Genomic DNA, 576716 nt, shown 5'->3' on the forward strand with positions numbered 1-576716 from the left:
ATCTGTCCTTTATATTGTGGTTGTGGCCCATAAATCTTGATCCATTTTTCTGGCAACGGGGCTGAATGTGCTCTGACCCCTCACAGTCTTGCCTGGACCACCTTGTGATGAGGGTTGGGAATTCATGGACAATGGGTGGAGTTTGAATGAAATCCAGAACATGAATCAGGGGCACAACTTGCTGGTTCAAATCATGTCCTAGCCATGGTGCCATGAGTCTCTAACAAAATGAGTTACTGCAGGAAACTGACAGCTCCCATGCAACTTTATTTCCAGAGTTTCAAAGGATATTTCATTTACCTTTATTGAACTTATTCTTCTAAAACGATTGCTCCTGTTAGGGCCGACATTCAACAAATATGTGCTGAGACACCAGTGTTTCTTCTGAATATGGGGTCTGTGCATTACAGGCCAGTAAATACTTTCAATCCCACCCATAGTGATTGCATAGTGCAGAGTAACCCAATAGCTCACTATGTCTATCAAAAGCCTGAAAGTATATTACATTTTGGAAAGGTCTATGCATAATCAGATATTCAGAATTTAATGTCAAAAACTGGTTTTGCTGTGTCCACTTAGAGATGAGATTTTTAATTTTTTGCTTTACAGACAAATCTCCAGAATTTCAAGTTGAGTATTGGTAAATGATTCTTACATGAAGGCACAGGCTTCCATTGTCAAAGAAATGGTTTAAATCTTCTATGACTATAGGATCTACCTGCCTAAGCCAATCCCTGTGTTTTGGGAGAATCTAGGCTTCCTAAAAGTTTTCAAGCATACATTTAGACATCATAGTTTTGAAAAGCTTCCAATACATTTGCCAAGTGCCCCCCTCAATATTTGAATACATTTAAGGGAAATCTAATCCATATGTTTCTGACTCATTTACATTTGAATCATAAGTATATTATTTTCTAAGGGTCATTTAATGTCCAACAGCTTTTGTGACATGCGTTATATATATATATATATATTTATTTAGATCTTTCCTCAAATATACAAAATAGGTACAATTCTAGTTCAGTTTTTCTGTTTTTTAGTTCATCCTAAATTTGGCCAAGAGTGTTCCCTACATATTCCCTATTTGTTATGTTAACTTCAGAAGCATGCCAACTTTTCATTCTTTTACTATATAATTATTAACTTTAGTGCCATTGTGGTTCCTCTTAATTCATTCCACACGTTGCGTATCCTCTGGAGACCTTTATTTTTCAAGTATCTTTAAGCTTAGGTCATTTGGGGCTTAAGGAGTAAAAGAAATGGGGTGGGGGCAATTCTGCTTTTTTTGGAATGTGAATAACTTTTCAGCAAATAATTTTTTAAAAGGCATATGTACTGTGTGATCCATATCCAGCTCTGAATTCTTTTATCTTCATTTTGAAAACAAATAAATAAAATTCCAGACAGCACAATCATTCTAGGAAAATTCTTCAAGGAGGCCAACCGACATTAATGCAGTCCTTGAATTTAAGGTGATTTGAATAGGAATCCGCCGTTTCCAAGGTGCTCATGTATAAAGACGATTGAAAGACTGGAAACTCGGAAACACTAGTATTACACATTGCTGTACACCTGCCAAAAGCTTGTATTTTTTTAGCAAATATTATTTTTTCACTTTCTCCAAAAAGTTCATCTTGTTTAATGCATTTCAGCAATGACCATAGATATGCTTTTATTTCTCTCTGAAAATATTTCTATTAATTGCTTCCACGTGTTGGCATTCACACTGATGTAAAGTTGTCTTTGCTATGATGCACTCAGTTGTTTACATTGACATGAAATTTTAAATACCCTATTTTTTCCTTACATTTATTTAAGAGCTTCATACAGTTGATATAGTAAAATTGCCATCAGATTTATAGATCTATCTTGAGAGATAAAATGGAGCCCAAGAACCTTCAGAAAAATAATTATTGTTGGCCCCATGAGATATTTCATGCATCTGTATATTACCTGGCAAACACTCTTTCAATGCATATTTAGCATGGGGTATAATTAACATGTGGGAAGAATACCTAGGCTCCATTAAACTATTTAACTCAATATTTTAAAAATAATTTTCCTATTCCTAAAGCATCTATAATTATTCAAATATATCCATGAGGGTTTATTTTGGTTAAGAGGCATTCAAAGTTTATTACAGGATAAAATAACTGAGACTATGTCTACATAATAGACTCATTGTAGTTTTATGTGTGAGTTTGCAGTAACTTGTGGTAGACAAAATGAATGGCATGATCAAAGAAATGGTTGGTGTATGTGGCCTTGTCTTTGCAACTAAATGGTTTGTTTGTCCCACCCCAGGAGCCATTTCATCAGCCCATGCAGTTGACTGATGGCATCTCGGGACTTTCCTTCCTAGTCTTCTCATGCTGGATTCTGTTCCACTCACTTTCTTACCACTCGTTCCAGTGTTATCTCTCACCCTCTCTGTTGCATTAAGACAACCAACTCCCTTTCATAGTTCCCACCAACATATACAAGGACATTGGCTTGTGTATATCTTTGTACTCATAAAGAAATGTGGGCCAATATTTGAAAGAAATCATAGCAATTGAGAAGAAATTTGCTTTATTTTCCATAAATGATCCCATTTGGAGAACATAGGAAACATTCAGCAATCAATAAAATCCTATGATTATAATGTTTTGAATACCTAAGTATGCTTTGGAGAATAAACTTCTCAGCTCGAATCTGCACTGTGTAATTCACTTCTATGGGTTGAGTGCTTCAAGGAGACACACACAAAAGGTTTGTCTACCTTTAATAGCTGTAGTGCTTAAATGTGAATGACACATCAAAGAAACAAACACTAAAATGAGCAGTGCTGGTAATTGCTAATTCTATATTTAAATCCATGTTTTAAAATCCTGCTCTTGTCTTAGAGATGAAAATTGCTGCTTTGATTCCTACTTCAAGTCAGGGAAATAAAATGAACATTTTGGTAGCATTGGATAGTGCAGAGAAAATCTCCAAGCAGAAGCCAACTAACTCCCATGGAGTTAACACTCCAAATAGCTGTTTCTTAAGGGCCATGGTTAAATGTTCAGTGTTTATGTCCTGGAATCCTGACTCTGCCATTGCCTGGTACACAGTCTTGAGGATGTCACTTGGATACCAAAGAACCATGAAAAAGTAATATGTTGATCTGCAAAGTGTAAATAAATAAGAAAACGTGATTGAAATTTTCTTTAACATATCTGAAGAAAAATAAAAGCAAAGGGAATATTGAAATGAAATGAATGTGTTTATAGAAAGAAGTATTTATGGTATCAGATAATATTGTTTAAAAGTAGGAAAAGTCTTAGAAATGACACCCAATCCCCCCCAAAGTCAGATAAACTAATTTATTTTTTGCTAATGTGAAAGTGCCTACTGATGTACACCTCTCCCACATAAAGTAAATTTTTGATGAGCAATTGCTAGATATTGACCAAGAGTCAAATCTTATGAAATAGGAAGTTCAGGGACCATAGCCTTGTCCTCAGGGATGTGAGTGCTCCAGGATAACAGGCATCAGCCCACATCAGAGACCACCTCATGAACACCTGCCCCAGGACATGTGATTACATGATTTGTCTAATACACCTCCCTAAAGTTTCTGATGTTGACACTAGTGGACTTAACAAACATTCCTTCTAGCATTGTTTCAATATAGCAACAAATAGAGTTAGAGTACCTGGAACATAATGAATCCAAGAATGGGGGAGCAATTCAAGGTCATGGGAAAAAATAGATTTAGAGGCAAAAGGCTCCAGGTTGCTCCTTACTGCATAACCTTGGATTAGTTATTGTAATTCACTGGGCTTTGAATTCCTTAGTTTTAAAATGGGAATGATATTATTCCCCATGGGAGGATTAAAGTTCTCTGTGTACTAATAAAGCATCATACAGTTGTCAAGCACTGATATTTATTTGCTTAACATTTTTTGTGAGATCTGTTATAAACCAAGCAAAGCATTATTGAGATGCTGTCTCAGCAATGAATAAAATCTGTAGTTCCCAAAACTCAAAGAACTTAAAGGCAGTATAGTGAAGATTATAAGCGAGCAAATAGGCAATTTCAATAGAATAGGCTATGAAAGATACACAAAGTTATTAGCTAATACACTTAGGGCTGGAACTGCCTTTATTTAGAAAAAACACCTTAAGGATGAGGAGAGAAAAAAGTAATGAGCTAGCAGGAGCCTATTCCTTGAACACGTATTTAAATGAGAGCCTACTATATTCTAGACCCTCCTAACCCTTGGGACCTATCAGTAAACAAATCCCAACATCTTGTTGCCATGGAGCTTACAATCTAGTGAAGGGAGACAGATGACCATAGACAATAATTTAGAGGGCGAAAATCCTGGAAGTGTACATATGTGTGTGTGTTCATTAAGGATGGTTAGTGTAGGACTCACTGAAAAGGATACATTTGAGGAAAGCCATGCAGGATGTGAGGAAATTAGTTATACAGCAATTTTACAAATAGTGTTTCAGGAAGAGGCACCAACCAGCCCAAACATCTAAAGTGGATGCAAGCCTTCACCTCTTAGAATAGCAGGGAGACAAGTATCTGGAGTAGAGGGAGTAATGTAGGGAGGTGTGGAAGGTGAGGCCTGAGAGGTGATAACTCCCTGTGCTCAGAACTCACCAGCCTGTAAGGATTTGACTTCTATGCTGAGTGAGACACAGAGTTTTGAGTAGATGGAATCACGACTGTGTTTGAAAAGGATCACTCTGACTAACAAGACATCCTTTTAAAATAAAAGGAAAAAAGAAACTGGGATTTCAACGGGGAAAGGAAGACAATGAGGAAGAGGCAATGAGAGAAAGCAGTCCGACTCCATGAAAGGAGACTGGAGCCTTCCCAGAGAAAAGTGAGACATTTCCTGCAAGGGTTGGAGGCCAAAGGACTTTTAGTCCGGGGATGTTTAATCATTGGATTTACAAATTGCTTCTGTTACTATGAGATAACCCTCTAACACCTCTGTAAATTCTTCATAAATTCAAATACTCTCATGTACCCTTCTATGTGGGGAATAAAGAATTATGCCACATCCCATGGTTTCCCACTCCCCTAGTGCCCATGCAAGTGAGAGGCATCTGCCATAGGAAAGAGTGGTCCAGGGTTGCAGGAAATAGTGACCAGAAGTGGAGCTAAAAGTGAAGCAGAGAAGTCGCTGTAGAGAGAGGTGGCCAGAGAATGAGGGGAGGTGGCCCTCTGACAGGTATTACAGTAACTACAACTGATGGAGCCTCAAGGTGCCAAGGGAGTGCCATATAGGAGAACCTACTGTGGTCAGGAAAGGCATGTGTTAGGAAGTGACTTCTCAGTGAATACTTAAGAATAGGTAGGCTAGGGGGTGGAGTGAGAGACTGCAGGTTGCAGCCGGGAGGGCCAGCCTGTGCTTGAGCCCAGGCATGGTTGCCAACCCCATGGTCAGAAGATCCATGATAGTTTATGGTCTGGCTGGAGAGCAGAGAGTGAGGGGAAGTAGCAGGAGAGATAAACTGGGGCCAGATAGAGATGAATGCTTTAAGCCAAGCATGGTTTTGAATGTGGCCATGACTTTTTTTTAGCTCATCAGCTATCGTTAGTGTTAGTGTATTTTATGCGTGGCCCAAGGCAATTATTCTTCTCCCAATGTGGCCCAGGGAAGCCAAAAGATTGAGCATCCCTGCTTTAAGCCATGCTCTGTTTGTACTTTATCCTCATGGCCAAACTGAGACATTGACATGTTTAAGCAGGGGGTTGACAATCCTTTAGAAAGCTCACTTGGGCTAAAAACAGTTTGTTATTGAAGTTTGAGGTCAATAGAAGCTCTATGGACCTTAGGAGGCAGCTCAGCATTATTCCACTAGACTCATGGGGGAGGCCACCACTGAACAAACGCCTACATTTTTAAGGTACTTCTGATTCTTATAACCGTTAAATAAAATAGAACACGAAAAATGGCATTGCATGAGTTATTTTAATTGCAAAATGATTTGGGAAACTAATGAGTCCTTCCTCAATGCAGAGTCTTCTATGGTTAAAGAATTTTTTTTTTAACCACTTGATTAATCGTTAATACTACTATTTATATCTACTCAATTTCAAGAACAATGTATGCTAAGTGATAATAAATATAAATGATTCCATATTCTTCCAGGTCATCTTTAGGGGTGAGCCAAATTAATCAAATTCTCATTATGCTTTTCAGACATCTTAATAACATAGTGACTCTGAATAAATAACTTGTCATTAACTGACACATTTCTTCCTACTTCAAACAAAATATTGTATTGAGTGGCCATCCTTTAAAATCAATTCAAAACCCACTCCTGGACCACTCAGCATCCTTAGAACCTATCTGGCCTTCTGATGCTTCTTTAGCTGTGGCATCTGGCGGGGCTGTTGGAGAGCCATGTTGTGGCGGCCAGAAGGGGAAGGGACAGAAGAGAGAAACAACTTGAGGTATGGACTGAGAAAAGAAAGATCGAATGACAAAGGAAATATGTTAACCTGCAAAGGGGATTTTGCTCAGGGTAGAGATAATTAAATTTGGCCCCAGCTGGGAAGAAGAGTTGTTCTGTGATTGTTATTCCATCAGATTGTGAAGTTACTCTTCTCTGGAGGTACATTTATGTTCCATTGGAAAAAATATATATTTATTCCACTAACCATTCCACAGGACATGACTAATAAATAATAAATGGAAACAATAACTCCATTTGGTGCAATTTATTTCAGTGGGTCAAAGCACAGTTTTATTGCCTGCTGTTGAGAACACTGTGTTTGGAGTGTGTTCCTGTGCCTATTCATCAGGAGACAGGTACTGATATTGGCGGAAGAAGGGGACCAACAGGAACTAATCAATTCCACCCGCCGCGGTTTCTCCTGAGCTCTGTGGCTGCCAACGCACAGGCCGTGCTCAACATTCTGAAAGCCGAGGAAACCACAAGCCAACAAAGCCTCCTTTGCTCTTGCAGTTACACATCCTATAGGAGGACGGATTTCCTGGGGTTGGGGCACACCGCGACATTTACTGGTGAGAAGGAGCCGGGGGTGGCGCGGGCCTTGGTGAAGGCCTGGCATTGCTGATGGCTGAGCTAACTCCCTGGCGTCGCATTACTTGGAAAACAACCCTTCATTTTTCACTCCCCTGAAAATCGAGGGTGGTAATTCTTGGGCTCATTACCCTTGTGTGTAAAATATAGGAATGTGAGAATGTGCTGGAATAGGTTTCAAAGCCGTCGGACTTTCTGGTCTTGGTATCTGCTTGGGTGCCTGGCTGTGCCCTTAGAAAACCATTGCCTCATGTGCTCTGTGGGCATTGCGCTGGATAAGCACTGTGCTGCCTAGACTTGGGCAGACTTGGAGTGGCCAGATTGTAATACCGTCTGTCATCAAAACTGCTTACATAGAAGTATTTCTAGGCTAATTTTTGTTCAATTAAAAAGATTACAAAAGATATGTACATATAAATATATATCTGTACATATAATAATAAATTTTTTCTATAATGTTCATAGAGGAAACTGGAAATCTACATAGCAGCAAGGTTAGAAATAGTGACTTCTGAGTAGTGGGATTTGGGTTAGCTGTACTTTCTACTGTTGTAAGAATATGGACTCTGGGTTTGAGTTCAACCTCCATCACTTACTAAATAGCTGGCTGATTTTCGCTGTTGTTGAATTTCTCTAAATTTCAGCTTCTCCCTTTGTACAAATGAATAAATAAAAAGTATCCACTATTAAATGATGCTAGATGAGGTTAGATGTATTAAAAGCTTAGTTCAGAGCAAGCACCCAATAAATGTTAGCTGTTGCTTATATTGTGCTATTATATTGATGCTGTTGTTGTTATCGATGCAATACATTTAGTGGATGAAATGAATAGAGTCATTTCCTTGGACCTGTGATTACCTGCTTACATGTGTCCTTCTTACACCCTGTGAGCCAGAGTTATCCCAGTAGCATTTCCCAATAAGGGTGGGATGAATTTGTTCCAACCCCACCAACATCATTCACCAAACAGGCTGGGTCCATACTTTAAGACAATCATATCTTCTTGTTTTTGCTTTAAGTAAAAAGAAAATAATCTTGAGATCCTGGTGACTGGGCTGCTCACCAGGATCCTTTGAGTTCTCTTAAATTAGTAGGATTGTATTGAATGCCATAGGCAACTTAATAGGGAGTCTCAGCAGAGAATTCCAGAGTGAACGTTTCACTCTTATAATCAAGTCCTACATCTTTGTGAAACAGGAAGAAATAATCTCTAGCGCAAGAGTCTTGTAGTCTGAAAAACTCTGAAAAAAAAAAAAAAAAACAGGTGAGAATTGCACACTTGGAAAAGATGTTTAGTTAGAATACTGGAAATCCCCATACTTTCACATGCATCAAAGCTGAGGCATTTAGGAAACGTTGTTAAAGATTTGGATTGGTCTCTAGGTATTTTGAGTTTCTTCACAAGGTTCAAGGTATTTTACTTGAATCTCTTCTCTATAAAACCTTGTGTGGAAACATCTACCAATTGATAAGATTTCAGAAACCTCAAAAAGTCACGTCTTCGAAAAAATGGTTACCCCACTCATCTGCCAAGATGTTGCCCTCCCCAACTCCAGCTGGTCTTAGATTCCCCAAGAGGAATCATTTTCCTGGACTAGCCACTGTCTCTAGAAAACTGACATTTCTTCTGGAGAGAGTTAGGGTTCTAGCTTGAGGGCACTCTCACCTGGCTCTCTTTCCACTGGAATTCTGAAGTGGATAAATTCTGAAGTGAAGCTATCCTATCTCCATAACCCTTTGCAGTTTCCAAAACAATTCTAGTGATTTGACCTCTGCACATGTTGGAAGATGCAGAGAGTGAGGATATCATTGAAGCCAAAGCTGGTTAGACTTAGTGAGGGCAAGAAAAGAGAGTAAGCTCCAAGAGACTGGGCTTTAGACACTGGGAATATACAGGATGAGGGAAATGATAGTGAGGTAGAGGATAAAGCATGCCAAATATCACTGTGGGGTGATCTCCCCAAGGGAGTGGGGAGAACCAAAGCCTGTCCAAGATTACTTTTGTATTTTTGTCTCAAGTCAAATCTGCCTTATTAATAGGTTAGTTCAGGGAACCTCAGAGACCAGCCTGTCCAAGGTTCTCCGTGGGTTGTGTGTATCACAAAAGGCCTCACATGTTTCCCAGCATATTTCTAGGTATGCTGACGAGCTATCAGAGTGGGGCCCAGAAGTCTACCTTGTAAACAACATTGTAAACTTCTGATGCAGGTTGTCTGTGAAAAGCACTTTGAAAAATTCATCTATTCTAACCATCTCGTTATGAATGAAGAGACAGAAGCCCACAGAGATCACATGGCTTACTCTGGACAACATTGATAATCTGGTAGCAGAATGATCTGGAACCTAGGTATTTCTTACTGAAAATAGAGATCATTGCTGGAACTAGGTATTGCCTGCTGTGTACCATAGACTTTTCTAATTTCATGCCTCTATAAAAGTAATGGTGTCCATCATTAGAATGTGTGGTCTCTGTCTGCCACTGTGAGAGTAACGGGAATCCCTTGTATGTTTAATGACAAGCCAGAGATCTATGTCCAACAAAATATGGCAGAAATGAGATTCATGGACAAAGATTGGAACTGTGGCTATAGACTGTATTTGGAGATTCCTTCAGCTTTAACCCTGCAAACTCAATGCTACATAAACAGAAGGCCCAGCTCCAGAATGGTCCGGATCTTAATCTCATTCCTGAACAAGGTAAGAGAGGAGAAATAACAGCCCATTTGCACAACTGAAAGAGCAAGGGTCCATAGAGGCCTCTTGTCCCATGTCCTCTTCTCCTGGGATAAGCATCTCTACCCTGGAGGTGGCCAGAGAATCCTGTTCCAGTGGAACCTGCTGTGACAGGATCACTCCCCACGGCCGCCATCTGGTGCAGCAGCCTCACCGTCAGCTTCTCTCTAGGATGGACGTTTAGGTGAGATGACCCTGCAGGTCTTCCATTTAAAAACAAATTATGGTGTAAAACACTGTAGTCTTCAAACAAGACCATCAGGACATGACTTGAATCCTCCCAAATATTTCACCACTACTGGAAGCTTCACAGCCAGGAGTGGCTTCCCCTCAGGCTGTCAGTGCCTTGACTGGGCTCCGCCAATGCCATCACATCACAGCCTGAGTGATTCTGAGGGAAATGACCTTGAAGTCCATGGTGCTGCTCAAAGACCCATGGTGGCGGGGTCAGGCTTGCTCTTTGAAAGGTCTTCTGAAGGTACAGTGGGCAACTCATGGAGTCCTGAGATCCTGAGTTCCCAAATGAGAACATCATAGTCCGTGTCTGTGGACACATTTGACTCAATCCTCAAGGCCTTCAGTTTGCACAGACTAGGTGAATTTTGTGAATTTGTTGTGTGTGGTAAGAATCTTCGTTCTTGACCTCTAGGGCTTTCTTGAGGGAAAACCTACATTGATGAATGTAAAAATTCAAGAGTGCTATAATAAAACAAATGTGATTTTAAAAATACTTTATGGGGAGAAATACTCTAATTACAAATCAAATGGCTAAATAAAGTAGTCCAACACGAAGCATTTCTGTCTCTTTTGCCCTCTCTCACACACATACATACACACAGTTTTAGCACAGCATCAGAAGTAAAACATAACTTAGCATCTCTTTGCCGTACAGGTCTATAGACTTAACTCCTAGGCCACAGTCTTGTTTTCTTCCTTTCTTTGCTCCTCATTATAAAAATGTTTTAGAATATTCAGAGACTGATTTGCTCAGTTAGAGAGATTTCATCACAAAGGAAGAATATTTGGGTACCCAAAATCAGGGAGGGCGGCAAAGTTCCCATTCCTCTGTTCTTTCATTCACGTGTTCGTGTGTTCTTTGATTCTTCCACATGTGTTCATTCACCTACTATCTGAGGTTTAAATGCCGAATTCCATTCTACAATTATCTCATCTTTCACCCTTAAATTGTCCTCTTTTCTGACATTGGCATTCTCTATTAACGGCATTAGTGTCTTTCACTTTTCCTGTTTCCTCATTAGCCACACCTTCCCACCACGACTGTATCCTTGCAAATCTAAGTAGTGATTAAATTATACACCCAACCACCCCTAAGCAGGGATCTTGGACTTCCCTTCGAATTCTCCATATAAGGCTGGCACCTGGTCAGAGCAGGTGTTTCATAAAGGTGGAATGAATGAATGATTCATTATCTAACTTCTCTCACATCTTTACCCTCTTTCTACCACCAGTGTCTTCATTCATGTCTGTCACACCTTCATATAGACCACTGAGGTTACCCACTGACACAGTCCCCCATCCCTACTTTCTTTCCACCGCCAGTTCATTCCATACACTGCCCTTTAAAGCATTGGTCTCATCTTGTCTTGTCCCATTGTTCTCGTTACTCCTCATAAAGCCCAAAGTCCTAAACTTGGTATTCAAAACCCTTCACAATTTAGCCCTTCATCTCTTCAGTCCTTTCTCCTGCCACATCGCATCCTAAAACTGTTCTATCCAGTCCAGATGACAAACATGACCTTGCCAGTGTTTGAACCCTTCTCTCTGTCTAGAATGTTTCTCCTCAAACCCTCATTCCCACCCCATCTCATCCTATCCAAATTCCACACGCCTTTGAAGGCTAGTTTGTACAGACTCTTAATTAGTATTTTTCTCTGTCCTCTCAGAGTTAATTTTACTTACAGCACTCATCACCACATGCTTTCTTACATTCTGATTATTTGTTATCATATCATATTCTTCTCTACCAGGTGATAATCTCATTATGGGGAAAATTTGTTTCTCATTCGTCTTTCTCCTCCAATGGTTAACAAATGCCTTATACATTTTAGGCACCCAATAAATGATTCTGATGGAATTTAATTGTACAGAGAAATATAGCCCTTACTCATAAAAGAACTGGGGGGGGAATACATGGAAGAACATGATATAGTTAAAGCCGTCAGCTTTTGGCCATAGAGATATTTTACTACCAACCAGAAAAGGAAGGCAGGTTTATACCATCTGCCATCAATGTCTGTTTCAGTGACATTGAAGTATAGGATTGTATATAGATGAAGTATACTGACATCTAAAGTATAGGATTCTCTGATTCAATATCTCTAGATCAATATGGGTATTAACAATAAAATTTAGCATTTTAATTGACAGTGAACTTAGAGATTTCCTCTGCTTCCCTCATTTCAACCACGAAGAAGCTGAAGGAAGCCAAGGCATTCCTATTACCCCGGTACATTCATAAGATGCCAGATACTGTGATCAATGCTTTATAGTGATTCACCTGGAATCCTTATCACCCTAGGAAGTGGGCAAGGTTGTTAATCCACATTCCATATGTGGGAAATCTGAGAGCTGCAGAGGTTTAGCAACTTCTCCAAGGTACATAAAGCAAGGAGCAGACAGAATCGAGGTTAAAAATGTATCTTGTCTGATTCAACAATGTTCTTTGTTATGCAGTTAAAGCAATGTTTTCAAGACCTTTCAACGAGTTAGCAGCAAAAGATGACAGCCGCAAACTTTTGATATCTAGTTTGTGCCTCTTTCATTTACCACTTTCAATCAGATTTTGCTAGTAAATAAGGCAAGTTTTCCAGTGCTTAGAAAATGCAAATTAAAATCTAATACAATTTGCTTTCATATCTGCAAGTGATAGGTACTCTTCTTTATCTGTTTTAATTTCTTTTGTGTTTTTTACATGTTTGATGTTTTTTATAATTTAAAAAAGTCTATGGCAAAAAATAAAATAAGTAGAATTTATTATTTTTGATAGAATCATTCTCCAGGGGAATGACCATGTCAAAAGTTCCATAGCAGGCTTTATTTTATCAAAGATAATCTTTTTCAAGATTATTTTCTACCAAGACTTATCTAACAACACGATTTTAAATTTAGATGAGTTTTCAGAAAAATGTAACAAAAAGAAGGGGGTGGAAATTCACGTATTTTCTGGATCGGTGGGGTTGCCAGGGGGGTGGGGCGGGGGAGTAGTTTTATTGCTTTCACAGGCATAGGCTGCCCTCTGCTGTCAGAAATAAGCTCTTACAACTCTTTGTCGGTTTCAAAAACACAACTCTTGTATCAGATGTGCCCCCAAAAAACAAGATTGTGAGGATTTAAGTACAGCATTTACTCATTACGTGCTAAGGTTATTGCCTTAGATCTGAAAGGCAGAATCTGGAGATTCATATTGGTGGGTTAAGGTAATAAGATGACTTTCATGTGTCTTAAAAACAACCCTTTTAAATAGTGACTCCTTGACAGCCCAAATCTCATTTAATGAGAGGTCAGAGCCACCAGCCAGAGCGTTTCTTGTACTCTCCTCTCAGAAGAAAGCGCCAAAATATGACCCAAGTTCCCATGGCAGGACTGTTGTCTGGCTTAAATGACATACATGTAAAGAACCCAAGCACAAGACCAGGCACGTGGTCGTTGCTCAGCAAATAGAAGTTATCATCTTAATCTTCATCATAATTGCATCAAAAGGAAAGTAATAAGAACATCTTCTGGGAGTGTCTTGGAAAGCACAGGCAGGCTGATTGCCACCCTACCACCATTTAGGCCTGCGGTTGGGTAGAATGAGTATTTCATCATTTGAGTCTGATAAAATGACCCTAAAGTACCATACAATTCACTTGTGCTCCTTGCATGGAATTCACAAGGCTAGCCTTCCACTTTTCAGAAAGTTTTCATAAGGGCTAAACAACATATACTTAATGTAAAAAAAATGTTGGATATATCCTAATTTAAGTTGAAAATTCAACAAGAAAAACCCCATTTTCATTTATTCACTCTTTTATATTTTTCAGTGATTTCCTCTTACATCTTCCAGCCAAAATGGATTCTAGTACTGATAAACAACAGTAGCCAACAGCCTGCCCCTTTTTTCATGCCAACACTGCAAGAACATCAAAGAGATTCATATTCCTTATGGGAGGTCACTTTGTACTAGGAATAAATATTATATTGCACTCACAGGATTATTTTTTGGCCTCCCAAATTGGTATTTCATTTACAAGTCATTTAAAATCCAAAGCTATTGGCATGAGGGAGTGACAACAGTAGAAACACTGCAAGTGTTAAGATCTTTGTGGATTTCATTAAAAAAAAAAAATCTGAGTGGTTCAGCCAGAACAACTTTCACTGGGCTCACTGCCACATCCTTTTCCAAAGGCAACTCAGGAAAGTGGCACAGTGCATCAAATGTCATTCTTGTTTTGCTTGCTGAGGTTTAAATTTTTCTTGTGTTTTGGGTGTAAGAAATCAACTGGAGAAAGATCATACAATTAATACAGGAAAGAATACAATGAATTGATATATTTAGCAGAATGATCATTTAGCCTTCAGCCTTCTCCTTTCTCTCACCATGGAAAATATTTTATCCTTTGGCAAACAGTCAAAGCGTGTTGCCATAGGGTGCTTTCCTTTTGGAAAATAACAATCTTTGTGGTTTTATAAATCTTCTTTGTTAACCTAAAATTATTTCCATCAATTTTTTTGAAGTGTAGCAGATACTATTGCAACTTTATCCATTCCATGACCTCCAGGGACTTGCTAGGAAAGAGACTTCTCAGCGAGGACCACAGGACTCACGAGGTCCTGCTGCAGGCTCCCTCTCCATTTTTTCCACACTCTTCCCCCAAACTGCCAACCCCTGAGCACAACACAATCATCCACTTCAATCCTTCTGCCTTTGCAGAAGCTATTGCTTTTGTCTAGAATGCCTCTCACTTCCCATTTTGTTTGCCTGTCAAACGTATAATTATTTACATCTTGTATCAAATCTTTTGATGCTTTGGGACATCTTCCTTATCATCGCAGAATTTGTTTTCCATGATAAAATGTACCTCCATTATAGGACTTATAATAAAAGGCAACTATTTCTTGACATAATGACCATAACAGCTAACGTTGTTGACTTTGGATACCATGATAGGAACTCTGTGATATATCTCATAAGCATTATTTCCAATCCCCCCATTCATAAGTGTGAAATTGTATAGATGTGGAAACTGAGGGTTAGAGGAGTTACATGGTTTGCCTGTGATTACGCAGCTTGTGTGTTTGGGTTGCAGATGTCAACCCATTTCCTTTCCTTCTCTAAGCCATGCTGTTTGTTATCACTTTACATTGCCCTTCCGTTCACCATCCTCACTGGGTGACAGCTCCTTTATGTCGGGCACACGTTCTATTCCTTTTGATATTTCTCATGTTAAGCATAGTACCTTATATCTAATTGCTGGGTCAAGATGCATGCTGAATGAATAAATAAAATGAGTGGCTCATTGCAAAACCTTTTTGAAGTGCAGATTGAATTTGGTTGATTTTTGCTTTAAAGGGTTGAGAAACACAGTCCACAGGAGGAGTCAACACGAATGACTCTAGGTCCAACCCCATAGCCTCGCCTCCCCTTTCCTTTCCTGCATTCACCTCGTCCCTGAACTTGGGATCACAGAGCTGATGAAAGTTCACGTCCTTAGAACTACCAAAGTAGCTGCCCTGATTGCATGGAATGTTCTCACACTTCTCTCACTTTACTCACGAAGCCCTTTTTCTTTCATGCCGGGTGTGAAATCCATACTCCCCAACAATGCTTCCCAGGACTAATGAGACAAGGGGTAAAGGAGAAATGCTAAAAGCTATAAAGTTCCAGCCTTTGAGGGGGAGCAGCAGCATGAGTGACTGGGAGTGCAGGCTCTGGAGTGAAACACTGAGCTCAGGCAAAGGTGCTGCCACTGACTTGCTGCTGTGTCATTTGGGGCAAGTGACTGAAGGTCTCTAAGCAGCAATCTTTTCAAGTGTACCCATCCCATAGGGTTGTTCTGAGAGCTCATGCCTCTAGGCTTAGGGTCTGGTACAATATAACACTCAAGGAATATTAGCTAGTACTATTAATAAGACAGAAAATAGGAAGACAAGTAGTCAAACAGAAAGGGAGGAGAAGAGTGACTTTTAAAATCTGTCTCAGGTTTCAAGCCCCCAACTTACAGTGATCTTATGAAGAAACATACCTTCGGAGTTTTGTGCATGGATACAGCCATGTCTATGAGCCTTTCTTTGAAAACTCATTGAAATTTGGGATCAGGAAGCAAAAACTATAGTCCTTCATCTATTAAACCAGGTAAAAACATACACCCTGTGATTTTTAAGGGATTTAAGGGCAACTATTCAGGTAAAACCAGCCATTTCTTGTTTTATGGAAATGGCTCATAAACACTTGGGCCATAGTCTTTGAACTGAAGCATGTCAGATATCCAGTGATTAATGTTCATAGAAATTATTAATTGCAAGACAGAGGCACTTAACAAATATTGAGTCTGAAGAATATTACTGATGATTTCTTCAGCGGTGCAAAGAGTGAGTGGGACGAGGAGAGGGCACAGCAAGCCACGGACCCATGAAGAGATAAGTGTGAAGATAAGATTGGCCAGTTTCCTTCATTGCCAATTCTTCTTTTCCTCATGACTGATATACTTCTTTACCCATTTGGCTAGATTTCCCAATAACTTCTTTGATAAGCAAATATGACATTTTCTCTTCCTTAGTGCCCCTCTGAACTAAGAGCTATGCACAAAAGCAAGGTTCTTTGGGGAGAAATCCTCTGGAGAAGGCAGTGAAGTGAAGTAGTCAAAGCATGAACATGAAGTAAGGTAGCCTGGGTTTAAATCTCAACTCTAGCACTCAGCAGTTCCAGGCTCTTGGGCCTTTTTTTTTTTTTTTCTTTTTTTTTGACAGAGTCTCGTTCTGTCACCCAGGCTGGATTGCAGTGGCGCAATCTCAGCTCACTGCAACCTCTGCCTCTCGGGTTCAAGCAATCCTCCTGCCTCAGACTTCTAAGTAAGTAACTGAGATTACAGGCGTGCCACCAGGACTGGCTAATTTTTTTGTTTGTTTGTTTGTTTTTGAGACGGAGTCTCGCTCTGTCACCCAGGCTCAAGTGCAGTGGCGCGATCTCGGCTCACTGCAAGCTCCGCCTCCCGGGTTCGCGCCATTCTCCTGTCTCAGCCTCACGAGGACCTGGGACTACAGGCGCCTGCCACCATGCCTGGCTAATTTTTTATATTTTTAGTAGAGACGGGGTTTCACCATGTTGGGCAGGTTTGTCTTGAACTTCTGACCTCAAGTGATCCACCCGCCTCGGCCTCCCAAAGTGCTGGGATTACAGACGTGAGCCACCACGCCCAGCCCTTGGCATTTAATTTAACTTCCCAGAATCTTGTTTTATTTCATTGTGAAATGTGGATAAATATTTTTCACCCCAGAAAGTTATTGTAAGAATTCAATGAAAATAACCTATGAAACAACTTCAGCATGGTTCTAGCATTCAGTAATTACTATTCTTAATTGTTATTTACCTGCTTGTATATATATTAAAACCAAGTACTTGATTCTAATTATTATTTTCATTATTTTAACTATTATGATTTTCATAATTATATATGTATGTATATTTTTAACAAAAGATTTTTAATTAACCAAAGTTACACTTGTGGATGATTCTCAATGCTCCATGATAATACACTTATTTTTAAATTTATTCTTTTCTTCTTCAGAAAGAATCAGGTAGGAGCAAACAGAATGTTGCAAATCCTGATTATGCAGAGAATTAATCACATATCATGTAAACTCTAGTCATCGTGAACTCTGCCCTCCAAAAGAAGGAACAGGTAAGGATGATCTCACCTGTGGATAATGCATCTCTTTTAAATGCTCAACAGAATGAGCAAGTCCTTCCACAGTCCATCTTTTCCTAAAACAATTTAGCCACTCTAGGGATCATTAAAGCCGCACCAACATCCTTCCAATTTGGCAATAACCAATGGGAAAATCCACCTAGTTATTCTCAGGGAGCAAACCAGTTGACCAAGTTAGAGCTGGGTCTGACTTGTCCAATGAGCAATTCACTCTTCAGCAATTCCTTTTGAAGAGAGAAAGTTATTGTGTGGAATTGCTAGAGTTGTTGTGATACACTGTGTCTCTGCCCTTTTGAAAGTAGAAGCACTGCAGGTCACTCACAAGCCACTGGGCAAATACCCAATGGCCCTTGAGAGTTATTCAGTGCCCTTGACTAGAAGAGTTGGCATTGGCTTCTGGGTATTAATCTTAGGTAAGGAGGAAAGGTATTGAGAAAATGAGAATAAAATGAAGGAAGCTTGAATTTAGCATATCTGCCTTTATAAGAATTGCTGTACATGTTTGTCTTAGCTCAGGTTGTTATAACGAAATACCACAGATTGGGTGTCTAAAACAACAGACATCTGGAGACTTGACAGTCTGAGATCAAGCATGGTCAGGTTCTAGTAAGGGCTCTCTTTCTAGTTTTCTCACACGACAGAGAGAGAGAAGGGCATAGAAGAGAAGACAGAGAGAGAGAGAGCTGTCATGTTCCTCCTTCTAAGAGCATTAAGTTCATAATGATGGCTCCACCCTCATGACCTAATCACCTCCCAAAGGCCTTAGCTCAAAATACCATCACATTGGGGATTAGGGCTTCAATATACAAATTTTGGGTGGGTAAAAGCATTTAGTCTATAGTAATATTACCCTTCCTTCCTCACTCTTCCCTAACCAGAGTGAACACTCCTGAGGACAGAGAGCATATCTGGTGCTAAGCACCTCAGAAGCAGGTGCTCAATACGTGTTCATTTAATTGTTGACTTGATTTACTACGGCACCAAAATACAACTTTTAGAGAGGACACAGGCACCTGTTTCTGCTCAGCCTTCAGAGGGGATTTTCTTTGTGAAAGTCTGCTTCTCCCAACTGAAGTCAGGAAAAAGGCATGTGAGCATTTTGTGAGATAAGAATCCATCCCAAGGAGAATGTCTCAACTGCACATAGAGTGTTTACTGGGGATAAATGAAACAAGAAAAAGAAAAGACAAATTAATGATATCTGTCTACAAAATTCACTACCAAATGATCACTTTCAACTTTTGTTCTAGAAGCACAGTATATAATATTTATGAATGGAAAATCTTTATGAAATATACGTCAATAAAGGAAAGCTTTCTTTCCCTTTTCCATATACCCCACAATTTTCCCCAATAACACAGAAGAAGTAAGCAGTGATTAAGTTGGTGCAGTTCTCATGCCCCATCAGAATTCACAGATAGAGAGCGTTGTTGCATGTTCAGTGCCAAAACTGATGTTAAGCTTGAAAGTGACATTAATGATTCTATAAGTTAACACATTCCCCCCAAGTAGAAAAAGCCAGCAGGAGAAGAGGTAGTGAATTCCAAACTTCTTTAATTTTAAATTTGCCATTCAGCTTAAAAACCAAAAATATTAATAGTAACTTTAGTGTTCTTTGTGTTTCTGTCCTGAATTGCACCCATTTCTTGCCACCAACCTGAATTTGGTGCTCTATTCCTATGCACTTTTTTTCCACTTTTGCTACATATGAGTGTATCTCCAAGCAACATATGGCATTTCTTTGCCTGTGTTTAAATTCTCTATACATAGCATTATTATGTTGTATGTTTCTGAAACTTATTCCTTGCTGCATAACAATAAAAATATATTTGCTTACAGTAAAATTACAAATTTCTGTTCCTCAAAGAATACCATTCAAAAAGGTGATGAATTGATAGAAGGGGAAAGAACAGGCATCAGAAGAGGGGAAGATATTTGTAAAACTCATACCTAATAAACGTTCCCCATCCAGAAACCAAACTCACAATTTACATCAGGTGAAAACTTGACTCTGTGGTATTCACTTCTCAGGCCTCTGTACATATGCAGCCTAGGATGTTCCTAGTGATAATGTCATTCATGCTAGACCCACAAAACTTTTACTGTCACAATACAACTGCTCAGTAACAAGGACAGATCAGAAATTGAAATTGAGTTCCGATAGCTTGTTTGGAGACCACACAGAAAATTTATTTTCTGTGTCAAAAAATCCAACTTCACCAACCCTAGGGAGATTCAACAAGCTAGATGCAACAGAAGAAAAGAAAAAGAAACTGTGAGGTGGGGTGAGTAACTGGTGGTGACTGATGGGCTTTAAAACTAAGACTACATAGCCAAGCCCCAGAATCCTTGGTAACCATGTAACTCGAGGCAATAGGATGGCCTATTGTGGTAGGTGGAATGGGGGCCCCCAAGAAATGTTACATCCTACTCCCTGGACCTTGTACATGTGAACTTGTTTGGTAAAAAAAGTCTTCTTTGCTGATATAATTAAATTATGGATATCAAGATGAGATCATCCTAGATTATCCAGGTGGGCCTTAAATCTGATGACAAGTGTCTTACAAAAGACAGCAGCCACGTGGAGATGGAGGCAGAGAGTGGAATTGTGCAGCCAGAAGCCAGGGAATGCTTGGGGCCACCAAAAGCTGAAAGAAACAGAAGGCCCCTCCTCAAGAGCTGTCAGGAGAAGCTCGGCCCTGCTGACATTTGATTTCAGATTCTAGCCTCTAGGACTATGAGAGAGAAATAAATTTCTGTTATTTTAAGCCACCGAGTTTATAATAATTTGTAACAGTCCTAGGAAACAAATACACCTTTATTCCATCAGAGAGGCAAAGTATTTTTGTTGTCTAGGATTTCTTTTGATGAGGCAATTTCCAGTGTTTAAAATAAGCCGAGCTCCTCTGTTCTCTGTCAAATACCCAAACTGCTGCTGAACTATGGAAATCTTCTTCAAGGCACATTTTCCTTCAGCCTCCCAAACAGGGAAGCAAATTTGAGAAATTAATAGAACTTCACACCCAGTGGGTAGATATCCCAAAGTTAATTTAATTGGGGCCCACGACGAAAGAAATTTAAAGGCCATTTTAATTTTGCTAGTTTAACATGAACATATGTGCAAAGCTACAAAATTGAGATAAGATGCAACAACGGTACGAGGAGAGATTAAAGAGATTGACAGTGAAATGTGTGAAGAACAATTAAATTAAGTCAATAAAAATGGAAAATAATGTGCTTGTCAACCCAAAAATCCTGGGCTGCATTAGTAAGAATGTAATAAACAGAGCAAAGGAGGCAGTAGGCAGGGTCTGTTGTACCTGATGCTGTTGCTCCTTGAGAATGGCATCTGCAAATTTGAGCACATCCAAGGGAGGGCAACTAGGACTCTAGAGAGTGAGTGTAATGATGAATAAAGATCAGATGAAAGACTTGATGGTTCTCAGCTTGGAAAATATCCGTAGGATGAATGTGATGGTGTCTTCATGCCTTCAAATGATCATCATAGGGATTACATTGGGCTCTGGCAAGGAATGCTGAGCCTGCAAAAGGGACTAACTAGAAGTGGCCAGGGCAGGAGGAAGAAATCAAGAAGGTGCCATCAGGCAAGCCAAGGGACAGTTCCAAGCCTGGGCCTGGCAGTGTGAGTGGAGAAAACACCCATAGCAACCTGTGAACTGGCAGTCCCCACAGCAGTACAAACTGAGATGCAAGGAGGGAGAAACAGGGTTTTTGTAGAAAGGGAGAAATCCTTGAAGACCCACATTTACACTCTGTGCTTTGTCTCATATCAATACAGTCTTAATTTTAGCTAATGACCAGTCAACTGGAAAATAACCCAATGCACCTGGCTTGTGCCATCACTCAGTGGTTTCTAAATGTTCACCTCCTGCCGCCCACCTGTGATGGCCATTAGGGAGAAAAACTGAAGCCACAATAGTCATCACATCGCCCCTACATTTTTTCCTGAATGTTAGAATGCACTTTATTTTTTGAAATTATGATGATAGTAGTTTGAAACTAATTATTTTAAATGTCTAATTTGGCAAAACAAAAATAATTGAAATCACCAATATCATTTGTAATATTTTTGGAATTTTCTTCTGGGAAATCAAAAAGTCTGGAAACCATGGCTCCAGATTACACCAAAAGGAAACATAAGATTAAAACTGTATTCAAAAACAAAAACCTCAAAATTCTTGTCAAAGAGCCCTTTTCCTAAGAAATAAGCAAGGAAGAAAACATGGGGTCTGGGCTGTTTAGATGTTACTTATAGTTTGAAAACTTCCAAAAATTCATGTGCACATTTTTGTTAATATAGGATTCAGAGTTGTGTGTCTGTGTACCTATGTATGTATGTATATAGCTGATGGTGGGACAATGAAGCAATTAAAATCTGTACATCGTAATAACAACCATAGTATTATACAAACAGTTTCCCCAAATTACTACAGTTCTTTCTCATGGACACACCTACATTCCTGTGATAACACTATGGCCACAAGAGGGCAATATACATTCAGGTTACTAATGCCTGTCAAGAGTTTTGCCTCAAATCAGATTAAGTCAACTAGTCTTTGCTGTTCTTTGCTCCAAGGGCAAGAAAACATGTTAAAAATATTGTCTTTGTGAGGGGTGGAGCCAAGATGGCCGAATAGGAACAGCTCCAGTCTACAGCTCCCAGCATGAGAGACACAGAAGACGGGTGATTTCTGCATTTCCAACTGAGGTACTGGGTTCATCTCACTGGGGAGTGTTGGAGAGTGGGTGCAGGACAGTGGGTGCAGTGCACCGAGCATGAGCCAAAGCAGAGAGAAGCATCACCTCACCCGGGAAGCACAATGGGTTAAGGAATTCCCTTTCCTACTCAAAGAAAGGGGTGACAGAGGGCACCTGGAAAATTGGGTCACTCCCACCCTAATACTGCGCTTTTCCAATGGTCTTAGCAAACGGCACACCAGGAGATTATATCCTGCACCTGGCTCAGAGGGTCCTACACCCACAGAGCCTCTCTGATTGCTGGCACAGCAGTCTGAGATCAAACTACAAGGCGTCAGCGAGGCTGGAGGAGGGGCGCCCACCATTGCCGAGGCTTGAGTAGGTAAACAAAGCGGCTGGGAAGCTCGAACTGGGTGGAGCCCACCGCAGCTCAAGGAGGCCTGCTTGCCTCTCTAGACTCCACCTTTGGGGGCAGGGCATAACCATACAAAAGGCAGCAGAATCCTCTGCAGACTTAAATGTCCCTGTCTGACAGCTTTGAAGAGAGTAGTGGTTATCCCAGCACACAGCTGGAGATCTGAGAGTGGACAGACTGCCTCCTCAAGTGGGTCCCTGACCCCCGAGTAGCCTAACTGGGAGGCACCCCCCAGTAGGGGCTGACTGACACCTCACATGGCCAGGTACTCCTCTGAGACAAAACTTCCAGAGGAAAGATTAGGCAGCAACATTTGCTGTTCACCAATATCCCCTGTTCTGCAGCCTCTGCTGCTGATACCCAGGCAAACAGGGTCTGGAGTGGACCTCCAGCAAATACCAACAGACCTGCAGCTGAGGGTCCTGACTGTTAGAAGGAAAACTAGCAAGCAGAAAGGACATCCACACCAAAACCCCATCTGTACATCACCATCATCAAAGACCAAAGGTAGATAAAAACCACAAAGATGGGGAAAAAACAGAGCAGAAAAACTGGAAACTCTAAAATTCAGAGCACCTCCTCTCCTCCAAAGGAACACAGCTCCTCACCAGCAACAGAACAAAGCTGGATGGAGAATGACTTTAATGAGTTGAGAGAAGAAGGCTTCAGACGATCAAACTACTCCAAGCTAAAGGAGGATGTTCGAACCCATGGCAAAGAAGTTAAAAACCTTGAAAAAAATTAGACGAATGGCTAACTAGAATAACCAATGCAGAGAATTCCTTAAAGGACCTGATGGAGCTGAAAACCAAGGCACGAGAACTACGTGACGAATGCACAAGCCTCAGTAGCCAATTCGATCAACTCGAAGAAAGGGTATCAGTGATGGAAGATCAAATGAATGACATGAAACGAGAAGAGAACTTTAGAGAAAAAAGAATAAAAAGAAACGAAAAAAGCCTCCAAGAAATATGGGACTATGTGAAAAGACCAAATCTACGTCTGATTGGTGTACCTGAAAGTGATGAGGAGAATGGAACCAAGTTGGAAAACACTCTGCAGGATATTACCCAGGAGAACTTCCCCAATCTAGCAAGGCAGGCCAACATTCAAATTCAGGAAATACAGAGAACGCCACAAAGATACTCCTTGAGAAGAGCAACTCCAAGACACATAATTGTCAAATTCACCAAAGTTGAAATGAAGAAAAAATTATTAAGGGCAGCCAGAGAGAAAGGTTGGGTTACCCACAAAGGGAAGCCCATCAGACTAACAGCGGATCTCTCGGCAGAAACTCTACAAGCCAGAAGAGAGTAGGGGCCAATATTCAACATTCTTAAAGAAAAGAATTTTCAACCCAGAATTTCATAACCAGCCAAACTAAGCTTCATAAGTGAAGGAGAAATAAAATCCTTTACAGACAAGCAAATGCTGAGAGATTTTGTCACCACCAGGCCTGCCCTACAAGAGCTCCTGAAGGAAGCACTAAACATGGAAAGGAACAACCGGTACCAGCCGCTGCAAAAACATGCCAAATTGTAAAGGCCATTGAGGCTAGGAAGAAACTGCATCAACTAACGAACAAACTAACCAGCTAACATCATAATGACAGGATCAAATTCACACATAACAACATTAACCTTGAATGTAAATGGGCTAAATGCTCCAATTAAAAGACACAGACTGGCAAATTGGGTAAAGAGTCAAGACCCATCAGTGGGCTGTATTCAGGAAACCCATGCCATGTGCAGAGACACAAATAGGCTCAAAATAAAGGGATGGAGGAAGATCTACCAAGAAATGGAAAACAAAAAAAGGCAGGGGTTGCAATCCTAGTCTGTGATAAAACAGACTTTAAACCAACAAAGATCAAAAGAGACAAAGAAGGCCATTACATAATGGTAAAGGGATCAATTCAACAAGAAGAGCTAACTATCCTAAATACATATGCGCCCAATACAGGAGCACCCAGATTCATAAAGCAAGTCCTTATAGAACTACAAAGAGACTTAGACTCCCACACAATAATAATGGGAGACTTTAACACCCCACTGTCAACATTAGACAGATCAACGACACAGAAAGTTAACAAGGATATCCAGGAATTGAACTCAGCTGCACCAAGTGGACCTAATAGACATCTACAGAACTCTCCACCCCAAATCAACAGAATATACATTCTTCTCAAAACCACACCACACCTATTCCAAAATTGTCCACAGAGTTGGAAGTAAAGCACTCCTCAGCAAATGTAAAAGAACAGAAATTATAACAAACTGTTTCACAGACCGCAGTGCAGTCAAACTAGAACTCAGTATTCAGAAACTCACTCAAAACCGCTCAACTACATGAAACTGAACAACCTGCTCCTGAATGACTACTGGGTACATAACAAAATGAAGGCAGAAATAAAGATGTTCTTTGAAATCAACGAGAACAAAGACACAACATACCAGAGTCTTTGGGACACATTTAAAGCAGTGTGTAGAGGGAAATTTATAGCTCTAAATGCCCACAAGAGAAAGCAGGAAAGATCTAAAATTGACACCCTAACATCACAATTAAAAGAACTAGAGAAGCAAGAGCAAACACATTCAAAAGCTAGCAGAAGGCAAGAAATAACTAAGATCAGAGCAGAACTGAAGGAAATAGACACACAAAAAACCCTTCAAAAAATCAGTGAACCCTGGAGCTGGTTTTTTGAAAAGATCAACAAAATTGATAGACCGCTAGCAAGGCTAATAAAGAAGAAAAGAGAGAAGAATCAAATAGATGCAATAAAAAATGATAAAGGGGATATGACCACCGATCCCACAGAAATACAAACTACCATCAGAGAATACTATAAACACCTCTATGCAAATAAACTAGAAAATCTAGAAGAAATGGATAAATTCCTCGACACATACACCCTCCCAAGACTAAACCAGGAAGAAGTTGAATCTCTGAATAGACCAATAACAGACTCTGAAAATGAGGCAATCATTAATAGCTTACCAACCAAAAAAAGTCCAGGACCAGATGGATTCACAGCCGAATTCTACCAGAGGTACAAGGAGGAGCTGGTACCATTTCTTCTGAAACTATTCCAATCAATAGAAAAAGAGGGAATCCTCCCTAACTCATTTTATGAGGCCAGCATGATCCTGATACCAAAGCCTGGCAGAGACACAACCAAAAAAGAGAATTTTAGACCAATATCCCTGATGAGCATCGATGCAAAAATCCTCAATAAAATACTGGCAAACCAAATCCAGCGGCACATCAAAAAGCTTATCCACCATGATCAAGTGGGCTTCATCCCTGGGATGCAAGGCTGGTTCAACCTACGCAAATCAGTAAATGTAATCCAGCCTATAAACAGAACCAACGTCAAAAACCACATGATTATCTCAATAGATGCAGAAAAGGCCTTTGACAAAATTCAACAACACTTCATGGTACAAACTCTCAATAAATTAGGTATTGATAGGATGTATCTCAAAATAATAAGAGCTATCTATGACAAACCCACAGCCAATATCATACTGAATGGGCAAAAACTGGAAGCATTCCCTTTGAAAACTGGCACAAGAAAGGGATGCCCTCTCTCACCACTCCTATTCAACATAGTGTTGGAAGTTCTGGCCAGGGCAATCAGGCAGAAGAAGGAAATAAAGGGTATTCAATTAGGAAAAGTGGAAGTCAAATTGTCCCTATTTGCAGATGACATGATTGTATATCTAGAAAACCCTATCGTCTCAGCCCAAAATCTCCTTAAGCTGATAGGCAACTTCAGCAAAGTCTCAGGATACAAAATCAATGTGCAAAAATCACAAGCATTCTTATACACCAATAACAGACAAACAGAGAGCCAAATCATGAGTGAACTCCCATTCACAATTGCTTCAAAGAGAATAAAATACCTAGGAATCCAACTTACAAGGGATGTGAAGGACCTCTTCAAGGAGAACTACAAATAACTGCTCAATGAAATAAAAGAGGATACAAACAAATGGAATAACGTTCCATGCTCATGGGTAGGAAGAATCAATATCGTGAAAATGGCCATACTGCCCAAGGTAATTTATAGATTCAATGCCATCCCCATCAAGCTACCAATGACTTTCTTCACAGAAATGGAAAAAACTACCTTAAAGTTCATATGGAACCAAAAAAGAGCCCGCATTGCCAAGTCAATCCTAAGCCAAAAGAACAAAGCTGGAGGCATCATGCTACCTGACTTCAAACTATATTACAAGGCTACAGTAACCAAAACAGCATGGTACTGGTACCAAAACAGAGATATAGACCAATGGAACAGAACAGAGCCCTCAGAAATAATGCCGCATATCTACAACCATCTGATCTTTGACAACCCTGACAAAAACAAGCAATGGGGAAAGGATTCCCTATTTAATAAATGGTGCTGGGAAAACTGGCTAGCCATATGTAGAAAGCTGAAACTGGATCCCTTCCTTACACCTTATACAAAAATTAATTCAAGATGGATTAAAGACTTAAATGTTAGACCTAAAACCATAAAAACCCTAGAAACAAACCTAGGCAATACCATTCAGGACATAGGCATGGGCGAGGACTTCATGACTAAAATGCCAAAAGCAATGGCAACAAAAGCCAAAATTCACAAATGGGATCTAATTAAACTAAAGAGCTTCTGCACAGCAAAAGAAACTACCATCAGAGTGAACAGGCAACCTACAGAACGGGAGAAAATTTTTGCAATCTACTCATCTGACAAAGGTCTATTATCCAGAATCCACAATGAACTCAAACACATTTACAAGAAAAAAACAAACAACCCCATCAAAAAGTGGGTGAAGGATATGAACAGACACTTCTCAAAAGAAGACATTTATGCAGCCAAAAGACACATGAAAAAATGCTCATCATCACTGGCCATCAGAGAAATGCACATCAAAACCACAATGAGATACCATCTCACACCAGTTAGAATGGCGATCATTAAAAAGTCAGGAAACAACAGGTGCTGGAGAGGATGTGGAGAAATAGGAACACTTTTACACTGTTGGTGAGACTGTAAACTAGTTCAACCATTGTGGAAATCAGTGTGGCGATTCCTCAGGGATCTAGAAGTAGAAATACCATTTGACCCAGCCATCCATTATTGGGCGTATACCCAAAGGATTATAAATCATGCTGCTATAAAGACACATGCACACGTATGTTTATTGTGGCACTATTCACAATAGCAAAGACTTGGAACCAACCCAATGTCCAACAATGTTATACTGGATTAAGAAAATGTGGCACATATACACCATGGAATACTATGCAGCCATAAAAAAGGATGAGTTCATGTCCTTTGTAGGGACATGGATGAAGCTGCAAACCATCATTCTCAGCAAACTGTCTCAAGGAGAAAAAACCAAACACCACATGTTCTCACTCATAGATGGGAACTGAACAATGAGAACACATGGACACAGGTAGGGGAGCGTCACACACTGAGGCCTGTTGTGGGGTGGGAGGAGGGGGGAGGGATAGCATTAGGAGATATACCTAATGTTAAATGACGAGTTAATGGGTGCAGCACACCAACATGGCACATGTATACATATGTAACAAACCTGCACGTTGTGCACATGTACCCTAAAACTTAAAGTATAATTTAAAAAATATATTGTCTTTGTTTGTGTTTCCATCAATAATAGCATAATTTGGCTTGAGTGAAGAGTGAAGGTGGAGAAGGTGAGCAGAGCACGATACTGTTTTGCCTATTCTCATCTTAAAACACAGATTTGAATCATTACACGTGTGAAATGCAGGCTTTCCATGGGAAGAAGTAGAATGGTTCTTGTATTTCTGGAAAGACACAGCAAGTGAATCTGCTACTTTATAGCTTTTTTTTTTTTTTTTTTTTTTGAGACCGAGTCTCACCCTATCGTCCAGGCTGGAGAACAATGGGGCGATCTTGGCTCACTGCAAGCCCCTCCACCCAGGTTCAAACGATTCTCCTGCCTCAGCCTCTCGAGTGGCTGGGATTCAGGCACCCACCACCAGGCTCCACTCATTTTTGTATTTTTAGTAGAAATGTGGTTTCACCATATTGGCCAGGCTGGCCTCGAACTCCTGACCTCGTGATCCACCTGCCTCGGCCTCCCAAAGTGCTGGGATTACAAGCGTGAGCCACTGTGCCTGGCCTATATCTATCCTTAAACAAAGACAAGGCCTGGGTTTAACACTTGCATGAAATGGAGAGAATTATAATAATCTTCCTTATTTATCTCGCAGAGGACTTGTGAAGCTCAGATGAGATGCTCATCTCAAGCTCTTCGTTGAAGTAACCACCACTTCCAAAATCCCCTCAGAACTATAACACTGCCTGCAAATATAACGGATCCACAAGGCAACAGAGAGCTACACCTTTGGATCTCACAAATACAGTAGTGGGGAACCACCCAGAGCTGTCTTCTGGAAGAGCTGTGATGACAGTAGCGCTGTTGCAGTTACTACAAGGGACCTGAGAAGCCACAGATGGCCCACAGGCAGAAGTGGTGGCCGTGCAGGGGATGCCCCTGACACAGTGACACATGTGCAGAAATCCAGCTTATCGGCCCTCTTGGATTCCCTCTTGCACAGTATTTGCTCTAGAAAGACTCCTGCCACCAGCTGCTTTCTTGAAGGTTGTAGGGGAAAAGGTTCCCTGGACCCCCCCTACACACCATCACCATTGGTACAGGGGGATTGCTGACACCTCCCCAAGGATGTCCTGAAGCTGTGACCAGGTTCCATAGGGAGTCTGCACTCATGGCTTTCCTTCAGGCTGTTTCCTAAGGAATCTGGAATAAGTCAGAGCATTTTGATGTTAAGGAACATGAGGTCTTTGAGAAGGCGTACAACCCCGATCCTTGTATTCATGACCAGTGACCTAAACCACTCTGGCTTGAGGAAAGGACAGAAAGTAACCTCAGGGTTCATCTCTGCTCCCTAGTCGGGTGCCGTGCCTCACGCCTGCAATCCCAGCACTTTGGGAGGCCGAGGAAGGCAAATCACTTGAGTCCAGGAGTTTGAGACCAGCCTGAGCAATATAGTGAGAAGCTTGTCTCTACAAAAAATAAAAATAAACAACTAGCGTGGTGGCTCATGCCTGTTGTCCCAGCTACTCAGGAGGCTGAGGTGGGAGGATCGCTGGAGCCCAGGAAGTCAAGGATGCAGTGAGCCATAATAGTGCCACTGTACTCCAGCCTGGGCAACATAGGCTTAACCCTGTCTTAACAAAAAAAAAAAAAAAAAAAAAAAAAAAAAAAAAAAAAAAATCTGCAGCCTGAGGGTTTGCTGCAACTTATATATTTACCACGAGATGGCGCGCTAATGACGTCTTTTTATTACTGGGACCGGCTGCGTGGCGCTCAATTATTTTTCCTATTGAATCCTGTGGAAAGTGCTGGAGCTGCAGAGAGGTCCCCAAACAGCAGAAACAATGAGCGTGTAAGTACTTAATATAGTGGGGAAATACCCATTGACATATATTTACCGCCCTTGAATTTGGGTTTCAAAGGACTCATTTTTTTGAACTTGGTTACATCATGAAATTCACCTAACATAAAAATTAGCTCTTAAACACAGCTGATGTCAATGGGTAACTTTTCCCGGGGAAGCAGATGCTGCCCGGGTTGTGTGCAGAGCGCCATCCTGGAGGAGCCGGGCTGCAGGGAGCTCCTTGAGGAGCCACATCCAGACCTCTAGCACTGAGTTATCTTTGCCTCCGCTTACCTTCTTGTATCTGCAACAAACCTTTTTAACGTATTCACTCTTGCTTTTCTCAGTTTTTGATAATCAGCCACCTTGCTGTAGTAAAGGATCACACTGTGGAATGCTAAAAAAAAATTGCCATTTTAAAGTAGACAATTTACTGGCATTTAGCATATTCCCAATGTCACGAAATCACCATTTCTATAAGTTTCAAAATATTGTCACCATTCCAAACTAAAACCCCTTAGCTATTAAACAGTTTCTATGTTCCCTCCTTGAACTGGCAACAACTAATCTGTTTTTGTCCCAAAGGATTGATCTATTCTGAATATTTTATATAAATGGAATCATACAATGTGTGACCTTGTGTGTCTACCTGCTTTCACTTAGCATAATATTTTCAAGGTTCATCCATGTTGTAGCACGTGTCAGTGTTTCCTTCCTTTTTATGGTGAGAACTTCCAGTGCAGTGTTGAATAGTCATGGTGAAAACAGGCATCCTTGTCTTGTTCCTGACCTTATGGGGGAAAGCTTTCAGTCTTTCATATTGGGTTTGATGTTAGCATAAAGGCGTCTTATGGTGCTGGGGAAGTTGCCTTCTCCTGGTTTTCTGTTTTGTTTTGTTTTGTTTTTTATCGTGAAAGAGTGTGGGATTTTGTTAAATGCTTTTCTATGTCGATGAAGATGATTGTGTGAGTTTTCCCCTTCATTCTATAATGTGTATTACATTGACTGATTTTCTTATGCCACACCATTCTTGCATTTTGGGGCATATAGTACTTTTAATAACTTTTCTTTAAAAATGAAGATGTGTGTAAAGTATTGCACAAATATAGATGAGGTAGAATTAATTCTGCAGGTTAAGGCAGAGGGAGTGGGAAGGGTTTAGGGGAGGAAGACAAAGAGAAGTCAGCCAGTAAAAGACAGACCAGAAATGACCTTAAATGACAAGGGGATTTTTTTTTAAAAAGCCAAACTTTCAAGCAGCATCTTTCTCTAATCCAAGACAGATGAGAAGCCAGTTTCCAAAAATCCAGTTTCATTTTCCTTATCTTTAAAATGATTAGATTATTTTGATTTTTATTGTCATTGCTATAATTATAGTTTCTTATCCTGTTTATTTCATAAAATTTTCCTAGGTATTGCATAATTTGGGGCCATAATTTTACATTGTTGCACAACAGTCCCGGTTAGGTAATTACAGTAACCATATAGTCTTTGTTTTTTATTATCTTTAGAATGCCATGATAAACCAAAGTAGATTACTTATGAGATACCTTCTAGCTCTAAAGTTTTGTGGCTTTATGATTCTACGAAATCTGTACCACAGATTCTTCCCTAACTGCGCAAATTCTACATCACAAATCCTAGACGGTTAGAAAACCTCTCTCTGGCAATTTCATTAAATCTACTGTACTTCTTATATGTTTCAATTCACACATGTTTTCTCTTTTTCTGTCTTTGGTGAAGATGGAAAAAAGTGGATCACTTGTTGTTGGTGGGAAATTGTTTGTTCCTATAACTCACTTAAGCAAGTATCTATTAAGGTCAAACAAAAATGATCAGCTCTTCTAGGCAGACTGGGGCTTCTCCTCGGTCATGGCATTTCTTGGCTCCCCTACCTCAGTTTCTCCCAGGAGCAGTTCTTTGTTCATCTTCAGATTGGCCACTCCCTGCCTCCACTGCTGGGCTCTCCAGGAGTATGTAATTTTGTGAGCTAAAAATCCTAAGTGAGAATAGATCTATTTTCTTTTTAGTTCAGCACATATAAATTGGGTGTTTTTCAAATCATCTTCATTATAAAATAAAGAGGAAAGCAAACCCAAAAAGAAACAAATATGTTTATAGACAAGTGCCACTCCCTGGGTTGCATTGGTGGGCACCGCCAAGGAAGCAGACAGCCTTGACTCCTTTCTGCGCTTTCGTCCCGTGTCAAGCCCTCGGAAGGAGGTATAGCTCTATGGCTCATCCGTTGTTCCGAGTTAACTCCTAAAGTTCAGTTAGTCTCATCGGTGGGCACCATCTTCCCACCAGCTTCCTTTCACCCCAGCAGACAACTTTTGGGGAGGCTCAGGGAATGGTTTTGGGTTCAGATTCTTAGCTAGAGAGAAATAGATTTAAACTCTGATTCCACCAGTTATTCCCTGTGTGGCCCTTGGAAGGTTATTGAAGCTTTGAGAGCCTGTTTTCCCACCCATAAATCAAGACTATCACAGGCCTATTCATGGGCCTGATCAGAGGCATTAAAGGGCTGATATCTGTAAAGCGTATAGCATGGTGCTTAGCGTGTTTACAGTATGAATTTGCCTCTTCCAATTTTAAAGCTTTACATTTTAAAGTACTTTACTGAACTCAGTCAATACTCTTCTTTTTCTGTCTGAGGGCTCCCTAGCACCATCAGATTATGTACAGCAGAAATAGTAGTGTCAAATGGTAGTGACTAATTAGACATACTTTCTTAGTTGTCTGTGATGACTACATATCTCGGGTGGTTCCAGGGTATGGACTTTCCCAAATCAAATCACCCTCGTTTTACAAGTGAGAAGGAATTTAAACTAAAGAGTAGCAATAACTATTTTCTATCAAGAGAAATTTATTAAATATTTATTGATCATCTGCTTTGTACCAGACAGATGGAGGTTGTAATTTCATAAGACACAAAATGAAAAATGATGATTCCTGCTCTGAAGATATTTAGAATCCAATGAAAGAAAAAAGGCATGCTCACATGCGATCAAGGCAAGGGCCCTGTTTCCAAGCTTTGTGTCTCTGAGCTGCACAAACCCCTTCTCTCTTTAAGCTTTCAGTTATGATTTTACCCCCTCTGAAAGAATCTAAGTCCCCAGAGTAAGACCAAATTTGATAAGAATCTGTATGGGCCAATGGATGGTAGAGTTCCCAAATGAATGGCAAAGTTTCTCAATTCTGTACTGTTTCAAACTTGCCCTTTTAAATTTTAGTGATAAATCATGACTCATGATGACTTTGCTATTCACTGTCTGGCCCGAATTAGAAACCTTGTAGTCATTGTGGCTTTTACCCTGGCTTTCATCACACACATCCAGTCTATAACCCAGTTAATTTGATTCTAGCAGTCAAAAGTCTCTTGGCTCTATCCCTGGTATTCCCACCACCATCGTCTCAGCCTAGGCCTCAGTTTCTTTTGCCTGGACTGTCCAACTTGTGCTCTGTTCAATCTATTCTGCACATTGCCAGACAAAGTAGCTTTCTATGAGTCTGTGCTCAGGTGAATCACATATCGGGATATGGGACAGGTTTAAAGGTCCGAGTATAGAAACAACAACAGTATATTTTGAGAAGTCTTGGAGAAAGGTGAAAATTGTCACAGGGAGATGTCCTAACCTAAAAAGGGAAAACTCACTAGATTCTTGAAACGATAGGTCAAATTTCAGCATCTCCTAGGTTGTCAGGAGTTTGAAGAAAACCAGTAGTTGTTTATATATTATACTTTTTCCTGAAGATTCTTTTATTTGGATCTGATGTTTTTCCACTATAATTTTTACTCTGGAGCAAACCAAACTCAATCATAGAATCTTTTTAAAAGGTCTGAACAGATCTTGTGTTTGGGTTTTTTTTTCAGACAGTCTCTTTCTGTCGCCCAGGCTGGAGTGCAGTGGCACGATCTCGTCTCACTGCAAGCTCCGCCTCCTGGGTTCACGCCGTTCTCCTGCCTCAGTCTCCCGAGTAGCTGGGACTACAGGTGCCCGCCACCATGCCTGGCTAATTTTTGTGTATTTTTAGTAGAGACGGAGTTTCACCGTGTTAGCCAGGATGGTTTCGATCTCCTGACCTCATGATCCACCCACCTCGGCCTCCCAAAGTGCTGGGATTACAGGCTTGAGCCACCGTGCCTGGCCAGGTTTTTAAACACTAATGAAAGTTTGTTTTGAGACTAGAACAGTTTTAAGTACCATCATTTCTGTGCTTATTTGGTTTCCATATAATGTGGAGAAGTTGTTTTCTACCTTTGTAAGATTAAATACTTATCACAGAAATGAAGAGTCTGTGGCAAAGTTTATCATCAACAGTGAAATCACGTAGAGATATTACAGATCTTCTGCAGAACAAGTCAAAAGACACCTGAATGGCTTGAGTTTCATCTGTTAGGTTGGTGCAAAAGTAATTGAGGTTTTTGCCATTGAAAGTAATGGCAAAAACCTCAGTAACTTTTGCACCAAACTCATAAAACATTTAAGTGTAGGTTGACTTTGTTCATTTTCTCAAGCTTTCAGCCTCCCCGTATTGTGATGTACTAGCAATAAAGGGAGACATAATCAGTGCTATTCTGAAGACCCACAGTAAGCAGGGCATTCATTTAAAACTATGGTGCAGTTAAGGCCCCATCCAGCCCAGACCCCTCATTTTAGGTGAGAAATCATAGTTGGAAGAGGGAGAGACTGCCCAAGGCCACCCAACAAGTCAGGCTCTGAGAACGCCCCACTTGCAACCCCACGCGGGCTCCGGGGCACTTGGCCAGTGTGCATGGAAAACAGCTGCAGAGAAATAGCTGTCATGGTGCCAAATTCTTATCTGCTGGTGTCCTTCAGATTGGGTGGGCTGGATGCCAAGGGGAAACTCAGAGTCTGTGAATTCTAATCCTGGACCTGCTAGTAAACAGTTCTGGTCATAGGGTCTTAAATTTCCCTCCCTTTGTCACAGGCTGTTGTTAGTCTAGCAACCAGGGGATAATTCCCTGAAGTGACTGAGCAGAGCTTCTGGGATCCACCCCAGGAGACCTGAAAAGCAGAGGAGCATCCTGAGAGTCCATCTGAGTCAGTGCCTATTGTTGGTGTTGCTTTAACCCTGATATGTTATAGTGGCCATACCATCAATCTACACACTTTTCTATCCAGCTCTCCTGACCATGCAAATGTACTTTACTCTCTATTCCCTCACCCCCAGCATGAGCCAGAAGTGTTGCTTCTCATGCAAATCAATACCTTGAGATTTTCAAAATTCTGAAGAGGCCAACCTTTTCAGAGGAGAACTGAAACAGAATCAGTTAAAGGCTCATATCTTTCAGCTTTAAGGGAAAATGAGTGACTCTGAATGGTCAGGGATAGGCCCCTCAGCACCTGCTTAAAGTTTGTCAAGAGAACATGGAGATCATCTCAGTGCGATGATAATGGTGACAACAATACTAATAGACTAGCATTTGCTAAGCACTTACTATGTGCCAGGCACTGTGCTAAGTATTTCACTTCCAATATTGCATTTAATCTTCCCAACAAAGCCATCAGGTAGCTTCTATTATATCATCATTCTACAAATGAGAACACTGAGGCTCAGGGATTTGAAGTCCCTTGTAAGAGTCCATGTTCTTAACCACCATCCTAGATGATAATCCCCATCACTGGTTAGTGATGGCAGCCTGCTGTCATTTATATTCTTCTGGTATGCCCTCCTGCTGCCTTGCCTAGCCTCCTCCAATAGTCACCTCCCTTGTCGGCTCTCTGGGAAGACCCCCATGACAGCCTGGGGCTGGGGTTTGTGCCTTTCCTCTCACAGCGCCACCTTCTGTCATAGCCCTTGGCACACTGCACTTCAATTGTTGGGCCATTTGTCCTTTTCCTCCTTTAGAGCTCTTTGAGAAGAGGCAACTCTCTGATTCATTCTGGTCTATCCAGCACTGTCCTGGGTAATAGCAGATGATCAAAAAATGTTTCTTGAATAAATGGCTGATGTGAAAAATTTACTTGACAGTATGTTTTGGTTATCTATTGCTGAGTATCAAAGAACTCCAAATTTAGTTGCTTAAAATAACAACTATATTTTCATTTTTCATGACTCTGTAGGTCAGGAATTAGGACAGGACCTAGCGGGAATGGTGCACCTCTGCTATCTGTCCTGTAAGGCTTCTTCTCATTCCACTAGGATGATTTCACAGCTGGCTGGAATGGCACCCCTGGGGTCCTGGGGTCCTAAGATTGCATGTCTGGGGTCTGAGTCTGCACTGTCAGCTGGGCTCCTTGGTTCTCTCAGTGTGGTCTTAGGGCATCTCTCTCTCAGGTGGTTTCGCCATTTGGTGCCCTCAGGGACTTGGTTGGACTTCTCACATGGACGCATAAGGATCCCAATAAGTAAATGAGGAAGCTGCTAGCCCTTACTGCTTAGGCCAGAACTGGCAGAGTCACTTCTGCCTCCTTTCTATTGGTTAAAGCAAGTAACTGGGCCACCCCTACACAGGGCCTGGAGACTAGGGGGTCTGGTTCACTGGGGACCATTCTTGTGACTAGGCACCCCATAGTTTAATAGAGCCATCTTTGTCCCTCTCCAAGTCTCCAAAGAAATGTTAGTCAAAGGAAGACTGATCCCGAGAAGGTGGATAGCTTAGCCTATTTCATCACCACAACTTGAGGGAAAACCTATAATGAAAATAAATAAATGTTAGAGATACCCAGAGAGTCTGTGCATGTAAACAGCTGGTAATACAGTGCCTTGTCAGAAACATCTACGATGCTTGACTCAAGAGCATAGCATTTAGCCTGTGCCAGCAGCGCACCTCTGGCAATGCAAAGATTTGAACTGTGTTATAACTCTGGTCTTTCCCATCACTCACAGACCCGTCCTCTTTTTATATTTTGTTTACCCACCTTTTCCTCTCAGGCTCCTAAGGCCTTTGTTTCCACATTTTAGAGCATTGCCATTTATGGTATAGGTGCTCCTTAGCTGGATTTTGTATGAGGAGTCTGTGTTAGTTTGTTTGCATCGCTATAAAGAAATACCCAAGACTGGGTAACTTTTAAAGAAAAGAGGTTTATTTTGGCTCACAGTTCCGCAAGCTTTGCAGGAAGAGTGGTGCCGGCATCTGCTTCTGATGAGGGCCTTAGGAAGCCTACAATCGTGGTAAAAGGCAAAGGGGGAGCAGGCGTATCACATGGCTAGAGAGGGAGCAAGAGAGAGGAGGTGCTAGGCTCCTTTAAACAGCCAGCTCCTGTGTGTACTAAGTGAGGACTCACTCGTTACCAAGGAGATGGTGCTAAGCCCCTTGTGAGGGATATGCCCCCATGATCCAATATCTCCTGCCAGGCCCTACCTCCAACATTGGGGATCACATTTCAATGTGAGATTTGGAGGGGACAAAGATCCAAACCATATCAGAGTCCTTGTCACTTTTGCACAAGGGACCCTCCTTTCCCCCTCCCTAGCTCTTGGAACAGTTTCTTTAAAGATTGTTCAAATCCCTTGGCCTTCATGTCCTGGACTTTTTAAATTTTATGGTATCCTTTCTTTACATTGGAAGAAGTTTGCTTCAAAAATATTTGATGATTCCCTCGTTTTTTTTTTATTGTTGTTTGTTTTTGTTTCTTTTGTACTTAAATTGCATGCCAAGGCATTTAGTTGTTTTAGTGGCTTACCTTAGAGAAATTAATCTATATTATCATGAGCAAATATATTTGTCGGCCATTTGGCAGACCTATAGATAAAATCGTCTTTATTGAGAATCAATGAAAATGATTCCCAAGTTTCTTGAAATAAATTTCTTTATTAGGATTATATAATGTTATGATTCTAACATAATTCTCAGAGAATAATAATATATGTGCAAAAGAAATGGGATTTTAGAGACCTGGGTTTTGGGCATCACTTTTCCTTTCATCTGAATTCCAGGTCCAGCCCTGAGGTTACAAAGACTCAAAATTCAAGGGCCTAAATAGGAGACAGGAGAGATGGGTACTAGGAAGAAAGAGTAGGAGGTGGTAAAGAAAGCCTTCTGAGTGCAGACTACAGGAGACCAGCTCAGGCATTTGGCCCTACTGATTTGCCTGGCTGGACTACAGAGGTGTTCATGAAGAAAGCCTAGCCCAGTTAAGTCATTATCCTAACCTCTCTAGTCAGTCTTTCTGATGAAATATTTACTCCCATATCCAACCTATACATGATCCACAGGCTTCTGTCCTACTGAGACTGCTGCAAAATCAAGAAAACACTACTAACTCTTATCAATGAAAAGAGCCTTAAGAATTATCTAGGCCAGTGGTTCTCAAACTTTTTGATCTCTGGTCTCTTCATACTTTCATTAAAAAGTTATTAAAAGTTATTAAAAACTCTTAAAAGCTTTTGCTTATGTAGCTGGCTTGTATCTGTTGACATTCACTGGAGCAGAAATCAAAACCAGTGAGACCCAGTCTCTTAAATAAACTAATTAATTAAAATAAAAAGAAATCAAAACCAAACAAAAATATTTATTTATTAATAAATTTTAAAATAATAAGCTAATTACATGTGAATGTAAATAACATTTTTAATAAAAAATAACTATGTTTCTAAAACATTTTGATGGGAAGGGTGGCATAATTTGATATTTTTGCAAATAAATCTCTTTAACGTCTCACTTTATAGAAGACAGCTGCATTCTCATATTGGCTTTCTGCTTCAATCTGTTGTGATATGTTATTTTGGTTGAAAGTCCAGCCTCACAAACACATGTAATTATAAGGAGAAAGAAGTAAGGCATGTAATTGTAGTTTAAATATGTATGTAAAATATTGTATGTATGTAAATGTGTATGTAAAAATATTTTAATGGATATTGCAAGTAATTGTGAACATTCTTTGATATGACACCAAAACTCCACAAGTGTAGTTCCTGAAATGTTGGTTGTAACATTTCATGAAATCCAAAATTAGCTAAACAAACTTGTGGTACTCTGTAACATCAAAATTCATCAGTGTGGCTTGTTTCACTTAACATAATTTCCTTCATTTCTATCCATGTTGTTGCAAATGACAGAATTTCACTCTTTTTTATGGCTGAATAATATTCCATTGTGTATATGTACCACTTTTTTGAATCCATTATTCTCACCAATATGTAGGAATTAAAAAATGTGAGCTCACAGATATAGAGAGTAGAATATCAGTTACCAGAGGCTGGGAAAGGTAGTGAGGAGGGAGGATAAAGAGGGCATGGTTAATGCAAATAACAATACAGTTAGATAAGGAGTAAGATCTAGTGTTCAGTTGCACAATAGGGTGACTATAGTTAAAAATAATCTTTTGTATATTTCAAAATAACTAAAATGATGGAATTGGAATGTTCCTAACACAAAGAAACAATAAATGTTTGAGGTGATGAATACCCCAATCACCCTGATTTGATCATTACACATTGTATGCTTGTATAAAAATATCACATGTACCCCATAAGTCATACAGCTATTATGTATCCATAATAATTGAAGATAAAAAATTAAAACAAATTCATTGTTTTATCTTGTACCCTGAAATGAGTTTAAAATCTCATGCATAATTTTTGATGCTGAGTGTTATGGGAAGAAGCTTAATGAAAATTTCTCCTTAGTAACAAGAAAGAGGTCAATATACAAAAGTAGCATAAAAGAGCAAGGTGATAAAATGGCAAAAGGGACTGATGAGATAAATTTTCAGAGGATCAAGGACATAAACTATTATAAGCAAAAGAGAAAGAAAATCAAGCCTTTTTTTTTTTAAATTCTCATCTATGGAGCATTTCCCAAGTGCTTAATGAGACGATTTCATGTAATCCACTCTTAAAGTGTTGTGTGAGGTTGAATGAATGATTCCTGACTTACAGAAGAGGTAAGGTACATTATGCAGCGCCAGGAAATGTGGGACTGGAACCCACTACATCTGACCCAGCCATCTGTGAATTTTTTTTTAAATGAGTTTTTACAAATTCCAAACGTAATATGCAAATTTTTTCAACAAACAAAAGTAAAAGATAAAAGCTTCTTGTTCTTCCTCCCCTCCCGTTCCACTGCTAAAAGTTAGTAATAGTCCATACAGACAGCATATTTTCACCAAATGAAAGCCCCAGCTTTTATTTGCTCCACGATCCTCCTTACCATAAGCCATAAAGAATCTCAAGGCTGATCCAGAACTATCTTGGTGATAGCAGAACCAACAAGAGAGAAGGCTGCTAAATGCTACACGAGTTTACATGATTACATGTGGATTTCTGACTGTGGCTACTTTCTGGACCTTTTTAGAGCCCTGGGTTTGAAGGATTTCTCTGGATCAACTTTCACTGTTGTGGGAGAAAGACGAAAAATAACACAAAACGTGAACACAACAGTGAAAGGGATGAATGGAGAGTGGTGAGTGCACTGATGCAAACACCCTGGGTGCCCACAAATGAGTATGCAGAGTTCACACTGAAAGGAGATATGGCCACGTGATCAGTTACGAAGGGAGCCAATCTGGTGGACTTTCCCACAAGTTGGAAGCTTGGTAGTGAGAAGTGAATTATCAATTTACCTTGTTTCTCCTTTCCAAATGTGACTCTGAGTTACTGTTTTAATTTTTAATATTTTTTCAGAAGTATCAACCAAATTATCTACCAAATATCTATTAAAATAGAATGTGTTCATTTAGTTGTTTGTTTGTGTGTGTGTGTTTTACAGACAAGAGATGTTTCTTTATTTTTTTAACTTCTAGGCATTTATTATCAGGGAAAAATCTGTGACTGTGAAAGTCTTTTGTGAATTTTAAGGGTCATTGTTGCTATCTGTTGAAGGAGCTGCCAAACTAAAGTGAAATTATAAGTTGAAGCCCAGTGCAAAAGAATACGCACAACATAAATTCAACTCCACAACCAAGAGAAACGCCTGAATGTTTCAAAATTACAGTGCTGAAAGCGTTTCTTTTCAGATATTCATCTTAGGAAGAGTCTGTGGAAGGGGATTTTTGTTCTCTTTGGTTGAGTCAGCATCACTAATAATAATGCTTTGGTCCCTCAAAAAGCCCCCTGAAGAGTATTATTCAATTTACTCATTTTGTTTGTTATTTAGCACATTGTACATTGTATTTCTTAGACTTCTTTCTCTCATCTTTTCTCTCATAGCAGTACAATCAAATCGAAGTAATCCTAAGCACATACTTCATTTTTTTCTCTTAAGCCCCGCTCCCCACCCCACTTCCTGCCCACTTCTCCAACCCCAACTCCCATTTCTCAAACTCAAATCACTAAAGGAAAATGATGAGAGAGAGAGAGAGATTTGGTGATGCCTGTCTACCACTTAGAACACACTCTAGTAATGGTAGATAAAGAAAAGGCTGGTTTAAGATGTTTAAGGCCTGTCCCAACAGCAACACATGCACAGAAGCTTGCATAATTTACATGGACTCATTGGGGCTTACTAGAAAGTGGCCTCTTTCTTTTTCTTCTTCTTTTCTTAAATAACGTAATGCCTGGCATTGGATTTTTTACAGAAACTGTGGAGCAGAGCATTCTTGAGAAAGTTTTTTTTTCTTCATAAACTATAGGACTATAAAGTGGTCATTAAAATGAATTTCCAGGGTGCAGTGCAACACTCCCTGTACATGTGAGTCAGTGACAAGCATCACCTTAATTGGGGGTTAGAGACAGAAAATCTGTGAGTTTACTCCTGAGTTGGCCAGAAGGAATATAATTATAGAAACACATATTTTAAATATTATTCTTTCACTTGTGGAAATTTGCCCAAATATTTCCTTGTTTATTCAAATGCTTGTTCTTATTTGTATTCACTACAAATATAGCTATTCTTTCTGTTTTTCTGTATTTCTGTTTGTCCACTCTTGTGGGACATTTCTCTTTCACGGTTGTAATCCAGGCATCTCAAAACAAGATCCAACCTTAAAGACTGGACTCTGCGAATGTCACACCTGTTTAAAGTATCCCCCTTTGCGGAAGTGGTTCCCTCTGCCTCTGGATTTCCTTTAGTGACCAGCATTTAGTGCACTGCTCATTGCATATTAAATGATTTGTTTAAATACATTATCATATTTATTCCTAAGGCAATATTCCAGGTAGGCACTGTGATGACCCCCATTCTACGGAAGAGGAAACTGAGGCTCAGAGGTGTTCATAATGTAACTTGCACATGCTCACTAATCCTGTGGCAAAGCTTGAATTTCAAGCTGGGTTCTTTAGACACTCAGGTTCCCTTTAACCTACTTACACTGAGCTGCCTCCTTTCCTTGAAAAGAGCCTAATTTGCTGGACTTTTTGGAAGTCACCTTGACTAAGATCTGGCCTTCAGCAGACACTCTTCCTCAAGAAGCTTTCTACCCAGGACTCACCGCTGAAGTGCTTGGTAGGGTTTCCTGCCACAGGTTACTTCAGGTTCCCTCTTGTCAGAAAGCCCCTAATGCCACAGACACCACTGATGTTAGACTGGATCCCCAGGGCGGGTTCCGTCCCAGGTTATGAATAAAAGCCCAAGACAATCTTGTCAGAAAGCAGTTCTTTAGCATTTTGGTTGGTTTAACTCAAAACAGGAAGTCACTCTCCCCACCCCAACCCCCCTTACCTCCTAACTAAAATCCAGCTGTATTTTTCTCTCAGGGTCAGGAAAACTGCCTTTCAATTGCACAAAATGGACAGAACCCCAAGTTGGGCAGTTGTTTGTGTAGTTTTATCCTTTACACTTTTCTAAATGTTCTACAAAGAGAACGTTGCTTTTAAAAGAACCAGCCGTTTTAAAAATTGTATTATAGGGTTTCCAAGTTGTTACCTTCTACAAAAATTGCAGTACAAGTGGAAGAAAATAACACGGAAAATGAGTGTACGTTTAAAAAGATATATAAACATTTGATAAAAGAAAAGCACCGTTGAAATACAAATTGGCTTCTTATATTAGGGTTTTATTCTGCCAGTTACACTGGAGACTTGTGGGTGGGCCTTAGGGTTTTTTTTTGAACTACTTGCAATGGTAAGGATTGGAGTGTGCTTTTAGCTGGAGTAGCTGCTGTGTGTGTTGTGTGTGTGTGTGTGTGTGTGTATGAGAGACGTGCACCTATGTTAGCCTGAGGAGTGTATGTCTGTCAGGACAGCAGGGGCCTCAAGACTCAGGACTTTTATTAGGCCTCCAGTTATGGCCTTCCAGGAAGCCCGGCGCGGAGAAGCAGCAGAATCATAGAGATTAATAAAGAATGACGTTTGGAAATGGAGTGATCCAAAAGTGATCGCCACCATTCCTCCCGCAATGACCCACCGCCCTGACCAGAGGAGATCAGCCCTTAAAAGTTAACTTCTACAGCCAAACCCTCTTAGTAAAGGGCAACAAAGACCACATCCTGACACCTCCAAGGGGCACACGGTTTTTACAGCGCGTTTTATTATTCATAAAAAAATAAATTTATTTACATATGTTATTTCCTGTGGTAGTGCAGCCTCGGGGCAAGGGCGCGTTCCCTATCGCAGGATCACTTGCTATGGTAAGCCGCCCACCCTGCGCGCTCCTCCGCGCGGGGAAGAACCTGCGCGGCAGGACGTGGTGTTGGAGTTGGGGCGCCCGGAGCGTGGAGTGGGGAGACCTGATGCAGAGAGTCTGGAGTCGGAGCTGGGGGTGCTGCAGGTAGGAGCAGGAGCGGGGCGGAGAGGGAGGCCCGAAGAAGACCCCACACAGGTTGGCGCAGCGGGGCTTGGGGAGGCTTCAGCCCAGAAGTGGAGAGGGTTGACAGACGCCTGCCTGATTAGAAAAAGCCGGGAGCTTGGGAAGGAGACGGGATTGAAGAAGCCACCCGGCAGGGAGGCCGAACGGCCCAGAGCTCTCCGGGTAAAACCCGCCTGCGGTGATCTGGGAAGTGTGTCTCCACCTAGCCCTGCGAGCAGCGGCCTTCCTCCCGCCCGTTAGAAGGGCGCTGTGCTGGAGTACGAACCCGGCCCAGAGAAGCCACTCGCCCTTCTTTGTCACTTAAAACCCTGTCCCGACGCGGATCTCACGTCTAGACCTCTGTCTTTAAAGCGGATGTAGAGCGCGTTCTAACCGTTCCCTAACCATTGTGTCACCGCGAAAGGCCGGGGCTGTGTGGAACCGTCCCGCACGTGTGCGATGAATCTGGCTCCGCTGAGAACGGATCCGTGGGCTGTCTGGCGCGGGCTGGGGCAGCAGCCGAGAGTTAGTCTACAGAGCTAGGGCCCGAGGGTGGACCTGCGTCCGCGTCTCGTCACGAAAGGAAGCTCTTTTTGGAGAGGCAAAACGTGGTCGCCCAGATCCGGCGCAGCTGTAGCCGTGGGCGCTGTGCAGTGACAGCCACACCCGCCACCTGTCACGATCACAGTTCCAGGGAAAGGGGAAGGGTCAAGGAGAATCCAGCGGAAACTTCTTCCCATCTCACGAGCTCTCCCTTCTCTCCGTGGCCCCCAAACACTCGCATTTAACGAATAATCCCATCAAGTGAGTTCCAGTCCGATTTAAGCGGTGGTTCCACATAGTCTGTTGGCTGCGGAAACTTCTTTGGTGTCAGAGTCCGGTCTTCCCGAGACCACGAATGGCCATGTCTGTAAATCAAAAAGAACGTGAGATATTAGAGAGAAACGATTGTCTCAAACCGAAACAGCTCTCCTACGCGAACCCCAGATATTCCTGACTTGGAGTAGCTAAGATTTTATCAGCATTCTGGGAATTTGCATGTCCTCTCTCTGAACTAAGATTTTCATTTTACTGGAGGTTGATAATCCGAGACTTGCCATATCCGTTCACGCTTCTTCCTGGACTTTGCCCGCAGGATAATTTGGTGAAACTCATCTGACTTTGAGGTTCTGTCGTTTAGTTCCCTTCCCCAACACACACACACACACACGCACACACACACACACACACACACACACACACAGTCATCCACTCCAAGCTCCAAGTAGGAACTGGGCTTGGACAGGATTTTTCCCAAGCCGGGAGAGCTGGCAGATCAGAGAGGGACTTTCCAGATAAATCCCATCTGGGGAAACGTTACTATCTTCCACAAGCAATTTTTCTAAAAATGCAAATGCTCTTTTATAGAGCTCGGCCTTCCCTCCTTTAAGAAAGGGCTTGCCGATTCAAACCTGCCCGACTCAGCTGGATTAAGTTGGGCAAGGGAGATTTGCCGTCAGTCTGCAACCTGGTGGCAGATGGAGATGGAACCAAGATTTACCCTGGAAGTAGGATATTAGTCAATGGCTGTCACTGGGGTACAATGTTCAGAACGATGCAAACAGACACGGAGGGTTGATTCTTCTTCAGGGAAATGGCTGGCCACTCCCTTGATTTGGGAGAAACTAAACTGGCCTTCTCGTTCCCAGTCCCAGAACCTCCACCCCTTTCGAATTCTTCCCAACGGGCTGACCCTGCCCGGCGCCCAGGAGCGCCCTGGGTATCTCCTGGCTGCTCTCCCGAATCCTTGCGCGCCGCGCCCCTACCAGGTTCACTGGGTGCACGTAGCCGTTCTCATAGCGGTCCTCCTGCAACAGCTGCCGCAGGTGAGCGATGTAACTGGAAGCCAGCCGGAGCGTGTCCAGCTTGGAGAGCTTAGTGTCGGGGGGCACCCAGGGCAGGCTGGTCTTGAGCCTGGAGAAGGCTTTGCTCAGCACGCGCATCCGGGCACGCTCACGGGCGTTGGCCGCGTTCCGCTGCGACTGCTTGCACTCTGCGGCTGAGCCCTTGGCCGGGAGGGGCTTCTTGCCACCACCGCCCGCGCTACCACCTGCGCCGCCGCCCCCAGCCACACGGGGCCGCTTCCTCTTGCAGCCTTCCGCGCTGCCGGCTGTGCCCAGAGCGCAGCGCTCCTCCTCGCCGTCGGGGTCCTCCTCCTCTGCCGACGAGTTGTCACTGGGCGAGGCGTAGCTGCGCTCTACGCCGCGGAGGGGCGGCCTCTTGGAGGCGGGGACCGGGTACTCCCGCTGCAGCCCCCGAAGCTCCATCTCCTCCGGATCACTCACCGAGCCCGTGGACATCCCGTTGTCCCCCTTGCCCACACGCGTCCTCTTTCCTCCCCCCTGGCCAGTCTCGCTGTCTCCGCCTTCCGCTCCCTGGCGGAGGCGGAGGCCAGAGAGCGCTCCAAGGAAGACTAAAAACCCAGGCCGGGAAGCGCGGGGTGAGAAAGCGAGGTGGGTGGCGAGAGCGTGAGCGCCCCTCTGCTGACCCCGGGGAGCGTGGACTACGAGTTGGCGCCCAAGTCCAGAATCCGCGCGCACCGCGGTAAGCTGCGCCTTTTGAAAAGGCTATCTGTACTCCTTGGAACAAACCACCCCGGGCAAAGAAGAGGGGGTTGTAAAGGGGGCCAAGAGGTGGGGCAGGGGCGTGGAAGGGGTGGGGACCGCTTTTCTGCATGCCGAAGAGCGGTTGGTGGAGGCGGGGGAAGGGGACGTCTCTGCAGAGCCGAGATTTGGGCTCTGAAGCCCGACGGCCCTTCAACATGTCTGCGCAGGATAAGTGAGCTTTCGGGGAGTGAAGGGGCACATCTTGTTCCTACCGACGGTGCTTCTACCCCCAGGTAATCTTAGCAGTGGCAAAGATTACCAGACACTTAGAAACGACGGGATTCCGACCTCTGCTTGCCTGCCAGTCTTTCCAGTAGAACTCAGTTTTCAAGTTAACCATTCATGATGTATGATTGTCTACCCAAGCCTTGCTGGACAAGAGAAAAAGCAGAACAGGCAAACAACATCCAACAATGCACAAGTTACCTCTCATTTTCCTCCTCCTTTTCTTATAATATACCTTCATGGTTTACAAAAATGGTTACAATGGTTCGTTGCCTTTTCAAATAACATCTGTAACTTAATGATATTATCTCCAATTTGCAGAACTTGAAGCTGAGCCGCCTAGATAGACGTTAAGTAAAAGACCCAAACTTATTAGGCTAAGTAGAAAAAAAGATTCAAAATCCGCGTTTTGAAATTCTGGCCCGTCGGTATTCTAGTCAGCTCCGTGCCTCCGGGTCACACATCACTGGATGTTGTAGCTGGTATTTTCCACTATCTTGAGAGTTCCATGCGTGATGTGATTTTGTTTTAATACCACAATGCGTGTGTTGGAGGATCCGGCCCTAAAGCTTTGCATTATAATGTAGGGAATCCTTGCTATTGTATTTAATAGATTGTGTATTGAAGAGCGAGCTCCTGGAAGCAGAATGCTAAGTTAGCACAATCGTCCATTCAAAGTAAAAACGACAAAGGAGCACCCTGAATGATCATGTTCCATTCCAAACAAGACTAAAACATCCTGCTCTTCCACACAAGAAAACACAACAATTTTGCAGTCTCATTATTTCCTAACTCGAAGGTCATCGCAGTTCCTGGTCAGGGGATAAGTACGTCTGTGGATACGGGCCCCAGTGGTCAGAGACTGAGTGCCCGCTGTGTGCCCGTCACTGTACTCGCGGCTTGTGAGCAGCTCACTGAGTAATAAAACCCGTATGAGTTTGGCATATGGTTACCCCATTTTACAATGATGAAACTGAGTCGTCACACAGGCTTAGGTGTTCACTTGTTCTTTTCCTGAAAGTCCACAGGCTCCCAAGCTGAGCAAGGTGCAAGGGGACCTATGTGGAGTCAGTCCAGGACAGAGCTGGCAGAGATAGCTGGGCCAGCCTGGCTCCCGCCAGTTCGTACAGCAGAACAAATGCGTCCAGCTCGATGGCTGAAGTGCTGCAACAGGTGGCTGGCAGAGGCTGACTTCATCACTCAGGCATCATTCCACCTTAGTCTCCCAGGCCACGCTACCCTTAGCAGGGGCGTTTTGGGGCCGGGGGAATGTTTCACATAACCCCTCCGGCTCACCCACATTTGCAAAGGTTTTCTCCCTGTACAAGTTGTCTTTTGGTTGGGGGCAGGGGGTGGGCTGGTTCTGGGACAATGTGAATAAAAAGATCATTTGCCCTCAGCTCTCTCTAGGGTAGGGAAATGCAGGGAATATTTGACAGAGTGTAGAAATCTTTCCTGGAGCGTTTGAACTTGAACTTGACTCTAGGATCGCCTTGCCAGGTGAAGGAGAGGAGAGCGACAAAGAGGGGCAAAGAGATGGACCGAGGAGAGCCAGGCTAGCTCTCTGCAACGACTATTGATGACTTGAAGCTATCAGTATAAATATATAGTCTCACACATTAGGGGCAGGCGAATAGGTTTTTAAAATCTGAATTGTTTATACAGGTGCAGAACAAAGTCTTTCTTTAGAAAAGATTAATGGTGAGGAGAGCGCTAGATTTCTCTAAACAGTCACAAAAACTATACCCAGCCTCAACGCTGAGGAGGTCATGGCCAGTTTCTTTATTTCTTGAAGAAATGGTCTGACCCCACCAGTTCGGGCTTATTTTTCACAGCACTCGCCTTTCCCTCCCTGTCTTCTTTCTCTGTCTTCCCCTCCCTCCCTACTTCCCTCCCTTTCTCTTCTACTCCATCTCCTCACCCTCCCTCTGTTCGCTTTCAAGAAAGTCAGCTATTTTATTTTGTTTGTTTCATCATCTTTCATTTAACCTCCATTTCTTTCATTTTTGTGAAATTAAGTTATATTTTCACTTGTAACTCTGTTTTCAAGTTGCAGACTGGTAATGAAGGTTAGGAAATGTACCTTATATGCATTTTTTATAAGCATATAACTGCAGTTTGCTTTAACATGTTTGTAATATCTGGCATTTGGTCACCTCCTTCCACTTTCAAAGTGCTATTACTTTTTCTTCTCCTTGGATGATTACAACAGCTTCTCGAGCTGAACAGTGTAAGTATAACTCTCTCTTTTGAAAGCCCAGTGTTTTTCATGGTTTTGACAAGTGACATACTGAAATGAATAATACAGCCTTTATTTTTATCTTATAAACACACTGAAATCAATTCCTATTTGCTTATGCTTTACAAACTCTTAGATGTGAAACAGGTATAGACTGTTTGTGTGTACATCAATGGTCTTGAAATTCTTTAGTGACATTTAAAAAATATTCAATGGGGTGAGTAGGGCTTAAGTTGCATTATAAAACAAAATATTTAATAATTCTTTTAATATTACCTTTAATATTTCTTCATCCTGGCTTCCGTGCTTGCTGGATATATGACTTCTGGAATTTGCATTTTTTGAGCCCTAGTTTTCTAATCTATAAAATGGATTATCTCTCTGAGCGGAAGAGAAAGTATATGAGCAGTTGGCTAGGTCAGAGCCTGGTACATGGGAGAAGATCAGTAAATGCTAGTTAGTATTATGAATTGCCTTGCCCAATATCACACAGCTAGTAAAAGTTAGGGCAATGACCTGACCCAAGTTTTGTACTCCAGGGCCTATTCTGGGTTTCAGATAGTACCAGGGTCTTTCATTTGCTTTGACTACAGGCTGCTAGGGTCTGAAGTACATGGTCTCATCACATGACATTTTTCACAGGTCCCATGAGGGACTTCACTGAGGGAAAAATGGATGGGACGTCGTTAGAAATTTTCTTTTCGTCCCCCAAATTCTCTCACCCTAAAATTGCAGTGCTTTTCCAAGCCTTACTTTCCCTACTGGCATAAAGGATTAAGCCAGAAATCCTGCTGGTGGTGTGGTGTAGGTCAAAGGAGCATGCCCAGGTGGAACACAGATCAGTGCCTAACAGATTGAAACATTTAACAATGCAGGCTTGGTTTGTTTTTTAAAAAGGGAGCCATGAGATGGGATGATAATTACACATCATAGAAAAAAGGCCATTTGTTGCCACTTCCTTCCTCCAACAGCATATTAAGTAATGGGTGAGAAACTCTAGAACTGGGTAGGTCATGTGGACTTAGGACTCAGGAAGAGCAAAGGCTTCCTCTGTCCTCTGTGAAGGCCATGCCAAAACTATGTAGTGAGTAGGTACTTAAGAAACAGCAGTGGGACCAACCCACAGCCTCCTGTTGCCTGGAGGAATTGCCATACCTTCGGCCAATTGCCTATACTTTTGATCTAGGAAAATGAATAATCTAGATCAGCACTGGCCAATATGGAAGCCATTAGCCACATTAGGCTATTGAGCACTTGAAATGTGGCTATTCAGGTACTATAGTGTAAAATGCATAACCAGTATTGAAAACTTACTATGAATAAAAGAATATAAAAGCTCTCATTAATATTTTAAAATATAAATTTATGTCAATCTGTGAGGACATTTTGGATCTATTAGGTTAAATGAAATATATTACAAAAATTAATTTCACCATTTAAAATTATTATCATATGGTTACTAAAAATGTAGAATTAAATATACCGGTCCCATTATATTTCTATTGGACAACTCAGGGATTAATCTCATGGATTAACTATACCCCTATGGACTGAGTATCTACTGTTGGTTGTGGCAAGGTGTTGGTGAGACCCACTCTCACCCACTGGGAGGGCACATTCTTGTGGAAATAAGCTTCTCTGTATTATCCAGACTGCGTCTTACCACGTGTATTCAACCTCCTGTCTATAACACACCCCACCAGACACACACACGTGCTGGGAAAATGAACGCTCCTCCTCAGTGGTGTGTTAGTCACATGGAATGCTAGTCCCAGTGTGTGTTGGCCACGTGGCATGCTAGTCACATGGGGAGCCAGTCAGGTGGGGACAGGTCACGTGTAAGACCCAGGGTTAGGTCTGGATAACCCAAGGCCTGTCCCTTGTCTGCACAAAGCCTTGGGCTCTGCTCCAGGCTCAGGGCAGCCTCTGTCCTGGTGTTGTGCAGGATGCCACCACTCTTCAGACCAGGAAAGGAAGAAAACTCCCTTCACCCGGGCTCTACCAGCCATCAGGTTGGGCATCCATGGAAATAGTCAAAGCCTACATGTGGAGTCCTTTGTCATCCACAACACAAACAGGCCTCTGCTGCTGGTTTATTTATCTAAGGATTGCAGCAAGATTTTTTACCCTTCCCTCCGAAAGTCATGAGGCCTTAGCATGGAGAAGCCAGTGCCTGGATGGTTTGTGGAGGTTGAAGGTGGAAAAGCCAGGCTTAACAAATAAACAATGAAAAATGGGGCTGGGGGTAGGCTGGGGAGAGGGAAAGCGATAAGACTCAGCCTTTCAGGAGAAAAGAAAAACGCCCTCATTGATTGTCTTGACAACAAAAACTGTAGGCAGCTTCTGCAGGAAATTTTTTTTAAACAATATCTCTAGATTTTAGGGAGCAGGTGCTGAGGCTTAACTGTCCTGGGAACCCCAAGTTCCAACTGGAATGCTGTGTGTTTCCTGTAAATGACTTTGATTACTCAATTGGCCTAGTATAGAAGCCCAGCTTTCAGAAAGTGAAGGTGCTGTAGTGAAGTCTTCTGTAGGAGGCCTGTTTACATAATCCGTGGCCCTCCATGATGTTGGAGAATCCTGAAGGATGTTGGAGAATACTAACCCAGTCCTAGTCTGGGTTAGGAGTGTGGCTTGTAGGTCTGAAAATAATCTTATTTTGTAAACCCCTGGAACAGCCTTTCACTCTTATGCAGAAGCTAAGAAAGTTCTGTCTCAGGGGATTTTCTCCTTTTAAGTACTTGTGGTTTTATTGGCAATACCTGGAAATGTGAAAATACTCTGGTACCAAAACAGCCCTTGAAATTGTAGCACACAGCTCTGGTCTCCAGTGTGTGGTCCCAAGCCTACCTTGGTTTAATTGTGGAGTTAACCCGGGAGAGAAATATCATCCTGCCATGTGGCATGTACTGAAAAGAGCCCCTTTTGCTGTGGACATGAGGAGATCTCTGCATTTATCAGCTGAGAGGCCTCAGGCCACATACTTATACTCTTGTAGCTTGTTTCTCTGTGTATAACCCATGAAAGTTGCCAGAGTTAAATGAGATTGCCAGCATGCAGGCTCCTGTGGAAACTGTGGAGCATTGTAGAAGGTCAGTTATTACATTATTATGCCCATTCTCTCTCCTGTAGGAGCTCATGTTTTCCCTGTTCCCTCTCCCAGTAGCGGGCCTTGCTCAAAGTGCAACCCCCAGCCATGGCTCATCCCCTATAGAACACCAGCTAAATGCCTCCTGGTGCCAGAAGGAAGTTCTCATGTAATAGATACTTCCTGGTGTCACAGAACAAGGATTCTGTCCTCTTTGTCAACCAGTCCCTTAACCGACTCATCTATAAAAGAAGGGCCTAACTTATTTACGTATGACCTTTGTTTCCCTAGTCCCAAGCCCCTCTGACCTCCAATTCTAAAGTGAGCTCTAACAGATGATCAAAACAGGGAGGTATTTTAGGAAATATGCCCACTTCTCATAGTACTTTTTCCCCCTTTGGCTCATTTGTGCTACTCTGTCCAGTTAGCAGAAACAAACAAATAAACAAAAATAACCCAACTACATTCCTCTTCAGGTTTCAGTTTTAAAGGAGGAACCCTTGAGGATATTGGAAACAGAACTACTTAAGGTATTCTCATGCTTTGTTTCATCACTCCGTTCCTATTTCTTCTTACATTGCCACCTTTAAGCAACTTCCTCTAGGAAAGGGACCAACAAAATTAAAATAAGTAAGAGGAAAACAAAAAGATTAAATGGTAAACTTAATGAAGGCGGAGGCTGTGTCTTGTTCATAGGGATATCCCTAGTGTCTAGCAACTCATGAAAGGTACTACCTAAATATTTGATGGGCCAGGCCCAGTAGCTCATGCCTGTAATCCCAGCACTCTGGGATGACAAAGCAGGAGAATTGCTTAAGCCCAGGAGTTCAAGACCAGAGTGGGATATATAGTGAGGCCCCATTGCTACAAAAAATTTTTTAAACGTAGCCAGGCATGGGAGCACCACACGTAGCCCGAGCTACTCGGGAGACTGAGGTGTGAGTATTGCTTGAGTCTGGGAGGTCGAGACTGCAGTGAGCCATGATTGTAACACTGTACTACGTGCTGGTGACAGGGCGAGATACTCTCTCAAATTATTTTTTTTCCATTTAACAAAAATAAATATTTGATGATTGAAAACTCTCACCAACACATGAACACAAGCCCATCTGCACTCATAATTAACAGGAGACAGGTACTCAACCCATCATTTGTCCTTTATTTAACCAACTCAGTGTATTACTATGTGTTCTACCCACTGATAGCAGTTATAAGGACTCTTTTACATTTCTTATTAACTGAATGGACTTCTAAGGAATATTTCCTCTTATCAAATGGAGTATATATCTTTCTATTTATTATACACTGTGCTTGCCACAACGCCCAGAGGAAGTCTAAATAACTCAACAATTATATTTATTATAAACATCCCAGTAACATTCTTTTCTCTATATGAAAATGAAATAGTGCTTTTAGTACCATTTGCTACCATTTTTTTTCCTGATTGAAAAAATTCAGAATCTTCATAAAATTTCAGGGGATCACACACTTACAAAGCTTAGATTAAGGAGAGCAAAGGGCCAAGTTGTGGAGCCCTTAAAAGTGGTTAATGGTTTTAATAATTTAATGGTTAAGCAGAGAAGGGGAATTCAGAGAAAAAAGGCAGTAATCAGAGAGGCAAGAGGAAAACCAAGAGAGTAGTGTTACTGAAAGCAAGGGAGTCATTTCAGAAAGTCATGGGTGGGGACTTTCAGTTGAGATGGTCTGGTAAGACCACATTTTGAAGCGTCGCCTGTGCTCCAAACACATAGCAGTGAGAGCTAAAATGTGAAAAGAGAAAAACTAAAAATATTCAGCCATGTCCAAAAGCAAGGAAAATATCTCTTTAGACGAGGAGTGGACCAGAAAATGAATGTTAAGTAGGGATGAAACTCCTGCCAGGTCCAGGAGTTGAGTTTCTTTGCAGATGGGGAACAAAGTGGTCTCATAAATGGAGGGAGGCTGACTTGGATAACTGCTGAAATTAGGATGTGGGAGAGGGTAAGGAAGCAAAGGGAGTAAACCCAGCCTGGCCAGGATATTGGCTCCATGACTGGGTCAGTTCTGATTCATTTTTTATCTTCATGATATGTCACATATTCCTGCCTGTTTGCATGCCTGGTAACTTTTGGCTGGATGCCAGACACCATGAATTTTGCCCTTTGGGTACTGGGAATTTTTTGTATTCCACCAAATATTATTGATCTTTGTTCTCAGATGCAGTTGAGTTACTTGGAAATAATGATTTCTTTGGGTCTTTAAGATGTGTAGAAGGAACCAGAGCAGTGTTCCTTCTAGAGCTAATTGTCCCCCATTGCTGAGGCAAGACTCTTATAAGCACTCAACCTAATGCACTGGGAACATGAAATTTTCCAGTCTGGCTAGAACAGATATTATTCCTGGCTCTGTGTGAGTAGCTGGCTGTGTTCCCTTTCATCCTTTTTGGTGGTTCTTCCTTCAGCCTCTGGTAGTTTCCTCACATGCTCGTGATGATTGGCTGAATACTCCAAGGGCACCCTCTGCAGATCCCCAGGTTCTTTCTCTGTGCACCTCTCTTCCCTCTGCTACCCTGCCGGGTGAATTCTAGCTACTTTGGTCTGCCCAGCCTCTCAGGTCTGTCTTCTCAACTCAGGGAGTGTGTTTGGCTCTCCTGGGTCCCCTTGTCCTGCTCCACAGCGTGGAAACTCTGTCACGGCACCGGCTGGGACAGTTGTAGGGCTTCCTTTGTTTGTTTCCCATCTCTCAGGGTTCATTGTCCTTCATTACCTCCTGTAGAATGTTTTAAGAACCATGGTTTGATACATTTTGTCTGTTTTAGGGAAGTTTCAGGTAGAAAGTTAAGTCTTATCCCTGTTACGCAATCTTAGCCCCAGGTGGAAGCCTTTGGAATGGCACCTTTATAGGAAACGTATTTTATTTTATTTTTGTTTTGTTTTTAAGAGTGATACCTGCTTGAGCATGCTTGTATTTTGAGAGGAAGATACTGGAGAAAAGAAAGAGATTAAAGATATTAAAAATATGGGGAGGGGATTAAAGATATTAACATATGGGAAAAATATATTAAAAATATGGAAATAGTGATGGAGCAAATCCCACAGGAAATGGAGGCTGATGAGTTAGCCTTGAAGAAGAGGATGTACATATCTTTTTGCCTGAAATACTGTAGGATGTCTCTGTAGATCAGTAGAGATTTGTAATGGGAAGTTAAAGAAGTTAGTCCCTGATGGTCTCTGTTTTCTCAGTGGAATATGAATTAAAGTTGTCTACATAGAATAGGTGGGTAGACATGAGTTACTAGAATCAACAGAAATGGGAAATGTGGGGAATAACCATTCTGGAGAATATAAAAAGAGTCTAAGTAGGGGTAAGGAAATGTATTTCAAAACAGTGTTAAGGGCTTTGATGACATTGACTGATGAGCACTTATACCCATTAACAAATGTGAAGTTATCTAGCACAGTGATTCACATGGAGTGGTTTTCAGCTAGAAATAGCTGAATCTTAACAAATTAACCTGTTTATATTTTCAATAGCAAGAACTTGCAAGAATGAACTATTTATGGGACCATTAAGTTTTGATGAGGTAGAGATGCAATTTAGGAACTTGGAGTTCAGGGGAAATACTCTTGGAGATTTAGATGAAGATTCTACAGTTGGGGACCCATGGTATGCAGGAGGGAGGCAAAATGAAGCCATACTTTTAACTCTTTGGGGTAGGTGGAGAGGGAAGGATTTGCAAAGTTGCAGTATCACTATATTGCAGAAATGTTGGGGGTGCCACTGACAGAATATAATATGGAGTGATCTATATATTTCTCAGATCTTTCAGTTGTGCGTTATCTATGTAAAATGGACTTAACGACAAAATACATGAATGCATGCATACACACAGACATACATGCAAACTATTTTTCAAAACTTAGGCTCTCTGGAGATATTAGCAGATTTCTTTCAACATATTCCATAGGCATTTGGAACACAGCAAATTTAGGGTATTTTAAATCAATAATAAACTTATGATTTCTTCATTTTTGCTATAGGGAACTCATTAACATGTAGTTTAACAGGGAGAAAAAGCAGAGTATGTCAGATTGCACCCCCATACCCTTATATTCTCATTTTAAACATTAATATCCCCCATATTTTACAGATAAAGATATTGGAGTTAAGAGAGATGAAGTTCCTTGCTGAAGAATACAAAGATAATTGAAGAGGAACTCAGATGTCTAGAATGAGAGTCTAGTGCTCTTGTTGCTATATCATGTCCATTATGGTTAATTTTATGTCTCACCTTGGCTAGGCCATTGTACCCAGATAGTTGCACAAACAGTATTCTAGATTTTTCTGTGGAGTTTTTTTTTTTTTTTGTATGAGATATAAATTTAAATCACTAGACTTGGAGTAAAGAAGATTGCCTGCCGTAATATGAGTGGGTCTCATCCAATCAGATGAAGGCCGTAATAGAAAATGACTCACCTTCTAGGAAGAAGAGGGCATTTTGCCAGCAGACTGCTTTCAGACTAGAACGCAGCTCTTCTCTGGTCTCCATCCTGCCAGGCTACCCTCCAGAGTTTAGACTTGCCATCTTCCACAATCGTGTGAGCCAATTCCTTAAAATAAGTCTCTCTCTGTCCTCTCCTCTCTGACACACACACACACACACACACACCCCTTATTCATTGTGTTTCTCTAGAGTATCCTTACTAATACAATGTTCTTGGACAATGCATGTGAAATACTAGAGAATTTAATAAGCAGGCTAAGCTACAATGCCAGGCACTCTGTGCTTAACTCCAGAGTATTTAAAGTGATAGTAAATCTTCTAGTTCTTGATATTTAGCATTCGTTTTAGAAGTCATAGAAAAATAAGCTTGACCAGGGAGGAAAATGTTACAAGTAACTTTTATACTTACTTGTGACACAAAACACATTAACTTTTTATATTTAATTCTAATGTTTATACTACTTGGTTGAAAAATACTAATTTTAATTATAGTATTTTTGCTTTGATAATCATTGAACCTTTCTTTTAATTGAAATATAATTCTCATACCACAAAGTTCATACTTTAAAGATGTGCAGTTAAGTGATTTCTAAGTATATTCAAAAAGGTTGTGCAACCATCACCACTCTGTAATTCCTAAACATTTGTATCATCCCCAAACAAAACCCCATAACCATTAGCAGTCATTTCCCGTTTCTCCCTCTTCCAGATCCCCTGGCAACCACTAGTTTATCTGTCTTTGTAGATTCATCTGTTCTGGACATACTACATATATAATAATATTCCATTGAAAAACTTTCTATATAATAAGCCACAGACTTTTAATGCCTTGTTTCTTTTACTAAGCATAATGTTTTTTAAGGTTCATTCATATTTTAGCTTGCTTTTGTATTTCAATTTTATGTGACTGAATTAATATTTCATTATATATAATTATATATAACATACATATAATGATATATATATATACACACACCAAATTGTAATTATTTATTTATCAATTTATGGGCACCTGGGATATGTCCAATCTTTGGCTATTATGAATAATGCTGCTATGAATATTCATGTACAAGTTTATTGTGAACATATGTTTTCAACTGTCTTGGGTATATACCTAATAGTGGAAATGCTGGGTCGTATAGTAACTCTATGGTTAACTATTTGATAATCTATCAGACTATTTTCCAAAGTGGCTATACCATTTTACATTCTCAGCAGCAATGTAGTCTCTCCACATCCTTACCAATACTTGTTATTGTTCTTTGTTTTGATTATAATCATCGTACTGGGTGTGAAAGTTATATCTTATAGTGGTTTTGATTTGCATTTCCCTAACAGCTAATGAAGTTCAGCATCTTTCAATGTACTTGTTGTATATTTATCTATCTTCTTTGCAGAAAAGTCTATTTAGATATTTTTCATTTTTAAATTAAATTTTTTGTCCTGTTGTTGTTGAGTTATAAATGTCATTTATTATTTGTTGAATGTTTCCTCCAAATTGTATATGTCACAAACTTAATCCACAATGTGGCAGTATTGAAAGGGCCTTTAAGAGGTAATTGGATCTTGAAAGCACAGCTTTCATGAATGGATTAATCTATTCATGGATTAATAGATGAATGGGATAATGGGTTAATGGGCATGGAACTGGTGGCTTTGTAAGAAGAGGAAGAGAGACCTGAGCAAGGTTCAGCCCCATCACTATGTGATTCCAGGCCTCAAGATTCTTCAGAGTTCCCATTAGCAAGAAGGCTCTCACCAGATGTGGCCCCTTGACTCTGGACATCTCAGCCTTCATAACTATAAGAAATAAATTCCTTTTCTTCACAAATTACCCAGTTTCAGGTATTCTGTAATGAGCAGCAGAAAATGCACTAAAATACTCCCTCAGTTTTTGTTAATATAAGGATGTCTTAATTTCTTACTTAATTTTGAAGGATAGTGTGCTGAAATAGGATTATTGGTTGAAAATTTTTTTCTCTCAGCACTTTGAATATATTGCCCCACTGCCTTCTGGCCTTTAAAGTTTCTGATGGGAAATATGCAGGTGGTTTTATTGAGGATCCTTTGTAAATGATGAGATCCTTCTGTCTTGCTGCTTTCAGGATTCTCTCGTCTTTCTCTCAAAAGTTGTATTATTATGTGTCTTGGTGTGGATCTCTTTTAGTTCATCTTACTTGGAGTTTGTTGAGTTTTTTAGATGTTTGTATTCATTTATTTCATCCCATATGGGAACTTTTCAGCCATTATTTCTATAAATATTCTCTCTTTCCCATTCTCCATTCTCCTTATAGAAATCCCAGAATACATGTATTCTGTTTGATGTTGTCCCCCAGATCCCTTAGGCTCTGCTCACTTTTCTTTAAGCATTCTTTTTTCTTTTTCTTTTTAAGAGACAGTTTCACTCCGCCTCCTAGGCTGGAGTGCTGTGGCATGATTATACCTTACAACAGCCTCAAACTCCTGGGATCAAGCAGTTCTCCCACTTCAGCCTCCCTAGTAGCTAGGACTACAGGCATGTGCCACCATGTTCAGCTAATTTTTAAAATTATCTATAGAGGTAGGGTCTCACTAAGCTGCTCAGGCTGATCTCAAACTCCTGATCTCAAGGGCTCTTCCTGTTTTGAAGTGCTGGGATTACAGACATGAGCCACTGTGCCCTGTTTAAACTTTTTTTCTTTTGTTCCTCAGATGAAGTTGATTTCCATTGTCCTATCTTCACTGATTTTTTTTTCTGCCTGCTCAAATCTGCCTTTGAATCCCTCTAGTGAATTTTTTTTTTTTACTTTAGTTATTATACCTTTTAGCTCCAGAATTTCTCTTTGTTTTCTTTTTAGGTTTTCTATCTCATTGTTGGTATTGCGATTTCCCCATAAGAAATGTATTACTTGTATTACTTAGGTTTTTTGTTTGCCATGTTTTCATTTTCTTCCATAAAGGTATTTTCTAATTTTCTTTGTGATTTCTTTACTGACCCATGGGTTTTTAAATGATTGTGTTGTTTAATTTCCATAAATTTGTGAATTCCCCAAATGTATTTCTCTTACTGGATAAGTATTTTGTATTATTTCAGTCCTTTTAAATTTACTGAGATTTGTTTTATGGCCTAGAATAGGGCCTATCCTAGGGAATGTTCTGTGTATACTTGAGAAAAATGTATATCCTACTGCTGTGGGGTAGAGTGTTCCTCCAATGCCTGAAAGGTCTGCTTAATTTATGGCTTCCACTGTGATTGTAAGCTGTCAGTTTTCAAGGCTACTATGGAGCTGGAAGAGAAGAAGGGAATGGGAGTAGGACAAGTTAAAACACAGCAAAGCTTACTGTTCTTACTGATATTCAGCTGTTTTTCTTCAAAAAAAAAATACCCAGATTGCTGCAGAACTTTGGCTAATTTCTAGCATTCTGAAAATGTTGATTCTGATAATTTTGTGAGTTTTCTCATTGCTTTCATGGGGAAGATTATTTTCGCAAGTCTGTCATTTTTGCGGACATCACCTTGTCTTCCACTGAATCTTGATGTATATTTTATATATCATGAGGTCCAATTAAAAGAGCAGTAAATTAAGTACCAGTTCTCTACGTGTAGGAAGGAGAATGTTAAGAAGTTTCACATATGTTAAGAAGCTCCATATTTAGTCTTTTCTGAAGTTTCCAATTTTCACTGGCACAAGAATGAGGCAGAGCAGAGGAACCACTGGGATTCAGCAAGATTAGCTTCACATTGCTTGTCTACCACATTCTCCTATGTAAACCACACTCCTGTGCATTTATATTCTTGTCTCTCCATCTTCCTCAATAGCTTGTTTCTGACTAGTCTTTCCATGACAGAGGCTGAGTCATTCCCTTGAGAGAATCTGGCCTAAGAACAGCTGTGTCTGAAAGGCTTTCCTTCTGTATGCAAAAGGAAAAGCTAATTAGAGGGAGGGGTGGGTTTAACTGTTTGTATCTAGGATGATGACAGGTTGATATCTTCTAATCCTTTTGTAAAACAGTTTTTAGATCAATAAAAATAAATAGAATGTATTTAGTTTCTTTATTCTTATCCTTTTAGTACTTTCACATAAAAAACACAAGCCTCCCACTACGACCAAGTAGAAGTAGTCAATTAGCATATATTCTGTCAATGAATTCTGTGATGAACCCAGTTAATTTAACTCTTTAAGCAAGGACATAGTGAGTACCTAGTATGGACTAGGCATATGATTAAATTTCTGCTGCCATTCTCCCAGAATTTCAGAACTCTCCCATTCCTCCTATATCCTGCTTGTGAACCGACTATAGAATTAGCTTTATTTTTACTGTCCCTTACTTCATTCATAAACACAGGACAAAGTGATCCAGATGTCATACAAAAATCAATATTGTTTCTCTCTCCCCTTCTTTCAAACTCTCACTCTCTTTTTCTCTCTTTCACACACAGTGAAATGAAAAAACTACCTAAAAATAAGAAATGTTAGGTGAAGATAGTTTTTTTTTAGCTCACACCACTTCCTAGTCTTAGATAGGGCAACTAGAGAATGGCCATCTGTTATTTCTTTCTCTTCTTCATTGGCCTTGCTCACCATACAGAGACATGTTCCAACACTACTTTGAGATATTAAGATTGTGGGGAAATTTTCCTTTTGAAAGAGTTTACCTCTATATCAAATATGTGCAAGATATAATTTTCAAAATTATTTTATCAATTTACTTTGTAGAGTTCAGAATATCCTGGTTTAGTATTGGATTGCCAAGATTGATATCCAAGGTTTGCCTATTTACTTATTTCATCTTTGTATATAAGCCAAAATATTCTATATGCAGCTTGATACTCCCAGTTATGTGGGGGAGGGTGGGAACACTGACAGCTGCCCAGAACTGCTGCAGGGGTGGACGACTGGATGCAGGTGCACAGACTATCTCAATTTGACAGGCTTTAAGGCTTACATTATCTCTAGTGATATCCAATATCCTGTACAATGAGGTCCATAAAAACAACAGAAGCAACACAGTTATACATATTCACCAGAGCATATACCACCACAATATTTACTCAGAGCTACACAAAGATAATGTGTAATTTTTGTGATCATTAAGTTTACAGTGTCACAGCAGGTTAGAAATTAAATCATGCATCTGACATTACGATACTTTGTTAACTGCGGTTTTCTTTTTTGTCTATACTCTGTATACTACATAAAGATTAGAAGTCTTAAGTTTTCACAACAATTTCTTGCCAGAGGAGTGCAAATAAGTGCTGGAGGAATTATTTCTCTGGTTATATTTTGAAGCTGTAGAATGTTAGTGTGTCTCTCATTTTGAGATTCTATTCTCAGTGTATGCTGATCTAGTCCTGTTCTGCAACTAACTAGATCATGGACAAGTCTCTTGACCTCTGTATCTCTATTTCCTTGAATTTAATTGAATTAGTATTTCCTGCCCTGGAAGTTATCACAAGGTGGTTTTGAGAATGAAGTGATAAGAATGCATGTGAAAGTAATTTGGAAATGACTATTAGAGGTAGATAAGAGTGAAAACTTACCTCTCCTCCTTGCTAGGTTCTAACCTACAGAGAGAAGTACTAGTCAAATGGGGGCTCAAATTATCATCTTTTTAGGCAAAGAAGTAGTCAATAGAATTCAGGGATCCGAGAAAAGTAGATTAGAGAATGTGACTTAGATCTAAGTCCAAAAGTAGGTCCCCTTCCCCCTAGTCCAGAGAAAAACCTCTGTATTTTCAAAGTAAGTCAAGGGTTCTGTGCAGCCTTCCAGTCCACCTATGGCAAGTTCAAGGACTGCTTCTGAAAGGCAGGAGGAACTGGAATGCAGAGAGAACAGCATACCTCCCCACTGAGCTGAGCAAGCCCTCCCAAGGTGGGTTAGTACTCAGAGACATGAAATGCAAAGGTGTGCACCAGGGAAGGAGAGGGATCTTACTGCATGAGCACAAGACCATCAAAAAGAATTATATTTTGTGCTACCAGTGAGCAGTACCCTGTAATCCCATCAAGTAGGGAAATAGGCTCTAGTGGAAGTGAAGCTCTTACCAAACAGATTAGCACCTCCCTTTCTTGTGAGGAGGAACAAGCAGAAGAAAGAGACTGGAGTGATGACTTCATTGCTTTCTGGAAGAGATTGGGAGCTTCCCCCTCTATGTATGAATGTGTGAAGAAGAGCAAGAGTCCTCCTCCCACACAACCATTGGAATGAGGTATGCAAATAAGTATGCAAATAGGGTTTGCTTTATAGGGTTTGTCTCAGTGAAAAGTCCAAAGAAATTGGTTATAGAAGGTGCCTTAAAGGTCACTTAAATATTCCCCTCATTTTATAGTAAGAAGGGGCCAAGGGCAGGTTGGTCACTAGCTCAGAAATTGACTAATTCTCAGAAAGAGGAATTGGTTCAGAAAATAGAACCCACACCAGGTGGGTAGGACTTTGGTGGGGGCCCTGGGCTGCCAGAAAGCAGCATAAGAACACTGGGTCCTCTGGGGACCCAAGGGAGTTTGCTCTTAAACAGGGGAGGGGAGAGCAGAATGGATGTAGAGGAGAGGAAGATTATAAATTTGTTTAATGTAATTTCCTATAAATATTAAATTACACCACTGATTTAGATAATCAAGATAATATCAGGTCATAAGCATGGTTTATGTTGTATAAATAAGGAATATGTATTTCTTTCTTCCTCCCCTTTGAAGGCTTGTTTTCTTCTTTGTAGCATTTACCCTCCACTTATTACGATGGGAACAGTACTAGGCTTCCATCTGGGAGCAGCCACTCTCATTCCACGTGGCAAAAGTGGGGCTGGCCCTCTCCCAAGGCTGTTGGGAAGTCTGCTGACTAAGACCTGGCCATTCAGAACACTTCATTTCTCTGACCACAGGAACTGGTTTAGGGAAGGTCATGTGATCCAACCCAAGAAAAGGACACCCTTTTACTGGTCCTCTTGGAAATGAAAATTCCTTTTGCTGAAGAGTTTATAGCTGAGATGCTGTGATATAAACTTAGAGCTGAAGTTGGCCATCTTGCCACAGTGAGGAGGGAGTTGAGTTGAGAATAAGGCTGGCCCAGAGTAAAGCAAAGCTGAACGATGGAAAGAACGTTATTTCTTGTGATGTTTTTGAGCATCTTAATCAGGCTTGTGCAAAGTCAGCATCCCACTACAATTTTCAGTTACATCAGCCTTACAATTCTATACTCTCCTCTGATTTTGTTTACAGCTGTTTAAATAATATTTCCGTAAGTCAAATTCAAAATAACCTTGACTCTTTCTCTTTAGAAACTCTCAAACATGTTACCTGTGAGTAACATTTCCCTTTTCTCCTCTATTTCTGCTTTTTATTCACCTAAATATATTCTAACCTGAATAATAAAGCAGAAATTTATATCCATTTATCAAAGATTAGGAGGAACAAGTAAAAGAAGAGAAACTAGAGTGATGACTTCACTACTTTCCAGAGCAAGGAAGACATTGAAAGCTTCTCCAAGTAGGCTGTTCTATTTTTCACCATTTTTTTTTTTTTTTTGCCCAAGACCCTTTTTAAGCTCATAGTGTAGAAATATCGCAGTAGGAAGATATTTTGCAGTTATTTATTGCTGTGTTACTACTCTGTAACTTCGTGGCTTACAGCAGCAATCATTCTGTCATATATAATCATGTTGTCTGTCATGACTTTGACCAGGAACCAGCTGGATAGCTTTTCTTTTCCACATGGCCCCAACTGGGGTCACCTGGAGACATTCACCTGATTACTGGCCTTGTCTGGACAGTCTAAAATGGCTTATGCATGGCCTCTTGGAGGGGATGGCTGGAAGGCTGGGTTGCACCGGGGCCACTTCCCATTTAGTCTCAGAGCTTCTTCACATGTTCTTTCTTGGTGGATCAGGGCTTCATGAGTGAGTATTGCACGACGTCTTAAATGTAAGCTGTAAGACTTCTTGTTATCTAGACTCAGAAGTCCCAGGATGTCATATATACCTCATACTATCAGTCAAGCAAGTTACTAATGCCAATCCAGAGTCAAAGGGTAAAAGAATTAGACAGTTCAACTCCATCTTTCAATGAGAGGAGCAGCAAGCAAGATTTGCAGCCATCTTTAATCTACCCCTAGGTGATATAGTACAGTTGAAAGAGGCTGAACTCTGGGGTTAGACAAACCTGTCTAAGAAGGGCTTCATTACTCCTCGCTGTGATTTCTTAGCCTCAATTTGTAAAATAGGGGGCAATAAAACCTCTCTCATAAAGTTTTGAGAATCAAGTGAAATAATTTGTGTTAAGTGCCCTAGGATAGTGCCTGGCACATAGCAGTCACTCAGTAAATTATAGTTTGATCTCTTTAGAGAGATTCACCTTTTGAATACAGCATATAAGTTCCCTTTCTATCAAGAGTAGAGTCCCTCTCAATTGTAATATGTTATTAAATGTGCTGAGATTTTGTATCCATCTGTTAATTCTCACTGTGTGGAGGCATTTTGGGTGGTCAAAAGCTATTAATGAATTCTAGCTGCCTTTTCTTGGTTCCAGAGATAACATTATTGCTGTTAATAATTTTCAGACTGTTGCAGATAGTATGAATCTGTCTGGGGATGGAGTCATTTGTTTTGTAAAGAAATAGTTTCATCAAAAGTTAATAAATTCAGCATCTTTCTGCAAGACTGCTGTTTTCTTTCAGCATGGGGATTTTGCAGTTCACTATTGCTTTTGCCACAGACTAGGCACATCAGAGCTGGGTACATTTCAACCATGGGCTCTCACTGAAGAGTGAGAAGATCCAGTTGAGTGCTCAACAATGCATCTGTGTTGAAATCTCATCAATTACATCTGGAATCCTTAGTCAGCCTCAGAATTTTCTTGGTATTGACATCTGTTCAAAGAGGTTGTTCTATATTTGTAAAGTCCCTTCCTCTTGAGCCACAACCCACCCCCTCCCTTTATGTCATTCTAATAATAATAAATTGGCAGTACATGCTGGCTATTTGGGATGGAAATAAATTTTATGTTTCTAGCATAATGGGAAAAAAGAAGAGACATACATAATACTCATACTTGGAATTACTAGGCTCTGGAAACCATTATTGCTATATCCACAGCCAAGTCTGTGGGTTTACACTTGGCATATGAATTCCTAAGTGTTACTGCTGAAAGTTATGTTCAGGGGGTGTTAATAAATTATGAGTTTTCTGTAGTGTAAGGCTTAATGTTTTGTTCAGTGTTTTGCATAAAATTGCTGAAAAGTATCATGATTAGTATATGGGTCTTGTCATCATTTTTCAGTTGTTTGAAAAACTTAGTGCCTTTTAAATGTTCCCACTTAAAGTTTTGTAAAATAGTCATCCTTTTATTCTCTTTGCTTGTTCCTTAAGATATTTGTGTTTCTACTTCTTTAAGTCATCTCATGTTGCAATATTGAGGCAATCTGGAATGTGGGTTTCCAAACTGTGCCTTGAGCAGCCAGCCAGCTGGGAGCCCTGCACAGATATCATGCTTCACTGCTGTGGGAAAACTGAAACCCTTCTCAACACTAATGACCTCTATGGTTCATAAATTCAAAGAAAAGAGATAGAAATTCTAATTGTAGCTATTGAAATCTCACTTTCTATTCTTTTAAAGATGTTTCAACTCAAGTGTTTAGATGAAACAAGAGAAAGGATGATAAATTATTATTTTAAAAATTGATGGTAGCACCAGTTAGATCCATAACAGATTAAACAAGGTATTACATATATCATCTATCTTACTTCAAAATTTAATCTTAATTTAGGTAAGAATATAGCTTTAAGAAGGCATATTTTGGATGGGAAATAACATTCATTTGCCTACTGATATGTCCACATAATATTTCTGATAATGCATGTATCAGACTAAATTTCTAGGAAGGAAAAAAAACAGATTGAATTTTACCTCATGAAATGCCTCACAGTACCTGTCAAGCCATCTGAACTGTGTTTACTCCATTGATTTATAGATATAGTAAGACCTCTTCTCTTACATGGAAATGTTCATGAAATAATAATTGTACAGTGCTTTAAATCGCTTCAAAATATACACATTGCTCCCCAAATTCAAATATATGTACTAATTAAGTCTCATATAATACATACGATAATTTCCCTTCATAATTACTTCAAAGCAACACAATTTTTGAATATATATGAGTCCTATTAACTGAAATATTTCCCTCACTTCCACTTTATCAACTTTCTAACTTTCCATTTATTTTCTCTGTTTGGATACATTTCATCACACAGACATAATAAGTAGTTACACACTAATGGAAAAACAGTCACATTGAACCAAATAAAGCAAGTGAAGGAAAGAATTAGCTAAGAAAATTTGTGGTGTTTTATGGGTGAGATGGCGTATACAATATCTAACATCGTGCCTCACATTATCATAACTCACAGCCTTCTTGCTTTCTTAATGAGTGACAATAGCAAATCTGGAAAACATCTGCCTTGAAAAAGAACACTAAGTGCTCTCAACTTAAAAAAAAATGTTTTTCGGCTATTACTCTATATAAGCCATGCGTATCATATTGTGGTATGAGATGTCTTAGTTGCAAGAAATCAATATTCTCATGTTTGATTTCAAATTGTATAGAACAGGATCCCAGCATAATTCAAGTCATTGTGAAGCCACAGTTGGAAAAAAAGAACATGATTTACTATTAGCAAATCTTCAACAGTGCTGCCCAATTTCCCACAATGATTATGATTTGGTGAAGGAAGTTTAGCAAGCTATTGCATTTTTTTGTGCAATCTAAAAAGAAAATATGCAACATAAAAAGAAAAACTGCATGAATTGCATGAACAAAATATGCACTCATGGGCATAGCTGACCTTTTCAATTGGCAGACATGTTTTGGCTACACAATTCAATATATATTCCTTAAATCTCATTACCACTGCAATGGCAGCTGTAGTTACAATAAGTTTATCAACATTCCTGCCTGTGTTTCTATCATGAACAAGTATAGTCTCCTTTTTCCCTCACTATCAATAGATAAGTGTTTGTAAGATGAAAGCATGACACTTCTAGAAGAAGGAAGAAGAACAAATTCCAGTATCAACTTATGCATTGCATTGATCTACCGAATTTTTCCAAGTGGGTCTGAAAGTTAAAAATAGCTGTTCATTTTTATTTCTCCTTAAAGTGGGAGGTGAGATCACAGTAGAGAAACTGCTTTTCACTTCAAATACATGCTGTCATTGTATTAGTACTATTTTTAATTTCTAAACTGTTACAAAAACATGGGGTTTGGCAAACTGTTAATAATTTATTTCCTGGATTGTAAGATGAATTTGATCATGGAAAAGAATTTGTTTCTGGTCTATCTCAGATATTTGTCATCATCTTTTTGTTTTTTATTTTCTCATTGCAGTCGTGATGCATTATTATAACAAAGTGTGAAAATTTTCATTCAAGAGTGACTTTATCCAAGACATTATCTCATAGAACAGCTGGTATCCTTGTTTGGATTGACCCTGAACCATAGAAAAGTTCGCCTTTGTTATAATGAGAGCAGCATCTGAATTATTTATTTTAGCCATTTAGTTCTTCATCTATTGTTATGTTTGATAAAATAATTCACATAAGCTGACGATAGAGTTTTTCCATATACCGGGTATTAAATTACACATTCAGTTTAACCTCAAATGCTCTTTAACTATCCAAAATGCTTTGAAATCATGCTGGTCATAATTTTATTTACATATCTTTTTTTAGATAATTCTGTTTAGCTCAAAGCATAAATAGATTTAAAATTTTAATCTTATTAGTTCCAGAAGATAATCCTAGGGGTGTATAAAGAAGACTGAGCCAAGTTTAATGGTAGCTTTTGAATATTTTAGACTGAACAGAATCATATACTGTTTACAGTTGCAGTTTGCATGCAGGTGCATTGTGGGAAAGTAACCCATCAGTGAAAGTCACACGTGTTCTTTGGTTCAAGTTTTTTAGTCACATAGTAAGAAATTAACAATGCTGTATTTGTTTTCTTTTTAATATTTCTCATATTTCTTACTCTCATTCTGTAGGAATGCATTCTAATCCAAGGACACATTCTCATACATTCATTAATCCTTGTGCTCCAAAATGATTCACATGAAAACTCAAAATCAGATGGTTTCATGTGTTCCAACTTAGCTTTTGCTAAAACAGGCGTCATCCTTGGACTTGTCATCTGCTGAGGTATTGAATTCCCTATTTCACTCAATTACATGATCTTAAGAATGTGGCCATTTGCCATATCTGTCTCAACTTTGAACACATGTTTTTGCATCTAACTATTCAGCTTCAGGAATCCCTCAATAATAAATGACCTGCAGGAGGAAAGAGTAAATCATTTAAAGAGCTACCTAAATAATACATTAAAATATTGTTTATGTTTAACAATAAAGCATTATAATACAATCTTCCTGCTAAGAACAAGTTTTAACTCTCTAAAGCATGCTACTGCAGTATCTGAGTTACAAATTAATTGTTTAAATAGCAGATTTTTTTATAAGAAGAATTTTTATTTCTTTAAGTTTTAATCAGGGTGATATTTTTATAGAAAATAGTTGTCATATTCTAATTTAAAACAGGATCCTGATGTGGAATATTATAATTGCATAAAATTTATTGCCATGTGTATATATTGTATTACTTAGTTTTCTTCTTAAAATGAAGTATACAATATGTTTGTTTCAGATATTTATAATTAAATGATAAAATCAAATTAAACACATCCTTGTCTCCTCTGATAAACTTAAAAGTGACTGAGGGCACAGAATGTGTCCTATTCATTCCTCAGATGCAGAAATGACTAGGACAGGGTTTGGCATATAGTACATGCTCATTAAGTGTTACTGAATTGATTTGAATATTTTGTCAGATGTAAAATATCTATTTTATTTGTGATCATACAACTTTAGACTAAAGGATAAAATGTAAGACTTTAAGATTGTACCAGGTGTGTGCGGTGGCTCACGCCTGTAATCCCAGCACTTTGGGAGGTCAAGGTGGGTGGATCACCTGAGGTCTGAAGTTCGAGACCAGCCTGACCAATATGGTGAAACCCCTTTTTTACTAAAAATATGAAATTAGCTGGGTGTGGTGGCATGTGCCTGTGGTCCCAGCTACTTCGGAGGCTAAGGCAGGAGAGTCAATTGAACCCCAGAGGTGGAGGTTGCCATGAGCCGAGATCATGCCACTCCACTCCGGCCTGGGTGACAGAGTGAGACTCTCTCAAAATAAAAAAAAAAAAAAATTGTAGGCCCTTTAACCCCTTTACATTTATTCACTCCTTTATGAGAAATATTATGTAGGATGGGTCAAATTGCCTCTTTGTAGAAAAAGATTTCTGATTTCAGCTTGGAGATTAAGAGAGCTGGAACTACCATTCCTCCAACCTAAAAACAAGAAAAACAAAAGCTGTCAGGTTAGAAATTAATCAATTTTCTTGAACCCATGAGATAACTGAGCTTGCACGGTAAAACCTACCCTGAAATCTGGGAAGAGACAAGTGTCTGCCAATAAGTTGCCAATTCGAATAATCTAGTAAGAAGATCAGCTAGAAATATTTAATGAACTGCTAAAACCTGAGTATAATTGTGAAGTCTCTGGGGGCTGGGTGTGTGTGTGGGGGGTCACATCATCTTGCAGGATATTCCTGTACAACTCAATCAGGCATTCATGAGGAAGACTGGGAAGAAGCCTAAGAAAACTTGCCCTGTGACACTGGCTGGAGCAGGGGATCTAGAAGCCATAGCAGTAATACTGCCAGACTCATCTGTATCATCTCAAAGGAAAAAAAGCCTTACTGTGCAGGGAGAAGTGAACAAAACTGTAGACTGAGGACTCTGGGGAAAGGGGAGAAGACGTGCTTGTCCTAGTATTGCCTCTGGCGAAGGAGCAGGGATGTTTGTTAATGTCACAGCCCCAAGACTGAGGTTCTCAATGCCCATCTAAAGCTGAGGCCTAATAAGGATATCAGAGAATACCTCCTCCCCTTACCCCCCTGACCTCCATCATCCTACCAAGTGTCAGATAAAATTAAGAGTGGAATACGGCTGGGATAACTGCAAGAGACCAATTCTCTATTGCATAAAGGAAAAACTTAAGCCAAATGGGGAGACCCAAAACCAACAAGGAAGTGATCTTTAAACCCAGCCTTACTTCTGATTAGATTAACATGAACCCCTACACTACAGGCCTAACAGAAGGAAAAGTGTGCTCTTCTCTAAGAATAAACAAATTTTTGCCTTAGTCAGATCAGGCTGCTAAAACAAAATACCATAGACTGGATGGCTTAAATAACAGATATTGATTTCTCACAGTTCTGGAGGCTGGAAGTCTGGGATCAGGGTGCCAGCATAGTTGGATTCTCATTGAGGGTCTTTCCAGCTTGTGGATGGGTCTCTTCTTCCTGTATCCTCACATGGTGGGGCAGGGGGAGTGGAGAGGAGAGAGAGAGGGAGAGAGAGAGATATGGTATCTTCTAAGGGCACTAATCTCATCACGAGTACTCTACTCTCATGTCTTCCTTTAAACCTAATTACCTCCCAAAGTTCCACCTCCTAATACTATCACATTGTGGGTTAGAGTTTCAAAATATGAATTTTGGGGGAGTACATAGTACATAACAATATGTATATCAATATCTGTCACCTTGCATATGTCCAACCATCAACAAAAGCTTTATGAAGCATACAAAAAGGCAAAAAAGTAGTCTAACTTGATAAAGGAGTCAACAGAGCCAGACAAAGACATTACATAGATGTTCGAACAATCAGATGGGGAATTTAAAACAACTATAGTTACCATGTTAAAGTAATTTTTAAAAATTTACTTTTCTTTTAAAATATTTTATTAATTACATAACATAATAGGGGTAACATGAGTAAAAGCATAAACATACAAATTGCAAAGATATATTTTGGTGTCATAATTTTATATAATGCAATAAATAAGAATACTCTTTAATGTGGTACCTTGATTGATCATAAAGTTTTCCTGGCTCATTTTTCTGCAAAATCACATCCACAGTTCATTTTCTGCAAAAGTCAAAAAGGTCATCAAAATTTTTACCTTTAGGAACTTCATTTTCAATCAAGATACTTGAAGAGACATCAGACTTTTTTTCTAATTGCGAATCCTGCTGTACCTTAAAGAAACTTGATATATAATATTTGTACATATTTATGGGGTACATGTGATGCTTTGTTACATGCGTAGAATGTTTCATGGTCAAGTCAGGGTATTTTGGATATCCATCACTTTGAGCATGTATTATTTGTTGGGAACACTTTAAGTCCTCTCTTTTAGTGATTTTGAAATATGCAATACATCGTTGTTAACTGTAGTCACTATACTCTGCTATCAAACATTAGAACTTGTTCCTTCCAACTGTATGTTTGTACCCATTAACCAACCTTTCTTCATGCCCTTCCCCAAACCCCATCTGCACATTTCCCAGCCTCTGGTGCTATCATTCTACTCTCTGCCTTTATGAGATGATATTCATCTTTCTGTGCCTCACTTATTTCACAATGACCTCTAGCTCTATCCATATTTTTGCAAATGACAGTATTTCATTATGTTTCATTATGTTTTATGGCTCAGTAATAGTTGTGTATATATACCACATTTTCTTTATCCTTTTACCTGTTGATGGACACTTAGGTTGATTCCATATCTTTGCTATTGTGCATAGTGCTGCAGTAAATGGGGGTACAGGTATTCCTTTAATATACTGATTTTTTTTTTTTTTTTTGAGACGGAGTCTCACTCTGTTGCCCAGGCTGGAGTGCAGTGGCGCGATCTCGGCTCACTGCAACCTCCACCTCCCGGGGTCACGCCATTCTCCTCCCTCAGCCTCCGGAGTAGCTGGGGACTACAGGCGCCCGCCACCATGCCTGGCTAATTTTTTGCATTTTTTTTTTTTAGTAGAGATGGGGTTTCACCGTGTTAGCCAGGATGGTCTCAATCTCCTGACCTTGTGATCCGCCTGCCTCGGCCTCCAAAAGTGCTGGGATTACAGGCATGAGCCACCTTGCCTGGTCCACTGATTTTCTTTTCTTTGGATAAATATGAAAGAAAAGGATATTAGTGTGGATTGCTGGATCGTATGATAGTTCTGTTTTTAATTTTTTGAGAAATCTCCATACTGTTTTCCATACTGGCTATACTAATTTACATTCCTACCAACAGCGTATAAGAATTCCCCTTTCTCCACCTCCCTGTCCACATCTGTTATTTTTTGTCTTTTTGGTAATAGCCATTCTAACTGGGGAGAGATAATATCTTACTGTGGTTTTGATCTGCATTTCCCTGATGATTAGTGATGTGGAGCATTTTTTTATATGCCTGTTGGCCAGTTAGTTGTATGTCTTCGTTTGAGAAATGTCTAATAAGATCCTTTGCCCAGTTATTAAGGGATTTTTTTTTTTTTCAGCTGAGTTGTTTAAGTTCCTTGTATATTCTGTATATTAGTCCTTTATTGGTTGAATAGTTTAAAAATATTTTCTCCCACTCTACAAGTTGTCTTTTCATTCTGTTGATTTTTATTTATTTATTTATTTTTTGCTGTGCAAAAGCTTTTTAGTTCAATTTGTCTGTTTGTCTATTTTTTGTTTTGTTGCCTGTGCTCATAGCAAAAACTTTGAACCATAAAGTCTTTGCCTAGATCAAGGTCTTGGCAAGTGTTTTTCCTATGTTTTCTTCTAGTAGTTTTATAATTTTGGGTATTATGTTTAAGCCTTTAGTCCATCTTGAGTTGATGTTTTTATATGATGAGAGATAGGAATCCAGTTTTATTCTTATGCATTTGGATAAGAACAATTTATTGAAGTTTATGTTCTTTTCCCAATGTATGTTCTTGGTGGCTTTGTCAAAAATTGGTTGGCTATAAATATGTGGATTAATTTCTAGATTCTTTATTCTTTTCCATTAGAATGTGTCTGATTCTATACTAATGTTATGCTGTTTTGATTACTATAACCTTGTAATATAATTTGAAGGCAGGTAATGTGATGCCCCCAGCTTTATTCTTTTTGTTTTACGTTGCTTTGGCTATTGAGGCTCTTTTTTTTGATTCTATGCAAATTCGAGGATTGTTTTTTCCTATTTCTGTGAAAAATGTCATTGATATTTTGATAGGGATTGAATTGAATCTGTAGATTGCTTTGTGTAGTATGATCATTTTAACAGTATTAATTCTTCCAATCCATGCGTATGGGATGTCTGTCAATCTTTCTGTGTAATCTTCAATTTTTTCCATCAATGCTTTATAGTTTTCCTTATAGAAGTCTTTCACCTACTCGATTAACTTTATTCCTAAGTATTTTTTGTTGTTGTTCTTATTGTAAATGGGATTACCTTCTTGATTTCTTTTTCATTGTTGTATGGAAATACTACCGATTTTTGTACTCTTCAACTTCACTGAATTTGTTTATCAGATCTAAGCATTTTTTTGGTGGAGTCTTTAGGTTTTGTAAATATAAGATCACATTATCTGCATACAAGGCTAACTTCATTTCATCTTTTCTAATTCGGATGCCTTTAATTCTTTCTTTGGCCTGGCTCCTCTGGGTAGGACTTAACAGTATTATGTTGAATAGGAGTGATGAAATTGGGCTTCCTTGTCTCATTGCAGTTCATAGAGGAAAGGCTTTCTGCTTTTCCTCACTTAGTATGATATTTGCTGTGGGTTTTGTCATATATGGCCTTTGTTATGTTGAGGTATGTTCCTTCTATGCCTCATTTGTTGGATTTTTATTACGAAGGTTGAATTTCATCAAATGCTTTTTCTGATCTGTTGAGATGTGATATACTTTTTGTCCTTCATTTAGTTGATGTGATGTATCATGTTTATTGATTTGCATATATTAAACTATCCTTGTATTCCTGGAATAAAACCCACTTGATTATGGTGTATCAACTTTTTGATGTGCTCTCAGTTATGGTTTGCTAGTATTTTGTCAAGGATTTTTATGTCCATGTTCAGCAGGGATATTAACCTGTAGTTTTCTTTTTTCCTTGTGTCCTTGTCTGGTTCTGGTATTAGAGTAATACTGGCCTTATAGAATGAGCTAGAGAGAATTCCCTCCTCTTCAATTTTTTAGAATAATTTGAGGAGAATTGGTGTTAGTTTTTTATAAGTTTTGTAGAATTCAACAGTGAAACCAAGTAGTCCTCTGGGATGTACTTTTTCTTAGAAATTTTTATAATTGATTCAATTTTGCTATTCATTATTGACTTGTTTGGGTTTTCTATTTCTTCCTGATTCAGCATTGGTACATTGCATGTGTCTAGGAATTTATCCACTTCCTCCAGGTTTTCTAGTTTTTATAGCATATAGTTGTTTATAATAGTTTCTGATGATCTTTTCTATTTATGTGATATCAGTTGTAATGTCTCTCATTTCTGATTTCATTTGGTTTTCTCCCTTTTTTTCTTGATTAGTCTAGCTGGTGATTTATTGAATTTGTCTATCTTTTCAAAAAACAACTTTTCGTTTTATAGATTCTTTGCAATTTTTGGAAATATATTTCTTTAGCTCTCCAATGATCTTTTTTATTTCTTTCCTTCTAATTTTGGGTTTGGTTTGTTTTGGATTTTTTCCAGCTTTTTGAGACACATTGTTAGGTTGTTTATTGGAAATATTTTTAGTTTTCAATGTAGACGTTTATTGCTATAAACTTTTCTGTTAGCACTGCTTTTGCTAATTGCATAGGTTTGTGTTTGTTGTGTTAACAATTTTAATTTGTTTCAAGTTTTTCTATTTCTTCTTAATTTCTTCATTGACCCAGTGACTGTTGTTTAATTTCTCGGTATTCGTACAGGTTCCAAAGTTTCTCTTGTATTGATTTCTAGTTTTATTCCATTGTGATCTAAAAGCATTTTATTCCATTGTGATCTAAAAACATTGTCGAGACTGGTTTTGTGTTTAAACATATGCTCTATCTTGGAGAATATTCTATTTGCTGATGAGAAGAATGTGTATTTTGCTGTTGGATAAAATGTTTTGTAAATTTCTGTTAGGTTTGTTTGGGGGTGTAAAGTGCAGTTTAAATCTAATGTTTCTGCATTGATTTTCTGTGTAGATGGTCTATCTAATGCTGAAGTGGGGTGTTAAAGTGCCCAACTATTTTGTTGGAGTCTATCTCTCCTTTTAGGTCTAATAATATTTAGATATTTAAGTGCTTCAGTGTTGAGTACATATATATTTAGAATTGTTATATCTTCCTGCTAAACTGAAGCCTTAATCCTTATATAGTGCCCTTCTTTGTCTCATTTAACTGTTTTTGACTTAAATTCTGTTTTATGTGATGTAAGTAGAGCTACTCCTACTCACTTTTTGTTTCCATTTGTATGGAATATCTTGTCTCATTCCTTTCCTTTTGGTCTGTGTATGTATTTACAGGTGAGGTGAGTTTGTTGTAAGCAGCAAATAGTTGGGTCATTTTAAAAAATCCATTCAGATAGTCTGTATCTTTTTTAATGGTCAGTACAGATGTAATTTTTATTTTTTTCAAATATTTTTGATTCATAGTTGGTAGAATCCACAGATATGGAACCTACAGATAGGAGGACAGACTGTAGATAATATAAACTTTAGTATCCAAACCAGACAAGAAACAGTGTAGAAAATATGGAGCTACCTCATTTATGCATATAGATGTTAGAATCCCATCATTAGTACATATCTGAATGTATGAATTTCATAAGCATAAGTGAAAAGCTAACTCAGAAATTTTATACAACATGATATAATTTTTGAAGGCTTAAAACACAAAAGTAAACATTTTGCTTGGAAATGCATGCATTCATTCATGAAAACATTTAGAATTATGGACACCTCTCAGGAAGGGAGGGAAATGCAATATTTGAGGACACATGGCAGAGATTCTTTTCTTATACCATTCTCTGTCTTTAGCCGGATAGTGACTGTTTGAAATTATTTTTTTGTAGCTTCAAATACTTTTAGAGTTAGAAAGAACCTTTGAAATAAGCCTGTTTTCTAAATTTCACTCATGAATAAACCAGGCTCAGAATTTCTAAATTCATTACATATGGTTGTACAAAATTATCCAAGCTTCTTGCTATTTTTTTAAAATTTTATTTTAATTTCAGGGGTATATGTACAAGTTTGTTATTTTGGTAATATGATTTGGCTCTTAGTCTCCACCCAGATCTCACATCGAATTGTAATCTCCATGTATTGAAGGAAGGTTCTGGTGGGAGGTGATTAAATTATGGGAGCAGACTTCCCCCTTGCTGTTCTTGTGATGGAGTTCTCATGAGATCTAGTTGTTTGAAAGTGTGTAGCACTTCCCCCCTTCTCTCTTTCTTCCTTCTGCTTCCACCATGCAAGTTGTGTGGGCTTTTACTTCCTCTTCTGTCATAATTGTAAGTTTCCTGAGACCTCCCCAGCCATGCCTCACGTACAGCCCTCAAAACTGTCAATTAAACTTCTTTTATTTATAATTTACCCAGTCTCAGGTAGTTCTTTATAGTAGTGTGAGAATGGCCTAATACAATTGGTAAACTCATGTATGGGGCTTTGTTTTTACAGAATATTTTGTCACCCAACTATTAAGCCTAGTATCCATTACTTATTTTTTCTGATCCTCTCCCTTCTTCCACCCTCCATCCTCCAGCACCCATATCTGTTGTTCAACTGTACATGTCCATGTGTTCTCATTATTTAGTTCCCACATATAAGTGAGAATATGCAGTATCTGGTTTTCTATTCCTGCATTAGTTTGCTAAGAATAATGGCCTACTGCTCCATCCATGTTCCTGTAAAGGATACAATCTCATTCTTGTGTATGGCTGTGTAGTATTCCATGGTGTATATGTACCACATTTTCTTTATCTGGTCTATTGTTGATGGATATTTAAGTTGACTCCATGTCTTTGCTATTGTGAATAATGCTGCAATAAGCACACATACATGAATTTTTATGATAGAATAATTTATATTCCTTTGGGTATGTAACCAGTAACAAGACTGCTGGCTTAAATAGTAGTTTGGTTTTTAGGTCTTTGAGAAATCACCACACTGTTTTCCACAACAGTTGAACTAATTTACACTTACACCAACAACGTATAAGTGTTCCTTTTTTTCTGCAACCTCACCAGCACCTGTTAGTTTTTTACTTTTTCACAGTAGCCATTCTGACTGGTGTGAGATGTTATCTTATTGTGGTTTTGATTTGCATTTCTCTAATGATCAGTGATGTTGAACTTTATTTTCATAAGCTTGTTGGCTGCATGTCTGTCTTCTTTTGAAAAGTGTCACTTCTTGAAGAGGTCCTTCACATCCCTTGTAAATTGTATTTCTAGGTATCTTATTCTCTTTGTAGCAATTGTGAATGGGAGTTCACTCATGATTTGGCTCTCTGTCTATTATTGGTGTATAGGAATGCTGGTGATTTTTGCACACTGATTTTGTATCCTGAGACTTTGCTGAAGTTGCTTATCAGCTTAAGGAGATTTTGGGCTGAGACGATGGGGTTTTCTAAGTATACAATCACGCCACCTGCAAACAGAGACAATTTGGCTTCCTCTCTTCCTATTTGAATACGCTTTATTTCTTTCTCTTGCCTGGTTGCCCTGGCCAGAACTTCCAATACTATGCTGAATAGGAGTGGTGAGAGAAGGCATACTTGTCTTGTGCCTGTTTTCAAAGGGAATACTTCCAGCTTTTGCCCATTCAGTATGATATTGGCTGTGGGTTTGTCATAAATAGCTCTTATTATTTTGAGATATGTTCCATTAATACTTAGTTTATTGAGAGATTTAGCATGAAGGGATGTGGAATTTTATTGAAGGCCTTTTCTGCATCTATTGAGATAATCATGTGGTTTTTGTCATTGCTTCTGTTTATGTGATGGATTATGTTTATTGATTTGCGTATGTTGAACCAGTCTTGCATCCCAGGGGTGAAGCCGACTTGATCGTAGTGGATAAGCTTTTGAGGTGCTGCTGGATTCAGTTTGCCAGTATTTTATTGAGGAGTTTCACATCAATGTTCATCAGGGATATTGGCCTGAAATTTTCTTTTTTTGTTGTGTCTCTGCCAGGTTTTGGTATCAGGATGATGCTGGCCTTATAAAATGAGTTAGGGAGGAGTCCCTCTTTTTCTACTGTTTGGAATAGTTTCAGAAGGAATGGTAGCAGCTCCTCTTTGTACCTCTGGTAGAATTCAGCTGTGAATCTGTCTGGTCCTGGGCTTTTTTTGGTTGGTAGGCTACTAATTACTGCCTCAATTTTAGAACTTTTTATTGGTCTATTCAGGGATTCTACTTCTTCCTGGTTTAGCCTTAGGAGGGTGTATGTGTCCAGGAATTCATCCATTTCTTCTAGATTTTCTAGTTTATTTGCATAGAGGTGTTTATAGTATCCTCTGATGGTAGTTTGTATTTCTGTGGGATCAGTAGTGATATCCCCTTTATCATTTTTTATTGTGTCTATTTGATTCTTCTCTCTTTTCTTCCTCATTTGTCTGGCTAGTGGTCTATGTATTTTGTTAATCTTTTCAAAAAACCAGCTCCTGTCTTCATTGATTTTTTGAAGGTTTTTTCTTGTCTCTATCTCCTTCAGTTCTTCTCTGATCTTAGTTATTTCTTGTCTTTGGCTAGCTTATGAATTTGTTTGCTCTTGCTTCTCTAGTTCTTCTAATTGTGATGTTAGGGTGTCAATTTTAGATCTTTCTCACTTTCTCCTGTGGGCATTTAGTGCTATAAATTTCCCTCTACACACTGCTTTATCTGTGTCCCAGAGGTGCTGGCACATTATGTCTTTGTTCTCATTGGTTTCAAAGAACTTATTTATTTCTGCCTTAATTTTGTTATTTACTCATTAGCTATTCAGCGGCAGGTTGTTCGTTTCCATGTAGTTTTGCAGTTTTGAGTGAGTTTCTTAATCCTGAGTTCTAATTTGATTGCACTGTGGTCTGAGAGACTGATTTTTATGATTTCTGTTCTTTTGCATTTTCTGAGGAGTGTTTTACTTCCAATCATTTGGGCAATTTTAGAATAAGTGTGATGTGGTGCTGAGAAGAATGTATATTCTGTTAATTTGGGGTGGAGAGTTCTGTAGATGTCTATTAGGTCCGCTTGGTCCAGAGCTGAATTCAAGTCCTGAATATCCTCGTTAATTTTCTGTCTTGTTGATCTAATATTGACATTGGGGTGTTAAAGTCTCCATCTATTATTGCATGGGAGTCTAAATCTCTTTGTAGGTCTCTAAGAACTTGCTTTATGAATGTGGGTGCTCCTGTATTGGGTGCATATATATTTAGGAGAGTTGGCTCTTCATGTTGCATTGATCCCTTTACCATTATGTAATGCCATTCTTTGTCTTTTTTGAACTTTGTTGGTTTAAAGTCTGTTTTATCAGAGACTAGGATTGCAACCCATCCTTTTTTTTCCCTTTTCATTTGCTTGGTAAATATTCCTCCATCCCTTTATTTTGAGCCTATGTGTGTCTTTGCACTCATGAGATTGGTCTCCTGAATACAGCACAACAATGGGTCTTGACTCTTTATCCAATTTGCCAGTCTGTGTCATTTAATTGGGGCATTTAGCCCCTGTATATTTAAGGTTAATATTGTAATGTGTGAATTTGATCCTGTTACTATGATGCTAGCTGGTTATTTTGCCTGTTAGTTGATGCAGTTTCTTCATAGTGTCAATGGTCTTTACAATTTGGTATGTTTTTGCAGTGGCTAGCACTGGTTTTTCCTTTCCATATTTAGTGCTTCCTTCAGGAGCTCTTGTAAGGCAGGCCTGGTGGTGACAAAATCTCTCAGCATTTGCTTATCTTTAAAAAATTTTATTTATCCTTCACTTATGAAGCTTAGTTTGGCTGGATATGAAATTTTGGGTTGAACATTTTTTTCTTTAAGAATGTTGAATATTGACCCCCCACTCTCTTCTGGCTTGTAGGGTTTCTGCCAAGAGATCCACTGTTAGTCAGATGGGCTTCCCTTTGTGGGTAACCTGACCTTTCTCTCTGGCTGCCCTTAACATTTTTTCCTTCATTTCAACCTTGATGAATCTGATGACTATGTGTCTTGGGGTTGCTCTTCTCAAGGAGTGTCTGTGTGGTGTTCTCTGTGTTTCCTGAATTTGAATGTTGGCCTGTCTTGCTAGACCACTGCTCAAGGAAATAAGAAAGACACAAACAAATGGAAAAACAGTCCATTCTCAGAGATAGGAAGAATTAATATCGTGAAAATGGCCATACTGACCAAAGGAATTTACAGATTCAATGCTATCCCTGTCAAGCTATCATTGACTCCCTTCACAGAATTAGAACAAAACTCCTTTAAGTCTCACATGGAACCAAAAAAGAGCCCATATAGTCAAAACAAACCTAACCAAAAAGAACAAAGCTGGAGGCATCTGGATACCTGACTTCAAACCGTATTACAAGGCTACAGTAACCAAAACAGCATGGTACTAGTACCAAAACAGATATATAGACCAATGGAACAGAATAGAGGCCTCAGAAATAATGTCACACATCTACAACCATCTGCTTTTTGACAAACCTGACAAAAACAAGCAATGGGGAAAGGATTCCCTATTTAATAACTGGTGTTGGGAAAACTGGCTAGCCATATGTAGAAAGCTGAAACTGGATCCCTTCCTTACACCTTACACAAAAATTAATTCAAGATGGAGAAAAGACTTAAATGTAAGACCTAAGACCATAAAAACCCTAGAAGAAAACTTAGGCAATACTATGCAGGCCATAGGCATGGGCAAATACTTTATGATGAAAACACCAAAAGCAATGGCAACATAAGCCAAAGTTGGTAAATGGGATCTAATTAAACTAAAGAGCTTCTGTTCAGCAAAAGAAACTGTCATCAGAGTGAACATGCAACCTACAGAATGGGAGAAAATTTTTGCAATCTATGCATCTGACAAAGGGCTAATATCCAGAATTTACAAGGAAATTAAACAAATTTACAAGAAAAAACAAACAACCCCAACAAAAAATGGGTGATGGATAAGAACAGACACTTCTCAAAAGAAGACATTTATGCAGCCAACAAACATGAAAAAAAGCTCATCATCACTGGTCATTAGAGAAATGCAAATAAAAACCACAACGCAATACCATCTCATGCCATTTAGAATGGCAATCATTAAAAAGTCAGGAAACAACAGATGCTGGAGAGGATGTGGAGAAGTAGGGACATTTTTACAATGTTGATGGGACTGTAAATTAGTTCAACCATTGTGGAAGACAGTGTGGCGATTCCTCAAGGATCTAGAATGAGAAATACCATTTGACCTAGCAATCCCATTACTGGGTATATACCCAGAGGATTATAAATCATTCTACTATAAAGACACATGCACATGTATGTTTATTGCAGCACTGTTCACAATAACAAAGACTTGGAACAGACCCAAATGCCCATCAATGATAAACTGGATAAAGAAAATGTGGCACATATACATCATGGAATACTATGCAGCCATAAAAAAGGATAAGTTCATGTCCTTTGCAGGGACATAGACGAAGTTGGAAACCATCATTCTCGGCAAACTAAAACAGGAACAGAAACCAAACACCACGTGTTCTCCCTCATATGTGGGAGTTGAACAATGAGAACACATGGAAACAGGGAGGGGAACATTACACACTGGGGCCTGTTAGGGGGTGGTGGCTAGGGGAGAGATAGCATTAGGAGAAATACCTAATGTAGATGACGGGTTGATGGGTGCAGCATGTGCACCATGGCACGTGTATACCTATGTAACAACCTCATTTTGTAGGTTGTCTGTTTATTGATTTTTTTTTTCTGTGCAGAAGCTCATTAACATAATTAGATCCTGTTTGTCAATTTTGGTTTTGTTGCAATTGCTTTTGGTGTTTTTGTCATGAAATCTTTGCATTTTCCTATGTCTTGAAAGGTATTATCCAGTTGTCTTCCAGTTTTTTTATAGTTTTGAGTTTTAAATTTAAGTCTTTGATTCTTCTTGAGTTGATTTTTTTGTATATGGTATAAGCAATGGGTCATTTCAATCTTCGATGTATGTCTAGCCAGTTATCCAAGCACCGTTTATTGAACAGGGATTCCTTTCCTTATTGCTTGTTTTTGTCATCTTTTTCAAAGATCAGATGGTTATAAGTATATGGCATTATTTCTGGGCTCTCTATTCTGTTCCTTTGGTCTATGTGTCTGTTTTTGTACCAGTACCATGCTGGCAGTAAAGATTGAAGTTGGTTAACATGATGCCTGTAGCTTTAATTTATTCATTTATTTTTCCCTTAGGATTGCCTTGGCTCTTTCTTGGTTCCATATGAATTTTAAAATAGTTCTTTTTTCTAGTTATGTGAAAAATGTCATTGGTAATTTGAAAGAAATAGCACTGAATCTATGCATTTTTTGGGCAGTATAGCCATTTTAGCGACATTTATTCTTCCTATCCATGAGCATGGAATATTCTTCCATTTGTGTGTGTCATCTCTGATTTCTTTGAGCAGCGTTTTGTAGTTCTCATAGTAGAGATTTTTCACCTCCCTGGTTAGCTTTATTTTTAGGTATCTTATTCTTTTTTTGTTTTTAATTTTGTGGGTACATAGTAGTTGTATAAATTTATGAAATACATGAAAGGTTTTGATACAGGCATGCAATGTGAGATAAGCACATCATGGAGAATGGGGTATCCATCTCCTCAAGGATTTATCTTTTGAGTTACAAACAATTCAATTACATTCTTTAAGTTTTTTAAAATATACGATTAAGTTATTATTGACTATAGTCACCCTATTGTCCTATCAATAATAGGCCTTATTCATACTTTCTATTTTGTTTGCACATATTAACCACCCCCATATCTCCCCCAGCTCCCCTTAATATAATTATCTCAAGTTCCTTCCATGTTGTTGCAAATGATTGGATCTCATTTTTTTATGGCTGAATATCTACCATATTTTCTTTATCCATTCATCTGTTGATAGACACTTAGGTTGCTTCCAAATCTTAGCTATTGTAAACAATGCTGCTACAAACATAGGAGTGCTGATATCTCTTTGATACACTAATTTTTTTTCTTCTGGTTATATACCCAGCAGTGGGATTGCAGGATCATGTGGTAGCTCAGTTTTTAGATTTCTGAGGAACCTACAAACTGTTTTCCATACGGGTTTTACTAATTTACATTCCCATCAAAAGTGTACAAAGGTTCCCTTTTCTCCACACCCTCACCAGTATTTGTATTGCCTGTCTTTTGAAGATAAGCCATTTTAACTGGGGTGAGATGATATCTCATTGTAGTTTTGATTTTCATTTCTCTGTTGATCAGTGATGTTGAGTACCTTTTCATATGCCTGTTTGCCATTAGTGTGCCTTCTTTTGAGAAATGTCTATTCAAACATTTTGCCCATTTTTGGATTGGATTATTAGATTTTGTCCTATAGAGTTGTATGAGCTCCTTATATACTGTGTTTATTCATCCCTTGTCAGAGGGGTAGTTTTCTCCCATTCTGTGGGTTGTCTCTTTGCTTCATTGATGTATCTTTTGCTGTGTGAAATTTTAACTTGATGTGACCCCATTTTTCCATTTTTGCTTTGGTTGCTTGTGCTTGTGGGGTATTGGTCAAGAAATATTTGCCTAGACCAATGTTCTAAAGATTTTCCCAAAGTTTTCTTGTAGTAGCTTCATTGGTTGAGGTCTTAAATTTAAATATTTAATCCATCATGATTTCTTTTTTTGAAAAAAATTATTTCAATAGTTTTTGAGGTACACGTGGTTTTTGATTACATGGATAAGTTCTTTAGTGGTGATGTCGGAGATTTTGGTTCACCTGTCGCCCAAGCAATGTACACTGAACCCAGTATGTTGTCTTTTATCCCTCATCCCTGCCATCCTTCCTCCCAAGGCCCCAAAGTCTATTATCTTATTCTTATGTCTTTGCATCCTCATAGCTTAGCTCCCACTTATAAATGAAAACGTACGATATTATAATATAATATAATATATTTATATGTTATATATAATATATTTATATATTATATATATTTATTATATATAAATATAATATATATATTATATATAAATATATATTATATTTATATATAATAAATATATATAATATATAAATATAATATATTTATATATTATATATATTTATTATATATAAATATATTATATATATTTATATATAATATATATCACCATATATGTATATGTATGTGTATGTGTATATATGTATATATATATGTGTGTCTGTGTGTCTGTGTGTGTGTGTGTGTGTGTGTGTGTGTGTATATATATATATATATATATATATATATATATAGTGAGAGATAGGGTTCCAGTTTCATTATTCTGCACATGAATGTCCAGTTTTTCCAGCACCATTTATTGAAGAGACTATCTTTTCCCCAGTGTATGTTCTTGGCACTTTCATTGAAAATGAGTTTCTTGTAGGTGTGTGTATTTGTTTCTGGGTTCTCTATTCTGTTCCATTGATTCCATCTGTCTGTTTTTATGCCAGTACCATGCTGTTTAGGTTACCATAGTTACTATAGTTCTGTAGTATAATTTGAAGTCAGGTAATGTGATTCCTCCAGTTTTGTTCCTTTTGCTGAGGATAGCTTTGGTTAGTATGAGTCTTTTGGGGTTCCATATAAATTTTAGTGTTTTGTTTTGTTTCTGTGAAAAATATCATTGATGTTTTGATAGAGATTACATAGAATCCCTATCAAATTGTTTTGGATTGCTTTGGGTAGTATGGATGTTTTAACAATATTGATTCTTCCAATCCATGAGAATGAAATATTTTTCCATTTTTGGGTGTCCTCTTCCATTTCTTTCATAAGTGTTTTATAGTTTTCATTATGGAGATCTTTCACTTCTTTGGTTAATTCCTAGGTATTTAATTTTATGTGTGTTATTCTAATGGGATTACTTTTTTGTTTCTTTCTCACATTGTTCATGGTTGTTTTATAGAAATGCTAATGATTTTTGTATGTTGATTTTGTATCTTGCAACTTTACTAAATTTGTTTATCAGTTCTAGCACTTTTCTTGTGGAGTGTTTAGGTTTTTCCAAATATAAGATCATATCATCTGCAAACAAGTATAATTTGACTTCTTCCTTTATAATTTGGATCCCCTTTATATCTTTCTCTTTTCTGATTGCTCTATCTAGGACTTCCAGTACTGTGCTGAATAACAGTGGTGATAGTGGGCATCCTATCCTTGTCATGTTCCAGATCTTAGAGGAAAGGCCTTCAATTTTCCCTCATTCAGTATGATACTAGCTGTGGTTCCGTTGTATATGGCTTTTATTATGTTGAGGTACATTCTTTCTATACCCCATTTTTTTATGATTTGTATCATGAAGGGATGTTGAATTTTTCAGCATCAATTGAAATGGTCACATGGTGTTTATCCTTCATTCTCTTGATACGATGTATCACGTTGGTTGATTTGCATATGTTGAATTATCCTTGCATCCCAGCAATAAATCCCACTTGGTCATGGTGAATGATCTTTCTAATGTATTGTTGAATTTGGTTTGCTAGTATTTGGTCGAGGATTTTTGCATCAATAGTCATCAGACATATTGGCCTGTAATTTTTTTTTTTTTGATGTGTCTTTGTCTGGGTTTGGTATCAGGGTAATACTCGCCTCATAGAAGAAGTTTGGAAGTATTTCCTTCTCCTCTATTTTTTTGAATAGTTTGAGCAGAATTGATACTAGTTCTTCTTTAAATGTTTCATAGAATTTGGCAGTGAAGCCATTAGGTTCCAGGTTTTTCTTTACTGGGAGACTTTTTATTATGGCTTCAATCTCATTACTTGGTATTGGTCTCTTCAGATTTTGGATTTCTCCTGGTTCTATCTTGGTAGGCTGTATGTACCTAGGAATTTGTTCATTTCTTCTAGATTTTCCAATTTATTGTATATAGTTACTCATAGTAGCCACTAATTATCCTTTGAATTTCTGAAGTATCAGTTGTAATGTCTCCTTTTTCATTTTTTATTTTGTTTATTTGGAGATTCTCTTTTTTTTCTTAGTCTGGCTAAAGGTTTGTCAATTTTGTTTAACTTTTCAAAAAGCCAACTTTTTGTTTCATTATCTTTTGAGTTGTTTTTTACATTCGATTTCATTTGTTTATGTTCTGATCTTTATTATTTATTTTCTTCTACTAGTTTTGTGTTTGATTTGCTTTTATTTTTCTAGTTCTTTAAGGAGCATTGTTGCATTTTTTATTTGAAGTTTTTTTTTCCTTTTTTTGATGTAGGCACCTATAGCTATAAATTTTCCTCTGAGTACTGCTTTTGCTGTATCCCATAGATTTTGGTATGTTGTATTTCCTTTATCATTTGTTTCAATAATTTTTTCCATTTCTTTTTAACTTTTTCATTGACCCACTGGTCATTCAGAAACATATTGTCTAATTTCCATTAAAGTTTGTATAGTTTCCAAAGTTCCTCTTGTTATTAATTTCTAGTTTATTCAGTTGTGGTCAGAAAAGATGCTTGATATTATTTCATTTTTTTGAAAGCTTTAAGACTTGTTTTGTCACCTAACATATGGTGTATTCTTAAGAATAATCCCTGTGCTGAGGAAGAGAAAGTGTATTCTGAGGCCCTTGGATGAAATGATCTGTAAATATTGATTAGATCCATTTGGTCTTTAGTGCAGATTAAGTCTGATGTTTATTTGTTGATTTTCTATCTGGAAGATCTTTCCAGTGATGAAAGTAGGGTGCTGAAATCTCAGCTATTATTGTAATGGGGCCTGTCTCTCTCTTTAGCTCTCATAATATTTCCTCTATTTATCTGGGTGCTCCATTGTTGGGTGCATATATATTTATAATTGTTATATCCTCTTGCTGAATTGATATCTTTGTCATTATATAGTGACTTTCTTTGTCTCTTCTTATAGTTTTTTTCTTGAAATTTATTTTGTCTGATACAAGTATAATGACTCCTTCTCTTTTTTGGTTTTCATTGTCATGGAATATCTTTTTCCATCCCTTTATTTTCAGTCTATGAGTGTTCTAATAGGTAAACTATGTTTCTTCTAGGCAACAGAAAAGCAGGTCAATAGGTGTTTTTTATCCATTCAGCCAGTCTATGTCTATTGATTACACAGTTTAGTCTATGTCAATGTTACATTTACAGTCAATGTTATTATTGATAAGTAAAGACTTACTGGTGACATTTTGTTATTTGTTTTCTGGTTGTATTGTGACCCTCTCTTCTGTGTGACTCTCTTTCCTATTTTCCTCTAGTAATGGTGACTTTCTCTAGTGACATGGTTTAGGTACTTTCTTTTTAATTTTTGTATATCCATTGTATGTTTTTGGTTTTAGGTTTCCATGAAACTTGCAAATACTATCTTATAACCCATTATTTAAATCTGATAACAACTTAACACAATTTGCTTAAACAAATAAGCAAAAAGAAAACTAATAAAAACTCTATGCCTTAACTTCATTCCTCCACTTTTTAACTTTTTTTGTTTCTATTTGTATCTTATTGTATTGAATATCATATTAGTCAGTTCTCATGCTGCTGATAAAGACATACCTGAGACTTGGTAATTTATAAAGAAAAAGAGGTTTAATGGATTCACAGTTCCATGTGGCTGGGGAGGCCTCACAATCATGGCAGAAGGTGAAAGGCACATCTTACGGCAGCAGACAAGAGAGGAAATGAGAGCCAAGCAAAAGGGGCTCCCCTCTTAGAAAATCATCAGACCTTACGAGACTTATTTACTACCACAAGAACATTATGGAGGAAACAGCCACCATGATTCAGTTATCTTTCACCAGGTCCCTCCTACAACATGTGGTGATTATGGGAGCTACAATTCAAGATGAGATTTAGGTGGGGACACAGCCAAATCATATCAAGTATGTCCTGAAAGGTGGTTGTCGTTATTATTTTTGATTGGTTCATTGTTTGGTCTTTCTACTTAGGATAGGAGTAGTTTACACACCATAGTTACAGTGTTAAAATATTGTGTTTTTCTGTGTACTTACTATTACCGGTGAGTTTTGTAGATTCACGTGATTAGTTATTGCTCATTAATATTCTTTTCTTTTTGATTGAAGTACTTCCTTTAGCATTTCTTGTAAGACAGGTGTGGTATTGATGAAATCCCTCAGCTTTTGTTTATCTTGGAAAGTCTGTATTTGTTTTTTATGTTTGAAGAATATTTTAACTAGATACACTGTTCTAGGGTAAAAGTAATTTTCCTTCAGCACTTTAAATATGTCATACCACTCTCTCCTGGCCTATAAGGTTGAAAAGTCTGCTGCCAGATGCATTGGAATTCCATTTTATGTTATTTGTTTCTTTTCTCTTATTGAGAAAAGGATCCTGTCTTTATCCTTAGCTGTTAGGAGTTTGATTATTAAATGTAGGAGGTAGTCTCCTTTCAGTTAAATCTGCTTGGTGTTCTATAACCTTCTTGTACTTGGATATTAATATTGTTTTGTAGTTTTGGTTTGCTCCCTGTTACTATCCCTTTGATTAAACTCTTTACCCCTATCTTTTTCTCTACCCTCTCTTTAAGGCCAATAACTCTTACATCTGCCCTTTTGAGGCTGTTTTCTAGATCCTGTAGACATCCCTCATTTTTTAAAAAAATTTTGTCTCCTCTGACTGTGTATTTTCAAATAACCTGTCTTCAAGCTCACTAATTCTTTCTTCTGCTTCATTAATTCTGCTATTAAAGGACTTTGAGGCATTCTTCAGTATGCCAGTTGCATTTTTAAGTTCCAGAATTTCTGCTCAATTCTTTTTAATTATTTCAATCTCTTTGAGAAATTTATCTGATAGAAGTCTCAATTCCTTCTCTGTGTTATCTTGAATTTATTTGTTTCCTCAATACGGCTATTCTGAATTCCCTCTCTGTAAGCTCACATGTCTCTTTTTCTCCTGGATTGGTCCCTGGTAGCTTATTTAGCTCATTTGTTGAGGTCATGTTTTCCTGGATGGTGTTGGTGCTGGTAGATGTTTTTCAGTGTCTGGCATTGAAGGGTTAGGTATTTATTGTAGTCTTTACTGTGTGGGCTTATTTGTAGCTGTCCCTCTTAGGAAGGCTTTCCAGGTATTTGAAAAGACTTGGGTTTTCTGATCTAAGCTGTTTCTGCTTTAGGGACACTAGAAGCCCAGTAATACTGGTTTTTGCAGACTCATAGAGGTACTACCTTGATGGTTTTGGACAAGATATGAGAGAATTCTCTGGATTACCAGATACAGACTCTTGTTCTCTTCCCTTACTTTCTCCAAAACATATAGAGTCTCTCTTTTCTAAGACACCTAAAGCTGGGGATGGTGTGACACAAGCACCCCTGTGGCCACCACAACTATGACTGTGCTGGGCCAAACCTGAAGGCAGCAGAGTGCTGGGTCTTACCCAAAGCATGCTGTAATCACTCCCTGGCTACTGCCTATGTTTGCTCAAAGCCTGGGGCTCTACAATCAACAGGTGGTAAAGCCATCCAGGCCTGTGTCCTTCCCTTCAGGGTGACAAGGTCCCCTAAACCCCAGTTGGGTCCAGAAGTGCCATCCAGGTGTCAGAGACTAGAATCAGAAACCTTAGAAGCCTACCTTGTGTTCTATTGGATTGTGGCTGAGCTGGCCCTCAAACCTTCCTCTTTCCAAAAGCAGAGGAGCCTCACCCCATAGCCATTGCTATACCAGGTCATGAGGAGTACTGCGAGGCTACCGACAATGTTCCCTCAAGTTCTCTTAAGTCATCTTGTGGTGGATACTGCTGGCCTGGGACTCACCCTTCAGAACAGTGGGCTCTCTTCTGGCTCAGGACAGGTTCAGAAATGCTATCCAAGAGTCAAGTCCTGGAATCGGGGACCCTAAGAACCCACTTGGTGCTCTACTCACTGTGGCCATACTGGTACCTAGGGTGCAAGACAAAGTCCTTTTTATTTTTCCTGCTGTTTTTCTCAAGCAGACGAATTTTTCTCCCATAGCCACCACCGCTGGTTATGTATTGAGTCTGTCCTGAAGCCAGCAAGTCTCAGAGGCTCAACCAAGGCCCTCAATGTATTACCTGGGTGTTGCTGCTGGTTATTCAGGGCCCAAAGGCTCTTTAGTTAGCAGGTGATGAATGCTGCCGAGACTGTGTTCTTTCCTTCAAAGAAGCAGCTTTCCTTCTGGCCCAGAGTATGTTTAGAAGTGTTGTCTGGAAGCTAGGACTTGTATGGAACAGTGGCATCACAACTCTGACTGGTGCCGTGTCCTGCTGTGACTGAGTTGGCACCTTAAATGTAAGACAAAGTCTGCCCCACTTTTTCATCCCCTTTCCTCAAGTGGAAAGAAGGGGTCTCTTTGGGAGCCACGAGCTGTGCAGCTTCGGGTTAAGGGAGGGGTGATGCTAGCACTCCCTTGGCTGCCCCAGCTGTTGTCTCAGTATGTCATGTGCCCCCACCATCACCCAGCCCACTGTCTCTGGGCCTTATTCAGCACTAGGACTCACCTATGAGTTGTGGTCCTTACCACCTAGACTGCCTTTCAAGTTTACTTGGATTAGCCCTCTGTGGTGAGGTTTGCAGACACTCAAGTTCCCACCTCTAGGATCAGGGACTCCCCTCTGGCTAGGGCTGGTTTAAATGCTGCCTCCATGGGCAGGCATCAGTTAAGTTTGGTCCAATTTTCCTTTATGCTGTAACAGGACAATACTGTGTCCAATACCTTAGAATTCCTGTGTTCTCCCTCCTTTAGTGCCCAGACATGCTGCACACCAGGCTACCACTGCTAGGGGTAGAAGAGGGATGGTGTCCATGATTCAGGACTGTTTATTATTATTATTATTTTTTAATCTCTTCCGTGCCTTTTTCAGAGATATGTAGTGAAAAACAGGTGCTATGAGTGTTTACCTGATCTTTGGTTCTTAAAAAGGTCTTTGTTTGTTTGTTTTTGTTTTTGTTTTTTTTCCTGTGTAGTTAGTTGTTAGCTCTGTGTCCTTATGCGGGTAGTAGTGGGGATCCTTAGTGGAACTTTCTATTCTGCCATCTTGTTTCATCCTTCCTCCCCTAGGTATTTTATTCTTTTTGCAGCAATCGTGCATGGGAATGTGTTCCTGATTTGGCTCTCAGCTTGATGGTCATTGGTGTATAGAAATGCTAGTGATTTTTGTATGTTGCTTTTGTATCCTGAGACTTTTGTGAAGTTGTTTATCAGCTTAACGAAGTTTTGGGCCTAGACTATGGGGTCTTCTAAATATAGCCCTGTTCTAATATAGATGCTCCTGCACCAAACCCTTTGGGTTCCACATCTTCTGTCATGCTACCTCTACCACTTCTGTAAGCATCTCTCCCTGACAACTCAAGTGTCCGTGGTGGCCAAGGGCCCTCCTGCCAGGATTCCATAGGAAGAGCAGGTTCCTTCTTGCCAATTTAACTCATCCATTTCCCCGGAATCAAGGGCCAGTCTCTGTGCATGGAAGTTCTGTGCAGGGTTCCCAGCTTCCTCCCCTTTCAGCCCAGCTTCTGTGGCTTCCCTCCATTTGTCAGAGGCATTTGAACCACAGTGACTCCATCTTGAATAAGGGTTGGGTAAAATAAGACTGTGCCCTACTGGGCTGTATTCCCATGAGGTTAGGCATTCTTTTTTTTTTTTTTTTTTTTTTTTTTTCCAGACAGAGTCTCGCTCTTGTCACCCAGGCTGGAGTGCATTTGCACAATCTCTGCTCACTGCAACCTCCACCTCCCGGGTTCAAGCAATTCTCCTGCCTCAGCCTCCTGAGTAGCTGGGATTACAGGCACCTGCCACCACACCTGGCTAATTTTTGTGCTTTTAGTAGAGACGGGGTTTCACTATGTTGGCTAGGCTGGTCTCGAACTCCTGACCTCAGGTGATCCAACTGCCTTGGCCTCCCAAAGTGCTGGGATTACAGCCATGAGCCACTGGGCCCCTCCTGAGGTCAGGCATTCTAAGTCTCAGGATGAGCTAGGAAGTTGACATAAGGTATAGGTCACAAAGACCTTGCTGATAAAAGGATGCAGTAAACAAGCTGGCTAAAACCCACCAAAACCAGGCTGGGCACGGTGGCTCACGCCTGTAATCCCAGGACTTTGGGAGGCTGAGGTGGGTGGATCACGAGGTCAGGAGATCGAGACCATCCTGGCTAACATGGTGAAACCCTGTCTCTACTAAAAATACAAAAAATTAGCCAGGTGCAGTGGCTGGCATCTGTAGTCCCAGCTACTCAGGAGGCTGAGCCATGAGAATGGTGTGAACCTGGTAGGCAGAGCTTGCAGTGAGCCGAGATCGTGCCACGGCACTCTAGCCTGGGCGACAGAGCAAAACTCTGTCTCAAAAAAAAAAAAAAAAAAACACCCACCAAAACCAAGATGTCTATGAAAGTGACCTCTGGTCATCTGCATTACTTATTATATGCTAATTATAATGCATTAGCATGCTAAAAGACATTCCCACTGGCACCATGACAGTTTACAAATGCCATGGCAATGTCAGGAAGTTATCCTACATGGTCTAAAAAGGGGAGGAGCTCTCAGTTCCTGGAATTGCCTACCTCTTGCCTGGAAAATTCATGAATTTTTCACCCCTTGTTTAGCATATAATTGAAAAATAATTTTAAGTAATCTTAGTTGAGCAGCCCACACTGTTGCTGTGCCTATGGAGTAGCCACTCTTTTATTCCTTGACTTTCTTAAAAACTCGCCTTCACTTTACTCTATGGATTCACCTCAAATTCTTTCCTGCCTGAGATCAAAGAACTCTCTTGGGGTCCACATTATGACCCTTTCTGGTCACGCCTCCATTCTCAGTTTCTTCCCTCTGAAGATCTCTTAGGAGTACACCAGTCATCCCAGTTCCTTGATGGCAGAAGTTCCACCTGGCTGCATCTAGTTGGCCATCTTCTACAGGTTTTAGGTGGAAAATTTAATCCATTTGTATTCAAGGTTATTATTGATAAGTGATGACTTCTGTCATTTCGTTTATGTTTTCTGGTTGTTTTGTTTATCCTTTGTTCTTTTCTTTCTGTTTATCATTGTGCTTTGGTGTTGTGTGTGTGTGTGTGTGTGTGTTTGTAGTGGTAACATTTGAGATCTTTCTCTTCCTCATTTTTGTGCAAAACACTACTGCACACACTCATTTTTGTGTTTGCTCTACCAGGGAGTTTTATACTTTCATGTATTTTCATAATGGTAGATATTATCCTTTTACTTCAAGGTTTAGGACTTCCCTAAGGATTTCTTGTATGGCTTGTTCAGTGGTGATGAATTCTTTGAATTTTTGCTCACCTGGAAAAGACTTTATTTCTCCTTCATCTATGGAGGTTGACTTTGCTGGGTATGATATTCTTGATTGACATTTTCTTTTTCTTTCAGCACTTTGAATATGTCATCCCATTCTCTCCTGGCCTGTAAAATTTCTGTTGAGAAATCTGCTATTATCTGACGGAGATTCCTTCTGTTACTCATTTTAGAATTATATCTTTGTATTTGACTTTTGACAATTTGACTCTAAGGTGCTTTGGAGAAGACCCTTTGGGATCTTGGAGCTTCTTCTATTTGGATAGGTAAACCTCTTGGTGTATTTGGGAAGTTTTCAGCTATTATTTCATTACATAGCTTTTTTATGCCTTTGGCCTTATCTCTATCTGAAATACCAAAAATTTGAATATTTGGTCTCCTTATGGTGTCCTTTATGTTACATAGACTTTGTTCATTTTTATTTATTTATTTTTGTCTAACTGCGTTATTTCAAAAGACCCATCTTTAAGTTTTGTAACTTGATCTAGTCTATTGTTAATCTAGTCTAATGTTAATTCTTTTGCTTGATCTAATCTAATTTTGAAACTCTCAATTATATTTTTATTTCATTAAAAAATTCTTTAGTTCTAGGATTTATGTTTGGTTATTTTTTATGATGTTTATCTCTGGTGAATTTTTCATTCATATCCTAAATTGTTTTTCTGATTTTGATATGGTTTGGCTGTGTCTCCACCCAAATCTCAACTTGAGTTTTATCTCCCAGGATTCCCATGTTTTGTTGGAGGGACCCAGTGGGAGGTAATGGAATCATGGGGGCTAGTCTTTCCTGTGTTATTTTTGTGATAGTGAATAAGTCTCATGAGATTTGATGGGTTTATCTGGGGTTTCCGCTTTCACTTCTTTCTCATTTTCTCTTGCTGCTGCCATGTATGAAGTGTCTTTCGCCTCCCACCATGATTCTGAGGCCACCCCAGCCAAATGGAACTGAAGTTCAATTAAAACACTTTTTCTTCTCAGTCTCAGGTATGTTTTTATCAGCAGTGTGAAGTGTGAATACAGACTAATACAGATTTCTTCATATTATTTTTCTGTGTCCTCTTATAGCTCACTGAGCTTCCTTAATATCATTATTTTGATTTCTTTTCCAAGATTTAAAAATTTCTATTTTTTATCAAATCTGTTGCTGGTGTTCCTTTGGAGGTGTCATATTTTTTTTCTTTTTCAGGTTTTTTTGTGTCCTTACATTGATATCTGCACATCTGGTGTATGTATTACTTCTTTCAATTACTTGTATTGGCTTTTGTAGGGGAAGACTTTTTTTCTAAAGATGTTTTCCATGGTACTGGTTGGGTAGAGCACTTTAGCTTTCATTCTGAGTGTGTACAGTAGTGTTGTCTCCATATAATTTTTTTTCTTGGCTATAAATAGCATCAGTGGTGTCAGCAATTTCCTCAGTGACTTAGCCTATAGTTGTTCATAGAGGCCATGGTCAGACTTTGCTGGGGTTGGAGACACCAGTTGGGCCAATTTTCAGGTCCTATGTGGGCTAGCATGCCTATCCTTGGGCCCCTGGATGGTGTATGTGGGTCTTGGTTTAGCATGTCTAGGCAGGTCCGTTCTTGGGCCTACAGGCAGCTTGGTCAGGTGCCAGTAGTGGCAGCACTGGGCTGGATGGGTAGACAGGTTGTATGGCTTAGGTGATGGCAGTAGTATAACCAGTCAACCCTCAGGCTCACAGGTGGCATGTGCTGGTGTTAGCAGTTGCTGCATTGGGCCGAGTGGGCCAGTCCCCAGGTGGCACATTTTGGAGGTGTCAGTGCTGATGGTGACAGGCATGGCTGGCTGTGGGAGGAGTGCACAGATGTCAGTGATGATGAATGGGTTAACATGATTCCCTGACTTGTGGAAAGCATGTTTGGGTGATAGCGGCAGGTTTTCTGGTCCTGTTGTTAGGACCCTTGGGGTGTGTACATGTGCCTGGGGTGACCAATGGGTGATCCCTTGGCCCCTGGTTGGTGTCCTTGGACAAGGGAATGGAAGGTGGCAGATGGGGTGGGCTGGTCTTCAAGCTCCCCTGATAAAACACACAGGTGCAAGCTATGATGCACAGGGCAGGGTTATCCCCAGGCTTCCAGCTGTTTGTGTTTGGGGGCCAGCAGCAGCTGACATTCTGAGCCTGTTGTGAGGCTCCTTTATGGTGTATATGTGCTCCCAGAGTGACTGATGGGAAAGGGCAATCCTCAGGCCCCCAGGTGACTTTCTTGGTGACTGAGCAAGGGTGGTGCAAGGCCGTGAGAGCTTGTCCTTTTGCCACCTGATGGCATATATAAGCATATACTGTGGTGGGCAGGGTGGGGCAACCCTCAGGCTCCAGGGTTATTGTATTTGGGTAGTAGTAGCAGCCTCATTGATGGTCAGGGGGAGCCTGTCCTCAGGGTGTATGCAAGTGCTTGTTGCCTGTGGTGCAGGGAAGGTGGGGCTGCTGTCAGTGGCAGTAGTCCCAGGCAGGTGGCTATCAGGCTTTGGGAGAACTTGCTTCAGCTCCCTTTGTTTTGGTGGCAGCCTTCTTGTGCTGTATACTTGTTCCCTAGGGTGTATAATAATATGTGCACTAGAGTGCTAGGTACCCTACCACATTGCTGGGACCTTGCCACACTGCTGCAGCCTTCCAGTAGGATATGGGGGAATGTCAGTGAGGCTCCAGGGATGTAGATATGTAGGGAATGTTGGACCCCAGGGCAACATGCAATCTGGTAGGAGTTGGGCTCTCAAAATGGTGCTGCTGTGTAACAGCTGCTTGGGTCTTGGGGTAGGGAGTGTAGGACCCAGCATGAGCTCCCTCTTTGGAGCAGTGCTGTCTGAGACTCCAGGCAGCTCCGTGTATTAGTCTCAGGACCTGCAAAGGCCTAGGGGCTCTTTTTGGGTAGGACTGCAGGAGTCTCCATGGTGGGAATGTGAACCACTGGAAATCTCTCATTTACCATTTCCCTGTACTGGAGATGCTTTCTGGGCTCCCAGATGATACTAGCTGGGCTGGTTGCCTCACTTCCTTCTCCCTCTGTGCATAAGGCATTTTCTGTCACTTCTCTGCTGAACTCTAGTGTTCTTTCTTAGAGGCTGTACTCAAAGTTTCATTATCCATTCAGTATTTTTATTCTTCTTTGTGGAGGTGGCAAGTGCTAGGTGCCTCTAGTCAATCATCTTGAAGCCCCCTGTTATGTTAAAGTCTTTAATGGAAAAAGAAGACAACATGCATGACCAGGCAGATACTTTGAGCAGAGTCATAGGAACTGCAAAAAAAAAAAAAAAAAAAATCATCGGAAAGAATAATTCGGTAACAGATGAAAAATACCTTCAATAGTTTCATCAGTAGATTTGAATTTGACATAGTTGAATAAAGAGGCTGTGAGATTGAAGACAGGGTTAAATCAATAGAAATTACCCAAAGCAAAACAAAGAAAAAATAAAGGGTGATAAAAAACAGATTAGAGTATCCAAGAGCTGTAAGAAAAAATCACATTATCTAACCTATGCAAAAATGGATTTTCTAAAGAACAAAGGGAGAAGAAGGTAGAAAAACCTTGAAGGCAGCCAGAAAAAAAAAAGACACATTACATAAATGTAAGAAGGATAAGAGTTGTAGTAGACTTCTCATGAGAAACCATTTAAACAAATGGACAATGGCAAGGTGCCTTTGTAGTGCTGAAAGGAAAAAAAACTAACTTACACCTGGGAAAAATATCCTTTAAAAGTTAAGCAGAAGTAAAGATCTTCTCAAACAAACAAAAATTGAGGTAACATTGCCACAGACCTACTCTACAAGAAATGCTAAAGAATGTCTTTAGGTAGCAGAAATAAGATGTAGTCAGAAACATGAATTTATACAAAGAATTAAGAACAAAAGTGAAATTGAATATTTTTTAATTGCTCTAAAAGTTAATGGACTATTTAAAACAAAAATTATAAAAATATGTTTATACCATTAATAGAAGTAAAATATATAAAACCATGGAATAACACACAGACTAGGAGGACTTGGGAATATGCTGTTACATTGCATATTAAGTGGTATTATATTATTTGAAGTTAGATTTATTAACAATTACAGAGCTAATTTTTTTTTTAAAAAAACAGGTATAAATCCTCTTTGAGGAAAACACTGTCACCACTGTGGTCTGCCTTTCCTGTTCCTGAGTCACCACTGCTCTCATGCTCAGGAAGGGAACAAGTAGGTCAAGAAGTTATGCTTAAAAGCCAGGGCTTTTAAGGATGCCAGAAAGATGTCAGTGGAATCCATAGTTGGTGTTTCACCAAATTAGAATCACCCTACCCAGCTGCAATGTAAAATCCCTGGAGAAGGTGTTTGCTGACTTGATCAGAGGCTCTAAAGACAAAAAATCTCAAGTTAAGCTTAATTAGTCTTTGAGACTCACTACAAGAAAAACTTTTAGTGATGAAGGTTCTGAGACTTGGGATTGTCTCTAGATGAGACTCTACCAGATTCATTGACTTGCACAGTTCTTCTGAGATTACTCTGATGTTTTCCATCAGTATTGAGCCAAGAGTAGAGGCTGTAGTCACCGTTGCAGATGCTTGAATGAATTATTTCAGTAAATTGATTATCAGTTGTTAAAATTAGAGATATAAATAATGAGTAATTAGGAGAGATTAATAGGGAATTATAACATGCTCAATTAAATTCAGAGAAGGCAGAGATGAGCAAAACAGCAAGCAAGGGCAAGTCGAACAAAGAGAAAACAACTACCAAGATGATAGATTTTAATGCAGTCATAACAATAATCACTTTAACTGTCCAAATTTATCAGTTAAAAGCCAAACATTATTAGCTTGGATATAGAAGTGTGACTTAGTTACATGTTGTCTACAAGAGAGCCAATTCAAATATAAAGACACAGGTTAAACGTAAAAGTGTGAATAAGGATATACCATGCAAACACACAAGAAAAGCTGCAGTAAGTACATTAAATTCAGTCAAAGTAGGCTCCAGAATAAGAAATATTATTAGAAATAAAGTGGGACATTACAGAATAATAAAGGGTTAACTTCTACAGGCATACATAACAGTTCTGAAGGTGTATGCACTTAATAGTAGAACTTCAATATACATGAAGCAAAACCCAACAAAGCCACAATTATCATTGGTGACTTCAACACCCCTTTGTAGTTATTGATGTAACAAATAGCCAAAACATCAATAAGGATATAAATGATTTAAACATTATAAAACAACTTAATTTAATCGACATTTATCACTCCACCAAAGACCTTTAGAATAAACATTCTTTTTAAGTGTACATAGACCATTCACAAACATAGACTGTACTCTGGGCTACAAAACAAAACAAACTGTAATGAATTTTGAAAAATGGACATCACAGCAAGTACGTTCTCAAATAATTACAGATTATACTACTAATTTTTTTAAAAGATATCTGGAAGATCCCCAATTATAGGAAGTTAAACAATACATTTCTTACTTCTTCTTTTTTTTTTTTTTTTTTTTTTTTTACCGCTTATTATGCTGCCTCGGTTGGTTTCAAACTCCTGACCTCAAATACTCCTTCTGCCCCACTCTTTCAAGTAGTTGGGATTACAGGCATATACCACCATGCCAAGTTAAATAATAGGTTGTGAAATAACCAATGAAAACAGGGCAAAAGGTCTTAACAGACACCTCATTAAAGAAAACATATAGATAAAAATAAGCTTATGCAAAGATGCTCAACCTTACTTGTCATTGGGAAATTTCAAATTAAACAATAATGTGATATCACTACACACCTATTAGAACAGCTATAACAAATAACTGATAATATAGGCATGGCAATAGGAACTATTTGCTATGATCAGTATGATTCAAAGAAGAAATCATACAAATTCCTCAAAATTTCTTCCAGAAAATAGAAGAGGAACTTTTTCTAATGTATTCTATAAGTCCAGCAATACTCTGTTACCAAAACTAGAGAAAGAAAATTAAATGGAAGATACAGAACAATACCTCATGAATATACACAGAAATTTCTCAGCAAAATATTATTAAGTTAAATTCAGCAATATATATAAAAAATACAATATCCTGACCAAGTAGGGTTCATCCCAGGAATGCAAAGCTCATTCAACATTTGATAACCAATTAATGTAATTTGATGTATTTACAAACTATACAAGAAACATCACATGATTGTTTCAACAGATGCAGTAAAAGCATTTAGTACATTTCTACGTTCTTTCATGATTTAAAAAAACTCAGAATAAAAAGAATAGAAAGGAATCTCTTTAACCTAATAAAGGGCAGGCACATGAAAAAACCCTGCTGCTAATATTATATTGAATATCAAGAGATTAAATTTTTTACCCCTAAGATCAAGAATAAGGCAAGATGTTTTGTCTTATCACTCTCATTCAACATTATATTGGAAGTCCTAACCAGTACAATAAGACAAGAAAAAAAAAGAGGATTCAGATAGGAAAATAAGAAATAAAACTGTCTCATTTTATAGACAACATGACTATATATGAAGAAAACCCTACAATCTACACAAAAGCTCCTGAAACTAATAACAGAATTCAGCAAGGTTGCAAGATGTAAAGTCAATATAAAAAATTCAATTGTATTTCTGTTTACTAGCAATTAGCTTTTGGGATATTGATTTTCAATAGCACCATCTCTCTTAGAAGGAGTATTTATGCATAAATCTAGCAAAAATATGGGCAGGACTTGTATGATGAAAAATCATAAAACAGAGATAAAAGGAATAACATGTCTAAACAAATGGAGGATATACCAGATTCATCCCGAATCTAAAAATTCAGCATAATCTCAGTAAAAATTCCAGCAAGTTTTTTCTATAAATATCAATAAACAGACTGTAAAATTTATATGGGAAGGATAAGGAACTAGAATAGCCAAAATAATTTTGAAAAAAAACAGAATTGGAACACATATGCAGCTGGATTTCAATAACTATTGTAAAAGCTACAGAATTATGATAATGTGGTATTGGTGTAAGCATAGACATACATCAGTGGGGGAAAATAGAAAACCCATAATTAGACCAACACAAATGTAGTCAACTTATTTTTTGAGAAAGATGCAAAGTCAATTCATTCTAGAAAGTACAATTTTTTCAACAAATGATGCTGAAACAACTGAACATTCGTATGCAAAAAATGAACTACACATACTCCTCACATTTTATACAAAAATAACTCAAAGTATATTATAGATGTAAATGTAAAATGTAGAAATATCAAAGTTCTAGAAGAAAGCAGTACAACTTCTGTGTAACCTTGGATTTGGTGATGAGTTGGTAGATACAATACCAAAACAATGAACCATTAAGAAACAAATTGATAATTTGTGCTTTATCAAAATTAAAACTTTTCGCTTAGACACTGGTATGAGAATTAAAAGACACCTCAGAAAGACTGGCAGAAAATATTTGCACATCACATATTTGGTAGAGTTGTTGTATCCAGAAATATGGTTTAAAACCCTTAAAACTCAACAGCAAGAAAACCAGCAACACAATTTTTAAAATCTGAGTAAATGTTCTCCAAAGATATATGCCTAGCAAAAATGCTTAATGTTAGGGAAATTCAAATTAAAACCACACTGAAATGCCACTGCCTACCTATCAGATTGGTTAAAATAACAGCAGCAAAACAAAAACCTGATAATAGCAAATGCTAGCAAGAAGCACCAACTCTCATTCATTGCAGGTGAAAAATGATACAAAATGTGAATAGTGCCGCAGTAAACATATGTGTGCATGTGTCTTTATAGTAGCATGATTTATAGTCCTCTGGGTATATACCCAGTAATGGGATGGCTGGGTCAAATGGTATGTCTAGTTCTAGATCCCTGAGGAATCGCCACACTGATTTCCACAATGGTTGAACTAGTTTACAGTCCCACCAACAGTGTAAAAGTGTTCCTATTTCTCCACATCCTCTCCAGCACCTGTTGTTTCCTGACTTTTTAATGATTGCCATTCTAACTGGTGTGAGATGGTATCTCACTGTGGTTTTGATGTGCATTTCTCTGATGGCCAGTGATGATGAGCATTTTTTCATGTGTCTTTTGGCTGCATAAATGTCTTCTTTTGAGAAGTGTCTGTTCATATCCTTTGCCCACTTTTTGATGGGGTTGTTTGTTTTCTTCTTGTAAATTTGTTTGAGTTCATTGTAGATTCTGGATATTAGCCCTTTGTCAGATGAGTAGGTTGTGAAAATTTTCCCATTTTTTAGGTTGCCTGTTCACTCTGATGGTAGTTTCTTTTGCTGTGCAGAAGCTCTTTAGTTGAATTAGATCCCATTTGTCAATTTTGGCTTTTCACAATAGCAAAGACTTGGAACCAACCCAAATGTCCAACAATCATAGACTGGTTTAAGAAAATGTGGCACATATACACCATGGAATACTATGCAGCCATAAAAAATGATGAGTTCATGTCCTTTGTAGGGACATGGATGAAATTGGAAATCATCATTCTCAGTAAACTATCACAAGGACAAAAAACCAAACACTGCATGTTCTCACTCATAGATGGGAATTGAACAATGAGAACCCATGGACACAGGAAGGGGAACATCACACTCTGGGGACTGTTGTGGGGTGGGGGGAGGGGGGAGGGATAGCATTAGGAGATATACCTAATGCTAAATGACGTGTTAATGGTTGCAGCACACCAGCATGGCACATGTATACATATGTAACTAACCTGCACATTTTGCACATGTACCCTAAAACTTAGAGTATAATAATAATAATAATAATAATAATAATAATAAAAAGAAAAATGATACAAAATGGTATAGCCAATTTGGAGAATAGTTTGGCAGTTTCTTAAAGTTAAACATACACTTTCTCTACTTCCTGGCAATCATGTAGGGCTGTGTCAGGAAAAGTGCACGAGAAATCAATAACATCTTGTAGTGCCACAGACTAAGGAAGTGCAAAAAAAAAAAAAAAAAAAAAAAAAATATATATATATATATGCAGGCATGTCAAAGAACACAAAAGCTAAACTCTAAGAGATCCCAATGGCCAAACTTGGAATTATTTGAGCAACAAAAGAAATGATAGCACTGGATTATGGCCTAAGAAATAAAGTAAATATCCATGAGTTCATACTGACATAATTAAATGATTAGATAAACAAATGGGACAGGGAAGAGACAAATCTTCCTTAGAGAATTCCGAATAGTAAATGCAGAAGGAATGAGAGAAATAGAAAATGACCATTACAGCACCTCAATAGTAATGGTTACAAGCATGACCCACAGATGAAGGCTAAACTTAGTATTTGAAACTGTACCGAGAAATAGGATATTTACATAGCCTCAATAAATGACAGCCCCAAGATATTTATTAATCACTGTTGTGGTTTTAACAGTTTCTACAAATTCCTGGATACTCATCTTTCCAGAATATGGAGCTTAATTCCTTTCTCTTTGAGTAAAAGATGGATTTAGTAGCTTGCTTCTAGGCAATAGATTATGGAAAGGGGGGGAAATGTTAATTTTACAGAGGAAAAACCTGGCAGACATCATCTAACTAAGTGATCTAACTAACTAGATAATAACTAGTTAACTGAAATAATCTAGTACTAAATCAGATTAATGATGTGATGTGTTGTGATGACAAGGGCAGTAGACTATAGTGAAATTGTTCCCCCAAATTTGTATCCCCTATCGAATCATGAGAAAATATCAGACAAACCCAAATTGAGGGTCAGCCTAGAAAAGTACCTCACCAGCTGTCTTCCAAAGTGTCAATGTTATGGAAAAAAAAAAAAAAGAAAAGATTGGGGACACTAGGGGCACATGATGAATAAATGCAATGTGGTATATTAGATTGGATCCTGGAAAGGACTTCAGTGAAAAAACTGATGAAACGTTTTGATACATGTACCATTGTTACATAAAATGGTAACCTTAGAAGAAGTTGAGTGAAGCATATAAATGAACTTTCTGTATTGTCTTTGTAACCCTTCGGTAAATCAAAAATTATTTCCAAATAAAAAGAAAGGCATGTCGTCCTGCACAGGGTGGAGTAGCATGGATGGAAGGGAAGCCTGGGGGTCTTTTATTGTGAGGTGGTGTATTGACCACTCCTCCTGCTATGGCTCCTCTTTTTGTAGCACCCATGGTTCTTTCCTGTCACAAGCTTTGTTTTCCAAACATCATTCTAGGAGACCTTCAATATGTTCTTCGTAAAATAACCTTGGCTTTGTTTAGCCAGATATCCGTTGCTTACAACATAGTATCCTGGGTGATATGGTTTGCTTTTTAAAATTTAAATGATTTAGTCACTAATTATATTTGTCCATTTTCACACTGCTGATAAAGACATAGCTGAGACTGGGAAGAAAAAAAGGTTTAATTGGACTTACTATTCCACGTGGCCGGGGAGCCATCGGAATCATGGCAGGAGGTGAAAAGCACTTCCTTACATGGTGGCTACAAGAGAATATGAGGAAGAAGCAAAAGTGGAAACCCCTGATAAACCCATGAGAACTCATGAGACTTACTATCATGAGAATAGCATGGGAAAGACTGGCCCCATGACTCAATTACCTCCCCCTGGGTCCCTTTCACAACACATGGGAATTCTGGGAGACACAACTCAAGTTGAGATTTGGGTGGGGACACAGTCAAACCATATCATTCCACCCTGGCTCCTCCAAATCTCATGTGCTCACATTTCAAAACCAATCATGCAATCCCAACAGTCCCCCAATGTCTTATTTCAGCGTTAATCCAAAAGTACACAGTCCAAAGTCTCATCTGAGACAAGGCAAGTTCCTTCTGCCTATGAGCCTGTAAAATCAAAAGCAAGCTAGTTACTTCCCAGATACAATGCAGGTACAGATATTGGTTAAATACAGCCATTCCAAATGGGAGAAATTGGACAAAACAAAGGGGTTACCGGTCCCATGCAAGTCTTAAATCCAGCAGGGCAGTCAAATTTTAAAGCTCCAAAATGATCTCCTTTGGCTCCAGGTCTCAATCCAACTCACACTGATGCAAGAGGTGGATTCCCATGGTCTTGGGCAGTTCTGCCCCTGTGGCTTTGCAGGGTACAGCCTCCCTCCTGGCTTCTTTCATAGGCTGGCATTGAGTGTCTGTGGCTTTTCCAGGTGCACAGTGCAAGCTGTCAGTGGATCTACTATTCTGAGTTTTGGAAGATGATGGCCCTCTTCTCACAGCTCCACTAGGCAGTGCCCCAACAGGGACTCTGTGTGGGGGTTCCAACCCCACATTTCCCTACTGCAATGCCCTAGCAGAGGTTCTCCATGAGGCCCCTGCCCCTGCAGCAAACTTTTGCCTATGCATCCAGGCATTGCCATACATCTGAAATCTAGGCCGAGGTTTCCAAACATCAGTTCTTGACTTCTGTGTATGCACAGGCTCAATGCTACATGGAAGCTGCCAAGGCTTGGGGCTTCCACCTTGTGAAGCCACAGCCTGAGCTGTATGTTGGCCCCTTTCGGCCATGGCTGGAGCAGCTGAGACACAGAGCACCAAGTCCCTAGGCTGCACACAGCACAGGAACCCTGGGCCCAGCCCACAAAACCATTTTTTTCTCCTTGGCCTCAGGGCCTGTGATGAGAGGGGCTGCCATGAAGGCTTCTGACATGGCCTGGAGACATTTTCCCTATGGTCTTGGGAATTAACATTAGGCTCCTTGCTACTTATGCAAATTTCTGCAGCCAGCTTGAATTTCTCCCCAGAAAATGAGTTTTTCTTTTCTATTGCATAGTCAAGCAGGAAATTTTCCAAACTTTTATGTTCTGCTTCCCTTATAAAACTGAATGCCTTTAACAGCACCCAAGTTACCCCTTGAATGTTTTGCTGCTTAGAAATTTCTTCCACCAGATACCCTAAATCATTTGTCTCAAGTTCAAAGTTCCACAAATCTCTAGAGCAGGGGAAAAATGTCACCAATCTCTTTGCTAATATGTAACAAGAGTCACCTTTACTGCAGTTCCCAACAAATTCCTCCTCTCCATCTGAGAGCACCTCAGCCTGGACCTTATTGTACCTATTCTATCAACATTTTGAGCAAAGCCATTCAACAAGTCTCCAGGAGGTTCCAAAATTTCCCACATTTTCTTGTCTTCTTCTGAGTCCTTCAAAATGTTCCAACCTCTGCCTGTTTCCCATTTGCAAAGTTGCTTCCATATTTTCAGGTATTTTTTCAGCAGTGTCCCACTCTGCTGGTACTAATTTACTGTATTAGTCCAGTCCATAGTCATGCTACTGATGAAGACATACCCAAGACTGGGGAGAAAAAGAGGTTTAGTTGGATTTACAGTTCCACATGGCTGGGAAGCCCTCAGAATCATGGTGGGAGGTTAAAGGCACTTCTTACATGGTGGCAGCAAGAGAAAATGAGGAAGAAGCAAAAGTGGAAACCCCTGATAAACCCATCAGATCTCGTGAGACTAATTCACTATCATGAGAATAGTACTGGAAAGACTGGCTCCCATGATTCAATTACCTCCCCCTGGGTCCCTCCCACAACACGTGGGAATTCTAGAAGATATAACTGAAGTTGAGATTTGAGCAGGAACACAGCCAAACCATATCTCTAATTATTCATATGACAATATTGAACATATATTTTAGTATCTATGTATAGTTTATGTAAACATATAGAGCTGTGAAATAATGTGGAATAGTGCTAAGCATAAAAGAAGAGTTAGGTAGTTTCAGTTGAAGAACAGTTATACTTACCTGGGTAGAGATGGGGAGAGGAAAACAGGAAAAGCTTTGTGGAGAATACTGAATTTGAATTAGGAGAGTATATAGCATTTAGACAAATTATAGTCCAAATTGAGCAACCAGTTGCTGAATTTTGGTTTTATGTTTATCCAAATAGGCCTTTGTTTCTGCACAATATTAATTGAATATTTTTTTCATCTTCACTACCTACATATTTACCCATTGTAAATAGGTACAAAATAGATTCCGTGCTCTCACACAATCTGATTACCCCCAATTGATGTGAGTGTATCCCTGCCTGCCCTGAAAGAGAGTTATGGCAATTGTGATAGAATTAAAATGGTCAGAACTGGGGCAAAGAACACAATCTGATGTATCAATACTTTGTTCTCTACAAGATGATGCTCATCATGGGCTTTTAAAAAAAGTTTTGTTGTTTTTGGCTTCTCCTAAAAACATATTGAGTTTTACCCAGTTGCAAAACAATACTGAAATATAAATGTTCAAATGTACTAGTTTGATTACATTAGGGGGAATTCATGACTTCTAGAGTACCTGCCCACTCTTGCTATGCCTGTGGGCGATAGGGATGCTATCAATGAAAGGAGCATAAATTAAACTTATTAAGAAGTTCTTCATGTGTTACAGACATAATTTAGCATGTTCATTATAATGGCTGAAGCCAAAGGATGGATTCTTACATGGAATGTTATGACCTCACTGAATATTGTATTTCACTTAGCTCTAGAAGCAGAGGAATCTGTATCAAGTCATAAATTATACAAGAAGTGTAAAAGTGACACCTGAAATATGGCTAATAGATCAAAGGGAATGGTATTTTAACTTCTATTAAGGAATTTATGTGTGACACTGTATGGATGAGCATTGTGAGTCAAAAAGATGATAAAATTTTAGAAACATATCACAACATAGATTTTTATAAAGGATGTATATGTACACTTTAGCGAACAGTAAAAAAGTAGCCATATTCCTGGCACCTGGTTTAAAAAATAGAATATTACCAATATCTTTATAGTCCCTGTTTTCCTTCTCGGTTCCCATCTTCTTCCTTTCTCCTAGAGATACTTGTGAGGTGAAATTTTGTGTTTATTATTCATCCAACTTTCATTATAATTTTATTAGAAATGTGTAGATTTATACACAACATATATGTTTAATTTTGTATGCACTAAAGCACATATAAATGGAATCTATTGTATGTGTTCCTCTGTGATTTGCTTTTTTTGTCAATGTTATGCTTAAGTTTTAATCATTTTGATGTCTAAACTATAGTTATTCATCTTTACTACTATATAGTGTTCATTTGTAATAATGCCCACAGATATTTTTATTTATTCTAATTATAATGAACATATTTCAGTGCCTACTTCTAGTAGATGCAAACACATAGAATGTAAAATAGTGCAGAAATACTAGTTTTCTATTTTAAATGTGAATGGACACATGAGAGTTTCTCTAGAATAGTATTTTTTAAGCTTTTCTGACCATTACCTTGATAAGCCACGAGTTGGCTTTGCAAAATTCTTACAAAACAATACTTTGATTGCAAGGGATTTCCTTTGACATTTTCTATCCCATTCCACTCCATTTCATTTTATTGAAAATATTCTGATTTTGTCCCCTGATATTCATTTATCGAGCCACTAATGGGTCATAATCAGCTACCACCCAGCAGTTTTTAAAACATTGCACTAGCATGAGGAATGAAATTGCTGGGCTGTAGAATAGGCAGGCTTTCAGTTTTGTTGGACAGTACCTTATTGATTTCCAATCATCTGTGAAGTTGCTCTCCCAGCAGCAGCACATGTGTTCGCTTTGCTCCACTACTTTGCTCACTTTTGTTATTGTCAGATATTTACATTTTCTGGTTTATTATATTTTATATTTTTAATAAAAGAAAATTGAACTGGAACTCAACTGTAAAACTCACCATAGATAATTCAGATTAGTGTAAATCTACTCAGTCTATTAATAAAAATGACACATTGATAGGAAACCAGAAGTTACCATTTTGGGGGACATTTTAGTAAATGAGTTTTTTAAGAAAAATATTGATTTATGCCAAAAGTATTCCTAAAAAGTAAAGCATAATCAGATCCCAAATCGACATTTTTGGGGGTCTCAAATTGTCTGGATCAAGAGTCAGCTATGAAAAGTATGAATCTATTGTTGTAAAAAATCTGCTTTGGGCTTAATCTGAATCAGCAGAAATTTTAGCAATACCATAAGCAAATAAAATGTGTTGTTTTGGGCTTTTACGCTCAAGTCTACAACATATTGAAGGAATTCCTAGTGTTGTTTTTCTGCTGTTTCTGTTTAAACTTCAGCAATATTTTAATTCCCCCGATTTTCCACTGTCTTCAATGAAGAATGATAGGAAGAGATCAGAATAATCTGCTTCTTTCATTCTTAATTCCAAATCCTTGAGATACATTTCTGGTGTACATGGCCCTCACTAGTGGTAAATTAGGGTCTTGGGAGGCAGAGGAACTTGTACTCTATGATTTGTGCCTCTAACTGGCATGTAGAAGGTTCAGGAGTGTAAGATTTCTAAATTTCCATGCAGGCAATCCTTTAGAGGTTTGCAACATCCCCAAGCCCTCAGCCATTCCAAAGTGCTGAGGCAAATTAAGAAGGCCAAGGAAGTCAGTTAAGTTATCTTCTTGTAGACAGACAGCAAATTTATTTATGGCAAATTCTCTGGCCACTTGCCAACATAGAACACTGTTCACACAAAACTGGTTGGGAAGGGGAGGCAGACAAAGGAAGCCTTCAAAGCTGAATCCTGGGCCATAGCATTACTGGGGCTTCCTAAAAGAACAGCCTCTATAGTTTTAGAAGAGTAATTTGGGTGAAGGTTTCCTGATAGGGCTTAAAAAGGGATGTATCCTACCATAAGATGAGTCTACTCTATGGAAAATGATATTTTATAGCATTTCAACGACAACATTTCATTTTGCAGAGCAGCACACATCATCCAGGGAGGAAAGGAGTAACACTGGTAGGAGTTAAGACAAGCAAGTTTTTGGTTCTGGTCTTGTTGTCAGGCAATTAAAATAACAAAAACCAAACAACAACTTCTATTTAGAACTGGTCAAGATGTTTTTAGAGTCATAAAATTCCATCTATTTTCATAAGTTAAATGTAACCTACAACATCATTTCCCATTTAACTCTCAGATTGTGTTCTCTATTTCAAAAATGAATAGAAAGACTCTCCACATGGAGTATTCTCTGTCAGTTTACTTTGAGTTCTGAAAACTTCTGGTTTTCACACAATTATTTTCATAGTCATAGTTATGTTATTTAAAGAAATAGTTTCATTTAAATGTGAGTCTAAAGGCTGAAGAAAAAACCTCCCAAACAACAAAATTTTAGTTTATGGTCTCTCTTAGGTCTAATACAGATAGTACTTGATATAATTTCAATTTTCTTTTTTTTTTTTTTTTTTTTTTTTTTGAGACGGAGTCTTGCTGTCGCCCAGCTGGAGTGCAGTGGCGCAACCTTGGCTCACTGCAGGCTCCGCCCCCTGGGGTTCATGCCATTCTCCTGCCTCAGCCTCCCGAGTAGCTGGGACTACAGGCGCCTGCCACCTCGCCCGGCTAATTTTTTGTATTTTTAGTAGAGACGGGGTTTCACCGTGTTAGCCAGGATGGTCTCGATCTCCTGACCTCGTGATCCGCCCGCCTCGGCCTCCCAAAGTGCTGGGATTACAGGCGTGAGCCACCGCGCCTGGCCAATTTCAATTTTCTTAACTTTGTTGAGATTTATTTTGTGACCTACCATATGGTCCATCTTGGAAAATGTTCCATGTGCTGATGAATAAAATGTATATTCTGCAGTTGTTGAGTAGAATGTTCTGTAAATATCTGTTAAGTACATTTGTTGTAGGGTATAAGTATATAGTTCATTGTTTCTTTGTTGACTTTCTTTCTTGATGACCTGTTTAGTGCTGTCAGTGCAGCATCAAAGTCCCCCACTATTATTGTGTTGTCATCCATCTCATTTCTTAGGTCCAGTAGTAATTGTTTTATAAATTTGGAATCTCCAGTGTTAGGTGCATATATATTTAGGATTGTGATAATTTCCTGTTGAACTACTCTTTTTATCATTATATAATGTCCCACTTTATCTTTTCTAACTGTGGTTAACCTACTTACTTTTGGTTTCCATTTGCATGGAATATCTATTTCCACCCATTTACCTTAAGTTTACGTGAATCCATATGTGTTTGGTGAGTCTCTTGAAGACAGAAGATTCTTGGTTGGTGAAATTTTATTCATTCTGCTACTCTGTATCTTTTGAATAAAGCATTACGTTAAACATTAGTATTGAAATGTGAGATACTATTCTATTCATCATGCTAGTTGTATTCTGAATACCATGATTTTATTTTTCATTGTATTATTGTTTTATAAATGCCCTGTGAGATTTATGCATTAAGGAGGTTCTATTTTGGTGTATTTTGAGGTTTTGTTTCTAGATTTAGAACTCCCTTTAGCATTTCTTGTAGTGCAGGTTTGGTAGTGGCAAATTCTCTCAACATTTGTCTGAAAAAGATTTTATCTCTCATCTATGAAACAGTTTCACTGGGTACAAAATTCTTGGTGGATAATTATTTTGTTTAAGGAGGCTAAAGATGGGACCCCAATCTCTTCTGGCTTGGAGGGTTTCTGCTGAGAAATCTATTAATCTGACAGGTTTTCCTTTATAGGTTACATGATGCTTTTGGCTCACTGCTCTTAAGATTTTTTTCTTTCATCTTGACTTTAGGTAACCTGATGACTATGTGGCTAGGTGATGATCTTTTTGTGATAAATTTCATAGGTGTTCTTTGAGCTTCTTGTATTTGGGTGTCTAAATCTCTAGTAAGACCAGGGAGGTTTTCTTCTATTATTTTCTCAAATAAGTTTTCCAGACTTTTAGATTTCTCTTATTCCTCAGGAACACCAATTATCCCTATGTTTGGTCATTTAAGATAATCCCAAATTTCTTGGAGGCTTTGTCCATTTTATTAAATTCTTTTTTCTTTGTCTTTGTCAGATTGGGTTAATTTGAAAATCTTGTCTTTGAGCTCTGAAGTTCTTTCTACCATTTGTTTGATTTTATTATTAAAACTTTCCAGTGCATTTTGCATTTCTCTGTGTCTCTCATTTCCAGAAGTAGTAATTTTCTTTTCTTTATGATAAGTATTTCTCTGGAGAATTTTTCATCTATATCTTGTATTTTTTTTTCTTCTCTTAAAGTTGTTTTTCAACTTCCTCTGGTGTCTCCTTAAGTAGCTTAGTAATTGGCATTCTGAATTCTTTATCCAGCAATTCAGAGATTTCAACTTGGTTTGGATCCATTGCTGGAGAGCTAGTGTGATTTTGGGGGGGTTGTTAGAGAACCTTCTTTTGTCATATTACCAGAATTTCTTTTCTGGTCTCTTCTTTTTTGGGTAGACTGCTTCAATGGAAACATCAGGGACTCAAAGGCTGCTGTTCAGATTATTTTGTCCCACGGGCTGATCCCTTGATGTGGTGCTCTCCCCATTCTCCGAGCGATGGGGCTTCCTGAGAGCCAGACTGCAGTGAGTGTTATTGCCCCTCTGGGTCTAGACACCAAGTGGAGATACGGGGCTCCAGACTGGTTCTGGGGAATGTCTGCCAAGAGTCCTGTGATGTGATCCGTCTTCACATCTTCCAGTTTTGGATACCAGCACCTGATCTGGTAAAGGTGGCAGGAGAGGGAAGTGGACTCTGTGGGAGTCCTTAGTTGTAGTTTTGTTTAGTGTTCTGGTTTTCTCACATGCTGGTTATGCTAGCAGTGAAGTTGTCACATGGATGGACTCAGGATCTCTGGTAAGCCAACGTGTTGCAGGTGGTGGAATTAGCTGTTGTTTTTCTCCTTCTTTGTTTTGAGTTGCTCTAATGGCTTGAGTTGGTTGGCCTCTAGCCAGGAGGTGGCACTTTCAAGAGAGCACCAGCTGTAGTAGTAAAAGGGGGATATAATGTTGTCCTATGTTGGCCAGGATGAATACTTATGTTTCTCAGGTGATGGGCAGGGCCATAGTGCTTCCAAGAGCTTATGTCTTTTGTCTTTGGAGTTTTTTGGCTGTGTCACAGCATTTGCAGTGGCAAGCCACGTCTTTCAAATGGTCTTTGAATTCTTTTGGTTTTCCTGGTGTGTTTCTGCAGTTGTTCCTGGAGCAAAAGTTCACAATGTGAGTCTCCAGATGCTGTTTCGTCCATCCAAGCATGAGCTGCACGTTAGTCCTGTTTCCTCTCCACCACTTGCCCTCCTCCCACTTTTGCCTCTAGTGTTCAGATGGTAGCCTCGAGAATCATGTTCCAGTTAGACTAAGCTTCTCCAACACGCAGCCCACAAGCCATATGCAGCCCAGGATGGCTTTGATTGTGGCCCAGCACAAATTCATAAACTTTCTTATAACGTTCTGAGATTTTTTTGTGACTTTTTTTAGCTCATCAGCTATGGCTAGTGTTAGTGTATTTTATGTGTGGCCCAAGACAATTCTTCTTCTTTCAGTGTGGCTCAAGACAATTCTTCTTCTTCCAGTGTGGCCCAGGAAAGCCAAATTGGACACCCCTGAGTTAGACTCTTCCATCATTCACTATACATCTGAAGAAATAAAAATGTCTTATCCACATCCTTGCTTTGACAAATAGCTCAGCAAATACACCATTAGTCCCAAGATAACACTCTAACTTAAATCACTTAGGGATTAACCTTATGTGTGAATCAGTGATACTCCCTATTTCCTAGTCGAGAAAAACCCAGGTGTTAATTTTTGTAATTGACCTAACTGCCTCATTAGTGTTATTTTCCCCCTTTGTAATGGCTGTGAGACTTGTGATATTTTTGTGGCTATTTTAGCTGCTATGTTATGTAAAAAATTTCCCAAATTGGTGATAACAAGTTGAAAACATTCCTAAACAATTGGAGAAAGTGGTTCTTAAGTCTACGCTGGAGGCATCCAGACAGCTGGAAGCTGTGCCTGAGTCCTGAAAAGCTGATAGAATACCTACAGGCAAACCAATCAGCTAGTGAGGTGCTCACAGCTAGTGAGAAACTCCAGTTAACAAACTCCACAGCCTATTGTGGAGACAAGCTAGCTTTCTGCCTCTTTGTTCCACATCTTTACATTGCATAATATTTTGCATTTATTAATATTAATAGACTACATAGAAATAGTTGCCAAGTCTTTCACCTCCTATGCCCTGGTGGTACTAATAGGCATGGAAACTCTGGCAAAATAAGGGAAAAGAAGGCGGGGAGGCAAGGAAAGTTGGCCAGGATTAAAACAAGTTATGGAATTTATGTCCTCTGGAGAAGCTTTAATGACACATGTGCCTCAGGTTAAGAAAAGAACAAATACATTTTAGCCGCTTAGGGAAGTGCATCTTGCTGGAAGATAGGAAGTGATCAAGCAAGGATGTGGAGTCAAATGCCGAGGATCAGAGAAATAAGAATTCCTGGTTGCCCTGAAGATTCAATGCATGGAGTGAGGTTCCCGAAATTGGGAAGCCACACACAGGACCTGGTATCTTCCAAGGTCTCACCTGCCCAGTAGGGAAAAGGAAGCACCAACTAGCAAAGTCAAGGTGAAAGGTAATGCTAATGATCAGGATCTCTGGTAAGCCAAGGTGTTGCAGGTGGTGGAATTAGCTGTTGTTTTTCTCCTTCTTTGTTCTGTTATGAGTTGCTCTAATGGCTTGAGTTGGTTGGCCTCTACCCTCTAGTGATCTTCTCACTTAAAGTTCATACACGGACAGACCATGAGTTGGTTAACCTGACATCCATTCCCAATTGCCTGCAGCTACTCTAGCAGCCAGGAGAGCGAAATGCTACCTTCATAATCTCCCAGGAGTGGCTATCTTATAAAGGAGTCACTATCCCTGACATTGCTGAGTTGCTAAATTAACATCAGCACCTGTGTGCCTTCAGAATTCTTGTTAAAAGAGACAAATGAACTTCATTTTGTTGAAGCCACAGTAAAATTTTTTTGATACTTGCTGTTGTCTCATTCCTTATTATATGACATGTATATTATGTAAGTTTTCTCTGATTAAAACTTTTCATATAACTTTTTAGTAAAGAGTGTTGCCCTTTGTTTCAGATATTTCGGGGTGGGCTGGGGAAAGCCATGGAGCCTGTACATGTTGATAATATCCCATGAAACTACTTGGAGGAATTAATGCGCTGTTGCTTGCATGGATGGATACAGATGTAATAAAGCACTATCCAAAAATGAGGCTACTGACTCACTGTCAAATTTTTTCTGAGTAATTTTTTAAATAATTTCTTATGATTCATGCATTTTAATGCCATGTCCATTCTGGGAGTTTGGGTGTAGTCTATGGTCCTGGTACTACTGAAGTTATCAGATTCTTTAAGGTTGGTGGAAGACATTTGATATACGGAACATAGAGACCAAAGTGTGTGTGTGTGTGTGTGTGTGTGTGTGTGTGTGTATCTTTAAGAGAGAGAGAGAGAGAGAGAGGAGTGTTTTATGGGAAGGCTGGAGCAGAGATTCCAAGAAAAACTATTTTATTTATTACTGTTTCCTCTCAGTTAACATTTCTGGAACATTTAAAATAAGATAATATTATCATTTTAAAAATACCAATTGCATCTCTGTTATTCTTGGTTTACTGTAGGGTCAAAGCCCCAAATTTAATTACCCCAGGGAAAGAATGCTGGTGAAATTTCTGTCCCCATCCTCCCATATCCAGAAAGGAGAAGAAACATGTTGAAATTTGTCTACTCCTATGAGCTTCAAAGTTCTCTTTTCAAGCAGAAGTGTTGGGGATAAAGTTGGATGATTTGAACCTCTAGGAAGGGATAGTATCCATTGAATTTTACATTTTGCTAAGTGTGATGAAAACAAAACAAAATAAAACAGGTGCTTTTCAAATGGAGGTCCTTAAAATCTGCAGAGATTTTTCCATTCAGCTTAATTGTAATATTTCTTTCTTGTGTCAAATTTGGCAAGGGTCTAGAAATTTATTTCTCTCTTATTTGGGGTATTGTGAAGGGAACTGATTCAAAGGCCAAATAAGAATTAAGGTTTGAAAGTTAAAATTTATTGGACATGTCTTCTAAAGCTATATTATTTCATGTCTTTTTCCCCATAAAGCCAAATAAATCTTTAGAACTCTTCACATTTCAAACACAATATTTTTCATATCCATGAAGTGATTTTCTGAAGCTCTTGAGTATCCTTGTCCAATGCATATGGCTTTTATGCCTGCACAGTACTTAGCAGGAATGTTATTAGTTATGCTTCCTGAGAATTCTGAGGGTGAACTCATATTGTTAACTGGTTTGATACTTAAGAAAACTGGCTAAGGCTTATCAGAGGCCACTTCTGTGAACTCTTGGAGTTGTAACATGTGCCAAACGGCTGAATCATTCTGTACTTTGATATATTTTTAAAGGTTCTTTAAACATACCCTAGAATGAAACAGCTACTTAGTTATATTGCATTTTCAAGATGTATCTTCTAATAATATCTCATAGATATCTTTTAGTTTAGCTACTTCCTATACATTCTAATTTAGTGTTGATATTGACTTTTTTTTTTTTTTTTTTTTTTGCATAGAGCTCAGATTGGGAAACATGCCTGGAAAAAAAATCTCTGATAAACTCACATACAATACCCTTGCCAGAAACAATGCTTCAGTTCCAACGAGGTCTAGAAGGGAAATGCTAACATTGGCTTCTTTATCTAGAAAACTGGAAAATATTATATTTAATATATTAAACATTATGTTAAATTAGGGATTTTGATATGTTGATGATACCTGTGTAAGAGACTCACTGAATACAACCAACTTAGTTCCCCAAAGTTGGACAGGAGCAAGGCAGAGCGGGGACTGATGTGTTCTGGAGACTAGGGTGATAGAACAATTTCACTAAAAGCCAGTGGCTCTCGCTTCTGTTACCCTGAATAAAGACTCTACTTTGTTTCAGGACTATTTGGCTCAGAGGGATGGTTTTAGAATCAGGGATGACCAGAAAGAAGGTAAAGAGCTGCATTCTTAGGTGCCCAGTTTAACTCTTTTTCAGGTTTCTGGACTTGTGTTTTCCAGGAGTGGTGACAATGTGGAAATTATTTGTGTTCCCTCTGATTGGGCTCAAAACTTTCCAGACAAAACATTGGTAGAAAATACCAGAACCATATTTTTGAGGGGAAGAAAGTTGGCAGCTAATTTTAAGCACCCTCCTTATACTGATCTTCTATTCTATGGATTTATAAACTAATACACAATTTCAAGATACATTTATTTCTATTTAATAGGTACCTAGCAGCTCATTAATGCTATATTTGTAAGGAAAATGACAAACATTTTTCTAATTATGTACTTAATTTACAAAATGCAGAGTAATGTAGCAATCAAGTTGTTGATGTTATTATGCAAGTATGAGATAGGGGATTTTTAAAATGATATCCGATATTATGTTACGTGGACATTTGTTAGGGGGATTTGGGGAGGAGGCAGTTTTGATAGAAAAAATGTGAGAGTACATAGCTTTCCATATCTGGATTTCTCTTCACACTAGGGGTGAATGGCTGATTTTGAGGAACTGGAATTTAGCTATCTATTTTTTGTTGTTGTTTGCTTTGTTTTGAAAGGCACTTATCCTTTATTTCTGAGCATAAGGATAGGCATTTACCTCAATACAGATTGTTTCTTAAATCTTAGTTAATGCAGGGCCTGATAGGAAAGGTATGTTTTTATTGTTAGGTGACTCAATAACTAGATTTTCCAGTGTTTCTTTTGAAGTTGAAGTATTTACTGGAACCCAGGGCAAAGTAGTACAGAGATGAAAGATAGCCAGTAAATGGTGAATTATTAAGGCTATGTGAATAAGCAGTCTTCCAATACGGATGACTGGAGCTTAATTTCATGGGGAAACTTTGAGAAATGGTAGATACTTCTCAGAATAATTCTTCTGAAGAGGCAAGGAAGCTTGCATATTTATACACCAGCTTCCATCATTATTGGTTAAAGGTTGCTCCCAGGGAGTGTTACTTCCCTGGCACTTGTACTTCAGTAGTTCTGGCAAGAGTCCTCCGGCACAGAGAGGCAGCCCCTGGCCATTCAAAGTCATCTGGAGAAAGCAGATAGTGGGATTCAAGGGATATAGGTGGGGCAGTGGCTGTATATGTTACATCGGCAGGTGCTGTAACTGATGCGGTCCAAGAATCCACACACAGAAGGCATCCTTATGCACGGAAAAGTTTGAGAACCATTAATATGGGCTATTGATCAATAAATCATAAATTGTCAGAGAATTGTTTAATGGAATTCTCATTTTGTAGGTAAGGAAATTAAAGTCCAGAGAATTTTAATGATTGGCTTGATGTCACAGAACCACTTTTAGCTCAATAGTCTCATGATTTAATGAATTATTGATGCCCAATTTCATTATTATTAATTTGAGGGCTAGATATTTCAAAAAAATCAATACAAAGGCACATGGCTCCAGTGCCCTTCCCCTTCCTTTTCAGCACCATTTCTATTGACCCCTTAAAGCTACTCACCCACCTGTGAGGCATTCCTTTATACGTGCCAATATGTGAAAATCGTTTTCTTTTAGAAACTTTCTCTGCTCCCTACCTTTCAAACCTTGCTTAGGAAAAGATCTTTGAAGTTTATTGATACTGAGGTATAAATGACTAAATTTGCTTTTTATTGAAGTGTTTTCTCAATAATAAAAAGTAAAATCTTAAGCTTCAATAATGAAGCTTTAACAGTTTCAGTTGAGAGGAAGTTAATTTAGGGTTGAAAGGGCCTGAGACTAATTTTAATTATTCATAAATATGGATTGTCACATCCTTTTGGAAAATACTGTTGATCTTGTAGCCATTAAAGTGCATTCTATAAGATGAAATTGATTTAGCATGGGGAACACTGGTGATCCTTAGAAGAGAAACTCAGTATTTAATAAATGTGAAAATAATGAGAAACTACAATATAGTAATTATTAGAGTTTTATAATTTAGAAATACATAAGTGTAGTTTTCATCATATTGGATCACATAAAAAGATCTTAACTTCCTGCAGAAAAAGTCTATTTTTTGTTACAAACTAGTATAAATAGCACAGTTCAAAGAGAATCAGAAAATACTATTCAAATAATTTTAAAACTTCAATATTTGACTTTTAACTACTGTAATGTTCCCCAAATCATGTTTTGTTTTTGACTATAATTAAATTGCATTTTGTTATATTCAGTATTGATAGCTGTCATTTTTTGAACCCCTACTGTGTGTCAGATAAAAATGTTAGGGGATTTACATACTATATTTCTTTAGCTTTGCAATAACTTCGCATGATGGATATTTTTATCCTTATTTTATGGAAATAAATGAATGTACATAATAAATTTTTATGACAAATTTGATGCCTAGCACTTCATAGACATTTAGAAACTATTTTTAAAATAAGCATGAGTGAATGAGGACTTGTTCCAAGCCACGAAGCTTTAGAGTGATAAATGGAGCCAGCCGGGTGCACTTTAGCCTTCAGAACTGTTCCAGCTGCCCATACACAGGGTTTGAGTGAATGGTTCTGACACCTACCGAACTGGCGTTAGCTTGGCCTGGAGGATGGTCAGCACAGTTGAAGCTGGGTGCACTGGGACCTGTTCACAGGTGATTGCTGATAAGAAAACTCTCTTATCCTTTAATCCTTGACCTCATAGAGCCCACCTGATGCCCTGGAGTAACTCCCTCCTGAGAAATGGGTTTGTTGTCTCAGGCCCACTCAGTTCAATTTATCAGTTTATAACTCTGTCAAGGATCTCTAGCTCTTTCTTATTGCCCAGGGTCACATATCATTCATTTGTTCACTCATCAAACATTTATTAAGAACTACTGTGTGCTGGAAGCTTGGCCGAATGCTAGGAATTCAAAAACAAACAATTGAGTGAGATGGATTCTGAGTTAGGGGAATCCACAAGTAACCCAATAGATGACCAGATGGACATCTTGAGTTCCTCCCAGGATTCTAAAAAGAAAAAATGCTTTTGCAAAGAATGTTTTTACGGACCAGAGAACTAATCTAAAACACCAATGATGATTAAATAGAACATTCTATTCAGACATTAGATTTTAAACTTTTATAAAATTTAATATAAAATGACTGTGGGGTAAATAAGCAGGGAGCAAGGCACTTCCTGGGAATCCCTAGGCCAGCCAAGTATTCCTGAGCTATCCTCATCACTAATCTAAGAAGGATCCTGGAGCAGGCATACCCTGATACCATCCCAGAACAAAGCCTGAAAGGCAGGCAGTTGGTTTGACAGCTTTAGAAGACACCATGTTCAGCTGCCATAGCTCTCAGAGTGTGAGTGTAAGTGTAGCATGGCTTTGTTATGCAGTCTTATGGTTAATAGTAGGTAGCCATTTTTTTTGAAAGGTCTGTGCATGCTCTCTGACATGGTCTCAAAGTAAAAACAATGCACAATGAAAACGAAGTTCTTCTGATCTGAATTCTGCCCTAAATCAAAGATTTCTTTTGTCACAAGAGATTCTATTTGGGATAAGCTAATGTAACTAGATTTGTTCATAGACTTTTGAGGAAGGCATTTGTGTGTGTGTGCGCTAAGTTTCAGTCATAAAAGTTAGTCATGGTGTCATGAAATAGTTGAACTGTCTTTTAGAATTTTTTTCAGGATTCCAGATAGAATGTTTTTGCAAAGAACATTTTTTCCCTTCAAGGCTCATGTTAAAATAAAGGTCAGGAAATTCAGTCAAGTAAACAAGTTAGCCACAACTTTCATCCAAAAGGACACGCATCACAGGTGTCGCTCAGTGCCACTGGAGTTGGTTTAAACACATTGGTTATGGTTATACATAGCACTTGAAGTTCAAACATTCACTCCAACTCCATCATCACTTACTTAGGTTGTCCCTGCAAATTCCTTTTGGACTCTTTCTTTGCCAAGTTCAAAAAGTAATGGGTTCTTAACTATAACAGAGAAAAATCAACTTCTCCATTTTAGAAAAAGGTAAAAAGTTTTCCCTTCCTTCCTTCCTTTTTTTACCCCAAAAAGAAGCTTCTAAAATGCAAATAAATTTGTAAATAAATACATTTCAGTTACTGTAACAATGAAAGCAATACACTAGTTTATCTAAGTGAAATTTTTATACATTTTGCTTTTACTAATAAGTTGTAGTATAAGAAAATAATGTCTTATTTTTATTTTATTTTATCATTTTTATAAATCCACAGAAAATAAAAAAGATAATTGGGAAATTAATATATCTATTATGATTTTTAAGTAAACCTTCCACTGAAATATGATATACCATGTTAAAAAAGCATGTTCCTTATAAGTGTACAGCTTGATGATTTTTTTCACAAACTGAATATACTTGTGTAATCAGCACTCAAATCAGGAACTAGATTATCACCAGAGCATTATCGCAGAAACCCATCTCTTTTTCTCTAATACTCAATGGCATTTTGTACCCCTAAGGGTAGCCACTATCCTAACTAATAACACCATTAAACTTTTGCCTGTTTGACTTTTGTACCTTATATAAATGGAGTTATGCATTATTTATTCTTTTGTGTCTGGATAATGAATTGTGCAGGTGGGAATATGGTTATGCGTGTCTTTTGGTGAACACATGCATGCATTTCTTTGAGGTATAAACTGAACAGAGGAACTGGTGGGTTATAAGGATGTGTGTGTTCAGTTATCATAGGTAATGTCAAATTGTTTACAAAGCGGCTCTACATGCTTTCTTTCTATGCTCACTTATACTAAACTATACTGCTTTTCTCAATCTCATTTGTCATTAGGGAGATTTCTTTAAACTGAAAAGGTTATCTGAAAAGCACTCTGTTGCATATATTTAAAGATCATTTTTGCTAATATGGTTATTTTCAGTGGAATGTTTTTGTGTCCTAAATCTTAACTTGTAAAAACCTATGCTCCTAATAGTACAAACAATTCCATCTAAAAGTCAGACCGTAAGTTCAGCAATAAAAGATGAATCACCATGAGACAAAGCTGTACACACTTGGAAACATAGTGTATATACTAATCTTTCATAACCAAACTATTCCTGTTACAAAATGATACTAGATTGCTTTCCAGGAAAGTCAAGTGAAAACATTACTAAGTCTTTTCTTCAAGATATATCAGAGTTTTTATTTGCAAGCAACTTGAAGGCAACTCTGGTTAATTTATCAGAAAAGAAATGTGATAAATAATTTTGGAAACCCACTGAATCTCTTGGGGGGCCAGAGAACCAGGCTTGGAGATATCTCAGTCTTGCAAGATGCCTTAAAATATGTTTTGAACTGGTCCTCTATAGACCAATTGCTACTTCCACGGGTTACAGATCCCATAGCCTGCCCTATTTGTCAGTCTCCAAGATGGCCCTAGTGAGTCTCAGATCCTGACATTTGTGATCTTGTGCCGTCTTCTGTCACACATAGTCAGGGCAGCTCTGTGTGACCAATACAGGTGGCAGCACGTGACTTAAAGGCTAGATTATAAAGGACATTGAAGCTTCCCCTTGGTCTCCCACACTCTGGGGGAAGCCAGCTGCTAGGCCCTGAGGTCATGCAAGGAGCCTCAAGGAGAGGAACTGCAGCCACCTGCTGACTGCCAGCACCAACTTTTCATGCTGGTGAGCCACCTTGGAAGCCAGCCCTCTGTCTTCACTCATAGCTTCAGATGATTGCAGCCCCAGCTGATGTCTTGACTGCAAGCTCTTGAGAGACTGAGCCACAGCTACTCAGCCATGTTGCTCTAAGTTCTTTTTTCTTTTGTGTGTTTTTTTTTTAAGAGACAGTGTCTTCAGCCATGTTGCTCTAAGGTATTTTTTTTTTTAAGAGAGACAGTGTCTTGCTCTGTTGCCCAGGCTAGTGTGCAGTGGTGTCATCATAGCTCACTGCAGCCTTGAACTCCCAGGCCCAAGCGATCCTCCTGCCTCAGCCTCCCAAGTAGCTGAGACTACAAGCACATGCCACCATGCCCGGCTAATTGTTTTATTTTTTGTAGAGATGGGGTCTTGTTTTGTTGCCAAGGCTGGTCTCAAAGTCCTAGGCTCAAGCAAGCCTCCTACCTTGGCCTCCCAAAGTGCTGGGATTACAGGTGTGAACTACTATGCTTAGCCAAGCTTCTTGACCCACAGAAACTGAGAGAGAAATAAATGTTTATTTTTGTTTTAAGTCATTAAACTTTGGGGTAATTTGTTTCACAGCAACAGATAGCTGATACAATCACCACCCAGACATGGGATACAGCTACTGGAACTGTTGGCACCACTGCCTTTGGGAACTGGATGTATCTGCAAGCAACATTACCCAAATGCATTCTGGATAATCCCCATTTCTTCGATTATACTTCTGATTCAAAGTCTGGGTCCTTTGCAATTGACTGACATTGCGTGGGTTCACATGCCAATATTTTAGGTAAAAGGAAGACTTGGAAATTCAAGTAGTTGATCTTTTCAGAAATGCAAGTAGCTGATCTTTTCAGCTTCTAGAGTATGAGATCAGCTCTATGCCTCATAAGGTTGGAAACTCCTCAAACTTAGAAAGAGAGGTTAGATACTAGGCAGTCCATTGTCCACCATACCAGGGCTTCTCATAGTGTGGGCCATCTGTGAGTGAGTGCTGTCTGTGAGATTTTGCTCTTGGTCCACAATGAGATAAACATAGAAAATGAGAATAGGCAGCCAGAAACTTTCATAGCAACTTGACATTGCCATGATATTTTTATTGTATTTGACAAAAATACTGATACACAACAAATTGGAAATTAAACCAGAAAATACCACAGATAGTTTGAGAAGCACTGATAGTTTTCTACCACAAATAGTTTGAGAAGCACTGCACTACATCCATATATAACAAAGGACTTATTTGAAAACACTATGCCTCTCAACTCTGCCTCCAGAGCCTCAGGACAAAGCTGGTTTCTCATGTGATTGATATCACAGAGCAGCGATTTTCTCTGCACTCCTTTAGTTACCCAAAGATGCTGACATGCTTTATATATAAACTCATTGCATTAAAAATCAAACTATTTTGGCCCATGGGCAAGACGCAAACAAGAATAATAATCTTGTAATTGTCACAACAAACCTATAATATGAGGTAAATATTGTGGTGTCCCTTTTACCAGCGAGATAGCTGAAGCACCAAGAAATTAAATGATATACTCAATCACATGGCTCCCAAGTGAAAGCACCAGGCTTTGAACCCAGACAGCTTGGCTCTTGCTAGCACTTGCACTTTTGGCCACTCTGCAGTACTGCCTCTCTAACATAACAAGAAAAAGACTGGCATATATCCAAGATATTATATCCAAGTATTGCCTAAATATGAACTTTATTTCCTCTTTGAATCATGGCCTTTGCAAAGACCTCTAAGAATATTTAGGCAAATTATATTCTTCTTAATAGTCAATGTACTATATATTTCAAAAGATCCGATGCCTGCTGTCTACAGCGTTATAATGCCCTGAGACATAATAAGTGATTGCTTTCCAGAATGAAGCTTTTAAGATAAATAACTTTGTGTTTTTAGGTCATTTAGGAATATTGCCCCTTTTTTAAAAAAATGGAGTATCTCAGCACTAACACACACACTTTTTAGAATTTTAATCTCTGAAATATTTTCCAGAGATTTCAGCATTACACAACAGTCTTATTAAAGGTGCATGTATGCATTTTTATTTAATCTGATCCCTCAACAAGCCTGGTCCATTTAGCAGACCAGAAAGCTAATCTCCAGAGGCCAAAGGACCAACTCCCAATCGTGAAGCAGCTGTTCATGACCTTAGAGGATGTCAGAGCAAGTCTGAACTCTTGGTTGGAGGTTTTTCCACACCCTGTATCAATTCACTTCCGCCACTAACTGACAGAGACCTAACTGAAGATTTCAAGACTGTAAATTCCCAGCACACTTCGAAGAAGCTGGGGATGGCTGAAAGTCATTTCACAGTAGGATTGATTTGCAGCCAGGATCAACCAGCCTTTGGCCTCATTTTTGTGTAGTTTGGACGATTCTATCATCAGATCTGCCTCTCGATATAAAATGTTTCCTGTTTGAGTTTCCTTTTTCAAATGAATGGATTTATTATCCTAGAGGAAGACTTCCTAGCTGTTCTGAGAAGGGCAGGATGAATGAAAGGTTATAGATCAAATGTGTTTATTTGTCCCTCATTAGCTGAGAATTGGTTTATGTGTATCATTTTATGGAAAGCCAAGGAATAATGACACACATATTGAATTTATTGAATCAAGTGTAACAGCACTGGGAAGGTCTAAGAAAACAGATATACACATATACAGAAAAAGAGAGCGTTTACATGGCCATTTCTCATCTCACTAGGGAAGTCAAGATGTGTGCACGAAAACTACCATGCCAGTAAGTGAACAGTGCCAGTAAGACAGAGAACAGTGTTAGATGAAGAAGACAGAAGCTTTCATAGACAAGGAAAAACTAGAATCTTAGGCAGGTTTTAGAGAACAACAACGTTGCTTAATACTTACTAAACATACACTTATTAAACATGACCTCATATAGCTTTACAATAGCTATTTAAATTAGGAACTACTGTACTTTATTTTCTGTTTCACAGTTCCAGAAAGTGGATTGCTTACATCAAATAGCTAGTAAAAGATAACTCGAATTCAAGCCAGACTCTAAAGGACATGCTCTTAACTGAGCACTTCTCTGTGCTGCCTTGGGCTGGGCATAGTAGAGACGTCCAATCTCCAGGGCAGGGATAGAATACGGAAAAATCTAAGCAAAGGTCTGGAGGTGAGAAGGGAAGCATGTTCTGGGGTCAGTGCAATCAGCCTGCCTAAAGTAGATGGTTTTGGGGAAAAGGTGGGGTTGATAAAATTGGAGAATCAATAAGGCTGAAAAATATTACAAGAATTAAAGATTCCTACATTAATGGATTCTGAGCAGGAAAATAATATTACGTAAAAACTGCTTTTGTAAGAAGGGTGAACTCAGCAGTCATGTGTAGAATGATAGAAGAGCAGAGGCCTGGAGGCTGGAAAATCATTGAGAAGATGTTGCAGAAGTCCAGGAACAGGCAGTGAAGGCCTGGACTAGTACACCAGTTCTCAAATTTTTGGTCATGGGTGTACTGATACTCTTAAAAATAATTGAGGAGTCCAGAAGTGTTTTGTTTGTTTGGTTTTTATCTGTCGATGTTTATGGTATTTGAAATTAAAACAGAATTATTTTAAGAAAATTATTAAATCATTTTAAAATAACAATAAACCCATTATACATTAACATAAAAGTAACTATGCTTTTTCATGAAAAATAACTATGCTTTTAAAAATATATAGTGAGAAAAATTATACTGTTTTATACTTTTGCAGATTTCTTTAATGTTTGGCTTACTGGAATCCAGGTGGATTGTCATACATCCAGTGGGCTGTGATGTTGCACAATGTGTGGACTAAAAAATTCCACTGCATGCTAATGAGAGAAACAGTGAACATGGCAAATCACACCTTAGTATTCCCATCATAGTAGTTTCGAACTCATGATACTCTGAAAGATTCTTGGGAGTTCCCATGTTTCCAGGCCACAACTTGAGAACCTCTTGGCTAGAGTGTAGCTGAGAAGACGCAGAAACACAGAGAAACAAAACAACAGCATCTGGAGACCGACTAGGCTTAGTGGGAGCTGCAAAGGAAATGATCTGATTCAGTATGATGCAATACATCAAACCTGGGTGACCTGGGAAATTTGCAATGCCTCTTGCAGAATGGGGAAACCCATGGGGGAAGGCAATCTGATGGGGAAGTTGGCAATTTCTGGTTTGGGTGATTTAAATGTGAAAGAACATAGATATCCAAGTAAATACAGAATTAGGTCACAGAAACTGAGAGACTCATTGTCAATAAAACTGAATGTTTTTAAGTTAATTTAAAAATGAAATAGACACATGTACTGTAATTTCTATCCAGTTCATCACAAAATTTTTATTCATTTTTGTTTCTTTTAATGAGTGGAACATTATAGGAGCTCAACTGTATTTGAAAAATTTACTTTTCTAAGATGAGGAGTGAATACATGGGCATTTTCCATGTTATTCTTTATTCATTCGATATGTCTGGGACAATTTATAATATATTAAAAATTTTAAGTTCACATCACATGCTAACCCACACATATTTCTCTCTCTCTCTCTCTCTCTCACACACACACACACACATACACACACAGACACACACTATATATATTTTCCTTAGATCAGATGCCATCTTATTTCCAGATGCTAGTGCTAGAGATTCCCATTTGGGAAAAAACAAAAGAAGAAAAATAAAGAAAGAAACCTAAACTAAACCACATATTTTAATCTTCTCTTTAGATATTGAAATGCAGACTATAGAGAAAGAACTTACTGCAGCATCAGCAAAATATAGGAAAAGTGTAAGTCAAACAGGAAGACATACCAATATTCACATGATACCAAAGAAGTGCATTTTATTACCTGTATTTACCAATGATTCAGTCAGACCGAAGCTCCCAGGAGAGTTTATAGCACTTAGTGGGAGAGACAAAAATGGAGAAACAAAGAATTATGAACAGTGTGATGTTTCCAGTAGAATCAGAGGCATAGGGAGAACAAAGTACTCAAAGGATACATCCTAGAGAAAGTGACTATGTGTCCCTGGGAGGTTGTCTAAGCAAGCTCGGCTCTGGAATTGGAGTAGATTGGATTGGAGTAGATTGGAGTGCTAGCACTGAGTTGGGCACTATTAGCTTTGAGACTTAGAGGAAATTATTAAATTGCATAAGCTTTAGTATGAAAATATTTTTATTGATAAAAACATGTTAATAGTAGCTGCTTCCCAGGATTGCAGTGAGGGTTAATGCAGAATAGGACCCAGTGAATGTCAGCTCCTCTTACTGTGTAGCGCTGACCAATAGACCCCCATCTGCCCTCCACACTCAGCACTACCCCCCACCACATCCACGTTTCTCTCTTGGATGACTTTCAAATACTGTTGCCATCTTAAGCTCTCCATACTCTAACTGCTTTGGTTATAATCTCAGCCACCAGACAAGTAGATGTCCTTCTTCTTAGGCCTTTGAAAGCCACAACCCTGGTCTCCACCAGCCTTCGCTCATACTAAAGCCTTTCTGGAGCATACTCCATGCTTCCTTTCTATTCATTTCAGAGGCCTTTAATTTTCTGATTCTTGTTTAGCTCTACAACTATTACATATCCACCATATTACCTATCTTTATTTACCATAGACGTCATTCCAAATTGTATCCTGTAGTCGTTTTAACCAAGTAAAAAATGAAGTTGGAAAGAGTATATATGTTCTTTTATTTTTTTTTACACAGGAAAATAAATATGATAATAAAACTTCTAAAATTCTTTTAAGAAGAATGTTTTGGATGTGTGTATGAGGGCAGGATGAAAGGGGATAATCATTAGATAACATAAGTCAAATTCACAGGTAGAAGGAGGCTGTCATTGACTTTCAGCATCTATTATTGTGGCTATTCAGTGAATACACTCCGACCTGGGGGCTCTGAACTAGAGGAAAGCCAGGTGCTCCTGAAGCCAGGTGCCTGCTTTGGATGAATGAATGGATAAATGAATGAGATAAGCACAAATCTACAGTACACCCAAAGATTACATAATCAAAAATAATGCCTGTACAAAGAATGGTGTAAATTGCACTATGAAGATAATTTAGGTAAAAACTTAGCTAAATTTTCTTAACAGGAATTCCATTTTTAGTGCTTTTTTTAAACTCAAGGATAGAATTCATATTAAATAGGAATAAAAGTTAATGCCAAGTATAACTTCTTTTTGCTAATAATTGTTTCGTAAATATATGTGTTCTGTAAACTAACATAACCCTCATTTTTTTTTGCAGTTGTTTCATGACCTTTGCAAACAAATGAAAGACTTACATTTGCTAAGTTCCCTTTAGTACTTAATTACTAGAAATTTAAGGACCTAACAGGGACTGCAGCTGTTCTGAGTTTCAATTATTTTTCTGCTTATCTTCCTGGCTAATAACTTGGAGCTCTGGGCTGAATGCATTCCATTTTTTGGTAATGGGAAACATCAAGACAAATCTTGTTTCCCACATAACTGAGTGGAACAAGGAGAATTGGGTCACCCAAGAGTTTCATCAGCACTCTTGGAAGAGCTCAAGAGATAAGCAGAAGCATTTACACTACTGGGAACAATTGGTTTTGTCAAGAGACTCAGCAATAAAAGCAGGAAACTAGGCTGGAACAGAAGGGGTGGTGGGAAAGACTATCTGAATGGTAAAGGGTTTCTGTGTAAAATAATGATGCCTTCTCTTTTAGGGGAAGCTGAGCATTTTTGTTTTGGCACCTAGATGTTGAATCATATGTCTCACATAGAATCATAGATTTTGCAGAGTTCGATTAGACATAAGGCATCACCTAGACTTCTTTAAAGCTGGGGACACCAGGGCCCAGAGAGGTTAAAGGACTTATCTGAAGGCACACAGCTAGTACGTGGCAGGCACAGCTAGTACGTGGCAGGGCTGGGAACAGAACCCATTTCCTATTCCCAGTCAGGGCACTTCCCTCTCCCCTACATCTGCTTCCTCTACTCCTTTAAGCATCTTGTCTCTTCAAGCCACAGCTCAAGTACTCTGGTGATATTCTCAGCACAATCTCCAGATTGCTATTCTTGAAACCTATTTCTTTGGCCTCCTTCTCTCCTAATTTTTTTTAAAAATCATGCTTTTGTAAAATTATTAAGTTTTCTGGTAAAGTCGAGCACTGATGGTTGAGAATTTATTGCATTTGGACAATTTCTAGATGGCAACTTATGTATAGTTGTACGTTACTGAATTAAGGTGTGTTTAGATAATAATGCAGCTGGAAGGAGCTATTTGGATCGAATGAGCCAAATCCCTGGTTTGCAGATTATGGAACAAAACCCTAGAAGACAAAGGGATCATCAGTTTAAAATACAAAACCCTAATGTCATAGAAAATTCTATCAAAGCAAAGTTTAAGTGTTTGAACATTGACTTCATCAAAGATTAAATAAAAATGGTCCTGAGTTGTTATTACTCTCTAAAAAAGTGTTGTTTATTAAAATGTTTGGCATATATTGTTGTTGTTCATTGTTTTACTCATTTGGAGAGGTTCTAATAAGAATAGCAGGAAACTAACTGAATTATTTAAAAGCTAGGCTCAATGTATTCAAGGAAACCAAAAGTTTAACGTACTTTGAGCAGCACTTGATGAAAATGATCATCAACATGATGAGTTGTATTTTAGGCATGCACAGTATTTGCTAAATGAATGAATAATAAATATAAAAAGTACTTGGCTGGAGACAAAGTATTGTACCTTAGAATACTGACATTGAACAACACAAATTTGGTAAATCCTTACTTTTTTTAAAATTATACTTTAAGTTCTGGGATACATGTGCAAAACGTGCAGGTTTGTTACATAGGTATACACGTGCCATGGTGGTTTGCTTCATCCAACAACCCGTCACCTACCTTAGGTATTTCTCCTAATGCTATCCATCCCCAACCTCCCCACCCCGCAACAGGCCCTGGTGTGTGACGTTCCCCTCCCTGTGTCCATGTGTTCTCATTGTTCAACTCCCACTTATGAGTGAGAACATGTGGTGTTTGGTTTTCTGTTCCTGTGTTAGTTTGCTGAGAATGATGGTTTCCAGCTTCATCCATGTCCCTGCAAAGGACATGAACTCATCCTTTTATATGGCTGCATAGTATTCCATGGTGTATATGTGCCACATTTTCTTTATCCAGTCTATCATTAATGGCATTTGGGTTGGTTCCAAGTCTTTGCCATTGTGAATAGTGCTGCAATAAACATACATGTGCATATGTCTTTACAGTAGAATGATTTTTAACCCTTTGGGTATATACCCAGTAATTGGATTGCTGGGTCAAATGATATTTCTAGTTCTAGATCCTTGAGGAATTGCCATACTGTCTTCTACAATGGTGGAACTAATTTACACTCCCACCAACAGTGTAAAAGCGTTCCTCTTTCTCCACATCCTCTCCAGCATCTGTTGTTTCCTGACTTTTTAATGATCACCATTCTAACTGGTGTGAGATGGTATCTCACTATGGTTTTCATTTGTATTTCTCTAATGACCAATGATGATGAGCTTTTTTCATATGTTTGTTGGCTGCATAAATGTTTTCTTTTGAGAAGTGTCTGTTCATATCCTTCCCCCACTTTTTGATGGGGTTGTTTTTTTCCTGTAAATTTAAGTTCCTTGCATATTCTGGATATTAGCCCTTGTCAGATGGATAGATTGCAAAAATTTTCTCCCATTTTGTAGGTTGCATATTCACTCTGATGATAGTTTCTTTTGCTGAGTAGAAGCTTGTTAGTTTAATTAGATCCCATTTGTCAATTTTGGCTTTTGTTGCCATTGCTTTTGGTGTTTTAGCCATGATGTCTTTGCCCATGTCTATGTCCTGAATGCTATTGCCTAGGTTTCATGGTAGCGTTTTTATGGTTTTAGGTCTTATGTTTACGTCTTTATTCCATCTTGAGTTAATTTTTGTATAAGGTGTTAAGGAAGGGGTCCATTTTCAGTTTTCTGCATATGGCTAGCCAGTTTTCCCAACACCATTTATTAAATAGGGAATCCTTTCCCCATTGCTTGTTTTTGTCAGGTTTGTCAAAGATCATATGGTTGTAGAAGTGTGGCATTATTTCTGAGGACTCTGTTCTGTTCCATTGCTCTATATATCTGTTTTGGTACCAGTACCATGCTGTTTTGGTTACTGTAGCCTTGTAGTGTAGTTTGAAGTCAGGTAGCGTGATGACTCTCTCAACTAAAGTTGAGAGTCAGTTGAAAACTCATGGAGAAACTGAGTGTCTAGAACAAATATCTTAAAGAACATTGTCATTACCTCTCTGGGACAACTTTATTCACAGAAGAATTTGAGAAATAATAGTTCATTACATACTAAGTGACATCACAAATGATAAAAATGGGGTGTTCATAGTATTTAGTTCCCTGCAATTTAAAACCCATATGTTGGCCTTTTAATAACTATTTTAGCCATATTAGGTGCATGGGTAGACTCCAGGAACCATCTGCTATGTGCCTGCCAATTAAGTTTGCTGCGTTCTCCTGAACAGAGTGACTCTTCCATTAAAACAAGTGGCTTTTCCAGGAAAAAAGATCTTGGGATTTTCTTTGGTTATTAGATAGCTCTACACCAGATAGGAACATAAAATTTCTTTGTGTGGGGAAAGAGGAGAGCTTTCCTGAAGTTTGACTCATATTACAAAAATGAGGGGGAAAGGGATTTAAGTGCTTATTTCAGTTCCTTTTCCAAACATGGAAAGTAAAATAGTAGTTCAGCCTCAATCCTTTCAGAGGAAGATCTCATTGCAAATGTAAACTTCACTACTCAACTCACAGTGTTTCATATATTGCAAATAACCTAGACTTCAAAATTCAAAATGCCACATGCAAATCCTAGTTTAAGTCTGGAAGTGTTTGTGAGATCAAAAGCAAAAAAATTTTCTCTGTGGTCTTAGATTCCCATTTAACCTTATTTCTTTTTAAATGTCTACATTAGGAAGTCCCATGTTTTATCCTTGTAATTCTAAAACAGATGAGTAAATGAGTATTGCATTATTATAGTTGGCCACAGAGCAAACTAGTGGCAGTAACGGAGCTTAATCGTGACCTTTAAATTTCAAACATGCTCAGATTCTTGAAGTCAGATGGCCTCATACTTTGCTTTGCTGCTGTGTGATGGAAAGGGATCAAGTATACTTGACTTTTGTAAGTGACTTTCTTTAAAGCTAAAAGTTGCATAGAACACATTTGTTGAAACAATTAGAAAACTTTATCTGTAATTCTCTTTGCAAATTACATGATTCTGCAAGCCTCATTGTTCCCAGTTTCTGAAATGGGAATAATCATTCATCCTGCATATCTCTTCTATTTATTATAAAAGTGAAGATAACTTAAAATATTATAAATTAATGTGTAAGTGTAAGAAAATATTAACTGTGGAGTGCTACACTTTCTGACCTTGTGAACGTTTGATTTTCTTTACCGGAAACACTGAAATATACTGAATATCAGGTACCTCTCCAGAGCATGCATGTGGTTCTACAGTTGCTTGCCTAAAAATGGTAAAGGTCAACTATCCAGAGGGGAGAAATGGAGAGGACAGAAATGCTGTTAATTAATTAGCATAGGAAACACATAGAGTCATAGAGTTTTCTGTCAGCTGAGGAAGTGCCTTCTCTCCTCTTTCTCACACATGCATATATGCTCACATATGCATCAATATAAATCCTTTGATTCTTTATTGTTGTTCAAACTAGTAAGAATCTATTACTTTCTTTTTGCATTTTGATGCTCCAGTTGTCGCAGATTTGGCCAGGAAGGAGCCCCTTCAAATTTTCCTCTTTGGTCTATTGACATGTCTCCATTGTTTTTTTTAAGTCCTTCTTAGTTTTTGCCCAAGATATGTTGGGCTCAACTGTACTTTCCTTTCCCAAGCCTTGGAATCAGCCATCTTTCTAAAGAGTCCTAGTTCCTTTTCATAGAGTAAGGAATATAGAAACCAAGATTTTCATGCTAGGTGTACTCATTGATACTGGAGTGTTGTTATTTTTAGGTTCTTTCAGAGAATAGGAGGAAATAAGAGAAAAGAGGTAGTTAGTAAAAAAAAAAAAAGAGTATATCTGTTTGTTGATAAGATAATGAATGATTCTTCCAAGCAGAAAGAACAAATGTGTAGATGGGGGGGTGGGCAGGGCTTGGCAAGAGAGAAGAAAAAGAAGGAAGAGGAAGAGAAGAGGAAGAGAAGAGGAAGAAGAGAGGGGAAGAGTGGTAGGGGAGGAGGAGGGAGAGGCAAGAAGAAGAAAGGGGCAGGGAGAGTGAGAAAGACTTTCTTAAAGTACTTCTGTGTTTGTGGAGCACAGGTTTAATCTTGTGGGAAGTATAATGCATTGACCTGGAGATGTAGAGAGGAACCACACCATGAAGGGCCCTATGTGCCATACTAAGATACAGATGCTCCTCTACTTATGAGGGTTACATTCCAATAAACCCATTATAAGTCTAAAATATTGAAAGTAAAAAATGTATTTATTGCCCCCATAAATCCATCGTAAAGTCAAAAAATGGTAAGTTGGTGATAGTCTGTATTTGATTTATTACAAAAGGTGAAGGCTTTTAACCAAATCACCTCATTGACGACTCTAATAATGGGAATTTCAAGCAAGAGGTTCAAGTACTAAGAGGGGCCATGGTGGTGAGGCAGGAGGACATACCATGGGGCAGATTAGTTCTTCTAGCTCTGCCTAAATCTCACTTCTGAGATGGTGAATTACTTGACATCCTGGACTTCACACCCTCCTTCCTTCCTTTTCTTTCAGTCATCCTGTTTTGGTTTTCTGCCATCTAATCTGAGGGAATTTAGAAATGAATCACTGATTCCTGCTTTCTAGTAGTGTTCACAGAATATATTTTAAAGATGGAAGCATGGAAAGATAAATAACAAAAGCACAAGGCCATGCTGTCTGTCATCCATCCTCTTTATTGGTGTGTAGGCACTGAGGACTTACTTGCTTAATGTAATTTATAATAAGTTTTTCATCAACTATGAAATTAGTCATAGTCATGGCTCTTATGTCCTAACTCATTGCAGGTATCAGATAATGGACTTAAAATATGTGTTGTCTCTTATGTCTCTGTATTCAATAGCAATTTATTTTTCTCTGGTTTTGCCTTTATGTTAGAATGTGTATAATAACAACATACCCTTTATTTGTTGTTCTCTTGTTTTGGTAGTGTCGAATTACTGGGTTGCAGAATATGCATATTTTCCACTTTACAAGATAATGCCAAATGTCTTCCAAAGTGACTACCAGTGGGCACTCCCATTAGCATGTATGCAATTCCCAACATTTGGTATTGTTAGACTTAATTTTTGTAAGTCTTTTTTTTTGTGTGTGTATATGTGTGTGTGTGCATCTTCATATTTTCTTATTTTTCATTCTCTGAGTATTAGTAATATTAAGCCCTTTTTCTATATATTTATTTGCCATTCAGTTTTTATTCTTCTGTGAAAAGAAATTTGTTTTTCCCCATGGTTCTCTATTTGTTTGCTTCTTTTCTTATGTATTTGGACAAGTTTTTAAAAACTTTAAAATTTAAAAAATATTTGTATATTTGAAAACAGGAGCTCAAACCAATACTTGTACAAAAATGTTCATTGCAGCATTATTTATAACAGCCAAAAAGTAAAAACGACCCAAGTGTTCATCAACAGAGGAATAAACAAAATATGGCATATGTGTACAATAGAATATCATTCATCAATAAAAAGAAAAGCATTCTGATACATGCCATGACATGAATGAACCTTGAAAAAATTCTTGTAAGTGCAATAAACCATAAGCAAAATGAGATATATTGTATAATTCTACATATATAAAGTATCTACAGTAGGCAAATTCATAGACAAAATGTAGATGAGAGATTATCAGGGGCTGAGAGGAGGAGAGAATAAGGAATTAACTGCTTAATGGTTACAGAGTTTCTCTTTGGAATAAATAAGTTTTGGAAATAGTGATGATGGTTGCACAACATTGTGAATGTAATTAATGCCACTGAATTGCACACCTCAAATGGTAAAAATAACAAGCTTTATGTTTTACATATATTTTACCACAATAAAAATAAATAGATAGGTAAGACATATTTGTGTGGGTCTACTTCTGAGCTCTCTATTCTGTTCCATTTATTTATGTGTCTATCCCTCCAACAGTACCGTGTTTCCATGATTTCTGTCACTATAAAATGTCTTCAATTTGTGTAGACTGAATTCTCCCACTTAGTTTTCTTTTTCAAAAGTATTTTAGCTATTCTAGTTCCTTTTCTGTATAAATTTTAGAATATCTTATCTATATCCACAATAAAAATACCTGGAATATTGATAGGAATTGGTTAAACCTGTATTATTATGTCTTCTTCGTGGGTTGACACCTGCATCTTTATGTTTCTGTATCCTTTTTAGGTTTTCTGTATTATAGTCTAATTTGTCTTATTTAAATAATACTGCCCTAGCTCTCTTATGTTTAGTTTTGGATGGCATATCATTTTTCTTTTTTTTTCACTTTTTAATACTTTTTATTTTAATGATATTCTATAAGCTTGATAATTAAATGAAATGAATCAGTATAACAAGGTTAAAAAATCCTCAGAGTAAATAAAAAACCAAGTTTAAAAAAGTCTTCCTAAGACATACATATCAATAGTAAGCACTATTCCAGTTTATAATATTATCTAGAGATTTTAATACACGGACTCAACTCTTTCTTATTGTAATTCAACTTGCCTCATCCCAAGTTACATTTTTTAGAAAAATCTTGATCCTCATCCCTTCCCCTTCTTCTTATACCATTTTGCTTCTGCCTTACATCCAACATTTGCCATGTTTTCTCTGGAACTCCTTGTCTAATATCAACCCAGCACATCATTGCCCTAAAATCTCCCCTAGATTTCTTTCTTACTTCAATAGGCTGGCTTAATGCAATCCTTCCCTTTGTCTTTTCTGTTTTTTTTAAAATTTTATTATTATTATACTTTAAGTTTTAGGGTACATTGCACAATGCACAGGTTAGTTACATATGTATACATGTGCCATGCTGGTGTGCTGAATCCATTAACTCGTCATTTAGCATTAGGTATATCTCCTAATGCTATCCCTCCCCCCTCCCCCCACCCCACAACAGTCCCCAGAGTGTGATATTCCCCTTCCCCTGTCCATGTGTTCTCATTGTTCAATTCCCACCTATGAATGAGAACATGCGGTGTTTGGTTTTTTGTCCTTGCGATAGTTTACTGAGAATGATGATTTCCAATTTCATCCATGTTTCTACAAAGGACATGAACTCATCATTTTTTATGGCTGCATAGTATTCCATGGCGTATATGTGCCACATTTTCTTAATCCAGTCTATCATTGTTGGACATTTGGGTTTGTTCCAAGTCTCTGCTATTGTGAATAGTGCCACAATAAACATACATGTGCATGTGTCTTTATAGCAGCACGATTTATAATCCTTTGGGTATATCTCCAGTAACGGGATGGCTGGGTCAAATGCTAGTTCTAGTTCTAGATCCTTGAGGAATCACCACACTGTTTTCCACAATGGTTGAACTAGTTTACAGTCCCACCAACGGTGTAAAAGTGTTCCTATTTCTCCACATCCTCTCCAACACCTGTTGTTTCCTGATTTCTTAATGATTGCCATTCTAACTGGTGTGAGATGGTATCTCATTGTGGTTTTGATGTGCATTTCTCTGATGGCCAGTGATGGTGAGCATTTTTTCATGTGTTTTTTGGCTGCATAAATGTCTTCTTTTGAGAAGTGTCTGTTCATGTCCTTCGCCCACTTTTTGATGGGGTTGTTTGTTTTTTTCTTGTAAATTTGTTTGAGTTCCTTGTAGATTCTGGATATTAGCCCTTTGTCAGATGAGTAGGTTGTGAAATTTTTCTCTCATTTTGTAGGTTGCCTGTTCACTCTGATGGTAGTTTTTTTTTGCTGTGCAGAAGCTCTTTAGTTTAATTAGATCCCATTTGTCCATTTTGAATTTTGTTGCCATTGCTTTTGGTGTTTTAGACATGAAGTCCTTGCCCATGCCTATGTCCTGAATGGTGCTGCCTAGGTTTTCTTCTAGGGTTTTTATGGTTTTAGGTCTAACATGTAAGTCTTTAATCCATCGTGAATTAATTTTTGTATAAGGTGTAAGGAAGGGATCTTTCCTTACACCTTTCAGCTTTCTACATGTGGCTAGCCAGTTTTCCCAGCACCATTTATTAAATAGGGAATCCTTTCCCCATTGCTTGTTTTTGTCAGGTTTGTCAAAGATCAGATAGTTGTAGATATGTGGCATTATTTCTGAGGGCTCTCTTCTGTTCCATTGATCTATATCTCTGTTTTGGTACAAGTACCATGCTGTTTTGGTTACTGTAGACTTGTATTATAGTTTGAAGTCAGGTAGTGTGATGCCTCCAGCTTTGTTCTTTTGGCTTAGGATTGACTTGGCAATGCGGGCTCTTTTTTGGTTCCATATGAACTTTAAAGTAGTTTTTTCCAGTTCTGTGAAGAAAGTCATTGGTAGCTTGATAGGGATGGCATTGAATCTATAAATTACCTTGGGCAGTATGGCCATTTTCACGATATTGATTCTTCCTATACATGAGCATGGAATGTTCTTCCATTTGTTTGTATCCTTTTTTATTTCATTGAGCAGTGGTTTGTAGTTCTCCTTGAAGAGGTCCTTGGGCAAAAACTGGTTCAACCTATGCAAATCAATAAACGTAATCCAGCATATAAACAGAACCAATGACAAAAACGACACGATTATCTCAATAGATACGGAAAGGCCTTTGACAAAATTCAACAACCCTTCATGCTACAAACTCTCAATAAATTAGGTATTGAAGGGACTTATCTCAAAATAATAAGAGCTATCTATGACAAACCCACAGCCAATATCATACTGAATGGGCAAAAACTGGAAGCATTCCCTTTGAAAACTGGCACAAGAAAGGGATGCCCTCTCTCACCACTCCTATTCAACATAGTGTTGGAAGTTCTGGCCAGGGCAATTAGGCAGGAGAAGGAAATAAAGGGTATTCAATTAGGAAAAGAGGAAGTCAAATTGTCCCTATTTGCAGATGACATGATTGTATATCTAGAAACCCCATCGTCTCAGCCCCAAATCTCCTTAAGCTGATAGGCAACTTCAGCAAAGTCTCAGGATACAAAATAAATATGCAAAAATCACAAGCATTCTTATACACCAATAACAGACAAACAGAGAGCTAAATCTTGAGTGAACTCCCATTCACGATTGCTTCAAAGAGAATAAAATACCTAGGAATCCAACTTACAAGGGACGTGAAGGACCTCTTCAAGGAGAACTACAAACCACTGCTCAATGAAATAAAAGAGGATACAAAGAAATGGAAGAACATTCCATGCTCATGGTTTAGTCTTGGGATGGTGTATGTGTCAAGGAATTTATCCATTTCTTCTAGATTTTCTAGTTTGTTTGCGTGGAAGTGTTTATAGTATTCTCTGATGGTAGTTTGTATTTCTGTGGGATTGGTGGTGATATCCCCTTTGTCATTTTTTATTGTGTCTATTTTATTCTTCTCTCTTTTCTTCTTTATTAGTCTTGCTAGCAATCTATCAATTTCGTTGATCTTTTCAAAAAACCAGCTCCTGGATTCATTGATTTTTTTGAAGGTGTCTTTGTGTCTCTATCTCCTTCAGTTCTGCTCTGATCTTAGTTATTTCTTGCCTTCTGCTAGCTTTTGAATTTGTTTGCTCTTGCTTCTCTAGTTCTTTTACTTGTGATGTTAGGGTGTCAATTTCAGATCTCTCCTGCTTTCTCTTGTGGGCATTTAGTGCTATAAATTTCCCTCTACACACTGTTTTAAATGTGTGCCAGAGATTCTGGTATGTTGTGTCTTTGTTCTTGTTGGTTTCAAAGAACATCTTTATTTCTGCCTTCATTTCGGTATGTACCCAGCAGTCATTCAGGAGCACGTTGTTCACTTTCCATGTAGTCGAGTGGTTCTGAGTGAGTTTCTTAATCCTGAGTTCTAGTTTGATTGCACTGTGGTCTGAGAGACAGTTTGTTAAAATCTCTGTTCTTTTACATTTGCTGAGGAGTGCTTTACTTCCAACTATGTGGTCAATTTTGGAATAAGTGCAATGTGGTGCTGAGAAGAATGTATATTCTGTTGATTTGCAGTGGAGAGTTCTGTAGATGTCTATTAGGTCCGCTTGGTGCAGAGCTGAGTTCAATTCCTGGATATCCTTGTTAACTTTCTGTCTCATTGATCTGTCTAATGTCGACAGTGGGGTGTTAACATCTCCCATTATTATTGTGTGGGAGTCTAAGTCTCTTTGTAGTTCTGTAAGGACTTGCTTTATGAATCTGGGTGCTCCTGTATTGGGTGCATATATATTTAGGATAGTGAGCTCTTCTTGTTGAATTGATCCCTTTACCATTATGTAGTGGCCTTCTTCATCTCTTTTGATCTTTGTTGGTTTAAAGTCTGTTTTATCAGAGACTAGGATTGCAGCCCCTGCCTTTTTTTGTTTTCCATTTGCTTGGTAGATCTTCCTCCATCCCTTTATTTTGAACCTATGTGTGTCTCTGCATGTGAGATGGGTCTCCTGAATACAGCACACTGATGGGTCTTGACACTTTATCCAATATGCCAGTCTGTGTCTTTTAGTTGGAGCATTTAGCCCATTTACATTTAAGGTCAATATTGTTATGTGTGAATTTGATCCTGTCATTATGATGTTAGCTGGTTATTTTGCGCATTAGTTGATGCAGTTTCTTCCTAGCATCGATGGTCTTTACATTTTGGTATGTTTTTGCAGTGGCTGGTACCAGTTGTTCCATTCCATGTTTAGTGCTTCTTTCAGGAGCTCTTGTAGGGCAGGCCTGGTGGTGACAAAATCTCTCAGCATTTGCTTTTCTGTAAAGGATTTTATTTCTTCCTCACTTATGAATCTTAGTTTGGCTGGATATGAAATTCTGGTTTGAAAATTCTTTTCTTTAAGTATGTTGAATATTGTCCCCTACTCCCTTCTGGCTTGTAGAGTTTCTGCCAAGAGATCCACAGTTAATCTGATGGGCTTCCCTTTGTGGGTAACCCGACCTTTCTCTCTGGCTGCCCTTAACATTTTTTCCTTCATTTCAACTTTGGTGAATCTGACAATTATGTGTCTTGGAGTTGCTCTTCTCGAGGAGTATTTTTGTGGTGTTCTCTGTATTTCCTGAATTTGAATGTTGGCCTGCCTTGCTAGATTGGGGAAGTTCTCCTGGATGATATCTGGCAGAGTGTTTTCCAACTTGGTTCCATTCTCCCCGTCACTTTCAGGTACACCAATCAGACTTAGATTTGGTCTTTTCACATACTCCCATATTTCTTGGAGGTTTTGTTCATTTCTTTTTATTCTTTTTCCTCTAAACTTCTCTTCTAGCTTTATTTCATTAATTTGATCTTCAATCACTGATAACCTTTCTTCCAGTTGATCGAATCAGTTACTGAAGCTTGTGCATTCATCACATAGTTCTCGTGCCATAGTTTTCAACTCCATCAGGTCATTTAAGGACTTCTCTTCACTGGTTATTCTAGTTAGCCATTTGCCTAATCTTTTTTCAAGGTTTTTAGCTTCTTTGCGATGGATTCAAACATCCTCCTTTAGCTTGGAGAAGTTTGATCTTCTGAAGCCTTCTCCTCTCAACTCGTCAAAGTCATTCTCCGTCCAGCTTTGTTCCATTGCTGGTGAGAGCTGCGTTCTTTTGGAGGGGGAGAGGTGCTCTGATTTTTAGAATTTTCAGCTTTTCTGCTCTGTTTATTCCCCATCTTTGTGGTTTTATCTACCTTTGGGCTTTGATGACGGTGACGTGCAGGTGGGGTTTTGGTGTGGATGTCCTTTCTGTTTGTTAGTTTTCCTTCTAACACTCAGGACCCTCAGCTACAGGTCTGTTGGAGTTTGCTGGAGGTCCGCTCCAGACCCTGTTTGCCTGGGTATCAGCAGCAGAGGCTGCAGAACAACGAATATTGCTGAACAGCAAATGTTGCTGCCTGATCGTTCCTCTGGAAGCTTCATCTCAGAGGGGTACCCAGTCGTGTGAGGTGTCAATCTGCCCCTACTGGGTGGTGCCTCCCAGTTAGGCTACTCGGGGGTCAGGGACCCACTTGAGGAGGCAGTCTGTCTGTTCTCAGATCTCAAACTCTGTGCTGGGAGAACCACTACTGCCTTCAAAGCTGTCAGACAGGGACATTTAAATCTGCAGAGGTTTCTGCTGCCTTTTGTTCGGCTATACCCTGCCCCGAGAGGTGGAGTCTACAGAGGCAGGCAGGCCTCCTTGAGCTGTGGTGGGCTCCACCCAGTTCGAGCTACCCAGCTGCTTTGTTTACCTACTGAAGCCTCAGCAATGGTGGGCACCCCTCCCACAGCCTCGCTGCTGCCTTGCAGTTCCATCTCAGACCGCTGTGCTAGCAATGAGCAAGGCTCTATGGGCATGGGACCCTCCAAGCCAGGCACAGTATATAATCTCCTCATGTGCCATTTGCTAAGACCCTTGGAAGAGCACAGTATTAGGGTGGGAGTGACCCGATTTTCCAGGTGCTGTCTGTTATGGCTTCCCTTGGCTATGAAAGGGAATTCCCTGACTGCTTGCACTTTCCAGGTGAGGTGTTGCCTCGCCCTGCTTTGGCTCTTGCTTGACAGGCCGCACCCACTGTCTTGCACCCACTGTCCGACATGCCCCAGTGAGATAAACCTGGTACCTTAGTTGGAAATGGAGAAATCACCCATCTTCTGCATCGCTCATGCTGGGAGCTGTAGATTGTAGCTGTTCCTATTCCCCAGCTGAAGAACTTTTAACATTTTTTCATAATAAATTCCTGCTGTTAACAAATTCTTTCAGCTTTTGTTTGTTTGAATTTTTTTACTTTCATTTTCAAGGACATTTTTGTGGATATAGAATGATATAGTTTCCTTTTCTTTTCTCCCTCCCCAGTACTTCAATATTTCTCTTGCTTGTTGTTGTCTTTTGTTCTTGGGGTCTGTGGTTTGATATCTTTCATTGTTTGAGAGAAATTATCAGCCATTTTACTTTAAAATGTTTTTCTGCTTTATCTCTCTCTTCTCCTTCTGGGATTCCAAGGATAGTATATAAGACCACTTGACTTTGTCCCAGAGTTCTTGAATGTTCTGTCCTCCTTTTTTTTTTTAACCATTTATTTTTATGTGTTAGCTCAGTTTGGGTAATTTCTATTGAGCTATCTTTAAAATCACTGATATTTTTCTTCAGTTGTCTGAAGTCTAGCAGTACATCCCTCAAAGGTGACCTTTTTACCTGGTATAATTTCTGTTTCTTTCTTTCTTTTATTTTTTATCTATCTGCTGAAATTCCACCATCTGTTTATGGATGCTGGCTATATTTTTTTGCTAGAAACTTTAATACATTAATAATTATTGTTATTTTAACTTTTTCTTTTGTAATGATTTTAGGCTTACAGAAGAATTGCAAAAATAGTACAAAGAGTTCCTATATGTACTTAACCCAGCTTCCCCTAATATTAATATCTAATGTAAGTATGGTACAATGATCAAAATAAAAAATTAAGATTGGCACAGTACTATTAACTAAACTACAGAATGTATTCAAATTTCACAATTTTTTTTTCTACTAAAGTCCTTATTTTGTTCCAGGATCCCAACAGGGTGCCACATTACATTTAGTTGTCATGTCTCTTTAGTCTCCTCCAACCTGTGTCAATTTCTCAGTCTTTCCTTTCCTTTAATGACCTTGATGCTTTTGGAAACTACTATTCAGATTTTTGTAGCATATCCTTCCATTTTTTGTTGGTGGTAGTTTTCTCCAGAGTTGATTGAGAATATTGATTTTGTGGAAGTACGCCACTGAGGTGATGGGCTTTTCTCAGTGCATTATATCAGGGAGTTCATAGTATCAATATAATTTATTAGTGATGTTGACTTTCATGACATAGTTTAGGTGGTATCTGCCAAGTTTCTCCACTGTAAATTAATATTTCCTTCTTTATAATTAATAAATATTTTGGGGGAGACATTTAGAGACTATAGAGATATCCCATTTCTCCTTAAACTTTTGTCCATGAATTTTAGCATTCATAGATAGACTTTATCTGCAGCAATTGTTACTGTAATGTTTTGATAGTCATTTTCTCTTTTTTTCATTTTGTCTACATTTGTTGACTGGAATTATTTTGTAAAGGTGACTTCTCCCTTCTTTGTTTGTTTGTTTACATAATATGGACCCCTGGTAGCACCAATCTGTTTTCCATCTTTATAATTTTCCCTTTTCCATAGTGTCATATAAATGGAATAATATAATATATAATATTTGGGGTTATTTCATTTAGAAAAATACATTTAAGTGTTGTCCATGTTGTTATTATTTTGATAAGTTACTCCTTTTTACTGTTGTATTATCCCACTGAAGGTATGTACCATTTTTTATCCACTTATCAGTTGAAGAATATCTAGGCTACCAGTTTTAGCACTATGAATATAGCTGCTGTAAACATTCATGTACAGACTTTTGTGTGAACACAAATTTTTAATACATTTGGATAATATGTAGGAGTAGGATTAGTGGGACACATGGTAAGTACATATTTAACTTTTTAAACTGTTTTTTGAAGTGGCTTTATCATTTTGCATACATTTTGAAAATTCCAGTTGTTACACATCTTTGGTATTATCAGTTTTTATTTTTTAATTTTAGCCATTTCACTAGGTGTATAATGGTATCTCATTGTGAATCATAGAAATTTTTTGTTTGATGTATTAAACACCTGTGTCATAACTGAATATTGTCCTGTTGATTGCTTTGTTTCTTGACAGTCAGTTTTTTCTTTTTCTTTCCCTTTGGAAAAATCTTATAATAATTGATTGAAATCAAGACATAATATGTAGGATAGTACAGACTGAGATTATTATTACTCGTGCCTGAAAATGGGCACAGCTTTTCTTCTCCTAGGTCTTTGATATGGGGTTTAAGTTTTTCTGGTTAGGAGCCAAGCTGGGTTTAGGTGGTGATGTTGCTACGATTACTCTTAATGCATCACTGTCTTCCAATGTTTCTAGCATTACTTTGTGATCAGGGTGAGGACTGGATTGCTGAGGGTTTTTCATAATGTTCATATTTCACTCCCAGTTTTAGACTTTCCTGTGCACTTCAGAGATGTCTCTCTATGCTCTTGTCTGTCCCAAAGTGGTAAACTGATGTTACATGTTGTTCAAGACTTGCTAGCTTGGTGGTGGAAGAATGGTAGACATTTTCTGTGATTCTGGTTCAGCCTCAGTCTTAGGCAAGCCATGTGCCCCTAGGTCTTAGTGTTTAGGGCTTTCTCAGTGATCGTGTCTCCCCAGTGTTAGAGGCTCTCTCTCTCTCTTTTTTTTTTTTTTTTTTTTGAGATGGAGTTTTGCTCCTGTTGCCCAGACCGGAGTGCAATGGTGCGATCTTGGCTCACCACAACCTCTGCCTCTCAGGTTCAAGTGATTCTCCTGCCTCAGCCTCCCAAGTAGCTGGGATTACAGGCATGCACCACCATGCCCGGCTAATTTTGTATTTTTAGTGGAGATGGGGTTTCTCCATGTTGGTCATGCTGGTCTCGAACTCCTGACCTCAGGTGATCCGCCCTCCTCGGCCTCCCAAAGTGCTGGGATTACAGGCATGAGCCACCATGCCCGGCCAAGGCTCTCTTATGTTCTATGTCCATGCTAGTTTCAACCTCTTACTCCAGGGTAGTAGTCAATTTTGTTCCGCTTCCTTCCCCTGGCCGCAATAAGTTTTCACTTGTGCCTTTGAATGCTGGGGCCTGGGTGAAGGAAGCAACGTACCTAGGGCACAATATTTCAGGAAATCCTCACTCTCAGATTTGTGCAAATGCAAAGCTGGCACTGCACAAACCAGGAAGTGAATGCCTTTTTCTATTTTGCCCCCTGGATGCTTTGCTTACCTCACCGGAGTCCTGGCTTTGGCCCTAGGGGTGACAGAGTTTTCTGCTCTTCCCCTACTGGCTTAAGGCTTTTTATTTAATAGGAAGAAGAATTTGGTTAGGACTTCATGCCTTTCCACACTGGCATCTGTTCTTTTCTCCAGACTTACACACAAGGGAGATGTTCCAGGTCTTCTTTCCTGCCCCAATACTGCTTATGAGCACCCAGTGAGATCTGTGGACAAGAAGAGCCTATGAGTGGATACAAACTCCTATTGTGTCTGTGATTCCAAGAAGATCTATACTTTCACTCTATTCTTCATCTTAACAGTATCTCAGATATTATAGCTGAAATTTTACCAACTCCTTTGCTAACGCTGTCTTTTTCCCATGCCCTTACCCAGGTAAGCCTGTCTGTGGAAGCACTTATCTTTGCTTAGATGTCAGGCTAGTAGGTAGCCCCAGGTTTTTAGTTCTAATGGCACAGGAAAAAATACGACTTGCAAAATTATCTACATTTTTCTTGTTTTCTTGTTGCTAGTATAGGAGGAATGCTCTTTCTAGCTTTCTATAGCTTACGTAGAATTTTTCAATACTTTAAATATGTCATTTTCTTGTCTTCTGGTTTGCCTGTATTTTTACATAAGGAGTCAGAACTCACTCTTACCTTTGTTCCTCTGTATGTGATTATTAAAAATATCTGCTTTTATAATTTTCTGTAATTTTTCTCATAACTTTAACATTAGTGTTCAGAAATTTGATTATGATCTTCCTTGGTACGGTTTTATTTGTATTTATTTTGCTTTGGACTCAGTGACTTTCTTAGATTTGTGGGTTTAGTTTATATTTTTCACCAAGTTTGGAATTTTTCAGTTATTATTTCTCTAAATTTTTTTTCTGTACCCTCTTCTTGCCTATTTCCTCTTGAACTCTGTAAATATGATAGACCTCTTGATGTTGTTCCATAATTCTGAAGTTTTGTTAAACTTTTTAGTCTTTTTAGTTTTTCTGTACTTATATTTGAAAAATTTCTGTTGCTTACCTTTTTCTTCTGTTTCTTGTCTGATGTTTTTCTTCTGTTGAGTCTAACAAGTTCTTCTACTTGTCCAATTATTTAGTTTTTTTATTTCATATGTATTACCCCAGACATTTCATTTGATTATTTTTATATCTTTAATCCTTATCATTATTATATACGTTTCTAAAAAATCCTTGTACATAATTGTAGTAGCCATTTTTACATCCTTACTGCAAAAAAATATTGTGTTTTTCATTCCTTTGTCTGTTTCTCCTGGACAGATTTTAAATTTGACTATGGGTCACATTTTTCCTGCTTCTTCACATGTCTAGTAGATATATATAATCTATATTTGCCGACCACAGCAGATTATAAGATAACAATTAACAATAAGAGCAATGTTAATAGCATAAACGCTATTAGAAATCAAAAGTGGTATTGACAACAAAAATAAATAAATACAGGAAAACCAGACACCTTAAATATAAGAACTTAAGAAGCACAATTATTTGGGAGCATTTATCTCAGGATCATCTTTATAACTCCAAATGATACCCTTTCTTAGCACAGCATAATTATTGATGATTAAAATGATGACTTGAAAAGTCAGAAAAAATGTGTTACATGTTCAGCACTCTCATTTAAAAAGGCAGCGAAATGTGAACCATTACAGAGATTCCTGCCTTTTCTCTCTTCTAGGTGTTTGATTCCAAGTTTCTTCTTGCCTCAAGGGCCTTGATAAGGCCTTGTCTGCTATGTGGAAGGCTCTTTTTTTCCTTTCTCTTTACCTGGCTAATTTCTGTTTATCTTTCTAGTTTTAACCTACCATTACTTCCTCAAAGAAGTCCTCCCTGATTTTTCAGTCAATATTAAGTTTCTCTGTTATACACACTCTCATTGTACCCTAGACATTTCATCTATGGAGCTTAGTCATAATTATAGCAATTTCCACATTCATTTGTTTGGTGTTTATCAACACCACTATACTATGAACTCCATGAATGCATTGACCGTATCTGTTTTAGCTATTGCTAAAACATTGCCCAGTGAATGATAGATTTCAAAAAATAACTTTTCGAATAAATAATGTTCAACCAAAAACAGAAACAAATGTCAACATGTTGCAATACATCTATGAGACTTCGGTTTTAGTAAAAGCATGCAGTACGACTAAATTCCTTATATATGCGTTTATTTCTTCTTAATACCTGGTAACAGTGTATGTGCTAAATATATGTTGAAGAAATAATGCTAAACGACAATGAATCACATTGGGGTTATTTTTCCTTATAGCCAGTGCTTTTCAGCACCTGAGAGTTGACAGTAACTGGATATTTTCACATTTTAATTACAAATTTAAATAGGCATCTATTTTCTTTTAAAATAGAGAAAGATACTTTAAAATTGTATTTGTTGTCAGATGCAACAACGTTGCAAATATAGAAAAATGCAACAGTATGTGTTTAATTAGCCACTTCAAACCCCACAGTTATTCCCATTTTACTTTTTTGGATCATAAACACTCTGTAGAGTCAAACTACCACAAGTAAGTACATTTGTCTCACCAAGTATTCCCCACATGGAAGCTGATATATTCTATAACTAATGATACCCATTTGGTAGCTAGAGACAAAAATGTGTTTCCTGGGAGAAAAAAAAAAACAACAAAGGTTATGTTTTAATGTAATGGAAGATTAGAAATCCTAAGCAATTTGCTTATCAATCAAAACATTGGAAATTTTGAAAAAAGGAGCTGTCTAGTTAACAGAGTTTTCACCTGGGGCTCATTAGTGGTTCTAAAAGTGGGTCTTTCTCTAGTTTCTAACTAATGTGCTGCTGGGAGTTAGGCCAGGTGTTCCTTACACTGATTTCCACTCAAAGCAACTTTATCTGAAAGCCCATCACCTTCACACCACACAAGTGCAACTCTGTTCACTGGTTTCAGTAAATTAGCTCAGTCTCTACTACTGTGCAAAGACCAAGATGAGTGGCTGGTTTCAAATAATAAGCACTGAGGACCCTAAATTATTTTGCCAGTTTGTCTTTTGTTAATGGGAATTCAAGCTGTTCAAATTCAGTTGTTGTTTTCTTTTTTCCTTTTTAAAAACTTGTCTTGCCATATTGAAGGAATTAAGTAAGAGTCCTCTTAGTCACTTTAACGAATTTGTTGAGCAGTTAAAGCAGCAGGATAATATTTTTAAATGAAAAAATTTAAGTTTACAACCATTTAGAGTTTACAAACAATACCTATTTGTCTTCTACCATGTCTCAATGAGAGTAACTGTCACTCAGCATGGCAGAGGAACTTGCCCCAATTCAGTCTGGTTTCTCCTTTCAAACTTCCCCACAGTTTTCCATAGCTAGAGCAGACTTCCATTCCTCTTGTACTATGCCTTGCTGAGACATCCCTTGACACATTCTTTCCTTTAATTTAATGTAAGACCTGGCCTTAAAATCTTTCTGTGTTATAGACTTCCTTTTGAAATCTTGGGCAGCTCTGAAAACAGAAAACATAAAACTGCACCAGACTGTACCAAAACCTGTCCTGAGGGCGATTCAGCAGGTTTGATTATATGCCAAGTACCTGTGAATACCCCAGGCTGAAGAGCTTTCATAAGCCATTATGAAAATAATGTAATTTTAGTGATTTAGGGAAATGGGAAACAAGGAATAAAGGATCATAAGGGGGAGACAACCTACAACTCCAGGGTAAACAGGGAGTCAGAGAAAGGTAGAAAGAAAGAAGCTTAAGACAGGTAATGGCAGAATGAATATATTATAATTCTGAAAGCGAATTTCAGTATAATGAGTGACAGTATATTTCAGCTGTGTCTTCTAGATTAGATCAGGAGAATTTAATTCATATGGCAGAGAAGAGAATTGTGTCCTGTGTACTTAGAAGAGGACATGGGTTTCTATCTTCTTTGAGAAAGCAGAAAGACCATTTTCACGATCACTGATTATATAAAGACCTGTATTAGACTGACCACATCCTGATGCACGTGGGGAGGAAATGCACTTGGCATGTGGAATAATCTGGGACCATAAGTATCCTCTTGCTAGAGAGGATTTGTATGTTTTCCTGAGTCTCTTTTAAAGGGCAATAAAATTTTTTTCACTTGGAAGTTGCATGTAATACATTCTGGGAATAGTGCCTTGTCGTTAAATATTGAGTAATTTATGGTATCAAGAAGAACCAACTCCTAAATTTGTTCATTTTACTTCCACTATAGTGTCCAGAGAGGATGGTGGATAGTGTTTTCACCAGATGAGGCCTTTTTTTGGGGTACTGATTTATATGACTGCCCTGATGGGTGAGAAAGAACTTAGCAAGACTCTCCCTAGCTGTGTGATGCTCCCTGTTTACCATCAGAACAAGGAATGACTCCACATCCCATCCCATTTCTCCCATGATCAGGGCATCTGTGTTCTAGAGAGACCCATGGGCTTCCTCTTCCATAAAGTAGCTGCGGGCATACCTCTTACCTTGCCTTAGGCTTCTAAAATACTAAATGCACATACTGAATCTACTTGCTCCTGTTACTCTTAGAGAAATGAGACAGTGGGTAAAAATCCACCTCCTTGCTTCCAAAGAGAGAGTGGTTGTTTGTGTTTGGAATATTAGGTCAATCTAGGAGCAACACTGAAATCCATTCGCCTGCTTGACCAATTAGGATAGCATAGGATGTGGTCTATACAGTCAGTCACAAAGAACCATCATCAACAGATGATCTTGTTTAATTGTAAAGGACTTTTCTCTCACGTACTTTTAAAGTATTTAAATAACCCTCTAAGAGTGGATAACTATCACCCAGGTGGTTTTTCTGGATGAGTTGGATGAAGGTGGTAGAAATCATTTATATAAATGTATTTGAAAAACCATGAAATCACTTTTCCCCCATAGGCCTGTGCTGAAACCACTTTCTGGTTGTTAAGCCTTAACAAACAAACAGAAACCCTTTCAAGCCACTGAGAAGGTGTTATAGTTATGGTATGGCACCTGTAGTTAAAGATATAGGGGCTATACAATTTGGAACTAGAAATTAATTCAATAAATCTCATAAATTTTGCTGATGTTTGGGTCCAATATACAGTCCATGATACATTAAGGAGGTAAACACTGGATTTAATTGTTCACTTCAGAAACTAGTTGAGCTGTTTCTGCTGCTCCTATCAGCCTTTGGTAAAAACACACATACTCGATCAATCTAAAATATGGGTGATTTATGATCCTCAGCAGGTATTTATTTGAGAAGGAAATCACAGCAGGTCCTGGTTCATACTCGTATATGGCCCTCACAAAACTCAGCCTACTGACTACCTTTCAAAAAATTATACATGTGTAACTCCAGTCCTTGTTTTGCTTTTAATGATACCAATGTAACTGAGACCTTCCATTTACCTGGTTTGGTAACCTGTAAGTGGGACCATAGGTTCTGGTTCAGGAAGTCAAAATCTCAAATAAAAACTAGGTATATAATGAACTCCCTATTTTTGGATTTGCGGCAGACAGAGGCAAGCGCATAGTTTTGGACTATATCTTGAAGCTAAATCTCCTCCTTAGAGAGGTAATATGAGTGTAGGAAAAGTGAACTTTGCTCTGTGAGAGGCTGTGAATGTCCCTAATAAACTTGTGTCCAAAACAAAAGAGAAAAAGAGAGAAAGAATGAAAAGAAGGAAGGGGGAGGGAAGGAAGGAGGAAGGAAGGAAGGAAGGAAGGAAGGAAGGAAGGAAGGAAGGAAGGAAGGAAGGAAGGAGTGAACACAGGTCTTATCAGGGTCTTATGCTATTTAGTGTTCCTTTTTAGTATTTCTTTTGAACAACAACACTCAGGAATTAAATAATATTCTCTGTCCAGCATGTTTAATGTGCTTTCATTCCTGTCCTATGGCTTTCTCCATCTCCAAGTTATGAATTATTTCTGCAGCCCACTCACTTTCCACCCTAACTTTCTTACTTCTGTTATTCTGCTCTTACAGCTTTCTGTCTAAATATTTTTTTCTTTCTTCATTCTCTATACAAAGAGTAAAATTGTCCTCATGAGTTTCACATGTGACTAAATTTTTAACTACTATATGAATTTTTGTTGTTGACTTTTATAAAACTAGTTTTTACTTGCTATTAATTTAATATGAAAGCTATAGACTATAGCTTATTTGGAATATTATTTGGAATATTATATTATATTACAAGAACTAGGAATTTCTATGAAAAACCCCAAAGAAAAAAAGAGATCCTGAAAGGTCAAATAGGTAACTAGATTACAATGAATATATTAACAAGAGTGGTCTAATATTTTTCAAAGTAGATTAGGAAGAGGATGCAACCTTCAGGAATCATCCCCGCTAAGAAGAGACTGTCATAGCCTTTGCCATTTTCAACCAGTTCCTTACAATATCTGGGGTCTGATAATTTCAAGAAAATGGGAATCTGTTTGGGGTTAGCTTTGGGATTTGTGGCACATTTTTGTAAGTCTTAGATCATGTAAAAAGCTTATCAATAGTAATGAAGATCTCTGTAATGAGATTTCTTAATTTCCTATGTGATTTCCTTCTGGTTGCGAGGATTGTTTAGAAATACATGACTTGGCTTCTATTTTTTATTTTAAAAACTATCATTTTATTACTAACTCATAGTTTTATTTTATCATAAGAGGGAAACTAAATTCTGTATGTTATCTATCATTTAAGATTTATTTAGTCCTAAGTTTTGAGTTCCTTATGTGGCTAATGTGTGGTTTGCTCTTGTAAATATTCCTTGACTATTTTCTGTTTGATATAGAGTATTATACATGTCTAAAAGCTTGAGCCTATTAAGTATATTGGCATTTCCTTGATATCTCTACTTAGTTTATGTCTACTTGATTGAATTAGTTTATGAGACGAATGTGCTAAAATCTTTAGCTATAATAATTGATTTTTCCATCTGAAATTCTATCAGATTTTCTTTTTGCTATTTTGAGGCTGTCCATGTAGGTTTATAATATCTTCTTTTTTTCTTTGTTCCTTTAGCCATTATTTAACATTTCCCTTTATGTCATTATATTGTGTTGTGTAGTACAATTGCTACCTTAGGAATCTTTTGATATACATTTTTCTGGTCTATCTTTTTTCTTTTATTTTCAACCTCTCTGTGTCTTCTGTTTTAAGTGTGTCCCTTCTGGACAATATATTAATTGGTTTGATTTTTTGTATCCAATATGAGAACTTCTGTCTCTTAATTAGTAAATTTGACTCATATACGTTTATTGAAATTACTTCATGTTAGAATTTATTTCTTAAATTTCATTTTATATCTTTCCTTTCCTTTTTTCATTTTGAGGTGGCTTTCCATTGGATAGTTCAAGTTCTCGTCTATAATTCTAAAAGTTAAACCTTATAATTTTGTCTCTACTGTGGTTACTTGCCTCAAACTCATATTCAGTTTTATTCACTTTTCTTGAATTCTTAAACATATTAAATTTTAAAAAATAAGAACCTGGAACATTGTCTCCTTCAGCACCACATTATATTGATACTGTAAAAGTTTATTTACAGGTTGTTGATAGATATACTTCCTTTTGTTACTTTGAGCCTTACTCGTCTCATTGTTTTGCTTTATCACTTCAAGGAATGATAAACTTCAAAGTCATTGATTTCTTTTACAATTAATAACTTATGAACTAGCTCCTAAATTTTTCTCTTCACATTATTTGAATACTTTCTCTAAGAGTGTTTTCAAGGTAGATCTTTGCGTAGAAAATCTGAGGCCTGATGTGTCACTGAGTATTTGTATTACACATTCATATTTTAATAACATTTTAGCTTGTTATCAAATTCTGGAATAAAGTTATTTTTCTTTAATACGTACAAATATTAGTGTATTGTGTATCTAGCATTGCTGTTGGTAAGTCTGATCGCAACTTTATTTTTATTCTTTTGTAGATGATCTGTTATTTCCTTCTGCATGCTTTTAGAATCTCTCTTGGTATTTGATATTCTTAAGCCTCACTTCGTTTGATATTTTTAAGTCTCTATTGTTAAATCCCCCCACTTCTTATCTGTACTGTTTAACACATTCAAATAGAAGTCTTTATCTTTTATTAATTTTAAAAAAATTATGTTTTTTCAAAGATTTTTTCTTCTCTTCATATGCTTTCTTTCTGGTACTCTTATCACGCATATGTTGGCACTTCTACATCTGTCCTTTATATCTATTACTTCTCTTTGTCTATATTTTCTCTTTTTACATATTTAAAATTTTCTTCTTGGAGAATTACTGAATCAGGCTTTCTATCTCTTTAAAATTCTTCAACTGCACCCAACCTATTGTTCGTCCCATCTACCATGCTCTTTATGTCAGTGTTTGTATTTTATTTATCTAATATTTCCACTTTTTGATTATTTCTGGTTCTTGATTTATGTTACAAATATTCCCTATGATCTCTCCTTTAAATATTCTTATCAGGATATTGGAAATTCTTGATTTTCACAACTCTGCTTCAGTGGCATATGTTTAGCTTTTTGTCTTCTGAATTAATTGGGCTTCTGATGGTCCCTAGAGGTATCAGCTACTCAGTCAGAAAACATACATGGGGAAGAAACTGAAGTTCATGCCACAAACTGTAGCAGCTTTGGAACAGAAGGGACCAGACAACCTCAAGGAGAATGGGCCCAAATACCAAAAATTTACTCTTGGTGACCCTTGTTGCTTCTACTGTACCAGGCAACTCTCTTGGGCAGGATTTTACTTTTGCACACTTAGAAAGATCCTGCACCAGGGAAAATCGGTCTCCTGGGGAGGTATTCCAGCAACCATGCAAGTCTGGAGGCGAAGGGGTTGGAGAACCAAATGCCCAAGGGCAGCTACTTAGCCAGCACCCACTACCTGCCTTCATTAATTGTTCTCACGGGCAGGCCTTTTGAACCACCCTGGTACAGAACACCAACCCTGGTGCTTTAGGCTGTCTGTGCCATTTCTAGGCAATGAACGAGTAGTTACTGTACCAACTCAAAAAAAAAAAAAAAAACGGGATGAAGGACAGAGAATTAAACAATTCCATCCAGCTTATCCTTTCACTGCCACTTGGGTAACACACAGCCCCCAGCTGCAGTTGCTCAGCTCCTAGGCACATCAGCTCAATGTGGTCTGTAGTGTCAGCAGGGGAAGTTGTTTCTATTGTTTCCTGCAATCCAGGCTTCTCTTTGGCTGCTATGGTTTCTCCAGGTTTATTTTTAGGGAGGAAGCTAGCAGTGTATGTACCATCTTGACAGTAACCAGAAGCCATGAAAGGAGTTCTAACTTGTGCCTCTGAGGAAAGTCTCTTTTTATATGCTGCTCAATGTCATTTACTCATCGAAAAGGTATTTATACAGTAAATTGCTAGGGGAAAATGCCTCAACTTTCTTACTGAACTTTCAGAATTCAGTGGTCAGATAATAATTGTTGATTTCCTAACCTTTAAAAATGTTAGAAAAACTTTTCATGTGATGTAATGTGACATTTGGTTATGTTACAAATGGCATGTGGTTAAAACTGCTGAACATTATTATAATTTTATTAGTTTCCTATGTTGAATTGTTATCACATATTTTGTCCTACCCAATTATCCAAATCCTTAGTGACTATTAATTACTGAAGAAAAGCAAGCATGGCCAAGTCAATGATATATGCAGGCACTCCTTGCTCTAGACAGGATCATAAAAATGACTGTATGAGCTGAAACCATACATAGTAGTAGTCTTAATAATCAATGGGGAAAAATTATGATTGTTCTGTGACCTTTAAAATTTCCTGTCAAAACACTGAAATCTCTTTTACTGTTGTTTATAAATGTATAAGGAAATTAAAAAACATGGTAAAAGTTTTTTTTAGTATGCTGTAATTTAAAGCATTAGAAATGGGACTTAAAGTGTTTAATACTTTTGTAAAAGAACTTATGAAGAATAGTTTGAGCAATGTTTGTCTTCTCATGTATAACTTATAGTACTAAGTGAGCATTTTTTTCTAGGCTTTGGTGAATCTTGACAGCCCATTCTAAGTTTGGATCAGCTTCCAACATTTTATCCTTTGCACTTTCAACCTTGTGAAGTATCTCTGAGTATCCATTTAGGGTAAAGATTTTTAATGGCATCAGTTTCTCTGGGAGATCTTCATCCTTTTCATCACTACAAGTTTTTGCATTTCTGTTGGTAACTTCACCTTCACCATGTTCTTCTGGCTGCAAATCTAGAGTCTCTCCATCAGTGGCAGTGTCAACATTCCATAATCAGCTATTTCTTCTAGAACTCTATTTACATTCAATACAAATTTCACTTCTAGCATCATCACTTTTTCTATTTGTGTGTGTGTGTGGTGTTTCACTTTCATATTTGTTGGCCAGTTTCCTTTACTGATTATCCATTTGTGTAAATATCACATGGGTTTACCTCTGGGAGACATGGTCCTGATACCAACACACACTTTGCTGTCTATGCATGAACTGAATAACTGAGACGCAGTGACCCATCACCAACAGACTGGAAGAAGTAGCATTAGTGGTCCATTGATTATGATAAGCATCTGCTATTAATGTAATGATCTGTGGGAAAAGAGCTGGCAGCAAAGTCTGTATTTTATGCAATTACTCCCACTTAATATACCGTGAAATTTGTTGGAGGATTGTTGTTATTTAAATCATTGTAACTGAAATTCATACATATAGAAAGTATGCACAGTTAAACTACCCATCTATATTTTATAACAAGGCCAGTCATTTACCAACTGGGTGACTGTGGTGGCTATAAAAGTATGCCCTCACATGTCTGCTAGAGGAGGTGTTTGATGGATGGCTTCAGGTGCTGAGATTTGAGCCTACCACTGTGTTCCTGCCAGGCCCACATTTCCCATAGGCTGCTCCTGGCTAATGCCTAATTTTTGCAATGTCTGACTTGGGCAACTTTTGCTCAAGGATTCCCCACTAGCTGAGCTAAAACTTTTAGAAATGCATTCCAGTCTGTGGCTCTTCCTATGTAACCCTCCTTCCTTCCCTCTCTCCTTTACAGGGGTTACACCTGAATCCCGGTCCGAAGGCTGTCCCACCTCCTCTAACTCTTTCCCTTCTGGATATTTCCTTCAATAAATCTGTTGCACATCTAACCTCATTTTGGCATCTGCTTCTCAAAGGTTTTTTAATACAAATAATTCTGAGAGTGGGCCAAGAAAACAGGAGTAACATGAAGTTTGGAACTGGATCTGTCGCCACCTGGCAGGTGAAGAGAATACCATCATGAGTGCCATGGAAGATACAGGTAGTCCCTGGAGTTTAATTTCTCAGGTGGTGAACTGGAGAAATGTCCAGATGAAGTAGAATGATTACAGATGTGATGATTTGAGCATTTGGAAGAACACATACAAAGTCTGCAGAGCTGGCTAGTTATTGCTAAGTTGTATAAGTGCCCCTCAGAAGGATAACTAGAAAGAGGGTCATTAACAAGCAGTTACAGGGTGACAAAGAGGTCCTTCTCTCTTGTGCTGAAAGAGTAGAGGTAGTTAGGCAGTAGACTGACGATCCAATAGAGTCATGGATGCCAGAGACGTTTGAATGCTCGGTCAAGGCACGTCTGCCAGGTTAAGGTCAGAGCACTGGTTAAGAAAACCTGAGATCCTGAAGTTCAGGTTGGGGACAAGACATCAGTTAATTTATTTTATTTGTTTGTTTATTTATTTAGAGATGGGGTCTTGCTATGTTGCCCAGGCTGAATTTGAACTCCTGGGTTCAAGCAGCCCTCCTGCTTTAGCTTCCTCAGTAGCTAGAACTGTAGGTGCTTGCCATTGTGCCAGGCCCAGGGACAGGAAATCTAAATGGTTGACTCTGAGTATGTTGACTCTGCGCAACCTCCGGAGCCACAGAGCTTATGATGGGGGGGACCACCCTCTTCTAGTACAAGCTAGCACTCCTGGTTCTGGAAGCCACTGCACAAGCTGCTCGGCAGAGGCAACAGGTGCCCCTCAGGGGCTGCCCCACCCACTCTTCTGGCTGCCAGTTGGTAACCAGCCAGTTGTTAATCTCATGGTATTGTCCCTCCAGTAGGAATGATGGAAAATAATGATAACACAAGAAGTTGTGGGAAGACAAAGGAGGATAACTTAATTCAGTCTTGATCAAAGGAGGGATAGAGAGAATAGACTACTCAGCAAAAGTCAGGCATGAATTGGGGGTGTAAACCCTGGTGGAAGAGGAATATTCACATGGAAGAGAAGAGGAGAGGGAGGGGAATTCTACATAAAAGGCATGGCATGTGCAGGGGCAGAGAGGTTTTAGAAAATACAACATTTTCAGAAGCTGAAAACAGTTCAGTATATCAGAAGCACAGGCAATATCAAGGAATACTGAGAGATGAGATACAGGTTGTGCAAGTGTCTTGCATGTTATCATATTTAGCTTTTGTGAAGAACAGTATGAGTAAGCCCAGGATGAATTTAGCTGTAGAGGGAGGGTGAATTACGTGATTACACTCATGTTTATCAACAATTACTTAGTGTCATAAAATTATGTATGCATATATGCACTAATGTAGTTATCCTTCTTTTAATTCAGTTGGTAGCGGAAATGAAGTTGTTAGTTTTCAATAAAAATGTTACAGGAAAGAGGTCCCGATCCAGACCCCCAGGGAGGGTTCTTGGATCTCCTGCAAGAAAGAATTCATGGCAAATCTGTAGAGTAAAGTGAAAGCCACTTTATTAATAAAGTAGAGAAATAAAAGAGTGGCTACTCCATAGACAGAGCAGCACTGAGGGCTGCTGGTTGCCCATTTTTATGATTATTTCTTGATGATATGCTAAACAAGGAGTGGATTATTTATGCCTCCTCTTTCTAGACCATATAGGGTAACTTCCTGTCATTGCCCTGGCATTTGTAAGCTGTTGTGGTGCTGGTGGGAGTGTAGCAGTGAGGATGACCAGAGGTCACCCTTGTGGCCATCTTGGTTTTGGTGGGTTTTAGCTGGCTTCTTTACTGCAACCTGTTTTATCAGCAAGATCTTTATGGCCTGTATCTTGTGCCAACCTCGTCTCTCATCCTGTGACTTAGAATGCCTTAACTGTCTGGGAATGCAGCCCATTTCATCTCAGCCTTATTTTACCCAGCTCCTATTCAAGATGGAGCTCCTCTGTTTCAAATGCTTCTGACAAAAACATTCACGATATAAACTTTATTTTTAAGATTAGATGGAATTAGAGCTATAAATTGACGTGGAACTCGCCCCCTTAAAATGTCTGTGGAGATTGTATAGGTGGTTTAGAAAATCCAGTCAAGTTGAATTCACTAGATTTTCATCTGAATCCTGTTCCTCAGGAGGCCTTTTTTTTTTCAGTAGGAAGACCAATTTTTAGTGTCTGTTTTTCACAGAACTCTTCCAGTCAGTATTTGTTCTAATAGTTGAAAGAGAATGACTTTAGAAAGTTATTTGTGGAGGCTCAGAAGCCACAGGGAAATAAAAAGATTTGAAAATTGTTATAAAAATTAAAGGTTATGGAGGAAGGACAGCTCTGTAATACAGAGCCTTGGATACATACACTTCTTCCTGGAATCTTGACTTCATGAGAACCTGGGCTGACAGAAAATAATGCCTTGGACCTCACCTCTGTGTGATTTCTTTTTTCTACAAATTGGAACCAATATATTTTAGAATACTTGTTTTGTATTTATTTTCTTTCTTTCTTTCTTTCTTTTTTTAAGACAGAGTCTTGTGCTGTTGCCCAGGCTGGAGTGCAGTGGCGTGATCTCGGCTCACTGCAAGCTCCGCCTCCTGGGTTCATGCCATTCTTCTGCCTCAGCCTCCCAAGTAGCTGGGACTACAGGTGCCCGCCGCCACGCCTGGCTAATTTTTTTGTATTTTTAGTAGAGATGGGGTTTCACCATGTTAGCCAGGATGGTCTCGATCTCCTGACCTTGTGATTCGCCTGCCTTGGCCTCCCAAAGTGCTGAGATTACAGGCATGAGCCTGTTTTGTATTTCTTAGTGAGATAGCAAATCGTTGGAAAGTTGGTTCCATTAAGGAGCTGTATAAAAGATTAGGATTTATTTTAAATGTTGTTACAAGGGTTATTTGATGTTTCAGACCTGAAGATCCAAAGCAACACAATAAGAGAAAAATATTTTGTCTGACCAACTTGGATTTTGTTTTGTGTGGGATAGAAGGAGATGCATCAAATTCTTTCCTGGAATTTTCCCTAGGACTCTCTAAGTGTGGGGTTAACTATTATTTTTATATCTATATTTTTGTTTGTTAATGGGATATTAAAAATGGACTTGATGAGAACTGAAAATGTCATTTCCTGATTGGGCAGGATTTGACTGATCAATGGAAAACAGTTTTGTCATGGCTTCAAATGGATTCCCTGTGAATCCTTCCAGTACTTCCAATTCCAGATGCTTCATAAAAGCCATCAGTATAATGAATTAGACAGAAATATGAATCCCTCATATGGTATTTTGACCCCAGCTGGTAATATGACTGTGATCCGAGGCAAGAATTTCCAGAAGTACTAAATGCAATTGGAATAGCAGCAATAGATATTAGTTTCAGCTATCATGGTATCAGATTTTCATTCTCCTCCAGCCTGGTGCTACATGAAGAATACAAGCAGTCCTGTGAGATACTTCCCGAGTCTGAAGCTTTTATGTCCGGATCCCCAGAATCTAAATCCCTACTTGCACAACAAAAAGAGAACCTGGAAAATATGTTGGGAAATGAGAGTGGGGATAACAAACCTAACATTCGTTAGGAATCTGTCCAACATGGCTCACAATGTGGTGCACTGACAGTAAAGTGGCCCAGCCCCCTGGGCCCCAGAGGAAGAGTTAAAAGACACCCAGCAGCTGTTCCCTTTTCTCCGGAGGCCAGAAGAGGAAATGGGTTTATGCTGGAGCAGGAGGGATTTAGCCTGGTATATGAAAGGATTTCTGCCTCAAGGTAATGCTTTCTCACGAACAGCACAATCACATCACCTGCTTCTGTTATTTAAAAACACAGAATCTAGTGTCTTCTGATGGCAGGTTAGAGACCACTGATCCCTGGAGTTCCAGAGGCCCACTGGATGGCTCTTTTTAATATTCCGGAAAGCCTAATCATAGAGATTAAACATTTAAACACTATTATTCTGCTCCTCGAATAGACTACTAAGAATATCTTTCTGAAAACCTTTTAATGGAATGATATTGGCTCAGTATTATCTCATGTTGGTCATATGCTCTTATTTTAATAAATGTTTTCTGTGAATACAAATAGAGAATTCATTGTGACTTAATTTTAATCATTTGTTTGCTGGTCAAAATTCTACAAAAACTCGGGCCCAATGAAAAAGAAATAAAAAATTAAAAAGAAGCTCTTGGTGTTAAAAGGCAGGAATCTGCTTTTCTATCTACTTTTTAAAGAAGGGGACAGCAGAATGTATTACACTAGACTTGGGGTTCAGATACATCTGGGTTAGACGTCTAACACTTTATATACTGTCTACAAGCACTTTTTCTAGCCTCAAAAACCCTTTACTTTGCTCATTTTAAAATAACGATAATACTCAACTTGCAGATAAATTGTGACTATCATATGAGAAAATATCACATGTGATATGTGCACACACAAGACTAGCCTTGAAGGCCTCTTGTTCTGAGGAATATGGGAACACAGAAATAAATTTTCCAGAAAAGAAATCAACAAATACTTGAAGTCATGCAATTACAAAAGGAGAAATGTCAAATGATCTTCAAAATGACGAAGTCATACGACCATTGCCTCAAACCCACATGCTTGTCTGTTAGTTTGTCTTCACTATATAAATGGAAGGGACTGTTGCAAAAACATAAGCAATAAGAATGAAGAGCTTTCATTAGTGACAGCGATTTTATTTATTTATCTTTTTGCTGTCTCTGCCTTCTTGGTTATTGGTCTTTTTACTAACAGAGCTTTAACACAGTTGGTTATGTATTCAGCTCATATATTATTTATAGGTTCTATGTGTTGTGATTTATTCATTGACTTCTCAAGGCTTAACCATTCTTTAATCCATTGAAAAATAAATGTGATGTACTTCTTCGGAGCTGCTGTCCATATTTTTTTTATTTCTTTCGGCATTTTACCAACAGCTCACTCTTACAAAAGAGATAACAGGGAACCTAAGTTCCTGCATTAGACCATATCTTTCTTTGGATTACACCAAATCTTTTTATTGCCTTCGAGTTGGATGGGCTGTCCTGCTTCTCTTATTCATGTGTAGGTGATATTTTGCTTTGTCCATTCTGCAGGTTATCCAGGTGTTTTACAGACAAGGCTGAATGGGAGAAGACGCCCCACCTCCTACAGGAAAGGGCTAATGGCAGCTGCCTGGATATGGCAGCAATTTTGGAGGTGGACAACAATTCAGTGTAGACACGTTTGTGGCTCTTCTATGGAAAATGCCAGCCTGCTTTCCCAGGAGTATCTCACTTGGAGCTTCTCTTTCTGCTTTACTTGTAGCAATTTATTACCGAAGCCATCAGCTGTATATTTAATCTTGTTTTGAGGTTTCCAAATAGGAATAATTCAAAAGTAGACCTGGATGGTTTAGGTTAGACAGACACATGGCTATGATGAATATCAGTCCTTGGCAAGGTTGATTTATGTACTCTTTTCAAGTAATAAGGAAACATCTCTAACTATTTTATGTTACAAGAAAGAAATTTATAATATGAAAGGCTGAATGTTTCTATTTTTTAAAGCAAATCAGAAAATAATTGTGTGGCTGCATATGGTGAAGAGGTAAAATTTGGATAGGATAATCTTTTCAGGCAAAATTATTTCAAAGTTTGAAAGGATTCTTTTAAAAGAAAGAGTGTGTAGAAATATATAAAATACATCATGTTCCTGTATTAGACAAGAATTCCAGAGAGGCTGGAAGTTTCATCCTCAGAAGTTTATACTTAAAAGATAAACTCGAGCTGTGTGTTTCCCCTAGGGGCTGGCTCAGCCATTAGAAGACCAACCATGTCCACAAAGGCCAACACTGTCAGCCTGTCCAAAGTTCATCTTCCTAGTGGAACTTGCCTCAAAATGCAATTAGTAGGACATTTGTAGAAATCTTTTCAGTGTATGGTTACAGAGAGTGTCAGGTTGACTCTGCTTGGAAGAAGAAGGCAAGACCTTCTGCTATTCATCTCTGAAAAGTGCAAAGATCATTCGTTTGGATCGCAATGTATTCAACATTTAAATGCACTTACTCATACAGTCCTAACTGCCCTTCCCATGGCCATTCATGGAGATGCTTCCCAAGATGTTACACAGCCAGTGGCATAAACTCCATCCTGTGTTCCTCACTCATGATTTGGAGAGCCTCTGTCATAGCTTTTTACTTTCTCTTTTTTCTCACTTCAGATGTGGATTAAAGTCTGCACTCACAGCTTTCTCCGATAGTTTAAGGATATTTGATCCTTCAGTATTTATCCATTATTGGCTCTGTTTACCCAAGGGAAAATTAAGTGCAGGGCCTTAGAACAGTAAGCGCTTTAATACGCGGATGCATATGCTGATCTCTGACAGATGTTGGTCTTTGGGAACAACAGAAAGGGGAGGTACGTCATTCACTTGGGAAGCTGCTTGTGCAAATTGACTGATCCTGCAGGTGCCCGGGCAGCGTGGCCATGAGCCACGAGCAATGGTGAGAAAAATGTCTGGTGCAGGGGCAACTACTGAAATATTACGATCTTTCACACACATACCCAGCCAGCTGGCAGGGGATTCCGAGCAGTGCCTCCTAGGAAAAACAGTGGTTCTAAAAGGTTTTCATTTTAATTATATTACTGGGCTTTAAGGTTTAATTTTGTGTTTTCTATGAAAAGAGAAGTTTTATTTGTAGTTGTTACTAGGCAATCTTATTTCTAAGTCTACTGAGTTATGATCATTTTCTCAGGTTAAAATGCATATTAGGCAAGGTGGCTTTTGTGCTTGTCAAGTGTGTCTGTGTGTGTGTGTGTGTGTGTGTGTGTGTGTGTGGTCTCCTATATATTTGAGGTAGAAGAAAGCCCTTCAGGTAGATTTTGGTAAAGATTTTTTGGTTGTTTTTGAGACAGGGTTCTGCTCTGTTGCCCAGGCTGGAGTGCAGTGATGCAATAACAGCTCAGTGCAGCCTCGACCTCCCGGGCTCAAGCAATCCTCCCACCTCAGCCTCCAAAGTAGCTGAGACTACAGGTATGCACCACCATGCAAGACTAATTTTTAATTTTTTTGTAGAGTCAAAGTCTCACTCTGTTGCCCAGGCTGGTCTCAAACTCCTGGGCTTAAGCGATCTTCCCATGCTGGACTCCCAAAGTGTTGGGATTACAGGCATCAGCCACCCCAGCAAAGACTCTTTTGTTTCTGGTTTAACATTTAAAACTAGAAAATTTTGCTCTTTAAGGAGCCCCATAGCAATAAGGTGACATCTTTGTGCAACTGCATATTTTCCATTGCCCTGGTCATTTGTATGAGGGGGGGCAAATGCAGGGCTGCCCCAAGAGTGCCTTGAGGGCAGGGCTGTGTCTTAGTCACCTGGGCATTCCCTGTGCCTCCTGTGGTGCCTGTCACATGATGGGTGGGTGCTTATGTGCTCAGTGAAGTCAAGCTCCTGACAGAGACAGGTGTCCCAAGCTCCCTACGCAATTGCCATTGTGCATGATATTCCTAAAAGGGAAGAAACCCTGCAAGAGCAGTCATGACTCTGAGACTTTCAGAACTTTAGGAAAACTTTATTTTCATTGTGTGTATAAAACTCTTGTTTTTTCAACCACCAGCTGATATTGTGACATCACTGGTCTAAATTACCAACAACATTTTGTCTGATGTAGGTACTCTCTAGTAGGACTCTGGATAGATGCCATTACCCTGAGACCTCAACATTTATGAAGAGTTGCAGACCTGGAAGCCAGTCTGCTGGGGTTCAAATCCAGACTCTGTGGCTTCCTGGGTAATTTTGATGGCTCAGCCTCTGGCTAGATCAGTTGGTGTGAGGATTAAATGAACCAATCCATGTAAGTGCTCAGATCGGAGCTGTGCACACACTACATACCCAATACGCATTACCGTATTTGATTACTGATTTCTCTGATAACCTCTTTTCCAGGGAATGAGGTGAAATCTAGAGGGAATTCTTGAATTTTTCCTTCCCTGCAGTGACTCAGAATGTGGTACTATCGGGGCTTTCTGAGACCTCAGTTCGGCTCCTCCCCTCGCCCTGCAGGCTGGTTCTGACTCTCCACACCAGCTCTGCTCCATGCTGTGGCTGCCTCGCCCCTGTCCCTTGTCTTGGTTCTAGGTCTGGATGGTCCCGGACTCTAACCCACATTCAGCTCAGACTCACCCTGGTGCCAATCGCCCACACTATCCTGTGTGTTGTCACTTTAAGTGACTGAAGGTCTCTTTCTAACATTTTAACTCAAGGGATTTGAATCAAGTTTCCTGTTTCTTAGGGAAGACAGGGATTCACTTTTCAAGAACATGGATCAAGTAGCCACTCAGTGGAAAGCACTGCTCTCAGTGCCTGGGACACAGCGGTGAACAAAACAAAATCTCTGTGTTCATGGAGATCACATGCTAGTGAGGGAGTCAGATAGGAAGCAAATGGATATTTGATTGAATGCCAAGTTTCTGGTGCAGTCAAATTTTCTCAAGGGTTGCAAAGTAGTCATCGCAATTTCCACCTAGGGAATATTTACCCCTATGGGGCAAATCTGTCCATTTCTGCCCATCTGAGCAAGTAAAACACAGGACTGCCACAGTTATTGCGGAGCTCCATGAAGCAAGCAAGAGTCATCACATTGATTTATTCTCTTCCTTCCAGGAAAATATTTGCAATACCTGCCACGTCCAAGGTTCAGCTGAGGCCAATGTAAAGCCAGTATTATAGGACACTTCTCAGACTGAGAGCCCAATGTCGTTGGAAACCACTGGGCCACAGGAAAGGCAGGTAAGAATCATGGTTATAGATTCAGGTTTGGTGTCAGACAACTGCTTTAACTTAGGTTCACCATCACTTGCCAGTAGAATAACCATGAGCAAATTACTTAGCCTCTCTGTCTTAGTCTTCTAGGGTTGCTGTAACAGAATACCACAGACCGGGTGGCTTCAACAACATACATTTATTTCTTTGAAGCCTGGGAAGTCTGAGATCAGGGTGCCGGTATGGCCTGGTTTTGGTGAGGACTATCTTGCTGCTTTGAAGATGGCAGTCTTATGTCCTCACATGGGACAGAAAGTGAGCTCTAGTCTTTCTCTTCTTGTAAGAACACTAATCTCATTATGGTGACTCCACCCCTATGATATCATCTAAGCCTGATTACCTTCCAAAGGCCCCCACCTTCAAATACCATCACATTGGGGTTTAAGGCTTCTACAGATGAATTTGAGGGTGGGCGACACAAAAATACAGCCCATAACACTCTCTAAATCTCAATTTTCTCATCTTTATAATGGGGATATGTAAGTATTTAGGTCATAGAGTTTCATGAAGTTTAAATGAGCTTATGCACCCAAGATTTGACACAGTACAAAATAAACTGTACCTGATGTTTAAAGTCAAGCTCTTTTGGCCCCAGAAAGTCAATAAACCCATTTAGAGCATTCAAGAAGGCAGAGCTACTGTTTATCTTATCTGGGCTGCCACAGGTGTGGTGGGGGTTTCCCAGGAGGCAGCAATATTTTGTTAAATAGAGTAGCCTCTTGGATACCTGGTGAAACCAAATCTCTTAGACATCATCTGTGAACATGATGAGCAAAGCCAGTCCTTAGGGAGATGGCACCCTTAGGAAGCAGGCAGGGGGTTAAGTCGGGCAGTTCAGGGCAAGTCTTCAGTGATGGGGAGGAGCAAGTGTGGAAGGGAAATCAGATTACACAGAAGCTGGGAGACAGGAAAAATGATACTGTAGTTCGTTTTTCTGAACTGGCTGAGCAGACAGATACCTCATAATTCATGGGGGCCCAGGCCTGTGTTAGCAGATGAATCCCGATGCTGAGTGCCTGGCTTGGAATCATTGGCAAGAGGTAGGGGTTTAGGGGAGGTGATTTATTATTTTATTTTTATTTTTATTACTTTTTGAGACAAGATCTTGCTTTGTCACCTGTGCTACAGTGCTGTGGTGCAATTACAACTCATTGCAGCCTCTACCTCCCCAGCTCAAGGGCCCTCACACCTCAGCCCCCAAGTAGCTGGGACTAGAGTTGTGCACCACCACATTTGGCTAATTTCTTTTTTTTTTCTTTTTTTTTTTTTTTTTTGGTAGAGACAGGGTCTTCTTGTATTGCCCAGGCTGGGGAGGGGGCTTAATACAGGTATAACAGGATCATAAATTTATTCACATAATTCAGCTGTGCAATGAAATTCTACATATTTATTTTTTTACATATTTATTTTTCTATAAATTCTACAAATTCTATCTATTTATTTTTCTCAGCTGATCTAATCTTCATGGGCCCCACCTGCTGGATCGTGGGGTGATCAAGGACTTCCAATTAAATTCCAAGCTCACTCTCTTCCACTGTGATAATTTCTTTTGAACTATTCTTTCAAACTCTCAGTTTCTGTCAGATAAATATTTAGCTAAGGGAGCTGTGTTAGTTTGTCTTCTAAATGTGAGAGAGGGCCTGGGTAAAAAAAAAAACTTATATTTCTTCTCACAGACAATACTGAAGGAAAGATTTAATTAGGGTGTCTCTACAAATGCAGATTTTTCATGATTTCCTTGCAAGCTTCCCTTCTGCCTCGCTTTTTCCTCCTCTGGAGCTCACATCCTCCTCCCTTAGCCCAAGGGAATCCAGTGCTTGCACTCTTTGTAAAGGAGCATGGTCTGGTGCCAGAATCCTCTGTACCTAGCAGATACTCCTCCAGGGAAGATGTGCAAAGAGGGCAGCTTAGGCAGGTGCAAATTTTAGGGTAAAACTTTAGACCCCAACGCTCAAAAATGAGGAAGACTTTTTCCCTGCGTACTTCAAGTGTCACTACTGGCTAGTCTCATAGACATAAAATAAGCTTTGGTTATTAAACATGCTTTTTGAAATATATAAATAGACGACACTGTATGTCCTAAAAACTGTTATCCTAGTTGCTTAAAATGCATATTTATATACAGTGATATGGTTTGGATCTGTGTCCGCACCTCAATCTCATGGTCAATTGTAATCCCCAATTGTTGGAGGTAGGGCCTGGTGGGAGGTGATTCGATCATGGGGGGTGTTTCTCGTGGTTTAACACCATCCCCCTTGGTGCTGTCCTCTCGATGGTGAGTTCTCGTGAGATCTGGTTGTTGAAAAGTGTGTGGCACCTCCCCCCAGGCTCTCTCAGTCCTGCTCCTGCCATGGAAGAAGCCTGCTCCCACCATGCCTTCTGCCACGAGTAAAAGTTCCCTGAGGCCTCCCCAGAAGCAGATGCTGTCGTGCTTCCTGTATAGCTGCAGAACTGTGAGCGAACTAAGCCTCTTTTCTTTATAAATTACCCAATCTCAAGTATTTATTTATAGCAATGTGGGAATGAATGAATACATACAGTGACCAAGTTCTGCCTTCCTATATTAAGTTTATTATAGCTGCCCAGTAGCTACATATACTAAGCTAAATGCGGCTTCAAATACTGAGTCCTTCTTAATTTTTAGGTGTAAATAATTTGGCTTCTGTGAAAGTTTTAAAATGCATATATAACAAATATTTCATACCTAACTATGAAGACAATAAAAATATCACCCATTATACAGGGTAAATAGACTGAGATACACAGGTTAAATAGCCTAAGATGTTACATTGTCCAAGTCAAAATTAAACTACTACTTAATTTTTTAAAAAGGACTATTATCCTGAGATAGTTAAACACGGAAGGAAGCTCGCTTATTTAAGCAATATTACCCAAGATTAGTGGCAGAGCACATAGAAAAAGAAGAGATAGGGCCCAGGTTTGAGAAAATTAAGGAAAACTGACGGATTACTTAGCTGAATAGTTTTAAGAAGTGTTTTTAGTTCAGCAGAAGTGGTCTGACCTCAGCGCACTTAGGGCATTGTTTACACGCTTCAGAGGGCTAAGGAGGAGATTTAATCCCGAACGTATTCCGCTGGAGAAACCAGATAAGTCTACCTGAGCCCCAGCAGGGTATATATACTCCGCTACCATCAAGCCTCCACCTGAAAATGTCTCCATTTAACATGGCAGTGCTGTCAATTAAGAGCCAATTTGACTTAACAAATTCAAAGAACCTACTAGTAAGTTTATACTCACAAGTTCCAATGTACTATTTGTAACTCCTCCCTGGTCTGTTCCATGCAAGAAAGCCTCTCAAAGTCCTTCACTTTTCATTCTACTGCTTTGCTTCTACTACTAATACATACAAAGGCCAAAGAAGCTGCCTCTCTAGAATTCCTCTTCCATTATAGAATCTTAGAAGTTGTGACTGTCCATTTGTGCCAGGGATCTATCTGTATCTGTGGCTAATCCAAAAACCTCAGTCCTATACTTTAATACAACATTAGAGCTGAACAATAAGGATGTCAAGTATTATAATCTAATTTCAGAACTATGATGCTACAGAAATAGTTAATTATAGAAATACTTAGAACATACTAGAAATAAATAGGACATTCTTGAAATACACATCAAAAGTCATATTACTCTTTCTTTTAGACTTATAGATGGGGTCACACACCATTCTACAAAGAGGGGAGTCTCTCCGTGAAATGACTTGAACTTATAAAGCGCATTCTGCTATGTGGTTGCCTCACCAACTCCCTTCCTGCCTGGACTATTACAGTAACCTGTGGATTGGTCTCCTTGCCTTGAGACGATGACATTTCTGGCACCTAAACCCATCAGCATCAAGTTGTTCTTTTGAAAACATAAATATGACCATGTTACATGTTTTTAAACCTTTCAATGGAATACTTTCACCTACAGGATAATGTTTAGATTTTTTAACATGGCATGCATGACGCTTCACTCTCTGGCTTCCACACATTCTCCAGAATTACTTCCTGTCACTCTCCTATGTCTATTCTTGTCTCCAACAATTCCCAACCTCTTGTGCTGTGGTCCATGGCTCTCCATGCCTCATGCCTGTGCTGTCCTGGAGCACTTCCTTCAACTGATACACAAAAAAAGTCTTGCTTATTCTTCCCTGATCTACCTGGGTTTCACCTTCACCTGTATGCAGAGTTAATGCCTTCCCGCTGTCTGTTCCCATATCAGGCTGTGTACTATTGAAATATTCATCACTCCCTTCAGGCTGTGGCTTAATGTGCCCATCTCCTTATCAGCCTTGGCAATTTAAGGACAGAGGTTTTGTTTTGTTTTTTGTTTTTTAATCTCTCTCATTTTTGTGTGTTCTCAGGAGCAGGAGAGAAGGGATGTTAATATGTTGAATTAATGTTAATCATTAAAACCATCACAACCCCAAATTTCTTTAATCCCTACTTAATCCAAATTGATTGAATTTGTACAATTTTCATGAATGTTGAATAATCTTGAGGTGAAATAATCTTATTTCACAAAATAAAAATTTGTTGAAATATCATTCAACAAAGATATTATTCTAAATATTCAAAACCGAAAGAAAGCATAGGTCATAGAGCTATTTGGTGGTCAGTTCAGAGGAAACTTTGACAGGATGATGCCAACAATGGGAAAAAAAAAGCCCCAATAACCATCCTGTCTTATAACCTACAAATAATGTTACATACAATTTTAAATTCAAATATATTTGTTAGCATGTTTGAAATCTATTTTTGTTTGTTTGTTTTCCTGGGCTCCTCAGATAGTGAATTGGACTTAGGAACAGATTTTGAAGAATAAACTAGAATCAGTCAAGTGGATGGAGGGTAAATGTCCTCTAGGGGGATAACTCACCAGAAAAAGAGGCTGAAGAGTAGGCAGCAAGGGAAGAGCTGGTGGCTCCTCATCTGTAGCACAGGGTGTTGTGAAAGTAGGAGAGAGAAGGCTGGCACGGGGTGGGGGCGGGTGCAGAGCAGGTCATGTAGGGTCATACAAACCTCACTAAATTCCAAAGACCACAGGAAGTCTCAGAAGCATTTTTCCAGGGGAGGGATGCTATCAGATTTGCAAAAAAGTAGACTTGAAAATCATTCTCAAGGTAGCACAGGTGCTGGAAGAATAATGAAAATTACTGACCTTCAAAAAGTCCTTATTCTGTGCCTGGTATTATTCCGGGCATATTACATATGTTACTGCTTTTCATTTTCACAGCAAACTAAGAGGTGAATACTAGCATGTCTTCTTTTACTAAGCTACATGCACACTAAGTAGCAACACTGAGATCCAAATCAAGGTAATCAGGCAGGAGAGTCCGTGCAATTACCCTTGCTATAGTGCCTCCCCAAAGGCAGGAGGAATTGGAGTCCGGAGGTGGATAGCTTAGTTAAAAAACAAAAGCAACAGTAGAAGGAAGAAATAATAACCTAGGGTAGTGATGAAGCAAAAAGAGAGATACAAATGTAAGAGATATTTAGAAAGTAAAATTAATTAGGTTTGATAACCCCTTAAAAATCAGGTAGAGGGTGATGTTCAATGTCTGCCTCAGACAGGTGGAGGTGCTATTTGCAAGAATAAAGAACAGAAGCAGCATCAGGTGGAGAGGGAGCTTTTGGCAATGTTTGGGATTCAATATGTGAAGCTAGTATTATAAAACAGTGTAGCAAAGTGATATATTAGGAGTTATAAATGCACAGAGGAGGAAGTGACTCATTCTGATTAAAGAAGACTCAGATAAGTTATCTGAACTTTGAAAGATGTGTAGATTTTCCCCAGTTGCAAAATGAAAGAAAGGGTATTACAGGCATATGGAATAAAATGTGCAAGTTAAGGCATCGTAGGAAAGCAGGGTAAATCCCAAGGTACCGTGAGAATCCGGGCCGGCTGCAGAGTGCATGGCAGAGAATGGGAGCTGATGCTGAAGGAAAGCAGGAGTGAAACTGGGGAAAGTTTCCACATGCTTAGGAGCTGTTCCTCTCTGCCCAGGAGCAAAATATACTCTCACAAGTCCCAGGGTCGGTCAGTGCTTGTGTGTAGTTGTACCTTTGGAAGGTTATGCCCAAGGTGACATGTGAAAGCTGCTGGCCAGGTTTAGGGAATCACAAAGAAATTGAAGGCTGAAGTTCACAGGCTGGCCAGCCCCAGAGGAAATTCTATTTTCACATGAGGATTCTGCTTTGCTCTCTAGCCTCAGAATGTGGCATGGTGGCAGCTGTCATAGTATAGCATCTTGCATAGTGTTGTGCTCCTTGACTAGGAAGATATACCCCTTGAGAGACTGGTGGACAGTGGTGGGCATTATTTCCAATCCCCTCTCCAGGTCCCTATGTCTCTCATATAGAAGTCTGCTACTGATGACAAATCTGGTTTATTGAGCAACTTATTATGCCTTACAAGCCACCTTGTATATTAAGTGCCCTGCTTTCCTCCCTTTCCTGGCTTGTTCTCCAGTCACTCAAGTCTCAGGAATGTTTTCTTTTCATTTCTTTTATTTTTTAACTTCATCTCAATTTTGGGTTTTTTTTCAACTTTTATTATAGCTTCAGGGGGTACATGTGCATGTTTAAAGGAATATTGTGTGATGCTGAGGTTTGGAGTACAAATGAATCCATCTCCCAGGTAGTGAGCATAGTACCCAGTAGGTAGTTTTTCAGCCCTTGCCCACTTCTTCCCTCCCTACTCTTGTATTCCCCAGCATCTATTCTCATCCTTATGTCCACGTGTACTTTATGCTTAGTTCCTAATCATAACTGAGGACACGTGGTATTTGGTTTTCTATTCTTGTATCGGTTCACTTAGGATCATGGCCTCTATCTGGAACCATTTTGCTACAAAGGATATGATTTTGTTGTTTTTCGTGGCTGCAGAGTATTCCATGCTGGATACGTATCACATCTTTATCCAATCCAGAGTTGATGGGCTCCTGCATTGATTCCTTGCCTTTGCTAATGTGAATGCTGCTGCAATGAACATAGGGGCGCATGTGCGTTTTTGGTAGGACAACTTATTTTCCTTTGCATTTATGTCCAGTAATGGAAACTTTTCTTTATGCTTTCAAATTTTATGCCCTGCCATCATTCCAGCATCTATCACACTTGGTTTAATTATTTGTTTAAGTCTATGTATCCTCCCCCGGACTGTGATTTTCTTGCCTCCACCCCACCCTCACTCCCTTATTTCTGTAATAGTTGTGCCTAGAACAGTGCCAGGCACATAGTCACTCATTACAGTTTCTTGTTGAAAGTAATTGAATAGTATGGAAGAAAAAGGGAAGCTTTTTACTTATTTACCATGGAAACTGCTCTCAATGTGATTAGTAAGCAAACTTTTCTTCTTCCTTCGTTTTCCCCCATAGTCAGAAACTCTCACTGCAGGCTTCGGAAATGCAATCCTTATGGAGCTTGATGCTTGGCTATCCTCACAGTAGATCAAGACTGCACTCCTATTCCCATATTTCAAGAGATAATTTTTCTTGATTATGCATGAAATGCACTTATCTGTGGAGGAATCGATCAGTTCTGACTATTTACACAGTTCACATCTGCAGGAGGAAACTCTTTCATAAATAAGATGCAGCGAAGTCCAGAATCTGTGAAATCATTTTGGCCCAAATGAGTCTTTTGTGTCCTTTGTTCATGGAGATTGGGTGAAGCAAGGTGCACCTGTTTCAATAGTAAAGCAGCCCCACTGAGGAAAGGACTTTTTGAGTTGTGTCATTAGAAGTCATCATTGCATATGTGAGAGAAGAGAGGAAGGAAAGGGCAGGATGCAGTCACATAACAGGTAAGAAGGTAAAACAATGTTCTCTTAAAATAGTGGAGTGCATCTATCCCACTTTAATTTGGCCTCAAATAGCAGTTGTATGCATTTTGCTTCTAATTCCAGTGTTCTCAGTGAAAAAAAGGAAACTGACCATGGATTTATTCCAGGGCATTTATGCCTGACCTGCTACCTGTTATGGACAGAACATCTTGTAGGTTCTTTATCCTCCTGTATGGACATAGGGGAAGACAATATTGACTAGTTAATCTTGGCAGGTAATTATTAGAAGATGCCTGTTTTGTTTGTTTTGAATATCTAAATTATCCTAGAAGGAGAAAAAGTAGGATCCCCAAAGGGGTTGGCATCTGAGTTGAATTTTGAAGCATGAGAAGAAGCTAGCAGGCAAAGATTGTGGGGGATGAGTATTCAAAACCTAGGGCACCCACGTGCACACGCAGGGAAAAAGAAACCAAGGTGTTGTACTCAGAAAATGCAGAAATACTGAGAGTAGCTCAATCAGACTAGAGTGTAGGTTAAGGGAGTGAGAAAGTAACCTAGGCAGGTATGCAGAAGCCCGATGAAAAAAAGACCTTATAAAACACCCCAAGGACTGTGCCAATTATTTAGAAGTGAATGAGGAGTCAGTTGAAGATTTTAAGAAGGAAAGTCACATGGTTAGGGTTTTATGATAGAAACACAACTTTGGCAATGGAACCCAAAACACCTAATTGAGGCAAATCTGTAGGTGGGGGAGAAGGCCAGCAATGTCAGGCCCAGTCCAGTATGTACACCTGAGAAAAACTTCCACATGTGCATGTAAGACACAAAGATTTGTTTCAGCCTTTTTTGCTATAGAAGTACTAGAAACAGTCTAAACAGTCACTATTAAAGGATTGCATATATAAAATGCAGCAGTGCCACAGAATGAATGTATTACCACAATTAAATGGCATGAATTTGATCTTTATATATATCAATGTAGATTGACTTAAAATAAAAATGTTAAATGAAAAAAGCAAGAAACGTGAAGTTTCAATTATGGAATTATTTAAATTATCTAAATTTATATAGATTTAGAAAATGCACACAGACCTAAATAACGTGTGACTACCTGTGTGTGTAAGTAAAAATTTAAAGTGAAGTGGAAGGTTATGCACCAGTCTCACATAATGTTTGTGTGAGGAGAGGGGGCAGAGAGGGAAATAGAACTGAATAAAGTGGTGAATAAAAGTGGCTTCAGCTTTTTCTGAAATGTAATATTTTTGTAGGTCTTTAAGGGAAATATAGGATTATATTGCTTATGTAATTTTTCTAAATATATACTTAGGGCAAAGAGATTAATAGCAAATATGATACAATAGTAACAGCTATTCTGAGTTTTGCGTGTGTTTGTTCGATTATACTTTGTATTATTTTATACTCGAAAAATAATTTATCTTCTTATAAGTAAAATTGTGTGTATGTGTGGTGTGCATGCATGTGTGTACAGTGGCCAGATTCATGTATTAGCTGAGACTGCTAACTGTGAAACCAGGCGATAAGAGAGTTTCGGATGCATTGTCAACCAGGTTAAGATAAGAACAAAAAAGAGTTGAATCAGTTCGTGACTTAGCAGGTCACCACTGACCTTGACGGGGATGATTTCAGGAGAGTAGTATAGGTGGACATCAGGTTGCAGTGGATTCAGAGAATGAATGAAATATGAAGAAGAGGTGACAAGTGTCATCTATGTCCAGAAGATTGGCTGTAAAGTGGAAGAAATAGATGGACTAGTACGTAGAGGAGGATATAGGTTTAACGAAGGTGATTGTTATTTTTAAGAGTAGGGAAACCTGATATTGCTTATCTGAAACAGGAAAAATAAAGAGGAGAGGTCAAAGATACAGCTGAGAGAGGGAATAACTGATAAGGTTAGGGCAGAAGAAAACAGGAAGGAAGAGAGTCTACTATGGGAAGGTGGAGCCTCTCTGAGCAGTGAAAGTCAAGAGAGGCAAGGAGAAACTCAGAAGTGCAGAAAGGAAGGCATGATATGAGTTTGAGGAATTTCAAATGAACAGCTTCAATTTTTTAAAAATGCAAATTGTATAATTCTGCCTTGACTGAATATTCTTACTTACATGGAAGAAATATAAGAATGTGTACTTTCTTGTACATAAATAACTACAGCTATTTAACTTCTTGTTATTATATGAAATTATCAAAAGCAGTAGTAATATTATTCTTCTTGCAATTATGGCAATTTTGGTTTTGGCAAGTATAATGAATATCAGAAAGAAAAGCAAATTACCAAGTAATGTAGACAGGGATATGCTTTTAAATAATAGAATCTGCGCTTAGACCATGAAAGTTGTTAGGTCTATACTACACCAATATATCATGTTGGAAATTAAACATATTATATTCTACCATGTGCTAATTACATTAAATACTCCATAGAACTACACTGATGTAAAATTCTTAACTGATTTCTCTTTCCTCCTTTTCCATTTGTATCCTACTGAATTTATTCTTTATTTGACCTAATTGATTGGATTAACGGATATTTTTGGCACTGTTCAGTGACACCTTCATATATAATGCAAAATACTTGGAAATACTATCAATTGACTTCATTCATTCAAGAATACCAATGGAGCTCCCAACATCATAATTTCTTAAAACTTGATTTTCATAGGATCATGGAATTCTAAAATTGGAAGAAATATGTTTCTAGTCATCTAGTATAGCTTCCAATCCATAGGATGAATCCTCATGGCTAATGAAAGCCTGGAAGAACATTAGAACCACCATGAGGAGGTAAGGAATGAGCAACATTTTCTTCTTTTTCTGGGTGAGGCAATTATATATGACATACTGTCTATTGATGAATATGCTAAGAGCAGCAGTAAGCATTTATTTCTATTCATTTGGCCAATAGTGGCCAGGCATATATTTATTGAATCAACATATAGTTACATAGGAAATGACACACTCTGCCAACTAGGAGTTTCCAGTCACATACAGGAGACAAGACATCAGATAGCTAATAAGACACACAAATCCTCAGTACTCAAAGGATAGCACAACTTGCTTTGTAGTCATACAGAAACAATTATTTGTTTGTGGACATACAGCATCCTTGGAAAGCTATTAGCTTCCATGTGAGGAAAGCTACATGAATGCTGATTACAACATGTTACAGTTGAATATCAGCACTGCAAAGAAATGACTGTGCTTTCATTGTTGGACTGCCTAACAGTTTCAAAGAGTTCCCAATCAAAACTTTGTCTGTTGGTATTCTTGAAAAGGGGGAGAGTCAGTCGTGAAGCATTCCATATTAAAAAAAAAAAAAAAGTAAAGAAAAGGGGGAGGGTGGGTAGAACTTATGAGAGGAGCAAAATGCTCAGTTAGAGATGTTGGCTGGGCATGGTGGCTCACTCCTATAATCGCAGCACTTTGGAAGGCCGAGGTGGCTGGATCACTTGAGGTCGGGAGTTCGAGACCAGCCTGGCCAATATGGTGAAACCCCGTCTCTACTAAAAATAGAAAAATTAGCCAGCATGGTGGTGCAAGCCTGTAATCCCAGCTACTCAGGAGGCTGAGAAGGGAGAATGGGTTGAATCCAGGAGGCAAAGGTTGCAGTGAGTCAAGATCACACCACTGCACTCCAGCCTGGGTGACAGAGCAAGATTCCATCTCAAAAAAAAAAAAAAAAAAAAATGTTTACCATGAGCCCAACATTTTTTAAAATAATTGTACCCCAAAACTGGGATGCAAAAAGGAAGAATAAATTAGTCATATCTTCAGTAAAGAAATTGCATTGTGAGGCCGGGTGCAGTGGCTCACGCCTGTAATCCCAGCACTTTAGGAGGCCGAGGCAGGCGGATCACCAGAGGTCGGGAGTTCGAGAACAGCCTGACCCACATGGAGAAACCCTTTCTCTACTAAAAATGCAAAATTAGCCGGCGTGGTGGTGCATGCCTGTAATCCCAGTTACTCTGGAGCCTGAGGCAGGAGAATCACTTGAACCTGGGAGGCGGAGGTTGCGGTGAGCCAAGATCGCGCCATTGCACTCCAGCCTGGGCAACAAAAGTAAGACTCCATTTCAAAAAAAAAAAAAAAGAAGTTTCACTGTGACATTGGAACCCACGAGTCTTTCTTATAAAGAACTAAAGAACTAAATTTTTAATACAGTATTTAATTGCAGCCAAGACCCTTACTAAGCTGTGCTTTCATACATGTTACACTGTTTTAAGCAGATGATCTGTTGATTCAGAAGAGTGAGAGTTGAAGTCAAATGACTCCTTTTTTTCTGAAAGCGTTTTCATACTATATTATAGAGAAGGCTGAGGCAAATTTCATGGTTAGATTCATATTTGAAATTTTTTTCGATTGCTTCGACATATTTTATACAAAGTATTTTATATTCCATAACTAAAGTTATAATTTTTGTAAACAACAACAAAAAAGGTAATTAGTTAAGAAGGTGGGGGTACGTCTTACATTTCCAATAAATCAAGGAGCAAAGTTTGCAAAGCCGAGCTATTATGCACAAAAGCACCATCTAGTGACGAGAATGAGTAACTGCATGCACACAAGCCATAACAATATAAAAGCAAGGACCCATGAAGCGGCAGGTATAGGAACTCGCTCCCATGTTCTCACTCATTATCCAATATGAATGAAAACTAATTTGTCAGTAATTAGTTTCAAGCCCTACTCTCTACACTTAGTGAGCCCTTTGGGCTTTATGATTTTATGCAGTTTCCCCCTTTTCAGTATTGGCTGTATTTTGAAATGACCTAATAATCATAGTAAGTTGTAAATGACTGATAATTGACTTAACACATTCTCCTCCCAGGACATATTTCAATTTTGAAAGACATGACTCAACTAATCAGTAGAGGGAGGGATTTTGTGTTAGTAGGGCCATAGCTATTTTTTTAATTAAAAAAAGAAGTCTCTCAACTTCTAAATAATTGACCAACTATTCATTGCATTTCCCCTGATTAACTGGCACGGTCATTAGAAAACCTTTGAAACATCACTGAGACATTAAAATTCTGACTATTAGTGCTTTTCTATTGCTTAGGAAGACAATACATACAAAGCAAAGCACTATAAAGTTAGATTAACATATTTTGGCATTGTGTGTTATTATATGTTATCTTGTATGCAATATCACAATTTTTGTTGTTTCCCTGTGTCAAAAATATAGCTTCCTGGCTAGGCTCAGTGGCTCATGCCTGTAATCCCAGCACTTTGGGTGGCCAGGCAGGAGAATCGCTTGAGCCCAGGAATTTGAGACCTGCCTGGGCAACATAATGAGACCCCATCGCTATGAAAGAAATTAAAAAGCTTATGAAAAATCTAAGAGATGGCTGATATGCCTTTTAGGAAGAAGAAACAGATTCCTGAGAGTTCATTACAACAAGTGTATTACAATTTTTTTTTCGGGCTTGGATTTTGAACCTACTGCACAATCTGTCCTCTCAGCACACTCCTAAATGCTCCATGGCTCAGAAAAATGTCTTCTAATTATCAGAGGGTATCCCCACTACTTGTTCAGAAAATAGTGTCCACAAACTAAATGTCCAACAATAGCAGAATATTTAAATAAAATATCTTCATGCTGGACTAACTAACTTATAGACAACAGAAGCCAATTGTCTACATATTCAAGGACAGAAAAAGTCTTTGAATATAATTTGATGAGTTTTTAAAAACCCCATAATTGTATTTTTAGTATGATTTCAAGTTTGAAAAAAATAATTTTTATATCCCTAGGAAAAACTACTGGAATAATACACTTGAAATATTAAGAGTGGTCATCTATGGATGGTAGGATTAGGGGATACATTTTAATTTCCTATTTAACCTCACCTACCATGTCAGCTACCATGTTTTCCAGATTGCGTTAACACCCCCAGTTCTTCACTCATGTTTGCATTCATGCACTTCCCCTCTAATTTTGTAGTTCTTCCAATAAAAAGGTAGAGTATTTCGCCCACACCTTACAGTTGGGTTCATCCCTGTGGGTGGCTTTGGTTATTGGAAAGTTAGCGGGAATTTCATGAGCCAAGGCCTGGAAAGTGCTTTTATTGGTCTTGCCCTCTTGCACCTCTGCCATCTGCATGAGAAGACTGGCCTGAACTGGAGGATGATCTCCAGTGGAGGATGATATTCACAAGGAGCAGAGCCAAGTCCCAAGCTGAGCCCAGCCAATCCCCATCTACCTGCACATCTTTGCTGCTGGGATTGTTGAAGCTGATTGCTATGCAGCATTATTGTGGCAATAGCTATCTAATTTACTGTTATTACAAAGAAGTGATATACATGATTCAAAGTAGCATACAGTGTAATTGTGGAGTAGGAGGTCAGACCCAAGGATGGAACAGTTGTCTCCTCGCTGCAAAACAAGTGCAATGCTTTCCATTCCCTGGGCTTCCCGCAAATTCTCTTTTATAGATATATTCTTAGATATTGAGTTCAAACACACATTGAAATCTGTCGTATGGATGGGCAGAGATTGCTGGAACCACAGGCCAACTCAACTCATATATGTGCTTTTCCCGTAATTTTTCCTCACTTTTCCTGGTATTAGTTGTAAAAGAGGAAATGTATCAATAATACATTTACATTCCCTGTCAAAATCACTGTATTATTTTTCAATTTTTCATGCTCCAATTGCTATCTTCACCCTCTTTCTCTCCTTGTCTCTCCTTCCTTCCTGACTCTATGGTTTCCTGTATTACAATAGGGAAACAACACAAAGGGGCAGCAATGACAGAGGGTTCTTCTTAAGAACCCCTCCTTGAAACAATTCAGTTTAGTACAGCAGTATTTCACTCCCTGAAATATTTTTCCCTGAGTAGGTGAATCTTATGTGCCATCCTCTGGTTTATGGACACTCCAGTGCATTTACAGAAGATACTTGACTACGTTGATCACCCATGCTGAATGCAACAAATTCACTCACCATTCCATTTGCCTCAAGCCAACGTTAGTGGAGTTTTAGTGAAGGCTGAGGACTCAGAACCAAGTCAGTCTATCCAGAGTGGGTTTGAGGGACTACTAACACAATGGTTCTAAGACCTTGGGTATTAGAACTAGTCTTGGATCATCAGTGATGCTGGAGAACCAACATTGTACCCACCCCACCCCTTGGCTCTGGGCTAGCTGACATTTGGACACTTGACAGAGAGAGGGTACTGTAAGCCACTCATGGCTGCATGGGGAAGCTGTGAAAAAGGACAGAAAACCAGGACAACTTTGTCACAGTCTCCAAGGAGGCTGACATTATCTGGTCTCCTCTTTCCTCCTCCTGCCCAACCTCAAAGGAGTAGGCACAAGGAAGAAGGCATCCCATCTTGCCTCCACCCTAGGCCCCTCTGGCCTGTGCTGATTTGTGAATTAAGAAAGCCTAAAATGAATACGAGATTCAAGTTTAGAAACAAAACAGCACTAAAGTATACTTTAAGAGCTAATACAAAATAGTTTTGATAAATTGAAGTGACTTAAAGAGATGGACTCAGACACATATTATTAAGGAAAACTGAAAGCCAGCTAGAGAGGAGCATTTGACAGAAGCGGTGAGAGTACGTATTGGAAAACTAAAAGTGTTTCATGTTCAGACTCCCAGCCAGTTGAGACTGCTTGCTGAACCACCTTGCTCAACTGACTCAGCTATGGATTTGTGTTGGGGAAAAAGAGGAAGAAGGAAACAGATCATGAATGTTTCTTTTTCTTGGCCTGCTCCTGGCAAGATGTTTGTCCCCTGCACTTCCCTACTATCTCTTTCTGACCCCTTTCTGCATGCCCCAGTGGGGACTCTGCTGGTTTTGTGACCCAGTTTCTTTCATACAAGAGACAATTTCCGGACAGGCATGCTTCAGTCTTGTAGGGTGAGGGATCGGCTGGCCACATCGATTTGAGAAAACATAGTTGATGCTCCACACACTCTGTGTTCCTTATAAGACCCCCTTCTTTATCATCCTTCCTCCTCTTGTACTGATGTGTGTGGGGAGAGAGGAGGCTGGTGAAGGGGTAGTGCTTGTCCCAATTATCCTGAAATGGTGCTTTGGAAATCTTTAAACCTAGAATGGAGGTGCCACTCTCCTTTTGTCCTCATCAGCGGGCTGTAGGAGTTAATTCCAGGAAAACAAGAAGCACTTCCTCAGCCCCTCACACTGGCTTGTTAGAAATGTGTACGGAGGCCACCCAGGCAGGGGCATTGCATTCCAGGGCTCATCCCCACTGCCTCTCATTTGCCCAATCAGCCACTTGGCTTGGCCCAGCAGCTTGGATTTGCTTTTGTTCCCACTGCCACAGCCACTAATGGTACCGGAGTGGTTCCTCTGTGCAAGGGGCCTTCACAGCCACACCCTGCCGAGGAATGCGAGGCCACCCTTGACTTACCTGTCAGAAAAGGATCAGACAGGAAGAGATTTTCCAGACCCTACACCGGGTTCCAAGGCTTTACAACAATAATATCCAGATGTTCTCTTGAGAATAACATGGCAAACTATTTCTTCCACATTAAGATAAGATTGATTCCCTAGTGTGTGGGCAAAAGGTCTCCCACTCTGGCGGCTTTTTGATCCCTGACTCTACTAACTTAGGCCTCCCTTTGTGGGGTCCATCTTTGCAGCTTTCTCTATGCCCTGCCCCGCTTTACTCCAGTGACTTCCTTTCCTGCTTGGTTCCCACTTCACGTATCACTCAGAGAGCCCTTGGAACTGCTAGATTGAGCCATATGAGAGAGCCATGTTTGTAGGTCAAAAAGCCAAATATTGGGACATTTGTATGCTTTAACTTAAAAAAACAACAAAGAAACAAACAAAAAAACACTGTATGCACCTACCAAGCCCAAGGAGAGTGCAATGAGGGATTTATGTTGTGTGAAGTCAACCACTATACATTTTATTAGAACTGTGTCAGAAGATCCAATATTTTAATAAGCCTAATGGAAATCTTTTTTATTCCTTAAACTTTCCTTTTTTAATATGAATAAGTATCTGATGGATCATCTTTATTTGGCACACTGGGTCATTTTCTTGCTAAAGTCAAGCTCAGTAATATCTGCTTAACGGAATTAAGTATGATTAATTCTGTCAAATATCACATTAGATCTCACTGCATGTCAAGTTGAAGCATCAATAAAAATATATTAATATGCTTTCTTAAATAAAGGCTAAACCCAAGGAAACCAAGCCAGGAAGCATTCATGGACTTGTCCATTTCAGAAAACTTACAACTATTATTCAAGAAAGCAACTTTCATTTACTTCAGGTATTCTCAATCCTAAGAAGTTCACGTTCTAACTGAGAAAGAATAGAGTTTCGTGCTTCAGGGAGAAAAAGGTTATTTGGAGTAGGGTGGTTTTCTTTAAATATTACCTAACCTCAGATTCCAAGTGAGCTCCTAAGCTGCTTGCTTCTCTCCAATTCTAACTTGAAGCATTTAGAAAGGCCCTTTCCTTTTAGTTAAAGTCACACATCCTAAAATCCTGCAGCTGTTCACCTAAGATTGCCAGCGAGATAACAGCTATAAAACTCAAACCATAAGATGCAAATTTTTGCACATTTTCTCAGTTCCAGCCTCTCCAAAATGTTCTGCATCCTTCCCTGCTTTGCAGGATTTTATGGGAAAAGGAGCAAATTTGCAAACCAGCTGAGCTCACCATGTGTCTCGGCTTCTTCAGAGCCTATGATTTGCCCAGGAGTGACTTAGTTGATAAATGCTGTGTTTGTTTCAAAGGATGGTAGACACACTAAGGACCATCTTTGAAGTGAGTGGATATAGACCACCCTTTTGCTTTTTCCAGTGAACAAAAGCACTGCCTTTCTATTTCTAACAGTTTGCACTAATACAGTGTGAAAAACTAAATATAGAATACTTTTGTTAAAATCAGATTAGACTAATTCTATATGAAGTGCTTTAATGAAAAATGTTTAATGGTTGAAATACTATAACTCTGGAGTTAAAGTGCAGGTGCAAGAATGATATTCTACACTCCCTAGAGAGCAAACTAGTACATACTGTGAAATATCAATTAAAGTTTATAGTTGCCTGGGTTAGCTAAATGTCTTTTTCATGGGAAATTTCCATTCTTATGAAATAATCATTTGGGGTTAAAATATGTGCTGAATTATGTGGGCATTCTGAGTTATTAAGAAATGGATTTATTTTTACAAGCAAGCTGTAAGCATTCTTTGCTGTTTTTATGAGGTCATCGACATGACTTTTAAGTGGGGCTCCAGGCCAACTCTGATTCTCACATCAGTTCATTAATTCACACAGCTGTCTCTAAAAACTACAAGAATAATATATACTGCAGACAGAGGGCCAGCAAGGGGGTGGGTGAGATTTAAGGCTGTATTTCAATCGAGAGATCCTGCTGACATCATAAACTATGAGAAGACAGCTTAAGCTGTTTGGGGAGCAGCAGCAGCCCCCCTGATGGAAATATGGCTAGTTTAATTGATTCTTTTCAGTTTCAGAATATACAGAGTGGGGACACCCAGTCGTTTTTATTCCGAACACAGTCAGAACATTAAAGGCAGGCACTGCAGGAATGCATTAGCAGGGAAACCCAAGCAGCGACTTAAGGTGTGGGGATGGATTTGATTGTGTTAATGATATATGGGCAGCCGCACTGACATATGAAGGGCATGGCAGAGTTTATCGCACAGGGATTTTGTTTTATAGGCAATTGTGAACTCACTGCCTCTATGAAGAGTTTTACCAAATGAGTTGTGACAAGGATGATATGATTGTAGCATGAGTGAGGGGTTGAGAGAACCAAGTCCTCTCTCTACTTCCTGATTTGTAGCAAACATTGAATGTGGGGGACTGAGTATACCCTGTGATGGGACTTCTGACAGCTTTTCCCTTTTGATCAGAAAGGGGAATTGCTAATATTAGCACTAAAATCTCATTCTAACACGAGCCCACATTCTAGAGAATGTGATACCAAACTGAATTTGGAGACAACTTATATACAACTTATGAGAATGTCCTGATTTCTGATAATTCATTCAGCATTAATATGATATTTTTAAAAAGGATGTCTGCAGTTTCATATCCTTTAAATTCCAAATTTGTTTCGGTTGACATTAGAAGGTGAACTAAATCTCTCTGAGAGTAATTTCAGTTTTACAAATAAATGCAGCCAAGTTTTTATGTCTTTGGAGGGGGGAAACTTTTATAAAATGTGACGTTTTAAGTGTGCTCTTCAGTAACTCTCCATTAAAACACTGACACCTGTGTGCATGTGGATACTGGAGATTTGGTTGCCCTTATCTCATTTGTGTACACAAAAGTCTCTTTGTACATGTGAATTGAAGCTTTGCATGAAAAACAGATGTGTCCTCAAAGAGTCTAAGACTGCTAATGTATAAGAAAGACTGACAAAGCATGCAAATTAATGAAAAGATTGGGGTTGAGTCTCCTCTGGGCAACCCCTACATATACGTTTCTTTAGTCCTTCTATAAATATTATCTTGTGGCCAGGTGCTGTGGGCTTTTCTCTTGGAATTTTGAAAATATGTAAAAGCTAGTGACACCCAGGCTGCAATTGCCAAGTATTCCCTGAGAGGCTTTAGAACTGGCAGAGCTGGCTCTGCACCCACCACTCCAGGGCCCTGTCACACTCTCTGCAGCCTCTTCTACCACTTGGTGGATGATGGTGAGACTGGGCCAGTCAGGAGCACTTCCTCGTCAAGACAAGGTTGAGAACTCTTCATGGATGCATTTGAAACCTTATTAAGAAACAGGTCCACCTTGATAGTAATGTTTTGATAAATCCAAGTTTAGTTAAATAGACTGTAATTTGTTTTAAAAGATGTTTTGTGTTACATTTGTTTAGATAAAGGAAATGGGAGGACCAGGTATGGTGGCTGATGCCTGTAATCCCAGCTTTGGGAGGCTGAGGCAGGAAGATCACTTGAGGCACACAGTTCAAGACCAGGCTGGGCAACATAGCAAGACCCAGTCTCTACTATATATATGTGTGCGTCTGTGTGTGTGTGTATAAATTCACATATAGTATGTACATATATATATAGTATATGTGTGTGTATATAGTATGTGTGTATATATAGTGTGTATATATATACATAGTGTGTATATATACATATATAGTATGTATATGTATATATAATGTGTTTATATATAGTGTGAGTGTATATATGTGTATGTGTGTGTATATATATATAGTGTGTGTGTGTATATATATGTGTGTGTGTATATATATATATAGCTAGGCATGGTGGCAGGAGTCTGTAGTTCTAGATACTTGGGAGGCTGAAGTGGGAGGATCACTTGAGCCCAGAAGTTTGAAGTTACCATGAGTTATGATTGTGCAACTGCACTGCAGCCTGGGCAATTGAGTGAGACCCTGTCCATCTTAAAAAAAAAAAAAGAAAGAAAAAGAAATGTGAGTATGTGAGTATAGCTTATTAAGGGGTGTTCATTTGTCAAAGGAGAATGCTTCTCAATTTTCTTGCTAGAGGAAGCAGTTGGATGGGATAAATGACAGCTCTGGAGGAAGAAGTGATCATCATTAGGCAAAATTGGACAGTTTTAATTAAGTAGGAGTAAATATAAATTTGGCCAGGGAGCAGGAACTAAAGAAAATCTAGCACTAGTAAGAACTGTAAATGTTTGTTCAGCAACCAATATTCAGAGCTGGTTGAAATCAGAAGCTGATCAGGTTAGTTTTTTGAGGGATAAAACTTCTTTAGTTAATAGTTGTTTGGTGTTATGGGACTAAACATTTGTGTCCCGCCCTCCCCCCACCCCCAATTCATATGTTGGAGCTCTAACCCTCAGTGTGATAATATTTGAAAGTGGGATCTTTGGGAGGAAATTAGGGTTAGATGATGTCATGAGGTGGAGCTAGTATCCTCATAAGAAAAGGAAGAGACACCAGGGCACTCACACTCTCTCTCTGCCATGTGAGAACACTGTAAGAAGGTGGCTGTCTGCAAGCCAGAAAGGGGCTGTCACCAGGAACTGAATCAACTGGCATCTTGATCTTGGACTTCACATCCTTCAGAACTGTGAGAAATCAATGTTGTTAAGCAACCTAATCTGCAGTATTTTGTTACAGCAGCTTGAACTAAGACAGCAGGTTTACTACAGATTTTATGAATTTGTTTTGTTGGAGGAGTCTTTTTTTATAGCTATTAAACTTTCTTTTTGTCAAAAGATTTATTTCTTTTATTTATGGATTATAGGTACCCACACTTTGGAATTGTGTAATTGTAGCCAAATCATCTAAGGTAAAGATTTCCAAATTGCTATTCAGGTCATTGATCATGCTGTATCATTCGCACCTTACCAGCAACTGGTAACAGCAAAACTGGTGCACCAAGGTGACGATGAAGGCATCAAAAGCATTCCAATAAAATCCGCATATTTTAGGACTTGTAGATCTTTTATATGCTTTTCCAATGAACGAATCTAGCATTTTTCTTGATGTATGAAAGGTGAGGGCATTAGAAATGGCTCCTTTTTTGTGGGAATGTGTGATATTGGTTCAATAATGATTGAAGCCCTATTTTTGCCCCTCATTCTCAAATAAAAAACTACTCTGGGCATGATACCCCAAACATTGCATGAATTCATTTTGGGTATATTTATTATTTTATCTATTTCAAGTATAGAAAATCATTGCAAGTCTGATTTCAGGTACTTTTCTTGTAAACAATGTCTAAAGCTCTTGGGAGACTAATAGTATTCCCTAATGGCTGCCCATTCCCTCTGATATTAGATTGCATTTTTTGACTGACATCCCTCTGATTTGTTCTTAGAAAGATAGCAGACTACTTAAGATAATCCCATTATATTTTTGGAAGGATTTTTCAATACCAATTTTCTTTATCCTCAGCAGCACCTGAAAATTATTTCTCAGCTGTTGACCATGGGCTCTGCCGATCTGGTGTCTGGGTTTGTGGTCCTGTGATGAACCAGATGGTTGGACCAATATCCAGATATCAAGACCAAGTGGCCTTCAGCCTTTTCTCCCCTGGCCAGGCCTCCTGATTCCCTTAGTTATCCAATGTTTTCATGTGGGCCCCTCGTGGCTTCCCTTCACTGTGTCTGAGGCCCTGAGGAGTGGTGTTAATAGTGGCTGAAAGCATTGACTCTGGTTTCAGACAGATCTTGGTTCTACTTCTGAAATATTGTATGATATTGGGAATGACTGTTTCTTCATCTATAAAATGGGCATATGACTTCATGAAATAGTTGTGAGGGACACAGTGAGACCACATATATTTAGTACCCAAGAGCACCTACACATAGTAGGGGCTCAGGAAATGTCAGTTCCCTTCTGATCTCCACACCTGGATCCATTTATTTTGTTTCTTTCTCAGTTTCAACCCAAAGCTGACCTCTTGTGGCTATCCCATTGTACCAATACAACAAGGTTTTATGCATACATAGCTGATAACTGATAAAAGATAACTGATAAAAGAGAGTTTCCGGGAAGCTATGTAACTTTCCCAAGATGATAGAGTAAATGGCAAATCAAACTCACAGTGGTCTGATAGCAAAGTCCATATCCTTAACCAGTATACCTTAAAGCCTCCCAGGAGCTGCTGCTCTACCCACAGATAATGGGGAACATTCCCCAAAGGCATTTGGACATATAGATGGTAAAAAGAGCAGGGTGGACACTGCTTGGCCAAAAATAAGCACATGATCTTTATCAAAAGTTTTACAGTACCACCTCTCACCAACAGTGGGGAAGTATATCCATTTATCCACACACTGGCCAACACTTGATATCACTGACCTTTTTTAGTTTTGACTTTCTGATGGTTGAAATAAATATCACTTTATTGGCCATTTGTACTGATTTTTCAGTAATAGGTTAGATTTGACTTTGACTGATTTCTAATGTCCATCCATTCAAAGACATTTTCCAAAGGAAGGGCCTATTTTCTAAAGGAAATAAGAAAACAGCTTTCTGATAAAGTGATATTTACATGGCTTAAAAATGGAATTTAATATGCCATTATTATTCAGAAGATAGCAGCACTTTTTTGACTCATGAAGTTAAAATGACAGAAAGTATATTTAATATGCTTATGGTATGGTTTTCTGAATAAGAAAAAAATAGAGATATTAAAAATCCCTAGCGCTGACAGTGGATTCCAGCAGACCCACACCAAATCTTAGAACTCTGTGAGTGCTTGGCACAGTACTTATGACAGCCATTTATCTCTCCTAGGAAATTGTGCTTTCTTTAAGCTGTACCATTTTCTTAATACCTTACACTCTTGGCATCAGGAACTGAGCATCTAGAAAAAAGCACTATATGTTTGGAATTTGTTTTTCAACAATTTGTATTTACAGAGCTTTGGGATAACAAGTGACGCACACTGGTTTGACATCTCGTGAAAACACGTGTATACGTTTTTATACACTGCGTAAATAGGCATATGTCCACACTGATTTCTATTAGTAAAATGTCATGTTGGGACCAATGTAACATTTATAGAAACACTTCACACCCTAAAGCACAAAGTAAGTAACAAATGTCAAATAATTTTTGTACACGGAGACAGGCTATATTCTCTTGGTAGCGTGCAATTACATTAGTGATGATTAACCAAAGATAACCTCCAAATGCTTTTGGACCATTAAAAATCATTCCTACATAATTCATCAATGAAAAAAAATAATGAAAATCTTACTTTTGAGTATAGAAGAAATTTCAGACAAAATATTTGCATGTTGAATAAACCTGAATAAACCAGTGTACTAGAAAAATATATCAGGACCAATTGTTGTTTATCATAGGAATGCAAGGATGAGTTAACATTACAAAGTCTATTCAAGTAAATTTATGCACTAACAATTTGTTGGAATATTGCATTACAAGTTAAGAGAAAAAGTTGTGGACACTTAAGTTAAAACTTTTGGGGAAATTGGCTAAAACCTGGGAAAAATAAAATTAAGTCACAAATTCACATCATACACAAAAACAAACTCCAAATAGCATAAAGGACTTAACTGGAAAAGTAAACTTTAAAATTTCTAAAAATATACATAATTAAATCTTTTTATAATATCAGGATAATGAATGATTTCTTGAGCACAACATAAAATGAACAAAACATAAAAGAATAGATTAATAAAATTTACATCATAATTTTTAAAACTTTGATGAAAAAAATCCCACCATAAACAAACAAGCATAAGTCATAGACTGAAAGAGGTTATAGAATATAATAGGCAAGAAATAATTCATATAAGGAATGTATTTTAGAAGTCTTACATCTCGATCAGAAAAAAAGAAAGGATCTGAATTCAATGACCAATAAACATATTAAAATATGTTCCCTTTTATTAGTAACAAGGAACAGCAAGTTAAAATAACAATGTGATACAATTTCACAATCACAAGTTTAGCAGATGTTCTGATAACACTAGATGTTGATGAGGGGTTGGGAAATGGAAACTCATATACTGTTACAGTGGGAATATAAATTGCTACAGCTACTTCAGAGGGTAATTTAGGAAAATCCACTGAAATTGAAAAAGTACATAGCTGGGAGGCCTAGACAGTACTATTATTTTTGTAACCAACCTTTTCGGACTATTTGATTCTCAAAACATATATGCAACTTAAAGAAAATGAAAAAATTTAAATGAAATATACAACTTAAATAAAAATTTAAATATTAATTACAAATAAACAGAATAACAAGGAACTATGCCTGGAAGTGTAGGCTAAAGCCAAACTTTCAAAGCCTCTGAATATCAAACTAAACTCTAGTTGTAATTGATGCGTGTGGTAATGGTTAGCTGCTGAATGGTATTGGGCAATGAAGTTACAAAGCAAAGCTATTCCTTGGAACTGTCTTGCCAAAATGTGGAGGGGGCAATGACCAGCAACAAAACACTGCCTTAGTAAGTGAATAGACTATTAAGAAGTTGAACTCAGGCATAGTGCTAGGAATTGAGAAGAGAAGACAGATTGGAGAAACAGCCCATCTGCTGAGTCATTCTCTCTGCCTGCTGCCCTGTGCTACCATTCAGCTCTTACCAGTCCAAACTTCTGCCCCACTAAGGACTGTCTGGCTCTCACTTGTCCCTACTGGCCCCTCGCTCCCAGAGGCTCCAGGCCATTTTGGACAAAGTTAGCCCTTAAGACCATTGCCTGACTCACAACCTCATCCTCCTGGCCTTTCCGAGGTTTGCCTCTATGCCCAGTAAGTGTCTTCTCACTCTTTTGGAAGATAACTTTGCTGAAACTTCTCCCATGCACACCAAAGAGGCAAAGAAGTTGGCCCCTCTGTTTTCTTTTTATCTTTGGTAGTATGAGCATTCTGTGTGATCTACCTTCAGGATTCCAGTGCTTCTACATGTTAAAGCATATTCTCAATGACTAAAGCTACCACTTTTGCAAGAAAGAGTTAATGTCCTGTGAACTAACAAAAAAACTTCTAGATATACAGATGCTCCTTGACTTACAAAGGAGTTATGTCCTGATAAACCCATGATAACTTGAAAATATCATAAACTGAAAATACCCTTAATACACCTATCTACAGTACACCATAGCCTAACCTAGCCTTCATAAACGTGCTCAGAACACTTACATTAGCTTACAGTTGGGCAAACTCATGGGGCAACACAGTGCACTGTACAGTATCAGCTATTGACCCTCATGATAGTGGGGCTTACTGGGAGCTGCAGCTGTGGCTGTCCAGCATTGAGAGAGTATGATACCACATATCGCTAGCTCAGGAAAATATCAAAATTTAAAATTCAAAGTATGGTCTCTACTGATGGTGCTTTCATACCACCATAAAGTAAAAAAAAAAAATCCAAAGTCAAGCCATTGTAAATCAGGGACCATCTGTTTGTCCTAGAGAAATTTTTACACATATGGACACAGACATGTGTGAGAATGTTCAATACAATATTTTTATTTAGCAAAATACTAAGAGCAACTTTAATGTCAATCAAAATAGGACATATTCATAAAAGGGGATACATAGCAGCTAAATGGATTAGTAAGACACTACATTTATAGTGACTAATCTCTAAACAATAAAAGCTGAGGGGAAAAAGTTACAATTGTGGTAAGAGTTTTGGAAGGATATGTAATAAATATATAAGTAGTATCTCTGGGAACTGAGAGAAGAGAGTAGTGTATTTGATTTCTCAAAGAAGCCTTAGTATTTGATTTCTCAAAGAAGCATAGAAAATGACTATTAAAAGATGAAGCCTGTGTCATAGGCTGGGACATAGTGGCTACTAATGTATTCCATTCTCCCTATTAAAATGCCATTTTGAGGCCAGGCATAGTGGTTCACGCCTGTAATCCCAGCACTTTGGGAGGCTGAGGTGGGAGGATCACTTGAGCCCAGGAGTTCAAGACCAGCTTGGGCAACATGGCAAGACCCTGTGTCTATTTAAAATAAATTTAAAATGCCATTTTGAGATACAGCTGTGCACCACCATTTTCCACAACAAAAGTGTGGGCTGGAGACCCAAGCCACAATCCAAAAAAATCACTGTGATTGTACCCATAGCTAGTCTCAGGCAATCTGGAGAAAATTGCATCCTGTCTTGGGACCAAAGAATTGGGAAAAGAAAATAATTGCCATTGCTTTCTTGCCAATCACTTTTCCCTAAAATGAAATAAACATTTTTGGTCTTGAAAAAAAAAAAGAACATGAAGCCAATAATGTAAAATGCTAATATTTGCTAATGAGAGGTGGTAGCAAAACAGAGTCCATTATATTATTTTCTATACTTTTCTGTATGATTGAAACAATTTTAATTAAGAAAATAAGCAAAAGCATATGCTTCAAGGTCCAGCAGACGTTAGTTTTAAAGACATCTCCACTTAAGAGCTACCTATTGAGAGTAATAGCAGCTCCCTCCTAGGTTTAGGGTTAAGTGAGAAAATAGGTGTAAAGTTCTAGCACAGGGTCTGGCATATTAGGCTCAATTAATGCTAGTTTTTCTTTCCTTCTACCTCACTAAGCATGTAAGAAAAGCTCTATAAATATTCGAAGAATTTAAAAGCTTATCTATACACACACAAACACACATAAATTATTATTTATTATTGTAACAACAAAACTTTATCTTCCATTGATATCTGACAGCAAATAGCACCTGATGTGAGTTCCCAATTGTTAATAAAATAAACTAGATAATTAGTTTTTATAATATAAAAAGTGAGTCTTCAAAATACTTGATTATTTTTTATGTCACTCACAACACTGAGTTAAGATAATGAATGTTTTCTTTATTAGTACATTAATGTATCTTCAAGGTTAACCTTAAAATCTTAAAAAGAACATATTTTATGTGAAAGCATATTATCAGAAATTGTTCCATAAATCTAGTAAACACCATTAGAGACTAAAAACTGATACCAAAATACAACAGAAGCTCTTTTTTCTAGAAGACTTCAAATTAAAATTATTCAAATTCTTTCCAAATCAATTCTTCTGGAATTACTTATTATGTCAACTTTTATGTATTTAAACCTAAATTCTGTGGGTAAAATTCCAACACTTCTGATGGGTCTATGAAAAGTTTCCATTTTATTTGCAATCGACACTGGACATTCAATCCTTCTTCCTTTTTAATGACAAGTAAGTAAAGCCTAAAGCAGTGAAATGTAACTTTTATTTAATCATATTGACTTTCTAAAAATCAAAGCTGAGTTTTCAAACTTCCTTATTGTGTTAGGTTGGGATTTTGCTAGTGTTATATTTTCTCTTTTAAAAGTATTTATGCATGGGAAAAAACAATACATAACTGGAAATTGGGCACAATTTCAAATCCATTTCCAAATATCCAAATGTTCTGATTTTAACTTAGCAGGTTATAATCAAATATTGATCCTATCATTGATAATAAAGAACCGCCTTAACAACAATAGTTTTATTAATGAATACACAAAATACAATATGAGGAAGTGGTTTAAGTACTATAATTTCTTTTACAAAATAGATTTCTTTATCTAATTTTAATTAAAAATGACTAACTTTTATAACAGTTAAGTTGATTTTTAAATGGTGATATATGTAAATATTTTTGTTTGCTTATTTTTACAACTGGAAATTCTTTTCTAAATTGCATATGGTTCTTAAATAGGGTTGTTTGTAGCACAGCTTGCATAAATAAATACAGTTAAATTAGTTCACTGAGGTCAGTTTTGGTTCATTTATGGTTCCGTGTAATCCTGTTACTTTTCTTCCCACTTTTAAATGAGATGCTTACAACAAAAATGTTGTTAAGATATAACAAGAAGAGAAAAGCCAAATGAAAGTCAGTTTATATGAAATTTGCCTCTTGCCTGGTACCATTTGTGACCATGAGGCCGATGATGCTGACCACAGGCTGTGGAAAGGGCTTTGTTTTCACAGGTAACCAAATGCAAACAAAAGAATTGAGTGTATGTAACTTGCCCTAGATGGAAATGGAATTTCACATTGAAAGAAGTAATTTATTGCATGTTTGACCCATTAGATCTTATAAAGAAAAAGTATTCCAGAAAAAAATGTAGTACCTCCTACAATGAACTTTTTAGATGGATATTACGTGCTATTTATATTTTGAACAAATTGTTGTTTTCCTCAGGTCCTTGTCAGATAAAAAAAAAGTCCTCTATCAAACTAAAAATGAAATTACATATTTTAAAGTTTAATTGAAGATGAACTTTCTCTGGGTCAAAGATTGAAACTTATTTATGTAAATGCAAATTATATAACTGACTATAGAAAATTGTGTGTAACTATTATCAAAATTTTCTTCCAAATTAACTCAGCCTGTGGAGTTTGACTTGAATTCTTCTTTTCCATAATGTTGGTGTGGCTTCCTGAGTAGACACAGTTGTCGTTTATTTGAAAGGAGGCTTTCAATAATGTCAGGAGAGACTTTCCTGCTTCCAGTCTCTTTCCCATTCAATTGCCACAGCATCTGGTATTTGCCATTCTAGATCTTTCTATTACTTTAAACAATTACTTAGTCCAACAGGGACATCACCTACCTAGCTGCTCTAGCCAGAAATGTGTGTATCCTCTGTCCCACTCTCTCACTTACCAGCCCCCACATCCAACTGGTCACAAATTCCTTCCAAATTCTTTCCTCCTTCTGCACCCCTCCAGCTATTTCCTGGTGCCTCTCAGGATCACACTTCAGCTCCTGCAAGGCTGCTCTTACACACTGTGCTGTCTCCCTCATCCCTGCAACCACTGCTATTACATCTCTTTAGCTTCAGCTGCACTAAGTTTTCATCTTTCCCAGAACATTTCTGGCCCTTTCACAACTTTATGACCTTCTCTTCCTGGATATAATTTTCTTCTGTTTAGGCTAGAAAAAGTCTTCTTACCAACGAATATTCATCTCAAATGCTACCACGTCTCTGAGGCCTTCCCTGATTGTCTCTTCTGTGCTCTGACTGCACATCTCTTACAGCAGGACCATATTTTGGTAGAATTGTTTTTTAACCAACACCAAGACCACTATACCAAGCTGCTGGTGAGCAGGGGTGGCCTCTTACTCATCTGGGTCACTGTCAGGACGGCATCATGCATCACTGTGCCTGGCATACCATAGGTGCACAATACATGCTTGGTGAATAAATGGCTGAACCAAACTCCAACATTCGGTAGTAAAACATGAACCCTCCACCTCCAAATATGTTTACTAGGTGCGGTTCTCTGGGACTGGAGGTACCAACTAGCAAGGTAACACTGGGGGTGTTTGGGAACCTGATGGAGCACAAGAGAGGACAGATGGGACCAAAGAGGCCATCAGACATGCTTCACCTACCTCACAGCAGGGCCAAGGCAAACCTGGCCAATATGATCAATACCTGGATGCTTAAAATAGTAACCAAAAAAAAAAAAAAAAAAAGAAGAAAGAAGGGAGAGAGGAGCTGTTTCTAGACATTTGGATCACTTAAATAACTACTCTGTGGGGCTGGGCGCGGTGGCTCATGCCTGTAATCCCAGTACTTTGGGAGGCCGAGACAGGTGGGTGGATCACAAGGTCAGGAGATCGAGACCATCCTGGCTAACACGGTGAAACCCCATCTCCACTAAAAATACAAAAAAAAAATTAGCCAGGCGTGGTGGTGGGCGCCTGTAGTCCCAGCTACTTGGGAGGCTGAGGCAGGAGAATGGCATGAACCCAGGAGGCGGAGCTTGCAGTGAGCTGAGATCGTGCCACTGCACTCTGGCCTAGGCGACTGAGCGAGACTCTGTCTCAAAAAAAATAAATAAATAAATAAATAAATAAATAAAAATAACTACTCTGTGGATAAATACATTTAAAAAAATTGTGAAATTTGCGTAGCCTAAAAGTAACTGTTTTAAAGAGAAAAATGCAGTGGCATTTAGTGCATTCACAATCTTGTGCAAGCAGGATTGATGGTACTATTTTGGAGCTAGATAAATACATATTTTTAATTCTTCCCTCCTACTCCTAATTCACAGTATCTCTTCAGTAGTTGAATACACTCCATAGCCACTCTCACTTTTAATCGTGAAGCAAATGTAAAGCCTGGGTGTAAGAAGTTTGTTCAAATGCCCAAGAGGTCTAAATTCTACCTAACTGTGATATAATTGCATGAGGCTGAGACAGGGGTTGGAAATGCCTGTTGGATGAATGACACTAGAGCCAGACTGAAAGACTGAACCTCACATTTCTGCTTTGAAGTTTGGGACAACAATAAATGCATTTATTGTGGGCCTTCTATGTTTGATTTCAGATGACAGATGACACACAAGGATAATTCCTTTATTTCAGGGAGAAGCAAGGGGCACAAACCACATGAGTAGTGTAGATTTGGAACAGATTAACCTCTACCTGGCCTTCTAGGGAAATGTAGGGGGGTGGGAGTGGAATGTGAGTATAAATCAGCAATTAGCTATACATCAAGGTATTCTCTTTATAATGGTGTATATGTTGGTAGATTTGAAATTTGTAAATGCGTAGCTATGATTCTACCTCTCTGTACTTTCTAATTGGTAAAACACCCAAAATAGCAGAATGTAGAGACCAATATTAACTAGGGCAAATATAAGCATACAATATTACAGCCCAGCCATCTGTCTAAATATCTGAAATATGATAAGTGCAAAGAGCATCTTTGTCACAGGATATTGAGATCACGTGGCTATAGATCAGTATTAGTTGATGAATTAGATGTAATGAATGCAAAATACTAAGAGGATGTATATCAAATCTGAAAATCACAACTGACAACCTGTGCTAATATATTTATTATTTTGACATTTAATTTTATTTTTGATTACATTTCTTCCCCTCAAAAATTTATTTTTTTAGAATTAATTGCATATATTCATTCTGAGACATGGAAATCCTATCACTAAGGTAACATTGTCCACAAATGCTTGGTCTGGAATAATATTAAATGACAAGAGAGAATAGGATTCCACCACCCCATAGACAACACTCCATTGCAATGGAACTAATAGGCTGTGAGGAGATTTATCCTGATGGTCTGTGGTTTCCTTCCAATAACATTGTTGCTTGCTCATTTTAAGACATGCCTTAATAGATGCTATGAAACCGCATCACATTTTCTAGCTCCTGTAAAAATTCAGTGCTTCTGAGTATTAACTTTGTTTTCTTAGTGACATCAGTTTGTTTTAACATTTCTATCAGGAATTCTATTGTGAGAGGAGACATAAATTAGGCTTTACTTAGTTTATTCTGAGTTTCTCTTGGGCAGAGTTTTGGTGAAATAATCTTTGAAAATTTAAAAAACCCTTCACACGATGGTAGCATAATCAAGTTTCTCCTTCACTACCTCATTTGACACCCTTCTGGGGAAAAAGAAATTGCTATTTTAGGCAGGAAACAAACACAAGGGAAAGAAGGGATGTTTTGGGTGACATTGGGGACAGATAAGAACTCCATGTGCTTTGGTGAAATGTAGCTGCTGGGTGCACCAATTCTCAACCTTCCAGCTTCCTCTACTTTTCCACCCTTTTTGACTCTCCCACCTGCAAGGTCAGCTGCTCTAAGGAGCAATTTATAAAGTTGCAGCTCATATTGTGCTTGCAGTTCCAGAACTGACATGAAATTAAATCAGTCTTGAGTGCTGCAGGATACAAAAGCTACCTTCCTAGTTTACTGAGCCCTTCAAGACTCCTAATAAATCTTGGAAAGGTAGCATTCCACCAGTGACTGCCCAGTTTCTCCCCTCACAAAAAGACCTTGAAATGGAAACAACGAAATTTTCTTCGAAGCCATATTTCATGCCATGGAGAGAAAGACATACGTGGAAGCCACATTCTTAAGCTCCCTTTTCCAACTCTGGGGCAGGCACTTCATGAGACAGTGTTAAATGAGCTCTTACCTTACTCCTCCATGTTCCAAAATTGCTAGGGCCACACAGTGTGAAAACATCCATGAAATGCTTACTGTACTCACAAAGATTTTTAATTTTTTCTCAAGAGCAGAAGGTAAGCCTTTAAAAATTCTCTAAGTCTACAAATACACCCCTGCTACAAATATGTAGCCCCTCAATTTTCAGGGACACATGAAGCTTATTGGTGGAGGTTCAACACAATATGTCTGCGAAAGAATCTGAAGCAGATGCTGTCAAATAGTAACACTCAATTATACCCAATAGTGACTCGTATTTTCCAATATTTTAGAATGTAATCTTAAATCATTAGTCAAATCCACCTAAAATCTCACAGTACAGGGGAAGTTACTGAGTCTTTATTTGGTGCCATGTGCCATGCAAAATGTTTTATAGACATTAGTGCTTAATTTTCCCCAAACTTCTCGAGTGAAGTATTATTATAACCCCTGTAATGGTTAGGGTATCATATCCATGGTACCCAGTTTTGGTCAAACACCAATCTGGACATTGTTATGAAGGTATGTTTTAGATATGATTAACATTTAAATTAATAGACTTTGAGTAAAGCATGTTACCCTCCATAATGTGGGTAAGCCTCATCCAATAAATTGAAGGCCTTAAGAGAAAAAGACTGAGGTCCCCTCCTGAGGAAGAAGGAATTCTTTCTCCAGCATGTGTTTGCAACATCAGCTCTTCCCTGAGTCTCCAGGCTGCAGGCCCGCCTTGCAGATTTCAGACTTGCTACACCTCAAAATTGCATGTTCCAATTTTTCTTAAAATAAAGCTTTCTCTTTCCCTCCTCTATATGTATGTGTGTGTGTGTGTACGCGTATACATATATACATATATCCTCTTGGTTCTGTTTCTCTGAAGAACCCTGACTAACACACCGCTATTTTAAAAGTGATGAAACAGAGGCTCTGAGAGATACATGTTTGCCAAAGGCCAACAGCTGGTGAGCGATTGGGCAGAGCATAGGCTGCCCTTTCTTTCTGGGCCATCTTCCTTCTAGTCAAGCTGGAGTCCGTGTTTCTCCCAGCCTGTGGCCAACAGCCACGTGAAAGGCATGTGAAGAGTTGGTTGTGTTTAATCCTGTCATCGGTTTTATTGGAAAGCTTTTCACGCAGCCCACGTGAGGGAAAACGATTTGCTCAGGATGAATGTGGCCACCAATGTGTTATTTCCCTTAATCTAAACAGAGCCTCAGGCACACTTCATTGATCATGCCTCCAGGCTGAAAGGCCCCCTTAATGCTGGCCAGCAAATATTATGTTTCTGAGGCAGCCCTGTGCTGTCAACCACATTTCCTGATCTACTCTGATTAGATATATAAACAGCTTCAGTAAAACAGAGCCTGAGCTTTGCTGTTAAAAATATAAGATAAGGCTTCCATAAAGATTCATCAACAGCAGAGGTGCTGTCTAAGTTAGGGCTGAGCCCTCTGAGCTGAATTTCTTTTTTTCTTTTTCTTTTTTTCTTTTCTTTTTTTTTTTTTCGGTGTTGTAAGAGGGTCAGTGAGCAAACAACCACGATTTATAATCATGTTTGAATAGTGGCTGGTGCACTCACTGACTAAGGGAGACCTTGGGGAAAAGAAAGAGTTAAAAGAATTGAGCAGTTCATGAAGTGGTTTGCATTAATGGCCCAGCACAGGACTGACATTACTCAAGGTTACATAGTCATTTTATATCTGCTAAGAAGTGTCACACTGTCCCAGCTAAGAGCAAGGAAGAGATGTGCTGACACCTGCAAGGTGCAAATGCTTATGAAGAAAGGCCAAGAACTCCCTGAAAAGCAAATTAAATGGTCAGTTAGGGAAAGGAAGTAATTAGAACCAAATGTTCTACATCTTTAAACCATGCATGTTTCAGATACATTGTGTACCATAAACATGTGCCAGCCAGGACAAGTTAAGATTTTATTATAGATATATGTGTTTAATTAGAATATGTTTCAAAATCCTCTTCTAACATTTGTCCCGAAGATGAAGTCTATTATCTAAAGGGTTTTTCCAGCTCAAGTGTCTTTGAATGAGAATACATGCCTTTTCTAGATAATTTTTGACATTTGTTCTGAAAAGAAAAAATTCAGTGAGAGTAAGAAGAGGATTATCCAATATCGCTTGGTGGGAAAATATAAGAAGTTAACATACTGAAGTTTCATTATTAATATACATCAATATTTTAATGTGTTTTAATACTTACATGTAATATCTAAAGGGATTTTGCTCACTTAAAGAGCTGCTTACTCCCCACTTTAAAGATCATTTACAATTGTCCTAAATTAATCAATACTATTTTTATTCAATAATAAAAATAATTGCTAATATTTATCAAGTATTTACTTAATTGACTTAATACTAGGTACCAAATACTGCTTTAACCCTTTTACAAAAATTGGCTGAGAAAATTCCTTCAGCAGCCAAGGAGCTTGCTGCTTTTTCTCCCCTCTTCATTTCAGTCTATAAAATTATACTCAGTAATTTAAACCTTTATTGAATTAAAATAGTATTCTCCCGGGTCCATGCCTGGTTTGGGTTAACTAACGTCAAATACAAATATGCCTTTTATTTCCCATTTATAATAGTTTTTGTTTCTTGGAGTTATTGTAATCAGTGGTTCTTATGTCTGTCTGTGCATTTAAATCATGTGAGAAGTCTTCCAAAAATACAAGTTCCTGGCCACACGTGTGACTCTTGATTTTCTAAGGATGGAATGCAGGGTTCTACATGCCCAACAAGGAATGAATCTGATTTTCTTGTCATAGAAGAGGTGACTGCATTGTCTTAGTTCATTTGTGCTGCTATAGCAAACCACCTGAAACTGAGTAATTTAGAAAAGAGAAATTTATTTTTTACAGTTCTGGAGGGTGGAAAGTCCAAGATCTCTGTGCTAGCATTGGTGTCTGGTGAGGGCTGTTCTCTGCTTCCAAGATGGTGCCTGTTTCTGTGTTCTCACATGGTGGAAGGCAGAAAAGCAAGAACGTGCTCCCTTCAACCTTTTATAAGGGTGCTAATCCCATTCATAAGCCTGGAGTCCTCATGACTTTACTACCTCCCATAGGCCACAACTTTTAACACTGTTGCATTGGTCATTAAGTTTCAACATGAATTTTGGAGAGGACATTATCATTTAAACCATAGTACGGTGTCATGAAGGTTAAGTAGCCTAAAGTTATACTGATAGTAAGCAGACATGCTAAATGCAATTATAGGAGGAGCTGCAGGGGTTTTAAAAGTTATGCTTTAGTTAATCTTATTTTGTTTGTGCTTCAATGACAAGCAACATATTTTCTTTGTGCGAGCACTCAAATACTAAGAACTAAATTTATATTAGGCTACATTGAAATAATGCATTTGGAGAACTTGGGCCACCTCACTGAGGCTTCCAGAAAAATGCATACGTGTGAATGGTCTTTCATTTTTTCCTTTACATTAAATATCTGTAGGCTTGGTTTACACATGCAAATGGTTTCAGTTATTAGATGTATAGGAGAGAATATCTGAGATTGATGTGGGTCTATGAGTAGGTCTGTACAGAAGTCAGGGACCGTCAATGTTTTACGTGGCTGGACTAGACATAACGCTGAGTCTAGGTTCAGAAGCCCAGGGTGCCAGTGCTGTCCTGGTCACTTCCTATTTGCTCATCCCTGAGCAAATCCCAGGACCTCTTTGGGATCGCTTCTATCTTTTGCCTCCCAAAGGATTCTCTAACAAGGAGGTTGACGGCTTCCCCCAAGGAAGACTCAGAGCACAGGTTCAGGGCAAGTGTTTGATGATCACATTTCTGAATAAAGACAAATTCTTCATTTTGGACAAACAAAAATGAATCTCTGAAAAAACACATGCATGGGAAACCTTAGGGAAGATTCTTACTTTCAATTCAGTTATTGACCCACTTGACACATAATTGCACCCAGTGATACATGGTGGAAAGGAAAGAGTGCACTTAGCTTTTCCTCACAGAACAAACATTTTCTGTTATTTTATAAGCTCCCACAACATAGTTTCCCACATTTTCTAAGGAAAGGAATGTTACATGATAAACATTATACTCAGAGCCTTTACTGTAACAGTAAATTATTTCCTTCATTTTGTCTTAATTTCCAAGTACACCATGTTGAGATCAACAGATCTAGCTATTTACTGTTTAAAGCTCTGAAGTATTAATCCGTAAATTCAGGAAGCATTGCCATCTATAGTGTGCAGTTTGATGTACAGCAGATTGCTGGGTCTTAACAGTGCCTGCCTTGGCTGCAATTTCCCATTTGCTCAACATAAAGGAGAGGCTTGCTACCACAGACTGGAATCAGACATAAGCCATCTGCTCCCACGAGAGCCAAAGTTATAAGAACCATCTCTGTTTGTGGAACAAGTTGTGTTTACCCCAGCTTCTATGGAGTTTAGCTCTGCCCAACTCCTTCATCATGTTTATGTTTCATTGCTCCATTACATATTTCTCCCCAAATCCATCAGGCTGGGCATGATGGTGCATACCTGTAACCCCAGCACTTTGGTAGTCTGAGGTGGGAGGATGGCTTGAGCCCAGGAGTTCGAGACCAGCCTGAGCAACAGAGTGAGACCCCATTTCTACAAATAATAAAAAAGTTAGCTGGGCATGGTGGTGCACACCTGTGGTCCCCGCTGTTTGTGAGGCTGAGGCAGGAGGATAACTTGATCCCAGGAGGTCAAGGCTGCAGTGAGCCCTGATTGTACCATTGCACTCCAGCCTGTGTGACAGAGCAACACCCTGTCTCAAAAAAAAAAGGCCCCAAAATCAATCCTATGATTTCAGCAGCATTCATTGTGATTTCTTTCCACTATAATGTAATACCTTTCCTTATATATCACATTGTGCAACTACTACTATATGACATTGCCAGATCCATTTTCTTCTACCATTCACTGTCTATTGATTACCCAGTGACATCTGAACTAAGTGTGAAGTTCATAATGAATAGATTTTTAAAATAAAGAATGAGGACAATTCTCTGAGCCCCCCAAAGTTTATGAAATACAATTTATTTCACTGAACCTCTTAAGTTTAGTTAAATTGAAAGAAATGTCACCTCCCCAGCTGAAGTGTGAGCAACTTGACTAATGAGGCTGAGCCTTGCAGCTCCTTTGTAACCTCACCATAATTAGCACGCTTAGGGGCCCCCGCATTGCTGACTGGCTAGCTAGAAGTGACTTTGCGCCCTACTTTTTACTACAATGTCTTTCAGAATGCAACTGTGATTGGTGGTTAGACCCTTTGCTTTCGAAACAAGTGCCCAAGAAATGCTTTTTTTTTTTTTTTTTTTGCTTCTGACTAATCTTCTGGGTTCATACATGATGCTGACTAATCTTGCTACTTTCAGATGTGATGCTGAGTGGTCTTCCGGAAATGCCAAGTAAGGAGGTACTTTAAGAATTAGCAAAGGTCCCTTAGTGAGAATTGACCTGGCATGAAGGGACATCACACATTGTGAGAGTATCTTATAATCTTGTAACTACTTCTATGAATAAGTGCATGCACAGTGACAAGCAATAAATAGGCCAGTTCTTCTGAAAATTCTAGAGAACAGTTAAGTGATGACCCTTCACAGTTTCTGTTTCTCTTCTGGTTCAGTTTTAACTCTTGTACAGTGTACAGGCTTTGATTGAGTACCGCCACTTTAAATTATACTTCTGAAGTTATGGAGGGCAGATTAGGAAGCAAGCGGCCTCTCCCCCAGTGATGGGCAAGGGTATACACTTCTATAGGCCACGTTTAGACCATACAGGAGGGAAGCAGCCAGTCCCTATCTTGTAAAGAGCCCTCCCAAAGGACTTTCAGCTAGGGATGAAGCAGCCTAAGCTCCTAAAGCCTAGATATACAATATTGGATATAAAAGGTAAGCGTGGGGAGTTGCAAGGGACCAGCAGAGGAGACATAGCCCATACCAGGGGACTGTAATCTCCAAATGCCTTCACAAAACTGTCTCCCAAGAGAGCCAGCTTTAAATATCTCTCATACCCAAGCGGTATCCATGTTAGATTAGAGCTGTCCTGCTCAAGTAAGACTTCTCCTTTCCCCTCCTGGAGGAGCCAGGGGCAGCACACTGAGTGTGGAAGGAGGGATTGGTGGGGAAAGAGAAAAGGGGCAAATTATAACTTATCCCCTCTATACTGCAGGCTTCTAAGCTGGAGGCAAACCAGGCTAGGAAAGGGGAAACTTCAAAGTTGGTGAGAATCTTTAGTTCTCATACTGAACTTTTTATTCTCTAAAAAAGGCTAGAATAGAAAAAGTCCACAGAGTGGTTTTCAGGGTTAGAATTAAGAAAAAATAAAATTGCTTTTAGTTTATCATTTGCCACGTAATCAAATACTATAATAGGCATATTATCAAATTTGACATCTCCTAACTAAATGAAAATGACAATACACTCCATATTAAAATTGCCGTTATGAAATAGAACAGAGGTTCAACAGAAAAATAAAATGCCCTAAAGAAGAAAAATGTTGGCTTCTGTCCAGAGATGGCACAAAGATTTTCCCAGCTCCATCCTACCTTGAGTTCCTCTCCAATAAATTGTTGGTTTTCCTGGATATTATATTCTCACTTATATTTATTTGAATGTCTTTATTCTGACACTCACAATAATGAGGCACATTACTGCCCACTCTCCTCTCTAGGTATATTTAGAGAATAGACATAAAGCTACTGCATCGCTGCATCTGAGCCTTTTAAAGGACACACTAATAGGTGGGATTGTAACTATAAGAAGGCAATAAAGGTGTGGAGAGGTCTAGATAGAATATTTCATTAAATAATATTTGGGGAAATTAGCATGTATATAGAGAAGAGAGAAAGAATAAAATAATAGGAAACACTAATACAATTTTAATTTCTAAAGCTAAAGAAAAATTTTCACTAACCTATGAGGCCAGCTAGAGCAGGATTTATAGGAAGCAGGTGTAAGGTTAAAATTTGGAGCATCTTTCTTTCTTTTTTTTTTTTTTTTAAGACAGAATCTCACTCTGTCGCCCAGGCTGCTGGGATGCAATGGTGTGGCGTGATCTCGGCTCACTGCAACTAATTTGGAGCATCTTTCTAAGACTTTGCATGTAAATGTGACTGGATGGCCATCTGTCAGGAAAAGACTAGAAGAATTGAATTGGAAAAGCGAAAAAAATAAAAGTGGATGAAGACGTCGTTATTTTAGTCAATTCATTTACTGATAGCACTTGTGGTCCCAAATGGGCCCTGGGTCTGGTCTGGGGCAGCCTTGGGGTCATTGTTTATTATGATCCTCACTACCAGTTCTTCCTTTCTGCCACTGAGAGAGGCTAGGCCTGCCATGTCCTCAGACCAGCTCCTACCTGTAACCGCCTCGGTCTGCACAAGAAGGCAGAGCAAGGCCACTGCATACAGATTTTGAATACATTCTGTCTGTCCAATAAGCCACTCAAAGATTTTTGCCTTTCTCTGGGCTATCAGATACTGAACAAGAAGAAAATGGACTTGTTTTTATTTATCTTCTCCTTTTGGAAGTCTAGTCTCTCAATCATGAACTTCAGCACCTTGTGCTCCTTCTGCTCTTATGCAAACTCTCTTTCAGATAACTAATGATATCAATAGGATAATTTACTGTGGCCATGCACTCATGAGACGAGGACTTCAAGGCCTCTGCCTGGGCCATTAATCAGGGAAGTTCATCCTCTATGCCCATGTCCTTCTCCTGATAATAGACACTCAGTAAATATTTGTTGAATGAATAAACCAGTCAGCCAAGAAAGCTAATTTTTTTTAATTTTTATTTCTGGCAAAATACAATTTTTTGTTGCACTTATAATAGTAATAGGATGAAGATGTGTTTTAAAATAATGTCTATTAGTTAATTAGGAGGATTAATCCTATGCTCACTGGAAGATAACTATCACAGTGATGAATTGTGTTTGCCCTCAAGTTCTGTAGAAATAAAATCAGTTGAAGCATCACGTGTAGAAAAGGTGAAAGCAGAATTGCAACAGAACTGGCAGAGTCCGAACAAAGGAGAGCTCCAATAATATCCAGTTACTACAGAAAACACAGTGCCTGGCACATGAATACTAAGTGTTCGGTAAGTGTCAGGATGATGATGATGCTGATTGTTATTATCATTCCCATTATAACAAGGTAATTTAAGTGGTATTCAGATAAGATATTAAATGTCAAATCACACATTGATGAATTTGCTTCCTTTTAATTTTTTTTTTTTTTTTTTTTGAGACAGAGTCTAGCTCTGTCACCCAGGCTGGAGTGCAGTGGCACAATCTCAGGTCACTGCAACCTACGCCTCCCAGGTTCAAGCGATTCTCCTGCCTCAGCCTCAAGAGTAGCTGGAATTACAAGTACCCGCTACCACGCCCGGCTAATTTTTGCATTTTTAGTAGAGATGGGGTTTGGCCATGTTGGTCAGGCTGGTCTTGAACTCCTGACCTCAGATGATCTGCCCACCTTGGCCTCCCAAAGTGCTGGGGTTACAGGTGTGAGCCACCGAGCCTAGCCGTGTTTCCTTTCAAATTTGATTTTAATTATTCTGATGACCTCAAGAGCAATGTTGCCAGGTGGCGACAGTATATTTATACACCTATTAATGTTGAATCTTTGAGCAGACCTGGAGCTCAGAGCTGGAAATTAATAGCATTGTTTTGTTTTCACTGTATTTATTTTTAGAATCACTTTACATTTATTACAAACAACATTGATCTTTATCAGTGTTAGGGTTTTAAGTATTCTTTAAAATAACATTTGTGTGGATAAAGCAAGTCAATTTAAAGAAAATGTGAAGTTAGTGATAGGGTAGGAAGTATACAGATCAGGCAGAATCCTGACGGAGAAGGGTTATGTCAAGAGTTTGGGAAAGTGCATTGGGGAGTTTGCTTGAACGATCAGATCACTGCAGTCTAAATGTTTCTGCTCGAGAGAGACACTGTGCCACATGTGGGCGCCCACCACCACTACCTGGTCACCTGATTGGCATAGGTAGCCTAGGAAGTAATCTCTCCAGCATCGGATAACCAGTGGTGAGGAGGAAGCAGCTCCAGTCTAGGTGGCTGTACTACACTAGTGCCAAACGTCGTTGCTCCCTTCCCTTCCCCTCCAACCCAGCTGGTAGTTGGGTATACTCACTGCATCCAGTTTGGCAGCAACGTGCCACGGGTTACAGACCCTTATCTCCAATGGTAGTCTGTAAAGGGTTAACAACAGGGGCTCTGGGGGAAGACCAGGTTTGTGACATTTGCTGATTTCAGTGATCTAAGTATAATCACCTTACCTGATTTTAAGTACGGTTGTTTGTTTGCAACAACCGGCTGGCAAAATTCCTGAAAATTTCACAGTTGCCTCTGGGGAGCCTGTGCCAGTGGGCTCCAGTACACTACCCCATTTTCACTCTAAGTACGGTATTTGATTGTGAAACCATCCCGACATCCCCCCCCGCACCTCTCCCCACCGACTCCCCAAGTCTATCTTTTCTTCTAAACTTTAAGCTCCATAAGGGAAGAAACCATGCTGCCTTATTCGCCATGGTAATTCCAGTGCCTTCCTGACACCCAGCATATACCCCATAAATACTGATTGGCTATTACGCGCATAACGTGAGATCAAAAGGAGTTCCTACAAAGACCCTTAAATCCTCCAGACTTCTTAAGCTTAGGAAAGATTTTTGCTTGGTTTTCGGTTTTCTTTTTCTTATTTTGAGCAGCAGACCAGCGTGACTCCACAGTTTCAAAGAGCAAGCGTCTATATTTGTGTGACCCGGGGCCGAGCTGGGGAAGGGGAAGCAGAGCAGCGCTGACGCAGTCAGGTCCCTGGTGCAGGTGCCAGCTCCCCACAGCGCGCCGAACTCCCCAGTATGAGCGAACCTCAAGTCACTGCCCTCGCGCTTGTCGAGCGAACTCTCAAGGCTTGCAGGTCGTCTCCAGGAGTCAGAGAGGTCCGGACTCCGGGGATTCCTGCTCCGCGGAGAACTGGGGAGCCCCCGTTCCTGTGCCACTCTCAGGTGGGGTGACTTTGGGCTCTGGGAAGGAGAGCTGTGTCCGTGTCACGAGGGGGCCCCGGCAGGTGGCGAGCAGCACCGAAGCGCGGGCCAGGACGCTCGTTTCTCGGCGCCCTCTCCTGGGTCAGTGGCGCATCCACCTCCCCAGCCACCAGTGACCAGCGGGGGCGTGCGCAGCTTCAGAGGTGCAGTTTGGAACTGCCCTCCCCCTTTCAGTGTAGGACTGGCGACACTCCTTTCTTCCTGCAGGTAGCAATCTCCAGGGACCTCCCTCAACCCTGTGGAGGGCAGTTTTTTCAGTGGCTCAAAGAAAACACGTCTTTCGTGTCCCTGGTCAGACTGCTCTGCCTGTAACTGCGGTGTGCAGAGAGCCTGCGCGAGACCGTTGTCCTATCTCACTGGGCTTCAAAGCTACCGAAAGCAGTCATGAGAGAGGAAATGACCCGAGGCAGGATGGTCCCCCAGCTCCATATCCCAGCCTGGAGAGACCTATTTCTTCCATTCTGCACCTTGGGCCTGGCAGCTTAAGAAATAATGACACATGGCCTGCAGGCCAAAATACCTTGGTTCTATTCCCAACCCTGTCACTTACGGGCTGTGTGACCTCAGGCAAGTTGCTAAATCTCTCTGAACCTCAGTTACTTCATCTGGAAAGGAATGGAGTTGGACCTCGTGATTAATAAAGTTCCTTTTCAGCTCTGATCTCCCAGGATTCTAAATCTCTGCTACCTGAAGATATAAAAACATACCACATTCTTTTCCCCTAGCAATACAGTTTTAGTGGATAAGGCTAACTATACAGTTAATGAGACTTAATATACAGTTTTAGTGAATAAGACATACATGTAGAAAGCAAATGCAACATGCTTGTTTCATTTATGGCAAACAACTAATAAAATATATATTTGAAAGTTTCAACAAAGGACTCATATCCAGATTCTACAAAGAACTCAAACAAATTGGCAATAATAATAATAATCCCATCGAAAAGTGGACAAATGACATAAATAGACATTTCTCAACAGAAGATATATAAATTGCCAGCAAACATATGAAAAAATGCTGAACATCACTCATCGCCAGGGAAATGCAAGTTAAAACCACAGTGAGATACCACCTTACTCTCTCAAGGATAATCATTATTAAAAAGTCAAAAAACAGTAAGTGTTGGCATGGATGTTGTGAAAGGAGAATGCTTTTACACTGCTGTTGGGAATGTAGATTAGTACAACCTTTATGGAAAACAGTATGGAGATTCCTTAAAGAACTAAGAGTAGAACTGCCCATTCAATCCAACAATCCCACTACTGGGTATCTACCCAAAGGAAAATAAATCATTATATGGTAAAGACACATGCACCCGTATGCTTATTGCAGCCCAATTCACAATTGCAAAGATATGAAACTAAACTAAGTGCCCATCGACCAATGAGTGGATAAAGAAAATGTGGTATATATACACCACGGAATACTACTCAGCCATAAAAAAAACGGAATAATGTCTTCTGCAGCAACTTGAGTGGAGCTGGAGGCCATTGTTCTAAGTGAAGTAACTCAGGAATGAAAAACCAAATATTGTGTGTTCTCACTTATAAGTGGAAGTTAAGCTATGAGTATGCAAAGACGTGCAGAGTGGTATAATGAACTTTAGAGACTCGGAAGGGGGAGGATAAGAAGGGGTAGTGGAATAAAATCTACATATTGGGTACAATGTACACTAGTCGGGTGAAGCGTGTGCTAAAATCTCAGAATTCACTACTATAATTATTCATGGAACCAAAAACCACTTGTACCTCAAAAGCTATTAAAATTTAAAAAAAGTTTTTTAAAGAAAAAATGTTTCAGTATTAAGAGCCCTTCATGTGACTAGGAATTGAGGATACCAACAACAAAATAAGTAGATAAAATAACAAATAAAAGGATTAACTGCTGTCTCTGTGTTCAAAGAGCCTACAAATAGATATACAGACACATGAAAGATCACAACACAAAGAAGTAACAGCATGAAAACTAGGTAAATTGAGTATAATAACTTTTGTATTTTGTTTGGATTATAGCTAAAACAGTGAAAAGAGGCAAGGGTAGACTTGGTGATATTTTTTATCTATCAAGACTCAGGGCAGCCCAAGTACATCCATAATGCCATTATTAATGACACTGAAGGCCTATTTCCAAATTATTATCATTCAGTGCCATCTAGTGTTAAACTGATGGATGGATTTTTTCATATTATTTTGTTTTTGTAAATTCCTTGTCCAGCTCTATGTAGTCAGATTAAAGTCAGGCAAACAAACTCTGCCTCTTACACATCTAGTCTTATGATGTGATGTCTGTATTCTGAAAACTCATGTGTTTCCTGCCCAGCCAGGCACAACCTGTGGTTCAGGCTCTCAACTCATACTTTGCTCATCTTTCCTGGACTGCCATCACTGGTGCCAGCACTCTGTCCATGGTCTTTTCCTTCAGACAGCAGAATTTCATAGGACTAGATGCATCAGTTTCTGAGCAGAAAGTTCCACTTCAGACTGGATTTTGATGCAACTCCTAGAATCTGGAGTAAATCTTTTTGTAATGTTATCTATTAGTTCAGCTATCATTGGCATGCTGGCCCTTTCTATACCAGCGCAAGGGCTGATTGTTACATTTTTGGAAATTGTGCAAGTTTCCATGTATCTTTCTTTCTTTTTCTTTTAAGAGTTAATTCTGAGGTTATCAGGGCAGGGAGAAAGCTACTAACTAGCCCCTTTTGATTAAATGTGGTGGTAGCCATGGACCAGCAGCTACTGAATTGAGCAGAGGGTCAGAGGTGAAATGGAGAGAGAGCTCTGGGAATGAATGTGTGTGCAGTAGACTTTGGAAGCCATTAGCTCACAGTCAGGTAAAGTGGCCCTCTTTAATAAAACACCCACACACACTTCAAACTTCCAAAGTTCACTCTACAGGAGGTTCTACTAGGAGGAAAGAAGGGGGTAATGGACCATGCAGTATCAAATCTGCAATTAGAGTATAATAATTACCACTATCCCTATGATGCTGGCCTTGATGGGCTCTGTTTCATCATTTAAATATTTTTAACTAAGCATGAGCAAAATCCCTTGACTCGATAACTATCACACAGCTGAAAAGGAATAACAGATTCAAAAAGAAGCTATAGGAAATTAGTGAGGAAAGAGAGAAATAAACATACAGAGTGCCATAAAACCGAATATTTGGCTTATTTTAAAAACGTGCTTGCTCTCTATGAAGTTTCAAATGTGATCCCATTCCCCATGGATTTCCAGAAAGAAAAATAAGACCTTACCTAAAATATGTCATTAACTAGTTTCTACTCTACTTCTTTAAGACTGCTCTTTCTATTTAACAGTTCACTTCTTGCAAGCCATTGTGGACAGTTGTGCCTTTCAGAGACCAGATTGGGCCAAGTCCTCTCTGTCTTTTAGCTAAAGCCCACTCTCCCAGGAAATGCTTCTGCTCTAAGACTCAAACATTCCCTGTTAGGTGAGGTCACTGACATCAGAAATGGCCTCCCCCTTTAGAGCTGGCCCTCTATACACAGGTAGTGTAATTTTGTATTTTTTCTTATTCTCTGTGGTAGAGATTGTTGGTTGACTGCCAACATCTATTGGCCCATTTCTCTAAATAACAGAATGTTTATCTGGGCACACACCTGCATGGAATTAGAATGATATTTCCCAGTGTCTCTTAAAGAAAAATGTGGCCACTTTATTAAATTCAGGTAATGGCATATAAGTAAATGATGATGTGTAGATTGCAGGAGCCTTCTTTAAGAGACAGCTGGTGTACCTCTTTTTCCTGTCCCTTCCTTTAATCCACAGCCTGGAACATGGATGCTTGCATTTTGAATCCTGAGGACAAGGACTACTTGCCTGGATAGTAGGGTGATAGGATTATGTGGAACAGAGTTGCCGTATTAGCCTATTAGTCTAGTAGGACTCACTTTTAGACTTTGTTTATAGAGATAAATAAACTTTTTGTTTGTATTATTTTTTAAAGCATAGTTATTTTGAGTTTTGCTTTTGGAGACAGATCTTTTATTGCATTCCCCTCCTTCCCCCAAAATTCTTAGGTTGAAGCATTAACCCAAGGTACTTCAGAATGTGACTTTACTTGGAAATAGGGTCATTGCAGATGTAATTATTAACAGTTAAGATGAGGTCATTAAAGTGGTCTCTAATCCAATATGACTGCTCTTCTTATAAAAAGGGGAAATTGGGGTACAAAGGCAGACACACGCACAGGGACACACACACACACACACAAACACACACACACAGAATGCTGTGTAGATGAAGGCATGGATCCAGGTGATTCCTCTATAAACAAAGAAACGGCAAAGATCGCCAGCAAATCACAAGAAGCTAGGAACGAGGTTTGGAGCAGATTCTCTCTCACAGCTCTGAGAAGGAATCAAGCCTGCTGACATCTTGGCAAGCCTCTAGAACTCTGAGACAATAAATGTCTGTTATTTATTTTCTAGCCTTAGCAAACCAATATACAATCTTAGCCAATTAAAGGCTGACTAGAATAACCTTAGCTTAATCTAGGGCAATTTTCACACCATTCAGACAGCAGAAACTACATACACATATCCATGTACCCATCTGAACTTCTGTCATAATTTCTCAGTCTATCAATTTTAGCAGTGTGGCCAAATGTCAGTTTCTCTGGAATGCCAAAATAAGGGAATTTTGTTGTGGCTGTCCTATGAAAATGAAGCTCTGTCACAGAGAAGTGTGTGAGCCAAATCCAAATACTGAGTTTATTTTACTGTCCAAATAGAATATTTTCACCCCAGTGAAGCAATTGTAAGCATCTCATCCAAAGCATATTCACTATCCTTGAGTATTCTTGGTTGCTTATTGAATGAATAAGTGAATGAGGTGGATTTGGCTGACACTAACCTTTGGGATTACCTCACAGCTTGCCAGTGGCAAGCTTAGTAAGTACTGGGCCATAGTGTTTGAGGATAGGTCTCTAGAGTCATATGTCTCTAAGTTCAAATGCTAGCCTCCTGTATTAGTCTGTTTTCATGCTGTTGATGAAGCCATACCCAAGACTGGGTAATTTACAAAATAAAGGGTTTTAATTGGACTTACAGTTCCACTTCACTGGGGAAGCCTCACAATCATGGTGGAAGGCAAGAAGGAGCAAGTCACATCTTACGTGGATGGCAGCAGACAGAAAGTATGAGAGCCAAGCAAAATGGATTTCCCCTTATGAAACCATCAGATCTTGTGAGACTTATTCACTACCATGAGAACAGTATGTGGAAAACTGCCCCCATGATTCAACTATCTCCCACTGGGTCCCTTCCACCCACAACATGTGGGGATTCAAGATGAGATGTGGGTGGGGACACAGCCAAACCATATCACCTCCTTTCCTAGTTGCTTGGTTTGGAAGAGTTATGTAATCTTTTTGAGCTTCAATTTCCTCATCTATAAAATAGGGAAGATGCTAGTTACTCTCTTATAGGGTAGTTATGATTTATTTTATGTGAAATGTTTAGAATGGTCCATGCCATGATGTACTGCAGTTGGTTTGTACTGGCTCACAATGACCAATAGTACACCTTTTTTCTGATTCTGCCAATCTTCCCATCCTCACATCCAGTGACATCATATTGGTAGTTTGAAATTAATTGGCCATGGTGAGAATATTTACACTACAGATATTTGCAAATACTATACAACAGGGGCTAGCTTGCCAGCACACCGTTGGTTAGATGACATCCGTAAGTTCTGTATAAATCTTAACATTATTATTACTCAGTAGGTACTCCTGCTCCCTTATGGTTTTGAGAAGGCCTTCTTCTAGTTAAATAAATCATTTTGAATTAAAATAACACTGATGGGACTCTTAGCAATGTTTTACCTCTTGGGAATCACTGCCTACATTTGTGGTCTATAAATCTGAATCCTTAATTCACTCGGATTGATTTTTGGCTCCGTGAAAGCAGGAGCTTTTCTCACTGCTGTAGCCCCCACACATGGCACAGGCCTGGGACAGAGTAAGCACTCATAAGTATTTGTTAAGTGAAAAAATAAATGAATGAAAGTATCCCAAACACTTGCATTTTCAAAAGGTTTTGACATCCACTTCCTTTTCTTCTCAAAGCTACGCTTTGAGATGGATAGGTCCTATTTTACCTCTATTGCATCGATGAAGAAACTGCAATGCAAAGAAGTGTCTAATTAGTCATTTGCTTCCTTTCATCAAATATGTCCATTACACCAGTGTTTCTCAAAATGTGTTCCATAGATCATAAATCCTGAAGGATGTTAATAGTTATTATGTGCCAGGGGACCCGTGGATATATAAGTTTGGAAAATAGTGAAGTAAAAAAAAAAAAAATTGGTTTACTTACTACAAGTTTTCTCAGAGCCTTATTAAGCCAATGTGCATTGTGAACACAGGAGGTAGTGGAGATAGTTAAAGTATGCAGCATTTTCTATTTTTGACTATAGTTTGCTTGATTGATTTTTTTTTTTTTTTTTTAGACAGAATCTTGCTCTGTTGCCCAGGCTGGAGTGCAGTGGTCTGATCTCAGCTCACTGCAAGCTCCGCCTCCCGGGTTGACGCCATTCTCCTGCCTCGGCCTCCTGAGTAGCTGGGACTACAGTTGCCTGCTACCACGCCCGGCTAATTTTTTGTATTTTTAGTAGAGATGAGGTTTCACCGTGTTAGCCAGGATGGTCTCGATCTCCTGATCTTGTGATCCGCCCGCCTCAGCCTCCCAAAGTGCTGGGATTACAGGCGTGAGCCACTGCGCCGGCCACTTGATTGATTTTAAATGAAGCATCCAGCAGTGTTAGTGTGAAACTTCATTAGGTAGTACTTTTCAGACCTTAACTTGCATATGAATTGCCAAGGGAACTTACTAAAATGCAAATTCTGATTTAGGAGGGAAGAGTGCCTAGGGCAGGGACCTGAGATCCTACATTTCATCTTCTTTTTTCTTCTTTTATTTGAAACAAGGTCTCACTCTGTCATCCAGGCTGAGGTTCAGTGGCATGATCACAGCTCACTGGATCCTCAAACTCCGTGGATCAGATGATCATCCCACCTCAACCTCCCAGGTAGCTGGGACTACAGGTGCATGCCACCACACCTAGCTAATTTTTTAATTTTTTTGTGGAGACGGGGTCTTGCTTTGTTGCCCAGTCTGATCTTGAACTCCTCAACTCAAGGCAATCCACCTGCTTCGGCCTCCCAAAGCTCTGGGATTACAGGCGTGAACCACCATGACTGGCCAGAGATCTTGTATGTCTAACAGGCTCTCAGAGGGTGCCCATGCTGCTGGCCCACAGGCCACACCTTGAATAGCAAGGCACTAGAACATACAAGAGTCAAGAAGAAATGGCATCTTATTGAAAGACCAAATGAGAACACTAAAACACCCTATTGACCCTCAGGACCAGCTGTTAAAGAAGCATGTTGTTCAGAGGGGTGAGGAAATAAGGGACAAACCCCCATATGATGAGCAAGTAATGAAGGAACATAGAGCTAAACTAAATAGCTGGAGTAGGGCAGGTCTTTTCAGCTGAAGTCTAGGTGGTGAATTAATTAGTGAAGGGACACAGAGATGGCTAAAGGGACCCTTGATTGCTTTGTGGACCAAAATAGCTTCATTTTTGTCATTAAAACCTAGGTTCAAGGAGAAGAGGGCAAGGCCCACTATTGGTTCAGACTTAGTTATTGTTTTCCTTCTCTATCCACAAACTCAAGTTCCATGAGTTACTAATTTTTTAAAAAACTTTTTAATTATTCAAAATGGAATATGAATGTTAGAAATTGGAAGGGAAAAATGGGGACTGACATAAAAAGAGGTTAACCTGGGTCAGGTGAGGAAGTAACGCTATACAATGTATTCAGCTATTTAAAGGCTTCAGAAATGCTCGTATCTTTTACAGACTGATCTTCCTGACTTCATCTGGTCCCTGCTTTGACCTGGAAACTTAGCTTGGGTACCTGTGTTTCTCCAGCAGTGGCTGTTCTCTGCTGGTGCCTTGTCCTAGCAGACTCTTCTCTCCTAGTTCCTTGGCAACAGTGTTCTAATAACCTTTGCGGGTCACACAGTTCCTAAGTGTGGAGCTGGGATTAGGCTAATGGAGGTGTTATAAGACTCTCCAACAATATATTCATCAATGATTCACTTCTACTAATTATAACTCGACATATTTTGGTAACTTATTGAAAGCAAAAAGGTTAATAACTCATGACTTCCTTGTAGGTCAAATCTTTGTCCGTGTAAAGCAATAATTTTGCCTAATTTTATATTTTTTCCCTTGCATTCTTTGGGTTAAGTTCATTTTGTCACTCCTGCTCTTTATATTTGTATATTTATTTGTTCATCTTTCTATAATACTAGTTTAGATTATTCTCTAGCGATTACATTTTTTTAACCCAGAAAGGAAGTATTGTGTTTTTTACTGAAGTTTAGATTGGTTGTCAGAACTCATAGATTTTATTTTACTTGTGTAGTCTTGTTCATGTTTTTGCATTTTTGTAGGTCTTGATGTTTTCTTTTACTTAATTTTTTAAGCTTTTCTTATATTGCCTGTTTTGTTTCTTTTTATCTTTTTTCCCATGTACTAATACATACTTATTTTGTTTAAATTATATTCTTGATTTCTGAACAATTAAAAAAAGAAATTATCCACCCTATATTTTTTAGTTACAAGTATGTTATGAAGCAGTATCTTTAATTTGAATAGAATTGAGTCCTTGCTAAGAAAAATGAATGAGATAAGGTATTTCATCTTCTGTTCACCACTCGTACCTGTGAAAGCCAAACAGCCTGACTTTTTATAGCTGTCAGTGATCAATACTGAAGATATAATCTGTCATTACAAAGCAGCTGGCTTGGGCTTTGAAATGTAAACAGTGATAATTTATGAACGGGTTAGTCATTTTCCCATAAACATCTGCCCATGTACCCTGTGTTGTAATACATTCATGCTATTGCGTTCCTTGTCTGTTGTAACATTCGTTGATTAGTAAATATTTATAGATGTCTCTTGTAACAAAGTTTGGCTTTGGGCATGATCAGTTAAAAATAAATTTTAAAATATCATAAAACAACTATGTAGTGCCCAAGAAGACCTTAGAAAATATTCTTTTCTTCATGTTTCTGCCCTGTGTTGTATTGGTCTTGTCTTATCTGGTAGAATTGTCATACATGTCAAATGGGGAGCCTCATTATGATGAAAAATGAAACAAAGGGTGCTTTTTTTCCATTACCCTATACCCTGAAATAGCCAAAATATACACATATGGCACCAGAAGAACAGGGAGTTTGCCTTTTTCTAGCTTGTTTTAAAAGTGCAGTGCAGACAAGCTAAATCCAGCTGGGAATTCTGTGGGTCACACGCATTAGGCGGTGCAGAATTGAAACCTCTGTCTAGAGCAGACTCTCAGAAGATTTACATGCAAGGTTAAGCTAGCATATTTTTGTTTGTGTTGCCTTAAATCTTCTCCTTTGAAGGTTATGATAGCTGCTCAGTGACTAAGTGGTTATTTTTTTAAATCAGTGATACATTCGTTGTTTAGAAGGTATCTAATACTTCTTGTCTTAATAAAAATGTTAATAACAGATGAAACTCTGTATATTAGCATATCTCAAGTGTATAATCCTAGTTTGCTATTTACCCATCTGATTTGTGTAACATTATACTGTCATTTAAAATATACTTTTAAAGCCAGATTTTACATTTCAAGTTATCTTTAGTAATAACTCTCAGTACACTCACTTGTAAATAGTTGCTATAAACTATTCACTTGTAAATAGTTGCTTTTCAGACTGTAAAAATATATTTACTCATCCCTGTAAGCTTAAATTTTGCAGCTAATTACTATTTTCTGATACTTTATGTATATATACATATATTTTTTCTTGAAAATTATTTCCAAAAATAATTATTTAAATGCAAATCATAACAATAAATGAAAACATTTAAAACACGTACTTATTTTTGTAATTGCCATTCTAAATAATTTAATCAAAATACCCCCATTCTGATTTCTTTCCCATTCATCTTTTCCAAGAAGTTAAGAACCTGAATTTTAAAAAACACTGTACCCAAGCAGCAAAACTGTGCCAAACTTGAAAGGCCGACCCCACCTTTTGGCTCTATTGACCCTAATACTTTTCCAATTAAAGAAAAACTTAACAAAAAATAGAATGCAATGACTACTTTAAGCCACTTGGCACTTTGGGGCTTTATTCTGTTTTCAAACTGGCATATGATAATTGAATTTTCTTGGGGAAAACTCAAAGCAGCAATCCAGCTTTTTCGAGATACTCCACTTGATGAATCTCCACTCCCAAAGAACATCAGTGAAGCCCTCGTGGTATTATCTTTGTTAACAAAGAGTCACCACATTTTGATGATTCTCATTCTAAGTGCTAAGACTTAAAATGGCAATATAAAACATAGCTCAAAATGTTTTAGTAGAACTTAGCTTTATCTCTTGTTGACTTTTCTTTACAGTTAAAAAATATAGAAACCACTTTAAAAGCATGCAAAAAAAAGCATGTCCCATAAGCAATTTACTTCATATTGTGAAATTAACATGTTCCATATTTCAAAGGTTTGACAAAGCTCTGTGCGTTGTCATTGACTAATTGATGGAAACTTTCAAAATCTCTGATCCTCTGGCTGGTTATTTACTGACAGTGTCCTTTATGGGCTTGTGTCTTCTGCATTTCAAGGACTCATGTGGCAGCATAGAAACAAAGGATGTTAAAAGGTACAGTCAGATCCTGCACACTGGGTGTTAAGTTTACAGTAATTTGGATGAGTGAAGGGCCATTTCATTATCTTATCAACTGAGAAGGAATGGCAGAGCTGACCACTAGACTGGGATGCTATAGAGGTTTTAGGGGCACAACTTGGTTTTATACTTGGGAATGAGACAGGAGTTCAGCAGGACTTGTTTCACAAGATACGAATCACAAAGACCTTGCTGGTAAAACAGGATGCAATAAAGAAGCCAGCCAAAATCTGCCAAAACCAAGATGGCAACAAAAGTGACTTCTGGTCATCCTCACTGCTCATTATATGCTAATTATAATACATTAGCATACTAAAGGAAGAGCCCACTGGTGTCACAACAGTTTACAAATGCCATGGTAACATCTGGAAGTTAACCTATATGGTCTTTCAGTGGGAGGAGCCCTCAGTTCTGGGAATCCCCTGCTCCTTTCTCAGGAAACTCATGAATAATCCACCCCTTATTTATCATATGATCAAGAAATAACCATAAAAATAGCCAATCAGCAGCCCTTAGGGCTGCACTGCCTATAGAGTAACCACTCTTTTATTCCTTTACTTTTTAATAAACTTGCTTTCACTTTACTCTATTGGCTTGCTCTTGAATTTTTTCCTGCAGAAAGCCAAAAACCCACGTGGCCTCCTGGGGTGAGTCCCACTTTCAGCATTTGCCCTGCGACAAGTAAAAAGACTATTTGATTTAATAAATCCTCCATCTTATTTAAATTTGGGTGATTTTAGCATATTTATAATTGGGAAAGTTTTCAAAGTGATACAGGATGGTGATAAATGCACACATGTTTACAATTCAGTATTACAGCTCTCCAAGAGTTTTCTGGTTTCTTTTACCACACTCAGAATTTGAAAGGCAACCATCTGGGTCATGAAGATGCTTGCTGATCAACTGCTGGGGTAGAAGAGACTGCTGCAGTAGAAGAGACTTTAAGTCCCTTGCTGAAGACTGCAGTCTGGCTTACTGGTTTTAGTTATTTGCACTACCTAACCTGTATCTCAAGGACTGTGGACACCATACAACATCACAGAAAACTTGATGCTTGGAGGTTTATCGGATTATGAAAGATGTTGTGTCTGCCTGTGGTATCCTGAAAGTACAGATACCTGCAGTCTTGAACCTCAACTTCTGGATTATTTCGATTATGAATTCTTTAGACAGTTTTTTTTCTTTTTCTTTTTTATTTTTGAGACAGGGACTTGCTCTGTTGTCCAGGCTGGAGTGCAGTGGTGCAATAACGGCTCACTGAAGCCTTGACCCCGCTGAGTTCAAGTGATCCTCCTATTTCAGCCTGTTGAGTAGCTGGGACTACAGGTGCCTGCCACCATGACAGGCTATTTTTAAAATTTTTGTAGATATGGGGTCTCACTGTATTGCCCAGACTGGTCTCGAACCCCAGGACTCAAGCAATCCTCCCACCGTGGTCTCCCAAAGTGTTGGGATCATAGACATGAGCCACTTCCCCTGGCCTTAGACAGTTTTGGTTCCTTCAGAATTAATGATCTGCATCTGCAAGGCATATGGATCTCCACTGATTTACAGGGGGTTTGCCATTACTGAGTTGACTTGTAGACAGAAAAACAAACTGCCTTTGTTGAGCCATTTGACTTTTCCTCATATTTTTCCCTTTTGTGAAAGACCTTAACTGAGGATCCCTGCTTTGCCTCTGGAATATGCCTGCAGTAATGTTTGTTGAGAAATCTGAGTTTGGGAGTAACTGTTCCTGTGGGGCTGTAGAAGCTGGTTGTCATTCTAATAGATTCCTGAGCCTTGATATTGCTTCAAATTAGATTGTTGCAAGTTTAGAAGGTGCAGGTGAAGTTTTCCTTTCAGGTTTTGCTGGTACTGACACAAGCACAGACATGCTGCCCATGAGTGATAATCTCCGTCTTCTTCATCCTCTTCTCCATGAATTTTTAAAACAACCTAAATTACCACTGATAACTGTCTCTTCTGAGAGTTTTCTCCCTCAATACTTATTTTTTTCAGACTTGGTTCTGGAGAGCGGATTATGTCTTATTTAAGCTATTAAGTATTTCTGATTCACATAAAAGTATAGTGTTCCTCCCTTTTCTGTGGGGGGATACGTTCCAAGACCCCTAGTGGATGCCTGAAAGCATGAATAGCACCGAACCCTATATATGTATGTGTGTGTGTGTGTGTGTATATATATATACTATGTTTTCTCACATACATACATACATACATACATACTTATAATAAAGTTTAGTTTACAAATCCGGCACAAAAAGAAATAATAATAACAACTAATAATAAAATAGGGCAATTATATAACAATATACTAAATTTATGTGACTGTAGTCCCTTACTGTCAAAATATCTTATTGTACTGTACTCACCTATTTTCTGATCGTGGTAGACCGCTGATAACTGAAACTTTAGAAAGAGAAACTAGGGATAACGGAGGACTACCATACCACTTCATACACCTGTTTTGTGCATCTATTTATTGGCAGCCTGTATTATCTGAAGCGATTGAAATGGAAACTTTTTAAATAAGTGCCACCATCTGCCTTTGGACTTGCGATATTAAATCTCAATAGAAAGAGGAGCAGAAGCATAGGTTAATGTCGCTGTAGGTTTTCCTGAGATGAGAGATCCTCCTGCACACAAGGGAGGTCTCAATGAGGTCTTCTGGTTCCAGCTCAATATCAATTACACCCCTAGAGGGCGCTGTTTCCCTCAGCGGTTTCCTTGATGTTTGCAGCTCAGGATCGTGCCTCCTTTTGCCTCCTAGCTGGACACCTTTCGTAGGGTGTCTGGAGCTGGAAATGGCAAGGGGTAGCCCACATCTTCCTGTCTTCTGTCGTCTCCTATCACTTCACTAAAACTAACAAGCAAAATCAGAGCCAAATGACAAGACGACTTGCTTCAGATTCTAGGAATCAGCCCAGTTCAGTTCACTCTGTGGCTTCATGATGGGTTAAATTTCATGATGGGTTAAACAACTTCACTCATCTATACCTTCAACAATTGTGCCATAAGTCTGAAGTCTATGACTCAGGCTTCCTGACTTCAGTGTCTGATCACTTGTTTTTATTATGTTTGTGGTGTCCCATGTCCCTTAACCTTAAAATGCACTTACCTATGAATGTTACATTGCAGGTATCCACTCAGTAACCTCTGAAGTATAAAGTCAATGAAGAAAGGGTGCTCTTTTGTCCGATTCTTATTTAAGAGATAGTATAGCTTTGTATTAAGAACACAAAATCTAGAAGCAGACTGCCTGAGTTTACATCTCAGCAATGTGACCTCGAACAAGCTACTCAGCCTAGAAGTGTCATGATTTGTTTTACAAAACAAGGATGATAATTATCATAGCGCCTACCACATAGGTTTTGAGAATCAAGTGAGTTAGTACATAGTGCTTGGAACAGTGCCTGATACACAGTAAACTTCATAAGCCTTTTCTTTTTGTTATTATTTAATGTGCTCACATCAAAATGTCCAAAATGGTTAAAAAATATTCATTGATGATGATTTACTCTGACTAGCAAGGAGTTGGTGCTCCATCAATGTTTAATGAATTGAGTCTAAAGCAAAAATAAAGATGACAAAAGTGCTGAAACATTTTAATCAAAATTTTCTCTAAATGTAAGGTTTTTATTTTACTACACACATTCCAGGATTTGTTTGGCTAAGGGGATTCAGAAGTACCTGGGAGCTTCAATTTATATCAAGCTGCTAATTAATTAACTTCCAAAGAAATTCCATGGGTAATTGGTATGATATGAAAATCCTAGTGTGCTTTGTAACCCCCTTTATCTCAGGTAAATCAGTTTCCTTGAACACATTGCAATAGCGTTTACTGAGTTAGGTACTCTGTATGCGTGTGGTTGTCCAATTCTACCAACACCATAAAGAATATATTCTATCATCATCATTTTAGAGAGGAGGACATATGCCCAGAGTCACTCAACCAACAGGAATTAGAGTCAGTACGAAGGCACAAGTTGTCTTCCTGCAAAACACAAACCTTTCAATTGTCCATGCTAATCATAGTTAACGATCATTAAAACAACAGCCCAGATTGAACTGGTGGGAATAAAAAGGCAGGAAAGTGGTGTTTAATGCTTCTTCCACCACTTAGAGGCAAGTCATTTAACTTCTCTAGGACACAGTATCAACAGAAAAAGGACACTAAACCACTTTTCTGAGGCAAACTGAGCCAGTTTTCTTGCAGTCTCTTTCAGGTCCATGGTATTTATTATTTTCACTGATTTCTCTTATTTGTGTATTTGTATTTGTTGAGCATCTGTTATGTGCAAGGCACAGTGCTGGAAGCTCCACAAAATGAAAAAAAAATGAAATAGGATGTAATTCTTTGCCTCCTTTGAGACTACTGGTGATAATGACCCATAAAGCTCGGGGAGTCTACCCTTTAGTTAGGGGAGGACACGTGGCAAGTCATAGTCACCATAATAGGCTGCAGTAGCAGAGGAGAAGTGCAGTCTGTGCCAGTTCCGAGGAGGCAGGAAGCATAATGAGTGGGGACCATTAGGAAAATACTTCAAGGTGGAGATGCCATTTAAACTGAGCTTTAAGAGTTAGAGAGGGGACATTCTGGCTGGAAGAGAATAGAGTTGGCTGTAGGGAGATGGGAAAACATAGTGTCTTCATGAAACAATGGTCTTCCAATTTGGATGAAATGAAGAATGCTGGAAGATAAAGCTAATTTAGATTGAGAAGGCAGGTTAAGAGGATTAGTTTGCTTATGAAGAAAGAGAAAATCTTTAAGCTTTTTAGATGGGTGTGAAGGCTTAGAGCTCCACTTTAGGAAGATTAACTCAACTTAGTATGTTGAGTCCTTTCGAGTCTAGGAGCTTGAGAGAATCCTGGTACCACTGATGGGAAATAGGAAGTCCAGAGGAGTTGGTTTGTTTCTCTTACCACCAAATTCAGGTTTCTATGTATTTAATTTGAAGAACTGTAGAAATGTTGGACTGGACTTTAGGAGAAGGAGCAGAAGTGAGGAAAGAGAGGAAACAGAGCCAGGTACAGACCTCAGGGATGTACACATGGAGTTAGTTGGCAGGAAAGAGAAGCCAGTCGAGAAAGAGAGAAGCAGCAATCAGTGGAAACAGTGGAAAAGCAGTTCTGTGTTTGGGGGTAAAGGAGAAAGAACTGCAGAAATAAATGAACACCACTAAATTGTAAGCTTCTTGAGAGTACAGGTTGGTGACATTGTTGTAAGACAATCTGTTTATTTAAATATTTCGCATGACAGGCATGGTACAGTGTTTCTCACATTCTTGGCACTCAGTGAATGTTGACTGAGATCTATATTGTGCAATGCTACACAAGGTTTGAGGAGAGGGAAGACTGAAAAGACCCCTTGTCTTTATGATCAGGAGATCTTTGGATATTGCTTCTGTATAGTGATTTTCCACCCTTTCTGTTTTAAGAAATATAAAGAACAAAGATATTATTCATATCAAAGATTAAGGTATATGCAACATTGCCTCTAGGCCATGTGATCTGTTGGACCATGAATGTAAAAGTGTCTGGTTTTGTAATAGTACATATCGTCCCTCAGCACTCTGCTGGTTTGTATGAACATCAGTATGTTTGAGAATGAGTGCAGGAAGGTGGAGGTAACCAAGCTGTCCATCTCTAGAAAAGTCCAGTGTGGTGGGTGGGTGGGTGCACACAATGAAATAGTAAGCCACACCAAAGGCCCCGTACTAGATGGAATACAGTAACACAGTTGTATCTTGTAAACATCATGTCCAGTAAAAAGGAGTAACAAATAGAAATGAGTAGAAAAAATAGGAAATAAGTGAGAATTATAAGAGAAATAAGAAGCAAAAACAGAAATAGAAGCTATAGCATAATAACATCTGTGTAAATAATAACAGACTCAAAACAACACTGTACAACATAACACAAGGACACATACATAGCCAAAGACATATTCATTACAGTGAATATCTCCTGGGGGTAGTGAGGGAATAAACATGCTAATCAGGATGATGGAGAAAATCAGACAAAACAATAGAAGGACCTTGAAAAGATTAATGATGAGGTATGTGATTAATTCATGATTTGAGTAGACATCAAAAGAAAAAAGGGAATATGTGATGGAGCCATGTTGTTTTCAAATCTCAAACAAAGGCTCATACAATAATCACAGGGATACTATATAGGTTTTACATTTATTATGCTCATTGGCAAACAAAACCAGAAACAACATATATTATCTATAGTAAAATTCGTGCATATCATAAGGCCTATTAATTTGTACTTCAACTATATGGCTCAAAGTGACATCAGGTGTGTTGGGGACAGCAAGAAGGGTGGGGCTATTCATCACAGTAGGGACAGAAAAGTCCACATGGTGCCACCCATAGGTTCTTTCAACATGAAGCTTTCCAGGAAGCAGCTTAGGTTAGGTAGACCTCAACCTAATATTTAAGACTATCATCTAAGGCATTATTAATACTTGTGACTATTTTCTAGAGCATCACATATTATGTAATTAACAAGCAGGAATTCAGTACTGACATTTGCATTTTAGCTTAATAGTTACATTTATTACTTCTTTTCATTAAAAATGTGTGTTCTAGCAAATTCATTTTCTACCCATTCAAATAATGAGATTATATCTCATCAAAGTCCAGTCCAATTTGAACATATCTGCAAAGATATCCCCAATACATAGTGATTGGTAGAAAATATGAATAGAGGATAAAAGATGGTTTACTTTTATACAGCATGCAGGAACCATGATTTCACACGCAGCAAAATGAATCATTCTGCTTCTTCCTCACTCTTTTTAAATTGAAAGTTAGAACCAGCAAGTCATGCACCCCCCATTAGAAGCCTCACTGAAGGTCTGAGGAGCTAAGGCTCAAGATGGTGTGTTTTTGCCTTGACTGCTCTCAACACAGTATTCCATCTGCTATTCCTTTGTTCCATCTGCTCTTTCTTAAACCTGTCTTGAAAAGAACAATGGCTATCATCATCCTCTGTCTCAGAGATGATCTCCATCTTCTGAATGATCAGTTTAATGAGCTCATGCTGTTTTTCCAGGAGAAAAGTAAGATCCTTCAGCCTAAAAGGACATACACATTTCATGAATTTATTTTCAGTTCTTCTTTTAGCCCTTCTGAATGTAGGAAGGCATAGGTTTTAACCTCGGTCCCTTCTGAATGTAGGAACGCATAGGTTTTAACCTCGGTAGTCACAATCCTTCCAGGAAACATGTATTTTTGAAGTTTAAATGATTTTTCCCAAAGTTACACTGTTAGTTCATGGCTAGTTTATTTTTGTTCCCAGTTTATAGGTAAGAAACTATTATAGAGAAAGGTTAAGCAGATTGCCCAGGGTCACAGTTATTACGTACCTAGTTGAATAGGGGTTTGAACTCAGGTACTAACTAACTGTAAAACCCTCATGCTTAATGACTGCCCACCACATAGTTACTCCAGGGATCTTCAGAAGCTTTCAGAGCTTTGCTTTATGAATTCAGATGAAGAATACAGTTTATGATACTACCTCCAAGAGAAAGGAAATCAGCATTTTAATTTTTATTCACTTATGATTGGAAGGCAAACTGATTGGTGAATAGTGGCAAATATGTTGTTGGTTCTAAAAAATGTCTCATGACTCTCAATACACTAGCTACAGCTATCAATAAAGCAAGATAATATATAAAACAAAAACATCAATATAAAATATAATCTTACATTGTGCATTATTATTTATGAGTTTTAAATTTCTCAAGTACAGATAGAAGGAAAAATACATACCGGTATTTCTGCTTTAATATTTCCATTTCTAAAGATTTATCAGCATTTGGTATTTCTTGTCTTATTTCCCCAGTGCAAAATAAAAAACAGAATATATGCTGTCGGATAAAAAATAGTAGTTACTCAAATTGAATTCAATTCAGGAACTTTTTCTTAAGCATGTGCCAAAATTCAACCACCACTGGTACCAATATGCATAAGGCATAGCTATGCCCTCAAGGAACCCACAATCTGCTAGGAGAAAGAGACATGTGAAGAAAGAGCTGTGAAAGGAAGTCATACATATAATCAGAGAGAAATAAAACATGTACAGATAAAACAGAAGAGGAGTAAATTAGGACAGAAATTGTTTAGAATGAGGCTTAGCTGAATTGTTCTATATATTTTCATGAGAAATGCCCATCACGGAAGGTGGTATTCTATACGAGATTCATTGTTAATTATCTAAAACTGTACTGCACATTATCCAATACAACTCAACCAATCAACAAAGTTTCACCTGGAGAAATTTCAGAAATGTTATTTTAACACATTTCATTTTAATTTAGTATCTTTTAAACCATAGGTTGACTGGAGAGGGTCAAGGGCAGGTGTGAAATGATCAAGAATGAGGTAATTCTAGGAGTTCAGGCAAGAGAAAATGGTGACTTGCACAGGCCATCCAGGAAGTCAAATGGACCAGACTGAGGGGAGAATGAAAGGGAGGGGACAGATCAAGGATGACTCCTGGGTGGCTGGATTGCACAGGCTAATGAATTGTGCTGACATTGTTGCAAGGAGGAACCAGGACTTTTTCATTTTTTCCTGTAGGGGATATGTCAGGAGAGGGTGAAACGTGAAAGCATTGAAGTTTGGTTTTGAACCTGCTGAATGTGAGGCACCTTTAAAACATGCAAGTGGAGATGTCAAGTAGGCAGCTGGATACAGGGTCCGGGAACTGAAGAGTGAGCTCTAGGATTGAGAAATCAGTTGCTGAGCATTCTGTTTCGGTAGTAATTTTAACCATGGACATGTGTGAAATCAGTTGGAGAGATACTGTGGCGTTAGAATAAAGCCTAGACTGATACTCAGGGTGACTTTATTATTTTATGACTACACAGGGGAAATTAACCTGAAAAGAACTCAGGAAGAACAGTCGTAGAGATGAAGGGAGCCCAGGCATACTAAGGATTAGCAACCTGTTATTCTGGCTCTTCATATGGCCCTTCTTCCATTATAATGCAATTGTCTTGCTTAGTCTTTGATCACTTAATTACCTCATTTTCTATAGTGGATGCTGTGTGTGTGTGTTCGTGTGTGTGTGTGTGTGTGTGTGTGTGTGTGCGTGCTATGTTTAGGCTTTGTGTCCCCACCCAAATCTCATCTTGCATTATAATCCCCATAATCCCCACGTGTCAAGGGAAAGACTGGGTGGAGGTAATTGTATCATAGGGGCGGTTTCCCCCATGCTGTTCTTGTGATAGTAAGTGAGTTCTCATGAGATCCGGTGGTTTTATAATTGTTTGGTTGTTCCTCATGCGTTCGTTCTCCTTCCTGCTGCCTGTGAAGAAGGTGCCTTGCTTCCCCTTCACCTTCCACCATGATTGCAAGTTTCCTGAGGCCTCCTCAGCCATGCAGAACTGTGAGTCAATTAAACCTCTTTCCTTTATAAGCTACCCAGTCTCGGGCAGTTCTTTATAGCAGTGTGAAAATGGATTAATACATTGTATGTATAGTGTGTGTATGTGTAAATGTGTGTTCTTTATTGTGTATTCTAAACCCTTGGCTGTATATACTCACATATATATCTACACATAAATGTAAGTGACATGTGACTAGGAAAAGCAAATAAAGTATACCTGTACTGTAAAAAAGACACTAAAAGGGTGTGGCTGGTCCCCTGCCCATCTGCTCTCACAGGGACAGCACGCATTTAACACAGATGCTATGGATGAACCACCTGAAAGGGGAGAGCAAACGTCACCCTCCTCTCACCCAGCTCTTTCATGTCTTGGTTTAATCATATCCTTTTTTTAAAAGCACAACTCCTCTGCCCACAGGCAGAGAAGACTCAAAGTCTATAAAAGGGCCCCCTTAGGGTTAACACAATGAATGAATGTCAAACAGTGTCATGTTACTGATGTTGTTATTTGTTATGTGTACTTACGAATAACATCCCACCAGATCTGGGTTTGTTGGGATACACGATGGTGGATTTCTGATCCACTTTGCGTAGAAACCAAAGTGGCAGCTTCTTCTCTAAGCTGGTATGAAGTTCCACCTAAAGTGCATTTTGGATTTATTGATAGAATCATTAGTTAGTATATGGAATTTTTATATGGCACAGAGGCAATCATTAATACAGCAAAATGAAAACTGATTTCTATGTCCTGACTTCTGTGCCACAGCTGGGCTGGCCAGGCTTTCTTATCCCCTAGCTCACAGTCACCTGCCCCTTCCTCTCACCTCACCCACTGACAGGGCAGCAATCTGCCTTGGAGTGGGAGAAGAAGGAGAGGGGGAAGTTGCTTAAAAAAGGAATTCAATTTTAGTCACTTGCTGTTTATTGTTCAGGGATAGTCACCCGATGTTTTATTGTTCAATGCTGGAGATTTAAAGAAGAAAAGGGTAGTTCATACTCTTGCGGTGTTGCAATACTACAAAATGTGCACAACTGGACAGTGTGAATGCGTGTGTGCACGTGCACACATGTATACACATCTAGGGCAGGAGAGAAGAAGGAGTGCTTAACTGGAGGAAGACAAAGGTAAGCAGTAAAAGAATTAGAACTCTCATGCTTAAGAGTATGTCATGCATTTCTCATGTCTGTGCTATCAGGTGCAAAATGGTTTCTCTATGATGAATTTTAAGTATAATTACTATTTTCAGGGATAGCAAATGAGATATTTCCTCACATTTAATTTTTTTCATTTATTTTTGCCAAATTTATCTCTGCTTTTTTACACCCCTTTGTATCTGATGTATAGGTATGTTTACTGTAACTACTTGTAACTACTAGTGAGATTTGCTTTCTAAGAACAAATACTTTCCAATATTAGTGATTTATAGCCATAAATAGTGAAATGGTAAGAACTTTCCTGACACCACTGCTTAAAATTGTGGCCCCCTCACTGTCCCCCAAATGACTTTCCCCCATGTGGCTTCCTTGCTATTTTTATAGCACTTATCACCATTTAACATACTGTGCATTAGTTCCAGCTTCAAGAAAAGCTATGTTTTCTTGTATTTTATTAATAATACCAGTTAAATATTTTCACTGATTTTCTATAATAATTTCTAGGGTTCCTTTTTTCCCCTTTGCTCTTTAGGGTGATATCACTTTCCTCTTCCCATACATATAGTTTTAGAGGTCACATACTATTTCCTCACACTTGATTGAAAAAGATTTACTCAAGCTCAATGTTTGCCAACAGATAAAATACATAGTGTGTCTTACACTGTTCATTATCTACATAGGTCCCTCAAAGATGGTCCTGGGGGAGGTTGGCAAGCAAAGCCCCAAGTCCAGTGTGGGTCAGGTGGGACCCACTGAGCCTGGCACCACTGGGCTCAGGGAGCATCTTTACCTCCTCTAACTGGTGGGGTTTCCATGTTGAAGGGTAAGATGCACGCTGCGGATTTCCCTTTCTAATTTGCAGTGGAGATATAAATGTTTATGGACTGTCTGCAGCTGCCAAAACTGTGGTGGAAAGTGGAGATACCAACATTTAAAAATACCCAAACAGCTTCAAGCCCCTCAAAATACTCATAACACCTGCCCCTGAAGAACTGACAGTCCCCATAAAGAACCCATCTCCCAGCATGCATTGTCCCAAGGCCTGTCTCCACTTCCCTTCGAGATGATTCTATGAGAGAACTAAATGGCCCTGTCAGAAATGTGTGCTACTTGTCCAGTTCTGCTCACAGTTCTGCCATGGGCTCAGACATAGGTTTCAGAATGGATGCAGAGAGTTGCTTAAGAAACAACTCAGGAGAAGTAGGAGAATGGCTTCCCGGTTTTCCAGGCGATGCTGTTTTTGATCCAAAACAAGGCATAGAAAATATGGGGGGTACTAGGATTTGTGCCATTGACTGTCAGGGAGCATAGTAAACAATATAGGTTTGTGCTTTTCAGCTCAACCCCACTGACACTTTAGTTCAGTAAGCTTCCCCAATTTTGCTTGTATTATTGTTTTTATCTATTCCCCAGGGTATTTTAAAGAGCTGTTAGGGCAGTTATGAGGTATTGCTGACATACCTGCCAAGAGGTTTATACATCTCCTCTCCATATCCATACACCTGGAGTCCTAAACACCATCTTTGTGACAGTAATAACCTGCCATTAGCTTTTCCTGCCTTCAATCTTTCCTCACTAAACCAAGATAATAACAGATCACTATAAACACCATTTTCATTGCAGAAGGGCTGATAATAACTCTCCACTAACTTACAAAATAACTTGAAGCACTTCATCATTTAGTGCCCTTTGCTAAGGTTTTTCTTTGCTGGTTTTGAATAAACCCCCCTATCATCTGCAGCAATCTAATCACCCACTAACATGAATGATCCTTCCAGGCAAAGGGGCCTTGGGCCAGTGCCTTGGCCATTTTCCCTGGTTCTGATGTGGCCCTTTGCTCTTGCTGGCCCCTCCTTTCACGACGGTATCGATGTCCTGTTAAATCCCAACCATCTTTCAACACTGACTCATCTCACCCCCTCCATGTTGCATTCTCTTAATTATTTTTGCATTTTTTCCTGTACCTGATCCTGTGTTTGTTCTCTAAGTGTTCCAATCGCTCTGTGTCTCTGTATAATATACAGCCATGTCATAGAACATAGAATTTATGAATGGTTCTCAGTTGATTTTTGATATTTAATTCTATGAATACCTAGCTGGTGTGCTAAGTAGGCATAGTTGACTTAATAGTCAGGGATCACATCCCTCTGTTTCCTCTGGGCTCTCATGATAAGTTGTACTGGACTTTGTACATACTATGTATTGAAACATTGTTTTCAATAAATAAATGTTAGTGTGTGGCTGAATGAATAACAGAGAAGAAAGAATTTGGACAAATAAAAGTGAAGAGGAGACAAGAGTGAATAGAAAGTTATATCATAACATGATTTTTCTCTCTCTCAAACTGGCCAAAGTTTCTGAATGCGTATAGTCAACTGGTCACCAAATATCCTCGAAGCATCAAAAGTGCCCATGTGAATTTGAAATTTAAAGACAATCCAGTGAAGAGCATAAAAATAACTTTGTGTTGTATGACAGGAAGGCACCTCACAAGATTCAATAGCCAAATACCTAGCCAGGAAACTTTGACACCAAATTTTACATCAAATTGTCTATAAAAATGAGAGAGATGTCACAAGAGAACAAAACCTCATGGATGCAGTTAAAACTTCAACATAAATCATGCTGTGGGGACCCTGTGATTCCCTGCACAAAATATAAGGAGCTCCTTTGAACAGCGGGGCTAGGATGCCAGTGATGCTCTTGATCAAGCAGCTAGCTACCTGGGTGGCCACATTTTAACATAACAAAAGATGCTCAGGCAATTTCTCAATTTCTCTAAGATTGTTCTCGGACATTTTTTTGTATCAACTTTGATTAGAGCAGGTATACCAGGTAACATGCAAACAGACACAGGATGTGACTCCTCAGGATTAAGAAGGTATCCATGCTAAGTAACTGTGCTCTTAAAAAAGGAAGTAACGATAATGGTGTTAATTCCAGTAAGTTTAAATAAACGTGATGCAGACAATACCTAACTTAGGTTGGTTTGACTCATGATTTTTGACTTTATGATGTGTGAAAGTGATGCATATTCAGTAGAATCTGTACTTCAAATTTTAAACTTTGATCTGTTCTGGGCTAGCAGTATGTGGTATTCTCCTGGGATGCCGGGCAGTGGCAGCGAGGAACAGAACCCAGTCAGCCACATGATCAGGAGGGTAAATGGCACATACTTTACAGTGTAAGTAGTATAAATTTATAACTGGCATATTCCTACAAAATGCCCATTTTTGACTTGTAATATTTTTAACTTATTGTGGGTTTACCAGAAGATAACACTGTAATAAGTGGGGAGGCACTGCACTTACCTGCATAGCTATCCTCTTCAATGATGCATGTTTCTGGACCTCAGCAATGTCGCCAACTGCCAAACCAATCTGAAGTATGACACAAAATTAAATCACTACAGTTGAATGGTCCACCTAAAAATGCATGTAAGGTCTGTCTTAGTCCATTCAGACTGCTGTGACAAAATATTTTAGTCTGGGTAGTGTATAAATAGCATAAGTTAATTGCTTATGGTTCTGCAGGCTGGGAAGTCCAAAATAAAGACTCGGGCAGAACTGGTTTCTGGTAAGAACCCATTCCTCATAGGTGGCACCTTCTATGTGTTCCCATATGGCAGAAAGGCAAAGGAGCTAATAAGCTCCCTCATAGCTCTTTTATAAGGGAACTAATTCCATTCATGAGGGCTCTCCCCTCATGGCCTAATCACCTCCCAAAGGCCCCACCTTCTAATGCCATCTTCTTGGTGATTAGGTTTCTATACATACATTTTGGATGGGACATAAAAATTGAAATCATAGCAAGGCCTCTGTGGCTAAAGTGGGAGACTGGGCATATAATCTACTAGTAGTAGCTGCAGAATACTTTGGTAATACACCTTACAGAAAACTACAAGGCCTATATACCTCTGCAACGATGATGGCCACATTCAGAGGTTCAGTACTCTTAAGTGTTATGAAAACTTAAGACATACAAATTAATCCAAAATTCATTTCATTTAAGATAAAAATCTGTTTTTTTTAAATGAGAGGGATGATGTGATATCACATGCAATTGGGTGTGGCCACACAACATGGTGGGAAACTCCAGGAGTTTAGTAACTAAGGTAGACAAGAGTGATTTAACAACATGGAAACAAATACTAAACTGAGAGAATGATACATTTTATATCTTACATATGTTCAGAAGGAAAACATATACTATAGGGGCAGGAGAGGCTCTGGTGAGAAACCAGAAATTTATGGCTAGATAGAATTAGCTGGGGGGAAGCTGTTAGCTCAGTTCTACTCAGTCTGATGAAATTAGCTCATTTCACTCATCCATTTATTTTCTGGTACTTAGTTCCTGCCTTTGCTGAGCCAGCATCTTGCATGCTGCACCAGAAAGAAAAGTCAGTGACTGCTCTTGGGGAGCTCAAAGTCCAGTAAGCTCTATGAGACAAGGGATCTGTCAAGGTCTCCACTGTATGCCCAGTGCTTAGTATAGAGCAGGGTACATAATAGGTAAACAAAACAGTCACAGAATGAATGAAGACAGGGAGAATATATTCTAGGGCTTGAAAACTAGCACTGAGAACTGGATATAGTCAGGAAATAGGTTTCACTGGACAGGATAATATTGTTTTGGTTTTTAATTTGCAAGTGTTCAGATGGGTGTTCTCTCCAATTTACATTGACCCCCATCAAAACCAACCATCTCTGCCAGGCGCAGCATTTTACATCTGTAATCCCAGAAATTGGGGAGGCTGAGGTGGGAGGATCACTTGAGCCTAGGAGTTCCAGACCAGCCTGGGCAAAATGGCAAAACCCCATCTCTACAGAAATACAAAAATTAGCTGGGTGTGGTGGTGAGCACCTGTAGTTACAGCTTCTGGGTAGGCTGAGGTGGGAGGATCAGCTGAGACTGGGAAGTGGAGGCTGCAGTGAGCCATGATCACTCCACTGCACTCTAGCCTGGGTCACAGAATGAGATCCTATCTCAAAAAAAACAAAAAAACAAAAAAAAAACAAAAAAACAAAAAACAAACAAACAACAAAAACTAACCCCAAAACTAACCATTTCATACCTGCTGCTTCACATATTTTAGATACATTTTTGGGCTCTGAAGACATTTGAGCTTATAAGCCATAGAAGAGATGAATTATTAACTTTTGATGGTCACTAACATTTATCAAATGCTTATCATGTGCCAAGTACTATTTTAAGTCCCTTGTATTAGCTCATTTAATCTATACAATAATCTAGGAAGTAGGTTTTATTATTATTAAATGTTTGTATCCTCAAAACTATGGTAACACAAGGAAAGAACATCCAATAGAGTTAGTTAATTGGAGAGGGGTGGTGGTTAAGGAAGTCTGACCTGAAGAAATGATACTTCAGCTGAGTTTTGAAATCTTAGAGCTAACCCATGGTGGGACGTTTTTCAGGCAAAAGGAAGAGCCTGTACAGAGTCTAGGCAGCATGAAGGAAAGTGTGGCACAATCATGGAGTGTGCATTTCTGGGTAAATCCTGGGAACAGTGAGGCGTTGGGAAAGATCTTGGTAAGATCCAGCTCACAGGGACCTTTGCTTGCTATGCTGATGGGTTTGGACTGAATTAAAGCTTTTGAAGAGGCATGGAAAATATTTTTAAAAGCCACTGATGTGTTCAGTTTTTCATTAGCAGAGCATCACTATGGTGGCCATTTGTAGGAAAAATTAGACAAAGCAGTGTGATACGATAGAGATGCTCTTGAGGCTGCTGCAGCAATTTGGATGAGGAACTATGGCAGTCCAAGCCAACCGGAAGCAGATGTGACAGCCAAAGAATTATTGAAAGAACTGAGGAAAAACGTGGGAGAGTGAAATAGAGACTATCTGCCAATGATCTTAGTAGGATGACTAGGAGATTCTACTGAGAGGCAGTGGAGATTCTGAAGGAAAGATAACATTAGTCTTGGCTCTGTTGGTTTTGATTTTCCTCCAGGATATCCAGGTAGAGATGCACAGCGGGCGCTGGATGTTTGGATCTTCAGAATGGGGCCAACCTGTACTACTGCTAAGCCCAATTCTCTTCTGGATAATTATCTTCCAAAGCATAAACAATTATTGGAGAACAATGTGGGCTTTATGTCATTCTCCGTTATTCCTATTGCCATCCTTTCTTTTTCTAGGTCACCAAAATAAAACTCTGGAGATGTATCAAATAATTGAATCAAAATACTCACACATCTGCATAATTTTTTTTCCTTTCCAAAAGCACTGCCTAGTACAGTCTCTGGTACATAGTCAGACTCAGAGAAATTGTGTGGAATATGTGCATGCGTGCATAAATGGATAAAGGAAAAACAGGCACAACGATGCCAATAAGGGCTCCCCATGGACCTGGAATGGGATGCACCTTTGCCTGCATCAGCCAACGTGCTCATGCCTTGAGCAGATTCTGTAGAGAATTCCATGTGGAAGGGCACTCTAATGTCTGCTGATAGTGTCTAGGCTTTGACTGGGTTCAAGGCGGCATCTGAACGTCGCAGATGCCCTCTGCATGAGAGACTTCCCCACTTGAATCTCTGGTCAATGGTAAGTTCGAGCATAGAGATATGTTCCATAAAGGTCTCTGCCTAAACTCTGACCCCCTCTCCAACTCCAAAACATCACACACCTTCATCTTTATTGCCTTTCCCTGCTTCTTATTTCTTCATAGCATTTATCAACCCCATGACATTATGCTACACAGTTATTTATTACCTAAATTCCTGACTGTTTGTAATCACACTGAGACTGAATATTGGTCTGCTTTCTTCATCACTGGTTCCTAGAACTTGTAACAGTTGCTGGCATTTGGTAGATCCTTGGTATTTGCCAAGTGCATGCATCTTTGCACGCCCTGAGCCTCTTGATGTGCCTGGTGCTCCCCAGGCACCAAGTGAGTGTTGAACGAATAGATTTTGTAGTAGATCCTTCCTGATCTCCCCAGTGGAGGAAGATTAAAGAAGTTAAAAATGATTATCATTATAAAATGTTTCAAATGATCAACAAACAGAAAATATAAGAAAAAACTACTTACAAGTAAATTCATGAGGACAATTGGGACAAATATTGTGAAGGAAACAAGTTGTGCAAAGGACAGAACTGGATGTGCCAATTCATTTCTCAGATATGGTTCTAGGAAGGACTCTCGATAATTGATATCTCCTAGCATCATGCTGAAGGTCTGGATTATAGAAAGCAATGGAGAGCTGAAGGGATCCTGAAAGCAGACGGTGAGGTACAAATGAAATGCAAAGTTTCTACAATGAAAAAGTGTTTCCTGGAGGTAGAATGATAAAAACTATATTCAGAATACTTTTTTAAAGTCATAGGCATATAGCTGTTGAAATGCAGTGATAAAATATAGTAAACATGGTAAAGTCATCAAAAATATGTTATCTGCATAAATAATAAATCATCTGTGTTGTACATAAACTTTTTGACAATGGACAAAGTTGCTTAACACGACTATACTTTTTTCTGCAATAAACGTCATTTGAAAGATATAGGAGATAAAAACTAAAGTATTTGAATACTGTTGTTATGTAATTATGCATTTTCTAGACTATTTAGATTTAAATATAAATATATATTTCCATAATTCACAGCGACAAAATCAACTACTGATGTAACTGTCTTACCTGTAAATTCAGGAGGATGTAAAAGCTGAGTCCAAAAGCCAGAAGAAGGAAGATAAATACAACTGTAGACCTCAACAAAGTTTTCAAAATTACCTCCAACATAACAATAAAAATTCCACAATTTTCAAATCTAGAAAAGTAAAAAAAAAAAAATTTACTCACTTTTATAGTCAAAGTGTATTCATTCAGTGACAATATTTATCATGTATTAAACCAGGTATTAGATTTCACAGATGAGATCACTGAGGCCAGTTATTTTGAAAAAGAAAACATAAGAATTAATTGAATAATCATGTCTTAATTTTCAAGCTGTTAGTCAAATTACTTTTGCTTTTATTCTCATTATTAATGTTATCTATTTTTTGGATACAGGGTCTTGCTTTGTCACCCAAGCTGGAGTGCAGTGGGGCAATCATTGCTCACTGCAGCCTTGACGTCCCAGGCTCAGGTGATCCTTCTGCCTCAGCTTCCCGAGTAGCCGGGACCACAGGCAGGCATCACCCCCAGGCTGATCGTGAACTGCTGGGCTCAAGCATCAGCCTGCCTCGGCTTCCCAAAGTGCTAGGATTGTAGGCGTGAGTCACTGTGCCCGGCCCTAATGTTACCTTAAATCATTTTACCACTTGACAACTGGACATTACTTCAACTGAAGTAGGAGAGAAAAATAATAGCTTCTCAATATCAAAGAAAATGCTGCCAAATGCTTAATAAAGAAATTAGAGAGATAAATTGTGTGCTGCATCATGCAGAGACTGAGTTTGTGAACTGGAAGTCACCTAATGCAGGGCACACACTACATGATTTGCATTTTATCCTCACCATCTCCTTCGGTTTTCTTTTCTACCCCCTGCATCCTATATTGTGAAATGTTTGGATAGATAATGGGTGTGTCATCTGGCCTCTAACTTGTAGTCTGCCTTTGACAAAGATGACTTATTAAATGAGGAACTTACAAGATTCTAAAGCTGAAAGGGACTTCAGCGAAATTCACAGAGACATATATAGTGACTCAGCAAGGCCACTAATAATGACAGAGCCAAGGGTGTGACAGTGCCTGAACCTGTCTTAAATCCTATTTCTGGGCCACTGCCTTTCTCACCATACCACGTACTCTCCAAGGGGCGGCACTCAACTCTATCACTGTGCTTATGACACAGCAATGCAGAAGATATATGGTGAAAAAAACATGCTTCCTGGAGTCAGAAAGACTTTGGGTAAATACCTGTATCCTGACTGACTAGCTGAGATCTTCAGCAAGTTACTGAAATCAGTGCTTCAGCTTCTTCTTTTAGAGAATGCAGATAATAACATTGGCCTTGTTATTGGAAAGATTATGTGAAATAACATGAAACTCAACATTACCAACTGTCAGAGGCCCGGGAACTCAGGCTTTTTTCCCTGTCTAGAATTAGATTCTTTGGGCTTATTTTTTCTTTTATACCACTTCAATTCCCCATACTATCCATCAGTTCATTTTGAGTGTTTTAATTCAAAGTAAATGCTTACAAAATAATATCAGGTAAAACAAGAATAGCCAATACTTTTAATATTTACTCCCCCTGTTTAGTCCAGATTTGTCTAGACCAGTGTTCTTGACCTGGGCTCATTTGGCACACAGGGAACATCTGGCATTGTCTGCATTCATTTTTGGTTGTCATAACTGGACTGGGGTGGATGCTACTGGTATCTAGTGGGTAGAAGCCAGGAGCCAGGAATGCTGCTAAGCAATTTACGATATACAAGACAGTCCCCCTCCACAAAAAAAAAAAAAAAAAAAAAAAAAGAAGAAGAAGAAGAAGAAGAAAAAAGAATTATCTGGCTACAAAGTTCAATAGTGCCAAGTGTGAGAAACCCTGATCTTCATTCTGAACTCTGGAACCATGCTCCAGCCTTTCCTTAATAGGGTATACAAAAATTCTTCATATTTTGAAACAACTGGAAAAGGAATAAGCCAGTTTTAAATTTACACCAGGTACAATAGTTTTTCTTTTGATATTAAAAATGCTTAAAGGATGTGGAAATAATTCAAGCTTGTTTTACCTTTGAAGATACAATAAGAAATTCATCCAATAGAAGTAAACAGCAATTGCTCCACATTGCCACTGCAGATGAGCTGGTATTTCAACAAACAAGGGCAGCACAAAAATGATGCCCGTCGTGTAGATAATCCATTCAAGAACATTGCTTATATCCATAAAATAATTCCTTTTCTGGGATAGAAAAGAATAAAAAATTACCACATATAGAGACCTAGCATCTATGGATGGTTATATACATGCACCCCGTAATACAATTTTTCTAGCTTTGCAGCCAGCTGGGGAGAAGTTTAGGACCAAGGAGTAACCTCACGCCATCCTGGATTGACTTCAGAGTCCCCGGGGTATGAATCGGTGTTGGAGATGGCCCAGAGCCCTCTGTTAACCTGGTGTTATGGGAATCCGACGCCTAAGGAAATCCTACAAATTGCTGGGCTTTCCCTGTGGAGTCCACTCCATCTTAAGAAAACTTCTTGGGGACTGCAAGTTGGTTCAGTAATTCCTGGGGCCTTTCTATCCGTATAACAACATGAATGTGGAGCTCTCTTTATGAACTAAAGTTGTTTCTAAAAAGGTTTGGGACATGCACTGAGACTTAATTAGGAAATAAAAACAAATAATAATGGTATTTTCAAACTTTTTATGTATTGGTCATTAAATTTCCTATAGAGTAGGCCACTTAAATATCAATAAGAAAATGTGGAGATCAAATCTGATAGAGAATTCATATAACTTTATAGCTCAATTTAAACTATAATCTGCAATTTTCATTTCTGGAAAATGAAAATAATGGCAAGAAAGATTAAGTAATGTGCCTTAAATCGTTTAAGGTAAAATGCAACATTACAGTCTATCAGAATTGTGACAAATTTCTTAATGTACCTATATGAAAGTACTTGCAATGTATAATATTTAAAAAATGCAAACCATTATTATCAAATTTATAAATGCAAATATCTATGTGCTTACGTGATGCAACAAAGAAAATTTTCACAGAAAGTGAGGTGTTGTATAAAAGACATATGATTTATAAAAATAATATTCATGAACATATACAAAAAAATTATAAAGACTTTCAACCTCCATACTGAGAAAAGAAGGATCAACTTTTGCCATTTATCAACCAAAGGTAGGACCTGCAGATAATTTATACACTTGGTTCTGATCTGAACTTGGCTCACTTATTTAAAAAGTGGAATATAAAGTAAAAATTTTGCTGTAAAAAGTTCCAAAATTGTATTAAAACTTGGAATTTTATTTAATCAAAAAAGTATTTCTGTTAGAAAAGGAATTCAAAGAAAGACCCATTTGAAATGGAGTCTTGGGCCAGATAACTTCTTTATAAACATTTACATTTAAAATTATCAAGTTCAAAATGTAACCATTATGTTAGCAAAATCTTTAAAACTATGTAAGAGAAAAGAAAGTTCACTCATAATGACCATTTGTAGTTAGATGTTTAAGGACCAGTAAAAGTGGAACATCTCTTTCATAGATATATCAAATAGGCAGGGACCTTACCTAAAATCATGTGATTTCTACATTTTGAAACATTTATGCTTGGTGTTTCTAATCTATATGGTAGTCAAGCTATGTAATTTTATTATGACATAATATCTCAAGTAATAGCTTATCAATTAACTTATGTTCTGCATATGAAAATATGTGCAACTTTAGAGATACAAAATGTATTACATACCTGTTGGAAAATTTGCCCCGCTTCTTTGCAATACCCAAATATACTTGATAAAAACACTAAAATCATACAAGTTTTTATTAGATATGAATTCTAAAACAAAAAAGGATAAGACACATAGTTATGAGAGATATAAAACACTTTAACATTTCCATAATTTTCACTATTAAATTTCTTTTTTCTTTTTTTTTTGCTTAATTTCTATATACTGTCCACTTTGAGTTAAACAGAAAATTTAACTGACACCAATACTCATATAATTTACTAGAGATGAACACACCCTCATTTAGGAATGTCCTTATTAAGTGAAGTTCAAAAATTGCTAATTGAATTAAAAAAGAATATGAATCTGTAGGCCAATATAAAATTATTTATTGTGGCAAAATACATATAACAAAACTTACCATTTTAAAAGTTACATTTTACATGTACATTTTAAAATATATAATTCAGTGGCATTAAGTATATTCACAGTGTTATACCACCATCACCGTTATCTAGTTCCATAACTTTTTCATCATCTTGGATGGAAACCACATATCCATAAAGCATCTCTCCCCATTTCCCATGTCCCACAGTCCCTGGCAACTACAAATCTGCTTTCTTGTACACCTATTTTAAAGTTTTACACTTCAGTATTTAAGCTAGCATCTAACACATGTCAATTCTTTTTAAATTAGTTTACAAACTCATTAGTTGACCTGTTTGTTTATATTCCCTCTCCTTCCACAAAGGATTTTAGGAGAAATTATTACTGTATACAAATTCTTACAGGCTATTTATAATAAAGTCCTGATATGTCAGATTTATTATGGGTTTAGTAGTCTTAAGAAAAAATACATTTTTTATAATCCTTTATTTTAGAAAGTTAAAATTTGAAATTACCGTGGTATCTAGTATTTCTGAATGATCACTAGTTTCATTGATGATGCCAGTTGAGTTGAAAGCCATTCCTGGTTTTATATTGACAACGAGAATGGTCATAGGTATGAGACCAAGACAGTAAGATCCTAAATTCATCATATGAGCTCTAAATCCATAAGCCAACCTACAAAAATATAAGCAAACCAGAATTGAGTCATTTCAAACAAAAATATTTACTTAAGATACCTGGGGAAAAAATGGTTATAACCTCTTTCAGAAACCTTGTTGGTAAATTCACTGAAGCTTAAGATCAAGTAAATCTTCTAATTCACCTTTTTCATTTTCAGAGAAGGAACCTCAAGTTCTAAGCAAATTACGACTTAACAAATTAATGAAAGAGCCAGGATGTTAGCCCATATAATCTGTCGGCAATATGAGTGCTCTTCCTAGAACACACCTCTTTCTTCATTGTCAGCTAAATTTCAGGGTCCAGGATATTTCTACATGTTCTATACAATGATCCTTTCCATGCCCCCAAATATTTCATTTAATGTTAAAGATAAATTTTAGGCTCTAAAGAGCTTCTTCATGTCTTATATAATAATTCCCTCCCACCCTGCAAATATTTTATTTAATGATAAGGATAAACAATGCCAGCATTTTTTTTAACCTTAACTTCTTTTTATTTGGTCTTTTTCACTTTATTTTATTATTATTATACTTTAAGTTCTAGGGCATTTGCCTTACTTATTTCTTCAAAGTAAAAACATTAAAATAACAAAAGCTAAAACATTAAAATACCATTACAATATAATTGTTTTGAAGGCTTTGTAATAGATCCAATAGACACAGCATTAAACAAGAAATACTACTCAATACCCACCATTTCATGAGTAAATATTCTTTACACACAGGATGATTGAGAAGCTCTATGCGGTTATTTTGTACCATTGCCTGAGAAATAAAAAAAAGTGTAATAAAAACACAATCATAATCAACTACTGAGTATAAACTAATCTATTTATTGTCTGGTTTTATAACTGTGTTTGGTATTGTAAAAGTAACACCTATTTTAGAACATTGAAAAAAATAAAAATTAGATCAAGGTTTTAAAAAACACAAATTAGAGATAACCATTTTGTACAGGTAAAATTGTTTGATTCAGTCTGTTTCTTTAGATTTCTGACTACTTAACCTAGCATAAGCTTTTTAATCTTATACAGGATTACAACAGGAAAGGACATTAAAGATAAATTAGCAAGAGTTATACCCTCATTGTGTCCTTGAAGAAATTCAGGCTTATCTTTCCAGAAGGATTTTATGCAGTAGAATATACATACATAGTTGTTCAATTAATCTAGATCATAAGTTTTCATTAGAGTTATTTGTGACTACTAGTATTTATTTAAAAATTAGTTTTTAATTATTCAAGACATACATAAATAGAGGGACTGATGCCAACAAGGGAGCAAAATAGGAAGTCCCAGGCCCTCCTTCCTCCATAGAGATATGGAATTGAAAACAATACACAGAACATTTTCTTTGTGAGCAATCCCAAACTTAGTTAACGTGTTTCTGTACCCAAGGTGAGCATGTAGCCAAAATCAACCATATCAAAGACAGTAGGAAAATGCATGGCCTTTACATGCCACAGATCCTCCGTCTGGCAAAGCACAGTGCCATTGGGAGAAAACTCCCAACTCCTGCCTTCTCCCTGGAAAGAGAAAGAAAAGAGTGGAACATATCCACTAACTTCTGACTTCTAAGGGGCTGCCCAAGGGAATGATTTTTATCTTGCCTGAATCTAAGCTCTGACATGAATGGGTCTCAGGAGGGGACCACTGATAACAAAGTAGATCACTGGGTCTTAGTCTAGCACCAGAGAAGATAGAGTGTCAACAGACAGATCCTAGGCAGTGTCCCAGTATCATGACTTGCTACAGCATCAAAGACACAGGGAAAAAGAGACAAAAAGTCTACCACATACTGAAAGCAATTAACAAAATGGCAATAGTAAGTCCTTTCCTGTCAATAATTATTTTAAAGGCAAACTGGTTAATCTCTCCTATTAAAATACAACGGTTGATTGAATGGATAAAACCCAGGATTCAACTACATGCTCTTTACAAGAGACTCACTTTAGATATAAGAACACAGGCTGAAATTGAACGGATGGAAAAAGATATTCCATGCAAATGAGAACCTGAAGTGAAAAGAAACAGCCATATTTACATCAGACAAAATAGACTTTAAGACAAAAACTGTGAGAAGAAACAAAGGACAATATATAATGATAACAACGTCAACTCACCAGGAAGATACAACAATCATAAATATATACCCACCTCACATTAGAGCTCCCAAAAATATGGAGCAAACTTAGAACTGAAGGGAGAAATAAACAGCAACACAATAATGGTAGGCGACTTCACTATCTGACTTTCAGTTATGGATAGAACAACCAGACAGAAGTTCAATAAGGAAACAGAAGACGTGAACCACAGCATAGATCACTTTACCTAACAGACATACACAGAACAGTTCACCCTATGATGCAACAGAAGAATAGATATTCTTCTCAAGCACACATAGAACATTCTCTAAGATAGACCACATATTAGGCCATGAAGTATTAAAACATTTCAAAAGATTGAAGTCATATAAAATATCTTCCTCACTACAGTGGAATAAAACTAGAAATCAAAAGTAGAAGGAAAATATGAAAATCGAAAAACCTGTGGAAGCTTAACAACTCACTCTTAAACAGCAAATAGGTCAAAGACAAAATAAAACAGAAATTTAAAGTACATCTGGAAACAAATGAAATGAAAACATAATATACCAAAATGCATGAGGTACAACTAAAGCAATACTAAGAGGCAAGTTTATAATGGTAAATACTTATGTTATAAAAGAAGAAAGATTTTAAATCCATAATTTAACTTAAAACTCAAGGAAATAAAGAAAGAAGAACAGACTAAACCTAAGATTAGCAAAATGAAGAAAATAATAATGATTAGAGCAGAGATAAATGTAATAGAGAATAGAAAAACAATAGAAAAAAATCAATGAAACCAAGAATTGGTTTTTTGAAAAGATAAACAAAATTAACAAAATTTTACTGACTAATTAAGGAAAAAGGAGAGATGATTTATCGACTATGACACCAACAGGACAGGCAACTAAAGCAAAAGCAGACAAACAGGACTATATAAAGTTAAAAATTTCTTCAAGTCAAAGGAAGCAATGACCAAAGTGAAAAGGCAACCTATGGAATGAGAATAAATATTTGTAAATCATATATCTTATAAGGAGTTAATATCCAGAATATTTGAGGAACTCCTACAACTCAACAAGACAATAAATAACCCAATTGACAAATGGGTCAAGGCTGTGAATAGGCATTTCTCCAAAGAAGATACATGAATAGTCAATAAGCACTATTGTTTATGACTATTGAATGAGAAGATGCTCAACATCATTCATTATTAGGGAAATGCAGTTTAAAACCACAACGAGATACCACTTCGCATCCGTTAGGTTGGCCACTATCAAAAGAACAAAAAATAACAAGTATTGGTGAGCATGCTGAGAAACTGGAATCTTTGTGCACTATTGGTGGGAATGTAAAATGGAACAGTCATTATGGAAAACAGTATTGGGGTTCCTCAAGAAATTAAAAATAGAATCACCACAGGATCCAGCAAGCCTACTTCTAAATGTGTATATGAAGAGTTTAAAGCAGGATCTCAAAGAGATATTTGTATAATAATGCTATAGCATTATTCACAATAGCCAAAAAGGGAAAGCAACCCAGTGTCTTCAACAGACAAACAGATAAGGAAAATATGGTATATACATACAATGGAATATTATTCAGCCTTCAAAAGAAGGAAGTCTTGTCACATGCTCTAACATGGATGAACCTTAAGGAGATTATAGTAACTGAAATAAGCCAGTCACAAAAGTACAAATACTGTAAGATTCCACTTTATATGAAGTACCTAAGGTGGAGAAAAATCACAGAAACAAAAAGTAGAAGGGTGGTTGCCAAGGGCTGGGGGAAAGATGATGGAAGTTACTGTTTAATAAGTATAGAGTTTCAGTTTTGCAACATGAAATAATTTTAGACATCTCTTGAGTAACAATGTGAAAATACTTGACACTACTGAACTATGCATTTAAAAAGAGTTAAGACAGTAAATTTAACTTTATGCTTTTTACCACAAGTAAAAAAGAAGAAATACCCAGACAAATTCTCCTTTAAAATACTGGAACATCGGGATAAGGCCATAGTTCTCACCACACCTAAGCCTCAGTTCTAGGCAGGCCTCCATTTCCTCAATAGTATCATCATTGCTTACTTGTACATCCTTCCAAATCCTTTTCTATATTTCTACACAGAAACACCCATGTTCAAAAACTCAAACGTAGTTATAGAAAAAGGGATAATTATTTTGTATTTACGTTTTTACTCAAATTATGTCTTCAATTTGCTTATTTATTCAACACAGCCTAGAAACATATGAATGTTATATAAAGATTCATCAAGAACATTGTTTTTAAATATTGCTTAATATTTCATCATTTGGATATAGTAGTTTATTAAGACCTTCCCTTATTTATAAATATTATTATTGTTTCACATTTTATAATTAAAAATGATGCAGCCAGAATGGTCTTCTTAGCCCTTGGGGAAGTTTTTAATTTTAATTTGATGAGTTACAGATTTCATTTCTAGAAAATTCTCAGACATTATCCTTTCAATTTTCTCCCTATCTTTCCATCTCTTTTTAAAAATGTCCATCTTTCGGAAATAACTGTTAGATAGAAGTTGGAATTTCTGTTTTTAGCTTCCTTGTATTAACTTTGATTTGATTGTACTTTCCAAAATTATTCACCAAACAACTTATAGGTTTTTGCACTAAACACCCACTTACATTTTGAAAAAGCCTATACTATAATTTTCATCAGCACTCTATTACATTTTTTCAATTTTAGTATTCATAAAAATCTTTTAGAAGCTTATTTAAAATTTTGATTATTAGGTCTACCCTCAAGCATTCTGGGTTAGTAGGTCTAAGATGGGCCTTAGGAACCTTCATTTTAACAAGAACCACAATAATTCTGATTCAAGCAGCCAGAGATTCCAGTTTAAAAACTACTACTGTGACACCAACAATGGAATATTTCCAGGTTCACCATTTTTCTTTTCTATTTATTTTTACCCCAACCATTTGAAAAGTAATTGAGATATATTTATATACAATAGTCTGGGGGGAATAAAAGAACCCCTTGCAAATATTCATTATCAATTGGATGCCCAGTGGAGCCCGAAAAGCTATATATCTAGCTATTCTTGGGAAAAAAAAAAAAACTGGCAAGATCTAGCTATTGTTTTTGAGACCTCATCTAAACTTCCACGTAGATTTGACTTTTTTTCCATTTAAAATTAATGGTTTCTTCAAGCTAAAATAAAAAATATGGAAAAATATTTGTGAGAGTAATTCAGAATGTTACTATTAATATTTTTAAAACACCATACTAGAAACACACACAGATACTTGTTTTCAATGTGCTTTCATTAAAACAATCCTCTTACGTTTCTGAAATCTTGTAACTCTGCTTTTAAACTAATAACAAATACAGAAAACCTACCCCTTGAGGCATGCAAGTACATTGTTAAGTTTAAATATCACCCAAATAAAGTGTAAATAAGACAAAGTATCCAATGCATTTGTAGCTATGCTAATGGATTTTCCACAGTAGCTCTACTCTTGCATGCACCATTAATGAAAATAGCCTCTCACTGGCTCCAGTTTGTCTTAATCTCAGTGTCTGATTTCTTATGTTCTCTATTTGGTGCATCTAGACTTTCAAATTTTCTGTGCACAGTAATTTCTCATCAGGCCAGTTACCTTCCTAAAGAGCCCCACTCAGCTCACTTACAACTAAAGGAAGGTTTCATAAGCTATTAAGGCATTGCAGAATCAGGTGCTGTTTTGATATCTAGTACATTGCATTTATCTAAGTGAACCTATTTTATTTAAATTATACTTTGCCCATTGTTATATATTGTCTTTCTTTTTAGATGCTACATAGATCTTATTTCTTCCTATTCTTATTCTGATAATGGAGACAAAAATAGATACATTTTTTTCTGATAGAAGTATTGCCTATTTTTAAAATTAGAATTAAAAAACACATACATATGCAACAAATTTTCTAAGTATAACTGTAGTGTAGTTACTGTTAGATCACTGGGCTATTGATTATGAACTATACTAATAGCAAAACACAACATACTCAAGGAGAGCTAAAGCGCTTACAGCAATGGTTAGTCAGTTGCCATCACCAGTGTTAAAGGCATAAAATCCCCACGAGTCTGCATTCTCCATACTCCAAGTGCTCAGTAAGCCTTGTAGGTTTAACTTGGGTGACGGCTGCTACCATGGTCTGTACCAAAGTCTTCAATTTAGGGAAATGAACTCATTGAAGGTGAATAAAAATTCTTCATTGGCCTAGAGCAGTGTCGTCTAATAGAACTTTCTGCAATGACGAAAATGTTTTCTACCTGTGCAGTGCAATATGAGAGCTGCAAGCCAAATGGGCTACTGAGCATTTAAAATGTGGCTAGTGTTACTGGAAAACAAATTTTTAACTTTATTTAATTTAAACTAGTTTTTAAGTTAGGAAGCCACATGCAACTATTGGTTCCCATACTAGATAGCCCAAATCTAGACCAAAATTTGCAACTCCAGTCCTCAAATATGTTTTGTTTTACATGCACACAATTTTAATTTGTTGCCAATATTTACACAATTGTGGGCTGCTATTGCCACATGGCAATGATTTGTTGAAGCTAGTAGCCACTGTCCTTTTAACCAGAAGCCTAAGTTACTTGGCTGTTACTGTTTTCTCTGTAGTTATTTCAGTTTGAGACCTTTGATTTAGACTACAGGGGGTCAAATGCATTATTTTCATTGCTTCATTGGCTAGAAACATAAAAGCATCTTTTTAAATAATAGCTACTTTTTAAAAGGTTTCTTGGGAAATTTAAGTCTATGCTGTGTCTTAAAAGCCTGCTTCCAATGGGGTTCATTCATCTGGAATCTAAGATCTAAGAACCTCTGAATGGTCAGAGTTTACCTTGGAGCCCAGTGGCTAGCTGAACTTAGAAGCTGTGGCTGTGAAATATCACCCCTTGCATTTTCCTGTGGTTTACACAGGAGAAAACTCTTGAATATGTAGGTGGATAGAGGTGGCAAGCAAGTGTTACCTGTGTTGTCCATGGTTTATTTGATTCTGGATTGGAGCAGTTCTTATGTGACCATTAGAAATGAAGTGTAGAACTTTATAGCAATTGAAAAAAAGGATTGCTTTCTTTATTAACAAATAAAGGTTTGAGTCACATGGAAGATATAGACATAGAACTATAAAACTGTAATTCTCTCCATCCATCAAGTATTAAAACATTTTAGACTATTGTATCAAAACATTTTAGAACCCAACTAGAAACTATTTAGATAATGAGATGGCTGGGTCAAATGGTATTTCTCATATGTAACTAACCTGCACAATGTGCACATGTACCCTAAAACTTAAAGTATAATAAAAAAAAAAAAAGAAAAAAAAGAAACTATTTAGATAATGAAAACATTGAACTTACGTTGAGGGCTGTAAGCGGTTCATATATAACATCCTGTGTAGGTGTTTTTTTGGTGAATTCTAATGGACATTGAAGATATTTGAAATTATACTCGATCTGTAGAAGACAGAATTTTTTTTAAAAAAATGTACAGTTAGTCAAGTATAGAATCCCCAAAGTAATTCTTGAAAAAATCAAATACACAAATTTACAATTCTGCTGAAAATTAAGTGATTTGAACAAAGTTGAGTTATTTCAAGTGGAGAAAGGAAATTAAGTTATTGCATATTAATTCTAAAAATAAATATCCTGGAAGCCTGTTATTCAATTGCTTTGTATCTCATAGGCATGGAAAGAGAGGAGTTCTCAAAAGATCATTTAGATCTTTTAGATCTTCATTATTAAGGCACAACTACTTAAGAAAACATAAAGACTAGAAACAACACTAAATGATGCTATTAGAAACTATTAAAATATTCGGGGAAAACTGAGAATGTAAGGGAAAAATTCTCTCACAAGTAGATAATACAATAATATGACAAATTAGATCAATACCATCTGCAGTAGATTACAGATCAATAGTAACAATATTTTTAATATTTTTCAAAGAATTATAACAAAATAAATTTCAGATAATGATGATAAAATAAACTTACATAATAGTCTCGGCAGGACTTGTCTTCTGTGGAATGCAACATGCAGAAATCTAAAAGTACCTTTGAAAGAGAAAAACCAGCTAAGATATTGGGGCAGTACACTACATATTAGGAAAGATTTTATCCTATTTCTGAAATAATACACAAGACATTCCCTTTCCTTTCCTTGGTTTCTTGCATCTCAAGAATAAATTATAATCTATGTCATTCAGGAACAAAGTTTAAAATACAAAATGTTACAAATACCTCTGCATGCCTCAGAAATACCAGTGATTCAGAAAAAATACCATGTACTTGAGAATAAAATTGCATGTACTAAAATCTAGGCAAGAGATATTCCACTAGTTGTGCCTAAGATTTGATGTCTTTCTGGACTTTTAGAGGATATATAGATTACAGGTTGAGCAATCCTAATCTGAAAATGTGAAATTCTAAACGCTCCAAAATCCAAAATGTTTTGAGCACCCACATATTTCCATAAGTAGAAAATTCCACACATGAGTACTTAATATAAACTTTGTTTCATGCACAAAATTATTAAAAATATTATATAAAATTACCTTCAGGCTATGCTTTTAAGGAGGGTATGAAACACAAATGAATTTTGTATCTACACTTGGATCCCATCCTTATGATGCCTCATTATATATAGGCCAATATTCTGAAATCCAAATCATTTCTGGTCCCAAGAAGTTGGGATAAAGGATAGTCAATCTGATTCCTTTGCTGGGTACCTTACTGTGACAACTTATTGTTCTTAATCAAGATTTTTCATCCCAGCAATGGAGTCTTTCTATGGTTTAGTTCCCATCTTCTGAACTGCCCCAGTCTGGAGTAATGTGTTTGCTTCTATACCTCATGTGCCAAGCAACACGGAGAGAGTATGTGTTTAGAGGGGGGTGGACAGGATGGTGGGGGATAGATGTTGTAATGAGAAATAGATGAAGACTCTCTAGATACTTAACTCAGGGAAAGAACACTTATGGGGTCAATAGAGCCACCTCTATGGTGTGTGGGAACAACTGTTTTTGTGGGGCTGCATAAACAATTTGAGACACCTCAAATCTAGTGGTCCAAATTTATGGTCCTGAGAAAGAAATATCACCTAGCCAGGCTGCCCTCTTGGAACCAGGACTAGACAAAATACCCCATATGGCCCCATCAATGCATCTAGGACCTCCTGGGGCATCTGGTGAACCTGTAGAACTTGAGGGTAGAGGGTCAGACTATATCCAGAAGGGAAGAAACAGGGCCATGGCTGGTCTCAGGTACCAAAGGGACTAAGAAAATTACAAGGAAGTCTCTGTTGGTGACTAGATAGCAGTACTGGAGGTCACAACAACCATCATGAAAAATAAAGACAAGACTAGCCAGTAGTGCTGTGCAAGGCAGAAACAGGCAGGTCTGGTTGTTATAGTTTGAAAACTGGATAATAATCAACGTGTGCAAAATAAAGGATGGGCTGTCTTGGGTGGGGGCTGGGGAGATTTCAAGAGCAACTTTTCAGAAATGTTGTATAAGTATTTCAAATGCATTATGTCCGGCTAAATTAAGACATGTAAGTTCATTTATTTTGCTGAAAAGTAGTCACAATATAAAAGTAATTAAGTCATTATAGAAAATTACCTAGAAAATATAGTAGCATAAAGAAGAAATTAAAAACTAATCCTAATCCTATAACAGATAATTCTTATTAACATTTTGGTATAATTTCGACTGTTTACTATGTTTCCACATGTGAATATTTCAACATTGTTTTACAATTATAAATAATGTTGCAGGAAACATTCTGTAAAAATCTGTATCTCTGATTATTCATCAAGACAGATTTCAACAACTGTAACTACAGAATAAGAAAGTTTGAGATTAGGTATTTATGTGTCCTTTGATGAGATGTAGGCACCTAAAAAGTTAATCTGTATGCCATTTGTGTACTGGACTGGCTCCAATTTTCATTAGGCATCATAAAAAAACCGTCCAAAATATTTGGTGCACAGGAAGTCCTTGTTCAATAAATAAAGAACAATAAGTGCTAGTAGTACTAATAACCACATAAGCAGCACAAAAATAGTAGGAGGTATATTATGTACAAACCATTATCCTTAGCACTTTATACATTTTACCCCTACTTTTGTAATCACTTTGTAAGATCAGTATTAGCATCATTATTTTAGAAATAGAGAAAACAGAAAATAATGCTCAGAGAGGTGAAATGACTTGCCTAAAACAACACAGCAAAAGGCAGCACCAGGATTAAATCCCAGGACCTCCAGAAGGCTCCAAATCTGGTCTTCTATTCCCTGTGTCATTATATCTTACTGCCTCCTCCAGCATTTGTATATATTTTTCCTTTGCATGACATCTGAAGTCATTCTGCCTTTCTTGGTTATTCTGTCTGTCCCAACCCTCAAATCCCAACTTTCCCAGATTGCTTATTTGCATCCTTTAATACTCATCTGCTCAACAATTTGTGCATGTTTGTCTTGTCTGGGGTGTCCGGTCATATGCTAGTGTGTATTTAACGTAGCAAAAGGGGTCACATGTTTAAGAACCCACAGAAGCCAGGCAAGTAATGTAAATGAAAGAACCATGCCAGGCATAAGAGCTTTTTTCCATTGTTCTTGAGATGTTGGCTATACTTGGGCAAGCTTTTATCTTCACAGTTTGGATAAAGTCATAATTCAATACTTCTCTACTATAAGGAAAGCAATTGCATAAGAATGACAATATGTGACAACTAGGCACTGGAGCCCAATATACAAAAGGGAGAGGTGGGGCATTTTATTTTATTTTTTTTTTTAATTTTTATTTTTTTACCATACCTTAAGTTCTAGGGTATGCACAACGTGCAGGTTTGTTACATGTATACATGAGCCATGTTGGTTTGCTGCACCCATTAACTTGTCATTTACATTAGGTATTTATCCTAATGCTATCACTCCCCTCTCCCCCCACCCCACGACAGGCCCCGGTGTGTGATGTTCCCCACCCTGTGTCCAAGTGTTCTCATTGTTCAATTCCCACCTATGAGTGAGAACATGTGGCGTTTGGTTTTCTGTCCTTGTGACAGTTTGCTCAGAATGATGGTTTCCAGCTTCATCCATGTTTTTAAATAGGAGAGTGATTGTCCCATCCATGGGAAGCAGCTGGTGCTGAGCCCAGCAATTCCTGCCTTGTGAGAAGGCAGGCCCAGGTACAAGATCTCATTCTTATGAGAAGCTAGATATTTGGAGGAAAATATAACTGGAAGAAACCAGATACCTTAAGGAAAGCATCCTGGTTTCAAACATTAGCAATTCATGCACATTTGAAACAACAATAGCATGCATGCCAAGCGAAACATATACAAAAGCTTTACCAGCCAACAAACACCAGTTTGTAGTCTCTGTTACAGGTGTAGATTATTTAAATAAAAAATATTTTACCATATTATTCTCTATTACATATAATAACTAATAGGATTCTTTAATCCAAGAAGGCCTTCCTTAAATAGTTATTGTCTCATTTCCCTTACAGCCTATGGAAAATGAGAAGCTTTGTTTAAAGCTGGAAATTATTATTATTAGGTTGTGATTACAACAACATATGTCAAGCATAAACCCGGGAAGAATTTTGTTTTAGAGAATTTACCTTCATGCATTCAGGGAGGTATTCTATCATTTCTGTAATTGGACATTTATTGCCTGGAGAATTATGACTGAAAATCTTAAGACATTCATCCCATCTGTAAAAAATAAATAAGTAAGATAAGCACAGGTCTTCATCCTTCTGTTCTGTACAACAGCTGAAACTCAAGATTATTTCTTTAGGGGAAACCTAAACTTAAGCATATTCATGAAATGCAATGCTCACCCTTGGTTCCAATGGAACCAACATGTAAAGCAAGATCAACTCAGTAATAGGATCCTTGCCCATTAATGGACATTAGGAATGTGGGCAAATTTCAGGATGGCTATTATAATCATTGTTCTGTCTCTTTATCTAAATGCCATTCAAAGAAGCTGGGACTATATCTTCTTTTTCTCCTGAAGTTATGAAATGGTCAGTACTTACAGAGCTGACCACGTTGGGTAGAGATTCCACATTCACATGCCTACACCATCAGTGTAGTACTGGTCCCATATTTAATAACTAATACATGTGTACATCCTGTATTGAGTTAAACTACAAATTAACACATGTAAAGTGCATTGATAAGCATAGCCTCTGCCAGAACATTCCAGATTTTGCCCATTTTCTTCATCACCATCCAACTGAACAGGGTAAGACGGTGCTTACCATACCAAGGAGGAACTAAATCTATGGCAGGAGGCAAAGAATGGCCCATTATCTCCAAGATCTTATCTAATTTTCTGTTAAACTCTATCAGTAAAACCCATCTAGTATATCTACATTATCAAAAGAAAAGTTTGGATTGAACACTTTCATTAAAAGTGCTTTAAAGGGATGATCAGTCGGAGATTTTTTAGACTGCCCATGCTCAAAAACACAGGCTTGATGTGCCTTGAATATGAGATTGTTCGCTCTGTGTCCACTACTAGGTGACACTGGGCCCTCGTGCATAACTATCAGTGATTATTTTAGAAAGTGATATTATAAAGATATTATGAGAAGTGAGACTAACTATCCTCTAACTTCATCACTAAAATTCCTTGGAGTATGGTTTAGAAACCCACCAACACCTGAACCCCTGGAGTCTCACAAGAGTGATGTGAAGCTTGGTTTTATGTGCCCACATTTTATTTTTTAAGAAATATAAACTAAAGATCAGAGAGGTTAAGCAATGTGCCTGTTGTCATCCAAAAGAATTCATTTATAAATTTAGGTAGACATTTAGAAATAACTGAAGGAGTATAATTGGATTGTTTGTAACACAAATGATAAATGCTCCATGATGTGATTATCATGCATTGCATGGCTGTATCAAAGCATCTCATGTACCTGATACATATACACACCTACTATTTACCCACACAAATTAAAAATAAAAATGGCCAGGCACAGTGGCTCATGTCTGTAATGCCAATACTTTGGGAGGCCGAGGTGGGCGAATCACTTGAGCCCAGGAGTTTGAGACCAGCTTGGCTAACAAGGTGAAACCACGTCTCAATGAAAAATACAAAAATTAGCTGGGCATGCTGGCTCATGCCTATAGTCCCAGCTACTCAGGAGGCTGAGGCATGAGAATTGCTGAAGCCCGGGAGGCGGAGGTTGCAGTGAACAGAGATCACACCACTGCACTCCAGCCTGTGCGACAGAGCTAGACCTTTTCTAAAAATAAATAAATAAAAATAAAAAATAAAAAACCTTTAAAAAATTGATGTAAACAACTGATATTTTAAATTTTGATTAATGGCTGAAAATCATTTCTTTTCTCTTATTTTGTCTCAGACTTCAAATCATCCCAACACCAGAGAACACTAAATGACAGTGGACAGGAAGACAGTGTACCTTTTGCTCCTGATGATCGTAAGAACAACCTCCTTCCTCTTATTGTGAAGTGCAAGGTGCAAAAAGGAGGCCTGCTGCTTGTTCAGGACTATGTCAGCATTGTGGCTCAGAAGAAGCGCAACGGCTTTGGCGTGGCCTTCCCTTGCAGCAAAGTGAAGTGCAGTGTTCTTTTGAAGAAAAACAGACACAGAAAACGTGGTGACAGTGTCTAATCTGTCTTATTTCACTGCTTAACTGCTTAAAAGACATTAGCGACACTATTTAATACCAAAATACATAGCACTTAAAACTGGTGTTCAGAATCAAGCTTCAAAATAATGAGTTTATAGTTCTAGCATGGTGTGTGTGCATGTGTGGGAAGTGGATCTGTGTGTGTGTGTGTGTGTGTGTGTGTGTGAGAGATAGAGAAAGAGAGAGAGAGAGAGAGAGAGAGAGAGAGAGAGAGAATGAATTCCAAGGCATTTGTTTTGTGTTGCTTTTGCAATGGGATGATTCCACAAGGACAAAGGACAAGCTTTCAGGGTAAAGATGTTGGGTTGAACACAGAAGAAAATCCTCCTGAGATTGATCATTTGTAGAACAGTGGCTTACAGATTTGGGGCTTCACAAGCTTGTAAATGTTTTTTAAAATCAGAGACTGTTATAAGTTTGCCCATTTTTAGTTTCTCCACTTAAAGACTTTTTTTTTTTGAAAAAGGCAACAACAGTCTTCTATCCCCATCATTTTATGAACAAACGTACATTTCAAAAGTTACTCTCCCCAAAGGAAGGAAAGACATAATAGCACAATAAAGGGCAGCATTTCAAATCAATACACTTCAAAATAACACTTATCTTAATGAAAACTCACCCCTGCCTTCATTTCTCTGGACCTACCAGGGAGTAAACGCTTTACCATCAAATTTCATTGGCCTGTGGACCTCGCTGCTCTGTGAGACTGGAGGTTTCCCCAACATTCACCCACCCCTTGGTATTCTCCCAATTCTGTTGCCTTTTGATTCATACTTCACCTCAAGAATCCACTTGCTAAACACCCAACAAAAGGCTGGGAATAGAGCAAGGAAGGTAAAAGGTGTCTAGGAGAGTTTTCTGGCAATGTTGGAAGTTTCTGCTATATTGAGATTTTGGGTAAGCATGAGGACCGCAGTACATACCCCGTCTTCATCCAGGCGATCTGTGCACTTCAAATTAGTATCAAGAATGACCTTCATGGTCTGAGTGTACCCGCCCATGGACGCATGATGCAAAGCTGTCCAGCCATTGTGGTCACTGGTAAAGAGTTAAGAAAAGATGTGTGCATACACTTAACAGATGAAATGCGGGATGGGATGCCACTTGGCTTATTCTAGGTAAATCTGATGACAACAAAAAGCATTATTGAGATCTGGCAACTAAATATTTATAAAACATTTATAATAAATGAGCTAATTCCAAGCTCAATGATCTTAAATGACCTATTTCTAATGTGATTCATACACGTTTTTTACTTAGTGGTTTAAAATATGAAAGTATATAAACACATTACCAAACACTTTGGGGTAGGAGAAGTACGCTTAGCATGTCTGTGTCATACCTAATTTTTTTAAAGCTATAATGAACTGATACACATCAATTTAAATCTTGTTTTATTCTTTCAATGAACACTGTATCAAAATTTTTTTATGAAGTAATGTTAGTCTTTGTGGTCAATAGTTATTGGTAATACTACTAGTAATATGATACATGGCTATAAGATGCTTAGCTTAGTGTCAGTTATTATTCTAAGAGTTTAAATCTAAAAAGCTTCCCTCTTGTGCTCTGAAAAATGCTTACTCAATTGCTTTGAAAAATGTTTATCCTTTTCCACAGAAATTCAAGATGTAAATACAACAAAGCCTTGTCATATTAGCTATCTTTTTTCAAATTAGACAGAAAAAAATTCTTGACACTATTTAATTTCAGTGCTAGTGAGCAGATGTTTTAGGGTGCAAGAGCCATGTTGCTATTTCAGTTATGATGTAATTAAGCAACAACTGTCTGGCCTGGGTCTACTTCGGTCCCCTTTGCAGGTCAGTTGCTTGGTGTTTCTTTGTAAACCAGAAAAAACTGAGCAAAACATTCATTCATGTAGCTGTAGCACCAATTTGCTGGCATCAATATTATGGTAAGGAAATGTGTTTTTGAACATTAGCCTAATAAGCTCTTTGCTACTGCTATGGTAAGATATCAAATGAAAAACCTCTGTAAAACATTTCCAGGTTTTTTCTTTCTTATCACAATATCATTTAATTATGCCACATATTTTATTATACTTACATATTTTAACTTTGTTTCTTGTACTTGAGTTCATTTAAGTATAATAAAATTCAGAAATTTTTACCATCTCCTGTTGTCACTTAAAGGGAACTTTTTATGCCTACCATTCATCAGATTGAATGAAAAGTAGAGTATTTGAACTTGTATGTTTTGTGTGTGTGTGTACGTGCATACACACATACACAACCACAGTTTTGTATCTATATAGGAATATGGCAGCATGATGAGGTAAAATATGAGAAACTATGTTTCAAAGAAAGGTTCTGAGAAAGACTGCACAAAGCCAATTATTCTGTGAACAGAATATTCTTGAACAAGGTTCTTCAACGCTATAAACTTCAAAGTCTTTGTCAGTTGGAAATAATACTGACTTCCCTTTCAGTATTTTTAGAAGTTACATATGTTTTGATGAAAAAATAAATTGGATAAAAGTACTTAGTGAGATATAAAGTTAGACCTCATAATTAAAAATATAATGAAAAGATAGCCTGAAAATGGCTAATTAAAGAAATTATATAAACACTCCAATCATATATCCTCACCTGAGAAACAATGCACCTTTTTTCAGAAGAAGCTGAACTACTTTATCATGTCCATTCTTTGCTGCCAGATGGAGAGGAGTCATTCCATGAAGGTCACCTTCATTCAGAAGCCTCGTATCACTTATGTCTTGTAGGAGCCTCTGACAGGTATTGATACGCCCATAACTTGGAAAAAATTAGGTTTCATATTTTCAAGGCAAATATTAAACAGAAAGAAGACATGTTCATACATTGCTAGACTGACCCTTACCTGGCTGCAAAATGCAGAGGTGATTTCTTATCTTTGCTTTTGGAATGAATGGACACATTAAAGCCAAGTAGGTTATTTACAGAACCAGGGCCCCCCTGTCTACATGCATAATGTAGAGGAGTACACCCATCGTTGTCTTCATCCATTACCAGCTCTTTGATCTGTTGCATCTATAGGAAAAAATTAATATCATACAAATAACTCTGCTATTATGCTAATATGATGGTTTTCAAACTATTCTGTAGGAAAATATTTTCCAACAAGGGTCAATATGTATTCCTTGGGGCCAAAATTGTAAATAACCTAAAGGATTTGAGAGTAATATAAATATGAATGAAGTTGAATGCTCTGTCTTCATTTAGTGTACATTACCATATTAGTGTACATTACTGTATTAAAGGATCTGAGAGATCATGCCAATAGGAAAATGTACTTAACATTTTTAACTCAGCATTTTTCAAATATATTTGATCATGGCCCTTCCCTCTGCCCCTCCTCTTATTTCCTCCCACCCCCAAATAACACCCAACAGCTTCATGTTAATATGTTCTGTTAGGTAAAATGGATGGGATGTAAACATTAGGTTTATTTTATGTTTTATATGTATAGTAAATAAAAAATGAATGATAAATGAGAAGCTTAAGCCTATCAATTAATATTTTGTTATTTTTTAAATATTCAAACACATATATATTTTGATTATTAAATACTGGCAATATTGAAATCTATTGATGATAAAAATATGATGTATTTCACATACATGTGCTAGTCACTCAGTAAGTATTAGCTGGTGAATATAAATATAAAAATAATGCTTTCAACCTCTCCTCAGAAAGTCAAGTATGCTGAGTAATTTTTCTTAATTGATGGTGGAGTATTGATAATTCATTCTTATATTTGGCTTTTCCACTGATATGCAAATCATAATGGTCAAAGAATGAAGAAAATCAAACTAATTAAGGATGTTATCTTTATCATAGATGACTGCATATTAAGTTTCTTTGTAAGTTAAAAAACTCAGTCTCACTACAATTAATTATCATTGTCATAATCATCACCACCACCACCATCACCATGTTGTAACTAAATAGTCAAATATGTCATCTTTATTTTAAAACATTTTTAAAATTCCAGAATCAGTTTATATAATAACAAAAATTATAATAAACAAAATTAGTTTATTTTCTGTTGAACCCAACTCAGTTAATGGCAATCCACAGATATACATTACCTGCATAAATTCAGGTCGCAGATTTTTTAATCCATAAGGTTGCTGTACAGTTAAATGCAGAAAATTACGTCCAAAATTATCTTTTATGTCTACTTGGGCACCTAAAAAAAAACACTATGTAAATATAAATTCTATTCATTTATTTAAAGCAATGTTTACGTGGATTTTCAACTTAGCAAAAAAAAATTTGACTAAAAATATTGTCGACCTTTAGTTTACAGGAAATTGTGTTTAGATGAGAAAACTAAACATATTTAAAATCAGGTTTAACTTACTCTCTGTGTGTGTGTGTGTCTGTATGTGTAAGTGGGGTAGAAAATATGTGATGCATTACATAAATACATGAAGCCTTACCTTTTAAAGCATAAAATGTAAGTATAGACACATTAGAGATCAAGAAAGAAGAAGATAGCAGAGAAGGACACCTCGCTCCTTTGTTATCAGAGGCCCAGGTTAGAATCTAAAACAGGGAAAGTTATAGTACCTACACCACACAGGACTGATACATTGAAAGACAGTTAATTAAATGTTCAGCAAATGCCTGGGATATAACAATTGCTTTATAAATGTTCTCTACTATTGTTCTGAAATTATCTTTTTAAGTATGCTCCCTTACTGGACAGAAAATTATTCTAGACATGAAAACTGTTCTGTTTATTTTTAAATTCACAACACCTGGCCCAGGGCCTGGCACACAATAGATGGTGGCACACAATGAATGTTCATTTGGCACACAGTGAATGTTCATCCAACCAAATTGAGTGGCACTTCAAAAGACTTGGCTTGTTCCCTCTTGGTACCTTTAGAGAGTAGCAAATTTACAATATTCCAAGATGCAGAAGCAGTTGCTAATATAAGTGGAGAGCGTCCTTCAGAATCGATCTTATTAATATCTGCTCCCTAAAAATCAAACAAACCATTCAACAAAGAGCTTAGAAACAGATAAATCATAATATATTGTAATCTCTAACTAATGGTAATTCATTGATACAGAGTGTCTATATTATGGCTAGCACTGAACCATACGACTAGTTATAGAATTATTTGAAAGTTTCCCATAGTTCATATGTTGTATCATCAGAAATCAAGAAATTCGTTTATAATTTCAACAAGAAATTATTCTCACATATTAGGCTTTTTACTTACACCTGGCAATAGCTCTTGTTACCGCTTGAACCATAAAAATAATATCTTTTTACTTAGATCAAGTTTAGTTTCCACTGCAAGAAATAATTTTTAAATGTCTATAATTTTAAAACTCTCCCAAATTCATTACATATATGATTTAAGAAACATTTACAAAACACCATTCACTTTTTTTAAAAATCCTATTTTATTGGAAATAGATGAACTGAAATAATTGAATCGAAATCACTCAAATTCTAAAGTAAAACTTTAGCCAAACATTTATTTAAGAAAATTTATATTTAAAAATCACATTAAACATATATTTTTAAATGAATAAGTCAATGTTAACCATTACATATTATAATATTTGATATGACAAGAAATCAAAGGCCTTTTAAAATTTCATGGAAATAATCCTGTATTTTATATAGGGTAATAAAAAATAGCTTAAAATCCAAACGTGAATATTTCTTTGTTCTTTTGGGGCCCAATGAATATAGATGACAATGGGGGCAGCATCCCCTTGGCAAGCTCCACGGTCAGTGAGGCTCTGCCACAGTTCTCTTGCCTGGTGAAGAGATGGCAGCCTTTGCAGGAAACCATGCATGACTATGGTTTATGGTTTATGGCATATAATGCATAGTTTATGGCATATAATGAGTCTCCCCAGCACTCTTCTCTGTAATTATCATAATTTCAATAGTTATGATTGACAACACACACACGTTCAATACTACAAATGGAAATCCGTCATTGCTGATATGGTGCAGCTTACGTAAATTCACCATACATTCATCCGTATAAAGGGCATATTAAAATTCAACTCAAAAGCTGACTGATTCCACTTCCCAGAGTGAAAAAGATCTCATGCTTCATGCTTTCACTTGTAATAAATCTTTGACAATATTTTTCAACTCCTCAGTTTTTAAAGGTGGCACTGAGGCATCTGGGATAGGAGTTTCCCCCCGTGCTGCCTGTCCTGCCTCCACCTTAAAGCCACCAGGGCTGAAGAAGGGGCACCGCCCAAGCTCACACTCCCGGAAGACCCTCTTACAGGCCATGGGAACAGCTTTCCTTGCAATGTACCTGCCAACTTCCTGCACTAAAAACACTGATATGGATATCCAAATTACGCTTTGACACTTCTAACTGTAATAGTTTGGCTGTTACGTATTCATATGCAATATACTCTGCTTCCAAGTATGTCAATCATCATTTTGTATACTTTTTGCTGATAAGCAAGAAATCAAAATTTGCTTCATTTTTGAAAATCCATATTATGTAATTATACGATTTCTTAAATTATAAATAGTAATAAAAATAAACCAGTAAAAGGAATAGTTACCACTGAAATTAAATAGTCTGCTAGCTCATGGTGATCAAACAATGAAGCTCTGAAAAAACAGAATTATAAACATTATAATTAAAGTACTATTGATGTAAATAAAATGTATTTAATAAAGCTACTATATTCGGAAAGTGAATTTAACTAATCATAAAATAACATGATAGAATGTTAGAGAATTAGTAAGCTTTCAAAATTTATAATTTGATTCTGATTAGGGTAGCATTTTCAAAGTAATAATAATAGGAGAACACCAAATACATCATATTTTCTTCCTCATCCTTTAAGAAACCTATTTTATCTTGTAAAATCACCGTAAAGATGTTTGAAGTGAGTAGTAACGTCTGTCCCAAGATAGAAAAGACAAGGAAATCACTGGTATTGCTATGATCCTGGGGAATAGAACAGCTACATGTAAGGTGTCCCTCAAATTCACTTGCAGGTTCAAAAGCCCCTCTTTGGGGGGCTTCTCTTTGGCAAAAGTTAAAAGGCAGTGTTAGCTTTTCTGAGTTTTTATGAAGCCAAAAATAATTATGGAGAGAACTGAAAACATTTTGGTATCATCTCACAGGCAGTCATAAGCAACACCATAACAAATGTTAATACTAATGACTTAAAGCTTTGTGTTTCCTATCGCAAATCTCATTTCTTTGTTTCAAGCTTCTCTCAGCTATTTTTGGCCTTTTATACATAAATTTCAGAATCAGTTTGTTAATTTGATTGACAAGAGGTTGCATTATATTTAAAATATATTAATTATATTTAGTAATTATAAGGGAATAAATTCTAACATTAAGGCCCCATTTTCCTAAGATAATTTCTCATTATGCATATTAATATATTAAGGCTGTGTTCTAAAGATACATTTAACAATAACCAAATCATTGGGTTTGTAAATTGGTGAAACATTGGAATCAAAGAGTTTTTTTCTTTAATTCCTGAGATTCATCTTAAAGATTTTCATATCTTCTAGGTTATAAATTGGCACTGGGATTTTGTGAGCTACCCACGTGATTCTAATGTGCAACAGTTTGAGAATTTCTGGTCTAGAGGTTAGTCTATCTATTGAGTTTTCATTTTATTTCAATGGCTTTTTTAACTTATTTTTTACTGAATTATTTTCATATCACCAATCCTGGATTCATATACGACAATCTGTTTTTCACAATCTTACGTTATCTTCATATATTTAGTTTTATATAACTGATTATTCCTTCCTTTAAATTTTTGAAGGTCTCAAATATCTTTATTTTAAAATTCTTTTTGGAATGCCCTATTATTTCTATTTTCTTGGAAGTAAATTTGTCTTTGGTCAACTTCGTAGTTTTTTACTAGTTTTATGCTATTAAATTTTAGGTTGCAAATTCATTCTAAGAGGGAGTTCCTTTCCATTCACACATATCCTATTGTGCCTGGTGGTTTGCTGCGTGCATTTATTAGAAACAGATCTTATATTGGTAGCTATAGTTTCTTTTTTTTTTTTTTCTAAGAGATACTGTAGAATTCCAGGTCCAGTTGCCTATTGAAAATATATTGGCAGCTCTGACTGTGTGTGCTTGTGTGTGTGTGCACGTGTGTGTGGAAGAGACCAAGAGAGTGAAGGCTCATCTCAGATACCTCTTTCACTCACATGGGTAGCATCTGATACTTGTCTTTCCAAAAGAATTGAATTTCCAGTCTACAAGTAAGCCTATGGCTTAATACACTTTGCCTGATGTGCGTTTCTGTTAAACTTCAAATAAATTTGTTATTGTTTTTGGAAACTTGGTTATAATTTCCTAAAACTATATCTTTTGAAACCATTTATCTATAATTGTTGGTGAGCAGGAGGGATTAGTGTGGGGGTGACATATCCATATGTATCTGCTCCATTTTTATCACTAAAAATGGGGATAAAATAAATATGAGAAATTGGAACAGATTAGAAATGGCTTGGAAGACCGTGTATGTAGACTTCTTTAGCACATAGAAAATTAATCTTGAGCCTACATCCACTGGACTTGAATCAGAATATGCCACAGGTGATTTTATTTTGTGAAATTTCTTTAACATTCTACTCCCATTCCCAAGGAACATACGCGATTCCGGTTGATCCACAGGGTCTTTGTTATCTTTGCCCTTTTCCTTTGAACCACAAAATCTTTGCTAGCATTAGTGCTAACTGCTCCTTGCAATGTCTAATTTCACTCATGAAGATGAAAAATCTGTATACAGAATGATAGGTAGGAAACTTGCCTGTGAAGCATGGTCTCATGACATCCATCGGTTGTGTTAACAATATCCACGCTACCAGAATAGGACGATATCATCAGTTTAACAATCTCAGTGGCTCCCTGGGTGGCAGCAAAATGAATGGCTGTGCACCTTCCCTTCTGTAAAGGGTTTTAATGCTAGAATCAATGTTTAAATCTCAATGAAAGAATATAACTTATATTCAGCTGTGAGCTTTTTCTTCCCAGGTTCATAAAATCAAGGAATATCTATCAGGCTGATCACCATTAATCATCTGAAATGTGATAGATATTCCTTGATTTTATGGACCTGCAAAGAAAAGCATCCACAAACAAATTGTAGCTGACAATTGTGCTTCCTTCTAATATAACAACTCTTGGCATACACTTCCACCATTACTGTCTGGATGCCATTCTTTTCCCCAGGGAACATGAGAACAATGTCCCATTCATTGCTGTAAGCATTCAGTGTAGGAAGTGACTTCAGACCCCATACCACCATTGGCAGCTCTTCATTTCCATATTGAAGGGACAATATAGAAAAAGTTAAAAGGCAGTGTTAGCTTTTCTGAGTTTTTATGAAGTTTCCAGAAGCCACATGAGATTAATATCCAATCTTCTCTTCCTACAGAAAATACAGGCCTTTGCAGTATCTTGGAGGGGAGCTTGTTGCCACCCAAAACTCAGACATTGAAGGAAAAAGGGCCAGAACTCTCCACTTTTGGTCAGAGATGCCTGCCATAAGGTCAGATCCCAAACACAGTCAACACGTTCACATACATATTCTTAGAAATTAGTTAAGTGGTCCTTAATTTAAAAATGATAACTCTTCTGAGTAGGACTAAAGCCAAATACATTCATGATTGGGCTTTAATGTTCCTGGCTGAACATTATCATCTTCTGAGGGTAGGCCTTAACTTCTTTAATGGCAACTGCACTAGATATATAGTCTTTGTTGTATCTATATTTGTGTCTGCAATTGTTTTGGGGAGCTCTGAAAATTCTTTACATAGATTGAAACTTGGGATATTCTCTTGTTCTGCTTCTGCAGAAGCAGAAGGAAATATGTATTTCTTGTATGTATTTCAATCTAAATTAACTGTAAAAGAGCTATAAAGCATTTTATATGTTTATGACAACTCTAAGATAAAAGTGTTATATAGAATATGAAGAGTTACCTCCACTGGGTCTATTTGTGCACCATTGTCCAGGCACATTTTGATCATTTCCAAGTCACCATTTTGCACAGCCAGGTGGAGAGGGGTGGCTTTCCCATTATTCATAAAGTTAATGTGCAACTGTCTACTGTACCCATGCTCTTCACCTTGAGAAGAAAATAACATTCAACATAACAAATATATAAAATAAATAATAGGGAGGTTTTTTGTTAAAAAATATGAACAAAGGTAAAAAAACAATGAAAGGGCACCGAGACACATAAAAGCTTGTGTTTAATTCTGTTAAATATTTTTCAAATTAGGCCGGGTGTGGTGGCTCACACCTGTAATCCCAGCACTTTGAGAGGTCATGGTGGGAGGATCACGAGGTCAGGAGATCGAGACCAGCCTGGCCAACACGGTGAAACCCCATCCCTACTAAAAATACAAAAAATTAGATGGGCATGGTGGCATGCACCTATAGTCCTGTTACTCAGGAGGCTGAGGCAGGAGAATCACTTGAACCTGGAAGGCTGAAGTTGCAGTGAGCTGAGATCACACCACTGCACTCCAGCCTGGGTGACAGAGTGAGACTCCATCTCAAAAGAAAAAAAAAAATCAAATTAATAGCATCCACCAAAATAGACTTATTTATAGTATATAACATAGAAAAGCCTCAACTCACCAAACCTTAGTATTATTTCCATGCATTCTTTGGAACCTGAAAATGCAGCTTGGTGAATAGGGAAACATCCCCATTTATTTGATTTACATGGCTTAGCTCCTTTTTTAAGCTGGAAGAAAAGACAAAATGAAAAATGACACCAGTTAAACCCCAAATCGCAAGGGTGGATGAGAATTTATGTGCCTCTCCCATATCATTTTACTATTATATGTCTATGTAAAAGTACATAGAGAGCTTCATATGTTATGAAATCTAGGCAAGAAGGTAATTTTGAAGTAGACTAAGATTCTGAAATAGAGATATTTTATATCTTCCAAAGAAGTAACAATGTAGACACAACATCTATCTTGATACCACAGCAATAAAGTCAACACATTTTTCAATGGGATTAATGAGATTTTTGAAGACATTATCATGACTTCCATAACTATTTTCAGTTTCTTATGCAAATAAAGTGATATATCCTAGATTCTTTTCCCTTTATTTATGCAAAATTAATAAATGAATGTGCCACTACTCTTGTTAAGCCATGATAATCAAATATTTTCACTAATGAAGTTTCCTAACTAAAAAGATGTTAGAAGAACTGAATGTTATATTATGTTTTCATGTGATCCAATCATTTTAAACTACCATTCTCTGTAAATCATTAGCCTTCAGTTTTAAGTACCTCTAATTACTACAAGAAATTATTGTGAAAAAGTAGAAAAGTGTGAAGAAGCCAATACCACCTGTAATCTCAGCTTTTAGAGGTAGTATCAGTTTACTCTATACATAATAGTCCAGAAATTATATATATATAATATATATATATATGTAGAGAGTCCAGAAATTGAAGATGTACTCTGTAAAATCATATATTAAAGAATATTGTTAAGTAAAAGCTTTTTTGAACAATATTATCATACAGTATACACATAAATTAAACTTGCAAGGAAACCAGACTTTAAAAATATATTGTTTTCTGTAGTATTTTCAACAATACTTTTCTTTATTCCAATTTTCTTGTGGTTAATTTAAGGCTCTTTTCCTAAATTCTTGGTTTGAGTGTTAGTTAACTTATTTTTATTCTCTTTATCATTTATTCTCTTTGTGGTCCAATCATGACAGCTTAGAGTATGTACCTATCTCTAAGTCCATCTAGTAAAGGTGCTAAAACATATTTGTATGGCACATTTAAACATTAGGTAAATATTTTTAAATTATTTAATTGCATTTTCTTATTCTCTGAGATGGTGAAGAGGCAAAATCAAGTGGTAAAAATACAGATGCTGGCCTAGATAACATACAAGTAACTAACGAATATTTGAAAAAAGTCTATTTGCCGGCATTCTAACAGCACACTCAGATGGAGCACTGAGGAAGTCATGTAGACAATCATCTCCATCATCTCCATCATCTCCATCGCTTCACTGGACCACGCCAGGAAGCCTCACCAGAGACAAGGCTGGCTCTACTCTCAGGCATGTGGCTAAGAACCTTTGTCATTACATCATACAGGGCTCTGTTTTTGAGACCCAATGACAATAATTTCTTCAGGTCTTGGGAGCTGTGTTTCCTTTGACTTTTCTCTTATGGGCCAAATAAGTCTGCAACTGACTATATTCATCTTTCCTTTGACTATTCAGAAGCTCAGAATCATACATTTGATCCATCTTTATAACATCCAGGCCATTATACTTTGTATTTTGCATTCTAGCCTGACCACCAGCTTCATCTCAACTTTTCCTGCCTGTATTTTCTTTTCACTTTGATTTTCTCGAAATTTTCTTTACTGCTTTACTATTAGTCTTCTATAAGCAATCTCAGATCCTCTTAAGCAGGGAGTACATATACAAAAACACATAGAAAAACTTTTTTCCTGACCTAGTTTTTGTATTTTATATTTTTCTAAGGAGAAAAACTTAAGAGATTTTGTAAATAATAATAATCCATGTTGTATTCATGAAAAGATAAAGAAAGCAGACAGATATGACAAATATACAAACCAAAATCTGCAATGCTTCGCTATTATTTGTGGTGCACGCAATGATCACAGCTGTGTTTCCATTTTCTCCTTCCAAATTAACATCAATAGTTCTATGCTCAAGCAAGACCTAAAAAAAGGGGAGAATAATTGTCAAAATTTTTGCAGATTTCCAAATAAGGTACTTGCCTTCCACTAGAGTTTAAGTTTTCAAATACCAGGGACCATGTCTGTTTATCTTTTATTCATCCTTCTCTCACACAATCTGGCACAAAATCTTGCACATTGTGGGTACTAACTAATTTCCCCATTAGATGAAATAATCATGATTTCAACATCACAACAATCAAGGCAATACTGAGTTCTGGAATTATAAATAAAATAAGAATTATAGATACTAGTTATCATAGCTTCACTTAATACTTCTGACTTGTAGTAAGTGAAGTTATGTTAACTAATATTTTCAGGAAAATAAATTTGTGGAGCCATTAGAAAGTGCTCATGGTGGAGGGGGAAGAGAGGTAGGGAAGAAGGAAGAGAGTAAAAGAGAGAGAAAGAAGGAGGGAGGGAGAAAAAGCAGGAAGGGATTTTTTTTCTCCTCCAGTTATTTTTCTTTTACCTGGATTGCAAGAATTTTGGGACATGTCAGTGGACACTCTATTCTCTTCAGAGTTTTGTGTGGTGTAACCCAATTAATTCAAACTTGGCCTGGAATGGAAACTTTCTCTACAATGTAAGAAATTAGCATCCTGATAAAATGATCAAGCAATTTTTCTGATGGAATTTCATTGAAGATCTGTTACCTCCTCACCTGGTTGACTGCCATCTGATTACTGCCCAAGCATCTATAGGTCTTTGACTAGTCTTTATTTTATATTCAATGTAACAAAATTATCTCATATAAATGTCTCATCAAATCTTTGAATTGGCCTACTGGAGGCTTTTCCTCCTGCAGAAAGACTATGATAAATGATGACATGTCCTTATAATTAAATAATGTTAAAAGAATTCATTAAATCAGCTGTTTCTTAAAAATCTTGACTTCTTTGAAAAAAGTATGCAACCTCCTACCAGAGCCTCTTGTTAACAGAACGTATCCCTTGTGAGTGTCAGCAAATGAATTAGGTTTATTAATTAGCTCTGCTCATAAAGGAAAATTAAACTCAGATTTTAGTACATAAGAATAGGTGGAGAAATGATTGACGGATTAAGGGAAATGAGAACATAAGATTCCTTCCATGGACTTTAGGCATCATCGCATTCTGTTCTTAAGAAACTCTAGTTTCACATGGAAAATAGCTACCAAAGTCTACAAGAAGAGGCTTTTCTCTCTTTGCCCTCTTAGAATCATAGATCATAAAGGTATAGCTGTGTTCAGTTATATGTGGCAGGGATCCCAGAGAGAGCAACTAAACTGTGCACCTACTTCAAATTCAGTCATGACCAGGCAAGTCTGGAAGGTTTGGAGGTGAGCCCTCCACAGGTCCCTTGGTTGAGAATCTGGAAAGCCTCATGGAAGGGTCAAACAACTGGATAGTTTGAATTAAAGCCCCAAGGACTAAGGTCTGCAGGCTACTGAGAAACAAAACCACCCCCTGATCCCCAGGCCAATGTGTCCCAGGGAATATTATGCATACCATAAATCATTGTGCAAGAACTTGAAGTGATGCGTGGATGACAGTTTTTTACTTTACAACCATTATAGGCAGCAGAGGAAGGTTTGAGGGACGGTCAGTGGAGCAGTCAATGGAGCAGCTTCTAAACTGGCAGGGGCTGGGTGTTTACAGGCCGGACCATGGGCATAACTGGGAGAGGCACGTAGAAAAGATTGCTGTTTGCAAGCATGAGGGGAGACATTCCAAAAAACCTTCTCCTCCTTCTATTCCTGTCATCTCTGGTGAACCAGAGGAGTCTGAAAATATTTTTACACATAGTTGTGGTTGGTAAGACCAAATAAAGGAGAGTCAATTTTACTTAGAACTCTATTTTTCTGCTTGTCCTGGTGTCACCAGGAAAATTTGTTTTATGTCTATCACTGAGTTTATGAATCAGTTGGGAGCTTTATTTTCCATTTCTATGTGATACCTACCTTTCTGTATTTGTTGGTCTGGAGATTTCTGCTTTCTAATTAACAATAGTCTTTCAACAGTTACCTATCTTCAATTCCCAAACCACACTTTCACGGCCAATATTAAGTTAATAGGTATGTGTTCTTGAAAAGAGCCTTCAGAGGGAGCACAGAGCTCCATGAGGAAATATTTGATATCTCTGCGGGAGTCCCTGTAGTCACTAGTGGCCCAACCCAGATGATACAGAAATAGCACTTGGCTCATGAATAATGAATAAAAAAATAACAGCTTGTTGCCAGAGGACTTTCTAGTAACCTCTTCAGGGAGCCACCCTGACCCATCTCATAGGTACTGAGACTTCAGCTCTCCCCTTCTCAGTCAGCCAGAACTCCCATTTACTCATTCATTCATTCATTCAACAGCCATCATTTACCAGCACAGTGCTGAGGAATAAGAGATACTTGAATTAGTAAGACACACCTCTTCCCTCAAGGATAATTAGCCAGTAGGGAAGAAAAGCACATGAACATTTGATTCCAATATCACGTGTTAAGGATTTTAATAGAGCCACATACAAGGTACAGTAGGAAAGCAGAAAGTGGCTCCTCTCAAACCTTTTATGCCAGACTTAAAGGAGCCAAAGCCTCAGAGGGCTGAGAGAAAGTTTTCTGGGCTAAAGGGAGCCTGAAACTCATGGAACTCTTTGGATATTGTTTCTACCAGAAAACTTATTATAAGTTCCAAATAGCCTACCTTAGAAATGAACTTCTGGAACATGCTCCATTTGTAAATTGCATTCTTCATCCTTTAGGCATGTTTGTGTTCTAGGGTGTTTGAGAGACTCTGAGATGTAGTTTAAAAACCATGGCCTAATTCTTACCCTTTAGCAATTTTCCAGGGTTTCCTCTATTTGACCGAACTTACTCTTACACCTTGAAAACCAATAGGATGTTTCCCAGTGGTATCCTTATGTCTTCTGCTAACTAATCTGTCTGACAGGCCATCCATTCTAACAAAAATAGAGAATCATAATTATGTTTTCTGTTTTCACTGAGTCTCTCATTACCTTCCTCCTTTTAGTCATTAAATCAGTCAGGTAAAAGTGATAAAGCCTAAATCTGAAAACATAAAGATGAAAACAAAATTCCTTAGTCTTGCATTTTTACTTGTGGTGTGATGTTAGCCAAGTTATTCAAATTCTTTTGGCACCTCAGTGTACTCAGCTATGAAATAAGAATACTAGTGGAATTACTTCATAGTGGGTTTGCTTAGATGAGAATTCAATAAACAAACACACACAAAGCTCTCATGAAAATGCCCGGTAAATAAGAACTATTCAATAAAGTCAAAACTAATCATCATCATCATCATTAGTTAGTGAGAAGTAAAGCAAATGTAATAATTGCATTTTGTTTGCCATGGAAGCTTAGAAGGTGCTCATCCTGGTGCAAGCAGAGAGAGCTGGATCTGGGTCCCAGCACCTGCACCGCCGGTCAGGCCCTTTGGAGCCGGCCAGTAGCCTTACCTTCATCACCTCATTATTCATGCCCTGCACAGCTATGTGGAGAGGAGCCATCATGTTGAAGTTTCGGAGATTTGGGTTTGCTCCTCTGCTGAGAAGAAACTTAACGCTTTCAATTTGGTTTTTTTCTACAGCACAATGCAGAGGGGTATTTCCATAATCATCCATTTCATGCAGCACTAGAAAAAGAAACCAGAATATGGATTAAATTTTGCTTAGACTGTATTCAACACCTCCTGAGTGCCTATACACTATAAAACTCAGTGCCAAGTGCAAATGAAATCAGCTGCATCTTTTTATGGAAACTAAAAACACAGCTTCAGTTCTAACGAAACATTTAATGGGAACCTAGTGGGAATATATAGAAGCATGAGAGTGACTTTATGAATTGAGTTAAATTTCTATAGGTAGCATTAATAAGAAATAGATCCTCCTATTGCTATATGTTTTTATCTATATGAGTTTTGGGATTGTAATAAAATATTGGGATTATATAAAAGCAAGAACTATGTCCCAGGCACTCTGCTAAGTTCACATGACCATTATTTCATTCAAGCCTCCAATAGCCTGCAAAGTAACACCATGACAAATTTTCAGAAGGAGGAAGATGTTGAGGTCCAGAGAGGTTAAAAGTCTTGCCAACATCACAGAGCTAGTAAGGAAGTATGAAAGTTACCATACTTCTCTGAACCTCAGCTTTCTTGTATTCAAACTTGGTAAAAAAAAAATTAAAAAAAAAACATATATTCATATACCTACACACACACACAGGGAGAGAGAGAGAGAGAAGAGAACGAGAGAGAGAGAGACCTTGTGATGTTGCAATGTTACTGGGACAATAATACTAAGTCATGTCTTTAAAGATCACAGCAGAGTGCCTGGCCTGTAGCAATGATTCAAAAAATGTTAACGAGAAAAAAGACACACTACTAATAAACCACAGGACTAGAATTTGAGCTTAAGCCCCTGATGCCACAAGTGGTTTCCACATATTTCTGCAATACCATATATGGTACTATGTACCCCGTGAGCTCAGCATATAAGTAATATGTCTTTTCATCCTGCAAAGTCCTATAGCTATTCTAAAATAGACATGGCTGTCTGCTTTATAAGCCTTGTAAATTGGTGGCAGTATATCTTTACGTCCAGGAAAGGAGAAAAAGTATTTGCTCATAAATATGATTTGGAGACCATCTACGGTACATGGTACTTGGAACCATATAGCCATGTTTTCTGTTTCTCTCCTTTTTAAAATGTGTCTCTCCACTATTTCCTTTCATTCATCTAAGTGTTTCATTCTAAACAATACACACACACATGCATGTACACACCCACACACACACATCTCTTGACCGTTCTGTCTGATCAAGAAGAATCACTCCATTCATCATTCCATTTGGCGCAAAACTTAAACAGGGATCTATACTTACAAACTCCCATTCACTAATTAAATAACTTGAATTTGGCTTTTATCCTCATCCCTTTTCAGAAATCATTTTTATTTTTATAGAGGTCACTGGACCCTTCTAATGTAGGGGCTTTATCTTGATCTCCTTCCTACTTGATCTCTTTGTGGCAAGGGCTCCTTCTAACTCTTCTGTCCCCGTAACTTCACCCATGGCATGTGTATTTTCACTATCTTCATCTTTTTCTGGCTTTTCCTCTGCCATCTGTCTCTTGATGTTGGTACTCTACTCTTAGCTACCTTTGCTAGCAATTTTGTGATCCCCTAAGGGATTTTCACACATTTCCACTGTCTCAGTGACTTCCTGTGCAATCACGCTCCTGTAGGGCAGGCCCTTTCCTTCTACATTTCTGTTGTGTGCTGGATATTTCCAACTGGATGTCCCCTGGGCCTTTGAAACTCACTGTGACCAAATCTCATACCTTCGCACTCACTTCCTTTCTGTTTTCTCATATTCTTCCTTTTGGGGGATGATTAAATTATTAGCCTAATCTCCTAAATTTAAGAATTTCAAAGTCAGTTCTAACTCCCTGCCCTTTCTCTTCCCATTTATTTTGCTGTCGAGCACTATTGACTTTATACACCAATATCTCTTGAACCTCTCCCTGTCTCCTTTTTGTAGCCTCACAACCCTGGTGAACTCTTATCCTCTCTTTACTACCAAAATAGCTTTTTAGCTTGGCTTCCACTTCTAATCCATCTTCCACAATATTGACAGAATTATCTTATATAGCAAAGGTCTTATCACACCACTTCACTGCCTTCATCTCTGTGGCATCCACCTCCTTCATTGTCTGCAGTTGAATTTCCTAAACAAGGTAGAGTGTACAAGGCTGGCATCTGGAAAACATCACTGTGGGAGTATGGTACACCTTCTTGAGGTGTCAATTTTATTTAATGATGATAATTTAAATGTAAAATAACCTCAATGGAAATAGTATAAAGGAATACATAAAATGTACATGCATTCTTACAATCTACCTAAAAATTCAAATGAAGTCTGTGCTTGTTGTGGGGTGTCCTAGATCTCTGTAATATGCTTTGCAGTATTTCAGTAGAAGAAGTTGAGGAGTGCTGGTGTGTAGGAAAACCCACAATTCTAAGTGAAATATATAGGCTCTTTATAATTAGCACTAATTACCCTTAAAAATCACTTCCTTCCATTCTTTCTAGTTAATTGAATGGGATGAATGATTTCTGGAAGATGAATTGTAATATTTTGTTACCTTCCAAAGAGGAATCTCTGGTGATCTTCTCCATTAGCTCAATTTGGCCTTCTGCTGCAGCATAATGCAAGAAGAAGGTGTCCATATCGTCACATCTTTTTAATTTCTTTTGCTTATTAAAGTTTTGTAATCCATATGCACTTCCTTCAAAAACCACCTAGAGGTATTTAAACACCATTATACCAAACAAGCATATGCAAAACTTATGGCTATAATCATTTTATAGCCTGAAAGAACTTATTATTATCCAAAACTATCTATCATGCTTATATGAGGTAAATATTTTTCTTGAAATACACAAAATGTTTACGGACACAAAGAAGGTTTGAGAAAATGCCCCAAGATTGATCAACACATGAAATAAATTTTTTTATCATGAACTCATTCATATATGCTTAGAAATAAAGGCCGTTCTTCCTCATTGTAAAGGAAATGCAGAAATCTTCCCCAAATGATTCAGATACTTGCTTCAATTCTACCATTGACCATAACTAGTCTCATATGCCACATGATAATATATGTCCAAACTCCAGTTTGTCATTTTGAAGAAAACTAGAGCATTTCTCACTACTGAAAAGAAAAGCTATCAGTGAAAATGAAGTATTAAGGTATTTAATGTATCCTTAATATAACTAAGAAAGGATTTAGAATATTAGGATTTATTCAGCAAATGTCAGGTTGGAATAATAAAACTTAATTTCTTAAACTTTTGAACTTTAGTTTTTGCTTTTGTTATTACAGAATAGTACCTAACAAGTCACTCTTCTATGGTAGTCTCTTGAGATGTGTTACTTTTTAACTAAAAAAAATTAAATTCCATATAAGCTACATATAACTTTAGTGACTACAGGATATGACAATGAGCATCCAACCACTTCCAAATTTACACATATTCAGTAATAAATTTAAAATGGGCTTCTTGCAGAAATAGGATCTTTTTCCATGTCTCATCCTATCAAAGAAAGTGTTGGCCTAAATCTATTTGGAAGCATTTTGGTACTTGAATTTGATATGCTCTTTGCGTAATAAAGGGATTATGCTGCCCACTCCCTAGTGCCGGAAAGAGCAGTTTGGGATGTCTGTTCAGCGATGTGCTGTCAACACAAACCCAGTTCCACACTCTTTAGAGGGAGTACTAGGTTCAGATGCTCACAAGGCACTATTGAATTCACAATAACAAAACAGCATCTAAATACTTTACATGAGCATATCAGACGTACTAGATCATCTCAATCAGTACCTGACGTTGTCAGGCTTTGAAAAGATTTTTTAAAGTTCTGAAAGTAAGCCAAGGATGTCATTTAGACAAAATATATATTCATTTAATGTAGTTTCATGTTGTCACAGGGTCACTTCAGATTCTTTTGGAATCTGAACTATGTGATTAGATTCAGAACATAATAGACTAGATCACTTTTAGATAAGCTAATTCTAACTAAACCCTTTAAAACAGATATATCAAATACATCTGTTTTAGGTTGCTTTAATGAAATACATATAAGTAGCAATGTGGCCAAAAGGTTGGAAACTAAGGTGAGAGATAAAAAATAGAAAGTCAAATGCTAAACTATTCACTATCTTGAAAGAAAATAATTGGAAAAGGCTAAAAGCATCAGTCCAATGGTTCTTTTTCCACATTTCTCATCTTGTAAGTTTTCTGTGATCCTTCAGTTTTGTTAGTGTTCCTGAGATACTGTGTATGTGCTGGAGAAAATATGTTATACAGCTTTTCTTTTAAATTAGGAAACAACCAAAAACCCTCTAGAGGTTAAAAAACCCTTCATAGTGTTATATATGTTTCTTTGTCATGGGTTCAACAAGAGATTTTTACAAAATGATATGGAACTACTACAGTTAATGAAATAAAAGATATAATCCTTCAATCTACAAACTCTATGTAGCTTCTAAAAGGCTTAAAAAACATAAGTTGCTCTACGTAGATGATAAATCTAAATAAAGACTATTAGAAACACGAAGACAAATAATTTTGAGACTCGCTGCTAAGAAATCCTTCGGCAAATATCGCTAGAAAATAAAACCACATGGGTGATTTTAGAAATTTAAAATTTCTTCCTGTACCATATTAATTGTAAAGATACTATTCCAGTGGTTGAAATCTATTTATGACTCAGTTCTCTGGAGTAAGCCAAAAGACCACAGTTATCATGCTAACATTAAGAAGGACAAAAAATGTCTGTGGCCAAACCGGACATGTCAACAGACTCACCTTGGGAGGCCTGGCTACTTGGTGTGTGTGATTAACTATACATGCCTGACTCACACACACAATTGGCAATAGTGCCAATTCCTGCAACCTGCTTAGAGAGCAATTTGTCAATTTCTACCAAAATTAAAGCTGTACATACCTCTTGACCCTGCTAGGACTTTGACATACAGACATATCCATAAAGGTACCAAGGGACAGACAGACAGAGAAGCTACATCTAAACTCACAGACATACTCTGTCACATGTGTAACAGCAAAACAAAACAAACACAAAACAGCTTAAGTGTCCATCAGTGCAACACTGGTTAAATAAATCATGATCTAGTCATACAGTGGAATATTATGAAGCTGGTAAAAAGAGTGAGGTAAATCTACAAGTGCCAATTTGAAATGTATTCAAAAATACATTTTGTGAGTAAATCAGAGTGGAAATCTGTGAGTTCTTAACTTTGCAAATAAAACAAGATCTATTAGCATGTGTGTTTTTGTGTAAGCATTTTTTTTAACCTGGAAAATTCTTAAGAAACTGTTAACATGGTCCCTCTGTCGAAAGAGATTTGTGATGAGGGTTTGGAGAGACCTTTTTAATGATGTCTCAACATTTTAAAAGAGCCCCTTTCTCCTGCTGACAATCTGATGAAATCCAGTGGTGGGCTCTGAGCACCCAACAGCCTCTATCCCTTAGACTAAGCCATCAGGTAGTAGCTAGTGCTGCCTTTAGGTCCGATAACTGCATAAGTAATAGAAGTGCCCATCCTAGAGCCTCAGGTCACTCACCCATCTTCAAAAGGTCACCTCCCCCACAGCGTTTCCTGAAGCTCCTACCCCTGGAGAAGGAATTTGCCACTCCTGCCTCCGTTTTATTGGGGACATTTTCTGCAACGCTCTAAGTGCAGACAATTGGTTTATCTGTTTCACTCTGTTAGACCAGAAGGCTTCTCAACCCCCAGAACTCTTAAATAGTTATCCAACGACTACCAGATACAGTCATTCGGCTATTTGGTTCTAAACAAAATCTACGGAAAGGTCCAAGTGAAACGGCACACATTCCAAATTGTCCTGATTTTAGGCAGCTGCCCGATCTTGTGCCAGATGATACAGATACTTTTTGAGTAGGTTTCCCTGGACTGCAGTTGCCCGTCCAGGAGCAAGAATTCGGTTGGACAAACAAGCAAACAAAATAGATAAAGCAGGCGCTGTGTGGGCGCGTCATTAGTAGGGTCACCTCTTGGATTGTGCACACACCCCAAAGCTTGCAACCCCCACGCTTTCTCCAAACCAAGGGCTGCCCCCAAGGAAACCTCCAGCCGACCCCCGCCCGCACGTCGGAACCCCTCCAGACCCGCGAGCCCCCAGAGTACCTTAAGCGATTCCTTGAAATCCTCCGTGTCGTCCGGCACATCCTCATAGACAACGCCCTGGGGCTCCTTCTTTTCTCCAGGGCGCCACATCTTCCTCAGGCTGCGCTTCATTGACCCCACCCCGGACGCCACCTGGTGCAGCTGCTCACCACGCGCGCGGGCACCTGGGGCGAGAGAGCGCTGTCAGCCTGCCAGGCGCTGGGGTCCGCGCGAGCCCGAGCTCTCCCGCGCTGCAGCTCACAGGCAGCGAAAAAGTCGCTCTGCGGAAGCCCTGGAGAACTTCTGGAAGGAGTTCTCAGGCCCGCGCTACTTTTGTAGTGCAGGAAGCAGGCGGGGCGCGGAGAGGAGGTAGAAACGCGGAGCTCCTTCGCAAAGAGGGCGGCGGCGCCGCGTCTGCCTTGGACTCGCCCCTTCAGGGACAAAGTGACTCGCCCGTCCCGCTGTCCTGCAGCTGCAGCAGCGCACTGACGGAGTCAAGCGTGTCAGGTCGGGGTGGATTGCAGAGAATTTGTTATAATAAACTAAGAGGCCCCTTGCCCTGCCCCCCAACCTTGCATGTGAGTGTGTGTGTGTGTGTGTGTGTGTGTGTGTGTGTGTGTGTGTGTGTGTTGGGTGGAGGGTGGGGGGTGTAAAGAGAGAGGAAGAGGGAATGACTGGGTATATTGGAAAGATTTTTAGTTTTCAGGAGTTTTTTCTAACTAAAATCCTACAGACCTGTGTTTCCCACCACGTGCACCTTCTTCTGGCGGCCTCTTTGATTTGGAAATAACGTTTTTAACAAAACTTCTCATTCCAAACGTTTGGGACAATAGCTACATCCTAGCACTGGTTTGAGGGACTAGATTAAGTCCCTGTGAATATCAGGTCTCATTTCCTGTGGATAATAACAGTGATCCCCCTCACACTTTGGTGTTTAAGGGTGGTTAATAAAAAGGTGAGGTTAAACGTAAGCCACTGCTGACTGGTGCAAGTTTGTTTGCCCCCAGCTTCATTTGAGAGACTTATATTTATAGGACTGCTCTTCATTAAGTGTCAATCGAAGTGTCTCAATCGAAGAGGCTGGTTCTACTTTTACGTACAGACAAGGGAACTGTCTGGTACAGACAAGGGAACTGTTGCCGTAAGTTCAGGTTTACAAGGCTAGAACGCAAGAAACCTTTCTAAGGCTGATTATACCTTGCACAGGACAGAATGTAGCTTTGACAGTCTTTTGCTTTGACAGACGGTGCTTCCTGAAGGCCCTGGATTGTCGTATTCACCTGCTCATCTCCAGCACTTAACTCAAGACCCCCGTGGATCCAGGAACTGGCATAGGTGCACTCAGCAACGGTTTGTGGACTCTCTGACCTAGGGGCTGTGGTGGGCTGAGCTTAGGGCTAGGCAGAGTGGACATGATGATATTGAGGAACCATGAAAGGTCCCCCTAAATCTTCCAATGGATATGGCAGGTTGCCATCAATTCCACCCCTGGAGTGGAATTCCTTGGAAGGATAATATTGAACTTAACCACATCATGAGTCCATGAGTATGGCTTGCTGGAGGATACAGGTGTTCAACTTCACCTTTGCACTCTTTTCTCATCAGCATCTGTGTTCAGGGTATGCAAGATAAGAATCAGTTGCACAACTTGCTATGATTTAGTTGAAGGAGGTAATGCATTTGGAGAAACCAATAAAGAAAAGAATCCCAGGGTTGGGTAAAAAGAATAACTCTCATTGAGCCATTGCTGCCTACCTGATATTTTCCATATACCAGTTTAATGTTTTAAAATGGAAATGCCTCATAGGAATATTAAGACTTTTTATTTTTTATCATTGATTATTTTGATCGATTGCTTTTCTCACAACACTTAGCTGGAAAGGGTCACTAAGGCAAAAACTGAATAAAGAGGATGTTCGAAGTGATCATTTTGGAAGCTGGGGCAGTGGGCATGTCATGGCAGCAAGCATCAGATGGCCCTGTTGGCCCCGAGAGACAGGGGGTGACAGGGGTGGGGGGGGGGGCAGCGTGGGCCAGTGCAGGGAACTCCAGCAATGGATGGTTGAGGGGAATTCTGGGAGAAGGGTGGCTCCAGGCCAACAGCACCCCTCCTTTGTAATATCCCCTGGAGTCTGCATTCTTGCTTCTCTACCCCACTGACATTCTCCAAAGCATGTATTCTTTTTAATTTGTCTTCTCTGTCTTTAACACTGAAAAATACAGTTGGTTAATATTATAGATATGATTTTTTTCCTGCTTTCTGCTTATAAAAGCAAATAGATTAAAAGATAGTTTAATTTTTAAAAAATATTATGGGGGTCTTGTTCCTTTTAGGCATTTTTCAGGCAGTGTCTTCCTAAGACCTCTCAGGAATTCCCATGACTGTTTCTTCTTAATCATTAAATTATTTCCTACCCATCAAAAATATCTTTTTCATAGGCAGGCAGGGCAACTTCCTCTAATTGCAAGATTAATTGCAAATCTTGGTCTTAAAATGCAAAATGTAAACAGGAACAAGATGGTATCTAGCTATTTACAATCAAGATCTTATTTCATTTGAAGTTTATTGATGAATAGCAGTAATGTGCAAGCTTTTTATATCAGTTATACTCTTAAAATGATACTTATTAGAGAAAAGAAACCTTCCTAGAAATTTTCTGAAGGTAATTTTTATTATCAAATTACAATTTGACATTACACAGGACCTTATTCAAGAAAATGAAAAGTAATAATAATAAATAATTTTATTTAAATTATCAAGGAAAATATAGTTATATGCACATATTGCTCAATAACATTTTATGAAAAAAATCTAAATTACCAAAATTCTCCTTAATTATTTTGTTCCTTAAATTTAAAAATGTTTTGTTTATAAATTAATTATAAAAATATTTATTTTTAAAGTCACTAATCCAGATATGTTATTAATGAAAAGGGGCCCAATATACATGCTAAGGAAAATAGCATCTTTTATGAAACAAAACATAAAATGCACCCATGGAAAGTGCACAGTTTGATGACTTGTAGTAAATTTATACAAGTATACAACTATCTCCACAATCCAGTTTTAGAATATCTCCATCAATCCAAAAAGTTTCCTTAGACCCAGATGCAGTAAATCCCTCCCCAACCCAGACCCCTAAGCAACCTTCAATCTGTCTTTGGAGCACACTTTCTATCTCTATAGTTTAGCCTTCTCTAGAAATTTCAGATACATGGAGTCATACACTATGTAATATTTAGTATCTGGCTTCTTTTGCTTAGTATAATACACTTGAGATTAACCCACATTGTACTATATATCAGTAGTTTCTTCCTTTTTATTGATCAATAGTATTCCATTGTATGGGTATACCATGTTTTCTTTACCTATTTATCAGTTGGTAGACATTTGAATTATTTCCAGTTTGGGTCTATTATAAATAATGCTGCTCTGAACATTTTCATACAAATCTGTGGACATACATTTTTATTTCTCTTGTTTAGAGAGATACCTAGTAGTGGATTTGCTGAGTAATGTGATAAGTATGTGTTTAGCTTTGTATGAAAATGCCTAATTACCTTCCAAAGTGGATGTACCATTTTATATGGCCTCCAGCAGTGTATGAGGATTCTACTTACTCCATAGCCTCACAAAACTTAGTATTGTCAATCTTTTTTTATTATGATCATTCTAATGGTATATACCATTGAGTCTCTAATTAGTATTTCCCTAATGGCTAATGATATTGTCCATATTAGCATGTCTTATTATTCACTCATATATTTTCTTGATGAAATATTTATTAAATTCTTTTGCCTCTTTTTAAATTGCGTTGTCTTCTTACTATTAAATTGTAAGAGTTCTTTATTCTAAATATAACTCTTTAAACAGATAAATAATTTGCAAAGTTTTTTCAGAAGCTGTTATTTCTCTTTATTTTCTTAATAGTGCCTTTTGAAAAGCAAAACTTTTAATTTTGATAAAAGTCTAATTTGTTAATTTCCTATATTGTGTTTTGGGTGCCATAGAAACTTTTGCCAATTCAAAATTAAAAAGCTTCTCTTCAGTATTTTCTTCTAGAAGTGTCAGCTCTTAACTAGATCAATTTTGAGTTAATTTTTTGTTCGGGTTGTGGGGTAGAGGTCTAAGTTCATTTTTATTGCATATGGATATACAACTGTTACTAGTTGTTAAAAAAACTATACATCCCTCATAGAACTGCCTTCAAACCATTGTCAAAAATCAATTGACTACAAATGTAAGAGTTTGTTTCTAGACCCCTATCTTCTTCCATTGATTAATATCTCTATATTTAAGCCAATACCACATGGTCTTGACTTATATATTCAGGTTATTAATCTCTTGTCAGATGGGTAGTATGATGGTTAATATTAGGTGTCAACTTGACTAGATGGAAGGATGCCTTGATGGCTGATGAAGCATTGTTTCTGGGTATGCCTGTTGCATTTAGTCTATAGATTGATTTGGTGGGAAGGGCCATGTTTAAAATATTGAGTCTTCTGATCCATAAACATGGTATATTTTCAGTTTATATATATCTGTCTTGATTCTCTCAGCAGTGCTTTGTAGTTTTCTATGTACAGTTCATGCATATTTTTGGTTAAATGTATTCCTAAGGATTTTATTAATTTTAAGCTATTTTAAATGAAATGATTTTCTTAATTTTACCATCAGATGATTTGCTGTTTACAGAAATACAATTGAATTTTCCAAGTGATCTTGTTTTCTACAGTATTACTAACTTTGCTTATTAATTCTAGTAGATTTTTAAGAGACTTTTTAGAATCTTAAACATATAAGACAATGCTAATAAAGACAGTTTGCTTCTTCCTTTTGCAATTGTATGCCTTTAATTTTTTTTCCCACCTCAGTCACTGATTAGAAGCTCTAGGACATTGTTGAATAGAAGAGGAGAGAGTGGATATCCTTACCTTTTTCCCAATCTTAGGGGGAAAGCAATATCTTTCAACATTAAATATGACATTAAAGTAGGATTTTCATAGATGTCTATTATCAGGTTGAGGAAAATATTTTATAATTTGTTTTTATCAAGAGTGGGTGTTTAATTTTGTCTGATACTGTCTCTACAACTATTAAGATGATCACATGTTTTTTTCTCACTTACATTATTTTATATTAATAGATATTCTAATATTAAACCAACCTTTTCATATGTTACTGGATTCAGGTTGCTAATATTTTGTCAAAGATTTCTGTGTTTAGGCTCAAGAAGAATATTGATCTGTAGTTGCCTCTTTTTGTGATATCTTTGTATAGCTTTGCTATCAGTATAGTAGTGGCCTCCCTGAATAAGTTTAAAACTGTTGTCTTCTATTTTCTGAAGTAGTTTGTATAATATTGGTATTATTTTTTTTAAAGGTTTAATAGAATTCACCAGTGCAGGCCTTTGGGAAGATATTTAATTACTAATTCAATTTTTATCTTTTGTAGAGCTATTTTGATTTAATATTTTTGCTTGAGTAAATTTTGGTAATTTGTTGAGAAGTTTGTCCATTTAATCTAAGTTGTCTATGTGTTTGTTGGCACAAAGTTGTTCATAGAATTCCTTTACAATCAATTTAGTCAATCAGTTTCTTGTAGGGTGTGTAATAATGCCCCTTCTTTCATTCCTGTTTTTTGTCATTCATGTAATCTCTTTCCTAGCTAATAGTTTATCAGTTTTGTTGATTGTTTTTCAAGAACCAACTTTTGATTTTATTGATTTTCTCTATTGTTTCTCTACTTTTGTTTCATTTTTTTCTTTCTTTAATTTTTCTTTCTAATTATTTGGGTTCAATTTGCTCTTCTTCCTTTACCTTTTTGAGGTAGAACATTCAGTTGTTGATTTTGGATCTTTCTTCTAATATAATTGTTTAAAGATACAAAATACTTACTCAACTTTACAGTAGCTGCATTTCATAAATTTTGATTTGGCGTGTTTTCAGTTCTGGTTTCTTCTTTGGCTCACAAATTACTTTTGGAACTCTGTTGCTTAATTTTCAAGTATGTGGGATTTTCCCAAATTTATTTCTGTTGTTGATATTCAATTCACCCTGTTTATGGTCAAAGAACATACTTTGTATTGTTTCAATCCACGTAAATTCAAATGTAGAATTGTTGAAACATTTTATGCCTAGCGTATGGTCTATCTAGTAGACTGTTCTACATACACTTGAAAATAATGTATTTTCTGCTATCATTTGGTAAAGTTTCTCAGTATGTTATTGGGTATACTTCGGTGATAGTGTTGCTCAAGTTTTCTATATTCTTAGTGATTTTCTATTTATTATGTTATCAGTTACTGAGAATATTAAAATATCAAATTATAATTGTTAAATTGTCTATTTCTTCTCACAATTCTGTCAGGATTTATACTCCATTGAGCGAGTGTCTTTGTTCTTAGATGCATACTTATAATTATTGTCTTCCCACTATATTTTCCTTTTTATCATTATGAAATTTCCTTTATGGTCTTTAGTAATATTTCTTATTTTAAAGTCTATTTTATCTGATATTGTCATGCCAGATCACTTATGCTTACCATTCAGATGGCAGATCTTTTTCCATCCTGTTAATTTTAATCTATTTGTTTTTAAACTGTTTCTTATAAATAGCATATAGTTGAATCTTTCTCTTTTATACAGGTTGACAGTCTCTCCCTTTTAATTACAATATTTACTCATTATATCATTGACATTTAATATGATTATTGATATGGAACTGCCATTTTAATATTTGTTTGTTTGTATCACATATTTTTCTTTCACTCTGTTTTTTCTCTACTGCCTTCTTTTGTATCCAACAATTGTCTTAACATGCCATTTTAATTCATCGGTAGATTGTTTGGATGTTTTCAGGTTATTTTCATAGTATAGTGATTACAATGTTCATCTTTAACTTATTACAGTCTACTTTAGATTAATACTTGTTTAATTCAGTAAACTATGGCAATGTTCCTCCAATGTATCACAATTTCCTCTCCCATTTTATGTTGTTATTGTCATATGTAATACATTTATACATCTATGCATGGTATATACTCTAAAATAGTGTGTTATAATTCTTCTTTTTAAACAATTTCACATTTTTAAAAGAAATTAAAAGAAGAAAATAGGATACACAAACACACACACGGACTTTTATATTTGCCTACTTATTTACCATAGCTAGTGGTCTTCATTTATTCTAATAGATTTGAGTTACTGTCTGCTACTATTTTCTTTCAATATGAAGGATTTCTTTTAGAACATCTAATAAGGCAAGTCTGCTTGGAAAATAAAATAAGGAATACTTTTTGCTGGATATAGAAGTTTTGTTTGATACACATTTCTTTCATCACTTTGAGTATTATTACATTGCCTTCTGGCCTCCATTGTTTTCAATGAGAAGTCAACAAATTATCTTTTTTTTTTTCAATTAGATAAGTAGTTTTTCTCTTCCTAATTTCAAGATTTTTCTCTGTCTTTCAGCAACTTGACTCTAAGGTATCCATGTATTGACATCTTTGTGTTTAACTTCCTTAGTGTTCATGGACCTTCTTGAATTTGTAGATTAATACTTTTTTTTTCAAATTTGAACAGTTTTCAGTCATAATTTCTTCAAATAATTTTTCTTCTCCTTTCTCTTGCTCTTTTCTTTTTGGGACTTCCATTATGTATATGCTGGTAAACTTAATGTTGTCCATGTTTCTGTTCAATATTTTTAGTCTTTTTTATCTCTGCTTTAGATTAATTTTTATTTATCTGTCTTCAAGTTTACTATTTCTTCATTGTTTCCAAATCTGCTATTGAACCTACTAGTAAATTTTTCATTTATATTATTGTCTTTTCAACTCTAGAATGCCCATTTGGTTCTTTTTGTTTTTAGTTTATATTTATTAAAATTCCATTGTTGTTTTGTCATTCTCAACATATTTTCCTTTCATTCTTTGAAAATGTTTTCTTTATCATTCAACATCTTTATATTAGCTGATTTGAAATACTTAACTGCTAAATCTAACATCTATACTCAAATAGAATTAGTTTCTGTTTGTTCCTTTTTTCCTCTTTCTGAGTATGGGCTACACTGACTTGTTTCTTTGCTTGTCTTATAACATTTTGGCTTATAACTGGACGTTTTAGATGAATATCACAGCAACTCCAGGTTTTGATTAATTTTTAAAAATATTTTCTGGCCGGGCACAGTGGCTCACGCCTGTAATCCCAGCACTTTGGGAGGCCGAGGCGGGTGGATCACGAGGTCAAGGGATCGAGACCATCCTGGCTAACATAGTGAAACCCCTTCTCTACTAAAAATACAAAAAAAAAAAAAAATTAGCCGGGCATGGTGGCAGGCGTCTGTAGTCCCAGCTACTCGGGAGGCTGAGGCAGGAGAATGGCATGAACCCTGGAGGCGGAGCTTGCAGTGAGCCGAGATAACACCACTGCACTCCAGCAGGGGTGACAGAGCGAGACCATCTCAAAAAACAAAAACAAAAAACGAACAAACAAAAAAAAATTTTTCTGTAACTTTCTCGGGCTTAAACTGTAGAATCTGTTTCCCATGTGGTTTGTAGCTACTCCTGTTTCTGTTCAGATATTTTTAATTTAAATTTTAGTTTTTATCCTGAATTCTTAGGGTCATTATCTACATGAATGTGTATTTATTAAGTAAAATAATCACTTTTTTATTGTTGTTCAGTGAGTCGAAAGCTGGGTACTAGTTAAAAAAGCTGAACATATAATCATAGTCACAGAGATGAAAGTTGACAAATTTGTATAGATGAACGTATCTGCTTCTCATTCTTACAGTCATTTTAAATTTTATTTCAATCTGGAATTTCATTAGGCTACAGAACTGTTTAGGTTATAATCTATTTTAGTTTTGGAAGCACTCACCTATGATACCATTAAAATATGATGTATTTTAGGGCTCAGCATTTGACTGTATTTTTGATTTTTGTATTGTTATTGTCTATTTAGATTTTCTGTCTTTTTGAGTCAAATTTATCAATTTTTAGTTTCCTTGAAAATAATCCATTTCATAAACATTTTTAAAAATGTATTGGGATTCATAGTATCCTCATAAATTTCTAAATCTTCCCTATATCTGTTCCCACTGTCTTGCTTCTGATGTTTATTTGTAATTTGTAAGATTTTTTTTATTTCTTAGAGATTTGATTTTTTAAGGAAACAACTTTTGGTTTTAGCAGTCCTATTTTCTATTTTTTTGTTTCTTATGAAATGTTTTCTGCTTTTATCCTTCCTATTTAGCTTCTTTTTCATGTGAAATTATTTGAGAATTGATTTTGAAGTTTTTCTAAAAATTATCTTACTTTATTTATTTTGTCTGTTTTAAATTATTTTATACGTGCTCTTAAAATGATAATTTTTTTTTTTTTTTTTTTTTTGAGACAGGGTCTAGCTCTGTTTCCCAGGCTGGAGTACAGTGGCATGATCTTGACTCACTGCAACCTCTGCCTCCCTGGTTCAAGCAATTCTCCTGCCTCAGCCTTCTGAGTAACTGGGATTACAGGTGCCTGCCACCACACCCAGCTGATTTTTGTATTTTTAGGAGAGACGAGGTTTCATTCTGTCGGCCAGGCTGGTCTCGAACTCCCAACCTCGTGATCTGCCCGCCTCAGCCTCCCAAAGTGCTGGGATTACAAACCTGACCTCAGCACCCGGCCAGTGATAAAATTTTATTTGAGAATCACTTTTGTTGTCTCATCAGTGTTGAAAAAGCATGCTTTTAAAAGTTATTTCTTACTAACTCTAACATTTGAATTCTAATTTCCTTTTCAATGCAAATATTGAAAATGATGTTTTAAATTTTCAATGGCTAGGGACTTTTCAAAACAAACTTTTTCATGTTAGTTTGTGATTTTATTGATAGTGCTCAGTTATCTTATATTGCCTACACTTTTTAAAAATTTGTTGAGATTCTATCGTCCAATATATGGCTGAAGTTCCATTTAAGGTAGTATTTTTAATATAGCATTTTATATAAATTCATTAGCTAAATCTTATCAATTGTTCTTCAAGTCTTCTACCTCATTATTTTTCATTTACTTGATATGCAAACATGTATAGTAAGGGATTCCACCACAGTTGTGGAATTGACAGTTTAGTCATGTATATAATCAGTTATTTATTTATATACTTATAAACTATGTTTTTAATACAGAAATGTTCATAACAATGGTGGTAAATTTATACCTTGAATTATAATCTAATCAATATGAAATATATATTTATCTTCTTTAATTTTTTTATACTTGAATTTCATTTTTACTAGATATTAACACTGCCTTACCATCTTTCTCTTTGTTACTATTTTTCTAACATATTTTTCTATTTTTTAGTTTCAACGTTTATCTGTACTTTTTTTCCCTTTAGATGTGTTGCATGCAAGCAGCTTAGAGTTGGTTTTATTTTGTTTTTAACCCAATCTTCTTTTTAATTGGGAAGTTTAGTTTATTTATATTGATTGTGATCATGGATACGTTTGCATTTGTTCTTTTCATATGACTTAAAAATTTTCCTGTTTTCTTTTTTATTGTTTTATTTCCTCTTCCTGGTTAGGTTCACCTTGTGCATTTTGTTTTAACCTTTACTGATTTGGGGAATGCGTATTCTACTTTTTATTTATTTATTTTTTTGAGACAGTCTTGCTCTGTCGCCCAGGCTGGAGTGCAATGGTGTGATCTTGGCTCACCGCAACCTCTGCCTCCCGGGTTCAAGCAATTCTCCTGCCTCAGCTTCCCGAGTAGCTGGGATTACAAGCATCTGCCACCATGCTCGGCTAATTTTTTTGTATTTTTAGTAGAGATGGGGTTTCAACCTGTTAGCCAGGATGGTCTCGATCTCCTGATCTCGTGATCCACCCGCCTCAGCCTCCCAAAGTGCTAGGATTACAGGCGTGAGCCACCATGCCAGGCCCTTGCACATTCTACTTTTTCTTATGATTTTCCTTAATTTTAACAATCACACTTAAGCTTAAGATTTTTATCAAACTCAAGAGTTAATTATTATATCTTTCTCATTTAGAATATAATAAGCTTAGGTCTTCCTTTATCACTTCTCCCATCCATAGTTATACATTCTGTAATTTTTATCATTCTTTGTCTCGTATTCAAATTAGGTTTTCCGCATTCTGTACACACATAATTCTTCCAGAGGTGGTATGTTGGTACTAAAATTTCTTTTAGCTTTTACTGTACTGAAATTGTCCTTATTTTGGCTTCCTATTGAATAATTGTTTAAATAAATACAAAATTCTTTCACAGTTGTTTTCTCCAGAAATTGGAAGATTTTGACGTTACTTCTTAATATCAATTTTGCAGATACAGTGTCATATCAATCTGTTTCTAATTCATTTCTTTATAAGTTATTTTATTTTCTCTCTAAACTCTTTTAGAATTTTTATATTCCTTCTTGGTATTCTGAAATATCACCACTATGCAACTCAATAAAGATTTTCTATTGTTTACCTTGTTCTGTACTCTAAAACAATTATTGGGAAATATCATTTCAATCCAGTAATTATCTTTCTTTGGCTTTGGGAAATTTTATTCCATTATATTGGTATTATTATTTATTTCTGCATATCTCAGTCATCTTTTCATGGCAAGTGGTAGAAAAACACAACTAAAATGACTTAACAAAAAGATAAACTAATTGATCCCAGTACTAAAATGGCCTATGTTGGTACTTATTTAAGTACCAGAGTCTCACTCTCATTAAAGCTGATTTTCTCTTTCTTTTAATTTTTTTTATAGGAAGAAATTTTACTACTTCTTTGAAGGCTCACCTCTTTATCTATGGCAGCCTCAGGCTGAAATCTTCCAAGTTTATGTCCAGTGGTATGGTGACTGAATTTTCTACCAGCTCTGTAAAACTCCATGGTGTATTACTGGCTGTAATTGGGTTATGATTTCAATTTCTTAGCTAGTCACCATAGCCAGAAAAACAATAATCTGATTATGCAGACCTGAGATTCATGCCCTCTGTTGAAATCAGGCATGGAGCCAGCTTTACCCAAATTGAATTTGAGTAAACTCAGAATGGATTGAGAATGAGACAAGAATAGTTTCCATTGCCCTAAGAGAAACTGAAGTATGCCGTTGGCAAAAGAAGGAGGAATTGATGTTCAGTGTCTATTTCTAGCTGAACATATAGATGCTCCTGTACTTTCCATTTTCTCTGTCTGATTTTTCTGAGTGCATATTAAAATTTCTTAACCCATTTTCCTTGTATCTTAAGCTTATCATTCACATTTTTTCTTTGTCCTTTTATATTGTATTATAGGAATATTCTTTGAGTTGATCTTTCAGCCCACTGTTTTGTTTTTCAGTTATATGGATCTATCAAATATATATATATATATATTTTAATTGCATGAAGAAAGTTTTATTTCAAAGTCTCCAATTGAGTCTTTGTCAATGTAACATATTCTCACATTTTAAATTTTATTTTATTCTAATGCCCTGCTTTGCTTGTCCTATTAACCTCATTTTCTCATTATAATAATGTTAGTTCCTTCTAATGTTCAATAATCTCTCTGCTCATTTTTGTATTTTAGATCTCTGTCCACTTACCTCCTCTAGTCACTAAGATCAGTCTCTGATGACAGAGGCTGGCTGTGCCGCTAGGAGGGCAGCTCTATGTGCTTCAGCTCCCATTCTGGGAACAGGAGCTCCTTGTCCTTCCTGGAGCATTGCTCTGCCTCAGGGCCCACTTGCCCACACTCTGCCTTAGCCTATGGGCAGACACTTTTGCTGCCTGTTGCTTAGTACAGATCAGAGAGGGGAGTGGTGCTTGCTAGCCTAGCTCTCACCTTCGTTTCTCAATTAATAACTTGTCTGATGAATGCTTGAAGCTGTCTTTGTATCTTGTGGCAATTGACTTTGTGTTCAGATCTCCTCCTTCACTCTTCCCATCACAGCATTCTTTTGCCTATGTTTAGTTCATGTTTTGCTTCAGTTTAACAACTTTGTATATTCAATCCTATCTACTGTCTATCTTTCCAGAATCCTTTAACATTTCTAGTCTGTTGGTGGCATTCTTTTTTTCACCCTGTTTTGGATTTACTTTTTCTTTGAAAACTTTTTTTTTTTTTTTTTTTTTGCTGTTTTATAGGATTTCAGATGGGAAGGAGGGTAGATATGCATGTTTAGACAACAATCTCAATCCAATTGCTTTCTTTTAGTTTCTGTGTAATTAAAAAATTCTATTCTGTTTCTTCCAAATCATATGGAAAGGAGAAAATAACTTTATAGCCTGTCTTGAAATATTTGAATGACAGAAAAGTATTGGGTCAGGGAGGAAGGAAGGAGCTAATGTTCATTGAGAGTCTACTACTCATCAAGCTGTGTCTTTAGTTTGGTGACAACTGAGTTCCAGATGGAAAATTTTGTTTAATATGGATAAGTAATGAGATAAATTACACACCCACACCCACACACCACTTTGACATCTATGAAATGCTGTTTTCTACTGGTAATCAGAGAAACTTAATGTACTTTGTTATAGAGAAACCTAAGCATATCTTGCTCTTTCTACTCCCCAGAAGACAAGCTGATATACACAGGTTATCCAAAGCAGCACCATTCCCAGGGCTCTTGGCAACCATGATCTAGAGTGACTATTAATGCAATTAATAAAAAGCCAAATCTGATAAGATTATTTAAAATGTGAGATATTAAAAAAGCTAATTAAGTTGGCCTCCAGACAAAGGAAATCTTGCTAAGAGTCATTTGTTTTACAGCAAATCGTATTTCAAATTTTAGAATAAAATAAGATGTATACATGTATCTTATTTGTATTAAATTCTTGTGACTATGCACATATTTTATTACTTAACTTAATCAGATGATGAACTTAATCTTTCTGTTGTGAATTTTTAATTCTAACTATTTAACCTGAAGCAGTTGCCAAAATTTAAAATGTTTCCGTGATATCTGCCAGTGAATGAGAGATATAGTAGATTTCTCTAAATACAAGTAATACTTTATAGGATTTGGAAGTACAATTTAAGGTACTTATTAATTATAAAAATCTTCTATGGTGCAACTTTCCTTGCTATGCACTTAATTTATACCCAGATCATTTCACACCACAACCCACACGAGTAAGACCACAAAAAAAAGTTCTTATCTCATGAAGAATCTTTGCTATTTAATAATTTTATTATATGTGGAAGCTTTAGAATACTGAGCTACTTTATTATATAAAAATATTTTATTGTATTTATCTTAAGCAGCTAACACAATATCTTTAGTTCAAAGTTTGTCTTCAGTCTATAAAGACATTCTTGTTTGACTGTTTCAAAAATATACTAATTTATCCCAGTCTAGAGGAAACCTTTTTAGGATCCTAAGACACAAGCTTCTCAGTGAATTCTAGACAACCACAGCTCAAAAAATTCAAACAAAATTAGATGTATAAAAGTTTTTACCTCATCTAGTTCATGGTGGTAACTATGTCAGATTGAAACAAAATAACATTAAGTATAAAATGAGAACTTTGTTTTTACAGTTAAAATCCAAACTGGCATTCAGATGTATATGTTAGTATAATAATTATACTTATTTTATATATCAGAAACCTGTACTCATCTTGTGAAATACATGCCTTATCCTTTAAAAATTGGAAAGTTACAAGATATTGAAGAAAAGGTATGCTTACCTTTCTTCATGGAAATTGACATCCTGTTTCTGATGTTACACAGGCATAAATAATCAAGCGGAGAAGTGTTCCTTTCCTCACACAGGCAATAGGTTGCACCCACTTTAATAGTCCCATATAATTATATAAGGGGTGGTTCATTCTAAGAGTCAATATTATGCCTTTTTATTAGACTACATGGTGGGTGATCACTATGTATTCATAATTTGAACTTTGAAATTTTATTACTGTCTACTTGAAACCAATCACTTAATTTAATTATTGCTTATAAGTTTGTTTCACCTACCATGGTTCCTTTGTAATGCAAAACCACAAACCAAAGTCCAGTAGTTTCCCCTTATCCATGGGAGATACTTTCTAAGACCCCCCAGTGGATGCCTGAAACTCAGATAGTACTGAACCCTATATATACTATCTTTTCCTTATAAATATGTACATATGATAAAATTTAATTTGTCAATTAGACACAGCAAGAAATTAACAACAAAAATAAAAAAAGGAACAATTATCAACACATAGTATAAGAAAATTTATGTGAATGTGCTCTTTCTTAAAATATCTTATTCATTGTACTCACCTATGCTTGGGCTGCAGTTGACCACAGTAATTGAAACTGCAGAAAGTGAAATCTCAGAAAAAGGATGACTACTATAGTTAACAGTAGTAGTCATAAGAGAATTACATAGCCTTTGTGGAAAACTAATTGCCATCCTCCTACTGAATAAAAGAGAGATTATCAAGAAAAGTAAATGAAGAATTGCAGCATTGTCATTTACTCCTTAAAATCTGTTATGCATCAGTAAATTGAAGACAAAACTGAACTATCCAAGAGAATGTACCAAAATAAAATATGGCAAATTCCCATACCATCAACATGTATCTGTGTCTCCCAGAGATATGACTCAGGGAAGCATAAACTTCTAAAGAAAGTAGTTAACAAATTATCTTGTGAAAACTGTAATGTTTTACTAAATCAAGCTAACTTTAGACATCAAATATGACAACTTGATTGAAAATGCCTCATCTGATGCATTCTCTATTTTCTGTCCCTAAGCATTTTTATTTACTCTTAATTATTAATTCAGAAACATTTATTGACTAGTAACTATATATGATGTGGTATATTAGGATCTCCCAAGAAACTCCCAGGTTAATAAGAAAGAAAGGAAAGTAGATATTTGCAGCAGAATGTGCAGAGTGTAATATGTACACTAACTGTGGCAATAAGGGTTGGTATCTCAATTATGCAAAGTCCAAAACAGTATTCTTAATCAGCCAGAGACTTTTTTCAACTGATGGTTCAGAGACCAAGCATTCTACCACAGAGTACCTCTTTCATCTTCAATTCATGGTTTTCTATGTTGTCATGTTCACTTATATTGAACCATGAAAGGGAAAGAGCATAGAGCAGTTCTGGGGACATTGTTTTGGATCAGGTCTGTTGTGGCCATGTAGCTACAATAACTGCAAGGGAGGTTGGAAAGTGTAGTTCCTAGGAGGAAGAGGAAACACATTTGTCAATATTTCAGGTGCTGTGGGACCACAGCTATGGGTGAGGGTTGGTCAGGGAAGGCTCTCTGAAGAAAGGGCTGTCCATATTGTATTGATTTTGGTGAGGGAACTAGCCAGGAGAATATTGGAGTAGCAAAGGAAAACCAATGCGAGCAAGATCATCGTAGATGGAAGAGCATGTGCAGATCACAGATGGGAAAGAGGTTGGCGAAATGAAGAAATTGCAATATGGGTTCTCATGAAGGAATGGAAAGAAAGGAGAGCAAGAAGGACTATGGATGCTTTTGTAATGGGGATGTCCACCTTGTAAGATTTAAGACTCCATTTTTTTTTTTTTTTTTTTTGAGATCACCCAATCAGCATTGTAGGTGGTGAAGTAAGCAGGCCAAGAGTAAGGTCAGTAAAATCAGTAAGGATGACATCATGGTCATAAACTCAGAAAGGTTGAAGTCTTGAACTGTAGCAGTGGAAATTAAGAGTGGGAAGGATTTATTAGACCTCTAGGACATAGACAGTCTGAACTTGGAGGACAATTTGAGGGTGAGATGAGTGAAAGCAGGGTCTAATGTGACTTCAAGATTTTTGACTTCCTGGGAAGAACAGAGGGAGGAAAAAGTGGGGTATGTTCAGAGGCAGGAGGAGGAAAAGACTCCGTCATCAAGAAAGCCATGAGATGACAGTTTTAAAATGGTAGAAAAATATAACTGCAAAAGTTGCAAAAAGGTGAAGAAAATGAGGATCAAAAGGTCTTTTTTCAGTGTGGAAATTAGAATCTCACAGGTGACTTGCTAAGTTCAACTTGAGAATCTAAATTTATTGATTAACAGTAAGCACTTCAACAACACTGGAAATAAAGCACCACAGTCATGCCAGAAATTTGTTATAAGTAATAGAACAGCTTACCCTAGTGTTTAAGTGATTTAGTTATAGAGACAAAAGGGCTTTAATATTAAATATTAATATTTAATATTTATCACAGTGATATTGGGCAAAGTTTAAAATGAATCTGATTATGCTTTGAATAGTACAGAACTATTGGAATTCTAACTTTGATATTTATTCATGTGAAAAGCTTTCATCTCTGTGTAAATTCTTTGGGAACCTTGATGATGGTAATGCATACGATTATTATTACTCAGAAGTCATACTGAGTGTTGAAATTTGCAATAATGATTTTAAAATTTCAATATTAGAGTGATAGAAAATTACACTATAAGCAACAGTAATGACTTGTGGACCTCATGACAACAACATTTCAAAGTATGTAGGATCAGTAAGGGTATTTTGAAGCCTGCTTATGTGATAATAATATAATTGAGTTATTATTTATTAGCCAAAGCTAAACATTTTAATAGCAGGCATTTCGTATGCAGTAAAAAAAATCTCTGACTGACAAAGAACAGCTTATAGACAATTAGCAAAACTGGAATTAGTAGAATAGAAAATCGTGGTTGTATTAAGAAAATCTCTCAAAAATTAAAAGGTAATACTGAGTTGTCTGTAACAAATCTCAAAGAACAAAAAGTGATACAGAAATAATGTATTGTATATTTAGTTATAGAATCTTTGATCCTATTAAAAACTAAAATAATATGCCTTTTATATTCTATTAGAAGGCAAAAACTTAAGTGGAAAAATGACCTACATCTTTATTAAAATTATAATATGGTGGATTACTATGAAAAACAGTAGTAATCTGTCTTTTGTTTGGTTGTTTTGGTTTTATTTTTCTGTTGGCTCACCAGGGATGAGATAAATACAGTGTTATAAATGTCCCATGTTATAAAATAAGACAAAACATAGACCAATACAGACAGCACTACAAAAATTGATCTATTTCCCCAATAGGAAATCAGCAAACCATACCCAAATTACCTGGCTATCCACCGAAGACTCCACCAATGCTCTGCTAAATCAGACTTTTACAGGCCAGGAGAACAAGGGTCGTGCAATGATGTAACATTTGCAATAAGATGAAGTTTTAGCACCCAACCTGCCACCTGAAAATTTTATAACCTTAGGTTGGTCATTTTATTTCTCTGAATTTCAGATCCCTTATGCACACAATGGAAATAATAAAATCACCTTCATTAGGGTTATGTCAGAAACAAAGCAGACAACGTATGAGAAAATTCTTATTATACTATAAAGTACTATATAGCATAATCATCTGGGGTTTACAAGTGGCATTACATAATGCTTATTTATTATGCTGATGATCCTTTTTCAATAATACAAGAAAGCATTAGGAGCACAATACAAGATAGACCATTTATGAAACTTTCAGGTAGAGAAACAATATATCTTGGACTTTTCTAAAGCCAAACATGCTTTATTATTGTGGTCTTAGGAATAAGATAAATCTTTGGGGAAATGGCTATAGAGTAACTTTTTAATTGAGTTGCTGTAATAACAGGAAAACTAATGCAGCTTATGCTTTCTCAGAACTCTACATCACCAAGATATTTACAGGAATTTGCAGGCATTGTTCACATTTATCGAATGACCACAATAACCTGTTTTATATGCATTACTTCATTTAGATGCTTAACATTTGTTATCCCATTGAATTCTTACAGCAACTTATGAAGCTGCCCCTATATTTTTCCTATTTTACAGATGAGGAAACTAAGGCATAAAGTGGTGAACTGACTTGCCCAAAAGTTCCTTAGAAACAGAGATTCCATAAACGTCTTTAGTTGCCAATTCTAACGTTAATAATCTCCAGGCATCAACAAGCTGCCTCCCCTCCTCCTTTCACTGCTCTACTCATGTAATTATTATTTTCATCTGTAAACATTGAGCCTTCATGGTCTGATTCATCCTGACTGTGCTTCATAAATATGTCCACAAAAATTGCCTGCCCAAAAGGAAATACTTCCAGATAAATTTCCTGTGCTGTGGTTAAAGAAAATGAAACAAATTACGATCACTTGCTTGTTCATTAAGGTAAATATATCCAAATTAGGGTTAATATTGAATGAACTATTTGTTGCCCTCATTGAGATATTCCAAGCACAGACTCCAGGTAAATAACCAGTTAATCTCTAATAAAGGCCAAATTGAGAGCCAGTGTGAACACAGCTGCCCCATTCCCTTACAAATCTCTTCATTTTTATTGAAAACATCAAAGGCAATATCTGTTTTCTTTTATATCTAATAAATTTAAAATAAGTCTCGGTGTACACATCGAAATAAAATATTAGAATGACCATATTGCCAAACATTAATCTCTTATTCAATTAAGATTTGCTGAAGACCCTCTGGGCTAGTTGATGGAAGTCTACAAAAGACTGGTTTCAGTCTTTTTAGACATGGTTTCTGGCCTGAAAACTTTCTCCTAGAGAGGAAAGCACTTAGGTGTGCTTACAGGAGTCAAGAAATGGTGGCAAAGGCATTTTAGGGAGAAGAAACTGTGTGGATAAAGTTTGATACCCTGAAAGAGTCACAGTTTTTCAGTACTCTTAGTGCATGAAGCCTACAGGGTACAGGCTGCATAGCAAAGTAGAAGTGAGATTGTTAAAGGTTTTATCTTCATCTCGCAGTTTGTATGGGACACCAAAAAATGTGGGGCAAGATTAAATTTGCTTCTCAGAAAAGTTAGTCTGATGCTTGTCTGAGGAATAAATTGGAAGGCGCAGAAACAGTTAGAGGTCCTAACAGGCAGGAGATGATGAGGGCCTGACTGAGGGCAGTAAATGGGAATGGTGAGACCTGGTAGTTGCAAAAGCTTTATAGTAGGCAGAGGCATCATGAATTGTAAGGAATTTGATATGGGTGAGTGAAGGAGGATTTCTCATTTCTGAGATTATTCTGTTTCTGGGCAGTGGGGTCTCATTTATCTGAGGATCAAGAGAGGTCCGAGTTCAAGGTACAGTTGAGGCTACCAGAGCAAATGAAATCAACCAAAATGAATCAGTAGAGCAAAGATAGCAAGCCAGATGAGTAGCAGAAATGAGTGGGTCTAACTCTCTAATAGATCTAAGAAAAAAATTTTGAGAAATAAATGTAGATAGGTAGGGAAGGAAAAATTACTGTGCAAGCCACTGACAGTGGGGAAACTAGTGAACCCATGTACTTTTCAAAGCCCATCTACTCGAAGTGTGGTCCACAGACCTTCCACTGTGACCTCGCCTGAGAACTTCTTAGAAAGGCAGAATCTCAGGCCCAGCCCCAGAGCTAATTAATCTGAATATTCATTTTAACAAGATTCCCTGTCAATTACCACCTCTGAGAAAGCAGTGGCTTTAAGGATGCAATTGTTTTCCTGCTCTAGGTCATTGTTTTGATGTGCAAATATGGACCTGGTATTGTCAAATCTGCTTTTTCATGAGACAACACCCCCATTTTAGAATTTAGCGGTTAAGTGGTCAGGGTCCCAGAAGGGAGCAGAATTACCCCAGATGAGTCAAATGTAGAGACTTAAATAAAGGACTTCTTGCAGGGGCTGGTTAGGATTAACAGGACAAGCACAGGATGGTGAGATGTCCAGTGATAAGCAGCAGTGCAGTGCATTACCGCCTTGCAGTGATAAGCAGCAGTGCAGTGCATTACCGCCTTGCAGGGCTGAAGGAAAAGGAGAAGAAAGCAAGTTATCAGAGCCCACTGAGTGCTGGCAAGCTACAGAAAGTGCTGCTTAAGACTGTTGCCCAGAGACAGAGCACAGAAAGGAGCAAGCAGGAAAAAAAATCCTCTGAATTCTCTTTCTTGCAATTCTTCAATTTTCTACTGATGTCTTAAGTTGGCCAAACCCATCTGGCAGCCAGTTACAAGGTAGCTCACTGGAGTCACCTCCCAGAGCAAGTGGGCAAGGCAAAAACAGATTAGAAACAATAAAAAAAGTAGAAATACGGTGCAAGCCAAACAAAAAGTACTATGTAAGCCAAACCAAAAGTCCTCTTGTTCTCGGACCAAACCGAAGGTAGGGCTGCTTGTTCTCTGGGCCCAGTAATGAGATGCAGATGAACTGGGAAACAAGAGTTTATTTCTGTAACTGGGCACAGGGAGAAGGCTGGGAAAATGTCTCCAGAATAATTCAATATTACAAAGTTTTCCAGAGCTTATATATCTTCTAAGCTATATGTCTATGTGTATGTATGCATGCATCTAAAGACATAAGTGATTAACCTCTTGTAATCTACAACTAAAGTCAAAGTTTTGAAAACCTTACTCTGGAGCCTTAGTAAATTTATTTAATCTAGATTGGTCCAGGTACTGGGATGATTACCCTGATCTTATCTCCTGCTAAATCATGGAGGTTTGGGGAGTTCCTTCAGACGCCCAATTAACTTGTTTGTGGAGGCCTGGGGGGTTTCCTTCAGATCCCCAGTAAAACTTGATGAATCATAAATGGGTCCTGTTAAGAATTCCTTCATTATCTTGTTATACTTCAAGGCCCAGGAAAGGCCTGGGCAAAACTCTTGGTGGGCTTTTTTTACACTCCAGCCTTTGTATAAGGCCATTGGCTTTCAGCTTTTAATATTTAACTTAACAACTTGGTCAGTGCTGAAACAGCTGTCATGGAGGCCTGCCTGCTCAGCTGTTAGTGAGACCTGGCCTGCCACAATCCCTACTGTCAATTTGCACATGTTTTCTATCATACTTGTATATTTATTAATTATGAGAATTGTAGGCAGATGGGGTGTCATAATCTTTCTGGCTACTTCCTGATGAGAGGGGGTCATCGTTATGGGGCACCGATCTTAGCACTGGAGTGGAAGAGGTCGATTTGTTCCTGGTAGTACTCTCTCGTTTGGGGCTTAGAGGCAGTGCCTGCTGAAACATGATATGAGCTCGAGGGATGTTTTAGAGCAATATGCAACAGTGATGCCTTCCACAACATAACATTATGCCCATGCCTGCAAGGATGACCAGGACTGCAAGGATTTTCTGCCACCAGGAAGGCCTTCCACTAAACCTTGATGCAATCCAGTCATTAAGCGATAGCCCAGGACTGGAGATTGCCTGAATCTGTTGGTGCATATACTTTAATGCCAGAAAATTATTCCCAGAGTTGTCAGGTACGTACATGCAAAATTCAGTTTTGGTGAGGGTGCAGGTTCCCCCTTGGGCTGTTGTTATAATGTCTAGGGCCATTCGATTTTGCAAGATAGCTTTCTGCATACGGTACATTTCAGCATTCATAAGGGAAATTCTTCAGAGACTTTCATTCAAGGCTCACTGCATGAAATTAGCTAGTGCCTCTATGTGCCATATGACAGTTTCTAAGCCTATTGAGGGCATAAAGATTGAGGTCAGATGATCGTACCAGTGAAAAACTGACCTGGTCCGTCTGTTAAGCATATGTAACAGATTAGCTGGGTTTTGGATGGTTTTTATCCGGTGTCCCTGTGCCAATTAGGAGACCTAGAGTGTAGCACCCCAACCGGCCTGAGGGCAGTCATGGCCGTAAATTGGTGCCACAAAGCCACTGATTCTGTAAGGGGGATACCAATTTTGGCCAGGTTGTTGAGACCAGTTGGTGGCAAACAAATCTCTTTGTTGTAGCACTATAGTATGTTGGTCTTGTTCGTGTGGAATGTGTGAAATCCATCCCATAACTCGAGTTACATTAGGCAAGTGGTCAAGGGAGTGGTTCCATTGTTCCCAGCATAAGGGGGGTACTTGGCTTAAACGTCCGGTGGAGGCAGTTAGCCAAATAAATCTGTCCCAAATTTGAAGAAAGCAATTTTTATACTGGTATCATAGTCTGGACATACACCCTCAGATTCAGCAAGGGAGTAGCTAAAGCTATTACATCATTCCTTGTTTTGTTGACAGAGAATGGCTTTTTTTGCCCTGGGCCTTCCAAAGTTTTGTTTATGGGCCACTCTGAGACATTTGCCATGGTTAGTCCTGTCGTTTGTGACCCAGTCCAAGATTTTAGATTTCCCAGCAAAGTTTGCAGGTAAATCCAGTCCTTCCCCTGGAGGTATCCCCAGCAAGGCAACCCCATGGTGCTAGAAAGGAGTAATAGGCCACAGACCCAGCAGGAGCTTCTTTGCAGGTTCTCTGCATAGTCCTGTGCCAATTGTAAGAAAAGATTAGAGGTGAGAGCAGAAACAATGAGAGGCATAGCAAGGAGCATTATGAGAAAGTCTTATGAAAGTCTTATCGTTTTCTGAATAGAAACTTCAGGTCTTCTCGGGGGTCTGCCTCCCATCTGTCAGCCGGAGACTCCTCTGCCACAGGGCTTTTGGCTGGCAGGAATCTTTTCACTCACATGTGATGGACCCAAGGCTTAATGTCTGCCAGTTTCAGTGCTGCACCCGTGATCCAGAGCATGTCATAGGGCTTTCTCCATTTCTTCTGTAGTTGTTGGGCAGGACCAGCTTCCCTCCATTCTTTCAGCAGCACTTGATCACCAGGTAGGAATGGGTGGCAGGCTTTTGAAGAATTCACAGCGTCCCTGTTAGAGGCAAACTTATGCAAAACGTTAAGAGTTTGTCTTAAGTGAGCAACATAATTCTTAATAGCCAACTCCCTATCTAGGGGCACTTTGGTGACCTGAGATGGGTTAGCAGCAAAGGGTCTCTTGAAAACAATTGCATAAGGACTTACTTTCATCCTGTTTCTGGGGGCCTTTTCTTACCCAGAGCAGTGCAATACTAAGTCCCTGAATCCATTTCAACTGAGTCTCTTGACACAACTTGGCAATGATTATTTTTAAGGTGCAGTTCATTCTCTCAATTTGTCCAGAAGATTGAGGTTTCCACGCTAAGTGCAGTTTCCATTTTATTTCCAAAGCTTTGTTTACTTGTTATCTCAGAGATGAATGAAGGCCCATTATCACTATGAATTACATCAGGGAGCCTATATTGTGGTATGACTTACTTTAGCAAAACTTTAACTACTTTGCTTGCTTATTCAGTGTGACATGGGTATGCCTCCACCCAGCCAGAGAAAGTGTCCACTAGAACTAGAAGATATTTATACCCCCCAGGGGCTGGTGGCATCTGTGTAAAGTCTATTTGCTAGTGTTCTAGCAGGTGCCTCCCTCTTTCTTGTTGCCCAGGCTGCCCTCGGCTATCATTATTAGGCTCATTCCAGGCACACAGGTGACAATGCTGAATTATATCCTCTAAGTGGGCCTTTAGTCCTTTCCCTTTCAAATAATTTTGTACAAAGGCCAGGAAGCATCTCTCCCCAAACTCATGCTATCATGAATGTACTTTAACAGTGGGCAGATGAGATGCACTAGTGCCTAGACTAGGCCTGCACTGTTTACTCTCCACCCTTCCTTGTTTAGTTTGAATCCCTTATCTTCTGCAGCTTTCTCATCTTCCGAAGAGTACCAGGGCTTGAAGGCCATTAAATCTATTTGGGGAATTAAGGGTGCCTGGATTCAATGCTGGCACTGGCTAAATGCCTGGTGGTGTGGTCTGGGAAAGCATTGTCCCTTGACACTTCGGAATTACTGTGTTGATGGTCAGGGCAATGCATTACAGCTATTTCCTGTGGGGCCTTTATTACCTCTAACAATTCTAATGCTTGCTTAGTGTATTTAACATCAGTGTTATCCACCCTTAGCAGCCCTCTTTCCCTCCATATAGTTCCGTGTGCGTGAACTATCATGAATGCATACTTGGAGTCAGTGTGTATATTGACATTCTTACCTTGGAACAGTTACAAGGCTCTCATGAGGGTGATTAACTCCACCTTCTGTGCTGAGGTCCCTGCCAGCAAAGTTCTTGCCTCTATTACCCCTGAGGAGGTCACCAGAGCATAGGTGGCATTTCTCTTCCTATCAGTGACCAGGCTACTCCCGTGTAGAAACAAAGTTCAATCTGTGCATGGGAGGGCTACATCCTTTAAGTCCAGGTGGCTGGAAAACACTAGGTATATGACCTCTAGACAGTTATGCAGGACTTCATCCAGCTCCCTGGTGAGAGGTAACAATGCAGCAGGGTTTACAGTTCCAGCGCTTTGCAGCTTTACTGTGGGTCATCTAAAAATATGGCTTGATATCTACCCAGTCAGCCTGCTGTCAGCCAGTAACCTCTTTTTTGCTCCAGTAACAGTAACACTTGGTAGGGCACATATATTGTGACAGGCTGCCCCAAGTTTAGTTTTACAGCTTCCCTGAGTAGCAGGCAAGTGGCAGTGACTGCTCTAAGATAAAAGGACTTTGAAAAGTATACTATGGGTTGTAATACTTCACCTAACCTTTGCACTGGGACTCCAAGCACTAAACCCAATCTCTCATGCACATAAAGCTGGAAGGGCATATGAGGATTTGGAAGCCCTAAGGCAGGGGGGACAGGTAACTTAAACTTCAGTTGCTCAAACAAATATTGGTGCCTTGCTTCCCAGTCAGAAGGATCATGGTTGGTTCCTTTTAACAGTTAATATAAAGGCTTTACCATTAGTCCATAATTAGGAATCCAAATCTGACAAAATCCAGCCATACCTAGGAAGCCCCTCAGCTGCTTTCTGGTGGTGGGCTTGGCAATAGAAGCAATTGCATTCTGCCTTTCCATGGTCAGGGCTCTGGTTCCTATCTGTAGGAGAAATCCTAAATATTCCACAGTTTGTTTGCATACTGGGGCATTTTTGCTTGAGACCTTGTACCTGCAAGCTGACAGATGGTTTAAAGTTTTAATAGTGTTATCCTGGCACTCTTGCTCAGAGGGGCTAGAAATTAACAAGTCATCCACATATTGCAACAATACTCCATTTTCCAATTGTAGATTTCTTAAATTGTGAGCCAAAGCCTCTCCAAATATATTTGGGCTGTTCTTAAACACTTGAGGAAGTACAGTCCAGCAATACTGAAATGGAGCAGCAGTCTCAGGGTCTGTCCAGTCAAATACAAACAATTGCTGGCTCTCTACATCCATTGATATGCAAAAGAGGTCATCTTTCAAGTCTAGCACTGTAAACCATTCGTGATTCCCAGGCAGTGAGATAAATATGGTGTATTGGTTAGCCACAGTGGGGTGAATGTCTTCCACAATATCATTAATTGCCTTTAGATTTTGCACAAATCTGTACTCATATGAGTGAGGCTTCTTTGCTCAGGCAAGATAGGAGTATTGCAAGATGATTGACAAGGCCTTATTAGGCCATACTGTAAGAACTGGATTCAGACTAGCTGGATGGCTTCCAAGACTTCCCTCTTTGAGGGGTATTTTTTTTTTCAGATAGGTTGGGCCCCTTCCTTCAGTTTGATTTTTACCAGACTCATGTAAATTGCCCTTCCGGATTGGTCTGATGCCCAGACATCTGGTTTTACCTTGTCGAAGACTTCCTGAGGGACCATCTCTACCTTAGGGCATGGGGTCTCAGCACTTGCCAGAAGTGCTTGCAGCTGCAGTCCATGTTCTGGAGGCACTTGGAGACACATCTGACATTTCTCAGGGTTGAAGACGATTTGATCTTATAACTTGCATAGCAGATCTCTGCCAAGTAAAGGAATCAGGCAGTCCAGCACTTAAAGGAATTGGTGAGTTATTAGATCATTACCCACTTTACATGAGAGAGGACACAGGAACTGCTCAGATCTCGGTTTCCTGCTAACACCAACTATATTCACAGATGTGTCAGAAAGTTCAGTGATCGGTGTATTAACTACCAAATAACTAGCACTGGTGTTGAGTAAGAAGTCCAATTTTTGTTTCCCAACTGTTAACTCTAACCAAGGCTCCTATGGGGAAATTTTGATGTTAGATAGATTTGGAGCTGCTGGGAGTTTCCAGCATCGTCAATCTTCCTGATTCATTCCCGGGCATAATAGTCATCATTGGCGTGGGGTAATTTTGGCTTAAATTTGGCTAATCCTTTTTCCAATGCCCCATTTCTCAGCAATATGTGCACTGATCCTTTTTTATTTTCCCTTTCCACTTTGCAGGTCCCTTCCCTCTTGGGGTTTTCCCTGCTGTTGCCATAAGTATTGCTGCCTGCCACAGAGTTTAGTTTCCTTTACCTCCCTATTGTGGTAAATTTTGGATGTGATATCCATCAGTTGAGAGGCATTCATCCCAATAGCCCCTTCTATTTTCTGCAGTTTCTTCCTAATGTCAGGGGCACTTTGCCCTATAAAAGTTAGGTTCACCATCCTAACATTTTCAGGGACCTGTGGGTCTATATCTAGATGCTTCCTGTAGGTCTGACAAATATGTCCATAAACTCAGATGGATCCTAATTAGGCCTTTGTTGGAGCTCTTGCACTTTGTTTAAGCTTTTAAGTTTGGGTACCCCTGACTTAATGCCCTTGAAGATGCACCTCCTGTAATGCTCCAGGCAGGCCATTCTCCCTCCATTAGCCTCACTTGGGTCCCAGTTAGGGTTAGTATGGGGTATTGCCCTGTCAGGGTCTGGGGTATTGTCTGGGTTTTCATTATGAAGGTGTTCTGCCTCTTCCTTTGCCTTATCCAATGCTAGTCTCCTCTCATCTGCAGACAGCATGTTTAGGAGGGCTTGCACATCTGCCCATGTGGAGTGGTGAGTGACAAAGAAGGTAGTGAACAGCTCAGTCATTTTCTGGGGGTTCTCCCTATAGCTTGGGTTGGAGTTATTTCTGTTTAACAAATTGGATGTGGAAAAGGGCTGTAGGCCCAATAATAACCAGCCGGAGCCCCCTGTTGGTTAACCCCTACAGGGTACTGTCAAAGTGGAAATTGCCCAGCTCCAGGTTGGATGGTTCCCCTGCCAAAACTAGTACCTTGTTTGGTCCAAAAGGGAAAGATGAGCCTTGCTGCTTCCTTATACTCTGGGGGTGGTGATTTTCTCCTTTCCTGCCTAGCTTGGTGGGGGGGCATTAGCCCCCACCAGGCTAGGTGGAATATTTTGTCTTATGGGGTTAAGGACATTTATCAATTTTTGGCTTTCTGAGTCCTTATCTTATCTCTCTGAGAGTCAGGGCAAACCTTGACTGGGTGCTGCACCATTAGCTTATCTGCCTTCTCTTTGACATCCTTATTATGTAATAACATAAATATTTTAACATAGATTATTTCTTCCCATTTTCCTGAACACTTACAAAATGACTCTAGCTCATAAATAATTAAATAGCTCAGGGTCCCCAAAATCAGCCATCTCCCCTCAGATTCTAAAACGTACATTGGCCAAATCCTATTACAATAGTAAACTAATTTCCTTTTAGTCATAGGATGATACCCAAACTATTACCAATCTGACAGGATTCTTCCCAGAGGGCTCCTGGCGGTAATGAACTCAACACTTCTCATTTTTGAGCCTATATGTTATCAAAAAGGACAAGACAGATACACAAACAAGTGGAGACAGATATTGGACAAACACAAGAACATGAGAAGGAGTTCAGTCAGGCAGAACAGAGTCAAAACCAACTCAAAACCTGATCTTAACCAAATGCAAAGTGGGTGTATGAATGAGCCCTATTGCTTCCCTGGTGGACAAATGGCTTAACAAGCCCAGATAGGACAAAAATAAGTCCCTTATTAAGGGTGAAGTTAACTCATTCTTCGCGCGAGTCCACTCCTGATCTCCGTTCTTCCCCAGTAGTGGGAGGGATATACGATTTTGTTCATGGAACAGCTCAGGAGGGATCCTCTGCAAAATCTCACCTAGCAGCTGCAGGGATCCTCCTGAAGACTGTCTCGTCACAAGCTGCTGGCTGCTGAACACATCATCGTCCCAGCGGCTCCTGGCTGGCTCACCAAGTTTGTTCCCAGACCGAACTGAGGGCCAGGCTGTTTATTCTTGCAGCCCAATAATGAGATGCAGATGAACTGGTAAAGAAGAGAGTTTATTCTGTAACCAGGTACAGGGAGAAGGCCAGGAAAATGTAGCCAGACCAACTCAAAATTACAAAGTTTTCCAGCGCTGATATACCTTCTAAGCTATATGTCTGTGTGGAAGTGTGCGTGTATCTAAAGACATAAGTGATTAACCTCTTCGAATCCAATCCAGAGGCAGGTCTGAGTTTTGAAGACATTTATCTGGACCCTCAATAAATTTACTTAATCTAGATGGGTCTAGGTGCCAGCAGTGATTACCCTTATCTTGTATCCTGCTAAACCATGGAGGTTTGGGGAGTTCCTTCAGTCCCCCAGTAAACTTGTTTGTGGAGGTCTGGGGAGTTTCTTCAGACCCCCAGTAAAACTTGTTTAATCCTATATGGGTCCTATTAAGAATTCCTTCATTATCTTGTCATGCTTTAAGGCCCAAGACAGGCCTGGGCAAAAGTCTTGGTGGGTTTTTATTATATTCTAGCATTTGTATAAGAACACTGGCTCTTTTTCGGCTTTTAGTATTTAACTTGATCACTCAGTCAGTGCTGAAGAGTTGTCATAGAGACCTGCCTGCTCAGCTGTTAGTGAGACCTGGCCTGCCACACTCTGTGTTATAACTAGAATAAAAAGCACAGATTCCAAACTTGTAGAAACAGAGTAGAATAGTGATTACCAGGGGCTATGTAGGGGAAGTGGGGAGGTGTTGGTCAAGAAGTACAACTCCTCAGTTATGCAAGATAAATAGTTCTGAATGTCTAAATACAACAATATGACTATAGTTAATGATAATGTATACTTGAAATTTGCTGAGGGAATGCATCTTAAATGTTCTCATCATGGAAAAAAAGGTAACTATGGGAGGTGATGAATATGTTAATTAACCTGGTTGAGGTGAATATTTCAAAATGTATAGATATGTTAAATCATGCAGTCATATACCTTAAATATATACAATTTTTAATTATTATTTTTGTTTCTTTGGGATTACAGATGTGAACCACCACACCTGGCCTACAATTTTTAATTATCAATTATACCTCAGTAATGTTGGGGAAATGGGGAAAAACAAGAGAGGAGAGCCAAGAATGATGTCTTCAGAGATATGACCTGGACCACCATGTGCTTTGCCTCTTTAATGGTGTCATTTTGAGTTAGGAGTAAGAATGTGGTATAAAGGAGTAGCTCAGGCTAAGAAGAAACCCAAAAATACATCCAAGAATCTCCACAAGTAGCAGCTGAAATGCTCTATTTTTCTTTTCTTATCATCTTCCTGTTGTATCCAAGTGCTATCTTTCTTCCACTTTTTATACTTGTATCCAGAATTTCCAGATTTGTGTCTTTTTTCTTGGGTGAGCTTCCTAGAATGAGGATTCTGACTCAATTCTAATCCAATTCAGTGGAAATAATTAGATCCAATTCAATTCATAGATTTAAAGCATTAAAAATCTGCCCTCTTTACAGACCACACTCCCACAAGATGCTGAACCACCTGGCCAATGGCAGTACAAAAATACAGAAGATTCACTGCACACCTTCGACTTTGGTACATACTCTCTAAACAGATATTTTTCTTTCTGCACAGAGGTTAATCTGTTATGATCAACAGATCAGGTGCTTATATTGCCAAATGCTGCCTGATTATAAAGTTTCCTCATTACTATTTTACAGTGTTGTTTTCTAGTCACAAGGGTGTCTAGTCATATGAAAAATTTTAAACATCAGGAAAGATCTCTTAGCAAATGAAATAAATATTTGGGAAAACAAGATAAACTCAGATGTGTTTGTTCCAGGAGACCAACTATGATATAATCTCCATCTTCATTTGTTGATTTTTCTTTCCTTCAGTGGACTTTAGAGCGATCTTTTGGCATTCTCTGATACATTTTAACAGCCTTATTTCATTTTGACTTCACAGAAATAACTTGGGGATCTGGTGTGTAAAGATGAACTATCATCAAATGTGTATATACTTCTTATTATTTTTACATGGTGATGATGAACTTACATTCATGTATTAACACTTCTTTTTACAGACTTTTTGCGGTGTTATTGTAGGATTGAAAGCATCAGCTCAAATGTTCTCCTCCTCTGTACGTACTCATTTAGTTAGAGCAAGTTTACATTCCAATAAATGACCTGACTTACAAGCCTTCCCTTAAATATATATATATATATATATATATATATATATATATATATATATATATATATATATATATATATAAATTGTTATGTCTCTGCACTAAAGTATTAAAAAGTAAATTGGCTTTTATTTGTTTTTCTTGCTCTTCATGTTGATTTATGTTGCTACACCTGGCATATAACACATGTTGGAGAATGCAATGTTGGAAAACCTATGCAAGTACTTTTCGTTAAAAATGGCAAATGAAAGACAGCCAGGGTACAGCCTGTGAGGTGTTGTTCCTTGATTACCTAATGTCATTAGCTCTTTAATAATACTGAGTTTTGTTTGTTGAATTCCAGGAGATAACCCATAAATTGCCTAAACTAATCGAGATAATCCCATTCCACTTTGCTGGTGGTTAGTCTGAGTATGAACATCTAGAATTTGAGATATGAAGAGGTTGGATAAGAGCTGGGTCTTCCAGAAGTAATTTTTCTCCTTGATTAAAGGAGAGAATCATATGATGAAAGGCCCATTTCTTCCTGCCTAACTCCTTTCTTCAGCTTTGGACACTGCCATGTGAGGGTTTAATGCCTGGATCTGTGCCATGAAGCAAACAGGAGGAGAATGAAAGCTGGAGCACTTAGCAGGGTAGGTCAGAAGGATGGACAGATTCTGCGTCTGATGTTATCACTGAGTTACTGAAATAACCCTGGAACTGCTTTTCTCTGCACTTTTTGTTAATAAAACAATAAATATTTTCCCCGCATTGAAAGGCATTCCTTATAATATGTAGTCTCTTCCAATTTCTCACTAAAATGCCAGTGGTGACCCAAGGAAGTACTACAATAGTAATTTTTTTTAAAAAAGCCTTCATTATTTTACCCATTCCCTTCTATTAAAAATTTTCAAGATGTTTCTGGGGGACTGGAGAAAGAACAAACCAGTCAAAATTAAGCAGGGATTTTCCCCTCAAATTTTGACTTAATTTTTTACTGGAGGAGGGAAGACCCATTAGTTATATTTTCAAGAAGAAAGTCAACTAGCAGGAGTTTATTTCTGTCCTGCTTCTCTGTTGCTTATCTGCTGCTGAGGCCAATTACAATGAGGAAGGAATCAGCACTGATAATTATACCTGTGTACTCCTCTGTTTTTGTTACCATAAAGGTTTACTAATTGGAAAGTTATCTCAGTGCACCACTGTATTTCAAAAGCTTAGGCCAACTTCCGCAATGATGACTCAGGGCTTCTAACGTAAAGACCTGCTGAATAAATAGAGGTCCTAGTAACACAAATTCCACCATCATATCATCAGTTTAAACATCCTGTGCTCAAGAAGCACCATAATTCCCTTATATAAATACTCAAACCACAGCAATAAACATGGCTAGCATGTTATTATGTCACTTGAATCCACAAAAGTACAATTTGTGATAGAAAGCTAAACTTCCACTTTCTGGCCACTTGAATTATCATACAGACTTTCCTATAATTGTAAAAATTAAAACATTAATTTTTAAAAAGCAATTATATCAACTATATTTGCTCATATATTTATTATTTCAAAAGTAGGATATATAGTAAAAACCATTTAACCAAACTGGGAAACTCTATCATTCAGGTCCATTGGAAGGAGGGATTTTAAACATAGAATTCAAATGTGTGTGTGTATGCGTGTGTTCATGTGCATGTGTGTATAAAACATTCAGGGAACACTGTCATTTTTTAATTAAACTATTATTAACTATACTTATGTACATGTGTGTAGAGTTCATAAGGTTGAACTATCAGATTTTTTCTAAAGTTAATAAAACAATATGAGAATCATATCCCATTCAAGTGGAGTGAACTTCTAGATCACTCTAGACAAGTCCCTACATTTCCTTTTCTTTGAGAACACGTATCTATTTACATAATGCAATATCTCTAGTTCTCAGACCAGACACACTCTTACTTTCAGTTTTGTTTGACAGATTTGATTCCTTGACCTAAAACTTTCACTAAGGTGTCTATAATCACTTTGCATTCCTACATTTTTCTTCTTCCTCTTTGCAAAATTTCTAGACTGTGAACCTGCCTTAAAAGCATCTTTTAACTGACATTAGGATGCTGGGTGGTCATGACCCAATGTCTTCAAAAGCCTGGAACCATTCCAAGTCTGTTTAGAAAGACAGAATGAGAAGGGGAGAAAGGGAGAGTAAAGTAAAAACTCTTTCTCTAGCATTAAAAACTTGCATATATGCTTTGTTTGGAAACTTGAATGCTTGCTGAATTTTTAAAATATTGTTAAGGAATTATTGCCAATAATAATGTTACTGTGGCTCCATTTGAAAAAGAGACCTTATAATTTAGAGATACAGACTAATTATTTACAGATGAGATGATATGATGTCTGATATTTGCTTCAAAACAATATGGGAAGTGGGAACTGGAAGTATACTTGACATAAGATTAGTCATAGATCTTTCATTGCAGCTGAATGCATGGTTACATGCTGGTTTGTTATGCTATTCTGTCTACTTTGTAAACAACTCTATACACATATTAAAAACCTATCTTAGCGGGGCATGGTGGCGCATATATGTAGTCCTAGCTACTTGAGAGGCTGAGGCAGGAAGATCACTTGAGCTGTGGAATTCCAGGCTGCAATGAGCTATGATCATGCCACTGTACATGGATGAAAGAGCAAGACTCTGTTTTCGTTTTGTTTTGTTGTTGTTTTTTTTTAAAAAAAAAAAAACCTCAAAGAGTGTATATATAATAAGAGAATCTCAACTAATTTTCTTTCTTTTTTTTTTTTTTTTGAGACAGAGTCTGGCTTTGTCGCCCAGGCTGGAGTGCAGTGGTTCGATCTTGGCTCACTGCAAGCTCCGCCTCCCAGGTTCACGCCATTCTCCTGCCTCAGCCTCCCAAGTAGCTGGGACTACAGGCGCCCGCCACCACGCCCGGGTAATTTTTTGTATTTTTAGTAGAGACAGGGTTTCACCGTGTTAGCCAGGATGGTCTCGATCTCCTGACCTCGTGATCCACCCGCCTCGGCCTCCCAAAGTGCTGGGATCACAGGCGTGAGCCGCCGCATGCGGCCAAATCTCAACTAATTTTCAAAAATTGAACATATGTATCTGTGTAACTGTCACCCCAATGAAGAAATAAAAAATTACCAGGACTTCAGAAGACCCCACCTGTGCTCCTTTTAAGAACACGCCTGCTTTCTCTAGTGTAGTCACCATCGTAACTTCTAATATTTTCTGTTTGCCTATTTACATAATTTATATAAAGGAAATCATAGATTGTACACTCTTGTGGCTTGATTTTTTGTTCGATATCAGGATGAGATATTTTGGAATTGTTTCATGTAGCTGTAAATCATACATTCTCATTGTGTCATATATGCTAATGTGTGAATATGCCACCATTTAGTTATGCATTTAACTATTGATAGACATTCAGAATTTTCAGGATTTTTGCTGTTACAAATAGTGGCACTGTGAAAATTCTATTTCATATCCTTCAGTGAGCATATGCTTATGATTGTTTGTTGAATATATACCTAAAAATAAGTTATTGGGTCATAGGTTATTATATTTTCAGTTATATTAGACACCACTAAACTGTTTACCAAAGGAGCTATACAAATTTATATTCATATCTGCATTAAGTGTTCTACTTTCTCCACAACTTTGTCAACACTTGGTATTTTCCATATTTTTCATTTTTTATTTCTGGTAGGAGTATTGTGATGCCACATTGTGGTTTTATTTTGCAATTCCCTGACAGCAACAAAGTTGAGTATCTTATTATACTCAATTATGTAACTTATTATACTCAGGGTATTTGGATATTCTCTTTTATAATGTACATAATGTATGTACATAACGTATGTTTAAATATCAATATTTTCTCTTTGGATGTGTCTATTTTTTAAATTGATTGGTAAAAACTCTTCATATGTTCTGGATACAAGTTTTTTTCAGGTATATGTGAGAGAATATCTTTCTCCATTCTGTGGGTTGTCTTAATGGTGTCTTAATATACAGAAATTCTTGATTTTAACATAGTCCCCTTTATCAACGTTTTCCTTTATCTTTAATGCTTTTCATGTAGTATTTTAAAAAACCTTTGCCTACTCCAAGTCACAAAGATGACTTCTTACATTTCTTTCTAAAAACTTTGATATTTTTCCTATCACATATAGATGGATAATCTATATGAAATTGATTTTTATATATGCCATGAGATAGGGAAAGTACATTTGTCCTTCATATGAACATCTAATTAACCCAGCACCATTAAGTTATTTTTGTCAGGTGCATTACTAGTTCAGTTTTGTCATAAACCAGGTGTCTAAATATCTGTAGATTTATATCCTGATTGTGTATTCAATCCTCTTGTTCACTTTGCCTACTTTTACATCACTGTATTAACACTGAATTAATACTGTTGATGGAACTTTAATGTCTTCATCTGTTAACTTCTATATCTAAGATCATTCATGAGTCAACTGTCTGTTTAGAAATTGTTGATTGCATGTGAGACATTTGGTATTAAAAAAAAAAACATAAAGGCTCTAGTTAATGTAAGTCTCCATAAAAGAGGTTCCCCTATTTCCTTTCTTAGAAAGGTAGGTAGAAAGAATGAACATCTCAATTCCATCAGGAATTGTGCCAAGTCAGAGTTGAGTTGCAGTTTTAAGAAGATGCAGTTTAGGTATGATTCATGTCTATTTTAAAGACATGTAATTTCCAGGATCTTAATTGAGATATTTTTGTTGCTTGCTTCCTTGCTTTTGAAACATTGTAGATTGATTTCTGGCATCAGAGATAGTCAATTGACCTCTTTAGGTCCTTATCTCACATGGAATTAAATTTTGGTGAGTATCTTGAGGAGTATTGGCAGGCATATTTTAGGTGTAAAACTACTGAATCTCCCTCTCTGCTCTTTAGAAGTGTTTTGCATTCCTCCTCAGCCTCCTGTACAGACAGACCTAGAACTCACAAAATGACCTGTGAGAAAATTTTTAATGCAATTAAACCCCTTAAATTTCCAATTCATTACTCTAGCTCCACGTAACCACTGAAAGCTTTGCCGGTGTGAATCATTCTACTTTCTACCTCCATGAGATCAACTGTTTTAGCTCCCACATCTATACCTGTGTTTCCATACATGGCTTATTTCACTTAACATATTAACCTCCAGTTCCATCCATGTTGCTGCAAATTACATGATTCAATTATTTTTTATGGCTAAATAGTATTCCACTGTGTATATATACACCACATTTTCTTTATCCATTTGTTCACTGATGGATACAGGTTGATTTCATATCTTAAATATGGTGTAAGGGGGATAAAGAGATGTTGATTAATGGGTGCAAACATACAGTTAGAAGGAATAAATTATAGCAGAGTAGAGTAACTATAACAACAATATAGTGTATACTTCAAAATAACTAGAAAATACCGCAAATATTCTGACTTGATCATTACACATTCCATGCATGTAACAAAATATCACATGTGCCACATAAACATGCACAAATACTATGTATCAATAAAAATAAAAAATAAGTAAAAGGTATAAGATTTAAAAAGCTTGTTTTTTTAATAACAACTTTTTCCAAGAAAAATAAAAATAAGAAAGCATGTTACACTTCCCGTAAATAATGAAACACAGCTTTTAGTCATACACATTTGAATGTATCTATAAATTATCAGAATAAAAAGTCTTTCCCCTTCCAACGTTTCTGGAATGCTACTATTTTAACTTTGCTAAATAATTTTTGGTGTACATAGTTTTGCCTTTTTCCCAAAAGTATAGTGTAATGCAGTAGGACAAAATAGTTGTCAAATACGTTGAGTCATTTATTAAAGTTATGACTCAGCTTTAGAAAGAAAAATTGCAGCTGAGAGCATTTTGGGAGGACAAGGCAGGTGAATCACCTGAGGTCAGGAGTTTGAGACCAGCCTGGCCAACATGGTGAAATCCCGTGTCTATTAAAATACAAAAAATTAGCTGGGCATGGTGACAAATGCCTGTAATCCCAGCTACTTGGGAGGCTGAGGCAGGAGAATTGCTTGTACCCAGGAGGCGGGCTTTGCCATGAGCCATGATTGCACCATTGCACTCCAGCCTGGGCAACAGAGGGAGACTCTGTCTCAGAAAAAAAAAAAAATAAAGACAAAAAAAAAAAAAATAAAGAAACCACAATTCCACACAACACACATATCAGGACATCTGCCACATCTTGGGCACTTTCAGCACAGCCAAGGTTTGCCCTGTATGTGACCTCTGCAATTACAGCTTTTTGGTCTGGAGAAAAGAATTTAAGGGCAATGAAATCATATGCTGAAAGGTGAAAAAAATTGACTATGTCCATCATATTACTTCTTACAAAATGTGAATTTATAAAATTACCAAGAGCATAAAGTATTGAGCAGTTGATGTGGAAGCAAAATATATTCAGAGTCAAATCCTGAAATGAAATCTAAGAGGCCATATCAATGGGTGAGGGGTTTGATTTAGCCATGTCAGGCTATCGAAAAACAAAAGAAAACAGAAACTTTGAAAAGCAGAGAGTGCTCAAAGGTTTTCAAACATTTTTTTTTTCTGGCGGTACCAAACATCTTTCAAATAAAGTTCACTCAGAATCTCAGTATGTATGCACAAAAGGCAAACACAAAATTACTCTGGTTGAAGCAAGTATCAAGGGTCTAAAGCCCTTTTCCAAACATCTTTCAATGTACCACATCAGCCCCTCCAGGGTTGTAATGGAAAGGTACAACTTTACAAAGAACACACTTCATACACTGAGGTGGAGAAAAGAAACACAGAGCAAAGTATGATACTAGTTAGTGTTGAGAGAGTACTAGGGAATGGAGCTACTGCCAAGAGAAGCAGGACACAGTTTGAGAACCTATTGCGTGGTCCAGGAGATTGCTGGAGACTTTGTTCTCTCAGTAGACTCCAGCTCCCACTATCTTCCTAGTTCCTACTTCACTTCCAGGTCAAGCATGTTCTAAAACAAACTTCAATTTGCTTGTATTTATCTGAATTCTTTTAGTGATCTGAGTGACTTTTCTATATTTTACAAAACTGGAACAGATTTCGTCTGTATTTTCTTGGTCACCGATTCAAATGTTTGTCCATGGTAAGGTGTCTTATCCTTGTATCTGTCACTCTATGACCTGAAAAATTATGAAAAATTTAATTAAAGGTGACAGATAAAGTGATATTGTTATAAATAATTTATGATTATTTATTTATTCAACCAACTTCATTTGAGCCAATAGGTCCTTTGTAAATGTTAGGTATACAGTGGTATTCAATTAACACATTGCTCCTGCTGTGATTATTTTTATTATTAAAAAAGGAGAAGCCAGGAGAGAGAGGAAGCAGAGAAATCTTGACATTGGTTCACATTCTTTTCTTTTTCTTTTCCTTTTTTTTTTTTTTTTTTTTTTTTTTTGAGATGGGATCTCACCCTTTTGCTCGAGCTGAAGTGCAGTGGCGCAATCATGGCTCACTGCAGGCTCAACCTCCCGGCCTCAAGCCATACTCCCACCTCAAGCTCCTGAGGAGCTGGGACTATAGGCACGTACCAACACTCCTCAATACTTTTCCTTTGTATTTTTTAATAGAGATGGGGTCTTGCCATGTTGCCCAGGCCGGTTTCAAACTCCTGACCTCAAGTGATCCACCTGCCTTAGCCTCCCAAAGTGCTGAGATTATAGGCAGTTCATTCTTTATAATTTCTGAGAAAATTAGTTTTTAAGCTCATCTTTTTTTTTTTAATCACAACAGCATAAAGAATCTCATTACAGTGAGTTAGGATTGCCTAGGGATTATACGTGTGGGCTCCAAGTCTGAATGCCTGGGTATAAACCACAGCTGCCACTTCCTGGCTGTGGACCTCTAGCAATTTACTCATTCTATTCAACTCATCTGAAAAGGAGATAGAATTATATTTCAGCCCAATGAAATCCCTCCCTGTCCACCGATCCATAATAGCATCCCTGATGTACACATGACAACATTTCAGAATATTTTCTGTCAGTACTAGGAAAACAGAAGTCCTTGTAATGAATGGTTGGACACAAGACCATTTAAAGATTAATTCTTAACAGTTATGCTTGAGAATGCAGGATAAGACCTTGCCAGATTTTCTTCTTCTGTTAATGTAAGGGTATGAAATATTTCTAAAATATTTTAGCCAATTCATATATTTTAAATACTTTATTTCCAACAATGAGATGGCATTTACAATACACAAGTCACAAATTTCACCAGTAAAAACTCCTTTCAGACTTTTCTTAAGCTAACTAGTAAAGCCTAAGATATTATTCAAGATACTGGGAAGAGAAGTGCTCATAGAAGCCACTTGTGCAGTGTAGGTTTTTGATGTAACACAGGTTAAGTTTGACAGGATGTCTCAATGCAGAAGTCAGTAATATCATTATTGCCCTAATTCTGAAAACTATACTTTTAGTGTGGATAATATTATTAATTTTGTATTTGTAGTCATATTCTACTATGTTCCCATATAAATTTAGAGTAATTATATGTTTATGCATTTTATCTTCAACAAACATAAACGTAGATGAACGAGATTAAAAGTAAAAGTTCTTTAACTGGGGATATGATCCCCAGCTTCTTTTACACTGTGTAGCATCCAGTGCCCAACAGTACAAAAGGTAACATAGGTATCTAATACTATTTAATACATTCCTTTCCGATTAACTTAGGTTGAGTGAATTCTGTTGTCTGCAACTGAGAACCCTTACAGATATAATTTGGAAGGGCAGTATTCTGTACAACTCTGATAAAGATCTCTATTTGGTTTGGCCTCAATCAATTTATATGCCTTCACTGAGTACACATAATACATCAGTTTTGAGTGCACTTGAGAAATAAAAATATGTACTACAAAATATGTTAGCACCCAGACCATATTTCTTCAATATTACAAAAGACTGGGTCAAATGCTTGCTTCTTTCGATCAAAAATACACTTTCAACAGTAGTCTCCTGGCCTTCCATTTGAGTGATCCACCAAGAAAACAAATTAGGCCAGGCCGGTGGCTCACGCCTGTAATCCTAGCACTTTGGGACGCCAAGGCAGGCAGATCACCTGAGGTCAGGAGTTTGAGACCAGCCTGGTCAACATGGTGAAACCCCGTCTCTACTAAAAATACAAAAATTAGCTGTGCGCAGTGGCAGGCACCTGTAATCCCAGCTACACGGGAGACTGAGGCAGAAGAATCACTTGAACCCAGGAGGTGGAGGTTGCAGGGAGCCAAGATCGTGCCACTGTACTCCAACCTGACAGAGTGAGACTCTGTCTCAAAAAAAATGCCTCTCTCCATAGGCTATCCATCTGAGAATGTTTTAAAATAGCTGTAGAAATCACCTTTATTTCTTTTAACAAAATCAGTTCAGTATGTGTTTTTCTTCAGTCTTCCAAAGTTTCTTAAGCTTACCATGGTGGTGTGGCATTCTCTCCTATTAAGATTTCCCTCATTGGGATAGAATTATTTTGGAAAAGGAGGCATACACTCATGTTAGAACACCGAGAAACCTGCTTACTTGCAGGTTCAGTTTAGTTTTCAAAAAATAGTTAGAAACCTGCTTTCAATTTCTTGACCTAATATCAGCCTTTCTTTCCCTCGACCTTCTCAGTTAAAAAGATGATTTTCCTGGTCAGAGAAGCTTAAATCAAAAAAAAAAAAAAAAATTTGAATAATTCTTCTCTTTGTTGAAAAATGTGTCAAAAATATTTACAGTGTTTATTCCCTTTATTTACAATTCATAGCCAGTTATATGATTGGACATCCCACTATATTAAGTTTTGATACTTTGATATAGAAAGCCTTCAGTTTTTTTTACTCTTCAGTATTGTGTTGGCTATTCTAATCCTTTGGTCTCTCCATATAAACTTTAAAATCAGTTTGTCAGTATCTACAAAGTTGCATGCATGCTGGATTTTGATTGCATTTAATCTATAAATCAATTGGGAAAATTGACACTTATATTGGGTCTTCCAAGCCATAAATATGGAATTTATCTCCATTGATTTAGATCTTTATTGATTTCTTCTTATTAGAGTTTTGTATTTTTGCACATATAATCTAATACATATTTTATTAGATTTATACCTGAATATGTGAGTTTTGGTGCTATTATAAATGATTTTTAATATCAAATTCCAGTTACACGTTCCTGGTATTGAGGTAAGCTATTGACTTTAGTATATTAACCCTATATCATGCAAAGTGTTGTAACTGCACATTAGTTCCAGGCATTTTGTTGTTCTTGATGGCTCCTCAGAATTTTCTGTATAGACAGTCATGTTATCTGTGAACAGTTTTATTTTATTTCTCTACCAATCCATATAACTTTTCCTTTTTTCTGTCTTATTATACTAGCTAGGATTCCAGTATGGTCTTGAACAGGAGTGATGATGGGAAGGTAAATCTTTGCCATGTTCCTGATCTTATGGGAGAGCACCTAATTTCTCACCATTGTGATGTTACCTGCCCCTCTTTACTCTTGATAATTTTCCTTGTCCTGAATTCCACTTTATGTAAAATTAATATAACTCCTCCTGCTTTCTTCTGTTTAGTATTAGCATGGTATATTTTTCTCCATCATCCCTTTATTTAAACCAATCTCAGCGTTTCTACTTTTAAAGTAGGTTTCTAATAGAAAACATATAGTTGGTTTTTTTACCCACTTTGACAATCACTGTCTTAGTTGATGTAGTTAAACCATTCATGTTTAAAGTGATTATTGGTCAATTTTGATTGATATCTACTATAAATGTTTTATATCTACTTGTAACTGTTTTCTATTTATGACACTTGTTCTTTGTTTTTGTTTTTCTTTTCTTCCTTTCTGTATTAGTTTCCTAGGGCTGCCATAACAAATTGCCATAAACTCGGTGGCTTAAAACAATAGGAATTTATTCTTTCGCCAATCAGTAGGCCATAAAACCAAAATAAATATGTCAACATGGTTGTTTCCTGCAGAGGCTCTAAAGGAGAGGCTATCCCATTCTCTCTCCAAGTTTCTGGTAGTTTCCAGCAATTCTTGGTGGTCCTTAGCTTGTAGATGTATCACTCCAATCCTTGCCCTCATTTTTCACATTGCCTTCTGTGAGTCTCTCTGCATCCTTTCCTCTTCTTAAAGACACTAGTCATTGTATTCATGGCTTATCCTAAATCCAGCATGATTTCACCTCAAAATTCTTAACTAATTACATGTGCAAAGACCCTATTCCCAAATGAGATCACATTCTGAGATTTTGAGTAGACATAAATTTAACAGAAACACTATTCAAACTACTACATTTCACTCTCTGATCAACCAAAATTATATCTATCACATATGGAAATTCATTCACCTCATTCCAAAATTCCGAAAGTTGAAATCCATCCCAGCATCAATTCTAAATTAAAAATTTTATCTAAATATTATCAATTCAAAAGTTTTAAATATCATCATCTAAATAAGTTATCCATGACTCTTGGTATGGTCCATCCCAGGGCTAAATTACTCTCCATTTGTGGACCAGTGAAATTGAAGAGGAGGCAGGACTCCATTCTGGACCATATTGAAGATTGGCTGAAACAGAGAAGAGGCACCAAAAGCACTTCTCCATAAGACATGCCCACCAGTGCCATGTCAGTTTACCACTGCCATGGCAACACCCAGAAGTTATTGTCCCTTGCTATGGCAATGACCTGGAAGTTACAACCTATTTTCTAGAAATTTCTGAATAGCCCATCCCTTAATTTGCATGTAATAAAAATTGGGCATAAATATGACTGCAGGACTTCTGATCTGCTACTCTTCATGCTGCCTGTGGGGCAGCTCTGCTCTGCAGGAGCAGTCATGGAGCTGTAACACTGCCACTTCAATAAAGCTGTTTTCTTCTATTACTAGCTCACTCTTGAATTATTTCCTAAGCAAAGCCAAGAAGCTTCCTGGGCTAAGCCTGCTCTGCATCAAGTAGTGCCCAATGTGGAGCTGAGGAGAGAAGACGATGGTGTGACAGATGGTGAGAGAATTGGCAGTTGGCAGTCGGCAAGGCAAAGGCAAAGGTAAGAGAGGAGAAGAGACAGTGATCGGTGAGAGGATGACTAGAGAAGCGATGAGCAGAGAGATGGAGCAAGATGGTGATAGAGAGAGATGGTAAAGCAGTCGGTGACCGAGGCTGCAAGAGCTGTAACACTGTGGCTATAATATCAAAGAGCTGTTAACATTGCAAGAGCTATAACATTAACCAAAGCCTCTTTTTAGAGCTATCATTTTTCCTAGCAGGCAGCAGAGCTGAGTGAATGGGAAAGTGGCTGTAGTGCCACTGCCTTGTAGGAGACCCACTGCTCTGACCCACAGGCAGATGGGTTACCGGTTTGGTGGCAGCCTCTCCCACCACGACAGCCGAGTCCACCCAAACTGGGGAACCTGAAGAGAACTTTACCAGCGTCCCACATGGATGATCAGTTGCTGTCATTTTGGCTCCTGTGGAGGGGTGAGTATACCCTCTATCTCCCCCCACATCCCAAATAATATTGGGTGAGACAGGAAACAAAAGCCTTTAGCTAAGCAGTCAGTTAAAAGTTTCCTGTCATTTGGGTGCCCTGAAGCATGTCTTTGTCACCCCTTTTCTTGTTCCTTTCTCTGATTCCATTTTATTGCTCTATCAGTCATTCTATTTTAAGTCATAAAATGTGTGTTTTAATTGCAGTTTTTTTTTTGTTTGTTTCTTTTGACTTCCTGTTAACTGTATTTGGGAAATTGTTTAAGGCAGGATGCTTGCTTGTGAGAGGTCTCCTCTTGTGTTGACTCTGAGATGCCAGAGTCACGTTGCTTCGTGACACCAATTTGAACTGGGGTTCACTGTTGGCACCCCATGGCTGCCCCAGGATTGTTGGCATTTGGTGAGGAGACCCTCATTGACTGACACTCAGGTACTCCAGGTGTTTGGGCATTGGTACTGTCGGCCACGCCTTAGATGCTCTGGGATTTTCAGCATGAACATTCCCTCTAGGATTGTGAGTTACAGCCCCTTCCTCTAGGGGAATCTTGGCCTTTCCTTTTCTGACCTGGAGTTAGGGGTCATTATTTTCCTAATAGCCAGTTCCAGACCCCTTCCTGTGTATTGTCTTACAACGACTTTGGTCAAGCCCATCTTTGTCAAAGGAACCAAGAGTTCCTGGACCCCTGGACTGATAGCTGACCACCTACAGCAGTAGACAAGTGGCCACTCGAACATTGTTTTTGTTGGCTCCGCTACCGGGTAGGTCCTCCAGCAAGTAGGGACTTCTGACATCTCCCCTTGGGAAATGCTCTTCACCCCTTTGCTTTCTCCTTTCCACAGTCACCATTTCTTTAACCCCTTTCTGCCCAACCTAAGATGCTTTCCTCACTCTGGAATTTAGGCTCAACATTCTACTGCCCTTTTGCTTCTTGTGATCCACTTCTGTAACATTTTTGCTGTCCATATTTACACCTTCTTTGTAGAAAGTAGAAATTTAGAAGGGAAAAGTAACTAGGCATTCATTAAACTCAGGCTAAGTGAAACCCCCTGTAAAGATTCTTACTAGACCTGGGGATAACAGTGAGCATCCCAAGAGACTCATTATTGGAGTGCCTTTTAGGCAATTGGAGTAAATTCAAAGTAGACAAATTGAATAAGAAAAAAATATTTTTTATTGCAACAATGTATGGGTTCAATACAAATTGGCGAACCAACAGATCTGGCCTAGGCATAGTTCTTTACATTATGATATGGCACAATTAGATTTGTTCTGTACAAAGGAAGAAAAATGAAAAGAAGTTTCTTATGTGCAGACTTTTATGGCCCTACATGAGCAACCTAACCTAAGGGCTAGCTGTAGAATGTGTCTGGCTTATGATACTCTCAGGTACCCAGAAGCCACACCAGATATCCTAGATTACTCCCTCCTAGATCCTTTTCCTAGGAGGTCTGCAGTGCCCCCTTTAGAGCCTCCTCAGTCTCCCTAATTCTGAGGGGGACCATCAGTTGTGTAGCTCAGGATTATACTCCAATATCATCAAATTCCCCTCCCCCTTAACCTATAATCCCTGACCAATGTCCTCCACTACTGGAGGAAGTAAGCCCAACTAGTCCTACCAGGAGTGGGGCCCCATATCAACCCCCAAAGTCAAGCCTGTGTCCTTTGCAGCAGGTAGCTGAGAGAGAGGGAGAAACAATAAAAGTATATGCAACTTTTTCCATGTCCAGTTTGGCTTTATGCAAGGGGAAATTTGGTCAGTTTTCAGAGGATCCAGGGAAGTTTGTGGAGGAGATTATTAAGTTGCCCATATCTTTTGATTTAACTTGGCATGACCTGCAAATATTATTATGTGCTTGTTGTACCATAGAGGAAACACAAATAATTCTAGGTACTACCCATGAAACTGCAGCTGGAGTAGCCACTTGTAACCCAGGCCATGACGTTTACTGTGTGGAAGCAGATGCAGTTCCAGATCTAGATCCCCAATAAGATTATCAGAGGGGTCCCCAAGATCTCAAATGCAGAAATCACATGCTGACTTGTTTAACAGAAGTTATGAAAATGTGTATGGTTAAGTCCATTTATTATGACACGTGAGATAAATAACTCAGAAGAAAGGTAAACATCCCATTCTATTTCAGGGCCATTTGATTGAAGCACTCAAGAAATATACTAATACAGACCAAGACTTCCTGGAAGGATGAGCTCTCCTGGGTGTGCATTTTATTACTCAATCTGCCTACGACATTTGGAGGAAGCTACAAAAGGTAGCAATGGGACCCCAAACCCCCCTGAGCCAAATCTCAGACAGTGCCCTGGGGACAGGGCAGAGGAAAAGGTGAAAATCAAAAGAATTGGCCAAAAAGCACAATTCTTAGTGGCTGCTTTAGGCTCCCTGCTGCCTTGGGGTTGCCTACCCTGAGGAAATGTGGTGAGATCAGCATCTGGGATGCTCAGACAAGAGCCCTCAAATTGCTGGCTTCTAGGCCAAACTCAGTGTACTTCTATAAGGTAGGTAGAGGGGCACTGGAGGAAGGACTGCTCCAGGTTTAAAAGGGAGTCTAAGCAGGAGGCTTAGGCACGAGAATTGCTTGAACCCAGGATGTGAAGTTTGCAGTGAGCCAAGATTGCACCACCACAATCCAGCCTGGGTGACAAAAAAAAAAAAGTCTAAGCCATCCAGACCCATAATACCCAAGAAAGCAGAGGATCCATGGAGACCAACGTCCTCCACAGATACTACTGGACACCTTACCATCTCCACAGAGGAGTCTCAGGTAAGTTTTTATATGGCAGGCAAAAATATTGAGTTCTTATTCGACATGAGAGCAGCCTACTCAGTTTTTACCCATTTCTAAGGCCTGCAGTCTTTCCACTCTTGTATGGTAACAGGGATTGATGGCCAGCCAAAAATGAGGAGATTTACCCAACCCCTTGGTTGTCCTTTGGGGATACCATACATTTTTCCACAAGTTTTTGCTTATACCTGTATGCCCTGTCCCTATACTGCAGAGAGACTTACTTTCCCCATTACAGGCCATAGTTCAATTTGGTCTGACTCATGAAAAGGCAGTAGGCCAGGACTAGACACTACTCCTAGCTGTAAGTACTAGCCTTAACACAGACAAGAAGAAGAGCTCCCTTCCATGGAAAATTGCTTCTTAGGTAGACCCCTCTGTCTGAGACATGGAAGTCCCTGGTAGAGCTGTTAATGTACCCCCAGGCCAGGTTATTTTAAAACCCAGTGTTAATTACCCATGGAAGATATAGTATCCTTTGAGACCTGAGGCTCAGAAGGACAACCAGCCCTTGATAATGAAGTTCCTAAGTATGAATTATCACAATTCTGTCAGTCTCCATGTAACACCTCCATTTTATCTGTAAAGAAACCAAATGTAGAATATAGATTTGTTAAGGATCTGAGAGCAGTTAATGAGACAGTAGTCACAGTCTACCTAGTAGTTCCTAATCCTTATACAATATTGACCCAAGTCAATAGGGGTCTGAGTACTTTGGGATTATTGTGGTTAGTTAGGAAGTCTAGGGAGATGGCTGTGAGATTCCCTGGATAGGCCTGAAGGTGGAACCTTCTATCTTGCGGATGTTGATGACAAATCTGACACCATGAAGATGACTCTCTGATGCTATAAGTTTTGAAATATTTACTATAGGGTTTGTTCCCACCCATACTAGATCAAGGTAATTGGCAGAGCAAGCAAGATTAACAGTGACAGCTTGGTGTCTGGTTGGGCCTTAGAGTAGCCTCTATACCCAACAAAGGCAAAAGAGGTGTTTCCTTGGAGGGGGCAGTTGACTAACACAATAGAAAGTAAGTATTGCAATAAGGAAAAAGAAAAATTAATGCTCCCATTCCCACCCACAGCATCATGGTTATCACTTCTGGCTGAGTGTTGATTCTTTTAAACAGGTAACAGAGGTCTTCAAAGGTTCACAATGTAGGTCGTGATGCCCTCCTTTTTGTTCCTGCAACTCATAAGAAACAGGTTTTATCCTGGATAGGTGTACCAAATTAGTTACCCCTTTAGTTTAACAGCAGTGCAAATATGCAACGATGTGTGATATGGGCCCTTCCATGTCAGTTGTAATTGATCATCAGGGGATTCTTGTTTCCAAGTTTTCAGTAAGATTATGTCTCCTGGTTGAATTGGGGGGGTGGATGTTAATTCTTTCCTTTGTAGGTGGGAACTATATTTTATTTCCATATGATTGAAGGGCCTTTTGGTGCTGGCCTAAGGTGATAATATGGGTGGGCATTCTATGTGTGTCCTCATTAAACAGGAGGTCTACAGTTAAAAAGGGCCTACCGTAAGTCATTTCAAATAGACTAAGTTTTAGAGTTCCCTTCAGAGCCATTCTCACACGTAAAAGGTCTATGTGTAAAGGAGAGACCCAGGCCTCTGAAGTTAAATTGCCTCAAAAGGCTTTGAGAAAACAAGAAAGCTAAGTTGATGTCTTTGGGTTTGTGATTTCAAGGAATCACCAACCCAAGCGAATTAGGGGAGCCAGGCCTAGAAGGTACCCTGGGAGTCATCATGAGAAAATCCTGGAATGGGTATACAAGAACACAGGGCAGGAAGCTGGGTCTGTACTAAGACCGCCCATTCCATCCAGAGACTTATGTGCTCTGGCTGGCTTAAACTACAAGTTATTGGAATTCACCTGGATGAGGAATGTCCTTACCTTAAGTCAGGATGGAATACTTACTGAGAGTGGTTTTTATAAAAGTAAATATTATTTCTTCTCAAGCATCTGAATATAATTTAACATATGGTGAACGGACTTTTTCTTCTGGTTTCTTGGAAGAATTGATTTGCTTTAAATGATGAAATGTTATACCAGTAGCAGCTCACAATTGCACAACTGGGACTGTTAATTGGGATTAGTGAAATAATTTAGGGGGATCTCATCCTAGTCTCAACCAACTAGAAAAATCTCTTCTCCAGCCATTATTATTGTTGTTGCACTCTTGTCGGATGACCACTTTTCTATTTCACTGATGCACCCCCTTCCAATTACCGTTGCTACTTTTTTGTTGTTTTCTCCGAGTTTCTACGTTATTACTACTCAATAGGGTTGAGGTTTTCCTCAGCACTTTTCTGAATAAGAAACCTCAGTTTACTGTGAGAAGCTTAATAATAGGAAAATTGAGCTCGCAGAGAGCACTTTTCAGCTTTCCGATGCTTAATGTTGTTTGTCAGGTTCTCACTAGATGAATATGATGAGGCTTTTAAAACCCATTAGCTTTCCAAGAGCATTCCCTTTTCTTCCTTGGATTCAGATCATTTTCACACTGTTTTCTTCCAGGAGTGGCACCAGTAACAAGGGAATCAGCTCTAAACTGAGTTCCTGAAATTAAGCTCATTAGAAACATTCTTCTCTTAGTAAACCTTGATTTTATATCCAGCTATTTACAGAAATCTCAATTTCAGCTTTTCTCAGATACAATTTTTATCAAAATCTGGATAATACTTCATCTATACTTTCAGTCTCATAAATTATGTTATATTTAAAAGCATTGAGAGTAAAAGCACTTTCCTCTTGTGAAGAAGTTACGACTGTATTTTTAGAACATGGAGTTTAAGAATATTATAATAAAGGAAGTAGAATTACTTTTAAAAGATTATGACTAATGATCTTTACAAAATCTAAATGGAATACTTTGTTGTGACGTTCAGTTGTCTTTCATGTTCATATAGTTTGCTATTAATTGTGTAGGAGGGTCATATTGTCATAATAAGTGACTGAGGGACAGTATGTTATAATATTAAGCAGACCAGGAAAGTGTTCTACTGCCCTTGGAAAATGAACGTATGCTACATATGCGATGGTGACCTTAACGTGTGTACATTTGTAAACGTACAGTTTAAGATTGCTTTTGAAATACATATTTTTGGAGTATTAGTTACATGAAAGTCAAAAGTTAAATGCAAAATTTCATGGAGGGGCTTCCCGTCCATTCTGTAATGCCGAGACTTCTCTCCTCTGTTCAGCTAGGATATTCTAGACTTTCTGGTACATTCTGATTATATATTATGGTAGTAAAAGTACCCACATGAGAATTATACAAATTTGATTCTCACGTGAACCATCTGTATAGGTTATTTTCATACAGACCATGTGGTAGGTTATGTTAACTCTGTAAGCCTCAACTTCCCCATAAGGGGAATTGGGGTGATCATGTTCACCTCACAGTTTCATTATACAGATAGATGGCAGAATATTTAAAGCTTATATTAATAGGCAGCCACTCTTATATTCAGTACCTAAAATATTGTAGTTGCTTAAATATGTCTATGGACTTGAATATTGTAGGCAGCACACAACTTTATGCCCATATTTTTTTTTACAATATAGCTAAAAGTATTTCTGAAGTTTTATTTCAAGTATCTGTGATTTACAGATTACCTAGAGGTGGCATTCCTAACATATAGATGAGTATACTCATTACATCCTGAAAGTTTATTCAGTATATTCCCACATAAATTTGATACAAACTGTGGTTAAATTTCTAGATTACATCACAGAAAACTATAGCATCCATAAAATAGCTGAAATCATATTGTTACAGTAGGTGGCTAGTAAGACATGAGGAGGGCAGGAGAGAGGGCCACCCCTTGCCCAACCACGAATGTCAGGTGACCATCAGGTGATGATCAGACAGCTGTTAAGCTGTCTCTCTAAGATAATAATTGGTTGCAGCTGGCGCCAGGACAAGTCAGTGTTTCAATAGAGAGATAAAACCTGAAGCTGGTGATCATAAGCTTCCCAGTAAGATCTCAGGAGTCGGGCCAATGGGCTCAAGCATCCACACTAAGAGGCAAAATGGTGGTTTAAGCACTTGACTGGTAAGAGAAAAAGGACTCAATTGTGCATGTGGGTCCTCCCAAGTGCTGACAGTCCACTGTGCATGCAGACAGCCCACCCCAAGGGAAGAATTAGAGGAGAAGGAATGCAAGACCCTAGAAGCATGACAATGTCTAAAACCCCAGTTCAAAGGTCAAACAATGCACTTGAATCTCTCAAGTCATTCACTTTGCCCTCTTCCAAGTGTTCTTTACTTCCTTTCATTCCTCCTCTAAAGCTTTTTAATAAACTTTCACTCCTGCTGTAAAACTTGCCTTAATCTCTCACTCTGCCTTTTACGCCCCTCTGTCTGAGGAGGCAAGAATTGAGGTTGCTGCAGGCCTGTACCGATTTGCCATCACTAACAATGGTAGTTTACCTAATGCACCAAATCCATTAATCTTGAGAGCCCTAGTTTACTGTGAGTATATATGCCTTGAAGGTTTAGCTAACCCTGATGACCACTGAGCCCTCGTGGATATGGTTTTCCTCCTTGAGATTATGAGTGCAGCAAAGTGCTCTGGAGAAATTGGTAAGAGAGAAGGAAGAAGAAAGAAAACTTCAACAGAACACCTACTGGAAGAAATTTGGAGACTGTTGAGAAAGGGTCTGAGCAAAGGTAGAACTAATTTAAAAGAATTATATTATACACCCATGTTCATAGCAGCATTGTTCAAAGTAGCCAAAAGATGGAAGCAACTCAAGTTTTCATCAACAGATGAATGCATAAACAAAATGTACTGTATATACATACAATGAACTATTACTCAACCTTAGAAAGGAAAAGGATTCTGACACATGCTACAACACAGGTGAAATTTGAAGACATTATGCTAAGTGAAATAAATCAATGGTGAAAAGAAATGCTGTATGATTTCACTTACATAAGGTATGAAGAGTAGTCAAATTCATAGAGACAGAGAGTAAAATTGGGGTAGTTTGGAAAGGAAGAGGAGGTTGGATAATTCCCGTTTAAAGGGAATGGAATTTCAGTTTTGCAAGATGAAAAGAGTTCTGGAGATTGGTTGCATGAAAATGTGAATTTACTTAACGCTACTGTACACTTAAAAATAGTTGATAAAATTGTACGTGTATCTTATCAAAATTTTTTAAAACTAGAAAAGTGGATCCTAGTACTAAGAAAATAGGTCATTTATCTTGTTGGTCAACGTGCTTTGAGACTTCTGACAATTATTTAAGGTTCCCCTTGGGGACTACTTGATGGACAAGGGAGGGGTAAAAGGGTTGAAAAACTACCTATTGGTGTTACAGTAGGTAGCTAATCAGGCATGAGCAGGGCAGGGGAGGTCTCCCCCACCCACCCAGGAATGTCAGGCAACCGTCAGATAGGTGATGGTCAGTTGGTCATTAAACTATAAACTATCTCTCTAAAATAATAACTGGTCACAGCCAGCACCAGGGAAAGGCAGTCTTCCAATAGATAGAAAACAGCTCAAGTTGGTGATCAGCAGCTTCCCGATGAGATCTCAGGTTGGGCAAATGGGCTCATGCATTTGCACTAAGAGGCAAAATGGTGGAGTTTAACTGAAATGTGACCCTTCTCTATGAACATTCAACTAGTAAGGGAAGAACACCTCAAGTGAGCATGTGTACAAGTCCAGTAAACACACTGCGCATGCGGCTACTCCCAGGTGCTGGTAGGCCACTGCACATGCAAGGCAGCCCACTCAAAGGAAAGAATCAGGGAAGGAGGGATGCAACACCCCAGAAGCATACCAACATATAAAACCCTAAGTCCACAGGTCAAACTGCAGGTCACAGAGAAACCTGAAAAACTGAATTCCCAGCCATAAACAGGAAGGGAGATTGGACAGGCCTCACTACAGCCTCTCCCTTTTTTAGTTTAGGCACAAATGCCCAGCATTAACATTAAAGCAGAGATCCTAAGACTGACTAAACAGATTCCATGGCAATAAGATACCAAATTCCAATCTGACTCTGATATAGCATCACATGACAACATAGTGATACAGGAGGTAGAAAACAATTATTTGGGCAGATAGTGAGGGCGAAAGAGTCCTCTGAAGAATTCTTTCCTAACAAAAAGCAGCCCCCAAAATCATTTGTTTTCTAACAAAATCAGCCTGAAAAATTGAGCTGCAAACCTAGAAGAGCAAGCTGGAAGTTTGCACAGGGAAATGCCAGCAGCTGCACCAACAGAAAAAGGCTACCTGGGGGCCAGGGATGTCCAACATGGAGGCTCCATCTTCCCTTTTTTTTTGTTACCACATGTACAGTAATAAAGAAATGGGCAGTATGGTGCAGCTCAGGCAAAAAACCCACCTGCATAATAAAAGATTAGGGTGGGGGCTACCAGAGATTTGTACCCTATGCAAATGACACAACTGGTTTAACCAGTTTTTCACGCCCTATGTAAATCAGACACCACATCACCACTAGCTCATCTATAAAACCCCCTGCATTTCACCGCAGATTCGGCAATTCATTTTTCCAGGACCCCCTCTCTGCAGCAGGGAACTATTCTCTTTCTTTCACCTATTATACTTTCAACCTCATTCTTTGTGTGTTCATGTCCTTGTTCTCCATGGCCATGCAACAACAAACCTCAGGTGTTACTCCCGACAACAAGGCTGCTTCAATAACAGAACCCCAAAGACAAAAATATTTTACCCCAACATATATTTCTTTGACATATTTTGAAATGACTCCTGCAAAGCTGTCTTTTGTGGGGGAAATTTGCATCTGTAGAGAATCTCAATTAATGCAACCAGGCCTTCCCTTTCTAGGCCTTTTTCATATGCACTTTTTAAGTCACTTTTTTCAGTCACCTTTTTCTTATTTTTTTAGTGTAATAATCATTTGTTGATGGCTCTAGGCTTTCTTATGTCTCTTGAGACCTAAGAGAGTTTAAATGAGAGGCTGACACTTTTAATGTCTGAGAAGAGACATTTACGATCTATCCTCTCTGAAGACTGTTAACCAATGAGGCTTTCTCTGCATAACAAGAACCTTGGCCTCCACAACCTCCTTTATCTTCACTCAAGCATTTCTACTGACTTCAATCTTTAGACAAATCTTAACTCTTTCAACCAATTGCCAGTCAGAAAATCTTTGAATCCATCTATAACCTGTAACCATCCCCCTTGAAGATATCCCACCTCTAATCCTGAACCAATATATGCATACCTTCTATGTGTTAATTTATGATTTTATCTACATTCATGTCTCCCTAAGAGGTATAAAACCAAACTAACCCAATTGCCTCAGGCACACTTTCTCAGGACCTCTTGAGAGCCATGGTCACTCATATTGGCTCAGAATAAACCTCTTTAAATATTTTAAGAGATTTTTTTTTAATCAACAAGAATTTTTTTAAAGTCTTACAGAACTATCTGGTTGTTTAAAATATGTACATGTATAACTTTGTTAAAAATAAGAATATAGTTATCTAAAATATTAGAGCATTTATAGTACTATTGACCTTTACCAAAATTATAGCTCTCTTACAGAAATTAAAGCGATTCTTACTTTTCATTTTGGAAAACAAATGTTTCCACCAATTTCTGGAGCTACTGGATGTTTGCCACCAAACTAACTTCTAAATCCTCTGTCTCTCCTCACAGCAAATTTTCTTTACATAAGAAGACAAGGAATAGTAAACATGGGTAATTTAAAATAGAAATAATATAATAACCTGTGATTAACAATGATATTAACATGGTGCCAATTGAAATTTCCTGGAAAATGTAAACAGCCAAGAACATACATCACAGATTATGTCTTGACAATTTGAGAAAACCCAATTAACACTCCTAATATTGTTTGATTCCATAGTAGATGTGTCTAGACATAGGAAGGGAAAGGAGGAAAAAAAGAAACAACAGTTAAATCTTGAGCTGTGAACAGTGATAAGTGTTATGGCATCCTGAATTGAAATATGCAAATGTGGAGGCTTTAGAATAGAAGAAGCCCAAGAAACTACCAAGTGTAAAGCCCTCGTGAAAGAATTCTAACACCCAAAGTAATGAGTTGACTTACCTGTACTGCTTCAATGAAAAACTAATTTTAAAATAAAGCATATTTATTTTCTGTAGTCCTTTATACAGAGACACACTTTAGGATTATAGACCAATTTCATCCCACTAGAGTAGAAAGGGATAGCAATTGATATGGGGAAGCAGAATTTCCACAAAAACTACAGGTTCTCAGGGTACAGTCATGTTTATCTGGCTGATCAAAGGACAAAAGTTCAGTAGAGTGTCCCAGTAGAGGCAGCAGCATGAGTTGGCTGCATCTCCTGTTGCCTCAGACCATCCTGGTGAGCTGGCTCTGTAATCTTACAGAGCCACCAGACTGTGGTCCTGCCTTCTACCTGCACTGCTGGGCAACCAAGGGCAGGACTAGGTTCTAGGGGAGGAATACCCAGGCAATGAAGGCCTGGAGCACTCCATGTAAAAATAATACAAATCCTTTAAAACAGCATATGTAAAATAAATCACAACATATATATTAAACATACAATGGTGCTGAAAATTTGTAATATTCTACAGTTGTTAACTTTTGTCAATTACCTAAGCTTTGTATCTAAAGCTTATAGGCCTTATTCTAAGAATGAGTCTGGTAGCCAAAGAACATTATTTTTTTACAGAATGGTTTGTGCTTGGAAGAGCCTGTGTCCCCAAATGTTTGTGTCCCCCAGAAATTCCTTTTCAAGGTGGTTCCTAAAGTCAAGTCTGCATTAACATCCATTCTTTTTGATTCCAGATTATTCACCCTGTCCACTTGCCTAATTTATGTGTCTTTATAAAAAGACATTTACATATTCCAGAAGTATAAAGCACAGATTCAATTCCAAATGATAGTTCCATCTATATCTGTAACTATTCATTTTAAAATTTATCACAGACACCTAGCATTCAGCTCTATAAAATCTCTCTGCTTCTGATCTTTCAGATCAATGTTTTTTGGTTGATTTGTATGGTTCAGTTATAGAACAATGGCTTTGGTATCATATGGTCCTGCTAATTCTGACTGCTCCACTTACCATGTGAGAAACCTCCCTGAACCTCAGTTTACTTGTCTGTAAAATAGGGATAATAATATACCTAACTCAGAGTGCTGTTTTAAAAATTCTATGAGGATCTGTTAAGAAGACAGCTAAGACAGTACACATGATAGGTATCCAAAAGCAGTCATATTTTTCTTATTTTTTTAGTGTAATAATCATTTGTTGATGGCTCTAGCCTTTCTTATGTTTCTTGAGAAGAAAAGGAATAAAGAATGAAGCCATGTTTAATGTAAATTTCATTATTATTCAGATATGGTGAGACCAATATATCAGAGATGATTGCCATTGAAAAGTAGTTTGTCAGTCACAGTTCCCAAAAGGTAGATCATGCTATGCCAGGCAGGAAAGCACCAGGTTTGGTGAGGAGACAGAGGGAAGAGAGGGTGGGGAATGTGAACAACAGCCTCTATCATGGTTTCCATGGGAAGGAATGGGTGAGGCAGGGTAAGCAGGTTTAGAAATTGTTTGGTTTGATCAATTTCAGTGAGCTGTGAGCTGTAGGAGCTGTCCTGAGCTGTCAGGGTACCTGGCCCTGCAGTGATTGGGGCAGGAAATATTAGTCCTCAGTGTAAGAGCCCGACACAGGAGGTGAAGGGTGTGTAGGTTCTGGACTGGTTGGTTTACATATGAAAGGCACACTTCCAAGGATGAGCAGTTTAATATCTCTAGGAAGTGGCTGCCCTAAGAGGGTCAGTCTCTCCAGGTTTAGCAAGGCCCCAGATGACAAAGCACCAGAAATAGAGAAAATAAAAAGGTTTGATTTCTCTTTTCCTTCCTTCCTTCCTTCCCTCCTTCCTTTTTCTTCTCCTTTCTTTTTGTTGATACAGAGTCTCACTCTGTCATCCAGGCTAGAGTGCAGTAGAGCAATCACAGCTCACTGCAGCCTCAAACTCCTGCGCTCCAGTGATCCCCCCACCTCAGCCTCCCAAGTAGCTGTGACTACAGGTACACATCACCACACCCAGTTATCTTTTTTTTTAATTGGTGTTATTTGTAGGGATGGGGTCTCCCTATGTTGCCCAGGCTGGAAAAGGGATGATTAATACATCATTCTAGATTAGGTTTATAGTAATTTTCTTCAGCCAGCTTAGGACCCTTTGTTGTTTTGCTGTGACCTATTTTTTTCCCTGCAAATATATTTAATAAGGAAACTTGAAGGTCTAGCCATCCGTTAGTTGCAATAACAGGTATCTAGTTAACATTTTCACAATGAATTGGCCATATTTTCTTTCACAATTTCTGCCAGAATTCTTATAATCTCATATGATAATTTATTCTGACAATTTGCATTACTTAAAGAATTATGTTCCTAAAGTGAAGAAATTTAGAAGTATTTTGTATTCAGATAAATTTTATTTTCTGTTTCTCCTCCTTTTTTCCCTTTCCTTCCCTATTTATCTTTCTTCCTTTATTTTTTTCTTCACCTACCAAAGTAAGTCTAAGATAATATTAAGAATGTTATATTTGAGCTCGTATTTCTCTTTGATGTGTCAAAGTAAAAAATATAAAAAATTAATTCGGGTATTAGAGAACAATATACCAAACAACATAGTGTAAAAGTCAGTAAGTCATGTCTCTTATTGCTTGGGGGGAAAATGCCATACTATAACTTATTTCACCTTAAATATTAGGTAGAAAAGTTCTGAAATCTTATCATGTTGAATATTTTATTTTTCTATCTATTAGCAAGTTTATTGATTCTAATAATATCCTTAAGAATTTATTGGTTACTCTTCCATTTAGGATATAGAAGCTCGAAAAAGATTATTGCTCCTATCATAACAATGAGAAAATACTAGATAAGCTTTTTGAAAAAATCTATTTTTTGAACTATTTAAGAGTTTCAGAAGTAATATAATTCCAGAGAGAGGCAACTCATTCCTAGGCCAGCACAGGAGGGTGGCTGCTTCCATCACTGAGGGAAATTATCAAGGCTGGTGGAGGGGCAGCCAAAAGAGAAGCCTGTCCCAGACAGGATTTAGAAAGGACAAAGGGAAACAAATCACATTTTCAATGGTCATGTAGGAGTTGAGTGGTGAAATTCAAGCTAAAGGGAGCCCAGACTCAAAGCTAACCCTCTCATCCAACAATTCTCTCTTGGAATTCTCCCTGCATCACTTTCCAGGTGGTGCCTGGACATGAGGTTGAACAGAAAGCAGAGGTCTCTTTTTTCCACGATGTTTATAAAGTCCTGCTAAGGGTGAAGCCCAAAACCACCTTCACAACATTTGATATGAGTGACAAACTGAAACTAAGTAAAACTGCAAGCCAATCCCAACTCAGATCAATTCCTCATTAGGCTAATGCTCAGGAGGAGAGGAGATCTTGTAGATTATTCTGGCTGAAAGTTAGTTTCCTGTTTTCTAGAGCTAAAATGGCCACCGCTGCTAGTGCTTTAAGGCAGGTTGGCCACCCTTTGACTGTGTTATCTAGTTGTTTAGAGAGATAAGCTACAGGGGCAAAAGAAGGAGGATTTCCTTTCTGTTGTCCTAAGACACCGAGGGCTATTCCTTGGCTTTCGGCAGTATAGAGAGTGAAAGGTTGGGAGATATCAGGTAAGGACAGAGCTGTCGCAGTGAAAAGAGCAGTTTGGAGTTTGTGGAAGCTGGGGAGTATATTATGTGAAGGATTTAGGGTTCATTGAGGGGGCCTTTGGCCACTTCCTAGAGGGGGCAAGATAGGAGGGCAAAGTTGGGAATCCATATTCTAAAGAAGCCTGCTAGGCCTAGGAAGGAAAGGATTTTGCTTTTGGAGGAGGGCGGGGGTAGATTATCTATTAATGCTGCTGGGGCTGGGGTCATAGCCTGGGCCCCAGGGGAAAGTTGAATTCCTAAGTAGGACACCATGGAGGTGGGGAATTGGGCCTTGGACGAGGAGACCCCATATCATTTGGTAGCGAGGAAGTTTAAGAGAGCAGCTGTGTGAGTTTGAGAGTCTTTTAGAAAGGGGCTGCAAAGAAGAAGGTTGTCCACGTATTGAAGGAGACAACTGGGAGACAGGTAATAAGGAGGTGAGGTCTCCGAAGAAATAAGAGCTATCCCTGAAGCTCTGAGGGATGACAGTTCATGTGAGTTGTTGTGACTGGAGGGTGTCAGGGTCAGTCCAGGTGAAAGCAAAGAGGTTTTGGGAATCAGGGTGTACGGGAATGATAAAGAAGGCATCTTTTAAGTCAATTGCGGTGTAGTGGGTGGTGTTGGAGGGGACGAGAGAAATAAGTGTATAGGGGTTAGGGATTACAGGATGAATAGGGAGGACAGCCTGATTGATGGCTCAGAGGTCCTGAACGAGTTGGTATGAGCCATCAGATTTTTTAACAGGGAGGATGCTCTGGGTCTTTGGCAGGTTCGGGAAGGGGAGGTTGGCCAGGTGAGGGGTTATAGAGGAGAGAGAGAGAGACAGAAAGAGAGAGAGATTGAGAGAGAGCAAGTCCTCTAAGGACACCCAGCCAGAGCCTATCCCTTTCTGGGTTTCGGCACCAAAATGTAAGTTTGGCTGAGAGAAAGAATGAGAAAGACCCAAGGTCAGGCAAGTAAGTTTATTAACCTGCTGGGCTGCACCACCACAGTCAGAGAAGGCAGCCTTGAGCTTATAAAATGAGGAGTTTATATAGTGCGGAGAGACCCTGGGGTTGTTGGTTGACTTTACCACATACATCTTGTGACCAGCTTACAATATATTATCCTGTGAATGTAGGAATTTACAAGAGGGTGTAACTTAGGTTTATCCAGATTGTCATAACCTCCCCTGTGCTGCCCTGGGGGCTGTAATCAGGTTTTGCTCAGCAAGTCTGGTGAGGTTGCTGTGGCGCCTAGATAAGGGTTCAAGAATGCAGCTGCAGAGTATTCAGGGTAAGAGTCAGCTGCATTGAGGTGGGGGGGCTCCTGGGGCAGCTTGTCCCTAACAATAACAAGCATTGAGGAGAGTGTGAAGCTACTGGTAGACTCATAAGCTCTTGTTTTAGGAGCTATTTGATGCTCATAGCAACATGGATAAATCTCCAAGTAATTATGCAGGGTGAAAGAAGCCAGATAATAAAGAGCACATATTACAGGATTCCATTTGAATAAAGTTCTATATGTGAGCTAATCTATGGTAACTGAAAACAGATCAGTGTTGCCAAGGAACAGGGTGGGGCAGTGGGAGAGGGGAGTGATTACAATGGGGCATGGGGACATTTTTGGTAAGGAGTTCAATGTTCATTACCTAGACAGAGGTGACAGTTTCACAGGTGTATACCTATGTCAAAACTATTTCAATTGCAAAGTTTACAGTATCAATCAAATGTAAAGGTGATTTTATATCAATAATAATTTTATAAAACTAAAAAAAATACCATAACTATAATAATAAATAAACCAACAGTTTATCTTGTGTCATTTTTTAGAAATACACATCCAAACCAGATTGCTAGTTCATTAAATTCCACAACTAGAGAATCATTCTTTGGAACTTGAATAAAATATGAATAACTAAGAACAGCAACATTTTAAATATTTCACCTCAGCCCAAATTCCATAAAGCGGATCTGCCTGTGTTCTTCATGGTCTGATTTCTCTTCAGCCACAGCTTCCATCTCCCCACCTCACCTGGACCCCAGGCATACAGAACCATAGTCTCAGCTTCTATGCTTTTCTGCATATACCTGCATGCCTTGGCTTCTGCTCTGTGCTGTACCTACAGTACATTTTGCCCCCTTCTGTGTCTGCGCCCGCCCCCCTCTAATCTCCATTCCAGATAAAGTTGATTGTCCTCCTGAAGCATTCCTTTACCAATCACCTCCACCCATCCCCTCCTGCCCAAGCTCTGGCTTAGGATAGATAAAGCTTCTCCTTTTTCTGTTTGCATGGAATCTTCTTTACCTCCATTATCATAATTCAGTGACTGCAATCTTCTCGAAGACAAGGAATACTCTTTCAACACAATGAATGAGCACTAGACCTTACTTAGAGAGCACAAACTATAAACCATAGTCTGTCTGGAGGCCATGAAGCTGTTTTATTCAACCTGCAAAGAACTTGGAAAAATTTGACATTAAAATCTAGGCCAGGCTGGGTGCAGTGGCTTATGCCTACAATCCTAGCAATTTGGGAGGCTGAGGCAGGAGGATTACGTGAGGCCAGGAGTTTGACAGCAGCCTGGGCAATATAGTGAGGCCCCATCTCTACAAGAAATAGAAACATTAGCTGGACATGACGGCATGTGCCTGTAGTTGCAGCTGCCTGGAGGGATAATGTGGGAGGATTGTTTGAGCCTGGGAGGTTGAGGCTGCAGTGAGCAATAATTGTACTACTGCACTGCAGCCTGGGTGACAGACAGAGACCCTGTCTCAAAAAAAAAAAAAAAAAAAAAAAAATCTAGGCCAGCATTCTTGAACAGTAACAAGTCCGAAGAGCAAGAGGCAGTTATGGAGAATGTCCGATTTACAACAATCCTCACCACTCTCCGTTGGCTCCCAACACATACTGTCACTTTCCTTATTTCTTGACTTGGCTGGGGCCTTTTCTGGGTGCAACATTCCCTGGCTCTGATGGGCATTTGACCTGGGATCCATGTTAAATGATCAATCAACATTTTTAAAATGAAGACATTTTTTAGATTAGAATAAATAATTGGAAGAAAAGTCTTTTCAAAAGAGGGGAGAACACGGCTTTTTTGGAACAAGAGTGAGTTGGGGTATAATTTTTTTCCCAGTTATTATATCCCAAGCCAGAGTCATTCATTTTCATGATTTAAAATGTCTCCAAATAGTTCTCTACATTTTTCCAAGGCCAAAATAGTTGCTGTGTTTATTCAAACCACTCCATGCCCATCTAAAATATGTTTGATAAACGTATAGTAAGCTAGATTGATCTTGGTGAAGGAAGGCAGAACTGCTACTTACAGGTGCCACAGGATATGCGTTCAGAGTTTATATACAGCTAATTACAGATATATCCAATTTAAGGTGCTCCTAACAATTTGAAAACATTCTATGATAATTGATTTATAACAAAACACTGGACGCTAATGAAATAACTCAGATTTCATCACCTTATTTCCACTAGAATCTTCATCTTGTCTGCCCACTGCATCCATGATTGCTGTTTGGCTGCTCTTCCCATCCCATTAAGGAAGCAAATAGTTTCCGAAAGTAGTTTAATTGGTGTGTAAGTCAGGAAGCCACTTCTAATTGTAGTTCAATGATGCCGTTTTAAAAGCCACGGTCTGCTGAGGGCCATCCTGGAAGAGAGGGTATTTTATCTGGTAAGGGCGAAGTAGCACATGCGGGAAGCTTTCATTACCGGTGGACTTCTTGAACACAGTAGAGTGGATACGGTATTCTATGATTTCCATAAAACATCTTCCAGAAAGTCACACATAAAAAATCGAAGCAAATAAACAGAAAACCAATTATCAACTACTTCAAAATCATGTTACCTCTAAATCCATAAATATTCTTCCATAATAGAAATGAAGAAGATAAATATATACATTTTTAGAGATTATGAGAAAATTTCCCTTTATAAATGGGGGAAGTATATGTAAGTGATTTATTGTAATTATATAATAATAAACTATCTTTGACTTTCTTGACCATTCTGTTTCTAGGTGACCAGGCTTCACTCCTGCAAATGCCCAGAAAGTAGGGATGCCTGGTGAATGAACGTCTTTATGAGGAAGAGGAAGGTGCTGTAGTCAGTCAGGCTTTGCCAGGCCTTGGTGATATCGAACCCAACATAAAGTCAAAAGAGTCCTGTGATTTGGCCTACCAACTCGGCACCTTCTTTCCATTCAGGGTGTTAGTAATAAAAAACTGAAAAAATGACGCCCGTACTCCTGCTGATGTCCAGCTCAGCAGTTATTAACATATGTATGGTCCCCAAATGCCTCACAGTGAGCCCTGTACATAGTAGTGGCTCAACATATAGTTGTTAATTTCCTGATCTGACCTGTGGTGCACGCCACAGGAGTGTGGTTGATGTGCCACTCCATTCAAGGCACACTTTCATTGGTCTGCGCCCCGCCTTCCCGCCCCAGGTCAACAGAATCTTGAATGCAAATATCTCTAATAGTGCTTAGAATGTACTATAGCAACAGCAAGAAGCAGCTGAGAATGACTGACCTCACTGCATGAAATGAGATTGATGGACAGTTCTCTATGCAGTTACCTTAACTATGGATAGAAATAAGGTAGATAGAGGAATAGACAAGTAAATATGAGTAGAAATAAAGCAATTAGAATTAATTAAAATGTTTCTACCTATTATTTCTTTTTCTTTCTCTCCATACAATACTTAATAAATGCTATACAATGATGTTCTGGTAGTTAGTTTTTAATTCTTCCCAAGGAACTGAAGAAACAGGTGTGTTGGTTTCCTAGGGCAACCATAAACAAAGTGCCACAACCTGGGTGGCTTAAACAACAGAAATCTATTGTCTCACAGTTCTGGAGAAAAGAAATTCAAAACTTATTCTGAGACGTTGGTAGGGTTGGTTCCTTCTGAAGGCTAGGAGGGAGAATCTATCCCATGCCTCTCTCCTAGCTTCTGGTGGGCTGCTGGCAATCTTTAATGGTCCTTCATTTGTAAAAGCATCACTCTGATGATTTCTGCCTTTCCCTTTACATTGTGTCCTCCCTATGTGATGTCTCTGGGTCCAAATTTCCCCTTTTTATAAGAATGCCAGTCATATTAGATTAGGGGCCATCCTACTCCAGCAGGACCTCATCTTAGCTAATTACGTCTGCAATGACCCTATTTCCAAATAAGGCCTCTTTCTGAAATATGGAAAGTTAGGACTTTAGCCCACATATTTGGGGGGACCACAGTTCAACCCATAACAGCAGATATGCTTAAGCAAAGTGTTCTCACCTTTCCTGTGCTACATTGTGTCCAGATCCCACTGATACTTCACTGTTTGTCTTACGCTATTCTTGTCCTGTGTAAAAGTGCCCTGGGATGGTTATTACTTTGCTAGGGACTTCATTGTAATTGATAACTCTAGGCCAGGCAAATGCCAGGCTTTAAAAGTAGTCTTCATCAATTCTGTGTAAAGGAGGTTGCCCTTCAGCCATGCTGTCTGGGTGTCCACCGCCTGTCATGTGTTAGGTGAAAAAGACTTCTCTAGGTGGTTGTGTCCTGTGAGAGCTCTTCTCTGTGTCTTCCTCTGCTTTTTTGTCCCAGTGTTGTGCTGGCTGCCAAGGGTAACGGCCAGATTGATGTGGACAGGCTCCTTCACTGCCCAGAAATGCACTCTGATAGGTGTACTGACCTTGATCATTGACCATGGACTTTTAACATTTTACAGCGCTACACCCAGCCACATGGTCTGCATGGACGCTATTCAGTAAAACTGCCAGATTGGTCATAACCCTTTGATTTAGACATTTAAAACTAAGTTTCTCATTCACCTTGCAAAGGTGCCACATTCCCCGATTTGTCACTAAGCATGTAAGTAAAAATAGAAATTCAAAAACTTTACAAAGCTAGGTTAACGTATGTCCCTGGGCTTCCCTTTATCTATGTAACCTATGACCCTGTCACAACTAAAAGTAAAATTGCTTACGTATCATATTCTTCCCAAAAGCTTCTACTAGCTGGATGTAATGAAAGTTTAGTTTACATTTGTCATTTAGGTAATAATCAATAATATTTATTAAGCTCACACTAAGTTAATAATTAAATAGTAGAATTTCAATTATCTAGACTTCTTGGAGGATAAGTCAATCCAGAGAGCTGAATTTCTGGATGACTATTATCATTTTCACCCCAACATAAAGAATTAAGTAAATAAATAACCTTTGGATATAATTTTTTCCTGACTAACTTTTATGTTTTGACACTTACTTTAAAAACCACTTACTTACTTTTTTATTAAAAATATGTTCTTAACATATTCTTTTCTGAATTTTATTATAAATTTTATTATAGCCCGTATCAATCAAAATATATGACTATTTGCCCCTACGCTAATCAACAAAACTTCCATTTCTTTTTTTCAGATGTTGGGTCTTCATATATACCCATTGATATGGTTTGGATCTGTGTCCCTGCACAAATCTTGTGTCAATTGTAATCCCCAGTGTTGAAGGTGTGGCCTGGTGGGAGGTAATTGGATATTGGAGGTGGTTTCTCATGAATGCGTTAGCAGCATCCCCCTAGTACTGCCCTTCTGGCAGAGTTCTCACAAGAGCTGGCTGGTTAAAAGTGTGTGGCACCTCCCCACTCTTTCTCCTCCTCCTGCTCCTGCCATGTAAGATGACTGCTCCTGCTTTGCCTTCCACCATGAGTAAAAGCTCCCTGAAGCAGATGCTGCCATGCTTCCTGAACAGCCTGAAGAACTGTGAGCCAATTGAACATCTTTTCTTTGTAAATTACCCAGTCTCAGGTATTTCTTTCTTTTTTTTTTTTTTTTCGAGACAGAGTCTTGCTCTGCCACCCAGGCTGGAGTGCAATGGTGTGATCTTGGCTCACTGCAACCTCTGCCTCCCAGGTTCAAGCGATTCTCCTGTCTCAGCCTTCCAGAGTAACTGGGATTACAGGCATATGTCACCACGCCGGGCTAATTTTTTATTTTTAGTAAAGACAGGGTTTCACCATGTTGGCCAGGCTTGTCTTGAATTCCTGACCTCAGGTGATCTGGCCTCCTTGGCCTCCCAAAATGTTGGGATTACAGGCGTAAGCCACTGCATCCAGCCTCAGGTATTTCTTTATAGTGGTGTGAGAATGAATTAATACACTCATATTAACTGTCTTGTTTGGACACTTCTTATATTGGCTATCTTGCTGCTTCCAATCTACCATGGAAACCAGGTTCTCAAATGTGTCAGGTATCTGTACACGGTAAGCAGAAGTGGATTTGGACTTGGTGCCATGTGTGAAACATTCATGAATGTTTGTGCTTGGGTACTAGGATACCTATTTGGGTTTCTCAGGCTCTCTCAGTACTTCTTCTCAGTTTATGGTATCTGCTAGTGGTACATCCAGAAATTTGAGGTTTCCAAATACCTATTTGAAAATTCCAATATTCCAGTATTCCAAATATCCTGGATAGGTGAGGCTTCCATTCTACTAATTAATAATAAGTGCACTTTCACATCTATTATCTCTTCTTCTGTGACCCCAGTTTTTCTATATCAAGCTTCAAAGGGTTTACAATCTTGGACTACACAAGACATGCAGACAAAGAAGATTAAGAACATTTACAAAGGAGTAGGCATTTAAAGATCTTAATAGAACATTTATAGTTTCTCACATGGGAGAAATTAACCAGAAAAGAAGTATTGTACCCATAGGACAGAAGAGAAATCAAGATAAGAGGGCTCTTAAGGGAACAGGAAGTGAGATGAAATTATATAAATAGGAAAGCGCTCGTGGAGAGGAGGGATGAACGCCTAGGGACTAAGGCTAAGTCCTAAGAAATGCACCTTGGCAAGGGCTGGGAAAAGTGTTAAGGAAGGAGTTGCAGGACCCTGGAGAAGCAGGAAAGTGTGGTATCATTGCCTGTCAATCAATCATCTCTGTGTTTTCTACTTCATTCCCTTGGATGGGTGCTTCAAATGTGTTATTGTCACAAACAAAGCAGAGTTAAGATTGTGCTTTGTTCCCTCCCCAACATGTCTGGGATAGGGATACAACTAATTCTGGGGCAACTAGATGCAAGTTAGACAGTGCCCTAAGCCATCTATATATTCCCTCATGGCCTCATCACCTTTTTACTACCCCCCACCCCTGACTACTAACATGGCCTCTGTTTCCTTTGAAGGTTCCCTGTTGTCAGGTTCCTCTTTGGCAGGGGCCCAGCCTGATACCTCTCATGATGTCATTCCTAAGGATCTGATATTACTAAGGATAATTATATTCCTGCATCCTTGGTGCCCTTGCACCACATTCAGGTAGAATAGGTACTTGACACTCATATGTAGGAAGAACTGTTTAGCCAAATCATATTAAATTACCAACATTCAACCAATTTTGACCTACAAAATTTTTCATAACATTCAATCTAATATTTTTTTCCCTACTCCCTGTGAAAGAAATTACTATATACTACTCTCTTGGTCCACTGGTATGTGGTTACATAGACCCACTCATTTAAAAAAGAGCTCGTGGGGTGAGCTGTTTTGCTATTCAATGTTTCTTCAACTTTAATCCAAGTTTATCAGATTTTATTTTCTCTTGGGAAAAAAAAACCCACCTTATCTTTCTCAAGGTATGTATTTTCCTTTTTGCCTGCAACAGTTTCCTATGTTGTAGCAGCAAGGGCATTAGGGTTTGTAAAATTAAGGAAACCACTACATAAATAGTCACATTTCTTAGGTATATGCTCATGAAATCCTTTAAAAAAGTTTTCTTTAAGGATCCAAAATTTCAATTTATGTTATGGTTTGCAATGAAAAAATTCTTTAATACTTTAGAGTTCAACAAATGGTAGCTATTACAAAATAGAGATCACAAGTACAATTAACAAAGTCCATGTTGCATACAGTGAAACAGCTGTTTTCTTTAAAGCAAAGATTGCCTCTTCTAAATGTGGAAATGCTGAAACACATTCCTCTAAGATATCATCCAAAGAGTAAGTTTTCAAAAACTGCTTAAAATCACAGAATTTTTAAACTGAAAATGGTTAGAGGCTACTGAATCCAACCTTCAAATTTTTTAGAACAGAAAACAGACTTAAGTAAATATATCCAGTTGGTAGAACTGAAATTATAATTCGAATTTCTGAAATCTTAGTGAAATTTACTGCCAAACCTATTCAGTGAAAGATTGAGTCATGAAAAAGCAAGAAAGGTAACTAACTACACAGAGTGTCCAGTGATCCTCAAGCTCTCTGAACTGCACCCTGGCCAGCCATCACCAAGAGGGATGTAACATTCCTGTGTTCCTTTTTCTTTTGTAGAATTTCATGGGAATTGGTGTTCTCCAGGAACTCAGTTCATCTGCTGCCAACCAATTCTGATTTTCAATTAGTTTCCTGAAACAGCAAGTAACCAAAGGTGGTTCTTAGTGTAAGGTGGGAGATGTGACTATATTAAGTATGACATTGGATTCTGAAAATTGATGGCTCAAATGAGATTCTGATGGGAGGGAGAATTTGGTGTTTGCCCACAGTGAAAAAGATGGCACCCTCTTGTCAAAATTGATACTGTTCAGCCACCACCTTGTGTACCTTAACGTAACATAATGAAATGGCATCTGGAAAAAGTGTTCCTTCCTTGTCTCTTTAGGGCATCAGAAATCCCTGGAATTTCCTGGATTTTGAGTGCATGCAAGGTTAGTCCCAGGAAGCTTTCTGAGCTCAGAGTGTTTCCAGTCCAAATGAGAATATGAAGCTCTAAGGCAGCCTGGAAGCAGGGGAAACTTGTGGGTTTCATTCATATCAACTTTCCAGGAGCTTTCTCTCTCAATCCAATTTGAATTCATGGGGTGGTTGGCTAAAGCTGATTTTCTTAGGATTGAATAGAACTTAAATTTACCCCTATGGGAATCCGGACTGGCTCAAGTTCAAGAGTTTGTTCTTCACTTGACATATGCAGGTGAAATGCGTAGTGGTTCTAAAAAAAGGAACTTATTTCTAAGTATAAATATAAGGGAAGAAGTTACCAAATTTATGCAGGTTTGATTACTTTTTTGTTATTAAAATATGTTCTTTCACTTTCTCTTCACCATGGATGTAAGATATGAATTGAGAAGTTGACACAAGTATCAGTTTAATGAAATCATTATCTTGTGTCCCACGGAGAGTTGGATTTACAACTTGATACCGCCACATAACTGTATGCTATTGAAAATGGGTAAGAGTAAGAATTTAATTTAAAAGAATTTGAATGCTTTAAAAACTCATTTCAGGAGATTAGAGGGGTTGCTATCTGCCATCATTCATTCACAGGTTGCTTTATCAATAAGAGTCAGCTAGTTGCCCCCAAATACATCCTCCCCCTTTTGCTTTCTAATATGGCCCTAATATTAACTGAACACTGACAAACGACAACATTTTAGGCTCCTCAGCAGCAAGGAATGGCCATGTTACTAAGTTTCGGCAAATAAGTGAAAAATAGAGAAGTATTGTGTGCTGTTTTGAGAAAATTTCTTTAATAAGAAGAAGCATAAGCATACTCTTCTCCACTTCTTTTTTCTTTTCTTCAGCACTTAATATGGATCTCATATAATGGCTGGGGCTTCAGAAGCCATCTTGTGCCATGTGGAAGACAGCTGGCAGAGCAAAGAACAGAAAGGAGTTAGACTTTGGATAATTAATGCAGCTGCAAAGCTAGCCTGGATTACAAGCCTCTGAATGTCTTTTGCATGAGAGAGAAATTAGCTTCCTTCTTGCTTAAGCCATCATTGTTTTCTGTTTTCTTTTTTTTTAAAATCACATTAAACCTAATCCTTAAACCGTACAATCATCGAATGATCAGTGATGATTTGCTCCGTGAAAGTTATCTGGGAACTGACTGATAATATTACATGTGGCAGGAGCAACTATACTTTCTGTCAGTCCATAAGTTAGGAATTGACACCTTTTCTCTAGTTTTAGAATGTGTACCTCACTCACTCTTTCCCAGGTGAAGAGAAATAGCTTATCTTATTGGTGAATTTCGGGATGGGCTGAGTGTGTTTGCTTCAGGCTAAGCTTCTCTCAGCTTCCCGTTGTGGTCAGTTTCCCCTGGCTGGCTCCGCCCACAGCAGAAGAAGCCTATACTCATGCCCGGAAAGTCAACTTCAGTGAGGAAGTAATTTGGCAGCCTAATACGTCCTCACATCACACAGGAAGCTTTATCCATTTGTAAACTTGTTTTTCATCTCCCCGCGTAAGTTCTATTTCTTAACTGGTTTTGATTTGGGGCAGGGGACTGTACTGTGGAGGGAAATGATTACCCATCATCCTCAAACCCCAAGAATAAGGGTCACTAAGAGGATCTATCAGATTTTTCTAAGATATTTTAATAGTCCTTTTATTTATGATGTCATTTAGCAAAAGGTAACATCACTGCTATTAGATTACTCCTGGAAGATAATTAACGGAAAGAAAATTCGTATTTCTAATTTTAAAATCACTTTAAGTAAATTGTGTTCCATTTTTATTTCATATAATTATTTTTTATGCTCCAGCAAAAATATTTACCAAGTTTTATAAAGAGGCCATTATAGAGATATTTCTTAAGTCCAGAACTATACAGGCATAGCTTACAGGAAAATCATTACCAAGTTTTTTTTTTTTTTTTTTTTTTTTTTTTTTGAGAAGGAGTCTTGCTCTGTCTCCCAGGCTGGAGTGCAATGGCACAATCTCGGCTCACTGCAACCTTCGCCTCCCGGGTTCAAGTGATTCTCCTGTCTCAGCCTCCTGAGTAGGTGGGATTACAGGTGCGTGCCACCACCCCCAGCTAATTTTTGTATTTTTTAGTAGAAACGGGGTTTCACCATGTTGGCCTGGCTGGTCTCGAATCTCTGACCTCAAGTGATCCACCCGCCTCCGCATCTCAAAGTGCTGGGATTACAGGCATGAGCCACCATGCCCGGCCCAAAGTTTTTAATTATCTAGTCCTCTTATTGAAGAGCCACCACCTGGCATAATAATTGCATAACTATACTGCAAACCACAATGTGAGGTTTTTATGACATAATTGTAAACAGTTTGGATTTCAAAACAATTTACCAAATTCTTCTCTTTGAAACCACTGTATATTTGCTAAAAATAGAGAAAATGTAAACTTGTCAAAATCCATACTTGAGACTCTTTATTCTGTTACAGGGCCATTATTCTAGACCTAGTCTGAAAAAGAGAATTTCTTAGAAATGGGCATTTAATTTAATAAAATGCCATCATTATAAAATTGAGAAATTTGTATAGTCTTTCCTCCAAGACTGAGGTGCCACACTGATGACTCCCCATGTATTCAATCATCCCTGTTTTTCTCAAATAAATAAGTTATGATCAAGGTTTATGATTTACTATATATGGCTGCATTCTGTTTGCTAATATTTTCAGTGAGACTTTCATTATAAATCTCCCTAACTGAGGTTTCCCTGGTTTTCTGTGTTTCTTGTGGGATTTTTGATTTTTTCCTTTTTTGTTTGTTTGTTTTGGCACTAATACAGATTTTAGGTACAAATATTTTTTGTATGTTTGCTTTGTTAGGCTGAATTGTGAATCATATCACTTTCTATGTTCTGAAACAATTTAATATAATAGTGCATAAATTAAATGTTCCCTGAAATATTTAAATAAATCACTTGTAGAAACTCAAAATATTTTATGTAGACTATTTGATAAGTGTTTAAATTTGACACTTGGTTATTATCTACATATATTGTATGCTTCATACTTAATCAATTTGACAGTTTTCAAAAAATAGTTGTTTATTCTCACTTTTAAATTTAACATACCATGGGGCATGATATTTTATGACAATAATAAACTTCTTCGAGTATTTAGGTTCTTAAATTTTTTAAACTTTTGCTTAGATTTTCCAAAGTTTGTTGCTTTTTTGCCAAAAAAATCATCTTCTGATTTTTTTCCAAATAATCAGCTCTTTGGGATGATTATTATTCCAATAATTAATTAGATTAATTAGTTCCATAATTTTAATATTACAATAACTCTTTTTGAAATACACAAGATGCCTAGATTTAGATAGATATTTAAAATAGATGTGTAAGGAAAATATTAAATAATGTTAAAAACTGAGTAATTTACTATAATATTGTTTCCAATTTTTTGGATTCTTCCATGTATCATTAAACTATTAATCTTCTATTTTTTGCTGTAAAGGAGGTGAAGACAAACACAGAAGCAGATAAATATAACACAGACTCACAAACAGATAATTAGGCTATTAGTACATGCATTCTAGAGATACACATAGGGTATTATAGAAACACACACATCAGTTTAGTTATCCAGCTAGGACCTGGGACATCAGGAAAAACCTCTCGGACAAAGTGATACTTGAGCCTGGTGTTAAAGAATGTGTAGGAAAATTCAGGCAAAGCTGGGAAAGGGGAAGGGATAGGGCACTGCAGGGAGAGAAGAGAGTAGGGACAAAGACACAGAAATGTGACAAGGCATGGCCTGTGTTGGGAACCATGGCTGTTCGGGGTTACTGGAGTGTCACCATTGAGGTCAGGGAGGGAGGCATGGCCTCATACACTCTGGTCAGGAATTGAACTCTATCCTAAGTGATACTGAGGTTTGAATATGGAAGAAAAGATTAAATTTGAGGTAGGGCAATTTCACTTTTTTGCCACATGTAGGATATATTTGAGAGACACAAGAATGGGAAACAGATTAGACAATGTTAGAGAGTTTAGAGATGAGAAAGAAGAGGTAAGAAAGTATTGATAGTGGTTTCAAGAAGTTTGCATTATAAGAACAGGGGTTCTTATAACCACTGATGTGGGTTTGCTGGGTGGTGTTTATTGGGACCCAAGATGAAGACAGGTTCAGAGGGTTTTTTTGTAAGATGGAAACATATTTCTATCCATACCTGCTGAGGAGAAGAAACTGATAGAGAAGGAGAGTGCATAGAAAAGGAAGATAAGGTTGAAGATGGAGCAGGTCCTGGAGGATGCCAAAGGTTTGGAATCAAGGTCATGGGTAGAGTTGGCATGATGGAAGAACGGATCTTGGACAAGAGTAGAAGCCCCTCATCTCCTGAGCATGGAGGAGATGTGCAAGGATCTTCCCCCCGTAAGCTGTAAATTTTCTTCTTTTATATTTTTTTTATTATACTTTAAGTTTTAGGGTACATGTGCACATTGTGCAGGTTAGTTACATATGTATACATGTGCCATGCTGGTGCGCTGCACCCACTAACTCGTCATCTAGCATTAGGTATATCTCCCAATGCTATCCCTCCCCCCTCCCCCCACCCCACCACAGTCCCCAGAGTGTGATATTCCCCTTCCTGTGTCCATGTGATCTCATTGTTCAATTCCCACCTATGAGTGAGAATATGCGGTGTTTGGTTTTTTGTTCTTGCGATAATTTACTGAGAATGATGATTTCCAATTTCATCCATGTCCCTACAAAGGACATGAACTCATCATTTTTTATGGCTGCATAGTATTCCATGGTGTATATGTGCCACATTTTCTTAATCCATTCTATCATTGTTGGACATTTGGGTTGGTTCCAAGTCTTTGCTATTGTGAATAATGCTGCAATAAACATACGTGTGCATGTGTCTTTATAGCAGCATGATTTATAGTCATTTGGGTATATACCCAGTAATGGGATGGCTGAGTCAAATGGTATTTCTAGTTCTAGATCCTTGAGGAATCGCCACACTGTCTTCCACAATGGTTGAACTAGTTTACAGTCCCACCAACAGTGTAAAAGTGTTCCTATTTCTCCACATCCTCTCCAGCACCTGTTGTTTCCTGACTTTTTAATGATCGCCATTCTAACTGGTGTGAGATGGTATCTCATTGTGGTTTTGATTTGCATTTCTCTGATGGCCAGTGATGGTGAGCATTTTTTCATGTGTTTTTTGGCTGCATAAATGTCTTCTTTTGAGAAGTGTCTGTTCATGTCCTTCGCCCACTTTTTGATGGGGTTGTTTGTTTTTTTCTTGTAAATTTGTTTGAGTTCATTGTAGATTCTGGATATTAGCCCTTTGTGAGATGAGTAGGTTGCGAAAATTTTCTCCCATTTTGTAGGTTGCCTGTTCACTCTGATGGTAGTTTCTTTTGCTGTGCAGAAGCTCTTTAGTTTAATTAGATCCCATTTGTCAATTTTGTCTTTTGTTGCCATTGCTTTTGGTGTTTTGGATATGAAGTCCTTGCCCATGCCTATGTCCTGAATGGTAATGCCTAGGTTTTCTTCTAGGGTTTTTATGGTTTTAGGTCTAACGTTTAAATCTTTTATCCATCTTGAATTGATTTTTGTATAAGGTGTAAGGAAGGGATCCAGTTTCAGCTTTCTACATATGGCTAGCCAGTTTTCCCAGCACCATTTATTAAATAGGGAATCCTTTCCCCATTGCTTGTTTTTCTCAGGTTTGTCAAAGATCAGATAGTTGTAGATATGTGGCGTTATTTCTGAGGGCTCTGTTCTGTTCCATTGATCTATATCTCTGTTTTGGTACCAGTACCATGCTGTTTTGGTTACTGTAGCCTTGTAGTATAGTTTGAAGTCAGGTAGTGTGATGCCTCCAGCTTTGTTCTTTTGGCTTAGGATTGACTTGGTGATGCGGGCTCTTTTTTGGTTCCATATGAACTTGAAAGTAGTTTTTTCCATTTCTGTGAAGAAAGTCATTGGTAGCTTTATGGGGATGGCATTGATTCTGTAAATTACCTTGGGCAGTATGGCCATTTTCACGATATTGATTCTTCCTACCCATGAGCATGGAATGTTCTTCCATTTGTTTGTATCCTCTTTTATTTCCTTGAGCAGTGGTTTGTAGTTTTCCTTGAAGAGGTCCTTCACATCCCTTGTAAGTTGGATTCCTAGGTATTTTATTCTCTTTGAAGCAATTGTGAATGGGAGTTCACTCATGATTTGGCTCTCTGTTTGCCTGTTGTTGGTGTATAAGAATGCTTGTGATTTTTGTACATTGATTTTGTATCCTGAGACTTTGCTGAAGTTGCTTATCAGCTTAAGGAGATTTTGGGCTGAGACAATGGGGTTTTCTAGATATACAATCATGTCGTCTGCAAACAGGGACAATTTGACTTCCTCTTTTCCTAATTGAATACCCTTTATTTCCTTCTCCTGCCTAATTGCCCTGGCCAGAACTTCCAACACTATGTTGAATAGGAGTGGTGAGAGAGGGCATACCTGTCTTGTGCCAGTTTTCAAAGGGAATGTTTCCAGTTTTTGCCCATTCAGTGTGATATTGGCTGTGGGTTTGTCATAGATAGCTCTTATTATTTTGAAATACGTCCCATCAATACCTAATTTATTGAGAGTTTTTAGCATGAAGGGTTGTTGAATTTTGTCAAAGGCTTTTTCTGCATCTATTGAGATAATCATGTGGTTTTTGTCTTTGGCTCTGTTTATATGATGGATTACATTTCTTGATTTGCATATATTGAACCAGCCTTGCATCCCAGGGATGAAGCCCACTTGATCATGGTGGATAAGCTTTTTGATGTGCTGTTGGATTCGTTTTGCCAGTATTTTATTGAGGATTTTTGCATCAATGTTCATCAAGGATATTGGTCTAAAATTCTCTTTTTTGGTTGTGTATCTGCCCGGCTTTGGTATCAGAATGATGCTGGCCTCATAAAATGAGTTAGGGAGGATTCCCTCTTTTTCTATTGATTGGAATAGTTTCAGAAGGAATGGTACCAGTTCCTCCTTGTACCTCTGGTAGAATTTGGCTGTGAATCCATCTGGTCCTGGACTCTTTTTGGTTGGTAAACTATTGATTATTGCCACAATTTCAGCTCCTGTTATTGGTCTATTCAGAGATTCAACTTCTTCCTGGTTTAGTCTTGGGAGAGTGTATGTGTTGAGGAATTTATCCATTTCTTCTAGATTTTCTAGTTTATTTGCGTAGAGGTGTTTGTAGTATTCTCTGATGGTAGTTTGTATTTCTGTGGGATCAGTGGTGATATCCCCTTTATCATTTTTTATTGTGTCTATTTGATTCTTCTCTCTTTTTTTCTTTGTTAGTCTTGCTAGCGGTCTATCAATTTTGTTGATCCTTTCAAAAAACCAGCTCCTGGATTCATTGATTTTTTGAAGGGTTTTTTGTGTCTCTATTTCCTTCAGTTCTGCTCTGATTTTAGTTATTTCTTGCCTTCTGCTAGCTTTTGAATGTGTTTGCTCTTGCTTTTCTAGTTCTTTTAATTGTGATGTTAGGGTGTCAATTTTGGATCTTTCCTGCTTTCTCTTGTGGGCATTTAGTGCTATAAATTTCCCTCTACACACTGCTTTGAATGCGTCCCAGAGATTCTGGTATGTTGTGTCTTTGTTCTCGTTGGTTTCAAAGAACATCTTTATTTCTGCCTTCATTTCGTTATGTACCCAGTAGTCATTCAGGAGCAGGTTGTTCAGTTTCCATGTAGTTGAGCAGCTTTGAGTGAGATTCTTAATCCTGAGTTCTAGTTTGATTGCACTGTGGTCTGAGAGACAGTTTGTTATAATTTCTGTTCTTTTACATTTGCTGAGGAGAGCTTTACTTCCAACTATGTGGTCAATTTTGGAATAGGTGTGTTGTGGTGCTAAAAAAAATGTATATTCTGTTGATTTGGGGTGGAGAGTTCTGTAGATGTCTATTAGGTCCACTTGGTGCAGAGCTGAGTTCAATTCCTGGGTATCCTTGTTGACTTTCTGTCTCGTTGATCTGTCTAATGTTGACAGTGGGGTGTTAAAGTCTCCCATTATTAATGTGTGGGAGTCTAAGTCTCTTTGTAGGTCACTCAGGACTTGCTTTATGAATCTGGGTGCTCCTGTATTGGGTGCATATATATTTAGGATAGTTAGCTCTTCTTGTTGAAATGATCCATTTACCATTATGTAATGGCCTTCTTTGTCTCTTTTGATCTTTGTTGGTTTAAAGTCTGTTTTATCAGAGACTAGAATTGCAACCCCTGCCTTTTTTTGTTTTCTATTTGCTTGGTAGATCTTCCTCCATCCTTTTATTTTGAGCCTATGTGTGTCTCTGCACGTGAGATGGGTTTCCTGAATATAGCACACTGATGGGTCTTGACTCTTTATCCAATTTGCCAGTCTGTGTCTTTTAATTGGAGCATTTAGTCCATTTACATTTAAAGTTAATATTGTTATGTGTGAATTTGATCCTGTCATTATGATGTTAGCTGGTGATTTTGCTTGTTAGTTGATGCAGTTTCTTCCTAGTCTCGATGGTCTTTACCTTTTGGCATGATTTTGCAGTGGCTGGTACCGGTTGTTCCTTTCCATGTTTAGCGCTTCCTTCAGGAGCTCTTTTAGGGCAGGACTGGTGGTGACAAAATCTCTCAGCATTTGCTTGTCTGTAAAGTATTTTATTTCTCCTTCACTTATGAAGCTTTGTTTGGTTGGATATGAAATTCTGGGTTGAAAATTCTTTTCTTTAAGAATGTTGAATATTGGCCCCCACTCTCTTCTGGCTTGTAGGGTTTCTGCCGAGAGATCCACTGTTAGTCTGATGGGCTTCCCTTTGAGGGTAACCCGACCTTTCTCTCTGGCTGCCCTTAACATTTTTTCCTTCATTTCAACTTTGGTGAGTCTGACAATTATGTGTCTTGGAGTTACTCTTCTCGAGGAGTATCTTTGTGGCGTTCTCTGTATTTCCTGAATCTGAACGTTGGCCTGCCTTGCTAGATTGGGGAAGTTCTCCTGGATAATATCCTGCAGAGTGTTTTCCAACTTGGTTCCATTCTCCCCATCACTTTCAGGTACACCAATCAGACGTAGATTTGGTCTTTTCACATAGTCCCATATTTCTTGGAGGCTTTGCTCAGTTCTTTTTATTCTTTTTTCTCTAAACTTCCCTTCTCGCTTCATTTCATTCATTTCATCTTCCATTGCTGATACCCTTTCTTCCAGTTGATCGCATCGGCTCCTGAGGCTTCTGCATTCTTCACGTAGTTCTCGAGCCTTGGTTTTCAGCTCCATCAGCTCCTTTAAGCACTTCTCTGTATTGGTTATTCTAGTTATACATTCTTCTAAATTTTTTTCAAAGTTTTCAACTTCTTTGCCTTTGGTTTGAATGTCCTCCCGTAGCTCAGAGTAATTTGATCGTCTGAAGCCTTCTTCTCTCAGCTCGTCAAAGTCATTCTCCATCCAGCTTTGTTCTGTTGCTGGTGAGGAACTGCGTTCCTTTGGAGGAGAGGCGCTCTGCATTTTAGAGTTTTCAGTTTTTCTGTTCTGTTTTCTCCCCATCTTTGTGGTTTTATCTACTTTTGGTCTTTGATGATGGTGATGTACAGATGGGTTTTCGGTGTGGATGTCCTTTCTGTTTGTTAGTTTTCCTTCTAACAGACAGGACCCTCAGCTGCAGGTCTGTTGGAATACCCTGCCGTGTGAGGTGTCAGTGTGCCCCTGCTGGGGGTGCCTCCCAGTTAGGCTGCTCGGGGGACAGGGGTCAGGGACCCACTTGAGGAGGCAGTCTGCCGGTTCTCAGATCTCCAGCTGCATGCTGGGAGAACCACTGCTCTCTTCAAAGCTGTCAGACAGGGACACTTAAGTCTGCAGAGGTTACTGCTGTCTTTTTGTCTGTGCCCTGCCCCCAGAGGTGGAGCCTACAGAGGCAGGCAGGCCTCCTTGAGCTGTGGTGGGCTCCACCCAGTTCGAGCTTCCCGGCTGCTTTGTTTACCTAAGCAAGCCTGGGCAATGGCGGGCGCCCCTCCCCCAGCCTCGCTGCCGCCTTGCAGTTTGATCTCAGACTGCTGTGCTAGCAATCAGCGAGATTCCGTGGGCGTAGGCCCCTCCGAGCCAGGTGTGGGATATAGTCTCGTGGTGCGCCGTTTTTTAAGCCGGACTGAAAAGCGCAATATTCGGGTGGGAGTGACCCGATTTTCCAGGTGTGTCCGTCACCCCTTTCTTTGACTCGGAAAGGGAACTCCCTGACCCCTTGCGCTTCCCAAGTGAGGCAATGCCTCGCCCTGCTTCGGCTCGCGCACGGTGCGCACACCCACTGACCTGCGCCCACTGTCTGGCACTTCCTAGTGAGATGAACCCGGTACCTCAGATGGAAATGCAGAAATCACCCGTCTTCTGCGTCGCTCACGCTGGGAGCTGTAGACCGGAGCTGTTCCTATTCAGCCATCTTGGCTCCTCCCAAGCTGTAAATTTTCTGAGGCCTGAGATCCTGAATCTTAGCAGATGGTAAACACTACATCTCTTGTTGGTGAGTGAAAGAATGGATGGAAGTAGACGTCATAGGTAAAAGTGAATAAAATATTGAGGGGGATCACCCCCACAGCCTCAGTTTGCTTAAGGAAATGTCTAGGTCATATTGGCAAGCTATTAGTATGCATTAATTTTGTTCAACATCTGTCATTTCTTCAGTGGAAGCATCAGGACCCTTCCTTCTCCTGGGGCTCCACACTGCTGAATCTGCTACACCTTCACTGAGTCTTTTCACTGAACCTTTCCTGGTAACCCGGTTTTTATTAGACCCTGGTAATGAACAGGCCCTCCTGCAGAGTGTGGCCTTGGCAACTGGATATCTCAGGACCAGCTGAGAACGCCATGAGTAGGGGCTGTTAAATAAACTTAAACCACCCTTTCCCCACCTTAAATAGCATGTGTATCATTTTAACTCCAAGACAAGTCAGCGTTAGCATTTCTCTGATGCTCAGCACTTGCCTTGCTCCCCATTCAACTCCCCACCATGTGACAATGGTTTCCTGACTGTCAGCAGTGTGGTCCTCACATATTTACAAGGCATGGATGGTGCACTTCCAGAGGCTCATGTCCAAGTCTTATTTACTTGCATGTACTCAATGCTTAATCCAATGCGGGGATCATGTAATTGTATCAAGCAGTGAACAAACAAATAAATGAATGGTCAGATTTTTTTAAAAACGTGTACCTCCTTGGAACACCACTGACTGACCTGAAAGTTCCTTCTTGCCTTCCTGCCTCCTCCTCCCTGGCCCCAGCTCCCTCTCGCCTTCCATGTCCCAGATGTCAACTCCAAGCCACCAGTTCTTAACTTCGCCTGCACTTTGGTGTCCTCCAGCGATTCAAAAATATAGATGTCTTGGTCCTGCTCCTGGAGATTTTGATTTGGTTGGTCATGAGTATGACTCTTTTAAAACAACCCATGGGACCCTATTGTGCAGCCCAAGCTGAAAACGGTGTCTTCCTCGCACTGACTGAGGACGTCGGTTCTGATGTCTTCCTCGCACTGACTGAGGATCTCGGTTCTCATATCTTCCTCACACTGACTGAGGATCTCGGTTCTGATGTCTTCCTCGCACTGACTGAGGATCTCTGTTTTGATGTCTCCCTCGCACTGACTGAGGATCTCGGTTCTCATATCTTCCTCTCATTGACTGAGGATCTCGGTTCTCATATCTGTCTCGCACTGACGGAGGATCTCGGTTCTGGTGTCTTCCTCGCACTTGAGGATCTCGGTTCTGGTGTCTTCTTCGCACTGACTGAGGACCTCGGTTCTGGTGTCTGCCTCGGCACCTGCATCCCACCTGCTTCCCACCTGCTTTTCACCTCTATAATCCTCACCACCTTATCAGGAGCTGCTCGTTCTGGCCAGAAGCAGGCCTAATACAAGCTTCTTGTGTGCACATCAGTGACACGCAGCAGCAGCGAGCAGCTCAGTTCCTCCATCTCAGATTGTCTGAGAGACTGCTTTCGAATCGCTGCTTCCCATGCATTGAGCCACCTGGAAGGGTTTCCTATAATCACATACAACAGGGAGCTGTTCTTCTCCTAGGACGGCCTCTCCTAGTGGGGACAATAGTCTATCTTCTTCTCTCATGGTGGGCTTGTTGCTCTCTGTCCACGCCCCATAGCACCCTCATTCCTTTAAAGCAGAGACTGTGTAAATTCTTTAAATTATGCTTAAAATCAGTCATTCTCAGGGTGAAAGCAGATTTCTCCTGAGGATATGGCTACTTAGATTGTGCTACTGGCTTTGTATCATAAAGAGAAATGGTTGTGCGCGTTGTCCGTTTCAGTTCCACTTATTAGGAAGAGCATGCCGTCTTACCCGCAGCTCTGCTGCCACCTCCTGGCCGCCTTTAGAATAACAGATTTTCAGCTCTTGCTAAATAGCTTCTGTTTTTCTTGGACATCATTACTTTGTTTTGCGTTTCTTTCTCATTTCCTTTCCCCTTCATATTCTCACCATTACTCTTCTAGACTTTGGTTAGACTATTTAATGTCTCTTATAGATTCGTGTGGCAAAGCTGAGAATTTATTTTTTATTATGGAGCTGACCAAGTCAGAAAAACACACATAAGCACACACCACACACACACACACACACACACACACACACACACACACACACACAGACACACACACAGAGAGAGAGAGAGAGAGGAGGGAGAGAGAGAGAATTAGCCATTTGCACTTTGCTGCCAATTAAGCAGGCACTTGATATATCTAGGCAATGCACCAGCTGGCCCCGCCATGCTTCATGCTTGAATCAGCCAGGCTAGCAGCATCTTCCACCTGGCCAGCATCCCCATGTGTATTATTTGTCCATTCTTGCACTGGTATAAAGAAATACCTGAGACTGGGTAATTTGTATGGTTCTGCATGCTGTACAGGAAGCATAGTGGCTTCTGCTTCTGGGAAGGCCTCAGGAAACTTACAATCATAATGGAAAGTGAAGGGGAAGCAGGCACATCTTACATGGCTGGAGCAGGGGCAAGAGAGTGAGGGGGGAGGTGCTACACACTTTTAAACAACCAGATCTCATGAGAACTCTATCACAAGAACAGCGCTAGAGGGATGGTGCTAATGCATTAGAAACCGCCTCCATGATCCAATCACCCCCCTCAAGACTTCACCTTGGGTATTTCTTTTCTTTCTTTTCCTTTCCTTTCCTTTCCTTCTCTTTTCCTTCCTTCCTTCCTTCCTTCCTTCCTTCCTTCCTTCCTTCCTTCCTTCCTTCCTTTCTCTTTCTTTCTGGCAGAGTCTCCCGACCTCCTGGAGCTTCAAGCAAACCTCCCACCTCAGCCTCCGGAGTAGCTGGGACAACAGGTGTGCTTGACCACACCTGGCTATTTTTTTTTTTTCAGATGTGGTTTCATTTCCCTTTGTTGCCCAGGCTGGTATCAAACTCCTGGCTTCTCGTGATCCACCTGCCTCTACTTCCAAAGTGCTGAGATTACAGGTGTGAGCCACCGTGCCTGGACCTGGGAATACATTTCAACTTGAGATTTGGGTGGGGACACAGATCCAAACCATATCACCATGATAGCCATTGTTTTATTATCAAAGGCAGTATTAAATACTATAGCAAATAAGCTTTTTGGTGAACTCCTACCTTCATCTTTTAAGTCATTTTTATGATAGATATTAATTTCATTTTAATGTTTTGTGATTATTACTAATGTTTATCAGTAGAAGCTAACATTAATACTCTCCAATATGAAGAATAATTTCTTAAAAAACACAAATTTAAGGAGATACTTTTACTTTTTAGCCTACATTTTTTCTCAGTGAAACAGTATTTTGGTGCCCACTCCCCTCTTACTTTATGCCATTGAACTATGGAACCAGTTTAGATCATTGGCTTGGATTAAAAATGGTAAAAATATTTTTTTTTCCTAAGAGCAAAGTGTCCCTTAGTACATACAAGGTTTGGGTCATTTGGTGGATTTTGAGAAAGTAAACGCGAACTTAAAATGCTTAGTTTAATTTCCCTAATCACACAGATGATTGGCAGCATATCCACATTTTACCAACTCTGAACACACAAGGGAAAGGAAAACACCTCTACTTAGTACTGCTAAATATGAATTTCCTGCAATTAGCTCCAAATAATTTCAGTTTTCAAAGTCTTTTAGTACTAACACTGTAATGTCAAGTATATAAAACATAGAACTGAATAATTACTGAGACCACATCTGTAATTTGCCTACAGGTGAGCTGCATTTTGATTGCATGGCTCCTTCCTTAGGCAATAACAGACCAATCAATTATTTTCTAGATTAGCAATGCCCAATAGAACTTTCTGTCATATATCTGTGCTGTTCAATATGATAGCCACTAGGATCATAACCAAATGTATCTACTGAGCACTTGAAATGTATTGGTGCTACTAGTACTATTAGTAAGTAGTGCCACTAGTGCTGCTGAGGAACCAAGTTTTAACTTTATTTACTTTGAATTAATTTAAATATATATAGTCATGTATGATAGTAGCTATTGTTACTGCAGTACACTGTGCTGGTTGATACAAATGACTTAGGCCACAAGTCAACATGTTTCTCAAATTGACTTTGTGGGTTAAATCTTGTTCAACTATGTAAGCATACCTAATCAGAGAAGGCTGTTAAAATTATACTTTTAAGGGGAATCCCCAGTCTTTTTCCTGACCTAACTCTTGATCAGATTCTCTCCAATCCCACTAGTTCTCTGTAAAGCTCACCCCCCAGTGCCACCCTTCAACCCACCTCTTCTTGCCTCTTCTGTGAGCTGATGGATACTTTTTTTGTCCTTTGTGGACCTCCCATTCATATGCTGCCTCTTACCATGGGTCTCAGCATTCCACACATTCTCCCTGGGTTATCCCACTCATTTCACAGTTTTAATTCCTGTCGCTGTGCTGCTGATTTCCAAATCTGTAGAAGCAGCAACCCTTACCTGGGCAATACTTCTCAAAGCTAGATCCAGCTACTTCATGGACATCTTCACCTGGGCAGCTCCCATGTGAAATATCTATAACTAAACTTACATTCTTCTAAGTCTGCTTCTCCTGTAAGCTGTATTTCCACTACAGCCCATCAGTTACCCAAGTCAGATACTGAGTCCACCATCTCACCTTTTTCTCCTTCACTTTCCCCACATTGTACTGATTTTAGCTCCTGATAGTTTCCAAATCCATCTCTCAACTCTCCATCCTCATAGCTATTGCCTTATTCAGTCTTTCATCATCTCTCTCCTACTGCAATGTTTCACATGATGGTTTCCTTATTTTGTTTTGTCTTCCTCAAATCCTTTCTCCCCACAGCCATGTCTTTCTAAAGACATCTTTGCCACTCAACACTCTCCCATGGCTCCTGCATTGCCTAAGGATTAAGACCAGAGCTCTTAACACTGTTCACCATGACCTGCTCCATGTAATGACCCAGCCTCAACCCCCACCACTCCAGTCTCTCACTCTGCCCTGTCATGCTTTCAACTGCTTGTGTCTCCCTGGACACACTGCTGTTTCCCATCTCTCTTTTTCATACCTCTGGGGTTTTATCCATTTTGCTCCATTCACTAGAAATATTCTCTGACCACCCTCCCTTCTTTCCTGGCTAAGAACTATTTATTCAGGCACAATTCAAGCAGCATTTCCTCTAGGAAGCCTCCATTCAATTCCTGGACTAGACAAAATTACCTTACACAGTCTTTTTGCATATCGTTGTCACTGTAATTATAATTGTTAATTTTCTCATTCACTAACTTGAATGCAAGGATTTTCTCTTATTCAATGCGCAGTTGATGCTCAAAATTTTTATCAAACTTTTGCATGAAATTCGCATCAAATTGTAAAAGCTATTTCTCCATTGCAATAGGTGTATAGAAAAGTAAAGGGTGAGTGGTTATAGAAGAAAATTTTGAGTAGCTCTGGATAGGACTTTTCTATATCCAAATTGTCCCAAACTCTCTACACAAACTTGCCAATCACAATGGATTATTATCAATTTTCAACAAAATCATCCCAAGTGACCTGTAGCTCATCTCAAATGCCTGCTTTGAAAATGAACATTCAAAGTCAATGCTACCAAATAATGCCAATGAGACAAAGCATCAAAGAAACACTAAAAAAGAATCATTTTAAAAGTTTGCCTTTATCAATGTTGTTCAAAGCCTGATTATGAGGGCTTAATTTTGTCCTCCCCTGTGCTTTGTTGGGCTTGTCAATTCTTTAGTAGATGGATCCTTGTGATCAGGACTAAGCTCTGGGCTTGGATCACTGTGCTGGCTCAGTGTCTATAGCTTCTTGGCCTGCCTGCACTCCTCACACTGTGCCCTGGGTGCTAAACACCCCATCCACACCTGAAATCCACACTCCACACAGAGATGTCATCTCTCTGGACCACCTTCACTGTGCAAAAACCAGCTGCTCGCAAGAATGGCTTGATCTGGTGAGTGATGTATGGAGCAGCCAATTTCTCTTTTAAACTAAAAGTCAAAATAGTTAAAATTTTGCTAACCTTAAGGCATTATATTTAGATGATCTCCTCTTCAAAGTGGAAGCATGGTGGTTAAAAGGGAAATGTGATTTTCTATCAATTTAATTGAATTGAATTTTCCCTCAGGTGTGGTGTTTTCAAATTTACAAACTCTTAGACCTTTCAGATTTTACAGTCACACTACAACTGTGAGCTAGTATTTTACTTAATGATGTCATTACATGAGTAGCATTATACCCATCATTTAAAGGAATCCTGGGTAAAAAAATCACTGATATTATAGAAAGTCATTCCAGAGTTAGAGACATACACCTATATACAAGAAACAGTTACAAATTATTTTGAATCAGAAAACTTGTCAAAAATTTAAATGATTTAACCAATTTTTATAGTACTCTTGTCTTAGTCCGTTCGTGGGGTTATAACAAAATACCTGAGACTGAGTCACTTATAAACAACATAAATTTATTTCTCACAGTTCTGGAGGCTGGGAAGTCTGAGATCAAGGCACTGGCAAGTTGATGGTTGGTGAAAGCTGCCCTCTCTGCTTCCAAGATACAGCTTTGTGGCCGCATCCTTCAGAGGGAATGAATACTATATCCTCACATGGCATAAACCCTTTAATAAGGCACTAATCCATTAGCCTACATGGTCTAACCCCTCCTGAAGGCTCCATCTCTTTATTCTGTTGCATTGGGAATTAAGTTTCAACACAAATTTTGAATGGGGCACAAACATTTAAACCATAGCAATTCTCTTTGATTTATCATTTTTTTATAAAGTAGGCTACTTAAAAATTCATTAGATTCCTTAATACTCAAACTAAGAAGCTTTTATCAAGGAGTTTTTATCATAGTTCTACAAAATTGGAATGCCACAAGGCAGAACTCTCATGAAGTCATTTTTTTCCAATGTAATATATATTTAAAGGCAGATTGATTACAGTCGATGAATTTTCAACACTAATCTCACATTGAAAAAGCTGGTAACTGAGAAGAACAAGTTGTTTAGCACAAATATTCAGTGAAGTTGCACGCTTTCAAAAGAGAAAAACTAGCTTTGACTCCATGTAGCTTTCTGCTCCACCCATCTTTAGTTGTAAAAGGGAGAGAGGCACAAAGCAGAATCAATTATTGTTCCTTGCAGGAAACTAGAAATTCTTTCCACTTGACCCATTTCACCCACTCATTGAAATTGTACCCTTTGTAATACATTTTTTTTAAATCTGCAGTTTGCTGTGAAGTTTTATAAACCAACCTGTGATACATATTTTGACTCAACAAGCTATTTTATTTTTCTTTTTTAAGAGGCAGGATCTTGCTCTGTCACCCAAACTGGAGTGCAGTGGCACAATCATAGCTCACTGCAGTCTCAAACTTCTGGCCTCAATGAATCCTCCTGCTTTTGCCCATAGCTGGGACTACAGGTGTGTGCCATCATGCAGAGCTAATTTATTTTTATTTTTTGTAGAGAAGGCATCTCACTATGTTGCCCAGGCTGGTTTCAAAATCCTGACTTTAAGCAATTCTCTCACCTTAGCCTTCCCAAACACTGGGATTACAGGCAGAAGCCACTGTGCCTGACCAAAAAAGCTTGTATTTCTTAAAGTGCTTTGCTTTTAAGTGCTGGACACAATTTTTAAAAGCATATTTAAATAGCATGTGTACCCAGGCCCTCCACATATTAGATGAATAACTCACATATGTCATGGAAAAAGATTATTAAAAATATTTTCTTCTTTGCGAGGGAAAAACCCAATGCTGCTGTTTCTTTTTTTTTTTTTCTCCTTTTTTTTTTTTTTTTTGAAGATATCTCATTCTGTCGCCCAGGCTGGGGTGCAGTGGTGTGATCTCGGCTCACTGCAACCTCTGCTACCCGGGTTCAAGCAATTCTCATGCCTCAGCCTCCTGAGTAGCTGGGATTGCAGGTGCCTGCCACCACGCCTGGAAAAGCTTTGTATTTTCAGTAGAGATGGGGTTTCGCCATTTTGGTCAGGCTGGTCTGAAACTCCTGACCTCAGGTGATCTGCCCACCTGGGCCTCCCAAAGTGTTGGGATTACAGGCATGAGCCACCGCACCTGGCCACTGCTGTTTATTTCCACGTGAAGGAGCTCAGTTGGTGTAATTCAAGCCTGAGCCTCCTTCTGCTCCTTTGCTCAGTCTGTTCCCAGGAGGTGGAAAACTCCTCTGACTATTACGTGTCAACTCTGAGGAAGATACTTTTCAGGAAGGATGAAGGGAGCTTGCTTGGCTCAGCTCTGCCCTCTTCCTCTTGGAGAAGGGGTGCATAGCAACCTCCCATTTCCCTCTGCACTCCCAAGCTCTGCCACTGCCTGTCAGCCTGGCTTTCACAAGCTGTGCATTTGTCCTCCGAACTAAGCGTTAGTCTCCAATTTAGCCTTTGTCATAGTATATTTTATGTCTCGCTTCATGTTTCATTTCTCAGCCTATTCAGATCTCCAGCTGAGATAAAAGTGTGAGTTTTTATTTTAGAACCTGTCACATACCTCAATACTTAGTGCATGAACAAGGAACACTGACAAATATAAAGACAAGAGGGGAATTTGGGGAAGACAGGCTGTTCGTGGGAGCAAGGTTTTGTGGCTTTGGACTTTGGACTTCAATGTATAAAGAGTAATTGACCTTCACATTTTCTACAGGATCATATGAGATCAGATGAGATTTTAAAATTGTGCAGTGGCCTATGGTGAATTTTTTTAAATTTAGTTTTATTTTAAGTTCTAGGATCCATGTGCAAAATGTGCAGGTTTGTTACATAAGTAAACATGTGCCATGGTGGTTTGCTGCACCTACCCACCCATCACCTAGGTATTAAGTCCTGCATGCATTAACTGTTTATCCTGATGCTCTCCCTCCCCCTGCCCCCACCCCGACAGACAGATCCCAGTGTGTTGTTCTCCTCCCTGTGTCCATGTGTTCTCATTGTTCAGCTCCCACTTGTAAGTGAGAACATGCAGTGTTTGGTTTTCTGTTCCTGCATTAGTTTGCTGAGGATAATTCACAATTGCAAATACATGGAATCAACCCAAATGCCCACCAATGATAGACTGGATAAAGAAAATGTGGTACATATACACTATGGAATACTATGCAGCCATAAAAAGGAAATAAATCATGTCCTTCACAGGGACATGGATGGATCTGGAAGCTATAATGAAATTTTTATCATACTGGGTAACCTCAACTTATGACAATTTTATGTGCACGCCATGGCTGTTTGTATACACAGGGGAGTGTACTTTGAGGACTCAAGAAAATGGTGCTCAGACTTACTGAACCTACAGAAGTTTGGGCCTCAGCAAGGAGTGGAGAAGAACTTGGTTCTCCCATGGCCCCAACTGCAAGGGCCCCAGCTTGAGCACAAGCCTCCAGCAGGCACAGGGAGAACCAGGTACAAGCTCACCCTGGAGCTCATCATGCAGTCATTGCCTAGGGGAAGATGCAACCAGAGAGCAAAGAGGCATTCTTTACTTATTAAAATGTTGGGGCGAGAACAATTTTTACTGGTTTTGCTGTCCTCCTAGCTGGGGCTGCTAAGGCAGTTCAATTCTACCCGTGTTACATAATGCTTCCTTTAAGTGATTAACAGCTAGACAGAAAAGACTAGATTTGCTGCCCAAAATTCCATCTGCAAGCAGGACCAAGGAGGAAATTGGAGAGATTATTTTAGAATTCACTTGGCTTATTCATAGACTCTGGTTTCAAAATGCCAAATCATTTCTAGATGGGAACACAGTTACCATAGGTGTCTGTAGGTATGCCTGCAGGGAGCACATGTGACAAATATATAGAATTCGAGGGAAAAACTATATTGAGATCCTCATGTTTGAGATATGGTTCTCTCTCATCCCCTTGGGCAGTGCTTCTTAAACATTTAGGATGCATTCGAATCACCTAGAGGGTTTGTTAAAACTGGAGCTGCTGGGCCTCAGCTCCAGAGTTTCCAATTCTGTAGAGCTGGGTGGGGTCTGAGAATCAGCATTCTTAAAAAGTCCTTGGTGAGGCTAATAGTTCTGGTCCAGGGAACCACACTTTGAGAACAATGGCCCTGGGTGTGCAGGCGTCAGAAGCATCAACAGCAGCTTCAGTTTAAGAGCCTGGCAGGGGTGATTTTCCAGCAAAAATAAATCTGGAAGGGAAAAATATTTTCCAGGCAGTGGGTTGATCAGGGCTAAGCAATAGTATGGTAAGCCCACTGAAAATCTGAAAACCTAATAGATGGCAGTTTCTGGACCTACTAAATGCACTAAATGACCTCACCCTTTCTTTTTTCTTCAATTAAAATAAGAAGTTTATTCCCGTTCTTTCTGTTTCCTGGAAAATGAAATGAACAGATGGTTGGTATCTTACATGTTGCGCCAGGTGAGAATATATTTTTGTTCACATTTGCTCACTCACCACTTTTTTAAACTTTTATTTTAGGTTCAGGGGTACATGTCCAGGTTTGTTATACAGGCACATGGCATGTCACAGGGGTTTGGTGTACAGATAATTTTGTCACCCAGGTAATCAGCATAGTACCCGATGGGTAGTTTTTGGATCCTTGCCCTCTTCCCACCCTCCACCTTCCAGTAGGCCCTGCTGTCAGTTGTTCCCCTGTTTGTGTCCATATGTGCTTGATATGGTTTGGCTCTGTGTCCCCACTCAAATCTCATGTCAAATTGTAATCCCCAACATTGGAAGAGGAGACTGGTAGAAGGTGACTGAATCATAGAGGTGGTGTCTAATGGTTTCGCACCATCCCCCTAGTGCTGTCTCATGACAGAGTTCTCATGAGATCTGGTTGTTTAAAAGTGTGTAGCACCTCCCCCCACCCTCCTGCTGGCCATGTAAAGATATGCTTGCTTCCCCTTTGCCTTTCACCATGGTTGTAAGTTTCCTGAAGCCTTCCTAGAAGCAGAAACCTGTACAGCCTGCAGAACCGTGAGCTGATTATACCTGTTTTATTTATAAATTACCCAGTCTCTGGTAATTCTTTATAGCAGTAAAAGAATGGATTAGTATAGTACTTAATGCTTAGCTCCCAAAATGAGGAAGAAACTGAATATTTGGTTTTCTGTTCCTGCATTTATTCACTTAAGATAATGACCTCTGGCTACATCCATGTTCCTGCAAAGGACCTAATCTCATTCTTTCGTATGGCTGTGTAGCATTCCATGGATGTACCAATTTTCTTTATCCAGTCTACTTTTGATGGGCATTTAGGTTTATTTCATGTCTTTGCTTTTGTGAATAATGCTGCAATGAACATATTCATATTCTATTCATATTCAGGTGTCTGAATATGCCTATTCAGGTATCGTTGTGGTAGAACAATTTATATTCCTTTGGGTATATACCCAGTAATGGGATTGCTGGGTCTAATAGTAATTCTACTTTGAGTTCCTTGAGAAATTGTCAAACTCCTTTCCACAAAGGCCAAACTAGTTTACATTCCCATCAGCAGTGTATAAATGTTCCCTTTTCTCTGCAACCTCACCAGCATCTATTATTTTTTGACTTTTTAATAATAGCAATTCTGACTGATGTGAGATGGTATCTCATTGTGGCTTTGATTTGCATTTCTCTACTTATTGGTGATGTTGAGCATTTTTTCATATGCTAGTTGCCACATATATGTCTTGTTTGAAAAGTGTCTGTTCAGGTTCTTTGCCCACTGTTCAGTGGGGTTGTTTGTTTCTCTGCTTGTGAATTTAAATTCCTTACAGATTCTGGGTATTAGGCCTTTGTCAGATGCACAGTTTGCATATATTTTCTCCCACTCTGTAGGTTGTCTGCTTATGCTATTAATAGTTTCTTTTGCTTCATAGGAGCTCTTTAGTTTAATTAGGTCCCATTCATCTGTTTTTGGTTTTGCTGCAACTGATTTTGGTGTCTTCATCATGAAATCTTTTACAGGGCCTATATCCAAATGGTATTTCCTAGGTTATCTTCCAAAGATTTTATAGTTTTAGATTTTAAATTTACGTATTCAACCCATCTTGAGTTGATTTTTGTATATAATGTAAAAAAGGGGTCCAGTTTCAATCTTCGGCATATGGGTAGCCAGTTACTCCAGCACCATGTATTGAATAGGGAGTCAGTTCCCCATTACTGTTTTTTTGTAGACTTTTTGGGAGATCAAATGGTTGTAGGTGTGTGGCCTTATTTATAGGCTCTCTATCCTATTCCATTGGTCTGTGGGCCTGTTTTTGTACCACTATCATTGTTGTTTTGGTTACTGTAGCTTGTAGAATAGTTTGAAGTCAGGTAATGTGATGCCTTCAGTTTGTTCTTTTGCTTAGGATAGTCTTGGCTATTCAGGCTTTTTTTTTTTTTTTTTTTTTTTGAGATGGAGTCTCACTCTGTCACCCAGGCTGGAGTGCAGTGGCGTGACCTCGGCTCACTGCAACCTCTGCCTCCCAGGTTCAAGTGATTCTCCCATCTCAGCCTCCTGAGTAGCTGGACTATAGGCATGTGCCACCATGCCTGGCTAATTTTTTTTTTTTTTTTTTGGATTTTTAGTAGAGAGAGGGTTTTGCCGTGTTAGCCAGGATGGTCTCAATCTCCTGACCTTGTTATCCATCCGCCTCAGCCTCCCAAAGTGCTGGGATTTCAGGTGTGAGCCACCACAACTGGCCAGGCTCATTATTATTATTATTATTATTATCATTTTTGCTTTCATGTGAATTTTAAACTAGTTTGTTCTAATTCTATGAAGAATGTCATTGGTAATTTGTTAGGAATAGCATGAATCTATAAATCTCTTTGGGCAGTATGGCCATTTTAACAATATTGATTCTTCCTATCCATGAGCATGGAACATTTTTCTCATTTGTTTGTGTCATCTCTGACTTCTTTGAGCAGTGTTTTATAATTCTCATTGTCATGATCTTTCACCTCCTGGTTAGTTATTCTTGGGTATTTTACTCTTTTTGTGGCTATTGTGAATGAGATTGCATTATTGGCTTGGATGTTGTTTTTTCATAGAAATGCTACTGGTTTTTGTACATTGATTTTGTACACTGAAACTTTGCTGAAGTTGTTTATCACATCTAGCAACTTTTGGGCTGAGTCTATAGGATTTTCTAGGTAGAGAAACATACCATCTGTGAAGAGATATAGTTTGACTCTCTCTCTTCCTACTTGAGTGCCTTTTATTTCTATTTCTTGCCTGATTGTTCTAGCTAGGACTTCCAGTACTGTGTTGAAAAAGAGTGGTGAGAGTGGCTCTTTTTTTCTTGTTGATGTTCTCAAGGGAAATGCTTCCAACTATTTCCCATTCAGGATGGTGTTAAGTGTGGGTTTGTCATAGATGGCTCTTACTATTTTGAGCTATTCTCCTTCAATGCCTAGTTCGTTGAGAAATTTTAACATGAAAGAATGTTGAATTTTATTGAAAACATTTTCTGCATCTATTGAGATGATGATGTGGGTTTTGTTTTCAGTTCTGTTTATGTGATGTGTCATATTTATTGACTTGTGTATGTTGAACCAAACTTACATACCAGAGATAAAGCCTAGTTGATCATGGTGAATTAGCTTTTTGATGTGCTGCTGTATTTAATTTGCTAGTATTTTGTTAAGGATTTTTGCATCTATGTTCACTGGGGATACTGGACTGAAGTTTTCCTTTTTTGTTGTGTCTCTGCCAGGTTTTGGTATCAGAATAATGCTGGTCACACAGAATGAGTTAGGGAAGAGTCCAGCCTCCTCAGTTTCTTGGATTAGTTTTAGTAGGAATACCAGCTCTTTATACATCTGGCAGAATTCAGCTGTGAATCCATCTGGTCCTGGACTTATTCTGGTTGATAGATTTTTCTTTACTGATACAATTTCAGAACTCATTATTGGTCTATTCAGGGATTCAATTTATTTCTGGTTCAAACTTGGGAGGTTATGTGTTTCTAGAAATTTATCCATTTCTTCTAGGTTTTCCAGTTTGTGAGTGTAGAGGTGTTCATAGTAGTCTCTTAGGGTTTTTTGTACTTCTGTGGGGGTGGATAGTAATGTCCTCTTTATAATTTCTTATTGTGTTTATTTGGAGCTTCTCTGTTTTCTTCTTTATTAGTGTAACTAACAATCTATCAATCATATTTATTCTTTCATGAAACAAACTCCTGGATTCATTGATTTTTTGTATGGTTTACACCATCTCAATTTCCATCAGTCCAGCTCTGATTTTTGTTATTTGTTTTCTTCTGCTAGCTTTAGAATTGGTTTACTCTTCTTTCTCTAATTTCTCTAGGTGTGATATTATATTGTTAATTTAATTTGAGATTGTTTTAACTTTTTGATGTGGATATTTAGCACATACACTTCCCTCTTAATACTGATTAAGCTGTGTCCCAGAGATTCTGGTATGTTTTGTTCTCATTAGTTTCAAAGAATTTCTTGATTTTTGCCTTAAACTCATTGTTTACCTAAAAATCATTCAGGAGAAGGTGGTTTAATTTCCATACAATTGTTTGATTTTGAGTGATTTTCTTAGTGTTGATTCCTACTTTTTATTGTGCTGTAGTCTGATAGTGTGGTTGGTTTTATGTGTGTGTGTGTGTTTTTAATTTGCTGGGGATTGTTTTACGGCTGACTGTGTTGTTGATTTTAGAGTATGTGCAATGTGCAGATAAGATAAATGTATATTCGTTATTGGGTGGAGATTTCTGTAAATGTCTGTTAGGTCTATTTGGTCAAGTGTCAAGTTAAGGTCCCAAATATCTTTGTTAGTGTTTTGCCTTGATGATCTGTCTAATAAATACTGTCAGTGGAGTGTTGAAGTCTTCCACTATTATTGTGTAGTTAGCTAAGTCTCTTTATAGATCTCTAAAACCTTACTTTAGGAATCTGAGTGCTCTTGTATTGGATCCATATATATTTGAGATAGTTTTTCTTGCTGAATTGAACTCTTTAACATTATGTAATGCCCTTCTTTTTCTTTTTTGATCATTGATGGTTTAAAGTCTGTTTTGTCTGAAATTAGAAGAGCAACTCTTGCTTTTTTCTGTTTTCCATTTTCTTGGTAGATTTTTCTCCTTTACTTTGAGCTGGGTGGACATCTCACATTGCATGTGAGATATGTCTCTTGAAAACAGCATATAGTTGGATCTTGTTTCTTTATCCAATTCGCCACTACTCTGCACCTTTTAATTGGGACATTTAATGCATTTACATTCATGGTTAATATTGATATGTGCAGATTTGATCCTGTTATCATGTTGTTAGCTGGTTTTTATGTAGACTTGATTTGTGGTTGCTTTATAGTGTCAATAGTTTATGTACTTCACTGTGTTTTTGTGGTGGTTTGTAGTGGTTTTTCTTTTCCATATTTAGCACTCCCTTAAGGATCTGCTATAATTCAGGTCTGGTGGTAATGAATTCCCTTAGCATTTGCTTGTCTGAAAAAGGATCTTATTTCTCCTTCATTTTCGATGCTTAGTTTGGCTGGAAATGAAATTCTTGGTTGGGCTTATTATCTTTAAAAATGTTGAATATATGTCCCCAATCTCTTCTGGCCTGTAGAATTTCTGCTAAAAGTCCACTGTTAGCCTGATTGAGTTCCCTTGGTAAGTAACATGACCTTTCTCTCTAGCTGCCTTTGATATTTTTTCTCTCAGTTTGATATTGGAGACCTTTGATTACTATGTGTCTTGTATAGACATATACAAGGTGATACATAGGGGATGATTGTCTTGTATAGTATCTTGCAGGGTTCTCTGTATTTCCTGAAGTTGAAATATGGTTGGCTTCTTTAGTGACATTGGGGATATTTTCATGGGTGATACTCTTAAATACGTTTTCCAAGTTTCTTGGTTTCTTTCTCTCTCCTTCAGGGATGCCTATGAGTCATAGATTTAGTCTCTTTACATAATTTAATATGTCTCAGAGACTTTGTTCATTCTTCTTTATTCTTTTTTCTTTATTTTTTTCTGCCTGAGTTATTTTGGAGAACCAGTCTTCTAGCTCTGAGATTGTTTTCTCAGTTGCTTAATTCTGCTGCTAATACTTGTGATTATCTTATAAAATTGTTAAAGTGAAGTTTTCAGCTCTATCAAATCACTTTCATTATTTCTTAAAATGGCCATTTCATCTTTCATTTCCTGTATCATTTTATTGTATTTTTTTAGATTCCTTGGATTGGGTTTCAACTTTCTCCTGAATGTTGAAGATCTTCATTCCTTCCATATTCTAAATTCTGTTTCTGCCATTTCATCCATTTGAGACTAGATAAGAATCATTGCTGGGGCACTAGTGTCTTCATTGAGGGAAATAAGGCATTCTGGCTTTTTTAGTTGTCCAGTTCTTGTGCTGGTTCTTTCTCATCTGTGTGGGCTGATGTTCCTTTAATCTTTGAAAATACTGTCCTTTGGATGAGTTTCTCTACTTGTACTTTCTTTGATACCCTTGGGAGTTTGATTGCGGTATAAGGTGGATTCAATCAACTGGCCTCATTTCCAGAAGAATTTAGGGGGCCATGGCTCAGCTCAGCACTACTGGGCTGTATACTCTAACTCTAGGGAGCTGGTACCAGGCCCTGGCTTTGTTCACTGGCCCCTTGAGATTCAGAACCTGCTGAGCTGAGGTGCTAAGGTATTCCTGGTCTGCTGGCCACAACACTCTGATGGGTGGTGCCAGCTAAAGTGCTTCATCTGGGCAGTGGCAGCAAGACCCATGCTCATTTGCATGCATTCCCGTGGCCATGGAAGTGCAGCAGGATGCATGGGTGTTGACTGGGACAGGGACCACCAGGAGTGGAGCTGTATCATTACTGTGCACACTTGTGCCAGTGGCTGGGGTTAGTGGGGAACAGCCGGGACAAAGTTGCCAGTGTCCATGTTTGCACTTGCACTGGCAAAGGCAGATGTGGGGACTGGACATTGGCGGGCATGAAGCTAGTGGCATCCATGCACGTGTTCACAGTGGTGGCAGTGGCAGCACAAGATGGAGGCAGGGCCACCAGCAACCAGTGTCCATTCCACATTCACAGCAGCAGCATTGGTGGTATGGGGAGCAGGGTGGGGTTGCTTGCATCTATGTGAGTGTTGCCAGCAGTGGCAGTGCAGCCAGATGCCTGTTCATTAGGGAGGCAGGGGCAGCAGGGTATGCTCACACAGGCAGCATTTGGGTGACACAGAACGTGTGCACACACACACTAGTGGGGGAGAAGTGATCTTTGCCTGTGTGCATTCTCACAAAGCAGTGGGGGTGTGGCCATGGGTGAGTGCATCCTGGCAATGCAGGTATGGAGGAGGCTGCAGTGGGAGAGGGTGTGGGTGGGCTGTTGTGTGTCAGTGGAGGCTGCACTGATAGAGCTCTCTGATGCTCAGGTGCAGTCTGCTGGTGAGGGAGCTATGATGTGAGCCCCCAGGAAGCACCTCAATTGGGCATCCAAGGCTGCATTGCAAGCAGGTGCAGTCAGATTGGGGCCCTACTAGAGGTCAGCAGACAGGGGTGTCCTCAGATAGAACTGGCTTTATCTAACCAGCATAAAAAACAGGATTTATACCTCTCTGTGTCTCTTTAATCCCAAGAAGTTGCTTGGCTAAAGATATGAATTATCTTTTTTGCCTCTAAAGATCTTCTTCAGGATGATACATGGCAAACCATTAACATCAAATAAGATCAGTAGAAACTCCTTGAACCATTGAGGAATTCTCCATAAGTGTATTGCCATCATTGGACTCTCTGCACATTAGCTGTCAACAAGTTTATCTTCTCAAAATGACCATTTTTATTTATGGTAAAAGTATTTAATTATCTGCTACATAGTTAAAGAAACAGAATGGGCCTGGCACAGTGGCTCATGCCTGTAATCCCTGCAATTTGGGAGGCTGAGGTGGGCGGATCATGAGGTCAAGAGATTGAGACCATCTTGGCCAACATGGCGAAACCCCGTCTCTACTAAAAATACAAAAAATAATAATAATAAATTTGCTGGGCGTGGTGGCACACACCTGTAGTCCCAGCTACTCGAGAGACTGAGGCAAGAGAATTGTTTGAACCCGGGAGGTGGAGGTTGCAGTAAGCTGAGATCATGCCACTGCACTCCAGCCTGGTGACAGAGACTGCGTCCAAAAAAAAAAAAAAAAAAAGGAAAAAGAAAAAGAAACAGAATGCTATAGAAATGATTTTGATACTTAGCATTCCCTATAACTTTCACTTTGAATGTGGTGGGTTTCTATGAGAGAGACACCTGTCATTTGTAGGCCTGACATAGATTGCTGCTGATTTTGTTTTTGTTGTTTTTTTCTTAATTTAATTTAATTTTATATTAAGTTTCAGGATATTTGTGCAGGTTTGTTACACAGGTAAACGTGTGCTATGGTGGTTTGCTGCACCTATCAACCAATCACCTAGGTATTAAGTCCTGCATGGATTATCTATTTATCCTGATGGTCCCCAACACCCCACTCCCCTGACAGGCCCCAGTGGGTGTTGTTCCCCTTCTCGTGTCCATGTGTTCTTATTGTTCAGCTCCCACTTATAAGTGAGAACATGCAGTGTTTGGTTTTTGGTTCCTGTGTTAGTTTGCTGAGGATAATTGCTTCCAGCTCCATCTGTGTCTCAGCAAAGGACATGATCTAATTCCTTTTTATGGCTGCATAGTATTCCATTGATGTATATGTACCACATTTTCTTTATCCAGTCTGTGATTGATGGGCATTTGGGTTGATTCTATGTCTTTGCTGTTGTAAATAGTGGCACAATAAACATACACGTGCATGTATCTCTATAATAGAATGATTTATATTCCTCTGGATATATACCCAGTAATGAGATTGCTGGGTCAAATGTTATTTCTGGTTCTAGGTCCTTGAGAAATTGCAACACTGTTTTCCACAATGGTTGAACTAATTTACCTTTCCACAAACAGTGTAAAAGCATTCCAATTTATCCACAGCCTCACCAGCAACTGTTGCTTCTTGACTTTTTAATAATTGCCATTCTGACTGGCATGAGACGGTATCTCATTGATGTTTTGATTTGCATTTCTCTACTGATCAGTAATGCTGTGCTTTCTTTCATGTTTGTTAGCTGCATAAATGTCATCTTTTGAGAAGTGTCTGTTTATGTCCTTTGCCTACTTTTTTAATGTGATTTTTTTTTCTTGTAAATTTGCTTAAGTTCCTTGTAAATTCTGGAATTTAGACCTTTATCAGATGGATAGACTGCAAAAATTTTCTCCCATTCTTTAGGTTGTCTGTTCACTCTGATGATAGTTTCTTTTGCTGTGCAGAACCACTTTAGTTTAATTAGGTCCCATTTGTCAATTTTGGCTTTTTTTGCAATTGCTTTTGATGTTTTTGTCATGAAATCTTTGCTTGTGCCTATCTCCTCAATGTTACTGCCTAGATTTTCTTCTAGGGTTTTTATACTTTTGGGCTTTACATATAAGTCTTTAATCCTTCTTGATTATATTTTTGTATAAGGCACAAGGAAGGAGTCCAGATTTAATATTCTGCATATGGCTAGCCAGTTATCCCAGCACCATTCTTTAAATATGGAATCCTTTCCCCATGCTTGTTTTTTTCAGGTTTTTCAAAGATCAGATAGTTGTAGATGTGTGGTCTTACTTCTGAGATCTCTATTCTGTTTCATCGGTCTACGTGTCTGTTTTGGTACCAGTACCATGCTGTTTTGGTTACTGCTGCCTTGTAGTATAGTTTGAAGTCAGGTAGCATGATGTCTCCAGCTTTGTTCTTTTTGCTTAGGATTGTCTTGGCTATTTGGGCTCTTTTTTGGTTCCATATGATTTTTAAAGCAGTTTTTTCTAATTCTGTGAAGAATGTCAGTGGTATTTTAATGGGAATAGCATTGCATCTGTAAATTACTTTGGGCAGTATGGTCATTTTTACGATATTGATTCTTCCTATCCACAAGCACGGAATATTTTTTCCATTTGTTTGTGTCCTCTCTTATTTCCTTGAGAAGCGGTTTGTAGTTTTCCTTGAAGTGGCCCTTCACATCCCTTGTTAGCTGTATTCCTAAGTATTTTATTCTCATAGTAATTATGAATGGGAGTTCATTCATAATTTGGCTCTCTGTTTGCCTATTGTTTGTGTATAGGAATGCTTGTGATTTTTGCACATTGATTTTGTATCCTGAGACTTTGCTGGAGTTGCCTAGATTGCTGCTGATTTTGTATGACAACTCTGCATGCTATAACATAGCTATTTATTTTCTGAAGCTCTCTGATATTTTCTTTAACTCAAAATCTTCAGTCTTGCAGAACATTTAGCATTTTACTGTTTACCTTTTCAAATATCAAAATGGTAATACATCTTATTAGGTTACCTGGTTTGCAAGAGAATAAAACTTTCAGAAAATATGGTTCATCATGCACAAAAAGAAATGAATGTAAGTGTCCTAGGTCAATATTTCTCTTGTGCAAGAATATCAGTGGAAGGGGGAAAAAGAAGAAGAAAGTAAATTCTTTAAATTGGGACTGATTTCTAGACCATAGCAGATGGTAACCTAAGGGGAAGAAATGACTCACCATATCTATTTAGAGAAAGCCAGTGAACAGACTGTTACCCATCCTCTTATGAGTTTGTTTGCCTGTGAACTGACCTAAGGTATCTACCAAATTTATTAATTGTCTTATTGAAAACATGGCTTAGTACCAAAAGAGGCAGGAAATCACTATTGACCATCTTTAAACATCCACCAAGCTAAGGCCCAGGAAAGAAGACAGTCCCAAGGGAGTCATTTTCCAAGTTAGCAGCTGCTTATTTGCTTATGTAGCTCAGTCTTCTGCAGTGCCCTCCCCCATGAGAGCTGAGAACTTCAACCATGTCAATGGTTACACAGAACTTGCCTTTCTATCAGTTTCCATCATAACTCCAAGCACACCAAGCATTTAATGAGATTCATAAGGTCATGCTGCAGACCACGTTGCCCTTAAAATGACTTTTAGACTTGTTCCTTTCCTAAATCTTCACTTCCTATGCACATATTCTACATATGTCCCATGTTACTTCAAACCTAGGTACCATCACCCACCAACACATTTAGCATTCTAGTTAGGACACTCATGTCTTTTAGAAAGATTCATGGATTATAAGGTGTTTTTGTTGTTGTTGTTGTTGGAGTCCCACTCTGTCACCAGGCTGGAGTGCAGTGGCATGGTCTCAGCTCACTGCAACCTCTGCCTCCTGGGTTCAAGTGATTCTCCTGCCTCAGTCTCCCGATTAGCTGTGACTACAGGTGTGCACCACCACGCCCGGCTAATTTTGTATTTTTTGTAGAGACGGGGTTTCACCATGTTGGCCAGGATGGTCTCAATCTCTTAACCTTGTAATCCGCCCTCCTTGGCCTCCCACAGGGCTAGGATTACAGGCGTGAGAAGGTGGGGTTTTTTTTAATGTTTCACTTAAATATATTCACATATGCAATGAATTCCTTCATAATATTTAGCAAGAATCTTAGCCATATTGGTAAAATTTATTTCAGAAAAGGCCAGTTCATATTTTTACCCTCCTGGGCAGAGGCTAAAGATTTCACATATGTACATCCAATAATAAAATCTTCAAAAACTATCATCTATTTATACATTATGGTAGCAATGTTACAAGGTGGAGGAAGGTGGAATGAAATTAAAACAAACCTATATCCTTTCAGGTATCAGACCCCAGGGAAGAATAAAATGAATAGGATAAGCAAATAGTCTGGAGATTAATCTGTTTAAAATAAATATAATTTTGTTTACATAAGCATTGTCCATAAGAAAGGTTTACACAATGCATACAAGGTAGGGTGTGACAAGTCCTTCACCTAGAGAGCTTCCAGAGTTACCAACCCCATATTATATTTTCTGCTCATTTGCAAAGGCAGAGGTTGCTAAATTCTTTGAAGCTGTTATACCCACAAACAAAGCTACACATAAGTACAAAAACTCATGTGTTCCATGCAGTCACCATGTTTCTTTAGTCTAGTTTAATCTGAAAGAGTTACAATCTTATGCCTTGATAATTTCATAGAATGCCTCTCAGTTTAGGCTTAGTCTAGTGTTTCTTCCTCATTCAATTTAGGTTATGTGTTTTTGAAGGGAGTATTATGACCTGTGACAGTCTCATTACAGAGGAGGTTAACTTTATTCAGTTAAGGTGGTATCTGCCATGTTGTTCCTACGTAAAGTTACTATTTTCCTCTTCCTCATTAATACACCTCTTGTGGGAGATACTTTGAGACTACTTAATATCCTGCTCCTCATCAGATTCTCACCCTCTAATTTTAGCAGCTGCTGACAACTATTTTAGCAATTCAATTATTACTCTGATGGTTGCAAAATGGTGATTTTCTAAGTCCATTATCCATTTACATGTATTACTTGGCAATCTATTGTAAAGAAAAGACATTTTCTTCTCTATTTGTCCCATTTGTTTGTTTATATAATGTCAGGGCAATTCATGAATTCTTATTTTATTCTAGGGTGGATTTGTTGTCCAATACTGCATAGCTAATCATTCTAAAACTTAGTGATTTAAAACAACAGTAATCATTTATTGTCTCACACCCATTCTGTGGGTCACAATTTCAGAGTGGTTTGTCTGGATGGGTCTGGCTCAGGGCTTTGATGACGTTGCAGTCCGGAGTCAGCTAGTCTTCTGAAAATTAGACTGGGAGGAGAGGGGTCTGCTCCAGGGTGGCCACTCACAAAGCAGGCAATTTGGTGTTTGCTGCTGGTGGGAGGTCTCTCCCCAGGGCTGTCTGAGTGTCCCACAGCATGGACTCTGGGTTCCCCCAGAGTGAGCCATCCAAGAAACTAAGGTGGGAACTGCATTGCCTTTATGACCTACTCCTGGAAGTCATGCTCTGCTGCCTCCACTGCATTCTATTACTAACACAGCCTCCATTCAGTGTGGGAGGGATTGCACAGGGGTGTGAGCCTTAGGAGATAAGGTTCATTGTGGGCCATCTTAGAGGCTATCTACGAGTGGATCATTACTTTTTATTATCATTATTTATTTTGAAACTCACTTTTCTCCAGATTTGGCCCTTCAACGTGGCTCCTATATCCTTTTGACACTCCCCCATTACTCTTTCAGAACCTCCTTAATTCCAGGTGTTATAAGAAATCCCAGGCTCATCTTACACCTTCTTTGCTCTAGCTCTGGAATTAACTATGTATTTATGGATTCCTTTTAGTGAAGAATGGTTTTGAGAAACCAAGATCTAGGGGTTATGTGTGCTCAGTGCTACCAGAGTATCATTGCTTGTAGGTGCTCTCAGCAGAAAGAGGTAGTAAAAGAAAATGCATGCGTATAAACACACACACACACACACACACACATATATATACACATATATATATAGCCATGAATGTATATTGATACCTACAATTCCAATCCAACACCACAAATGTTATTCTAGCCTTCACCCTTTCTATATTTTTAAACCTCTTCTCCCGTGATAAAACTTCTTGTTGCATTTTCATCAATATATTTATGTATTTGCTCAACATCAGAAATTACTAAAAGCAGGTTCAAAATTGTGAACCCACACCACAGGGCAAACAAATGATGATATTAATATGTGTTTATAGTTTTTTTGTCTTTAATCTGAGGATATAACAATACTGTGTTCACAATCACTTGGCTTTTTATCCCCTTCAGTATGGCTACATTAGTCATCCAAAATAAAATTACATTCATCTGTTCCTGTTTATCATACATTTTTGTTTCCTTCTCATCTTTAAGGCTTTTTTTAGTATGAAAAATTAATAAAATCAGGAGAGGAAATCATTCTTTAGATTTCAGCTAACTCTCCCTCTAGCCACTTCACTGTTCGCTCAATTGACCCATTTACAAGTCCCTATAGTGGCAGATATAGAGGATCTGCATAGGTCCAACAGCATAGATCCCCCTCACTGAAGCCAACCTGAACACCACCATTGTTGACTGCCCAAATGACCAGTAGAAGGGACTAACACAAAGACACTGATATAACACCTGCTACCTGGAGGCAGGATAGTTGCAACAGACCTTTCTACCCTACAGGGAACAATGATATGTCCTCACTGGACTAGAGACTTATTCTGGATATAGGTTTGTCTTTTTGTCCACTGTCTTTCTCCTAGCTTCATTATATGTAGTGCCATATTTACCATCCTGTTTTCTGATACAGCACTGCGTCTAACAAAGAAACTCATTTTACAAAAAGATGAGTGGCAATGATACCACAGTCAAAGAATTTCTTGCTCGTTCAACATACTTGATAGAATTGGCTTAGTGAAAAACCCAGTTATGGAGCTAATTCTCTGCAAAATAAATGTGGTCTCCAATATGACATGGGGTATCCAAAAAATCACTGCCACTATATAGTTTTCTCCCATAGCCAGAATATGAGAGTCCAGGAATCAAAGCATGATAATTGAAAGGGCTTGTCTAACTATTTTACCTAAGTCATTCACAAAATTTTTGTTTCTCATCTTCGTGTTTTGGACTCTTGTATGTTCTCAGAGAACACAACAATTGTTTCCAATTGGAAACTAGGACTGCCATTTGGTAATTTGGTCTTATCATGCTATAGAATAAATATCTGAAGGAGATTACTGTGCAGGTTATTATTATTTGTTCTGATTAGCAAGAGGAAATATGGTTGCTTCAACACAAAGAGGTGGAAAGGGAGAAGTATGTCTGGAGCCCAGAGGATTTTGTGAGATGCCTCCTGATATTTCCATGTCAATTAGTAAAATTAATAGAAAACAATAACAATCCAGTTGAGGTAGACTCACTGGGGACTTTGATCATCCAGGAATAAAAGTTTGGAGTATTGAGGTAAAACATCCTACTAAAGTGCTAACTGAGCACAAAGAGAACACAGAAAGGGTAGTGGGGCAGGAAGTTATAGATATTAACTTCTGCCTTATGACATATTAGAGAAACAATTATAGCATCCATGCATACTTTCTTTCTTTCTTGTCTTAGTAACCAGCTTCCAAGGTAGTCCCTGTGATTCCTGCCTCCTGGTATTTCCATCCATTCTCTTTCTCTCTCTCACTACTTCTCTAGAAAAAGTCAGCTACCAGGACATGAACAGTTTTAAGGAAGAGCCTAGATGGCAAAGAACTAAGCACTCCAGACAACAACCATGTGCTTAGAAATGAATCCTTCAGCCCCAGTCTAGCCTTCAGATGTGTATTACTCCATTATCACACTGCTATAAGGAATTATCTGACACTGCATAATTTATGAAGAAAAGAGGTTTAATTGACTCATGGTTCTTCAAGCTGTACAGGAAGCATGTCTGGGAGGCTTCAGAAAACTTACAATCATTGCAGAAGGTGAAGGGGAAGCCAGCATGTTTTACTATTGAAGAGCAGAAGACAGAGTGAAGTGGGAAGTGCTACACCCACTTAAACAACCAGATCTTGTGAAAGCTCACTCACTATCATGGGAACAGCAAGGGGGAAATCTGCCCCCATGATCCAGTCACCTCCCATCAGGCCACTCCCCCAACACTGGGAATTACAATTCAACATGAGATTTGGGTGGGGAGCCAAACCATGACAAGTGTCAAACCATGACAATATGACTGCAATCTTAGCCAATATCTTGATTGCAATTTTATGAGAGGCCCTGAGCCTAAACTATCATTAAGCTCCTTAATTCTTTATTCTCAGAACCTAGTGAAAGATGTTTTTTGTTTTAACCTCTTACATCCTGGATTAAGTTGTTATACAGGAATAAGTAAATAATGCACTTGTTATATTCATATATATAAATATTAGCTAATCCCCCTTTTTCTTATTATAACTTTTTATAATGACCACTGTGGTGGTTTACTTAATAATTTGGACTTACACAGGAGATTGAGACCATCCTGGCTAACACGGTGAAACCCTGTCTCTACTAAAAATACAAAAATTAGCTGGGCGTGGTGGTGGGCACCTGTAGTCCCAGCTACTCAGGAGGCTGAGGCAGGAGAATGGCATGAACCCAGGAGGCAGAGCTTGCAGTGAGCCGAGATCGCGCCACTGCACTCCAGCCTGGGCAACAGAGCTAGACTCCATCTCAATAATAATAATAATAATAATAATAATAATAATAATAATTTGGACTTACAGAATAATCAGATGAGATCGTGGCTAAACTGAAAGGAAATTACCACCATCTAGAGATGAATAACATAATTGATGGATCTTTGTATCTCAGCTTGTTTTTAAGACAGGATAAGACCATCTTCGCTTGTATGAAGCTTAATTGCATCATACAAGGTGGAAGCATAAAGAGGATGTTTTTGCTGCATGGAAGCTTAAATGTGGGTAAAGGCAGTGTTCGAATATTGAATAGCCAAATTGCTGGGCTGGGCTGGTTATTTTTCTGTCAGGTCTTAACCCCCACATATTTCTATACTTTGATCAATGCTGCTGGGTTTGGGAATTGGAAACTACATTTCCCAGATGCCTTTACCAGCTGGCTATTTGTTCTGCCAATGGGTGGCATTGGGAGGAGACTAGAAGGTAAAACCTGCATAGCCCTTGTTCTGACAGTAGTGACAGTTGCCAGCAATGAGGGCAGTGCAAGAAGGGGTAGGCTGCTGTGAGCTCAGCAACCCAGGAAATGTACCACCTCTCTGGTGACTCTACTACCTTGGTTACCCCTCTTTGATTCCAGTGCTGTCAGAAAGAATAGCTTCTCAGCATTTCCAGTGCTGGCAGCTGCAGAGCTACCCATGGCACAGCAAGCAAGTGCAACACATAAGTTCCAGTTAGGGGTATTAGAAAGTTTCTGATCTTGTACTTTTATTCTTCCCCCTTTTCAAAAACCCCTCTAGCATCCCCTACTTCTCCTTTTTGTTCTTCAGTCCTCCTAATCACTTTATAAATCATTCGCTATATTATATCTCTTCTAGTTTAAATCATTAAAATGGTTCCTATTTTCCCTGAGAGTAATAAGAATAATAGATACTCAGGCTTGATGGAGATGCATTTTGGAAAACAACAAGCTTAAATATTCCCCAAACATTTCTTTTTATCTCTATATATTTTAGAAATACATGAAACTACTGCATTTTACCTGCATTATTCTCTAGAAGACTATGCATATGATCAAAGTTTGTTAACATCTGGAAACTAGTATAGTGCTAACAGTTCTAGTGGTGATCAATGAAAAGCAATCCATAATCCAGAAACTAGTAATATGAAACACTTAATTCAGTACTTAAATATTCAGCTACAAAGTAAAGTGTTCTCATGCTGAGATACGTTTATCTTCAATATAATATTTGCTTATTTAACTGGAAACTGTTGTCTTCATGGCATGTTGTGTGTTAACACTGTGTTTGTAGATATTTTCAAATCCTGGGTTTTTTTTCCTTTTTCTATTCTATGGTTTTTAATATGCTTCTAATGTGTTTAAATAAATAACGAAGGAAGTTGAGAATGAAAATATTGATGCAGAGATGCTTATTAATTGATAATTGATAAATGCTAATTGCTTCCTATCTGATCTGGCTTCTGACAACCTCCACCTGCACCCCTGCCGCTTTCTGTGGTGCTGCAGCCACACTTCTTGCTAATCCTCAAGCGCACTAAGTTTGTTCCCATCTCAGGAACTGTTCCTTCTGCCTGGAATGCTCCTCGTAATATCTCCATCTGCCTCACTCCCTCACATCATTACAGTCTTTGCTCAAGTGCTTACTTTGAAGACAGCCTTTTCCTCTCCCCATATCCTGGCAGTCCAGATTGCTGACCCACCTGGTCTCTCTCTACTGGGCATACTTTACTTTTCCTCTCAGCACTTATGTCTCCCTGAAATCATGTTCTGCAAGTATATGCTTATTCTTTTACTCTCTGTCCTTCGCTGAGTGTAAATTCTGTTGGGCCTGGAAAACTGTCTTTGTTCACCACCTTATATCTTGTACCTAGAACAGTGGGTGCTTGGCACGTACAGTCACAGTAAACATTTATTAAATCAACGTTTTGGTCCATACATTTTCACTGTGATACATGTTTCATAGTTTTACCTCCGCCAATTTTTTAGATTTAACACACACTTTCAGCATTGTATGTTTTAAGCAATACAGAGTGTGATGGCTAAATATATGTCAGCTTTACTGGGCCATGGGGTGCCCAGATATTTGACCAAATGTTATTCTGAGTGCTTTTGTGAGGATATTTTTGGATGAGTTTCATATTTAAATCAATAGACTGAGTAAAGCAGATGGCCCTTCCTGATATGGGTGGGCCTCATCCAATCAGTTGATGACCTTAACAGAACAAAAAGACTGATCTTCCCCTGAGTAAGAGGGAATTCCTCCTGCCTGACTGCCTCCAAGCTGGGGACATTGGTTTCTTCTAGTCAAAACATTGGCTCTTCCAGGGTCTTGTGACTGCTCACTTTTGGACTGGAACTTATACCATGGGCTCTCCTGATTCTCAAGCCTTTGGAGTTGGACTGGAATACACAATTACTATTCCTGGGTCTCAGGGTTGCCAACTGCAGACTTGTCGGCCTCCATAATTGCATGATCCAATTTCTTATAATAAATATATAGGTAGATAGATGATAGATAGATAGATAGATAGATAGATAGATAGATAATAGGGGATACACAGATAGACACAGACACATGCACACACACAAACATACACCCATATTCTGTTGATTCTGTTTCCCTGGAAATCTCTGACTAATACACAGATGTCATCTAATTTTTCTATAAATTACACATAGATTAATCACTTTCCATGTCAACAGACTATCTCACAGGTGAGTGCTGTTGGTCACACTTTTTGTGACAGTGTCTATGAATGGTGTGGGTTCTAGCTACCACTGCTTTTACACACATACTTTATAAATGCTATGAATCCTGGCTCATTATTTTTATTCAAATGTGTATACAGAGACCAACATGCTTAAGCTAAACTGAAGAGCATTTCAATACTATTTTGCAATAAAAATACCTTCTATGACACAGTTACATTTGATAAAGAGATTATGGCTCAATGAGGCAAATGAATCCTGCCATCACCAAGTACCCTAAATGATACACAGTGTGTGTCAACCTATATTTGCATTGTTTTCCAAAATGAGTAAATTTTGTTTTATTAAGTTTGTTTTAATAAGGAATATATGTACCTCTCACTTTTGAGTTCTTTAAATCAAGTTTTTCCCCAACTCAGAGATTTCTAGATATTCTCTCTCTCTCTCTCTCTCTCTCTCTCTCTCTCTCTCTCTATATATATATATATATATATATATATATATATATATATTTTTTTTTTTTTTTTTTTTTTTTTTTTTTTTTTGAGATGGAGTCTCGCTCTGTCTCCCAGGCTGAAGTGCAGTGGTGCAATCTCAGCTCACTGCAAGCTCCGCTTCCCAAGTTCACGCCATTCTCCTGCTTCAGCCTCCCAAGTAGCAGGGACTACAGGCACCTGCCACCATGCCCAGCTAAATTTTTTGTATTTTTGGTAGAGACGAGGTTTCACTGTGTTAGCCGGGATGGTCTCGATCTTCTGACTTTGTGATCTGCCCACCTCAGCCTTCAAAACCTTTTAAATGATGTTTACACTAGAGGAGTTCTGCTCATACAATATTGAGAAATGGACACTTGAAATACAAAAATCAATTTTCTATTTTGCACTATTTTCCTACATGAGTCTAAAATATGTATTATCTTCTCTATGCTAATTAGATGTTAGTTAGAATATAAGAGAATACAATTACAACTCAAGTTTTCTTGTATTGCCTTATATTTTGTTTTTATAGTTTTGTCTATTTAAAGTCAGAATTTTAAAAAGACAGAGAGAAGCCTGACAAATAATCCCTTAGTCATACATCAATTAAAAGTTCTTTTTGTTCTGCCGTCATCTCTTTCCCTTGCAGGCATCACTATCTTGCTTATATCTATCCTCTTGAGGTAAGAGAGACCAGTCTAAGCCCTCTTCACATTGTCAGTGTCTACTTGTACATAGGAAGTGCTCAACATGGTTTTTGATAGTAGTAATTACTTTTGTTTAAGTTAATAAAACAACTTACATTTGTCAATGCCCTATAAAAATGAAATCATGCAAATATTGGGATGGATTATTTGACTTGCCTGTTCCAAATTATTCTATTTTGAATAATAGTTCTTGTTTTGTACTTGTGTCTTTTGGTAGGTTTTGTTTGTGTTTTACTGAGAAGGCACATGGCCCTCCCCGTCCTAGTTTGCCTTAGAGACCTGGATGCTTGTATTGTACACTGATGTTTCTAGCTTACTTGGAGGGATCGAGCTTACTTGCCAGTGTGCGGCTCATTCACATGAATCCACTGTAGAAAAATATAAAGCAGATTGTTCTGTTTTCTGACTGTTTTTGAGACAAGCTTAGGCATTCACCCATCTCTTTCAATTGGATTGGCTACTTTCATTAACTTTGAACTAGCATTCTATATAACATACAATTTCCACCATCTCAAAGATAAGCTTGTCCCATGCCATGGCCTCCATCCACTCTTCATTAAGTGAGTGTATGAACCAATGAAAGCCTGTGATCCTTCCTAAAGTCAATTCAGTGGAGCCATCATCTTGAACAGGTGGATATTCTCTGATTTTACACTTTAAAGAGAAAACACATTATAAATTTTTTTTTTAGATTTATTAGGTTGAAAATTGAACAGGAAAGGTAACTTTTATCATTGTGAAATTTCTGATTAATACAAAAAACTTTTGTGCTAGGTCCCATAACAAATGAAAGACCAAGGAGCAGAAACATGGGGGCAGGTACCCTTTAAAAAAAAATCTATGGAAGGATCTGGCAAGATGGCCGAATATAAACAGCTCCGGTCTGCAACTCCCAGTGAGACCAACACAGAAGGCAGGTGATTTCTGCATTTCCAACTGAGTGGCACCTGGAACCCCAGCGAGACAAAAACTGTTCACACTCCTGGAAAGGGGGCTGAAGCCAGGGATCCAAGTGGTCTCGCTCAGCGGGTCCCACTCCCAGGGAGTCCAGCAAGCTAAGAACCACTGGCTTGAAATTCTTGCTGCCAGCACAGCAGTCTGAAGTCAACCTGGGACAATTGAGCTTGGTGTGGGCAGGGGTGTCCACCATTACTGAGGCTTGAGCAGGTGGGTTTCCCCTCACAGTGCTAAGGACTGGGTAGAACTCAACACAGCTGTAGCCAGACTGCCTCACCAGATTCCTCTTCACTGGGCAGGGCATCTCTGAAAGAAAGGCAGCAGCCCAGTCAGGGGTTTATAGATAAAACTCCCATTTCCCTGGGACCGGGCAACCGGGGGAAGGGATGGCTGTGGGTGCAGTTTCAGTGGACTTAAACGTTCCTGCCTGCCAGCTCTGAAGAGAGCAGCAGATCCTGACAAGGAGGTTTTTCCAGCACAGCACTTGAGCTCTGCTAAGGGACAGACTGCCTCCTCAAGTGGGTCCCTAACCCCCACGCCTCCTGACTGGGAGAGACCTCCCAACAGGGTTGACAGACACCTTATACAGGAAAGCTTCAGCTGACATCAGCCCTGTGCCCCTCTAGGACGAAGCTTCCAAAGGAACGAACAGGCAGCAATCTTTGCTGTTCTACAGCCTCCGCTGGTGATACCCAGGCAAATAGGGTCTGGAATGGACCTGCAACAAACTGCAGCAGACTTGCAGAAGAAAGGCCTGACTATTAGAAGAAAAACTAACAAACAGAAAGCAATAACATCAACATCAACAAAAAGGACCCCACACAGAAGCCCCATCCAAAGGTCATCAGCCTCAAAAATCAAAGGTAGATAAATCCATGAAGATGAGGAAAAAACAGTGCAAAAATGCTGCAAATTCCAAAAACCAGAATCCTTCTTCTCCTCCAAATGATTGCAACTCCTCTCTGGCAAGGGCACAAAACCAGATAGAGAATGAGTTTGATGAACTGACAGAAGCAGGTTTCAGAAGGTGGGTAATAACAAACACCTCTGAGCTAAAAGAGCATATTCTACTCCAATGCAAGGAATCTAAGAACCTTGACAAAAGGTTACGGGAACTGCTAAGTAGAGTAACCAGTTTAGAGGAAAACATAAGTGACCTCATGGAGCTGAAAAACACAGCATGAGAACCTCATAAAGCATACACAAGTATCAAAAACCAAATCCATCAAGTGGAAGAAAGTATATCAGAGACTGAAGATCAACTCAATGAAATAAGGCATGAAGACAAGATTAGGGAAAAAAGAATGAAAAGGAATGAACAAAGCCTCCAAGAAATACGGGACTATGTGAAAAGACCAAACTTATGATTGACTGGGGCCCCTGAAAGTGACGGGGAGAATGGAACCAAGTTGGAAAACACACTTCAGAATATTATCCAGGAGAACTTCCCCCAACCTAGAAAAATAGGCCAACATTCAAATTCAGGAAATACAGAGAACACCAGAAAGATACTCCTCAAGGAGAAGAGCAACCCCAAGAAACATAATTGTCAGAATCTCCAAGGTTAAAATGAAGGAAAAAATGTTAAGGGCAGCCAGAGACAAAGTCAGGTTACCTACAAAGGGAAGCTCATCAGACTAACAGCGGATCCCTCTGCAGAAACCCTACAAGCCAGAAGAGAGTCAGGGGGCCAATATTTAACATTCTTAATGAAAAGAATTTTCAACCCAGAATTTCATAGCCAGCCAAACTATGTTTCATAAGTGAAGGAGAAATAAAATCCTTTAAAGACAAGCAAATGCTGAGGGATTTTGTCACCACCAGGCCTGCCTTACAAGAGCTCCTTAAGGAATCACTAAATATGGAAAGGAAAAACCAGTACCAGCCACTGCAAAACTACACCAAATATAAAGACCAATGACACTATGAAGAAACTGCATCAACTAATGTGCAAAATAACCAGCTAGCATCATAATGACAAGATCAAATTCACACATAACAATATTAATCTGAAAAGTAAATGGGCCAGATGCCTCAATTAAAAGACAAAGACTGGCAAGTTGGATAAAGAGTCAAAATGCAACAGTGTGCTGTGTTCAGGAGACCCATCTCACATGCAAAGACACACATAGGCTCAAAAGAAAGAGATGGCAGAATAGTTACCAAACAAATGGAAAGAAAAAAAAATCAGGGGTTACAATCCTCGTTTCTGATAAAACAGACTTTAAACCAAGAAAGGTCAAAAAAGACAAAGAAGGGCATTACATAATGGTACAGGGATTGATGCAACAAGAACTGCTAACTATCTTAAATATATAGGCGCCCAATATAGGAGCACCAAGATTCATAAAACAACTTCTTAGAGACCTACAAAGAGACTTAGACTCCCACACAATACTAGTGGGAGACTTTAACACCACACTGTCAATATTAGACAGATTGATGCGACAGAAAATTAACAAGAATATTCAGGACTTGAACTTAGCTCTGGACCAAGTGGACCTAATAGATATCTACAGAGCTCTCCACCTCAAATCAACAGAATATACATTCTCCTCAGCACCACATAGCACTTATTCTAAAATCAACCACATAATTGGAAGTAAAGCACTCTTCAGCAAATGCAAAAGAATGGAAATCATAACAAACAGCCTCTCAGACCACACTACAATCAAATTAGAACTCAGGAGTAAGAAACTCACATGGAAACTGAACAACCTGTTCCTGAATGACTACTGGGTAAATAATGAAATTAAGCCAGAAATAAATAAGTTCTTTGAATCCAATGAGAACAAAGACATAACGTACCAGGATCTCTGGGACACAGCTAAAGTAGTGTTTAGAGAGAAATTTATAGCACTAAATGCCCACATCAGAAAGTGGGAAAGATCTAAAATTGACACCCTAACATCACAACTAAAAGAACTAGAGAAGCAAGAGCACACAAATTCAAAAGCTAGCAGAATACAAGAAATGACTAAGATCAGAGCAGAACTGAAGGAGATAGAGACACAAAAAACCCTTCAAAAAATCAATGAATCCAGGAGCTGATTTTTTTAAAAGATTAACAAAACAGACCACTAGCCAGATTAATAAAGAAGAAAAGAGAGAAGAATCAAATAGACACAATAAAAAATGATAAAGGGGGTATCACCACTGATCCCACAGAAATACAAAGTACCGTGAGAGAATACTACAAATACCTGTATGCAAATAAACTAGAAAATCTAGAAGAAATGGATAAATTCCTGGATACATACACCCTCCCAAGACTAAACCAGGAAGAAATCTAATCCTTGAATAGACCAATAACAACTTCTGAAATTGAGGCAGTAACTAATAGCCTACCAACCAAAAAAAGCCCAGGACCAGAAGTATTCACAGCCACATTCTACCATAGGTACAGAGAGGAGCTGGTACATTCTGAAACCATTCCAAACAATAGAAAAAGAGGGACTCCTCCCTAACTCATTTTATGAGGCCAGCATCATCTTGATAACAAAACCTGGCAGAGATACAACAAAAAAAGAAAATGTCAGGCCAATATCCCTGCTGAACATCTATGCAAAAATCCTCAATAAAATACTGGCACACTGAATCCAGCAGCACATCAAAAAGCTTATCCACCAAGATCAAGTCGGCTTCATCCCTGGAATGCAAGGCTGGTTTAACATACACAAACCAATAAATGTAATCTGTCACATAAACATAACCAATGACAAAAACTACATGATTATCTCAATAGATGCAGAAAAGGTCTTCGATAAAACTCAATACCCCTTCATGCTAAAAACTCTCAGTAAACTAGGTATTGATGGAACATATCTAGAAACAATCAGAGCTATTTATTACAAACCCATAGCCAATATTATGGTGAATGGGCAAAATCTGGATGCATTCCCTTTGAAAATTGGCACAAGACAAGGATGCCCTCTCTCACTACTCCTATTCAAGACAGTATTGGAAGTTTTTGCCAGGGCAATCGGGCAAGATAAAGAAATAAAGGTATTCAAATAGAAAGACAGGAACTCATATTGTTGCTGTTTGCAGAGGATATGATTGTATATTTAGAAAACCCCATTGTCTCAGCCCCAAAACTCCTTTAGCTGATAAGCAACTTCAGCAAATTCTCAGGATAAAAAAATAATATGCAAAAACCACAAGCATGCCTATATACCAATAATAGACAAGCAGAGACCCAAATCATGGGTGAACTCCCATTCACAATCGCTACAAAGAGAATAAAATACCTAGGAATGCAATTTACAAGGCACGTGAAGGACTTCTTCAAGAAGAACTACAAACTACTGCTCAAGGAAATAAGAGAGGACACAAACAAATGGAAAAAAATTCCATGATAATCAATATCATGAAAATGGCCAAACTGACCAAAGTAATTTATAGATTCAATGCCATTCTCATCAAGCTGCCAGTGACTTTCTTCACAGAAGAAGAAAAAACTACTTTAAATTTCATATGGAACCAAAAAAGAGCCCATATAGGCAAGACAATCCTAAGCGAAAAGAACAAAGCTGGAGACATCACACTACCTGACTTCAAACTATACTACAAGGCTACAGTAACCAAAACAGCATGCTACCAAAACAGATATATAGACCACTGGAACAGAACAGAGGCCTCAGAAATAATACCACACATCTATAACCATCTGATCTTCAACAAACCTGACAAAAATAAGCAATGGGGAAAGGATTCCCCATTTAACAAATGACACTGGGGAAACTAGCTAGCCATATGCAGAAAACAGAAACTGGAACCCTTCCTTACACCTTGTACAAAATTTAACTGAAGATGGATTAAAGACTTAAAAGTAAAACCAAAAAACTATAATAAACCAAAGAAGAAAACCTAGGCAATACCATTCAGGACATAGGCGTGAGCAAAGACTTCATGACTAAAACACCAAAAGCAATTGCAACAAAAGCCAAAATTGACAAATAGGATCTAATTAAACTAACGAGCTTCTCCTCAGCAAAAGAAACTATCATCAGAGTGAACAGGCAACCTACAGAATGGGAGAAAAATTTTTCAATCTATCCATCTGGCAAAGCTGTAATATCCAGAATCTACAAGGAAATTACACAAATTTATGAAAAAAAAAAGAACCTCATCGAAAAGTGGGCAAAGGATATGAACAGACACTTCTCAAAAGAAGGCATTTATGCAGCCAACAAACATATGAAAAAAAGCTCATCATCACTGGTCATTAAAGAAACGCAAAACAAAACCACAAGGAGATACCACCTCATGCCAGTTAGAATGGCGATCATTAAAAAGTCTAGAAACAACAGATGTTGGCAAGGATGCGGAGAAACAGGAACACTTTTACACTGTTGGTAGGAATGTAAATTAGCTCAACCATTGTGGAAGACAGTGTGGCAATTCCTCAAGGATCGAGAACCACAAATACCATTTAACCCTGCAATTGGGTTAACCCATTACTGGCTATGTACCCAAAGGATTAAAAATCATTCTACTATAAAGACACATGCACACGTATGTTTACTGCAGCACTATTTACAATAGCAAAGACTTGGAACCAACCCAAATGCCCATCAATGATAGACTTGGATAAAGAAAATGTGGCACATATACACCATGGAATATTATGCAGCCATAAAAAAGAATTAGTTGCCAGGCGTGGTGGCTCACGCCTGTAATCCCAGCACTTTGGGAGGCCCAGGCAGGCGGATCACAAGGTCAGAAGATTGAGACCATCCTGGCTAACATGGTGAAACCCCGTCTCTACTAAAAATACAAAAAATTAGGCAGGCATGGTGGTGGGCACCTGTAGTCCCAAGCTACTCGGGAGGCTGAGGCAGGAGAATGGCGTGAACCTGGGAGGCGGAGATTGCAGTGAGCCAAGATGGCGCCACTGCACTCCAGCCTGGGCGACAGAGCAAGACTCCATCTCAATAAAAAAAAAAGAAGAATTAATGTCCTTTGCAGGGACATGGATGAAGCTGGAAACCATCATCCTCAGCAAACTAACACAGGAACAGAAAACCAAACACCTCATGTTCTCACTCATAAGTGGGAGCTGAACAATGAGGACATTTGGACACAGGGAGGGGAATACCACACACCGGGGCCTGTTGTGGGGGTTGGGGGAAAGGGAAGGGAGAGCATTAGGATAAATACCTAATGCATGCGAGGCTTCAAACCTAGATGATAGGTTGATAGGGTGCAGCAAACCACCATGGCACATGTATACCTATGTAACAAACCTGCACGTTCAGCACATGTATCTCAGAACTTAAGGTAAAATTTAAAAAAATCTATGAAAATCACAGAAAAAAAATCACATAAAGAGAGAGTCATCCAAAATATACTAACACAATTATGACCAATTTTTATGAAGTCACACTAGAAATGATGACATAATATTTAAAAATTATCTGGCCATTTTAGATTAGCACATGTTAAATAATCCCAATAAAATGCCCACTTCAGCATTTTAAATTTCAGGCAACAGTCTCCAAAAGAAAGCCCTAGAAATTTTATCACTAACAATTTTAATATAGACAAATAAATAATCAGGTTTTACATTATGAAAAACAATTCTAAAATTACAAAGAAAATATTTATAAGAGACAGTTTTAATGGAATTTCTTTAAGTTTCCCAAAAAGGCAGTTCTCTGTAAAAGTTGTGCTTTCAAAGTCAGTCAAGTATATCATGAGAAAAATAAACTCACCCTAAAAGGAATGACAATAGCACGCCGTTGTTAAGTTTTATTTCTTCTTGTCTGGTCATAGGAGAAGTTCTCTCTCATAGCCTACCCACTGAAGAGGCAGGGCTTGGGGAGGAGCATGTGATATGTGATTTGCTGGAAAGACCCATCTAAACTGGGTAGTACTTTGAGGAATTCATACAAGCGATTCTGCGACTTTCTCTCTGACAAGGGATTAGGGCAAAACTTTCTCTGTAACACTCAGAGGTAGTTTCTAATTATGCTGGACAACACGCTCTCGGAAATACATTGATAAATAAAGGTTATTTTTGCTTGTTTATAAATCTGGATTCTGCCAGGTTACAGGCAGTTGGTGACTGTATGTAGAAAATACATGAATTTATGAGCATTTATTTGTTTAATCTTTTAAAAAATCAAGCTCAAATTTCTATAGCACATCAGCTAGTTTATACTTAAACAGTGCAAAAAATTTATGAGTTTTTTTTTTGTTTTCAAACATTTATTTATCTAAAAAGAGTTACAGGAAGTAGAACCATCATTGTAATTTGAAATAGAATTCTGAAAGAAACCTAGAAAAAAGGCTAAGAAAATATTAAAGGGAACTTCAATGAGCAGCAGGACTAGAATGAACCTACATGAAGCTATATATATCTTTCACAGAGAACCCTAAAGAAACAGAAGAAACATTGGAAGCAGGAAGAGTAATCATAAAGAGTTACCAGATTTGAATACACCTCTAACTGTAATAAATGTAGAATAACATAAAGGACATACATTATTCAACTATGTGTCCGCAATCCAAGCATGAATCATGTCAATTACAGTATCTGTAATACTGATAAAAATTTTTTACAGTCATAAATGTTTTAAATAACTGTTTTTATTAGCTTTGGTTTTAATTCAATAGTATGAGAAAATTAATTTTTGGTGGTTTCTGATTATAAAAATTGAATTAACATTATAATGTTAGTTATTTAGGGTAATGGACTTCTTTCTATTTAATAAAATACCATCTTCTCCCACTGGATGGCAACAATGACTCAAAAATCAAAGGAGTTTTGCAAATTGCCTTAATGTGTTGCAGGTCTCAAGTAAAGGACAAGTGAAGCACCAAATATATGAACAGATAACTACAAAACCACAATAATATAGTTAGGTACCCCAAGACAGGAAGTGCACAAGTTCATGAAACTGTATAGTACGTAGAAATGAGCAATTTTTTAAAATCTTACTGTTTTTTGTCTTATGATCTATTGATAATATTGATTATAGTTGTTTAGAATAAGAAAACCATTGTAAATGGTATCATAATCTGAAATGGATTAAGTGCCATCAGACATACAAATGAGCTACATGGACACGTCTAGGCATCATTTTTCTCTAGACCAAATTTTAAAAGTAATAGTTTGTGTTGGACTACTTTTAAGTAGGACTAATGTCTTTTAATTATCCTAGATATATACTTCTATACCTAAAACATTGGCTGGTACCTACAGATATTTAATATATATTTATTGAACATAAACAAACCAAAGATATACTTGATCTTATAAGGATATAAGATTTTGTAAAATTCCCTTCCAGTCATATTTGCTTTCCATCTTTGCAATTATGGCAAAGGAATGTCAGCATTTATCTACCCATGCAACAGGAGTATTGGGGGCTTATCATTTATCAGTCACTTGCTAGGTGCTGAGAGTTTAAATTCAAATAATACCAGGTTCTTGACCTCAGAGAATTGACACTTTGATGGAGTAGAGACTTGTAAATAATTTTAGGAGATTCAGAAATATTTACAGATATATATCTATACATACTGCTGTTAGAGAAGAAAAAAAGGGGCAAGAAATTCCAATACGGGACAGATCTTAGTCTTCAAAAAGAAGTACCATTGAGGTGCTTTGCAAACTGTTCTCCTGCTAGTCAAAATAGATGAGTCTCTCCTCAGTCAGCAACATAAAATATCAGTACCATTGCACTCACAAGAAAAATAGTTGAATTAGAAGTCATGGAGCTCCTGTCAAAATTCAGGCAAATAAAACTGAGATTCAGTGAATAGATTCTAAGTGTGTGGAAGACATGATCTATTTACACATTTAGAAAATGGAACAGGTTTGGGCTGGGTGTTTCTGCCTCCCCACACCCCTCTAAATCTTGGTCAAGAGCTGCATGAGAAGAGTGCCCCTCATCCCACAGGGTCGTGAAGAAGAGCCCTCGCTGAAACTCTTCTCCTCAGCATCCCTCTGCTTGTTTGCTTTTTTGTTTTGTGTGTGTGTGTGTGTGTGTGTGTGTGTGTGTGTGTGTGTGTGTGTGTGTGTGTTTTTGAGACTGAGTCTCCCTCTGTTGCCAGGCTGGAGTACAGTGGCGCAACCTTTGTCCCCCGGGCTCAAGTGATTCTCCTGCCTCAGCCTTCCGAGTAGCTGGGACTACAGGCGTGCGCCACCAGCTAATTTTTGTATTTTCGGTAGAGGCGGGGTTTCATCATGTTGCCCAGGATGGTCTTGAGCTCTTGACCTCGTGATCCCCCCACCTCGGCCTCTCAAAGTGCTGGGATTACAGGTGTGAGCTACCGCACCGGGCCGTCCCTCTCCTTCTAATCCTCCTCCATTCCCTTCCTGAGTCGAGGCTTCTGCTGAAGAGCCCTTACTGGAGATCAGCATCCTGTGATCCTGAGCATCCATGAGACATATGCACCTCTAACCTCCCTTGGAAAGGGTTTACATAGGATTGAACGGAGGGAGAGTTACTATTGTTTTTACTTCTTCTCTAAGCCATGTTTTCTGTCGCACACACCAGATTTCAGTGGCTTGCCTTCTGTGAATAGAAATTTGTCAGACACTTATTTTGTTGATTTAGTTCTGTTGGTAAACACTGGAGCACAGTCTCGTAGTCATCTCTCGGAGTTAGAACTGTCAGCTACTAGGAGCTAAAAAAAAAGAGGGACTCCTAGGCATACTGCCATTCAACAGAATCTCTTTCTTTATTCTAAGAGTTCAAAAAATATGGTGCAGCCAGATTTTTTCTTTTTCACAGAGTTAAGTATAATCCAGCTAAAAATAGTGCCATGTTTTAATATCTGTAACCTAGAATTTTTATCCACGCAAAAATATTTTCACTTATAGCCGTTTGTGTAAACTTTGCTTAAGGAAATTAATTAATAGATATATGAGTACTTAATTTTAAATGTGAATCTCCATAAATAAAAACATATTTTCATTGGCTAATAAAATTCCCTCATCCCCTCAATTACTTTGCTCTCTCCAGTGTAAATCCTTTTTAGGAAAAATGGGATGACAGCTGGCATTATTTGGTCTCCGTTATGTGCATGGCTGACTGATAAGCAATTTACACACATTCTCCTCTTCAGGTCTTATAAGAAACTTATGTCTCTCTTAGAGAGACATATTATCTCCATTTTCCTAAGAAGAATACAGATTTGGGGGATTAAGTAACATTTCAAAGATCACATAGAAAAATGTCAATGCTGGAATTTGAGCTATGGTCGATCTAATTTTAAAAGTCTACTTCTAGATTTGTAAAATTTAATCTATCCTTGACACATGCATGGAACAGAAGACTCTTCCTCTAGCACTGGCAGAGGAAAGGATTAGAATAATGAGATAACTTTCTACAATATGTAAAACCATGTACACCTAACAACACATCAACAATCATACAATTGAAAATGTGGTTTAATCGTAGCTGTAGATATGTTTTGTCATAAGTGAGACCTACACTTCAATAGCAACAATAAAAATGAATTAATATTTAGAATATAAATTCTGGCACATACACCACATCTTCTTTAAAATTCATTGAATATATTGAAATAAAACCAGTCATGTAAAATGACTTAATGATGAACTTATGGAATATCCTATAGTTCTCAGTGTATGTTTAGAACTTTCTGGTGTTCCAATCTTACCATAGACCAGGGGCTTACAGCCTGTGCCTGGTCCCATCAGGACCCAACAGGTGGATGTTCGATATTATCTTCTCTTTTAGGTCACTTGCCAATCAGGAAGTTAAACAATGACCTATGTTCTTCATATAAGAAAGCAGAACATTCCGGGCCTTTAATGTTTCAAAAACTTCTCTGTATTGGCCTAGAGGCTTCTCTTACTTGGACTTTTACAGTGGCTTGAGGTCATAGTTTTGGGATGCAAACACATAACATTCACTTCCAACTTCTGACTCCATTTATATTTCTCATCTATTTATTTCTGCCCTGGTTCTTGTCTGACATCTTGATTTTGGCACCAAATTAGTTCTTCATAAGAATGAATCTAAAAGTAGGCCCTGCTGTTTATTCTAAGTTTTTCTTAAATCCTCTGATTTTCTTCCTAGGTATGTCTCCATATATTTAACTATAAGCAGTCCTTTTTCAGCACATTATATTGGTGCTTATAATATGTTATCAGAAGAATAGTTTTTGCTGCATGTCATAAAAACCTGGATTCCAACAGTCTTAAACTATCCATTATTCCACATAGCAGGAGATCCAGAGAAAATGCAGGCTTCAAGTTTGGTTGACCTGGTGATGTCATCAACGATCCAGGATCATTTCATCTCTTCTCAGCCATTCTCAGTTTAGGCTCCATTTTCAGGCTGGTGGAAATATAGCTGCAGCAGTTCAAGTTTTCTAATTCTGACACAATATCTAGAAGGGAAGAGACCATCCTTTTCTGGAGGTCTCTCTTTGAGCCAAGGAAATGTTTCTTGAAGGTCCCTGCAGACTTCCTCACACATCTCATTGGTCATATGCCCAGGCTTGAAACCACTCACTGGCAAGAGGAATGAATCTGCAATGATTCAGGTCAGTCACCTGGGTGGAGTGAATGTGGGGGAATCAGCCACAATATTCACATGTAGTGAATTTCTTCCAAATATGTTATAAATAGTGATGATGTTGGCATACTATTTGGTTGTGTGCATAGTGCCATGACACTGGTCTGTTGAAAACAAAGAAATATTTTACGTGGTGTAATATGTTGCAGGATCTTGGGGGCAAAACTACAAAGTATTTTTGATGCAATGTTCCTGTTATATTTACAGAACCTACTACATGCTGGAGTTCTCTGATACAATGCTAATAAATTTATCCAAAGCTAAAATTTGAATGAATTGTATTAGCTGCTTCATCCTTATAGAATAAGATTGCATCCTTTCAATAATGGGTGTAATACCATATTAAGTGATGCATTTCACTGTTGCTGGCTATGCAGGATATGCTAAGAGACTGTGATTCTGGTTTTCCCAGCATTGATAGATCATTCACCTCCATATCACCTAAAAGAAGAAAGTTAAAGGCAGCAGTATATTTATTTGTTGAGGGTTGTCACCGTGTTCCCTTTCCTTGCTGTGGGTGAGTGGAAGGAAGCTGCAAGAAGACCACTCACAGAGCTTGGCATATGCCCATTAGTATTCGGAGGAGGAAGCGACTGGTACCTGATGCCTACCTGAAAATGTCTAATGGGAAAGATCTGGCCAACCACTCTGAAGGCAGAGCAAGAGGAGTGTACTACATTCAGAGGAAGCCACTCTTCTACCAAAAGCAAGGACAAGGTATGTTTCCCATGATGACCAAAACCTGCAGAAGGAAGGTGTTCGTGAGTCCTCTTAACAGTGATCTCAGTAGGAAGAAAACTAGGAAAGCAGGGTGTGGTGGAAGCCAAAGAAAGAATGGGCAGCAATTACAAACATTCTTAGATATCAAGTGCCCATTGGATTTGGCATGAAGTTAGTTGGCACGTTTGGTGGTGAAGGAGTAAGCCCGGTTGCAGCACATTGCATTTTCACGGTCATCAGTTGTAGGTTTGATGGAAAGAAATTGAGGAACTTTCCATCTGTATTCATTATTTGTTGCTTCATAACAAGATCTCCCCCAACCCCCGAAACATAGCAGCTTAACACACCACACATTCATTATTTTACAGTATGTGTGGGTCAGTAATTTAGGCACAACTTATCTGGGTCCTCTTCTTTAGGGCTTCTCAGAAGGCAACAGTCAAGGTGCCAATCAAAAGTGGAGTCTCATCCAAACACTTGTCTGGGAAGGAGCTGCTTCCAGGGACAAGTGATCCTTGGCAGAATTTAGTCCCCACAGGACTGTTGGGCCGAGGGCCTCAGTTCCTAGCCAGCTGTTGGCAAGAGTTCCTTGCCACAGGGGCCTCTCAAATATGATGACATACTAGTTTTATATCACTGAATAACAAATTACCACAAATTGAGAAACTTGATGGAATCCAGGAACGCTTGACTAAGTTCTGTGAATCTCATAAGGCTGAAGTCAAGGTATCAGTCATGCTGGGTTCTTTTCTGGAAGATCTGGGAGGAAATCCACTTCCAAGCTCATAAAGGCTGTTGGAAGCATCCAATCCCTTGTGGTTGTAGACCCGAGGTCCCTGTTTCCTTGCTGGCTATCAGTTAGGGCCTGCTCTTTGCTCCTAGAAGCTGCCTGCATTCTTCATCATGTGGTCACTTCCATCTACAAAGCCAGCAATGGGGTGTTGAATCCTTTTCATGCTTTAAAACTTTTACTTCCCTTATTGCCACCTGTCAGGGAGAACTCTTTGTTTTGAAGGACTTGCATGATTAGATTAGGTACACCCAAATAGTCTCCTATCTTCAGGTTAACTGTGCCATATAACACAACATAACATGGCATAGCATAACATAACATAACATAACATAACATAACATAACATAACATAACATAACATAACATAACGAAACAGTGAAAGTGATATAAGTTTCATAGGTTCTGGGGATTAGAGTATAATATCTTGGTGTAGGGTAGGTTACCTTTTTATGTTTCTATTTTCTTCTAGGGGTAGGGGGCCTAGAGCGAGTAGGACTTGCTATGGGCAAAAGTTTAGAGTCAAGTGGGGAAGTATTCAAATAGAGTTAAGAACAAAGAAACAGACAAATTAGGGAAACAGAATTATTGCTGGGAAGCACAGGATGATGCCTTGAGGTAAGAGGTTAGGAATTTAGCTATTAAAGGACACAAAATGCTTATAATTTTCAAAATTCCCCGTCTTATTTGCGTAGCATATCTAGATACAAGACAGCATTTCTAGATTCATGAGTGGTCCAAGGGACTTTGATTAACTTAACTATAGCAAATATACCATTCTTTGTGAGACTATCTGATGGGCAGCCATGGACCCAAGGAGATTTTCTACCCAAAATCTCACAAATTGCCACTCACATATGTATTTATTTTAGGCAATCATAATCATAATCAAAATTTGGTCAATGTAATGGCATAATTAAAATGTGAAATTATTGTTGTTATGCAAAACGTAAGTGGATACATGTTTAGTGTTAAAAAAATTGAGCTAATATTGAGTTGGTAGTGTTTCATCTGATTTCAAAGTTTCTGCAAGATTTTCCAGCCTTGAGCAATTTGAACTGTGCAGTGAATGAAACTACTGAAAGAAACTAGCATACAATAAGCAAATGAAAAGTATGCAGTTGTATAACTCTTAGGCATATTGCTGGACAGCACAATATTATTCTGACCTTAAACAAGTTACTTAACTTCTCTGAGCCTTAGTTTCTTCATCTTCAAAAATTAGGAAAATAGTATGTCTCTTGCAGTGTATTAAATGAGACAGCACAAGTAATTAAAACAGAGTAAGGGATACATGTATTTATTTATCCTAAATGTATTTTTTCTATTTTGTTGTTCAATTTACACCAAGAAGAATTATTCGTCCAAATGTTGCCATTCAAACCTTAATTGTTATAAAATCAAGTAAATGTCTGAAGTCTATTCTAAGATGCTACAAAAACTTAAAACAACATTATATATATATTTTTTCCCTTTGGGAGGGGAGTCTAAAAACAATGCAATCCCCTTTTCAGTAATAGAAACTTTATCTTAATTTTATATTTATTCAAAAGACTAATTTACAATCACTGTGTTCTAATGTTGGCAAAGAACCTTATTATTTCTCTAATGGAATTGATCTATAAATTTTCATACTTCAAAAGCCTTAATAAATAAATATTAATCAGAGGATCTCACAAAAACTGTGACTGAAAAATATACATACGAGTTCAGCCAAGAAAAAAATGAGTGTAATCAGACTGCTACTCAATTTTAATATTGGAGAACAAAGAAGGTAAATAGCTAATCTATGACAAATGAGGATTTACTCATTGCCAAAATACAATGGATCATTTGTTGTATACTCAAAAAAGTCAGATCTTAATGGAACTTAATAATATTGGCTTTTCCAGTGGCCCTTTTTTTTTGTTCATATAAAACTTGATTTTTTTCAATTAAGTACAATTGCAATTGTACTTAATCAAACTGCAATTTGAAAATAGTAAAGTATATTTTAAGTTGTTATCTGCTGTTTTTGGTAAATTGATGCATCACTGACAATCAAAGAATATACACATATAGATATTACTGTCATTCTTATATTACAAGCCACATTTACTGACTCACTTAAATGACTTAATATGGTGCATATACCAAATTAAAGGCTGGAGTGATCATTTAAAATTTCTAATCACTTTTGACAGCTTGATTCTACTCTGCTTTGTAAGAGTTAGGCTTTGTAAGCCTACTCAGAAGATAGTGTGGGGTTAGAGTAGAGCCTAGACTGTTATTCAGGGCGAATTTATCATTTTATGACTACACAAAGGAAATTAACCTGCAAAGAACTCAGGAAGAACAGTCATAGAGATGAGGGCAGCCCAGGCATGGTTAGAATTAGCACCCAGTAATTCTGGCTCTTTATATGGTCCCTCTTCCATTATAATGCAATGGTCTTGCTTAGTCTTTGATCACTTCATATACTTTCTATAGTGGACATTCCAACTGTGAGAGTGTGTGTGTGTGTGTGTGTGTGTGTGTGTGTGTGTGTGAGAGAGAGAGAGAGAGAGAGAGACAGAGTTAGGCTTTTTGTTCCCAACCAAATCTCATCTTGAATTGTAATCTCCATAATTTGTCAAGGGAGAGACCAGGTGGAGGTAATTGGATCATGGGGGCAGTTTCCTGCACACTGGTCTCATGATAGTGAGTGAGATCTCATGAGATCTGATGGTTTTATAAGTGTCTGGTAGCTCCTCCTGCATTCATTTTCCATCCTGCCACCTTGTGAAGAAGGCGCCTTGCTTCCCCTTTACCTCTGTCATGATTGTAAGCTTCCTGAGGCCTCCCCAGCCATGTGGAACTGTGTCAATTAAACCTGTTTTCTTTATAAACTACCTAGTCTCAGGCAGTTCGTTATAGCAGTGTGAAAATGGACTAATACAGTAAATTGATACTGGGGAGAGTGGGGTACTGCCATAAAGATACCTGAAAATGTGAAAGTGACTTTGGAACTGGGTAACAGGCATTGGTGGGAACAGTTTGGAGGGTTCAGAAAACAAGAAGATGTGGAAAAGTGTGGACTTGTTGAATGACTTTGACCAAAATGCTGATAGTGATATGGACAATGAAGTCCAGGCTGAGATAGTCTCAGATGGAGATGAGGAACTTGGGAATTGGAATAAAGGTGCTTCTTACTATGCTTTAGCATAGGGACTATCAGCATGTTGCCCCTGCTCTAGAGATCTGTGAAACTTTGAACTAGAGAGAGATTGATTTAGAGTATCTGGCAGAAGAAATTTCGAAGCAGCAAAGCATTCAATAGGTGCCCTGCATGCTCTTAAAAGCATTCAGTTTTATGCATTCGCAGAGAGATGGCTTGGAATTGGAACCCATATTTAAAAGGGAAGCAGAGCATAAAAATTTGGAAAATTTGCAGCCTGATAATGTGACAGAAAAGAAGAATCTATTTTCTGTGGACAGACTCAAGCCAGCTGCAGAAATCTGCATAAGTAATGAGGAGCCAAGTGTTAATCCCAAAGACAATGGGGAAAATGTTTCCAGGGCATGTCAGAGGTCTTTATGGCAGCACCTCCAATCAGGCCCAGAAGCCTAGGAGGAAAATACAGTTTTGTGGGCTGGGCCCAGGGCCTTGCTGCTTTGTGCAGTCTTGGAACTTTGTACCTCATGACCCACCCATGGCTAAAAGGGGCCAAGGTACAGCTCAAACCTTTGGTTCCGAGGGTGCAAGCCCCAAGCCTTGGCAGTTTACATGTTGTGTTGGGCCTGAGAGTACAGAGAAGTCAAGAATTGAGGTTTGGGAACCTCCGTCTAGATTTCAGATGATGTACGGAAATGCCTGGATGTCCAGCCAGAAGTTTGCTGCAAAGGCGAAGCTCTCATGAAGAACCTCTGCTAGGGCAGTGTGGAAGGGAAATGTGGGCTAGGAGCCCCAACACCGAGTCCCCACTAGGGTACTGCATAGTGGAGCTGCGAGAAGAGGGCCAACATCCTCCAGACCCCAGAATGGTAGATCCACTGACAGCTTGCACCATGCACCTGGAAAAGCTGCAGACACTCAATGCCAGCCTGTGAAAGCAACTGGGAGGGGTGCTGTAACCTGTAAAGCCATAGGGATGGAGCTGCCCAAGGCTATGGGAGCCCACCTGTTGCATCAGTATGACCTAGATGTGAGACATTGAGTTGCATGGAACTTTAAGGTTTAATGACTGCCCAACCAGATTCCAGACTTGCATGGGACCTGTAGCCCCTCTGTTTTGGCTAATTTCTACCATTTAAAACAGGAATATTTACCCAATGCCTGTACTCCCATTGTATCTTGGAAATAACTAATTTGCTTTTGATTTTACAGGCCCCTAGGCAGAAGGACTTCCCTTGTCTCAGATGAAACTTTGGACTTGGACTTTTGGGTTAATGCTGGAATAAATTATGACTTTGGAGGACTGTTGGGAAGGCATGATTTGCTTCAAAATGTGAAAGATACATGAGATTTGACAGGGGCCAGGGCTGGAATGACATGGTTAGGGTTTGTGTTTCCACCTAAATCTCATCTTGAATTATAATCCCCATAATCCCCATAATGCCCACATGTCAAGGCAGAGACCAGGTGAAGATAATTGGATGATAGGGACAGTTTCCCTCATGCTGTTCTCATGATAGTGAGTGAATTCTCACAAGATCTAATGGTTTTATAAGTGTTTGGTAGTTCCTCTTGCATTCATTCTCCTTCCTGCTGCCTGTGAGAAGGTGCCTTGCTTCCCCTTTGCCTTCCACCATAATCGTAAGTTTCCTGAGGTCTCCCAAGCCATGTGCAACTGTGAGTCAATTAAACCTCTTTCCTTTATAAACTACTCAATCTCAGGCAGTTCTTTATATCAGTGTGAAAATGGATTAATACTGTGTGTGTGTGTGTAAATGTGTGTTCTTTATTGTATATTATAAACACTTAGCTGTACATACACACATATATATCTGCACACAAATGTAAGTGACATGTGACTAGGAAAAACAAATGAAGTATATCTTTGCTGTAATAAAAGATACTGAAAGGGTAAGGTTGGTCCCCCACCCATCTGCTCTCACAGGGACAGTGTGTATTTAACACAGATGCTATGGATGAGCCACCCAAAACATGAGGGCAAATTTCACCCTCTGTCACTTAGTCCTTTCACATCTTGAGTTAATCATATTCATTTTTTTTAAAGCACAGCTACTTTTTTCTCATAGGCAGAGACGGCTCAAAGTCTGTAAAATGACCCCCTTAGGAATAACACAAGGAATGGATGTCAAGCAGTGTCAGATTATTGATGTTATTTGTTACGTGTACTTACAAATAATGTCCCATCACATCTGGGTTTGTTGGGACATACGGCGGTGGATTTCCGATCCACTTTGCGTATGCAACAGCATGGCAGCTTCTATTCTAAGCTGGTATGGAGTTTCACCTAAAATGCATTTTGGATTTATTGACAGAACCATTAATTAGTATCTGAAATTCTTATATGGCACAGAGGCAATCATTAGTACAGCAAAATGAAAACTGATTCCTACTTCCTGACTTCTGGACAGCAGCTGGGCTGACCTCTCACTTTCATTTCAGAGGATTCTATGAGAGCATTAAATGACCCTGTAGGAAATGCATGCTACATATCCACTGCTGCTGTGGGCTCAGACATAGGTTTCAGAATGGATGCAGAGAGTTGCTTAAGAAACAACTCAGGGGAAGTAGGAGAACGGCTTCCTGGTTTTCTAGTCGATTCTGTTTTTGATCCGAAACAAGGCACAGATAACATGGGGGTACTAGGATTTGTGTTATTTACTTTCAGGGAGCAAAGTAAACAAAATATAGCATCGTACTTTTCAGCTCAACGCTACTGGCATTGTAGTTGAGTGAGCTTCCCCAAGATATTTTATTTGGTGCTACTGCTTGTATTATTATTTTTATTTATTCCCCAGTGTATTTTAAAGAGGTATTAGGGCATTTATGAGGTATTGCTGACATACCTGCCAAGAAGTTTATACATCCCCTCTCCATATAAACATACCTGGAGTCCTAAACCCCATCTTTGTGACACTAACAACCTGTCATTAGCTCTTCCTACCTCTGATCTTTCCCCACTAAACCAAGATAACAGCAGATCACATACGCACCATTTTCATTGTGGAAGAGCTAATAATAACTCTCCACTAACTTACAAAGTAACTTGAAGCACTTCATAATTTACTGCCCTTTTGCTAAGGTTTTTCTCTGCTAGTTTTGAATAAACCCCCCTGTCATCTGGAGCAATCTAGTCACCCACTAACATGAATGATCCTTCCAGGCAAGGGGGCCTTGGGCCAGTGCCTTGGCCATTTTCCCTGTTCTGATGTGGCCTTTGGCTCTTACTGGCCCCTCCTTTCGGGACGGTATCGATGTCCTGTTAAATCCCAACCATCTTTCAACACTGACTCATCTCACCCCCTCCATGTAGCATTCCCTTATTTTTGCATTTTTTTCTGTACCTGATAATCATTTAATTGTTTTTGTTCTCTAAATGTTCCAATCACTCTGTATCTCTGTAATAATATACAGCCATGTCATACAGGATAGAATTTAAGAATAGTTCTCAGTTGATTTTTGATATTTCATTCTATGAATGCCTAGCTGGTGTGCTAAGTAGACATAGTTCACTTAACAGTCAGGGATCACATCCCTCCGTTTCCTCTGGGCTCTCATGCTAAGCATCCCAGCATCTCCTGGGATGCTGCACTTTGTACACTCTATGTATTGAAACATTGTTTTTCAATAAATAAATGCTAATGTATGGCTGAAGGAATAACAGAGAAGAAAATTGTGACAAATAAGAGTGAAGAGGAGACAAGAGTGAATAGAAAGTTATAACATAACACGATTTTTCTATCTCTCAAACTGGCCAAAGTTTCTGAATGCGTATAGTAAACTGGTCAACAAATATCCTTGAAGCATCAAAAATGCCCACTTGAATTTGAAATTTAAAGACAATCCAGTCAAGAACAGGTAAATAACTTGGTGTTGTATTACAGAAAAGTAACTCACAATATTCAATAGCCAAGGACCTAGCCAAGAAACTTTGACACCACATTTTACATCAAATTGTCCATAAAAATAAGAGACATGTCACAAGAGAACAAAACCACATAGATTCAGTTAAAACTTCAATATAAATCTTGCTGTGGGGACCCTGTGATTCCCTGCACAAAATAGAAGCAGCTCCTTAAAACAGCGGGGCTAGGATGCCAGTGATGCTCTTGATCAAGCGGCTAGCTACCTGGGTGGCCACAGGTTAACATAACAAAAGATGCTCAGGCAATTTCTTAATTTCTCTACTAAAATTGTTCTAGGACATTTTTTTCATCATCTTTGATTACAGCAGGTATACCAGATAACATGCAAAAAGACACAGGATGTGACTCCTCAGGATTAAGAAAACATCCATTGCTAAATAACTGTGCTCTCAGAAAAGGAAGTAATTATAATTGTGTTAATTTCAGTAGGTTTAAATAGATGTAATGCAGACAATGCCTAATTTAGGATGGTTCAACTCATGTCTTTTTGACTTTATGATGGTGTGAAAGTGATACACATTCAGTAGAATCTAAACTTCAAATTTTAAACTTTGATCTGTTCTGGGCTAGCGGTATGTGGTACTCTCCTGGGATGCTGGACAGTGGCAGCGAGCCACAGAACCCAGTCAGCCACATGATCAGGAGGGAAAATAGCCCAACTTTACAGTGTAAGTGGTGTAAATTTATAACTGGCATATTCCTACAAAATGCCCATTTTTGACTTGTAATATTTTTAACTTATTGTGGGTTTACCAGAAGATAACACTGTCATAAGTGGGGAGGCACTGCACTTACCTGCATAGCTATCCTCTTCAATGATGCATGTTTCTGGACCTCAGCAATGTCACCAACTGCCAAACCAATCTGAAGTATGACACAAAATTAAATCACTACAGTTGAATGGTCCACCTAAAAATGCATGTAAGGTCTGTCTTAGTCCATTCAGACTGCTATGACAAAATATTTTAGTCTGGGTAATGTATAAATAGCATAAGTTAATTGCTTACAGTTCTGCAGGCTGGGAAGTCCAAAATCAAGACTCAGGCAGAACTGGTTTCCGGTGAGAGCCCATTCCTCGTAGGTGGCACCTTCTATGTGTTCCCGTATGGCAGAAGGGCAAAGAAGCTAATAAGCTCCCTCATAGCTCTTTTATAAGGGAACTAATTCCATTCATAAGGGCTCTCCCCTCATGGCCTAATCACCTCCCAAAGGCCCCACCTTCTAATGCCATCTTCTTGGTGATTAGGTTTCTATATATACATTTTGGATGGGACATAAAAATTCAAACCATAGCAAGGCCTCTGTGGCTAAAGTGGGAGAGTGGGCATATGATCTACTAGTAGTAGCTGCAGAATACTTTGGTAATACACCTTACAGAAAACTACAAAGCCTATATACCTCTGCAACAATGACGGACACATTCAGAGGTTCAGTACTCTTAAGTGTTAAGACACACACATTAATCTGAAATTCATTTCATTTAAGATAAAAATCTGTTTTGTTTTATTTGTTTTTTTTTTTGCAAGGACAAGGATGATGTGATATTACATGCAATTGGGTGTGGCCACACAACATGGCAGGAAACTCCAGGAGTTTAGTAACTAAGGTAGACAAGAGCGATTTAACAACATGGAAACAAATACTAAACTGAGAGAATGATACATTTTATATCTTGTATATGTTCAGAAGGAAAACATATATTATAGGGGCAGGAGAGGCTCTGGTAAGAAACCAGAAATTTATGGCTAGATAGGATTAGGTGGGGGGAAGGTGTTAGCTCAGTTCTACTCAATCTGATGAATTAGCTCATTTCACTCACTCATTTATTTTTCAGGCACTTAGTTCCTGTCTTTGCTGAGCCAGTGTCTTGCATGCTGCACCAGAAAGAAAAGTCAGTGACTGCTCTTGAGGAGCTCAAAGTCCAGTAAACCATATGTGAAAAGTGATCTGTCAAGGTCATCACTGTATGCCCAGTGCTTAGTATAGAGCAGGGCACATAATAGGTAAACAAAACAGTCACAGAATGAATGAAGACAGGGAGAATATATTCTAGGGCTTGCAAACTAGCATTGAGAACTGGATATAGTCAGGAAATAGGTTTTACTGGGCAGAATAACTTTTGTTTGGTTTTTCATTTGCAAGTCTTCAGCTGGGTATTCTCACCGATTTACAACAGTCGCCATCAAAACCAAACATCTCTGATTTTTGCCAGGCGTGGCAGCTCACATTTGTAATCTCAGCACTTTGGGAGGCTGAAGTGGGAGGATCACTTGAGCCCTGGACTTCCAGACCAGCCTGAGCAACACAGTGAAACCCTCTCTCTACAAAAATACAAAAATTACCTGGGCATGGTGGTGAGCACCTGTAGTTGCAGCTACTAGGTTGGCTGAGGTGGGAGGATCATCTGAGACTGGGAGGTAGAAGCTTCAGTGAGCCATGATCACTCCACTGCACTCCAGCCTGGGTCACAGACTGAAACCCTGTCTCAAAAAAAAAAAAAAAAAAATACCCAAAGCTAACCATCTCATACCTGCTGCTTCACATATTTTAGATACTTGCCTGGGGTCTGAAGACATTTGAACTTGTAAGCCATAGAAGAGATCAATTATTAACTTTTAATGGTCACTAACATTTATCAAATGCTTATCATGTGCCAAGTACTGTTTTAAGTCCCTTGTATTAGCTGATTTAATCTTTGCAATAATCTAGAAAGTAGGCTTCATTATTATTATCTGTTTGTATCCTCAAAGCTATGGTAACACAAGGAAAGAGCACCCAATAGAGTAAGGTAATTGGAAGTCTACCCCAAAGAAATGATACTTGTGCTGTTTTGAAAGCGTAGCGTTAACCCATGGTGGGAGGATTTCCAGGCAAAAGGAAGAGCCTCTACAGAGTGTAGGCAGCATGAAGGAAAGAGTGGCACACTCAGGGAATGTGCATTTCTGGGTAAATCCTGGGAACAGTAGGAATTGGGTAAGATATAGGTAAATCCAGCTCATAGGGACATTTGCCTGCTATGCTGATGGGTTTGGACTGAATTAAAGCTTTTGAAGAGGCATGGAAAAAATACTTAAAAGAGTCACTGATGGGTTCAGTTTTTAATTATCAGATGGTCACTCTGGTGACCATTTGTAGGAAGAATTAGACAAAGCAGTGTGATAAGGTAGAGATGCTCTTGAGGCTGCTGCATCAATTTGGATGAGGAACCGTAACAGTCCAAGCCAACTGGAAGCAGATGTGAAAGCCAAAGAATTACTGAAAGAACTGATGAAAAATGTGGGAGAGTGAAATAGAGACTATCTGCCAATGATCTTAGTAGGATGACTAGGAGATTCTACTGAGAGGCAGTGGAGATTCTGAAGGAAAGATAACATTAGTCTTGGCTCTGTTGGTTTTGATTTTCCACCAGGATATCCAGGTAGAGATGCACAGTGGGTGTTGGATGTTTGGATCTTCAGAATGGGGCCAACCTGTACTACTGCTAAGCCCAATTCTCTTCTGGATAATTATCTCCCAAAACATAAACAATTATCAGAGAACAATGTAGGCTTTGTGTCATTCTCCATTATTCCTATTGCCATCCTTTGTTTTTCTAGGTCACCAAAATAAAACTCTGGAGTTGTATCAAATAAGTGGACCAAAATACTTACGAGCCTGCATAATTTTTTTCTTTCCAGAAGCACTAACTAGCACATTCTCTGGTACATAGTCAGACTCAGAGAAAGTGTGTGGAATACGTACATGTGTGCATAAATGGATAAAGGAAAAACAGGCATGAAAATGCCAATAAGCAACCACCACAGACCTAGAGTGGGATGCACCTTTGCCTGCATCAGCCAGCATGCTCATGGCTTGGGCAGATTCTCTAGAGAATTCCATGTGGAAGGGCACTCTCATGTCTGCTGATAGGGTCTAGGCTTTGGCAGGGTTCAGGGTGGCATCTGAACGTTGCAGACGCCCTTTGCATGAGAGACTTCTCCACTTGGATGTCTGGTCAATGGTAAATTTGAGCATAGAGACAATATGTTCCGTAAAGGTCTCTGCCTAACCTCTGACCCCCTCTCCAACTCCAAAGCATCACACACCTTCATCTTTATTGCCTTTCCCTGCTTCTTATTTCTTCATAGCATTTATCACCCCCATGACATTATGCTACACAGTTATTTGTTTATTTAACTTCCTGACTATTTTGTAATCACACTAGGACTGAATATTGGTCTGCTTTCTTCAACACTGTTTCCCAGAACTTGCAACAGTTCATGGTATTTAGTAGATTCTCGGTATTTGCCAAGTGCATGCATCTGTGCACGCCCTGAGCCTCTTGATGTGCCTGGTGCTCCCCAGGCACCAAATGAGTGTTGAATGAATAGATTTTGTGGTAGATCCTTTCTCATCTCCCCAGTGGAGGGAGATTAAAGAAGTTAAAAATAATTATCATTATGAAATGTTTCAAATGATCAATGAACAGAAAATACATGAAAAAACTACTTACAAGTAAATTCATGAGGACAATTGGGGCAAATACTGTGAAGGAAATAAGCTGTGCAAAGGACAGAACTGGATGTGCCAATTTATTCTTCAGAAATGGTTCTAGGAAGGACTCTCAATAATTGATATTTCCTTGTATCATGCTGAAGGTCTGTATTATAGACAGCAATGGAGAACTAAAGGCATCCTGAAATGCGAGGTGTATACAATGAAAAAATGTTTCCTGGAGAGTAGAATTCTGAAAAAATGTTTCAGAATACTTTTTAAAATTCAGAGGTATGCAGTGATAAAATATTAATAAGCAGTGGCAAAGTCATCAAAAGTATATTTTCTGCATAAAGAATAAATCATCGTGCACTTTACATAAACTTTTTTTTTTTTTTTTGAGATGGAGTTTTGTTCTTTTTGCCCAGGCTGGAGTGCAATGGTGCGATCTTGGCTCACTGCAACTTCTGCCTCCCGGGTTCAAGCGATTCTTCTGCCTCAGCCTCCCAAGTAACTGGGATTACAGGCATGAGCCACTACGCCTGGCCTAAACTTTTTGACGATGGAAAAAGTTACTTAACAAGACCCTACTTTTTTGTAGAATTCAAAAAAGGAAAATGATTTTTCTAAAATCATTTGAAAGATATAGCAGATGAAAAAAACTAAAGTATTAAAATACTGTTGTTATGTAATTATAAATTTTCTAGACTATTTAGATTTACATATAAATGTATATTTCCATAATTCACAGTGATAAAATCAACTACTGATACAACTGCCTTACCTGTAAATTCAGGAGGACGTAAAAGCTGAGTCCAAAAGCCAAAAGAAGGAAGAAAAATACAACTGCAGACCTCAACAAAGTTTTAAAAATTACCTCCAATATAACAATGAAAATTCCACAATTCTCAAATCTAGGAAAATGAAAAAATAAAATATATACTCACTTTTGTGGTCAAAGTGTATCCATACAGCGAAACCATCGTGTATTAAATCAGGTATTAGATTTCATAGATGAGATCATTGAGGCCAATTATTTTGAAAAAGAAAACATTAATTGAATAATCATATCTCATTTTCAATGTGTTAATCAAATTTATTTTTTCTTACTATTAATGTTATCTAGTTTTGGATCCAAGATCTTGCTTTATCACCCAGGTTGGAGTGCAGAGGTGTGATCATGGCTCACTACAACTCTGACCTCCGAGGTTCAGGTGATCCTCCTGTCTTAGCTTCCCAAGTAGCTGGGACCACAAGTGTGTGCCATCAAACCTGGCTGATTATTGCATTTTTTTTGTAGAGAAAGGATTTTGCCATGTTGCCCATGCTGGTCTCAAACTCCTGGTCTCAAGCAATCAGCCGACCTCGGCCTTTCAAAGTGCTGGGATTACAAGGGTGAGCCACTGCGCCTGGCCCTAAGGTTATCTTAAATCATTTTACCGCTTGGCAACTGGACATTACTTCAACTGAAGTAGGCGAGAAAAATAACAGCTTCCCAATATCAAAGAAGATGCTACCAAATTGGTAATAAAGAAATTAGAGAGGTAAATGGTGTGCTACATCAAGCAGAGATTAACTGAGTTCATGAACTGGAAGACACCTAATGCAGGGTACACAACATATGATTTGTATTTGATCCTTTTATCTCCTTCAGTTTTCTTTTCTACCCACTGCATCCTATATTGGGAAATGTCTGGATAAATAATGGGTTTGTCATCTGGCCACTAACTTGTACTTTGCATTTGGCAAAGACAACTTGTTAAAAGAGGAAATCACAATACTATAAAGCTGAAAGGGACTTCAGCTAAGTTCACAGAGATGCCTAGTAACTCACTAAAGCCACTAATAATGACAGAGCCAAGGGTGTGACAGTGTCTGAACCTGCCTTAAATCCTCTTATTCCTTAGCCACTGCCTTTGTTACCATACCATGTCCTCTCCAAGAGGACACACTCAACTTTGTGCCACTGTGCTCCTGACACAGTAATGCAGACGATATGGTAGAAAAAGTACGCCCCCTGGAGTCAGAAAGACTTTGATTAAATACCTATGTAGTGAATGAATAGCTGAGATCTTCAGCAAGTTACTGAACTCAGTGCTTCAGCTTCTTTTAGACGATGCGAGTAACAACATTGGCCTCGAGTAACAACATTGGCCTCGTTATTGGAAAGATTATGTGAAATAACATGAAACTTTCAGAGGCTGGGGAACTCAACCTTTTTTCCTTCTCTAGAATTAAATTATTTAGGCTTATTTTTTCTTTTATACCACTTCGATTCCACATACTATCTATCAGTTCACTTTGACTGTTTTAATGCAAAGTAAATGCTTACATATAATATCAGGTAAAACAAGAATAGCCAACACTTTTCCCACTTACTTACCCCATTTAATCTAGATTTGTCTAAACCAATGTTCTTGACCTGGGCTCATTTGGTACCCAGGAGACATCTGGCATTGTCTGCATACATTTTTGGTTGTCACAACTGGAGTGGGATGGATGCTACTGGTATGTAGTGGGTAGAAGCCAGGAGCCAGGAATGCTGCTAAGCGTTTTAAATTATACAAGACAGTCCCCCTCTACAAAAAAAAAAGAATAAGAAGAAAGAGAAGGAGAAGGAGAAAGAAGAAGAAGAAGAAGAAGAAGAGGAAGAAGAAGAAGAAGAAGAGGAAGAGGAAGAAGAAGAAGAAGAAGAAGAAGAAGAAGAAGAAGAAGAAGAAGAAGAAGAAGAAGAAGAAGAAAAGAAAGAAAGAAAGAGAAAGGAGGGAAGGGGAGGGGAGGGAAGGGAAGGGAAGGGAGGAAAAAAATTATCTGGCCACAAAGAACAATAGTGCCGAGTTTGAGAAACCCTGGTCTACATTCTGAACTCTGGAATCATGCTCCAGCCTTTCCTTAATAGGGCATAAAAAATTCTTCACATTTTGAAACAACTGGAAAAGGAATAAGCCAGTTTCAAATGTACACCACTTACAATAGTTTTTCTTTTGATATTAAAAATGCTTAAAGATGGGGAAATCATTAAAGCTTTTTTACCTTCAAAGACACAATAAGAAATTAATCCAATAAAAATAAACCACGATTGCTCCACATTGCCACTGCAGATGGGCTGCTATTTCAGTGAACAAGGGCAGCACTAAAATGGGGCCCATCGTGTTGATAATCCATTCAGTACTACTGCTAATATCCATAAAGTAATTCCTTTTCTGGGATAGAAAAGAATAAAAAATTACCACATATAGAGACCTTGCATCTGTGGATGATTATATACATGTACCCAGTAATAAAATTTTTCTAGCTTTACAGCTATCTGGGGAGAAGTTTAGGACCAAGGAGTAACCTCATGCCATCCTGGATTGACTTCAGAGCCCTTGGGGTATAGATCGGTGTTGGAGATGGCCCAGAGTCCTCTGTTAACCTGGTGTTATGGGAGTCTGTTGCCTAAGGAAATCCTACAAATTGCTGGGCTTTCCTTGTGGAGACCACTCTGCAATGATAAAAATGCAAAGCATTATTATCATCAAATTTATAAATGCAAATATCTATGTGTTTACACGATGCAACAAAGAAAATTTTCACACAAAGTGAAGTGTTGTATAAAAGATGTATGATTTATAAAAATAATATTCATGAAAATATACAAAAAAATTATAAAAGACTTTCAACCTCCATACTGAGAAATGAAGGATCCATACCATTTATCAACCAAAGGAAGGACCTATACATAATTTATATACTTGGTTCTGATCTGAACTTGGCTCACTCATTAAAAAAATAGAAGATAAAGTAAAAATTATGCTATAAAAAGTTCCAAAATTGTATTAAAACTTGGAATTTTATTTAAAAGGAAAAATTTCTGTTAGAATTCAAAGACAGACCCATTTGAAATGGAGTCTTGGGCTAGATAACTTCTTTATAAACTTTTACATTAAAAATTATCAAGTTCAAAATCTAACCATTATGTTAGCAAAATCTTTAAAAACTATGTAAGAGGAAAGACAGAAAAGTCACTCATAATAACCAAAAGGTCACCCATAATAACCATGTGTAGCTAGACAGATCTTTATGGACCAGTAAAAGTGGAACATCTCTTTTATAGATATATATAGATATATCAAACAGGCAGTGACCTTACCCAAAATCATGTGATTTCTACATTTTGAAACATTTATGCTTGGTATTTCTAATCTATATGTTAGTCAAGCTATGTGAATTTATTATGACACAGTATTATCTCAAGTAACAGCTTATCAATTAATTTATGTTCTGAATATTAAAATATTTGCAACTTTAGACATACAAAATGTATTTCATACCTGTTGGAAAATTTGAACCACTTCTTTGACATACCCTAATATACTTGAGCAAAAAACTAAAATCATACAAATTGTTATTAGACTTGAATTCTAAAACAAAAAAGGGTAAGATACATAGTTATGAGGATATAAAACACTTCAACATTTCCAAAATTTTCACTATTAAATTTTTTACTTATTTTGCTTAATTTATACTGTCTACATTTGCGTTAAACAGAAAATTTAAATGATGCAAATACTCATATAATTTACTAGAGATGAACACACCCACATTTCATAATGTCCTTATTAAGAGAAGTTCAAAAATTGCCAATGGAACTATAAAAGAATATGAATCTGTAGACCTACATAAAATTTTTATTGTGGTAAAATACATATATAAAATTTACCATTTTAAAATTGTTACATTTTACATGTATATTTACATTTTAAAATATAAAATTCAGTGGCAATAAGTGTATTCACAATGTTATACCACCATCACCATTATCTGGTTCCATAACTTTTTCATCTTTTCAAATGGAAATCACATACCTACAAAGCATCTCTCCCCATTCCCATGCCCCACTTTCCCTGACAACTACGAATGTGATTTCTTGTAGACCTATTTTAAAGTTATACACTTCAGCATTTAAGCTAGCATCTAAAAATGCCAATTCCTTTTAAATTAGTTTATAAAATCATTTATTGACCTGTTTGTTTATATTCTCTCTTATTCTACAAAGGATTTTAGAAGAAATTCATACCATATACAAATTTTTACAGGCTATCTATAGTAATCAAAGTTTTGATATTTCAGATTTATTATGGTTTAGTATTCTTAAGAAAAAATACACTTTTTATAATCCTGTATTTTAAAAAGTCAAAATTTGAAATTACCATGTTATCTAGTATTTCTGAATGATCACTAGTTTTATTGATGATTCCAGCAGAGTTGAAAGCCATTCCTGGTTTTATTCTGACAACAAGAAAGGTCATTGGTATGAGACCAAGACAGTAAAATCCTAGATTTATCATATGGGCTATAAATCCGTAAGCCAACCTACAAAAAAAATAAGCAAACCAGAATTGAGTTGTTTTAAACAAAAATATTTACTTCAGATACCTGTGGGAAAAGTGGTAGTAATCTCTTTCAGAAACCTAGTTTGGAAATTCACTGAAGTTTAAAATCAAGTAAATCTTCTAATTCACCTTTTTCATTTTCAGAGAAGGAATCTCAAGTTCTGAGGAAATTATGACTTCACAAATTAATGAAAGAGTAGGATCTTTAGCCCACATAATCCGAAACCAAGATGAACGCTCTTCCCAGAACACACCTCTCACTTCTATGTCCACTACACTGTAGGCTTCAGAGTGCCTCTCCATGTTTGACATAATAATTCCTTCCCATTCCCCAAATATTCAATTTAATGTTAAAGATAAACAAATTGTAGGCTCTAGGAAGTTTCTTCATGTCTTACATAGTAATTTTCTCCCACCTCCTAAATAATTCATTTAATGATAAAGGTAAACAATGCCAGTATTTCAATACCAATATTTGCCTTTGATGCTTATTCTTTTTAAAGTGTAAAACATTAAAATAACAAAATCAAAAACATTAAAATACCACTAAAACATAATTGTTTTGAAGATTTTTAAATAGATTCAATAGGCACAGCATTAAACAATAAATACTACTTAATATCCAGCATTTCATGAGTAAATACTCTTTACACACAGGATGATGGAGAAGCTCTGTGCAGTTATATTGTAACACTGCCTCAGAAATAAAGAGTAATAAAAATACAATAATAATAAATTACTGAGTATAAACTAATATTTTTATTGTCTGGCTTTATAACTTTATTTTGATATTGTAAAAGTGACACTTATTTTTGAAAATTGGAAAAATTAAAAATTACATCAAGATAAAAAAACAGAGAACCATTTCACGCAAGTACAATTATTTGACACAGTTTGTCACTTTAGATGCCTGACTGCTAGAGGTAACATAAGGTTTTTAATCTTATATAGGGTTACAACAGGAAATGACATTAAAGGTAAATTATCAAGAGTTATATCCTCATTCTGTCCATGAAGGAATTCAGGCTTATCCTTCCAGAAAGTTTTTATATAGTAGAATACACATAAATATTTGTTAAGTTAAATCTAGACTATAAATTTTCATTAGAATTATTTGTAACTACTAGTATTTATTTAAAAATTGGTTTTTAATTATTCAAGAAATACATAGAGGGATGAATGTCAATAAGGTAGCAAAACAGGAAGTCCTCCTCCACAGAGATATGTAATTAAAAACAATACACAGACCATTACCTTTGTGAGCAATGCAGAACCTAGTTAAGAGATGCCTAAACCCTAGGTGAGCATGTAACCAAAAAGAACCATATCAAAGACAGTAGAAAAATTCATGGCCTTTACTCACCACAGCTCTTCCCTCTGGCACAGCACAGTGTCATTGGGAAAAAAAAACTTTCAACTCCTGGTTTCTCCCTGGAATAAGAGAAAAAAAAGAGTGGAAGATACATCCAATGTTCTGATTTCTGAGAGGCTACCCAAGAAAATGTTTTTTATCTTGCCTGAATCTAAGCTCTGAAAGGAATAAGTGCCAGGAGAGGATCACTGATAACAAAGTTGGTCACTGGGACTTAGTCTAATGCCAGAGAAGATACAGTGTCACAGACAGACACTAGGCAGTGTCCCAGTATCATGACTTGCTACAGCACCAGAGAGGCTGTAGTACCACAGACATATACTGAGGGGAGGTACTGAGTAAAGAGAGGTAAGCCTCTTCAACTGGTAGATAACAAGCACAAGCCCAGAGAAGATGAATCCCTAGAAAAGGCTTGAGAGGTCTCCAGCCTTTTCTAAAGAGAGGTAAGCCTCTTTAACTGGTAGATAACAAGCACAAGCCCAGAGAAGATGAATGCCTAGAAAAGGCTTGAGAGGCCTCCAGCATTTGTAGCCAGGCAGAAGAAACAATGAGTGAATTCAATGACAGGATATTCAAAATTATCAAGTCTGAAGAGCAAAAAGAAAAAAGAAAAGAAAAGAAGAAAAGTGAAGAGAGCCTAAGGGATTTAAAGAAAACAAGCAGAACAGCATGCACATTATGAAAAGTTCCAAAGGAGAAAAAGAAGATGGAGGATTAGAAAGCCTATTTGAATAAATAGTGACTGAAAATCTCCCTAATCTGAGAAAAGAAATGAACACACACATTCAAGAAGCTCAAAGAACTTCAACTAGCATAAATTTAAAGTGAGCTATCCTGAGACACATTATAATCAAACTGTCAAAATTCAGACAGAGACAATTTTGAAATCAGCAAGAGAAAAGCAAGCTATCACATACCCAGTAGCTCCAATATGATTATCAGCAAATTTCTAGGCAGAAACATTGCAGGCTAGAAGAGAGTGGAATGATATATTCAAACTACTGACAGAAAATAAACTGACAACCAAGAATATTATAACTGGTAAAAACGGTCCTTTAAAAATAAAGGAGAAATAAGATTTTCCCAGGTAAACATAGGGCGAGAAAGTGCATCACCACTAGACTGGCCCTATAAGAAATGCTGAAGAGAGTTCTTCAAATTGAAATGAAAAAAATGTTAAACAGCAACACAAAATGATACAAAAGTATAAAACTCTCTGGTAAAGGTCAACATATAGACAATTATAGAATTCTGTCATATTATAAGCAAAAAAATTACTTTTAAATCTGGCATAAAAGTATTTAAACAATAGCACAGAAAGTAACTCTAAATCTATGTTAATGGATATGCAATTAAGAAGCAGTATTATGCATCATCAAGAACGTAAAAGTGGATGTGGATGAAGTAATACAAAGTAGAGTTTTTCTATGCAGTTGAAGTTAAATTGTTATCAGTTTAAAATAGATTCTTATACATTTAAGATATTTGATGTAATTGCAATGTTAACTGATAAGAAAATATGTATATAATATACACAAAAGGAAACAGTAAGGGAATCAAAACATATCACTACAAGAAAAATATCAATGAAACACAAAAGAAGACAGCAAGATAGGAGAAAAGAGATGAAAGAGCTACCACATACTGAAAACAATTAATGAAGTGGCAATAGTAAGTGATTTCCTGTCAGTAATTACTTTAAAGGTAAATTGGTTAAACTCTCCTATTAAAATACAAAGATTGACTGAATGGATAAAACACAGGATTCAACTATATGCTGTCTACAAGAGACTCAGTTTAGATATAAGAACAACACACCGAAAGTGAAAAGATGGAAAAATATTCCATCCTTTCACATATTCCATTCAAATAAGTAATATGTAGTATTTCTTTTAAAAGATAAGGAATATGTGGTATGTACATACAATGGAATATTATTCAGCCTTAAAAAAGAAGAAAGTCACGTCACATGCTCTAATATGGATGAACCTTGAGGAGATTATGGTAAATGAAATAAGCGAGTCACAGAAATACAAATACTTTAAGATTCCACTTATATGAAGTACTTAAATTAGTGAAAATCATAGAAACAGAAAATAGAAAGTGGTTTCCAAGGGCTGGGGGAAGGTTGAGGGGAAATTAGTGTTTAATAAGTACAGGGTTTCAGTTTTGCAACATGAAAGAATTCTAGACATTTCTTGAGTAACAATATGAAAATAATTAACACTACTGAACTGTACATTTGAAAACAGTTAAGACAGTAAATTTAACTTTATGTTTTTTGCCACAAGCAAAAAAGAAAAGAAATATATAAACAAATTCTTTTTTAAAATACTGAAACATTAGGTAAGGCCCTACTTCTCACCACACCTATGCCCCAATTCTGGGCATGATGTCATTTCCCCAGTAGTATCATCATTACTAACTTGTTCATCCTCCCAAATCCTTTTCTATATTTCTAAACACAAACATGCATGTACAAAAACTTACATGTAGTTATAGAAAATATGATTATTTTGTATTTACGTTTTTACTCAACTTATGTCTTCCACTTGCTTATTTATTCAACAACATAGCCTACAAATATATCAAAGTTATTTAAAGATTATCAGTAACATTGTTTTTAAATACTGCTTAATATTCTATTGTATGGATTTAGCAGTTTATTTAGACTGTCCCTTGTTGATTAACACCACTACTGTTTAACATTTTGCAAGTAAAAATGATGCAGCCAGGATCGTCTGCTTAGCCCCTGGAGAAGATTTTTTTTTAATTTGGTAAGTTATATCTTTTATTTCTGGAAAATTCTCAGACATTATTCTGCTTAATTTTTCTCTCCATCATTCTCTCTAAAAATAAAAAAAAATCCATCTTTCTGGAACTACTTTTAGATAGAAGTTAGGGTTTCTTGTTTTAGCCTCCTTGTATTAACTTTGATTTGTTTGTAGTTTCCAAAATTATTCCACCAAACAACTTCTACATTTTTGGACTGAACACCCACCTACATTTTGGAAAACCTTCTGCTATAATTCTCATCAGCACTGTATTAGACTTTTTCTATCCTGGTGTTCATAAAAATCCTCTGAGAGGCTTATTTAAAAAGTAGATTCCTAGGTCTACTCCCAAATATTCTGGGTTAGTAGGTCTAAGATGGGCCTTATGAACCTTCATTTTAATAAACGAACCACAGTAATTATGATTCAAGCAGCCAGAGATTCCAGTTTAAAAACTACTACTGTGTCATCAACAACTGAGTATTTCTAGGTTCACTGTTTTTATTTTCAACTTATTTTTACCCTAACCATTTGAAAAGTAATTGAGATATACTGGTAGACAGTATTCTTGGGGAATTAAAGAACCCCTTGTTGCAAATATTTGTTGTCAGTTGGATGCTCAGTGGAACCCATAAAACTACATATCTAGCTATTCTTGGGGGAAAAAAACCTTACAGGATCTAACTATTGTTTTTTGAGATCTGAACTAAATTTCCATGTAGATGTGACTTTTTTTCCGTTTAAAATTAATGTTTTTCTCAAGCTAAAATGAAAAATATGGAAACATATTTGTAAGAGGAACTCACTTAAAATGTTACTAATATTCAAAAACCATACTAGAGACACATACAGATAGTTGTTTTCCATGTGCTTTCATTAAAACAATCCTCTTATTATGTTTTGAAATCTTGTAACTCTGCTTTTAAACTAATAACAAATATGGCAAACCTACCCCTTAGGGTATATAAGTACAATGTAAGTTTAAATATCACCCAAATGAAGAGTAAATAAGAGTTAAAGTATCCAACGTGTTTGTAGCTGTGCTAATAGAGCTTCTAAGGAAGCTCTACTCTTGCATGAACCATTAATGAAATAGCCTCTCACTGGATCCAGTTTGTCTTAATCTCAGTATCTGATTTCTTATGTTCTCCTATTTGGTCCATCTGACTTTCAAACTTTCTGTGCAAAATAATTTCCCATCAGGCCAGCTGCCTTCCTGAAAAGCCCCACTCAGCTCACTTATATCTAAGGCAAGGTTTGCTAAGCTATTAAGACGTCATAAACTCTTGTGCTGGTTTGACACTGAGTGCACTGTATTTATCCAAGTGAGCCTATTTCATTTAAATTATACATTGCCCATTGTTATATATTGCCTATTTCTTTTTAGATGCCACATAGATCTTATTTCCTCCTATTCTTATTCTGATGGTGGAGACCAAAAAAAAAGATACATTTTCTTTCTGATAGAAGTATTGCCTATTTTAAAAATTAAAATTAAGAAACACATACATATGCAACAATTGTTCTAAGTATAACTGTAATGTAGTTACTATTGGATCACTGGATATCGATTATGAACTATACTAATAGCAAAACATAACATACTCCAGGAGAGCTAAAGTTCTTACAGCAAAGGTGAGTCAGTTGCCATCACCAGTGTTGAGGGCATAAAATCCCCATGAGTCTGCATCCTTCACACTCCAAGTGCTCGGTAAGTCTTAAAGGTTTAACTTTGGGTGATGACTACTGCCATGGTCTGTACGAAAGGCTTCAGGGTAGGGAAATGAACTCATTGAAGGTGAATGAAAATTCCTTATTGGCCTAGAGCAGTGTTGCCCAGTAGAACTTTCTGCAGTGACAAAAATGTCTTCTACCTGTGGTGTTCAATATAAGAGCTGCAAGTCAAATGGCCTACTGAGCACTTGAAATGTATCCAGTGTGACTGAAAAAATTATAAACTTCATTTAATTTTAACTAGTTTTAATTCAGGTAGCCACATGTGACTAATGGCTCCCATATTAGATAGCACGAGTCTAGACAAAAATTTGAAAATCCAGTCCTCAAATCTGTTTTGTTCTGTTTTGTTTTGCATGCACACAATTTTAATTTGTTGTCAATATTTACACAAGTATGGGCTGCTATTGCCACATGGCAATGATTTGTTGAACCTAGTAGCCACTGTCCTTTTAACCAGGAGCTTAAGTTACTCGTCTATTATTGTTTTCTCTGTAGTTATTTCAGTTTGAGACCTTTGATTTAGACTGAAGGGGATCATATGCCTGGTTTTGATTGCTTCATTGGCTAGAAATGTAAAAGTATCTTTGAAATAAGAGCTGCTTTGGAACAAGTTACTTGGGAAGTTCAAGTCCATGGTGTGTGTTCAAAGCCTACTTTAGATTGGGTTCATCCCTCTGGAAGGCACCTCTCCATGGTCAGTTTGTCTTGGAGCCCAGCGGCTCACCGAACTTGAAAGCTGTGACTGTAAAATATCACCCTTTGCATTTTCCTGGGGTTTATACTGGAGGAAACTCTTGAATATGCAGGTGGATAGAGGTGGCAAGCGTTACCTGTGTTCTCCATGGTTTATTTGATTCTGGTTTGGAGCAGGTCTTACGTGAACATTAGAAAAGAAGGGTAGAACTTTCTAGCAATTGAAAAAAATGATTGCTTTCTTTATTAAAAAATAAACAGTTGAGTCACATGGCAGACATGGACATAGAATTATAAAACTGGAATTCTCCCCATCCACCTAATGTGGGACTATTGTATTAAAACATTTTAGAACCCGGCTAGAAACTACCTAGATAATGAAAACACCGAACTTACATTGAGGGCTGCAAAAGGTTTATATGTGATATTCTTTGTAGGTGTTATATTTTCTGTTAATTCTAATGGGCATTGAAGATATCTGAAATTATACTTGATCTGTAGAAAATTTTTACAAAGTAGTTAGTCAGGTACAGAATCCCCAAAATAATTCCTGAAAAATCAAATATACAAGTATACAATTTTGCTAAAAATTAAGTGATTTGAACAAAGTTGAAACATTTCGAGTCGAAAAAAGATATATATTATTGCATATTAATTATAAAAATAAACATCCTGGAAGGCTGTTATTCAATTGCTTCATATCTCACAGTCATGGAAAAAGAGTAATTCTCAAAAGATCATTTAGATATTTTAGATCTTCATTATTAAGGCAAAACTACCCAAGGAAATATAAAGACTAGACATAACACTAAATGATGCTATTAGGAACTGTTAAAATATGAGAGGAAAACTGAGGAGGTAAGGGAAAAATTATTTCACAAGTAGATAATACTATAATATGAAAAAAACGAGACCAGTATTTGCCATCTCCAGTAGATTACACATCGATAGTAACAACATTTTTAATATTTTTCAAAGAACATAAAGAAAGCAAATTTCAAATTATTATGATAAAATAGACTTATGTGGTAGTCTTTGCAGGACTTATACTCTGGGGAAGGCAACATGCAGAAGTCTAAAAGTATCTTTCAAACAGAAAAACCACCTAAGATATTGGGCAGGCCACTATATATTAGAAAGAATTTTATCCCATTTCTAGAATAACACACAAGATATTTCCCTCCCTTTTCTTGGCTTCTTGCATCTCAAGGATAAATTATAATCTATCTCATCCAGGAACAAAGTTTACAATACAAAGTGTTACAAATACATCTGCATGTTTCAGAAATAACCAGGTGATTCAGAAAAATACCATGTGCTTGAGAGTAAAATTGCATGTACTAATATTTGGGTAAGAGATATTCCACTAGTTTTGCCTAAGATTTGATGTCTTTCTGGGCTTCTAAAGGGTATACAGATTACAGGTTGAGCAACCCTAATCTGAAAGTCTAAAATTCTAAGTGCTCCAAAATCCAATACTTTTTGAGCACCCACATGATGCCACAAGTGGAAAATTCCACACATAAGTACTTAACACAAACTTTGTTTCATGCACAAAATTATTAAAAATATTGTATAAAATTAACTGTAGGCTATGCTTTTAAGGATTATATGAAATACAAATGAATTTTGTATCTACACTTTGATCTCATCCTTATGATACCCCATTATATATAGGCCAATATCTTGAAATCCAAAACACGACTGGTCCCAAGCAGTTTGGATAAGGGATAGTCAATCTGTCTGATTCCTTTACTCAGTTTCTTACAGTAACAACTTATTGTCCCTAATTGAGATTTTTCATCCCAGGTCTACAGTCTTTCCATGATTTAGGTTCAGTCTTCTGAATTGCCCCAGTCTGGAGTAATGTGTTTGTTTCTATACCTCATATGCCAAGCAACACAGAGAATGTGTTTAGAGGGGAGCGGACAGGATAGTGGGGGATAGATGCTGTAACAAGAAATAGATGAAGACCCTCTAGATAGTTAACTCAGGGAAAGAACACTTATAGGGTCACACTAGAGCCACCCCTATGGTGTGTGGAAAGGAACTATTTTTGTGGGGCTGCATAAACAATTTGAGACACCTCAAATCTAGTGGCCCATATTTATGACCCTGAGAAAGAAATACCACTTGGCCAGGCTGCCCTCTTAGAACCAGGACTGGACACAATACCCCATATGTTGCCATCAATGCATCCAGGAGCTCCTGGGGCTTCTGGTGAATGTCACCTGCAGAACTTGAGGGTAGATGGTCAGACTATATCCAAAAGGGAAGAAACAGGACCCTGGGTGGTGTCAGGTACCAACGGGACTAAGAAAACTTCAAGGAAGATTCTATTGGTGACTGGATGTCAGTACTGGGGATCACAACAAACATTATGAAAAATAAAGACAAGACTAGTCAGTAGTGCTGTTCAAGGCAGAAACAGGCAAGTCTGGTTATTTATTATAGCTTGTAAACTTGTTAATAATCAACATGGGCAAAATAAAGGATGGGCTGCCTTGGCTGGGGGCTGGGCAGATTGCAGGAGCAACTTTTCAGAAATGTTGTGTAAGTAATTCAAATGTGTTATGTTGAGCTAAATTAAGACATTTAAGTTCATTAATTTTGTTAAAAAGTATTCAAAATACCAAAATAATACAAGTCATCATAGAAAATTATCTAGAAAATATAGTAGCTTAAGGAAGAAATTAAAAACTATTCATAATCGCATAACAGACCATTTTTATTAACATTGTGGTATAATTTCAATTCTTTACTATGTTTTCACATGTGAATATTTCACCTTTTTTATAATTATAAATGATGCTGCAGGAAACATTCTATATAAATCTGTCTGTATCTCTGATTATTCATTAAGACAGATTTCAACAACTATAATCACTGAATAAGAAAGTTTGAGATTGTTTCAACCTTGAGTATTTATGTGTCCTTCGATGAGATTCAGCCACCTAACAAGATAATCTGTACACTATTTGTACTAGTACATATGTACTAGACTGGCTCCAGTTTTTATTAGGCATTATAAAGAAAAAAATGCACACAATGTTTAGCACATAGTAAGTCCTTATTCAATAAATAAAAACAAAATACTAGTACTACAAATAACCACATAAGCAGTATAAAACAGTAGGAGGTAAATTTTATGTACTGACCATTGCCCTTAGCATTTTATATATTTTACCCCTACTTTTGTAATCACTTTGTAAACTCAGCATCAGCATCATTGTTTTAGACATAAATAAAACAGAAAATAAATTCTGAGGTGAAATGACTTATCTAAAGCAGTATAGCAAGAGACAGCACCAGAATTAGATCCCATGGCCTCCAGAAGGCTCCAAATCTGGGCTTTTATTCCCTCTGTCACTATATCTTACTGCCTCCCCCAGCATTTGAATATATTTTTCCCTTTGCATGAAATCTGAAGTGATTCTGATTTTCTGTCTGTCCCAACCCTCAAATCCCAACTTTCCTAGATCTTTTATTTGCATCCTTTAATACTCATCTGCTCAACAGTTTGTGCATATTTGTCTTGTATGGAGTGTCAGGTCATATGCGGGGTGTGTATTTAATGTAGCATAGAGAGTTACATGCTTAAAAACCCACAGAGGCCAGGCACGTCATGCAAATAAAGGAACAATGCCAAATGTAAGAGCTTTTTCCCATTGTTCTTGAGATATTGGCTATCCTAGGGCAAGCTTTCATCTTTACAGTTAGGATAGAGCCATAATTCAATACTTCTGTACTCTAAGGAAAGCAATTGCACAAAAACGGCTATATGTGACAACTAACACCGGGCACTAGGCCCAATGTACAAAAGGGAGAACTGGGGTGTTTCAAATAGGAGAGTGATTGCCACATCCATGGGAAGCATCTGGTGCTGAACCCAGTAATTCCTGCCTTGTGAGAAGGCAGGCTTAGGTGCCAAATTTCATTCTTATGAGAAGCCAGATAACTGGAACCTTAAGGAAAGCATCCTGGTTTCAAATGTTAGCAATTCATGTAAATTTGAAAGAGCAATAACATGCATGCCAAACAAAACACATATTAAGGTTTTATTCAGCCAGCAAACACCAGTTTATAGTCTCTGTTACAGGTGTGGATTGTTTGAATAAAAAAATCTGTTTACCATATTATCCTGTATTACACAAAATAATTAATAGGATTCTTTAATTCAAGAAGGTCCTCATTAAATACTTATTGTCTAAATTCCCTTATAGCCTATGGGAAACTACAAGCTTTATTTCATGATGGAAATTATTATTACTAGATTGTGATGACAACAATAAATCCTCACATCATATATGCCAAACATAAACCCAGGAAGAGTTTTGTTTTAGAGAGCTTACCTTCATGCATTCAGGGAGGTATTCGATCATTTCCAAAATTGGACATTTATTGTTTGGAGAATAATGACTAAAAACCTTAAGACATTCATCCCATCTGTAAAAAATGAATACATAAGACAAGCACAGGTCTTCAACCTTCTGTTCTGCACAACAGTTGAAACTCAAGATTATATCTTTAGGAGAAATCTAAACTTAAGCTTATTCATGAAATGCAATGCTTGCCCTTAGTTCTGATGGAAGCAATATGTAAACCGAGATCAACCCAGTAATAGGATCCTTGTCTGTTAATAGGCATTAGGAATATGGGCAAATTTTGGGATAGCTGTTACAATTATTGTTCTGTCTCTTCTTCTAAATGTCTTTCAAAGAAGCTGGGACTATATCTTCTTTCTCTCCTGAAGTCATAAAATAGGAAGTACTTACAGTCCTAATCATGTTCGGTACAGATTCCACATTCACATACCTACACCATCAAAGCAGTACTGGACCAATATTTAATAGCTAATTCATGAATTAAACTACAAATTAACACATGTAAAGTGCATTGATAAGCACAGCCTCTGCAAAGAAAAATTTGCCCCTTTTCTTCATTATCATCCAATTGAACAGGGTAAGAAGGTGCTTACCATACCAAGGAGGAACTAAATCTACAGCAGGATGCAAAGAGGAGCTCTTTTATCTCCAATATCCTATCTAATTTTCTATTAACTCTATCAGTAAAACCCATCTAGTATATCTGTATTATCGACAGAAAAGTTCTGGTTGAACACTTTCATTAAAAAGTGCTTTAAAAAGGAACTATCAGCAGGAGATTTTTGAGGCTGTCCATGCTCAAAAACAAGGGCTTGATCTGCCTTGAATATGGAATTGTTCATTCTGTGTCTACTATTGGGTGACACTGGTCCCTAATGCATGTCTATCTGTGATTATACAGAAAGTGATATTATGAGATATTATGAGAAATTAGACAAAGTACCCTCTAACTTCATAATTAAAACTCTTAGAACATGGATTAGAAACCCACAACCACAAAAGATTATTTGCTAAAAGATATCCCATTAAAGGGCATGGATAACAATCTGAATTTACCTTGGGTAATATTTTTGCCAGCATCCACTTTCAGGGTTTCTACTGGCACATGTCAGGCAAGTTCAGGGAGGGCAGTGTGAAGTTTGCTTGACAGTGACATGGTGCCAGACAATACACATGCCTGAATCCCTGGAATCTCGTAAGAGTGCTGCGAAGCTTGGTCTTAATGTGCCCATATTTTATTTTGTTAAGAAATATAAACTGAAGATCGGCGAGGTAAAGTAATGTGCCTGTTGTCACTAAGAAAAATCATTTAAAAATTCTGTAAACATTTAAAAATAACTAAAGGAGTATAATGGGATTGCTTGTAACACAAAGAATAAATGCTTGAGAGTATGGATACCCCATTCTCCTTGAAATGATTATTATGCATTGCACACCTGTATCAAAACATCTCATGTACCTGATAAACATATACACTTACTATGTACCCACACAAATTAAAAATAAAAGACTTCTTAAAAATTTAGGTAAACAACTGATATTTTAAAATTGTGATTAATGGCTGAAACTCATTTCTTTTCTCTCAGACTTCGAATCATCCCTGACACCAGAGAACACTAAATGACAGTGGACAGGCAGACAGTGTACCTTTTGCTCCTGATGGTCATAAGAACCACCTCCTTCTTCTTATTGTGAAGTGCAAGGTGCAAAAAGGAGGCCTGCCTGCTCCTTGTTCAGGACTATGTCAGCATTGTGGCTCAGAAGTGCAAAGGCTTTGGCATGGCCTTCCCTTGCAGCAAAGTGAAGTGCAGTGTTCTTTTGAAGAAACGGACACAGAAAATGTGGTGACAATGCCTAATCTGCTTTGTTTCATGGCTGAACTGCCTAAAAGACATTTGCAACACTAATGATTTAATACCAAAATACATAGCATTTAAAACTGGTGTTCAAGCTTCAAACTAATGAGTTTATAGTTCAAACATGGTGTGAGTGTGCATGTGTGGGAAGTGGGTCTGTTTGTGTATGTGTGGGAAGTGGATCTGTGTGTGTGTGTGTGTGTGTGTGTGTGTGTGAGAGAGAGAGAAACAGAGAGAGAGAGAAAAAAAAACAGAGAGAATGAATTCCAAGGGGGTTGTTTTGTGCTGCTTTTGCAATGGGATGATTCCACAAGGACAGAGGACCAGCTATCAGGGTACGGATGTTGGGTTGAACACAGAAGAAAATACTCCTGAGATTTATCATCTTGTAGAGCAGTGGCTTACAAATTTGGGGTTTCCCAAGCTTGTAAACTTTTTTAAAATTCAGAGACTGTTATAAGGTTGCCAGTTTTTAGTTTCCCCACATGAAGACTATTTTTTTGAAAAAGGCAACAATTGTCCATCTCCATCATTTTATGAACAAATGTACATTTCAATAGTTACTCTCCCCAAAAGAAGGAATGACATAATAGCACAATAAAGGGCAGTCCTTCAAGTCAATATACTTCAAAATAAAGCACTTATTTTAGTGAAAACTTACACCTTCCTTTATTTTTCTGAGTCTACCAGGGAGTAAAAGCTTTATCATCAACTCACAATGGCCTGTGGACCAACCTCTGTGAGTCTAGTGGTTTCCTAAACATTCATCCACCCCTTGGTATTCTCCCATTTCTGTTGCCTTTTGACTCATACTTCACCTCAAGAGTCTGCTTGCTAAACACCCAAAAAGGCTGGGAAAGGAGCAAGGAAGGGAAGAAGGTATCTAGGAGGGTTTTCTGGCAATGCTGGAAGTTTCTGGTATGTCGAGATTTTGGGTAAGTGTGAGGACCATGGTACATACCCCGTCTTCATCTATGTGATCTGTGCACTTCAAATTACTATCAAGAATGACCTTCATGGTCTGAGTGTACCCTTATGGATGCATGATGCAAAACCATCTAGCCATTGTGGTCACTGATAAAGAGTTAAGAAAAGATGTGTGCATACACTTAACAGATGAAATTTGGGATGGGATGCCACTTGGCTCTTTCTAGGTAAATCTGATGACAACAAAAAGTATAATGAGGTCTGGCAACTAAATATTTATGAAATATTTATAATGAATGAGTGAATTTCAAGCTCAATGATCGTAAATAATCTATTTGTAATGTGATTCACTCATATTTTTTATTTAGTGGATTAAGATATGAAAGTATATAAACACATTACCAAACACTTCGGGGTAGGAGAAGTACACTTAGTGTGTGTGTATCATGCATAATTTTTTCAAAGCTATAATGAACTTATACACATTAACTTAAATCATGTTTTATTTTTTCATTGAACATTGCATCCAAAAAAATTTTTTGAAGTGGTGTTAGTCTTTGTGATCAATAGTTATTAGTAATACTACTAATAATATAGTACATGGCTATAAGATATTTAGCTTAGCGTCACTTATTATTCTAAGAGTTCAAGTCTGAAACACTTTCCTCTTGTGCTCTCAAAGATGCTTACCCAATCACTTTGAAAACTGCTAATTCTTTTTCACAGAAATTTGAGGTGTAAATATAATGAAGCCTTGTCATATTGCTAATACTTTTTGAAACTAAACATAGAAAATATTTCCTGACACAATTTAATTTCAGTGCTAGTGAACAGATGTTTTAGGGTATAACAGCCATTCCAGTTATGATGTAATTAAGCAACAACTGTCTGGTCTGGTTCTACTTGGGTCCCCTTTGTAAGTCAGTTGCTTGGCATTTCCTTGTAAACCAGAAGAAACTGAGCAAAGCATTCATTTTTGCAGCTATATCACTTAATTTGCTGGCATCAATATTCTGTTAAGAAAATGTGTTTCTAAACAGCCTAATAAGCTCTTTGCTACTGCTTTGATGAAATACCAAATGAAATACCTCTGTAAAATATTCCTAGGTTTTTTTCTTTTTTTTTTAACAACAATATCATTTACCTATGCCACATATTTTATTATGCTTACATATTTTAACTTGGTTTTGTTTCTTGTGCTTGAGTTCCTTTAGGTATAATGAAGTTCAGAAATTTTTACTGTCTCCCGTTGTCACTCAAGGGGAGCTTTTTATGTCTACCATTCATCAGACTGAAGAAAAAGTAGCATATTTGAACTTGTATGTTTGTGTGTGCGTGTGTACATGCACACATACACATACACAACCATGGTTTTGTATCTACATAGGAAAATGGCAGCATGATGAGCTAAAATATGAGAAACTGTATTTCAAAGATTCTGAAAAAGACTCTGCACAAAGCCACTTATTCTGTGACCTTGAACAAGGTTCTTCAAGTCTATAAACTTCAAAATCTTTGTCAGTTGGAAATATACTGACTTCCCTTCCAGCATTTTTTTTTTTTTTTTTTTGAGACGGATTCAAACGATTCTCCTTCCTCAGCCTCCTGAGTAGCTGGGATTACAGGCATGCACCACCAAGCTCAGCTAATTTTGTTTTTGTATTTTTAGTAGAGATGGGGTTTCTCCATGTTGGTCAGGCTAGTCTCGAACTCCCGACCTCAGGTGATCCACCCGCCTCGGCCTCCCAAAGTGCTGGGATTATAGGCTTGAGCCACCGCGCCCGGCCCCCTTCCAGTATTTAAGAAGTTACGTGTTGATGATAAAATAAAATGTATAAAACTACTTAGTGAAATATAAAGTTAGACAACATAATTAAAAATATAATGAAAAGATAGCCTGAAAATGGCTAATTAAAGAAACTATATAAACACCCCAATCATATATCCTCACCTGAGAAACAATGCACCTTTTTTCAGAAGAAGCTGAACTACTTTATCATGTCCATTCTTTGCTGCCAGATGGAGAGGAGTCATTCCATGAAGGTCCCCTTCATTCAGAAGCCTCGTATCACTTATGTCTTGTAGGAGCCTCTGACAGGTATTGATACGCCCATAACTTGGAAAAAATTAGGTTTCATATTTTCAAGGCAAATATTAAACAGAAAGAAGACAGGTTCATACAATGCTAGACTGACCCTTACCTGGCTGCAAAATGCAGAGGTGATTTCTTATCTTTGCTTTTGGAATGAATGGACACATTAAAGCCAAGTAGGTTATTTACAGAACCAGGGCCCCCCTGTCTACATGCATAATGTAGAGGAGTACACCCATCGTTGTCTTCATCCATTACCAGCTCTTTGATCTGTTGCATCTACAGGAAAAAATTAATATCATACAAATAACTCTGCTGTTATGCTAAAATGATGGTTTCCAAACTATTCTGTAGGAAAATATTTTCCAACAAGGGTCAATATGTATTCCTTGGGGCCAAAATTGTAAATAACCTAAAGGATTTGAGAGTAAAATAAATATGAATGAAGTTGAATGCTCTGTCTTCATGTAATGTACATTACCATATTAAAGGCTCTGAGAGATCCTGCAAGTGGGAAAATATTAAATAATAAATTTAATATTATTTAATATAAATAATAATAAAAACTTAACATTTTTAACTCAGTATTTTTCAAATATATTTGATCACAGCCCTTCCTTCTGCTCCTCCTCTCACTTCCTCCCGCTCCTAAGTAACACCTAACAGCTTTATGTTAATAAGTTCTGTTAGGTAAAATGGAAGGGATGTTAAAATTAGGTTTACTTTATCTTTTATATGTATAGTAAATTAAAAATGAATGACAAATGAGTAGCTTAGTCCAATCAATTATCATTTTGCTATTTTTGCTGAAATTTTTCAAATACATATATATTCTTGATTCTTTATTAAAGACAGTGACAATATTGAATTCTATTTACTAAAAAATATGTTGTATTTCACATGCACTTGATAGTCACTCAGTATTAGCTGGTGAATATAAATATGAAAATAATGCTTTTAACTTGTCCTCAGCAAGTCAAGTGTGCTGAGTAGTTTTTCTTAATTGATGGTGGAGTATTGATAATTCATACCCATAGTTGGCTTTTCCACTGATATACAAATCCTAATGATCAAAGAATGAAGAAAATGAAACTAATTAAGGATGTATACTTATCATACATGATAGCATATGAAATCCTTCTGTAACTTAAAAAACTCAATCTCAATACAATTAATTATCATCATCATCATCATCACTACCACCATCACCCTGTTATAACTATTCAAACATGTCATCTTTATTTTAAAACACTGTTAAAATTCCAGAATCAGCTTTGATAATAATAAAAATTATAATAAACAAAATTAGTTTATCCTCTGTTGAACCGAACTTAGTTAATGGAAATCCATAGATATATATGACCTGCAAAAACTCAGGTTGCAGATTTTTTAATCCATAAAGTTGCTGTACAGTTAAATGCAGAAAATTACGTCCAAAATTACCTTTAATGTCTACTTGGGCACCTAAAAAAAGCACAATGTAAATATAAATTCTATTCACTTATTTAATGCATCCTTTATGTGGATTTTCAACTTGCAAAAAAATTTTGACTTAAAATTTTGCTGACTTTTAGTTTACAGGAAATGTTTAGATGAGAAAACTAAGCATAATTAAAAATGGGCTTACTACCTGTGTGTGTGTGTGTGTGTGTGTGTGTGTGTCTGTGTGTGTCTGTATGTGTAAGTGGGGTAGAAAATATGTGATGCATTACATAAATACATGAGGCCTTACCTTTCAGAGCATAAAATATAAAAATATAAATATAGACACATTAGAGATCAAGAAAGAAGAGGATAGCAGAGAAGGACACCTCACTTCTTTCTTTTCAGAGGCCCAGGTTAGAATCGAAAACAGGGATAGTTATAGTACCTACACCACATGGGACCGATACATTGAAAGACAGTTGATTAATTGTTCAATAAATGCCTGGGGTATAACAATTGCTTTATAAATGTTATCTACTATTGTTCTGAAATTATCTTTTTAAGCATTGCTCCCTTACTGGACTGAAAATTATTCTAGACATGAAAAGTGTTCTGTTTATCTTTGTATTCACAGCACCTGGCCCAGGGCCTGGCACACAATAGATGGTTAATAAATGTTCATCTAACCAAATTGAGTAATACTTCCCAAGACTTGGCTTGGTCCCTCTTGGTAGCTTTAGAGAGTAGCAAATTTACAATATTCTAAGATGCAGAAGCAGTTGCTAAGTGGAGAGCATCCTACAGAATCAATGCTATTAATATCTGCTCCCTAAAAATCAAGCCATTCAACAAGGAGCTTACAAACAGATAAATCAGCATACATTGCAATCTCTAAATAAGGTTAATTTATTGATACAGAGTGTCTATATTATGGCTAGCACTAAAGTATATGACTAATTATAGAACCATTTGAAATTTCTCCATAATTCATATGTTGTATCATCAGAAATCAAGGCATTCTTTAATAATTTCAGTAAGAAATTATTCTCACATGTTAGGCTTTATACTGACACCCGGCAATAGCTCTAGTTGCTACATAAACCATAAAAATGATATCCTTTTACCTAGACCAATAGTTTAGTATCCACTGTAAGAAATAATTTTTAAATGACTATAATTATAATTTTTAAATGACTATAATTATAATTTTTAAATGACTATAAGTCTTCCAAATTTATTACATCTATGACTTAAGAAAAATTCATAAAAAAATTCCCTTTATAAAAAATCCTATTTTATCTGAAATAGATGAACTGAAATAATTAAATTTACATCACTCAAATCCTAAAATAAAATTTTAGTCAAACATTTATTTGAGAAAATTTATGTTTAAAAATCACATTAAACCTATATTGTTAAAATGAATGTCAATGTTAACCATTATGTATTATAATATTTGATATGACAAGAAATCAAAGCCCTTTTAAAATTCCATGGAAAGAATTCTATACCTTACACAGAGTAATAAAAAATATTAATAGCTTAAACTCCAAATGTGGATATTTTCATGTTCTTTTGAGACCCACTGAATATAAATGACAATGGGGGCAGCATCCCCTTGGCAAGCTCCATGGTGGTCAGTGAGGCCACATTTCTCTTGCCTGGCGAAGAGATGGCAGCCTTTGCAGGAAACCGTGTGACAATTTCAATAGTTGTTATTGACAACACAAAATGTTCAATACTACCAACGGAAATCCGTCATTGCTGATATGGTGCCACTTAAATAAATTCACCACACTTTGATCTCTATAACGGGCTTATTAAAGTTCAACTCAAAAGCTGACTGATTCCACTTCTTAGAGTGAAAAAGATCTCAGGCTTCATGCTTTCTCTTGTAGTAAACCTTTGACAATATTTTTTGGCTCCTCAGTTTTTCATTGTTTGTAAAGGTGGCACTGAGGCAGCTGGGGTAGGAGCTTCCCCCAGTGCTGCCTGTCCTGCTTCCACCTCAAAGCAATCAGGGCTGAAGAAGGATCACCACCCAAGATCACACTCCCCTAGGACCCTCTAACATGCCATGGGAACAGCTTTCCTTGCAATGTACCTGCCAACTTCCTGCACTAAAAACACTGACATGGATATCCAAAAGCACGCTTTGACACTTCTAAGTTCACAGTAATGTTTGGCCATTACATATTCATGTACAATATACTCTGCTTCCAAGTGTGTCGATCATCCTTTTGTACACATCACATTTTTTGCTGATAAGCAATAAATTAAAATTTGATTTATTTTTGAAAATCCCTATTATGTAATCATATGATTTTTTCAACTATAAATAGTAACAAAAATAAACCAGTAAATGGAATACTTACCACTGAAATTAAACAGTCTGCCAGGTCACAGTGATCAAATAATGAAGCTCTGAAAAAACAGAATTATAAACATTATAATTAAAGTACTACTTATGTAAATACAAATGTATTTAATAAAGCTACTATATTCAGAAAGTGAATTTAGCTAATCATAGAATAACATGATAGAATGTTAAAGAATTAGTAAGCTTTCAAAATTTATAATTTGATTCTGATAAGGGTAGCATTTTCAAAGTAATAATAATAGGAAAACACCAAATACATCACAATATTTTCTTCCTTATCCTTTAGGAAACTGTTTTCTCCTGTAAAATCACCATGAAGATATTCTGAAGTGAGTAGTAACATCTGTCCCAAGATAGAAGAGACAAAGAAATCGCTGGTACTGCTGTGATCATGGGGAATAACAATAGCTACACGCAAAGTATGTCTCAAATTCACCTGCGGGGTTCAAAAAGTCCCTCTTTGGGAGACTCCTCTTTGGCAAAAGTTAAATGGCAGTGTTAACTTGAGTTTTTTATGAAGCCAAAAATAATTATGGAGAGGATAGAAAACATTTTGGTATCATCTCACAGCCAGTCATAAGGATAATGTTAATTTAAAAAGCAAGTAAAAGTTTTCAATCTATATTAAAGCGCCTCCTTAAGACATGTTAACAATTTCTTTTTTTTTTTTTTTTGAGACGGAGTCTCATTCTGTCGCCACTTGAGACGGAGTCTCGCTCTGTCGCCCAGGTGGAGTGCAGTGAGTGGCGCGATCTGGGCTCAATGCAAGCTCCGCCTCCCGGGTTCACGCCATTCTCCTGCCTCAGCCTCCAGAGTAGCTGGGACTACAGGCACCCGCCACCATGCCTTGCTAACTTTTTTTTTTTTTTTTTTTTGTATCTTTAGCAGAGACGGGGTTTCACAGTGTTAGCCAGGATGGTCTTGATCTCCTGACCTCGTGATCCACCCGCCTTGGCCTCCCAAAGTGCTGAGATTAGCAAATCTCATTTCTTTCTTTCAAGATTGTCTCAAGTATTCTTGGCCTTTTATATATAAATTTCAGAATCAGTTTGCTAATTTTCACCCAAAATATGACAAGATGTTGCATTATATTTAAAACATATTAGTTATATTTAGTAATTTTAGGGAATAAATTATAACATTAAGTACCCATCTACCTAAGATAATTTCATCTCATGCATATTAATATATTAAGGCTGTTTTCTAAAGATACACTTCAACGGTAACCAAATCATTGGGTTTCTAAATTAGCGACACATTCAAATCAAAGAGTTTTTTTTTTTTAAATTCCTGCCACTCATCCCAGAGATTTTATATATTAAAGGGTATTAATTGGTACTGGGATTTTAGGAGCTACCCACATGATTCCAATCTGCAACAGTTTGAGAATCTCTGGTCTAGAGGTTAGTCTATTGAGTTTTAATTTTATTTCAATGGCTCCTTTTTAACTTTTTTATTTTACTGTATCATTTTCATATCACCAATCCTAGATTCATATATGACAACCTGTTTTTACAATTCTATGTTGTCTTCATATACTTACTTTTACATAACTTATTACCCTTCCTTTAAATTTTTTAAGGTCTCAAATATCTTTATTTCAAAATTATTTTCAGATTCCCCTGTTATATTTTCTTGGAAATAAATTGGCTTTTTGTTGACTTTTTTTTAAAATAAGTTTTCTTTTATGCTATACAATTTTAGTTTGCAAATTCATCCGAAGTGGGAGTTCCTTTCTCTTCACACATATCCTATCATGGCTGGTGGTTTTGCAAATGTGTACATTCATTAGAAACAGATCTTATATTGGTAGCTAGAGATTCTTTTTTTCTTTTTTCTTTTTTTTTTTTTTTGAGGCGGAGTCTTGCTCTGTCGCCCAGGCTGGAGTGCAGTGGCACCATCTTGGCTCACTGCAAGCCCCGCCTCCTGGGTTCACGCCATTCTCCTGCCTCAGCCTCCGGAGTAGTTAGGACTATAGGCGCCCGCCATCATGCCCAGCTAATTTTTTGTATTTTTAGTAGAGACAGGGTTTCACCGTGTTGGCCAGGATGGTCTCGATCTCCTGACCTCGTGATCTGCTTTTTTTCTAAGAGATATTTAGATAGATAGATTTCCAGGTCTGGTTACCTATTGAAAATATATCGGCTACTCTGACTCTGTGTGTGTGTGTGTGTGTGTGTGTGTGTGTGTGTCTGTGTGTGTGTCTGTGTGTCTGTGTGTGTGTGTAAGAGACTGAGAGACTGAAGGCTCAACTCAGACAACTCTTTCACTCACATGGGGAGCATTTGGTACTTGTCTTTCCACAAGAATTGAATTTCCGATATACACTGCTTGTTTCCTATCCTAGCACCTAGTAAGCCTACAGTTTAATACATTTTCCCTGATGTGTATTTCTGTCAAACTTCATAGAAATTTTTTAGCGTTTTTGGCAACTTGGTTATAATTTCCTAAAACTTTATCTTTTGAAACCATTTATGTATAATTGGGGGATTAGCAAAAGGGATTATGGTGGGAAAAGTAAAATATCCATACGTATCTGCTCCATTATTGTCATTAAAAATGGGGATAAAATAAATATGAGAAATTGGAACAAATTAGAAAAGGCTTGGAAGACCTTGTATGTAGACTTCTTTAGCATATAGAAAATTAATCTTGATCCTATATCCACTGGACTTGATTCAGAATATGCCACAGGAGATTTTATTCTGTGAAATTTCTTTAACATTATACTCCCATTCCCCAGGAACACAAGCAATTCCAGTTGATACACAGGGTCTTTGCTATTTTGTTCTTTTCTTTTAAACTACATAATCTTTGCTTCCATTAGTACTAACTGCTCTTTGCAATTTCTAATTTAACATGTGAAGACTAAAAGTCTGTATACAGAATGATAGGTAGAAAACTTGCCTGTGAAGCACAGTCTGATGACTTCATCAGCTGCATTAACAATATCTATGCCACCAGAATAGGACGATATCGATAATTTAATAATCTCAGTCTCTCCATGCAGCAAAGTGAAGGGCTGTGCACTTTGCCTTCTGTAAAGGGTTTTAATACTAGAATCAATATTTAAATCCAAATTTAAGAATGTAACTTATATTCATCTGTGAGTTTTTTTGTCCCAGGTCAATAAAATCAAGGAATATCAATTACATTTCAGATGATTAATGGTGATCAGATGAAACTGATCACCATTAATCATCTGAAATGCAATAGATATTCCTTGATTTTACGGACCTACAAAGAAGAGCATCCATACAAAATTTGTAGCTGACAAGTGTGCTTCTTTCTAATAAAACAACTCCTGGCATATACTTCCACCATCATCGTCTGGGTAACATTCTTTCCCCCAGGAACATGAGAACGACGTCTCATTCATTGCTGTAAGCACTCAGCGTAGGAAGTGACTTCAGAATCCGTACCAAGAGTGGCAGCTCTTATTTCTATATTGAAGGGACTTAGGATTAGTGTCCAGAAGACACATGAAATTAATAACCAATCTTCTCTTCCTCCAGAAAGCACAGGCCTTTGCAGTACCTTGGAGGGGAGCTTGTTGCCACCCAAAACCCAGATGTTGAAGGGAAAAGGGCCCAAACTCTACACTTTTGGTCAGAGATGCCTGCCATAAGGTCAGATCCCAAACACAGTCAGCATTTTCACAAACATATTTTTAGAAATTAGTTAAGTGGTCCTTAGTTTTAAAAATGATAACTCTTCCGAATAGAACTAAAGCCAAAGACATTCATGATTGGGCTTTAATGTTCCTAGCTGAACATTATCATCTTCTGAGGGTAGGCCTTAACTGTGTAACGGCAATTGAACTAGATATCGTCTTTGTTCTGTCTGTATTTGTGTCTGCAATTGTTTTAGGGAGGTCTCAAAATTCTTTACATAGACTGAAACTTGGGGTATCCCCTTGTTCTGCTTCTGCAGAAGCAGAAGGAAATAATATCTATTTCTTGTGTGTATTTCAATGTAAATTAACCATAAAAGAGCTATAAAGCATTTTATATGCTTTTGACAACTCTAAGATGAAAGTGTCATATAAAATACGAAGAGTTACCTCCACTAGGTCTATTTGTACACCATTGTCCAGGCACATTTTCATCATTTCCAAGTCACCATTTTGCACAGCCAGATGGAGAGGGCTGGCTTTCCCGTTATCCACAAAGTTGATGTGACACTGTCTGCTGTACCCGTGCTCTTCACCTTTAGAAGAAAATAGCATTCAACTTAACAAATATATAAAATGAATAATAGGGAGGGTTTTTTATTTTTTTAAAAAAGGAAGGGCACTGAGACACATACAAGCCTGTGGTAAATTTGGTTAAACATTTTTCAAAGTAATAGCACCCACCAGAGTAGACTTATTTATAGTGTATATATGGAAAAACCTCTACTCACCAAACTTCAATATTATTTCCATGCATTCTTTGGAACCTGAAAGTACAGCCTGATGAATAGGAAAACATCCAAATGTATTTGATTTGCATGGCTTAGCTCCTTTGTGAAGCTGGAAGAAAAGACAAAACTAAAAATGACACCAGTTAAACGTCAAATCACAAATTACATTGTATGTCTATGTAAAAGTACATAGAGAGCTTCATATATTATAAAATCTAAGCATGAAAGTAATTTTGAGCTAAGCAAAGATTCTGAAATAGGGACATTTTATATCTTCCAAAGAAGTAACAATGTAGACACAAAAATATAAATTTTGATACCCCAGCAAACTAAAGTCAACATATTTTTCAATGGAATTAATAAAATTTTTAAAGACACTATCATGACTTCTATACCCATTTTCAATTTCTTATGCGAATAAAATGACAATATTTCCCAGATGATTTTCCTTCTGTTTATGTAAAATTAATAAATGAATATGCCAGCACTCTTGTTAAGCCATGAAAATCAAGTATTTTCACTAATGATAGTTCTTCACTAAAAAGGTGTTAGAAGAACTAAGTGTTATATTACGTTGATAATCTGAGCCAATCATTTTAAACTGCCATTTTCTATAGATCATTAACCTTCAGTTTTGTTTTAAGTACTTTTAATTATCTCAAAAGAAAATATTTTGAGTAAACAGAAATGTGTGTAGAACCAAATACCACCTGTAATCTCAGCTTTTAGAGATAGTATTAGTTTAGTTTCTATAATATATATAATAGCCCAGAAATATATATGTATAATATAGTCCAGAAATGAAAGATGTACTTTATAAAATCATATTATTAAAGAATATTGTTGGCCGGGCACGTTGGCTCCTGCCTGTAATCCCAGCACTTTGGGGGGCTGAGGCGAGTGGATCACCTGAGGTCAGGAGTTCGAGACCAGCCTGGCCAACATGGCGAAACCCCATCTCTACTAAAAATACAAAAATTTGTGGTGGTATGCTCCTGTAGTCCCAGCTACTCGGGAGGCTAAAGCAGGAGAATCGCTTGAACCCGGGAGGTGGAGGTTGCAGTGAGCCGAGATGTGCCACTGCATTCCAGCCTGGGTGACAAGAGTGAGACTCCATCTCAGAAAAAAACAATAATAATAATAACAAGAAGAATATTGTTAAGTAAAATTTTTTTGAACAATATTGTCATACAGTATACACATAAAAATTAAATTGGCAAGGAAATCAGACTTTAAAAATACGTTGTTTTCTGTAGGACTTTTAACTTTACTATTTCTTTATACCGATTTTCCTTTGGTTAATTTAAGGTTCTTTTCCTAAATTCTTGGTTTGAGTGTTAGTTAATTTATTTTTATTCTCTTTATCATTTATTCTCTTTTCGGTCCAATCATGAGAGCTTAGAGTATTTACCTGTCTCTAAGTACATCTAGTAAAGGTGCTAAAACATACATGTATGGTACATTTAAACATTAGGCAAATATTTTTAAATTGTTTTATTTCATTTTCTTACTCTCTGGGATGGTAAAGAGGCAAAATCTTGTGGTAAAAATAAAGATCCTGGTCTGGATAACATGCAAGTGATTAAGGAATATTTGAAACAAGGCTATTTGCTGGGACTGTAACAGCACACTCAGATGGATCACTGCCAGAATCAGGAGGAAGTCATGTAGACAAGCATCTCCATCCCCTCACTGGACCACGTCAGGAAGCCTCGCCAGAGACAAAGCTGGCTCTGCTCTCAGGCATGTGGCTAACAACCTTTGTCATTTCATCACTCAGGGCACTGTTTTTGGGAACACGTGGCAATAATTTCTTCAGGTTTTCAGGAGTGGCTATGCTTCTTTTGGCTTTTATTTTATGGGCCCGATAAGTCTGGAACTGATTATATTCATCTTTCCTTTGACAATTCAGAAGCTCAGAATCGAACGTGCAAACCATCTTTATAAGATACAGGCCATTATACTTTGTATTTCGCATTCTAGCCTGACCACCAGCTTCATCTCAATTTTTCCTGCCTATATTTTCTTTTCACTTTGAATTTCTCATAGTTTTCATTACCGCTTTACTATTCGTCCTCTAAAAGCAATCTCAGATCCACTTAAGACAGGGAGTGTGTACACAAAAACACATAGAACAACTTTTTTTCTGACATAGTTTCTGTATTTTATGTTTTTCTAAGGAGAAAAACTCAACAGCTTTTGTAAATAATAATAATCCATGTTGTATTCATGAAAAGATAAAGAAAGCAGAAAGATATGACAAATATGCAAACCAAAATCTGCAGTGCTTCACTATTATTTTTGGTGCATGCGATCATCACAGCTGTGTTTCCATTTTCTCCTTCCAAATTAACATCAGTACTTCTATGCTCAAGCAAGACCTACACAAAAGTGGAGAATAATTGTCAAAATTTTACAGATTTCCAAATAAAATACTTGTCTTCCACTAGATTTTAAGTTCTCAGATGCCAAGGACCATGTCTATTTATCTTTTTTCATACTTCTCCCACACAATCTGGCACAAAATTCTGCATACTGTGGGTACTAAATAAATTTCTCAAATAGATGAAATAATCATGATTTCAATGTCACAACAATTAAGGTGATAATGAGTTGTAGCATTGTAAATACTAATTGTAGATACTAGTTATCATAGCTTCACTTAATACTTCTGACTAGTATTAGGTGAAGCTATATTAACTAATATTTTCAGAAAAATAAATTTGTGGAGCCATTTAGAATGTGTTCGCAGTGAAGGAGGAAGTCAGGAAGGGAAGAAGGAAGAAAGTAAGAGCAAGAGAGAGAAGGAGGGAGGGAGGGAGACAGGAAGGGAATAGTTTTTCTCCCCCTGCCAGTCATTTTTCTTTTACTTAGATTGCAAGCATCCTAGGAAATGTCAATGGAAACTCTTTTCAGTAAACAAAACAGAGTTTTGCATAACACTTTGGTAAGACTTAACTCAATTAATTCAAACTTGGTCTGCAATGGAAACTTTTTCTACAATGTAAGAAATTAGCGTCCTGGCCGAGCACGGTGTCTCATGCCTGTAATCTCAGCACTTTCGGAGGTTGAGGCAGGTGGATCACTTGGGGTCAGGAGTTTGAGACCGGCCTGGCCAACATGATGAAACCCCAACTCTACTAAAAATACAAAAATTAGCTGGGCTTGATGGTGCAAGCCTGTAGTCCCAGGTACTTGGGAGGCTGAGGCAGGAGAATTGCTTGAACCCGGGAGGCAGAGGTTGCAGTGAGCTGAGATCATGCCACCACACTCCACCCTGGGAGACAGTGCAAGAAAAAAAAAGAAGAAAGAAAGAAAGAGAGAAAGAGAGAAAAAGAGAAAGAGAGAGAGAGAGGGAGAGAAAGAGGAAGGGAGGGAGGGAGGGAGGAAGGAAGGAAGGAGGGAAGGAAGGAAGGAAGGAAGGAAGGAAGGAAGGAAGGAAGGAAGGAAGGAAGGAAGGAAGGGAAAAGACAGAGAAAGAGAGATAAGAAATTAGCATCCTGATAAAATGGTCAAGTAATTTTTCTGATAGAATTTCATTGAAGACCTGTTACTGCCTCACCTGGTTGACGGCCAGCTGATTATTGCCCAAGTGTCTATAGATCTTTGACCAGTCTTTTTTTTATATTCAATGTAACAAAATTATCTCATCTAAATATCTTATCAAATCTTGAAATTGGCCTACTAGAGGCTTTTTCTCTTGCAGAAAGACTATGATAAACAATGGCATGTCCTTATAATTAAATAATGTTAAAAGAATTTATTAAATAAGCTGTTTCTCAAAAACATTGACTTCTTTAAAAAAGTATACAACCTTTTACCAGAGCCTCTTGTTAACAGAACATGCCCCATGTGAGTGTCAGTAAATGAATTAGGTTTACTAATTAATTCTGCTCATAAATGAAAATTAAACTGAGATTTTAGTACATAAAAATACGTGGGAAAATGATTGATGAATTAAGGGAAATGAGAACACAAGATTCCTTCCATGGACTTTAGGCACCTTTGCATTCTCTTCTTAAGAAGCTGTAGATTCATATGGAAAATAACCTATCATAGAAGAGGCTTTTCTCTCTTTGCCCTCTTAGAAACATAGGCCACAAAAGTGTAGCATTAGGCTGTTATTACTGTACCACCAAAAGCACAATCTTTCAAAAAGCTGTGTTCAGTTATATGTGGCAGAGATACCAGAGAGAGCAACTAAACTGTGCACCTACTCCAAATTCAGTCATGACCAAGCAAGTCTGGAAAGTTCGGAGATGAGCCCTCCATAGGTCCCTTTGATGAGAATCTGGAAAGCCTCATGGAAGGGTCAAACAACTGGATACTTTGAAGTAAAGCCCCAAGGACTAAGGCCTATAGGCCACTGAGAGAAAAAACCACCCCCTAATCCCCAGGCCAATGTGTCCCAGGGAATATTATGCATACCATAAATCATTTGTTGAAGAACTTGAAGTGATGCGTGGATGACAGCTTTTTACTTTACAACCATTATAGGCAGCAGAGGAAGGTTTGAGGGAAGGTTAGTGGAGCAGCTTCTAAACTGGCAGGGGCTGGGTGGGTACAGGCTGGACCATGGGTATAACAGGGAGAGGCAGGTAGAGAGGACTGCTGTTTGCAAGCATGAGGGGAGACATTCCAAAACACGTTCTCCTCCTTCTATTCCTGTCATCTCTGGTGAACCAGAGGAGTCTGAAAATATTTTTACACATAGTTGTGATTGGTAAGAGCAAGTAGGGGAGAGTCAATTTTACTTAGAACTCTATTTTTCTGCTTGTTCTGGTGTCATCAGGAAAATTTGTTTTATGTTCATCACTGAATTTATGAATCAGTTAGGAGCTTTATTTTCTATTTCTATGTGATACCTATCTTTCTGAATGTGTTGGTCTGGAGGTTTCTGCTTTCTAATAACAATAGTCTTTCAACAGTTGTCTGTCTTCATATTCCCAAACCACACTTTCAGAGCCAATATTAATTGAGTTAATAGGTATTTGTTCTTAAAAAGAGCCTTCAGAGGGAGCACAGAGCTCCATGAGGAAATACGTGACATCTCTGTGGGAGTCCCTGCAGTCATTAGTGGCCCAACCTGGATGATATGGAAACAACAGTTGGCTCATGAATAATGCAGATATTTAATAAAACAACAAGAACAACAATAAAAACCAGCTTGTTTCCAGAGGACTTTCTAGTAACCTCTTCAGGGAGCCACTCTGACCTATCTCATAGGTACTGAGACTTCAGCTCGCCCCTTCTGAGTCAGCCAGAACTCGAATTTAGTCATTCATTCATCATTTGCCACCACAGTGCTGAGGAACAAGAGATATTTGGATTAGCAAGACACAGCCCTCTTTCAAGGATAATTACCCAGTGCGCAAAAAAAGCACCTGAATGTTTGATTCCAATATCATGTGTTAAGAATTTTGATAAAGCCATATACAAGGAACAGTAGGAAAGCAGAAAGTGGCTCCTCTAATACCCTTCATGCCAAATGTAAAGGAGCCAAGGTCTCAGAAGGCTGAGAGAAAAGGTTTTTGGGCTAAAGAGAGCCAGAAACTCATGCATCTCTTTGGCGATTTATAGAGAAGTTGGTTTTCTTGTGGCTTACCACAAATAGCCAAATCATCATTTGCAATAATATTTCTACAAGAAAATTTATTGTAAGTTCCAAATAAGCCTACCTTAGAAATGAACTTCTGGAACATGATCCATTTGTAAACTCCATTCTTCATCAGTTAAACATGTTTGTATTCTAGTGTGTCTGACAGACTTTGAGAGGTAGTTTAAAAGCCATGGCCTAATTTTTACCCTTTAGCAATTTTCCAGGATTTCCTCTACTTGATCAAACTTATTGTTACACCTTGAAAACCAATAAGATGTCTCCCAATGGTATTGTCATGTCTTCAGCGAACTAATCTAACAGGCCATACACTCTAACTAAAACAGCAAGTCATACTTATGTTTTCTGCTTTCACTGAGGCTCTCAATACCTTCTTCCTTTGTCATTACATCAGTCAGGTAAAAGAGATAAAGCCTAAACTTGAAAACATAAAGATGAAAACAAAATTCCTTAGTCTTGCTGTTTTACTTGTGATGTGCCATTAGGCAAGCTATTCAAATTCTTTTGGCACCTCAGCATACTCAGCTATGAAATGGGAATACTAGTATTTTATTAGATCTTACTTCATAGAGGGCTTATTTAGATGAGAATTCAATAAACGAACATGCACAAAGCTCTTTAAAGGTGCTTGGTAAATAAGAACTGTTCAATAAAGTTAGAACTAATCATCATTATCAACATTAGTTGGTGAGAAGTAGAGCAAATGTAATTATTACATATCATTTGACCTGGAAGCTCAGAAGGTGCTCATCCTGGTGCAGGCAGAGAGAGCTGGATCTGGGTACCAGCACCTGCGCCGCTGGTCAGGCCCTTTGGAGCCAGCCAGTAGCCTTACCTTCATCACCTCATTGTTCATGCCCAGCACAGCTACGTGGAGGGGCGCAATCATGTTGAAGTTTTGGAGGTTTGGGTTTGCTCCTCTGCTGAGTAGAAACTTAACGCTTTCAATTTGGTTTTCATCTACAGCACAGTGCAGAGGGCTATTCCATAATCATCCATAATCATTGCATTCAGCACTAGAAAAAGAAACCAAAATATGGGTTAGATTTTGCTCAACACCTCTTGAGTGCCTATCCACTGCAAAACTCAGTGCCAAGTGCAACTGAAATCAGCTGCATCTTTTCTATGGAAACTAAAAACACAGCTTCAATTCTCATGAAACATTTAATGGGCACCTAATGGGAATATATAGAAGCATGGCACTGACTTTATCAATTGAGTTAAATTTCTATCCATAGCAGTCATAAGAAAAAGATCCTCCAATTGCTACATATTTTTATCTATATGAGTTGGGGTATTGTGATAAAATATTGAGATTACATAAAACAAAGAACTATATACTGGGCACTCTACTAAGTTCACGTGACCATTATTTCTTTCAAGCCCCAACAGCCTGCTAGGCATCACCATGACAAATGTTCAGGAGGAAGATGCTGAGGTCCAGAGAGGTTAAAAGTCTTGCCAACATCACAGAGCCAGTAAGGAGGTATGGTTACCATGCCTCTCTGAACCTCAGCTTTCTCGTATTCAAAATTTGTAAAAAAAAAAAAATACAAAACATATATTCATATGCCTACACACACAGAGAGAGAGAGACACCTTGCAATGTTGCAGTGTTATTGGGACAATAATATTAAATCGTGTCTTCAAAGATCACAGTGGAGTGCCTGGCCTGTAGGAATGGCTCAGAAAATGTTAATAAGAAAAAAGACACACCACTAATAAACCACAAGACTAGAATTCGAGCTTGAGTCCCTGATGCCACACCGGCTTTCCATATATTTCTACAATACGATATATGGCACTATTTATCCTGTGAGCTCAGCATACAAGTAATAGGTCCTTTCATCCTGCAAAGTCCTATAGCTATTCTAAAATGGACATATCAACCTTGTAAATTAGTGGCAGTGTTATCTTTATGTCCACAAAAGGAGAAAAAGTATTGTCTCATAAACATGATTTGGGGACCATCTATGGTACTTGGAACCATGTAGCCACATTTTCTGTTTCTCTCCTTTTTAAAATATATCTCTCCACTATTTCCTTTTATTCATCTAAGTGCTTCATTCTAAACAACACACATACATGCATGGACACACACACACATCTCTTGACTGTTCCGTCTGATCAAGAAGAATCACTCCATTCATCATTCCATTTGGCACCAAACTTAAACAGGGATCTATATTTACAAACTCCCATTCACTAATTAAATAACTTGAATTTCACTTTTATCCTCATCACTTTTCAGAAATCATTTTTACAGAAGTCACTGGGGCCTTCTAATGTAGGGGCTTTATCGTGATCTCCTTCCTACTGATCTCTTTGTGGCAAGAGCTCCTTCTAACTCTTCTGTCCCAGTAACTTCTCCCATGGTTTGAGTATCATCAATTTTTATCCATCACTATCTTCATCTTTTTCTGGCTTTTCCTCTGCTATCTCTCTCTTGGTGTTTGTACTCTACTCTTAGCTACCTTAACTAGCAATTTTGTGATCCCCTAAAGTATTTTCATGCATTTCCACTGTCTCATCGACTTCCTATGCAATCATGCTCCTGTAGGGCAGACCCTTTCATTCTACATTTCTGGATATTTCCAGATATTATTGAAGATTATAGATATTGCCCGCTGGATATTTCCAAGTGGATGTCCCCTGGGCCTTTCAAACTCACAGTGACCAAATCTCACACCTTCGCACTCACTTACTTTTTGTTTTCTCATATTCCTCCTTTTGGGGGATGTTTATATTATTAGCCTAATCTCCTAAATTTAAGAATTTCAAAGTCAGTTCCAACTCCCTGCCCCTTTCTCTTCCCATTTACTCTGCTGTTAAGCACTGTTGACTTTACATGCCAATATCTCTTGAACCTCTCCCTGTCTCCTTATTGTAGCCTCACAAACCTGGTGAACTTTTATCCTCTGTTTACTACCAAAATAGCTTTTTAGCTTGGCTTCCACTTCTAATCCATCTTCCACAATATTGATGGAATTATCTTATATAGTGAAGGTCTTATCACACCATCTCACTGCCTCCATCTCTGTGGCATCCACCTCCCTCATTGCCTGCAGTTGAACTGCTTAAACAAGGCAGAGTGTACAAGGCTGGCATCTGGAAAATATCACTGGTCGGGGGATGTTACACCTTCTTGAAGTGTCCATTTTCTTCAATGATAATAATTTAGGTGTAGAATAACCTCAATGGAAATAGTGTAGAAGAGTACATAAATATATATGCATTTTTACAATCTACCTAAAAATTCAAATAAAGTCTGTGCTTATTGTGGGGTGTCCTAGATCTCTGCACTATGTTTTGCAATATTTCAGTAGAAGAAGTTGAGGAGTGCTGGTGTGTAGGAAAACCCACATTTCTAAGTGAAATATACAGGCTCTTTATAATTGAAACTAATTACCCTTAAGAATCACTTTATTCCACTCTTCCCAGTGAATTGAATGGGATAAAAGATTTCTAGAAGATGCATTGTAATGTTTTGTTACCTCCAGGAAGGAAATCTTCAGAGAACATCTCCATCTAGTCGAATTGACCTTTTCCTACAGCATATTGTGAAGAGAAGGCGTTCATGTCATCACAATTGTTTAATATCTTTTGTTTCTTAAAGTTTTGTAATCCATATGCACTTCCTTCAAAATCCTCCTAGAGGTATTTAAACACCATTACAACAAACAAGCATATGCAAAACTTATGACTATAAAGTTAATCATTTTATAGTCTTAAATAATTTATTATCCAAAACTCTTTATCATGCTTATAATAAAGTAAAAGTTTTTCTTGAAATACACAAAATATTTACAGATACAAAGAAGGTATGAAAAAATGCCCCCAAATTGTTCAGTATATGAAATAAATGTTTTTATTTTTTGACCATAAACTCATATATGCTTAGAAATAAAGGCCTTCTTCTTTGTTGCCAAGGAAATGAAGAAATCTTCCCCAAACAAATGAATCAGATACTTGCTTAAATTCTACCATTGACCATAACTAGTCACATATGCCACATGATAATATATGTGTTCAAATTCTAGTTTGTTATTTTAAGGATAACTAGAGCATTTCTCACTACTGAAAAGAAAAGCTATCAATTAAAATGATGTATTAAAGTATTTAATGTATCTTAATATAGCTAAGAAATGATTTAAGATATGAGGATTTATTCAGTAAATGTCAAATTGGAATAAATAAAACTTAATTTCTTAAATTTTTGAACTTTGGATTTTGCTTCTAGAATCACAAAACAGTACTTAACAAATCACTGTTCTATAGTAGTCTCTTAAACTGATATATGTTACTTTTTAACCAAAAAAAAAAAAAAGAATTCTATATAAGCTACATATGGCTTTAGTGACTATAGGATATGACAATGAGCATCCAACCACTTCCAAATTTACACATATTCAGTAATAAATTTAAAATGGGATTATTGTAGAAATAGGGTATTCTCATGTCTCATGCTATCAAAGAAAATGTTGATCTAAATCTATTTAGAAGCATTCTGGCACTTGAATTTGATACGCTATTTGGGTAATAAAGAGATTGTGCTGCCTACTCCCTAGTGCCAGAATGAGCAGTTTGGGATGTCTGTTCAGCGATGTGCTGTCAACACAAACCCAATTCCACACTCTTTAGAGGGAGTACTAGGTTCAGATGCTCACAAGGCACTATTGAATTCACAATAACAAAACAGCATCTAAATACTTTACACGAGCATATCAGATGTACTAGATCTTCTCAATCAGTAGCTAAGGTATTGTCAGGCTTTGAAAAGATTTTTTAAAGTTCTGAAAGTAAGCCAAGGATGTCATTTAGACAAGTTATATATTCATTTAATGTAGTTTCATGTTGTCACAGAGTCACTTCAGATTCCTTATGATTCAGACCTATGTGATTAGATTCAGAACATAATAGACTAGATCACTTTTAGATAAGCTAATTCTAACTAAACCCCTTAAAACAGAAATATCAAACGCATCTGTTTTAGGTTGCTTTAATGAAATACATAAAAGTAGCAATGTGGCCAAAAGGTTGGAAACTAAGGTGAGAGATAACAATTGGAAGATCAAATGCTGAAGTATTCACTATCTTGAAAGAAAATAATTGGAAAAGGCTAAAAGCATCAGTCCAATTGTTCTTTTTCCACATTTCTCATCTTGTAAGTTTTCTGTGATCCTTCAGTTTTGTTAGTGTTCCTGAGATACTGTGTATGTGCTGGAGAAAATATGTTATACAGCTTTTCTTTTAATTTAGGAAACCACCAAAAACCCTCTAGAGTTCAAAAAACCCTTCATGGTATTATATATGTTTCTTTGTAATGAGTACAACCACTGAGATTTTTACAAGATGATCTGAAAGTACCACAGTTAATGAAATAAAATATATAAATCCCTCAATCTACAAACTCAAATAAAAAAATAAAAATAAAAAGCCTTAAATAACGTAAGTGGTTCTACTTAGGCAATAAATCTAAATAAGGACAATTAGAAACATGAAGAAAAATAATTTTGAGACTTGGTGCTGAGAAATCCCTCAGTAAATATCTCTAGAAAATGAAACCACAGGCCAGGCATGGTGGCTCATGCCTGTGATCCCAGCACTTTGGGAGGCTGAGGCGGGTGGATCATGAGGTCAAGAGATTGAGACCATCCTGGCCAACATGATGAAACCCCTTCTCTACTAAAAATACAAAAATTAGCCAGGCATGGTGGCGTGCACCTGTAGTCCCAGCTACTCAGGAGGCTGAGGCAAGAGAATTGCTTGAACCCGGGACGTGGAGGTTGCAGTGAGCCGAGATCATGCCACTGCAGTCCAGCTTGGCAACAGAGCTAGACTCTGTCTCAAAAAATAATAATAATAATAATAATAATAATAATAATAATAATAAAGAAAAATAAATAAATAAATAAAACCACATGGGTGATATTAGAAATTTAAAATTTCTTCCAGTCCCATATTAATTGTAAAGATACTATCCTGGAGGGTGAAATCCATTCATGACTCTGTTCTCTGCAATAAGCCAAAAGGCCACAGTTACCTTGCTAATATTAAGAAGGACAAAAAATGTCTGTGGTCAAGGTGGATATGCCAACAGACTCACCTTGGGAGGCCTGGCTACTTGGTGTGTGTGATTTACTATACATGCCTGATTCACACACACAGCTGGCAACAGTGCCAATTTGTGCAACCTATTTAGAGAGCAATTTGGCAATTGCTACCAAACTTAAGGCTGTATGTACCTCTTGACCCTGCTAGGACTTTAACATACAGACAGTCCCGCAAAAGTAACAATGGACAGACAGAGAAGTCACGTCTACGCTCACAGACACACTCAGTCAGGTGTATAATAGCAAAACAAAGCAAACATAAAACAGCCTGAGTGTCCATCAGTGCAAGACTGGTTAAATAAATCATGATCTATTCATACAGTGGGATGTTATGAAGCTGGTAAAAACAGGTAAATTTCCAAGTGCCGATTTAAAATGTATTCCAAAATATATTTTGTGAGTAAATCAAAGTGGAAATCTGCGAGTTCATACTTTTGCAAATAAAAAAAGATCCATTAACATATGCGTTTTTGTGTAAGCATTTTTTTTAACCTGGAAAATACATAAGAAACTGTTAACATGATTCCACTGTTGAAAGAGATTTGTGATGAGGGTTTGGAGAGTCTCTTTAATGTTGTCTCAACATTTTAAAAGAGCCCCTTTCTCCTGTTGACAATCTGATGAAATCCAGTGGTGGGCTCTGAGCACCCAACAGCCTCTATCCCTTAGACTAAGCCATCAGGTAGTAGCTAGTGCTGCCTTTAGGTCCCGAGAACTGCATAACAAACAAGTACCTATCCTAGAGCCTTAGGCCACTCATCCAACTTCAAAAGGTCACCTCCTCCACAGCATTTCCTGACGTCTCCATCCCCTGAAGAAGGAATTCGCCAGTTCTGTCTCCGTTTTACAGGGGACATTTTCTCTGGTTTCTCTGTTTCACTCTGTTAGACCAGAAGCCTTCTCAACCCCCAAAACTCTTAAATAGTTATCCGACGACAATCAGACACAGCCTTTCGGCTATTTGATTCTAAACAAAATCTACAAAAAAGTTCAAGTGAAACGACACACATTCCAAATTGCCCTGATTTTAGGCAGCTGCCCGATCTTGTGCCAAATGATACAGATACTTTTGGAGTAGGTTTCCCTGGACTACAGTTGTCCAGGAGCAAGAATAGATTGGGCAAACAAGCAAACAAAATAGATAAAGCAGGCGCTGTGTGGGCGCGTCATTAGCGGGGTCTCCTCTTGGACTGTGAACACACCCCAAAGCTTGCAACCCCCTGGCCACTCCACGCTTTCTCCAAACCAAGGGCTGCCCGCAAGGAAACCTCGAGCCGAACCGCGGCCGGACTTCAGAACCCGTCCCGACCCGCGAACCCCCAGGGTACCTTAAGCGGTTCCTTGCAGTCCTCCGTGTCGTCCCGCACATCCTCATAGACAACGCCCTGGGGCTCCTTCTTTTCTCCAGGGCGCCACATCTTCCTCGGGCTGCGCTTCATTGACCCCACCCCGGACGCCATCTGGTGCATCTGCTCCCCACGAGCGCGGGCACCTGGGGCGAGAGAGCGCTGTCAGCCGGCCAGGCGCTGGGGTCCGCGCGAGCCCGAGCTCTCCCTCGCTGCAGCTCACAGGCAGCGAAAATCTCGCTCCGCGAGAGCCCTGGAGAACTTCTGGAAGGAGTTCTCAGGCCCGCGCTACTTACAGTGCAGGAAGCAAGCGGGGCGTGAAGAGGAGGTAGAAACACAGACCTCCCTAGCAAAGAGGGAGGCGGCGCAGCGTCTGCCGAGGACTCGCCCCTTCAGGAACAAAGTGACTCCCCCGTCCCGCTGTCCTGCAGCTGCAGCAGCGCACTCCCAGAGTCAAGCGTGTCAGGTCGGTGTGGATGCAGCGAATTTGTTGTAATCTACACATTAAGAGCCCCCTTGCCTCGCCCTGCCCCCTCCAACCGTGTGTGTGTGTGTGTGTGTGTGTGTGTGTGTGTGTGTGTGTGTGTGTGTGTAAAGAGACAGGACGAGAGAATGACAAGGTACATTGGAAAGTTTTTTAGTTTTCAGGATTTTTTTCCAACTAAAATTCTATGGACCTGTGTTTCCCTCCATGTGCACCTCCTTCTGGGGGCCTCTTTGGTATGGAAATAAGGTTTTTAGCAAAACTTCTCATTCCAAACATTTGGGAGAATAGCTAAACCCTAGCACTGGTTTGAGGGACCAGATTAAGTCCTCATGAATCTCAGGTCCCATTTCCTGCGGATAATAATATTGATCCCCGTCATGCCTTGGTGTTTAAGGGTGGTTAATAAAAAGGTTAGGTTAAAGGTAAGCCACTGCTGACTGGTGTGTTTGTTTGCCCCCAGCTTTGTTTGAAAGACTTATCTTCATAGGTCTGCTGTGCATAGGTGTCAATTGTGTAGAATAAAACGTGTTCCCTCTCAATCGAAGAGGCTGGTTCTATGTTTATGTACAGACAAGGGAGCCTCTGAAACTGTTGACGGTAAGTTCAAGTTTACAAGGCTAGAAAGCAAAAAACCTTCTTTCCAAGGCTGATTATACTTTGCACAGGACAGACGGTAGCTTTGACAGTCTTTTGCTTTGACAGACTGTGCTTCCTGAAGGCCCTGGATTGTCGTATTCACCTGCTCATCTCCAGCACTTAACTCAAGACCCCTGTGGATCCAGGACCTGGCATAGGTGCACTCAATAACCGTTTGTGGACTGTCTGACCTAGGGGCTATGGTGGGCTGAGCTTAGGGCTAGGCAGAGTGGACATGATGATGTTGAGGAACCATGAAATGTCCCCCCAAATCTTCCAATGGATATGGCAGGTTGCCATCAATTCCACCCCTGGAGTGGAATTCCTTGGAAGGATAATATTGAACTTAACCACATCATGAGTCCATGAGTATGGCTTGCTGGAAGATACAGGTGTTCAGCTTCACCCTCGCACACTTTTCCCACCAGCATCTTTGTTCAGGGTGTACAGAATAGGAATCAGTTGCACAGCTTGCTCTGATTTAGTTGAAGGAGGTAACGCATTTGGAGAAACCAATAAAGAAAAGAATCAGAGGGATGGGTAAAGAGAATAACTCTCATTGAGTCACTGCTGTCTACCTGACATTTTCCATACACCAGGTTCATGTTTTAAAATGGAAATACCTCATAGGAATATGATGACTTTTTATTCTTTATCATTGATTACTTTGATCAATTGCTTTTCTCACAACACTTAGCTGAAAAGGATCACTAAGGCAAAAAGGGAATAAAGAGGATGTTCAAAGCAGTCATTTTGGAAGCTGGGGCAGAAGGCATGTCATCAGATGGCTCTGTTGGCCCTTACAGACAGGGGAGGGAGGCGGTGCAGGGAACTCCAGCAATGGAGGGTGGAGGGGAATGCTGGGAGAAAAGTGGCTCCAGGTCAACAGCACCCCTTTTTTGTGACATCCCCTGGGGTCAGCTGCCAGCACAGAATGATGCTTTCTGCATTCTTGCTTCTGTACCCCATTGACATCCCCAAAGCACGTATTCTTTTAAATTTGTCTTCTCCAGCTTTAACACTGAAAAATATAGATGGTTAGTATTATAGAACTGAATGTTTTCCTGATTTCTCTTATAAAAGCAGAGATTAAATGTTAGTTTAATTTTTTAAAAATATTTTGGGGCACTTGTTCATTTTAGGCACTTTTCAGGCAGTGTCTTTCTAAGACCTCTCAGGAATTCTCATGACTGTTTCTTCTTAATTATTAAATTATTTCCTACCCATCAAAAATACCTATTTCATAGGCAGGCAGGGAAGCTTCCTTTTTAAATTAACTGCTAATCTTGGTCTTAGAATGCATAATGTAGACAGGAACAACACGGTATCTAGCTGTTTACAATCAGGATCTTATTTCTTTTGAAATTTAATTATTAATGAATAGCAATAAAGTACAATCTTTTTATATCAATTATACTTTTAAAATAATGATAATGATAAGAGGAAAGGACCCTTCATAGAAATTTCCTGAAGATAATTTTTATTATCAAACTACAATTTGATATTACACAAGACCTTATTCAAGAAAATAAAAAGTAATAATAATAAATGATTTTATTTAAATTCTCAGGGAAAATATATGCATATATTGTTTGGTAATTTTTATGGAAAAAATCTAAATTACCAAAAATTCTCCTTAATTATTTTGTTCCTTAAATTAAAAAATGTTTTTGTTTTTAAATTAATTACATAAATATTTATTTTTAACGTCACTAATCCAGATATGTTTTTAATACCTGGAACTGAAGGTAAAACCTCTTGGTTCCCTTAAGTGCCTTAACCAATAAAATAATGAAAAGGGGCCCAATAAACATACCAAGGAAGAGAAAATAGCATCTTGAAAAAAAACATAAAATGCACCCATGGAAAGTGTAAAGTTTGATGGTTTTTAATAAATGTATACAATTATCTCCACAATCCAGCTTTATAGTATTTCCAACAATCCAAAAAGTTGCCTTAAACCCAAATGCAGTCATTCCCTCCCTGACCCAGACCCCTAGGCACCCTTCAATCTGTCTTTTTAGCATAGTTTCTGTCTGTATAGTTTAGCCTTTTCCTAGAAATTTCAGATACGTGGAATCATACACTATTTAATCTTTAGTATCTGGCTTCTTTTGCTTAGCATAATGCACTTGAAATTAACCCATATTGTACAGTGTGTCAGTAGTTTCTTCTTTTTCATTGCTCAGTAGTATTTTATTGTGTGGATATACTATATTTTCTTTATCCATTTACCAGTTATTGGACATTTAAAATATTTCCAGTTTGGGTCTAGTATAAATAATGCTGCTATGAACATTTTCATACAAATCTGTGGACATACATTTTTATTTCTCTTGTTTAAATAGATACCCAGTAGTGGACTTGCTGAGTCATGGGTAAGTATGTTTTTAGCTTTGTATAAAATTTCCAAATTGCCTTCCAAAGTGGATGTACCTTTTTATATGGCCTCCAGCAGTGTATGAGGATTCTACTTCTCCACAGCCTCACAAAACTTACTATTATTAATCTTTTTTATTATACTCATTTTAGTGGTATATACCATTGAGGCTTTAATTAGCATTTCTGTAGCAGCTGATGATACTGTCCATGTTATCATGTTCTTATTAACCATTTGTGTATTTTCTTGATGAAATGTTTATTAAATTATTTTGCCTCTTTTTAAATTGGATTGTCTTCTTACTATTGAGTTGTAAGAGTTCTTTATTCTAAATACAACTCTTTAATCAGATGAATAATTTGCAAATATTATTTCAGAATCTGTTACTTTTCTTTATTTTCTTAATAGTACCTTTTGAAAAGCAGAACTTTTAATTTTGATAAAACTCTAATTTGTTAATTTTCTATATTGTGTTTTAGGTGCCATATATAGAAACTTTTGCCTATGCAGGATTAAAAAGCTTCTCTTCAATGTTTTCTTCTAGAAGTGTTAGCTCCTAACTAGATCAATTTTCAGTTAATTTTTGTGTAGGGTGTGGGGTAGAGGTCTAAGTTCATTTTTATTACATATAGATATACAATTATTAATAGTTGTTTTAAAAAACTACACATCCCTCATAGAATTGCCTTGGAAACACTGTCAAAAATCAATTGGAGATGTGTGTGTGTGTGCATATATATATATATATGTTTGTTTGTTTCTAGACCCCTATCTTCTTCTATTGATCAATATCCCTATATTTAAGCCAATACCATATGGTCTTGACTTATATATTCAAATTATTAATCCCTTGTCAGATGGGTAGTATGATGGTTAATATTAGGTGTCAACTTGACTAGATTGAAGGATGCCTTGATGGCTGATGAAGCATTATTTCTGGGTATGTCTGTTGCATTGAGTCTATAGGTCCTTTTGGTGAGAAGGGTCATTTTTAAAATATTAAGTCTTCTGATCCATATACGGCATATTTTCGATTTATATAGATCTATCTTGATTCTCTTGGTAGTGTTTTGTACTTTTCCGTGTACAGTTCATGCATATTTTTGTTAAATGTATTCCTAAGTATTTTATTAGTTTTAAGCTATTTTAAATGGAATTGTTTTTTGTTTGTTTTTGTTTTGTTTTGTTTTGTTTTGTTTTGTTTTGTTTTGAGATGGAGTCTTGTTCTGTCACTCAGGCTGGAGTGCAGTGGCACAATCTTGGCTCACTGCAACCTCCGCCTCCCGGGTTCAAGTGATTCTTCTGCCTCAGCCTCCCAAGTAGCTGGGACTACAGGCACGCACCACCATGCTCGGCTAATTTTTGTAATTTTAGTAGAGACGGGGTTTCACCATATTGGTCAGGCTGGTCTTGAACTCCTGACCTCATGATCCACCCACCTTGGCCTCCCAAAGTGCTGGGATATAGGCGTGAGTGACAGCACCCAGCCGGAATGGTTTTCTTAATTTTACTATCAGATGATTTGTTGTTTATAGAAATACAATTGAATTTTCATATTGATCTTGTTTCCTACAATGTTGCTAATCTTCCTCATTAATTCTACTAGTTTTTTAGGAGATTTTTTAGAAACTTAAACATAGGGGCAGGGCCAAGATGGCCAATTAGAGCGGTGGTGGCTGGAGGCTCCCACTGAGAACAAAAACAGTGTGCAAATCCTGCACCAGCAGGAGAGTCCAGTATCCAGGACTCTCATCAGGACTAACTAAGTGGTTGGCATGGCTTATGGAGAGCAAGGAAAAGTAGGGTGGTGCATAGGCCCACCTGAGAGCCACACAGGGTAAAAGGAGCCCCCAGCCCCACCCAAGGCAGATGATGAGTGAGCGTACTGCCCAGCCTGGGAAACCGTATTTTTCCACAGATCTGTGCAACCTACAGATAAGAAGATCTCACTTGTGAGCCCACACCACCAGGGCCTTGAGTCCCAATCACAGAGCCACACAGATTCTCAACAGCCACTTGGCTGGAATCTGCCTGAGACTACTGAGTTCCTGGGGAGAGGGGTGGCCATCATCACTATGGCTGCCTGCTGTCTAAGCCATCTGAGCTCCCATGGGGAGGGGTGGCAGCCATCACTGTGGCTTTAGGCTGCCGTTTTTTCCCTGGTGGTGCCAGGGAGATTGGGTGGCTTGGTCCAAAGAGGTATTCCCCACCATGCAGCATGCAGGCTGTGACAGACCATAACCAGACTGCCTCTTTAGGCCAGACCCTGACCCATCCCTCCTCACTGGGCAGGGCCTCCCTGTGGGAACTCCAGCAACTCCAGCCAGGGGCTTAGGGACAGAACTCTGATCTCCCTGGGCCTGAGCTCCTAGGGAGAGGGGTGGCTGTGGTCTCCACAGACGAGAGGACTTAGTTTTTCTCCTTGAGAGCTCTGAGGAATCCAAGCAGCCCAGATGAGTGGGTTTCCCCTTAACACAGCACACCCTCTTCACCAAGGGACAGTCAAAATGCTTTGCTAAATAGGTCCTAGATCCTGGCCCCCCTAACTTGGTGAGACCCTCAACAGGGGTCACCAGACACCTTATACAATAGTGTTGCTACTGGCATCGGCTTGGTGACCCTTGAGGTCAGAGATTCCAGAGGAAGGAGCAGGCACCCATCTTTGCTGTTATCCAGCCTCCTCGGGTGACATCTCCAGGTGCAGGGGATATCCAGATAAATAGGGCCTGAAGAGAGTGCCCAGCAAACCACAGCAGCCCTACTGAAGAGGGACCTGACTACTGAAAGAAAAACAAACAAACAGAAAGCAACAACACCAGCATCAACAAAAAAGTCACCACCCAAACCTCATCAAAAGGTCATCAGCCTCAAAGATCAAAACTGGACAAACTCATGAAGATGAGAAAGAAACAATGAAAAAAATGCTGAAAACTCAAAAGGCTGGAGTGCCTCTTCTCCTCCAAATGATTGCAACACCTCTCCAGCAAGGGCACAGAACTGGACAGAGGATGAGATGGTTGAACTGACAGAAGTAGGCTTCAGAAGGTGAGTAATAAAAAAAACTTCACCAAGTTAAAAAAAATGTGTTCTAACCTAATGCAAAGAAGCTAAGAACCATGATAAAAGCCTACAGGAGCTTCTAACTAGAATAACTAGTTTAGAGAAGAACATAAATTACCTGATGGAACTGAAAAACACAGCAGGAGAACTTAGTGATGCAAACACAAGTATTAATAGCTGAATTGATCAAGTGGAAGAAAGAATATCAGAGCTTGAAAACTATCTTGCTGAAATCAGGCAGACAGACAAGATTAGAAAAACAAAGAGTGAAAAAGAATAAGCAAAATTTCTAACTCTGGGACTATATAAAAAGACCAAACCTACAAATGATTGGGGTACCTGAAAGAGACAGGGAGAATGGAACCAAGTTGGAAAACACCTTTGAGGATATCATCCAGGCAAATTATCCCAACCTAGCAAGACAGGACAACATTCAAATTCAGGAAATACAGATAACCCTAGTAAGATACTCCATGAGATGATCAACTTTAAGAAACATAATTATCAGATTCTCCAAGGATGAAATGAAAAAAAAAAGTTAAGAATAGTCAGAGAATACCCAGGTCACCTACAACAGGAAGCACATCAGACTAACAGTGCACCTCTCAGCAGAAACCGTACAAGCCAGAAGAGAGTGGAGGAAAATATCCAACGTTCTTAAAGAAAAGAATTTTCATCCCAGAATTTCATATCTGGCCAAACTAAGCATCATAAGTGAAGAAGAAATAGAAATAAAATCCTTTTCAGACAAGCGAATGCTGAGGAAATCCATCACCATTAGGCCTGCCATGGAAGAGCTCCTAAATGAACCACTAAATATGGAAGAAAAAAAAGAAAAAACATTATCAGCCACTGCAAAAACACACTGAAGCACAAAGACCAATGACACTATGAAGAAACTGCAACAACTATTCTGCAAAATAACCAGCTAGCATCGTAATGACAGGATCAAATTCACACATAACAATATTAACCTTAAATGTAAATGGGCTAAATGCCCCAACTAAAAGACATAGACTGGCAAATTGGATAAACAGTCAAGATCCATCAGTGTGCTGTATGCAAGAGACCCATCTCACATGCAAAGACAAACATAGGCTCAAAATAAATGAATGGAGGAATATTTACCAAGCAAATGGAAAGCAGAAAAAAGCAGAGGTTGCAATCTTAGTTTCTGACGAAACAGACTTTAAACCAACTTAGATCAAAAAGACAAAGAAGGACACGATATAATGGTAAAGGGATTAATGCAACAAGAAGAGCTAACTAGCCTAAATATATATGCACCCAATACAGGAGCACCCAGATTCATAAAACAAGTTCTTAGAGACCTACAAAGAGACTTAGACTCCCACACTATAATAGTGGGAGACTTTAACACCCCACTGTCTATATTAGACAGATCAATGAGACAGAAAATTAACAAGGATATTCAGGACTTGAACTCAGCTGTGAATCAAGTGGATCTGATAGACATCTACAGAACCCTCCACTCCAAATCAACAGAATAGACATTCTTCTAATTGCCACATGGCACTTACTCTAAAATTGATCACATAATTGAAAGTAATTTTTTTACTCCTCAGCAAATGCAAAAGAACTGAAATCATAACAAACATTCTCTCAGACCACAGTGCCAATTAGAAGTCAGGATTAAGAAACTCACTCAAAACCATGAAACTACATGGAAATTGAATGACCTGCTCCTGAATGACTCCTGGATAAATAATGAAATTAAGGCAGAAATCAAGAAGTTCTTTGAAAACATTGAGAACAAAGAGACAACATAGCAGAATCTCTGGGACACAGCTAAAGCAATGTTAAGAGGGAATTTTATAGCTCTAAATGCCCACATCAGAAAGCTAGAAAGATCTCAAATTGATACCCTAACATCACAACTAAAAGAACTAGAGAAGCAAGAGCAAACAAATCCAAAAGCTAGCAGAAGACAAGAAATAACTAAGATCAGAGTGGAACTGAAGGAGATAGAGACATGAAAAACACTTCAAAAAATCAATGAATCCAGGAGCTGGGTTTTTTTAAAAAAAAATTAATAAAATAGATAGACTGCTAGCTATACTAATAAAGAAGAAAATAAGAAGATTGAAATAATCACAGTCAAAAATGATAAAGGGGATATCACCACTGATCCTGCGGAAATGCAACCATCAGGGAACACTATAAACACCTATACACGAATAAACTAAAAAATTGAAAAGAAATGGCTAAATTCCTGGGCATACACACCCTCCCAAGGCTAAACAAGGAAGAAGTCGAATAACTGAATACACTGATAACAGGTTCTGAAATTGAGCAGTAATAAATAATGTACCAACTAAAAAAAAAAAAAAAAAAAAGCCCAGGACAAGCCAAATTCTAACAGTGGTACAAAGAGGAGCTGGTTTCATTCCTTCTGAAACTATTCCAAACAATTGAAAAGGAGGGACTTCTCCCTAACTAATTTATGAGGCCAGCATTATCCTAAAACCAAAACATGGCAGAGACACAACAATAAAAGGAAGCTTCAGGCCAATATCCCTGATGAACATTGATGTGAAAATCCTCAATAAAATCCTGTCAAACTGAATCCAGCAGCACATCAAAAAGCTTATCCATTACAATCAAGTTGGCTTCATCTCTGGGATGTAAGGCTGGCTCAACATACACAAATCAATAAATGTAGCTCATCACATAAGCAGAACTAATGACAAAAACCACATGATTATGTCAATAGATGCAGAAAAGGCCTTTGATAAAATTCAACACCCCTACATGTTAAAAACTTTCAATAAACTAGTATTGAAGGAACATATCTCAAAACAATAAAAGCCATTTATGATAACCCTGCAGCCAATATCACACTGAATGGGCAAAATCTGGAAGCATTCTCTTTGAAAACTGACACAAGACATGGATGCTCTCTCTCACTATTCCTATTCAAAATAGTATTGGAAGTTCTGGCCAGGGCAATCAGGCAAGAGAAAGAAATAAAGGGTATTCAAATAGAAGAGAGGGAGTCAAATTGTCTCTGCAGACCACATGATTCTATGTGTAGAAAACCCCATTGTCTCAGCCCAAAAGCTCCTTAAGCTGATAAGAAATTTCAGAAAAGTTGGAGGATACAAAATCAATATGCAAAAAATCAAGCATTCCTGTACACCAACAATAGACAAGCAGAGAGCCAAATCATGAATGAACACACATATACAATTGCTACAAAGAGAATAAAATACCTAAGAATACAGTTAACAAAGATGTGAATGACCTCTTCAGGGAGAACTACAAACCACTGCTCAAGGAAATAGGAGAGGACACAAACAAATGGAAAAACATTCCATCCTCATGGATAGGAAGAATCAATATCATGAAAATGGCCATACTGCTCAAGGTAATTTATAGATTCAATGCTATTCCCATCAAACTACCATTGACATTCTTCACAGAATTAGAAAAAACTACTTTAAAATTCATATGAAACCAAAAAAGAGCTCATATAGCCAAGACAATCCTAAGCAAAAGAACAAAGCTAAATACATCACATTACCTGACTTCAAACTATACTACAAGGCTACAATAACCAAAACAGCATGGTACTGGTACAAAAACAGACACATAGAGCAATGGAACAGAATAGAGATCTCAGAAATAAGACCACAAGTCTACAACCATCCGATCTTTGACATACCTGACAAAAACAAGCAATGGGGAACCATATTTAATAATTGGTGCTGGGAAAACTGGCTAGCCATATGCAGAAAACTGAAAATTGTGATGGGCTGATAGGTGCAGCAAACCACCGTGGCACACAATTACCTATGTAACAGACCTGCACATTCTCCACCTGTATCCCAGAACTTAAAATAAATTTTTTTAAAAAGAAACAAACATATAAGACAATGCTAATAAATACAGTTTGTTTCTTCCTTTCCCTAATTTATGCCTTTAATATTTTTCCACCTCAATCACTGATTAGAAGCTTCTGGACATTGTTGAATAGAAGTGGAGAGAGTGGATATCCTTACCTTTTTCCCAGTCTTAGAGGGAAAGCAGTACCTTTCACCATTAAATATGACATTAAAATGTGATTTTCACAGAAGCCTATTATGAGGTTGAGAATATATTTTTATTCTTACTTTATTTTTATCGAGAGTGGGTGTTGAATTTTATCTGATGCTTTCTCTACAACTATTGAGATGATCATATGTTTTTCTCCCTTATTCTATTATTCTATGTTTATAAATTTTCTAATATTAAATCAACTTTTTCATATATTACTAGATTCAGGTTGCTAATATTTTGTCAAAGATTTTTGTGTTTAGGCTCGTGAATAATATTGGTCTGTAGTTGCCTCTTTTGTGGCATTTTTGTATAGCTTTGGTATTAGTATAAAAGTGGACTCTCTGAATAAGTTGAAAAATGTTGTCTTCTATTTTGTAAAGTAGTTTGTATAATATTGGTATTTTTTTAAAGGTTTAATAAAATTCACCAGTGCAGGCCTTTGGGAAGATATTTAATTACTAATTCAATTTTTTATCTTTTATAGAACTATTCTGATTTAATATTTCTGCTTGAGTAAATTTTGATAATTTATTGAGAAATTTGTCTATTTCATATTAGTTTTCTATGTATTTTTTGTCGTAAAGTTATTCATAGAATCCCTTTACAATCAATTTAATCAGTTGATTTCTTGTAGGGTCTGTAATAACACCCTTTCTTTCATTCTTGTTTTCTGTAATTTATGTCATCTTTCCTAGTTAATAGTTTATAAGTTTTGTCCATTGTTTTTCAAAGAACCAACTTTTGTTTTTACTGATTTCTTCTATTGGTTTTTCTACTTTTGGTTTCATGTTTTCTCTTTCTCTGATTTTTCTTTGTAATTATTTGGGTTTGGTTGGCTGTTTCCTCTACCTCCTTGAGGTAGAATGCTCAGTTGTTGATTTTGAATCTTTCTTTCTTCTAATATAATTATTTGAGGATACAAAATACTTGCTAAGCTTTACATTAGGTGCATCTCATAAATTTTGATTTGGTGTGTTTTCATTTATGTTTTTTTCTTCAACTCACAAATTACTTTTGGAACTGCATTTCTTAATTTTCAAATATTTGAGAATTTCCCAAATCTCTTCCTGTTGTTAATACTCAGTTCAATCTGTTATGGTCAGGGAACATACTTTCTATGATTTCAATTTATGTAAATTTAATTGTAGAATTGTTTAAACATGTTTTGTTGTTAACATATGGTCTGTCTTGTAGATTAATCTACATGCACTTAAAAATAATGTGTATTCTGCTATCATTCAGTTAAGATTCGGAGTATGTTATTGGGTATACTTGGATGACAGTGTTGCTCAACTTTTCTACATCCCTAGTGATTTTCTATCTATTACGTTATCAGTTACTGAGAGTATTAAAATCTCAAATTCTATTTGTTAAATTGTCTATTTCTTCCTGCAATTCTGTCAGGTTTTATACTCCATTGAGAGGGTGTCTCTGTTCTTAGATGCATGGATACTTATAATCGTTGTCTTCCCACTATATTTTCCTTTTTAGCGTTATGAAATTTCTTTTATGGTGTTTAATAATATTTCTTGTTTTAAAGTCTATTTTGTCTTATATTATTATTCCAGATTACGTATGCTTATTGTTCACAAGGCAGATTTTTTTCCATCCTTTGACTGTTAATCTAGTTGTCTTTAAAGTGTTTTTGTTTGTCTGTTTTCTGGTTTTGTTGGCTTTTTATTTTTGAGATAGTGTTTTGCTCTGTCTCCCAGCCTGGAGTGCAGTGGCACAATGTCAGCTCACTGCAACCTCTGCCTCCCAGATTCAAGCAATTGTCCTGCCTCAGCCTCCTGAGTAGCTGGGACTACAGGTGCATGCAAACATGTCTGGTTTATTTTTGTATTTTTAGTAGAGAAGGGGTTTCACTATGTTGGCCAGGCTGGTCTCAAACTCCTGACCACAGGTGATTCACCCACCTTGGCCTCCCAAAGTGCTGAGATTACAGGTGTGAGCCACTGCACCTGGCTTTTAAAGTGTTTCTTATAAATAGAATACAGTTGAATTTTTCTCCTTTATACAAGTTGACAGTCTCTCTCCCTTTTGATTACAATATTTACTCATTATCTCATTGACATTTAGTGTAATTGTTGATATGCTACTGCCATTTTAATATTTGTTTTTTGTGTCTCACCTTTTTCTCTCTGTTTTTTCTCTACTGCCATCTTTTGTATTCAACAATTCTTTTAACATACATTTTAATTCATTGGCAGAATTTTTAAATGTTTTAAAGTTATTGTCATAGTGTAGTGATTTTTATACAATGTTCATCTTTAACTTGTTAAAATCTACTTTAGGTTAATACTTATTTAATTTAGTAGACTACAGCAACTTTGCTCTAATGTATCACTGTTTCCTCCCCCATTTTATGTTATTATTGTCATATTGAAGTGGAATCATTCATCTGGGCTAAATATCTGAGATTCATTGTCTCACAGCCATGGAAAACAAGGACACAGACACACCAGAGTGAAGTTAAGAGTGGAAATTTAATAAGTGAAAGAAAAAGAAGAGCTCTCTGTGGCAGAGAGGGGTCCTGGAGAAAATGGTTGCCACTTCTGTGGTGAAGTGCAGGAAGTTTTATAGATGATCTTAAGGATGTTGTGTCTGATTTACATAGGACATGAATGATTGGTTGGCCCAGGTGTGCCATTTGCACAGAGCATGAAAAGCCGTCTGTTTCCATCTGAATCTTTTATTATGAAGATGGGTTCTTTGCCTGGCTGGTATCGTGTTGCCTGCTTCTTTACTGTACACATGGTGAAAAAGAAAAGGGAGGTTGGAGCCTCCATGTTGAACATACCTAGCCCCCAGGTAGCCTTTTCATATTGGCACAGCTATCAACACTCACCTGTGCAAGCTTTTAGCTTGCTTATCTATGTTTGCTGTTTGATTTTTCAGGCTGTTATTTCATAGAAAAAAAAATGACTTTGAGGGTTGATAAAAGTCAAAGAGAACTTTTTGTTAAAAGAGAAGGTCTGCTGAGAACTCTCTTACCCTCACTATCTGCCTACATAATTTCTTTCTATCTACTGTATTATATTTCCCCCCTTAGGAGTGGTAACCCTAACTGCTGTTATGGAGTGTTGGATGATGACCTTTTCTGGCTACTTCCTACTGGAGAGGGGTGTTGTGTGGGAGACAGCAGCTAGGGTTCCTCATGGGGTTGATTTAAGGGATCTCAGAAGAAAGTTGTGTCCATGCATTGTTCCATCTGCAGCACCATATGGAATTTGATAGCTTCTAGGTGAGAAGAGAGAAATTTTACAAGAAGTTTATAAATTCCAAATATGAGTATTAAGATTCCTACTATTGGTGGGAGTGTCATTAGTGTCATAGGCCACAACCATGACACTAGAATTTAAAACCTGTTAGCCATTCTGATGGTTTGTAATACTGATTTGTCGCCCCACCAGATGTTACTGTACTTTACCGAAATGCTAATGTAAAAGTAACATTTTTCTTAGGATAAGTGGCATTGGATTGGGTGGCTAGATTAACTTTAGTGTTAACCTTGGCTAAGTCCCTCCTGCAATTATTAATCCTTTCATGACTTACACAGACCATCTATGACAGGCTTAAACTTTCTGATTTGTCCTAAACATCCCTCCATCTCTTTAAACGACCAGTTATTTCCTTGAGGACAAGAATTTACCATACAAGATTCTTTCCTATATAAAATCCCTTTTCTTTTTCTACCTTCTTTCCATAGGTAGGGTTGATATCATAGGAGCTAAAGGGTGACATATTACCAAAGCCAATAAAAAGTCCTAGCAGACTTAGTGATTGTAAAACTTTCATGTTTACTTCTTGTCAGTAACTATTGTCCAGCTATAAGGATAATAATTAAGGAAAATACTACAGCAATTGAGATAATTTTGTCCAATATTCCACTTTGGAGGTGCTACATTATATAGTCCTACTTCAAACAGTAGAGTGAGTATAACAATTCATGCAAGGGTGGTGTAGTATTTAATTTTCATCTAAAATTTTACTCACCAAGATATAGAATTTCCCTCTGGGGGTCTATGAAGTTACAAATGTAATCCCATGGATAATCAAAATCTTCCTCCAAGTATGTATCAAGAAGCTCTAATATCTGATAGTGAATCTCAAGAGGAATGGTAGAAAAGACTGAAAGTATCTGATAAGGTAGGGGTGGAACTGCATAGGATGAGTAGCCCTCACTCATTTAATTTTCTTTTATGGTTTTTAAAGTAAGATCTCTTTTTTCTTTGCATTGATATCCAGGATGTTCCTCTAGGCTGTCTGGGGTTGCTCCCTTAGCTTTCCAGGCTTTGATTTGACTGTGATGTACCTAGGAGTTCATTCCTGTACTTTAATCACTGAGTGGATGGAAAGGAGAACAGTGTAGGGTCCTTCCATGTTTGGGCATGGGGAAGGAGAGAGAGAGGGCAGAAATTTTACCAATACCAAATCCCTTCAGTTAAATAAAGATGGTCCTATTTCTTGGGGTTGGGCTTCTACCAGTTGCATTAACTCCTATTGAAAATGAGCCAGAGTGATTACAGGCTTAACCAATTCACAGTTGTTTTGTATAATAGAAAATCATTGGTAAGGAAAGGCCATCCACACAGCATTTCTAAAGGGCTCAGACCTAACTTTCAAGGGGTATTTCTTACCCACAGTAAAGCAATGGAAAGAACAGTGATCCAAGGAAGGTGAGCTTCTCGGGACAGTTTTCTGAGGTGTCTTTTGATACTATCATTTGTTTTCTCTACCTTTTCTGAGGACTGGGGTCTCCAAGAACAATGGAGATGACACTGTATGCCTAGTGACTTTGAGACCCCTCGTGTGACAGCTGCCTTTAATGAGGGGCCATTGTCACTTTGTAGGTACTTAGGTAGGCTAAAGCAGGGAATTATTTCATTAACTAACACTTTTATTACCTTAGAAGCCTTTTCTGTACAGCATGGAAATGCTTCTACCTAGCTAGTGATAGTATCTACCCATACCAGGAGATATTGGATGCCCTTCATCTTTGGCATATAGGTGAAGTCTATCTGCCAGTCCTCCCTGGATAGCTTCTCATTCTTTGTGTTTGAGGAGGAAGGAGCCACCTGTTGAGGGGATTATTTTTAAGACAGACTTCACCAGCATTAACATCCTTTTTTAGTGTTTGTAATAAATTCTCTCCTGAAAACAGTCTCTGGGCACACTGATAAGTTTTATCCTTTCCCAAGTGAAAAGCTTGGTTTAGGATCTTAAGGAATTTCCACTGCTTGGAGGCAGGCAAGTGGAGCTTGCCATCCTATGACTGTAGACATCCAGAGGGCTAGAAATTTGTACCCCCAACAGATAGTGAATTCTATCTCTGCAGGGGAGTACTGGGGCTTAATTTCTTTTATGAAGCCTTCACAAATTAGAGGGGCTTCAAGTGTGTTGAGGCCCTGAGGCTTTCTTGCTGCTGACTTTGCTGCTTGATTAGCTAACTTGTTTCCTTTGGCTATTTCAGGGTTGTCAAGAGGTACTGCCTCTTTTCCTACTGAGAAGGAAATTCCTATTTCTTCTCCTTCCCTATATTCTCTTTTCCTTTTTGGCCTGCTATGTGAGACATATTGCTTTCTTCAAACTTCTCTCCTGTCTGTAGAACTGCCTATCTCTCAGCTGTGATTAATGTTTGGCTTATGAGCAGCACAACATCCCTCCATGAGAGGTCAAACACCTGAGTTAAAGTTTGGAAAGCTTCTATATACTTTAACTCAGCCTCCATGAGGGTCAGAAAATCAGCCTAAGTCTCCCTTTATTTGCCTAAAGTCCTGAAATGAGAATGGAACTTGAACACTAGTGGCATCACCTCCATTGGGCATTTCCTACAGGGATAAGAGTGAAGCTGGGTTGACTGTGCAACTCTTGCAAAGGTTTAGTAAGAAGGCCATACCCTTGTACAAAAGAAAATGAGCCACTTTTCAAAGTCTTGGTGTTTAAGGTGTTCCAGTGCCTCAGAATGCACTGCAGAGGGGTGCAGACAAAGACGGTTTGTTACCCATCTAGAAAGGGAAGCGAGAAAAAGGAGTTCCTTTAATATCCCTTCTTTCCTTAGAAATGGCCCAGGATGGAGGGGAAGACAGTAGGGGCATACCCCCAACTGTTTCCCCTCCTTGGTTTCCTGAGCTCAGCATCCATTAAAGGTGCTCCCCATGGATGCAGACATGACCCTCAGCCATAGAACCTGAAGAGCAAAGCAATTGGGATTAGTCACCTTCACCCACGTGACTCTAGTCCTCTGCTAGTAATTTGACTCCCTAGGCTTGTGTAATCTGTGTGGCTGTCTGATAGATGGATCTTGAAAGAGACTATGTAGCAGTTGTATTGGGGCAAGGCCCCTTAATAGAGGGAGTGTACTGGGTTGACCTCTATATTCTGCTATTATGGCCTGGACTAAAGTATTTACTCTTAGGCAGTGGCTCTGGTTAGCTTTCAAAAGTAAAATATCCTTACTATTTAAGTAGTGTTTTAATTAGAGGCAGAATAGGTGCCTTAAAATAATGTAGGGACTAAATGCAGGTTTTCCTGCTGATGGGACAGCACTAAGACTAAAATTTGGCTTTGGAGGACATTTTCCTCCTCATTATTGAATTTTTCCATTCAAAGAAGGAGCATAAATCCTGGTCTGTAGTAGTAGGGTGCAAAAAGGGAGGAGAATTAGGAAGACAGAATGTTTCAGCACTGTTAACAGGGTCACCAGGGCGTGTGAACTTTGTACTTGTAATGACCCAAGAAGCCACTGCATTCCTTACCCCTACTCAAACCTATACAACACTGAGGAACACAACCTGGGGAAGACTGGGAAATAGATTTCACTCAGATGCCACCATACAGGGGACAAAAATATCTGCTAGTATTTATAGACACTTTCACCAGGTGGATAGAGGCTTTCCCAGCAAGGACAGAAAAGGAATTAGAAGTGTCCACATTCTTATGTAAAGGGATAATCTCAAGGTTTGGATTACCAAAAAGTCCACCCAGAAATAATATACCCTCTTTCACAGCTAAAGTGATCTAGCAGATTTCCTCAGCCTTGGACATTACACATTATCTTCACTTCTCCTGAACACCTCAATCCTTGGTTAAGCTAGAAAAAGCTAACCATGTTTCTGAAAGGACATCAGAGAAACTCTGTCAAGAGACTTCAAAGGCCTGGATTTCTCTCCCACCCATAAACCTTTTACATGTGAAAATGGCTCCGAAGGGAACTCTAAAATTTAGTCCATTTGAAATGACTTATGGGAGACCCTTTTTAACTTTAAACCTCCTGTTTTATGAAGACACACATACAGTGCTCACCCATATTATCAACCTAGGCCAGGTTCAAAAAGCCCTACAATCACATGGAAATAAAATATTGCTCCCTCCACAAAGGAAAGAATTAACCCCCCTATTCCACCAGGAGAATAATAATAAAAATTTGGAAAGAAGAATCCTCTGATGATCAATAACAACTGACAGGCAAGGGCCCCTATCAGGTGCTTTTGTGTAACCCCACTGCTGTTAAACTTCAGGGTGTAACTAATTGAGTACACCTATCCAGGATTAAACCTGTTTCTTATGAGTTGCAGGCATGAAAGCAGTACATCATGACCTACATCTGTGAACCTTTGGAATTCCTCCACTACCTATTTAAAAGAATCAACACTCAGCCAGAAGTGATAAGCATGATGCTCTGGGTCAGGAATAGGAACATTAACTTTTCTCTTCTTCCTGATTATAATACTTCTTTTCTATTGCTTTAGCCAAATACCTCCTTCTAGGAAACACCTCTTTTGTCTTTGTTGTGTGTGGAGACCACTCTAAGGCCCAACCAGGCACCAAGCTGTCACTGTTAATCCAGCTTGCTCTCCCAATTACCCTGATCCAATGAGGGTGGGAACAAAACCATATAGTAAATATTTCAAAAATTATAGCATCAGGGAATCATCTTCATGGTGATGGATTTGTCATTAACATCTCTAGGATAGAAACTTCCATCTTCTATCCAGAGAATCTCATGGCCGTCTCCCTAGAATACCTAACTAACTGTAACGATCCCAGGGTACTCAGACTCCTACTTGTGAGGTGGGACTCTCTCCCACTCACAGATTCCACATGAATCCCCCAAAGCCCCCTGCTCACATGGACCTGGGAATTTGGGTATCTATGTCTCCAGCACACTAATGATTCTATATTTTAAAATCACTGTTGCATTAATGACACAAAAGCAGAAGTTTCCCTGTGATGCTCTGATCCAACTCTAGTTGCCAAGTTCCCAAGGCTGCAACTTGGTAGATGTGATTTCACTTGTAAGCAAGAGACCATATATGGTGCCTTCTACTGGATCAGAAGATACTGGAGAAAAATTAGTGCCTAATCTGAGAAGGTAACAGTACTGCCACTTTCTGGAAAATAAGCATTGTTTGCCAATCCCATTGGAGCAGAGGAAAAATATCTCTATACATCCAACTTGGAAGCAAAAGATAGACATCACACCCTGTGGCCCAGCTGGACTCATTTCTGTTTTTGGCTATGAATGGGAAGACATTACACCCATAATCACTTCCAGCTTTCCAAGGAGCCACCTGTTTCTTTAGGAATAGTTTTCCCTTGCATATCAAAAGCTTGGAACGGAGGTTAATGTACATTGGCAACCCTTGATCCTCCAGGGGTCACAGTCTATAATCCCATAAGACCCCAGGAACACCAGAAATCAGTGAGTAATAGAATTAATTCTGGCAGGAATCGGGATGGCAATAGGACTAGCAGCACAATGAGGCTTTGCCTATCACTAGTCAACACTAAAATACTTTAATCAAACCCTAGAAATTTTAATCACCAACACACGTCAGACGCTAAAGTTAATTCAGGAGCTCCCAAACTCTTGGGCAAATGTAGTTCTAAATAACAGACTCATGTTGGATTATTTATTGGCTGAACAAGGTGGAGTCTGTGTTAACTATTAATAAAACCTGCTGCACATATATTAACAACTCTGGACAGATTGAGGTTAACATTCAAATCTATAAGCAAGCTACCTGGTTACATAGACCTAACCAGGGCACTGACCTCAACAATATCTGGTCAGCTGTGAATAGTGCCTTTCCCAAGTCTCACCTGCTTTTTACCTCTCCTAGGATTTTTAATAGCCGTCCTGTTATTATTGAACTTTGGCCCTTGCTTGTTTCGTAGAATGTGTGTCTTCTAGATGACAGCAGTTCCAGGTAAAGACTATGCTGGCACAAGGCTTTCAACCTATCCCATCTACTGACCCAGAGATTAAAAGCATCCTGCCTTTGGGCCCCTTGGATCAAGTACCCAGAGAATTTTACACCTCTGGTGCTAGGCAGGGCCTATGTCCAAAAAAAATCCACAGAAAACAGTTACAGAAGATAGATATCCACCCTTCTGCAACCCCCTAAGATTAGGAGGAATATCTAATCTCTGAGAAGGCAATGAGGTAGGAGGTAAGATTCAACTCTGGACCAGATCGAAGAATGGCTGAAACAGGGAAGAGGCACCTCTCTGAAAGACATACTCAGTAGTGCCTGTCAGTTCACTATTGCGAAGGCAACACCTGGAAGTTACCACTACTTGCCATGGAAACAACATAAAAGTTATCAGTCCTTTTCTAGAAGTTTCAGAATACCCTGCCCCCTAATTTGCATGTAATTAAAAGTGAGTATAAATATGACTTCAGAACTGTCCCTGAGCTGCTACTCTCCACACTGCTGATGCAGTAGCCCTGCCCTGCAGGAGCAGTCATGGAACGGTAACACTACCATCTCAATAAAGCTGTTTTTTTTTTCTATCACCAGCTCAATCTTGAATCTTTTCCTGAGCACAGTAAGGAAACTTCCTAGTTTAAGCCCCAATTTTAGGGCTCACCTGTCCTACATCAAAGCTAAAAAAGTTATCTGCTTCCAAAGCACAATTATGGAACATTCTGTTTATGATGACATGTATTTTCTAAGTATAAGAAGCTTTCTCTACCATGCTCCTTAACTCTTTCTGCACCCTCACCAGAAGCGCCTTCAACTTCCATTATGGAAGTCTGTGTCCTATAGAAGGGGGCTCAGGTAGGAAGAGCTTCAAACCACAGAGCAGCTCTGAGAAAGTCTTCTATGGGCCAATGTGGAGGCAGTGATGATTGACCATTACAGGAGTCCCTCATTGGGCAGAAAGAGCTCAGCTCTAGTACCCTGCCGTGCTGAGTGCAGCAACAAGTAGCCAGGGAGATCACAGCCTTGGTGTTAATACTGCCAAGGACCCCAAAGCTGTGGCAGATGGAAGCAGGCAGCTAACTGCACTCTTCATGGCAGGGGTTCTCTGGAAAGAAGCTTTGAGTGGTGCACTCTCAAGGCTGCAGTGCCCCATATTTTCTTGAGGAATCTTCCAGTGGTGGTAGATGTAACTGAGAAGCTTAAAAGAACGTCCAGCAGAATCCTGAGACTAAGAGGATGCAAAGGAAACTTAGGGCCTGACAAAGGTCTATTACAAAGAATGAGGGCTTTGGGTAGTAACTTCTAGGGGTCACAACCTAAGAATAAGGGCTTAGCATCTACTCAGCTCAGCCCCTGATGAGACTTAGTAGATCTGGAATTGCAAGGGCCACAGCATGTGTGCTGGCTAAAAGCAGATACAAATTCCTTATGGAAGGAAAATAATACGACCCAGAGCCTCAAATTATCTATAGCTTTTTATATTCAAAAATAATTCAAAAACACACTAAGTTGAAATTTCATGTAACCATTAATAAAGCCAGGCTCATATCATTTGTATGATGCTTAAATTGAATTGGCACCCAGTAGGTTACACCTCCCTAAAGTGAATATTATGCATTATTTTCATCATCGTTGGTGATTACCAAGAGAAAACTAAACAGCAACTGTTTGGGATTTTATATACTTCCCATGAAAAATGTCTAGAGTTTGAAAGCTAAATTTTTTTCAGACTTCATCAAAATTGTCCTTAGACAAAGGCCTAATATTTCTCATTAGGAGTTTTAGCTATTAAGAGTCTTTGATTTTAATAAACATTTTATACAAATTAGTGCAGATGTTTTAACATATTTTCGAATTATAACCCTTCAACAGTTGTATTTTGGGGATATCATAGTGTGGAAAAATGGAATTAAACTGACTGAACTTCAGTAGAGTTTTCAGGGTAAGTGTTGAGTTGATAATGGGGCTGGGTCATTCCCTGAGGATCTGGGGTATCAACCTTGACCTCCTGCAGTGGAAACTGGGTGGAACCTGGAACTGAGTGGGAGGGATCTGTGGAAATCTTAGAAGTTTCATCTAGAGGAGTTTGGTTCTTTTTTATTATTTTATCAGATTTAAGTTCTAAATTAAGGTGGAAGTCCCATTTTCTCAAAAAAGACAACATGGAAAGACATGCAAACTTCAAAAAAAAAATGTGGCAAAATTATGATACCCAAACAGAGGATACTCAGGAAATCAGGAATCTAAGTGAAGATTCTGTACTGGTCATTGCCTGCTTTGGACTTGTATAGAAATATCACACCTAATGATATATGCTGTTAAACATGCTCTTTCCAGCCTCTTTTTAGTATTATTGTTTGTGAAAATCTTAAATTGCCTCCAATAGGCTTTGAGGAAACAAGAAAAATAATGCCCTTGGGTTGATGTTGATGTCCTTGGGTTAGTTATTTCCAGTAAGAACAGTGAATTAGGAGAGCCAGGACTAGAAGCCACCCTTGGAGTCATCATGAGAAAATCCTGGGGTGGGTATAAATGAGCACAGAGCAGGAAGCTGGGTCTGTACCTAAGACTGCCCCATTCCATCCAGTGATTCCCTTGAGCTCTGTCTGGTTTAAACTAAGAGTTACTGAAATTCACCTGGATAAGGAATGTCCTTACCTTAAACCAGCATGTAATACTTACTGAGAGTGGTTTTTATGAAAGTAAATATTATATTATTTCTTTTGAAGCATTTGAATATTATTTAACATTTTGAGAAGGGACTATTTTGTTGTTGTTTCTTGGAACACCTGGTTTGCTTCAAATGATGAAATGTTATACCAGTAGTACATCACAATTGCACAACTGCCACTATTAATTGGCATTCCTTCAACAACTTAGGGGGATCTCATCCTAGCCACAACAAACTAGAAAAATCTCTCTTCCCACCATTATTATTGCTGCTGAACACTTGTCGGAACACTGCTTTTCTATTTCACTGATGTATCCCCTTCCAATTACTGTGGCTATTTTGTTGTTGTTTTCCCAGGGTTTCTACATTATTACTACTCAACAGGCCTGAGGTTTTCCTCAGCACTTTTCGGAACAAGAAATTTCAGTTCACTGTGAGAAGCTTAATAGTAATAAAACTGTGCTCTCAGAACTATTCATCTTTCTTATGCTTAATGTTTCCCGTTAGGGTTCTCACTAGATGAATATGATGTGGCTTTTAAAATCCATTAGCTTTCCAACAGCATTCCCTTTTCTTTCTTGTATTCAAATCATTTCCACACCATTATCTTCTGGGAGTGGCACCAGTAACAAGGGAATTAGCTCTTAACTGAGTTTCTGAAATTAAGTTCATTAGAAAGAGTCTTCTCTCAGTAAACCTTGATCTCATATCTCTTTACAGAAATTATAACTTCAACTTTTCTCAGATACAATTTTTATCAAAATCTGGATAACCCTTCATCTAGACTTTCAGTCACATAACTTAGGTTATATCCAAAAGAATTGAGAGTAAAAGTGCTTTTCTCTTTTTTGTGAAAATGTTCCAACTATATTTTGAGAACACTAAGTTTAAGAATATTATAATAAAATAGAATTTTTTTAAAAGTATGACTAAAGATCTTTGCTAAATATAAATGGAATATTTTCTTCTGGCTTTCAGTGTCTTTCACGTTCATATATTAGGCTATTAATTATGTTGGAGTGCCATATTGTCATGATAAATAACTGAGGGACAGTATGTTCTAACACTTAACAGACCAGGGAAGTGTTCTATTCCCCTTGGAAAACTAACGTACACTACATGTGCTATGGTGATCTTATCATGTGTACAGTTTAAGATTGCTTTTGAAACACATATTTTTGGAGTATTAGTTACATGAAGTCAAAAGTTAAATGCAAAATTTTTATGAAGTGGCTTCCTCTCCATTCTGTAATGGAGAGACTTCTCTCCTCTGTTACCTAGAATTTTCTAGTCTTTCTGGTACATTCTGCTTGTATACTATAGTAGTAAAAGCATTGATTTTGTTTGGCTGTGTCCCCACCCAAATTTCATCTTGAATTCCCATGTGTCATGGGAGGGACCCAGTGTAAGGTAATTGAATAATGGGGGCAAGTCTTTCCTGCTGTTCTCATGATAGTGAATATGTCTCACAAGATCTTATGGTTTTATAAAAGGGAGTTTCTGTGCACGACTTCTCTTCTCTTGTCTGCCTCCATGTGAGATGTGCCTTTCACTTTCCCCCATGATTGTGAGGCCTCCCCAGCCATGTGGAACTGTGAATCCATTAAATCTCTTTTGCCTTATAAATTACCCAGTCTCAGGTATCTTTGTTAGCAATGTGAAAATGGACTAATACAGTAAGTTGGTACCAGGTGTGGGGTGCTGCTGAAGATACTAAAAAACATGGAAGCAGCTTTGGAATTGGGTAACAGGTAGGGGTTGGAACAGTTTGGAGGGCTCAGAAGAAGACAGAAAATGTGGGAAAGCTAAGAATTTCTTAGAGACTTGTTGAAGGGCTTTGCCCAAAATGCTGATAGCGATATGGACAATAATATCCAGGTGGTCTCAGATTGAAATGAGAAACTTGTTGGGAACTGGAGCAAAGGTGACTCTTGTTTTAGCAAAAAGACTGGCAGCATTTTTCCCCTGTCCTAGAGATTTCTGGAACTTTGAACTTGAGAAGGATAATTTAGGTTATCTGGCAGAAGAAATTTCTAAGCAGCAAAGCATTCAAGAGGTGACTTGGATGCTGTTAAAGGCATTGAGTTTTATAAGGGAAGTAGAGTATAAAAGTTCAGAAAATTTGCAACCTGACAATGTGATATAAAAGAAAATCCCATTTTCTGAGGAGAAATTCAAGCTGGCTGCAGAAATTTGCATAAGAACAGGGAGTTGAATGTTAATAAAAATGCCTCCAGGGCATGTCACAAGTCTTCATGGCAGCCCCTCCCATCAATGACCCAAAGGCCTAGGAGGAAAAAATAGTTTTGTGGGCTGTGTCCAGGGTCCCTGTGCTGTGTGCAGCCTAGGGACATGGTGCCCTGTGTCCCAGCCACTCCAGCTATGGCTGAAAGAGGCCAATGTAGAGCTCATACCATGGCTTCAGAGGGTGTAGGCCCCAGCCCTGGCAGCTTCCACTTGGTATTGAGCCTGCAAGTGCACAGAAGTCAATAATTGGGGTTTGGGAACCTCCACCTAGATTTCAGAGACTGTACGCCAATGCCTGGATATCCAGGCAGAAGTTTGCTGCATGGGTGGGGCCCTCAGGGAACACCTCTGTTAGGGCAGTGAAGAGGGAAATGTGGAGTCAGAGCCCCCACACAGATTCCCTACTGGGGCACCACCTAGTGGAGCTGTGAGAAGAGGACCAGTGTCCTCCAGAACCCAGGTTGGTAGATCCACTGACAGCTTACACCATACACCTGGAAAACCTGCAGAAAATCAATGCCAGCCCATGAAAGAAGTCAGGAGGGAGGCTGTACTCTGCAAAGCCATAGGAGTGGAGCTGCCCAAAACTATCAAAACCCAACTTTTGCATCAGTGTGACCTGGATGTGAGACATGGAGTCAAAGGAGATCATTTTGGAGCTTTAAGATTTAACTGCCCCACTGGATTTTGGACTTGTATGGCACCTGTTTTGGCCAATTTCTCCCTTTTGGAATAGATGGATTTACACAATGCCTATAACCCATTGTATTTAGGAAGTAACTAATTGGCTTTTGATGTTAAAGGTTCATAGGCAAAAAGGGCTTGCCTTGTGTCAGATGAGACTTTAGACTGCAGACTTTTGAGTTAATGCTGAAATGAGTTAAGACTTTGGGAGACTGTTGGGAAGGCATGATTGCTTTTGAAATGTGAGGACATGAGATGTGGGAGGAGCCAGAAACAGAATATGATTTGGCTGTGTCCCCACCCAAATCTCATCTTACATTTCCACATGCTGTGGGAGGGACCCAGTGGAAAGTAATTGAATCATGGGGGGCAGGTCTTTCCCATGCTGTTCTCACAATAGTGAATAAGTCTCATGAGATCTGATGATTTTACAAAGTGTTGTTTCCCTGAACAAGTTCTCTTCTCTTGTCTGCCGCCTTGTGAGATGTGTCTTTCACCTTCCACCATGATTGTGAGGCATCCCCAGCTATGTGGAATTGAGTCCATTAAACCTCTTTTTCCTTATAAATTACCTAGGTATGTCTTTATTAGCAGTGTGAAAACAGACTAATACAAGCACCCACATGAGAATTACACAATTGTGATTCTTATATGAACCATCTGCATAGGTTATTTTCATACAGATCATATGGTAGGTTATGTAATCTCTGTCAGTCTCAATCTCCCCATAAGGGGAATTGGGATGATAATTTTCACCTCACAATTTTATTATACAGATACATGGCAGAATATTTTAAGCATGTATTAATATGTACCCAATCTTATATTCAGTGCCTAAAATATTGTAGTTGCTGAAATATATTTATGGACTTGAATATCATAAGCAGCACACAACTTCATGTCCATATTATTTTGTTACAATATAGCTAAATTTATTTCTAAAGTTTTATTTCAAGTATCTATAATTTACAGATTACCTAGAGGTGGCATTCTGAACATGTAGATTAATACAGTTTACATCCTAAAAATTTATTCAGTATTTATTCCCACAGAAATTTGATACAAACCATGGTTAAGTTTCTAGGCTGCATCACAGAAAACTATAACATCCATAAAATAGCTGACATCATATTGTTACAGAAGGTCCCTATTCAGATATAAGCAAGGCAGGAGAGGGCCACCCCCTGCCCCACCAAGAATATCAGGTAACCATCAGATGATAATCAGACAGCTGTTAAGCTGTTTCTCTAAAATAATAATTGGTTGTAGCTGGCACCAGGGAAAAGCAGTCTCCCAGTAAAGAGAGAAAACCTGAAGCTGGTGAGCAGAAGCTTCTCAATAAGATCTCAGGAGTTGGGCCAAGGGGCTCAAGCATGCACGCAAAGAGGCAAAATTGTGGAGTGTAAGCACTAGACTAGCAAAGGTCTTGATTGAACATGCATACAACTCCAATAAACACACTGTGAATGTGGCCCTTTCAAGTGCTGACAGGCCACTGTGCATGTGGACAACCCACCCCATTGAAAAATCAGAGGAGAAGAAACAGAAGATCCTGGAAGCATGCCAATGTATAAAACCCCAAGTTAAAGTTTATAAAGAGCACTTGAATCTCTCAAGTCACCCACTTGGTCCTCTTCCAAGTGTACTTTACTTCTTTTCATTTCTGCTCGAAAGCTTTTTAATAAACTTTCACTTCTGCTCTAAAACTTGCCTCAGTCTCTCACTCTGCCTCATGCCCCTCAGGCAATTTTTTTCTTCTGAGGAGGCAAGAATTGAGGTTGCTGCAGACCCATATGGATTTGCTATCATGAACACTATTAGTTTACCTTATGCACCAAACACATTAATCTTGAGAGCTCAAGTTTACTGTGAGTCATGTGCCTTGAAAGCTTAGCTAACCCTGCTGACCACTGCGCCTTCATGGATATTGCTTTCTTCCTTGAGACTGTGAGTGCAGAAAAGAGCTATGGAGAAATTGGGTGGAGAGAAGAAAGAAGAAAAAAATTTCAACAGAAAACCTACTGGAAGAAATTTGAGACCTTGGAGAAAGGGTTTGAGTTAAGGTAGAACTAATTTAAAAGAATTAAATTGTACACCCATGTTCACAGCAACACTATTTAAAATAGCCAAGAAATGGAAGCAACTCAAGTTTTATTTCAAGATGAATAAAAAGAGTGTGTGTGTGTGTGTGTGTGTGTGTGTGTGTGTGTGTGTGTGTGTATGCAATGGAATATTATTCAACTTCAGAAAACAAAAATATTCTGGCACATGCTACAACATGGATGAAATTTGAAGACACTATGCTAAGTAAAATGAGCCAATTACAAAAAAAAGCTGTATGATTGCACTTATATGATGTATGAAGAGTAGTCAAATTGATAAAGACAGAAAGTAAAATGGCAGTTTTCAGGGGCTGAAAGAAGAGAAGTTTGGATAATTTCTGCTTAATGGAAATGAAATTTCAGTTTTGCAAGATGAAAAGAGTTCTGCAGATTGGTAGCATAAAAATGTGAATTTACTTAACGCTACTGTATATTTAAAAATAGTTCAAATGATAAAATTGTACGTGTATTTTATCAATTTTTTTTAAAACTAGAAAAGTGGATCATAGTACTAAGAAAATAGGTCATTTATCTTGATTGTCAACATGCTTTGAGACGTCTGACTATTATTTAAGGTTCAGCTTTGGAACAATTTGATGGGTGAAAGAGAGGGGAAAGGGTTAAAAAACTACCTATTGGTGTTCCAGCAGGTAGCTAATCAGGCATAATCAGGTCAGGGGAGGGCTCCCCCACCCACTCAGGAATGTAAGGCAGTCATCAGGCAATGGTCATGTGGTCATTAAGCTATCTCTGTAAAATGGCTAGCTGCAGCCAGCACCAGGGAAAGGCAGTCTCTCAATAGATAGAAAACACCTAAAATTGGTGATCAGAAGCTTCCCAATAAGATCTCAGGAGTTGGGCAAATGGGATCATGCATGCACACTAAGAGGCAAAACATTGGAGTTTCAATGAAATATGACCCTTCTCTGTGAACATTCAATTGGTAAGGGAAGAACACCTCAAGTGAGAATGTGTACAAGTCCAGTAAACACATTGTGCATGTGTCTCCTCCTAGGTGCTTGCAGGCCACTGTACATGCAAGGCAGCCCACTCAAAGGGAAGAATCAGGGAAGAGGGGATGCAAGACCCCAGAAGCATGTCATGTACCTTGGTTTAAGACCATTTCCTCCTTCCTCCTCCCTAAAACCTTCATGTAACTAAGAGAATTTGGGGGCATTACAGGATTTTGCAGACTACGTATACCTGAGTATCGTAAGATAGCTCGTCACTTATAACACCTCATGAAATAAACTCAAGTGGCTAAAACTCGTTTCCTCACCTGGGAAACTGAAGCACAAAAGGCCTTTAACCGGTTAAAACAAGTCTCACTTAAGGTACCAGCTCTCACACTTCCAGTAGGGAAGGCCATCAATCTTTTTTTTATCAGCAAAAACGGGAATGGCCCTGGGAGATTTAACTCAAGCTCAAGGACAAGCTCAAAATCCAGGGGGCTACCTGAGCAAGGAATTTGATTTGGCGGCTAAAGGATGGCCAGCATGACTCCAAGCAATTGCTGTGGTGGTCCTGCTTGTACCAGAAGCCAGCAAATTAACTTTGGGAAATGGCTTAACTGTTTATACCCCGCATAATGTAGCAGACTGCTGTCCCCTATAGGTAACCTTTGGCTAACAGACAGATGACTCCTTAAATACCAGGCTGTACTTTTAGTGAGGTCTACAATTCATTTAAGATTGTGTTCCCCCCTCAACCCAGCCACTTTCCTCCCTGAGGAAATTGGGGCGCCTCAACATGACTTTGAACAAATTGTGGTACAGACCTCTGCAGCCAGGTAGAATCTCAGGAAAACTCCCTTAGAAAATCCAGACTGGACCCTCTTCACAGATGGAAGTTCGTTTGTGGAGCAAGGTCTCCATAAGGCAGGATATGCAATAGCCACTCTGAATGATGTTATTGAAAGTGCTCTCCTGTCTCCAGGAACAAGTGCTCAATTTGCAGAACTGATAGCTCTTACAAGAGCACTTCAAAGAAGTAAGGGAAAGGTAGGTAACATTTACATGGACTCCTTGTATGCTTTCTTAGTTCTTCATGCTCAAACTGCCATTTGAAAGAAAAGACACTATCTTATCACTAATGGATCCCCTATAAAATATCATCAGGAAATTAACAGGTTATTATCCTCAATTTTCCTTCCAGGAGAATTAGCAGTGATGCATTCTCAGAAACATCAGAAGGAAACAGATGAAATCACAAAGGAAAACAAGTTAGCTGATGAGACAACCAAGTCTTTGGCAAGAAAGCCTAAGGGCCTCGACACTCTTAAAGCCCTTCTAATCTGGATAGAATCTCCAAGAGAAATTAAGACTCAGTACACCCCTACAGGGATAGAATGGGCCACTTCTCAGGGGTACATTTTTTACCCCTTTAGGATGGCTACAGTCAGAGGATGGCAAACTCCACTTGCCAGCCTCCAGGAAGTAGAAAGTCCTTAAGATCCTTCACCAAGTTTTTCACTTGAGTAAGGATAAAACTTACTGTGTCCAGAAACTGTTTTCAGGAGAGAACTTATTAAAAAGAGTCCAACAGGTTGTTAATGCTTGTCAAGACTGTCTTAAAAATAATCCCCTCAACAGGCAGCTCCTTCCTTGTCAAATACAAAGGATAGGATTCTATCCAGCAGAGGACTGGTAGATAGACTTTGCCCACATGCCAAGGATGAAGGGCATCCCATACCTCCTTGTGTGGGTAGATACTTTCACCAACTGGATAGAAGCATTTCCATGCTGTACAGAAAAGGCTTCTAAGGTAATTAAAGTGTTAGTTAATGAAATAACTCCCCACTGTAGTCTACCTAAGTACCTCCAAAGTGACAACAGCCCCATTGTTTAAGGCAGCCATCATACACGGGGTCTCAAAGGCACTAGCCAAACAGTACCATCTCTATTGTGCTGGGAGATCTCAGTCCTCAGGAAAGGTAAAGAAGACAAATGATATTATCAAAGACATCTCAGAAAACTGTCCCAAGAAACTCACCATCCTTGGGTCAATCTTCTTCCCATGGTTTTACTGCAGGTAAGAAATACCCCTTCAAAGTTAGGTCTGGGCCCTGTTGAAATGCTGTATGGATGGCCTTTCCTTACAAATGATTTTCCAATAGACCAAGAGACCTCTGAATTGGTTAAGCATGTAATTTCCCTAGCTCACTTCTAACAAGAATTAATGCAAGTAGCAGAAGTCCAGCCACAAGAAATAGAACAACCTTTTATTAAACCAGGAGATTTTGTATTGATAAAGGCTCTCCTCTCCCTATCTTCTTCCCTAAACCTAAGCTGGGAAGGGCCTTACACTTTTTTTTCAACCCCATCGGTGGTAACATTTACAGAAATTAACTTCTGTATACGTTACAATTGAGTCAAATCTTGGAAAGCTGAGGGAGCAGCCCTGGATGGCCCAGAGGAATATCCTGGATATCAATGCGAAGAGATAGGGGATCATAAGCTGAAAACCATAAAAGATAAGTAAATGAGTGAGAGCTACTTGTCCTACTCAGTCTAACCCCTACCTTACCAGATACTTTCAGTCATTTCTACCTTTCCTATCAAGATTCACCATTAGATATTAGAACTTCTTTTTCATGCATACTTTCAGGGACATTTTGATTATCCATGGGATTACATTTGTGACTTTATAGACACCCAAAGGGAAATTCTATATCTTCACGAGTAAAATTTTAGATGAAAATTATTTACTAAACCATACTTGCAGAAGTTACTATACTCACTCTGCTATTTGCAGTAGGACTATACACTTTGCCACATGCGATGTCAAATTCCAGGAGGAAAATTCTAATTGCTGTAATATTCTGCCTAATTTTCACCTTTATGGTAAAACTAATAATTATAGAAATGATTTAGCCAAAGTTAACACTAAAGTTACTCTAGTCACCCAGTCCAATGCCACTTATCCAAAAAAAAAAAAAGTTGCTTTTTTATTAACGCTTCTGGTAAAGTACACCGACATCTGGTGGAGGCAAACCAGTATTACAACCCTTCAGAATGGCTAACAGGTATCAAACTCTTCTGTCATGGTTGTGTCCTATAGTACCCCCACTAATTGTGGTAATCCTAATATTCATATCTGAACACTATATTCTAAACCTTCCTCTTTTCACCTAAAAGCTGTTAAACTCCAAATAGTGCTGCAGATGGAACCACACATGGACATGACTTTCTTTCAAGGACACTTTGATCAACCCCAGGATGAGCCTTAGCTACTGTTCCCTACACAGTGCTCCTCTCCAGCAGGAAGTAGTCAGAAAGAGTCATCATCCATCCTTCTCTAACAGCAATTAGGATTTCCACTCCTGAGGGGGAAATATGATATAGGAGGTAGAAATAAATTGTTTAGGCAGATAGTGAGTGGAAAACAGTCCTCCACAGAATTTCTTTTCTAACAAAAAGTGGCCCACAGCATTATTCTTTTTTTTCTAACAAAAAGCAGCCTGAAATATCAAGCTACAAACTTAGATAAGCAAGCTGGAAGCTTACACTGGGGAATGACAACAGCTGCACCAATAGAAAAAGGCTACCTAGGGGCCAACCATGTCTAATATGGAGGCTCCATCTTCCCTTTTTTTATTACCATGTGTTCAGTAAGAAAAAAATAGGCAACATGGTGCCGCTCAGGCAGAGACCCACCTGCATAATAAATGTTTAGGGTGGGAGGTACCAGAGATCGTGCCTTGTGAAAATAAAACACATGATCTAACCACTTTCTTTATGGCATATATAAATCACACACCACCTCTTCACTAGCTCATCGATAAAATGCCAGGCATTTCACCATGGACCCAGCAACCCATTTTTCCAGCACAACTCCCTGCAGCAGAGGACTGTTCTCTTTCTCTTGCTACTAAAATTCTGCTCCCAACCTCATGCTTTCTGTGTCAGTGTTTTTATTCTCCATGGCTGTAAGACAACAAATTTCGGTGTTACTCTAGACAATGAGGCTGCTTCAACAGCAGACCCCAAATATAAAAATATTTTACCCTGACATATGTTTCTTTGATATATTTTGAAATGGCCCTGCAAAGCTGTCTTTTTGCATCTTTAGAACATTGCCATTAAAGCAGCCAGGCCGTCCCATTCTAGGACTTTCCCAGATCTAGGAGAGATTAAATGAGAAGCTGATGCTTTTAACATCTGAAAAGATATATTTGCCACCTATACTCTATGAAGGCTGCTACCAATGAGGCTTCTTCTGCATAACAAGAAACTTGGCCTCCACAAACCCCCTTATCTTAACTCAAGCATTCCTTTCTACTGACTTCAAGTCTCTTTAGACAAAGCTTAACTCTTTCAAACAATTGCCAATCAGAAAATCTTTGAATCCACCTATGACTTGTAGCCATCCCCCTTGAAGATATCTCACCTCTAAACTTGAACCAATACATTCCTTCCATGTATTTATTTATGCTTTTATCCACAATTCATGTCTCCCTAAGATGTATACAATCAAATTGTAACCCAATTACCTCAGGCACACTATCTCAGGACCTCTTGAGAGCTATAGTCACTCATATTGCCTCAGAATAAATCTCTTTAAATATTATACAGAGTTTTTTTAATCAACAAGACTATTTTATAAGTCTTGTAAAATTATCTGGTTGTTTAAAACATGTACATGTATAACTGATAAAAATAAGAATATAATTATCTAAAATATTACATTTATAGCACTATTCACCTATGCCAAAATTATAGCCTTCCTACAGAAATTAAAGTGATTCTTATTTTCCATATTGGAAAAAAAATGTTTCCACCAATTTCTGGATCTGTTAGCAAGATAAGCTACAGACAAAACCCCTCAGACAACGAGTTAAAGAAGGAAGGGCTTTATTTGGCCGGGAGCATTGGCAAGACTCATGTCCCAAAAACCGAGCTCTCCAAATGAGCAATTCCTGTCCCTCTTAAGGGCTTACAACTCTAAAGGGGTCTGCATGAGAGGGTCGTGATTGATTGAGCAAGCAGGGGGTACATGACTGGGGGCTGCATGCACCAGTAATTAGAACAGAACAGAACAGGACAGGGATTTTCACAGTGCTTTTCCATACAATGTCTGTAATCTATAGATAACCGATTAGGTCAGGGGTCAATCTTTAACTACCAGGCCCAGGGTGTGGCACCGGTCTGTCTGCCTGTGGATTTCATTTCTGCCTTTTAGTTTTTAGTTCTTTTTTCTTTGGAGGAAGAAATTGGGCATTAGACAATATGAGCGGTGGTCTCCTCCCTTAGATCTAGTGGATGTTTGCCACCCAATTGACTTCTAAATCCTCTGTTTCTCCTTGCAGCCAATTTTCTTTACATAAGTAGACAAGGAATAGTAAACATGGGTAATTTTAAACAGAAATAATATAATAACCTGTGGATAACAATGATAACATGGTGTCAACTGAAATTTCCTGGAAAATTTAAACACTCAAGAACATACATCACAGATTGTGTCCTGACAAATTTGTATCCTAACAAATTAAGAAAATCCAATCCACACTCTTAATATTGTTTAATTCCATGGCAAATGTTTCTAGACATAGAATGGGTAAAGAGAGAAAAAAAGAAACAACAGTTAAACCTTGAGCTGTGAACAGTGTTAAGTTGTATGCCATCCTGAATTTAAATATGCCAATGTGGAGGCTTTAGAATAGAAGAAGCCAAAGAAACTACCAAGTATAAAGCCCTCGTGATAGAATTCTAAAACCCAAAGTAATGAGTTGGTTTACTCATACTGATTTGATGAAAAACTAATTTTAAAATAAAGCACATTCATTTTCTCTAGTTCTTCGTACAGAGATACACTTTAGGATTATAGACCAGTTTCATCCCAATAGAGAAGAAAGAGGTAGTGATTGATATGGGGAAGCAGAATTCCCACCAAATTACAGGTTCTCAGGGTACAGTCATTTTTATCTGCCTGGTCAAAGGACAAAATTTCAGTAGAGGGTCCCAGTAGGGGCAGCGGCATGCGCTGACTGCATGTCCTGTTGCCTCAGACCATCCTGTTGAGCTGCCTCTGTAATCTTCTTACAGAGCCACCAAGCTGTGGTCCTGCCTTCTACCTGCACTGCTGGGCAACCAAGGGCAGGACCAGATTCTAGGGGAGGAATACCCAGGCAATGAAGGTCTGGAGCACTCCGTGTAAAAATAACACAAATCCTTTAAAACAGCATATGTAAAATAAATCACAACATATATATTAAACATACAATGGTGCTGAAAATTTGCAATATTCTAGAGTTGTGAGGTTTTATCAATTATCTAAGCTTTGTATTTAAAGCTTACAGGCCTTATTCTAAGAATGCTAAATCCAATGCTGGGAATCATTTAATTGTATCAAGCAGTAAACAAATAAATAAATTAATGGTCAGATTTGTTTAAAAATGTGTATCTCTTTGGATCACTGCTGACCAACCTAATCTCTTTCCTGCATTCCTGCATCCTGCCTGGCCTCAGCTGCCTCTCCCTTTCCTTGTCTTAGACGTCAACTCCAAGCCACCAGTTCTTAACTTTGCCTGCACTTTGGTATCCTCTGGTGATTTAAAAACATAGATATCTTGGTCCTGCTCCTGGAGATTTTGATTTGGTTGGTAACGGGTGTAATTCTTTTAAAACACCCCACGGTTTGTATGATGCAGCCCAAGTTGGAAACGATGTCTTCCTTACACTGTCTGAGGACCTCAGTTCTGGTGTCTTCTTCACACCGACTGAGGACCTCGGTTCTGGTGTCTGCCTCGGCACGGGCATCCCACCTGCTCCCCACCTGCTTTTCACCTCTATAATCCTCACCACCTTGTCAGGAGCTGCTCATTCTGGCCAGAAGCAGTCCTAATACAAGCTGCTTGTGTGCACGTTGGTGACACGTGCCAGCAGTGAGAGGTTCAGTCCCTCCATCCCAGATGACTGAGAGACTGCTTTCGAATCGCTGCTTCCCATGCATTGAGCCACCTAGGAGGGTTTCATGTAACCACATACAATAGGGAGTTGTTCTTCTCCAGGACGGCCTCTCCTAGGGGGGACAATAGTCCATCTTCTCTCATGGTGGGCTTGTTCCTCCCTGTCCTCGCCCCATATCACCCTCACTCTTTTGAAGCAGAGACTATGTGTACGTTCTTTAAATTATGCTTGAAATCAGTCATTCTCGGAGTGAAAGCAGATTTCTCTTGAGGATATGGCTATTTAGATTGCGCTACTGGCTTTGTCTCATAAAGAGAAACAGTTAAGGTTGTGCACATACCTGTTTCAGTTCCAGTATTAGGAAGACCATGCCGTCTTACCTGCAGGTCTGCTACCACCTCCTGGCCACTTTTAGAATAACAGCTTTTCAGCTCTTGCTAAGTAGCTTCTGTTTTTCTTGGACATCATTACTTTATACTTTGCATTTCTTTCTCATTTTCCTTCCCCTCATATTCTCACCACTACTCTTCTAGACTTTGATTATACTATTTAATTGCTCTTATAGACTCATATGGCAAAGCTGAGAATGTATTTTCATTATAGAGTTGGCCAAGTCAGAAAAACCAACTATACCAGTTATTTGGGATCACACACACATGAGCGCTCACACACAAACACACACGCTCTCACAAAAAGACAATTAGCCAATTGCACTTTGCTGCCAGTTAAGCCGGCACTTGGTATCCATAGGCAATGCACCAGCTGTTCCCACCATGCTTAAATCAGCCAGGCCAGCAGCATCCTCCACCTGGCCAGCATCCCCATGTGTATTATTTGTCTATTCTTGCATTGGTATAAAGAAATACCTGAGACTAGGTAGTTTCTAAAGTAAAGAGGTTTAATTGGCTCACAGTTCTGCGGGTTGTACAGGAAGTATAGTGGCTTCTGCTTCTAGGGAGGCCTCAGGAAACTTACAATCACGGTGGAAGGCAAAGGGGAAGCAAACACATTTTACATAGTGGTAGTAGAAAGGAAGAGAGAGAGGGGAGAGGTGCTACACCAGATCTCATGAGAACCCTATCATGAGAACAGCACTATAGGAATGGTGCTAAAGCATTAGAAGCTGCCTCCATGATCCAATCACCTCCCACAAAGACCCATCTCCAGCATTGGGTCTTTCTTTCTCTTTCTTTTCTTTCTTCCTTTCTTCTTTCTTTCTTTCTTTCTTTCTTTCTTTCTTTCTTTCTTTCTTTCTTTCTTTCTTTCTTTGTTTCTTTGTTTCTTTGTTTCTTTCTCTTTCTTTTTTCTTTCTCTCTTCCTTTCTTTCTTTGAGAAAGATCTCCTGACCTCTTAGGCTTCAAGCAATCCTCCCAACTCAACCTCCCTGGTAATTGGGAGAACAAGTGCGCACCACCATGCCTGGGTAATTTTTTTTTTTTTTTTTTTTGAGAGACGGGGTTTCATTTCCCTGTATTTCTTGCCCAGGCTTGCCTAGAACTACTGAGCTCTAATGATCCACCTGCCTCTGCCTCCCAAAGGGCTGAAATTACAGGTGTGACCCACCATGCCTTGTCCAGATTTGGGTGGGGACACAGATCCAAACCATATCTCCATGGTAGCCATGGTTTCATGATCAAAAGAAGTATTAAATACCACAGCAAATACCATACCAGGATTAAATACCATATTTGGTGAATGCCTACCTTTATCTTTTAAATCATTTCCATGATAGATATTAATTTCATTTTAAAGTTTTGTGATTATTATTGTTTATCAGTAGAAGCTAGCATTACTACTTTCCAATATGAAGAATGATTTATTTAAAAACACAAATTTAAGGAGATACTTTTACTTTTTAGCCTACATTTTTTTTCTCAGTAAAAGAGTATTTTGGGGCCCACTGACCTCTCATTTTATGCCACTGAACTATGTAACCACTCTAGATCATTGGTTTGGATTAGAGATGGTAAAAAATATTTTTTTCTAAAAGCAAAGTATGTCTTGGTACATATAAGGTTTATGTCATTCAGCAGATTTTGAGAAAGTAAATGCGAAATTAAAACACTTAATTCAATTTTCCTAGTTAACCAGATGATGGCAGCATATCCACATTTTATCAACTGTGAACACAAGGAAAGGGGACTCACCTCTACTTAGTACTGCTAAATACTAATTTCCTGTAATTATCCCCAAATAATTTCAGTTTTCAAAGTATTTTAGTACCAATACTGTAATGTTTTATATTGTAAACATAGAACTGAGTAAATACTGAGACGATATCTTTAATTTGCCTGCAGGTGAGCTGCATTTTGATTCCATGGCTCCTTTCTTGGGCAATAACAGATCCATCAATTATTTTCTAGATTAGCAATATCCAATAGAACTTTCTATCATATATCTGTGCTGTTCAATATGATAGCTACTAGGATCATAACCAAATGTGGCTATTGAGCACTTGAAATGTGTTGGTGCTACTACTACTACTAGTATGTAGTACCACTAGTGCTACTGAGGAATTAAGTTTTAATTTAATTTGAATTAATTCAAATACATAGAGTCATGTATGATAGTAGCTATTGTTACTGGAGAACACAGTGCTAGTTGATACAGATGACTTACCCAACAAGTCAGCCTGTTTCTCAGACTGATTCATTGCTACTTTGTGGGTAAAACTTGCTTAATATAAGCATATCTAATCAGAGGCTATTAAAATTAACCTTTTAGTGGGAATTCCCAGTCTCATTCTTGACCCAACTCTTGATCAAATTCTCTCCAGTCCTACTAGTTCTTTCTAAGGCTTACGTCTCCAGTGCCACCCCTCAACCCATGTCTTCCTGATTCTTCTGTGAGCTGATGGATACTTTTTTTGTCCTATAAGACCTCCCATTCATGTTCCACCTTTGACCATGGGCCTCTATATTCCACACATTCTCCTGGATTATCCCACTTACTTCGTGGTTTTAATTTCTATCCCTGAGCTGCTGACTTCCAAATCTGTAGCAACAGCCTTGACCTTGGCAATACTTCTTACGGCCAGATCCAAAGTCTTCATGGACATCTTCATCTGGGAAGCTCCCACATAAAATATCCATAAATAAGCTTACATTCCTCTAAGTCTACTTTTCCTGTAGGCTATATTTCCATTACAATCCATCAGTTACTGAAGTCAGATACTGAGTCAACCATCTCAAGTTTTTCTCCTTCACTTTCCCCACATTCTATTAATTTTAGCTCCTGATAATTTCCAAATCCATCTCCCATCACTCCATCCTTATGGCTATTGCCTTGTTCAGTCTTCGTCATCTCCCTCCTGCTGCAATGGTTCACTTGATGGCTTCCTTATTTTGTTTTGTCTGCCTCAAATCCTTTCTCCCCACAGCCACATCTTTCTAAAGACATCTTTGCCACTGAACACTCTCCCATGGCTCCTGCACTGCTTAAGGATTAAGACCAGAGCTCTTACACTGTTCACCATGACCTGCTCAATGACCCAGCCTCAACCACCACCACTCCAGTCTCTCACTCTACCCTGTCACACTTTTAATGGCTTGTGACTCCCTGGACACACTGCTGTGTTTCCATCTCTCTTTTCATACTTCTGAGGTTTTATCCATTCTGCTCCATCCACTAGAAATAGTCTCTGCTCACCCTCCCTTCTATCCTAAGAAGGGCTAAGAACTATTTATTCAGGCACAATTCAAGCAGCATTTCCTCTAGGAAACTTCCACTCATTTCCCCGACTAGACAAAATTACCTTACACAGCCTTTTTGCATATCTTTGTCATTGTAATTATAATTGTTGATTTTCTCTCTCAGCTGCTTGAATGCCAGGATTTTCTCTTATTCAATGATTGCAGGCAGTTGATGCTCAAAATTTTTACCAAACTTTGGCATGAAATTCACATTGAATTGCAAGAGCTGTTTCTCCATTGTAGTAGGTGTATTTTAAAAGTACAGTGAGTGTACATAGAAGAAAATTGTGACTAGCTCTGAATAGGACTTTCTATGTCCAAATTGTCCCAAACTCTCTACAGTAACTTGCCAATCATAATGGATATTTTTTTTTCACAAAATCATCCCAAGTGGCCTGTAGCTCATCTCAAATACCTGCTTTGAAAATGAACATTCAGGGGGTGGTTCCAAGATGGCTGAATAAGAATAGCTCCAGTCTATAGCTCCCAGCGTGAGCGACACAGAAGACCGGTGATTTCTGCATTTCCAACTGAGGTACCAGGTTCATCTCACTGGGGCTTGTCGGACTGTGGGGGCAGGACAGTAGGTGCAGCCCACCGAGCGTGAGGCGAAGCAGGGCGAGGCATCGCCTCACTCGGGAAGTGGAAGGGGTCAGGGAATTCCCTTTCCTAGCCAAGGGAAGGGGCGACCGACAGCACCTGGAAAATCGGGTCACTCCCACCCTAATACTGCGCTTTTCCAATGGTCTTAGCAAATGGCACACCAGGAGATCATATCCCACGCCTGGCTCAGAGGGTCCCACGCCCACAGAGCCTCTCTCATTGCTAGCACAGCAGTCTGAGATCAATCTGCAAGGCAGCAGCGAGGTGAGGGAGGGGCGCCCACCGTTGCTGAGGCTTGAGTAGGTAAACAAAGCGGCCGAGAAGCTCGATCTAGGTGGAGCCCACCGCAGCTCAAGGAGGCCTACCTGCCTCTGTAGACTCCACCTTTGGGCCAGGGCATAGCCGAACAAAAGGCAGCAGAAACCTCTGCAGACTTAAATGTCTCTGTCTGACAGGTTTGAAGTGAGTAGTGGTTCTCCCAACATGGAGTTTGAGATCTGAGAACAGACAGACTGCCTTCTCAAGTGGGTCCCTGACCCCCGAGTAGCCTAACTGGGAGGCACCCTCCAGTAGGGGCAGACTGAAACCTTACATGGCTGGGTAACCCTCTGAGATGAAGCTTCCAGAGGAATGATCAGGCAGCAACATTTGCTGTTCAGCAATATTCATTGTTCTGCAGCCTCAGCTGCTGATACCCAGGCAAACAGGGTCTGGAGTGGACCTCCAGCAAACCCCAAAAGACCTGCAGCTGAGAGTCCTGACTGGTAGAAGGAAAATTAACAAACAGAAAGGACATCCACACCAAAACCCCATCTGTACGTCACCATCATCAAAGACCAAAGGTAGATAAAACCACAAAGATGGGGAATAAACAGAGCAGAAAAGCCGAAAATTTTAAAAATCAGAGTCCCTCTCCCCCTCCAAAGGAACACAGCTCCTCACCAGCAACAGAACAAAGCTGGATGGAGAATGACTTTGACAAGTTGAGAGAAGAAGGCTTCAGAAGATCCAACTTCTCCGAGCTAAAGGAGGAAGTTCGAACCCATTGCAAAGAAGCTAAAAACCATGAAAAAAGACTGGACGAATGGCTAACTAGAATAACGAATGTAGAGAAGTCCTTAAATGACCTGATGGAGCTGAAAAACATGGCATGAGAACTATGTGACGAATGCACAAGCTTCAGTAGCCGATTCAATAAACTGGAAGAAAGAGTATCAGTGATGGAAGATCAAATGAGTGAAATGAAGTGAGAAGAGAAATTTAGGGAAAAAAGAGTAAAAAGAAACCAAAAAAGCCTCCAAGAAATATGGGACTATGTGAATAGACCAAATCTATGTCTGATTGGTGTACCTGAAAGTGACGGGGAGAATGGAACCAAGTTGGAAAACACTCTGCAGGATATTATCCAGGAGAACTTCCCCAACCAGCAAGGTAGGCCAACATTCAAATTCAGGAAATACACACAACGCCACAAAGATACTCCTCAAGAAGAGCAACTCTAAGACACATAATTGTCAGATTCAACAAAGTTGAAATGAAGGAAAAAATGTTAAGGGCAGCCAGAGAGAAAGGTCGGGTTACCCACAAAGGGAAGCCCATCAGACTAACAGCAGAACTCTCAGCAGAAACTCTACAAGCCAGAAGAGAGTGGGGCCAATATTCAACGTTCTTAAAGAAAAGAATTTTCAACCCAGAATTTCATATCCAGCCAAACTAAGCTTCATAAGTGAAGGAGAAATAAAATACTTTACAGATAAGCAAATGCTGAGAGATTTTGTCACCACCAGGCATGCCCTACAAGAGCTCCTGAAGGAAGCACTAAACATGGAAAGGAATAACTGGTACCAGCCACTGCAAAAACATGCCAAACTGTGAAGACCATCCCTACAAGAGCTCCTGAAGGAAGCACTAAACATGGAAAGGAATAACTGGTACCAGCCACTGCAAAAACATGCGAAACTGTGAAGACCATCGATGCTATGAAGAAACTGCATCAACTAACGAGCAAAATAACCAGCTAACATCATAACGACAGGATCAAATTCACACATAACAATATTAACCTTAAATGTAAATGGGCTAAATGTTCCAATTAAAAGACACAGACTGGCAAATTGGATAAAGAATCAAGACCCATCAGTGTGCTATATTCAGGAAACCCATCTCACATGCAGAGACACACATAGGCTCAAAATAAATGGATGGAGGAAGATCTACCAAGCAAATGGAAAACATAAAAAGGCAGGGGTTACAATCCTAGTCTCTGATAAAACAGACTTTAAACCAACAAAGATCAAAAGAGACAACGAAGGCCATTACATAATGGTAAAGGGATGAATTCAACAAGAAGAGCTAACTATCCTAAATATATATGCACCCAATACAGGAGCACACAGATTCATAAAGCAAGTCCTTAGAGACATACAAACAGACTTAGACTACCACACAATAATAATGGGAGACTTTAACACCCCGCTGTCAACATTAGACAGATCAACGACACAGAAAGTTAACAAGGATATCCAGGAATTGAACTCAGTTCTGCACCAAGCGGACCTAATAGACATCTACAGAACTCTCCAACCCAAATCAACAGAATATGCATTCTTCTCAGCACCACATCACATTTATTCCAAAATTGACTCCATAGTTGGAAGTAAAGCACTCCTCAGCATATGTAGAAGAACAGAAATTATAACAAACTGTCTCTCAGACCACAGTGCAATCAAACTAGAACTCAGGATTAAGAAACTCACTCAAAACCACTCAACTACATGGAAACTGAACAACCTGCTCCTGAATGACTACTGGGTACATAACGAAATGAAGGCAGAAATAAAGATGTTCTTTGAAACCAATGAGAACAAAGACAAAACATAACACAATCTCTGGGACACATTTAAAGCAGTGTGTAGAGGGAAATTTATAGCACTAAATGCCCACAACAGAAAGCAGGAAAGATCTAAAATTGACACCGTAACATCGCAATTAAAAGAACTAGAGACCCAAGAGCAAACACATTCAAAAGCTAGCAGAAGGCAAGAAATAACTAAGATCAGAGCAGAACTGAAGGAGACAGAGACACAAAAAACCTTTCAAAAAATCAATGAATCCAGGAGCTGGTTTTTTGAAAATATCAGCCAAATTGATAGACTGCTAGCAAGATTAATAAAGAAGAAAAGAGAGGAGAATCAAATTGATGCAATAAAAAATGATAAAGGGGATATCACCACCGATGCCACAGAAATACAAACTACCATCAGAGAATACTATTAACACCTCTATGCAAATAAACTAGAAAATCTAGAAGAAATGGATAAATTCCTGGACACATGCACCCTACCAAGACTGAACCAGGAAGAAGTTGAATCCCTGAATAGACCAATAACAGGCTCTGAAATGGAGGCAATAATTAATAGCGTACCAACCAAAAAAAGTCCAGGACCAGATGGATTCACAGCCGAATTCTACCAGGGGTACAAGGAGGAGCTAGTTCCATTCCTTCTGGAACTATTCCAATAAATGGAAAAAGAGGGAATCCTCCCTAACTCATTTTATGAAACCAGCATCATCCTGATACCAAAGCCTGATAGAGGCACAACAAAAAAAAAAGAATTTTAGACCAATATCCCTGATGAACATTGATGCAAAAATCCTCAATAAAATATTGGCAAAACGAATCCAGCAGCACATCCAAAAGCTTATCCACCATGATCAAGTGGGCTTCATCCCTGGGATGCAAGGCTGCTTCAACATACACAAATCTATAAACGTAATCCAGCATATAAACAGAACCAAAGACAAAAACCACATGATTATCTCAATAGATGCAGAAAAGGACTTTGACAAAATTCAACATCCCTTCATGCTAAACACTCTCAATAAATTAGGTATTGATGGGACGTATCTCAAAATAATAAGAGCTATCTATGACAAACCCACAGCCAAGATCATACTGGATGGGCAATAACTGGAAGCATTCCCTTTGAAAACTGGCCCAAGACAGGGATGCCCTCTCTCACCACTCCTATTCAACGTAGTGTTGGAAGTTCTGGCCACGGCAATGAGGCAGGAGAAAGAAATAAAGGGTATTCAATTAGGAAAAGAGGAAGTCAAATTTTCCCTGTTTGCAGTTGACATGACTGTATATTTAGAAAACCCCATCATCTCAGCCCAAAATCTCTTTAAGCTGATAAGCAACTTCAGCAAGATCTCAGGATACAAAATCAATGTGCAAAAATCACAAGCATTCTTATACACCAATAACAGACAAACACAGAGCCAAATCATGAATGAACTCCCATTCACAATTGCTTCAAAGACAATAAAATACCTAGGAATCCAACTTACAAGGGATGTGAAGGACCTCTTCAAGGAGAACTACAAACCACTGCTCAACAAAATAAAAGAGGACACAAACAAATGGAAGAACATTCCATGCTCATGAATAGGAAGAATGAATATCATGAAAATGGCCATACTGCTCAAGGCAATTTATAGATTCAATGCCATCCCCACCAAGCTACCAATGACTTTCTTCACAGAATTGCAAAAACTTTAAAGTTCATGTGGAACCAAAAAAGGGCCCACATTGCCAAGACAATCCTAAGCCAAAAGAACAAAGCTGGAGGCATCACACTACCTGACTTCAAACTATACTGCAAGGCTACGGTAACCAAAACAGCATGGTACTGGTACCAAAACAGAGATATAGACCAATGGAACAGAACAGAGCCCTCCGAAATAATGCCGCATATCTACAACTATTTGATCTTTGACAAACCTGACAAAAACAAGCAATGGGGAAAGGATTCCCTATTTAATAAATGGTGCTGGGAAAACTGGCTAGCCATATGTAGAAAGCTGAAACTGGATCCCTTCCTTATGCCTCATACAAAAATTATTTCAAGATGGATTAAAGACTTAAATGTTAGACCTAAAACCATACAAACCCTAGAAGAAAACCTAGGCAATACCATTCAGGACATAGGCATGGGCAAGGACTTCATGTCTAAAACACCAAAAGCAATGGCAACAAAAGCCAAAATTGACAAATGGGATCTAATTAAACTAAAGAGTTTCTGCACAGCAAAAGAAACTACCATCAGAGTGAACAGGCAACCTACAGAATGGGAGAAAATTTTTGCAACCTACTCATCTGACAAAGGGCTAATATCCAGAATCTACAATGAACTCAAACAAATTTACAAGAAAAAAACAAACAACCTCATCAAAAAGTGGGCGAAGGATATGAACAGACACTTCTCAAAAGAAGATATTTATGCAGCCAAAAAACACATGAAAAAATGCTCACCATCACTGGCCATCAGAGAAATGCAAATCAAAACCACAATGAGATACCATCTCACACCAGTTAGAATGGTGATCATTAAAAAGTCAGGAAACAACAGGTGCTGGAGAGGATGTGGAGAAATAGGAACACTTTTACACTGTTGGTGGGACTGTAAACTAATTCAACCACTGTGGAAGACAGTGTGGCGATTCCTCAAAGATCTAGAACTAGAAATACCATTTGACCCAGTCATCCCATTACTGGGTATATACCTAAAGGATTATAAATCATGCTGCTATAAAGACACATGCACACGTATTTTTATTGTGGCACTATTCACAATAGCAAAGACTTGGAACCAACCTAAATGTCCATCAGTGATAGACTGGATTAAGAAAATGTGGCACATATACACCATGGAATACTATGCAGCCATAAAAAAGGATGAGTTCATGTCCTTTGTAGGGACATGGATGAAGCTGGAAACCATCATTCTCAGCAAATTATCGCAAGGACAAAAAACCAAATACCGCATGTTCTCACTCATAGGTGGGAATTGAACAATGAGAAAGCTTGGACACAGGAAGGGGAACATCACACACTGGGGCCTGTCATGGGGTCGGGGGTAGGGGGGAGGGATAGCATTGGGAGGTATACCTAATGTAAATGATGAGTTAATGGGTGCAGCACCCCAACATGGCGCATGTATACATATGTAACAAACCTGCTCATTGTGCACATGTACCCTAGAACTTAAAGTATAATTTAAAAAAAAAGAAAAGAAAATGAACATTCAAAGTCAATGCTACCAAATAATGCCAATGAGAACGCATCAAAAACACACTAAAAAAGATGAATTTTCAGTTTCCTTTTATCAATGTTATTCAAAGCCTGATTTTCAGGACTTAATTTTGGCCTCCCCTGTGCTTCGTTGGGCTTGTCAATTCTTTAGTAGATGGATCCTTGTGATCAGGACTAAACCTGGCGCATGGATCATTGAGCTACCTTAGTGTCTACAGCCTCTTGGCCTGCCTGCACTCCTTACAGTGTGCCCTGGGTGCTAAACATCCCATCCAAGCCTGAAATCCACACTCCACACATAGATATCCATCTCTCTGGCCACTTTCGGTATGCAAAAATCAATTGCTTATAAGAATGAGTCAATCTGGTGAGTGATATATGGAAGAGCCAATTTCTCTTCTAGATTAAAAGTAAAAACAGTTAAAATTTTGCTCACCCTAAGGCATTACATTTAGATTGTCTCCTCCTCCAGTTAGAAGCATGGAAATGTGGGCTGGGTGCAGTGACTCACATCTGTAATCCCAGCACTTTGGGAGGCTGAGGCAGACGGATCACGAGGTCAGGAAATCGAGACCATCCTGGCTAACACAGTGAAACCTCCTCTCTACTAAAAATACAAAAAATTAGCCGGGCGACGTGGAGGGTGCCTGTAGTCCCAGCTACTGGGGAGGCTGAGGCAGGAGAATGGCATGAACCTGGAAGGCGGAGCTTGCAGTGAGCAGAGATTGCACCACTGCACTCCAGTCTGGGCGACAGAGCAAGACTCCACCTCAAAAAAAAAAAAAAAAAGCAAATGTGATTTTCTATTAATTTCATTGAATTTTCCCTCGGGTGCGGTGCTTTCAAATTTACAAACTCTTAGACCTTTCAGATTTTAGAGTCACACTACAGCTGTGAGCTAGTACTTTACTGAATGATGTCACTATATGACTAGCATTATACCATCACTATTAAGGAATCTTGGGTAAAAATCACCGATATTTTAGAAAATCATCCCAAAATTAGAGACATACACATACATACAAAAAATAGTTATAAATTATTTTGAATCAGTAAATAATTTGTCAAACATTTTTATAATCTGACCAATTTTTATAGTATTATTGTGTGAGTCCGATTGTGGGGCTCTAACAAAACACCTGACACTGAGTAACTTATAAACAACAGAAATTTATTTCTCACAGTTCTGGGGGCTGGGAAATCCAAGATCAAGGCACTGGCAGGTTGATGGTTGATAAGGGTTGCCCTCTCTGCTTCCAAGATTCAACTTTGTTGCTGCATCCTTCAGAAGGGATGAATACTATATCTTCACATGGCAAAAACCCTTTTATAAGGCAATAATCCGTTAGCCCACATGGTCTAACCCCCTCCTGAAGTCTCCACCTCTTTATTCTGTTGCCTTGGGAATCAAGTTTCAACATGAATTTTGAATGGGGCACAAACATTTAAACCATAGCAATTGTCTTTGACTTACTGTTTTTTTTTTTTAAGGTAGGCTACTTAAAAATCTCTTCGGTTCCTTAATACTCACATTAAGAAACTTTTATCAGAGTTCTACAAAATTGGAATGCCACGAAGCAGAACTCTCATGAAGTCATTTCTTTCCCATGTAATATATATTTAAAGGCAGATTGATTACAGATGATGAATGTGGAACACTAATCTCTCATTTAAAAACTCAGTAACTGAGAAGAACAAGTTATTTAGCAGAAATATTCAGTGAAGTTGCACTCTTTTGAGAGAGAAAAACTAGCTTTGACACCATGGAGCTTTCTGCTCCACTCATCTGTAGTTGTAAAAGGGAGAAAGGCACAAAGCAGAATCAATTATTGTTCCTTGCAGGAAACTAGAAATTCTTTCCACTTGACCTGCTTGACCCAATCATTGAAATTGCGCCCTTTGTAAAATGTATTTTTTTACTCTTCAGTTTTCTGTGCAGTTTCATACACCAACCTGTGATACAAATTTTGACTCAAGAAGCTCATATTTCTTTCTTTTTAAAATTTTTTTTAAGATACAAGATCTTACTCTGTCACCCAGGCTGCAGTGAGGTGGCACAATCATAGCTAAATGCAGCCACAAATATCTGGCTTCAGGTGATCCTCCTGCTTTGGCCTCCCAAGTAGCTGGGACTACAGGTATGTGCCACCACATCTGGCTAATTAATTTTTTTTAATTTTTTTTTTTTTTTTTTTTTTTTGTAGAGAAATAGTCTCACTATGTTGCCTAGGCTGGTCTCAAACTCCTGGCCTCAAGCAATCCTATTGCCTTAGCTTTCCAAAGCACTGGGATTATAGATGGGAGCCATCGTGCCTGGCCAAAAAGCTGATGTTTCTCTTTTTTTTTTTTTTTTTTTTTGAGATGGAGTCTCACTGTCGCCCAGGCTGAAGTGCAATGGCGCAATCTCGGCTCACTGCAAGCTCCGCCTCCCGGGTTCACGCCATTCTCCTGCCTCGGCCTCCCGAGTAGCTGGGACTACAGGCGCCCGCCACCACGCCTGGCTAATTTTATGTATTTTTAGTAGAGACAGGGTTTCACCACGTTAGCCAGGATGGTCTGGATCTCCTGACCTCGTGATCTGCCCACCTCGGCCTCCCAAAGTGCTGGGATTACAGGCGTAAGCCACCGCGCCCAGCCAGCTCATGTTTCTTAAAATGCTTTGCTTTTAAATGCTGGACACAACTTTACAAAGCATATTTAAATAGATCTTAGATGGCATGAATGCACAGGCCCTCCACATCTTAGACAAATAGCTCACATACGTCATGGACAGAGACTATTTAAAATATTTTGTTCTTCTTTGCAAAGGAAAAACCAATGCTGCTGTTCCCTTCCACGTGAAGGAGCTCCGTTGGTGTAATTCCAAGACTGAGCCTCCCTCTGCTCCTTTGCTCAGTTTGTCCCCAGGAGGTAGAAGACTCCTCTGACTATTAAGTGTCAACTTTGAGGAAGATACATTTCCGGAAGGATGAATGGAGCGTGCTTGGCTCAGCTCTGCCTTCTTCCTCTTGGAGTAGGGGTGCGTAGCAAACTCCCATTTTCCTCTGCACCCCCAAGCTCAGCCACTGCCTGTGAGCCCGGCTTTCACAAGCTGTGCATTTGCCCTCTGAACTAAGCTTTAGTCTCCAACTAAGCCTTTGTCATAATACATTTTATGTCTTACTCCATGTTTCATTTCTCAGCCTATTCAGATATCCAGCTGAGATAAAAGCGTGTATTTTTGTTTTAGGACCTGTCACATACCTCAATACTTGTGCATGAACAAGGAACACTGACAAATATAAACAGAAGAGGGGAATTTGTGGAAGATAGGCTGTTAGTGGGAGCAAGGTTTTCTGGCTTTAGACATTGGACTTCACTGTGTAAACAGTAACTGACCTTCACACTTTCTACAGTATCATAAGAGGTCAGATGAGCTTTTAAAATTGTGTGGTCGACTATGGTGATTTTTTGAAATTTAATTTAATTTAAAGTTTTGGGATACATGTGCAGGATATGCAGGTTTGTTACCTAGGTATACATGTGCCATGGTGGTTTGCTGCACCTATCAACCCATTGCCTAGGCATTAAGCCCCATGTGCATTAGCTATTTATCCTGATGCTCTGCCTCCCCCTGTCCCTACCCCCTACAGATCCCAGTGTGTTGTTCCCCTCCCCGTGTCCATGTGTTCTCATTGTTCAGCTCTCACTTACATGTGAGAACATGCAGTGTTTGGTTCTCTGTTCCTGCATTAATTTGCTGAGGGTAATTCACAATAGCAAATACATGGAATCAACCCAAAAGCCTATCAATGATAGATTGGATAAAGAAAATGTGATACATATAGAGCATGGAATACTATCTAGCCATAAAAAGGAATGAAATTGAGTCCTTTACAGGGACTTGGATGGAGCTGGAAGCTATGGTAAAAGTTTTTATCATACTGGGTAACCTTAACTTATGACAACTTTATGTGCACGCCATGGCTGTTTGTGTAGGCAGGGGAGTGTACTTTGAGGACTCAAGAAAATGATGCTCAGAACTCACTGAACCTACAGAAGCTTGGGCCTCAGCAAGGACTGAAAAAGAACTTGGTTCTCCAATGGCCCCAACTGCAAGGGTCCCAGCTTGAGCACAAGCCTCCAGCAGGCACAGGGAGAACCAGGTACAGACTCACTCCTCAGTTCACCATGCAGTCATTGCGGTGGGGAAGACGCAACCATAGAGCAAAAACAGGCATTCTTCACTTAGGACATAACATGTTGGAGAGAGAACAATTTTTAATGGTTTTACTGTCTTCTTAGCTAGGGGTGGTAAGGCAGTTCAATTCTACACATGCTACATAATGCTTCCTTTAAGTGATTAACAGCTAGACAGGAAAGAATAGATTTGCTGCCCAAAATTTCATTTGCAAGCAGGACCAAGGAGGAAATTGAAGAGATTATTTTAGAATTAACTTGGTGTCTTCATAGAATCCAGTTTCAAAATGCCAAATCATTTCTAGGTGGGAACACAGTTGCTACAGGTGTCTGTAGATATGCCTGGAGGGAGAGCATGTGATAAATATATAGAATTTGAGAGAAAAAACAATATTGAGATCCTCTTGTTTGAGATATTCTCCTCTCTCATCCCTTTAGGCAGTGTTTCTCGAATATTTAGGGTGCATTTAAATCGCTTAGAGAGTTTGTTAAAACCCAGGTTGCCTAACAGGGTGAAACCCTGTCTCTACTAAAAATACAAAAATTTAGCCGGATGTGGTGGCGGGCGCCTGTAGGCCCAGCTAGGCAGGAGGCTGAGGCAGGAGAATGGTGTGAACCTGGGAGACGGAGCTTGCAGTGAGCCAAGATCACACCACAGCACTCCAGCCTGGGCGACAGAGCGAGACTCCGTCTCAAAAACATTAAACAAACAAACAAACAAAAAAAAACAGGTTGCTGAGCCTCAGCTCCAAAGTTTCCAATTCTGTAGGGCTGGGTGGGGTCTGAGAATCAGCATTCCTAAAAGTCCTCAGTGAGGCTGATAGTTCTTGTCCAGGGACCACACTTTGAGAACCATGGCCCTGGGTGTGCAGGCATCAGAAGCATCAACAGCAACTTCAGTTTAAGTGCCTGGCAGGGGTGATTTTCCAGCAGAAATGAATCTGGGTTGGAAGGGAAAAATATTTTCCAGGCAGTGGGTTTATTAGGGCTAAGCAATAGTATGATAAGCCCATTGAAAATCCGAAAACATAATAAATGACAGTTTCTGGACCCACTAAATGACCTCACCATTTCTTTTTTCTTCAATTAAAATAAGAAGTTTATTCCCATTCTTTCCATTTCCTGGAAAATGAAATGAACAGATGGTTGGCATCTTACATGTTGCCCCAGGTGAGAATATATTTTTGTTCACATTTGCTCACTCACCACTTTTTTATAACTTTTATTTTAGGTTCAGGGGTACATGTGGAGGCTTGTTATACAGGCACATGACATGTCACAGGGGTTTGGTGTACAGATAATTTTGTCACTCAGGTAATCAGCATAGTACCCGATGGGTAGTTTTTGGATCCTTGCCCTCTTCCCACCCTCCACCTTCCAGTAGGCCCTGCTGTCAGTTGTTCCCCTGTTTGTGTCCATGTGTACTTGACATGGTTTAGCTCTGTGTCCCCACTCAAATCCCATGTAAATTGTAATCCCTAATATTGGAGGAAGGGCTTGGAGGGAGGTGATTGGATCATAGAGGTGGTTTCTAATGGTTTGGCACCATCCCCCTAGTGCTGTCTCATGATAGAGTTATCGTGAGATCTAGTTGTTTGAAAATGTGCAGAACCTCGCCCCACCCTCCTACCAGCCATATAAAGATGTGCTTGCTTCCCCTTTGCCCTTCACCATGATTGTAAATTTCCTAAGGCCCCCCCCAGAAGCAGAAGCCTGTACAGCCTGCGGAACTGTGAGCCAATTAAACCTGTTTTATTCACAAATTACCCAGTCTCAGATAGTTTTTTATAGCAGTACAAGAATGGACTAGTACAGTACTTAATGTTTAGCTCCCACTGATCATTGAGAACGTGCAGTATTTGGTTTTCTGTTCCTGCCTTAATGCACTTAAGATAATGACCTCCAGCTACATCCATGTTTCTGCAAAGGACACAATCTCAGTCTTTTATAGGGCTGTGTAGCATTCCATGGTGTATATGTACCAGTTTTCTTTATCCAGTCTACTTTTGATGGGCATTTAGGTTGATTCCGTATCTTTGCTTTTGTGAATAATGCTGCAGTGAATATATTCCTATGCATATTCAGGTGTGTTTGTGGTAGAACAATTTATATTCCTTTGGGTATGTACCCAATAATGGGATTGCTGGGTCTAACCGTAATTCTGCTTTAAGTTCTTTGAAAAACTGTCCAACTCCTTCCCACAATGGCTGAACTGATTTACATTCCCATCAGCAGTGTTTAAATGGTCCCTTTTGTCTGCAGCCTCACCAGCATCTATTACTTTTTGACTTTTTAATCATAGCCATTCTGACTTGTGTGAGATGGTATCTCATTGTGGTTTTGATTTGCATTTCTCTACTTATTGGTGATGTTGAGCATTTTTTCATATGCAGTTACCACGTATATGTTTTCTTTTGAAAAGTGTTCGGGTTCTTTGCCCACTGTTCAATGGGGTTGTTTGTGTTTTTCTGCTTGTGAATTTAAGTTCCTTATAGATTTTGGATATTAGACCTTTGTCAGATGCACAGTTTGCAAACATTTTCTCCCACTCTGTAGGTTGTCTTCTTATTCTATTGATAGTTTATTTTGCTTCATAGGAGCTCTTTAGTTTAATTAGGTCCCATTCATCTGCTTTTGTTTTTGTGGCAACTGATTTTGGTGTCTTCCTCATGAAATCTTTGACAGGGTCTATATCAAGATGGTATTTCCTAGGTTATCTTCCAATGATTTTATAGTTTTAGATTTGACATTTAAGTATTAAATCCATCTTGAGCTGATTTTTGTATGTGATGTAAAAAGAGTTTCAATCTTCTGCATATGGCTAGCCAGTTACCCCAACGCCACTTATTGAATAGGGAGTCAGTTCCCCATTACTCTTTTTTGTAGACCTTGTTGAAGATCAGATGGTTGTAGATGTGGCCTTATTTATGGGCTCTCTATTCTGTTCCAGTGGTCTATGTGCTTTTGTACCAGTACCATTGTTTTGGTTACTGTAGCCTGTAGTATAGTTTGAAGTCAGGTAATGTGATGCCTTCAGTTTGTTCTTTTGCTTAGGATAGACCTGGCTATTCAGGCTCTCTCTTTCTCTCTTTTTTGTTTTCTTTTGCTTTCATGTGAATGTTAAAATAGTTTGTTCTAATTCTATGAAGAGTGTCGTTGGTAACTTGATAGAAATAGCATGAGTTTATAAATCTCTTTGGGCAGCATGGCCATTTTCAAAATATTGATTCTTCCTATCCATGAGCATGGAATGTTTTTCTCATTTGTTTGTGTCACCTCTGACTTCTTTGAGCAGTGTTTTCTAATTCTCGTTGTAGATATCTTTCACCTCCCTGGGTAGCTGTGTTCCTAGGTATCTTACTCTTTTTGTGGCTATTGTGAATAAGATTGCATTCTTGGTTTGGATGTTGTTGTTTTATAGAAATGCTACTGGTTTTTGTACATTGGTTTTGTACCCTGAAACTTGGCTGAAGTTGTTTATTACATCTAGCAGCTTTTGGGCAGAGTCTATAGGATTTTCTAGGTAGAGAAACATACCATCTGTGAAGAGAAATAGTTTGACTTTCTCTCTTCCTACTTGAATTACTTTTATTTCTATTTCTTCCCTGATTATTCTAGCTAGGACTTCCAGTACTATGGTGAATAAGAGTGGTGAGAGTGGGCCTCCTTTTCTTGTTGATGTTCTCAAGGGAAATGCTTCCAGCTTTTGCCCATTCAGGATGATGGTAACTGAGGGTTTGTCATAGATGGCTCTTATTATTTTGAGGGATACTCTTTAATGCCTAGTTTGTTGAGGGTTTTAAAGATGAAAGAATGTTGAATTTTATTGAAATTCTTTTCTGTGTCTGTTGAGATGATGATGTGGGTTTTATTTTCAGTTGTGTTTATGTAGTGAATAATATTTATTGACTTACGTATGTTGAACCAACCTTACATACCAGAGATAAAGCCTAGTCGATCATAGTGAATTAGCTCTTTGATGTGCTGCTGGATTTGGTTTGCTAGTATTTTGTTGAAGATTTTTGCATCTATGTTCATTGAGAATATTGGCCTGAAGTTCTCTTTTTTGTGTGTGTCTCTGCCATGTTTAGGTATCCAGATAATGCTAGCCACACAGAATGAGTTAGGGAAGAGTCCCACCTCCTCAATTTCTTAAATTACTTTTAGTAGGAATGATACCAGCTTTTTATACATCTGGCAGAATTCAGCTGTGAATCCATCTGTCCTGGGCTTATTCTGATTGGTAGGCTTTTCATTGCTGATCCAATTTCATAACTCATTATTGGTCTGTTCAGGGATTCAATTTCTTCCTTGTTCAATCTTGGGAGGTTATTTGTTTCTAGAAATTTATCCATTTCTTCCAGGTTTTCCAGTTTGTGAGTGTAGAGGTGTTCATAGTAGTCTCTGAGAGTTTTTGTATTTTTGTGGGGTGGTTGGTAATGTCCTCCTTGTAATTACTCATTGTGTTTATTTGGAGCTTCTCTCTTTTCTTCTTCATTAGTTTAACTAACAATCTATCGATCATACCTATTCTTTCAGAAAACAAACTACTGGATCCATTGATTTTTTTGTATGGTTTTCTCCATCTCAATTTCCATTCGTTCAGCTCTGATTTTTTTATTTCTTTTCTTCTGCTAGCTTCAGAATTGGTTTACTCCTCTTTCTCTAATTTCTCTAGGTATGATATTATGTTGTTAATTTGAGATTGTTTTAACTTTTTTGATGTGGGTTTTTAGCAAATACACTTCCCTCTTAACACTGCTTTAGCTGTGTCCCAGAGATTCTAGTATTTTTTTTTCATTGGTTTCAAAAATTTATTGGTTTTTGCCTTAATTTTATTGTTTACCCAAAGTCAGTCAGGAGAAGGTTGTTTAATTTCCATGCAACTGTTTGATTTTGAGTGATTTTCTTAGTATTGATTTTTGTTTTTATTTTGCTGTAGTCTGAGAATGTGGTTGGTTGTGTGAGTATATGTTTAATTTGCTGGGGATTGTTTTATGGCTGATTGTGTTGTTGATTTTAGAGTATGTCCAATGTGAAGATGAAATGAATACATATTATCTTGTTATTGGGTGGAAAGTTCTGTAAATGTCTGTTAGGTCTATTTGGTCAAGTGTCGAGTCAAGGGCCCAAATATCTTGTTAGTGTTTTGCCTCAGAGATCTATCAAATAAACACTGTCAGTGGAGTGTTAAAGTATTCCACTGTTATTGTGTGGTTATCTATGTCTCTTTATAGATCTGTAAAAACTTGTTTTAGAAATCTGAGTGTTCCTGCTGGGTCCATATATATTTAGCATAGTTAGGTCTTCTTGTTGAATTGAACCCTTTACCATTATGTAATGCTCTTCTTTTTCTTTTTTATTATTGTTGGTTTAAAGTCTGTTTTGTCTGAAATTAGAAGAGCAACTCTTGCTTTTTTCTGTTTTCTATTTTCTTGGTAGATCTTTCTCCTTTCCTTTGAGCTGTGTGGGTGTCACTGCATGTGAGATGGGTCTCTTGATATGTGCAGATTTGATCCTGTCATCATGTTGTTAACTGGTTTTTGTGCCAACTTGATTTGTGGTTGCTTTATAGTGTCAATAGTCTATGTACTTCACTGTGATTTTGTGGAGGCTTGTAATGATCTTTTCCATATTTAGCACTCCCTTAAGGATTTCTTATAAGGCAGATCTAGTGGTAATGATTTCCCTTTGCATTTGCTTGTCTGAAAGGGATCTTATTTCTTCATTTTTGAAGCTGAATTTGGCTGGAAATGAAATTCTTGTTTGGAATTTGTTCTCTTTAAAAATGCTGAATATATGATCCCAATCTCTTCTGTCATGTATAATTTCTGCTAAAAGTCCACTGTTAGCCTGATTGAGTTCCCTTTGTAAGTGACCTGACCTTTCTCTCTAGTTGCCTTTGACATTTTTCTTTCTGTTTGACCTTGGAGGTCTTTGATTACTATGTGTCTTGTATAGATATATACAAGGGGATGATTAGGGGATGATTGTCTTGTATAGTATCTTGCAGAGTTCTCTGTATTTCCTGAATTTGAAATAGTGAAATTTTCATGGATGATATCCTCAAATATGTTTTGCAAGTTGCTTGGTTTCTTTTCCTCCTTCACGGATGCCTGTGTGTCATAGATTTGGTCTCTTTACATAATCCCATATGTCTCAGAGACTTTGTTCATTCTTCTTTATTCTCTTTTCTTTATTTTTGTCTGCCTCAATTATTTTGGAGAACCAGTCTTCGAGCTCTGAGATTGTTTCCTCAGCTGGTTAATTCTGCTGCTAATATTTGTGATTGTGTTATGAAATTCTTAAAGTGAGGTTTTCAGCTCTTTCAAATCAGTTTCATTCTTTCTTTAAAAATGGCCATTTCATCTTTCATTTCCTGTATCATTTTATTGTATTCTTCAGATTCCTTGCATTGGGTTTCAACTTTCTCCTGAATGTCAATTATCTTCATTCCTATCCATATTCTGAATTCTGTTTCTGCCATTTCATCCATTTGAGCCTGGTTAAGAATCATTGCTAGGAAGGACACTGGTGTGGTCATTGAGGGAAATAAGGCACTCTGGCTTTTTGAGTTGTCTGAGTTTTTGTGCTGGTTCTTTCTAATCTGTGTCAGCTGATGTTCCTTTAATCTTTGAAGTTACTGTCCTTTGGATGGTTTTCTTTGCTTGCATCTTCTTTGATGCCCTTGGGAGTTTGATTGTGGTATAAGGTGGATTCAGTCAACTGGCCTCATTTCTGGAAGAATTTAGTGGGGGCCACAGCTCAGCTCAGCACTCCTGGGCTGTATACTCTAATTGTAGGGAGCTGGTGGCAAGCCCTGGCTTTATTTTCTGGCTCCTTGAGATTAGGAACCTGCTGAGCTGAGGAGCCAAGGTGTTCCTGGTCTGCTGGCCAGAACACACTGATGGGTGGTGCCAGCTAAAGTGCTTCATCTGGGCAGTGGCAGCAGGACTCATGCTCATTTGCACACATGCTTGCTGCCATGGAAGCACAGCAGGATGCATGGGTGTTGACTGGGACAGAGACCACCGGGAAGGGAGCTGTATCATTACTGTGCACACTTTTGCCAGTGGCTAGGGTTGGGGGGAAACAGCTGGGGCAGAGTTGCCAGTGTCCATGTTTGTACTTCTGCTGGCAGAAGTGGCTGTGGGGGCTTGGCTTCAGTGGACATGAGGCTGGTGGTCTCCATGTGCATGTTCACAGTGCTGGGTGGCAGTGGCAGCATAAGATGGGGATGGGGCCAACAGCCACCAGTGACCATTCATACATTCACAGCAGCAGCAGTGGGGGTGTGGGGAGCAGGGTGGGGTTGCTTGCATCTGTGTGAGTGTTGATGTCAGCAGTGGCAGTGCAGCCAGTTGCCTGCTCATCAGGGAAGCAGGGGCAGCAGGATGTGCTCACACAGGCAGCAGCTGGATGGCACAGTACACATGCACACACACACCCAGTGGGGGAGAAAAAGTGAACTCTGCCTGTGTCCATGCTGGCAAAGCAGTGGGGGTGTGGCCATGGGTTAGTGCATCCTGGCAATGCAGGCATGGAGGAGGCTGCAGTGGGAGAGGGTGTGGGTGGGCTGTTGCGTGTCAGTGGAGGCTGCACTGATAGAGCTCTCTGATGCTCAGGTGCAGTCTGCTGGTGAAGGAGCTATGATGTGAGCCTCCAGGAAGCACCTTGATTGAGCATCCAAGACTGTGCTGCAAACATGTGCAGCCAGACTGGGGCCCCATGAGAGGCCAGCAGACAAGGGTGCTGTCAGTTAGAACTGGATCCATCTAACCAGCATAAAAAACAGGATTTATACCTCTCTGTGTCTCTTTGATCCCAAGCAGTTGCTTCGCTAAATACATGAATTATCTTTTTTGTCTCTAAAGATCTTCTCCAAGATGACAATATGGCAAACCATTAACTACCAATAAGATCAGTAGAAACTCTTTAAACCATTGAGGAATTCTCCATAAATGTGTTGCCATCATTGGACTCTCTGTATATTAGTTGTCAACAAGTTTATCTTCTCAGAATGACCATATTTATTTATGGTAAAAATATTCAATTATCTGCTACATAGTTAAATAAACAGAATGCTATAAAAATGATTTTGATACTTAGCATTGCCTATAACTTTAGCTATGAAACTGGTGGGTCTCTATGAGGGAGACATCTGTCATTTCTAGGCCTGATATAGATTACTGTTGATTTTGTTTTTGTTGTTTATTCTTAATTTAATTTTATTTTATTTTATATTAAGTTCCAGGATACATGTGCAGGATGTGCAGGTTTGTTGCAAAGGTAAACATGTGCCATGGTGGATTCCTGCACCTATCAGCCCATCACCTAAGTATGAAGCCCCACATGAATTTTCTATTTATCCTGATGCTACCCCACCCCCATTCCCCTGACAGGCCCCAGTGTGTGTTGTTCTCCTTCCTGTGTCCATGTGTTCTCATTGTTCAGCTCCCACTTATAAGTGAGAACAGCAGTTTGGTTTTCTTTTCCTTTGTTAGTTTGCTGAGGATAATTGCTTCCAGGTCCATCTATGTCCCTGCAAAAACATGCTCTCATTCCTTTTTATGGCTGCATAGTATTCCATGGTGTGTATGTGCCACATTTTATTTACCCAGCCTACCATTGATGGACATCTGGGTTGATTCCATGTCTTTGCTATTTTAAATAGTGCTACAATGAACATATATGTGCATGTATCTTTATAATAGAATGATTTATATTCCTCTGGGTATATACCCAGTAATGGAATTGCTGGGTCAAATGGTATTTCTAGTTCTAGACTCTTGAGGAATTGCCACACTGTCTTCCACAATTGTTGAACTAATTTGCATTTCCACAAACAGTATAAAAGTGTTCCTATTTCTCCATAGCCTCATCAGCATCTGTTGTTTCTTGACTTTTTAATCATTGCCATTCTGACTGGCATGAGATTGTATCTCACTGTGGTTTTGATTTGCATTTCTCTACTGATCAGTGATGTTGAGCTTTTTTTCATGTTTGTTGGCTGCATGAATGTCTTCTTTTGAGAAGTGTCTGTTCATGTCCTTTGCCCACTTTTTGATTTTTTTTTAATTGTAAATTTGTTTAAGTTCCTTGTAAATTCTGGATATTAGACCTTTGTCAGATAGATAGATTGCAAAAATTTTCTCCCATTCTGTATGTTGTCTGTTCACTCTGATGATAAATTCTTTTGCAGTGTAGATCCATTTTAGTTTAATTAGTTCCCATTTGTCAATTTTTGCTGTTGTTGCAATCTTTGCTTGTGTCTATCTCCTGAATGGTATTGTCTAGATTTTATTCTAGGGTTTTTATAGTTTGGGGTTTTATATTTAAGTCTTTAATCCATCTTGAGTTAATTTTTGTATAAGGTGTAAGGAAGGCATCTGGTTTTAATTTTCTGCATATGACTAGCCAGTTATCCCAGCACCATTGATTAAATATGGAATCCTTTCCCCATTGCTTGTTTTTGTCAGGTTTGTCAAAGATCAGACAGTTGTAAATGTGTGGTCTTATTTCTGATATCTCTATTCTGTTCCACTGGTCTATGTGTCTGTTTTGGTACCAGTACCATGCTGTTTTGGTTACTGTGGCCATGTAGTATAGTTTTAAGTCAGGCAGCTTGATCCCTCCAGCTTAGTTCTTTTGCTTAGGATTGTCTTGACTATTCAGGCTCTTTTTTGGTTCCATATGAATTTAAAAGTAGTTTTTCCTAATTCTGTGAAGAATGGGAATAGCATTGAATTTATAAATTTCTTTGGGCAGTATGGCCATTTTCACAATATTGATTCTTCCTATCCACAAGCATGGAATGTTTTTCCATTTGTTTGTGTCCTCTTTTATTTCCTTGAGAAGTGGTTTGTAGTTTTCTCGAAGAAGTCCTTCACATCTCTTGTTAGCTGTATTTCTAGGTATTTTATTCTCTTTTTAGCAATTGTGAATGGTAGTTCATTCATGATTTGGCTCTCTGTCTATTGTTGGTGTATAGGAATGTTTGTGATTTTTGCACATTGATTTTGTATCCTGAGACTTTGCTGAAGTTGTTTAGATTGCTGCTGATTTTGTATGACAACCTCTGCATGCTATAACATAGCTATTCATTATCTGAAGCTCTATGATACATTTTCTTTAACTCAAAATCTTCAGTCTTGCAGAACATTTAGCATTTTTATTGTTTACCCTTTCAAATCTCAAAATGGTAGTACATCTTACTAGGTTACCTAGTTTATAAGAGAGTGAGACTTTCAGAAAATATGGTTTATTATGCAGAAAAAGAAATGAATGTAAGAGTCCTAGGTCAATACTTCTCATGTGCAAGAGTATCAAAGGAAGGAAGAAAAAGAGGTGGAAAGTAGATTATTTAAATTGGAACTGATTTCTAAACCATAGCAGATGGTAACCCAAGGGGAAGAGATGACTCACCATATCTATTTAGAAAAAGCCAGTGAACAGACTGTTACCCATCCTCTTATGAGTTTGTTTGCCTGTGAACTGACCTAAGAAATCCACCAAATTTATTAATTGTCTCATTGAAAAAATGGCTTAGTACCAAAAGAGGCAGGAAATCACTATTGATCATCTTTAAACATCCACCAAACTAAGGCCCAGGAAAGAAGACATTTCCAAGGGACTCATTTCCTAAGTTAGCAGCTGTTTATTTGCTTATGTAGCTCAGTCTTCTGCAGTGTCCTCCTCTGTCAGAGCTGAGAAAATCAGCCATGTCAATAGACACACAGAACTTGCCTTTCTATCAGTTTACATCATAACTCCAAGCACACCAAACATTTTAATGAGATTCATAAGGTTATGCTGCAGACCATGCTCCCCTTAAAATGACTTTTAGACTTGTTCCTTCCCCAAGTCTTCACTTCCTATGCACATATTCTACATCTTAGCCCACCCCCATTTGTCCAACCTAACTTACCTGCTTTGTTTTCCCTCCTCACAATTCTTAGCCAGTTGTATTGCAAAGCAATTCATCTGTCCCATGTTACCTCAAAGCTAGGTACCATCACCCACCAACGCATTTAGCATTCTAGTTAGGACACTCATGCCTTTTAGAAAGATTCATGAATTATAAGGTTTTTTTAATGCTTCACCTAAATATACTCACATATGCAATGAATTCCTTCATAATGTTCAGCAAGAAACTTAGCCATATTGATAAAAATCTGTTTCAGAAAAGGCCAGTTCATGTTTTTAATCCTCCTGGGCAGAAGCTAAAGATTTCACTTATGTACATCCAATGACAAAATCTTCAAAAACTAATACCTGTTTATACATTATGGTAGGAAAGTTACAAGGTAGAGGAAGGTGGGATAAAACTAAACCAAAGCTATATCCTTTCATGTATCAGGGCGAATAAAAGGGATAGGATAAACAAATAGCCTGGAGATTAATCTGCTTACAATAAATATAATCTGGTTTACATAAATATTGCCCATAAGGAACGTCTATATAATGCAAACAAGTTAGAGTGTTAACAAGTTCTTCACCCAGAGAGTTCCCAGAGTTACCAACCCCATGTTATATTTTCTGCTCATTTGCAAACAAGACAGTTTGGTTAATTCTTTGAAGCTGTTATACCCACAAACAAAGTGGCACATAAGCACAGAAACTCATGTGTTGCATGCAGTCACCACGTTTCTTTAGGCTAGTTTAATCTGAAAGAATTCCAATCTTATGACTTCATAATTTTATAGAATGCCTCTCAGCTTAGGCTTAGTCTGGTGTTTCCTCCTCATTCAATTTAGATTATGCATTTTTGAAAGGAGTATTATGAACTGTGACAGTCCCATTACAGAGGAGGTTAACTTTATTCAGTTAAGGTGGTGTCTGCCATGTTGTTCCTAGGTGAAGTCACTATTTTCCCCTTCCTCATTAATAAACCTCTTGTGGCAGATACTTTGAGACTATGTAATATCCTGCTTCTCATCAGATTCCCACCCTCTAATTTTAGCAGCTGCTGACAACTATTTTACCAATCCAATTATCACTCTGATGGTTGAAAAATGGTGATTTTCTAACTCCATTATCCTTTTACATGTATTACTTGGCAATCTATTGTAAGCCCTTTTCTTCCCTGCTCCTCCCATTTATTTATTTACATCATGTGGGGGAAACTCATGGAGTCTTATTTTATTCTAGGATAGATTTGTTGTCCAATACTGCATAGCCAATCATTCTAAAACTTAGTGATTTAAAACAACAGTAATCATTTATTGTCTCGCACCCATTCTGTGGGCCACAAATTCAGTGATTTGTCTGGCTGGACCTGGCGCAGGACTCCAATGAGGTTGCAGTCCAGAGCTAGCTTGTCTTCTGAAAGTCTGACTGGGAGGAAAGGTTATCCTCCAGGGTGGCCACTCACAAAGTGGGCAATTTGGTGTTTGGTGCTGGTGGGAGACCTCTTCCCAGGGCTGTCTGAGTGTCCTACAGCATGGACTCTGGGTTCCCCCAGAGTGAGCCATTCAATAAACTAAGGTGAGAACTGCATTGTCTTATGACCTAGCCCTGGAAGTCATGCTCTGCTGCCTCCACAGCATTCCATTGCTAACACAGCCCCCATTCAATGTGGGAGGGAACTGCACAAGGGCGTGAGCCTTAGGAGGTGAGGATCATTGTGGGCCATCTTAGAGCTTATCTAGAAATGGATTATTACTCTTTACTATCATTATTCATTTTGAAACTCACTTTTCCCCAGATTTGGCCAGTGAGAGCCCCTTCAACTTGGCTCCTACATCCTTCTGACATTCCCCCATTATTCTTCGAGAACTTTGTTAATTTCAGGTATAATAAGAAATCCCATCTTATACCTTCCTTGCTCTAGCTCTGGAAGCTGAACACCACCATTGTTGACTGCCCAACTGACCAGTAGAAGGAACTAATGCTAAACCTCTGATATGACACCTGCCACCTGGAGGCAGGCTGGTTGCAATAGACCCTTCTACCCTACAAGGAACAATGACATGTCCTTACTGAAATAGATACCTTTTCTGGTTATGGGTTTGTCTTTCTGCCCACTATATTTCCCTAGATTCATTATATGTAGTGTCATGTTTACCATCCTGTTTCCATTATAGCATTGCTTCTAACAAAGAAGCTCATTTTACAAAAAGATAAGGGTGACAATAATACCATGGTCAAAGAATTCATTGGTCTTTCAGTGTACTTGATAGAATTGGCTTAGTGAAAACCCAGTTATGGAGCTAATTCTCTGCAAAGTATATGTGCCATCCAAAAGGACATGCTGTATGCAAAAATCACTGCCACTATTTGATTATCTTTCTCCTATAGCCAGAATATATGAGTCCAGGAATCAAAGCATGATAATTGAAAGGGCTTGTCTAACTATTATACCTAAAAATCATTCACAAAATTTTCATTTCTCATCTTCATGTCTTTGGACTGTTGTATGTTCTCAGAGAACACAACAATTGTTTCCAGTTGGAAACTGGGACTGCCATTTGGTCATTTTGGTCTTGTCATGCTATAGAGCAAATAGACAAAGAAGGAGGTTCCAGTGCAGGCAATTATTATTGGTTCTGATTAGCAAGAGGAAATTTGGTTGCTGCAACACACAGAGGTGGAAAGGGAGGACTATGTCTGGAGCCCAGAGGATTTTGTGAGACGCCTCCTGATATTGCTATGTCAATTAGTAAAATTTATAGAAAATAATAACAGTTTAATTGAGGCCAACTGACTGGGGAATTTGATCCTCCAAGAATAAAAGTTTGGAGTATTGTGGTAAAATGTCCTAGCTAGCTAAAGTGCTGACTGAGTGAAAAGAGAACAGAGAAAGGGTAGTGGGACAGGAAGTTATAGATATCAACTTCAGCCTTATGACATGTTACGGAAACAATTATAGCAGCCATGTATATTTTATTTCTTGTTTGTCTTGGTAGCCAGCTTCCAAGAAAGTCCCAGTGATTCCTGACTCCTGGTATTTCCATTCTCTCTCTCTCTCTCTCCCTCCCCTTCTCTTTTCTCATTTTTTTTCTCTCTCTTTCTCCCTCTCTCTCACCTCTTGCTCTGGCAGAAGCCAGCTACCAGGTCATGAAGAGTCCCAAGGAAGAGCCTACATGGCAAGGATCTAAACACTCCAGACAACAACCATGTGCATGACCTTAGAAATGAATCCTTCAGCTCCTGTCCAGCCTTCAGATGTGGATTAGTCCATTCTCACACTGCTATAAAGAATTACCTAAGACTGCGTAATTTTTGAAGAAAAGAGCTCGAGCTGACTCACAATTCTGCAGGCTGTACATTCCATGCATACTCCTGCATGCCTGGGAGCCTTCAGGAAATTTGCAATCATTATGGAAGGGGAAGGGGAAGCAAGCACATTTTACCATGGTGGAGCAGGAGACAGAGAGGGAAGAGGGAAGTGCTACAGCTTTTTAAACAATCTTGTGAGATCTTGTGAGAACTCATTCACTATCATGAGAACAGCAAGGGGGAATTCTGCCCACATGATCCAAGCACTTGCCACCAGGCGCATCATTCAACACTGGGAATTACAATTCAACATGAAATTTGGGTGGGGACATAGAGCCAAACTATGTCAAGATGACTGCAGCCTTGGCCAACATCTTGACTGCAATTTTATGAGAAGCCCTGAGCCAGAACTATCATTAAGCCACTTCTTGATTCTTGATTCTCAGAAACTGGTGAAAGATAATGTTTTTTCATTTTAAGCTCCTACATCTTGGGGTAATTTGCTATACAGGAATAGGTAAATAATGCACTTGTTATATTCACATATATAAATATTAGCTAATCTCCTTTCTTTTCATTACAATTTTATATTATGAGTCCTGTGGTGGTTTACTTAATAATTTGGACTCTTGGGTACAGAATAATCAGATGAGATTGTGCCTGAGCAAGAGATGAATAACATGATTGGTGGATCTTTGTATCTCAGCTTGTTTTTAAGAGGGGGTAAGACCATCTTCACTTGTACAAGGCTTAATTGCATCATACTAGGTGGAAGCATAAAGAGGGTGTTATTGCTGTCTGGAAGCTTAAATGTGGGTAAAGGCAGTGTTTGAATATTGACTAGCCAAATGGTTGGGCTGGGCTGGTTATTTTTCTGTTTGGTCTTAGCTCCCACACATTTCTATTCTTTGATCAATGCTGCTGGGCTTGGGAATTGAAAACTACATTTCCCAGATGCCTTTGCCAGCTGGCTTCCTGTTTGTTCTGCCAATGGGAGGCATTGGAGGAGACCAGAAAATAGAACCTGTGTGGTTCTTGCTCTGACAGTAGTGACAGTTGCCGGCAATGAAGGCAGTGCAAGAAGGGGTGGGCTGCTGTGAGTCCAGCAGCCTAGGAAGTGCACCACCTCTCTGGTGACTCTACTACCTTGGTGACCACTCTTTGATTCCAACGTTGTCAGAAAGAATAGCTTCTCAGCATTTCCAGTGCTGGCAGCTGCAGAGCTACCCACAGCACAAAAATCAAGTGCAACACATAGGTTCCAGTTAGGGGTACTAGCTGCTTTCTGACCTTTTACTCTCATTTCTCTCCCTTTTTAAAAAAATCCCTCTAGCATCCCCTACTTCTCCTTTTTGTTCTTCAGCCTTCCTAATCACTTTATAAGTCATTCACTATATTATATCTCTTCTAGTTTAAATCCTTAAAGTAGTTTACATTTTCCTAACGTAATAAGACTGACAGATTCTCAGGCTTCATGGAGATGCATTTTGGGAAACAACAAGCTTAAATATTCCGCAGAAGTTCCTCTTTATCTCTAAATATTTCAGAAATACATGAAACTATAGTATTTACCTTCATTTTTCTCTAGAAGGCCATGCATATGATCAAAGTTTTTTAACATCTGGAAACTAGTACAGTGCTAACACTTCTAGTAAGAACCAATGCAAAGCAATCCATGATCCAGAAACTAGTAATATGAAACATTTAACTCAGTACTTAAATATTCAACTAAAAGTAAAATGTTCTCATGCTGAGATACGTTTATCTTCAATATAATTATTTGCTTATTTAACTGGAAACTCGTGTCCTTGCGGCATGTTGTGTATTAACATAGTGTTTGTAGACATTTTCAAATTTTGTGGTATTTTTCCTTTTTTTTCTATTCTATGGTTTTTAGTGTGCTTCTAATGTATTAAATAAAGGAAGAAGTTGAGAATGAAAACATTGATGCAGAGATGCTTATTAATTGATAATTGATGAATGCTAATTGCTCCCTATCTGATCTGGCTTCTGGCAATCTCCAACTGCACCCCTACTACTAAGTGGTTCTGCAGCCACCCTGGCCTTCTTGCTAGTCCTCAAGTGCACTAATCTGTTCCCATCTCAGGAACTGTTCCCTCTGCCTGGAATGCTCCTCCCTGTATCTCTGTCTGCCCCACTCCTTCACATCATTACTGTCTTTGCTAAAATATTAACTATAAAGACAGCCTTTTCCTCTCCTCACATCCTGGCTGTCCAGATTGTCAACCCACCTAGTCCCTCTCCATTGGGCCTACTTTGCTTTTCCTCTCAGCACTTGTGTCTCCCTGAAATCATGTCCTGTAAATATATGCTTATTCTTTTACTCTCAGTCTTTCACTGAGTGTAAATTCTGTCAGGCCTAGAAAACTGTCTTTGTTTGCCACCTTATATCGTGTGCCTAGAACAGTGGGGCTTGGCATTTACATAGTCACAGTAAACATTGATTAAATCAATGTTTTGGTTCATACGTTTTCACTATTATGTATGTTTCATATTTTTTACCACTGCCAATTTTGGAGATTTAACATGCACTTTCAGCATTATATGTTTTAAGCAATACAGAGTGTGATGATTAATTGTATGTGTCAACTTGACTGGACCATGGGATGCCCAGGTATTTAACCAAATGTTTTCTGAGTGCTTTTGTGAGGATGTATTTGGATGAGTTTAATATTTAAATCAATAGACTCAGTAAAGCAGATGATCCTCCCTGATGTGGGTGGGCTTCATCCAATCAGTTGACAGCCTCGATGGAACAAAAAGACTGATCTTCCCTCTAATAAGAGGGAATTCCTCCTGCCTGACTGCCTCCCTTTAAATATCTATGAAAATCACAGAAAAAAAATCGCATACAGAGAGAGCCATCCAAAACATACTAACACGATTATGACTAATTTTTTTTTAGTGAAGTCACACTGGAAATTATGACAGAATATTTTTAAATTACCTGGTCAACTTAGATGAGCAGACGTTAAATAATCCAGAAAAAAATGCCCACTTCAGCATTTTAAATTTCAAGCTACAGTCTCCCAAGGAAAGCCCCAGAAATTTCATCACTAACAATTTTAATATACACAAAGAAATGGTCAGTTGTTACATAATAAAAAAATTCTAAAATTATAAAGAAAATTGTAAGAAAAAGGTTTTAACGGACTTTTTAAAAGTTTCCCAAAATGTCAGTTCTTTTTAAGAGTTGTCCTTTCAAAATAAGTATATCATGATTAATATCAAAAGAACTTTGTGCTAGGTAATGTAGCAAAAATAAACTCACCCTAAAATAAATCACAATTGCACACTGTTTAGTAAATTTTATTTCTTCTTGTCTGCTCATTAAAGTTCTCCCTCACATCCTATCCACAGAAGAGTCAGTGCTTGGGGAGGAGACTGTGATAATGTGACTTGCTGGAAAGAACCATCTAAATTGGGTAGTACTTTCAGGAATTTATACAAGGGATTCTGAGACTTTCTCTCTGAAAAGGAATTGGGGCAGACTCTCTGTAAAACTCAGATGTATATTTCTAACTATGTTGGAGAACACACTTTTAGAAATACACTGATTAAGTAAAGGTTACTTTTCCTTGTTTATAAATCTTGATTCTGCCGGTGCTGGGTAGTTGGTGACTATGTGTAGAAATTATATGAATTTATGAGCATTTATTTGTTTAATATTTAAAAAAATCAAGCTCAGATTTCTGTAGCACATCAGCTAGTTCAAACTTAAACAGTGAAAAAAAATATGAGAATTGTTTTTGTTTTCAAGCATTTATTCATTTAAAATTTTAGGAAGTAGAACTATGGTTGAACTTTGAATTAGAACTCTGAAAAAAAAAAGAAAGAAAAAAGGCTAATGAAATATTAAAGAGACATCCAAGGAGCAGCAGGACAAGAATGAACCTACATGTTTCTTTCACAGAGAACCCTAAGAAACGGAAGAAACACTGGAAACAGGAAGAGTAATCATAAAGAGTAACCGTATTTGAATAACTAACTGTAATAAATGTAGGATAACATAAAAGAAATACATTATCCAACTATGTGCTCAGCAATCCGAGCATGAAACGTCAGTTACAGTATCTGTAATAGTGATGAAAATTTTTTTGAGTCATAACTGTTTTAGAGAACTCAGGTTTTATTAGTTTTGGTTTTAATTCAGTAGTATAAGAAATTTAATTTTGGTTGGTTTGTGATTATAAAAATGTAATTACCCTTATAATGTTAGTTATTTAGGGGAATGGACTTCCTTCTATTTAATAAAATACCATCTTCTCCCACTGGATGGCAACAGTGGTTCAAAAATCAAAGGAGTTTTGCACACTGCCTTACTATGTTGACGATCTCAATTAGAGGACAAGTGAAACAACAAATATATGAACAGATAACTACAAAACCCCAATAATCTAGTTGTGTACCCCATGAGAGAAAGTGTGCAAGTTCATGAAACTGTATAGTATGTAGAAGTGAGCATTTTCTTTAAAACGTTACTGGGTTTTGTTTATGATCTATTGACAATATTGATTATAGTTTTTAAATTAGAATAAGAAAATCATTGTAAATGGTATCATAATCCCAAGTGGATTAAGTGCCATCAGACATAGAAATGAGCTACATGGACATGTCAAGGCATCATTTTTCTCTAGATCAAATTTTAAAAGTAACAGTTTGTCTTGAACTACTTTAAAGTGGGACTACTGTCTTAACTATCTTATTATCCTACATACCCATAACATTGGCTGGTACCTATGGATATTTATTGAACAGAAACAACCCAAAGATATACTCAATCTTATGAGAATCATAAGATTTTGTAAAATTCCCTTCCAGTTATATCTGGCTTTCCATCTTTGCAATTGTTGCAAAGGAATGTCAGCATTTATTTACCCACTCAACAGGAGAATTGAGGGCTTAACATCTATCGGTCACTTGCTAGGTGCAGAGACTTTAAATTCAAATAATGCCAGGTTCCTGCCCTCAGGGAATTGGCACCTTGATGGGGTAGAACTTGTAAACAAATAATTTTCAGAGATTCAGAAATATTTACAGATAGATAGCTATACATACCACTGTTAGAGAAGAATAAAAGGGGCAAGAAATTCCAATAAAGAACAGGTCTTAGTCTTCAAAAAGAAGTACCATTGAGGTGCTTTGCAAACTGTTCACCTACTAGTCAAAATAGATGAGTCCCTCATCAGTCAGCAACATAAAACATCAGTACCATTGCACTCACAAGAAAAATAGTTGAATTAGAAGTCATGGAGCTCCTGTTAAAATTCAGGCTAATAAAAATGAGATTCAGTGAAGAGATTCTAAGTGTGTGGAAGACATGAACTATTTACACATTTAGAAAATGGAACAGGTTTGGGCTGGGTGTTTCTTCCTCCCCACACCCCTCTAAATCTTGGTCAAGAGATGCATGAGGGAGAGGGGTTCCAAGAAGGCCGAATAGGAACAGCTCCAGTCTACAGCTCCCAGCGTGAGTGACGCAGAAGACGGGTGATTTCTGCATTTCCAACTGAGGTACCGGGTTCATCTCACTGGGGCTTGTCAGACAGTGGGTGCAGGACTGTGGGTGCAGTGCACCGAGTATGAGCTGAAGGAGGGCGAGGCATTGCCTCACCTGGCCAAACAAAGGGAATTCCCTTTCCTAGCCTGGCTTGGAGGGTCCCATGCCTACGGAGCCTCGCTCATTCCTGGCACAGCAGTCTGAGATTAATCTGCAAGGCAGCAGCGAGACTGGGGGAGGGGCACCTGCCATTGCCCAGGCTCGAGTAGGTAAACAAAGCAGCCAGGAAGCTCCATCTGGGTGGAGCCCACCGCAGGTCAAGGAGGCCTGCCTGACCCTGTAGACTCCACCTCTGGGGGCAGGGCATAGCCGAACAAAAGGCAGCAGAAACCTCTGCAGACTTAAATGTCCCCATCTGACAGCTTTGAAGAGAGTAGCGGTTCTCCCAGCACAGAGTTTGAGATCTGAGAACGGACAAATTGCCTCCTCAAGTGGGTCCCTGATCCCTGAGTAGCCTAAATGGGAGGCACCCCCAGTAGGGGCAGACTGAAACCTTACATGGCCGGGTACCCCTCTGAGACAAAACTTGCAGAGGAATGATCAGGCAGCAATATTTGCTGTTCAGCAATATTCGCTGTTCTGCAGCCTCCTCTGCTGATATTCAGGCAAACAGGGTCTGGAGGGGACCTCCAGCAAACTCCAACAGACCTGCAGCTGAGGGTCCTGACTGTTAGAAGGAAAACTAACGAACAGAAAAGACATCCACACCAAAACCCCATCTGTACATCACCATCGTCAAAGAACAAAGGTAGATAAAACCGCAAAGATGGGGAACAAACAGAGCAGAAAAGCTGAAAATTCTAAAAATCAGAGCACCTCTCCCCCTCTAAAAGAACGCAGCTCCTCACCAGCAATGGAACAAAGCTGGATAGAGAATGACTTTGATGAGAGAAGAAGGCTTCAGACGATCAAACTTCTCCAAGCTAAAGGAGGAAGTTTGAACCCATCACAAAGAAGTTAAAAACCTTGAAAAAAGATTAGATGAATGGCTAACTAGAATAACGAATGTAGAGAAGTCCTTAAATGACCTGATGGAGCTGAAAACTATGGCACGAGAACTGTGTGACAAATGCACAAGCTTCAGTAGCCAATTCGATCAACTGGAAGAAAGGGTATCAGTGATTGAAGATCAAATGAATGAAATGAAGCAAGGAGAAGTTTTGAGAAAAAAGAGTAAAAACAAAGGAACAAAGCCTCCAAGAAGTATGGGACTATGTGAAAAGACCAAATCTACATCTGATTGTTGTACCTGAAAGTGACGGGGAGAATGGAACCAAATTGGAAAAAGCTCTGCAGGATTTTATCCAGGAGAACTTCCCCAACCTAGCAAGGTAAGCCAATATTCAAATTCAGGAAATACAGAGAACGCCACAAAGATACTCATCGAGAAGAGCAACTCCAAGACACATAATTGTCACATTTACTAAAGTTGAAATGAAGGAAAAAATGTTAAGGGCAGCCAGAGAGAAAGGTCGGGTTACCAACAAAGGGAAGCCCATCAGACTAACAGTGGATCTCTTGGCAGAAACACTACAAGCCAGAAGACAGTGGGGGCCAATATTCAACGTTCTTAAAGAAAATAATTTTCAACCCAGAATTTCATATCCAGCCAAACTAAGCTTCATAAGTGAAGGAGAAATAAAATCCTTTACAGATAAGCAAATGCTGAGAGATTTTGTCACGACCAGGCCTGCCCTACAAGAGCTCCTGAAGGAAGCACTAAACATGGAAAGGAATAACCGGTACCAGCTACTGCAAAAACATGCCAAAGTGTAAAGACCATCGAGGCTAGAAAGAAACTGCATCAACTAACGAGCAAAATAACCAGCTAAAATCATAATGACAGGATCAGATTCACACATAACAATATTAGCCTTAAGCATAAATGGGCTAAATGCTCCAATTAAAAGACACAGACTGGCAAATTGGATAAAGAGTCAAGACCCATCAGTGTGCTGTATTCAGGAGACCCATCTTATGTGCAGAGACACACATAGGCTCAAAATAAAGGGATGGAGGAAGATCTACCAAGCAAATGGAAAACAAAAAAAGGCATTAAAGATCAAGAGACAAAAAAGGCCATTACATAATGGTAAAGGGATCAATTCAACAAGAAGAGCTAACTGTCCTAAATATATATGCACCCAATACAGGAGCACCCAGATTCATAAAGCAAGTCCTTAGAGACCTACGAAGAGACTTAGACTCCTACGCAATAATAATGGGAGACTTTAACACCCCACTGTCAACATTAGACAGATCAATGACACAGAAAGTTAACAAGGATATCCAGGAATTGAACTCAGTTCTGCACCAAGCGGACCTAATAGACATCTACAGAACTCTCCAACCCAAATCAACAGAATATGCATTCTTCTCAGCACCACATTACACTTATTCCAAGATTGACCACAAAGTTGGAAGTAAAGCACTCCTCAGCAAATGTAGAAGAACAGAAATTATAACAAACTGTCTCTCAGACCACAGTGCAATCAAACTAGAACTCAGGGTTAAGAAACTCACTCAAAACCACTCAACTACATGGAAACTGAATAACCTGCTCCTGAATGACTACTGGGTACCTAACGAAATGAAGGCAGAAATAAAGATGTTCTTTGAAACCAGTGAGAACAAAGACACAACATACCAGAATCTCTGGGACACACTTAAAGCAGTATGTAGAGGGAAATTTATAGCACTAAGTGCCCACAAGAGAAAGCAGGAACGATCTAAAATTGACACCCTAACATCACAATTAAAAGAAGTAGAGAAGCAAGAGCAAACACATTCAAAAGCTAGCAGAAGGCAAGAAATAACTAAGATCAGAGCAGAACTGAAGGAGATGGAGACACCAAAAACCCTTCAAAAAAAATCAATGAATCCAGGAGCTGGTTTTTTGAAAATATCAACCAAATTGATAGACTGCTAGCAAGACTAGTAAGGAAGAAAAGAGAGAAGAATGAAATAGATGCAATAAAAAATGATAAAGGGGATATCACCACCGATGCCACAGAAATACAAACTACCATCAGAGAATATTATAAACACCTCTATGCAAATAAACTAGAAATCTAGAAGAAATGGATACATTCTTGGACATATACACCTTCCCAAAACTAAACCTGGAAGAAGTTCAATCTCTGAATAGACCAATAACAGGCTCTGAAATTGAGACAATAATTAATAGCTTACCATCCAAAAAAAGTCCAGGACCAGACAGATTCACAGCCAAATTCTACCAGAGGTACAAGGAGGAGCTGGTACCATTCCTTCTGAAACTATTCCAATCGACAGAAAAGAGGGAATCCTCCTTAACTCATTTTATGAGGCCAACATCATCCTGATACCAAAGCCTGGCAGAGACACAAGAAAAAAAAAAGAGAATTTTAGACCAATATTCCTGATGAACATTGATGCAAAAATCCTCCACGAAATGCTGGCAAACTGAATCCAGCAGCACATCAAAAAGCTTATCCACCATGATCAAATGGGCTTCATCCCTGGGATGCAAGGCTGGTTTAACATACACAAATCAATAAATGTAATCCAGCATATAAACAGAACCAAAGACAAAAACCACATGATTATCTCAATAGATGCAGAAAAGGCCTTTGACAAAATTCAACAGCGCTTCATGCTAAAAACTCTCCATAAATTCGGTATTGATGGGACATATCTCAAAATCATAAGAACTATTTATGACAAACCCACAGCCAATATCATACTGAATGGGCAAAAACTGGAAACATTCCCTTTGAAAACTGGCCCAAAACAGGGATGCCCTCTCTCACCACTCCTATTCAACATAGTGTTGGAAGTTCTGGCCAGGGCAATGAGGCAGGAGAAAGAAATAAAGGGTATTCAATTAGGAAAAGAGGAAGTCAAATTGTCCCTGTTTGCAGATGACATGATTGCATATCTAGAAAACTCCCTCATCTCAGCCCAAAATCTCCTTAAGCTGATAAGCAACTTCAGCAAAGTCTCAGGATACAAAATCAATGTGCAAAAATAACAAGCATTCTTATACACCAATAACAGACAAACACAGAGCCAAATCATGAATGAACTCCCATTCACAATTGCTTCAAAGAGAATAAAATACCTAGGAATCCAACTTACAAGGGATGTGAAGGACCTCTTCAAGGAGAACTACAAACCGCTGCTCGACGAAATAAAAGAGGACACAAACAAATGGAAGAACATTCCATGCTCATGGATAAGAAGAATCAATATCGTGATTGGTAATTTATAGATTCAAGGTATTGCCCAAGGTAATTTATAGATTCAATGCCATCCCCATCAAGCTACCAATGACATTCTTCACAGAATTGGAAAAAACTACTTTAAAGTTCATATGGAACCAAAAAAGAGCCCACATTGCCAAGACAATCCTAAGCCAAAAGAACAAAGCTGGAGGCATCCCGCTACCTGACTTCAAACTATCCTACAAGGCTACAGTAACCAAAACAGCATGGTACTGGTACCAAAACAGAGATATAGACCAATGGAACAGAACAGAGCCCTCAGAAATAGTACCACACATCTACAATCATCTGATCTTTGACAAACCTGACAAAAACAAGCAATAGGGAAATGATTCCCTATTTAATAAATGGTGCTGGGAAAACTGGCTAGCCATATGTAGAAAACTGAAACTGAATCCCTTCCTTCTTATACAAAAATTAATTCAAGATGGATTAAAGACTTAAATGTTAGACATAAAACCATAAAAACCCTAGAAGAAAACCTAGGCAATACCATTCAGGACATAGGCATAGGCAAAGACTTCCTGTCTAAAACACCAAAAGCAATGGCAAAAAAAGCCAACATTGACAAATTAGATCTAATTAAACTAAAGAGCTTCTGCACAGCAAAAGAAACTACCATCAAAGTGAACAGGCAACCTACAAAATGGGAGAAAATTTTTGCAATCTACTCATCTGACAAAGGGCTAATATCCAAAATCTACAAAGAACTCAAACAAATTTACAAGAAAAAGACAAACGACCCCATCAAAAAGTGGGTGAAGGATATGAACAGACACTTCTCAAAAGAAGACATTTATGCAGCCAACAGACACATGAAAAAATGCTCATCATCACTGGCCATCAGAGAAATGCAAATCAAAACCACAATGAGATACCATCTCACACCAGTTAGAATGGTGATCATTCAAAAGTCAGGAAACAACAGGTGCTGGAGAGGCTGTGGAGAAATAGGAACACTTTTACACTGTTGGTGGGACTAGTTCAACCGTTGTGGAAGATAGTGTGGCGATTCCTCAAGGATCTAGAACTAGAAATACCATTTGACCCAGCCATCCCATTACTGGGTATATACCCAAAGGATTATAAATCATGCTGCTATAAAGACACATGCACATGTATGTTTATTGTGGCACTATTCACAATAGCAAAGACTTGGAACCAACCCAAATGTCCATCAGTGATAGACTGGATTAAGAAAATGTGGCACATATACACCATGGAATACTATGCAGCCATAAAAAAGGATGAGTTCATGTCCTTTGTAGGGACATGGATGAAGTTGGAAACCATCATTCTCAGCAAACTATCGCAAGGACAAAAAACCAAACACTGTATGTTCTCACTCATAGGTGGGAATTGAACAATGAGAACACTTGGACACAGGAAGGGGAACATCACACACCGGGGCCTGTTGTGGAGTGCGGGGAGTGGGGAGGGATAGCATTAGGAGATACACCTAATGTAAATGATGAGTCAATGGGTGCAGCACACCAACATGGCACATGTATACACATGTAACAAACCTGCACGTTGTGCACATGTACCCTAGAACTTAAAGTATAATAAAAGAAAAAAAGAGCTGCATGAGAAGAGTGCCCCTCATCCCACAGGGTCATGAAGAAGAGCCCTAGCTGAAACTCTTCTCCCCAGTGTCCCTCTCCTTCTAATCCTTCTCCATTCTTCTCCTGAGTCTAGCCTTCTGCTGAAGAGCCCTTAACAGAGATCACTACCCTATGATCCTGCACATCCACATCTGCGACTTTAATGTTCCTTGAAAAGGGTTTACATAGGATTGAATGGAGGGAGGGTTACTATTGTTTTTACTTCTTCTCTAAGCCATGTCTCCTCTCTCACACACCAGATTTTAGTGGCTTGACTTCTGTGAACACAATTTTCTGTCAGACACTTATTTTGTTGATTTAGTTCTGTTGGTAAACATTGGAGCACAGTCTTACAGTCATCCCCCCGCAGCTAGAACTGTGAGCTACTAGGAGCTAAAAATAAGAGGGTCTCCTAGGCATTTAAACAAATATTGCCGTTCAACAGAGTCTCTTTCTTTATTCTAAGAATTAAAAAATAAGGTCCGGACATTTTTTTTCACATAGTTAAGTATAATCTAGCTAAAAATAGTGCCATGTTTTAATATCTGTAACCTAGAATTCTTATCCAAGCAAAAACATTTTCACTTCTTATACCCCCATTGTGGTAAACCTTGCTTAAGGAGATTAATTCATAGATATGTAAGTATTTAGTTTTAAATGTGAATCTCCCTAAAGAAAAACATGTTTTCATTGGCTGATAAAATTCTCTCATCTCCTCCATTACTTTGCTGTCTCCAATGTAAGTCCTTTTTTAGGAAAAATGGGATGACAGCTGGCATTATTTGGTCTCTGTTATGTGCATGGCTGACTGATAAGCAATTTACACACATTCTCCTCTTCAGGTCTTATGAGGAACATATGTCTCTCTTAGGGAGACATATTATCTCCATTTTTCTAAGAAGAAAACAGACTTGGGGGATTAAGTAACATTTCAAAGACAATATAGAAAAGTGTCATTGCTGGAATTTGAGCTATGGTCAGTCTGACTTTAAAGCTCTACTTCTAGATTTGTAAAATTTAATCTGTCCTTGACACAAGCAGTTAATAGAAGACTTTTCCTCTAGCACTGGCAGAGGAAAGGATTAGAATAATGACATAACTTTCTACAATATGTAAGACCATGTACACCCAACATCACATCAACGATCATACAATTGAAAATGTGGTTTAATCGTATCCGTAGATATGTTTTGTCATAGGTGAGACCCACACTTCAATAGCAACAATAAAAAATGAATTAGTATTTAGATTATAAATTCTAGCACAAACACCATATCTGCTTTAACATTCATTGAATTTATTGAAATAAAACCAGTCATATAAAATGACTTAATGATGATCTTAAGGAATGTCCTGTAGTTCTCAGTGTATGTTTAGGACTTCCTGGTTTCCCACTCTTACCGTAGACCAGGGGATTACAGCCTGTGCCTGTTCCCTTCAGGACCCAGCAGGTGGATGTTGCATGTTACCCTCTCTTATCTTGTAAGTTACTTGCCAATCAAGAAGTTGAACAATCGCCTATGTTCTTCATATAAGACAGCAGAACATTCCAGGCCTCTCTTGGTTCAAAAACTTCTCAGTATTGGCCTAGAGGCTTTGACATCTCTGCCTCACTTGGAATTTGCAGTGGCTCAAAGTCATAGCTTTAGGGATGCAAGAACGTAAGCTTCACCTCGAACATAAACTTCACCTCCAACTTTTGACTCCGTTTATATTTGTCAACTATTTGTTTCTGGCCTGCTTCTTCTCTGTCTTGATTTTTTTTTTGACTGTGCAATTTATTTACTTTAATTCTGCTTTTTTTAAATTATACTCTATGTTCTAGGGTATATGCACAACGTGCAGGTTTGTTACATATATATACATGTGCCATGTTGGTGTGCTGCACCCATTAACTCGTCATTTACATTAGGTATATCTCCTAATGCTATCCCTCCCCCCTCCCCCCACCCCACGACAGGCCCCGGTGTGTGATGTTCCCCTTCCTGTGACATCTTGATTTTGGTGCCAAATTAGTCCTTCACAAGAACCAGTGTAAAAGTAGGCCTTGCTGTTTATTCTAAGTTTTTCTTAAATCTTCTGATTTTCTTCCTAGGTATGTCTGCATAAGCTTAACTATAATCAGTCCCTTTTTAGATCTAAATTTTATTGGTGCTCCTAGTATGTTATCAGGAGAATAGGTTTTGCTGCACATCATAAAAATCTGGATTCCAACAGGCTTAAACTATCCATTATTCCACATAGCAAGAGGTCCAGAGACAAGGCAGCCTTCAAGTTCGGTTGACTTGGTGATGTCATCAAGGATTCAGGATCATTTCACCTCTTCTCATCCATTCTTAGTTTAGGCTCCATTCTCAGGCTGGTAGAAATACAGCTGCAGCAGTTCTAGTTTTCTCATTCTGACACAGTATCTAGAAGGGAAGAGACCATCCTTTCCTTGAGGTCTCTCTTTGAGCCAAGGAAATGTTTCCTGAAGGTCCCTGCAGACTTCCTCTCATGTCTCATTGGTCATATGCCCATGCTTGAACCCCTCACTGGCAAGAGGGATGGATCTGCAATGATGGCCTCAGGTCAGTCACCTGGGTAGAATGAATGTCAGGGAATCAGCCACAATATTCATATGTAGTGAATTTCTTCCAAATTTGTTTAAATAGTGATGATGGTGGCATACTATCTGGTTGTGTGCATAGTGCCATGACATTAGTATGTTGCAAACAAAGAAATATTTTACATGGTATAGTATGCTCCAGATTCTTGGGTGCAGAACTAAAAAGTATATTTGATGCAATGTTCCTGTTACATTTGCAAGACCTACTACATGCTGGAGTTCTCTGATACAATGCTAATAAACTTATCCAAAGCTAAAATTTGAATGAATTGTATTATCTACTTTATCCTTGTAGAATAAGAATGCATCCTTTAAATATTAGTTGTAATAGGAATGTTAAGTGATGCTTTTCACTGTTGCTTAATTTTAGCAGAGGCCACAGGGGCTGAAAAAGAAAAATCAGAGAAATCGGTCTGGCCATGCAGGATATGCTAAGAGACTGTGATTCTGTTTTTGCCAGCATTAATAGATCGTTCTCCTCCATATCACCAAAAAGAAGAAAGTTAAAGGCACCAGTAGATTACTTTGCTGAAGGTTGTCACTGAGTGTGTGTTCCTTTCCTTTGCTATGGGTGAGTGGAGATGGGTGTACTGCAAGAGAGGGAAGCTGCAAGAGCACCACTCACAGAGCTTGGCATATGCCCGTAAGTATTTGGAGGAGGTAGCGACCGGTATTTGATGCCTACCTGAAAATGTCTAATGGGGAAGGGCTTGCCAACCACTCTGAAGGCAGAGCAAGGAGAGCTTACTACACAGTCAGAGGAAGCTGCTTTCCTACCAAAAGCAAGGACAAAGTATGTTTCCCATGATGACCAAAACCCACAGGAGGATGGTGGTCATGAGTCTTCTTAACAGTGATGTGAGTAAGAAGAAAACAAGGAAATTGGAGTGTGGTGGAAGCCAAAGAAAGAATGGGCAGCAATTACAAACGTTTATTAGATATCAAATGCCCATTGGATTTGGTGTGAAGTTCATTGGTACCTTTGGTGGTGAAGGAGCAAGCCAGGCTGTAGCAGACTGCATTTTCACAGTGATCAGTTGTAAGTTTAGTGAAAAGGAATCGAGGGAATTTCCATCTGTATTCATTATTTGTTGCTTCATAACAAGATCCCCCTTACCCTCAAAACCTAACAGCTTAACACAGCACACATTCATTATTTCACAGTACATGTGGGTCACGAATTTAACACACATGGGTCCCCTGCTTTAGGGCTTCTCTGAAGGCAACAATCAAGGTGCCAATCAAAAGTGGAGTCTCATCCAAACACGTGACTAGGAAGGAGCTGCTTTCAGGGACATGGGATCCTTGGCAGAATTTAGTTTCCACAGGACTGTTGGACCAAGGGCCTCAGTTCCTAGCCAGCTGTTGGCAAGAGTCTACCATTAGTTCCTTGCCACATGGGCCCCTCTAATATGGTGACATATTAGTTTTATATCACCGGATAACAAATTACCAGTTTTAGAAACTTGACGGAATCCAGAGGGGCTTGACTAAGTTCTGTGAATCTCATAAAGCTGAAGTCAAGGTATCAGTCATGATGGGTTCTTTTCTGTAAGATCTGGGAGAAAATCCACTTCCAAGCTCACTCAGGCTGTTGGAAGCATCTGATCCCTTGTGGCTGTAGACCCTAGATCTCTGTTTCCTTGCTGGCTGTCAGTTAGGGCCTGCTCTTTGCTCCTAGAAGCTGCCTGCATTCTTCATCATGTGGTCACCACCACCTACAAAGCCAGCAATGGGGTGTTGAATCCTCATGCTTTAAATCTCTTACTTCCCTTATTGCCACCAGCCAAAGAAAACTATTTGTTTTGAAGGACTTGTGTGATTAGAATAAGCACACCCAAATAGTCTCCTATCTTAAGGTCAACTGTGCCATGTAACATAACATAACAATGAGAGTGATATCTTATCAGGTCCGTAGGTTCTGGGGATTCGAGTACAACATCTTGGGGTAGGGCAGGTTAGAAATTCTGCCTATTGCAGGCAGTTTGATTTATCAAAGTGTGGTGGCTCAGAAAGAAATGCAGCCTCCCAGCAAGATGCACAAGTGGTCAGCAGGGTCAGAGTGGTGTGTAACCTACTCGTGGAAGTGGCATCCATTACCTTTGCCATATTCTATTGGGAGAAGCAAATCACAAGACCTTGCTCAAGGTATGGGGCCTCCACTAGGGTATGGATCTGCAATGATGGCCTCAGGTCAGTCCACACCTGGGTGGAGTGAATGTCAGTGAATGAGCCACAATATGCATAGCAGGCAGTGGTGGTCACTGGGGTCCATCTCACCATGCCCTGCTTGCCATATCTTCCAATGTTTCTATTTTCTCCTAGGAGTAGGAGGCCTAGAGTGAGTAGGAGTTGCTATGGAAAAAAGTTTTGGGTCAAGTGGGGAAGTTTCCAAATAGAGTTGAGAACAAGGAAACACACAAATTAGGGAAACACAGAATTATCGCTGGATAGTACAGGATAATCCCTTAAGGTAAAAGGTTAGGAATTTAGCTATTAAAAGACTCACAAAATGCTTCTAGTTTTCAAAATTCCCAGTCTAATTTGTGTGGCATATATAGATACTACATGGCATTTCTAGATTCATAAATGGTCCAAAGGACTTTGACTAGCTTAACTATAGCAAATGTACCATTCTTTGTGAGACTATCTGATGGGCAGCCATGGCCCCACGGAGATTTTCTACCCCAAATCCCACAAATTCCCACTCACATACATATTTATTTTAGGTGACAATAACCAAAAAGTTGGTCAATATAATGGTATAATTAAAATGTAAAATTATTGTTAAGTTAGGCAAAGTCTAACTGATTTCAAAGTTTCTTCAGGATTCTCCAACCTTGCACAATTTGAACAACTGTGCAGTGAATCAAACTACTGACAGAAACTAGCATACAATAAGCAATTACAAAGTCTGCAGTAGTATAACTCAGGCATAATACTGGGCAGCACAATATTGTTCTGACCTTAAACAAATTACTTAACCTCTCTGAGCCTTAGTTTTTTTCATCTTCAAAAATTAGAGCAATAATATCTCTTTCAGTGAATTAAATGAAACAACACAAGTAATTAAAACAATGTAAGGAATACATGGTATTATTTATCCTAAATAAATTTTTCCATTTCATTGTTCAATTTACTCCAAAAAGAATTATTAGTCCAAATGTTGTCATTCCAATCTAAATTGTTGTAAAATCAAGTAAATGTCTAAAGTCTATTCTAAGATGCTACAAAAACTTAAAGCAACATTTTATATTTCCTTTTTTCTCATTGGGAGGGGAGTCTAAAAACAATGCAACCCCCTTTTCAGTAATAGACAATTTCTCCTAATTTTATATTTGTTCAAAAGAGTAATTTACAATCACTTACTGTGTTCTAATGTTGGCAAAGACCCTATTATTTCTCTAATGGAATTGACCTATAAATTTTCATACTTCAAAAGCCTTAGTAAATAAATATTAATCAGAGGATCTCACAAAAACTGTGACTGAAAAATGTACATATGAGTTCAACCAAGAAAGAAATGAGTATAATAACAATGCCACTCAATTTTAATATTGGAGAACAAAAAAGATGAATAGCTAATTTATGACAAATGAGAATTTACTCATTGCCAAAATACAATGGATCATTTGTTGCAGACTCAAAAAGGTAAGATAGTAATGGAATTTCATAATATTGGCTTTTCCAGTAGGCTTTTTTTGTTGTTGTTCATATAAAACTTGAATTTTTCAACTTAATTAAACTGGAATTTAGAAAGTAGTGAAGTATATTTTAATTTACTATCTGTTTTTCATAAATTGACCCATCACTGACAATCAAAGAATATATGCATATAGACATTACTGTCATTCTTATATCACAAGCCACATTTACTGATTAATTTGAATGACTTAATATGGTGCATATATGAAATTAAAGGCTGGAGTGATCATTTAAAATTTCCAATCACTTTTGACAGCTTGATTCTACCCTGCTTAGTAAGTAATATTTGATGTAATTGAATTCTCACATTATAACCTATTTGGGCCTATTAGAACCATTGAATATGACATGTAACTATTAATGCCAAGAACAGGCACAAAATCACACACATGTGCACTTGCACATGCACACACACACACCTCCTCCCCTAGGAATACTCCTTAGCTATGTTATGTACATGTTCATTGGCTATATAATGCTCATTCATTAATGCAACGAGCAAACAAAATTGAGCCCTACATCATTGTGTCAGGAATTGGTCTATAGATAAAATATTAAACAAGACATAGTCACTACCCTCAAAAAGCTCACGCATCAGTCAGAGAATAAAATAGGCAATTATAATTCCCTGTCATAGAGGTACAAACAATAGAAGTATCATAAGATCATATAAAAGGCCAACTTCTATTCTCTTACCACAATCAGTAGGCTACTTCCAGGTGGGTAACCTTGACCATGTGAACATAAAAAAATATGGATGACTTTTTACATCAAAATAGATGCCTTTAGAATCTTCATTCATGGATCTAGTCAATCCATGAATCCTACTAACTATGGGTTTCTTTACTTTGAGTTAAAACACATTAAAAAATATTTATCTAGTTTGCTAAAATACTAAAACTAAAGCCATTTTGGTCTGATATTAATATACTCCAGCTCTCTTATGGTTGTTGTTCATGGTATATCATTTTCTATTCTTTTACGTTCAATCTGTATCTTTGAATCTAAACTCTGTCTCCTGTAGACAGCATATAGTTGGATCACGTTTTTAACAATCTAACCTGATCATCTGTCTTTTGATTTTTTGTATAATCCATTCACCCCAACCTTTTTTTTTTTTTTTTTTTTTTTTTTTGAGATGATGTCTCCATCTGTCACTCAGGCTGTAATTCAGTGGCATATTCTTGGCTCACTGCAACCTCTGCCTTCCAAGCTCAATCTATCCTCCCACCTCACCTTCTTAAATAGCTGGAAATACAGGCGGGTACCACCAAGGCCAGCTACATTTTCGACTTTTAGTAGGGATGGGGTTTCACCATGTTGCCCAGGCTGCTCTCAAACTCCAGGGATCAAGCAATCCACCCACCTTGGCCTCAGAAAGTGTTGGGATTACAGATGTGAGCCACCATGCCCGGCCAGTGCAGTCACTTTTAATGTTAGTAGTGATATGGCTGGATTTATATCTGCCATTTTGCTTTTTCTGTGCTTAATGTCCCATTGCTTCTTTTATTCCTCTGTTCCCCATTTATTATCTTCTTTTGTTTTATGTAGATATGTTCTAATGCAACCTTTTTATTTCTTTAATACATTTAATTATATTTTTCAAAATATTTTCTTAGTGATTGTTCTAGTGCTTACAGTATACATCTCGACTATACTATTAATACATTCCATTTCAGGTTTATGCTAACCAAAACCTAAAAATTAAGTGAAATATAAGAACTTTACTCCATATGGCTTCATCCCTTCCCTCCCTTTTTGTGTTATTATTTATTTTTTGTGTTACTATATATCTATGTATTCTAGAAATTAGTATCACATTGTTATAATTTTGTTCTACAAATTTATGTCTTTTTACAGAAGCAGAGAGAAGGAAAATAAGTATGTATTTATAGATTTTTTACTTTAACCTTTTAATTTACCTTCTCTGGTTCTCTTCATTTCTTCCTGATAATTGAACTTACCATTTGTTATCCTTACATTATTTTAATGCAGCTTTGTGTCTATCTGCCTCCACTATGCTATTTTTGTCACATGTATTACAAAATTCTGTATTTTCTAAGCCCAACAACACAACTAAAATCTATATATGTATACACATACAGAAATACATAGATATATATTTGCGTTTATGCAATTACTTTTAAAATCAGTTAAGAGAAGAAATGAGAAAAAATATGCAATTAAACTGTTTTTTGTAATTACATACCTAATTACCTGTATGAGAACTTTAGTATTTCTCATAAGGGATATCTGCTAGCAACAAATTCTCTCAGGTTTTGTTTATCTGGAAAGCTTTTATTTTGCCTTCATTTTTGAATAATAGCCCTTTTTCTGGCTATAAGATTCTTGGTTGAGAGGATTTTTTTTGTTTGATTTTTTTTTTCACTTTGAACACTTTGAATATGCCATTACATTGCCTTTTGGACTCCATTACTTCTCATATGAAATTATCTGTAATCTTATTGAGGTTCCCTTGTGTTTGTTTAATTATTTTTCTCTTATTGCTTTAAGATTTCTTCTTTCAACATTTTTTACCATGATACATATGACTGTAGTTCTCTTTGCATTTGTTCTACTTGGACTTTATTGGATAGGTAGATTAATGTTTTTCAAGAAATTTGGAGACCTTTTAGACATTATTTCTCCTAATTTTTTTTCTGCCTCTTTTTCATCTCCTTCTACAACTCTAAATATATGTATATTGGTGTGTTTAAAGGTATTTCACATTTCTCTGAAGCGCTATTCATTTTCTTATTTTTCTCTTTTTTCTTTAGATTGTATGATCTCTATTGATCTATCTTCCGTTTCACTGATTCTTTTTTCATTTTATTGTACTTTTCAACTTTAGAACTTTCATTTGGTTATTTTAATAATTTCTATATTTTCACTGATATTTTCTGTTTGATGAGACCTTGTCATCATATACTCCTTTAATTCTTTAGACATGGTTTGCATAAGTTCTTTAAACTTTGTAATAGTTGCTTTGAAGTCTTTGTAAGTTCAACATCTTGACTTTTTCAAAAGCAATTTCTATTGCTCGCTTCTTTATCTTGAGTGTAGGTCATGCTTTCCTAGTTCTTTGAATACCATGTAATGTTTTATTGAAAAAAAAATTGGTTTTTTAGGTAATACCTGATCTATGCACTTTTTCCTCCCTGAGCTATCATTTAATTTTAAATCCTATAAATATTTTACAAAATAATTCATATGATAAATGTTACTAACCCAATTTATAAAATTTTGAAATCCTCTCATTTTCTAGTATATTCTTAGATATAGTACAGTGTCAAATACATAACAGGAACTAAATAGTATTTGTGAATACATAAATTTTATGCAATGGATAGAAGATAGGAAAGGCTGTGGCATAGCTGGTGGTGGCAAGCAAAGCTAGAGGACTTCAGTAGGATTCCCACCAAGGTAACCAGCTGGTTTCCTTTATATGGCCCTTGCTCCATCACATATTCTCAACACAGCAGCCTTTAACAACTTTAACAAAGACATCTTTAACAAAGACTATCGGTCACTTGTCTGTTCAGAATCCTCCAGTGGCTTCCCATCACCCTCAGAGTGCAAGGCTTCCATTGCATCTCTGCCTTATCTCCTGCTACTCTTCCCACCTTAGTCTATTCTGCCACCCTGGCCTCCTTTCAAGGTATTCTCCCTGCCTCTCTCATTTGCATCTTAGATTATGTCTGCTTAGAACGTTCTTCCCTAATAAATTCACATGATTCTTTCTCCTACGTCCCTCCAATCTTTCCTCAGATGTCACTTTATCCACCAAGATTTCTTAGCCTCTCCTTCCTGTTGTGTTTTTCTCCTTGGGATTTATCATTATCTAATTACTACATAATTTACTTTCTTACCTCACTGATTTTCCTTCTCCTCTACTAGAATGTGAGTTCTGTGAAGGTAGGCTTTGCTTCTTTTGTTCCTGTTATATCCCCAGTTCATTGAAGAGTATCTGGCACATAGTTAACAATTCAACAATATGTGTAAAATGTATAAAATAAATAAACAAACATGGCAGTATGAATGGCTAATAAACAATACTTCATTCATTCTACTAGTATGTATTGAGTACCAATGATATGCCAGGAACTCTTTTGGGCACTGAAGACACATTGGAAACCCAGACATATGAAATCCCCCTCCTCATGCAGCTGCGGGGAACAACTAAAGGAAGAACATAATTTTTGTTGTTTAAATATATTATGAAGAAACCTATGGCAGGGTAAAATGCAAAAAATATGAGAAGATAAACACTGGTGACAAGGAGTTTAGTTTAGGGAATATCTCTGTATGGAGGTGACATTTGTTGATCACGATGATGGTGATGGTAATTAATGATAGTGAAGAAGATGATAATGATCACTGTAACAATGAGGAGGAAGACAGTGATAATAGAGGTGGCCAAAAATTAAGCAGAAGGTTGTGGGTACTAGCTGTAGTTTTGTAAAATTTTCACTATGTAGTGCTGATTCCCCAGAACAAGTTGTCTGTTGTATCTAATTTGTTAAATGCTTAAATGAGAGATTGTGTCAAAATGTGAGAATAGCACCATTAGTACCCTTCCTGATTCTGTTACGTCTTGTTCTTTCCCAAATTGCTTGTTTACTCTTTTTAAAAAAAATCTCGTATACTTTCTAGGAAGGATAACAATGTATTTTAAATGAGGCCATAACCATCACTACTCCTTATTGCATAGAAAATTACATAATACTCAAGAGATGTCAACAAAAATTTTTCATTTTAATGAAGACTTTGACCTAAAGTAAATTGCATATGTCTAAGCTCATTTCAAAAATCAATTAAATCTTCCAGCAGGAGACCAGCCAAAGAAGTTCCAAGAAATGATTTGCCTGGACAATGACATTACTATTTCTTCATCTGAGTAGTAAATCATGTTCCTAGCCTCACCACCCTGTCACCTCAACTCCCCAAAAAGGCTTTAGTAGTGCAAGTCCTTTCCAGTATAATCCTGACACTTCCAGGCATAGAGCACAGTATATATCTGAAGTCAGCAATCCTCTTACTTGTCTCAATAGTAACATAACTTTTTATTCTATTGTAATTCATTTTATATATATATATATATATATATAGTATGTTAGCCACCAAGATTTTTATTTATTTTATTTTTATTTTTATTTATTTATTTTGAGACAGAGTCTTACTCTGTTGCCCAGGTGGGAGTGCAGTGGTGCAATCACAGCTCACTGTATCCTTAAACCCCATATAAAAGAATTTTGTTTTCTATTCACTTTTATATGTCTAGATATCTGAAGATAACAAGTACATGATCAAAAAATAATTAAGCAGCAGGACAGTCCCCAGGTGGCAAGAGATTATTTCAATTATTTAAAAACAAAATATGTGAACTTGGCAAATATTGCACAGCTAATGCAAAAGAAAAGATATGAAATGAAAGTGGTATCCTTCTTAAAATGCAAACTATAAAATACATTCCAATGTATTCCCATTTGTTTATTATAACTTAATATCTTTAAATTTTAATCTTTGTGCTCTCCTTTTCCATACCATCTTAAAAGTTACCTCTTCCATCAGCAGTCAGAAGCATGCAATTGCCTCGAAAATTCACAGAATTTTTATAGATAACTGAAAAAAGGAGCCAATGTTTGTTTGTTTGTTTAAATAAACTTATATGTTAAGTCAGGGGTTGATATCCTACTTTTGAAAAGACAAAAATGCTTAAAATTCTATCATCATAAATTCTATTTGTCTTACAGGTATCGATTGCCAAAACAGAACACTACTAAGCTAGTTACGGGATTTGTATAAAAATAATTTTCTTTTTGCTTTTTTTATTTTTTAATTTTATTATTATTATACTTTAAGTTTTAGGGTGCATGTGCACAACGTGCAGGTTTGTTACATATGTATACATGTGCCATGTTGGTGTGCTGCACCCGTTAACTTGTCATTTAGCATTAGGTATATCTCCTAATGCTATAAAAATAATTTTTTAATGTTAGCATTTTTTATTACATATATATGCATCCATAAAAGCAATATATAGTACTGTTTTACATGCATTTAAGTTTGGTATAAATTGTATAAACATCACATATATCATGCTGTGAGTTGCTTTTTAAAAAATTCAACATTATGTTTTAAGAATAGCTAGGTTGATATGATTAGATAAAGTTTGTCCATTTTTAACTGCTCTGTGGAGTACCCTTATGTGAATATTTCACAATCTAATTTATCCACTCTTTTATTGGTATACATTTAGATTGGTTTCAATTGTTTGTTATCACAAGCATCACTACAATAAACATTCTTGTACACATCTTTTTACGCTAGTTTATATAAATCATTATAGAATAAATACCTAGATATGGAATTTCTAGGTCACATAAAATGCCCGAATTCATATTTACTAAATAATATCAAATTTTTATCCAACATTGTTGTACACAATTTACCTTCTCAACAGCACCGTAGGAGAATTTCCATTTCCCTACATCCTTACCAATAGTTGGTATTGTCAGATACTTGACAATATGAGGATAGAAATTTCATTTACTATATTTGCATTTGTTCCTGAGAATAATTTATTCATATTCCCTTATTACATTTTAATTCATATTTATTACTGTGAATAATTATCTCTTTATGAACTTATTGACTTCTGAGGTTTTCCTTTCTCTCTTATGACTTTCCTGTTCATGCCTTTGCTATTTTTTGACTTGGACTTTTAGTGTTTATTAATTTGTAGAAATGTTTACCCCTGCGTAGACTAACACATAGTAGTTGTTAGTTGAAAACTGACAAAATCTTGCTAATAACTTCTCCAAGTCCATGTCTTATTGTTTGTAGATATTTTTTGTGGTGTCTTTATCATGTAGAAGATTTTTAGTTTTGCTGTAGTCAAATTTATCACACTTTATTTTTTAGGGCTTGAGATCTTATAACTGGTTCAATAAATCCTTGATTATGCTGTAAAAGACTAAATTTTCAATTGTTTTCTTAGAAAAGTTACAAAGTTTTATGTCTTATATTATGATCTATCTACCTGGAATTTATTTTGCTCTAAACTATGGTTCTAATTTTACTTTGACTCTATGTGGAAAGCTAATTGCCCTTGTACTGTTTATTAAATAGTCTCTCTTTTCTGCGTTTATTTAAAATGGCATCTTTGGTAATGTCAAGTTTTTATAATTCTGATTCAAGGTTATCGATTCTCTCTTTTATCAATAACATATGATCTTACATATTATACTGTTATTTTAAGGCTTGATATTGGGTCTTGGTACTTTACTATTTTTCTTCAAAAATTATTTTTTATTATTGCACATAAAGAGTAAAAGCTCTGGCTGGTCAATTTCAATGAAAATCTTATTGAGACTTAAATTGAAATTGTAACAAATATGTAGCTAGGCTTTTGGGTAGAAGTACAGATTCTTCTTTACTAGTGAGTCTTCTCTTCAATAAATATTTATTTAGGATTTCTTTCATCTTCTTTTTAAAAACAAAACTCCTAAGCTTTTTTTCTTAGAAGTTTACTTACATTTGGTTAGAATTATTCAAAGGGTTCCTGGAGTTTTTCTTGTGATTGTGGAAGTATCTTTAATTTAATAACCTTTTATGGTTGCTAAAGCTTTTTTTCTGGGTATACTAACAAATTTGTAGGTTGATAATTTAATTTGCTGAATTTTAGAATCTTTCTAATATTTATCTGTAAATGTTCTTAGATTTTCTAATCATATTGTCATTTTATCTCTTTATTTATGTTTATAACTTTTTGTTTATTTTCTTTATTACATTGTCCAGAGCTCATGGACAATGTTGAATAATAGGGGTGACAACAGGCATCCTTGGCTTCTTCCAGATTTTAATGGGAATATTTCTAGTGTTCTATCACTAGAGAGGCCATACAGCATAGTAGTTAAAAATTCAAGCTTTGGGGTCAAGTAGGTTTGAATTTAGATTCATTCACCTAAAAGTTGTGTGATTTGGGGCAGATTACTTAACTGTGTGTCTGTATGTTTTTCCATCTTTAAAATAAAAATAATAATATTTATATGAAAAAATTGCAAGGATTAAGTATATATATGTATGTATGTGTGCGTGTGGACATAGATGTTTATGTACTCATGTGCATGAGCATATATGCTTATATGCACATATACATATGAGCAGTCTTCAAAACATTTATGGAAAATGTGTATTATAAAAAAGAGCAGGAAAATAAAGAAGCAGGATCCTGAACTATGCGTGTATGTGATGAGGTGAGATTGAGGAGCAAAATGGATGTGTGAAAGGGTATATAAGAAAGAATGGCCCTTCTTGAACAGAATTTAAAAATGGATATGAAATTTTTATTGCATCAAAATAAACTCATACTATTTATAACATGTATAAACAGGATCTAGATTTAGGCACTAAGAAGGATAAGATATCAGTTTTAAAATAGCCCCTTTAGAGCAACATGCACTAAAATTGAAACAAGAACAAACATCAAATTCATGATGAATTTTGTTGGTAGAAGAATGTGGTGAAATCTCTGATTCTTTACAAAAAGTTTAGGGGGGACAATGCCCCAAAGACATTAGCAGTTTACAAATGGATAACTCAATTCAATAAGGAATGGGATGATGTTGAAGATAAAACCTGCAGTGGCAGACCATCAACTGAATTTGTGAGAAAAAAAAATAATCTTGTTGATGCCCTAATTGAAGAGGACCAACAATTAACAGCAGTAACAAACAATAGTCAACACCATAGACATCTCATCTGGTTCCACTTACAAAATTCTGATAGACAAATTAAAGTTATGTAAACTTTCCACTCAATAGGTGCCAAAACCATTGCAAATCAGACAAGAGCAGAGCCTTCAATGGAAATTTTAAACATATAGGATCAAAATTTGGGAATTTTTTGAAGGATTATAACAGGAGATGAAACTTAACTTTACCAGTATAGCCCTGAAAACAAAGCACAATCAAAGCAATGGCTACTGAGAGGTGGAATTGATCCAGTCAAAGCGCAAGTGAACCAGTCAAGAGCAAAGGTCATGGCAACCTTTGCACTTTTTGGAATACTCAAGGCATTTTTCTGGTTGACTTTCTGGAAGCCAAATAATGATAACATCTGCTTATTATTAGAGTGTTTAGAGAAAGTTAGCTAAAGCTTTAGCAGAAAAATGCCCAGCAAAGCCTCACCAGAGTCCTCCACCATGACAGTACACCTGTTCATTCCTCTTAATAAACTGGTAATTTTGTGAGAATTCCAATGAGAAATGGTAGACACCTGCCTCACAGTCCTGACTTGGCTCCTTCTGACTTTTGTTTCCTCATTTTAAAAAAATGTTTATTATTTCCAAGGAATTTCCCTGAAAAAATAATTTAAATAAATAAGTAATCTTTAAAGGGCATCCATTTTTCTTCAATTAATAATTTAAAAGATTGCACTGACATGGTTAAATTCTTAGGATCCTCGGTTCTTTAGAGATGGACTAAATGGCTGATATCATTATTTACAAAAGTAGCTTCACCTTGATGGAGTTTATGATGAGAAATTAAGTTTATTTTTTTCTTTTTATCTTTTAATTTCATTTTTTCCACAAACTTTTCAAAGTCTCTTCATATATATAGTATTTACAATCATGCCTAAAACAAATTAAACCCTCAATGAGTATTTAATAAGGATAATAAACATAGTATGTTTATTGCATATTGTGCTGGGCTCTATATGCTTAAGGAATTTTTGATGCCTCCTTTTTCTAAAGTTTTCTTCATAGTTGATGGTTGAATTGTTTCAAATGCTTTTTGTTCATCTAATCAGATAATGATATGCTTTTTGTTATTAATATTCCAAAATGGTGGTTTAAACTGATAGACTTTATGCCACTGAGCCATCTTTATATCCCAGGCTAGCAAAAAAATATAATGTGGTTATGATATTTTATTGTTATTGTCAATAATGCTGTTGTTGGTACACAATATTTAAAATATTTTAAAACAGTTCCATTGAGTATAATTGATATATACAAAATGGCACATATTTAATGTATACAATTTGGTGAGTTTGGACATATGCATATACTTATGGAAACATTATTACCACCAAGGCAATAGGTATTCATGACCCGCAAAAGTCTCCTTGCATCCTTCTGTTTTTGTGTGTGTGTGTGTGGTAAATATACTTACCATTACATCAAATCTCTTCACAGATGTTTAAGTGCATAGCACAGTGTTGTTAACTATAAGCACTATGCTATATAGCAGGTCTCTAGATCTAATTCATCTGGCATAACTGCAACTTTATAATTGAACAAGAAATCATTTCAGTTCAGCATAATTTATTCAAAAATATAGTGCTTATTCACAAATAATCTTTTCCATCCTTTTGGAAACAAGTTCTTCTCATAATATTTTGTTCATACAAATGTTAATGATTTCTCCGTGATAGTCTTGCAAAAAGAAGACAGCTCCTGAACTATGTGTGTGTGTGATGGGGTGGGGCTGAGGAAAAAAATGGATGTGTGCAAGGGTTTATAAGCAAGAATGGCCCTTCCTGACCAGTAAGGGAAGTTCAGATTAATAAAGGAAACTTTACAATCTCCACATAAAACAGAAGAGCTATTTCCTGCAATAAGACACTATCTACTCCATCAATGACCTAGGAATGGACGTAGATTGGTGTCTGCTGGAGACAGAAGTGCCCACATCAAAGAATCCTTGATTTGCATTGATCATCATTAATCTCAGCAGGAAGTTGGACCATATACTAAGCTAATAGGTTAGTAACCACCTATAACCAATGACTTTGTTTTCATTATTGTACCACATATACAATTGACAGTTATGAGACCAATTTAAATTGTGAGCTTTCAATGAAAAATTTACCCAGAGATTCTGCTCCAATCCCTTGACTGTTGTTATGTGCTGAGTTGTGTCTTCCCAAAAGATGTTGAAGTCCTAACCTCTGGTACCTGTGAATGTGACCTTATTTGGAAATAGGATTTTTGCAGATGTAATCAAGTTGAGACGAGGCCATTGGGGTGGATCTAATCCGGTATAACTGGTTTCCTTACAAGAAGCTGACACACAGTGAGGGAGACTGCCATTTGATGATGGAGGCAGAGACTGGAGTGAAGCATCTACAAATTAAGAAATGCCAAGGGTTGTAGGCAACCACCAGAAGCGGGGAGAGAGACATGGAACACTTTCCTTTTCAGAGGCCTCAGAAGAAACTAACCTTGCTGACACGTTGATTTCATACTTCCAGCCTCCAGAACTGTAAGACCATAAATTTCTGTTGTTTTAAGCCGCCACTTTACACTGCTTTGTTCCAGCAGTCCTAGGAAGTTAACACAGCCTTAGAAACCACTTCATGACACATTCCGTTCTCCCCTCTTCTTAAAATCTCAGTGGGCTTAGGTGATAACAGCATATCTTTCTGACCATATTGTAGTCAGTTTCCTAGTTGCTTACTCTTTTTTTATTCACAGATGCAATAGACTTTAATCTATCACAGTAGCTTTTTAGTACAATCAGCACAGGAAACACTGTCCAGCAAGCACAGCACATATTTTTTGGCTTTTATGGAGGGCATGCACAATTGTTAGGTGATGAGGCTAAGGTGTGTGATTTCACCTTGACATCTCCCAAACCTTCTGAAGTCATCTTCATACAGTCCCTTCACTTGTAGCTTCTAACACCTCTTTAGAGTCCGGCTTCTGTCCTTAGCAATTGACAAGAACTGCATTTAGAAAACTATCTTGGAGAGTCCATTTGGTAACCAAATTCAGAGGTCTTTTCTTAGTCCCCAGCTTCCTTGAATTGTCTGTAGCATTGTATTTTCTTGAGTACTTTAATCTTGAAACTTTCTTTCCCTCTGATTTTCACAAAGTGCATTATTCTAATATCTCTATTATTGATTACCTATTTCAATCAATGATTGCCTTTTTCCAGTGCCTTTCGCCTGCTAAATGAGACATTCCCCAATATTCTCCTCTCTTCTCTCTCTTACAGAAATGTTTTCACAAAAATGTCTTCCCAATTGCTTGTGATTATTTTCTTTGCTGTCTTAGAACAATTAGTCTGTCCCATTTACATGGTACTTACAATTTTTTACTTTGATGGTAAGCATGTCTGTGTGTACATCTTATATTCTTTTCTCTTCTCTTGTATTTCTACCACTTAGTTAAAAATTCATAGGGGTAACTCTCCTAAGCTACAGTGTCACTTCTGTTGTGTGCCAGACATTCCTGCTTAGATTTTACGTGTGTGTGTGTGTGTGTGAGTGTGTGTGTGTGTGTGTGTTTAGAGAGACAGGGTCTTGCTCTGTCCCCCAGGCTGGGGTGTAATGGTGTGATCATGGCTCACTGCAGCCTTGACCTCCTGGACTCATGCGATCCTCCCACCTCAGCCTCTGAGGTAGCTGGGACTGCAGTCACATGCCACCAGGCCTAGCAATTTTTTTTTCATTTTTTGTAGAGACAAGGTCTTGCTATGTTGCCCATGCTAGTCTTAAAGTCTTGACTGCAAGCAATTTTCTTTCTTTGGCTTCCCAAGTACTGGGATTATAGGCATGAGCCACCACACCTGGCATCAAACTCAGAATATTTTAAATGGAATTGTCATCATTTCCTTATACTTCCAACTTGCATTTTCTCATCTTGACTGCCCTTGTTTTACTTTTATTTTTATTTTTGAAAATTAAGTGGTAGATTTTTAAGAAACAGTTTATATTGCCAAAAAAATTACTGGGTAAGATGTAAGGAATTACAGTATGTTTAGTTGAGTTTGGTTTACACAAAATATGCTTTCTGTAGAGAAAATCTTTATAAGAATTTCAGATAGTGCTATTTTTATATTAATTTTTATTTATTATTTTTTATTTTTGTTTATTTTTATTAATTTTTATTTATATTAATTTTTATATTTGTATTTCAATAAGTTTTGGGGGAACAGATGATATTTGGTTACATGAATAAGTTCTTTAGTGGTGATTTCTGAGATTTTGGTGCACCCATCACTGAAGAGTGTACACTGTACCAAATGTGAAGTCTTTTCTCCCTAAACCCCTCCCACCTTTTCCCCCAAGTTCCCAAAGTACACTGTATCATTCTTGTGCCCTGGAGTCCTTATAGCTTAGTTCCCACATATGATGTTTGGTTTTCCATTCCTGAGTTACTTCATTTAGAATAATGATCTCCTTTTCTATCCAGGTTACTGCAAATACCGTTATTTCATTCCTATTTATGGCCAGGTAGTATTCCATGATATATATATGTGAGATATATATATCTCACATTTTCTTTATCCACTCATTGACTGATGGGCATTTGGGCTGGTCCTTTTTTTTTTTTTTTTTTTTTTTTTTGAGACAGAGTCTTGCTCTGTCGCCCAGGCTGGAATACAATGGCATGATCTCGGCTCACTGCAACCTCCACCTCCTGGATTCAAGCAATTCTACTCCCTCAGCCTCCCAAGTAGCTGGGATTACAGGCTCCTGCCACCACACCCAGCTAATTTTAGTATTTTTAGTAGAGACAGGGTTTCACCATGTTGGCCAGGCTGGTCTTGAACTCCTGACCTCAGGTGATCCACCGATCTTGGCATCCCAAAGTGTTGAAATTACAGGGTGAGCCACTGTGCCCAGCCCCATCTTTTTGCAATTGCAAATTGTGCTGCTATAAACAGACAAATGTAAGTATCTTTTTCATATAATGACTTTTTTTCCTCTGGGTAGATACCAAGTCATGGGATTGCTGGATCAAATGATAGATCTACTTTTAATTCTGTAAGGACTCTCCACACTGTTTTCCATAGTGGTTGTAGTAGTTTATATTCCAACCAACAGTGTAAAAGTGTTCCCTTTTCACCACATTCAAGCCAACATCTATTTTTTTATTTGTTGATTATGGCCATTATTGAAGAAGTAAGACAGTATCACATTGTGGTTTTGATTTGCATTTACCTGATCATTAGTGATGTTGAGAATGTTTTCATGTTTGTTGGCTTTTTGTGTATCTTCTTTCGAGAATTGTCTATTCATGTCCTTAGCTCACTTTTTGATGAGATTGTTTGTTTTTTACTTGCTAATTTGTTTGAGTTCATTGTAGATTCTGGATATTAGTCCTTTGTTAGATGTATAAATTGTGAAGATTTTCTCCCACTCTCTGAGTTGTCTGTTTGCTGATTATTTATTTTGCTGTGCAGAAGCTTTTTAGTTTAATTAAGTCACATCTATTAATCATTTTTTTTATTTTTGAGACAGAGTCTCGCTCTGTCGCCCAGGCTGGAGTGCAGTGGTGCGATATGGGCTCACTGCAAGCTCTGCCTCCCGGGTTCATGCCATTCTCCTGCCTCAGCCTCCTGAGTAGCTGGGACTACAGGTACCCGCCACCACGCCTGGCTAATTTTTTGTATTTTTAGTAGAGACAGGGTTTCGACATGTTAGCCAGGATGGTCTCAATCGCCTGACCTCGTGATCCGCCTGCCTCGGCCTCCCAAAGTGCTGGGATTACAGGTGTGAGCTACCACACCTGGCCTCTTTTTGTTACATTTATTTTTGAGTTTTTGGTCATGAAGTCTTTGCCTAACCTCATGTCTAGAAGGGTTATTCCAATGTTGTCTTTTAGAATTTTTATAGTTTCAGGTTTTAGGTTTAAGTCTTTGACCCATTTTGAGTTGACTTATGTATAAGGTGAGAGATGAGGATCTAGTTTCATTCTTCTACATGTGACTTGCCAATTATCCTATCACCATTTGTTGAATAGGTGTCCTTTCCCCACTTTATGTTTTTGTTTGCTTTGTTGAAGATTACTTGGCTGTAAGTATTTGGGTTTATTTCTGGGTTCTCTATTCTGTTCTATTTGTCTGTATGCCTATTTTTATATGAGAACCGTGTTGTTTTGGTGACTATGGCCTTATAGTACAGTTGGAAGTCGAGTAATATGCTGCCTTCAGATTTGTTCTTTTTGCATAGTCTTGCTTTGGCTATGGGGGCTCTTTTTTAGTTCCATATGAATTTTAGGATTATATTTTCTAGTTCTGTGGAGAATGATGTGATATTTTGATGGGAATTTTCTTGAATTTGTAGACTGCTTTTGGTAGTATGGTCATTTTCACAATATTAATTGTACCCATCTAGGAGCAGGGGATGTGTTTACATTTATTTGTGTTGTCTATGATTTCTTTCAGCAGTTTTCCTTGTAGATGCCTTTCACTTCCTTGGTTAGGTATATTCCTAAGTGTTTTATTTATTTATTTTTTTGCAGCTATTGTAAAAGGAGTTGAGTTCTTGATTTGATTCTCAGCTTGGACGCTGTTGGTGGTATAGCAGAGCTACTGATTTGTGTACATTAATTTTGTATTCTGAAACTTTGCTGAATTCATTTATCAGTTCTAGCAGCTTTTTGGAGGAGTCTTTAGGATTTTCTAGGTATACAATCATATCATCAGCAAACAGTGACAGTTTGATTTCCTGTTTATTAATTCGGATGCCCTTGATTTCTTTCTCTTAACTGATTCCTCTAGCTAGGACTTCCAGTACTATGTTGAATAGAAGTGGTGAAAGTGGGCATCCTTATCTTGTTTCAGTTCTCAAGAGGAATGCTTTCAACTTTTTTATTCAGTATAATGTTGGCTATGGGTTTGTCACAGATGGCTTTTATTGCCTTAAGGTATGTCCCTTCTATGACGATTTTGCTGAGGGTTTTAATCATAAAGGGATGCCGGATTTTGTAAAATGCTTTTTCTGCATCTATTGACATAATCATGCTATTTTTGTTTTTAATTCTGTTTATGTGGTGTATCACACTTATTAACTGGCGTATGTTAAACCATCCCTGCATCTCTGGTATGAAACCCACTTGATCATGGTGGACTAGATTTTTAATATGCTGTTGGATTCAGTTAGCTAGTATTTTGTTGAGGATTTTTGCCTCTGTGTTCATCAGGGATATTGGTCTGTAATTTTCTTTTTTTTATATGTCCTTCCCTGGTTTTTGCTATTATGGTGATACTGGCTTCATAGAATTATTTAAGGAGGATTCCCTTTTTCTCTATCTTTTGGAATAATGTCAATAGGATTAGTACCAATTCTTCTTTGAATGTCTTATAGAATTCAACTGTGAATCCATCTGGTCCTGGGCTTTTTTGTTGTTGTTTTTGGCAACTTTAAAATTACCATTTCCATCTTGCTGCTTGTTATTGGTCTGTTCAGAGTTTCTATTTCAGTCTGTTTTAATCTAGGAGGGCTGTATATTTCCAGGAATTTATCCATCTCCTCTAGGTTTTCTAGTTTATGTAAAGATGTTCATAGTAAAGGTGTTCATATAAAGATGTTCATAGTGGCCTTGAGTGATCTTTTGTATTTCTGTGGTATCAATTGTAATAACCCCCACTTCATTTCTAATTGAGCTTCTTCAGATGTTCTCTCTTCTTTTCTTGGTTAATCTTGCTAATGACTATAAATTTTATTTATCTTTTCAAATAACCAGCTTTTTGTTTCATTTATGTTTTGTAATTTATTTTGTTTTCCATTTCATTCAGTTCTGCTCTGATCTTTTTTTGTTGCTGTTTGTTTGTTTTTTCTGTTACATTTGGGTTTGGTTTGCTCTTGTTTCTCTAGTTCCTTGACGTGTGACCTTAGATTGTCTATTCATGCCCTTTCAGACTTAGTTAAATAGGCATTTGATGCTGTGAACTTTTCTCTTAATACTGCTTTTGCTGTATCCCAGAGGTTTTGATAAGTTGTGTCACCATTATTGGTCAGTTCAAAGAATTTTTACATTTCCATCTTGATTTCATTGCTGATCCAATGATCATTCAGGAGCGAGTTATTTAATTTCCATGTATTTGCATAGTTTTGCGGATGCCTTTTGGAGTTGATTTCCAATTTTATTCCACTATGGTCTGAAAGAGTATTTGATATAATTTCAATTTTCCTAAATTTGTTGAGAATTCTTTTGTGGCCTATTATATGTTCTATCTTGCAGAATGTTCCATGTGCTGGTGAAAAGAATGTATATTCTGCAGTTGTTGGGTAGAATGTTCTCTAAATATCTGTTAAGTCCATTTGTTGTAAGATATAGTTTAAGTCCATTGCTTCTTTGTTGACTTTCTGTCTTGATGACCTGCCTAGTGCTGTCAGTGGAGTATCAAAGTCCTCCACTATTATTGTATTGTGGTCTGTCTAATTTCTTAGGTCTAGTGGTAATTGTTTTATAACTTTGGGAGCTCCAGTGTTAGGTGCATATGTATTTAGGATTGTGATACTTTCCTGCTGGACTAGTCATTTTATCATTATATAATTTCCCTCTTTGTCTTTTTAACTGCTGTTGCTTTAAAGTTTGTTTTGTCTACTCCTGTTCACTTTTGGTGTCTATTTGCTTGCAATATCTTTTTCCACCCCTTTACCTTAAGTTTATGTGAGTCCTTATGTGTCAAGTGAGTCTCTTGAAGACAGCATATACGTAGTTAATAAATTCTTACACATTCTGACACTCCGTATCTTTTAAGTGGCGCATTTAGGCCATTTACATTCAATGTTAGTATTGAGATGTACTATTATATTCATTGTGCTATTTGCTGCCTGAATACTTGTGTTTTTTTTGAATTGTGTTATGGTTTTATAGGTCCTGTGAAATTTATGCTTTAAGGAGGTTCTATTTTGGTGTGTGTTGAAAATTTGTTTCAAGATTTAGAGCTCCTCTTAGCAGTGCTCATAGTGCTGGCTTGGTAGTGGTGAATTCTCTCAGCATTTATTTTAAAAAGATGGTATCCTTCATTTATGAATCTTAGCATCACTGGATACAAAATTCTTGGCTGATAATTGTTTTGTTTAAGGAGGCTAAAGATAGGGTCCCAATTCTTTCTAGCTTGTAGGGTTTCTGCTGACAAATCTGCTGTTAATCTGATAGGTTTTCCTTTATAAGTTACCTGATGCTTTTGCCTCACAGCCATTAAGAGTCTTTCCTTCATCTTGACTTTAGATAACCCAATAACTATGTGCCAAGGTGAGGATCTTTTTTTCAATGAATTTCTTAGGTGTTCTTTGAGCTTCTTGTATTTGGATGTCTAGATCTCTAGAAAGACTGGGGAAGTTTTCCTTGATTATTCCCTCAAATATGTTTTCCAAACTTTTAGATTTCTCTTCTTCCTCGGGAACACCAGTTATTCTTAGGTTTGGTTATTTAACATAATCCCAAACTTCTTGGAGGCTTTGCTCATTTTTTAAAATTCTTCTTTGTCTTTGTTGGATTGGGTTAATTTGAATGCCTTGTCTTCAAGCTCTGAAGTTATTTCTTCTACTTGTTTGATTCTATTGCTGAGGATTTCCAGTGCATTTTTCATTTCTGTAAGTGTGTCCTTCATCTCCAGAAGTTGTGATTTTTTAAATTTATGTTTTCTATTTCACTGGAGATTTTTCCATTGATATCCTGTATCATATTTTGGATTTCTTTAAGTTGAACTTTACCTTTCTCTGGTTCCTTTTTGATTAGCTTAATAATAACCTTCTGAATTCTTTTTCTGGCAATTAAGAGATTACATCTTGATTTGGATCCATTGCTGTTGAGCTAGTGTGATCTTTTGGGGGTGTTAAAGAACCTTGTTTTGTCATATTATCAGAATTGTTTTTCTGGTTCCTTCTCATTTGGGTAAACTAGATCAGAGGGAAGATCTGGGACTCAAGGGCTTCTGTTCAGATTCCTTTGTCCCACAGGGTGCTCCCTTGATTTGGTGCTCTCCCCTTCCCTTAAGGATGGGGCTTCCTGAGAGGCAAACTACAGAGATTGTTATTTCTCTTCTGGATCTAGCCACTCAATGGAGCTACTGAGCTCTGGGCTGGTACTGGGGAGTGTCTGCAAAGAGTCCTGTAATGTGATCTGTCTTCATGTTTTTCAGCCATAGATACCAGCACCTGCTCCGCTGGAGTTAGCAGGGGAGTGAAGTGGACTCTGTGAATGTCCTTGGTTGTTTTTTTGTTAATGGCACTGGTTGTGTGTTGGTCGGCCTCCATCCAGGAGGTGACACTATCAACAGTGTATCAGCTGCAGTAGTATAGGGAGGATACAAGCTTCCCTTAGGGTCAGGTGGTGGGTGGGGTCATAGAGTTCCCAAGAGATTATATCCTTTGTCTTTGGCTATCAAGGTGGGTAGAGAAGGACCATCAGGTGGGGGAAGAGTTAAGCCTGTCTCAGCTCAGACTCTCCTTGGGCAGGGCTTGCTGCAGTTGCTGTGGGGGTTGGGGATGTGGTTCCCAGGCCAATGGAGTTATGTTCCTAGGGGGATTACGGCTGCATCACACAAGTCACCAGGGAAGTCGGGGAAAAGCTGGTAGCCATAGGCCTCACTCAGCTCCAATGCAGCCGGCAGCCTGAAAGGCTGGTCTCACTCCCACTGTGCCCCTTTAACAGCACTGAGTTTATTTCCAGGCAGCTAGTGAGCAGGGCACAGAACTTGCCCCAGGCTACAAGCCTCCCAGCTGAGAAAGTAAGCTGACTCACAATTCCTTAGCTGTCCCACAGAGCCTGCGGCAGCAATCCACCTCCTTTAAAGGGTCTGCGGATTCTCTTGGCTTTCCTGGTATGTTCCTATGGTGGTTCTTGGAGCAAAGGTTTATGATGTGGGTCTCCACACACTGCTCTGTTTGTCCAAGTGGGAGCTGCAAGTTAGTCCTGCTTCCTATCTGCCATTTTCCTCCCATCTGTTGCTTACTATTCATTCATTCCTGGCTAATTTCAGATAATCGCTGAAGAAGGATACCAACATTTCTTTTAGTTTTTGACTGCATTACATTACTCTTCTAATATGCTATAACATGACACTTTCTGTTTTTTTCCCTTCTTGGAGGGAGCGATGGCTTCCATACAAAGTCTTATATGAATTTTTCCACTGATTTTTTCTTTTATAAGGCAGGGATACCTTCAAAATGTAATTATCAGCTTCCAAAATTCTTGATGAGTCTGTTACAAATACCAAAATCTGTCCAGAGAGAAAAAATTGCCCATGAGATTAGCCTGTTACACTTTAATCTGGCTCCTTGCCAATGGTTTTCTATGGAATTTGGGTCAGATCATTTAATCTTCCTGTACCTCAATTTAATAATATTGATTTACCTTACTGGGCTGTCCTGAAGATTAAGTAATATTGAATTGAAAAACATTTGGAAAATACAAGGATGAATGTAAAGGTTAAAAAAGAATGACCCCTCTTGACCAGAGAGGGAAGTTCAGGTCTTGATTAATTCACATGACTATCTAGCCACATGCCATTCTCAAGGAATTCCTCTTGCAAGAAACAGACTATTCATTAAATTTGGAGCAATAGAAAGTCACCTTGTGAGATAAGATTGTTATATCTCTTGCTGACTTCAAATTATCCACATTTCGGTCACTATATTAATGATAATAGCAGGATAAAACAATGTTTCTGCTTTTATACATTGTATATTCCCATTACTGTTTTTCAGAAGTACTTATTAGAGGAAAAACTGCCAGAATTTACCATGGTCCTAAGGCATAATATACTACAGCTCTGAAAGTAATAGACAGACTCTATGTTTAGAGTAACTGAGATGTCTCCTCTGTTTGATTTCTATGGATATTTTATCATTTGGGGAGCAAAATGGGTCATTATAATTCATTTCACATCCTAATTTTCATGGCTTAAGGTAGTTTATCTTCAAGAGTATACAGATTGGGCCATCAAGATCTGCCCAGATAATGGAATATATAAGTCATGTTCTTTTGTTATTTCATTTTAAGAGGAGTTTGTTCACTGCTGCTTCATTCTGTGCCCTGGTTGAACACTGTTATTGCATACAACTCTGAAGTTAATTTTTATTTGCTAACTTATTTTATTTGCTTATTTGTGCAGCTGTATTAATGGCCGATTTCTCTTTCAAGGCCCTTGGATCAGGATATTAAGGAGAAAAAAATGGTGAACCTAGCCAACATTCCATCCTTCCAATCATCAGAGGTGAGATGGTTATAATGCTTCCTCTTTGAGGAGGGAAGGCAGTATAACGTGAAGCCAAGGACTCAGTGGTAGGCGTGGAATGGCTTTGCGAAATCCCTGATTCTTGGTTGCCCCTTTGAGTTTCCATGTTTCCTGTTGGCTTTAAGGCAGTCTCTAAATTATCATGACCTTTCCTGTGTTGTCGCTTAACACTGTAGCTTGTTAAGTCCTAGAGAAGATGTGTGGGTTATCCTCCTATTCCTTACCTGTAGGAGATACTTGGCTGTGGTAACCTGTCAGGACTCAGGGCCTCTTGTGGGTCACTTGTGGAAGCAATCTGACTAGAGGTGAGAGGTGACAAGCCTGTCTTCACTTTTTAGAGCCATGAGTGTTGGGCTCTCCATCTGACATCACCCCCTACCCTGCATCCTGAGAAGGGGCTCCCTGTGAGAGCCTGCTCTTCTGTGCTGTTCTCTGAAAATACCTTCTCTTCTTTCCTTACACTTTCCAAACTTTACTAACAGAGAATTTGCAGCATCTTGAAGATCTCTAATCAATCTGATGTTAGTGTAAATAACCTCTGAAGTCAATTGTTTTAATAGAGAGTGGTTACATTTTCTCTTCAAGAGTGCTCATCTATACTACCTATTGCAACTGCCTTTTGGATCCAAATACGTAAGTGGTATCTCCTCCTCCTTTCCTTAAATGCACAGTTAAAAATCTAAGAGAAGATATTCAATCACTACCAAACACTCACTGAAATGATTTTCTAGGGGTGCCTGTTCAAAATGTAGAGTTTCTGACCTTAGCCAAGGAATACTGACAGCAGGTGAATATTATACAGGTATGGGGTAGTTTGCCTCCAAGCTAGCTGTCATCAGTTCCTTCCCTCCTTGTATGGAAATGCCATTCTGCTGTCAAGGAACAAAGTCTGTTATTTCACCTCTTCAGGTCAGGCTGGCCTGTGGCTGCTTTGATCAATAGAATACACAATAAGTTACACTAGGGTTTGAGTGGGCAGTTTCCACCTGGTTTTCTTGGAATTCTCAGCCTGTAAGATGTTACCTACCGCTGAGAAGTCTAACTACCCTGAGGACACCATGGTTAAGGATGCCCACACTGGCCACATGGAAGGGCGTTGTTGGAGATGTGATTATTCAGCCCAATCTGGTCCAGCCATCCCAGCCCAGGGGCCAGACATGTAGGTGAAGAAGCCTTCAAGCAACTACATTCCCAGCCACAATCAGACTGTAGCTGCATGGGAAACCAGAAGATAGAACTCTCCAGCTGAGTTCCACTAGCCTCCAGGTCCACAGGATATTATAGTAAAATATTCATTTTTTTAAAGCCACTAGACTCTGGAAGTATGCAGCAGCAAGTAGACTTTCATGCCGGTTTCAGTGGACAACACTGAGAAATACTGTTAGGTTATCAGCCAAAGACACTACAGCATTAATGTGTTCAGGCTGTGAATGACTTAAAAACTTCAGCCCCCTTTGCTTCACTGACAAAAGCACTTCCAGTTTCTTATCTCTTTAGTCACTATCCAACATCTTAATATCGTCTAGCTCTTGGCTTGGCTCTTACAGGAGACATAGAATTGTAGTAGCATTTGGCCTCTATGGTTGGATGATTGCCTGATTGTTCAATATGAGCCCAGTCCTGGATTCTCTTCTGGCAAACAAAGCAGGTCATGGTTTATGCTTACTTCAGACACCTCTGCCACGGATTTCATTTCCCCTACCAAGAAAGACACCAATTAGAAAAGACATATCATATCCTGAAATCCTGGAAAGCTAACTCAAAAATCTCCCTAACCTAAGGTTGTCATGGAAACTTCCTCAGAATCATCACTCTAATAAGCTATCCCTACAGTGCATACACTTTGCTACCTTTCTCAAATATCCAGTCTGGAACAGTGTATGACATCGACTTCTAAAACGCCAATGTCAGAGTTTTTTTCCTACCCTTCCTCTGACTTATGCTAGTGTTTCCAGAACAGGCACAGCATCATGCAGGTTTTAGGTTCTCCAGCTCAGGTGCCATGGTGAAAATGCTGTTCTGTTTCGATTCTGGAGTAGTGGTTGACTTACAAAGGCAAGTGGGTCCTCCTTCAGAATTAACTGCATCCCAGAATGAACTGCTGTAGTGTAGCCCAGATGGAGGCCTCCCCACATTCTCTTCAAGAGCCACCTTTCTCCTATGCATGCCTCCATCATAAACAACCAACCAAATGGAACCCAGAGCCTATATGACCACAATGTAAAAATAATTCATTTATAAATCACATATGAAATATATATACACAAATACAACTTTAAATGAATGAGATTATAAATGAATGGAAATTGTCATTGTAGCATAACCCAGGAGATCTTCTTGCATATCATTCGTGGAAGCTGCTGGTGGAGTACATTCAGGGGAAGCACTCGTCCCACTGCCAGGCCCCTATCTGTGTTGCAGCCCCACCCTTCTCTCAGGTCCACTCTGACCTTTGTGTACTGCCTTAGATTCCCCCATTAAAAAGAAAACCAAAACCACTTTTTATTAGAAAAGTCTTTCAAAGATATGGAAAAATAAGGCTGGGCACGGTGGCTCACACCTGTAATCCCAGCATTTTGGGAGGCCGAGGTGGGTGGATCACCTGAGGTCAGGAGTTCAAGACCAGCCTGACCAACATGGAGAAACCCCATCTCTACTAAAAATACAAAATTAGCTGGGTGTGGTGGTGCATGCCTGTAATCCAAGCTACTCGGGAGGCTGAGGCAGGAGAATCACTTGAACCTGGCAGGCAGAAGTTGCAGTGAGCCGAGATCGCACCATTGCAATCCAGCCTGAGCAACAAGAGCAAAACTCCATCTCAAAAAAAAAAAAAAAAAAAGCAAAAATGAAAAGAGTAGTGCAATGAACACTCATTTATCCATCATCCAGCTTAAAGGAAAGAATGGTCAAACTGCTTTCAACAATATCATCCTTCTCCCCACCTCCTATATTCTTGTCTTCAGTATTTTATTTTGAACAAAATCATAAATTTCTTTTTCACAATATTTCATTTTACATCTCTAAGTGATAAATACTTTTTTTATTGGCATGAAAAGTTTTTCTTTAGAATTTGATCCACAATCTATACAGGTTATTTACAAGTCATGAAACTGGAAAACAGCACAAAATACAATTGAGGTATAAGCTCAGAGCATAGTAAGTATGTCATGTTTCAATAAATATAACTTGAAATTTGTAAACTAGGTGACCAGATACATGAGTCTCATTTTTAGTAAAACCATATAAAATATTTATTTCACGTGAGGTAGAGGACAATTACCACCCTGAGTGCGCCCCATCTAGTCTGATCTCAGAAGCTAAGCAGGGTCAGGCCTGGATAGCGCTTGGATAAAGATTTTTTAAACCTATTATACCACTATCACATTCACCAAAATTAACAATAATTCCTTAGTCTCCTAAAACATCCATTCAATGTTTAAATGTCCCCAATTTTCTCATGCAGTTTTAGATGTGTTTCTTCAAATCAGAATGCAAACAAGGTTCACACATTTTAATTTGTTGATATGTCTCTTAAATATTTTTAAAAATCTATAACCTCTTTCATTTGTTTTGTTTTGGTCCTTTCAAGTTCTCCATGGTCTGGATTTTGCTGATTGCATTCCTGTGGCATTTTAAAAACCTGTTTCTATCCTTCCTATATGTTCTAGAAAGTGATAGTTAAATCTGTAGACTCGATCAGATTAAAGTTAAAATGTTTTGCCTCTATTTTTTTATTCTTCCAAGTCTAGGTCAACTTTACCATAGTTCGCTGATGGTTCATGTATTAGTTATCTGTGGCTGCATAACAAATTACCACAACAGTAGTGGCTTACAGCAATGCACACTTAACATGTCAAAACATTGGTGGGTCAGGAGTCCAGGCATGACTGAACTGGATCATCTGCTTAGAGGTCTCACAGGGATATAATCATGGTGTTGGGCAGAGCTGCAGTCTAATTTGACACCCACCTCAAACAAGAAATATCCCCTTCCATGCTCATTCAGGTTGGCAGAATTTCTGCCTTGCATTTCTGTTTCTTGCTGGCTTTGGTTCAAGGCCACCCTCATCTCCTAGAAGTTGTTCAAAGTTATTTGTCACATGGACAGCTCCTAACAAGGCAGCTTGCTTCTTCCAAAGCCAGCCAGGAAGAGAGAAGACTCCAGCAAACTAGGCAGTATAATCTTAAGGTCATAATCATGTACACATAATTAGATAAATCCTTCCCATTTGGCCATATTTTAACTAAATAGAATATTATTTATATTCTAACTAATAGAATATGGCCAAATGGACAGGATTTATCCAATTATATGTACATGATTATGAGCCTGATATTATCTAATATTCTAGTAGCAAGTCACAGGTCACTCCAGGGGAAATAACTATCTATGGGCATGAACATCAAGAGGTAGGGTCATTTGGTACCCACCCTACAGTCTGCCCACCACTCTTTGAGAATATCGAAGGGGAATACAGCACAGCATAGAATGCTGGTGACTTTCACTTTAATGTGTATTAGATATACCATCGTTTTGGGCAGTCCTGCCACTAGGAACTTTTCACTGGCCACTTCTCTCTTTTTGGCTCTCACTTATGCCCTTCAAAGTAGGTTTTGTGCCATCCAAACACTGGGCCTCATCTCCTCTTCCTGGACTGTTCTGAATGGTTTGATTTTCCTCTGCAAAGAAAATTTAGTTCTCTTTGCTCCAATCTTTCATTTTCCTGGCCATTCCCTAAGGCCTTTTCCCCACAGCTAAATGGCTTAGCGAAGTGTTTTTGCTAAAAAGTAATAAAAAACAAAAATCTATATTTTCCAGTCTTCATTTACATGAGCAACACACCACAGTTATCCTGTTTACCACAGTATTCAGCACAATTTGAAATGCTTTCAGAAGCTGAACAATGAAGAATCTCATGGACAGGTTATTGCTGCACAAGGTCTTGCCTGTCCTTCTTCACAGTGGGGGCTACACGATTTCCTGTCTCCTAAAGTCCTTAAGGATTTCAAAATGTTCCTTATATATGGGTGAGACTTAGGCTCATTAAACCAAAGGTATTTTGCTGATCACAGCTGTGGGAGTCTACAGGCTTCAGTATTCCTGTTCATCTGCTCAAATCAAGCAGTTCACTTACAGAAAAGAGGAAAGAATAAGAAAATCCTGACTCAATGACAAATTTAAGTTCTTGGTCATAGGAGGGGAAAAAAGCTGTTTCCCAGGAGATCTCTCCAGCATAGTGATTCTCAAACTTAAGTGAGCATCAGAATCATCTGGAGAGCCTATTAAAATACAGATTACTGGGTGCCACCTTCAGATTTCAGTATCTGGGGATGCCACTCCCAGATTTTTATTCAATAAGTCAGTAGTGGTGCCCAAGAATTTGCATATCTAACAAGTTGCCAGGTGGTACTAATGCTGCTGGTGTGAGGACAACACTTGGAAAACCACTGCTCTAATATATTGTTCAAAATACCTCCCAACAAGACAAAATGGGGTAGGAACACATAGATAACAATGCCTGCAAATTCTGAAGGTCATGCCACCTTAGCAGTAGCCATGCCAAGTAGCATAGCAGACAAAATGTCCAAGTAGTCACAGACTCACTAGCAGTGCCACTGAGTTTTCCAGGGTAATCATGGTTTTCTAGATAGAGCCATATAACTACAAGATCTGAGATGGTATATACGGCTGTCTTTGAAGAGGATTTGAAGCCATGAAGAATTGAGGTATTGATGAGTACAACTGAAGTTCACTGGACTCAATATAGCACCGTGAGAGAAGCTGAATGTTGAGATTATAATCAATCGGTCATTAGCAGTAACATTTTAAAATTAAAGAGAAGTCATTAAGATGCCTATTGGAACTTTTACACATTTCACTACTTGGATTCATCCATTGTTACCAATAAAGAAAAACTTGTTCCTAGTGTTTGCAGAAAACGATTTGTAATGACCCTTCTTAAATACTTGGTGGTAGGCAGTATTTTTTATTGGTTTGATTTGTTGGGCTGTTGTTCTTTAAATAAGTATACTGTTTAGGTCATTTGTAAGACTATAAATGGAAAATAAATCCCTGAGCCTTACAAAAAATATTTTAAAAAACCAACTTCGATATAAAGTAATTTTCATACCTAATATGTTCCTAAATAATTAATTTTACTACTTCCTTGCACTTCTAAAAGCATTATTTCAAGAAACAACAATATTCTTTTGTAAGGCATTTTGTTTAGAGACAGGCAAATGCCTATGGTTTCATCAAAGCCCACAGATGAAAACAAAACAAAACAAAAATGTCAAAGCAGCATCATTTTAGGTGTAGTATAAAAAATAAGAAGTATTTCATTGAGTCACATGGTGAATTTTCTCCCCAATATTTCTAGTTGTTATGTGGTCCATGAACAGTGTGAATAGTCAATGAGTCATGTATCACTGGAGAGAAGCAGTGAATAAGAAAGGTGGGAGCAGAGTTTCTCCAATGTGCATCTTAAATCCGGGCATCTCAGCCATTCTTAGATGCAGTCATTATTGTCCTTGGAGGAGAATTCACAGATGATGCTGGAAAAGTTATCTTGGCTTTATCTCCTTTCTCTACTAATATTCGCCACTATCTGATCTATACACCAAAGGTAATTTTTTTCTTTCTCCTCTCCCTATACATGTGATTTCAGTATCTGTTAGGTTGAACCACTTGATGATTTTCAATCCACATAAACAATTTCATATACCACAACCTAGTACTTTATCAGGAACAGTGATTATAATACGTATATTTATAACTAGAAAGTGCTGTAGAGAACACAGAAATTCAAATCTGACCACATTTGGATTTAAATTCTTTTAGTATAGTCACTTGTAAATTTCATTATGACTTTTTAAAATAAAAAAATTCATTCATAATTTTTGGCATCCAGGTATCTAATCTAGACAGACTTAAAATACCATGGGGAAGGGAGTGCTGGTAGGTTACCCACGGACTTTTTCTTCTTCAGTTATAAAAAGATTACTTAAAGTAATTATTGAATGAACAATCAATTGCAGAAAGAACTTGAATATTATAAAATTCACACATAAGTGGAAAACTAAAGTCCTACAAAAAGTTCATATTGTACCTTACAAAATCTTCAAAAATACAGGACAGACTCGATTTCAACATCTGGGCTCAGTCAACACATAAGAGAAAACTTGGCAGTAAATTTGGGAAGTAGAAGCCATATTCATTGATCCATTTATTTACCTATGTGTCTGGTTAATATTTGTTGATTGCCTACCTTAGGCCTGACACTGTTGTATCAACTGGGTTTACACTCATGTAAAAGACAGAGACATCCTCTTCTCTCATTGAATCTACCTTCTATTCCAATCATATTGCCACTAAGAAGGGTGAGAATGGTCCAATTACCTATACAAATGCCTGACTAATGATCCACTGGCTGTGTATACCAAACTGACTATGGTTTATCTTATATATCTGACTTTTATTTTTTGTTTAGGATTATTTCTTCATTCACACTCTGAATGTCTTTTACCTAATGTTCTTGCCTAATCGTTCTGGCTAGAACCCCTAATAAATGTTGATTAGAAGTGTCAAGAGCAGACATCCTTACCTTCTTTTTTTAAAAAAAACCACTTTTTTAAGGTGGAATTGACATTTAAGATCTGTAAAGTATGCAACTCGAGGAGTTTGGGGATAGGTATTCACCTGTGAAACCATCACTACTGTCCAGGTCATGTGCATGTCCATCACCTTCCAAAGTTTCCTCTCATCCCCTTCATTATCATTATAGTTTTATGTGCATGGCAAGAACATTTAACATAAGATCTACCATCTTGGCAGATTTTAAATATACAATACAGCAAAGTTAGCTTAGGTATTATGCTGTATAGTTGATCTTCAGAACTTATTTATCTTGCATAACTGAAACTATAGCGTTTGACCACCACTTTCCCATTCCCCCGTCCCCCAGGCCCTGGCAGACTTTCATTAGAAGAATAGTTACAAGAAGCATAATGAACTTGATAATGATATACTTTCATACAGTCTGGATTCTGTTCTCTTGGAACTAAAATTTCTTAATAACAAAATGTTATTTTTTGCAGTGTGACTCTACAAGTTTTATGTCCTACCTCACATGTGTTAAAAGAACTCTGATTTCTTCCCAGCTCCTATGGTCAAGGGGAAATAGATTATCTGACTCAGTTATTCCCAGGCAGGGACTTTGAGCAATGTCTCAGGCAGGCATATTTTGTTGTCACTAGTGGCATCTGGTGGCTAGTAGTCAGGGTCCCCCACTGCTAAACATTGCTACAAGGCACAGTGCAACAAGCCCCTGCTCTTACCCCTCCCCGTCCCAAACAAAAAGTATTCCTGCCCCAAATATCAATAGTGTTGAGGTAGAGAAGCTCTGCTCTTACTAATATAAAAGATTTATTCTCTTCACATCTTATTTTTTCTCTGTCTCTAAACCTGATTTTGAAAGTTTGACTCCGTTGGTTTATCCAACCATTGATTTATTAATACATTCCTCCCAAAACCATTAAGACGTTGTGGGGGATACAAAGATAGAGAAAACAGGATAGTTGGTCTCTAATTTATATCTGACTTCAGGAACCTACTTTACACATCACTGGAGAATCATGTGGTTTTCTGAGAAGGAAGAGTGACCAATTAAACATTCCTTTGGACAATCACACCAGGACAAATTTTGTGCATTCTGCTCACCTTTCCAGTTCTCTCTGGCTTGAAGTGAATGCCATTTTGCATGGTAGAAGTCTCGTTCTGAATTATTTGGAAGAGAAAAATGCAGTTCTATTGTTCAAACTGCATCAAAGGCAGAACCATGTGGGGGTGAGAAGGACAGGAAAATACGACCCTTTGTAATTATAATGTGTGGAAGATGTTTGGCTTAATAACAGGTTACAAAACAGATTTCTTAATCTAAAACGATAAAATCTCCTGAATAGGGGCAAGCTGATATCTCAGATAATGAACAAATAAGGCAATATTTATTCACATTGTACACCCTGGGGTAGATCTAATAAGTCTTTCTTATCTACAGTTAGTCACATTTACACTTTAACGGTATACAATTATTCTTCAGTTGCACTAGAAATGATGATGAGTCAAATTGGGAAGAAAAAACATAAGAATTGTGTGACATATTTCTATCTGAATAGTCAAATATAGGTGTCCTTTGACTGCATTTGACTGAAAAAATATAGATACAGGAAAGCTAGGTAAAACAAAGAATACAATCGTATTTTTCATCATCAATCACTATTACACATACACTGTGCATGCATATACACACATGTATGAACACGTGTGTGCATGTATGTATAGATGTGTGTATACACACGCACACAGTGACCCTCTGTGTCCATGAGTTCCTCATCTGTGGATTCAAACAACTGCAGATGGAAAATATTAATTTAAAAGGATGGTTCTGTCTGTACTGAATATGTACAGGCTTTTTTGGACATTATCCCATAAACAATACAGTATAACATCTATTTATATAGCATTTACATTGTAGTAGGTGTTATAAGATATAGAGATGATTTAACGTATACAGAAGAATATTTGCAGGTTATATGCAAATACTGTATTATTTTATATAAGGGAATTGAACACACAGAGATTTTTTTGTATCTGCAGGGAGTTCTGAAATAAACTGCCCACAGATACTGAGGAACAACTGTACAAATACACACACACACACACACACACACACATTCTGTATTATTCAGAAACACCCACGTAATGAAGAAGTACCCTGCTTATCTTTTCTTTAAAGAGCTGATTAAGTGGCTCATGATAGAGCATTGTGCTATTTGCTCTTATCCTCAATTTTCCTCAGGATTCACCTAGAGTATGGCTATCTATCTGGAAACAGCTAAAATTAACAGAACAATTTAGAAAACCTACTGAGCCAAAGTTGCACGGAGAAGACTAAAAGAAGGGAGGAAGATGAGTGACTCAGGGGATTCTTAATGGAATTTTAAGCCTTTTGTATTCATGCTCCCTCAATTTATGGATGGTGCACTGTTCTCCTGGATACTTTAAAAGTGCTTTTTGGAAAACTCATTACTTCAAATTGGTGAAGGCAGATAGCAGTTGTGGTGTTTTAGGAGTGAGTTAGGACTAGAATCCACATTTCCAGCTCTGAATTTCTAGTGTTTTGAAACTTAGGTTCTAGGGAGCATCAGCAGTGACTCAGGAGCTGGTGCGGCACTCACAGCCCCTCCACCTTGGAAGCCTGCTCCAGCTTCTCACATAAAGCAGTCCAAAGGTCTGAAGGTGATTCTGAGAATTCACTGGTCCAGTATGACATATAGGGATACCAAAAACAATCCAGTGATTCCCCCCAGAGCAGCTTACATTCCCAGGAGTGTACTAGGAGTGTTAGGGCTCCCAGAAGGGGACCCCTAAACACTCTCCACACTCACAGATGAGAATCTCTCAGGCTGGTTACTAATCCACAGTGGGTACTATCATTTCTGTGCACTCACCACCCCAGAAGACCCCTCCACTTCAGCTTACAGCCCTTGAGTGGTCACAAGATCTGCAGTAGTTCAACCATTTAAACATCTGGGACAGAAATAGTGGCTTTTCCTCAAACATCATCATAAGAATTGGCGCAGTGCTTTCCCAAGGCCCACACTCATTCCACTGCACTGTTTCCCAATATCTCAGAGAAAAACTGGGTGATGGATGGGCATTTCGTGAAAGATGCTTCCAACTCAGTTTTGTTATTATGGAGATAGATTCTCTCTTTAATTCATGACCATGAACTTCAAGTGGGCCCTGCAGGCAAAATGAGACAAAGAAAGAGGAGCGTCTAGAGAGATCTACAAGAAGCTATTGCCCACCTTATTGAAGTCTTTCCTGGCCAGGAATGCCAGCAGCCAGGAAGACCAGCTAGACACAAAGTAGAGGAGAGCAAGAGCAAGCTGCATGAATTTATCCCCACATCTCAGAGCAACCACTTCCTGAGGGTAATGACCATCATCTTCTCCTTTTGATGAATTCTAACCTAGAAGTGAACAGAGATGAGAATTCTGGAAAAGGTAGCTCCTGGCTTAACAAGTTAACAATAACACACCCCAGAAAAAAAATGATAGTCAACTTAGATAAGACTAAAACTTCATTGTTAGATCTTACAGTGATGACCATGGCAAGAGCAAATTTGGTGGCATATTTAGAGCAAAGGGTTTATATCTGGAGTGGATTTATAAGAGACCAGTCAGAAATGATACATTTTTTGAGAAGTTTACAGTGGAGGAAGGCAAAGAAATGTGGTAGAAGCTAGGTGATAAGCAAGGCCAAGGGGGGATTTATTTTTTAAGTTATTAAAAAATAGCAATATGTTTGTGCACTAGTGGGAATAATCCCATAAGAGTGTGGTGCACATCTGTACTCCCAGCACTTTGGGAGTCTGAGCCTCCCAGGAGGCTGAGGCTTCAGTGAGCCTCCACTGCACTCCAGCCAGGGGTACAGAGTGAGACCCTGCCTCAAAAATAATAATAATAAGACTGTGCATCTGATTTTGAAAAGATGTTGGAGCCATGAGTTTGGATAGAAAAAAAGAAGGAAAATCAAGCGCACTGGAGACACTGGCTCTTGAAAGGACCCTGGAATGCCAGCAGTGCTTCTTGCTTCCCCTCCTACCAGCCTGGTCCAAGGCAGCATCTTCTTCTACTGAGATAACTGCAGTAGCTCCTAACTAGTCTCCCTCCTCCATGTTTTACCCACCTATAAACCCACATAGCAGTCAGTGTGGTGCTTTTAAGACATATGTCAGATTAGGTCACCCCAGTGCTCCAAACCCTGCAATGTTCCCCCTCTTCATTCAGAGTAAAATAAAAGTCCTTGTAAGGCCACACAAGTTCCCACTGGGCGGTCAGGTTCTCCATTGTGTCTGGAATCTTCTCTCCTACAGTTCTGTATCTCTCATTTACTCCTCTTGCCTTTTTTTGGAAGTCCTAGGCACCCTCTTACCACAAGGCCTTTGTTCCAGCTTGTGCCTCTGACTCAGACATTCGTGTCCTAGATAGCCCCTTATTTAACTCCTTCTCTTCCCTCAAGATTTTGTTCATATTTCACCTTCTCAATGAGGCCCACCCTGACCACTTACTTAAAGTTGCAACCTAACTTCACATTCCCATCCCTCTTATTGTGCTCTGCTTTTCCTTTCTTCCACAAATATTTACTACTTTCTAAAGACAATGTAATTGACTACAGTAGTCCCTTTTTATCCACAATTTCTCATTTTGCAGTTTCAGTTACCTGCAGTCAACTGTAGTCTGAAAACATTAAATGGGACACTCCAAAAATAAACAATTCATAAGTTTTAAATTGGGTGCCATTCTGAGTAGCGTGATGAAATCTCACACCATCCCTTTCCGTCCTGCCCAAGACATGAATATTCCTTTGTCTAGCATTTCCACGCTGTATGCCCTGCCTGCCCCTTAGTCACTTAGTAGGCATTTCAGTTATCAGATCAACGGATTACAAGAAGAAGAGTGAGTACAGTACGATGAGATATTTTGAGAGACAGAGAGAAACCATACTCACATAACTTTTATTATAGTATATTGTTATAACTGTTCTACTGTATTATTAGCTATTGTTGTTAAGCTCCTACCATACCTAACCTATAAATTCAACTTTATCAGACCCTGTGTGGTGGCTCACGCCTGTAATCCCAGAACTTTGGGAGGCCAAGGCAGGTGGATCACTTGAGGTCTGGAGTTTGAGACCAGCCTGGCCAACGTGGTGAAACCCCATCTCTACTAAAAATACAAAAGTTAGCTGAGTGTGGTAGCACACACCTGTAATCCCAGATACTTGGGAGGCTGAAACAGGAGAATTGCTTGAACCCAGGAGGCAAAGTTTGCTGTGAGCTGAGATCGCACCAGTGCACTCCAGCCTGGGCAACAGAGTGAGACTCTGTCTCAAAAAAAAAAAAAAAGCCAAAATCAAAAATACTTTGTCATAGGTGTATATGTGATATACTTTGGCTCTGTGTCCCCACCCAAATCTCATCTGGAATTGTAATCCCCATGTGTTGATGGTGGGGCCCTGTGGGAGGTGACTGGATCATGAGGGAGGTTTCTAATGGTTTAGCACCATCTCCCTGGTGCTGTCTCATGAGTAGTTCTCATAAAATCTGAAGATTTTAAAGGGACTAAAGAGCTTTTGCATGGCAAAAGGAACAGTCAGCTCACAGAGTGGGAGAAAATCTTCACAATCTACACATCTGACAAGGGACTAATATCCAGAATCTACAACAAACTCAAATAAATTAGCAAGAAAAAAATAAACAATCCCATCAAAAAGTGGACTAAGGGCATGAATAGACAATTCTCAAAGGAGATATAGAGATGGCCAACAAACATATGGAAACATTCTCAACATTACCAGTGATCAGGGAAATGCAATTCCAAACCACAATGTGATACCACCTTACTCCTTCAAGAACTTCCATAATCAAAAAAATCAAAAAATAATAGATATTGGCTTGGATGCGGTGAAAAGGGAACACTTCTACACTGCTGGTGGGAATGTAAACTAGTACAACCACTGTGGAAAACAGTATGAAGATTTCATAAAGAACTAAAAGTAGAACTACCATTTGATCCAGCAATCGCATACCATGTATCTACCCAGAGGAAAATAAGTCATTATATGAAAAAGATACTTGCACAAGCATGTTTATAGCAGCACAATTCACAATTGCAAAAATGTGGAATCAACCCAAATGCCTGTCAATCAACGAGTGGATAGAGAAACTGTCATATATATATACACTGGAATACTACTCAGCCATAAAAAGGAATGAATTAATGGCATTCACAGCAACCTGGATGAGATTGGACACTATTATTCTAAGTGAAGTAACTCAGGAATGGAAGACCAAATATCATATGTTCTCACTTACAAGTGGGAGCTAAGCTATGAGGATTCAAAGGCATGAGAATGAAACATTGGACTTTGGGGACTTGGGGAAAGGGTGGGAGGGGGTGAAGGATAAAAGACTACAAATTGGGTGCAGTGTATACTGTTCAGGTGACGGGTGCACCAAAATCTCCAAAATCACTACTTATGTTACCAAACACCAACTGTTCCCCAAAAACGTACGGCAGTAAATTTTTTTAAGTGTGTGGTGGTTCCCTTCTCTTGCTCTCTTTCCTGCTCTGACATGTGAAGATGTGCTCACTTCCCCTTCACCTTCCACCATGATTGTAAGTTTCCTGAGGCTTTCCAAGTCACGTTGAACTGTGAGTCAATTTAACCTCTTTTTCTTATAAATTATCCAGTATTAGGTAGTTCTTTATAGCAGTGTCAAAACAGACTAATACAGTATGTATAGAAAAAAAACATAGTGTATATGTGGTTTGGTACTATCTGCAGTTTCAGGCATCGACTGGGGGTGGTCTCAGAACATACTCCCAGTGATAAGGATAAGGAGAGACTACCATATTTTCCCATGTTTCTAGTCCATTGCCTCTCTCACTCAGAATGTGGGCTTCGTGAGCATCATATTCACTGGTATATCTCAAACTCCTTAGAACAGTGCCTGGCACATTGTAGACAGTCCATAGGTATTTTTTGGATGAATTAATATATTTAGCTATCAGAAAGCCTTAGTAAGCTCTCTAAAGATTTATGAATGAAAAGTCAGAGGCTACTTCTTTGTGCCAAGTGAATATACTACTCTTTGTAAATCTCATCAGAAGTGTGTCTACTGAGCTGCAAAAAAATTTATTTGAAAGCTGAAGGAAGTGAATGATATTTTTATCTAACTCTTTTGCATTTGATGCAAGGTACAGTCACCAAATAAATATTTATAACAACCTTCATATAAGCTTATAACATATCAATTGATCATTTCATTCAATTAAGCCTCCCCAACAACATTGTAAGATAGGCATTATCATACCTGTTTAATTGTTAAAGAAAATGAAACTCAGAAAGCTTAAGTGGCTTGCTCAAATTCTCACAAATTTAGTAAATGGGGGAGCTGGGTCTCAATTACAGACTTTATGTTCCATTGAAGATGCTTCTTAGCTTAGCTCTATTATATGGAGAAATAGCATATGTAGTACCAAGCACAATAATTAAATACTGAAGAAATTTAACAATGTTATATCTATAGCCTGAGAGGTTTATATACATTTTTAACTAAATATATACATCTATATCCATGTCTCTTTCTATTTTTGTATCTTCTATCTACATATCTATCTATTAATCCATCCATTCATCCATACATATGCACATGTATAAATTTATTGAGTACATAATCTGAGCAAGGCAAGTATTATGTGCTATGCAAATATTATCTCAGTTTTATTCTATCCCAAACACCAGAATTAAGGTATCCCATTTTAATGATGAGAAAGCTGAGGTGCAAAGAGGCTAACTAATTTGCCCCAAGTTAACAGCAGAAGGAGCCACAATGTGAACCTGGAAAGTCTAACTGCATAGTCAATGCTCCCAACCATCTCAGCATGCTTTTTCCTTCCTCAATTAATGAGAACACATTTCATTATATTAATTTGATAATATTTAGAGGGATATAATTTCTGAACTGCTTTGTTCCATCTCTAAAAGGCTTAGTTTATTATAATGCCTTTGGCTGGCATTCTTCTGTAAGTGTGGTGGTTTACCAGGCCTTCTGTCCTAGGTAAGAATGACATAAAATGTCTACTGCAGTTAGGTTAGTGTCTCCCTCCTGACAGGGCTCCACTTTTCCTTGGAGCCACATATTTAATGTAAGGTGCTCAGTCATCAAGCACATACATCAGCGGCTCTACAGACTGGCTATTATCAACCCAATTCCTGGAGGCTGAGCCCAGCAAATCAGAATTCTACATTTAAAATAGGTGTTTTCAAAGCAACCTTCTTATCTTAAAATGTGGTTAAGTTTCCTTCATTGGTTAAAACATGTTCTGCTGTTTGCCAGCTTCATAGGTACGGACATTTTAATCTAAGCAGTTTGGAATGGGAGGGTGTGAAGAGTGACCAAGCTAAAATGTCAAGTTCAGACTGCAAATATATAATTTAAGAGATATGTGTCTAAGAAAGCAATCCATGTGTCTATAAGCTCACTTCAACTATGCTCCAGAAGTCCCCTGAAACTCTGAACCTGATCAGAATTCAAGATGGAATCTTCTTTGACCCTAGCAGAACTAGGCAATACTTCTCATTGCTTCTCTTTGCTGGTCTGTTATTACCATTCAAGGAAACAGAGAGCAGAGGGAAACCATACTTCTATTTTTAATAAATCAAAATAGCATATGTAACCATGTTTCTTGAGGCTTTACCATCAATCTGTGATATAGGCATTCTTTCGTTTAAAGGAATGGAATTGCAATCAGGTTGGATAAGGCTGTGCAATCTAGTAATTAGTCTAAAATGAGTACAAACCTATTCCCGAATGTAATTATAAGAACAGGTTTTTTTTTGTGAATGCTGTCTGACTTTTATTGGGCTGCTCCACTAAATTCCCATTAGACCTATCTTGATTTATTTTAAACACTGGTCATTTATTCATCGTTTCATTTAACAAACATTTATTGAACGTCTACTATGTGATAGAAACTGTGCTACACATCAGGGCTAGGGAGATAAGTTAGATACAGTTTCTAACTTCAAGGCATTTACAATGTCATAAGAAAATAAACACTTGAACAGATAATGATAATATAATGTGGTAAGTCTAGTGATGGAGATACTTATACAAGACACTGTGCCTATGAATTGTTTAAACCAATTTCTTCTGTATATGAAAGCAAATCAGAAATAGAAACTGCTACCCTGCTGCATGCAAAATTGTTTACCGTAGTACACAATATGTGCAGCTATGCCATCAAATCATTACATACATGGCATAGATCTACTTCATTATTTTGGACATACATTTAAAAATAGCATTCTACACAGTGTGCATTATTATTTTTTACTTCTTAATGACCAAGTTCTAGTCAATTTTTTATCTCTGGTTCTCAATCACAAAGATCTTTCTTTATTCCTCTTCCTGACTAGCTATATATTTTTTAAAATTTGTATTTATACTTGTTTCTTCAGAATGTAGGATTGTTTGTCCTGCTTTTTCAGTGCCCAACTATTATTTTCATGAATGTCTTTCACTGTTATTGATTGGCAAACAAGTCAAATCCTAAAACTACAGAGTAACAGGCTAATCCCAGCTCTATTCCCCATTAGCAAGAGCACGTCCTTGCTCTCCAACCAGAGTGAGAAGGCAAATATGCTACTCCCACTCAGATTGAGCACATTATTTACATTCTCTGTTGGGGGTTGAATGAGTTATATCACTAGGAAAATTAATTCCTGCACTTCCCATTTTACTTACAGAGTTTGTTGGTGCTTGTGGAAAGAGTAAAATTACAAATCCTGATAAGTTAATGGCAGAGACCCTGTGTAAATTTGTTTGGAAATTTTCTTCATCTAATCATATCACCTTTAGATGTGCATGGTCAGTGTGTAGAGCTGCACTTCTTTGCATAATCAAATAGGGTCTTGAAATTGTCAGTGCTTCTCTGAAGAGAGAAGGTGAAAGCAATGAAAAGAGGGGAGAGGGGCAAAACAAACTAATGGTAGGCAAGGAGCCTGGAAAGAAAGACAGCCATGGGAAATGAACAGTGGCGGGTTTGATAAAGGATTTTAAGGAACAAAGATGCTATTAACATCTGCTTTCTAGTTTTTTGGTGATACTGTCATTTAACTGCCTCAGATATCCACAAGACTTTAAAACTCTGCTACATAAAGCAATCCTGTGTTTGAGGTTGTTTAGGGAACACAAAAGTAAAATGGTCTGTAGTGCACATTAAGGTCATCTTGGGGGAGACAAGAGACCAGCCACAGGCAGGAAGAAAAGCACAGGGGAGGCTGAAACTTCAGTGGGAAAAGAAACATTAAAGCAAGAAATGACAGGAGTAAGGTAATCCCCTAAAAATTCCTGGATTTGGGATTGCGATGTGTATCTCTGGAAGTGTGTGCAAGTGTGTGCTTTAGGTATATGTTAGAAGGTAGCAGAAGATGTTGAGTTTCTCACTACAGGTGGAATAATATTTGAAACATATTAATTTAAAAATTGCAAAATTAAGATAATCCATAATTCTAAAGGATTAGGGGATTCTAGGGAGAAGAATACTTGGATTACACAATGAACGTGTTTCAGATGAAATGGTAGTGCTATCCATCAACCACATTTGCATTGAAATATATTTATTTTTGTATGTTTGTTTTACAGATTAGATAGCTCAGATGGTTCAAGTCTCTACCAATGAAATCAAACTCTGGAGTTTACACCTCACTCCAAGCATTTCTCTTTGTGCAGAAGAAAATTGTACCAAACTCAAGGCCACCCCAGGATGGTTGATGCGAACATGCAAAATTCTACCTTCTTCCAGGCCCTTGCAAATGCTGTTTCTTCTGCAGAAACTATCTCCTGCCTTCCAATTCCAGACATGATACCCTGTCAGTCAGTTGCCCTGCAAGACTCAACAAAAGGGTTTCCTCCCTGTAAATGTTTTTATGTCTCCACTCAGGAAAGAACATCCTCTCCCTCACTTCTCTACATTGTATTCTATATGGACCACCTCAGTGATAGCTCCGTGAGCCCTACAGAGAAAGTCAGCTACAGTGAATAAATAAGGCTTGGGTAACTATTAGGGACTTTTAAGACAAAATATGCATTTGACAATGAATTAATTAACATTATGTAACACTTGATTCAATTGCATTGTTTTGCATGTAGCATATATCAACCTCCCTGTATTGCAGTGAGTCATTCCAGATGTAGGGAACACATGTACTCATCCCATCCTTGAATCCCACGTTCTTCCATAATAAGTGTTTATTAGTAGATGTGTGTTACATGAATAAATTAATAAATTGGTGAATGAATGGATGCGTAGATGGTTATGTAAAAGGATAGATAAATTTCTTACCCCTTGACACACTATTTTCCCAGAAGATGCAAGGCTTTTATTTATGTTGTTATATTTTGCTGGGGGATTTTCTTGTTTGTGATTTTTCATTCACTATGTAAAGAAGAAAATAGATACCTGTGAACTGAAGCAAACCTAAAACAAATTGCCTAAGACCATGACCAACTTGTCTACAATCATAATCATAAAATACATTGCATATAAATATATCATAGTTGATCATAAAGGAGAATAAGAAAGAGACGATAGGTGAATTAATGAAAACCTGACACCACAAGTAAAAAAAAAATAAAATCAAAAGCCGAGGGGGTTAATCAGATGATTTTATGGTAGAAAAAACACTTCCATTTATGTTATATGTGTGTGTGTATGTGTGTATGTTTGTGTGTGTGTGTGTGTGTGTGTATATATATATATATAATATGTCAGATTACATATATATTTCAGAACTAGATCTAAGAACAAGACTGGATCTATAATTTGTGAGGCCCAGTGCAAGACAAAAATGCAGAATCTCATGTTCAAAAATTCAGAATTTCAAGATGGCAACAGAAGAGCATTAAATCAATCACAGAGTCCAAGTTCAGGTGCCTATGTGATTGTTCAAATGCCACAAAGTCAGCCCTACCTAATTATTCCCTTTCTACAATCTTTAGATAAAAATTTTGTTTGCTTACAATTACAATATATATAAGTATAAATATAATGTATTGTTATAAAATTATAATTAACATATTATATATAGTTATATAATTATTGGCTATCATGCTATCTTTGGCTAGAAGCTACAAAATGTCAAGGATTATAGTCCATGGATATATTGCACTTTGTTACTATTATACATATTATCCATCTCCTCAAACACTAATGTTTTGTGTTCTAATCCATCAAGATTGTTTACATAGGGGAAGGTTCAAAACAGCTGATGAGATGCGGCGAGGGTGTGCCTCTTCCATGGAGAGGAAATATTGAATAAATATTCACACTTCAAATAGATTTTCTGAGAGAGAAAACTGGAATTCAACAGAGAGGTGATGGGAGACACTGAGGATAAAGAAAGAAAAAATGGGGCTCCTAGCCTGGGGTCACCAGGAGTGGGCACTGGACCTGTACCCAGAGAAGAAGTAAGTGGAGGATCCTGGGAACTTACATTCTTAGCATGGACCTTTGTGATCCTAGCTACAAGAGAGTTCCATGGCTTGACAAACTGACTG

The 576716-nt window shown here is 38.3% G+C and overlaps 2 protein-coding genes, 2 long non-coding RNA genes, 1 other non-coding gene and 3 pseudogenes across 9 annotated transcripts, besides 20 other annotated features; 4 read left to right on the top strand and 4 right to left on the bottom strand.

Annotated features, from left to right (window-relative positions):
- Positions 1-17563: 17563 nt before the first annotated feature.
- On the bottom strand, positions 17564-17695 carry LOC124900257 (U8 small nucleolar RNA). Its single transcript, XR_007061199.1, has one exon. It is a non-coding gene; the product is annotated as a U8 small nucleolar RNA (small nucleolar RNA).
- Positions 29377-29436: an enhancer, noted in NCBI's record as "active region_27517". NCBI's record gives its function as "activates an Ori minimal core promoter by ATAC-STARR-seq in GM12878 lymphoblastoid cells {active_cell/tissue: GM12878}" and the evidence as "EXISTENCE:reporter gene assay evidence [ECO:0000049][PMID:35858748]".
- Positions 32611-33810: an enhancer, noted in NCBI's record as "MED14-independent group 3 enhancer chr8:72742776-72743975 (GRCh37/hg19 assembly coordinates)". NCBI's record gives its function as "activates an origin of replication core promoter dependent on BRD2, BRD4, P300/CBP and CDK7 cofactors, and independent of MED14, by STARR-seq in HCT116 cells {active_cell/tissue: HCT116}" and the evidence as "EXISTENCE:reporter gene assay evidence [ECO:0000049][PMID:35650434]".
- Positions 33387-33566: an enhancer, noted in NCBI's record as "active region_27518". NCBI's record gives its function as "activates an Ori minimal core promoter by ATAC-STARR-seq in GM12878 lymphoblastoid cells {active_cell/tissue: GM12878}" and the evidence as "EXISTENCE:reporter gene assay evidence [ECO:0000049][PMID:35858748]".
- Positions 35242-35291: an enhancer, noted in NCBI's record as "active region_27519". NCBI's record gives its function as "activates an Ori minimal core promoter by ATAC-STARR-seq in GM12878 lymphoblastoid cells {active_cell/tissue: GM12878}" and the evidence as "EXISTENCE:reporter gene assay evidence [ECO:0000049][PMID:35858748]".
- Positions 41299-41358: an enhancer, noted in NCBI's record as "active region_27520". NCBI's record gives its function as "activates an Ori minimal core promoter by ATAC-STARR-seq in GM12878 lymphoblastoid cells {active_cell/tissue: GM12878}" and the evidence as "EXISTENCE:reporter gene assay evidence [ECO:0000049][PMID:35858748]".
- Positions 42503-42582: an enhancer, noted in NCBI's record as "active region_27521". NCBI's record gives its function as "activates an Ori minimal core promoter by ATAC-STARR-seq in GM12878 lymphoblastoid cells {active_cell/tissue: GM12878}" and the evidence as "EXISTENCE:reporter gene assay evidence [ECO:0000049][PMID:35858748]".
- Positions 43275-44135: an enhancer, noted in NCBI's record as "H3K4me1 hESC enhancer chr8:72753440-72754300 (GRCh37/hg19 assembly coordinates)". NCBI's record gives its function as "activates a minimal SCP1, AML or CMV promoter by ChIP-STARR-seq in primed H9 embryonic stem cells {active_cell/tissue: H9 hESC(primed)}" and the evidence as "EXISTENCE:reporter gene assay evidence [ECO:0000049][PMID:30033119]".
- On the bottom strand, positions 43630-46482 carry MSC (musculin). Its single transcript, NM_005098.4, has 2 exons — positions 45715-46482; positions 43630-44817 (listed from the first exon to the last, which is right to left on the bottom strand). The coding sequence occupies exons 1-2, from the start codon at positions 46246-46248 to the stop codon at positions 44731-44733; spliced, it is 621 nt and encodes a 206-aa protein (NP_005089.2). The 5' UTR covers positions 46249-46482; the 3' UTR covers positions 43630-44730.
- On the top strand, positions 45193-258382 carry MSC-AS1 (MSC antisense RNA 1). Of its 2 annotated transcripts, NR_033652.1 has the most exons (5): positions 45193-45774; positions 46299-46492; positions 164993-165118; positions 167479-167604; positions 254609-258382. It is a non-coding gene; the product is annotated as an MSC antisense RNA 1 (long non-coding RNA). The 2 variants fall into 2 exon arrangements; NR_033651.1 differs by lacking the exons at positions 45193-45774; positions 167479-167604 and having other exon boundaries at positions 46186-46492.
- Positions 45831-46100: a silencer, noted in NCBI's record as "silent region_19278". NCBI's record gives its function as "represses an Ori minimal core promoter by ATAC-STARR-seq in GM12878 lymphoblastoid cells {active_cell/tissue: GM12878}" and the evidence as "EXISTENCE:reporter gene assay evidence [ECO:0000049][PMID:35858748]".
- Positions 47940-47989: a silencer, noted in NCBI's record as "silent region_19279". NCBI's record gives its function as "represses an Ori minimal core promoter by ATAC-STARR-seq in GM12878 lymphoblastoid cells {active_cell/tissue: GM12878}" and the evidence as "EXISTENCE:reporter gene assay evidence [ECO:0000049][PMID:35858748]".
- Positions 53587-53676: an enhancer, noted in NCBI's record as "active region_27522". NCBI's record gives its function as "activates an Ori minimal core promoter by ATAC-STARR-seq in GM12878 lymphoblastoid cells {active_cell/tissue: GM12878}" and the evidence as "EXISTENCE:reporter gene assay evidence [ECO:0000049][PMID:35858748]".
- Positions 95228-95487: an enhancer, noted in NCBI's record as "active region_27523". NCBI's record gives its function as "activates an Ori minimal core promoter by ATAC-STARR-seq in GM12878 lymphoblastoid cells {active_cell/tissue: GM12878}" and the evidence as "EXISTENCE:reporter gene assay evidence [ECO:0000049][PMID:35858748]".
- Positions 96628-96707: a silencer, noted in NCBI's record as "silent region_19280". NCBI's record gives its function as "represses an Ori minimal core promoter by ATAC-STARR-seq in GM12878 lymphoblastoid cells {active_cell/tissue: GM12878}" and the evidence as "EXISTENCE:reporter gene assay evidence [ECO:0000049][PMID:35858748]".
- On the top strand, positions 98065-98402 carry RPS20P20 (ribosomal protein S20 pseudogene 20; annotated as a pseudogene).
- Positions 121897-122036: an enhancer, noted in NCBI's record as "active region_27524". NCBI's record gives its function as "activates an Ori minimal core promoter by ATAC-STARR-seq in GM12878 lymphoblastoid cells {active_cell/tissue: GM12878}" and the evidence as "EXISTENCE:reporter gene assay evidence [ECO:0000049][PMID:35858748]".
- Positions 207097-207446: an enhancer, noted in NCBI's record as "active region_27525". NCBI's record gives its function as "activates an Ori minimal core promoter by ATAC-STARR-seq in GM12878 lymphoblastoid cells {active_cell/tissue: GM12878}" and the evidence as "EXISTENCE:reporter gene assay evidence [ECO:0000049][PMID:35858748]".
- Positions 223320-292080, bottom strand: TRPA1 (transient receptor potential cation channel subfamily A member 1). Of its 3 annotated transcripts, XM_011517625.3 has the most exons (29): positions 292018-292080; positions 283246-283404; positions 277369-277532; positions 273781-273937; positions 271093-271268; positions 267521-267628; positions 265533-265641; positions 264869-265014; positions 263695-263831; positions 261460-261508; positions 259787-259886; positions 258987-259087; positions 257756-257925; positions 257506-257670; positions 255823-255937; positions 254669-254835; positions 252848-252941; positions 249218-249277; positions 248583-248678; positions 241797-241867; positions 240935-241097; positions 240053-240142; positions 238358-238527; positions 236318-236447; positions 235714-235896; positions 231971-232039; positions 228030-228143; positions 225884-225981; positions 223320-225186 (listed from the first exon to the last, which is right to left on the bottom strand). In XM_011517625.3, the coding sequence occupies exons 3-29, from the start codon at positions 277477-277479 to the stop codon at positions 224976-224978; spliced, it is 3360 nt and encodes a 1119-aa protein (XP_011515927.1). In that variant the 5' UTR covers positions 277480-277532; positions 283246-283404; positions 292018-292080; the 3' UTR covers positions 223320-224975. The 3 variants fall into 3 exon arrangements, with proteins under 3 accessions (XP_011515927.1, XP_011515926.1, NP_015628.2); XM_011517624.3 differs by lacking the exon at positions 283246-283404 and having other exon boundaries at positions 292018-292079; NM_007332.3 differs by lacking the exons at positions 283246-283404; positions 292018-292080 and having other exon boundaries at positions 277369-277654.
- Positions 235495-236694: an enhancer, noted in NCBI's record as "BRD4-independent group 4 enhancer chr8:72945660-72946859 (GRCh37/hg19 assembly coordinates)". NCBI's record gives its function as "activates an origin of replication core promoter dependent on BRD2, P300/CBP, MED14 and CDK7 cofactors, and independent of BRD4, by STARR-seq in HCT116 cells {active_cell/tissue: HCT116}" and the evidence as "EXISTENCE:reporter gene assay evidence [ECO:0000049][PMID:35650434]".
- Positions 277459-278030: an enhancer, noted in NCBI's record as "H3K4me1 hESC enhancer chr8:72987624-72988195 (GRCh37/hg19 assembly coordinates)". NCBI's record gives its function as "activates a minimal SCP1, AML or CMV promoter by ChIP-STARR-seq in primed H9 embryonic stem cells {active_cell/tissue: H9 hESC(primed)}" and the evidence as "EXISTENCE:reporter gene assay evidence [ECO:0000049][PMID:30033119]".
- A 23753-nt stretch (positions 292081-315833) lies between the features above and the next one.
- Positions 315834-328633, top strand: LOC124901962 (uncharacterized). Its single transcript, XR_007060963.1, has 2 exons — positions 315834-320895; positions 323047-328633. It is a non-coding gene; the product is annotated as an uncharacterized LOC124901962 (long non-coding RNA).
- Positions 354641-355234: an enhancer, noted in NCBI's record as "NANOG-H3K27ac-H3K4me1 hESC enhancer chr8:73064806-73065399 (GRCh37/hg19 assembly coordinates)". NCBI's record gives its function as "activates a minimal SCP1, AML or CMV promoter by ChIP-STARR-seq in naive and primed H9 embryonic stem cells {active_cell/tissue: H9 hESC(naive and primed)}" and the evidence as "EXISTENCE:reporter gene assay evidence [ECO:0000049][PMID:30033119]".
- Positions 357176-357225: an enhancer, noted in NCBI's record as "active region_27526". NCBI's record gives its function as "activates an Ori minimal core promoter by ATAC-STARR-seq in GM12878 lymphoblastoid cells {active_cell/tissue: GM12878}" and the evidence as "EXISTENCE:reporter gene assay evidence [ECO:0000049][PMID:35858748]".
- Positions 376575-376654: an enhancer, noted in NCBI's record as "active region_27527". NCBI's record gives its function as "activates an Ori minimal core promoter by ATAC-STARR-seq in GM12878 lymphoblastoid cells {active_cell/tissue: GM12878}" and the evidence as "EXISTENCE:reporter gene assay evidence [ECO:0000049][PMID:35858748]".
- TRPA2P (transient receptor potential cation channel subfamily A member 2, pseudogene) lies at positions 404822-453704 on the bottom strand (annotated as a pseudogene). The gene is made up of 20 exons (NR_033867.2): positions 453525-453704; positions 449578-449734; positions 446919-447099; positions 442740-442847; positions 440467-440575; positions 440126-440271; positions 436058-436106; positions 432367-432536; positions 432117-432281; positions 430200-430312; positions 429030-429197; positions 427350-427443; positions 417785-417852; positions 416239-416401; positions 415360-415449; positions 414080-414249; positions 411831-411960; positions 411066-411248; positions 407369-407437; positions 404822-404934 (listed from the first exon to the last, which is right to left on the bottom strand). The product of NR_033867.2 is annotated as a transient receptor potential cation channel subfamily A member 2, pseudogene (transcript).
- Positions 518861-518910: an enhancer, noted in NCBI's record as "active region_27528". NCBI's record gives its function as "activates an Ori minimal core promoter by ATAC-STARR-seq in GM12878 lymphoblastoid cells {active_cell/tissue: GM12878}" and the evidence as "EXISTENCE:reporter gene assay evidence [ECO:0000049][PMID:35858748]".
- Positions 559798-559885, top strand: RNA5SP271 (RNA, 5S ribosomal pseudogene 271; annotated as a pseudogene).

This window comes from Homo sapiens, chromosome 8, assembly GCF_000001405.40.
Source record: "Homo sapiens chromosome 8, GRCh38.p14 Primary Assembly".
NCBI classification, from domain to species: domain Eukaryota; kingdom Metazoa; phylum Chordata; class Mammalia; order Primates; family Hominidae; genus Homo; species Homo sapiens.

Coding starts and splice junctions, on each gene's coding strand:
- TRPA1 (XM_011517624.3), bottom strand. CDS start 292,039: ATGTCAATTTCCATGAAGAAAG. Junction 238,528..240,052: donor CGGGGCAAATTTTCCAACAG/GTATGTAATACA, acceptor TTTCTATCCCAG/AAAAGGAATTATTTTATGGA. Junction 225,982..228,029: donor GATCTGGTGGGATGTTATTC/GTAAGTACACAT, acceptor TTTATCCGACAG/CATATATTCTGTTTTTTATT.
- MSC (NM_005098.4), bottom strand. CDS start 46,248: ATGTCCACGGGCTCGGTGAGTGATCCGGAGGAGATGGAGCTTCGGGGG. Junction 44,818..45,714: donor ACGTGCACCCAGTGAACCTG/GTAGGGGCGCGG, acceptor TTTGATTTACAG/ACATGGCCATTCGTGGTCTC.